The 433,308-nt window shown below is 36.3% G+C and overlaps 3 protein-coding genes across 6 annotated transcripts; 2 read left to right on the forward strand and 1 right to left on the reverse strand.

Moving 5' to 3' along the window:
- Positions 1–1,338: 1,338 nt before the first annotated feature.
- stan (Protocadherin-like wing polarity protein stan) lies at positions 1,339–301,307 on the forward strand. Of its 2 annotated transcripts, XM_067774726.1 has the most exons (9): positions 1,339–2,841; positions 23,482–23,685; positions 137,612–137,637; positions 195,095–195,172; positions 252,474–254,449; positions 257,550–264,879; positions 273,385–273,924; positions 276,753–278,192; positions 300,977–301,307. In XM_067774726.1, the coding sequence occupies exons 5-9, from the start codon at positions 252,640–252,642 to the stop codon at positions 301,008–301,010; spliced, it is 11,154 nt and encodes a 3,717-aa protein (XP_067630827.1). In that variant the 5' UTR covers positions 1,339–2,841; positions 23,482–23,685; positions 137,612–137,637; positions 195,095–195,172; positions 252,474–252,639; the 3' UTR covers positions 301,011–301,307. The 2 variants fall into 2 exon arrangements, with proteins under 2 accessions (XP_067630827.1, XP_067630828.1); XM_067774727.1 differs by lacking the exons at positions 1,339–2,841; positions 23,482–23,685 and adding an exon at positions 50,932–50,957.
- Positions 301,308–313,198: 11,891 nt separating this feature from the next.
- Rab3 (RAS oncogene family member Rab3) lies at positions 313,199–415,286 on the reverse strand. 3 transcript variants are annotated; one of them, XM_067774729.1, is made up of 6 exons: positions 414,276–415,286; positions 405,576–406,192; positions 341,060–341,284; positions 323,212–323,330; positions 320,509–320,680; positions 313,199–320,438 (listed from the first exon to the last, which is right to left on the reverse strand). In XM_067774729.1, exons 2-6 carry the CDS (start codon positions 405,591–405,593, stop codon positions 320,292–320,294), a joined length of 681 nt encoding a protein of 226 aa, XP_067630830.1. In that variant the 5' UTR covers positions 405,594–406,192; positions 414,276–415,286; the 3' UTR covers positions 313,199–320,291. The 3 variants fall into 3 exon arrangements, with proteins under 3 accessions (XP_067630830.1, XP_067630831.1, XP_067630833.1); XM_067774730.1 differs by lacking the exon at positions 405,576–406,192 and having other exon boundaries at positions 414,276–415,282; XM_067774732.1 differs by lacking the exons at positions 405,576–406,192; positions 414,276–415,286 and adding an exon at positions 341,704–341,724.
- On the forward strand, positions 415,246–429,410 carry Daao1 (D-amino acid oxidase 1). The gene is made up of 6 exons (XM_067774728.1): positions 415,246–415,263; positions 425,194–425,496; positions 425,560–425,683; positions 428,337–428,482; positions 428,679–429,069; positions 429,138–429,410. The coding sequence occupies exons 2-6, from the start codon at positions 425,309–425,311 to the stop codon at positions 429,297–429,299; spliced, it is 1,011 nt and encodes a 336-aa protein (XP_067630829.1). The 5' UTR covers positions 415,246–415,263; positions 425,194–425,308; the 3' UTR covers positions 429,300–429,410.
- Positions 429,411–433,308: the final 3,898 nt, after the last annotated feature.

Below are 433,308 nucleotides of genomic sequence, written 5' to 3' on the forward strand. Positions count from 1 at the left end.
TTGTTTATCTCCTAACTTTCATGCAATTTGCCTAAGAAATGACTTCGTTGTATTTTTTCAACGCACCAATTCTTTTTAGACAAAAAATTGGAAATTTTCGTTATGGTGGTTACATACTGGGCGCTTAGCGTTAATGCGTGATTAACAGTTATACGGAAGAGAGTATCGAAGAGCAAAAATAGCTTTCAATGATAGAATAAATATTAAAGAGAGGCATTTAGTATTGAATTAATGGAATTAGAACAAGTTAAATAAAAAGACACAGTCTAAAGAAAAAACATTAAAATAGTAATTATTTGAAGTATAAGACATATGAAGGAATCTATTTTCTATCGCGATTTTGCGATCGGAAAACATTTTTTTTCACTTCTGGTTGACCATTTTAAGGATTTGTCCATTTCCAAAAATACAGTTATTAACCGGATCTTCATAAATCCGGATATCCGGATAGTTTCACAAACGAATATTAACCGGATATTCATGCCGTTCGGATTTTATCCGTGTCAACGGATATCCGTATGGATATCCGAATATTCGAATATGCGGATAGTCCCAGCCCTAGTAGTTACGCATGCATTTTATTTTGATTGTATTTATAGTTGAGAAGGAAACGGCTGCTTTCCATTTTAACTATTTTTTGTAAAAGCGAAATATTTTTTGGGGCTGCTGACAGATGTTCGCTTAATGAAACAAAAGGCCCTGTATGAAAAGGGAAACTTAATTATTTCATTAAATAAAATTGTGATTCGATTAAGTTTCTGTGTGAAAATGGTATTAGATAGCTCGTTGATTTTTTAAGAATTTTTTCCCACAATTTTTTAAAGCAATGGTGCGGTTATAGCAATAACTGAAGATAAAAAATCAACAAAAATGAACGAAAAACCTCAGTTATTTCAAACTTGATCTTTATTATACCGACTAAAATTGTTTGTAACATTTCAGTTCAACATATCCCCATAATGATTTTTATCTGATTTCCGCTTTGAAATATTTATTAATTTTAAACTGTCTTCTTGAACTAAACACATCCTGGATAGAAGTTTATTGCTTAAAGAAACACATTCTCAACATGTTGCTAAAAATTGAACAGCGCTTTGTTAATACAGCAACATGCATCCGCAAACTCTTTGTAAGCATGCAACATTTTATTTAACAGTGCTGTTGATGTTAGCGCCGACTTCTTCTGTTGTCATTCTGCAGCAATGCAATGGTGGTAGTTTTCTGCTTTTACTGACTTCTGAAGCCATTGACTGCTACACCAGCGCCACTACTATGCTCAACACAAAACACAAATTGGTGAATGAAGTTCAGTTTTGGTTGACTTCTCGTGGTGTGTGAACGTGTTTCGGACAAAACGTTTCTACTGCTTTGTGAAACGCGGTTTGTGTATAGACCAACACACACATACATACAAACTATCTTTGCTTGTGGAGTATTGAAGAATATGGATGAGGTAAATATATCCCAAAGGGGGAAATAAAATAAAACATACACACTTACAAACGTGTGCTGAGGCAAATATTTGTGCGTGAAAAAGGAAAAATACTTACTATGTGTGTATGTATGTGCATAGTAGGGCAAGAATATAAAGAATAATAAGAAAAAGAGTAGAAGGAATGAAACAAGTGTTAAAAGTCGTCTGGCATTAGCAAATGTGCAACACAGCAGCAGCAACAACAACTACAACTGTGAAACGTCGATGTGTGGCAAGTTAGCCTTTTCAGTTGGTCTTACCGGTTTTTGACATACAACAAAACAGCAAGCAAAAACGCAAAACACACAATAGTATAATTGTGTTAGTGGCTTGTTTTGCAAATATTTTTATTTGTGTTTGTGTGCGTTATTTGTCAACTCTGCTTTGTGACGCGTTTATAACGTCGACAGCGCAGTCAGCATTGCTTCATTTTGATACAAATAAAATTATCTTGAGGTTTGAGGTATTTATTTGTCAGTGCGTGTGTGTGTGTGAGCACACGTGTATTTTGTTGTTTGCTTTCAAAGTAAACGTTTTTTGGAATCGCGTTCAAGCTTCCTGAACTTTGTGTATCAACTTTAAGTGCTTGTTGTTGTTTTTGCAACTACAAAAGTCTTTTTATTTATTCATAATGCTTGTCCGTGATTTGTGAGTGAATTTAATAAAAAATACGAGACCATAAAAGCAGACCTGAGCATTATATATTTAAGCAGCAATAAAAAAAGCAAAACTGTGAGAAACAACAAAAACAAAGCAAACAAAAAGTAAAAATATTCGTAAAATAAAAATATGACAAAGCAAGCATTTTTGATTTAAATAGAGATGTGCAATTTATGAGATTATCTTCGAGCTGTCATAGTGAAAACCAAAAATATTTATGTATATACGAATAATATAAAAAAGTAGAAAAAAAGTTTGAAAAAAGAATAAAAGTTTAAAATATATGTTTAATGAATACAATACTATCCAGAAAAAAATAACAAAACAAATACCGACATACGAACAACATTAACATACCTGCTAATCATAATTTATGCAAATTATTGAAATATTATTCAAATGGTAAAAAGAAGCATACCAAAAAATCTTAACATCATTGAAATTGTGTTGAAAACTAAAAAATAAGTAATTTGAAAACAATTTTCAAGTGTTTGAAAATAATAGCACAAAATATAACAAAACCAAATAATAAAATAGTTTATTAGTGCAGTGAAACTTTTCAAGTGGCATTACTTCACCTTTCTTCATATTTGCGCGCTTCGTCTAACTACATTGTCAATCTCTATTACTGGCCCAAGTACTTACAACATCACGAATTTCTTACCTTTTTTGGCGCACAAACGTCTATGTACATACATATATAAAAAGTAAGTTGTAAACACTTCAAGTTAAAAAGTAGCACAATTCAAGAAAATGAGAGATCAAGTCTGCATCAATGAGGCAGTAAATAAAATGCTGGAGGGTTTATTGTAAAATTACCTAAGTATAAGAAACGTATTTTCGAAATATGTTAAAAAAATATTTTGATTGAATTCATTCAAAAAAAAAAAAAAAACAAGACCAAGACCTCGTACGTTCCCTGAATGGGGATGAGTAACAAGAATACTAGCCGTGTTTTTTTTTACATGTATATACGTCTACGTTTGCGGGTAAAAAAAACGCTTACCCACACTTAGATAATGTTTAGAAGACCCATCTAGCGGCAGTGGTTAATTAACCAGCTACAGAATGAGTTGTACTGAAAAGCGGAGACACACACCTCCGTTGGCTATAATGTATAACCTATAGCTGAATCGGTTGTGTGAATAGTGGACATACATCATTTGTGTAGAGGTAGGTTAGAGGTAAAACATAGACACATATTTCGGTTGCATCTGCGTATAATGCGTATTGAAATTTAGGAGTACTCATTTTCTGCGCAGCAATTTCAGAAGTGTAGATAAAGTTTAACGCTTAGCAGTCCATATAAAGTTTAAATGTATATGTACATAGATGTCAAAAAGAGCACATCTAATAAGTCTGATTAAATTTTAAAAATTTGTAAAATCAAAACAATCAGTTGTGTGGGAAATGCATTATAGCCGTGTTTTTTTTACACGCGTATACGTTTCGTTTGCGCGTGAAAAAAAAACGCGTTTTCTCGCTTAGATAATGCTTAGGAGACCCATCTAGCGGCTGTGGTTAAACAACTAGCTCCAGCAACAGGGTGTACCGAAAAGCGGAGACACAACGCTCTGATGGCCATAGGGTATAACATAGAATACATAGAATTAGTGTAGAGGGTGAAACAAAGACACATATTTCAGTTACATCTGAGTACAATGCGTATTGAAATTTAGTAGGACACAATTTATGCGCAACAATTTCAGAGGTGTATTTAAAGTTTGTCGCTTAGCAGTCCATATAAAGTTTAAGCGTAAACGGACATTCGCGTGTTAAAAAACACCGCTTATGTATACGAATCTTGACGATTTATTCAAGTTGCTACCCGTCCAAAGGTGGCAAAAATAACAAGAAAAAAATTATTTGAACAACCGGCTTTATGGTATAAATTTATGCATAAAACATCGATATTTGAGGCATGAATTGCAACTTTGTATGCATGCCATTATAGATGCCTTTTTATACTCAGCTGAGCAGAGCTCAAAGAGTATATTAACTTTGTTCGCACAACGGTAATCCGTAACGGCATAAAGTAATCGAGATAGATATAGACTTCTATATATCAACATGATCTGGGTGAAAAAAGAAATGCATTTAGCCATGTCCGTCCGTCTGTAAACACGATAACTTAAGTAAATTTTAAGGTATCTTGATGAAATCTTGGCGGCCATCGTGGTGTGATGGTAGCGTGCTCCGCCTACCACACCGTATGCCCTGGGTTCGCACCCTGGCCAAAGCAACATCAAAATTTTAGAAATAAGGTTTTTAAATTAGAAGAAAATTTTTCTAAGCAGGGTCGCCCCTCGGCAGTGTTTGGCAAGCGCTCCGGGTGTATTTCTGCCATGAAAAGCTCTCAGTGAAAACTCATCTGCCTTGCAGATGCCGTTCGGAGTCGGCATAAAACATGTAGGTTCCGTCCGGCTAATTTGTAGGGAAAATCAAGAGGAGCACGACGCAAATTGGAAGAGAAGCTCGGCCTTAGATCTCTTCGGAGGTATCGCGCCTTACATTTTTTTTTTATTTTCTATCTTGATGAAATTTGGTATGTAGGCTCCTGGGCGCTCATCTCAGATCGCTATTTAAAATGAACGAAATAGGACTACAACCACGCCCACTTTTTCGATATTGGAAATTTCGAAAAACCGAAAAAGTGCGATAATTCATTACCAAAGACGGGCAAAGCGATGAAACTTGGTAGGTGCGTTGATCTTATGACGCAAAATAGGTTAGGTTAGGTTAGGTTAGGGTGGCGGCCCGAGGGCACACTTAGGCCAGTAGTACTAGGAACACGCAAAATAGAAAATTAGAAACATTTTGGACCATGGGCGTGCACCGCCCACTTTTAAAAGAAGGTAATTTAAAAGTTTTGCAAGCTGTAATTTTGCAGTCATGACGAAATTTGGTAGGCACGTTACCCCTATTTCTATATGTGCTCTAAATAAAAATTAAGAAAATCGGATGACGAACACGCCCACTTTCAAAAAAATTTTTTTTAAAGGCAAATTTTAACAAAAAAATTAATATCTTTACAGTATAAAAGTAAATTATGTCAGCATTGGACTCCAGTAATGATATAGTGCAACAAACTGCAAAGATAAAATAAAATTTCAAAATGGGCGTAACTCCGCCCTCTTTCATTTAATTCGTCTAGAATAATTTTAATGCCATAAGTCGAACAAAAATTTACCGATCCTTGTGAAATTTGGTAGAGACCTAGACTCTATGACGATAACTGTTTTCTGTGAAAATGGGCAAAATCGGTTGAAGCCACGCCCAGTTTTTAAACACAGTCCTCCGCCTGTCCTTCCGCTTGGCCGTTAGCACGATTACTTGCGCAAAAAACGATATATCTTAACTAAGCTTAGTTCACGTACTTACCTGAAGTCACTTTATCTTGGTATAAAATATGGCCGAAATCCGACTATGACCACGCCCACTTTTCCGATATCGAAAATTACGAAAAATGAAAAAATGCCATAATTCTGTACCAAATATGCAAAAAAGAAATGAAACAATGTAATTGGATTTGTTTTTTGACTCCAAATATAACTCTAGGAAAAACTTTTTAAAATGGCTGTGACACCTACCATATTAAGTGGATGAAAATGAAAAAGTTCTGTAGGGCGAAATGAAAAGCCCTTGGAATCTTGGCAGGAATATTGTTCGTGGTATTATATATATAAATAAATTAGCGGTACCAGACAGAAGATGTTCTTTGACACCCTGGTCCACATTTTGGTCGATATTGTATATATATACAACTAAGGGCTACCCCCTTTTAAAACCCTCATTAATACTTTTAATTTGATACCCATATCGTACAAACACATTCTAGAGTCACCCCTGGTCCACCCTTATTGCGATATCTCGAAAAGCCGTCCACCTATAGAACTAAGGCCTCCTACGTTTTAAATAATCATTAACGCCTTTCATTTGATACACATGTCATACAACCACATTCCAGTGTTACCCTAGGTTCATTTTGCTAAATGGTTATTTTCCCTTATTTTGTCTCCAAAGCTCTCAGCTGAGTATGTAATGTTCGGTTACACCCGAACTTAGCTTTCCTTATTTATTTTTTTTGAACATGCTGAGTTTCTTAGGGAGCATGCATGCACAATAGATCTGCACAAAGGTCGCAGTGCTTCCTGACCTATTAATAATAATAATAATAGGGAGCATACATACTCCATTACTCCCTTTGCACTACTTCTGTATACATATGGTTGTATTAACGCCGAATGCATACAAAAGCACTGAAAAACAGGTATACATCCACACGTATATTTCTACTAACATATCTAATTACAATAACAGTTACATTGATATGTCGAAAGATGGCACCACTTGAGGCCATCAACTTTGATTATATGGACCATTAATAAACGCACAATTCTCACCGGAACTCCGCCATTTAGAAAATTGTCTTCACAACAGTTCAATGACGGCAAAGCATCCTGGGCCAAACGGTCGACGGTCGTCATTAGTCCTCGATATATTTCAAGCTTATTGCTCCAAGTTTCTTAATCCCTCATAAGTTATTTATATTCTGCTGTTGTTTTCAACAAAAAAAGGATTGATTTTAATAATCGGGGATTGCCCATATTGCTTTTCTAAATGTATGAAAACATTTATTTGAAGCAATTTTTTAATTTTATAATTTATTTTAATAATTTGGGAAAAATTTTAAACAACGTTAATAATTTGGAAAAAAAAAGGATTGTTTGACCTATATGAATAAATTTTCCAAAGAGTCATTAATTATATATTTAAGTGCAGACAAAATTTAGAAAAATATATTTTAACAAACATACGATCATTGATACAACATGCATATTTCATGCATACCTACTTATATACTTATACTTTTTCCATTCGGTTACCAATGAATTGTTCATAATTTTTCACTAATACAACACACATACGTATGTATATATGATTTGTTATTTGCATACATGTTTTCAATTCATAAAATATGAATCTTACTTACTTCTTCATGCATTAACCATACATACCTCCTGCATGCATACCATTTAATTCAACTGGGATGAGTTCAACCCTAAGATTTTCAAACAGCTCTGTACGTCATATATGTAAGCATTATGTAAAGTTTCAAGGTTCTAGCTGTTAAAATGAGGAATAAAGCCCTCTTTTCCGAAAAACTGGCTGTATGGGAAATATATACTGTAGTTGACCGATCCGATCGAATCCCATAAATGATTAATTTGACGCCAAAATATACTTACTCAACAAATTTCGGCGGAATATCTCAATATACAAACAGACTTGGCTGCATCAACTCAGGTTTTCGTACTGATTATTTCGGTGTGCTTATAAGTGGGCTTATCTCTCCTCTATTGAGGACTCAGTCCCAGTCCAAGTCGGTCACTGGCCCGCTTCCCGAAAAAAAGTATAGTAAATACTAATCTAAGCAAGGGCTACCCATATGCCAAATTTCAGGCGAAACGTACTGTGATTGGGATTTATTTGAATAGATCGGTCCGTGGTCCTCTTCCCGGAAGAGAATTCACAGGAACACTCTCCGGGTCGCTGTGAAGCTATCCTGCAAATTTTAGTACAATCGCATACAAGAATACAAAATTATGTACATCCTTCTTTAGATATATATAGATAATGAAGGAAAATTTCGAATCCAAAGACTTTACAAAAGATAAAAAACTCAGAGAGAATTGTCTTGAATTGGAGTCGGCCTTGGATATATAGTTTTGAAAGAAATTAAGGAAATCGGGCTCATATTCAAGTTAAGCACCCAAAAAAGCAAATTAAAACACTCAAAAGAAGTACATATGTATATCCAAATCTTTCAAAATATTATTACTAAAGTCGGTTTGAAGTACATACAATAACGAGAAGTTGACAAGTTCATAAAAATTTGGATTTTAAGCGTTCTACTGCATTAAATGACTAATTAGGGGGCTTCGTGCTCAATTAGGTGAAAGAAAGAGGACCTCAGGCATCACACCATCATGAAGTTTTCTGAGATCACTATTGGGGTTTGGTGTCTTTATAACGTAACGTAGACTTTGTTGGACCCCATACAGAAAACAAGTTTTGAAAGTCCAACAAAAAATGTGAAGCTTGGGCTGAGAGCATTCATGAAGTTTTATTTTTATGCTTCGAATTACAGCCGGAATTGAAAGCCAAATAACCTGCAATAAAAAAAAACTTCTTTTGGCTATATTTCGAAGGTAAATAAAAATTGTCCGAAAACCTCTCAACATGAGCTTCACATTTAGGAGCGGAAATTTAACACTTTTTTTAGAGACCAAGTCTCCAATTTGGCCAAAGCATCAACGGCTTTTCATATGCTATTTGCGTCATTAAAAAATCGGAGGAAAAAGACAGCGGTTCAAATTTGTATATATTACTCAGATGTGAAAAAAATTGGCTGCAGAACTCGATGTCAATTTGTGAAAAGTACTACAGTGTCTCGGTGTATATTGCCCTGTTGAACCATATCAGCGAAGATCTGAAGACTCGTTTGCCCAAACATTTTGGATTCATTTCAATTATGTATGTTTGCGAATGCGATTTGCATTGGTTAGTTCCTAGATTGTGAATTGACTAACACTATAGAGATCATTGATTTGGAGCCCTATCAGCAATTTTTGCGTAATATACAAACAATTTTTACGGGAAATGATCGAAAAAAGCATTCTTCGTTAATGAAAGATTTGGTCTTTCCGAAGGAGATCCATCTACCGATTAGTATGAAGACGTCTGTCCCGAATTCGTCATATTTCCATTTGAATTTGTTTAAATAAATTTATTTAATATTACACAACTTACACAACATTGAGGTGATCAAATCTTTTGTTGTTCAATATAAAAGTATTTCGATTGGAGTAAATTAAAACCTTATAGGTCAGCTTCATGCCTCAAAATTGCCCAGGCTAATATACATACCATATACATATCTACATTGCTATAAAAATAACTATAAGCACGTAGATTCAAATATTTATCTATGTGATTTGAATTATTGATTAATCATTTAAATGATTATTTACAAAGTGTGCACAATTTTATTTTACTCTATTAAGAGGGCAATGTACATAAGACATATGTCACAATTTACGTATGTATGTTGTATATATGTTCGTGAGTGTGTGTTTTTTATAAAAATATCGTAACATTAATCTAAAGGTATAAAGCCTATAAAAAAATAATTGGTGTGATTTACTTCCGATGAAATTTAGTATGAGTTTTTCTTGCTATTATATTTGTGAACTGCAGTGCGAACAATGTGGGTGATAGAGTTGATTTGAGCGAAATCAGACAGAAAATTAGCGCAAGGCACGAAATGTTATCAATTTGTTACCATTGAGTCATAGCATTTTTATCGACATATTTTTCATTTCTTGTCAAAGAGTTATCGTTCAGTATAGGTGTGTTATTGACTTTTTATGGAAGTGTTTTAAATTTGCTATCGACAACAAACGTGATCGATGAGTTACCGATATTGTATCGATGAGTAATCGGGTCATTGACAAGCTTTTGATTCACCATCAAAAAGTTATCGCCTGTTTAAAAATTTTTTTTAGATATTTTATCAATTATTTATCGACTTTTTATTGGAAAATATCGATTTCTCATCGAAAATCTCCTTCCTATCAAAACCTACCGTTTTGCTATCAAAAGGTTATTTATATTTTATCAAGGTGTTAACGTTTTATTATGGACGACTCATCAGTATGTTACGTTCTGCTGTTATGGTCTACGGTTACGGTCCACTTGGGAGCGTGTTCGCGCGAACACACCTAGTAACTGGTGATGGGGCAAAAGTTGCGATACAAAAGTATCGAAAAACAAGAAAAAAAAACAGACCGGCCATCACTAGAGAAAAAATTGGGAATGAGTTTGCGGAAAAAAGTGTGATTGGCTGCAGCTAAAATTGTGGCGGCCTAGCGATATAAAAAAAAAAGGGATCGTGTAACATCGGTTGACGCAACTTCAATAGCAAGGCGCCAACTGCTTTATTAACATTATTGCTACGTCAACTGCACATCCCCACTTATATTTAACGAATCGCCAAACACCCTAGCCGGCTGTGCACGTATGCAAACGAGCATTATGGAAGAACCAAAAGACTGCAACGAGGAATTGCAGGCCCAACTGCTAGAAGAACAAACAAGTGGGAATAAACCTTATCACGGTGGTATCGTGTTGACACAAGCGCAACGTATAAAATATCTAGTGAAGTAGGTCGGCGTTTCACAGCCACACTTAGTGAGGAAGGTGGTAGTGATTCCGATACGGATTCGGACGGCACTGAGCTAAATGTTGATGAGAGCCATTGCAATCCGAAGATAAACGCCTTTCTCTACGTTACGAAGTACCCTACCACCTTCGGAAAAGCATCCGACCACCAATTCCGCCTCCAGGGCCAGCAGTACGCTGCCGCGTAACACAACTAACGTCAAAATGGCCAAGTCATCCAGATCGTAAAGGCCAGCACGAAGCTTTATCATCACCAGGTTCATTCGATTACCTCGGACCAGAGCGCAACAACCACCAACAGTACCAACACGGCGCGCCCAAGACCGCGCACCACAACCAACAACAGCGTCGGCTTCACCGGCAAAGTCACCTTCACCAGCGACAACACGTCGGCAGAGACCCATGGTACGTACTCTGCCGGCCATGTAAGTACCAGCAAGGTATAACTTTAGATATAATTACCCTACAAAAAATTCTGGTCACGAAACTTACCCACGCCCATGCAAATGTGACTAGGAATATAACCTATGACTGTATAATAACTAGTCAAACGGCGTGGAATGACGAGAGCATTTTTGCAGGGTAGTGAAAGGAATTTCCAAGTGGTACTTAGAGGGTTTTATACAGCCCGGGTAAACATTCGACAAGGATCGATCTATTTTTTTCGTCAAAATTACGACATTTTTAAGAACTATCAACATAAAAGATGAAAGGATAGTTTAACTTATTATAGAAAAAAGAGATACACATAAATGATTTCCACTATTTAAGTTTAGCCAAAGACTCTCTAAATATAAGATGGTACATTGTAGAGTTCTAAAGCTTTGTGGAAATAGTGGGACGGCTGTACGAGGAATTCACCATACTTTTTGCTATGCTGTCCGCCTCAACATAGCTGATTTTTTAAGGCTGTTTAACTCTGTAATCTTTGTTTTGCTTTTGGAAAAATGACCTATTTGAAATAAGCTGGCTGAAAAATAATGGCATAACAGCTTAAGTTAAATCAACAAAGGAAAATCTTGGAAAATTTGAGCAGATGTGGCAATTTCGCGCGTTCGTTGAACGAAATATTGACAATCTATTGATCATCGCTAGGAAATTAGCGACATTCCATCAACTAAGCAGCACTTTTGCAATACTACTCTCATTATTTGGCTGCTCAAGCACACCCATATTAATTGTGCATTAAATCTAAAATATAAAACTCAAAAATGAGTGTGGTTGTTATGTCCGCAGCATTTATTTAGTTCAAAGTCAAAGCCAATAATAGCCAAAGCCATAATAATTTACACGGGTCATCAATTCTTTCTCTGATTCAAAAGCTGAACTACCACCGCTACCGTCATCAGCTCAGCGTCATCATTGCCAGTAGCGCCAATAACATCAAAATCGTGCCTGACACACGTTTCACTCAATAGCGCAAGTGAAATGTACTACGCACTCACTACTGAGCAGCGTCAAAAATTCGCTTGGAGTCATTGCGTCAATGAGCTTCCATTGAGCTGGCACCGCATTGGCGCTGGCGCCATGCAATTTACATCACTAAAATTGCGCGAATGCCCAGGCTCATGACTTTTTTAATCCAGATGGTGAAAACGAAGCAGGAGCAAAACGTATGGTGTATTCCTGGTGCAGCCGTCCCACTTTGTGGTGAATGAACGACTCTACAATGCTCCCTCTTATTAATCTACTCTCTTTGCAGCTACTATTAACTTTTGGAAATTATATTTTGTCCCGAATTCAAACATAACGCATATAATTTATATTGTATAAAATTAAATGTAAAATTATTTGTAAAGAGATAAAATTTAGAGCACTGCCTCGCGTGGTTTGATAGATGGGGCAGTTTTAATTTGCTTCCGTATTAATAGCAGCAAATTGCATACTCAATTAGTTTGGGTATTTTCGCTTCACACATAATTCAAGTATTATTATGAATACTTTTGTAACAACAATTAATGCCTAAATAGAGAACTTCTTCGGCGACCCCCCACTTCACTCCATTAGTCGAGTTGTTTAGACAAGCTTTTATCGGCTTTGCTTGTGTTTTCTAAATGCAACATTTTGATAAATATTTTATTTTCCCACATGCAATTAAATAACACGCTCAATTATAAAATAACATAAATATATACACAGAAATTCACATACATACATACAAGATGTAAGTTGCTGCATCCAAATTTATCGCAGATACATAATTTTACAACGCACAGCAATTTCGCACAGAATAAATTTTTTTCGAGTTTATGCGTCAGCCCAGGCCAATAGCTCGACCGACTGACTCTCGACGGCACTAAGCGACCAAAGGCAGCAACTTTGCCACGAGTTAGCGCAACAAAAGAGAGAAATATGCAAAAAATAAAAGATAAACCTTATAACGAATTGCAATATTGCAGTTGCCCTCGAGCTATCTGCAGCACAATTTCTTCACATACAACAAATAGAAATTCCTTTTAGCCAAGCGACCGATTGTATGCCACTTGCCACCATCGACAATTTTTGCTACCTTTTTTATTGCTGTCTAAAATTCGTTCAATTGCTAGATATGGCATCAAAAATATGTACAAGCATTTGATATAGTAGGAACGAGTATATATTGGAGGTAGAAGTACATCAGGTTGCGCTGCAAAATGAAAAAGGTAAGAACAGCGAAAAAAAAAATTCAAGAAAAATTTGGCAAGCAACGTGAAGAAAAGGAGGGAAAAACAAATAAACAAAACATACATAAATCTAAAAGAAGTTGTATAACCGGTTACTGAGCTACTACGAAGGCTTGACACCGCTACTGCCACACTACTTCAATTGTGGCCAACACTATTTGGCTGGCTGAATGGGCTTCCCAGCACGTTACAACAACTCGCTACTGGCTATTGTTTTTTTTTTTTTTTATGTAGCAATTTTGCTTTTTTTTTGTTTTTGGATATACCCTGTTGTTCTTGTACGGCATGATTAAAAGATTTTCATTAAGATTCAGAGCATCTTGCAATATTTAAGTTCAGTGCAATCTGCGCAAATCCGCATTAGCGACTGCAACCGTTACTCTAAACATAACTGTGCAAGCAGCCGTAACTGTAAATTAACTGAAGTAACAGTAAATGTAAACGTGAATTAAACTATAAATGTATCAGAAAAAGTAAAAGTAAATTTATCTTAATTGTAATCGTAACTGTAACAGTAACCGTAACAGTAACGGTAAACGAAATTGCAACTGTAACCGCAGTTATTGGTTTAACCATAAATGCATCCTTTACCGTATCTCTAAATGTTGCCATAACTAACGGTTATCGTTTACGTAAAATTTCTTTATAATCGCAATCGAAACTGTTTATGTAAGTAATATTGTAACCATAGCCGCACCAGCTTATGTAAGCTCAACTGCTGTCATAACTGTGCAAGTAACCATAAATGTTATCTTAAGTTTTACCATAACTTTATCAGTAACCGTAACTGCAAATGTATCGCAACTTAAACCATAATTATAGTAGTAACCCCAAAACTAACAGGAAATATTGTCGTGGATGTTATGATGTTATCTAACATTAACCGTACCCATAATAATTTTTAATAGAATTTTGTTACGTAAAATATTTAGGACATTGGATCTCACGTAAATGACACGGTTTGTTCCAAAAGGGAAGTTGAAATGGTCTAAGTGGATCTACTAGAATGTGCCCTTCTAATGCAAAAGGTATTAAAAGCTGATCTCTGCATTAGTAAGGGCAGTATTTCTGTTATAATCCCCAACTGGTCCTAAAACAGTTTTGGAAAGATTCCAATAATACTGGAATAATTGATTCCAAATAAAAACGCGTTTTAATGCCGAAATAGTTCCGTAAACAATCCCAAAATATTTCCAAAATCATCCCAAAACAAATTTGAAACTATCAAAATATCCACAACTCAAACATGCACAAAGTTCAATCATGTTCTTGTAATTGAAATACGAATGTTTCGATTGGTTTCACTCAATTACAACTACATATTAAAGCTGGCGGTTTCTTATATTGTAAAATCGGAGCAGTGATGGGTACATCTTATTTGTAATAAGAGAACCTAATGGCAGCTGGGTATATTGCAGTCGTAAGCAATCGCACGTACAACGCCTTGATAGAATTGTTTCATATTATTCCTTCAAAAGCCTTCTGCCGTTGAAGTGCGTGAGTTGCTACTCCAAAAAATATATTTATGTGTATGTATGTATGTATGTATAAACATTTATGTACCCTGAAGGAACTTGGGGTAAAGTGTCTCTAAATCTGGGTTACGCATTCCATATCACAATAGTGCTCTCATTGAGTATGGGAAAATTTAAGTACTTCTATTTTTTAGAGACCCTTGGCCGTGAAAAGATCCCCCAGTGTGTTAGGATGCTTAGAGTATACCCGCGCTGAGTTTGTCTATCGTAAAAAGCGACTAAAATACCAAACTGATTTAAAGGGTTGTGCATAGCTTCTCCAATCCAATTGTCAACCTCACCTACCCGTGGCGAATCCTGCTTTTCTATCAGCTGGGGCTCTGGCGACTCACTTCAAGCTCCTCATGGATACAGCGGATGGGAGAGCGAGATGGCGTAAGGTTTCATGGGGTCATACTAAATCGTTCCCTAGATGGGCGGGCTAGTACCTTAATGGTGCTTGTTACCAGAACGTACCGGATGTGCATCCGGCAAAGGACCATAAAACCGGTAACACTCCCCAACACCTTCGTGGAGTGCCCTTATCACTACAGCAACAACAACAGCCGTGCAAAAATGACACACCTCCACAAGTACTGCATATACAATGCCTACATTCAAGAAGGCGTGCAGCCTCGCACGTAGGAAAGTCAGAGATTGGTTTTTTAGAGGAATATTGGTAACATGTCCGACCAGCCATCCTCTTGAATCCTATTACTAGCTTGAAGGTGCCAATTAAGCCTTCATGGAACTAGAGGGTGGGTAGCGGAAAGGCTAGAAGGTTTAATGTGGTTATAATAATAGTTCCCGAGATGGACGAGCTAGTACCCTAATGGTGCTTGTTACCAGATCTATATCCGGCAAAGGACCATCAACATCGATAACACTGTCCAAAACTTTCGGGGAGTGTCTTTATCGTTACATAACAACGACAACAACAACACGATTGATGCATGGTGAAAGGGACAATGCGCAGACAAAGCATGGCGATTAACTCGAGATTAACTCGCCTCTAATGGGCCACTTGACCAACACATTTATGCGATATGAATATTTTTAGTAATCGTCAAAGGGGAAATCTGTGCCATTTCACTGTTTCCCTTTCCTACAGGACTTGATTTAAAACAAACAAAAACTCACACACATGCAAAAAACCCGTACATGCATACACATACACTTAAAAGTTGCAGTCAAGTGGCGGTACACACATACATCACGGCCACTCCAAGTCAACTCATTAAAAACACACACACACACGAACACAATGTCATTGCTGTTGACGGATGCAGAGTGCAGGCTTTTGTTGCATTCTGCACAGGTGACTCGTCGGCGATCAGCGACCAGCAAATTGCAAGTGCGAATGTTGTTTTGTTCTTACCTCTTTATATTATTTCTTCTTTATTGTCTTGTTTTTACTAGTTTTACTTCTTTAGTTGTTTTCGTAGCTTTTGTTGAATAACTCTTTTTTCTTTTTTAACTTGTTTTTCCATTTCTCATTTCAGCTCGTTTTAATCTGCATTCATTTCCATGCTATTTTGTTTGCAGCATTTTAGTTTATTCTTACCTTGCCACCTGCTTTTTTTACATGGATTCTTTTTAAATTGTTTGTTGAGTTGTACGATGCATGTATGTACATTAGACTAGGTCGTTTTATTAACCGATATCGCGCCATCGATTTTTCGATAGGATCTGGGCTCAGGAAAAAGTTCCAATACGTATACCCAAAAAATAATTGTCGAGCCAGCGAAATGTAATTTTTTTGACTTTTTTGCGGGTTTTTTCATGACCTACTAAACAAATTTTCATTTGATTGTAGAATTTTCATGTATAACCTGTCCGACCCAAAAATGTCCGCTAAAACGTTTTTTTTTTTTTCAAAAAACTGTTATCGAACCGTTTTTAGCGAACATTTTTGGGTCGGACATATGAAATTTTTTTTAGTAGGTCATGAAAAAAACCTTAAAAATTAAAGTCGAAAAAAAGTAAAAAAAAAAAAAATTTAATTTCGCAGGCCCGACAATTATTTTTTGGGTACGCGTAGTGGAACTTTTTGTCCTGAGCCCAAATCCTATCGCAAAATCGATGGCGCGATATCGGTTAATTTTCGTCCATACAAGTCGACCCACCCTAATGTACATATCTATCTATTCTCTAGAATGCGGCTAAATCCGCGTTAAGTTTAGCTTATCCGTTGTATTGTTTGATATATGAGCTCTTCTGTCAGTGCTACAAAGTTTTTCACAACAAAAATTTCTAAATCCCTCTCATTTCTCTTACCCTCGCTTACTGCATTTTGTATGCAAACTTGCTAACGTGTACCTATTATCTGGCGCTTATAGTAGCCACTTTGGTACACTTTTGTTGCGTGAAGGTTGCTTTTCCGCATTTTTTAGTAAAAGCCATTTCTTTTTCTTTCTTAATATGTATCGGGTTTTTGTTTGTAAAACTGCAATAAAACTTTTATTTTAAGTTTAGCGTACACCAATTATAGGCATATTGGAAATTTTAAAGGTCTCTATGCTTTAACACTGTACTAAAAACTTGAAAGTCCGACTTTTTGTTGAACTTTAGGCTGGATATTGGCGTTTTTATTAAAATACCACGAAGGCAGCGCCATGACCTGCATAGAGACCAATGAGCACATTATTTCATGCTGCATATAAGGAAGGAGCAAATCTTATTATACTCAGCTAAGCAGAGCTCACAGAGTATATTAAATTTGTTCGCATAACGGTAATCCGTAACGGCATAAACTAATCGAGATAGATATAGACTTCTATATATCAAAATGATCTGGGCGAAAAAAGAAATTCATTTAGCCATGTCCGTCCGTCCGTAAACACGATAACTTGAATAAATTTTGAGGTATCTTGATGAAATTTGATATGTAGATTCCTGGGTGCTATTTAAAATTAACGAAATCGGGCTATAACCACGCCCACTTTTTCGATATCGAAAATTTCGAAAAACCGAAAAAGTGCGATAATTCAATACCAAAGATGGCTGAAGCGATGAAACTTGGTAGGTACGTTGACCTTGTGACGAAAAATAGAAAATTAGTAAAATTTTGGACAATGGGTGTGGCACCGCCCACTTTTAAAAGAAGGTAATTTAGAAGTTTTGCAAGCTGTAATTTGGCAGTCGTTGAAGATATCGTGATGAAATTTGGCAGGACGTTACTCCTATTACAATATGTATGTTAAATAAAAATTAGCAAAATCGGATGACGACCACGCCTACTTTAAAAAAAAATTTTTTTAAAGTCAAATTTTTACAAAAAATTTAATATCTTTACAGTACATAAGTAAATTATGTCAACATTCAACTCCAGTAATGATATGGTGCAACACAATACAAAAATAAAAGAAAATTTCAAAATAGGCGTGGCTCCGCCCTTTTTCATTTAATTCGTCTAGAATACTTTTAATGCCATAAGTCGAACAAAAATTTAGCGATCCTTGTGAAATTTGGTAGGGGCATAGATTCTATGACGATAACTGTTTTCTGTGAAAATGGGCTAAATCGGTTAAAGCCACGCCCAGTTTTTATACACAGTCGACCGTATGTCCTTCCGCTCGGCCGTTAACACGATTAATTGAGCAAAAATCGATATATCTTTACTAAACTTAGTTCTCGTAAAAAATGGCCGAAATCCGACTATGACCACGCCCACTTTTTCGATATCGAAAATTACGAAAAATGGAAAAAATTCCATAATTCTATACCAAATAAGAAAAAGGAGATGAAACATGGCAATTAGATTGGTTTATTGACGCAAAATATAACTTTAGAAAAAACTTTCTAAAATGGGTGTGACACCTGCCATATTAAGTAGAAGAAAATGAAAAAGTTCTGTAGGGCGAAATGAAAAGCCCTTGGAACCTTGGCAGAAATACTGTTCGTGGTATTACATATATAAATAAATTAGCGATACCCGACAGATGAAATTCTGGGTCACCCTGGTCCACATTTTGGTCGATATCTCGAAATCGCCTTCACATATACAACTATGGGCCACTCCCTTTCTAAACCCCCATTAATACCTTTAATTTGATACCCATATCGTACAAAAACATTGTAGAGTCATCCCTGGTCCACCTTTATGGCGGTATCCCGAAATTGCGTCCACCTATAGAACTATGGCCCACTCCCTTTTGAAAAACTCTTTAATACCTTCCATGTGAAACCCATGTCATACAAACACATTCCAGGGTTACCCTAAGTTCATTGTGCTAAATGGTGACTTTCCCTTATTTTGTCTCCAAACCTCTCAGCTGAGTTTGTAATGTTCGGTTACATCCGAACTTAGCCTTCCTTACTTGTTTTAGATTTAATTTTTTTTGTTATCGTTGAAATGTTTATTTTTACATAGACGTATTTGCTGTCATCGGGGAGAATATGATTTCTAATTTACATATACAAAGTTAATAAAACATAAGCGACGTATGTCTGGCTGTGCAAGTAGGTAACTAGGCACAATTGCTTGGCCATGCGCAATGCCAACTAGGTTCTTGTTGGTATAAGTACCAATCACCAAGAGAGATGAACTCTTTCTCGAGCTATCTACTCCAAACCCTTCAATGCCCCCTAATCCTTTGCTATCAAATAAGGGACACTTTCTGTGTTGCAGTCTGGACAGCCAAGTTTTGGGTTTTTTTTATTGTACTATGTTTATATCACGGCGGCCACCGTGGTGTGATGGTAGCGTGCTCCGCCTGCCACACCGTATGCCCTGGGTTCGCACCCCGGGCAAAGCAACATCAAAATTTTAGAAATAAGGTTTTTCAGTCAGAAGGAAATTTTTCTAAGCGGGGTCGCCTCTCGGCAGTGTTTGGCAAGCGCTCCCGAGTGTATTTCTGCAATGAAAATCTCTCAGTGAAAACTTATCTGCCTTGCAGATGCCGTTCGGAGTCGGCATAAAACATGTAGGTCCCGTCCGGCCAGTTTGTAGGGAAAATCAAGAGGAGCACGACGCAGATTGGAAGTGAAGCTCGATCTTAGATCTTTTCGGATGTTATCACACCTTACATTTATTTTTATTATTTATGTTTATTTCTAAAAGTCATAACGCTCTTCCTTATACGACCTTTTATACACGATGTTGGTATCAGAAAAAATAATATTTCGCAGAAAAATTATCCCTCTAGTACTCCAAGGACCACACCTACTACTTTGGATACCGTCCTTAGTTTCTATGGCATACTTAGTGAAAGGCGTGATAAGAGATTAATAGAACACTAGCCGGACCCGTACGCATCTTGCGCAACAAATATAAAAGTCTCATATCAAATATCAAATCAGCTGTTATATCAATCAATCATCTATAAATAAAAACTTACATGCGCTTGCGCTGCCATCTGGCCAATGTTAGCACCTGTCGGTAATGCAGTGTTAGTTCTAATCAAATATTCACAATAGTGCCATAGATTTCTTTGTGTGCTCACATTCGTTTATTTTTAACAAAATAATTTAATAAAATATAGCTAAACAAAAGTACTACGACCAATAATGACCAAAGCTCGCTAATAGATCGAACCTTTATCTTTAAAACCTAACCTTTATTTATAGATCTGGATTCCAAATAAGAGCGAAAAAGGGACCAGCACATGAAAACAGCAATTAAAACAGGCGCAGATCTACTGGGAGGGGGAAATAAGGGACATTCACTTTGACCCTATTTAATGGACCTAATTATACTCAGCGGCATATGTGAACGCGTTTTCGAGATATCGACCAAAATGTGGAACAGGGTGACCCAGAACATCATCTGTCGGGTACCGCTAATTTATTTATATATGTAATACCACGAATAGTATTCCTGCCTAGTAGGTGTCACATCCATTTTACAAAGTTTTTTTCCAAAGTTATATTTTGCGTCAATAAACCAATCCAATTACCATATTTCATCCCTTTTCTCGTATTTGGTATAGAATTATGGTATTTTTTCATTTTTCGTAATTTTTGATATCGAAAATGTGGGCGTGGTCATAGTAGGATTTCGGCCATTTTTTATACCAATATAAAGTGAGTTCAGATAAGTACGTGAGCTGAGTTTAGTAAAGATATATCGATTCAAGCTATCGTGTTAACGGCCGAGCAGAAGGACGTACGGTCGACTGTGTATAAAAACTGGGCGTGGCTTCAACCGATTTCGCCCTTTTTCACAGAAAACAATTATCGTGCTAGAGTCTAAACCCTTACCAAATTTCACAAGGATTGGTAAATTTTTGTTCGACTTACGGCATTAAAATTATCCTAGACTAATGAAATGAAAAAGGGCGGAGCCACGCCCATTTTGAAATTTTCTTTATTTTTGTATTTTGTTGCACCATATCATTACTGGAGTTGAATGTTGACACAATTTACTTATATACTGCAAAGATATTGAATTTTTTGTTAAAATTTTACTTTAAAAAAATTTTTTTTTAAGTGGGTGTGGTCGTTCTCCGATTTTGCTAATTTTTATTTAGCACATATATAGTAATAGGAGTAACGTTCCTGCCAAATTTCATTATGATATCTTCACCGACTGCCAAATTACAGCTTGCAAAACTTTTAAATTACCTTCTTTTAAAAGTGGGCGGCGCCACGCCCATTGTCAAAAATTTTACTAATTTTCTATTCTGCGTCATAAGTTCAACTCACCTACCAAGTTTCATCGCTTTTTTCGTCTTTGGTAAAGAATTATCGCACTTTTTCGGTTTTTCGAAATTTTCGATATCGAAAAAGTGGGCGTCCGATATTATTCATTTTAAATATCGATCTGAGATGAGGGCCCAGGAACCTACATACCATATTTCATCAAGATACCTCAAAATTTACTCAAATTATCGTTTTAACGGACGTACGGACGGACATGGCTCAATCAAATTTTTTTCGATCCTGATTATTTTGATATATGGAAGTCTATATCTATCTCGATTCCTTTATACCTGTACAACCAACCGTTATCCAATCAAAGTTAATATACTCTGTGAGCTCTGCTCAACTGAGTATAAAAATTATTGCAACATCTACTATCAAGTCAAATGTATGTATTTATATACATATGTACGTATTATACGTATTCCTAGATTTGCTAAAAACATACCGAAGTCAATGCAAGCACAAAAAACTGGCATTTAGCGGCAACAACCGGTCAAATACTTTTTAAAAACTGAAATTGCCGGTTTGGCATTAAGTTGTTTTATCTCTCTTCGTTTAGTTAATTGCGCCGCTGGTGATTTAGTTTAATTTAAGCAACTTGTGCCTGTGTTTTCAGTAGTTGGTTAAGCTAAGCTTAAACTAAGTTTGCTTAAATTCTAGTCAACTTTAAACTCCAGTTAAACCACTGAGAAGTTTTTCACTCACAGTTTAAGGCCGCCTTTTAGGTATGCTTTTTTGTGCGGCAACATTGGTTTTTTTATTATCTAGATAATTTGTAGATAGGGGTTGTTTACACAACAAACACGGAAAAAAATTTTCCAGCGAAATATATATCTAGTTCCGGAAGTGATATCCAAATCATTGTTTATTTATTCTGAAACCAGATAGTTCTCGAATTGATATCACGCCGCGGGCAAAGCAACGTCAAAATTTTAGAAACAAGGTTTTGCAATTAGTAGACAGTTTTTCGAAGCGGGGTCCCCCTCGGCAATGTTTGGCAAGCACTCCGAGTGTACTTCTGCAATGAAAAGTCCTCAGTGAAAATTCATCTGCCTTGCAGATGTCGTTCGGAGTAGGCATAAAACAAGTAGATCCCGTCCCGCCAATTTGTAGCAAAAATTAAAAGGAGCACGACGCAAATTGGAAGAAAAGCTCTGCCTAAAGTTTCTTCGGACAAACATTACATTTATTTTTTTTTTTTTTAAGTTATATATATTGTAACGAATTTAATGCAAATCCTCTTATTTGCAACCTTCTGCTAAGTTCGAATCACTAAACTCTTTAATAAATACTTTCAAAATAACACTTCTATTGCTCAACAGATAGCGTGCTTAATCGAAACTGATTCTCGCGCCTCTACTGTTGGTGCCTTTATACTCTGTGGTTTCCTCGTTGCATCTTCTAGGCGCTTCCAGAATTTACTTAGTTACTGCCATATAATTATAACTACAGATGCACGTGTATAGCTTCTCATATGCGCGTGTATTTGTGTACATATACTGATTGATTCGTTTATGTACATACATAATGATTGATTTATGGATGTGCATACAAGTCACTCTTAGCATCGTCTTAGAGATGACAGTACCCCTTATTGTGGCTAATATTCGTAACAATATTTAATTTTATTTTCGTAAAAATACTGTAGTATGGAATCTTACATTTGAGTCCAGTTAGAGAATCACAAGTTGTTAATTACATTTTTTCAACTTAAGTATCAGCATTTTTTTCTTCTTAATAAAAACTTCCCTCTTTTGCTGAGTACACTATGATTCTCGAGTTAAGCTACTGTTTCGAAACAGCTTTTGAGATTTTACAAGTATGCCTAATTATCAACATGAGCCATGAGCTCCAAAGGTACTCAAGCCCAAATACATTCGACGCCATTTCGAACGAATGCAAATCACCGATAGGTTAACTAGAGTTTAATCCTGCCAGATCGGGCGCTTAAGCTCAGCTTAAACTTCAGTTAAAGTAGACTAAAAACTGCAGAATAAGTTTAAGCGTAGTTTAACTGACAAACTGAGTTGAACTTGTACTGAAAACCCGGGCCTTTATTGTCCATCATATTTAAATTTTTATGAGACATAACTCATTTCAACCATCAAGAAGAGACGTTTCGCGCTATTTTGATTTATAAATAATTGCACATAACATATTGGAAGTTCATCGCGAAATTGATTGATGTTTGTAATTATGTTTGCATATACATACATACATGTGTGGTATATGATGAAGTTGTATATGAGTGTACTAATGCCATTTTATCCTTTTTTTGCAGATTTTCACATGATCAATTTATCAAAAAATTTTCAAGTATTTGTTGTTAACAATTTGTGACATAAATAACAAGTGGAACCAGTGTTGCATTGAAAATTTCGCTTTTGCGATTTTAATTGGAATTTCAGTGTGGTAAAAAATGTAGACGCTATTTGGTGATACGCTGCACTGTTGTTAATGCTCCGAGTTAATGATTGGCAAATTGGTGAGTTCACTATGCATATCATTTCACATACAACCGCTTTTACCACATACTTAGCAGATACAAAAAAAAAAAAAACAAGTATAGGTGTCTAAGTTCGGGTGTCACCAGGCCCGACGAGAGGGGGGGGGGGGGGGGGGGAGGGGGGTGAGGGGGTGAGGGGGGTCATTTACCCCGGGCCCGGGCTTTGGAGCTTCTCGGAAATCTCAAAATGCTATCCAAGCTTTTTGCTTACAGAAAATAAATAAATTATAAGTTGAGGCAGTTAAGCCTTTTGCAAATCGTAGCCAAGGATTGAAACAGGCACTAAACGAGTTACTTGGGCTAAATTTGACAGCGGAAACATATGATGATGTTAATGGCGTTATTCAATACATCAGCAAGTTTGAATGTATTTCGTTTTCCTCCATTTGGCTCAAGATTTTGACAGTTATTAATGAAAGTAACATTATTCTGCACGCCAGGGATACTACGATCGATATCGAAGTTATAAACTTCGAAAGTTTGATCTCTGATTTAAATCTGATAAGAAATCAATGGGAAAACATTTTATGCGAATGCAAAACAGACGCAACTGGATTGGGAAGCTCACCAAAGTTTCCTGACGTTCGAAAAAGGAATAGTAAAATACATTTTTATGAATGTGAAGAGAACGAGACAATCAACGACGATCACGAGACTGATTCCAAAAACAACACCTTTTTGGTGATAGTTGATTCGGTTATTGCACGATTTGCTATCATGAAAAATTTGAAGAACACTTTTTCTTTTTTGTGGCAATTTGGATCCATGAAGGAGGTTTCAATACGAGAAAATGCCGTTCAATTTGTCAGCAAATACAATTCAGACATGTCCGAGAGTTTAGGAGATGAAAGTGGATCATTAAAGCATATTTACTCAGCAAATTTTAACGAAAATCTGTCACCATTTGAATTGTTGAATGTTATCAGCTACAATTTTTCCTAACATTTGTGTTGCTCTACGTATTTTTTACACGATACCTGTTACGGTAGCTAGTGCTGAACACTCCTTCAGTGTTCTTGGAAGGATAAAGAACTTCCATTGATCGTGTTCAACTCAAGAACGCCTTACAGGACTTGGCATGCTCTGTATTGAAGCACCAACAACGAGACAGCATATAAATATGTAAAACACGATAATTTGGTTTTGAGAATTTGTTCATTTTAGTTTAGTGGCCTGTATTTGTTTGCCCCCTGGCCCGGATTTTCTCTCGGCGGCCCTGGGTGTAACCGAACATTATATACTCAGTGTGAGCTTCAATTGTACATTTAATTTCAGATAAAATACTTTTCTACATAACACGTGGCACCGCCCGTTAAAAAAAAATGTCTTCCCATTTCCTCTTACAATAAAACTTTATAAGTGAAATATCATTGATTTAAAACTATTTTTTGCTAAGTTATAGCTTATTATTCTAGTCTACGACCATTTTAAGCTTGTTTTATATCTAATTTTCCGTGGCCTTTAACCGATCCCGTCCATTGTTCCCAGAAATATTTTCTGCTATAAGGAAAATATGTGTACCCAATTTTGTTACGATATGTCAATTTTTCTTCGAGTTATGGCTCCCGAAACATAGAAAATTGCTTAATCATAAAATGGGCGGTGCCACACCCATTTTCAAAAATTTTAGTGTTTTCCAATTTAATGTTATAACTCAATTTAGAAAGTAAAATTCTATTGATACAAAGCTCTTTTCGCTAAGATATAGCTTATTATTTTTGTCTACGACCCTTTTAAAAATCTTTTATATAAAAGTGGGCGTGGTCTTCAACCCATCTCGTCCATTTTTTCTAGAAATATTTCCTGCTATAGGGAAAGTTTGCGTACCCAATTTTATTACGATCCGTTAATTTTTCTTCGAGTTATGTCTCCCGAAACATAGAAAATAGCTTAGTCATAAAAGGGGAGGTGCCACTCCCATTTTTTTTAATTTGCAGTTTTTCCTTTTTATTGTTATAAATCCACTTGGGAAGTGAAATTCCATTGATATAAAGCTCTTTTTTGCAAAGATATAGCTTATTTTGGCGGCCACCGTGGTGTGATGGTAGCGTGCTCCGCCTGCCACACCGTATGCCCTGGGTTCGCACTCCGGGCAAAGCAACATAAAAATTTTTGAAATAAATTTTTCTAAGCATGTCGCCCCTCGGCAGTGTTTGGCAAGCGCTCCGTGTGTATTCCTGCCATGAAAAGCTCTCAGTGAAAACTCATCTGCTTTGCAGATGCCGTTCGTAGTCGGCATAAAACTTGTAGGTCCCGTCCGGCCAATTTGTAGGGAAAATCAAGAGGAGCACGACGCAAATTGGAAAAGAAGCTCGGCCTTAGATCTCTTCGGAGGTTATCGTGCCTTACATTTATTTTTTATTTTTATAGCTTATTTTATTCGTCCACGACCCTTTTAAAAATCTTTTATATACAAGTGGGCGTGGTCCTTAACCGATTTGGTTAATTTTTCTTCAAAGCATTCCTTATAGTAAAAGCAATCTATCTGCAGAATTTTGTCACGATAGGTATACCGATTTTTGATTTATGATTGATAATATTTGCAAAATGGAATTTATCACAAGTGGGCGGTGCCACGCCCATTAAAAAAATTTTTTTTTAAATTTTTATCAAGAATTTCAATATCAGTCCTGTCAAATTTCAACATTCTAGGTGTATTATTTACTAAATAAACAGGTTTTTTGTGTTTGTCAAAATGTTATATATATAAAAAGAGGGCGTGGTTATCATCCAATTTCGCTCATTTTCAATACCTATCTATTCTGGATCAAGATAAGCTCGTGTACCAAATTTGGTGAAGATATCTCAATATTTAATCAAGTTATCGTGTTAAGGGCGGACGGACGGACGGACATGGCTCAATCAATTTTTTTTCGATACTGATGATTTTGATAAATGGAAGTCTATATCTATCTCGATTTTTATACCTGTATAACCAACCGTTATCCAATCAAAGTTAATATACTCTGTGTGCAAAGCACGCTGAGTATAAAAAAAAATATTCCAAAGGAAAAATAGAAAAATTAATTACTTGATAAAACAACATAAACAAAAACTCAAAAAAAGTTGACCGACTTTATTGGCGATTAAATGGTCTCCACATCACTTCGATATCATAACCACAAGTTTTCACTGAAAGCCTTTGCTAGACCCAGCTCTGCTTACCGTATATGAATTCAGCGAAATTTTCGGAAAATAGGCATAGCATCGATCACATACTTTAAAATAAGTAGCTACGTAAAAATAAGGAGTAATTACAAAGTGTTTCTATTGGAACCCGCCTATGGAAGCAGAGGTAGAGGGCGGCCCCACTCCGCTGGACGGACCAGGTGAAAACGATTTAAACTTCCTTGGTGTGACCAATTGGCGCCGGTTGACAGAAAAAAGAAGCGATTGGCGCGCCTTGTTGGACGGCCATAACCGTTTACGTGTTTACGCAATCAACATTTTTTGAAAACTTTGATCAAAAAATATGATTAAAAACGATTCAATTTGAAAGTATTTTTAATTCATTATTATTTTCTTCGGGAGAAAAATGTTATCAAAATGTGATTTTTCTTGAATAATATACTATGATTCATGTTATCATTGAAATATTGTGCTTTGTTTTTGTTTTTTTTTTTTTTTTTTTTTTGTTAAATAACATTCTATTGTGTTTTACAGCAATTTTTTTGTTTTCATTATGAAGTTTTCAACTAACTTGAGCTTTTCCAGAGTAATCAACTTCTTATTTTTTTATCGGCTCACTATCGACGTATTACAAAGGTATGTGCCAGCGATTTAATATTGAAGTTGTATCGTTATCTGTTTCATAACAAACCGATGAGTCGTGGATGTCAAATCGATAATTTGCCGATAACAAACTGATAAAACTCCGATAAAAATCGAAAAATTTCAATATCGAATCGTAACTTTTAGAAACAAACCGCTAACTTTTTGATAAAAAATTGGTAGCTTTTCAATAAAAAATCGGATCACACCACGACAACTCCGATAACTTTGCGATGGCAAAGTCCATAACTTTTTAGTAACAAATCTATAACTTTTCGATGCATCCATAATTTTTCAATAATACACTGATAATATGTTTGTGGCTTTTTGGTTAAAGTTTTAACTTTTCGATAAAGTTCTATAGCAGATTTGCTGATACTCAAACAACTTTTCGGTAGCAAATCGACAACTTATTATTAACATATCAGTAACCTTTCGATAAATCCATAATTTTTCGATAATATGTCGATATCCTTTTGGTAACAGATCAGTGAATTTGCGATAACAAATCAATAGCATGCGGATAATAAATTGTGACACTCCTATAACAAATTGATAACTTTTGATGACTTTTGCAATTTTTTAAAAAATGTTCAACACTCTAATAACAAATTGATAAGTCGTCGATAAGGAATGGATATAAAGCCCATAGGCCATCGATAACAAATCGATATTTCATCGACAACAAATAATCTGGCGCGGTTAATCCCCGAGGAGACATATCGGTAACTTTTCGATAAATCCATTATTTTTCGATAACATACCGATAAACTTTTGATTACAGATGAGTAAATCTGTGATAACAAATCAATAAAATGCGATAGTAAATTTGTGACACTCCGATGACAAATTGATAACTTTTAATGACCTTTGCAATTCTTTAAAAAATATCCAACACTTCGATAACAAATTGATAACTCGTCGATAAGGAATGGGTAAAAAGCTCATAACCCATCCATAACAAACCCATACCTCATCGATAGCAAACCCTTTGGCGCGGTTTATCTCGGAGCAGATTTATACTGACCTTCTCCTCAAACTTGAGCCATGCTCCTTTTTGATTTTTTGTGAAAAATAGCGGAGCGGAACGCACTTGTTTTATGCCGTCTCCCAACAGCAGCTGCGAAGCAAATGCAGTTTTACCGGGAAGCATTCCTTGGAAGAAATACATTCGGAGTGTTTGCCAAACCACTGCTGAGGGGCGTAGCCGTGAAAAAAAACTTTTTTTCTATATGAAATACTTTTTCTAAATTCTTGTATGTCGCTTTACCCGCAGCAAGTAATATAGGTTCCAGAAAGCTCCTAATATTTGCTAGTTTATAACATAGGCCTTGGTTTCTGATAGGGGTTTTGAGTTTAGTCGTTGAGTAAAATTTTGGAAACACTATATATATGATGCCTTCACGGGCCAGCCAGTTCAACCTCACCTAAACTCCCGGGAGGTAAGCCCAGAATCTTCGGCGTGGAGCACACTATCACTACACTACGGCGGGCCTAGGAGGTGGATATTTTCCCCGCTGCACAACCTTTCTATAGCTTTGAACTAAATTAAAGTCACCAGTGTAGATAAAGTTCTTTTATTGACAATATTTCGGTAAATATTATAGTTTAGATCTATTTCCGAAAATATATATGTTGATCTTTATAGGATTTTATCCCGTTGATATCCTTTTTAAATTTTATCAAATGAATTTTAAACATAAAGTCTTAAAACTCAAACTGTCAATTTTTGAAACTCGAGAAAAAATCTAGCTACTAGCGAACCAGTTCTTATTTGATGTTTAGCTATAGTTTTTAACAACATATTTTTATCTTTGCATAGTTAAATATTTATCTATAGGAAAGTTTACATCGAGACAATGCTGAAACGGTATGGATATATTTTCCAGCTCGGATCAGTTTCACATTGATTCCTTAAAAATCCAAAAAAAACTTTCCCAAAATAATACCAAACTGATCAAAATCTCATACCGTAGCTCATCGGATTTGATCTCCCAAATATTCACGAAACTGTCACGGCAATACTCTGCTTTTACCAAGACAAGCTTTCACTATCACAGAGGATTTTTACTATCCCTAAAGGTTTTGTGATTAGTGTAATGTTTAATGCAGTGGTTTAAGTGCATTATGCCCAACTCTGTTGAAACATGTCACTGTAAAAAAAAACTAAGGCCCATAATCATAGTCAAGTTAGAATAGAGTTTTATCGATTTAAACACGATTCTAAATTAAATATCTTTTCAAGTCTGTTATAGTCCACTTAAACACTATTTTATCTCTAAAAAAGTATTTTAAATTTAAAATGACATTAAACCGATTTTAATTTTTTAAAATGGTTTTAAGTTGGTGGTCTGCTGTCAAAAGTTGCGATAAATTAAACAATTTGCTATTTAAACGCGATGAACTAAATGGAAGTGAAAAAAGGCTTCCCCGACAAGCAATTATACGTCAGTAACTAATTTATTATACCTAGAATGCGTATTAAAATATGTTTGTGACGAAAATTACACAATTTTAAAATGTGCCATGGTTACTTGGCTCCACATATGCGAAATCTTTAATTAAGACTATTCCGCATTCATAGATATTTGTGAGTTTTGATATTTTAATATCTTTTGAGGAAAAGTAGCATCCTATACTGATTTTGGCATTAAATTTAGAAATAAATATTCAATGAAATGAATTATTTACCACAGGCGTCAATTTTAAAAAACACATGTCAAAAATTTTTGGGAGAGGTGTCAAATGACGCGTTTTAATTTCGGAAGCAATAATCCGAAGGCGGCAAAGTAATACTTTTACTCTGTCAAGATATTTTTGCAAAAAAAAAAGTTTAAGACTTTCATATGGTTAATGTAATTTTGGTGATATTGTTGTGTACAAAAAAGAATTAACTAAAAAGGCGTTTTGCGCTGATACAATTTTCTCCAGTTTCGCAGTCGTTTGAGGGTAATTATTCGGGTTTTTGTGAATATCTATTAATAAAAGAACAATTTCTTATTTCCGACTTTTAATTATTGAATTACGTTACAGAATTCTTGAATTCAATTCTGCTGGCATTTCCTTTTGTGTCTTCTATTCCACTTAACATTTGCCAATTCCTCTTAAAAGAAAGCGTGAAATAAAACGCGGAATACAACAAGAATTAATAACAACAAGTAAGGAAAGCTAAGTTCGGGTGTAACCGAACATTACATACTCAGTTGAGAGCTATGGAGACAAAATAAGGAAAATAACCATGTAGGAAAATGAACCTAGGGTAACCCTGGAATGTGGTTGTATGACATGTGTATCAAATGGAAGGTATTAAAGAGTATTTTAAGAGAGAGTAGGCCATAGTTCTATGGATGGACGCCATTTAGGGATATCGCCATAAAGGTGGACCAGGGCTGACTCTAGAATGTGTTACGATATGGGTATCAAATGAAAGGTGATAATGAGTATTTTAAAAGGGAATGGGCTTTAGTTCTATAGGTGCACGCCTTTTCGAGAAATCGCCATAAAGGTGGACCAGGGGTGACTCTAGAATATGTTTGTACGATATGGGTATCAAATGAAAGCTGTTAATGAGTATTTTGAAAAGGAGTGATCCTTAGTTCCATAGGTGGACGCCTTTTCGAGATATCGCCATAAAGGTGGACCAGGGGTGTCTCTAGTTGTACGATATGGGAATCAAATGAAAGGTGTTACTGAGCATTTTAAGAGGGAGTGGGCATTAGGTCTATAGGTGGACGCCTTTTCGAAATGTCGCCATTAGGGTGGGCCAGGGGTGACTCTAGAATGTGTTTGTATGATATGGGTATCAAATGAAAGATGGTAATGAGTATTTTAAAAGGGAGTAATCCTTAGTTCTATAGGTGGACGCCTTTTCGAGATATCGCCATAAAGGTGGACCAAGGGTGACTCTAGAATGTTTGTACGATATGGGTATCAAACGAAAGGTGTTACTGAGCATTTTAAGAGGGAGTGGGCATGAGGTCTATAGGTGGACGCCTTTTCGAAATGTCGCCATTAGGGTGGGCCAGGGGTGACTCTAGAATGTGTTTGTATGATATGGGTATCAAATGAAAGATGGTAATGAGTATTTTAAAAGGGAGTAATCCTTAGTTCTATAGGTGGACGACTTTTCGAGATATCGCCATAAAGGTGGACCAAGGGTGACTCTAGAATGTTTGTACGATATGGGTATCAAACGAAAGGTGCTACTGAGCATTTTAAGAGGGAGTGGGCATTAGGTCTATAGGTGGACGCCTTTTCGAGATATCGCCATTAGGGTGGGCCAGGGGTGACTCTAGAATGTTTGTACGATATGGGTATCAAACGAAAGGTGTTACTGAGCATTTTAAGAGGGAGTGGGCATTAGGTCTATAGGTGGACGCCTTTTCGAGATATCGCCATTAGGGTGGGCCAGGGGTGACTCTAGAATGTATTTGTACGATATGGATATCAAATTAAAAGTATTAGTGAGGGTTTTAAAAGCGACTGGCCCTTAGATGTATATGTGAAGGCGTTCTCGCGATATCGACCAAAATGTGGACCAGGTGATCCAGAAAATCATCTGTCGGGTACTGCTAATTTATTTATATATGCAATACCACTAACAGTATTCCTGCCAAGATTCCAATGGCTGTTGATTTCGCCTTGTAGAACTTTTTCATTTTCTTCTACTTAATATGGTAGGTGTCACACCCATTTTACAAAGTTTTTTCCAAAGTTATATTTTGCGTCAATAAACCAATCCAGTTACCATGTTTCATCCCTTTTTTCGTAGTTGGTATAGAATTATGGCATTTTTTTCATTTTTCGTAATTTTCGATATCGATAAAGTGGGCGTGGTTATGGTCGGATTTCGGCCATTTTTTATACCAAGATAAAGTGAGTTCAGATAAGTATGTGGGCTAAGTTTAGTAAAGATATATTGGTTTTTGCTCAAGTTATTGTGTTAACGGCCGAGCGGAAGGACAGACGGTTGACTGTGTATAAAAACTGGGCGTGGCTTCCACCGATTTCGCCCATTTTCACAGAGAACAGTTACCGTCAAAGAATCTATGCTTCTACCAAATTTGAGAGGGATTGGTAAATTTTTGTTCGAATTATAGCATTAAAACTATTCTAGACAAACTAAATGAAAATGGGCGGAGCCACGCCCATTTTGAAATTTTCTCTTATTTTTGTATTTTGTTACATCATATCATTACTGGAGTTGAATTTTGACTTAATTTACTTATATACAGTAAAGATATTAAATTTTTTGTTAAAATTTGAATTTAAAAAAATTTTTTTTTAAAAAGTGGGCGTGTTCTTCATCCAATTTTGCTAATTTTTATTTAGCACATATATAAGAATAGTAGTAACGTTCCTGCAAAATTTCATCATGATATCTTCAACGACTGCCAAATTACAGCTTGCAAAACTTTTAAATTACCTTCTTGTAAAAGTGGGCGGTGCCACGCCCATTGTCCAAAATCTTACTAATTTTTTATTCTGCGTCATAAGGTCAACCCATCTACCAAGTTTCATCGCTTTAACCACCTTTGGAAATGAATTATCGCATTTTTTCGGTTTTTCGAAATATTCGATATCGAAAAAGTGGGCGTGGTTATAGTCCGATATCGTTCATTTTAAATAGCGATCTGAGATGAGTGCTCAGGAACCTACATACCAAATTTCATCAAGATACCTCAAAATTTACTCAAGTTATCGTGTTAACGGACGGACGGACGGACGGACGGACGGACGGACATGGCTCAATCAAAATTTTTTTCGATCCTGATTATTTTGATATATGGAAGTCTATATCTATCTCGATTCCTTTATATATGTACAACCAACCGTTATCCAATCAAACTTAATATACTCTGTGAGCTCTGCTCAACTGAGTATAAAAATTTTAAGAATTGCTTGACACGGGCGCTATTGTACTATTTCCCTCCTTTTTCACCCTCTTAGTCTATGTCATGATCGACTTAAGTTCAATGATTTTGTGAAAGGGATTAACACTTTGCAGGTCCATGAACGTACAATGGCTCAACATTCTAGGTCACATCTTTCCTACGGAAAACTATACTAAACTCCTTTTATTTATGCTGACTTTGCGAAGACAAACCTAAATTTAATTTAACCTGATTATCATTGAATGTCCTGCATACTTACTAGTATCGAGGTTAGACATATCCCTATTCGGTTTCGGGTCTATTAAATCAAACGGCTTTAACGGTTAGGGCCACCTAACATTTAAGGTTTGCATCATTTTGGCCGTCGCATCTGTCTTAATGCACACAACTTTCCTTTACAACATTCCAACAAACTATATAAACTATTCAACATGAATACGAGTGTATGAGTGGATAGCCTTGTTGCTTCCTTTGCTTTAAGGAATCCAAATAAGCTTTAACTACCTATTCGTGTATGTTGCGAGATTTAGAAAATTTCTTAAGAACGAAATTAAGTAAATTTTCTTTAAATAAATATGTCATGTTCAATTAATAGATTGTGCACTCAATTTTAAATTGACGGCTGATAAAAAACAGCGAGTTTTTACAAACGGTTTGCTAATAACTTTTAGATAGAATTGAATGATAATTATCCATCACCGGATTATGCTCAAAACGCATTTTCAGGTACTCCTTTGACAATTTTTGTGGTATTGTAAGAGGTTTTGTCAAGTAAAAAATTACCATTTTTTATACTCAGTTGAGCAGAGCTCACAGAGCATATTAACTTTGATTGGATAACGGTTGGTTGTACAGGTATAAAGAAATCGAGATAGGTATAGACTTCCATATATCAAAATCATCAGTATCGAAAAAAATTCGATTGAGCCATGTCCGTCCGTCTGTCCGTCCGTTAACACGATAACTTGAGTAAATTTTGAGGTATCTTGATGAAATTTGGCATGTAGGTTCCTGGGCACTCATCTCAGATCGCTATTTAAAACGAATGATATCGGACAATAACCACGCCCACTTTTTCGATATCGAAAATTTCGAAAAATTGAAAAAGTGCGATAATTCATTACCAAATACGGATTAAGCGATGAAACTTGGTAGGTGAGTTAAACTTATGACACAGAATAGAAAAATAGTAAAATTTGGACAATGGGCGTGGCACCGCCCACTTTTAAAAGAAGGTAATTTAGAAGTTTTGCAAGCTGTAATTTGGCAGTCGTTGAAGATATCATGATGAAATTTGGCAGGAACGTTACTCTTATTACTATATGTCTGCTTAATAAAAATTTGCAAAATCGGAGAACGACCACGCCCACTTTAAAAAAAAAATTTTTTTTTCTAATCCAAATTTTAAAAGAAATGTTAATATCTTTACAGTATATAAGTAAATTATGTCAATATTCAACTCCAGTAATGATATGGTGCAACAAAATACAAAAATAAAAGAAAATTTCAAAATGGGCGTAGCTCCGCCCTTTTTCATTTAATTTGTCTAGGATACTTTTAATGCCAAAAGTCGAACAAAAATTTACCGATCCTTTTGAAATTTGGTAGAGGCTTAGATTCTAGGACGATAACTGCTTTCTGTGAAAAAGGGCGAAATAGGTTGAAGCCGCGCCCAGTTTTTATACAAAGTCGACCGTCTGTCCTTCCGCTCGGCCTTTAACACGATAACTTGAGCAAAAATCGATATATCTTTACTAAACTCAGTTCACGTACTTATCTGAACTCACTTTGTATTGGTGTAAAAAATTGCAGAAATCCGACTATGACCACGCCCACTTTTTCGATATCGAAAATTACGAAAACTGAAAAAAATGCCATAATTCTATACCAAATACGAAAAAAGGGATGAAACATGGTAATTGTATTGGTCTATTGACGCAAAATATAACTTTAGAAAAAAACTAGGTAAAATGGGTGTGACACCTACCATATTAAGTAGAAGAAAATGAAAAAGTTTTGCAGGGCGAAATCAAAAGCCCTTGGAACCTTGGAAGGAATACTGTTCGTGGTATTACATATATAAATAAATTAGCGGTACCCGACAGATGATGTTCTGGATCACCCTGGTCCACATTTTGGTCGATATCTCGAAAACGCCTTCACATATACAACTAAGTGCCACTCCCTTTTAAAACCCTCATTTTACCTTTAATTTGATACCCATATCATACAAACACATTATAGAGTCACCCCTGGCCCACCTTTATGGCGATATCTCGAAAAGGCATCCACCTATTGAACTAAAGCCCACTCCCTTTTAAAATACTCATTAACACCTTTCGTTTGATACCCATATCGTAGAAACAAGTTCTAGAGTCACCCCTGCTCCACCTTTATGGCGATATCTCGAAAAGGCGTCCACCTATAGAACTAAGGCCCACGCCCTTTTAAAATACTCATTAACACCTTTCATTTGATACCCATATCGTACAAACAAATTCCAGAGTCATCCCTGGTCCACCTTTATGGCGATATCCCGAAAAGGCGTCCACCCATAGAACTAAGGCCCACTCCCTTTTAAAACACTTATTAACACCTTTCGTTTGATACCCATATTGTACAAACGCATTCTAGAGTCAACCCTGGTCCACTTCTATAACGATATTCTGAAGAGGCGTCCACCTATAGAACTAAGGCCCACTCCCTTTTAAAATACTCATTAACACCTTTCATTTGATACCCATATAGTACAAACAAATTTAGAGTCACCCATTGTCCACCTTTATGGCGATATCCCGAAAAGGCGTCCACATAGAGAACTAAGGCCCACCCCCTCTTAAAATACTCATTAGCGCATTTCATTTGATACTCATATCGTACAAACAAATTCTAGAGTTACCCCTGGCCCATCTTTATGGCGATATCTCGAAGAGGCGTCCATCTATAGAACTTAGGCCCACGCCCTTTTAAAATACTCATTAATACCTTTCATTTGATACACATGTCATACAAACACATTCCAGGGTTACCCTAGGTTCTTTTTACAACATGGTGATTTTCCCTTACTTTGTCTCCACAGCTCTCAACTGAGTATGTAATGTTCGGTTACACCCGAACTTAGCCTTCCTTACTTGTTATACGTGGAGTCAAGTAACCACGGTTATAAGGAACAGCGTGAACTTTTAAAACTTCTAAAAAATTTCTTTATAGCGCCAAACAATACCTTTTTTCATGCGGATACCCTGTCCATGCTTACTTTAGATGAAAACTGTGTTTTATATGTCTATGACAGATCAAAATTTTAAATCCCATTTTTAATTTAGGCAAGATTTTAACTAAAGAGTATTTTAGTCAGCGACTATGATTACGGGCCTTAAGCTGCAGACATTGGTGCTTTATCGGTAACCGTATTGGTAACCTTATAACAGCTGATCCGACCAATCTTATGGGAATCAATGCAATCGATTATTGGAGCCGTTAAGGTCGTAACCATATCGTAGCCAACCAATTGGTTTTTGGTTTATCGTCGTAACGATAAACAGCTGATTACGTTATGGATACGACTACAGCGATACGACATACGGCACCAATGACTCCCGCTTAAGTGTCTAAAACTTATGTATACGATGCCATTTATGTACTGGGTAATTTCTGCATCATAGGTTAATGACCCACAACAATTTTCCTCTTTTGTTGATGATTGCAAGTTCCTATTATCATGTTCGCACAATCCGTTTAGTTTTATTACGATAATATATATTTATACAAACCATACATACCTACACTCGTACATTCTTGGGTGTATCAAATATATGTCGAATATACTCGCCCCACAATTTTGCATAACCTTTTGTAAATGAATGTAGTACGTGCAGCTCATTTTTCTGTAGGCCTTTTCTATTTCCCATTTCCTATGCCATATGTTTATTTTATCATCCACCAAGAGAGCATCTGCAACATCATATAGATGTGCAACCCCCAAGGATATGTAGCTGTTGATGCCGCTAGAAGCACTCTGATGCTCAAATAAATATTTAATTTGATAAGAAAATATTTTTTTATATTCTCGTGATGGTAGTTGCGGAATCTAGAATGTTGTGTGGATAATAATTTCCACATAAGTTTTGTTTCTGCTATATAAGTAGGTAGGAATGTCTGTATGTATGTATATAAGGACATGCCGGCACTACATACATATGCATATTATTTTTGTTGCTGACTTGGTGTTAGGAAATTCGATGATTTCAGCTTTTCTGATTTCCTTTATATAAAAGACATTTTGGAGTTCAACAGCTGTTTCAAGTATGACTCAACCGTAGAGTTTTTCTGCAAATACTGCACTACGCACTTACATACGGAATGAAAATATTTGAAAATACGTAGGTATTTGGGAAAATGCATATTTAATACAAACATATATATAAATATTCGGAGGCTGCTGCGACATACATAGTTCGTATGATATCGCCTTTTATGATAATCAAATTTTAGGAATCTTTCTTTGCATTCGCCCCTCGACAACATTGTAGTCGTCCTACATTAAAGTACATCTAAACTTTTCAGCCAAAAAAAAAAAAAAGAGTAGGTACTGAAGTTTACATTGTGAATAAGAACAAGTAAGGAAGGTTAAGTTCGAGTGTAACCGAACATTACATACTCAGTTGAGAGCTATGGTGACAACATAAGGGAAAATAACCATGTAGGAAAATGAACCGAGGGAAACCCTGGAATGTGTTTGTATGACATGTGTATCAAATGAAAGGCATTAAAGAGTATTTTATGAGGGAGTGGGCCATAGTTCTATAGGTGGACGCCATTTAGGGATATAGCCATAAAGGTGGATCAGGGTTGACTTTAGAATGCGTTTGTACGATATGGGTATCAAATTAAAGGTATTAATGAGGGTTTTAAAAGGGAGTGGTGGTTGTTGTATAGGTGGTCGCATTTTCGAAATATCGCCATAAAGGTGGACCAGGGGTGACTCTAGAATTTGTTTGTACAATATGGGTATCAAAAGGAAGGTGTTAATGAGTATTTTAAAAGGGAGTAATCCTTAGTTACATAGGTGGACGCCGTTTCGAGATATCGCCATAAAGGTGGGCCAGGGGTGACTCTAGAATTCGTTTGTGCAATATGGGTATTAAACGAAAGGAGTTAATGAGTATTTTAAAAGGGAGTGGGCCTTAGTTCTATAGGTGGACTCCTTTTCGAGGTATCGCAATAAAGGTGGACCAGGGGTGACTCTAGACTTTGTTAGTACGATATGGGTATCAAATGAAAGGTGTTAATGAGTATTTTTAAAAGGGAATGGGCCTTCGCTCTATAGGTGTTCGCCTTTTCGAGATATCGCCATAAAGGTGGACCAGGGGTGACTTTAGAATACGTTTGTACGATATGGGTATCAAATGAAAGGTGTTAATGAGTATTTTAAAAGGGAGTGGGCCTTAGTTCTATAGGTGGACGCCGTTTCGAAATATCGCCATAAAGGTGGACCAGGGATGACTCTAGAATTTGTTCGTACGATATGGGTATCAAACGAAAGGAGTTAATGAGTATTTTAAAAGGGAGTGGGCTTTAGTTCCATAGGTGGACGCCTTTTCTAGATATCGCCATAAAGGTGGACCAGGGGTGACTCTAGAATGAGTTTGTACGATATGGGTATCAAATTAAAGGTATTAATGAGAGTTTTAAAAGGGAGTGGTGGTAGTTGTATATGTGAAGGCGTTTTCCAGATATCGACCAAAATGTGGACCTGGGTGACCCAGAACATCATCTGTTGGATACCGTTAATTTATTTATATATGTAATACCTGCCAAGATTTTAAGGGTTTTTTATTTCGCCCCGCAGAACTTTTTCATTTTCTTCTACTTAATATGGTAGGTGTCACAACCCTTTTATAAAGTTTTTTCTAAAGTTATATTTCGCTTCAATAAAACAATCCAATTACCTTACCATGTTTCATCCCTTTTTTCGTATTTGGTATAGAATTATGGCATTTTTTTCATTTTTCGTAATTTTCGATATCGAAAAAGTGGGCGTGGTCATAATGGGATTTCGTTCATTTTTCATACCAAGATAAAGTGAGTTAAAGTAAGCACGTGAACTAAGTTCATTAAAGATATGTCGATTTTAGCTCAAGTTATCGTGTTAACGGCCATGCGGAAGGACAGACGGACGACTGTGTATAAAAACTGGGCGTGGCATCAACCGATTTCGTCATAAAATCTATGCCCCTACCAAATTTCAAAAGGATTGGTTAATTTTTGTTCGACTTATGGCGTTAAAAGTATCCTAGACAAATTAAATGAAAAAGGGCGGAGCCACACCCATTTTGAAATTTTCTTTTATTTTTGTATTTTGTTGCACTATATCATTATTGGAGTTGAATGTTGACATAATTTACTTATATACTGTAAAGATATTAAATTTTTTGTTAAAATTTTACTTTAAAAAATTTCCTTCTCCGATTTTGCTAATTTTTATTAAGCGTACATATAGTAATAGGAGTAACGTTCCTGCCAAATTTCATCATGATATCTTCAACGACTGCCAAATTACAGCTTGCAAAAATTTTAAATTACATTCTTTTAAAAGTGGGCGGTGCCACGCCCATTGTCCAAAATTTTACTAATTTTCTATTCTGCGTCATAAGTTCAACTCATCTACCAAGTTTCGTTGCTTTATCTCTCTTTTGTAATGAATTATCGCAATTTTTCGGTTTTTCGAAATGTTCGATATCGAAAAAGTGGGCGTGGTTATAGTCCGATATCGTTCATTTTAAATAGCGATCTGAGATGAGTGCTCAGGAACCTACATACCAAATTTCATCAAAAAAAATGTAAGGCGCGATAACCTCCGAAGAGATCTAAGGCCGAGCTTCTCTTCCAATTTGTGTCGTGCTCCTCTTGATTTTTCCCTACAAATTGGCCGGACGGGACCTACATGTTTTATGCCGACTCCGAACGGCATCTGCAAGGCAGATGAGTTTTCACTGAGAGCTTTTCATGGCAGAAATACAATCGGAGCGCTTGCCAGACACTGCCGAGGGGCGACCCCGCTTAGAAAAATTTTCTTCTAATTGAAAAATCTTATTTCTAAAATTTTGATGTTGCTTTGCCCGGGAGTTGAACCCAGGGCATACGGTGTGATAGGCGGAGCACGCTACCATCACACCACGGTGGCCGCCAAATTTCATCAAGATACCTCAAAATTTACTCAAGTTATCGTGTTAACGGACGGACGGACGGACGGACGGACATGGCTCAATCAAATTTTTTTTCGATCCTGATTATTTTGATATATGGAAGTCTATATCTATCTCGATTCCTTTATATATGTACAACCAACCGTTATCCAATCAAACTTAATATACTCTGTGAGCTCTGCTCAACTGAGTATAAAAATGACTTGCAAACTCTCTTTATAGGGACTGGTGTTATGTACGAACTGCTTTCTTGATGCAGAACTGTTGTCTATCTTGGTACTGTCTAGATTTTTCTTATTTGGTGCCGACAAAAAGTTTAACAGGGCCGCTTATAGTTTATTACTGCTTTGTTGTTACAGAGCACCGTTGTGGTAGAGGTTCGCTTGCAGAAACCATACGAACAAAAAGTACTCGTGAAATACGTTGTGTAAACATGTAGGTACATATATGTCAAGGTATAATCAAAACAGCTGTCGCTTTGTTCGTCCTGATGTCACGTTGTTTAAATTTTTCCAAATTATTAAATATGTCAAGAAAATTAATGTTATTTAATTGCTTCATAAACAAACCTATGAGTAAACAAATCGATAGCATGCTGATATGAAATCGATAACTGTAACAAATTGACAAGTTTTTGCCAACAAATCGATAACTTGTTAATAACAAATTGGTAAAAATCGATAATACGCATACAAAAATTTGGCAAACACTCCGATATCATATCTATAACTTTACGATTATTAATCGTTAGCATATCGATCAAAAATGTAAAACTTTTTCATAAAAAACCTTTTCATTTCAAACGATAAATTTTTGGGAATTATTCGATAGCTTTTCGATAACAAATCAAAAAAACGCTTTAATCAAATTGGTAACACTCCCATAACCAATCGGTAACTTTGCGATAACAAATCGATTACTTTTTGATAATATATCGAAAATATTTCGGAAAATATAAGGTGCAATTTGCTCAAATTTAATCGTTCCCGGGATGTGCGGGCCTATACATTGATGTTGCCTTTTGTCGAAACGTACCACACATAAATCCGGCAAAGGACTATTAACTTGGATTACACTCTCAAAACCCTTCGGATAGTGTCTTTATCGCTACAACCACTACAACAAAAAAAAGTGTTGTGAACCAACTGAACAGCTGCCATCGAACCTAACCTAACTCTAGGCCCTTTACAGGGAACCTTGTCCGTAAACAATTATGCAAATATTTTTTATAGTGGAGCCTGTCTAGGCTCTGGCTAGAGTTATCTATATATTAGCCGTTTTTTTTGCATGTGTATATATGTATCTACATTTGCCACTTAAAAAACGCTCACCGATAACTGCACATGTAACAGAAAACATTTGGCAGCACTGCCCCGCAAATGTCAAAACAACTTATATTTCCTCTGTTGTCTTCTCGTTTGTTAATTCGGGATGGTAAAACATTAAAATAAAAGTTAAAAAAAAAAACTACTTATTGATACTTGGAAGTACTAGCTTTATAAACGCCTATTTAATAAGTGTAGATAAATTTGTGTACTTAGGTTAGGTTAGGTGGTAGCTTCTCTGGTAATGGAAGCTCACTTGAAGCGCATGAAAGTCTTTTGTGATACCGCATAAAATTCCGATAGGTACAAAGAGAATCGTTGCATAGCAACGACATAGTTTCGAATGGGACCAATCTCAAACTTGGATAAACCCTCTGGAGATCCAAGTTATTCAAATACTTTCAATCATCAAGAGACTCGATGATTACATCACATCTACCTCCATACAGCTGCAGCATTATGCGGTTTCCAGTATATTGAGAAGTGCCGCATGGATTCCCATTGGACAATGTCCTGTCAAATCCCCAATGAACATTGATAGATGAGCCAGAAGGATCTTGCTAGTTTCCGCCCAACACTTGCTGACCTGACTTGAGGCCATCTATACAAGAGCAGAACACAGATGACCAGTGGAATCCAGAAATCCCTAAAGTCATTTTCATCCAATTGAGTTGTACCGATGCGGGAAAAGAGATGCCCTTGACAGTTGCCCGGAATATTACTATGGCGCGGTACCCCGATAATCCTAATCAAAAAATAATTAACTACAATCCACTCACTATTCCAATCATCAGCTCGCGAGATCACCTCGATTGCACTATAATTGAATTCAAGGCTTTCATAGCCGCTTGGCCATCCGATGTTGAATTGCCTAGCTATAGTAGCGTTGGATAGCATTTCAACCACCGCATCCTTAATCGCCGCAGTTTCCACTTTGAAGATGCAGTAGTGATCAGCCAACCTAAACATATGGCGTACATTTAGTTCTTGACAAAAGCCCCACACCAACGTTTCCGGCCAACTTTGAGCAATCTGTGAACAATTGGTCCCCTGCCCCGAATGAGTTCCCTTTCACCATTTCTTTCTCGGGGGAATGACTGGGATGCAGGTTGCACAGGGAGTAGTTGTCGGCGCACAATAGTTCGTCATGTTGTGAAATAGTGGTACCTGGTATAGAAAATAATAATTTTCTATATAATTTAGAATAATTTTTTAAACTTTTAAAAGAATATTTTTGATGACTCAAATATTTTCATTTTTTGATAATAAAAAAATAACTAATATAATAAGAATAAATTTAAAATAAAACAAGTATATTTAATAATTTGGGAAAAATTTAAACAACGTGACATCAGGACGGACAAGGCGACAGCTGTTTCGATTATACCTTGTAAATCTCTTCAAAGCCTTTTCTCCCGGGAGTGGGAGTCGAACTCGCACCCCTACGATAGTTGAAATGGTTGTAAACGCATTCAGCTACGTCATGCCTGTTGTGAAGTCTTTCCCAATTGCCTTCTTTTTGCATATTTTAATCTTTTACACATTGCATACTTCGTATGCAATTATGTGTTAAAGCTATGCTTGGTACGGCGGTTTTCAAAGAAACTTTGGTTTTTGTTGCTGTTTTCGTTCTATTTATAGAACTACAACGATTAACCAATTTTGTCTGTTTGTATGATTTTTAATAATCGGGGATTGCCCATATTGCTTTTTTAAATGTATGAAAACATTTTTTATTTGAAGCAATTTTTTTAATTTTATAATTTATTTAATAATTTGGGAAAAATTTAAACAACGTGACATCAGGACGGACAAGGCGACAGCTGTTTCGATTATACCTTGTAAATCTCTTCAAAGCCTTTTCTCCCGGGAGTGGGAGTCGAACTCGCACCCCTACGATAGTTGAAATGGTTGTAAACGCATTCAGCTACGTCATGCCTGTTGTGAAGTCTTTCCCAATTGCCTTCTTTTTGCATATTTTAATCTTTTACACATTGCATACTTCGTATGCAATTATGTGTTAAAGCTATGCTTGGTACGGCGGTTTTCAAAGAAACTTTGGTTTTTGTTGCTGTTTTCGTTCTATTTATAGAACTACAACGATTAACCAATTTTGTCTGTTTGTATGATTTTTAATAATCGGGGATTGCCCATATTGCTTTTTTAAATGTATGAAAACATTTTTTATTTGAAGCAATTTTATTATTATAATTTCTTTGAAAACCGCCGTACCAAGCATAGCTTTAACACATAATTGCATACGAAGTATGCAATGTGTAAAAGATTAAAATATGCAAAAAGAAGGCAATTGGGAAAGACTTCACAACAGGCATGACGTAGCTGAATGCGTTTACAACCATTTCAACTATCGTAGGGGTGCGAGTTCGACTCCCACTCCCGGGAGAAAAGGCTTTGAAGAGATTTACAAGGTATAATCGAAACAGCTGTCGCCTTGTCCGTCCTGATGTCACGTTGTTTAAATTTTTCCCAAATTATTAAATAAATTATAAAATTAAAAAAATTGCTTCAAATAAAAAATGTTTTCATACATTTAAAAAAGCAATATGGGCAATCCCCGATTATTAAAAATCATACAAATAAAACAAGTATATTTGTTATGAGTAGATAACTCTACACCTGGTAACAAGACTAGAATGCCTGAAGTCCGAAAGCCCACAGCGCATATCACGAAGCTTGCCCAGCGACCGGTCCGCGGCAACTTTTCCTGCAATATCAGTTGTGCACTTGGCAGTCCTTACAAAGTTTGAGTGCAGATGTATATGCACATAAAAAAAATAAAGCTAATATGTATAAATGTTTCCAGATTATATTCTAGCCGGAAATATGTTTAAGCTAAGCATGAAAATAATTTAATAATTGAAGTCCCTTTAAATTATTTGATTAGTAGTCAGAAAACACATTAGCCCAATATTTTATTAAATGTTTAGGAAAAAAATTAAACAACTGGATATCAGGACGGTTACGGCGACAGCATTATACATACCTTGTGAACCTCTTCAAAATATTTTCTCCAGGGAGTGGGATTTGAACTCGCGCTCCTTCCAATATTACTAAAGAGAAACCATAAATTTTACCAAATCTACAAACAGGATAATTTTATGAAAGACCAATTCAATGAAAAGTGATTTAGTTTGTTGCGTGTGTCGATAAGTTAGCATTGATATCTGTAAATTTCAATTTGAGTTAATGTGCCGTGCAGGATATCTATTAGTCACACATCATAACGTTTTATTGTGTTGTATAACAAAAGCTAACGAATTATACACAAATACTTCTCCTTCTTCGAAAAACAACAAATATACATAAATGCAATGCATTAATTAAACGACATTGAATATCTATCTACATACATAAGTAACTAAATACGACTCCCACTTGAAGCTTATTAGAGCTTATCGAAACAAGCCAGCTTACTTAGCAGGCAATGGAAAACATATGTACATACCTATTTGTGGAATAAATACATAAATAAGTAAAACTAAGAAAAATGTTCATAAATAATTCGGACAATATCAAATGAACTTCCTAGACAGGAGAAAACATTTTGTACTTTGGTTACGTCAAAAAAACAAACTTTCACCTTTTGGCAACATAAAATCGTTTATTGAAGTCCAGCCAAAAAGACGAGCCTTACCAACCCTCTTTAGTACAACAAAAAGGCAAGCAGATATATAAAACAGACGGTCTTATAACAGTCGCATTTAGTAAATATATACTCGTACATATACACATATACGTAAAAATAGCAGAAAATGTGCATAAATACAAGTACAACAAGTAAAGTTCAATTGAAAAAGGAAATTATATACCCAGGTGTAAGTTTAATAAAAACAAGTAAGGGTGTCTAAGTTTGAGTGTAACCGAATATTATATACTCAGCGTGAGTCTCAATTGTACAGTTCATTTCAGATAAATTCCCTTTTCGAATTTTTTACGAAGAATATATTTTGTTTGATGCTCTAGTAATGTTGTGTAATGCTTGAGGGGAATAGGAGCGTGGCACCGCCCATTCAAAAAAAGAAAAAAATGTGGGCCGATTTCCTCTTACAATAAAACTTAGTAAGTGAAATATTACTGATACCAAACTATTTTTGCTAAGATATAGCTTGTTATTCTAGTCTACAACCCTTTTAAACTTCTTTTGTATATAAAGGTGGGAGTGTGCTTTAACCGTTCCATTTTTTCTAGATATATTTCCTGCTATGAGGAACATATGTACACCCAATCTTATTACGATCCGTTTATTTTTCTTCGAGTTATGGCTTCCAAAATATAGAAAATTGCCTGGTCAAAAAAGGTGCCACCACCATTTTCAAAATTTGAATTTTTCGATTTTTTCTTTTCATAATTCCACTTGAGAAATGAAGCACCATTGATATGAATTTCCTTTTTGCAATAATGTAGCTTGTTTTATTCATCCACGAAACTTTTAAAAATATTTTATATAAAACTAGACGTGGTTCTTAAGCGCTTTCGTAAATTTTTCTTCCAAGTATTTTTAATAGTAAAGGCAACCTCTTTGTTAAATTTTGTTATGATAAGTTTAAGAGTTTTGGTATGATTTGATCGGGGATTGCCCGTATTGCTTTTTTGTTTTTTTTTTTTAATATATGAAAACATTTATTTGAAGCGATTTTTAATTTTATAATTTATTTAATAATTTGAGAAAAATTTAAACAACTTAACATCAGGACGGACAAGGCGACAGCTGTTTCGGTTATACCTTGTAAATCTCTTCTCTTAAGAGTTTTTGGTTTATGATTAAGAATATTTGTAAAATTGATTTTATCACAAGTGGGCGGTGCCATGCCCATTTTCACAAAGTTTATAAAATTTTTGTCAAATTTCAAAATTCTCAGTTTTGGTATTTACTTAATAATCTGCTTTTTTGTGTTTTCCAAAATGTTATATATGTAAAAGGCAGGCTTGGTTATTGTCCGATTTCGCTCATTTTCAATACATTCAATTCTGGGTGCAGGTTAGCCCGTATACCGAATTTGGTGAAGATATCTCAGTATTTGCTCAAGTTATAAATAACATATAAATAACGTGTATCCAATCACTACTCACCTTTGTTTAGTAATGACGCTGTCGGAATGCATGAAGATTCCGATCAGCACAGCTCAACATATAATGGGAGGTTGAAAGGGGCGTGTTTCTAATCCTCCCTGTTCCAACTTTTGTTTAGCCTTATTTCCGTTACTTATTTATTTATTAATTTATTATTATTACGGTTATCCAATCAAGGTTAATATACTCTGTGTGCAAAGCACGCTGAGTATAAAAAAATCTGTTTAACCTTAAAGCTATAATCTTTATATAAAACTATAACCGATACACATTTTGATCAAACCCCACCATCCGGTGGCATCTCCAGGTTCGAATTACGTTCAATTTTCGCGGAAAAGCTCTGACTCATTTACAGACTTTAGAAGCAAAGTACCAGATACTTTTTAACTCATGAATCATCACTGGCACATGCCACTGTTTAGTATCATTAAACACCGTCCAATTTTGCCTAGCAGTGACTTTCAATCACATTTAGCACTATCTAGTACCGAAAAAATTAACGTAGTTAGTCGGATTTCTCTTTAAAATGGAAGAAAAGAACCTCTGTTCAAGACGAGAAAAAATGATTACCTTCCCTGCTTTTTACATAGTTTGGTATTAACTCACTGAATGACGAAAAAGCGACATCTATTTTTTGAAATGTTGGTTCATTAAAAGTAGTGTGTCAAAACTGAAAACGCGAACTTAAACAAATCAAATGGCTCATAAATTAATACAGACATTTATCTGAATATATCTGGCACAAATCGATGCTCTTAACTTGCTCCGCATCATTACGATTGGATGACAAGGAATATCTCCGAAAGCTTTTAAGGTGTCGTACTAAAATCTACCGATTACTTAAAAATCGTCGAACCTTTTGTTTTCTGAAGTAAAGCGAGCATATCTGGTTCATATATCCTATTTCTCAGGGCTTAAATTAAATTTAAAAGTGGCTACAAGTATTACGTCTACTACAAGAACGGTCAACGGAAGCAGCTTTTGACTTCATTGTACAACAAAAATTGGGTTCTTAATTCATTAAATTTTTGCCCTGCATGCCTCTATAGACATTAAAAAGCGTTTAGCCAAGCCATGTTTTGTGTTACCGAGAGAGCCCTAATAAGACAAGGAGTCACGAAGACTGAAGGTGAATCATCGCAGCGAAGCGGAATAGGATCACAATCCTACTTCGGAACTTTTTCAGAATAATTTTGGATTGGACTAAAATAGATTTCAGCAAAGTTTAAGGACTACTTCGGTATTGCTTTGAGAACCATGAGAGGGATATAATGGAACCATTCGGGATTGTTATCAAGTTATTTTGCTATTGGGGATAATTTTAGATCGGTTTTGAGAACATTTAGAGTTCATTGCGGAACTCTCTTCGGCTCATTTTATGACGTTTTCACGAAAGGTTGCTAGTTGTGGTACTGTGCAAGGATTATTTCGGAATTGGTTCGAAATTGTTTTTGGGATTTACTTTTAGGATTATATCAAAACCGATTCGTGATTGGCTCAGGACTGTTGTTTCCTTCTGAAATTTTCTTTTGATGTGTTTCGACATAAAACAACAATAACAAGTAAGGAAGGCTAAGTTCGGATGTAACCGAACATTACATACTCAGCTGAGAGCTTTGGAGACAAAATAAGGGAAAAGCGCCTTTTAACAAAACGAACCTAGGGTAACCCTGGCATGTGTTTGTATGACGTGGGTTTCAAATGGAAGGTATTAAAGAGTATTTTAAAAGGAAGTGGGCCATAGTTCTATAGGTGGACGCCTCTTCGAGATATCGCCATAACGGTGAACCAGGGGTGACTCTAGAATGTGTTTGTACGATATGGGTATCAAATGAAAGGTGTTAATAACTACTTTAAAAGGGAGTGGGACTTAATTCTATAGGTTATATGTATATTAAATATATATTAGTTCTATAGGTGGACGCCTTTTCGCGATATCGCCATAAATGTGGACCAGGGGTGACTCTAGAATGTATTTGTACGATATGGATATCAAATTAAAGGTGTTAGTGAGGGTTCTAAAAGGGAGTGGCCCTTGGTTTTTTTTTCTCAGATGTTGTGGCAGCGCACTGCCCTAAAGTGGCTCCATGAAACCAGGCTAATCCTGTTTTGGTTTTTTTTTTTAATTCATACATACTTTTTTTTTGGTTTTTTTGTATCCTAATTCTTATTTGTGTGTTATTTATAAATTTTTTGCTACCGAGTCTGTAAGAGGCAGTGGCTTTTTAAGCGCCGAGATCTAAAACCGCTCAGCTACAGAAAAAGTCATCAGTTGAGAAATATAGATTCACACAATACAATAGATTAAAAGTATAAATATAATTTTTTAATTATTAAGAAAAGATAGAACCGTCTTTCTTATGGCAAAGAGCGAGTCCGAAACATCAATTATTCTCGAGTGAGAGTTATAATATTCACACAAACATAGAAGAGGTTCGTGTAGTTGGAAATTGCTTCTGCATTGTTTAAGAATTATTTTATAATGCCTTGAAACTCGGCATGGAACATTCGAGTTTACTTCATTCAAAAGAGATGGGCTTGAAATCTATCCATTTAAAAGTCTAGCCATAAATAATGCACCTAGCATTTCTCTACGACTTGCAAGCGTAAGAAGATTTATTAGTTTTAATCGATCAGTGTAAGGAGGAAGATTATACGGAGAGTCCCATTGAAGATTTCTCAAGGCGAAAAGTAAAAACTTTTTTTGAATTGATTCTAGTCTATCCACATGAACTTGATAACGCGAATTCCAAATTATCGACCCATATTCTTGTATTGAGTATGTGAACTAAGTAGGTATAAGCCACATACTATAAGATATTCCTATTATGTTACATCTTTAAAATTACCGCACCTGTATAATATTACCAATGTATTATTAGTGTGCAGTTCGACAGTTCGATAACTTTAGTACACCAATTGTAAGACATAGACTTCCGTTTTGAACAATCTAGTTGTGCACATACGCCAAGTGGAAATTAAATTAAATCTTTAAATATCAAATCATTTGTTTTATTGCATGATACATGGTGTCAGAAGTGGGCCAAAACACATCAAGCTTTATACTTTTATAATAAAATTACCATTGATAATTGCCATAATGGCTGAAAAGCGACTACCGCCTGAATTGGACTGCAGTAATCTCGCTAAAGACTGGCCCACATGGAAAGGAACTTTTTGCATGTACATACATGCCAATGGAAAACTAAAAGAAAAAGAAGACGTCAAAATTGCAAAATTGTTATGGCTTGTAGGACCGACAGCAGTGGAAATGTATAACACGCTGTTCCCAAAGGATGGGTCAACTGAGCAATTGCTTGGCATACCTGCAAGTACTAGCAAGGCGGTGAGGGTGCACGGTCATTAGCAAATGTGCTGGATGCTTTTGACAATTACTGCATTCCAAAAAAGAACGTCGCAATGGAATCATTCAAATTTAATACGCTAACGCAAAAAGAAAAACAGCCTTTTCTGAGTTTGAAACGGAACTGCGCACTCAAATACGTTATTGTGAATACAACTGTAGCTGTGGTCAGTCGTTCGGCGATCGTATGTTACGAGACCGAATCATTTTGGGTATATATGACTAAACACTACAGCTTAAATTGCTATATGGGAGAGATGATCCACTAGAAAAGATAACTGAGAAGTGTAAGGTATACGAAGCTGCAAATTCTCACAAAATGCTATTGGAACAGGGAAATTCCAAAACGATCAACGCAATCGAAGAATCTGTGCATGAAAGCAAAGGAAATAACCTGCCGAGGTTGTGGAAAAAAGGGTCATTTTGTGAAAGTGTGTCGCGGAAAGAAAATCCAGCAATTAACGGATAAGAAGACAACAAACAACGGACAGAGAGCAAATCCCGGATTAAGCAAGCAGCATGAACAGGTACACTCAGTAGGAGATCACTATAATTGGAACGATGAAAGTAAAGCTTGTAATAAAACAAATATATCAACCAGGTTAGTAGGTAATATTCATATTTAGAGAATAAATACCAGTAATAATGGAACATGCAAGTCGACTAAGAAATATTATATACAAAACACCCCAATTTCATTTAAAATAGACTCCGGATCCGATGTCAATTGCATTCCTGTCAAATATCTTTCAAAATTTAAAACTAAATTCATTAACAAATGTAATGATTATCCCTTGTACGATTATAGTGGGAATAAAGTAAAAACTCTTGGCACAGTAATATTAAAATGCACTGATCCTGACTTGAATACGGAACAAGAGGCAGAGTTTGTTGTTGTAGATAATGTGTTTCAAAAAGTAAGAGTGATTTTATTAAGCAATATAGTACTGTTTTCAGTGGATTAGGTAAATTTCCAGGAACTGTTTCAATAACACTAAAGAAGGGGTCTATACCTTGTCTGCATTATAAGAAAAGAATACCATTAAGTTTGTTAGAGCGTTTTAAATGCAAAATTGAGTAGATGGTGGGGAATAAAGTTATCACTCCAGTCAATCACCCTACGGACTGGGTACATAATGTACAGTTAGTGGAAAAGAAAAATGACATTCAAGTGTGTCTGGATCTAAAGCTATTAAATATGTGCATAAAACGAGAGCATTTTCTGATCCCGACTTTCGATGATGTAACTAGTCAATTAGCAAACAAATGTATATTTACTGTAATCAATCTCACCGTTTGGTCGCTATAAGTTCAATCGCGTACCCTTTGGCTTAAATTGTGCGCCAGAAATGTTTCAGAAAGAAATGGTCAAACATTTCGGCGATATTCCCGATATCATAATATACTTTGATGATATGGCAATCGTGGCGGAAACTCTGGATCAGCATGACGAGACTCTCGCAACGGTCTTGAAGCGAGCAATTGACAAAGGTATAAGATTCAATCCAGATAAAATTCAATATCGTCAAACGGAAATGAAATTCATGGGTCGTGTAGATCAAAACGTACAATTAAATCAATTGACAAATATCGTGAAGCTATAATCAAGCTGAGAAAGCCAGAAAATAAAAACGATGTTATAAGATTTTTGGGTGTGCTTAAGTTTCTGGCGGCATATATTCCGAACTTATCAAAACAATCGGCAAAGTTACGTGAACTAACGCATAACAACGCTAGGTTTCAGTGGACTGGTGCTCATGAAGATGAATTTCAAACTCTCATTACTATCATTACATCTGATCCAGTACTAGTTATATATGACAAGGAAAAAGCGGTAGTGGTGCAGACGGATGCATCAAAAGATGGTTTAGGTTGCGTTTTACTTCAAGAGGGACATCCTGTAGCTTATGCGTCCCGAACTCTCAGTAAATCAGAACAGAAATGGGCACAAATAGAGAAAGAGTTGCTAGCTATAGTATTTTCCTGTATTAAGTTTCATTATTATCTCTACGGTCGTGAATTTTTAGTACAGAGTGATCTTAAGCCACTCGAATCCATTCTGAAGAAAGAAATTGATGACGTCACGCCTAGGCTGCAGGCTATGTTCATATTTTTGCTCAAATATCCAAAGATGGAGGTAGTTTATACTCCTGGTAAGCAAATGTGGCTGATTGCCTTTCTCGGGCTCCTTTAGGTGAAACGGCTGAAATTGCCGAGCTTAAGGGAGTTATTCATACGCTGTCAGAGAAAGTTTGCATATCGAAATCGAATTATGATTTATATTGCAAGCATAAAGAGCAGGATGAGGACTACAAGAACATATATCAATGCGTGGAACAGGGATGGCCCAGTTATCACCAATTGAATGAGCTAAGTAAAAAGTTTCACAAATACAAGTCTGAAATCCACTACGAAAATAGAATGTTGCTTAAAATTCATAGACTAATAATTCCAACCTCGTTAGAACCAGTTGTATGCAGGTGGTTGCACAGGCCACATCTCGGAATAGAAAAAACGTTAGCAAAAGCCAGATCATTGTACTTTTGGCCAAACATGACTGAACAGGTTAAAGAACTAATCCTGGGATGTGTTGTGTGTGAAACTTTCAGACGTAATAATGCAAAAGAGCCATTGAGACAAGACGACGTCCCTGAATATCCTTTTCAAATAATAGGAATTGATATTTTTGAATATGCGGGCAGATATTATATCTCCCTGATCGACGCATACTCTAACCTTGTTTTGTCGGAAAATCTTGCACATAAAACCGCTGGCTGTGTAATCGACACGTTGAAAAAAATTTTCACGAAAGTAGGATATCCCACAACAATCCGCTGCGACAATAACCCACTTAATTCGTTAGAAATGGAAAACTTCTTTAATGATGCTGATACTGTGGTAAAGTTTTCAAGTCCTAGATACCCACAAAGCAATGGATTAGCGGAGAAAGGGGTAGCAATTGCTAAGGGTTTGTTGAAACGGTGTTTTGAAGCCAATGAAAAGGAAAACTTTCAATATCATATCCTAGAATATAATAATACCCCAGTGGCAAATTTACAGTTAGCTCCAACTCAGTTATTCTTCGACAGATTGATAAAAACCAAACTCCCAACAGTAGAACTACTTTTGTTCCGAAACTCAATAGATGAACCAGAGATAGGAGAAAGGATTAAAAAAAAAGGAAAAAGCATGCTCGTCAAATGAAAATAGTATGCCTGTGACTCGCGAGGTAATAAGTAACGATGAGAATACCTGAAAATAATAGTAATACTGTTGAAAGAGATGAGGCCATGGATGCAGGTACAAGCAGTTCACAGCCATGCTATCAAACACGAAGTGGACGTCTAGTTATTCCTCCCAAGCTGTATGGTTTTCATGATGATTAAAAATTAAAAAAAAAAAAATTAAAAAAAAAAAACACAGGGCATGTATTGGGTGTGTTAACTAGTGAACTACGTGTAAGCCACATACTATAAGATATTCCTATTATGTTACACCTTTAAAATGATCGCATCTGTATAATATTACCAATGTATTATTAGTGTGCAGTTCGATAGTTCGATAACTTTAGTACACCAATTGTAAGATTGAACAATCTAGCTGTGCACACACACCAAGTGGAAATTAAATTAAATCTTTAAATATCAAACCAATTGTTTTATTGAATGATACAATACTAATATTGGCCTCACCAATGATGTAAAAAGGGTTTTTGTAACGTAAAGATCACTAAACTCTTTTGCCCATCTTTTCACAAATGCTAAAATTCCTCTCGCTTTACTGACCGTGGCATTAGTATGAGGGTTGAAACTAAGTTTGCAATTCATTGTAACTCCCAAGTCGACAAAAACATCAACGCTTTCCAGAGTTTGGCCATTAATTGTGTAGGAAGATGGCTTTATGTTCCCACGTGAAAACACATGGATTTACATTATTCTATGTTGAGAGGCATAGTTGTATATGTAATGGCGTTTTCGAGATATCGACCAAAATGTGGACCAGGGTGACCAAGAACATCATCTGTCGGGTACCGCTAATTTATTTATATATGTAAAACCACGAACAGTATTCCTGCCATGATTCCAAGAGCTCTTGATTTCGCCTGCAGAACTTTTTCATTTTTTTCTACTTAATATGGTAGGTACCACACCCATTTTACAAAGTTTTTTCCAAAGTTATATATTGCGTCAAAAAACCAATTCTATCACTATGTTTCATCCCTTTTTTCGTATTTGGTATAGAGTTGACATTTTTTTAATTTTTCGAAATTTTCGATATCGAAAAAGTGGGCGTGGTCATAGTTCGGATTTCAGCCATTTTTAATACCAAGATAAAGTGAGTTCAGATAAGTACGTGAACTAAGTTTAGTAAAGTTATATCGATTTTTGCTCAAGTTATCGTGTTAACGGCTGAGCGGAAGGACAGACGGTCGACTGTGTATAAAACCTGGGCGTGGCTTCAAACGATTTCGCCCATTTTCACGGAAAACAGTTATCGTCATGGAATCTATGTTCCTAACAAATTTCACAAGGATTGGTAAATTTTTGTTCGACTTATGGCATTAAAAGTATTCTAGACGAATTAAATGAAAAAGGGCGGAGCCACGCCCATTTTAAAATTTTCTTCTAATTTTGTATTTTGTTGCACCATATATTTACTAGAGATGAATGTTGACATAATTTACATATGTACTGTAAAAATATTAAATTTTGTGTTAAAATTTGAATAAAATTTTTTTTTTTTTTTGTAGTCCAATTACGTTCTTTTTAAACAGCGATCTGAGATGAGCGCCCAGGCACCTACGTACCAAATTTCATCAAGATACCTCAAAATTTACTCAAGTTATCGGACGGACGGACATGGCTAAATTAATTTCTTTTTTCGCCCAGATCAGATTGATAAATGGAAGTCTACATCTCGATTAGTTTATGCCGTTACGGATTACCGTTATGCGAACAAAGTTAATATACTCTGTGAACTCTGCTCAGCTGAGTATAAAAACTCCACACGTACATACCAACACTAAGAGAATGATACATAAAAGCAAAAAACATAAATACAAATGTCGTCATAGAGATGCATACATAGAAGTGAGGATGCGGTGGCAAAAGGACATGCGAGTAAATGCAAGAATCAATAACCTTAGCGCCAGTAAAACCATGCAGAATGAAGTGGAGACATCAAACGGAAATTGAGAGGGTTGAAAATTCGACAAATATGCGCAAATAAAGGGATCACTGCAACGATGTGGCGTGCACACCCACACACGCACACGCCGGCAACTTTATTTTCAGTTGGTTCTTGAATTCATATTTCTGAATTTTGTCTCTTTTATGTGTTTTTTCTTGTTTCTCTTATGCAACAGCCGTTTATTGCCTTCCTCGCTATAGACGTTTTGCCGCTTGTGTTGCCTTTACTTTTGTTCCTGCTGCTTTTGCTCCACCAATTTTTCCTTTCACATTCACCCGTTAAACGGGGTTGTTTGAACTCAAACTCACTCAAGAATTTTCCCAGCCGAAATTTGAGAAATGTGACAAAGCATTAAGTTTCGTTTAATTTAGTTAAAATTTTTTAAATTTATATTCTCGTGAAAAATACACTAACACTAGCACTCCAGATATAGCATAATATGTTTTTTAAAAGTAAGCTAAGGTTGAGCTGGTCTGTCAATAAAGACCTCACATAGCCTGAATATACCCATAATCTTACCAGAGTTGATTTGACGACCAAACGGAAAACCCCCATTATATACCAGGATTTATGTTATAGAGAAAGTCTATCCCCTTGACAAATACTGAAAGTTTTCTACATAAAACCTAACTGAATTGCTGCCACGCGATCTGGCAATCCTGCCGCCTCTCGCGAGCACAGGACATAAACAAAAACGTGCTCAACCGTTTTTTCCTCAGACCACATTTCTTACATCTGCTTTAAGTAACGAGGTCTAATATATGTATGTTAGGGCGGGTCGATTCAAAATCGCTCATTGCTCTGTGAAAATCGTATTCTAGGGATCAAAATAAGAAACTTTGCCGAAGGAACCATACCTCTAAAACGAATTCTGATGTCCCCCTCCCCCCCTTTGGGTCGAACTTTTGGGTAGGGGCAATTTCAATTCTACCTGCTGTGTCTTGTGGTGGCTTAAAAAAAACAACACAAGCAATTTCACGATCTGCAATTGTGTCACAGTGATGCCTTGGTTTTAAAATGGGGTTGTAAAAACGCTAATTTCTAATAATTTTTTTTAATTTCTTTTCTATTACTAAGTTAAATTCATTTTTTCATTTACATATGTTCTGAATAAATACATTTCTAAAGAGAAAATTAAACTCCAAAAAGAAACAAGTAAGGAAGGCTAAGTTCGGGTGTAACCGAACATTACATACTCAGTTGAGAGCTATGGAGACAAAATAAGGAAAATCACCATGTAGGAAAATGAACCTAGCGTAACCCTGGAATGTGGTTGTATGACATGTGTATCAAATGGAAGGTATCAAAGAGTATTTTAAGAGAGAGTAGGCCATAGTTCTATGGATGGACGCCATTTAGGGATATCGCCATAAAGGTGGACCAGGGCTGACTCTAGAATGTGTTTGTACGATATGGGTATCAAATGAAAGGTGATAATGAGTATTTTAAAAGGGAATGGGCTTTAGTTCTATAGGTGAACGCCTTTTCGAGAAATCCCCATAAAGGTGGACCAGGGGTGACTCTAGAATATGTTTGTACGATATGGGTATCAAATGAAAGCTGTTAATGAGTATTTTGAAAAGGAGTGATCCTTAGTTCCCTAGGCGGACGCCGTTTCGAGATATCGCCATAAAGGTGGACCAGGGGTGTCTCTAGTTGTACGATATGGGAATCAAATGAAAGGTGTTACTGAGCGTTTTAAGAGGGAGTGGGCATTAGGTCTATAGGTGGACGCCTTTTCGAGATATCGCCATTAGGGTGGGCCAGGGGTGACTCTGGAATGTGTTTGTACGATATGGGTATCAAATGAAAGGTGGTAATGAGTATTTTAAAAGGGAGCAATCCTTAGTTCTATAGGTGGACGCCTTTTCGAGATATCGCCATAAAGGTGGACCAAGGGTGACTCTAGAATGTTTTTACGATATGGGTATCAAACGAAAGGTGTTACTGAGCATTTTAAGAGGGAGTGGGCATTAGGTCCATAGGTGGACGCCTTTTCGAGATATCGCCATTAGGGTGGGCCAGGGGTGACTCTGGAATGTGTTTGTACGATATGGGTATCAAATGAAAGGTGGTAATGAGTATTTTAAAAGGGAGCAATCCTTAGTTCTATAGGTGGACGCCTTTTCGAGATATCGCCATAAAGGTGGACCAAGGGTGACTCTAGAATGTTTTTACGATATGGGTATCAAACGAAAGGAGTTACTGAGCATTTTAAGAGGGAGTGGGCACTAGGTCTATAGGTGGACGCCTTTTCGAGATATCGCCATTAGGGTGGGCCAGGGGTGACTCTAGAATGTTTGTACGATATGGGTATCAAACGAAAGGTGTTACTGAGCATTTTAAGAGAAAGTGGGCATTAGGTCTATAGTGGGCGCCTTTTCGAGATATCGCCATTAGGGTGGGCCAGGGTGACTCTAGAATGTGTTTGTACGATATGGGTATCAAATGAAAGGTGGTAATGAGTATTTTAAAAGGGAGTAATCCTCAGTTCTATAGGTGGACGCCTTTTCGAGATATCGCCATAAAGGTTGACCAAGGGTGACTCTAGAATGTTTGTACGATATGGGTATCAAACGAAAGGTGTTACTGAGCATTTTAAGAGGGAGTGGGCATTAGGTCTATAGGTGGACGCCTTTTCGAGATATCGCCATTAGGGTGGGCCAGGGGTGACTCTAGAATGTTTGTACGATATGGGTATCAAACGAAAGGTGTTACTGAGCATTTTAAGAGGGAGTAGGCATTAGGTCTATAGGTGGAAGCCTTTTCCAGATATCGCCATTAGGGTGGGCCAGGGGTGACTGTAGAATGTTTGTACGATATGGGTATCAAAGGAAAGGTGTTACTGAGCATTTTAAGAGGGAGTGGACATTAGGTCTATAGGTGGACGCCTTTTCGAGATATCGCCATTAGGGTGGGCCAGGGGTGACTCTAGAATGTTTTTACGATATGGGTATCAAACGAAAGGTGTTACTGAGCATTTTAAGAGGGAGTGGGCATTAGGTCTATAGGTGCACGCCTTTTCGAGATATCGCCATTAGGGTGGACCAGGGTTGACTCTAGAATGTGTTTGTACGATATGGATATCAAATTAAAGGTATTGATGAGGGTTTTAAAAGCGAGTGGCCCTTAGATGTATATGTGAAGGCGTTCTCGCGATATCGACCAAATGTGGATCAGGTGATCCAGAAAATCATCTGTCGGGTACTGCTAATTTATTTATATATTCAATAACACTAACAGTATTCCTGCCAAGATTCCAAGGGCTGCCGATTTCGTCTTGTAGAACTTTTTCATTTTCTTCTACTTAATATGGTAGGTGTCACACCCATTTTACAAAGTTTTTTCCAAAGTTATATTTTGCGTCAATAAACCAATCCAGTTACCATGCTTCATCCCTTTTTTCGTATTTGGTATAGAATTATGGCATTTTTTTAATTTTTCGTAATTTTCGATATCGATAAAGTGGGCGTGGTTATGGTCGGATTTCGGCCATTTTTTATACCAAGATAAAGTGAGTTCAGATAAGTACGTGGGCTAAGTTTAGTAAAGATATATCGGTTTTTGCTCAAGTTATTGTGTTAACGGCCGAGCGGAAGGACAGACGGAGGACTGTGTATAAAAACTGGGCGTGGCTTCCACCGATTTCGCCCATTTTCACAGAGAACAGTTAACGTCATAGAATCTATGCTCCTACCAAATTTAAAAAGGATTGGTAAATTTTTGTTCGACTTATGGCATTAAAAGTATTCTAGACACACTAAATGAAAATGGGCGGAGCCACGCCCATTTTGAAATTTTCTTTTATTTTTGTATTTTGTTGCATCATATCATTACTGGAGTTGAATTTTGACTTAATTTACTTATACACAGTAAAGATATTAAATTTTTTGTTAAAATTTGAATTTAAAAAAAAATTTTTTTAAAAAGTGGGCGTGTTCTTCATCCAATTTTGCTAATTTTTATTTAGCACATATAAAGTGATAGTAGTAACGTTCCTGCCAAATTTCATCATGATATCTTCAACGACTGCCAAATTACAGCTTGCAAAACTTTTAAATTACCTTCTTGTAAAAGTGGGCGGTGCCACGCCCATTGTCCAAAATCTTACTAATTTTCTATTCTGCGTCATAACGTCAACCCATCTACCAATTTTCATCGCTTTAACCGCCTTTGGCAATGAATTATCGCATTTTTTCGGTTTTTCGAAATTTTCGATATCGAAAAAGTGGGCGTGGTTATAGTCCGATATCGTTCATTTTAAATAGCGATCTGAGATGAGTGCTCAGAAACCTACATACCAAATTTCATCAAGATACCTCAAAATTTACTCAAGTTATCGTGTTAACGGACGGACGGACGGACGGACGGACGGACATGGCTCAATCAAATTTTTTCTGGATCCTGATTATTTTGATATATGGAAGTCTATATCTATCTCGATTCCTTTATATATGTACAACCAACCGTTATCCAATCAAACTTAATATACTCTGTGAGCTCTGCTCAACTGAGTATAAAAACATAGGCATTTCAAAGTGGGATTTTTCAAAATTTGCCACTACGACCCAAAGGGGGGACATCAGAATTCGTTTTAGAGGTATGGTTCCTTCGGCAAAGTTTCTTATTTTGATCCCTAGAATATGATTTTCACAGAGCAATTGGCGATTTTTTTGCCTCCCCACAAATCGACCCGGCCTAATGTATATGCATGTGAGTCCGTGAGTGGCGGCCACCGTGGTGTGATGGTAGCGTGCTCCGCCTACCACGCCATATGCCTTGGGTTCATACCCCGGATAAAGCAACATCAAAATTTTAGAGATAAGGTTTTTCAATTAGAAGACAATTTTTCTAAGCGGGGTCGCCCCTCGGCAGTGTTTGGCAAGCGCTGCGAGTGTATTTCTGCCATGAAAAGCTGTCAGTGAAAACTCATCTTCCTTGCAGATGCCGTTCGGGGTCGGCATAAAACATGTAGGTCCCGTCCGGCCAATTTGTAGGGTAAATCAAGAAGAGCACGACGCAAATTGGAAGAGAAGCTCGGCCTTAGATATCTTCGGAGGTTATCGCGACTTACATTTATTTTTGCATTATTTATGTGAGTCCGGAAGACAGTGTCGAGTTCGCCTTAAGTCTTATCTCTTAAGAGTTATGAACAATCAATTAATTTCTTAAGGGTCTGTAAATGATCCTGAAATAGTCGAAAAAAGTCGCGAAATTACCCCGACGGGATTCCAAACGGTTCCCGAAAACCATCCATAAATGATCCCGGAAGGGTACCCAAATTATCCGAAAAGTCCCGAAAAGATACTGACGGTATCCCGGACGGATCCCGAAAATCATCCAGAAATTATCCCCGAAGTGTCCCAAAATGATCCCGAAGTAGGCCCGAAATGAACCCGACAGGATTCCGACGGATCCAGAAACTATACCAAAAGGGTCCCGAAATGACCCCGACTACATGCCGGATGGAACCAGAAATTATATCGGAAAGGTCCCTAAATGATTCCTGAAATAGTCCCGAAAAAGTTTCGAAATTACCCTGATGGGATCCTGGACCGATCCCGAAAATCATCCAGAAATGATAGCAGAGGGTTCCCAAAATGATCCCGAAATAGTTCCGAATAAAAACAGCAATGATCCTGGCCAGAAATGATGACTGAATTGAAATTACCCGGACGGGATCCCGGGTGGATCCCGAAAACCATCCAGAATTGATTTCTGAAGGGTCCGCAAATTATCCCGAAGTAGTCCAGAAAAAGTCCCGAAATTACCCCGACTGGGTCCCGGACGTATCCCGAAAACCATCCAGAAATTATTCCAGAAGGGTCCCCAAATGATGACGTAAATGACCTGAAGTGACTCTGGCAGGATCCCGGACGGAACCCGAAAACGATCCAGAAATAATGCTGGAAGGGACCCCAAATTATCCCGAAAAGGTCCCGAAATTACCTAAAAACCTTCCAGAATTGACGTCTGAAGGGTCCGCAGGTGCTCCGGAAATAGTCCAGAAAAAGTCCCTAAATTACCCCGACGGGATCCGGGTGGATCCCGAAAACCATACAGAAATGATTCCGGAAGGTCACCAAGAGATCCCGAAAAAGTCCTCAAATGACCCTGACGGGATCCCGGACTGAACCCAGAAACCATCCAGAAATGATAGCGGAGGGGTCGCAAAATGATCCCGAAATAATTCCGAATAAATACAGAAATGATCCTGGCCAGAAATGGTAACTGAACGGTCCAAAAATGATCCCGAAATACTCCCGAAATTACCCGGACAGGATCCCGGGCGGATCCCGAAAACCATCCAGAATTTATTTCTGAATGTACCCCAAATGATCCGGAAACAGTCCCGAAAAAGTACCGATATACCCTTGACGGGATCACGGACGGATCCCGAAAACCATCCAGAATTGATCTCTGAAGGTTCTGCAAATGATCCCGAAATAGTCCAGAAAAAGTCCCGAAATTACCCCGACGAGTTTCCCCAAGTGTTTTATTTACTTACTTAATTGACGGTTATAGCCGTCCAACAAGGCGCGCCAGTCGCTCCTTCTCTCTGCCAACCTGCGCCAATTGGTCGGGGCGTCATCTTTCATTCGCATAACATGGCCTAGCCAGCGCAGCAGCTGCGTTTTAATTCGCTGGACTATGTTGATGTCTGCGTATAGCTCGTACAGCTCATCGTTAAATCTTCTTCGGTACTCGCCATCGCCCACGCGTAGAGGTCCATAAATCTTTCGAAGAAGTTTTCTCTCGAGTGTATTTCTGTTGCCATTAAATATGTAGGTCCCGTCCCTCCGATTTGTAGGAAAAACTAAAAAGAAGCACAACGTAAATTGGAAGCGAAATTTAGGCTTACATCTCCTCGGAGATATTTTTTTCAGTAGCGGCTCCGATTTCTCAAGGTTTTCAAAGAGATTGATCAGCGCGACACCTAGCGGCACCTTTTGCCAAAGTAAAATTATATTTTGGTAAAATATCAGCTCTTTAAAACCTTGGAAAACTTTCCATATTCATAACGCCCAATTCGTAAACATATTTTCACTTAACCATAGATATATGTATGTATACTGGCATCGGCCTTAACCTAAAATATGTGATAACTTCATGAAAAAGAAAATGTAAAACATTTCAAAACAAAAAAAATTTGAATAAATTCGCCAGCGCAAAAATTTATAGATTATGGGTATGGGTGAAAACCAAAAACTGCTTGGTTGGCTATGACATCGTTTTGACTAAGGCGTTATTCAATGAGTTCAATAACTGATTACGTTGACTTCCATAGAGTTGGTTAGATCAGCTGTTTTACACGGACTTTGCCAGGCCCTTAAAGTAGTTGTTCCGCAAATTTTATTTTCATCTCACGATCTATTCATACACGAGAGAACTTTACAGTCTTGAACAAACTTTGGTCATACGTATCACTTACATTACATACAATCAAATATATATATATTTACACCCACTCGATATTTTATTTATTTATTTGTACATGTTATATAAAACAAATAAATATCGGTAGTTCGACTGCTGAGTGGAATGTCACCATTTCTCAACTGGTGTTTCGAAAACGACCTATCTCCAAATGTTTCTATCGAGTAATGATGATATTCCACTCCTCAGTGAATTTATAACAAAACCTTTCATTCTATTTTGGATATTAAAAACTCAAAAACTCTTTCATTTGTTACATTTGTAAATAAATTCACAATATTGTTTGCTTTCCAACCACTGTGTGCCACCGCACAAAGTTTGTTACCCACAATTGCCCCTGCTCCAGAATCTCCAAAACCCATATCAGTTTTACCAACTACAGAAATGATTGTGTCTGGTAGAATTTCCGAATGCGTTAAATAGCTCCGGCATGGAACTTTTTTTATTGTGGTCACTGTAGTAGTTATGAGTACATCAGAAGTATCGATTCCATCTGAAGTTATTGCACCCCATCCACTAACTGCCATATCCGTGTTCGGTAATAATGCGAAATCGCAAAGGGGTATTGCTTTTAGTGTCTCACTCTCTTCAAAAGGTTCAAATTTCACCACAGCTATGTCCATCAATAGTGCTCCTTCACGAAAAGCAGGACCAATATCTATACTCTTCGCATTGCGTCGATGCCCCGGTTTTCTCCTGAATTGGCGTATATCGACCACGCCAGCTAAAACCTCGACATGCCTCAGTTGTTTCCCGTATACGCAATTCGCCGCTGTTACCACCGATTTTAAAGTGACTAAGGTACCAGCGCAGTTATACCGTTTACAAATAAATACTGATACCGAAAATGGCCTGTCCTGCATTCTTACACCTACGCCATTTACAATACGAAATTGCTCATTGGTATAGGATAAGCGGCAGATTAGAACGACTAACATGATTATCAAATATATACGCGAATTCATTTTTTTAGTTTAAGAAATTTTACACCACTTTTTAAGTATAAACTACACCGAGATCAATTTTGTGGCTGCTATTTATACCAATTGAGTCATGTGAATAAAAAAAATAAGCAAATACATTTCAGTCAAAATTTCAGGAATTTTAAATAACAACAATACATCTTAATTAAAGTCAAGGCTATACAATAAAAAATTTTGTTTGTTTTCACTCGTTTTCTTATAAATAAAATAAATAAATAAATGCAAGGCGCGACAACCTCCGAAGAGTTTTAGGCCGAGCTTATCTTCCAATTTGCGTCGTGCTTCTTTTAATTTTTTCTACACATTTGCGCGACCACACCGACATGTTTTTACGCCGACCCCGAACGGCATCTGTAAGCAGTTGAGTTTTCACTGAGGAACTTTTCATAGCAGAAAACACTCGGAGTGTATGTTTCCCAGAGGCGACGCCGATTAAAAAAATTTGTTCTGATTGAAAAAACTGTTTTCTTCATTTTTGATGTTACTCTGCCCTCTGGAGTTGAACCCTGGACCCTCGGTGTGGTAGGCGGAGCATGCTACCACCACACCACGGCGGCCGCCTCGATCAATTATAGCTTGTGTAAATTTTTGGTTGAAAGTGTTTACTAAACTTAAAATTTTATTTATGGCAAATACAAAAAGCCCATTAAGCGTTAAAAATAACATTCTCTTCTAAGTTTTCTGTTATAGGAGCCTAATAAGCCTATTTAATTAATAAATATTAAGGGACTTTTTAATTAGTTAAACAAACAAAATTAATGAATTTACGAACGAAATGAAATGAACGTGGCTTTGACAAAACATTTTGCTATACTTTTTCATGAGAACATTTCCTAGTAGTTTTTTGTTTATATATATCGCACACTAACTACAAAAGAGTCATAACTTAAAATTTTAAAAAATTTGGTTTTTTCCATAAATCAATTCACAGTACACATCTCTAACTGCCCCTTAAATTTCATTGTCATTATTTTCTTCTTTATGTCAGTTTTGGTGTTGATTGCATCGCTTGCGCTGTATCAACTAATGAGTACTATTTTTGGTTGTGTCAATGTGCTTAAGAACAAGTGAACAGTTTTTTTTGCGCATAAAGCGTATAGTTTTAAATTGTGGCTATTTTGTTGCAAAAAAGTTTTAATTTTGTTGTGTATTAATTTAAATTGTGTCTTTTTATACGTAAAAAGTAAGTAAATTTGTTTGTATTATTGTGAAATGTGCCTTTTTTGATGAAATAATTGTCGTAAATAGTCATAATTCAAAACTCCAATATATTTTGTCTGTAAACAAATAATTACAACACAATTTCGTCAGTACATTTTATAATGAAGGTCTTCTTTGTAAAACTGGATTTCAGTATAACATTACAGACGTTTTCACATAAACCGTTTTTCTTCTCTCCTGAAAATTTAAATTTTTCAAGTTGTGACTCTTTTGTAGTTAGTGTGCGATATGTATATTTGCAGAGTTGAATTGTGTTATTAAATGATTTGTTATTAGTGAATGTATTTTTAGTGAATAAACACAAAAGAGTACAAATGGTAAATTTAATTAGTTTTATCTGTTTCCAAACTGCTAATATTTTCTACTGTATACTGCCACAAAACAAAATTGGGTGCAGTGCACGAAATTCTGAGCACAACACTGCTCGAACTTGAATGGGTTGACATAATCACTATATTTCATTAAGTGTTAATATGACGTTAATTTGTTGTGGATTTAAACATCTGTACATCTTTCACATATTAGTAAAACTAGTCTCAAACCGCGTCCAGGTCCGCACGATATGCCAAGATATGTCTGGAAAAATGTACCGAGACCGTCCAGAAAATAATCTTTAAATAGTCCCAACAAATCGTGAAATACTTACAGTCAAGGAGATAAACTCACGGTGATAAACAGAAGGAAGGATATAGTGGAGTTCTTAAAAAAGGGCGGTCCAATACTTCCCTGAAATACTTTTTTTTTTAATGATCCTGAAAATTTCCGTAAACAACGAAAAGATCCGGGAATATATAAAAAATATTCGGTGGCAGTCCTTCCGATATAGTTCCCTAAACAATCGTGAAATACTTTCGAAAGCAATCTAGAAACTATATGGAGTTTGTCCCCAAAAAGTTTCGACGATATTATTACGACAATAATCCAGGAACGGATCCGAAACAGCACCAAGAAGTCCTTGAACACAGTCTATAAACTGTCCCGAAATAGCCCCGCAAAATATTGTTCAAATAATCCCGCAACGGTCTTTTAATAACCTCAAAGTATCTAGTCTAAAAATAAAATAAATAAATAAATGCAAGGTGCGATAACGACCGAAGAGATTTTGGGCCGAGCTTATCTTCCAATTTGCATTGTGCTTCTTTTAGTTTTTCCTACAAATTGGCGGGACCATACCTACATGTTTTTACGCCAACTCCGAACGGCACCAGCAAGGCAGATGAGTTTTCCGAGAGGTGACGCCGATTGAAAAAACTTTTTTCTTTATTTTTTGGGTTACTCTGCCCGGGAGTTGAACCCCGGACCCTCGGTGTGGTAGACGGAGTATGCTACCATACCACCATAGCGGTCGCCTTGATCACTTATAGCTTGTGTACATTTTTTGGTTGAAAGGGAAAAGGGAAAATTAAAACTTTATTTATGGCAAATACGAAAAGCTCATTAAACATTAAAAGTAACATTCCTTGTGGTAACTTTCCAACATTCGAACGAATCATTAACTTTAATTCAAAACACCCGAATTCTATGATAATTAATACAGGGAAAGGCTGTATACGAAGAATGTTGGATATATCAGATAAAAGTTACCACAAGGAAACCAAAAAAGAAATTTCCAGTTTATTGAAGAAAAATGATTTTTCCGAAAACCTTATAAAGACATTAATAAGAAATATAAATAACAGCAATCAACAAAACGAAACAAAAAAACCTACAAATTTCAAGTCTGTAACTACGTTCCCAATCTTTCAGAGCATTTAGCAAAGTCTGACTGCTACAATAAAAATACATATAAAATAGCTCATAAACCGAAAAATACATTAAAACATATTTTTAACAATACGAAAGTTAAAATACCTCACACGGAAAAGAGCAATGTAGTGTATAAAATACCATGTAATGGCAAAGAAGGTGAATCATGTGATCACGTCTACGTAGGGACGACGAAGTCAAAATTAAAAACAAGACTAGCACAGCACAAGTCAGACTTTAAACAAAATCCACAGTCAAATACTTATAAAGCAGCTTTAATGGCCCACTGTGCGAGTAGCGGCCACTCTCCCAATTTAAACAATGCAACTATTCTCCAGCAAGAGTCAAACTATAGCAAGCGCCTCACATTGGAAATGCTGCATATAATAACACACCACCTAACATATGACTAAATTTCAAAACAGATGTTGACGGCTCCGCACACATATTTATACATTTATTAACTAACAAATCGACAGTAGAAAGTTGCGCGTCAAACAGAACGGACGTGTAAAACAAAATGTATGTTAGTATTTTATTGTCAATAGTTTAAGTCGATATTATAAATAATGTTATATTTGTTATAGTTCCCTTGAAGATGATTACCGAAGGTTGTAATCGAAATATATCGGAACACAAAATTAAAACTTTGTTGTTTTTATTATAAAATCAATATTTGACATCGAACCGGCAAAAACCATCTCTGAGTTACTAAATAAAGGTTGCCAAAATAATTATTATATCTCTAGTATAGTTAAAATTGAATTTTCGAACTGTCACGTTTTCAAATTCAAGCTGAGCGATGATGTAAGACTTTAGGTCATCTTCTGTAGTGTATTTATCAAATCTTGACGCAAAACTAGATTATTTAATAGGGACAACAATAACATTACTAGTTGGCGGTGCCGATTTCATAGAAGGGTTTTGGGGATTCTGATTACTCTTTGTAGAATAGTTTTTAGGTTTTGCTAAAGAGACCTTGGATGAAGATGACTGAGCTGTTTAGGGACTTGGGGATGCCAGATTTATTATTTCGAGAGTTGGGGGTGAAATAACTACGGGTGCTGGAACTTCAGCAACGGCAACAAGTGTCGGAGCACTAGAGGAAGCGCTGGTAGGATTACAATTGCTTTGTGGAATGTTTAAGCTAGTTAGATCATTCCGATATTTGAAAGACTTAAATAAGTTTTCATATTGGATGACTTTCTTGGACAATGCGTAAGATTTGTACTAATCTTAGAAATTTTGCCTTCGTTACGTTCTATCTCTTTAAGACCGGTAACTCGGTATAGATGTATGGTCCAGCCTGAACGATGTTTCTCCAGGACTTCCTTGCATTTAGGGGTACCTCTAGATGAAGTGCTGTGCGAGATTATCGCCTTAATCGCCGCCTTACTATCAATATATATATTAACGCGACTGCAGCTTAACTACGCTACCTCCAAAATGTGTGCTACTTTTCCCACTGCAACAATTTCTGCCTGAAAGACATTGCAGTGATCTGACAGCCTTTGTTATCAATTTATTTCTCGATTGACACAGTAAGCAGCAGACCCTACCCCTTCCGTTAATTTTTAACCATCCGTATACACGTCAATAGTTTGTTCTGCCACCTCTGCAACACAGCGATTGCCCTCCGGCTCTATTGTGGCCCGAAAATCTCTTTCTAAGCTCAGGCATGGGATGATGTAGTCCGTTCGTTCTATATTAGACAGCGCTTTACTGCTATGGTCATATGGCCTGCACTTAAGCTGCCGCGAGGTCTTAAGCTTTGTTGTTGTGTGGCTAACCACCAAGCTAGGACCTCATAGTAAAATATGCGCAATAAAATTGCCCTATGAAATCGACGGAGCGATAGGCCCCGAGAGCATTCTAGCATCCTCTTGCATGCATACAGTGACATGAAGGAGGTCTGCGCTCTCCCTCCCAGATAGAGTTTCAACGGAAACTGTCTATGTAGCATAATTCATAGATATCTTTTTGTGGACTTTCCTTGTAGGAGTACCCCTCCAAGCTATGCTTAGTTCAATAAGGGACCTTATGTTTCTTAATAAATAATAATGGAACGGGTTTTTCTGCGTTGGCGGTTGACCAGACTCCAGATTCCCTTGCATTTAGATCTCGAAGCGCTTGGCCCATCAGAAAGCTGGCATCTGTCACATTTTTGACGGGCACATCATCTGCATACGCATACGAGTTTGACAGAAGCTCTGCTAAACCACCTTAGCAATTGGTTTATGACCAGCGTGCACAGCATTGGTGCTAATACCTCAACTTGCGGCGTTCCTCTGGTCACAGATTCTGTTGCATAACATAGACCCCATTGCAACGTGATTTCTCTGCGGGTTGCCATTGACCCGATTCAACTTGTAAATTCCCGAAGTACTTTAATCGAGTTAAAACTGTACATGGTTGCTCTTTTCTAGAGCCCCGCAATGTCCAGGAAAATACCTACTGCATATTATTGGTACTCCAGTCTTTTCTCTATATTCATTAACCAATCTATGCAATGCAGTAGCGACTGGCCTGATGTAAGCATACTCTGCTGAAGACAACAGTGTTTCATCATTTCTACAACCTCTGGCAGGTTGTAGTACCTTAGGGCACCACATTCATATCCAAAAAACAATTGAACGTATTCGGAGCGCTCCCATAATTCTTCAGTTTATATTTTTTCGGTAAATATCAATTTTGGGTTCTTTCTTTAAAATTGTAGCGCAAATCTCATTTTCTGAATTAAGACAAAGCGATATTATCAGTTTCATTAATGCATTAAACGAATTTTAGTCGCTCGTGAAATTCGAATACTCAGAGCACTTGCATCATAGTCTTTAGCATTAAGATGAAGAGAGTTTACGGTAAAGTATCGTCTTGTTAGAAACTTTATTTAACCGGGATAGGGCTACCAATCGAAATCCTTCTTTAAAGCAATCCCGGACTCGCCATCGAAATAATTTATATTTTTGAAATCGGTCCGCCCAACTTTTTTAAGAGCATTTACAATTGTGCATGAATATATAATTATGTTTTCTGGCTTTTGAGCAAGGATATGTACATTCATAAATTCTAACAAAATAAATGCATTCGTCCTTACGTACAGACACACCACCACACCACTACTGATAAAGCCTCATGCTACCTTTCATTAATAAATAAATACAACCGGTAACAGCTAATGCATACTTTTATACATATGTACATACACATTGTACATACTTACATTTTGTGCATACATATATTCAAGCGTAGTGAAAAGGGCTCTTTCGTAACAAAATTGACGCCACCAGCAACAACACTGTGAAACACCTGAATGAGTCACGTTGCCAGAAGCAGTCAGGACGAAAAAGTTTGGTGGTGGATTTCCCACTCGTCATGTTTCAGAAGCAACGTTGCAGTTGCAGTCAAAGTCACTGCTGACGCATACTGCTGCTGCTAACGTCAACGACTCAAGCACTTTAGTCCTTGGCATCCAAATTGTGTGGGTTTATTATGTGAAATGAGTAACTTTGAATGTTACATAGAGTTGTACTGAAGTTGCAGGCGAGCGTGTTAGAGTGGCTGGCTGCCTTTGGCAAGACATTGGAAGTTTGCTGAGTTGGCTGCTATCAAGTGTATGAGTTTGTGCTAAATAGAAGGGGATTAAGTAAGCGCCTGATGAGTTTCTCATGCTGTGTTTTCTTTATTTGCTATTGTTGTTGTGTATTGCCAGTAACCACCCTTGTAGCGTATGCCGTTTTGCCTAGCTTGAGTTGCAGTGGCAAAATGTGTTTTAATGCAATAACATAGTGAAAATATAATCCGTGAATTTAATGCGCATCACAGAGCATGCGCACGCTCAACATTCACGGTTACATATTTTTAGTCGTAAAAATGCGTAAAAATGAAATTTATAAAACAATTTGTATGTAGTATGCATGTGTTAGTATGAAAATTGCAGAAAGGACATGAGCCGGTAGAAAACTAACAGAAGAAGCATTTGAATAGTGCAGAGTATGTAAGCGAACGAAACTGAACGTTTTCTTTTGATTCATATTCTTCACACCCATTTGGGCAATAACGTCTCTTCAAATTCACACATCCGTTTCATCAAAAGGGCTGTGAGACAATTCAATGCCTTGTTAGACAGCGTTTAGCTAACACTTCGTTTGGTGTAACGTGTAAACTCCCTACTTAAAAGTTCCTTCTTTCCAGGTTTTGTTGATTCCAGTGCCACCATCGCACAGTGTTTCGTGTAGAACAAGCTAGCTGGACAAAATTATTTTATGAGATTTTCCGTTTCATATGCAGTCATTTATTACAACTACGTCATTTTTTCCAGACATATGTTCTTTGTTTTCCAAAATTTTACTTCATATGCATACATTTGCTTATTTCATATACAGTAACTCATGTGAATAAGTGATATAGATCCAAAAAAAATGTAAAGGACTTAAGAATATCACTTTATTGTACTTAAATTGAATGGACTACAAATCTCAATACTCTAGAAAATTCTAAAAATTCGGAAAAAAAAAATTAAAATTTTTTATGAAAATTCGTCGAATTTTTCAAACATTTTTTAAATATAATTTAGTTTTTGTTATAGATCGTGACAAATTTTCTTATGGGAAATTAGTTAAAATAAATTTTCGAAAACGAAAATTGTAAGAATTGTCCAAAAAGGGGTATCTACTTATTTATGTGAATGACTGTACATATGTACATACATATTGTGTATTTATTTGGGTATTTATCCTGGCACTACAATTTTTACAAAATTATTTTATAGTACCAGTCAGGAATGTAAAAGTGAATTACAATAATAATAATAACAATGTGAATAATTGAATTAATTATGTGAAAATTACTTATTACAAAAACTTAAAAGTAAAGTATTATACAAAGTAGAAAAGACAATAGATTTGAATTAAATAAAACCTGATCCAACAAAAAGTTATAGGGTAGGTTACCTTTTATAATTATTTTATTATACGCTATCATCACTTTCGCTCGATGAGTCACTTGTGGAATAGTCATGAGCATCAGCAACACTACTGTGAAAGCTTGAAACAACTGGGGTATTTATTGACTCCTCAACATTATCGGGAGACAGTAAATTTAAGACTTCTGAAGTCAGACTTTTAAATTTTTTCTTAGGTATCTCCCTAAAACTGTTAACTAAAGGATCCGATGTTATAAGCAACATATTCATAAGATCTCTATTCGTGGCTTCACGCGACTCCTTTTGTGTGTTATCATACCTGAATCGTCTCAAATCTTTATTACGGGCTTCCTGCGCTTCCTCAGAAAGTTGACCAATAGGTATAATTGCTGATTTTATAATACCAGTACTATGCACTAAGATTTTATGAACTGTAACAGGCATATTAAACCATGGATAGATATCTATGTATAGTTTTTTAGTCTCGACCGCAAATTTTTCATATCTTTGCATATTTATATTGTACCCAGATGCTAATGCGCGAAGGAGAGCGTCGAATCTTTTGATGAGCAAAACATCCAATCCCGCAATCTCAGCACTAGCCTCAGAATTTTCGAAAAACCTACGAGCATTGTTGCGGTCATTGGTATTGCCGAAACTGGTTTTGGTTTATCTACTATCAATCCAAGTTGTGCAGTATTTATATTACATTCAGGTATTGGCGTAGATGCTACCAAATGGGGTTGTTTTGTGTAGCGTTCCTGTGTGGTTATACCTGCATTAGGATTGCTTTGTATGTACCTGTTTTTATGCCTTGGTGACTGGTGCGGTAGGTTGTGGCAGGTTGAAGTCAGTGATCTTCTCCTTTTTGCTTTTGGTGTTCCCTTGTTGACCTTGCGCGTTTATTTTTGTGCGTTTTATGGCTACGTGTTTGTTCCCTGTACCTGGGAATTGGTTTTGCCGTTTGTAGATCAGCTTTAAAGGTTCAAATATCTTGTCGGAGCTGGTACGTACATACATCCTATTTTATATGTAGAGATAACTAAATCTCCAAAAAAAAAATTAAAAAAAGATGTGCGAAGAATTCGCAATGGTTTTTTCTTTCGACTATTAGAGAAAACTTGCGACTACAACATACGTAAAATTTAGCCCGGATGTCCGCGGATGTATGTAACTTTTTTGTCCCTAAATTTAAAAATATTGAGAAAAAATACCTTTTCTTCTTAATAACGGAATGTTAAATATATTGAAAATACTCTAATTGCGAAAGAATTACTATTAAAAAATTTTGCTTACCTTCGGGCTTAGAATCCATCAAAAAAATTATATAAAAGTGTTCACTTAAAAGAAATATGAAGCTTAATATTCAACAAGAATTTTGCAGATTAACTCTTAAGATTAAGATTCTTACTTCAATTACTCAATATATATGAGCAAAAATATCAAAAAAAGCAAAAATCCCGTTATTTTGTTTGTTTTCTTTCATTTCTCATTACACTTTTCTTGGAATAAGAACTTTGTTTTTGTCCAGCTAGATTGTTCTACACGAAACACTGTGCATCGGCATGTCCTTTTTCTTCTTCCATCATGATTCATTTTATAAAACTTAGTATATGTTTTTCGAAGAGACTTATGAGGTTAAGCAGCTCTCGAAAAATCATTAAGGTTAATCAGCTTAGATAGTTGACTGACACATTATCTTTCATCTTTTTTCTAATCGAAAATCGATGATCAGTTTATTATCATATGTTCGTTTTCCTCGAGGTATGGACGAGTTACCGAATTGTTATGGATAGCAAAGGCTATAAATGAGTTATATGTAGATTATTTGGCGAGGAGTTATCGGTGTGTTATTGATAAGATGTCGATTTATTTTCAAATTATCAATTATTTATAGGAAATTATCAAACGAAAAATGATCAAACTGTTATCAAAATGTTATAATTTTTCTATTGAAAAGTTATCGATTTGCTTTCAAAAATTTATCGAAAGTTATCGCTTTGTTAAAAAAATGTATCAAAAAGTTATCGATTTACTATTATAAGTTACTGATTTGATATCGAAAAATTAAAAGTAAAAATACAAACGTAATGACGTAAGCGCGTATTAACGCAAGCGTAACAGCGTATAAGGCTATGTATTTAATTGTGAAAGCATGTTAGCTTGAGATCGTACCAGCAGGATAGCGTAAAGGCGTGTGAAATAGTGGAAGCGTGTCCGCGTAATAGCAAAACAGCGTGCTACCTCAAATATTTTTGGCATCAAAGCTTACTAGTTTCAAGAATGTACTACGTTAAGCGTGTAAACAATTTGTCATATAGAAGTATAGCTAAGCTTTCAGCTATTCCCAAAACATTTGAGCAATTAATTACACGTCAACTTCAATACACGTGTAGTTCCATATTGTAACGATTTTACTTGCAAATCCTCTTATTTGCCCTTTTGCTAGGATCGTATCGCTAAACTCTTGAATAAATAACTCCAATATTGAATAACGAAAAAATGGCCTTTATTAAAATACTTCAAAATAACACTCAAACTGTGCAACGAATAGCTTAATAACCAAACTCATATCTTAAAGGAAACTGACTTTCAAAATAATAGTGCTATTGCTCGCTAGATATCGTCTTACTCGTAACTGCTTGACAATTCAAATCAAACTGAATTACTTCTTACTCGCTGGCGCCGCTTTTATAGTTTACGCTGCATACTTCTAGGCTCTTCGATTTCCAGAACTTACTAGTTGTTTCGGCTACAAAATCGCCAGCCACAACTACGTGCACAAATTATTGCTCACTCTTGTGACAACTCAGATAAGATATATGCATGTGTTTGTGCATTGCCGCTCCGCTGCTCGTATACGTACAAATGTGTAGACGCAATTATTTATTCGTTTATGTAGATACATAAAGATTGAATTATTGATGTGAATGTTTGTAGTTTGCAGTCTCTCGCGCGCACATAGGCATATAAGTAAATGCATCTGTGTGTGACATCTCTCTGGGCTGCCTTATATATGTGTATACTTGATTTGATTATTAACGTAAATACTGCTTGGCATGGCCTTAGCATCGCATTAGTGATGGGATAATTTAGTGATGCTAATATCCGTGACACTGCCCTCCACCTAAGTCTGATCGTCCCGATCAGACAAATCTCTCGATCTAAACGTTGCTAGCCTTTCCAAATGGACCACCTTCATTTTGGTTCGTGGTTTACCGATGGTTTGTATGCGGTACACTACATCGTTGATCCGTTTTACAACTTTGTATGGACCTTCCCAGTTACACTGCAATTTTGGGGACAAACCTTTTTTTCGTTGTGGGTTGTATAGCAGCACCAAATCTCCTTCCTGAAACCCTTCCGAATTAATTGCTTTATCGTACCTTCTTTCATCTTGTCACTCATAATCTTTGCTCGTTGCCTTACCAGATCGTGTATCTCTCTCAGCTCTTCTTCTAAGACATCAGTGGATTTCTTGACATTCCTCTCCGCATCGGCATCTATCCCATACTTCAAATCAGCTGGCAGTCGAAGGTCATTGCCAAAAATTACCTTTGCGGGAGTTTGGCCCGTTGTGTCATGTACTGCCGATCGGTAGGCCATCAAGAATAATGATATGTGTGTATCCCAGTCCTTATGGTACTTGTCGACTACTTTCCTTAAATGCTCCTCCAATGTTCTATTGAAACGTTCCACCATACCATCGGACTGAGGATGCAATGCAGTTGTCCGTGTTTTTCGAATGCCCAACTTCTTGCACAGTTCTTGGAACACAGCTGACTCAAAATTCCTGCCTTGGTCAGAATGTAACTCCATTGGTACACCATACCTTGCAACCCATTCGTTTTTAACCACTTCTGCTACTGTTTCTGCTTCTTGGTTTAGGATTGGGTATACCTCTGGCCATTTACTGAAATAATCCATAACCACCAGTACGTATTTGTTTCCGCGGTTGCTAGTAGGAAATGGACCTGCGACATCCATGGCGATTCTTTCAAATGGTGCACCTGAAATATACTGCTTCATCTGGCCACGACTTCGGGTTTTGGGCCCTTTCGCTCTGTTGCATACCTCGCAATTGGCAATCCACTCGGTGACCGACTGACGGCAACCAACCCAATAGAATCTCTGCTTAATTTTCTCGAGTGTCTTCGTGATTCCAAGATGGCCTCCACTTGGACCATTGTGCAACTCGCTGAGCACGTCAGGAATCCTCTTTCTGGGAACAACTATAAGTTTCTTCTTGCACTGACCATCCTCACTCTCCCATACTCGATGCAAGCAACCGGATATCAATTCCAAACTGTTCCACTGTGCCCAATATGACTTCGCAATGGGACTCTCTGCTGACATATCCTCTCTGCTTGGTCTTTCGTTTCGTTCGAGCCCTTGCATAACATGTGACAGATCTGTATCTTCTAGCTGACACTTTCTTAGTTGTTCCTTGTCCCATTCATCCGTACACGTTATAGTCATTAGCCGGACATCTATAATGTCTTCTTTAGCCTCGGCCTTTGAACAGTGCTTGCATTCCAAACTACATGGCCTTCGTGACATTGCATCGGCATTTCCATGGGTACTACCTTTTCGATGCTCAATGGAAAAGTCATAGCTTTGAAGTCGCTCGATCCACCGTGCCAATTGTCCTTCCGGATTACGGAACTGCAGAAGCCATTTCAATGCTGCGTGATCTGTCCTGACATGGAATCGCTGGCCGTATAGGTATTTGTGAAAATGTTTAATGCACTCTACCAATGCCAACAGCTCTCTCCGCGTAACACAGTAGTTCCTCTCTGGTTTTCCAATCGAACGGCTGTAATATGCAACTACCTTCTCCTGTCCATCGACCAGTTGTGATAAAACGCCTCCTATAGCATATCCACTTGCATCTGTATCTAGAATAAATGTTGCTCCTGGAATCGGATATGCTAACATTGGGGCAGTGCACAAACGCTCCTTCAATGTTTGGAAAGCCACTTCTTGCTCCTTCTTCCATTCAAAAGCTTTGTTTTTTCTTGTAAGCTCATGGAGGCTATGGGCTACGCTGGAAAAATTTGGTACAAATCGGCGGTAATATGTGCACAGCCCAAGAAAACTTCTCAATTCATGTAGGTTCTGTGGTCTTGGCCAATCCTGTACAGCCTCTATTTTTTCGTTCGCAGTGCAGATGCCCTCTGTCGTTACCTTGTGACCCAAATAATTGACTTCCTTTTTAAACAGCGCACACTTTTTGGGACTTAACTTCAGACCAGCGCCAGCTATTCTCTGTAAAACTTCCTCCAAGTTCTTAAGATGTTCATCAAAGTTCTTGCCCAATACGATGATGTCGTCCAGGTACACCAAGCATGTTTTCCAATGTAGTCCTCTCAGTACCTGGTCCATGAGTCTCTCAAAAGTAGCTGGTGCATTACAAAGTCCAAAAGGCATCACTGTAAATTGCCAAAGACCATCACCGACACTGAAGGCTGTTTTCTCTTTATCTTCCTCCTTCACCTCCACTTGCCAGTAGCCGCTTTTCAAGTCCAGCGTGGAAAACCATTTCGTACCAGATAGCGAGTCTAGAGTGTCGTCAATTCTTGGCAATGGGTAGCTATCCTTTTTCGTTACGTCATTCAACTTCCGGTAGTCCACGCAAAACCTCATTTTTCCATCCTTCTTTTTTACAAGTACTACCGGTGAGCTCCATGGACTAGCTGATGGTTCGATGACGCCGCTGTCGTCCATTTCTTGAATGATTTGACTCACAACTTCCCGCTTCGCCAGTGGAACACTACGTGGAGCTTGACGGATCGGTTTCGCATCTCCAGTGTCAATTTGATGTTTCACAACGTTGGTGCGGCCTGGTTTAGAATCATCCTGGTCAAATATGTTCGCGTACTTTAGGAGCAGTTGTTTTGCCTTACTCTGATATGCTTCCTCCAGCCCCTGCATCCATGCCGTGATGTCATTTGAAAGATCAGTATTACTAGCTGAAACGTGTTCCTGGAGCTGTTCACAGTTAATAACCACTTCAGCCTCTTGGCATCTTCCCAAAATAGCTCCTTTAGTCAGTTTGAGTGGTGACTTGAACTCATTGAGTACTCTTACCGGAATACGTCCATCTTGTTTTGTCATAGCCAGGGTTTTTCCTACAAGTATGTTTAGTGCTGATTTGTTTGCTGCTTCGACAACCCACAATTTGTTTGTCCCACAATCTCCATCAACCTTTGCCCAGATGACTGCTTCGGATTTTGGTGGTATTTGCTGACTCTCTTCCACCAGCACTCGTTTACTGCTGTAGCCTCTCTCGTAGCCGAAATTAAGTGGTACATCCATGTTTTTATATCGCATCGTCTTGCTTTGCATGTCGATCTTGATGCCCTGGTCGATTAAGAAGTCCACTCCAATTATGATTTCATCAACAATTTCTGCCACTATAAAATTTTGTACTACCATGACGTTCCCAATTGCGACTTCACATTCTACTTCTCCAATTACCTGGGTGTCCTCTCCCGTGGCTGTACGTAATCTTGCTCCAAGCAATGGTCTTATCTTTTTGTTGACTAAATCCGCTCGAATGATGGAATGAGATGCACCCGTATCTACAGTCAATAACCGTTCCTTTCCGTCCACATGTCCTTCAACAGTAAGGTTGCTCGATCTTCTTCCAATCTGCGAGATAGAGATTATGGGGCATTCAATTGCGGGAGCCAGCTGTCGCCCCTTGCGGCTGACTCGATTTAGTTTAACGATTGAGTGGTCTTGGATATTTGCTCATCACCTTCTGCTCTGCGTTTACGACCACCCACATTGTTGGAGCTATTGGGACCGCTGCTGCAATGTCGTGCAATATGACCTGGGTTGCCGCACTTGAAACATTTAATAACTCCGGCATTTTTCTGTTGTGATCCCTTCAATGCTTCCAAAATAGTGTCTACCCAATCTGGTCTTTCCACTTCTACACGATGAGCTTTGTATGCTGGTTTACTCAATAGTGAGGCCGTTTCCTGAGTCAATGCATGTGATACCGTTTCAGAAAATGTCAGCTTTGGGTTTGCGTATGTAGCTCGCTTCGTTTCCACGTCCCGTATGCCATTTATGAAGCTTTGAATCTTAACTCTTTCCGTGTATTCCACGGGTGCGTCCGCATTTGCAAGATGAGCCAATCTTTCAATATCTGAAGCAAACTCCTGCAATGTCTCATTTGCTTTTTGGTAGCGGTTTTGCAACTCAATTTGGAATATCTGTTTCCTATGCTCGCTTCCATAACGTCGTTCTACAGCAGCCATCAATGTTTCATAACTGTTCCGTTCGTACTCTGGAATCGTCTGTAAGATTTCCGCTGCAGGCCCTTTCAATGCCACGAACAGTGCAGCAACTTTATCTTCCGCATTCCAGTTGTTCACTGCTGCGGTCTTCTCAAACTGTAGCTTGAAGACCTGGAAAGGAACAGAACCGTCAAAGGATGGTGTTTTTACCTTTGGATTACTCGCTGAAACTGCTGGGCGATTCATTTGCAACTCCTGTATACGACCTCTCAAAGCTTCTATCTCGGCATCAATTTTGTCCTCGAGCTGGACAATTTTTGTATCCTGTGCTTCCAGCTTTGATGTTACCCTTATCTCCTGTGCCTCCAGCTGCGAGGATATGCGGGCCTCCTGCGCTTTCAACTGCTCAGCGAACTGAGATGTCATATATGTCTTTTGCTCTTCCAGTTGAGTTTCCATCTTGGATGTAAATTGTGTCGACATTTCTGACATACGCGTTTCTTGTGCTTCAATCTTCGATGTTATGCGTGTCTCCTGCGATTCTAGTTGTGATGCCATATATGTCTGCTGTTCTGCCAGTTGAGATGACACTGTCGATGTTTGAGCAGATATTGCAGCTAAAATCATGTTCAAGTCTGTACTGGTAACCGTCTGCGATGTTTCGTTCTTCTCTTCAATTTTTGTTGTCTCCTCGCCATCAAGATGAAAGACATGCTCTTCCACATCAATTCCTTCTGCTTCCATTGCTTCTCGTAGCCGTGCCTGAAGTTCGAGTTTAACGCCGCTTGTATTCAATCCACGGCTCTCCAACTCCTTCTTCAGTTGCGGGATCTTCAATTCACTTAACTTTGCCATGTCCTTGTTGTCCTCTAGAATTTATTCAACAATTCCTCTTCTGACACCAATTGTAACGATTTTACTTGCAAATCCTCTTATTTGCCCTTTTGCTAGGATCGTATCGCTAAACTGTTGAATAAATAACTCCAATATTGAAACGAAAAAATGGCCTTTATTAAAATACTTCAAAATAACACTCAAACTGTGCAACGAATAGCTTAATAACCAAACTCATATCTTAAAGGAAACTGACTTTCAAAATAATAGTGCTATTGCTCGCTAGATATCGTCTTACTCGTAACTGCTTGACAATTCAAATCAAACTGAATTACTTCTTACTCGCTGGCGCCTCTTTTATAGTTTACGCTGCATACTTCTAGGCTCTTCGATTTCCAGAACTTACTAGTTGTTTCGGCTACAAAATCGCCAGCCACAACTACGTGCACAAATTATTGCTCACTCTTGTGACAACTCAGATAAGATATATGCATGTGTTTGTGCATTGCCGCTCCGCTGCTCGTATACGTACAAATGTGTAGACGCAATTATTTATTCGTTTATGTAGATACATAAAGATTGAATTATTGATGTGAATGTTTGTAGTTTGCAGTCTCTCGCGCGCACATAGGCATATAAGTAAATGCATCTGTGTGTGACATCTCTCTGGGCTGCCTTATATATGTGTATACTTGATTTGATTATTAACGTAAATACTGCTTGGCATGGCCTTAGCATAGCATTAGTGATGGGATAATTTAGTGATGCTAATATCCGTGACAATATTATCGCCCAGGATGGTTTTGTGCCGCGTAGATCAACCACTACCAACTTGCTAGAGTATGGTTCTTTTGTAACAGATGGATTTTTAAATAATAGGCAAACGGATGTGATCTATACCGACTTCAGTAAAGCAATGGACTCTGTCAATCATATTTATAAATGACTTACCACAAACTCTCATACATTCCCGAATTCTTATGTATGCCGATGCTTTGCTACTCATACTTGCCTTCGGAGTATTCCTGCGTGGAGCTTCTTCAGGTAGATTTTGACTCATTTCAATGCTGGTGTATTGCAAATTTACTAGTTTTGAACTGCTCAAAGTAATGACATTTCACCGAGTGAAGCCATGTTTGACATCGCATACGCTAAAAAGCACGCCTTTGGCCAAAACTGACTTTAGGTATGCATATTGCATCAACTGTAAGCAAGAAACGGGTATACTCGGTTTCGTGAAGCGACGGGCTAAGGAGTCTAATGATCCCTATCTGACTAAGTATTGTTCTTGTGTATTGTGCCCAGGGTATCAAAACTTTATAAAGCGTATTGAGTCGCACAAAAGCAATTCATTATATTTGCACTACGTGATCTTAACTTGGATTTAAGTGTGCATTTTCCACCATATAGAAATAGGCGTATCCTTATTAATCTGTCAAATTTAGAAAATCGAAGAACTTTCCTCGGGGTAATGTACATTTATAAGCTCATAATAGGCGAAATTAACTCCTCTGATCTTGTTAGTAGTCTAAATTTTGCTGTTCCTGGTAGAACGTCCAGGCACTTTGTGCCTTTGCATTTATCACTTTGCCCAAAATAATCCTCTGCGTAACTGGTGTTCGCACTACAACAGCAACTTGTATAACTGCATCAGCTTTGAATGTTCGTTTACCGCGTTGCACAATTCAATATTCTCACGTCTGGCCTGATATTTTGTACTTTCTTTCATATGTATGGTTTAATTTAATATATACATTTGTATTTAATTATTTTTAATTGTAAAATTTATTTATGTTAATATTTATCTTAGTAGTCGACCGTTTTGTGTCTGTGTCGACCTTAATCCAAATACAATAAATAAATAAATATTCTGGATAGTATCAAAATGTTCACGAAACTATCCCGAAACTCGCGGAAAATGAATAAAATATTAGTGTAAATCCATATTAAAGTGTTACCGATTATTTATCGAATTTTTCAATATTTTATCAAAATGTTATCGATTTGTTATAGCAATGTTATCAATTTGTTAACGAAAACTTATACGGGGAAATCCGCCAAACTTTGGTTTTTTGGAGAAAATTTTTTTTTTTGGAAACATGGTATCACGCAAATATCTTTTTGTTAGGAACATTGGGGGGTAAATTGGAGCTATAGTGCATTGCCGTTACTGGTCTCACATAATGCCTCAAAAAGATATAGTCAAAAGATCGAGCAAAATATAGATAAATTGAGGGCGCAATGTTAAATATACATTTATTTCAACACTTCTGTACCGATTATATCGAAATTTTAACAAAATATGGAGATATATGCAGCTGGTAGCTATGTAAATTTTTTTTGATACACGAGACCCGGTTTTGTAGATATCGGTAAAAATATAAAACCGAATAACCGCCAAATATTTTTTACTGCAAAGTTTGTAACACGTTTATTTTAACACCTTTCTACCGATTCTTTTGAAACTTTAAAAACATATAGATATGTGAACGAAGTATGTTTAGGTAAGACGTTTTATTACCCGAGATCCGGTTTTGGAGATATTGATAAAAATATAAACCCGGAAAACCTTAAATTTTTTTTGACTTATTTAGACACTTCTTAACCGATTGTGTTGAAATTTTACCAGGATGTACATATCTATGTGGGGTATATTTAGGTAAAATTTTGTTGATACCCGAAACTCGGTATTAGAGATATCGGCAAAAATATGAAGCCGGGTAACCGTCAAATATTTCATACCCGTTTGTTAATTTTTTCTCTACACCACAGGAGTATACCATCAATTGCCTCATCTTGGAATATAAGGAAAGTTATTGATGTTTTTACATGGGGCAAATATACGAGATTTTCGCCAAAAATTGGCAATCGTCCAAAAGTGTAGAATTTTTTTTTTTTTTTATTTTTGTACCAAATTTGTGTTTCTTTTCATTTACTTTTAAATAAAATCTGGTTTAAAATAAAATTTTTTTTTCTACACGTTTGGACGGTTGCCAATTTTTGTTGAAAATTTCGTATATTTGCCCCATGTACAAACATCAATAACTTTCCTTATATTCCAAGATGAGGCAATTGAAGGTATACGACTGTGGTGTAGAGAAAAAATTAACAAACTGGTATGAAGTGATAAAAGTAAAATTGTAGCTGTGCCCACAAAAAACATGCACCTGAAAAAAATTTACGCAAACAAGTGCTTCCACTTTTCTACCTCTACTTTCAAAACTGAAAGGGGCACATCGAATTTGAAACCCCAGGTATTTTTAGTCCCTGATAGGCTACTATCGTGCATAAACCAAATTTCAATACTCAGTTGCCTCAAAAAGCTATAAGCAAAGAACTGTCAATATTGACAATGACAAAAAAAAAGTATCGCTATTTTGATTGATGATAGTTTTGAGTATTGGAGGGACACATTAATTTTGCTCGTACTTTTAGAATATCCGTCTCAAAAAGAACAGTCAGTTTAAATTCCATAGCGTTTCAGCGATGCCTCAAAATTTTATCGAAAAATTAAAAAAAAAAAAAATCAGGGTTCAAGTTCTGCAAAAACTTACTATCAACTTTCTTGATTTTTAAAATCCTCAGATCGTATAGTCAAAAGGCCAAGCTTAATGTCCTTGTACTTTTTCCTGACCTTGAGTTTTTTGCCCGTGTGTAAAATCCGAGTATCCAAAAAAGTAAAAGTTTTTGGAATTTGCCCATATATCTCTCACCAGTATGTTAACAAGTTTTTATCGGCGAATTATTGAATCGTTATCAAAAAACTGTCAGTTTTTAATAGAAAATTTATCAAATAATTATCGACTTATCGGGTTGTCTCCTTCTTTTTCTTGTAACGATAAAGATACTCTCCGAAGGTTTCAGAAAATCATGCGCCTCCCTGGCTAGGACTATTTGGCTAGAAAGCTTTAAGGGAAAGCCATGATTTCCTGTATGCGTTTCGAAACATTTTGCACCTTTTTCATGGAGATACGTGTTTTATAAAAAAAAAACACAGAACACTTTTTATTATAAAGTTTCATCGAGATTAAGACTAGATCAGATTCTTAGAATGTATATTAGATTGAACGTAGAATGATTTCAACCTATAGCCAACCAACTGTCTTTTTTACCATACCAGTACACCAAATCCAAATCCCGGGATTTCAGAAAATTGTCGGCATTATATCTTATCAGGATTTTAAATATCGGGATTTTGAGGTGAATATATTTTATTTTCGCAAAAAGCGGCCGCCGTAATGTGGTAGTAGCATGCTCCGCCAACCGCTTCGAATGTCGGCGGTTCAGGCATCGAACAAAATACTATCATAAATTTTGAAAAAAAAAGTGGTTTGAATTAGTAAAAAGGCTTTCAGGCGAGGCCACATCTCAGCAGTAGTTTGCAAATACTCCGAGTGTAGTTCTGTCAGGAATAGGTTCTCAGTGAAAACCTGCCTTTCGGAGAAGCCATTAAATATTTATTGGACCCAATTTGTAGGAAAAATGTTAAGAAAGCACGGTGCCTAAAATCTCTTCGGAGGTAAATGTTTTTTTGTTACTCTGGTTTGGAAACATTTTGAGTCTTTTAGCTTCATTTTTGGTACACCTGTCATTTGATTTACTGGGCCCATGATTTTTTACGGCATTGTTAGTGTTAATAATTTCTAGATTATTTGCAACTCATTTTGCACCTGCTTTAAAAACATATTCTTCTTATACAATTTTTAGATAATTTACGGGCAATTTTTTTTTGTTTTGATGTTGTCTTCAGAACTATTAAAGACTGAATAACATTTTGGAAGTATTTAGCAATGATTCGGCATTACTTTTGAGTCAACAACAGTTCCTTGAAACTTTCTTACAATTATAACGTTCATTTGCATACTCTGCACAATACTGGCGGCTTAACAAAATAAAAATATTTATGTGTCTGCTTAAATATGTTTTTGAATTTGTATAGCTTGCCCTTAGCTAGAAAAACCACCCCAAACACGTTGCTCTGCGCTCTACTAACTTCGCTGCACTTCACTACCACCCTGTCTGGATTGTTTTACTTTACTTACGCCCAACGGCGTTAACGCACACTCAGGCATACATCCATGAGTCTTTCGCTCTGTTTGAACTTCTTTTTCTTCCTCAAAATTTCAGTCAGTGTCAATAAGCAAATAAGTGTTTGCCTTGAATTTGCTGAAGATTATTCATAACAACATACTTATTTCGCCAAGCCTAGTGCTTACTACTAATGGCAGCAACAACACTTTGAAAATGTACTAAAGGAATATTGGACCTTTTGTATGTATGAATATTTGTGTTAAATGATATAATGAAATCATTGTTGAACTTGCATAGAACTACCATTATACATATATTAGATTGTAGCATCATTAGATTTTATATTGTTATTTTGACCTATGATTTCAGCTTTGGATGGATGTACTCATTAAATGTGCGTACATAAGTACACAGATAAACTCATACATATATGGATCTATATGTACAACTGCTCATACATTAACGTTATTATTTACAAATTTGCTATCATTTTATGAAGCCCTAGTTTATGTGCAACTATAAGTACTTCGTGTGCTTATTACGCCTTTATTCTAAAATGAGCGTCTCCACCATATGGCACAGTGTCTCGAAGCGGCCAAAAGTCAAAAGAGTTCATCGATAGATATTTTTATAAAATTTTGACAAACGATGGGTAATGCATCCATTAAATCATTTCGAACAGAATTTTTATACTCAGTTGAGCAGAGCTCACAGAGTATATTAAGTTTGATTGGATAACGGTTGGTTGTACATATATAAAGGAATCGAGATAGATATAGACTTCCATATATCAAAATAATCAGGATCCAAAAAAAATTTGATTGAGCCATGTCCGTCCGTCCGTCCGTCCGTCCGTTAACACGATAACTTGAGTAAATTTTGAGGTATCTTGATGAAATTTGGTACGCAGGTTGCTGAGCACTCATCTCAGATCGCTATTTAAAATGAACGATATCGGACTATAACCACGCCCACTTTTTCGATATCGAAAATTTCGAAAAACCGAAAAAATGCGATAATTCATTGCCAAAGGCGGTTAAAGCGATGAAACTTGGTAGATGGGTTGACGTTATGACGCAGAATAGAAAATTAGTAAGATTTTGGACAATGGGCGTGGCACCGCCCACTTTTACAAGAAGGTAATTAAAAAGTTTTGCAAGCTGTAATTTGGCAGTCGTTGAAGATATCATGATGAAATTTGGCAGGAACGTTACTACTATTACTATATATGTGCTAAATAAAAATTAGCAAAATTGTATGAAGAACACGCCCACTTTTTAAAAAAAATTTTTTTTAAATTCAAATTTTAACAAAAAATTTAATATCTTTACTGTATATAAGTAAATTAAGTCAAAATTCAACTCCAGTAATGATATGATGCAACAAAATACAAAAATAAAAGAAAATTTCAAAATGGGCGTGGCTCCGCCCATTTTCATTTAGTGTGTCTAGAATACTTTTAATGCCATAAGTCGAACAAAAATTTACCAATCCTTTTGAAATTTGGTAGGAGCATAGACTCTATGACGCTAATTGTTCTCTGTGAAAATGGGCGAAATCGGTGGAAGCCACGCCTAGTTTTTATACACAGTCCACCGTCTGTCCTTCCGCTCGGCCGTTAACACAATAACTTGAGCAAAAACCGATATATCTTTACTAAACTTAGCCCACGTACTTATCTGAACTCTCTTTATCTTGGTATAAAAAATGGCCGAAATCCGACCATAACCACGCCCACTTTATCGATATCGAAAATTACGAAAAATTAAAAAAATGCCATAATTCTATACCAAATACGAAAAAAGGGATGAAACATGGTAACTGGATTGGTTTATTGACGCAAAATATAACTTTGGAAAAAACTTTGTAAAATGGGTGTGACACCTACCATATTAAGTAGAAGAAAATGAAAAAAGTTCTACAAGGCGAAATCAACAGCCCTTGGAATCTTGGCAGGAATACTGTTAGTGTTATTGAATATATAAATAAATTAGCAGTACCCGACAGATGATTTTCTGGATCACCTGATCCACATTTGGTCGATATCGCGAGAACGCCTTCACATATACATCTAAGGGCCACTCGCTTTTAAAACCCTCATTAATACTTTTAATTTGATATTCATATCGTACAAACACATTCTAGAGTCAACCCTGGCCCCACCCTAATGGCGATATCTCGAAAAGGCGTGCACCTATAGACCTAATGCCCACTCCCTCTTAAAATGCTCAGTAACACCTTTCGTTTGATACCCATATCGTAAAAACATTCTAGAGTCACCCCTGGCCCACCCTAATGGCGATATCTCGAAAAGGCGTCCACCTATAGACCTAATGTCCACTCCCTCTTAAAATGCTCAGTAACACCTTTCGTTTGATACCCATATCGTACAAACATTCTAGAGTCACCCCTGGCCCACCCTAATGGCGATATCTCGAAAAGGCGTCCACCTATAGACCTAGTGCCCACTCCCTCTTAAAATGCTCAGTAACACCTTTCGTTTGATACCCATATCGTAAAAACATTCTAGAGTCACCCCTGGCCCACCCTAATGGCGATATCTCGAAAAGGCGTCCACCTATAGACCTAATGCCCACTCCCTCTTAAAATGCTCAGTAACACCTTTCGTTTGATACCCATATCGTACAAACATTCTAGAGTCACCCCTGGCCCACCCTAATGGCGATATCTCGAAAAAGCGTCCACCTATAGACCTAGTGCCCACTCCCTCTTAAAATGCTCAGTAACACCTTTCGTTTGATACCCATATCGTACAAATATTCTAGAGTCACCCTTGGTCCACCTTTATGGCGATATCTCGAAAAGCCGTCCACCTATAGAACTAAGGATTACTCCCTTTTAAAATACTCATTACCACCTTTCATTTGATACCCATATCGTACAAACACATTCCAGAGTCATCCCTGGCCCACCCTAATGGCGATATCTCGAAAAGGCGTCCGCCTATGGACCTAATGCCCACTCCCTCTTAAAATGATCAGTAACACCTTTCGTTTGATACCCATATCGTACAAACACATTCTAGAGTCACCCCTGGCCCACCCTAATGGCGACATTTCGAAAAGGCGTCCACCTATAGACCTAATGCCCACTCCCTCTTAAAACGCTCAGTAACACCTTTCATTTGATTCCCATATCGTACAACTAGAGACACCCCTGGTCCACCTTTATGGGGATTTCTTGAAAAGGCGTTCACCTATAGAACTAAAGCCCATTCCCTTTTAAAATACTCATTATCACCTTTCATTTGATACCCATATCGTACAAACACATTCTAGAGTCAGCCCTGGTCCACCTTTATGGCGATATCCCTAAATGGCGTCCATCCATAGAACTATGGCCTACTCTCTCTTAAAATACTCCTTAATACCTTCCATTTGATACACATGTCATGCAACCACATTCCAGGGTTACCCTAGGTTCATTTTCTTACATGGTGATTTTCCTTATTTTGTCTCCATAGCCTCAACTGAGTATGTAATGTTCGGTTACACCCGAACTTAGCCTTCCTTACTTGTTAATAATAGACTTGCGCGCTTTTATCAGGACTTCCTTAAATCTGGAATTTTGTTAATTGATAATTTAGCCCACGGTTTTTTATGAAAAAGGTCACTGAAACAAACTTAAATTCAGAGCTTGTTAGTAAATGTAAATATCTCAAGTCCTTTATTATATTTGGAAGTTTTCCATACATGGCAACCCTACCTTTTTATTTATTCATCGATCAGGTGATGAGTACCGTTACTTTTTATAAGTGGGAAAATTAAGTGAATTTTTATTCGAAGTTAAAAGTTAAGAAGAGAATAAACAAGTAAGGAAGGTTAAGTTCGGGTGTAACCGAACATTGCATACTCAGTTGAGAGCTATGGTGACAGCATAAGGGAAAATAACCATGTAGGAAAATGAACCGAGGGTAATCTTGGAATGTGTTTGTATGACATGTGTATCAAATGAAAGGTATTAAAGAGTATTTTATGAGGGAGTGGGCCATAGTTCTATAGGTGGACGCCATTTAGGGATATCGCCATTAACGTGGATCAGGGTTGACTCTAGAATTTGTTTGTACAATATGGGTATCAAACGAAAGGTGTTAATGAGTATTTTAAAAGGGCGTGGGTCTTAGTTCTATAGGTGGACGCCTTTTCGAGATATCGCCATAAAGGTGGACCAGGGGTGACTCTAGAATGTGTTTGTACGATAAGGGTATCAAATTAAAGATATTAATGAGGGTTTTAAAAGGGAGTGGTGGTAGTTGTACAGGTGGTCCCCTTTTCGAGATATCGGCATAATGGTTGACCAGGGGTGACTATAGAATGCGTTTGTACAATATGGGTATCAAACGAAAGGTGTTAATGAGTATTTTAAAAGGGCGTGGGTCTTAGTTCTATAGGTGGACGCCTTTTCGAGATATCGGCATAAAGATGGACCAGGGGTGACTCTAGAATATGTTTGTACGATATGGGTATCAAATGAAAGGTCTTAATGAGTATTTTAAAAGGGCGTGGGGCTTAGTTCTATAGGTGGATGTCTTTTCGATATATCGCCATAAAGGTGGACCAGGGTGACTCTACAATGGGCTTGTACGATATGGGTATCAAATGAGAGGTGTTAATGAGTCTTTTTAAAAGGGAGTGGGCCTTATTTCTATAGGTGGTCGACTTTTCGAGATATCGCCATAAAGGTGGACCAGTGGTGACTCTAGAATATGTTTGTACGATATGGGTATCAAATAAAAGGTGTTAATGAGTATTTTAAAAGGGAGTGGTGGTAGGTGTATATGTGAAGGCGTTTTTCAGATATCGACCAAAATGTGGACCAGGGTGACCCAGAACATCATCTGTTGGATACCGCTAATTTATTTATATATATAATACCACGAACAGTATTCCTGCCAACATTTCAAGGGTTTTTTATTTCGCCCTGCAGACCTTTTCATTTCATTCTACTTAATATGGTAGATGTTACACCCATTTTACAAAGTTTTTTTCTAAAGTTATATTTTGCGTCAATAAACCATGTTTCATAAACATGTTTCATCCCTTTTTTCGTATTTGGTATAGAATTATGGCATTTTTTTCCTTTTTGGTAATTTTCGATATCGAAAAAGTGGGCGTAGTGTTAGTCGGATTTCGGCCATTTTTTATACCAATACAAAGTGAGTTCAGATATGTATGTGAACTGAATTTAGTAAAGATATATCGATTTTTGCTCAAGTTATCGTGTTAACGGCCGAGCGGAAGGACAGACGGTCGACTGTGTATAAAAACTGGACGTGGCTTCAGCCGATTTCGCCCTTTTTCACAGAAATAAGTTATTGTCCTAGAATCTAAGCCCCTACCAAATTTCACAAGGATTGGTAAATTTTTGTTCGACTTATGGCATTAAAAGTATCCTAGACAAATTAAATGAAAAAGGGCGGAGCCACGCCCATTTTAAAATTTTCTTTTATTTTTGCATTTTGTTGCACCATATCATTAATGGAGTTGAATGTTGACATAATTTACTTATATACTGTAAAGATATTAAATTTTTTGTTAAAATTTGACTTAAAAAAAATTTTTTTTTTTTTAAGTGGACGTGGTCGTTCTCCGATTTTGCTAATTTTTACTAAGCATACATATAGTAATAGGAGTAACTTTCCTGACGAATTTCATTATATCTTCAACGACTGCCAAATTACTGCTGGCAAAAATTTTAAATTACCTTCTTTTAAAAGTAGGCGGTGCCACGCCCATTGTCCAAAATTTTACTAGTTTTCTATTCAGCGTCATCAGTTCAACTCGCTTCCCAAGTTTCTTCGCTTTATCCGTCTTTGGTAATGAATTATCGCACTTTTTCGGTTTTTCAAAATTTTCGATATCGAAAAAGTGGGCGTGGTTATAGTCCGATATTATTCATTTTAAATAGCTATCTGAGATGAGCGCTCAGGAACCTACATACCAAATTTCATCAAGATACCTCAAAATTTACTCATTTTATCGTGTTAACGGAGAGACGGACGGACGGACGGACGGACATGGCTCAATCAAATTTTTTTTCGATCCTGATGATTTTGATATATGGAAGTCTATATCTATCTCGATTTCCTTATACCTGTACAACCAACCGTTATCCAATCAAAGTTAATATAATCTGTGAGCTCTGCTCAACTGAGTATAAAAAACTCATCCTAACTCCATCACAATTTTTGGATATATTATCAAAAGTAATGTTAGCTCAAAATTAAGACTAGTGAGAATGTGCGCTAAGTTGCGATATTTACACTTTTTATACCTTTTACGAACATGAAATTGGTATTTTAACTTTGGTCCGATGTTTGTAACGTTGAGAAATATAGAAGATAGACTCACCATTAAGTATACCGAATTGATCAGCGCGACGAACTGAGTTGATATAGCCATGTCCGTCTGTCCGTCCGTCCGTCTCTCCGTCCGTCTGTCTATTTGAACGCAAACTAGTCCCTCAAATTTTGAGATATCTCAATGAAATTTGGCACAAGGATGTATTCTTGTATTATATTAGACATTTGTCGGATCCGGTGGGATCGGACCACTATAACATATATCTCCCATACAACCGATCGTTCAGATAAGACGAGTTTGGTCATTCCTGCCGCAATTTAGAAAGTATAAACGTGAAACTCGATGATATATATTTTAATATATCATAGAATATTTCCTATAAAAATCATTTCGATCGGAACTATGTATAATATATATCCCGTACAAACGATCGTTCAGATAAGGGGGTTTTTTGACATTTTTTATTTAATATTTATCTTAAAAATCGTTTAGGTATGTACATCTGTTCACTATATATTTCTTATCTTATACATCCGATTATTTGGAGATTGCGAACGAGCCGAAGACAGTCCCGTCCTTACTTGTTTACTTTATAGTGATACCTGCTATTACATAAAAATTAAAGGGCAAAGTTGAATTTAAATATTATAAAGGTATTGTTAAAGTTCTAAATAGAAAAAAAAAAATTATTATCTACCAATTCATGTTTTACTTGCAATCGAGGGGGGGGGGGGGGGGGGGGGGGTAAACGTTAATAGCATGCCATATTCAAGCAAAATAAGAACGTGAATGAGACTTCGTTTTAAAAGATTGCATCATCCACTTTTCCCTAAAACATTTGTATTTTTGTGGGCGTGTTTAAGGCTCGATCTCTACGAAATTTTACTTGTTGACTTTTCAGGTTAGCACAAATGTATGTACCAAGTTTCATTATAATCGCTGCGGTTTTAGTTTAACCGCCCACTAGTGTAGGGGGCGTGTATTCGTCCAATTTTGATTATATTTATTTTTTTTTTATCAACAGTATGCGTAGGCTCCATGATGAACTACAGCGAAATTGCAGCGCGACAAGCAGTTTTGGCCGCGCTTATATGGGATTCGGCATACGTTTTATCTTATGTAATATCAAAAAACCATTTGGAAACAACTACGAAATAATCTCGCAATGATTCGAAAACAATCCTTAAAGTTTAGAAAATTCCCTATAAAATCTGGAAGTGTATATGAAAACAAAACCGAGATGATCACGAACACAATTCCGAATTGTTCAAAAAGTAGAACCGAAATTATATCAAAATAATTTCAATATAATGCTTAAGCCCATGAAAAGGAGATCAGAAGGCCCTACCAAAATAGTCTTGAATTGATCCCGAAAAAGTGTACAATTGATCCCAAATGTTACTAAAAACTATGCCAAAATAAGCTGGAGGTATTTTCTAAATGATCCCAGAATGGTTTCCACTCGATCTCAAAATTGTCTGCAATTAAAACGAAATCATAATATTGGTCCCAAAATAGTTCCGAACTGATACCAAAACGTTCTCTAACTGACTCTCAATGATACCGCAAACAGTGCTGTAATAATCCACAAATATTTCTGAAATTATCCCGAAATATTTCTTAATTGATCCCAAAACGGAATCCATAAGATACCTAAAACAATGCCAAAATTTTCCCGAAAATAATGCCAAAATGGGCGGAGATAGTTCCTAATTGATCCCACATAGTTCCAAATCGATCCGAAAAACTATCAAAATCTTACCAAGGGATAGCTCCAAAACAGCATCGAAACACTTCCAGATTGATAGGGAAAAAGTATAGAATTAACCTTGAAACAGCTGATCTCAAAAACTACCTTAAAATTATAGCGAAATGATTCCCAATATTATATGTATAAAAAAAAACCCCAAATGATCCAGAAACATTTATGAGAGGATACCGAAATGTTACCGCAGAAAAATATTTCAGAACAGTTTAGCCCTTCGGCAAAGGTTTAGCAAGCCCTGTGAGAGCATTTGGGGGAAAAGCTCAATCTAAATCTCGATGGAAGCATATTGCATCAGGTTACTTTTGGGGTGGTTCAGAGTTTTGTGCGTTTGATATTGGAAACGTTGCAATAGCAAATTTTAATCTTAATCTTAATCTTAATAATATTATAAATGCGAAAGTTTGGATGTTTGGATGTTTGTATGTCCAGACGTTTGTTTGTTTTTGTGACAATAGTCTAGAAGGATATACTAGCTATATGCTTTTGAAAAGGAGGGAGGTCCCCGCCCCTAGGAACAGTTATAATTTAGTTATTATATTTTTTCGTCTTTTGACTGAATGGAAGGGGTGGGGGTTTCCACGACCCTTCGAACAATTAGTTTTTAATAATTTTTACACATTATAACTTTATTTTCGGACCTTCACCAATATTACAAACACAATGGGTCAAATAAGTCGAGGGCTTACAAAGTGAGCAGTGACACCCTCCTTCTCCTCATCCCCCTCCCCATCTCCCCCTCTGGTGCAAAATCTATAAATTGTTATAACTCAATATAAATGTTCTCCTAAATCAATAATTTTTGGCATCAGACTCATACAGATTGAGATCTAAACAATTTTGGAAAAACGATCGGTGGTGCTCTCCGTCTCCTCCCGCCATCCTCCCTACTTCAATTGTTTTTACTAACACGCTTTTATTAGCTCTACCTGTATGTTTGTTTGTAACTCTTCATTCGCTTCAACGCGCCTGTTGCCTTATTTACATGCTTTTATAATTAGCTTCACCTTATTTGTAATCCCGTCAGGTTCATATCGAGACCCTTCCGCGATAATTTATGGATGGTTTTCGGGATCCGTCCAAGATCGCGTCGTGGTAATTTCGGTACTTTTTCTGGAATATTTCGGGATCATTTAGGGACCCATATGGGATATTTTCTGGATGGTGTTTGGGATCCGTCCGGGAGCTCGTCAGGGTCATTTTCGGGACTATTTCGGGATCATTTGGGGACTCGTCCGGCATCCTTCTTCGCGATCAGTTCTAAGTGGTTTTCGGGATCAATCTGGGATCCCGTCGGGGTTATTTTGGAACTTTTTCGGGATCATTTGGGAATCCTTACGGCATCGTTTCTGGATTGCTTTCGGTATCCGTCCAGGATCCCGTCGGGGTTATTTCGGGGCTTTTTCGGGAGTATTCCGAGGTTATTTGGGGATCTTTCCGGGATAATTTCTGGATGGTTTTCGGGATTCGTCCAGGATTCGTCCGGGATCTCGCCAGTGTCATTTCAAGACTTTTTTGGGATCCTTCAGGGATACTTTCTGGACCGTTTGTGGAATACCGTCGGGGTCATTTCGTGACTTTCTGGATTATTTTGGTGTTCATTTGAGAGCCTATCGGCATGAGTTCTGGATGGTTTTCGAGATCAATCTGGGTTTCCGTCAGTGTAATTTAGGGATCATTTGGGAACTCTTTAGGGATCATATCTGGATGGTTTCTGGGATTCGTCCGGGATTATATCGGGATAATTTTGGGATCCTTTCGGGATCTTTGCTGGATGGTTTTCGGAATCCGTCTAATGCAATGATGATATTAGGTAATTAAATAAGATTTTTTTCGAATAACGAGAATTGTACTAACCAAAGCAATATTTATTTTAGAATTCGTTTGAAAAGATAAGGCGTTTATGAAAAAAATTCTGGGAAAGGCGTTTTTGAAATTCCGAAAATGTATTTTCTTGAGACAAACTCTTGAAGCAAGTGAGCACACATAAAAATTGCCCCTTTTTGGAAAAAAATTTAATTTTTGTTTAAACAATTTCGGCTATACTTTTTTATGTTGAGTTTTATGAAGTTTAAGTGGTAGTAAAAAATATTTCAATTAGCCTAAAGCAAAAATTTCTCAAACAAGCACTCCAAAAAAATCATTCGTATTTTGTCATTTTATTTCTTTCTACAAATTATATATTTATGTTCAATTTTAAACGATTTTATTTACTCCAACATTTCCCATTAGCAATCAATTCATTGTACATGTAATAATTGCTTCATCAAACACCCACATATTCCCAACTGGCAATCAAATCTAATTAAAATTTTGTGAATATCATAAACAGCAAATCCAGCGTTATAATTTCAAATTGCTTATTTATACAATCCAGCATAGGACTTTTGAGTTTATTTTAATTATAAACCTGCTATTACAGCCCTCTAGAAATATTCGAACATAACAGCGAACATTCATATAACAGCCACCCAACGTGCCCACCACCTACCCAATCATGTGAAAAGTTCTGCACCAAAAACAACCCTTCTCTAAGAATTTCCCATAACATTTTTATGAAGTAAGTACATTTGTATTGCGCCCATATATTTTAAGTGTTGTTGGCTATGCTGCAAAATCATTTTTGTTGAATTATTGAGTAACGAATTGAAAATTGTGCACAAAAGAGACGAAATTTTTGCAGAGAAAGGAAAAAATTAAAGATAGTAGAGACAGGACCCAATGTAAAAGCATTAAGGGCAGTTTGTCAGTTAAACTACGCTTAAATTTATTCTGCAGTTTTTCATTCTACTTTAACTAAAGTTTAAGCTGAGCTAAGCGGCCGAGCTGCCAGAGTTAAACTCTAGTTAACCTATCGATGATTTGCGTTCGTTCGAAATGACGTCGAATATACCTAACAGGCATCTAGGCTTGAGTACCATTAGATCTCATGTTGATAACTAGCATACCTCTAAAATCTTAAGAGTCGTTACGAAACAGTGGCTCAACTTGAGAATCGTAGTGTACTCAGCAAAAGAGGGAATTTTTTATAAAGCGAAAAACGCTATTACTTAAGTTGAAAAATAATAGTTCCCCACTTGTGGTTATACTCTAGTGTAACATTCCAATACTGCAGTACTTTCACGAAAATAAAAAAAATATATATATACTAGCAGGCCCGGAAGACGTTGTTCTGCCTAAACTTGGTCTATCTGCATACACTTGAATAAGCTTTTTCCGTCTGACTCTGCCCTCGCCCATCTATACCTTTTCCGAATCTTTGTATTCACTCCTCCCACCGTATTTTTCGCTTCATTTATCTCCATCTTCGTATCATTCTATCTCTTTCTCAGTCTCCTTCTTTCTTTTCTCTTCTCTCAAGTTTTTCTCATTCTTCTTCATATCTTATTGCCAGTCCCAGAGGGTGGTATGTATTTTGTTCCAGTTCCATTCCGAGTCTTAGTTTCAGTCCCAGTCCTAGTCCTAATCCCAGTCCCAGTCCGTCTCTATCCAACTTCCCGGCAAAAAGCATCGTAAATACTAATATAGGCAAATTTATATACCAAATTTCAGGCAAATCGAATAGAACGTATGTAAATAGGTATGTGGGTATTATTAATTCATGTCTTTATTTCGGCTTCGCATGTATATTTATCAGTTTTGCCAGGTTGATGCGACTAAATCGAATATCACAATGAAAATTACTTTAAAGCTCTCAGCAAGAGCTTTCATTTGATATCCATAATACACACACATTCTAATGGTATCCGGGTCCATGTTTCGGCCAATATCTGAGACCCTAGTCACTCAGCGGTGTAAAACTTACTCTGTACTAAGGCATACAGCAACAGCTTCAATTTGATACCCATAATGTAATAACACATTCTAGGTGTATCCGGGTCCACGTTTTGGCCTATATCTCGAGACTCTAGTTACCCAGCGACATAGAACTTACTCTGTACTAAAGCACACATCAACAGCTTCAATTTGATATCCATAATGTAAAAACACATCCTAGTGTTACCCTGATCCACGTTTTGGCATATATCTCGAGACGTCAGTAACCAATAGGTATGAAAACTACCCTGTACTAAAGCACTCATCAACAGCTTCAATTTGATATCCATAATGTAAAAACACTATCTAGGCGTTCACGGGCCCACGTTTTGGCCTATATCTCGAGTCCCTAGTCACACGGAGGTAGGAAAATTACCCCCTACTTAAGCACTCATCAACAGCTTTCATTTGTTATCCTTATTCTATAAACACATTCTAGGGGTACCCGGGTCCACGTTTTGGCCTATATCTCGAGACCCTAGTCACCAAGGGGTATGGAAATTACCCTCTACTAAAGCACTCATCAACAGCTTTCAGTTGATATCCATATCCTATAAACACATTCTAGGGGTACCCGGGTCCACATTTTGGCCTATATCTCGAGACCCTAGTCACCCAGGGGTATGAAAATTACCCTCTATTAAAGCACTCATCAACAGCTTTCATTTGTTATCCACACATTCCAGGGGTACCCGGGTCCACTTTTTGGCCTATATCTCGAGACCCTAGTCACCCAGGGTATAAAAATTACTCTATACTAAAGCACTCATCAACAGCTTTCATTTGTTATCCATATTCTATAAACACATTCCAGGCGTACCCGGGTCCTCGTTTTGGCCTATATCTCGAGACCCTAGTCACCCAGGGGTATGAAATTTACCCTTTATTAAAGCACTCATCAACAGCTTTCATTTGTTATCCATATTCTATAAACACATTCCAGGGGTACCCGGGTCCACTTTTTGGCCTATATCTTGAGACCCTAGTCACCCAGGGGTATAAAAATTAACCTCTACTAAAGCACTCATCAACAGCTTTCATTTGATATCTATATTCTATATACACATTCTAGGGGTACCCGGTTCCACGTTTTGGCGTATAATTTTCTTCGCTATAAACCTCACGGAGCCAGAGGCCTTTCCAGCGAATGCTGAACCGTGGAAATTGGTTCTTGCGTTCTGTAGTTATAGCGTCAGGAAGGAAAACCCGACTTATTTTTATATTATAGATGATTTGTTTGTGATAAATTACGCTTCATTGCTGCTTTCAATCAGATGTTTATTTTTCACAATAAGCAGCCGTTGGTTGTGGTAGTACAACCTTGCAGATTTTTTTTCAGCCCCACCTCAACTCGATATCCAATGTAGGATATCAACTGGAGAAATATGTTGGATATTCATTTGAAAACTGTGTATTTCCCAAAATCTGTCAAAGATTGGATAATAATTTAATAATGATAATCAACTCGAGAACTCTAAATTTAAGAAAACCTTCTCAAAGGAATAATTAGATAATGATGTTGGATATCACATCCGGAGCGAGATATATATTTCGCTGGGGAAATAACTTTTAAGTGTTTGTTGGGTAAGAAAAATCCAACTGTTGTATCTACAAATTATCTAGATAATAAAAAACCAATGTTACTGTACAAAAAAGCCCACCCCAAAGGCGGCCTTAAACTGTGACTGTAAAAGTGCTGAGTAGTTTAAGTGGAGTTTAAATTTGACTAGAGTTTAAGCAAACTTAGTTTAAGCTTAGCCTAACCAACTACTGAAAAACCGGGCCTAAGCGTTATCTCCATATTTTGACGATGCCCGAACCTTTAATGAAGTAAGCGCGCTATTAGATGATCTCTTCAGGGTAAAGGCTGATATTATCGATCTACTAGAGATCTAAAGCATGTGATAATTGTTTTTATTAGGCTTTGATGCAATATGTCATTTATTTAGATCTATTATGCATTACCTTTTTTATGTATGTGGATGCTTTTAAAATATTTAGGTACATCTTCAGGCTTTTTGCTCCATGTTGCGAAATTGATTAAGAGCTACGCCACCTTATATGGGCCTTGTCGGAGCAACGCATTCGCAGAGAATTTTAACCGGTGTTTCATCTTCCAGCTCACTAAAGCAACTAATTTGTGTATCAGATAGATTTAACTTTTTTAGGTGATATTGTGGACTATATTATCCCAGTATATTACCGAAAGAGAATTCGTACATCCTCTCTGCTTACATTAGTGAGTTTGACTGATACTCTCGTTGTTAAAAAATGTATCATGGCTTTGCTCTGGGCATCTTGTCTCAACTGCTATGTTTCGTAGTTACTTAAAAGGTTCCCTAGTCTGTGCTTTTGCGAGCCTATAGAATAGCTCTAGACCAAAGAATGCTTGCTTGGCTAGGTAGTCTGCCTGTTCATTATGTCTCTGATGTACGGGACCCCATCCTAACAAAAGCTTGCTTATGGCTTCCAGATCATTTAAGACAGCAACGAATTGATTCAATATCTTAGAAGTAGTTCTGTCATACTGTAAAGCACTCAAAGTTGCCTCAAAAAGAGTAAGGTAGCATCCCATTTGTATCGATTTCTTGAAGCCCGTCCCATAGAAACCAGTTCCCGTTTTTCTGTCATCAAATTTGTATCCATCCGCGAGCCGGACCTCTAAGTCAGGGTAATTTCCTGTCTATCGAAGAGTTTCGTTCACAATAAAGACTTAAAAATTTCGAGATTTTGAGCGAAGGAGCCATTGCATTTTGTAGTTGCAATACGCGATATTCCATGAATTTTCTGTTGTTGTTGTTGTTGTAGCAGTGATAACCCCATTTAACACCTATGAATTTTCTTTTTACTCTCTGTAATACTTCCGATTTTTAGCTGAGAGATACTTTGAAGTCTTTGAAGTGATAGGTCCTTCTCAGTTTTTTTTTGGTGCCACCCAGAGATGGTGCTGGCATAGATAATTTTCTTCCCCGGGTAGAAGGCAATACAACAGTTTTTTTTCGTACTGATAGTCCACTGGTATCACACCAACTTTCTATGATGTGCAGAGCTGGTTGGGATGTAATATTGTTTCTTCGTGCATCCCCGATGCGCAGATTTATAAGTCATATGTATAGCCTTTTGTGCCAAATTCATTGGATTTCAGTTCCTGCAGAAGATCATCTATATATAGGGTCCAAAAGATAGGAAAGAGTATACTCCCTTGAGCCCCAGACTTTTTACACTCAGCGTGCTTTGCACACAGAGTACATTAACTTTGATTGGATAAAGGTTGGTTGTACATTTACAAACGAATCGAGATAGATATAGACTTCCATATATTCAAATCATCAGTATCGAAAAAAATTTGATTGAGCCATGTCCATCCGTCCGTCCGTTAGCACGATAACTTGGGGAAATATTGAGACATCTTCACCAAATTCGGTACACTACCTTATCTGGACCCAGAACAGATTGGTATTGAAAATGAGCGAAATCGGATGATAACAACGGTCACTTTTTATATATATAACATTTTGTAAAAAACAAAAAACCTGATTATTTCGTAAATAATACACCAACTTGTGTTAAAATCAATTTTACAAATATTATTAATCATAAATAATAAACCGTTATAGCTATCGTCACAAAATTCGGCAGAGAGAGGTTGCCTATACTATAAGGAATGCTTTGAAGAAAAATTTACGAAATCGGTTAAGGACGACGCCCACTTTTATATAAAAGATTTTTAAGAGGGCTTTATATCAATGGTATTTCATTTTCCAAGTGGATTTATAACAATAAATAGAAAAAACTCTAAACTTAAAAAAATGGGCGTGGCACCGCCCCTTTTATGACTAAGAAAGTTTCTATATTTCGGGAGCCATAACTCGAAGAAAAATTAACATATCGTAATGAAATTGTGTACATATATTTTGCTTATAGCAGGAAATATTTCTGGAAAAAATGGACGAGATCGGTTAAAGACCACGGCAACTTAGATATAAAACAAGTTTAAAAGGGTCGTATACTAGAATAATAAGCTATAACATAGCAAAAATTAGTTTGAATCTATGATATTTCACTTATCAAGTTTTATTGTAAGAGGAAATGGGGAGACATTTTTTTTTTAAACGGCAGGTGCCACGTGTTATGTAGAAAAGTTATTTATCTGAAATGAAATGTACAATTGAAGCTCACGCTGAGTATATAATGTTCGGTTACACCCGAACTTAGACACCTTTACTTGTTTTTTCTTCTCCTTAGCATGACTGGGATTTTATCCTTGCAAATCTTAGCCTGTTCGATAATTGGATGTGTCGTCTTATCGAAAGCTTGTGAGATGTCAATAAAAGTGCAGAATGCTATAGTTTTAGACTAAAAAGCCTTTTAACCTATTTTCGGGAGTCTTTGAACAGCCGCATCCATGGATTTTCCTGATTGATCGGTAAATTGATTTCTACACAGAATTTTGTTTAGGTTAACCTCCAAAATTTTCTGATCCCAGGTTTTCTACATAATCTATAGGGGAAACGAACTAAGGCTAAATGGTCTGTAGGACAAGAGCAATTTCTCGTGGTGTCCTGGCTTTGGTATGACGCCGATCAGTAGAGATGCCTTATATAAGATGGATAGGCCTGGGGATATATAGTACATTCCCTGCTGTAACGGGCAAGGATAGACCCTATCCGGTCTTGGAAAAAAAAATTGCAAGGAAGTGCTTACATGTCTCTTCCGCTTGCCTTGTGTAGTTTCGATCTGTCTTTTTCAAAAAGCTAACTGTATTTTTGTGATCTCTAGATAGGGATTTAAGGAGCGGCAACGCTGTTGGAAGAGCATTAATCCTCGCACAATGCTCTCTCCAAGTAGCTCTTGTAGATCTCCTAAGTTCTTTGTTGTATGAGCGATTCTGTACGGATTTCCATCGCCTGTAGCTCTTTTTCTATTAACCTAACTTTGGAATTTTAGCTGTCTAAGCATGCACAGGAAGAAAACCAATAACAAATTCAATGTGTTAAGTGTCCGACATTGATTCCCTCCCCTGAGAGTTGGATATTGTTAATTTCCTCTCGTGTTTGGAACATCAAAATATTTTCGGCGAAAACGCAGGCACCAGATAGCCTTTTCAAACGGATAAAAATTTCAAAATGGTTTGAATCAACTCAAACCTTACAGAGAGCTTATCTCCAACGTCCAGAAAAAATTAGTATTGGTATGCTCAACATGAGATCTTTCTCTACCATCAGCACCTTTTGCAGTTGATCACAAGTTAAGCAGAATTTTCATATAGTCCCTGCCTTTCTCCCCCCCCCCCCCCCCCCCCCCCCCCCACTTGAAAGGCGACACCAAAAATCTTCGCCTAATTGGAGTGGGCGGTGGATGCATTTGTAAAATTAAGGGTGACAAATTGTATGAACATGGCATATGAAAATTGAGTGTGAAAATTGGTAATTGAAGTTGTGATGCGCTAACAATTTGGAGTGAGTGAAAATAAAGATTACAGCTAACTACAGAAAATTATATAAATGTAAAGTAATTTGTCAGCATTTTTAGACGAACTACGATAAAGGTATAGAAATTTTGTATGGTATTCAGCTGTTCGTGTAGTGGGTTGCAATTAAGGGGAGTGCAACTTTTCAAAAGGGTTCCAACAATGGTGGGAAATGCTACTGAGTATCTGATTACCGATGCACAAGAAAGAAGATAAAGGTAGATTTCTTAATAGAAACGGTTGAGAATGTAACTGAGACAATTTGTATGGAATATGGACGCGAGTAACGGCAGCTATGGGTATTAAATATTTTAAGTATGCCTCGAAGGAAAAAAATATACACAAGGTGCGATTTATTTCCGAGGGGGTTTTGTGAAGCTTTTCATCCAATATGTGTTGTGCTCTTTAACTGAGAAGCTTTTCATGCAGAAAAACACTCGGAGTGTTTGCTAAACCTCCGCTGGAAAAACTTCTTTTTAATTAAAATTTGTATCGTGTTGCTTTATACTGGACTTGTACTCAGGAACGCTTTAAAAGAAAGACCTTCTTTTATGACAGAAAGAGCGCGGGCCTCCTCCTAAGTTCTTTTGTGTAAAGCTTGTTGGGCTCTACGCACAAGAAGTGGTTGGCCTTAAGTTATTAAGGAAACACTTATTCTCAATGTTAGAAAATTAGAAGTTGATGACAAAGATTTTGCCGAGGTAATGAGAGTTGGGCTCCCTACTTTGACCTAATACGAAAGTATAACCAAGTATCTTGGATACATCGTCACGTGATTAAGCAAGCTGAGACAAACCGTGCACACTTCTATGGTGCTGATGTTATGTTTGCTGCTTATTGTTAGGTTATCGACATGGCTTCGTGTTCTTCGGTTAGGGTATAGCTTTTAACATGATGTATATTTTTATGTTCGAACCTGGTACTGCAGATGATCATGTTTCAAGCTGCGGGGAAGTCAATCAACTTCAAATCGTTAGGAGAGGTTACAATGTGGAGTCCAAAGCTCCCGAATTTAGAACCCAAAAACTACATCCTTGTACAGCCTAGAGATGAAGTGGCCGAGCATGGCTTTGATGTTATGCCGGAAGCAGTCATCGCATGTTTTTTCTAGTTTTTCATTGAATAAGTACGTATTCACATCGGGCTTTTCATAAATTGGTGCGAAGTGGCAAATAAATGTTTTTTTCAAAAAACCTTACCTTAATGCCCGCTGACTTTTGTGAAAAAGTACCGAACTTCGAAATCTCATTCATATCAAGAAACCATATTGCGAGTCCAAATTATGCTTTCATCCGTATGGCTTTTCCTTGGCAAATCTATCGTACTTTCTAAATGCCGGCGATGTCAGGCTTTGCCATCACAAGGACATAAACCAACCGGACAACTTAACTTTTTCCTGAAAGAGACCGGATAAATAAGGAGCGTGCTGTCACATTTTAGTCATTAAAATATATTTCGCAGTCGTTATCAGAAAAAAGGGGTCTCATGCCGGCTTGTTTCCTAGCTTTTTCATTGGTAGGAAACTTTCCGTTTCGGGTCACAAGCCTAGCACACATCTTATATATGGGAATTGGATTTAAGTCACATCTTACGACAGGTATACCTTACTGTAGGTCTGTTTAAAGCTCCTCCAATACATCCCGGTGCCACTTTTTCTCTTGCTCTTTAGCTCTTCTCTCTTCCTAAATTTTTAGTGTTCTCAATTTTAGCTAATTTTTTTGCTCGCAATTTACATCAGGCATCGTAACAGTTATCAGCTGTATTATAAAAATCGCTTTTAAATAGTATTTTTAAAATTTTTTTATTTTCTGCTCGAAACATTTTTTCCAAGTTTATTATTCCGTTAAACAAAATATTTTTTCTTTATGATTTCTTTCCTTTTCTCAGCGAAGTAAAAAAAAATCAAAGAAAAACTTTTATTTTGCGAGTAAAAGAAAAATCTCAAAAAATACTTTTACTTTCACATCAAAATAAAAATATCAATAAATAAATTTTATTTTCTGAGCGAAACAAAAACAAGTTTCATACAAAAAAAAAAAAAAAAATATTTTTTTCTGAACGAAGCAAAAAAACCTCAAAAATAGCTTTTAATTTCTAAGGGAAATAAAAAACTAAAAAAAAAGCAATCGAAACGGTTCCCAATTCGTCGTATGTGCTATATTCTTATCAAATTTTATATTGGAAACCATGGAAACAACTTAAAACATAAAAATTTATTATTTTCCGAGCGAAAAGAAACTAACAAAAACTTGCTCTTGTTATCTGAGAAATAAACAACCCCAAAAATAACTGTTGTTTGAATAGCAAAATAAAAAACTTAAACAAACTTTTACTTTTTTGAGCGAAATAAAAACCTCAAAAAATAACTATTATTATCTTAGAGAAATTAAAAATCCAAAAATACAGTGTATTTTTAAATAAAATTTTGAACAATAACAGTTATTTGCAGTCCCTGTTTTAAGTTGATACATAAAACTAAAATTACAAGAAATTTATCAAATATTAAATTATCCTCACTTTATTTAATTTGCAAATCATTATAAAAAAAACTATGCCATTATTATGACTGAAGAAGTGATGTATCCCGAAATCGATGGATTTCTGTCATTCTTTATATATAAAAATCACGTGTCACTATGTTTGTCCGCGATGGACTCCTAAACTACTGAACCGAACCCGGGGCTTCTGTGGGGGCCGCGATTTAGAAGTACTAAGACATTTTTTTAATTCAGGAGAGTATTTAGTTGTTCCATGTGCAATTTTTAAGCCGAATTTCAAAAGCAATGAATATCTGCATTTCGTTTTAATATTATAGTGAAGTGTGAAAAATAAAAATCTATATATATAAAAGGAAAGGCTAAAATGTGTGTCAGTTGGTCGCCGGTGTTTGAAGAGATGCGCCAGTCGATTTTGTTCAAACGTGGACCAGGGTACCTACCTCTAGAATGTGTTTATAGAATATGGATAACAAATGAAAGCTGTTGATGAGTGCTTTAGTAGAGGGTAATTTTCATACCCCTGGGTGACTAGGGTCTCGAGATATAGGCCAAAACGTGGACCCGATACCCCTAGAATGTGTGGGTAATATGGATATCAAATGAAAGCTTTTGCTGAGAGCTCTAAGTAATTTTCATTGTGATATTCCATTTAGTCGCATCAACCTGGCAAAATTGATAAATGTGCATGCGAAGCCGAAATAGAGACATGAACTAATAATACCCACATACCTATTTACATACGTCCTATTCGATTTGCCTGAAATATGGTATATAAATTTGCCTATATTAGTGTTTACGATCTTTTTTTACGACCAGAGACGGACTGGGACTAGGATTAGGACTAGGGCTGGGACTGAGACTCGGAGTGGGACTGGGACTGGAACAAAAGATATAAACTTAGAGAGAGATAGAATGAGACGAATATGGAGATAGATGAAACGAAAAATACGGAGGGAGGAGTGAATAAAAGGATTAGGAAAAAGTGAAGAAGGGAGGGCAGAGTTAGACGGAAAAAACTTATTAAAATGTATGCAGGTAGGCCCAATTTAGGGCAGAACAACGTCTGCCGGGTCTGCTAGTACTTTAAATAATAAACAAGTGATTCAAAAATTTTCAATTACAAAATTCATGAGAATGTCTTCATACAGACAGCCGTACATATGTATGTCTGCGTTTATCATATGCACTTGTACAGAGTTGAAAGTTTAATAATGAAGTGTTATAACTGAGGCAACAAATTACGAGTGCTTCAACGTACTTAAATTAATATATTCTATGCACGTATATATGTATGTATAATATAAAATATTCTTCCCACTTAAATGTGACCACAAGTTATGACTTAAATTGAATTAAATGTCCGACACTCAATTCTGCGCATTTCATTAAAATGTCTGTCAGCGACAATTAAACGAATAAGGCACTGTCAGAATCTTTCAAAAGTTTCATTGATTGTCGACACAATTTGAGATGCAACTTTAGAATATATGTTATGTATATATGCATGTGAAATATATGGATATATTTGCGAACTTTTGAAATTTTGTTAAATATTAGCTGTGTTTTTTTGACATGTATATACATATGCACTTAAACTTTAGATGCATTGCTAAGTGCTAAATCTAAACTGATGAAATTGTTGCGCAGAAAATTAGTACTGGTAAATTTTAGTATGTGTTATATTCAGTTGCAACCGAAATGTGTCTCTACATTTTATCTGTACGCTATTTTGCACTTCTATGACCGAAAAGTGTGTGTGTCAACCAGGGCCGTGGAGAGGGGGGGAGGGCAGCCAGGGCAATTGCCCTGGGGCCCGGCAAGGCAAAGCAGTATTGACAGTACTCTAACTAGGATTTCATAGATACATACATATTTTGTTGCTACAAAAAATTGTTTTAAAATTGAAAATCACTAAACTAAAATCATAAGCATCCAATCAAATACTATGGGGCATAGGCATAGTCAAAGTCGAAATAAAATGTTATTTTAAGTTAGATAAACTTTAAATATTTTGCACACTTCCAGTCAATGTGGCTGAAGGGGAGCGTTCTTTTAGTCTATTGTCTCGCGTGAAAAATTTTTTACGTTCTACTATGAACCAAAATCGCTTGCAAGCCTTGGAACATTGGCGTTGGAGTCCAGCCTTGCATTAGTTTTGAATCGGTAATTTCCATATTCGCAGACCAAAAAGCACGGAAGGTTTTCCTTGGCTGATTCAAGCTCTTAAAATATACATATTTAGAAAAAGTTAATGTAAGCAAATGAAACAATGAAATCTAACATTTCATTTATGTAAGTGCTCCAGCAGATGTAGATGTATATATATGTAAGAAAAGAACACGGCTATTGTTCGTATGTAAGTACACAAAAATTACATTAAATTATGCGATGATATGCATGTTTGGATAATTAAAAATTGTAGAAGATGAACTAAATGTGTGTTTAACAAAATTCAAATGTGCATATCTGTGTGCAACCTCTTTCACAAAACCAAATATCTTTGTAGCTTAATACATATGTACACATATGCCATATGAATATACATATATGTATGTACGTCCCTTGGTTCACTTAATAATTACATGCTTCCCTTCTAATTATTTACATGCTTCTCATCTAAAACTTATCTGGGTTATACTGCTCGAGAAAGAAATTTTATCTAACAAACTCTACTTTGAACTTTACTACCTACAGTGGAGCTCCCAAAGCAGGATGTACCTTATACTTGATTGTAAAAAATTAGCAACATTTAAAACCAAAAATGTTGGGTAATTCGAACAAAGTTGTCTCATTCAGAAGTAAAATAAATAAATGTTAAGTATTAAATAATGTGTCTTAACCAAAGAAAAAAAAAAGAAAAAACGAAGTACTTAGAACCCTTAAAAAATGTTTGATATATTTTTGCATACAAACACAGGGGTCGATTTAGTCTTGCTAGTGGTGGAAAACTAATAAAATCCGAGGCACAATGTTTTTACGAAATTCGGCAGAATCATTAATTTACACATCTTTGTTGTTGTTGTTGTTGTAAGTGTAGATCTTTTTCGTTAGGTTATATGTATATCCAGTTTTTTTTGTTTTTTTTTTTTTTTTTGTAATTTGGAACACATTTAATTACTTATTTAATATTTAAAACAATATTTTTTTTCCTGAATAACGAAATAATTCGTTTCGTTAAATTATTTACATATCCACAATCAGCTCTTTTCGAATTCGAAAGAAATGTAAAAAAAAAATAATAAGAAATGTAATAATAAAATAAAAAATATACTCTGTTTTTCTGCGAATTTTTTCTTAAATATTTAGATATCCTTATAAATTTTTTTGTTTTTCAAATTGGGGAGAAGTCTAAAAATAAATAAATTGATTAAAAAAAAAAAAATTGTATTTCTCAATAAATATTTTTTTCTGTAAACTCAATTAAAAACTTATCTGGATCCAGAAAAGATTGGTATTGAAAATGAGCGAAATCGAACGATAACCACGCCAACTTTTTCTAAATCGAAAATTTAGAAACATGGAAAAAACGAGATATTTTAAAAACGAATACCGCTAAGCTAATTAAATTTGATAGGTAGATTGGTTTTATAGCGCAAAACATAAATTCAAAAAAATTTTGGAATATGGGCATTGCACCACACACATTTAGAAGAAAACAATTTGGAAGTTCAACACGCCATAAATCAAAAGCCGTTCAAGATATTACAATGAAATTTGCAAAGTCGCTATCCTTACCAAATTTTATAGACTGCGTGGAGATATTAAAAATCGGTTAAAAACCACGCCCACTTTTCGTAAAGGTCTAACCTTAACAATGTTTGCAATAACTCTAAGGTATTTATCTACATTTGACTGATATTCTACCTCAGTAGTGGTATGGTTGAGCTAAGAACAAAACTTAAAAAAATTTTGAAAATGGGCAAGACCTGCCCCTTTTTTATACTCTTTCCAAAGTACTTTTAATCCCATAATCCTTATAAACCACACAAAGCAAACAACAACAACGTTTTAAGTGCCCAGCTGGCTATACAATATTCGGTTTCACTCGCACTCAGACTTTCTCACTTGTTTTTAAATATCTCGGAACAAAGTTCTTAGAATAAAATGTTTTTAAAAAAATATTTTTTTTTTTTTAATGGAAGTATTTATAAATTTTTAAGTTAAAAGCACAGCTTTGTCAAATAAAGAAGTTTAAAAAAAGTATTTTCCTATGAACTAATTATTTTTTTCCTTAAATCATGATAAACAAGTAAAGGTGTCTAAGTTCGGGTGTAACCGAACATTATATACTCATTTCAGATAAATTACTTTCTACATAACACGTGGCACCGCCAGTTAAAAAAAAAAAACTGTCTCCCCATTCATTTCCTCTAACAATAAAACTTGATAAGTGATATATCATTGTTTCAAAAGTATATTTTGCTAAGTTATAGCTTATTATTCTAGTCTTCGACCTTTTAAACTTGTTTTATATCTAAGTTGCCGTGGTCTTTAACCGATCCCGCCCATTTTTACTAGAAATATTTTCTGCTATAAGGAAAAGAAGAGTACACAATTTGTGTACCCAATTTTATTACGATCCGTTAATTTTTCTTTGAGTTATGGCTCCCGAAACATAGAAAATTTGCTTAGTCATAAAAGGGGCGGTGCCACGCCCATTTTTTTAATTTTAAGTTTTTCCTATTTTACTGTTATAAATCCACTTGGGAAATGAAATACCATTGATATAAAGTTCTTTTTTGCAAAGATATAGCTTATAGTCCTTAACAGATTTCGCTAATTCTTCTTCAAAGCATTCCTTATAGCAAAGGCAACCTCTCTGCGGAATTTTGTTACGATAGGTTAAACGATTTTTGATTTATGATTAATAATATTTGTAAAATTGATTTTATCACAAGTGGGAGGTGCCACGCCCATTTAAATTTTTTTTTTTAATTTTTATCAAGAGTCTCAATATCAGTTCACGTGTCAAATTTCAACATTGTAGGTGTATTATTTACTAAATAATAAGATTTTTTGTGTTTTCCAAAATGTTATATATATAAAAAGTGACCGTGGTTATCATCCGATTTCACTCATTTTCAATACCAATCAATTCTGGGTTCAGATAAGCTCGTGTACCTAATTTGGTGTAGATATCTCAATATTTACTCAATTTATCGTGTTAACGGACAGACGGACGGACGGACATGGCTCAATCAAATTTTCTTTTCGATATTGTTGATTTTGATATATGGAAGTCTATATATAACTCGATTATTTTATACCTGTACAACCAACCGTTATCCAATCAAAGTTCATATACTCTGTGTGTAAAGCACGCTGAGTATAAAAAATATAAATTTTTTATTTGAAAAATAATGGTTTTACATAATTGACAATTGCTTTTTTCACAAAGCTCCTGACAAATGTAATTTTAATATCAGCCATGGGACTATAGTTGTTTAATTTAAAACATTTCTTTTGGTGCCTATACCGACATTTTTGGAGGTGTTTTAACTGTCGATCCCTTTGTTAGCTGTTAGTACTCTAGCTTGCTATACAATTTTACATGGCAAATATATCCCATTTTCGGCATGTTTTAAAGAACTAGTAATACTATTATGAGTTTGATAATTTGTTTTTACGTTTCTAGTAAAATTTTATGGAGCGATTCGGAAAAATATGTTAAAAATAACAGGCACCCTAACATGTGTGCACATCGGCTGAGTGCTGCCAACTCTCAGAGTACTGATCCTGATCGTTCTGATGAGATTCGATCATGATTCAGACCTTGATGGCTCAATGGAACGCTGCTAATATTCGCTCAGTCTGCTACTCGTACGTGCGAACATAATAGCAGTTTGGAAACAAATAAAACTAATTAAGTTTACGCTTTGTTCTTTTCATAAATACATAAAGCTAATATTATAAGAAATATTTATAGAAATTTCATTTTAAAAAGCTGTATAAATATTTTGAATTTTTCATCATAAAGGCCATTGAAATTTTAATTAGGCACTTCAAACAAAAAATATACTCAAGCTATAATAGATTGAGTACAAAAATAAAAAAATTCGTTTGTATAAATGGCTCTAACTTAAATATAGAATTATTTCTATTGTTCAAATTCCTGAAATCGAGAAGGAAACGTTTTTGCTTATTTTTTATTCACACGACCCAATTATGTATATTTTGACAAGGCGTCCCGGATTGGCGTCCGAAAAATCTGGTCACCCTCCATATACAAGTACTTAAACGTCTGAGGTAACCAAAATTTTTATGGAATGAAGTATTCTGGTAGCGCCACCAAATATTATAATAGTTGCGTTCTGATGAAGCGTGATCCAGATACGGATAGAAATTTAACGTGCAAATACAACAACAACGCTGTGATCGTTATATATATCTGGATCAGTTTCGGATCAACAGGAGGGCTCTGTTGATTTGGTTTTTTGTAGAAAAGTTTTGGCATCATACCCTCAGTACTTGGTAGCACTTACAGACATACGCACTAGGGCATCCGATATTGAATATATTTTTTCTACTCTACAACCCATACATTTTAGCTTTGAGTGTGAAAAAAAATTTTGAAGGCCATAACATAATTACATTATATTAATTTTTACCCTCCGATTAGCGGTGAATAAATTCAACACATCTCAGCGTTGTCGTCTGGCCAGACGAAATTTGACACTTTGAACTTTATCCACAAATATTTGAATTTTTATTTAAATTTTGAAGAAAATTCGTCGCACACTGTGATAAGTTTGAATTTTTATTGATAAATTTTGAAATGAATACGAACTATGAGGTGTTAAAGGCCTTAAAAATATTGTGACGAATATTAGCAACACTAAGGGATAATATCATCTCTAAGCAGATACTAAGCAGTGACTTGTATCTACATAAACAAATAAATCATTATGTCTACACATATGTACATATAGCAGCGGAGAGTTACCCACAAAAGTATGCAATCATCAGCAAAGTAGTTCTCACACATACACATGTACATTGCTGAGATACTCACAAAAGTATGCAATCTTTAGCGAACTAATACATTATAGAAATATGCCAACGAGGAATCCGAAGAGTATAAAAGCACCACCAGCTTAGGCGTGACAATCAGTTTGATTTAAGCAAGCTAATGGTCGTGAAGTTCCAGTGTTATTGTGAAGTACTCTAATAAAGGCCATTTTGCATTATTGAATATTAGAGATATTTATTCAACAGTTTAGCGATACGAACGTAAGCAGAAGGTTTCAAATAAGAGGAATTACCCCAAATTCGTTAAAATATGTTCGTCTAGCCAGACGACAACGCTAAAATATGCCATAATCAATTTTGGTACAAAACAAGTAAGGAAGGTTAAATTCGGGTGTAACCGAACATTACATACTCAGTTGAGAGCTATGGTGACAAAATAAGGGAAAATCACCATGTAGGAAAATGAACCGAGGGTAACCCTGGAATGTGATTGTATGACACGTGCATCAAATGAAAAGTATTAAAGAGTATTTTATGAGGCAGTGGGCCATAGTTCTATAGGTGGACGCCATTTAGGGATATCACCGTAAAGGTGGAACAGGGTTGACTCTAGAATTTTTTTGTACGATATGGGTATCAAATGAAAGGTGTTAATGAGTATTTTAAAAGGGAGTGATCCTTAGTTCCATAGATGGACGCCGTTTCGAGATATCGCCATAAAGGTGGACCAGGGGTTACCCTAGAATTTGTTTGTACGAAATGGGCATCAAATGAAAGGGGTTAATGAGTATTTTAAAAGGGATTGGACCTTAGTTCTATAGGTGGACGCCTTTTCGAGATATCGCCATAAAGGTGGACCAGGGGTGACTCTAGAGTGTGTTTGTACGATATGGGTATCAAATGAAAGGTGTTAATGAGTATTTTAAAAGGGAGTGATCCTTAGTTCCATAGGTGGACGCCGTTTCGAGATATCGACATAAAGGAGGATCAGGGTTGATTCTAGAATTTGTTTGTACGATATGGGTATCAAACGAAATGTGTTAATGATAATTTTAAAAGGGAGTGGGCCTAAGTTCTATAGGTGGACGCCTTTTCGAGATATCGCCATAAAGGTGGACCAGGGGTGACTCTAGAATTTATTTTGTACGATATGGGTATCAAATGAAAGATGTTAATGAGTATTTTAAGAGGGCGTGGGCCTTAGTTCTATATGTGGACGCCTTTTCGAGATATCGCCATAAACGTGGACCAGGGGTGACTCTGGAATTTGTTTGTACTATATGGGTATCAAATGAAAGGTGTTAATGAGTATTTTAAAAGGGAGGGGGCCTAAGTTCTATAGGTGGACGCATTTCAGAATATCGTTATAAAAGTGGACCTGGGTTGACTCTAGAATGCGTTTGTACAATATGGGTGTCAAACGAAAAGTGTAATAAGTGTTTTAAAAGGAAGTGGGCCTTTGTTCTATGGGTGGACGCCTTTTCGGGATATCGCCATAAACGTGGACCAGGGGTGACTCTAGAATGCGTTTGTACAATATGGGTATCAAATGAAAGGTGTTAATGAGTATTTTAAAAGGGCGTGGGTCTTAGTTCTATAGGTGGACGCCTTTCGAGAAGGTAGATCAGGGGTGACTCTAGAATTTGTTTATACGATATGGGTATCAAATAAAAGGTGTTAATGAGTATTTTAAAAGGGAGTGGGCCTTAGTTCTATAGGTGGATGCCCTTTCGAGATATCGCCATAAGGTGGGCCAGGGGTGACTCTAGAATTTTTGTGTACGTTATGGGTATCAAATGAAAGGTGCTAATGAGTATTTTAAAATGGCGTGGGCCTTAGTTCTATAGGTGGACGCCTTTTCGAGATATCGCCATAAAGGTGGACCAGGGGTGACTCTAGAATTTCTTTGTACGATATGGGTATCAAATAAAAGGTGTTAATGAGTATTTTAAAAGGGAGTGGGCCTTAGTTCTATAGGTGGATGCCTTTTCGAGATATCGCCATAAAGGTGGACCAGGGATGACTCCAGAATTTTTTTGTACGATATGGGTATCAAATGAAAGGTGTTAATGAGTATTTTAAAAAGGCGTGGGCCTTAGTTCTATAGGTGGATGCCTTTTCGAGATATCGCCATAAAGGTGGACCAGGGATGACTCCAGAATTTTTTTGTACGATATGGGTATCAAATGAAAGGTATTAATGAGTATTTTAAAAGGGTGTGGGCCATAGTTCTATAGGTGGACGCCTTTTCGAGATATCGCCATAAAGGTGGACCAGGGGTGACTCTAGAATTTCTTTGTACGATATGGGTATCAAATGAAAGCTGTTAATGAGTATTTTAAAAAGGCGTGGGCCTTAGTTCTATAGGTGGACGCCTTTTCGAGATATCGACATGAAGGTGGACCAGGGGTGACTCTAGAATTTGTTTGTACGATATGGGTATCAAATGAAAGGTGTTAATGAGTATTTTAAAAGGGAGTGGGCCTTAGTTCTACATGTGGACGCCTTTTCGAGATATCGCCATAAACGTGGACCAGGGGTGACTCTAGAATGTGTTTGTATGATATGGGTATCAAATTAAAGGTATTAATGAGTGTTTTAAAAGGGAGTGGCCCTTAGTTGTATATGTGAAGGCGTTTTCGAGATATCTACCAAAATGTGGACCAGGGTGATCCAGAACATCATCTGTCGGGTACCGCTAATTTATTTATATATGTAATACCACGTACAGTATTCCTTCCAAGATTCCAAGGGCTTTTGATTTCGCCCTGCAAAACTTTTTCATTTTCTTCTACTTAATATGGTAGGTGTCACACCCATTTTACCAAGTTTTTTTCTAAAGTTATATTTTGCGTCAATAGACCGATACAATTACCATGTTTCATTCCTTTTTTCGTATTTGGTATATAGTTATGGCATTTTTTTCATTTTTCGTAATTTTCGATATCGAAAAAGTGGGCGTCGTCATAGTCGGATTTCGGCCATTTTTTACACCAATACAAAGTGAGTTCAGATAAGTACGTGAACTGAGTTTAGTAAATATATATCGATTTTTGCTCAAGTTATCGTGTTAACGGCCGAGCGGAAGGACAGACGGTGGACTGTGTATAAAAACTGGGCGTGGCTTCAACCGATTTCTCCCTTTTTCACAGAAAACAGTTATCGTCCTAGGAGCTAAGCCTCTACCAAATTTCACAAGGATTGGTTAATTTTTGTTCGACTTATGGCATTAAAAGCATCCAAGACAAATTAAATGAAAAAGGGCGGAGCCACGCCCGTTTTGAAATTTTCTTTTATTTTTGTATTTTGTTGCACCCTATCATTACTGGAGTTGAATGTTGGCATAATTTACTTATATGCTGTAAATATATTAACTTTTCTTTTAAAATTTGAATTAAAAAAAATTTTTTTTTAAAAGTGGGCGTGGTCGTTCTCCGATTTTGCTAATTTTTATTAAGCAGACATAAAGTAATAAGAGTAACGTTCCTGCCAAATTTCATCATGATATCTTCAACGACTGCCAAATTACAGCTTGCAAAACTTCTAAATTACCTTCATTTAAAAGTGGGCGGTGCCACGCCCATTGTCAAAAATTTTACTAGCTTTCTATTCTGCGTCATAAGCTCAACTCATCTACCAAGTTTCATCGCTTAATGCGTATTTGGTAATGAATTATCGCACTTTTTCGATTTTTCGAAATTTTCGATATCGAAAAAGTGGGCGTGGTTATTGTCCGATATCGTTCATTTTAAATAGCGATCTGAGTTGAGTGCCCAGGAACCTACATACCAAATTTCATCAAGATACCTCAAAATTTACTCAAGTTATCGTGTTAACGGACGGACGGACATGGCACAATGAAATTTTTTTTCGATCCTGATGATTTTGATATATGGAAGTCTAAATCTATCTCGATTCCTTTATACCTGTACAACCAACCGTTATCCAATCAAAGTTAATATACTCTGTGAGCTTTGCTCAACTGAGTATAAAAAAAAAAGATAAAATCAAAAGAAAAAAATATCGGCTTCCGAATTGACCGCCTCTGAGCTTAAAAAGTCACTAAAGCTTTTCATGATGGGATTGGTAGTAGTAAAGTTATTCACGAAAATAAAGCCTTCTCGTCTGGCCAGACGCCACAATCTATCGGAGGGTTAAAACTATATATCCATGTGGAACCTCAACTTGCTATACAATGCAAAATCTTACACCTTTCGGGTCGAAAAATTTACCATAAAAAATTTTCTCAAAATAAATTTACTCATAGTAAAATTTGAGTTATTAACAGAAAAGTCATTGGGCTATAGAAATGCATACTCGAATAAAATTCAGAGAACTACAAATAGAAAGCTAAAAATTGTCGTAAAATTTTCTCGAACTTTGCAATTTTTTCGAAAACGTTTTTGGAGTTGGTTTGCATAACACTAACTTCGAAAGTCATAGAAGTTTTTTCTGAAAATATCGAAAATAAGAATAAAATTTACGATATTCGATATAAATTGTCACTGCTGTTTTTCTGTTGTTGTTTTTTGTTTTGTTTAGTTCGCTGCTGTATGTTTAAAAGGAAAAGTTATATTAGTAAGTGCTGAAGTTCGCATGCCTATACCGGAAAAAAGAACTGATGAAGAATTGCAAATTCAAGAAACATTTCCATGTTACCACAACCGTGTTGAGTTTTGTAAGTTTCCACTTATATCCATAACAATAAAATAACCCTAAACTTTTTTATTCAAACATTTAGCACTGTGGTCCGTAAAAATTCAGCACATAGCAAGTGTTTATTGCACATACGAGTATATGTATAAGTTTCTACTCCATATTCAGTTAATGAGTATTAATGAAGCTCAAGTTAGTGCAAACAAGCGTGATAGAGCATTGTTTTTATGTAGCTATTTGTCAAATATACAGAACTGTGTACATACAAACATAAGTAAAGTATAAATATGTTTATCCATTGCTATGACAAATTTTTCCTTAAACTTATTTATTTTGTGTGTTTTGCGTACATACATACATACAAACATACGATGATATGCAGCATCATTTGTGAATAAGCAAAATTTAACATTCTTTTATACAAAACTTAAACAATAAATGTCAACAACAAAGTCAATTTGTTTAAAATGATAGACAAAAAAATTGCTTCAAAAGCTTAAACCCAATAAAATATTTGATAGGAAGTTTGATAATTAAGAGCACTCGCTTATTTCATGGCTCTTTAGGCTGAACAAAATTGGACCGTTGCCACACAGTGGGCGATTTGGTCTCGTTAGTGGCGCAAAATAAATAACTCGGAAAGTAAATTAGATAACTTTAAATTGATTTTTTTAAATCTAAAAATAAAAACTTTTTTTTTTTTTGAACAAATTTTAAAACAAATTCATTTTGACACACCTTTATTGACCGGCCACTTCAATCTAACCTTTTGACACCACTTTTCCGGTGAATTGGCTTAGCCTCTTCATAATAAGCCGGCTACGTTCATAGATATGTAGGTATATTGTATGTATGTATGAATATTCCAAATCGGATACTTTTAACCAAACAATCGGGCCTCTATTAGTATCGCTTCTAAAATTTGTTTGTTTAAATTGTTGTTCCTTTTCAATTGAGATTTTTTTCTAAGCGAGCCGAAAAAATTTAAATGCGATAAAAAAGGCCTAGTGTTATAAATTTTTTTTCTGTCACAACTTTTTATAGCATTCAATGTAACTTGATTGGAAATTTTTAAATTAAATTTATTAATATTGAATTTAGGTCACTACATGCTTTTAAAATCATATTTATATACATTAGGGTGGTTTCTATAAAGCCAACTACCGTTTTTTGATAGTCTTGCCTCATCAAACGGTTACACTAAGTTCATAAATATGACACATTAATTTTGGCCCCGATTGGACACAATTAAATGGTGTCGCACATGGATCAAAGTTAAAATATCTATGTCTTTATCATATATTAGCGCTTAGCGTCCAAGCGAAGCACCAAAGGAGGCTAAGTCTTCCTTCACCTGCCTCTTCCAAAAATCAGTGAAGCTCAGCCCCTTCTTTTGCTTCCAAATTACTGTGTCGACATAAATACTTTTTTGGCTGAAGCGTCTTCGTCCAAATGCATTACATGACCTAGACAGTGAAGTCTTTGGGTTTTGTTCGTTCTTCTATTGCCATATATCGCTGCACTATCGTCGGCATCAGGGAAGGAACATATATCTTCCGTAGAACTTTTCTTTCCAACGCTCAGAGAGCCAACTCCTCTTCTCGCGACATCGTCCATGCTTCCGAGACAAATATCAAGGCAGATATGATGAGCGAATTACAGAGCGAAATCCTTTACAGTCTCCAATTTATATCCGTCAACAGTGGCGTGGCTACCAAGGTGCGAATGCACCGATTCTTTCTTGGATTACAGCAACTAATTCGTCTCGTCGTCATTTATGACAAGACCTACTTTTTTTGCTGCTTTATCTAATCCCGCGAAGGCAGAATTCACAGCGCGTTTTTTTCGGCCAATCATATCAATGATATCATCATACGCCTGTTACTGTATACTCTTAATGTAAATTGTACCATCTCGGGTTGTTGCTTGAATTATCCTTCCAGCATTATGTTGTAGAAGTCGCACGAAATCGAGCCATCTTGTTTGAAGCCTCATTTGGTTTCACATGGCTCGAAGAGGCCATCCCAATCCTCAAGGAGCTAGTAGTGTTACCCACCATTTTTTGGCAGAGCTTTATTAACTTTGCAAGGAACTTGAATTCAGACATAGCAACATAAAAGCAGCTCCTTTTCGTGCTGTCAAATGCTGCTTTGAAGTCTACGAAGTGAGTGTGGATGTCGATTCTCTTATTCTGAGTCTTCTCCAGGATCTGATGCATCGTGAAGATCTGGTTGAAAGTAGATTTATCAGGTCTGAAGCGGCACTGATAAAGACCAATCAGTTTGTTTACTACGGGCTTCATACATTTACGCTAGATGGAACCTTATACGCGATATTTAGTGGGCTGATCCTGCGGAAATTGACGCAGTTTGCGAGATCGCCTTTCTTGGGGATTGGGCAGAGTACACTTAAGTTCCAATCTGGAGGCATGCGCTTATCCGAACATATTTTGAATAGGAGTTGATGCTCGGCGAGTATTTCGCCATTACCTGGCGCCTTGTGATATTTTAAACGGGATATTGCCATAGTCTGCTGCCGGAACTTGTTTTCCATCGTCGGTGATTGGGGTATCGGGTTCGTCTGCTCCCTCGCTAGCTAGCAATGTGGAATGGTGCTCCTTCCACAACTTAAACACACTTTGTACGTCAGTTACCAGGCCGCCATTATCGTTCCTGCAGAAATCTGACACTATCTTGAAATCCTCAAGCATCCGCCGAGTTTTTGGTAGAATTCTCGGGTATTATTCCTATCAGCCAACAGCTGAAGCTTCTCGCACTCACGCCGTTACGCCTCATGTTTTTATAATCAGCGTGCTTTGCACACAGAGTATATTAACATTGACTGGATAACGGCCTGTTGTACAGGTATAAAGGAATCGAGATAGATATAGACTTCCATATATCAAAATCATCAGTACCGAAAAAAAATTTAATTGAGCCATGTCCTTCCGTCCGTCTGTCCGTTAAGACGATAACTTGAGTAAATACTGAGATATCTTCACCAAGTTTGCTACACGAGCTTACCTGGACCCAGAATAGATTGGTATTGAAAATGAGAGAAATCGGATGATAACCACGCCCACTTTTTATATATATAACATTTTGGAAAACACAAAAACCTGATTATTTAGTAAATAATACACCTAGAATGTTGAACGGGTGGACTGATATTGAAAATCTTGATAAAAATAAAAAAAAAAATTTTAAATGGGCGTGACACCGCCCACTTGTGATAAAATAAATTTCACAAATATTAATCATAAATCAAAAATGGTTAAACCTAGCGCAACAAAATCGGCAGAGAGGTTTCCTTTACAATAAGGAATACCTAAAAGATAAACTTACGAAATCGGTTAAGGACCAAGCCCACTTGTATTTAAAAGATTTTTAAAAGAGTCATGGATGAATAAAATAAGCCATATCTTTGCAAGAAAGAGCTTTATATCAATCGTATTTCATTTCCCAAGTGGATTTATAACAACTTGAGTTCGCCCAGTGGTTGAAATTCAACCACATAAGCAGTTAAAATAATATATACAATTTTTATTGTTCATACTTAAAGATATTTACCTTAGTAAGAAAAAGAGTTATTTAAAAACGTTAAAATTTTTATTAATATTAATATATTGCTAAATTTAACAATTTCAGTACTGAAGTAAAAGTAATTTGTCATTTTAATATAATAATAGCAACATTCGATGGGTTATATAATGAATAAGTAAGCTCAAAACAGGGAAATTGTATATTGCTCTGGCAGGAAGGGTATGATTTAATCAATCTGCTTCTCGTAAACCAAAGGTAGGAAAAGGAAAGGTAGGGAAAGGAAAGCAAAGGAAAAGAAAGGAAAGGAAAGAAAAGTAAGGAAAATCAATGGAAGGGAAATGAAAATAAAAGAAATGAAAGAAAAGAAAAGTAGAGGAATGGAAAGAAAGCAAGGAAAGTAAAAGAAAGGAAAGGAAAGGAAAGGAAAGGAAAGCAAAGGAAAAGAAAGGAGGGAAAGGAAGGTAGGAATATTAATGGAAGTGAAATGAAAGTAAAAGAAAGGAAATAAAAAGAAAATTAAAAGAATGGAAAGGAAAATAAAGAAATGGAAAGGAAGGACTATAAATGGAAGAGAAATGAAAGTAAAAGATAGGAAATTAGAAGAAAATTAAAAGAAAGGAAAGGAAGGGAAAATAAAGGTAAAGAAAGGAGAGGACAGGAAAGGAAAGGAATGGAAAGGAAAGAAAAGGAAATGAAAGGAATGGAAAGGAAAGGAAAGGAAAGGAAAAGAAAGGAAGGAAAGGAAAGGAAAGAGAAGGAAAGGACGGGAAAGGAAAGCAAAGAAAAGAAAACAAAGGAAAGGAAAATAAAAGAATAGAATGGAAAAGAAAGGAAAGAAAAGAAATAGACTTGAGGCATGATCATCTATGTATTTTTGTTTCATTTTTATTGTGCACAAAGCAACTCCTCGGCCATGCTCATGATTCAGCATAGTACACAAAAAGCAAGTACACAAACAGAGGGTGTCTATAGTATGAATAAGTGCATGTGTAGTAGTGCGACTTTTATGTTAAATTTTTTATATTGAAATGATTTTTCAATTTTTTTTTTAATTGTGGATAACAGTGCAGCTCAAAATTTCCTATCAACACATATATAACTTGTATACCTTAGAATTATAGTTTAGCAGAGAACGGTTCCACATTTTTTCATCTTGTCTATTTATATACAAGATAAATAGGAAAAACTGCAAATTTATAAAAATGGGCGTGGCACCGCCCCTTTTATGACTAAGCAATTTTCTATATTTCGGGAGCCATAACTCGAAGAAAAATTAATATATCGTAATGGAATTGTGTACACATATTTTCTTTATAGCAGAAAATATTTATAGTAAAAATGGATGCGATCGGTTAAAGACCACGGCAACTTAAATAGAAAACAAGTTTAAAAGGGTCGTAGACTAGAATAATAAGCTATAACTTAGCAAACAATAATTTTGAATCAATAATATTTCACTTATCAAGTTTTACTGTAAGAGGAAATGGGTAGAAATTTTTCTCTTAAACGGGCGGTGCCAGGTGTTATGTAGAAAAGTAATTTATCTGAAATGAAATGTACAATTGAAGCTCACGCTGAGTATATAATGTTCGGTTACACCCGAACTTAGACACCTTTACTTGTTTCCATCTAAATAGCCGTCTTATTTCCTTCTTCGCCTCACGACAATGCTCCAATACTACGCGCGCTGCCACTCCCATATGCAGCGTGGCCTTATAAGCAGAGTGCTATTTTTCGAGACAACGCGACATTCCTCATTGAACCAGCTGTTTTTGCGGGCTCGCTGGAAACCTTTGGTGTCAGCAGCGGCGGTACGTAGTGAGAGAAACATATGCTCCCACTGCTCGGTCACATCGTCAGGTCAAATAGAGCTCTCGGCGAGCAGGTGTGAACCAGAACACTTCAACTATGTCTGCCGTCGATCACTACGTGTTCGATTTGGTTTCGTATTCTTGGTTCAGGTTGGAAGTTCTTAAAATCAAAATCAATTAAAAAAATAAAATAAAATCAAAATCAATTATATAGCAATATATGATATCACATAGAAATTGTAGTCATCGTTGGAATCGGTTGAAAGATATCGCACAGTGTTTAAATTTCATATCTTCATATACGGAGTATTAATAGCCATAGGAACGAAATGTATGTGTAATATAGGATGCTTTTGTATAACGGATTTCGGGTATTAGAAAACTCTTAAATCCTCTCAAATATACAGCCCTATTCTGCATTTCGACTTGAATTGGAATTTTTTCGATTTGGCAATTTTGGTATTCTGTGTTCCAATCTCTTTCGATCCAACTTCGAATCGTTCGATTTTTTGTATTCTGCATTTCGATCGTAGTTCCGTTCTTCTAAGTTGCAAATTAGTTGGCGGAAAAATATTTTCTTTTTATTTTTTTATTAATTTATATCAGAATTTTAACAAAAAGTAAGTAAAACTTGTTAAGAAACGTAGACGGCTTGATGATGATTGTTTTTTATATGTTTCCAGGTCAAAAACAACATGTCGATGTCGAAGTACTTAGACGTATTTGCCCCGCAAAAGTATCTAACACATACTTGAAAGCATCCTTGTTAAGTCGAAAGTTTTTTTTGAACCTAAATAAGAAAATAAGTCATTAAACTTTACCACTTTTAAGTTCAATTTCTTACAATTCGTCACTCATCTCAAATGGATTACACAAATCTCGCAATATTTGCCTTTCCACTCTCGCCTGGCAATTTTCGTATGCATTGCTTTCCAACTCCATAAATAATGCCGCGGCTATTGATTCCATTATAATAGACAGCTATAATTTGTGTCTGTTCGTTGGGTCCAGTTATATGCCAAAGCAAGCTGCCGGCGTATAGGAAGGTGAAGCGAAAACGTAAACAATCCTTGCAGAAAGAATAAATAAGCCTTTATAGAGTATTTTAGACTAGTGCAATGAAATTAGCATCCTTAAAATTCAGAAAATGTCAACTATATTCGTGCAGGAATCCTTTTTAACAAAACTTGGTGAACACGGCAGGGAATTGGCCAAAAGAACGACAAAAACACACTTACAATTATGAAAGCACTTCACTCAAAAAATATAACACTGCGGCAATATATTATATAGCTTTTTTTTGTACAAAATGGCGTGCATAATAAAACAAAAACGTTTTTCAGTGTTTTTTAAAAGTTTTCTTTAATTTATTTTGTTCCAATGTTCACACATTTCGTACCAACAGCTGATTTCGAAAAATCATATGCTCTTCCTCTTCTCTTTACGATTCCGTCGTAATGCAGAATACCAAACTTCGATTAAAGCGGAGCGTAGAACGGGAACGTAATCGAAATGCAGAATAGGAGTGATAGCCAAAAAAATTGAAAAGTGGGAATTGAAAAAATCGTAACTTTAATTTAAAAGGAGCACCCTAATGCACATACATATGTATATATGCATATTATAAATCGAAAAACTATTAAAAAAATTGTATACTTCTTTTTTCTCTGTCATTTCATTTAGATATATGCCCAGAGTTGTAAACCGGAAGGATGCAACTGAGTAAAATGAAAAATTGCGATACAATTTGTTACAACAAAAATATGCAAATCATTATTTATGTGCTGAAAAAAAAAACCAAAGTGATTTGCGTCTTATGCCGGATTTGTGTTCTTGTTTATTTAACGAAAAAGCTTTTAGCTTTATATTTGTCCGCAAGCGAGCTTTCATTTTGTGGTCCACATTGTATCAAAGTTGCAACTTCACATCTCAGTGTTTATAAAACCGCTAAATGAACCTATTTTTAATTCGCTGATTAACTGTACTCGACATAACTCTACAATCTGCTCAGTAATGCTTTCATTTTGGTTAACAAAACTGACAGCTGATTCTAGCACTTTTAAGCAATAAAATATTATTTGATGAAACGAAGAAGTAGTTGTGTACCTGGGATTTTGTCACAGCGACTGAAATATAATATAAAATCACAGCACAGAAATCGCTGATTGACTATAACAGCATCTGCGTATCGTTCTCAATCACGTTTGCCAATTATCGTAATAACTAATCAAAGAACAACTCTCGTCACAGAGGTAGTTATCTGCGACAATGCATATGAACCTATTTAGCTGTGATTTGTGCTGCTAATGCTTGGTTTTTCAATGCGAGCTTATTGTACGATATGGGTATCAAACGAAAGGTGATAATGAGTATTTTAAAGGGAGTGGGCCTTAGTTCTATAGGTGCACGCCTTTTCGAGATATCGCCATAAATGTGGACCAGAGGGGACTCTACAATGTGTTTGTACGATATGGGTATCAAATTAAAGGCTTTATTGACGGTTTTAAAAGGGAGTGGCTCTTAGTTGTATATGTGAAGGCGTTTTCGGGATATCGACCAAAATGGGGACCAGGGTGATCCAGAACATCATCTGTCGGGTACCGCTAAGTTATTTATATATGTAGTACCACGAACAGTATTCCTGCCATGATACCAAGGGTTTTTGATTTCGGCCTGCAGAACTTTTTCATTTTATTCTACTTAATATGCTAGGTGTCACACCAATTTTAAAAAGTTTTTCTAGAGTTACATTTTGCGTCAAAGAACCAATCCAATCACCATGTTTCATCACTATAATTTTGTTAATGGTCGATCGGGGGAACAAACGGTCGACTGTTTATAAAAACTGGGCGTGGCTTCAACCGGTATCGCCCATATTCATAGAAAACTGTTATCGTCATAGAAGCTATGCCCCTACCAAATTTCACAAGGATTGATGCATTTTTGTTAGACTTATGGCATTAAAAGTATTCTAGACACATTAAATGAAAAACGCTCATGTTCAAATTTTCTTTTATTTTTGTATTTTGTTGCACCATACCATTATTGGAGTTAAATGTTGACATAACTTACTTATATACTGTAAAGATACTCTTAAGGTATTTTTAATATCTTTGTCCTTGCACCACCTGGCCAAGAATTTTTTTCCTATGTCACTTTCTATTCATGTATGTAATATGTGTTCCAAATATGAGCTTAATCGGAGTACAAATAAAAATAAAAACTAAATATAAAACGCGATAACCTCCTAAGAAATCTAATGCCGAGCTTCTCTTCCAATTTGCATCGTGCTCCTCTTGATTTTCCCTACAAATTTGCCGGACGGGACCTACATGTTTTATGCCGACTCCGAACGGCATCTGCAAGGCAAATGAGTTTCCACTGAGAGCTTTTCATGGCAGAAATACACCCGGAGCGTTTACCAAACACTGCCGATGGGCGACCCCGCTTAGAAAAACTTTCTTCTAATTGAAAAACCTTATTTCTAAAATTTTGATGTTGCTTTGCCCGGGGTGTGAACCCAGGGCATACGGTGTGGTAGGCGTAGCACGCTAGCATCACACCATGGTGGCCGCCGAGCACAAATGCATTTTTTTAAATATCTCGATCCTTGCGCCACCTGGTGACGATTTTTTCATAGGTAGCTTTGTATTCATGTATGTATTATGTGTTCCAAATATTAGCAAATTCGGACCACAAATACGATTTTTTTAAATATTTCGATCCATGCGCCATCTATCGGAGTTTTTTTAATCTTATTATTGCATTGTCATCGTGTTCTGAATTATATTCCAGGTTTCCAGCTTGTAGCTTTTCGGAAAATGAATTCAATTTCAATTACAAAATTCTGTTCGCTCGCTACACAGACTCAAGCTAAATAAAACCGTCTAAAAAACTATATATATGACGCCGAAATCAAAACTAGTTAAATGAAATAGCGAGGCATAAACTTACTTACTCTTTCACCATTTGATCTAATTAAACAATGTAAAGTCGCAAAATGGTGCCATGAAACGAGTTTTAGATCTTTTGGTTCACAACGAACAAACACACACAACAAATTATCTCTTGTATATCGCAAAAAAGTTCGTATGTCACAGTTTAATTTCGAAACAAAAATATTTCAACTTTGTTATTCGTTTTATATATAGCTGTGTAATAAACAATTTTATGATTTCTCACCACACATTGGCAAATTGTCTCGTCACTTTTATTGATTTTGTTACATTATATTAAAAAAAATATTTAAAAAAACACCCTACTTAATAGTTATATTAAATATTTAATTAAATACGATTTGATTTTATAACATGTGTAAATTCAACTAAATATGAGCCCTACTGGAACTCTGACTCCGATGAAGCCAAAATTTTAAAAATTCGATTTTTATTCCAGAACAATCCAATTTAAAGCTTTAAATTACAAATTTAACGACCCAACTTTGGCGATGCAAAAAAACTTTATGATAAAACCCTTTGAAAATTCAGCGAAATATTAATATGTACGTGAGCCAAACTTTACTAAAATCTGGATATCAAAAGTCGTGCCAATACTCAACCCACATTGCCTAGTAGCACGTTTCGAACATAAAGTGATGCAATTAAAATGTCGATAGGTAAACCAAAATTAAAAACGTCCCTCGGCAATTTACAAATAAGAGTGGGAAAATATAGAGCAAACAATAAAAAATGCGGTGACAATTTAACATTTCTATTTGCTCAGTTTTGGCGTTAAATATTTGTATTATTTTACATAGTTCATGTATATGTGTTATATAGTTCAATTATATGGCCAACGGCGTAAAATTAAGAGAATAAAAAAAAAATAAATATATATATAAATAAATTTATTCACTTGAAATGTGATATGTTTGAAAACTAGTTGAGGGAATTTAAAATGATCTGATGCAGTGGCGTATCCAGGATTTTTCCAAGGGGAGGAATGAGCAATAATTTATTTTAAGTTAATGTATGTGTATTTCTTTATAACTAAGCATTACTGGCCATCGTATACATATGTAACGAATTTAGGGCAATCCGCTTATTTGCAACCTTCTACTAACGTTCGAATCACTAAGCTGTTGAGTAAGTAACTCCACTATTCAATAATGCAATATAGCCTTTATTAAAGTACTTCACAATAACACTTCTACTTCTCAACAGATAGCGTGCTTAAATCAAAACTGATTCCTCGTGCCTCAGCTGCCGCTGCTTTTATACTTTTTGGTTTCCTCGTTGACATATTTCTAGGCATTTATATTTCTAGAATTTGCTACCAGCTCTACATAACTACAGATGCACGTTATAGCTTCTCATATGCGCGTGTATATGTGAGTGATACTTCCACAGATAATTTCCTACTTTTGGGAGTATCTCAGATAAGATATATGCATGTGTTTGTGCGTATCTCCCCGCTGCGTGTACGTACATATGTGTAGAGATAATGATTGATTCGTTTATGTAGATACAAGTGACTGCCTGTTTTATTGTTGTTGTGGCTTCATTTACTTAGCATCAGACTAGTGATGTGAGTCTCACCTAGTGTCACTAATATTCGTCACACATATATACATGCATATACTTATGCAAAATCGTTTACTTGAAGGGAAATACTTGGATTATTTCAATTAATATGTGTTATTATTCATTTATTTCAATTAAATTGAAAAGCTTTATTTAAAACTTTAATTCTGTTTGTTATAAAACGAAATTTAGTCTTCGCTCCTTAACACTCAATCTCTTAACCTTTTTTGCTAAAATCACGTGCACTTTTGATTTAAAATATTTGAAAATTGTTGAAGTGATTAGTTCAAATTGCATCGAAGACTATCTTAGTTCGCTTTTTTTAACTAACACGTTTCGCTTGTTTGCTAATTTTGTATTATTTAGTTAAATTTTTCTTATTTTTGTATTATTTTATTTTGTTTATTTTTGTGTTAAATACTTAGGTTTTTATTTTTATACTTTTCATGAACATGAAATGGTATATTAACTTTGGTCCGATGTGTGTAACGTTGAGAAATATAGTAGATAGACTCACCATTAAGTATACCGGATTGATCAGGGCGACGAACTGAGTTGATATAGCCATGTCCGTCTGTCCGTCCGTCCATCTGTCTGTTTGAACGCAAACTAGTCCCTCAAATTTAGAGATATCTCAATGAAATTTGGCACAAGGATGTATTTTTGTATTATATTAGACATTTGTCGGATCCGGTAGGATCGGACCACTATAACATATACCTCCCATACAACCGATCGTTCAGATAAGACGATTTTGGTCATTCCTGCCCTAATTTAGAAAGTATAAACGTGAAACTCGGTGATACATATTCTAATATATCATAGAAGATATCCTGAAAAAATCACTTTTATCGGAGCTATATATAGTATATATTCCATACAACCGATAATTCAGATAGAAAGATTTTTGGTCATTTCTCCCTTAATTAATAAAGTATAAACGTAAAACTCGGTGATATATATTTTAATATATCATATCCCATGCAACCGATCGCTCAGATAAGGTGGTCTTTTGCCATTTTTTATTTTATAGATATTTATCTTAAAAATCGTTTAGGTATGTACAGCTGTTCACTATATTATTCTTATCTGATACATCCGATTATTTGGAGATTACGAACGGGATAAGATTATTGTTCAGCCCCATTCATGAAAGGTATGAAGTCTTCGGCACAGCCGAAGACAGTCCCGTCCTTACTTGTTTTTTATTAATTTTATAAATAAAATAAGAAAAACTAAAAAAAAATAAAACAAAATAATACAAAAATAAGTAAAATTAAACAAAAAAATACAAAATTAGCAAACAAGCGAAAGGTGTCAGTTTTTCATAAATCAAAACGAACTGAGATTGTCTTCGACGCAAATAACGAACCGAGATAGTCTTCGTTGGTACCGACGATATGGAATTTCATGAGTACTGTATACTTCTCTACAAAATTAAATATTAATATTACCTCTCCACGTACGTACTTATATAGAGATTTTGATTTTCTCTTGTATTTTCTTGGTAAATCAGAAGGAAGTTTGGTAATTTTAAAATTAATTACGAAGTAAAATAAGAAGTTGAGCTACGAAGGGGGGAGGGATCTATCCCCCCAATTCCCCCCGCTGGATACGCCACTGATCTGATGGCATACAAATAATTTTTTGTTCCCATAGTAGCACTCGAAATGTAGCATACTTTGAGGCACTTTAACTGTAGTTTTTGTAGTAGCGATATATTCGAATGGCCAACGGTCAGTTTTGCAAAACAGTTAATTTGATTTCGTGTTTGCTGTTATTGTTGTTTGTGATGCCATGATGCCAACAGCCTGCCAACACATTGTCAACTTTTTAAATGGCGCGTCAGTGGTTGCCGATTGCCAATATGCATGCTGATATGTGTATTAACACACACACGTACACATATGTACTTATTGATGCAAATAAAGAATTATTTGATATTACGCAAACTTTTTTTTAAACATTTTCATGCATCATAAGTTTATTTTGACAAGAATTTTATGCTGTCCAATTCACTTACAACTGGAAAATAAATATTTTTTTTGAGCAAAATAAAAAACTCGAAAAAAATATTAATTTTCTAGCAAAAACACAAAACCCAAAAAAATAGTCATTATTTTCGGTTGGTACAAGTAATTTAAAAAAAACTGAAATTAATCTATTTATAGATAGTCGATAAAAGAAAATATTTGGCGCGATTTACCCTCAATGAGATTTAGGCCAGTTTGCGTCGTTTTTTTAGTTTCTCCCACAAGTTGCCGGGACGGGACACACTTTCGATATATGTTTGATAAAAAACCGATATCGAAACAGTAACTTTTCGTAAAAGTCGTTTTCATAAAAAGTCGTCAACTTTTTTATAATCAATCGATAATCTTTTAATAACCCTTTGATAAAAAATTAATAACTCTTGAATAACCTTTGTTATAGATGGCAAGATAAAAGTATTTAACAAAACGTTTAAAACTTAACAAACACGATAAAAAAATGTATAATTCGTATATAGATACCTTAATCATAACACATTAATAAAAAAAGCAAATAAAAAATGTATGGCACGATAACCTCCGAAGTGATTTTAGGCCGTTTTAATTTTTCCTACAAATTGGCGTCACGGGACCTACATGTTTTATGCCGACTCCGAACGGCATCTGCAAGGCAAATGAGTTTTCACTGAGAAGTTTTTCGTGGCAAAAATACACTTGGAGTGCTTGCCAAATCACTGCCGAGGGGCGACCCCGCTTAGAAAAATTTTCTTCTGATTGAAAAAACTTGTTCCTAAATTTTGATGTTGCTTTGCCCTGGGCATGAACCCAGAATATTCAGTGTGGTAGGCGGAGTACGCTAACTCTAAACCACGGCAGCCGCCTCTCGTTAATAAGAAACCGATAATTTATCAAAATTAAATGGATAACGCGCTCATATCTTGCACTAAAAAACCGACAGGTAATCGATAACAAACCCTTAACACTTCGATAAGAATTTAATAATGCGCTGTTCCGTCCATGTACCACATACGTTATTCCCACATTACCCTACAATGTAATGACTGTTTCTACACTTACGTTGTGTATTATCGAAAATAGCAGATTTGCCCCTTATTCAAACACTTTCATACTTTTTAAATGAAAGTATATCGGCTCTCAGCTCAAAAATAATATGTTTAAGAATTTATTTCAAAAACGCTCGTATCTTGGGCCATACTCTTTCATGAACATTGCCTTTAGGTTAATATGTATTCAATTTATGCTTTGGGAGAGTTTTAAATCAATATCTGAGACAAGGCGTTCTTCAAACAAGTTCTGATATATGAAGGTCGAATTCGCGATGATAGCCAAAAAAATATTTTATTCCATCCACCAATCGTTATTGGCGAGTTCAGCGAACAAAACTTTTATTGATGCGTTGCAAACATGTTTCCGAGAGTTCTTAAGTAATCCGATGAAACCAGGCTAATCTTGTTAATTTTTTTTTATTAATACATAATTATTGTAAAAAATTTAATGAGCTGATAGGCCTTAGTTAAATAAAATACAATAATTAAAGTTGTGTTTTAGTTTTACTTCGTCGATATTTCGATTTCAGTCTGAAATCATCTTCAGGAACATATGACTTTGTTTGATTTTTTTTTTTAACTAAGGCCTATCAGCTCATTAAATATTTTACAATAATAAGTACTTACAAGGCTATCAAAAATCAGCAATATTAATACATAATTTTTATTATTTTTTTTATTCTAATTTTATTTATGTTTGTAATTTATAATTTTTCATTTTAATTGTTACCGAGTCTTTGAGAGGCGGTGGCTTCTTAAGCACGATATCTAAAATAGCAAGTTGAGCGAACTGCCAAATGAATTCATTAATCTTAGTTTTTGAGAAAAATGATTTCTTAGATAATTTTCACTCCAACACAAACACGAAAATTATTTTCATAATCAACACTTAAAAATGTCAAGGGACTCACCAAAAAGTTGAGTGCATGTAGCTAAAAGAAATGTGTACTCCCTTATTTGACGTAAATTCCAAACTGTTGAGTAGATCAAAAAAGTCTGCAGTGAGTTCAGAAAGTTATCAATCAACGATTGATCAACAGTTTTTTTCGATGAAAGGGCCCATTGTCTTGGTAAAATAAAAGTAAATTGAGCTAAGCCCTCTTAAACAGAAAATTTAGTTTCCAAACAAAGTGAATCTCTTTTAAGCGCAAGCTTTGGTCAACAATCGCAATTCACAAATGAATCTCGGAAAACTGCATTATTTTGCGCTTTAGTGCTTTATCGACTATTTTCAAATTTGGGTTGAACAAACTTGTTTCCAACAAACAAAAAACAAAAATATTCAAACGCAAACACAACCGCAAACAAAGGAATTGCACACGAATGCAGCCATGTCAATGAATACGAAGCAAACGCTCATTCACAAAAATGCATTAAAATCTATAGCCAAACGCTCGTAAATCTTTGGCGCTAAATAAGCGATTTCAAATGTCAATAACTTCTATAGTGTACCTAGCTAGCGCTCGTATCAGAAGGATACAATAGCATGAATCCAACAATATTTGTGTGTATGTAGATGTACGTACGTCAGCACACGGGTGAAAAGCACTCCCGCTGTGTATTAATGAAGGGACTCACCATTGAATATTCATTCATACAGCACAGCGACTGCACCTCCAATAGCGCTGTGTGTGAGTTTACAATGTAAACAGTTACCATTTAACAAAGCAACGAAGAGTAAATTCAAATGAATAGATTGGGGGAAAATGTGAATTTTAACTGTTTTTTCCGTAGATTTTTTTGTTTCTATTTAGCAAACGTACATAATTCATTTCCATTACAATTGTAAGCGTCAAAATGTTGGTGAGCAAATGTTTTGCTGATGTCGTAAATCTGTTGTATTATTACCAGTGGATATGATTTTTATACTCAGTTGAGCAGAGCTCACAGAGTATATTAACTTTGATTGGATAACGGTTGGTTGTACAGGTATAAAGGAATAGAGATAGATATAGACTTCCATATATCAAAATCATCAGTATCGAAAAAAAATTTGATTGAGCCATGTCCGTCCGTCCGTCCGACCGTCTGTCCGTTAACACGATAACTTGAGTAAATTTTGAGGTATCTTGATGAAATTTGGTATGTAAGTTCCTGGGCACTCATCTCAGATCGATATTTAAACTGAACGAAATCGGACTATAATCACGCCCACTTTTTCGATATCGAAAATTTCGAAAAACCGAAAAAGTGCGATAATTCATTACCAAAGACGGATAATGCGACGAAACTTGGTAGGTGGGTTGAATTTATGACTCCGAATAGCGTGGCACCGCCCACTTTTAAAAGAAGGTAATTTCAAAGTTTTGCAAGCTGTAATTTGGCTGTCGTTGAAGATATCATGAAGAAATTTGGCAGGACCGTTACTCCTATTATTGTATATGTACTAAATAAAAATTAGCAAAACCGGTGTACGAACACGCCCACTTTTAAAAAAAATTTTTTTAAAAGTCAAATTTTATCAAAAAATTTAACATCTTTACAGTATATAAGTAAATTATGTCAACATCCAACTCCAGTAATGATATGGTTCAACAAAATAAAAATATAAAAGAAAATTGCAAAATGGGCATGGCTCCGCCCTTTTTCATTTAATTTGTCTAGGATAATTTTAATGCCATAAGTCGAACAAAAATTTACCAAACCTTCTGAAATTTGGTAGGGGCATAGATTCTATTACGATACCCGTTTTCTGCAAAAATGGGCGAAATCGGTTTAAGCCACGCCTAGTTTTTATACACAGTCGACCGTCTGTCCTTAGGCTCGGCCATTGACATGATAACTTGAGCAAAAATCGATATATCTTTACTAAACTCAGTTCACGTACTTATCTGAACTCGCTTTATCTTGGTATAAAAAATGGCCGAAATTCGACTACGACCACGTCCAATTTTGCGCTATCGAAAATTACGAAAAATGAAAAAAAATGCCATAATTCTATACCAAATATGAAAAAAGGGATGAAACATGGTAATTGGATTAGTTTATTGACGCAAAATATAACTTCAGAAAAAACTTTGTAAAATGGGTGTGACACCTACCATATTAAGTAAAAGAAAATGAAAAAGTCCTGCAGGGCGAAATCAAAAGCCCTTGGAATCTTGGCAGGAACACAGATTGCGGTATTACATATATAAATAAATTAGCGGTCACTCTAGTCCACATTTCCATCGATATCTCGAAAACGCTTTCACATATAAACATAAGGGCCACTCCCTTTTAAAACCCTCATTAATACCTTTAATTTGATACCCATACCGTACAAAAACATTCTGGAGTCACCCCTGGTCCACCTCTATGGCGATATCTCGAAAAGGCGTCCACCTATAGAACTAAGGCCCACTCCCTTTTAAAATACTCATTAACACCTTTCAGTTGATACCCATATCGTATAAACACATTCTAGAGTCACGCCTGGTCCACCTTTGTGGCGATATCCCGAAATGGCGTCCACCTATAGCATTATGGGCCACTCACTTTTAAAATACTCTTTAATACCTTTCATTTGATACACATGTCATAAAAACACATTCCAGGGTTACCCTAGGTTCACTTTCCTAAATGGTGATTTTCCCTTTTTTGTCTCCAAATCTCTCAGCTGAGTATGTAATGTTCGGCTACACCCGTACTTAGCCTTCCTTACTTGTTAAATTTATTCTTCAGAATCGAGACAAATGTTGAAAAAAATGCTGATATAGCGTTTTCAAATATGAAGCTAGTAGGTTAGTATTCCACTAAGCTGTCAAAATAATTTTATATTTAAAGCGTTTTTTTCTCTCTCTGGGCTATGGGCGAACAGGAGTGTGGAATTACCCAACATTTTTGCACCCATCGACCAACTGGTGTGTGCTCATGTATCTGAAACAGAGAAATCGAGATATTATATAAAGATGATACCCATTTTCCCGAAATAATCCGAAACAATAAATTTCAAAAACAATACCAAAACGTTACCAAAGTGGTCCAAAGTGATTTTAAAAATATGAAAACTATTCAAAATAGTTCAGAATCAAACCCTGATGACCCTCATAGAGTCAATATTATTTGTTATCGTCGAGTAATCAGCTTCTTATTGGCTTCTTGTAGGCTTGTTATCGGTGCGTGTTTTATAATAAGCTGTCGAGTCTTCGTTTACAAATATTGCCGATATTAAATTGGTAACACTCCGATAAGAAGTGGATAAGCTGTCGATAGCAAATGAATACATTTTTGATAGAAAATCGATAACTTTTCGCTATAAAATCGATACTTTTTTGACAAAACATCGATACTTTTTCTCAAACAGATCGATAACATGCGGTTAACAAAATGGTACCCATTCGATAAAAAGTCTATAAATTTTTGATAAAATATCGACAACTTATGGATAAATTTTCGACAGCAATCGAAACATTTCGATAACAAAACAATTAATTTTTATATTAACCCTAGTGAGATAACGTACGTCTGTGAGCCGTACGTCGTTTTAATTTTGCTCTCAGTCTCCCACAATGGGAAAGAGAGAACATTCTCATTCTCAGTTTTCTCAGCTACCATTACCAGCTTGTCAGTGGCGGTGTTTTTAGTAGTAACCTTTCTGTTTGCTGATATATATACGATTGTTTTTTAAAAGTACGTCTGAGAGACGTATCGTTATCTTTTACGTGACTACAAATTTGATATGTAATTTTTGCCTAAAATGGTAATTTTAGCTAATATTTTATTAAGTATAGTTTAAAACAGTTAGTTCATTCAATTGAAGTACAAAAACATGTATTTTATATTAAAATTTTTGCTATAAACTGAGGTCCTTCGAAAAATACTGCTTTTTGTAAGGACAAGTCCAAGACAAGTTAAACTTAATTTTTAATATATTAAAAAAAATCAATATTTTTCTTTAAAAAACATTTAACACATGTGAATATTTATCAAATAAATTATTAAAAATACAAGAAATGTAAGTTTTTTTTATATCTTTAGGGTCCTTAAACTTGAACACGTCTCTCAGACGTACAAAGATACCGTACGCCGTACTAGGGTAAAAAAATAACCTTAGCTTTCTAGGGCTCACTCGATAACTTTTCTATATCATATTGATAACTTTCGTTTACAAATTTTAACGTTTTGTTAACCAGTCCATAAATTTTTTACAACAAATATATAATTTTTCGATAACTAATTGATAATACGCTGATAATAAATAGCAAACGCTCTGATGACAAATCGACAGCATTTCAATAACTTTTTCTTAACATATCGATACCTTTTCGATAAATAATCGAAATCGATTTTTGATCAATTTTTAATTAGATTTTTCACTCTAATACACCTAGGAAAAAAATGTGTGATTTAGAATGTAAGTAAGCATTAGAGAAGCTTCGCTCAGACTTGGTTCCCGGTCATAAAAGAAAAGAAGGTAACGCATAGACATATGATTTGGCAAGGAGTGTGCAGCGATCGAGAAATCTACGGCAACGTCCCAATCCACTTGAATGAAATCAAAAGAAGGCATGAGTTGCTTATGATCAGTCAAGCAGAAAAGTCGTGGACAGAAGCGCGCGGCTGCAAAATGTTTAAGATTCGGAAAGGTTGAGCACGTTCTATATAAGGTCTTAATCGGCCTATAATGGTCACATTTTCAATATCGTTGAAAATGTTCCCATTTACAATTTCAGGTTATGTTTATTTCGCATGGTCATAGCTTCAATTGAACTTGTGGATATTTGAAGTTGAGCTCATGTCACCTCTACAAGCAAACCCTTGTTTAATCACAAAAGCTCTAACTAAAATTTTACAGGTGAAGTAAAAAACATTCAATGGGAGCACCAAAACTAACTATAAAAGTTAATTGTTAATGCGAAAGGGGAATTGCCCATTCTCTTTAAATGCATTCAAGCATTTTTTGGACGCAATTATTTAAATTTTATTTTATTAATTGTTTTAGGGAAAATTGAAAACGTTCCACATCATGACAGTCAAGGCGAAAGCTTTTTCGATTAGTTATACCTTGTAAATCACTTCAAAGCCATCCATGGTGATGGTCGGATACGTTGGTATACACTCCGTTCATCGCAGAAGTGCGGGCTCAAATACCACTTTTGGGAAAAAAGGCTTTGAAGAGATTTACAAGATATAATCGAAAAAGCTGTCGCCTTGTCCGACCTGATGTTGGGTTGTTTACATTTTTCCCGGAACAATTAATAAAATGAAAAGCATTTGGCTTTCATAAAAAGCGTTATTTCTTGGATATTAGTTCTAAAACTTACTTAAAAATCTGTTGGTTGAGGCCTTAATGAATTGAACTAACGATATATAAAAGTGTATTCGCTTTTTACATACGGCACCATATTCCTTTAAATTATTTTTTTATGTACATCTCCCTTTTATTTTCTTTCATTCATTTATGCATGAACGCATTTTCCCACACTTTTGCTTAATTTAATTTTAGTTTGCATACATATTTTTTCTCATATTTACTCTTCCTCCAAAACACCCGCCAAACTTTTAGAGGCGTAACTCTTTGTTATGCTCAGTGCATTCCATTTTCTTTAGTGAATGGATGTTCCAACGAAAAAAAAAAATAAGAACTTTCCCGCGTTCTAGCAAAGGTGTAGATGTTATTAGAAATTTAGATTTACTCAAAGTAAATTTGTTGCTATTTTTATTTCTTTGCATTTCAGTATTCTTATTGTTTTAAGTAGCGTGTTGTAAATGCTAATTAACCTTCAAATTATGTAGCTCGTAAGCAAAAAAGGAAAAATGTTAAGGGAACGCAGTGAAAATGAGAATTTGGAAAATTTTCATGAATACATATTTTCAATTTATAAAATAAGAAAACGAAAATTTAAGATAACGCTACTAAAGTTAAAATCTTGTTCACTTGCATTTTAAAAGTTTTGCGTCAAATTTTCTTTGGGAGACCGCTTTAAGCGTTATACCAGTTCAGTATGATTTTTCGTATTCCCACTGAAGATGGCTCAACGCTGAAAGCCATTTGTGACGAAATCAAATTTTAGAAGGGAACATCATTTCAACATATGCATATGTAGTTGAAATATTGTATAAATACCGCTTGGTATAACAATCTTTAGGCTTTTAGTCGCCGGTTTCTTCTGAGCATAAACTGTAGGAACCCATCTTATATATTTATGTATGCTACTTTTTCTATTGCCTACACACATTTTTTCATCTGCTGCATTTTTAATTAACTGGTCTATATTTTTTTAATTTCAGAAATATGCTATGCGAGAGAAATAGATGTAAGTACTGCATTCGCAAAAGTAAAGACCACAAATTTACACACCAATGTTGACTTCTATATTTTCAGTCAGAAAATCTGCCGTGCTTATAGTTTCAACCAGGGACCCAAACTGTTTCTCTTTTATAGTAGAAGTCCTTTAGAAAAGACGTTTTTATTTTATAATTCTGAAAATAAAACTTAAATGCAGACTTTTATTTTTTAAGCACAGAATAAAAGTCCGGCCCTATAACATTGGAACGGCTCACCCAAATGAAACGATTTTTTTCACACATAATCTTCTTGTTTCAACATTCAAGGCAATATCTCAATTTTATCAAACTTTATGGGGAAAAAAGAGGAGCCTGTGTACTAGGAAAAGTAAAAGTATAGTACTGTAAATGCCATAAACTTTCACCTGGAACAATTTTTTGACCCGAACTTTATGGACTCAACAAAAAAAAACAAAAAAAAATATTAAAATGAGTTCTTGGTATTAACCCTTTCGCTATCTTACTACAAGTAGCTTTCTGACACATAAGAGGCAAATTTTGCCAGCTAAAAAACATCTTGCCATTATTTTCGGCGGAAACATTAAAATTCAAACAATTTCGTTTAATATAAAATGTTTTATATAAAAAATTGTACGCATTTGAGTTATAGAAAAGTCAACTCAAAATAGAATTGGAGAAAAAAGTGATGTCTTTGCATACTTTTCCAGGAAATTGATTTGAATGGTTTTTACTACAATTTTTCCTCTGAATGAAAAAGTAGTTGCGCAAAGAGACAAATTGAGTTTCAGAGTGGGAGTTCAAGATGGCGAATTAGAAAGAGAAGCTGCCAACGTCAGTCACCTTGTAACTGCATAATGCTCCTTCCTTTTTTTTTTTGAACGGGTCTCATTTTTATAATATTTCAATTTTTTTTAAATTTTTTGGAACCGGTTACTTTTACCGAATCGGATATTTTTGTGGAACTGATTACTTTTGGAAAAGGTCAATAGCTTGTTACTTATTTTAAACTTGTTACATTTGTTACTTGTTTGGAAGTGGTAAGGGGAACTAAGTAATTACTTTTTTGTAGCTGGTTATGCTCCTGAGCTTGTTACTTTTAAAGCTTTTGCATATTTTGAGCTTTAAATTTTGAGAATCTGTTTTTGCTTTTTTTTTATGACTGTTACATTTTTGAATCCAGCTATGTCTTACGAACCGTTTTCCATTTGGAAAGCCGTAACTTTTCTGGAACCTATTTGTTTGGCTCCGTTTCTTTTACTTTCTTTTTACAGGTTAATTTTTCGAATCGAATACTTTCTTCAAACCGGCTATTTCCTATGTAGCTGGTTTCTTTCTTCAAACCCTATCAAAAAACTGATGACCTGATCCAAATTTGTTACAGACAAATTTTCTTAACTAGAATATCATCGACCAAGAGTGTAAGCCTGCCAAAAGCCAGAAGTGCTCTCAAGACCTTCGCAGAACGTTGGAGAGTTATTCGGCGTTGAACAAAGTACATGTTGCGTGCGCGCATCGGCTGAGAACCAGTAACGCAAACAATGAATTAGTTTTCTTATGTACACCAAACATTGGACATTTTTTCACGGTTCTCCTTTGGCACCATTGCTTTAAGCAGGAGATAGGTATAGTAGTTGGGACACTTTTGAATAAAAAATTATTGAAACTCATCTCGAAGTGACCCCCGAAAATACGTTCAAACGATTCCGGGGGAACTCCGAAAAGTTCATATAATCATCCTGAAACGACCCCCAAATTACCCGGAAGAATCCCAAAACTCCAACTAACGTGCATTGCCAAATTTGCTTTATGTTTGTCGATCAGAAAGAAAGTATGTATACCCTCCCCTTACGAATTTATCAAGTTATTGTATTGTCATCAGTTTTTAATAAGTTTACAACTTTTAAAATAGATCTGACCGCAGAAAGTGGGCTGGCGATATCCCTGGATGCTTCGCTGGCTACGTCCATGGGCTTTTCAATTTATCAAATTTTCTATTAGTTCTTGATGAGTCTACAACTGATTGAGTGAGCAACTGATTCGCTGCAATTATAATTTGAATAGATTGACTAAACCTCATTATTAAAACATCCATGAAAATTCCCATGTATCTAAGTAAATGAAGCAAGAATTACAAAATGCGTTCGCTATTCGGTTGAACTTACCTTCATATTAGAAGGAGTGAAGATATTTCAGTTTTAAAATCTCTTCATTTCTATTTTCTTACTTAAAACGTAATTAACAATTTCATTAAATCTTTATAAACAAATTTCAGTACAATTACTAAACCAAAATATGAAAGAAAATCTACTAACATAATTAACAACGTAAAAATCTTACTGCCGAGTTACAAAAATCAATGCTGTGAATGTGTGAATCTGCTTTACGCTAGCGGGAATATTGACGGATAGTTAATGAATAGTGTAATAACGAACTCGCAGCAATGAAGCCAAGTTTATGGTGGAAAAATGAAAAAAGCGAAGAAGAAGAGGATTAAAAGTTAATTACCAGTTCTTTGCTTGTTTGGTTGGTTAAAAGAAGTTTGGCTGGTTGCACGTGCTTTGCGCCTTCATTAACATGGTAAAGTCAGAAAAGAATATGCCAAGTTCACAAGAGCTATGCACAATCACTAGAGAATCCAATGAAATGAAAAACTGATAGCTAATGAAAAAGTTAGCAAGTTGAAGGAAGTCTTATAACCGAACTATTTAATGTGTGTGATCAGCACGCTATGTTTAAGCACGCGATACGCATCTTAACGACGAAGAGTAAAATTTCAGATTACCAAATCTACACTTGGTGGTTTAAGGCTTACGCTGCTTCCTCTTTTTTTATGAACAACGCAATTATGGGGCATTCCGCAATAAATTGAAGGCTACTTGCATTTTGGGTTTTTCCTTTGTTCTTGTTTTGGGCGGTTATTTTTTGAAGTAGCATAGATTTAAGATATTTATGAGTTTGCCTAAATAGACTCGGAAATATTGGAAAAACCTAATTATATGGTCACAAGGAATAACAGCTTAACTCCTGTTATTATACATAGGACTTAGGCGATTATTCCTTATGATCATTTTGTATTAGTTTTCTGCGCACTTGATATTTTTGGCAATATATTTCTAGCGTAATCGATGGCTGCAATTTGTGGGTAGGGCCGACTTATTCTAAAGCATTAAGGGAGTCCAGAATTTTGTGTATTTGATGTTGGAAACGAGAATGAAAGCTACGGATTGTTAACAACTTTGTCATTTTAAATTTTTCTTTTGCATGTCTTGTTTTGTTTTGACAGTTGTTGATTTGCTATTCAAAACTGGAAAATAAGCTGCAGTTTTTGATGTTGCGTACTTGCCATGACGTAGCAAATGCCAAGCGGTGTATTTTGTTAGTGTATGTGAAAGTTAACCAAAGTCTGACATATTCGAAAAAATTATTATACCTTTCTTGAACATGAAATGGTATATTAATTTTGGCCGATGTTTGTAACGTTGAGAAATATAGAAGATAGACTCACCATTAAGTATACCGAATTGATCAGGGCGACAAACTGCGTTGATATAGCCATGTCCGTCTGTCCGCCCGACCATCTGTCCGTCCGTGTGTCTGTTTGAACGCAAACTAGTCCCTCAAATTGTGAGATATCTCAATGAAATTTGGCCCAAGCGTGTATTTTTTTATTATATTAGATATTTGTCGGATCCGGTAGGATCGGACTACTATAACATATATCTCCCATACAACCGATCGTTCAGATAAGACGATTTTGGTCATTCCTGCCGCAATTTAGAAAGTATAAACGTGAATCTCGATGATATATATTTTAATATATCATAGAAGATTTCCTATAAAAATCATTTCGATCGGAGCTATGTATAATATATATCCCATACAACCGATTGTTCAGATAAGGGGTTTTTTGGCATTTTTTATTTAATATTTATCTTAAAAATCGTTTAGGTATGTACATCTGTTCACTATATATTTCTTATCTTATACATCCGAATGAATTGAGGGCATGCACCTGGAACGTCCGCTCTCTGAATGGGATTGGTGCAGATGCCCGGCTAGTTGATGTCCTCGTCAAAACAAAATCTGACATCACTGCCATCCAAGAAATGCGTTGGACGAAGCAAGGAAGAAAGATGATCAAAAATTGTGACATCTATTGGAGTGGCCATACGAATAAGCGCAGTTTCGGCGTCGAGTTCGTGGTGAGAGGAAGACTTTGTCGCCAAGTGCTGGCGTTCACGCCTATGGACGAGCGTCTCGCCGCTATCCGAATAAAAGCAAAATTTTTTAATATATTATTCATCTGCGCCAATGCGCCGACAGAGGAGAAAGACGATGAGGTGAAAGACACTTTTTATGAACAATTAGAACGCACATACGAGCGCTGTCCCCGTCATGATATAAAAGTCGTGCTTGGCGACCTTAACGCCAGGGTGGGCATAGAAGATGTTTTTGGTTCTACAGTCGGAAAGTTCAGCCTACACAATGAAACTTCTCCTAACGGACTGAGGCTGGTTGACTTTGCCGGTGCTCGAAACATGGTCATATCCAGCACGAGGCTCATGCATAAAAAGATACATCAAGCTACATGGCTGTCTCCTGATCGAAATACTCGCAATTAGATCGAGAACGTTGTGATGGACGGACGGCATGCCTCCGGTGTCTTAGTGCACTTCGTACTGCAGTCGAGGAAAAAATTGGTTACCGGCGGCCACGAAAAAACAACTGGTACGATGAAAAATGCCGCGTTGCAACCGAAAGAAAAGACGCTGCCTGCAGGGCTACGTTAAAAGCGAGCGCGACAAGAGGATTGTGTGAACGCTATCGTGAGTTGAAAAGGGAAGCGGGAGGCCTTTTCAGGAAGAAAAAAGGAGAAGCAGAAAGGCGTGAGTGCGAGGAGAATGAGCTGCTAGCCACCAGGAATAACGCCCGAAAATTTTACCAAAAACTACAGCGACAGACGGAAGGCTTTAAGACCGGGGCAAACTCCTGTAGGAACGAAAACGGCGGCCTTGTAACTGATGTCCGGAAAGTGCTTAGATTATGGAGTGAAAACTTCTCTGCTCTCTTAAATGGAGGCAGCGATTCACTGCGCAGGGATGACGAACCCGATCCCGCAATCAATGATGGAATATATGTCCCCCCGCCCGATTATGACGAAGTTAGAATAGCAATAACCAGATTAAAAAACAACAAGGCCGTGGGCGCTGATGGATTGCCTGCGGAGCTATTCAAGTATGGCGGCGAGGAGTTGGTAAGGTGCATGCAGCAACTTCTTAGCAAAATATGGGCGGACGAGTGCATGCCCGACGGTTGGAATTTAAGTGTTCTTTGCCCAGTCCACAAAAAGGGGGACACTGCAAAATGCACCAACTATCGTGGAATCAGCCTTCTTAATATCGCACATAAGGTCCTTTCAGGTGTATTGTGCGAAAGATTGAAGCCCACCGTGAACGGGCTGATTGGACCTTATCAGTGCGGCTTCAGGCCTGGTAAATCTACCATCGATCAGATTTTCACAATGCGCCAAATCTTGGAAAAAACCCGTGAAAAGAGAATCGACACACATCACCTCTTCGTCGACTTTAAAGCCGCCTTCGACAGCACGAAAAGGAGCTGCCTATGTGCCGCTATGTCTGAATTTGGTTTCCCCGCAAAATTTATACGGCTGTGCAAAATGACGTTGAGCAACACCATCAGCTCAGTCAGAATTGGGAAGGACCTCTCCGAGCCGTTCGAAACTAAACGAGGTTTCAGACAGAGTGACCCCCTATCGTGCAATTTCTTTAATTTGATGCTGGAGAAAATTATACTAGCTGCAGAACTTAACCGCACTGGAACAATATACTATAAAAGCGTGCAATTACTGGAATATGCTGATGACATTGATATCATCGGCCTAAACACCCGCGCTGTTAGTTCTGCTTACTCCAAACTGGAAAAATAAGCGGTAAAGATGGGTTTGATGGTGAATGAGGACAAAACGAAGTACCTGCTGTCATCGAGCAAATGGTCAGCGCATATGCGCCTTGGCCACCACGCTACTGTTGGCAGCCATAATTTCGAAATAGTAAAAGACTTCGTTTATTTGGGAACCAGCATCAACACTAGCAACAACATCAGCACTGAAATCCAGCGAAGAATCAATCTTGCCAATAAATGCTTCTTTGGACTACGGAGGCAATTAAAAAGTAAAGTCCTCTCTCGGCGAACGAAAATCATACTCTACAAGTCACTTATCGTACCCGTCCTGCTATATGGGGCAGAAGCATGAACCATGACAACAGCAGATTAAGCGGCTTTGGGAGTGTTCGAGAAAAGTTCTTCGAAAGATTTATGGAGCTCTACGCGTTGACGACGGCGAGTACCGAAGAAGATTTAATGATGAGCTGTACGAGCTATACGCACACATCAACATAGTCCAGTGAATTAAAACGCAGCGGCTGCGCTGGCTAGGCCATGTTATGCGAATGAATGATGATGCTCCGGCCAAGAAAGTGTTTCTATCGGAACCACCCTATGGAAGCAGAGGGAGAGGGTGGCCCCCACTCCGTTGGAAGGACCAGGTGGAAAACGATTTAAACTCCCTTGGTGTGACCAATTAGCGCCGGTTGGCGGAGCGAAGGAGCGACTGGCGCGCCTTGTTGGACGGCCATAACCGTTTAGACGGTTAAGCGCCAATTTAAGTGAGTAAGTAAGTAAGATACATCCGATTATTTGGAGATTACGAACGGGATAAGATTATTGTTCAGACCCATTCATGAAAGGTATGAAGTCTTCGGCTCAACCGAAGGCAGTCCCGTCCTTACCTGTTTTTATATTGCGATTTGCTTCAAATTTGGTACAGGGATTCCTCTTAAACTAACTTAGTATTCTGGATCCTTTCTTTCCTGCAAATGGACTAGAACTGTCTCAAAAAACGTTTGTAAGATGCTATTTTCTTAAAACCTAAACCTTGATAGAATTTCGCCGGGGTTAATCTTATTATTCTGGGAAGTGATAGAGGAATCGACCTATTCTAAAAAATCTTTCTTATGAATTTTTTTTTTTTACAAAGAATACACACATACACAAGAAACTCATACTTAAGTGCTAATCTTGTCGCACATAAACATGGATATTAAACTTAAAAATATGTTTTAAAAATTCATTAACGAACAGCAGTTAGGGCTCTTACAATCAGCTCCTGTAAAGTTTTGTTAATTTCTGTATTGTAGTTAGAAATAATTGCTCACAATACCATAATCAACAACACAGCATCCATAGATATTAAACACGCTTGCACCCGCATATTACGGTGGATCAGTAAGTACTCATTTAAGGCCCACCCAAAGTTGACTCTTGCGTCGTTTTGATGCAGAATACAAGAAGGACATGGCCAAATTGAATGAATTGAAGATTCAGCAACTGAAAAAGGAGTTGGAAGCCCGTGGATTGAATACTACTGGCAATAACTCCGAACTGCAAACACGACTAAAGGAAGTTATGGAATTGGAAGGAATCGTCGTTGATGAACACACTTTTCATTCTCATGTGGAAGAGGCAACAACATAAATGGAAAAGAAAAACGAGACATCACAAACAGTTGCGGGCACAGACTTGAACATGATATTGGCTGCAATATCTGCAAAAACATCGACAGTAATATCCAAGATGGAATCACAAGAAGCGCCTATTTCAGAAATGTCGACACAGATTACATCCAAGATGGAAACACAACTGAAAGAACAAGAGACACGTATATCATCAAAACGCGAAGCGCGTATGGACGAGTAAATAATGCAGTTTGAGGAAAAAATCGAGGCCGAGGTGGTTACTTTGAGAGGACGCATCCAGGATTTGGAACTTAATCGCCCGGCTGTTTCAGCGAGTAATAGGAAGATAAAAACTCCATCTTTTGACGGTTCTGTTCTTTTCCAGGTCTTTAAGGTACAGTTCGAGAAGACCGCAGCAGTGAACAACTGGAATGCTGAAGATAAAATTGCTGCATTGTTCGTGACATTGAAATGGCCTGCAGCTGAAATCTTACAGACAATTCCATAGTACAAATGGAACAGTTATGGAACATTGATGAGCGCTCTAGAGAGGCGATACGGAAGCGAACACGGGAAACACATATACCAAATAGAGTTGCAAAATCGCTTCCAAAAAGCTAATGAGACTTTGCAAGAGTTTGCTTCTGATGTTGAAAGATTGGCTCATCTTGCAAATGCGAACGCACCCGTGGAATACACCGAGAGGGTAAAAATCCTAAATGGCATACGGGACGTAGAAACGAGGCGAGCTACATACGCAAACCCAAAGCCAACATTTGCTGAAACGGTATCCCATGCACTGACTCTGGAAACAGCGTCACTTTTGAGTTAGCCCGCATAAAAAGCTCATCGTGTGGAAGTGGAAAGGCCAGACTGGGTAGACACAATTTTTGACGCATTAAAAGGAACGCAGCAGAAAAACGATGGTGCCATCGAATGCTCTAAGTGTGGTAAGCCAGGGCACATTGCACGTTATTGCAGTACCAACCCAAATAGTTCCAACAATGTGGGTCGCCGTAAGCGCAGAGCCGAAGGAGATGAGCAAATCTCTAAGACCAGTCAATCGTTAAACTAAAGCGATTCAGCCGTTAGGGGCGACAGCTGGCTCCCGCAATTGAATGCCCCATAATCCCTATCTCGCAGATTGGAAGAGGGTCGAGCACGCAGAGGACATTATTCGATCGCATTTAGTAAATAAAAATATAAGACCATTGCATGGATCAAGATGCACAGCCACTGGAGAAGATACCCAGGTAATTGGAGAATTAGCATGTGAAGTAGCAATTGAGAACGTTACCGTACCCTCAGCGGGTTAGGGGGTTAGAATATACCCGCGGTAGGTGTGCCTCTCGTAAGAGGCAACTAAAATACCAGATTCAAAGGGTTGTGTAGCGCAACCTTTTCAGGTTTCCAGCGCAATATATAGCTTCTCCAAACCCAATTGTCAACCACACCTTCGAGCGGCGAGTCCCGTTTCACTGACAAACGAGGCTCTGGCAACCCCAAGCTCTTCATGGAAATTGGGGGTGGGGCGGGAGTGATGGCCTGAAGGTTTAATATAGCCATATAAATCCGTTCCCGAGATGGCCGGATCTGTATCCGGCAAAGGACCATCACATCGATAACACCACCCAAAGCCTTCGAGAAGTAACCTTAGCGCTACTACAACAACAACAACAATGTCACGGTACTACACAATTTTATAGTGGCAGAGATTGTTGATGAAATCATAATTGGAGTGGACTTCTTAATCGACCAAGGCATCAAGACCGACATGCAAAGCAAGACGGTGCGATTTAAGAACATGGATGTGCTACTTAATTTCGGCTACGAGAGAGGCTACAGCAGTAAACGCGTGCTGGTGGTGGAAAATCAACAAATACCACCAAAATCAGAAGCAGTCATCTGGGCAAAGGTTGATGGAGATTGTGGGACAAACAAATTGTGGACTATCGAAGCAGCAAACAATCAACAACGAACGTACTTGTAGGAAAAACCTTGGCTTTAACAAAACAGGATGGACGTATTCCGGTAAGAGTACTCAATGTGTTCAAGTTGCCACTCAAATTGACGAAAGGAACTATATTTGGAAGATGCAAAGAGGTTGAAGTAGTTATTGACTGTGAACAGCTCCAGGAACGTTTCAACTAGCAAGATTAATCTTTCAAATGACATCACTGCATGGATGGAGGGACTAGAGGAAGACTATCGAAGGAAAGCAAAAGAATTGCTCCTAAAATACGCCTACATATTTGACCAAGATGGTTCCAAACCAGGCCGCACCAACGTTGTGAAACATCAAATTGAGACTGGAGATGCGATGCTGATCCGTAAGCCCCTCGTAGTGTTCCACTGGCGAGGCGAGAAGTTGTGAGCCATATCGTACAAGAAATGAGCGGCATCATCGAAAAATCAGCTAGTGGAGTTCACTGGTAGTTCTTTTGAAGAAGAAGGATGGAAAAATGAGATTTTTCGTGGACTATCACAAGTCGAACGACGTTGCAAAAAATTGACAACACTTTGGACTCGCTATCTGGCACGAAATCGTTTTCCACACTGGACGTGGGAAGCAGCTACTGGCAAGTGGAGGTGAAGGAGGAAGACAAAGAGAAAACAGCTTTCAGTGTCGGAGATGGTCTTTGGCAATTTACACTGATGCCCGTTGCATTTTGTAATGCACCAGCTACGTTTGACAGACTCATGGATCAGGTATTGAAAATACTACATTGGAAAACATGCTTGGTGTACCTGGACGACATCATCGATGAACATTTTAAGAATTTGGAGGAAGTTTTCGAGAGAATAACTGGCGCTATATGAAACTAAGTCCCAAAAATTGTTCAATGTTTAAAAAGGAATTAAGTTATTTTGGTCACAAGGTAACAACAGAGGGCATCTGCATTGCGCATGCGAAAAGAGGCCTGTAAAGGACTGGCCAAGGCCACAGAACCTACATGAATTAAAAAGTTTCCTTGGGCTGTGCACATATTAATGCCGATTTGTTCCAAACTTTAGCAGCGCAGCCCATAGCCACCACGAGCTTACAAGAAAAAATAAACCTTTTGAATGGAAGGAGGAGCAAGAAGTGGCTTTCCAAACATTAAAAGAGTGTTTGTGCACTGCCCCAATATTGGCCTATACGACTCCAGGAGCACGTTTATTCTAGATACAGATCCGAGCGGATATGCTATAGGAGGCCTTTTGTCACAATTGGTCGATGGACAGGAGAAACTAGTTGCATATTACAGCCGATCAATTGGAAAACCAAAGAGGAACTATTGCGTTACACGGAGAGAGCTGTAGGCATTGGTAGAGTGCATTAAACATTTTCACAAGTACCTCTGTGGGCAGCAATTCCGCGTCAGGACTCATTACGCAGCGTTGAAATGGCTCCTGTAGTTCCGAAATCCAGAAGATCAATTGGCACGGTGGATCAAGCAAAGCTATGACTTTTCCATTGAGCATCGAAAAGGTAATACCCATGGGAATGCTGATGCAATGTCACGAAGACCATATAGTTTAGAACGCAAGCACTGTTTAAAAGCTGAGCCTAAAGAAGACATTATAGATGTCCGGCTTATGACTATAACGTGTACGGATGAATGGAACAAGGAAGAACTAAGGAAGTGTCAGCTAGAAAATACGAATCTGTCACATGTTATGCAAGTACTCGAACGAATCGAAAGACCAAATATAGAGGAGATGTCAGTAGAGAGTCATATTGGGGACAGTGGAACAGTTTAGAATTCAATGTAAGAGGAAACTGACAGTTGCTCCCATGAAAAGGATTCGTGGCGTTCTCAACGAGCCACATAAATGGCCAAGTGGAGGCCATCTGGGAATCACGAAGACGCTCGGGGAAATTAAGCAGGGATTCTAATGGGTTCATTGCCGTCAGTCGGTCACTGAGTGGATTACCAACCGCGAAGTTTTCAGCAGAGCTAAAGGGGCCAAAACCCGAAGTCATTGCCAGATGAAGAAATATAACACAGGTGCACCATTTGAGAGGATCGCTATGGGTGTCGCAGGTCCATTTCCTACTAGCAACCGCGGAAACTAATATGTACTGGTGGTTATGGATTATTTCAGCAAATGGCCAGAGGTATACCCATTCCTAAATCAAAAAGCGGAATCAGTGGCAGAAGTGTTTGTAAACAATTGGGTTGCAAGGTGTGGTGTACCAATCGAGTTACATTTTGACAAAGGCAGGAATTTTGAATCAGCTGTGTAAGAAATGTGTAAGACATTGGGCATTCGAAAAACATGGACATTGCATCCACAGACCCATGGTATGGTGGAACAATTCAATAAAACCTTGGAGGAGCGCTTAAGGAAAGTAGTAGACAAGTCTCATAAAGAGAGGGATACACACATATTGATGGCGTACCGATCGGCAGTGCATGAGACAACGGGCCAAACTTCCGCAAAAGTAACTTTTGGCAATGATCTTCGACTGCCAGCTGATTTGAACTTTGGGATAAATGCCGATGTGGAAAAAATGCCAAGAAATACACTGGTGTCTTGTAGGAAGAGATGAGGGAAACACACGATCTTGTAAGAAAATGAACCAAGATTATGAGTGACAAGATGAAAGCCAGATACGAAAAGGCAATTAATTCAGAAGCTTTTCGGGAAGGAGATTTGGTGCCGTTGTACAAACCACAACGAAAGAAAGGTTTATCCACGAAATTGCAGTGTAATTGGGAAGGCCCATACCAAGTTGTAAAACGCATCAATGATGTAGTTTACCGCATACAAACTATTGGCAAACCACGAAACAATATAAAAGTTGTTTATTTAATAATTTGGTAAAATTTTTAAACAACGTGACATCAGGACGAACAAGGCGACAGCTGTTTCGATTATACCTTGTAAATCTCTTCAAAGCCTTTTCTCCCGGGAGTGGGAGTCGAACCCGCACTCCTACTATAGTTGAAATGGTTACAAACGCATTCAGCTACGTCATGCCTTAGTTGTTGTAAAGTATTTCCCAATTGCCTTATTTTGCATATATTATTCTTCTACACATCACATACTTCGTAAGTAATTATGTGTTGAAGTTATGCCTTGTCCATCCTGATGTCACGTTGTTTAAAATTTTTCCCAAATTATTTAATAAATTACAAAATAATAAATTTCTTGAAATAAATGTTTTCATACCTTTAAAACAATATGGGCAATCCCTGATTACTCATACAAACAGACAACATTTGGTTAATTCGTTGTAGTTCTATAAATAGAACAAAAACAGCAACAATACCAACTTTCTCTGAAACCGCCTTACAAACATGCATAACTTCAACACATAATTACATAGAAAGTATGTGATGTGTGGAAGAATAATATATGCAAAAGAAGGAAATTGGGAAAAACTTTACAACAACTAAGGCCTGACGTAGTTGAATGCGTTTGTAACCATTTCAACTATCGTAGGATTGCGGGTTCGACTCCTACTCCCGGGAGAAAAGGCTTTGAAGAGATTTACAAGGTATAATCGAAACAGCTGTCGCCTTGTCCGTCCTGATGTCACGTTGTTTAAAATTTTTCCCAAATTATTAAATAAGTTAAAAATGGCTTGAAATAAATGTTTTCATACATTTAAAGCAATACGGGCAATCCCCGATTAACTCATACAAACAGACAACATTTGGTAAATTCGTTGTAGCTCTATAAATAGAACAAGACAGCAACAATGTCAAGTTTCTCTGAAACCGCCTTACAAACATGCATAAATTCAACACATAATTACATAGGAAGTATGTGATGCGTAGAAGAATAATATATGCAAAAGAAGGAAATTCGGAAAAACTTTACAACAACTAAGGCCTGACGTAGTTGAATGCGTTTGTAACCATTTCAACTATCGTAGGATTGCGGGTTCGACTCCTACTCCCGGGAGAAAAAGCTTTGAAGAGATTTACAAGGTATAATCGAAACAGCTGTCGCCTTGTCCGTCCTGATGTCACGTTGTTTTAAAATTTTCCCAAATTATTAAATAAATTAACTCATACTAAAAGTTGTTCATTTGGAATGGCTGGCAGCATTTAGATCAGAAAATTTTTCTGATCGGGACGACCCGACTTAAGTGGAGGGCAGTGTGACGAATATTACCGTCACTGTTCTGTTAGTACTAGTTAGCTACTCACACATCCACACACATAAAGCTATAAGAAAAACATAAACTACAAATATACATGGTAACCAAGCATGAGATACACCTGTTTTCCAACTGTTCGTGAAACCGAGATTATAAAAGCAGCCCAAGCTGAGGAAATGTTTGATTTAAACACGCTATCAGTTGCGAGGTGAAGTGTAATTGTGAAGTATAATTGTACTACTCGCAAAGTAGTCTAATAAAGACCATTTTGCAATCAGAATATTGGAGTGATTTATTCAACAGTTTAACGATTTGAACGTTAGCAGGTTTCAAATAAGTAGAATTTCCCTAAATTCGTTACAGTATATACACATTGAAATGGAACTTGGTTGTATGCTGGACGGGTACATTTATAAGCACTTAGAGATAACTTGTCTCTTAGTTCGTATTGGTAGTAAGCAGTTGGCCAAAAAGGCAGCCGTTTTCCATTCTATCCTTTTTATTCTTATTTTGTTGACGGTTTTAATACTTCATCGGGCTTTGCACCTATCGTAACAAAGAGAGTTTGCCTTTACTGTACGGAAAGCTTCGAAGAAAAATTAACCAAATCGGTTAAGGACCACGCCCACTTTTATATAAAAGATTTTTAAAATGGCCGTCGACAAATAAAATAGCTACATTATTGCAAAAAGGAGCTTTATATCAATGGTTTTTCATTTCCCAAGTAGATTTCTAACATTAAATAGGAAAAATTCCATATTAAAAAAATGGGCGTGGCACGGCCCCTTTTATGACTAAGCAATTTTCTATGTTTCGGGAGCCATAACTCGAAGAAAAATTAAGGGATCGTAATAAAATTGGGTACACAACATTTCCCTCTAGCAGGAAATATTTCTAGCAAAAATGGACGGGATCGGTTAAAACCACGTAAACTTAGATAGAAAACAAGTTTAAAAGGGTCGCAGACTAGAATAATAAGCTGTAACTTAGCAAAAAATAGTTTTAAATCAATGATATTTCACTTATCAAGTTTTATTGTAAGAGGAAATAGGGAGACTTTTTTGTTTAGACGCGCGGTGCCGTGTTATGTAGAAGAGTAATTTATCTGAAATGAAATGACCAATTGAAGCTCGCGCTGAGTATATAATGTTCGGTTTTCTTGAGAAATGCAATGAACACATTTATCAGCTTCTAACTGATTTATTAAATCTGCCACTAAAACATGGAGTTTTTCCTTCTGCTTGGAAGGAATCTTTTCTGAGACCTCTTCACAAAAGTGGTAGTAGGTCGTGTGTAGAAAACTATCGAGGAACAGCAAAGCTGTCGGCCATCCCAAAGTTTTTTGAAGTTACCGTTATCAATCAGTTAACATTTTCCATGTCTACTTTGATTGCTGACCCGCAACACGGATTCTGTAAAGGAAAATCTACCATTACAAATCTACTTGTACTCACCACTCATATTTCTAATGGATTTAGAGAAAATCTTCACACCGATGTTATATATACTGATTTCAGTAAAGCCTTTGACAAAGTATTCAACTCCTTACCTATCTACAAGATGGATCGGCTTGGCTTCCAACCTGGTCTCACCCAGTGAATCTCGTCGTATCTCTGCGGTCGAAAGCTAAAGGATGTTTTCAAAAATACTCTTCCAAAAATCATTAATGTTTCCTCTGGCGTCTAACAATTTTTTCTTATGAAAAATTATAGCAAAATATTTTGTCAAAGCCACGTTCATTTCATTTCGCTAGTAAATACGTCAATTAATTCTATTTATTTAAATAATTAAAAATTTCCATAAAACTTATTAATTAAATAGGCTTATTAGGCTCCTATAACAGAAAATTTATAAGAAACCGTGATGTTGTGGTAGCATGCTCCGCCTACCACACCGAGGGTCCAGGGTTCAACTCCCGAGCATAGTCACATCAACAATAAAGAAAACAGTTACTTTCAATTAGAAAAAAGTGTTTCCAATCGGCGTCGCCTCTCGGAAAACTCATCTGCCTTGCAAGTGCCATTCGGGTCGATGTAAAAACATGTAGGTGTCGTCGCGCCAATTTGTAGGAAAAACCAACAGAAGCGCGACCCAAATTGGAAGATAAGCTCTGCCTAAAATCTCTTCGGAGGTTATCGCGCCTTGATTTGATTTATTTATTTTATTTATAACAGACCGAGTGAAAACAAACAAAATTTTTTATTGTATAGCCTTGACTTTAATTAAGATGTATTGTCGTTATTTAAAATTCCTGAAATTTTGACAGAAAAGTGTTTGCTTATTTTTTATTCACATAACTCAATTGGTATAAATAGCGCCCACAAAATTGATCTCGGTGTAGTTTATAATTAAAAAGTGGTGTAAAAGTTCTTAAAGTAAAATGAATTCGCGCATATATTTGGTAATCCTCTTAGTCGTTCTATTCTGCCGTTTATCCTATACCTATGAGCAATTTCGGATTGTAAATGGCGTAGGTGTAAGAATGCAGGACAGACCATTTTCGGTATCAATGCGAAGAGTATAGATATTGATCCTGCTTTTCGTGAAGGAGCACTATTGATGGACATAGCTGTGGTGAAATTTGAACCTTTTGAAGAGAGTGAGACACTAAAAGCAGTACCGCTTTCCGATTTCGTATTATTACCGAACACGGATATGCAAGTTAGTGGATGGGGTGCAACAACTTCAAATGGAATTAATCCTTCTGCTATTCTTATAACTACTACAGTGACCACAATAGAAAAGGTTCCATAAAGGAGCTATTTACCAGACACAATCTCTGCTGTAGTTAGTAAAAGTGATTTGGGTTTTAGAGATTCTGGAGCAGGAGCAATTGTGGGTAACAAACTTTGTGCGGTGGCACACAGTGGTTGGAAAGCAAACAATATTGTGAATTTATTTACAAATGTAACAAATGAAAGAGTTTTTGAGTTTTTCCGATCCAAAATAGAATGAAGGGTTTTGTTATAAATTCACTGATGAGTGGAATATCATCATTACTCGATAGAAACATTTGGATATAGGTCGTTTTCAAAACCCCAGTTGAGAAATGGTGACCGTTTTTGTTTTCAAAATGCTATAACTTTTTAAAAAATTTACCGTTTGGGATCTTTTTTTTTTAATTTTTTTTTTTAAATGTACTTTTCGGAAAAAATACAAAAAAAAAATTTAAAGTTTTTTTTTTTGTAATTTTTCAGTTTTTCGAGATTTTTCGAATTTCGCCATTATTATTTTTTTTTTTATAAAAAAACTTCAATCAGTCTGCAATCATCCCCACTAATCCCGGAGTAGGCCTATTATTATTATTTTTTTTTTTATTTAATTGAAAAAAAAAAAAAACTTTAAACATTTTTTTGTATTTTTTTCCGAAAAGTACATTTAAAAACATATTTAAAAAAAAGATCCCAAACGGTCAATTTTTGAAAAAGTTATAGCATTTTGAAAACAAAAACGGAGTTTTTTAAAAATTCATAACTTTTTTTGAGTAGGATGAAAAAATTTGAAAAAATTCTGAAAAACGTCTTTCGTAAGCTAGAAAAAAAATAAATACTTTCAGCCAATTCTAAAGGGGTCGGGTTCAAAATTGGTTGAAATGGGATGGAATACCCCATATATATTTGATTGTATGTAATGTAAGTGTTACGTATGTATTTAAATGCTTTAAATTTTGAGACCAAAGTTTGTTCTCGACTATAAAGTTCTCTCAGTGTATGAATAGATCATGAGATAGAAAGAAAATTGCGGAACCACTACTTTGAGGCCCTGTCATATTCCGTGTAGAACAGCTGATCCAACCAACTCTATGGTAGTCAACGTAATCGGTTATTGAACTCATTGAATAACGCCTTAGTCATAAGGATACCATAGCCAACCAATTAGTTTTTGGTTTTCACCTATACTCATAATCTATAAATTCTTGCACTGGCGAATTAATTAAAATTTTGGAGATTATATTTTTTGTTTTTAAATTTTTTACATCTTCTTTTTCATGAAGTTATCACATATTTTAGGGTAAGGCCGATGCCAGTATACATGCATATATCTACGGTTAAGTGAAAATATGTTTACGAATTGGGCATTATGAATATGAAAAGTTTTCCAGGGCTTTAAAGAGCTGTTATTTTACCAAAATAAAACTTTAATTTGACAAAATGTGTCGCTGGATGTCGCACTTATCAGACTCTTTGAAAATCCTGACAAATCTGAGCCGCTATTAAAAAAAATACTTGGTGCTATTTGCCTCCGAGGAGATGTAAGCCTAAATTTCACTTCCAATTTACGTGGTGCTTCTTCTGCTTCTGGTGCTTAGTTTTTCCTACAAATCGGAGGGACCGGATCTACATGTTTAATGCCGATAGAAATAAACTCGGAAAACTACTGCCAAGGGCGACGCCGCTTGGAAGAACTTATTTTCTAATTGAAACAATGTTTATCTTGGTTGTTGATGTTGCCTTGCGCCGCACTTTAACGCAAGACCTTCAGTGTGTTTGGCGGAGCACGCTACCACCATCCCAGCGAACAAAGTACCTAACGTTAGAGAAATATTGTGATTTAACATTAGAACTCTAATGTTGTGCATCTCTTTTCGAACACTAGGTCAGATTACTTGGTTATAATTCGATTAGAGAATGATTTAAGAAACACTGAAATGTGATGCTGTCTCAGACATCGATTATTCGTACGAAATGATAGGGCGAAAGTTGTGCAAAAATATTGGTATGCATAAAAAAAATTAAAGAGGGAAAGTGAGCAAAATGTCGCTATTTGACCGAAATCATGAGAAAAAGGTGCTCTTATCCATATTTCATATCAATGCAGAGCTAAATATTGAAGGAATAAGTGATAGCGAAAATTTAGTTTAGGTTAGGCTTTGAATTATTATAAGAAGGATTTGAAATATATTCATAATCGGGTATATAAACGGGTATATAATTTATGATAAAAGAAAGCAATGAAAATCGAATTGATTTTAAACAATTGCATTTAATTGAGCTTCAATTAAAAATTCACATTAGAATCCAATTTGAAATTGACGTTACAATTCGATTCGATTTTTAACCCTTTTATCGATATCGAGAACAAAGTCCCATGCTATATTCTTGACATTTTCGCACATTTTCTTCTAACCTTTCACCATAGCGAAATACGATTCGTTTTCTAATCGTTCTCTAATATATGTAAATGTTTGTTTGGATATGCATACCTCTTAAAAATATTACGCTCCCTCTAACATCTTAATTCAGGATTCCCCAACCTCTCTGGGTTAAAATTGAAACCTAGTTCTGATGTCCGTACTTAGATTATGGAGGGAACAATTCTCTACTCTCCTAAATGACGAACACGATCCCGCGATCGATGATGGTGGGATAAAAATCCCCCACCCGGTTATGACGAAGTCAGAATAGCAATAACCAGATTGAAAAACAACAAGGCCGCGGGCGCTGATGGATTGCCTGTGTTGGTAAGGGGCATGCATCAGATTCTTCGCAAAATATAGTCGGATGAGTGAATGCCCGTCTACCATCGACCAGATTTTCACAATTCGCCAATCTTTGAAAAAACCCACGAAAAAAAATCGCACACACCTCACCTCTTCGTCGATTTTAAAGCCGCCTTCAAGAACACGATACAGTTTTTTGAAAAATATTAAAAAAAAAAAAAAATTTTTTTTCAAAAAACTGTTATCGACAACGTTTTTAGCGGATATTTTTGGGTCGGACAGGGTATACGTATGAAAATTTTTTTAGTAGGTCATGAAAAAAACCTTAAAAATCAAAGTCGAAAAAAGGTAATAAAAATGAAATTTCGCAGGTTCGAAAATTATTTTTTTGGGTATGCTTAGTGGAGCTTTTTTTCCTGAGCCCAAATCCTATCGAAAAATCGATGGCGCGATATCGGTTAACTTTTGTCCATACAAATCGAACCAGCCTAGTGTAAAAGTCATAAAATGAGCCGAAGAGAGTTCCGCAATGAACTGTAAATATTCTCAAAACAGATCTGAATTGATCCTCAATAGCAAAATAACTTTATAACAATCCCAAATGGTTTAATTATATCCCTCTCATGGTCCTCAAAGCAAAACAGAAGTAGACTTTAAACTTTGCTGAAATCTATTTCAGCCCAATCCAAAATTATTCTGAATAAGTAAGGAAGTCTAAGTTCGGGTGAAACCGAACATTACATACCCAGCTGCCATTGCTTAGTCATAAAAGGGGCGGTGCCCTTTTACAAATATTTTATATAAAGGTGGGCGTGGTCCCTAGAGGATTTCGTTAATTTTTCTTCAAAGCATTCCTTATAGTAAAGGCAACCTCTGCCGAATTTTGTTACGATAAATTTAACGATTTTATCGCAAGTGGGTGGTGCCACGCCTATCTTAAAATTTTTTTTTAATTTTTATCAAGAGTTACTATCAGTTCACAAGTCAAATTTCAACATTCTAAGTGTATTATTTACTAAATAATCAGGTTTTTTGTGTTTCCAAAATGTTAAATATATAAAAAGTGGGCGTGGGACGGACCGACAGACGGACTGATGGACAAATTTTTTTCGATACTGATGATTTTGATATATGAAAGTCTATATCTATCTCGATTCCTTTATACCTGTACAACCAACCGTTATCTAATCAAAGTTATAATACCCTGTGTACACATACCCTGTGTACAAATATTTAACGAACAGCGGTAAAAGCTCCTATAATCATATCCCTTAAAGTGTTGTTAATTTATGTATTGTATTTACAAATAATTGCTCATAATATCATAGTAAACAACAAATCATCCACGGATATTACACACGCTTGTCACCCGCATATTAGGGTGGATCAGTAAGTCCTCATTTAAGGCACAAACACATTCCACTTTTGCGTCGTTTTGGTGCTTTCGTTGCGACAACATTTGACTTTGAGCACACATGTTTCCATTGACATGTTCATTATCCACGGGCAACGCAACGACCACGCCTAAGAAGCGCAAAAGCAATTCAAAAACTTACCTTTTGTTGGCATTTTCAAATAACTCTTGAAATTTTCTAGCCATCGATGAAACATCCTCTAATTATCATAACCATGGATTTTAATTTGAAACATCATTTTGTATTTCTGTTAAAAAAAATTTATGTTTTTAATTTTTCGTAATGACAAAAATCAAATTGTGACTTTTTTTAGCGTTCATTGTGGCAGGGAAACTTTCAACGTGCATAATTTCAAAATGACGCCAGCGCCAAAACGACGCAAGTATCGAATGTGTTTGAGCCTTAAGACATAATTTCTATAAAGACATAATTTCTATAAATTTTTACTTAGTAGGCCTTTTTTGTTTTTTTTTTTTTCAAAGAAAAGATCGAAAAGTTCTATTGGGCTATTCACAAGAGCATCGAAATCATGAAAAATTGTAATATTTAAATTATTTCCGTGGTTTTCAATATAAAATATGCTTAAGGCACACCACAGCAGACCTTGTGAATTTCGTATGTATATGTAAACGCGCGTTCAACTGATGAACGCTTAGGAATTGTAAACTACTGCTAAACGAAAATTTGGGACCTTTCATAGTTTCACAATTGTATTTAAGTCTTTGGTCATTTTCCCACTCTTATGATTTTAACTGCCAATTTGAAAAACGCGACGCCATTTATGTGCTCTCACTTTACGTTTAGCTGGCGACGCCTTAATACCCGGGTCAGTGACCACAAACACGCAGCCACACAACAACAACGAAAACATGCGTTCACAAAATAAGATAAACCAAGCTGCAGACCAGTCAGCGGCCAAACTTATCTCAACCCAATGTGATGTGGCGGCCACCGTGGTGTGATGGTAGCGTGCTCCGCCTATCACACCGTATGCCCTGGGTTCAACTCCCGGGCAAAGCAACATCAAAATTTTAGAAATAAGATTTTTCAATTAGAAGAAAATTTTTTCTAAGCGGGGTCGCCCCTCGGCAGTGTCTGGCAAGCGCTCCGGTTGTATTTCTGCCATGAAAAGCTCTCAATGAAAACTCATCTGCTTGCAGATGCCGTTCGGAGTCGGCATAAAACATGTAGGTCCCGTCCGGCCAATTTGTAGGGAAAAATCAAGAGGAGCACGACGCAAATTGGAAGAGAAGCTCGGCCTTAGATCTCTTCGGAGGTTATCGCGCCTTATATTTATTATTTTTATTAATGTGATAGTCGCTTGCTTCAAGTATCTAATGTCCGTTCACTTGCTTACTTACAACAGCATGGCCTTGCTTCCATTACATGCCAACACTCCACCCGTAGTGCTAGCCCCTGGAGCAGCCAATTCTCGCTGTTGGGTTGGTCTATATACAATAGTACATTTCTATTTGTACATACATTCATGCATATGTATGTACATATGTTTGTAGTCATATACATATTGCAATGGAACTTGGTTCTATGCTGGACGGCTACATTTGTAAGTACTTACAGACAACTTGTCTATTAGTTCGTATTGGTAGTCAACAGTTGGCCAAAAAAGCAGCAGGCTTTCCATTCTAACATTCTATTCTTATTTTGTTGCTTGTTTTTTTTTCTTTTTCCCCTTTGGCCATTCAATGAAATTACTCTGGTTTATGGCTTTCACGTTTTGTTCTGCGCTTTCTTGCTATTCGCTTCATTTAATTTGTTACTCTTTTTTTAATGACAACATAATCATAATTATTGTTGTAATATTTTATTTTTGTATATCTTCGCTGTTTTATGACAACATAGCAGAAGTAATCAGCAAAAAGGCGATGCTTGAAGAAACTACTATTTTTATACTCAGCTGAGCAGAGTTCACAGAGTATATTAATTTTGTTCGCATAACGGTACCCCGTAACAGCATATATATATATATATATATATATGTATGTATATATATACAGATCTGGCCGAAAAAATAAATTGATTTAATCATGTCCGTCCGTCCGTCCGTCTGCCTGTCCGTGAACACGATAACTTGAGTAAATTTTGAGGTATCTTAATGAAATTTGGTACGTGAGTTCCTGGGCACTCATCTCAGATCGCTATTTAAAATGAACGAAATCGGACTATAACGACGCCCACTTTTTCGATATCGAAAATTTCGAAAAACGGAAAAAGTGCGATAATTCATTACCAAAGACGGATAAAGCGATGAAACTTGGTAGGTGAGTTGAACTTATTACGCAGAATAGAAAATTGGGAAATTTTTGGACAATGGGCGTGGCACCGCCTACTTTTAAAAGAAGGTATTTTAAAAGTTTTGCAAGCTGTAATTTGACAGTTGTTGAAGATATTTCGTTTCATTTCTTTTCATTTCATTTCATTTATTTGTTTATAATTCAGTACAAAGATTTCATCTTATTTAAAAGCACTGCAAAGTATTATAGTCATATTAAAAATGATTATATCACAAACTAAAACTAACATATAAACTTAAATTAATATTAGTTTACAATATAAAATCAAACAGAATCAAAAGTTTAATATTTTAAAAGTTAAAAATATAATAGTATTAGATATTTAAAATACTCATATATTAACTTCATAAATTGCATTGCGTTGCTGACCAATTGTAAATAGGGGGGCAATGGATTCCAAATTCGTATGGCGTTAATATAGAAATGTTGATCTGAAAAAGCAGTGTCATGTTCTATTTGAATAATACGGTTTCCTCTTTCTGACCTGAAGAAATTTAGTTTTCGGCAAAGATAATCCGGTTGTCATGTGTATATTATCCTATGAATATATGATATATTAAAGTTTTGCAGTTTAAAAGGATATCGAAGGTAACACCAAAAATGAGTTTGGAATAATGAGATATTCTGTCAAATCGTCGTATGTCAAATATATGTCTTGCAATACTATTAAAAGCTACATATAATTTACGCCTACTGGTTGCGTCACAACTTGAAAACAACTTAAAAACATATAGTAACGTCGGTATTAAATATGATTTAGCCAGAAGCATTCTGACTTCCAGTGGTATGAACCATTGGCTACACCACAAACTTCTTAACATCCCGTATATTTTGCCGGCTGTGGTGATAATGTGTTCATTCCAGTGAAGGTGTTCATTAAATGTGACAACAAGATTTTTTACTTTATCCACGTATTAAATTTTAGACTAACCCAGAAGTAAATGGGGAAAAGATGTTACAATTTGTGTTTTTTTGGTGACCAACATATATTTGGATTTGCTTGGATTGAGACATAAACCGTTAATTGCAGCCCAGGTTCTTACGCTGTCCAAGTCAACATTAATTTTGCGTATACAAATATCAATGTCTGATGCTTTACAGCTTATATAGAGTTGTACATCGTCAGCGTACATTTTAACATTGCAGTGTTTTAACTGACTCGGAAGATAATTTGCATAAGCAGTATAAAATAATGGACCTAAAATAGATCCTTGAGGTACACCTATTGTTAAGTGAACAATACTAGACATATTATAACCATGGAATAAGAAGTCATCAGTTTAGCAGCTTTAGGCGAAAAATTAAGTAACTTGGTTAATTTTAAAATCAGAATTTCATAATTAACGGTATCAAAAACCTTTGAGTGGTCAAAGAGAATAAGGAAAACTATTTTATCATTATCAATTTGTAATCTTAAATATTCCGTAACATCAATCAAAGCAGTTACACAACTATGATGAAATTTGGCAGGAACTTTACTCCTATTATAAAACAAAATTTAAAAATGTGCGTGGCTCCGCCCATCTTCATTTAATTTGTCTAGAATACTTTTAATGCCATGAGTCGAACAAAAGTTTACCAATCCTTATGAAATTTGGTAGGAGCATAGATTCTATGACGATAATTGTTTTCTGTGAAAATGGGCGAAATCGGTTGAAGCCACACACAGTTTTTATACACAGTTGACCGTCTGTCCTTCCGATCGGCCGTTAACACGATAACTTGAGCAAAAATCGATATATCTTTACTAAACTTTGTTCACGTACTTGTCTGAACTCACTTTATCTTGGTATTAAAAATGGGCGTAATCTGACGCCCATTTTTTTCGTTATCAAAAATTTCGAAAAACGTAAAAAATGCCATAATTCTAAACCAAATACGAAAAAGGGATGAAACATGATGATTGGATTGGTTTTTTGACGCAAAATATAACTTTGTAAACTGGGTGTAATGCCTACCATATTAAGTAGAAGAAAAAGGAAAAGGGCGCAATCAAAAGCCCTTGGAATCATGGCAGGAATACTGTTCGTGGTATTACATATATATAAATAAATTGCGGTACCCGACAGATGATGTTCTGTGTCACACTGGTCCACATTTTGGTCGATATCTCGAAAACGCCTTCACATATACAACTAAGGGAACCTCCCTTTTAAAACCCTCTTTAATACCTTTAATTTGATACCCATATCAAAAAAACACATTCTAGAGTCACCCCTGGTCCACCTTTATGGCGATATCTCTAAAAGGCGTTCCTCTTAACATTCCTAGGTTACCCTAGGTTCATTTTCCTACATGGCGACTTTCCCTTATTTTGCCTCTAAAGCGATCAGCTGAGTATGTAAAGTTCGGTTACATCCGAACTTAGCCTTCTTTACTTGTTGTGTAATTACATATGTACATATCTTCCTTAAGCTACTTATGTACATATGTAGGTATATTAGCCATTTTGATGGATGTTCTTTAAATTTTTTAAGCTAAGTTTTTTTTTATTGTTACCGAGAGTTATATGTTCACACTTACTCAATTGTAATGACACTACAAATACCAGAAACTTATATATGAAATTAAAATTTTTTCATATAAAGATGGTCTCCTGCTGCTAGCAGAGCAAATAATTTTGCACATTTCTAGAAATAACCTCTTATCACCACACCAATCGGGCTTTAGATCCAAACCAGGGATGCACCTTAACGTTAAGCTAATCGTTTATCAAAAAATTTCCACCGTTTCCGTTGAAACACTTCGAAATATTATCGATAAAAAAATTATCAAGATAAATTGTATCTCGTTTTTAACCGAAACGAAAAGCTTTCGTTAACGTTAAAAACGTTAACAAAAACGTGATACTTTATGTTTGAATTGTGCTGGCAATGCTATAGCCATGGTGAAGCCGTAAGGTGGTAACAGCGAGCGGGCATACACACACAAACTCCATGTAATTTGTTTGTGTAATTCGTTGATGGTAATGTCAAAAATACTCTGAGAAATGTTCGTACTGTCAAAATTCATGAGAAAAGTTGCAATCAGCTTGGCTAATGCTTTCACCTTTAATGACTCTGCAATTAATCAGCTTTGCCAGCATAGTTTGAAATTAATAATCAACATAAACGATTTGACTTCGTTTTGATATGGCAGAAAACGAAACAAAATCATTTCGTTAATTTAACGTTCTTAACGTTAATAAACGAAACGAAACGACTTTGTTTCGTTTATTAACGTTAATTATCGTAACGAAATGATATTGGTTCGTTGGTTAAGCATGCCTGATCCAAACATAGTTGTACAACGGCACTACTTAAAATTCTTGATGACATACGCATACCTTTTGATAAAAACCAACTAACTCTGCTTTGTCTATTAGATTTTTCTAAAGCTTTTGATTCTGTTGACCATGCGTTACTTTCTTATAAACTTAAAATATATTTTGGATTTTCCTACAGTGCTTTGATGGTAATGGAGAGTTACTTAACAGGAAGATCACAACTTGTTAATACTGGTTGCGAAATTTCGGGGACCAAACACCTACCCCGAGGTGTTCCGCAGGGTTCCACTCTTGGGCCTTTGTTATTCAGTATCTTCGTAAACGATATCTTTTCGGTTTGTCAGCACATGAAAATGCACGCATATGCAGATGACATACAATTATATTTGTCTGGTAGTTTCACGGACGTAGCCAACCTCTGTCTTAAAGTAAATAATGATTTATTGTCAGCACAGAGCTGGGCCAATAATAATGGTCTCTGCCTTAATGCAACTAAATCGTTCATTTTGCCCATTTCGAAGAATAGGTCCGTTGATGCCCTTGCCTCACCAATATACATTGGAAACACGGCTTTACAAATTGTTTCTAGAATTAAAAATTTGGGTTTCGTTATCAACTCTAATCTAACTTGTGAAGACCACATCAATACAGTCATGGGTAAAGTGTATACCACTTTGCGCAATCTTAGGCAATCTGCACCTTTCACACCTCCGCATATTAGAAGAAAACTGGCCCTACAGCTTCTTTTGCCAACAATAAACTATTCAGAGCTCGCTTATAACAAGTTGGACTCATGTTCTGCACACAAAGTTGAGGTCGCCTTTAATCATGTAACTCGTTACGTTTTCGGGTTACCAAAATTTGATCATATTTCGGCTTGGAGGTCCAAGCTATTAGGATGTAACATATTTGACTACCAAAAAGCTAGAAGTGTGATTTTTTTGTACCGCTTGATTGTCACAAAATCACCAGCATATCTTTTTGAGAAATTGACATTCACTCGGTCTCCCAGGACGAGTAACCTAGTGGTGCCTAACTTTAACTTCGTTGCTTCGACAAGGCTGTTTTTCGTCAACACCGTACGTATTTGGAACTCTATCCCAGCTGCAATTAGGAATAATGTAAACCAAAGCAACTACAAACATATTATTTTCAGTTATTTTTCAAGTCAACAAACTTAAACTGGGCATTTATTTTATTTTTATCATATCTTAATCTAATTTAACCAAAATTTAAAATTTAAAAAATTAAAAATTTAAAGTTTTGTAGTATTGTTTTGATATGCTTGTTTTCTAACATCTTTTATTTATTTATTTAAATGAATTATATGAATTATGTTTGTTGTACTACAAAAGACAATTTGTCTTATTGTACTAATTTATTTTTTCCGAATAAATGAAATGAAATGAAAATGAAATGGTCTTTTAACCTTATGTATACAAATGCGTCATTGCAATCATAAAAATTTGACAATTGCCTCAGAAGGGCTGCAATCAAGTAGGACTTTCGACCTTGTACTGTACTAAGAAAATGGAATTTTGAACAATAGTTCAAATCGCAGTCCCTAGCTTACATGAATATTCTTAGGAATTGGTCGCAGGATGTTGTTGTAGTGATAAAGTTAATCCCCGAAAGTTTTGGATTTGTTGTTGATCCTTTGTTGATGATCCTTTATTGAATATAGATCCAAAAAAGAGTTAGGTGCAAAAAAAGGTGACAGGAATCGAGGAAAGGGCTCTCGACCTTTCTTGTTTGTTCGGACTAAAGTAGAAGGGTACGAGCGGAAACAAGGCGAACTAAACTACGACCTCACGCAGCTATTGAGTAGGCACGGCGGTTTTAAGGATTATCTATATAAGCGTACGATAGAGGAAGCCTTTCTTTCCACACTGTCCAACCGAATTGGGAAACGAAACGAAAGACTCTCTATACACAGAGGTTTTGGAGAGGAGCCCTCCATTAAGAATTTAGTTCCCCTTATGTGCAGAGTAACACATTATTGGATTGCTGTGAGTAAAATGACGTTTCTAGTGATGACACGATTGCTGCATGCAAAACGGGATCGCAGAAAAATGCAAATGCAAAACAGTGGCGACCTAATCGCCTTCCGTCACCTCGATATGAACCCGAAATAGTTCCGAAACGATCCCGAAGTACGCGTACAAATAATCCCCAACGGGTTCCTAGCACCTTTCATAAATGTCCTCGAAACAGTAATTAAAACAAGCCCTTAAAATCCAGTATGAATTTGCGATTATCTTCAAATAATAACCTAATGATCCGAACAGTTAGTTCGACAAAGCTTTCAAAATGGTTCTGGAAATACGCCCTGCATTACCACAAAAATAAACTATGGGAATGTAGTATGATTTTTCTGGTTTAAATTTTGGAAATAGCAATTCTTTGCAGACTTTACAAATAATATAGTTTAAATTATGTTACATCTAAACGAACGGACGAAAGATTTATCATTCTCGGAACCTATTTCGGTCGCGAAAGAAAAAACTCAGGCAAAAATAGCTCTTTAGTGTGATCTAAGTTAGAGCATACTATCAGACCAATTCTAAATATTCTCGCGGAATTTTGTTCTCGCGGATTTTTTTATTCCCGCGGAAAAATTCCTCCAATTCTTTTCTCCTAGGGAGAAGAATAATTGGGGAATAGGAATTTCGAATTTTCAAAGTCAGCTGTTTTGTCAATTGAAATTTCGTTGCGCATTTCTTATTTTGTTTAAAAAATTGTAAAGTTTAATTATTGTTGCCAATTTGTTTGAAATTAAGAAATAAAATATAAACAATGCACAGTATTTATTGCATTTCATGTGGTATTCACTGAAATGAGTAATGAATTGGTGCCACATCAACATCAACAGCGGAGCATAAAAAGAAGACGGCCGGATAACACAGATCCGCCGGAGTTGCCTGCTTTCATTTAGCAAAGGAATTTTCTGGCGGCCAAGTCGAGTTGATTTCGCCTTTCGCTATATGCCAAAATCTTTTTAGGCCTTCTTAAAAAATCCTTGCGCAATTTCTGGGTGGCTGCATCAAATATGTATACCAAGAGCTCTACCGTTGCTTATGATACACTTTTCGACTTAAAATGAAGAATATTGTGGTTGTAGTTGTTGTTGTATTAACAGTGAGGATATTGTGGTAGAATGTGCATACATATTTTAGCACAAATTTGTGCAAATAAGTGTTGATTCTTTAAAGAACCAATTTCCTTTAACTATTTTAATGCATTCCCTTTAATTTAACCAAGTGAAAAAACTCCTATGAAATGGCAGAGAAATCTCCCTCTCCCTCACATTCATAATACCTACTTTTCTCCCATAACCAGTTTCCGCTTTTTCGAACATTGTTCAGAATAGGAGGAAAGGGAGAAGTAAAAAAACTCACAAGGAATTTTTATTTAGAATACGAGGAATGGGAGAAGGGAAAAAACTCGCACGGAATTTTCGTTTAGAATTGGGCTGAATACCTACTTTTATCCCATAACCGGTTTCCGCTTTTTCGAACATTGTTCAGAATAGGAGGAAAGCGAGAGGTGAAAAAACTCTCAAGGAATTTTTATTTAGAATACGAGGAATGGGAGAAGGGAAAAAACTCGCACGGAATTTTCGTTTAGAATTGGGCTGTATGTTTACCATTTGGAATCCTACATCCTGTATATGCTCTACATGAATTGAAAGTTTTTCACTAAATTCAAACGTATCGCCATTTTTCCTACCGAATTATGGCGTTCTGTTTCAAAATTTAATGCTTATTTGTGACATTGCCTATGGTTCCAGTGACGGTTCAGCTCTCTACAAATAAGTATGTGTCAATGTTCCCAACAGATTTCTCCGCTCTTATAGTAAATCTAACATAAAACTTAGGGATCTGATATTAGCTTTGCTTCTTCGATAACATAGCTCAAGGCTTATGTTGTTGTTGTTGTATTAACGATAAAGACACTCCGCGAAGGATTTGGGGAGTGTTATCGATGTTGATGGCCCTTTGCTGGATATAGATCCGGTACGTTCCGGTAACAAATCACCATTAAGCTACTAGCCCGCCCATCTCGGGAACTATTTATAAAAAATAAAATAAAAATGATTTATATGACCACATTAAACCTTCAAGGCCATCCCTCCTTCCCCACCCCCTAGTTCCATGAGGAGCTTGGGTCGCAAAAGCCACGTCTGTTAATGAAATAGGATTCACCGCGGGTAGGTCAGATTGACAATTAGGTTGGAGAAGCTATATATTTTGCTGGCAACACCTTGTGAGGTTGCGCTACACAACCCCTTGAATCGACAGTAACATGACTTTTCCAATACTCTTGTTATATTGAGTCTTACTATTAAGCCAAATTAACCGTTCATGGGCCTATTTGTTCATAAGTTCTAAGGAAAATTGAAAAAATTTAGTCAGTAAGGTTTGTCATTGATATAGGTACATTTTAATATACATAGATAGAAATGCATATGTTAGTTTTGAAAATACGAGAACTCCACTTCTCTTTATTTAAAATATTCTAATTTATTGAATCTCTAAATTCGTTATTTACATTCCCACTCTCTGGTCAATCTCTGGTTAAGATATCCACCATGAGGTAAAAAATGGGTAGGGTAGTGATCCATAAAAAAAATATAGCTTTTATCCAGTTGCCCACTAAAAGCGACTTGTAGAACTTGGATTTTATTCGTTCTATTAACAACTAACAATTAAATATATATATATCAGGGTGGGTCGATTTGTATGAACGAAAGTTAACCGATATCGCGCCATCGATACGATTTCGGCTCAGGAAAAAAAGTTCCACCACGCATACCCACAGAAAATAATTTTCGAGCCTGCCTAATTCCATTTTTTTTTTTTTTACTTTTTTCGACTTAGATTTTTAAGGTTTTTTTCATGACCTACTAAAAAAATTTTCATTTGATTGTAAAATTTTCATGTATACCCTGTAAAAACTGTTATCGCCAACATCTTTAGCGGACATTTTTGGGTCAGACGCGGTTTTAATTGCGTGATCGGCAGTCCAACAAAACAAATCAACCTTCCCTAACCAAACTCTTCAGTACCGAACGTTGTTATAAAATTAGCTTGTAGTCGGTTGCACAATCACAATGTCTAACTTTGTTAATATATGTATGTATAAGGTCTATCTAAACATCTTTCCGTATTATGGATTATGGCATCCGGTTGCGAGGCAACCCCCACATTGAGTTCCATTACCATTCTAATCTAAGAATAAACATCATGTTCTCTCTAACCCTTGGGATCGCTAGCTACATGATACAATTCCACAATTCATTACTGATATCAATAGATATGAACAAATTTTACCGAACAAAAGAATAACCTGTATCACATTGTATAAAATTTTCTTTCGAGTCAACGACATTAGGTCTCCTCTGCTTATCATATTCACACCAGATTCGATTCAGCATAGCCTAACGCAGTTTCAAGTATTTTAAAAAGAACATTGGGCAGATACACCACTCTTAATATTATCAACTGTTATACACAAGCCATAGACATCTGCTTAAAAAAGAAAATCTCGGTGCAATTTAGCTCCGAGGAAATTAAGACCAAAGTTTTCTTTCAATATGCGACGTGCTCCTTTTAGTTTTCCCTACAAATAGGCGCGGACGGGACGTACATATTTTATGCAGACTCCAAACGGCATCTGCAAGGCAGATGTGTTTTAACTGAGAAGTTCTTTATAGCGGAAATATACTACGAGTGTTTGCCAAATCACTTCCAAGGGGCGACCCCGATTAAATAATTTGTTTTCTAATTGAAAACATTTTTTTCTAAATTTTGATGTTACACTGCCCGTAAGTTGAACCCAAGACCCTCGGAGTGGTAGGCTGAGCACGTTACCATCCCACCACTGCTTAGTTAACTATTGAAAAATTCATGCTTAGACTAGAATAAGTAAAAAGGTCGCTATACCATTGACGGCGGACCAAGGGGAAACTTTGTTGTCAACTCTCCAACGAAAAATACTGAATTACTCCGCAGAGAATGCTTTATAGTTAAGAGGAGAAGATACTGCAAGTTGCGTGAAGTATATTTCATTGTTAACTTTCCCAAAAGTGAGCTCCCCTCGCATTTGAGGTGGAACCATAGGCCCGCGAATCTCCCATTAGGTGGGCAGATCCAAAGAACAGGGGTATCTCTGATACTGTACATACAGATCACAGGTTTGAATGCCGATCGTGTTAGGCTTGCGCCAGTGATTGGTTGGCCATGGAAATGTGTTGGCCTTTTACGACGTAACTGTAGTGGAAACTAACAGTTTTTTACGTGAGGCTATTCCAGACTACCTCCCCTAATTTTACTTGGTTTCCTTTCTGCTACCTACAACGAAGCATTACACATGCTGCTTATTCCATCAAATTCCCGGAACGCTTATATGGACCAGTGCTTGCAAAATAGCTTAAGAGAAGTAATTTACTACAACTCCACCACTCATGCAGCAGCTCAATAAAATTCACTTCGTATAATTGGTATTTTTATTGGAATCGCAGATTATGTTTTACTCCAAGTCCACTCAATCTCTTAATCACAAGCTTACGAGCATGAATTGCAATCGAAAAAACTAACGTTGAACACAACAACACATATCACATGCATAAGTACCGTTGTAGAGTGATAAAGCATAAATACCGCCACAAACTCGTTAAACAACACCAAGGAACGTGTCATGTGGCACGCTGATTGTGAGTTTATGTGGCAGGTTGTAATTATTGTTTGGTTTTGCTGAATTTATTATTTTTTTTATATCAAATACATAAGCTGCTCAATAACAAAACATACCAGGTTAATTCAAACAAAAACAAGTAAGGAAGGTTAAGTTCGGGTGTAATCGAACATTACATACTCAGTTGAGAGCTAGGGTGACAACATAAGGGAAAATAACCATGTAGGAAAATGAACCGAGGGAAACCCTTGAATGTGTTTGTATGACATGTGTATCAAATGAAAGGTATTAAAGAGTGTTTTGTGAGGGAGTTGGACATAGTTCTATAGGTGGACGCTATTTAGGGATATCGCCATAAAGTTGAATCAGGGTTGACTCTAGAATTTGTTTGTACAATATGGGTATCAAAAGAAAGGTGTTAATGAGTATTTTAAAAGGCAGTGGGCCTTAGTTATATAGGTGGACGCCTTTTCGAGGTATCGCAACTTAAACTTTGTTTGTACGTTATGGGTATCAAATGAAAGGGTTTAATGAGTATTTTTAAAAGGGAGTGGGTCTTCGTTCTATAGATGATCGCTTTTTCGAGATATCTCCATAAAGGTGGACCAGGGGTGACTCTAGAATATGTTTGTACAATATTGGTATCAAATTAAAGGTATTAATGAGAGTTTTAAAATGGAGTTGTGGTAGTTGTATATGTGAAGGCGTTTTCCAGATAGCGACCAAAATGTGGACCAGGGGACCCAGAACATCATCTGTTGGATACCACTAATTTATTTATATATGTAATACCTGCCAAGATTTCAAGGGTTTTTTATTTTGCGCTGCAGAACTTTTTCATTTTCTTCTACTTAATATGGTAGGTGTCACAACCATTTTAAAAAGTTTTTTCTAAAGTTATATTTCGCGTCAATAAACCAATCCAATTACCATGTTTCATTCCTTTTTTCGTATTTGGTATAGAATTATGGCATTTTTTTCATTTTTCGTAATTTTCGATATCGAAAAAGTGGGCGTGGTCGTAGTCGGATGTCGTTCATTTTTTATACCTACCAAGATAAAGTGAGTTCAGATAAGTGAACTAAGTTCAGTAAAGATATGTCGATTTTTGCTCAAGTTATCGTGTTAAGGGCCATGCGGAAGGATAGACGGACGACTGTGTATAAAAACTGGGCGTGGCTTCAACCGATTTCTACCAAATTTCAAAAGGATTGATAAATTTTTGTTCGACCTATGGCATTAAAAGTATCCTAGACAAATTAAATGAAAAAGGGCGGAGCCACGCCCATTTTGAAATTTTCTTTTGTATTTTGTTGCACCATATCATTACTGGAGTTGAATGTTGACATAATTTGCTTATATACTGTAAAGATATTAAATTTTTTGTTAAAATTTTACTTTAAAAAAATTTTTTTTTTAAAAGTGGGCCTGGTCCTTCTCCGATTTTTCTAATTTGTATTAAGCGTACATATAGTAATAGGAGTAACGTTCCTGTCAAATTTCATCATGATATCTTCAACGACTGCCAAATTACAGTTTGAAAATTTTTAAATTGCCTTCTTTTAAAAGTGGGCGGTGCCACCCCCATTGTCCAAAATTTTATTAATTTTCTATTCTGCGTCATATGTTCAACCCACCCGCCAAGTTTCATCGCTTTATCTGTCTTTGGTAATGAATTATCGCACTTTTTAGGTTTTTTGAAATTTTCGATATCGAAAAAGTGGGCGTGGTTATAGTCCGATATCGTTCATTTTAAATAGCGATCTGAGATGGGTGCTCAGGAACCCACATACCAAATTTCATCAAGATAGCTCAAAATTTACTCAAGTTATCGTGTTAACGGACGGACGGACGGACGGATATTGCTCAATCAAATTTTTTTTCGATCCTGATGAATTTGATATGGAAGTCTATATCTATCTCGATTCCTTTATACCTGTACAACCAACCGTTATCCAATCAAACTTAATATACTCTGTGAGCTCTGCTCAACTGAGTATAATTAAGCAAATACAAATGACTAAACAAAACTATTGCCACATGCTCATAAATAACACAAACAAAAAGTGGGTATGACCAAGCACTACAGATTTAAGTAAATTAATATTGGTATGTGACTGGATGCTGATAAAGCTTGTGTACATATGCAAGCTTAACAGGTTAGTGTTGTCACAATGTAGTAGTTTTGGTATTGTATCAACATTAGAGTGGCCCTTATTTTCCAAACTGTTCCGACCTTCGATGTGACCACCCCAAAAAATATTAAAATAGCCTTAAAATTTGTATGTGCAAAATTGATGACCAATCAAAAAAGATTTAGCGATTGCGCAAGAAACTTGAAAACGTTAAAAGGGTGAATATTTACATTACTTTTTTCCACCTAAATTAATTTACTGTGGGCGGAGTTGTCTCTTACTTGCTATCAATAAGCTATACAGATATCGCTTTCAAACGCAATTAATATTAAAAAACTTGGTCAACAAATAAAAAAGTTATAAAATAGAAATTTAAATTGGGCGCAAATTTTTCAACTTATTTGAGTTTTTAGATTTTTTTTTGAATATTCAGGTTTGTAGCTCATTCACTTTGACTTTAACGACGTGCAATTTTCAAAACTCTATCAACTTTTTTTTAACTTTTTAATTTTGAGAGTTTTCTTCGTGATGGGTGTTGATGTTGTTGTTGTCGCAGCAGTGCTTCGCCCCATCCGATAGGTGCGACCAATCACAAATTGAAATCAATTTCCTCTAACGGGAGCCCAAGGAAACTTGTTTTTTCAACAGGGGTGGACCATAATGAGAGGGGTGTTGGAGGCGTTGGTTCAACAATACAGCTCGAGAGATGGTTGGTGGGATGTGTAGCGCAATATATAGCTTCTCCAACCCAATTGTCAACCTCACCTTCGAGCGGCGAATCCCGTTTCACTAACAGACGAGGCTCTGGCGACCCCAAGCTCCTCATGGAACTTGGGAGTGGGGAGGGAGCTATGGCCTGAAGGTTTAATGTGGCCATATAAATCGTTCCCGAGATGGTCGGGCCAGCACCTTAATGGTGTTGTGTTACCGGAGCGTATCGGATCTGTATCCGACAAATCGATAACACTCCCCAAAGCCTTCGGGGAGTAACCTAATCGCTACAACAACAACAACAACAGAGATGGTTGGTGTCATGTGGGGACACATTGCAAGTTGGGCATATGTTCTGCATGTCGGGGCTGATTCTGTATAGGTAAGATTTTAACCTGCTACAATACCCAGACCGAAGTTGAGCTAGAGTGACGCGCGTTTTCCTTGGGAGAGTGCGTTCCTTCTCTGTTAGTTTTGGGTATTTTTCTTTGAGTACATGATTTACCGGGCAATTCCTGGCATAGAGGTCCGACGCCTGGTTGTGGATTTCACTGAGGACCTGCTTGTGCTTTTTAGCTTCATATGGCTGTGTTTTCAGGTGCCGTATTGTGAGGACCAAATATAAACCATTAATTTGGCCCAAACAAAACCACCGCCCTACAACACAGAATCAGTAACACTGACAACACAACCCAAATAAAACTGTACATAACAACACGATCAGCAACATAGCCAACACAACACGAAACACAAACAAGTCTCTGAAACATCACCAGCGCAACAAGTAGCCGCAACACTCCACAGCAACACCGTAACCGTGGCAACGCAACGAACTAAACTAGCAACATCAAGAGCATTAGGTATGAAAAGGGTAACACAAGAGGAAAACAGTCAATCAGCACGCGGTTGTGGTTGCGACTAGAGCTACTACTTAAGCGTTCTGGAAGGCATATCGGTTTTAACCATTGCAAGCCAGTGCGTTTCATAGGAAAAAGTCGTGGACTGAGAATTGTGGGTAAGCTGGTTTTAACCGCTCTACAACGCTTTAGACCACGCTCGCTCCCTCGTAAGCAAACGTCCACCACAGTATCGTGATCCCGCGCTCAGCCAAACGTCAACCGCGGCAGAAGTACGTCGGCAAATCGCAGTAGGAGTGAATCGGAGTGAATCGCCACCACGTGACTGTACCGAGGCTAACGGATCTCACCTAACGGGACGAGAAGTTGTGACTGTCACCTGAGCAGCAATTGAAGGGCATCTGAAAGGCGTATCGGTTTTAACCATCGCAAGACAGTTTCCTTCATAGGAGGAAGCCGTGGCTTGAGGATGTGGGTAAGCTGGTTTGAACCGCTCTACAACCCCTTACCCCACGCTCACTCCCTGCTAAGCGACGGCCCACAATGTCACGAGTCCACGTGCCTCCGTCATAAACTTCGGCAGCAGAGTCACACTAACATACGACGTTGGCCACACCAGCGCTACGCAAACATACGACGTTGACCACAGCAGCGCTACGCAAACATACGTCGTTGGCTACAGCAGGGAGACGTTAATCTACGACGTTGGCTACAGCAGAGTCATGCTAACATACGACGCTGGCCGCAGCAGCGCTACGCAAACATACGACGTTGACCACAGCAGTGCTACACAAACATTCGACGTTGGCCACAGCAGAGAGACGCTAACCTACGACGTTGGTCACAGCAGAGTCACGCTAACATACGACGCTGGCTGCAGCAGCGCTACGCAAGCATACGACGTTGGCCGCAGCAGCGCTACGCAAACATACGACGCTGGCCACAGCAGAGAAACGCTTACCTACGACGTTGGTCACAGCAGAGTCACGCGAGCATACGACGCTGGCCGCAGCAGATATACGCAAACATACGACGCTGGCTGCAGCAGAACTACACGAGCATACGACGTACCGTAATAGAACCGTAACAGAAACCGTAATAACCGTAATAGAAACACGCCGACGCAGGGCGTCACTGAGGTACATTTACATACACCCAGGCAACGACCAGCAAGGCGTCCTAACGGAACGCTCCTAACGGGACACCAGGACCGTTAGCCCACTACTAATCACAGAGAAAACATCAAACGAAGTGAAGAATATATACACATCTTTCCTTTATTATATTTTATATTATAGTTATAGTATATAGAGTTACCGGAATAAAGTGAATTTTATATGAAAACGATTTGCAAGGTGCCCCGAAATACAAATTTATTGTAAGCGAACCTTTGGCACGGCGAGTATACCCCAACCCTTTTTTAAGAATCGCCGGGGCTAGGAAAAGCTTCGTTACAGTGTTTCCTCATAATGCTTACGGAGATGACTCTTTAAGCCCCTGGGCGGTATAGGCCCTTCAACCAAATGTCTGTTGGGATTCCCAGCTTTCTGGGTATTTAACAGAAACTGTTTGGTTAGCATTTCAGTATTCTCGCCTCATTATATAGATGGTGTTCTGGGGACATAAGAAGACTACCCGTGCTGGTTCTGATGGCGGTATTTTGGCAGGCCTGTATTTTCTTCCAGTGATGGGTGTTAATCATTTTCTTCTATACAATGTGTGAAGAAGAATTTTTTCATTTACATTATATTTAGATCTGCAGTTTTGTTGTTAATGGACCGATTTCTGAGATTGTAGTCACTTTAAAAAATGGAGGAATTGAAGACAAAGAATTGATTCAAAGGAGTACACGTTTCTTCGATAAAGGAATATCAATAGTTGAAAAGTTCAAAATTCCTTCGTTTTCAGGAGTTCAAGTTCCTTGCGCAATCTTTATAAATTGGCATAAGAATTTGTATATATTCGCTTTTGCGCTATACACTTTTATTTTTCTCCATACAACTAAGGGTCACCCTAGTCGACATATGTACATATGATTATGTGTTTGTAGTTGTAATTTCATCATTTAACGCGCAGAGAAACCAAATGAGAGAACTTTTAAATGCATTTAAATCTTTTGGTAGTCCGGCGTTGGTGGCCGCCATTGTAGCGTACTGCATTATAGCATGGCACGAGATGTACAAAAATGGGACTATCGCTTTGGGCTAGTGCACTTAAATGTATGGTAACTAAAAACTATTTATGCAAAATTAGATTTCGACACTTTGTGTTTTACGGGTCAGACCAAATCATTCAAGTTTAATTGAAAATTCGCTAAAATTTCCTAACGAAGGAGGAATGAGATAGGGGCCTAGACAGTGTAGGGACACTGCGGGCTTCACAGGTAACTCAAAAATGAAAAAGTGCTCAACGGAGATCATAAGGATAAAATGGTTTAGGACAGCAAAGTTCCAGCAACCTATGTAAATATGTTTGTTAACAGACAAGCTGCCTTAAAGGCGCTCTAATCTAGCTTAATAAAATCGTATATCGGAATGGTTCATAGGACATCTTAATGTCTCCCTAAACTTGGTGCTCGGGCGTGGCTATATTGAAGAGAATAATTTTTATACAAATTAAATATGGGAATTAAATTTTTTGAAAAATTATTCAAAGTTAATGCCCACAACTAGCAGATGAGGAAAGGAACCTTGCCAGGGGGACGGCCGTCACTCGAGCTCAACTTCGAACGGGATACGGTTAAAGGTTAAACTCTTACTTCTCCTGAATAAACCCCGACACACGCGATGTTTGTTGTGCTTGCAACTTGTGCACATATGTGGAACCAACGCATCGAATCTCTTTGGACAAACCCGGTTGAAATAGTAAGTTTTCTTGAATTCTCCGTATAGGATATAGTTGATAATTTGTGAGTGACCGCACCTATTGAATGAGGGGAAATACTGCTGCAACAACAAGAGCAGAACAGTTTTTTAAGGAAATTCCAGGCAAGATTCCAAAATGGACGTACACGGGGCGTACGGCTCTGCACAACCGCAATTAAGCCCTTCTCCGTCCGGCAAAATCGAGGAATGCACTACTTGGGCAGAAAACTTTCTGTGGATCAACCAGGATATTCAATGTCTGAAGTCCTCATAACTACTCCTCTATGATTATTTGAAGATCAGTTAGGTGGTATCTGATTAGACGACGGGCCCTCATCCGGCACTCACCTAGAGAGTTCACATGGACAAAATATTCCCGAGTGATAGAAAGGAAAATATATTTCCGTGTGCAAAGTTCTCTTGCAAAGCAAATGTTTGACTATGTGGAAAAACGAGTTAAATACCTAAACATAGCACAAAAGAATTACTGAAAGTTTTTCACCCAAGGTTTATGTCCAGCCCGTTAATTGACGAACTTAAAAAGGCCGTGTGACCGTCATAAATAAATTCTTATCCGGCAAATGCAGCAAAACTACTTCTCTGGGCAGTGGTTAGGTTCAACACTTTCCCAGGGCAACAGAACATAGATCAGGCCCGCTGAAAGGATCTGCTACGAGGACGACAATGTGTAGAGATACCCTACAAATTTACCGGAGTTACACTCAGCCCTTGTTAGGGTAGGGTAAAATCCTGAGTATCTGCGATACATAGAACCAGCCACCATGGGAGAATGGTACATTATTCGGTTTTATGCACACATAAAAAATTAATTTGCGTTACTCTGTGACCAATTTAACTAACATTTTCAGGATAGCACACACTTGGTCAAAGTGTTTGATTTCCTTAAGGTTTTGGATGTGGTCTCCAAGACTCGCCTTCACTCTACGGGCGGGTGTAGTCAACCAGTTTTACTGCACTATCTCCGTATGAAAAATGTATGCTAGTAGCGCCTGCCCTCTTTACTGCTAAGTAAATATTCCCCTTCTTTACCAGGCCTTGGAATAACTCAGTGTTAGGAAAGACTTTCGTTAGCTTTGCTGTTTAACTTGAGTATTCGATATTTACTTTTTTTACTTTTTGTACAATTTTTCAGTTCCTATATTCTCAATCAATCCCTATATTCATCCCAGCACTTTTCGCTTTATATACTTTTTTTTTTTTGCTTAAAAATATCCTTCATCCCCCCCCCCCCCCCCCCCTTGCTCTACCATACCAAATTTAACCTGTCTCTGTATCGAGCCAGAAACCGGATTTCTTCAATTTTTTCATAGAAGCAACGTCATTAGGCTACCCAAAATTTGGTTAGTATATGTATTGCTTTAGGGCTTCGAAAGTTCTTCTTCTTTTTATCATCTTTATTGGGATGCCTTTGCTGATTTTTGATTGATCTAGAAATATTGACCTTTTAGTGACCCTTTGGTCGCATCTGCGACTTAGAGCTCAATGTTATATGAAGAAAATTACTTGTTGCTGCATCAACATATTGCGGTGAATGTTGTCAACCATAGTACATAACTACGTAAACAAGCGCTGCTAAAACAAGAACGACAGCATAACACTAGATAACGAAAACTACACATACACAAGTACGCAAGAACGGCAAGGGCAGCGAGAGCAAAGACTAACAAAATAAACCCCAGCTGGTTAGGGGGCTTAGAATATACCCGCGGTAGGTATGCCTGTCGTAAGTGGCGACTAAAATACCAAATTTATTCAAGGGTTGTGTAGCGCAACCATCTGAAGGAGTTGCCAGGGCATATATAGTTTCTCCAACCCAATTGTCAACCTCACCAACCCGTGGCGAATCCTGTTTTATTCACAGCCGAAGCTCTGGCGACCCCGAACTCCTGACGGATCTGGGGGGTTGGAGAGCGGTATGGCCTAGAAGGTTTCATGTGGTCATACCAAATCGTTCCCGAAATGGTCGGGCTAGTAGCTTTATGGTGCTTGTTACCGGAACCTTCCGGATCTGCATCCGGCAAAGGACCATCATCTTCGATAACACTCCCCAAGGCCTTCGGGGAGTGTCCTTATCGCTACAACAACACAACAACAACTAACAAAATAAGAAGAAAGAAATAGCATCAGTGTAAAGGATCTTATAAACCCTCCTCGAAAAAACGTGTATTATATTGTACAGTTGTTTAGTCCCTCTCTAAATTGTTAAAGCTGTGAGGGAGGTTTCTTAGGAAAATAAATTATAAATACAAATATTGAATAGCTAAAATAAACTACGAAAGTAAAATGAAATAATTAATGAAGAAATAAACACCAACAAAGCAATGGAATTTACCACAGCAGTTTGTTTCAGCTTAAAAACATCAAACAAACAGCAATGATGGTGTGAGCAAAGTGGTTGGATGTGGGCAAAAAACTACGCATCAAACAAAGCTGTGTAAATAGTAAAAAAAAACCGCAAAATAAATACATTAATAAATATTAAAGCCACAGAAATGCATTCAACAAGTTTTATAGACACTAAGTAGACAACCATTAAACCAGCAAGGAGCGTTTTTTCAGTAACCACAGCAACCAACGACGAAATAAGACGAAAGTTTAAATTTAAATTCGTATTATTTAGCTCTGAAAATGATTGCATACGAGGCTCTGACTAAAGAGTCAATGAAAATTTTTGTTCAAGCTCTTCTCGTTGCAAATGGGTATATACTTACGTATGCTTGCTGATTTATGTAGCCTTAAGTCGACTTAAGCTAATATTAGCGAATGTCAATAACTCACGCCGAGTGCGTTAAGTCTCGCTGTTTGAGAAATTGTAACTAGACTATGTTTTAATTGAAGCTTTAAAGGCCGAACCCCATTTGAGTTTTATCTACATTATTTACATTTTCGGCAGTTTTATTTATTAATTATTTATCCTACGCGACGGGGAGCCTAGCAAGTCAGCGTGCAGCAAATTTTAGCTTGATTAATACATCAACATAATAATTTGGCAATTCTTTGAAAAAAATAAATAGAAAAACAATTAAAAAGGATTACTTAGCGAATAAAGACTTAAATACAATTACTTATTATTTGAGAACTTAGCTAAGTGATTAACAAAAGTCACACCGAAAATCCTAGGTTCACACCTCGGGAAAAATAACATCCAAATTTTAGAAACAAGTTTTTTTCAATTAGAAGAAAGTTTTTTTTAGCGGGGTCGCCCCTCGGCCGAAAATATGGCAAACACTCCTAGTGTATTTCGGCCATGAAAAGCTTCTTAATGAAAATTCATCTGACTTGCAGATGCTGTTCGGAGTCGGCAAAAAATATGGTGGGCGCCAAGCCGAAGCGCGTGTAGAAATAATTATATTTTCTCTTCTACTTCATAATGCACGGATAACATTTTCAGGGACGGCCCTTATTACGAACCATTGAAACTGTATACTCAGAGAAAAAATCGTTCTAAAACGGACGAAAGAAGTTCAAAATTAAGAACATTCGTTGACAAAAGTCTGTTAAGTACGTTTTTTCTTAACTCGTGACCGATGGGCTTGTTTCAAAAACGTATTTTGCAAGAACACCTTAGTATTTTATGGCCAGTTTGATATTCACGTGTAAATGTTCTATTGGCTGATTCCATTTCAAGATACCCGGTCCGGGCAGGACATGATTTTTGATTTCGATGAAATTTAGTGTGTTGTTCTTTGGTCAAAATAATGAAACAAGTGTTTTTTTTTTTTTGCTTCAAAAAAATTTTTTCGGATTTATCGGCAATTGAATTCGATAAAATGCAATTGATATATCGTCGCCCACTAACCAGAAGCATGAGTGTGCAATTTTTCCGATTTTGTGTTATAGGCCTCGTTATATTAACCTTTAGATTCTCTAGGTTGTACTTAAATCTAGAGCTTCCTACGCACATGGAAACCCCAATAATTTGCAGTGCCATTTTCACGAATGTACAATTCAATCACACAAAATTGAGCCAGAAAAATGAATGTAGCACATTTATGTTTCTGGCTGGCAACAAGGTCATGATTTTCCTGTTTGTATGACACATTCGTTGATATTGCTCAACAATTTTTGAAAAAAAGTAAGAACAGCACATATTCGTATGTTCGAATATTACGGTATACGTGCCTGAAGGTTGAGCACAAATTATTTTAGGAGCTCGTAACTCACCAAAACTTTTCGAAGTTCACATACAATTCTATAACGATCTTTTTATTTATAATTGTTTTACCCCGGGGGCTATAGAACTAACCATGCGACATATATGCTAGTTGAGATACACAAAAGATGAGCTGTAAGTGTAATGTATTCCTCAAAAAAAAGTATGCCGATGAAGAATTTTTAATAGCTGAATATCCGAGAAAAGGTCGTTGTTTAATTGAAGGCAAACCGGTTTTTTCGAAGCCGTTGCCTCTTACCGAATCGAAACTTAGAGACAAAATGTATGAGCAACTGGTTATAGCAAGAAAATCGTTCTTATTATAAATATCCAGAGGGCAACGCTTTACCCGAACCCGACATTTCAGAAGACTCTGATTCTGATGAAAATAAGAACTAGTTCTAAGTTAGCAATAATTGAGATTGAATTGAATGTGGTTTTTTTTTTTTTTGTTTGATACATACTTTCGATAAGTTACAGCCGCGGATGTTTTCCCAAGTTGGTTGGTTGGTTGCTGTGCTGCTGCTGGGCTCCATAGCCGGGCCCAAGTAGCGCTCTAGGCACCATTTTAAAGCACTTTCTCCTGGAAGCAATTATATTTTTAGGCTGATGTACCCTGCATATTGTTTTACTTAAACCACTTGGTTGAACAATATACAACTGATGTCCTTGCTGCGGCAGTTTGACACCGCGTATTTGGATTCAGCGCATCAAAATGTATAGAAAACATGAGTCGCATTACCTGATCCGATTTAATTTTTTTGTATAGCTGTGTTAACAAAAAATTAGATCAGTTTTTAAAATTTTTGTTGTGCCAGAAAAATGAATGTGCTAAATCTCGAAAAATGGAAGGGAAAGAGCATAGTGTGAATATAATATTTAGATACAGTTTTACATTAGAAACTAATTCTTCTAATTTTAAGGGCGCAATAAACTTTAAAACTCGATTTGCCAACATTTTCATTTTAGCACATTCATGCTTCTGGCAAGTGGGCGACGATATTATTCACCTATACTTTCAACTGTCAATAACTTTGTCAATAATTCACCGATTCTCATGATTTTTTCTTTGAAATGTTCGTTATTACTTTTACTTTTATATAAATTTATAAACAACAGCATATAGTTAAAAAAATTATTTTTTAGTATTTAGTAAAAACTTATGACTTTTTTTCAAAAATTAATATTTCAGCAAACGGTTACTGTTTGTTGTTTAAACTTTTTCTATAGTCGAGCGAGCAGTTTATATTTAAGCCGGTGTTCATGAATTCTTAAATATAAATATAAACTGAACACACTATTAAACAAACACATAAATAAATGTGATATTTTAATTACTTTTAAGCATTTCGCATTGATCTTCTTAGATTGTTTTAATATATGAATTAATGTATGGCGAAAAGAAGTTTAATATTCAAAAATTCATATTTCGAAAGAAACGAGTTGTGGCTAATAGGCATTTGGTCAACTTGAAATATGAACTGTTCACTCAATATAAAAAGGGTTAAACAAAAAACCTCTTTTTTGAGAAATTAATTTTTGAAAAAAGTCATAAATTTTTACTAAATAATAAATTTTTTTTTAACTATATGCCATTGTTTATAAATTTTTATAAAAGTAAAAGTAATAACGAACATTTCAAAGAAAAAATCATGAGAATCGGTAACATCGGTTTCGGTTTTGACAAAGTTATTGACAGTTGAAAAAATAGGTGAATAAAATATCAATTGCATTTTATCGAATTCAATTACCAATAAATCCGAAAAAAAAATTTTTTTGAGGCAAACAAAAAAAAACCTTGTTTCATTATCTTGACCAAAGAATAACATATTAAAATTTCATCGAAATCAAAAATCATGTCCTGCGCGGACCGGGTGTCTTGAAATGAAATGAGCCTATTCTTATTTCAAGCACTAAGCATTTGTGCTTGATTCAAGATTTTTCGTTCTCACAAGGATGCGCAATAACACATTCTATTCTGAATAATTTTTCTTCGAGTTATGGCTCCCGAAACATAGAAAATTGCTGAGTCATAAAAGGGGTGGTTTCACGACCATTTTTTAATATTTGAAGTTTTTTGCCTATTTATTGTTATAAATCCACTTGGGAAATGAAATACCATTGATATAAAGATGTTTTTTGCAAAGATATAGCCTATTTCATTCATCCACGACCCTTTTAAAAATCTTTTATATAAAAGTGGGCGTGTCCCTTAACCGATTTCGTTAATTTTTTTTCAAAACATTACTTGTGGTAAAGGCAAACTCTCTGCCAAATTTTGTTACGATAGGTTCAACGATTTTTGATTTATGACTAATAATATTTGTAAAATTGATTTTATGACAAGTGGGCAGTGCCACAATAATTTTAAAAGATTTTTTCAAATTTTAATCAAGAGTCTCAATATCAGTCCACACGTAAAACTTCAACATTCTAGGTGTATTATTTACTAAATAATCAGGTTTTTGTCCAAAATGTTATATATATCAAAAGTGGGCGTGGTTATCATCCGATTTCACTCATTTTCAATACCAATCTATTCTGGGCCCCGATAAGCTCGTGTACCAAATTTGGTGAAGATATCTCAATACTTACTGAAGTTATCGTGTTAACGGACAGACTGACGGACATGGCTCAATCAAATTTTTTTTCGATACTGATGATTTTGATATATGGAAGTCTATATCTATCTCGATTAATTTATACCTGTACAACCAACCGTTATCCAATCAAATTTAATATAGTCTGTGTGCAAAAGAACGGTGAGTATAAAAATTGTGTTAAAGAATTTCAGAGTTTGACGGTGATCGAACTCGCGCCACGCGATCGCTCCCGCAACATCATAACCGCTAGGCCACTATGACTGCTTGATAGCTTGTGCTAAATGTTATATTTAACATTGTAGTCCACACGAGCTGTACCGTTTCTCTTTTCTTTAACTTAATTTAAGAACATTGTTCTCATTATTTGAAGATTTGTTAATATTTTAAGACCAACCGTTCTCTTTTCAAGAAAATGGTGACAATTCATGCACAAGGTTGTTTTAAGAATTGGTTGTTCGTTTTTCAAGAACAAAAAAGTTAGAACATGAAAAGCTTGAATTGAGTCCGGTGGTGCTGGATTTGAGACCGGCGTTTCTCTCTGAGTGTATTAATAGAATAGGTTGATTTAAGCTGCCGCCTAATGAGCAAAACTTCCCGCTTGTGCCCTTTTAATAGTTTCCAGATAAATTTCCTTTGCATTAAAGCAAATAAATTTGCATTTGCAAGATTTGCCCATTAAAGTTAAAGCTCCCTATCAGCTGTAAAAGCACAATGTTTTATTCTATTTTATTTTATCTTACAACATTATTCATTTAGCAACGAAAACATAATCAGCTTCAAGCGCTAAGCCCTCAAAACGGCAACAAATTGCAATGTCAAACAAAATACTGGTTCGCGCTGCAAGAAGTGGCAAAAAAAACAACAAGCAACTCTGGAACAAGAATAATGCGCTATTTTGAGGCTTGCTGAGCACGTTTTATCACAATACTTTACTATTTTTACTTTACCTTTTTTCAGTTTGGCATTTCTCCTTGTTTTGCTGTACTTTGTTTTCATCTTTGGCTATTTTTTCAAAGTGTGTCTACTCAGACAATGTTGGCAATTTAAGTGCACATTAAGGCTAAGTGACTTAAATATTATTTTATCATTATTTTTTTTTTTTTGTTACATACCTTTTTTTATTTTGTTTTGCCTTCGAGACAATTTAGTTAGCCCTTTTAGCAACTAAAATGCTATTTTAAATGTGACTGCAATCACTTTGCCGCCTTCTTTCTACTCAGGCTCATTTGACCTGACTAAGTACATTTTAAAATGTTTCTTATGTCCCTAGCAAACTCATAACTGTATTCAATTTAGCTTCTGCATGCTATAAAATATCTCAGATGTCACAATTTTTATGAGATCTAATATTGCTTAGAATATACCAAAATTAAGGAATTTCTATCAAAAGTATATGTATAGCGTGGTTAAAGAATAAATGAACGTAGGGCGCGATGAACTCCGAAGATATTTTGGGTCGAGCATCTCTTCTAATTTGTGTCGTGCTTCTTCTAATTTTTCCTACAAATTGGCGGGAGGGTACCTGCTTGCCGATTCCGTACGGCATTTCCAAGGCAGATGAGTTTTCATTGAGAGCTTTTCATGGCAGAAATACACTCGGTGTGTTTGCCAAATACTGCCCACGGGCGACCGCGCTTTGAAACATTTTCTTCTAATTGAAAAACTTGTTTCTAAAATTTTGATGTTGTTTTGCCCGGAGGGCGAGCGCAGGATCTTCGGTGTGGTAGGCCGAGCACGCTACCATCGCACCACGATGGCTGCCGTTGGTTCCTGCTATATACTACCAGCAGCCGTAGAACCCATAATTTTAACCAATAATTAGTTCTCGCCTATAATTTTTTGAAACTTCCAACATTTTTGTCTCATTCCACTTCTTCCTAAACTTCTCCTTTCCCATTTTTGTCGGCTTTTTTTCTATGTTTCTTGTTTCTTTTACTGTATCTTCATTTTCTTTTTCATCACCCTTTTCCCTGTTTCATTCTTCTATTTTAATTTCTCCTTTTTTCTTGTTCGTCAAGTTTTATGTCCTCTCTTATTTATTCTACTTCTTCTTCTACTTATATTATTTTCTTCTTTCACACATACTTTTTTCTCTTCCTTCAGTATTTTTTCTTCTTCGTCTCTTTTTTGTTCCACTCTTCTTTTTCTGCGTTTTCCTTTTTTCTCGTGCATCTAGTTCTCGTTCCTTTCCTCTTTCCATTCCTTGCTCTTCTTACTCTTTTCCTTCTTCTACTTCTTATTCCATTTCTCTTCTTCTCATTATATTTTGCTTCCAGTTTTCTTTTGTCTACTGTTCCTCCTTCTTCCGCTCCGCCATCCTCCTTATTCTTCTTCTACTTATATTTCAATTTCTTCTTATTTTTTTCTCTTTCTTCATTATCTTCTTCGTTTTCGTCTGTTTCAGGTTCCTATTTTCCATATAAGTTTTGCCTTCTTTTGCGTTTTTTATCTTTTTGTTCCTCTAGTTCTCTTTTTTTCCTCTCCGTAAACCTTCTTCTCTTCACTTTTTTTTCTTCTTTAGCCTAAAACTTCCTATATCTGTTCTTGTTTTTGTTTTTCTACTTTTTTGTCGTCTTCTTCTTTACTTTCTTTTTATCTTCATTCCAGTCCGTATCCACTACTTCTAGTTTTCTTTTATCTCCTTTTTCTTTCTTTCCACCCTTCATCTTCGAACTTTTCTCCTCTTTTTTTCCTTTTTTTCTTGGTTTCTTTCTTCTTTTATCTTTTCATTCTCTTTATCCTTCTGCTTGTGGACTTTCTTTTGTATCAATATCCCTTCTTGTTCTGTTTTCGTTTCTGCTCCCCTTTTCCCATAAAACCCTTTAATATCCAACTTTTTCCCTAAACTTCCCTCTCTCTTCTCCCCATTCTTCCTCATACCTGCTTTCGATGTTATTTGACAGATTAATAAAAGCGGAAGCGAATCTCTTGAACCGAACGGTTTCTATGAATTTCTCAGAGTGCTTGTTACACTGGTGTATTTTGGGCTCTAGTGCAGCAATAGAAGTGAGACTGTTAAAGTATTGTAGAGAGTACCCAGTGAGTCAACAGGCCAATGTTGTAAAGACTAATGAGAATATCAGGAGAGTTTTTACGGTTGTTATACTCATTATGATAGATAAAGGGTTGAACACTCTCACCCCACTCCCAGTGTGGCCCCTATGCTGTGGCTTGTGAATATCTTCTATAACATTTTTGGCATGATAAGCTTGTCAGCAAAAATGTATACCATTCAGGAGTCGACATAAAATGTATATAAAAAATTTAAATGCATTTTCTTTTTAAAAGCTCTTTCTTTACCATCATAACAGGCTTAATACAAAAAAACAAAATAAACGAGTATACTTACTACAATTATCTACATATTTAATTAAGCCTCACAATCATGCACCAACTATTTGCCACTGTCATTTTGACAAGTCTAGGCTAGGCCAGATGAGCTAAGTTGAGTGGAAATAAATTGTGGTACATGACAGTTTCGACAAGAATTAATTGCATAATATACAGAATACAACATGCAATGCAAAGTCAGGTAGGCGTGGCAAGTGAGATGGCGGAAAATCTGGCAGCAAGGTGAGCTATCACTAAACACACAACACATAGAACTACACACACATACAGATCGATAAATAAATGAGTTACAAGACAGGTCTAACATTTGCAAAAAGGAAAAATAGGATAGATAACAAAAGAAGAATAAAGGGAAATAGTACAAACAAATAGAACAACCATAATAGCAACTCTTGTAACATTTGTTTAGCAAACAAAGAAAGCACCCATACTCGCATAAAAATGAAAAACTATAAATCAGTTAAAGTTTTTCAACTTAAAGCGGCGGCTGGATGAAAAAAGAGAGACGATAACAAATTGAAAACCTTTTCTAGAAAAGGGCTTGAAAGCTAAATCAGTTAAAGTTTTTCAACTTAAAGCGGCGGCTGGATCAAAAAAGAGAGACGATAACAAATTGAAGAGCTTTTCTAGAAAAGGGCTTGAAAGCTAAAAATCCTTGCTTTTCACTTAACTAATGTAGGTACCACATTTTATAGTCATTTTTGCACAATTGGTAAAACGCTATTAAATGTACATAGATATATGCATAGATATACAACAAAAAAGGAAAGACAGCGAAAATGATTCAAAGAAGAGGAAAAGTAGCTTTTTAAGTTACCTTTATATGACATTACAATAAGAAAAGCTGCACAAAGAAAATTTCTGAGTGATATTTATGAATTTTTTTTTATATTGTAACGAAACTTAGGAAACACTTGAGTAAACTACTGCAACCTCTGTTATCGTGTTTAACTAAAATATTCAGTATGGAAACAAGTTCTTTATTTACCACACTAATATGGTAGTAGTACTTCACTACTGAATTACTCTCGTACTTCACTTACACGGTTTTAAAATCAAATGATTGTCTTTTCTTTAGCTTGCGCTGCTTTCATTCGCGTTTTTTTCCAACGTTCAGAATTTTCGCAAATAGTCTTCTGAAAAAGTTGCTTACTTACTTCTCATTTATGTATCTTATATTCTCTGTAGTCTTCTAGGTAAATTTAATAATAAGTTGTGCTCTTTGAGCGCATGTGTATTAACACCTGAGCTCTTACGCGCTCTCATTTCCGTCTTCTATGCATATATGTGTATATATGACTGAGTAGTATGTGCTGTTAGCTGATGTGTACATGTATGTGTGGCAGTCTTCTCTTTCAGCGGCACAGTGACGATTTTTAAACTAAAATTCCTTCTTTTTTTTAACACAATAATTGGTATCACCCTAGTTATTGAAGGCAAGACTGGTGAAAAGCTATCACCACTTTTTTTATAGATAAAGTTAAACTGGGAGAAGCTTTCCGCGATCATTACGACCTGCTGCTTCAAGATCTGTTAGCTGTGTAACTCCTAATAGCTGGAGTCTTAGCACGGTGAGAGTATAGTAAGCTCTCTACCGTTTTTTCCATCGACCCGAACTTGCTACATCTCCTACCACTGACGAGGCCTTATTTAGAAGCAAGTTACTTCAGAAGATTCAGCTCACAGCCAGTTCAACCTATGTACCTCAGAAATGGTGACGCGCAATAGTGTCAATGGAACTAGCGTCAATTGACAATAACAATAAAACTTTCTACAATTAGTTTTGCAAAAGCGAATTAATGTCAAAACTTCTTATGGCCACCACCACCGATCACTAGAATAAAATACGCACACATTTTAATTACAAATATTTGTTGTCTATCACAATAAGATTTAAAACTTTTTTAACATTAATCATTAAAATAAAAAAAAGCGACGCTGGCGAAAATTTGGAATAAAAAATGCGCACATTTTTAATTCCAAATTTTCTATTCATATTACGATACGAGATGAAAATATGCTTCGAAAAATTTAAAAAAATTTAAAAAAAGCGCCGCAGGTGAAAATTTGTAATTAAAAATCGCGCGATCTTTTATTCCAAATTATCGGCAACGGCGATCTTTGCAAATAAAAAAATTGTATTTGGCCAGCTCAACGACAGATTTGGAATAATTACTCCCAGCTCCTTTTTAAGTGGGCGGCGTTAAATAATCCCAAAGCATACTTAAGTCAATTGGCATTAGTTCTCTTCCGAATTTGGTGTCATTGACATTAATTCTCTTTCAAAAACACATTAATGTCGATTGACGTTAGTTCCATTGAAACTATTGCACGTAACCTCAGAAATATATAAACTCCCCTCACGAACAAAACAAGCAAGCAAATGAAATAATATGCAATTCATGACCCACGTTTGTGCTATGACAAATCAAAATACAAACAAAAATAAACCTTAACAAATAATGATAAAATGGCGTGTAAAATAAAAGGATCAAATTGTGTACACTTGTACATATGAAAATTTGTACATATGTATGTATATTTTGCCTTTTGACTTTTAATTCACACTTGTCACCGACCAACGCATTGAATACGTCGTTCCTTTGTGTAATATCTATAGGGACACAAAGTGCAAGTGAGGGGTGCAACACGATTGTTGAATGATAGCGAGAATTGTAGTGAGTTTTGCAATATTTTTTTTTTGCAAATCCTTTCACATGGAACGAAAGCCACTGTGATTGATTGTGTCTCGTTTCAATTTCAATTGCACTGCAGATAAATTACTAATGGAGTAGGGAAAGCGTAGGGAGTGGGAAACATTTTCAGCATGATTAAAAATATATATGTAAAAAAGTATATATATAACAGGGATTGAAAATAACTGTTACACGTGAAAATAGTAAAAAAATCATACTAAAGGGGTAATTCCATCTTCAAAGGAAGGAAGCCAATTTTTATTTCTTTAAGTTTAACTTTCTAAATAAACATGTATATAAAATTTTTTAAGCAAAATTAATAAACTAATTATATCGCGAAAGAAAGAAAAAACTTGAATATTTTTTTTTTTATTTTTTAAGCGTATTTAAAGGCTCAACAAATTTATATTTTTCTCCGAGCGCGATAAGAAATTTTTTTCTGAGGAAATAAACAAATAAAAACAAATTTTACTATTCCATCGCGGTTAAGAACGCAAAATATAATTTCAAATTTCCAAACAAAATAAGAAGCTCAAAAAGTATTTATTATTTTACGAGTGAGAAATAAAATTTAAAACATAATTATTTTCCGAGGAAAACATAAAAATAATAAAAAAAAATTGTTTGTCTTCGGGGGACAAAAAAATTTCAAAACAAAATTGTATTTTAAGAGCAAAATAAAAAGTTTAGATGACCATTTTAATTTTTCAAATGAAACAAGAAACGAAGAAAATAACGATAATTTTCGGAGGAAAAAAATTTAAAATTAAAAAACAACAAATTTTTTCCTGAGGTTGTATTAAGCTAAAAAAATATCGTGTTTTTTTTTTTTTTTTTTGTTTTTTGAGGAACATAAAAAACCTAAATCAAACTAAAAAAACTCGAGTGAAATAAAAACTCAGAAAATTTTTATACTTGGAACTAAACAGGAAAATTCAAAAAAAAAAAATTATAATAATTTTTTAGAGGGCTAAATTAAAAAAACTCAGAATTTAATTGTTATTTTCTGAGCTTCTTAAAAAAAATTATTTTTGGAGGTTTTTATTTAGCTTTAAAAAAATTATAATTTTTAGTTTTTTATTTTACTTGGAAAATATTAGATTGTTTTAAAATTTGTATTTTGCTATAAAAAAAAACTATATACAGAAATATAAAAAATATGTAGTTTTTTTAAAGCAAAATACAAATTTTAAAATCATCTAATATTTTCCGAGTAAAATAAAAAACTAAAAATTATAATTTTTTTAAAGCTAAATAAAAAGCTCCAAAAACATTTCTATTTTCCGAACGCAAAATAAAAAATAAACTATAACAATAAAACTTATAGCTATTGCAATCTCTGGTAGGTGTGTATGTACACCAGCGAATGAAAAAATAGCAGAAATAAATTTTATTTTATTTTTTTTTCAAAAATGTCAATAATAAAATCCTTTTTTTTTCAGAAAAAGGTCTCTGAATGTCTAACTGTTTTTTTTTTTTATATAATAAAAAAAATATTTCATACTTTATAGGGACGTAAATCTAAAACTACCTTAGGGAAACAAAACGCCAAAATTGACTTGGCTTCAAAACTGCATGCTTAAAAAAATCAGAGAATTCAAAGTAAAAAGTTCGAAATTTCCGTTAAATTTTCTAAAATTTTCGAATTTTTTCGAAAATGTTTTTGAGATTGATTCCCATATTTTCAGACAAAAAATTCGTTGAAGTCATAAAAGCCTTTGCATAAAATATTTAATAAAATAAAGAAGAGTTTAATTGACGAAATTGGTTAAAAATTGCTACTGCTATTTTTCTGTTCGCATCTGTATACTAGTCAAAAACGCACCTTTTTCTATTTCGAGTGGAAAATATTTGTTTCTTTACAGTTGTTAATCACAAAAAAAAAATCGTTTTTAAATTAACAAAAATTTCCTACATGCTCCTCTCTCCTCTCTCTACACATACAAATATGCATGAATGATTTGTTGATACCCTTTGAAAAGCTTAAGTACCTTGGAATCGACATAAAAGCCGTTTTTCACATATCAAATGTGATTTAGCATGACGCGATTTTTGGACAACAAAGAATTTTTAAAGAAGTTATTCAAGCGTTATACATTTATAAATCTGCACATATGCGCCTTTTGTATAATTGCATGCTGTGACCGCCATTTTTTTGGAAGTGGTTTAAATTTTTGTGCGAATCAAAAGTTTTGACATAAAATTTACTTTCCACGCTTTCAAAACTCTGCTCCAAGCGCATTTACTATATCGAAAAATAATAACAATTTACTTGCGATTTAAAGAAAGCATAACGAAACCAAAGTAAAAACTTCATACATAAATTCACAAATATTTGCATATGTATGAGCAAAATTTGGTTGACATATGTGCACGGTTCTGTCAAAGGCAGAAGTTTAAAAACCACAAAATCATTTCTTCTTGCTCCCCTGGGTAAAATGTATGTATATTAGGGCGTATCAGGAATGTAAATTGAAATGTTTTCTGACTCTTCTTAATACAAACTTTGTGAAGTTTTGAAGGAAAATTATGAGAAGTCATGCGCACTCTCACAATTTTTACTTGGGCCGAATAAAATGTTTTTTTTTTTTTTTTATTTAGAGGAAATGTTTAAGTTTTACATTTTCCATGTCTCTTGATACGCTCTAACGTGCCCACATACAACACAATAATTACTTTTATTTTCAGTACAATACACGTAATTTATAGCATAGAAAACCCCCTAGCTCGTCACTTTCTTGTAACTCAAACACATACTCGTACATCATTTTTGTGTGAGGCTTATGTGTGTTTGTCATACATTGAATGTTAACATCCTTTGACTTCTACTCTGTAATTACGATAGAAGCAATTTCAGTTGCTACCCATGTCTATAAATCATTATTACAATATTCAAATACTTATACACTTATTCACATACGAACATCAATTTTTCATCATCAAGCCAAGTAAAGAATATAATAAAAACAAGTTAGAAAGGATATGAACGAGCGAGAAAGAAAAATATAAACTTAGCTGTGTCACCTTAATAGTTTCTATGTACTCATGGCTTGTACCACACTAAACTGAGTTCCTTTAAGAGCTGAAACTAAAATTTTTATAGCTACCAGAGATATTAGTTGTATAGGCCGACAGTAACAGAGGCGGCATCGAAAAAGAGAAGGTGTCCGAATAAGTTAAATTTTAGTCATAAAAACTTAGTGTGGAGCATAGATCTCCTAAAATTGGAACGGATTGCGCCTTCGCATATGCAATAGGACCACATTTGTGCTGGAGTATACAGACACTTGATATAGAGTCAGCACTTTCAGTGCTGTAACATTTTGTCCGCTGGACGTTAACGATTTGTGTCGCGCACCTCACTGCCTTTCAGAGCTCAAATCAATATACCATGTTTCACTATAAGAGCAATATAGTGATCTGATAGGAAAATATCTTGGCATATGGAGTCAGCGCTGTTAAATATTTAACAATATTTCACAACTTAATATCTAAAGGCGGTATAATCGTTATCCGAAGAGTAATGCTCTGTCACATTGACAGTCTTATGAAGCAAACTAAAAGATATTTTTGTAAATAAGACCTGTCAATGGCAGGTGTCGGTCTTACGTTTCATTTCGTGCATAAGCAGCTAAAGACCCAAACACATTCAATTGTTGCGTCGTTTTCGCGTTAGCGTCAATTTTAAAGTTTCTCCGCCACTATGAACAATTTTTTTTGTTTGAACAGGAATACAAAGTATTGTTTCAAATTATATTTGATTTTAGAAATGTTTTCGTCCGAAGGTTGTTTCTGATATTGCTCCATGTAAACAAAAATAAAAAATGGGAGCCGTCACGGGCCACCTGGCAGATGTGGAACATCGGCGTTATTTTCTAAAAGTAATATATAGAAATGAACAGATTGCGATAGGAATTAAATATGGCATAATGATAAAATAAAAGTTTAGGATTATTTTTTTCTGAAGTGATCCCTAAATGACGCCGGGAGGATCCCGAGGGAACCCCAAAAATCATCCCGAACAACCTCAAATGACCCTGGAGGAGCCTGATATAATAAGTCCCCGACGTCATCCTGAAGTTATCTCCAAAATTACCCGGAAAGAGTTCAAGGTGTCCAAAAATCATTCAGAAATTACCCCTGAAGCTATCCACAAATGAGCCCATTAGAACCCTGAAGAAGTTCAAAAATCATCCAGAAATTACCCCCAAAATTACTCAGGGAAGATTCCGAGGGAGTTCCCAAAATTATCCCGAGAAAGTCACTAAAATCTTTCCGAAATAGCCCTCTTATGACTGTGGGAAGATCCCTAGGGGTGGATTCATTAAGTGTAATAGCGTTTTCTTTTCTGAAAAAAATTGTTACCTAAATAAATGGTAAACTTGAATAGAGTTACTGTTACCCTTGAAAATTGTCAACTTTTATAGTGCCCCGCGTATCAGCTGATTCTCACAAGCACGTTGTCAATAATAATAAAAACTCATTAGCAATGATTACCTCCATTGCAATTTTCTTCGCTAAAAATTTATGAAGCCAAGCCAATGAATTGTCACGATCAGCTGGTTTGGCATGTTTACACTGCCACACAGTAGTTTGATGCAGGGTAAAAGTGTAACGCTTTTACGTTGTGAGCAGAGTACAATTTTCACAAGAGAACAAAATACCCCGTAAAGGTGTTGTCTGTTTTTTAGAATAGAACAAGTTATATTTACAATCCTTGCCAGTCTAAAAAAAGCGTAACATGTTTGCCAGAAAAAAATATAATTTAATTTGTCTGAAAGCAAAATGTACATTTCAAAACTGGCACTTACTAGTACTGAATACGACACCTGTAGATTACGCAAAATCATCCCCAAATTACCCGCAAATGACCCAGAAGTGGCCCTTAAATAACTCTAAAATGATTCTGGGAGAACCCTAGTTTCACATGATCGAATGGGAGCAGAATCGCACAGTCGATTGCGTATGTCGCTCCGCCGGCACACCACACACACTACTGCATATGGACTATACTCGTACACATACATACATTTATACCATCATATAGCGTGGCGGCGCGCCACGGCACCAGAAATCAATTTTGCGTGTGCTTGTAGATGTTTCACACAAAAAAATTACTCTTTTTATAAGTTCTTAAAAGAAAAGGAAAGAGAAACAAGTAAAAAAGTAAGCCAACTCATGGAATGTAGTTTCTGCCAAAACACTATTATGGGGGATGAGGTCGTGTGGGATGTACCCACTTAAACCTTTTTTATGTAAAATTTTTTTAGTTTTATTCAATTAAATGTTTCTATTTTCTTTAATTTATTTACAGATATTTCACAAAATGGTTACAATTATCCAAAATCAGCACAATAACTTTGGTATAACAAATTTGAATAAAAAATAGAAGGTAAGACATGCATTTAGGATCGTATTATTAGGTTGCAGTAAATATAATAATAAAACTAAACAATGAAATTTGAATCCAAGTTTGTACATTGTAACAATTTTCCGTTATTATTTGATAAGTTTAGTTTGGCGACAGCAAAGTTTCTGCATTGTGCCATCTCCAGTGATGTGTTCCGTTCTGATCCTTTTTGTTAGGTTTTGTCAGAAATTGGTGCAAATTAATATGTGTGTATTTGTTTTGAAAATATCAAAAGTGCCCATACTTGCATTCAGATTGTTCTGGTATAAATTCGGAAATGAAGTTGTTTTCAGGGACGGAAAATAATAATTTTTTTTTTCGGAGTCGAAAAAGTCCTGGTCAAAAAATTGTCCTAGGTGAAAATGTTTGGGTTCCCAGGTATCCCTATAGCAATATCATGTCGAATCATGCATCCTTTTTATTTTTCGAACTTTTTCCATAAAAGTCCACATATAAAAGTAAAATCTGTATTTTTATTTTTTTATTCCGATAGAACTAGTTAAACTGGGACTTTTAAAAATAAAAGTCCCGAAATAAAAGCTAAATCAAGACTTTTATTTTTTAAGGCAAATCCATGGCCATAAAAGCTCATAATTTAAAAAATCATGTGTGCTGAACTGCCGGTTTCGAAGAGTCCTTAAATGATTCCGGAAGGGTCCCAAATTGATATCAAAATAGTCCCGAAATGATCCCGACGGGATCCCGAGCAAATCCCGAAAGCTATCCAGAAATTATGCCGGAAGGGCTCCAAAATCATCCCGGAAAAGTCCCGAAATTACCCTAACGGGATCCCGAAAACCATCCACAAATTATACCGGAACAGTCCCCAAATGATACTGAAATAAACCCGACGCGATCCCGAAAACCATCCATAAATGATCCCGAAATACTCCCGAAAAAGTCCCGAAATAATCCTCGCGGAATCCCGGACGGATTCAGAAAACTATCCAGAAATGATGCAGGAAGGATCCCCAAATGATCCCGAAAAAGTCCCGAAATTACCCTGACGGGATCCCGAAAGTCATCCAGGAATGATACCGGAAGGATACCCAAATCATCCCGCAATAGTCCCGAAATAACTCCGACATATTCACGTACTTAGCAATGAATTCAAGTAGCCAGTTTTGATATTTTTATATACAAGTGGGTGTGACTTTAATTCGATTTTAAAACTTTTTCCGTCGGCGTGTACAATTACAAATATGAAGTTCGCTTACCAATTTGCAAAAATATTGCTCAAAGTATGTACGAGTTATCGCACTTGAAAGCCCAAAAAATCTTATTTCGAAAGCAGTTGGTGCCACGGCCATTGTCCAAAAAAATTATGTGGATCAACTACATACAATGTCAGTAATTTACGCACCAAATTTAAATAACGTGGCTTCTTTCGATACTCAAATATTGCATGTTCTGTGCGGAAATTTCTATATACAGAAAGAGGCGTGGCTACTGACCGATTACGACCATTTCTTTTTTTGGAAAGCTTTCCTATCATAGCAGAATGCGGTTTACCAATTTTCACTCTAATAGTTTTATTGGAACGAAATTTATAGCAAAAATCCACTGCAAGTTCACCATTTTAACTACGAGATTCTCGATCTAGTTTTTTTATGATAAATTTCTAGTATTATTAACAGAAATTTTCAAAACTCCATAAGGTTTTAAATTTTGGGAATCCAGGAAAATCGATTGGTACCAAATTTTTTAATTCAGATAAGCCGTTTCTTTGTTATCAAGCGGGACTTTTATTTCGGCATTAAAAAATAAGAGTCTTGATTAAACTTTTATTTCGGGACTTTTATTTTTAAAAGTCCGATTTTAACTAGTTCTATCGGACTCAAAAAATAAAAATACGAAAATAATTTTTATCCTGATCCAAATATATTTAAAGTCCAAAATTAATAGTTTTGCAAGGACTTATATTATAAAAGGAATAACAGTTTCAGCCCCTGGTTGTTTTGTTTTTTTTTGGTACGCTTGGAAATTCGGGTGGTTTATATCAATTTGTATTTGGTTTGTTGCTATGTGTTTGTTTGTTGTACATCCTTGAATGCTTTGCGTTTTGTAGACCAGTTTTTTCCGGTCAAAGGCTGACACGAGTAGGGCTTTGACTATGTTACTTATTTTTGTTATGAAACGTTTGCTGTGAAAGACTGCACTTTGGTATGATTGTAGGATTATAATTTAATAATAATTTATTTTCCGAAATTTCATTCTAATTTTTCATCATACTTACAATATGGGACATTCCGCCAAAGAAGGCACCACGGATAAAAAAGCTATGAAATGATTGCCTTTTAATGTTAGAAAATAAATCAGATATACTTATCCTCCACGATTAATTACTAGAGCTTTGTTCTACAATGATGACAGATCTTTGACACTCCCAAGTTGAAAAATCTGGACAGGTTGCTTTTACGAAGTAAGGAAAACGGGGAATAATTCAAAATCCTTCAGTGAAAATTGTAGTCGAAAAATATATTTGGTAGTATATTAGTAGTGTTAATAAATTTGTTTGTATGATTTAATAATCGGGGATTGCCCGTATTGCTTTTTTTTTTTTTTTTTTTTCTTTTTTTTTTTTTTTAAATGTATGAAAACATTTAGTTGAAGCAATTTTTTAATTTTATAATTTATTTAATAATTTGGGAAAAATTCAAACAACGTGACATCAGGACGGTTTTCATACATTTAAAAAAAAAAAAATTCGTTGTAGTTCTATAAATAGAACAAAAACAGCAACAAAACCAAAGTTTCTTTGAAAACCGCCGTACCAAGCATAGCTTTAACACATAATTGCATACGAAGTATGCAATGTGTAAAAGATTAAAATATGCAAAAAGAAGGTAATTGGGAAAAACTTTACAACAGCTAAGGCATGACGTAGCTGAATGCGTTTATAACCATCTCAACTATCGTAGGAGTGCGGGTTCGACTCCCACTCCCGGGAGAAAAGGCTTTGAAGAGATTTACAGGGTATAATCGAAACAGCTGTCGCCTTGTCCGTCCTGATGTCACGTTGTTTGAATTTTTCCCAAATTATTAAATAAATTATAAAGTTAATAAATTTGTAAATTCCAACAGGTTTTGTTTTGTTTTAAAAAATATTTTGAGATAGCATGATTTTGAACGGGCAGCCGACATGGTGTGATACGCTACTCAGCAGCCGCAATGAACTGACAAAAACGAAAATAAAAGAAAATGGCTTATTTTCTTAGAACTTTGTATTCCTACCTTGGCTTTGACAGAAGAGTTAAGCTTTTGTGCGGTCCTGCTACACAGGGTGTATTCATCTTTCTATCCTGAAATTTCGGAAAGCTCTTTTCCGTTGAGTATTCATTGAAGCGTTCCGGATAAACCGTTAATTTAGAATATGCGGAATACGTTCAATTGATACTACCTCACGAGGTTCGAATATATCAAATAAGTATATACATAATATTTCAAATATAAACCGATTCTCCAAATTCTTAAATGGAGACGAATGTTCCGTACATACGGAATTAATAGAACAGAAGTTTGACTTTTAATACGCGCCCAAAAATATCCAGAGAAGTGTCAAAAGACGCGTATTGACCTCGGTAAAAATAATTCGAAGGCGAAAAGAAAAATTTTGGCTCATTGTTGTGTTGGCGGCCTTCAGCCGAGCTTATAAAAATTACCCACCAATGAGGTGGGATCAAAATTAAATGCGAGCAAAATCCCTTTGTACACAAAATCTTTTTCAGTGCACAAAAACATTACAACAACCACATGAAAATAGCAAACTTAAACTGCAAATATCTCCGGACAGAGATACAATTTTTCTTTTCCGCCTTCGGACTATTGTTGTCGAGGTCACCTCTCTCGATATTTTTAAACGCATATTAGCAGTAGATTCCTGTTCTAGACTTTTACCTGAATAAGTTAAAATGCCCAATGATTACATTTCCTTATGGCATCTCCAATTGCTACTTACTTACTTAATTGGTGCTGAACCGTCTCAACGGTTATGGCCGCCCAACAAGGCGCGTCAGTCGCTCCTTCGCTCCGCCAACCGGCGCCAATTGGTCACACCAAGGGAGTTTAAATCGTTTTCCACCTGGTCCTTCCAACGGAGTGGGGGCCGCCCTATACCTCTGCTTCCATAGGCGGGTTCCGATAGAAACACTTTCTTGGCCGGAGCATCATTTTTCATTCGCATAACATGGCCTAACCAGCGCAGCCGCTGCGTTTTAATCCGCTGGACTAGGTAGATGTCTGCGTATAGCTCGTACAGCTCATCATTAAATCTTCTGCGGTAGCATTTATTGGCAAGATTGATTCTTAGCTGGATTTCAGTGCTGATGTTGTTGCTAGTGTTGATGCTGGTTCCCAAATAAACGAAGTCTTTTAATATTTCGAAATGATAGCTGCCAACAGTAGCGTGGTTGTGAAGGCGCATATGCGCCCATCTTTACCGCTTCTTTTTCCAGTTTGGAGTAAGCAGAACTAACAGCGCAGGTGTTTAGGCCGATGATATCAATGTCATCAGCATATGCCAGTAATTGCACGCTTTTATAGAATATTATTCCAGTGCGGTTAAGTGGACACTAGACTGGGTCCGGTTAAGTAAGTAAGTAAGTAGTGTCCACCGAAAGAAAATCTTTTCAATTCAAAAAATTACGTAAAAATTATTGAAAAATAAATAGAAACCAAAAAATATATTTATGTGTTTTGGCCAAAATAACGTTGCTATGCAGCCCTGGTAAAGGTACAAAATGAATGGTACAGTCAATATTGAGATTTTTATAGGTGGTCCTGGATTGAAAAGTCAAATTCTCTGCTTTTATAAGCCAGCAATTTTGTAGTTCTATCCGCCACTCTTTAGAAAACGGTTACGTTTGTAGCTAATTGCACATAAGCTCATAAGCTTTACATGAAAGAGTATTCGCCTTTAAGTAATAGAATTTCAAATCTTCCATAATTATTAGTAAAAGAGTAATCACTTAAAGTGTGAGTCAAAGTCGAGTCAACATGTCCCCGTCGTCATTATGGAATGCCCCATTTGTTGCTGTTTTGGCATTCCAAGTTAAGGGTCTTTCCAACAGGTTCTCACAGTAAGTGTTAGTTATTTGAATATATCAGAAAGTATTCCATCTTCTTGAATGTTGTGTTAATTTCTTCCCAGTTTTTGGTTGACTTTTTTCTGTGTTTCGAAGACCGCACGACTTGTTTTTGCTATATATTCTGTACGTAGCCCAATATTAGAAACGTTCTTCAAGTCCTCTGGTTCAAGTGCTTTTGTACAGTTTGTTTTGTTTTCTTTAACAACCCGACGTGGTATGCGTTATTTTACCCGTGACTGTTGCTATAGGAATACATATATGTCAGAGCTGTACTTATCGGTGATAGTATCCTACCTGATTTTCAACCCTCAATAGTTCATTCCGTCTATTTTGACTTCAATTATACATTTTATATTCGCCTGTCACTTTTTAAGTATTCCAGTGCCCGTATCGTGTTAAACAATACCACTTTCACTCAAACGATAAAAATGAATCTGTCAAACTGATCGTAAGAATGTCAATAAATTACGGATCTGTACTCGTAACCACTATTTCACACATCTTATTTATACAATTCACCCTCTCTGAGTTAATGCGAAAAAATTGATTTCGAACACGGATCGTATAACATGATACGGGCCCAGTTTTCAATCATGTTGTTGGTAGTTAAGACGCAATGCAGCTTGGCATTTTACAATATTTACTTATTAAAGGACCTAACTACTTTTCCTCTTACTCATACAATGTTTGTGCTGATGCCCAACGCAAGAAAGGCAAAAAAATCCGAACTTGTAAAGCACATCCTTTTACACTAAATATAAGAAGTAAAGATGAGTGAAGATATTTTTATAATAAATGTATTTATCTGATAAATTATAAAATAATTTAAGCTGTTGAGTATTTTTTCAAGTACAAATGTAAGCCCTGTATTGTCTTGCACAGCATCTAGCATTAGCATATAAATAATATTTTTCAAAGCTCACAATTCAAGAAACAGAAGGTCCCTTTTACCAAGTCAATTATTCCTGGCTGGCCCTTACACTCCTAAGTATAACACATCGATACGTGCATATACTTACGAATTTGCAAAAGACTTCTCTTTCTTTCTAAAAGTCAACAAAACCAACTCCTCAACACCACCCACTCCAATCAGAAGCATTGAACCGCGAACCGCATTTTTTTTTGCATGAGAATGAAAGGCTTATGTGTAAAAGAAAAGGAAATTCCATTATGTGCAACAAACAATGGAGTAATTTAGATAATAAAATCCAGTAACACACACACACATACAAACATTTGAGTATGCAAATGAAATTATAGGTATGCATATGCAGGATATGTTGAATAGTAAGTTTCACACATGGCCTTCCTTCATATGTCAAAGCGTTCAGACACACACACACAAACACACACACAAAGGAGTGAAATAAAGCAATGCACTGCAGTGTAGTACAAAGTAGAATGGCATATATATAAATTTACTCACAAAGTGTAATATGTTTGTATATATATCTCACAGCATTGAATTGATGGAACTACTCCATCCATGTCGTCATATTATTCTATCAAACAAGCAGCTGAGCGCAGATGCCAACAGATTTAACACAAAACATAAGCTCTGACGAAGTGAAAATGTTTTCCATATTGCTTGAAACAAAAAAAAAAGACAAACAGAGGTAGAATAATGAAACATTCGAAATTGAGAAGAGACAAAAACAATATTTTACACCTGACGCAAACAGCACCCGTTTTACTATTAACAGGTCTTCCACTTGGCTTCGAATTGGCTGAATTCTACCACAGCGTTTGAGCCAACTCAAAAATGATGCCCGAAAAAAGACTCGCTTCATAGGAGAGGGTGTCAAATAAATGGAGTTTACCAACATTGTTGCATCAAAGTCACGAAAACACCCACTCTTGGCGCACTCCAGCCTTCGAAACAACAACAAAAATAGCTTACAAGGATAATTCTGTAAAAGTAAATGGAAGCGCTAAACTATCTGCATATAAGTTTGTGGAGGAAGCTTATCTTTTTCTTTGGCTTTCATGTCGCCGAAGAATAATATGATTTATACACTACCCTGAAGTCTAAGTCTTTAAAAAAATACTCTGTGAGTGAGTCACTAGTCGGACACCATTTATAAGAATGCTTTCATCAAATAATGTAACAGGACTCTGTAGGATTTCAAGTAGGTTCGTTGGTACGTATTTAGCTAGAACGCCTTTACAATGTTGATCTCTGTCATTAATTTTACCCTGTCGCTTGTGGAGGCGAGTCCCTGCTCGGTTTCCATTTGTTGTATATCTATCTTTAAGTGAGTATGTCATCTTCAAAGACTGCAGCACCAGTGAGCTAATTTTAAAATTTATTCTTTCGTTTAAAGTCAGTGAGGACGTGACCAAAGTGCGGCTGTAAGCTCTTTACTGCTACCTGTGGAAGCAAGTTCTTACTCGGGCAACATCTGTGAAGCAGCCAGTGTCAAAAGCTGCGTAAACACTCAATTATTCCATAATTGAGCTTACATCTATTTTCCTTCATAAATGGGCACAATTTTTCCTTCTTGGTTTTATTTGAGACCCTATAGTTGATACTTGTTTGTGTGTGAGGTGATAGGTAAATGAGAGGTAGATACATATGTAAGTCCTTTGTTTTTGGTGGGAAGGAGAGCGGGTGACGAGCAATAAAATCGAAATATAGTTCGGCCCAGCTGATGATAAAGTGGTGAACGGTGGCGGTTAATGTATGCATCAGAATCGTGGGTGGAGTCGGTTAGAGGTGAGCAGCTAGCTGATGTCCCAAATAATCGACAAGAAGTCCGAACAGGTGACTCTTGGATGGATGTACGCTGGACCAGTGAATGAGAAGTGGTTGTATATCGAGCCAGTGTTTCGAAGAATAAATATAAAAATCGATGACAGGTAAGTTTATTTTGAAAACAACGGTAGCTCGATGCTCAGGCGTCAAGATCACCAATGGATCTCTGCTCTGTGAATCTATAACAGAATAGAAGCACAAGTAAGCAAATTGTGGCAGCAGAAGACCCTGAGTCATGGAAAGAGCAGGTTGCTGGTCTAATCGTTTTGTGTCGATGTTACGGAAATTTCAGGGAATTGATACTAGGACATTGGCGTAGCTTTGCTTGAATATATTTTATTGTAAAAGTTGCGGTAGGAACAGCTTTTAGTCGAGATTTTATAGGACTTCGATAGCACAAACCTGGCGCTTTGCTTTAAACAGCGGAAAATTATTTGGTGCTTCATAGCGCTTCTTTTTCGACTCCGAGTGTAAAATCTGACAATCGATGCTCGTCCGCCCTCTTATGTTGTATGTATGTTGCTTCATGTTATGTTATATTATACTATGCTTAGTTATGATATGTTATAGTAGGATAACAAACCTAACATACCGTTTGATATGCTATGTTATATTATGTTATGTTATGTTATGTTATGTTACGTTATGTTATGTTATGTTATATATGGTTGTGCTATGTTACATAATGTTATGCTTTTTTTATGTAATGTTATGATATGCTTTCTTTCATTATGTTATGTTATTTTATATTTTGCAATGTTACGTTACGTTATGCATTGTTATGTTATTCAATGTTTTCTTATGCTATTCTATCTTATCTTATTTCGTCTTATCGCACCTTATCTAATCTTTTCTTAAATCGTCATAAATCTATCCGTCTCAAAGAGTAAAATTTCAGTTTTAAAAAAGCTTCAAAAAGCTCAAATTAAAGTTAATTTACTTATCATTTCATAACTTGCTTCAGTTAAACCATCATTAAATTACACAACAATGTAAAAATGTCACCAATTAAAGAGAGGAAATACTTAAATCTTGCAATCGAGCGGATAATGATGGCAAATGATGTGTTAATGGCAAACGGAAATGATGCAGATGACATAGAATTGAGGCAAATACAGCACCTTGATGTGATGCAAACGGAAAGAAATAAATTAAATGATGACAGAAAAGAACGGTGAAAGGACAAAAAGAAAGAAAAATGCCAAGAAAATAAGCAACAATTTGAGAAAATCACAGAATGTGGTAACATAAGGGAAATGATATTACAAATATAAGCAGCAATTGTCGCATTTTACACACACACACACACATGCTTACTCTCATACCGCAAAGTTCATACATTCAAATTTACATAATAAATAGAAATGTGCACTGACGCATACCAAAACACAACTGTCATACGAATACAAAAATGACGGCTACCACAAATGCAACTTAACTCAACGCAGAATGTGCAAGTGCATAGCAAGTCGCAGGAAGTTCTGGAGGATGCGATAGATGCCATTACAGCAGGTTGTACGTTTTTAAACACAAATTTGCGCAAGTACACTTCATAGTAGAAGAAAAGCTGCAGAGCTACGTGGAGAATTTTAAAGAGGAGACATTTTTTACAGTGTTGAGCTATAATGAAGCAATACAAATAAAACTAAAACTAACAAACGCAATTAATACCACAATCCCTCGAAAGAGAGAAAATAGCCAAAGTAATCCTCTATATAAACTGTTATAAGTATGGATTGGAATAGAGTGCTCTCCAACTGTCCATTAAGTTGAGTTGTTTATCTGATCGGAAACTCGTTAGTGGTTATAGGAAGCCCGTGCGTTACGGCAGCTTAAATGAAATAAAATTGTACTTAAAGAGTGTTTACCTTTGTTTTGTTATTAAATAGGTTTTGAACACTTTCTTCCCAACCTTCCAGCAATATGTTTCTGTTTATATGCTGATGTGGCATTACTCAGAATGCGCTTCACACCCAAGTCATAGCGACCTACATAAATTATTTTGAACTCAGCAGGAGTTCAACATCATATAGACATGCCAACACACACAAGGCACATATCTGTTTACATTTGTCAACACTATTTGTTAACATGCACATTGACCAACACAATTATCGATCAGCGTGACTGATCGACATTGTCGGTTTGTCGATGTAACTCCTAAAATATTTATATGTATATAATTACATTGTATCCATAATTAGGTAAATGTAATAATATGCTGACTTGGCATACATGCATTAGGAATGTAGATACTTTTTAGTTTGTAAGTATTAGTGTAACTACGTATATGCAAAGTAAGAAATTTTGTATAAAAGAGAAAGCATTTGTCCAATAAAGAACAATCATCATCAAACGCTAAACATCGGCATTCTTGTTTTATTTTCTGTCATAGTTCACTTATGCGAATCTAGCGCATTTCCTACACCAAAAATTATAAAAAAATTTCCTTTATATTAGCAGTTATAAAGGCGGACTTAAATATGTAATATGATTAGTGACATTACTTACCAAAACGCCGAAGCAGAGCAAGATTGGAATCACATCTTTTCCAAACTAAAATGCATGCAATCGTGTGCCTTATGAATATCTATAAGTATCAATAAAATATCGTCAAGAAACTTTCAAACTATTTCACTTTATGTTTATAATTGTGACTCCAACCCTCAGCACATCTCTTCTAACCTCTAAAAATAGTTTATCCTTGATTCGTTCGCTTAAATATCTGTTTTATGTGATCATTGAAGTCGACCGCATGGGGGACACATGGAAACTTCCCATACTTTTTTTTCGAAGAACTTACTTGTCGAATGTAAATGCTGCAGGTGAATGCCGGGTGGTGATAAATTTGTCCGCCCAGAACCTTCCTTATAAGTAATAAAGTAATAAGTTCGCTTTTCAAAATAAGCTAAGTATTAGCAAAAGATCAACCTGCCTAAGCGCCACGAGAGTGTCGGTAAGCCACGCACCCATTAATATGAGGCGTCGTTTCTGCAGTCATATATATCGGCAGAGAATAGATTAATCCAATCTACTTTCTGATCATTCATGTTAGTCAAGATATAGGTGTGTCATCCCAGTGACCAATGATGATGCTCGAAAATACCTTCGCTGCTTAACTGTTTAGTTTGAGTAGAAAGCCTGTAATTTTCCTATTCAAACATAGGCATAAGTTCCTTGATACTACAATTATCCCATTGAGGCTATAGGAACTACGTTCAAGTAGTAGTGCCATCCCTGTGTTGAAGGACACAGCAAAAGGATGTGCAAATCCCTACGACAACCAACTTTATAAACTTGCCGTGTAATACCTGCAACTTAGCTGGCATGTAAATAATAAAGATCACTACATTGCTGCAAAAAGTACAGAAACAGTAAATGTGCCAGGAGGGCCGCAGACTTCAATACATAGGGAGAGGAGTAGTCAAGGGCTGACGTTTTCGGAGATTATATTTACGGGGTGAAAGCAAACGATGTAACCGAACATCCCCCAGCGGATAAGGGGGTCAGAATATACCCGCGGTAGGTATGCCTGTCGTAAGAGGCGACTAAAATACCAGATTCAAGGGGTGTGTAGCGCAACCCTTCAGGTTGCCAGCGCAATATATAGCTTCTCCAAACCCAATTGTCAACCTCACCTATCCGCGGCGAATCCTGTTTCACTAACAGACGAGGCTCTGGCGACCCCAAGCTCCTCATGGAACTTGGGGTGGGGAGGGAGGGGATGGCCTGAAGGTTTAATGTGGCCACATAAATCGTTCCCGAGATGGTCGGGCTAGTACCTTAATGGTGCTGTGGTACCGGAGCGTACCGGATCTGTATCCGGCAAAGGACCATCACATCGATAACACTCCCCAAAGCCTTCGGGGAGCAACCTTATCGCTACAACAACAACAACAACATGTAACCGAACATTAGAAGCGACAAAATATCCTAGTAAACTGCGGGGAAAATTGGAACAAGGCAGTTGGGCGGGGGTATGATATAGTGGAAGATTTAGGGGCTGGGGATATCGATGTTAATCTTTAAGTCGTGAGGGTAGGTGCTTGCCTCGACGGTTAATGCTGAGCCCCATCCCCTTTACAGTAATATACAATATACCAAAGGTGCCAAGATGTAAAGCTAAGTGGTACCAACTGAAATCTGACTGCGAGAAAACTCTAAAGACGCAGTGGTATCCCCTTGCCCTTTAGTCTAAACGATTTTTAAGCAAGTTGATCAGGTTACGGTAAGTTAAAAGGCCTGAGTAATTCTCACTGTACCAGCTTCCGTGAATCGTGAGCTGACCAGAGGATACTTTTCTTGCTTTAAATCTAATTTTTGTACGGATTTGAATAATTTTCGGAAAGGATGTGTGTTGCCGTACCCCTCAGCTCTACAGGCGTCATCAATATTTCTAGTTCAGGCACTCATCTGAGGCTGACACTGATGTGCTCGTCCATCACCTTAAGATATTTGCGTGATCGACACATAAATCCAAGGTCTTTTGCACGGCCTAGCTGTCCAAGCCAATAATCACCATTTTGTTGTCCTAAGGCGTATACTCCAAATGATTGAAGCATGTATAAAGCTGAAGATTTCATTATGAGCACGCTTGTTCTGTGCCCGACGAACGCAAATAAGAGCCTATTTAATCCAAAATGCAAACATATCTATGCCAAAAAAAGAGGTAATACATCCAGCTTGAACCAACGCATAAAGCCTGTAATGCAGAGACAAATGCAGATTTAATGCATTCCCTTCTCCTCCTCTTTAGTATTATTTTCAACCTCCTTCCGCCTCCTTCCTTTGCTTTAGTACTACTCTCATTAAGTTTGGCAAGCCATATTTAATATTTTAAATCTTAAATTAGCCAACAATTGACAAGGCTCTTGTATTGCACGCCACTGCAGGTGTGACCTCAACGCAAAGACAGAAGAAGAGCAATGTTATGCGACAGCTTTATGAATTTAACAACAACAAGTTGACTTTGTACCTTCCGAGTTGGTTGACTCTACAAATGTGGAGTGCACGGCAGACAAGGAGGGTGAGTGCAGGAAACAACAGAACAGCAGTTGACAAGGCATTAAGATGTGGCCATGAGCTGATGCATTGCCAGATGCCTCATTTGAGTGCAACAAAAAATGCAAAACCAGAATGCCGGTAGATAAGTCGCAGGATACAAGTGTTTAAGCTTTTTTTTGTTTTAAACATACCCTGATTTGCACTTACTTATGCGAATGCATATCTATATACATATATACACATTAAGGATATACATGCATGCTTGCATCGATTCATTCCATTGCGTTTGTATATTAAAATTCCAATGCAAGCAATGAGCATGAAATTCCCACTTAAGACTTAAGCGTGAAACAACTCCAAATACGTATATATATGGTGGCATGTGCAAAAATGTGCATATCCTTTAGCATCCTTTACATAAATATAGTAGAAAATGGAGTTTACTTATTGGTGTTGATTTTTTTTTTTTTAAGTATGACTGTTTGAGTGGTATGAAACAAACCGCATGCAATTAAACTGATGGTAATTTTTGTAGCATGCAGCTGTGTTTTTTATCAACACATACACATCTACGTGTGTGCCTTCTCTTATGCTTGTATATGTTATTAAAGTTCGTACAACATCAAAAAAAGTACTGAGTACGAGGTATGGAGTCACAAATGCAAAACAATTTCAGCATAACAAATTGAAGCGAAGAAAACTTCACAAAAAACTCATATAAATACTTTCATAAAGTAAAAACGGCGGCCGCCGCGGTGTGATGGTAGCGCACCCCGCCTACTACACTGAAGACTTTGGATGCAATTCCCGGGCGAAGCACATCAAAATTAAGAAACAAGTTTTTTCAAACGAGTCACCCCTAGGCAATGACTTGGCAAATACTCCGAGTGTATTTCTGCCAATGAAAAGCTTCCCAGTGAAAACTTATCTGCCTTGCAGATGCTATTCAGAGTCGGCGTAAAACATGAAGGTCCAGTCCTACCAATTTGTACGAAAAATAAAAAGGTGCACGACGCAAACTGGAAGAGAAGCTCGACCTTAAATCTCGTCGGAAGTTATCGGGCCTTACACTAACTATTTAATTAAAAAATCTGTTTGACAAAGTGAGTGGCGCCATGCCGACAAGAATTTTAACTTTCATCTCTCAATCTTTTTGCCTGAAGTTGTCGATATTTGAGCAAAATATGTTCTATATACATTAATTTGTATCAAAAATGAGAGAATTGGGGATAAAAGTAGAACTCTACTAATAGCATGAAACGAGGATCACTTTTAAAATGTAGGCAACACAACTTTCAGGCAGGGTGAAGTCTGCCCTAGTTGGTGGGTTCAGTATCTAAGACTTGACAATTGCTTTCAAAATTTGCAGCGTACGAGACGTGTTTTCAAACACTTTCATAACATCTACCACAGAAAAGTTGTCGATATAGAGCTGCACATCAGCTGCCGCTGAAACAGTAACAGTAAAGTAATATTGCACACGAGACCCTTTTCAGTTGCGGCCTTGTTATTTGACGCTTTTTTCTCCTCTCTTCAGTAAACGTCTCTCCTTGCCATGCTTCTACATGCGGGTATCAATTTAAATATCTTCTTGGCCGTCTTCGTCCATAAACATAACAACATTTAGCCTGCGAAACCCTTGGGTTCCTAAACGCTTTACAAAATCCATATCCACGTTAAGCTCATATAGATCATCACTATACCTGCTTCTATACTCGCCGTCGACAGCAGGGATCAACTCATACATCTTATGGAGAAGTTTTCCCTCAAACACTCCAAGGGCCACCCATATTATCTCACAACGTTCAAGATTCCGAGCCATACATACAGGGAAGATATTATAAGCGACTTGGAGATGGTGATTATTGTACGTCGGGAGACTCAGTTTAAAGTTGCACTTAGTTATTTTCTCATTGTTTTCTAAGCAGACATCGTTTTAACTGTTACTGTTCCTTCTCAAATAAAGTAAGTCCACTGCACAGTCTCGAACTTGAATTCATCAAACTTGACGTAGCTACCATAGCTCGAACGCGCCAATCATTTCCTGTTTGACAGCAAGTACTTCATCTTTTCCTTATTTACCGTCAGACCAAGGGAGGCGCTTTGTCTGAAACGTCGTTTCGTTTCGAACTGCTTGGAGAGGCTCTTCCCGATCCTTGTCGAGCGGGTGTTGTTGTTCAGCATTGTTTGGCAAAGCTTTGGGTAGCTTTTCAAGGAACTTTAACTGAGATGTAGCAGCAAGCAACTTCTTTTTTCGATGCCAAAAGCTGCATTTAAATCGACAGAAAGATAAGGCATATCGATTCTCTTATCGTGATTAATCTCTTAGATCCGGTGTATTGTGAAGATCTGGTTGATAGTCGATTTTCCAGCCCGGTAGCTACACTAATAAGGTTCAATCAGCTCGTATTTTTCATCAGGGACGTAGATATTCGCGTATTAATTGATGCTCTTCTGCTCACATGAATCAATCAATTCACAATTTCCTTAAAATCGCCTCTCGCTCAATGATATTTTAATATTTTCATTTAGCAGATATTTAAAAACAAAGCTTTGTCTTACGCAAATTATGTGCAAAGTTAATATTCCATAATCCAAGCTTAGCTCTCAACATTGGTAACATTCTTACCACTAACACTAAACAGCCATATTAAGATGTACTTATATCAGCTAATATTCCACTTTATTACTTTAAACTCAGACTTATCTCCGTTATTAACAAACTTAGCTACTCCACAAGTATTAAAATTAACTTTTCGCTTTGAAGCATAGCGATTTTGCGCTAATCTAAAATTATGAACTTGCTTTTACTTGGCACGTTAATACCGACACATAAGAAATCAAGCGCACATACTTATATATACACATAAGTAAATACATGTAATAAGCTTAAGTTTTATCTTCAAACATTATATGCAGTTTTAACTTTTATTAATTATATTTTATTTAGATTTGCGCGGCGTCATATTAACCACTCACACCCGCAATTTACTTTAAACTTCGCCCTCATTATTATTTGCAAACACGCCATGGCGTATACGTACCGCGAATTGAGAGAGGGGAAAAATACTCGTTAGTCAAAAGTGAGTAGCAAGCAGCAAGTAGTTGTTGCTTATTTGACGAAATATTTTTAATGTGCAACAACGCAGAAGATAGATGAGCATTAGACTGGATCGAAAAAAAAAGTAAATTGCAAAAGAATGTTCCCGAATATGGGGCTTTTGCAGATAAGGTCTCAAAACAAAATTCAAATTTTTTGTAAATTGTTTTCTTTAAGTTTGAACCTACATTTGTGCATTAAAGCTCTTGAACTTCATTTGACCTCATTTTGAGCCGCGAGGTGGTTTTCACGATGATTTGTCTGCTCAAAAGGATATTAAAAGGAATTTTGAAGCTTCGTAAGCTCAATTTTAAAATTCGTATATCAAATAACCATGCAAACATTTCGACTTTATTAACGGCAGAGACTGTAAATATTTGTTATTGGTCACAATTTGAACGTTAAAATAATAATGGAGGGCTAGTAGCTCTCTAAGAAAGAAGTACAACAGTAAGTTCGTCATAACACGGTCTATCCTTGAATGTATTGATTTGTATTTTTTTAATATTTACTACAAAGTTTAAAAATAGTTATCCAATAGTAGTAACACATTTTTTGTTTTTTATTAACTGGCAAAAAAGTTTATTTGTTTTCCACGGAAAGCTTTAATAATTTTTCAGTTTTTTATTTCGTTTCAAAAAAATCATTATTTTTTGATTACTTATTTTGCTCAAAAAGAAAAAAAATAAATTTTTGAGTTTTTATGAGGTGTATTCCACGGGTGCGTCTGCATTTTCGAGATGAGCCAATCTTTCAACATCCGACGAAAACTCCTGTAAAGTCTCATTTGCCTTTTGGTAACGATTTTGCAACTCAATTTGATATATCTGTTTCCTATGCTCGCTTCCGTAACGTCTCTCTTTAGCGCTCATCAATGTTCCATAGTTGTTCTGTTCGTACTCTGGAATTGTCTGTAAGATTCCAGCTGCAGGCCCTTTCAATGCCACGAACAGTGCAGCAACTTTATCGCCAGCATTCCAGTTGTTCGCTGCTGACGTCTTCTCAAATTGAAGCTTGAATACCTCGAAAGGCATAGAGCCGTCAAAAGATAGAGCTTTTACCTTCGCATTGCTTGCTGGAACAGCTGGGCGATTTAGTTGTAACTGTTGCATAAAACCTTTCAACGCTTCTATCTCGGCATCAATTTTGTGCTCGAGTTGTAAAATTTTTGCATTCTGCTCTTCCAGATTCGCAAAGAGCTGCGATGATACCTGTTCCGAAATTTTTGTCGACATTCCAGATATACGTGCCTCTTGCGCTTCCAGCTGAGATGACATATATGTCTTCTGTTCTTCCAATTGAGATGCCATTTGCGACGCCATTTCTGAAATGCGTGCCTCCTGTGACTCCAACTGATATGCCATTGTCGATGTTTGTGCAGATATTGTGTTTCGTTTTTTTCATCCACTTTTGTTGTTGTTTTGTCGCTATCATAATGAAAGACATACTCCTCAGCATTGATTTCTTCAAATACTATAGCTATACTTAGTCGTCTTTATAGCTGGGATTTATCGCCAAAAGTAGCCAATCCACGGACTTCCAACTCCTCCTTCAGTTGCTGGATCATCAATTCACTCAACTTTGCCATGTCCAAGTTGTATTCGAAGTCTTCGGGATTTATTCAACAATTCCTCGCCTGAATCCAATTGTAACGAATTTACTGCAAATCCTCTTATCTGCAACCTTATGCTATGTTCGAATCACTAAACTGTTGAATAAATAACTCCAATATTTAATAATGCAAAATGTCCTCTATTAAAGTACTTCACAACAACACTTATAACTCGCAACTAATAGCTTGCTTAAATGAAACTGCTATTGCTCGCTAGATAGCGTCTTAAATCCATCTTATTCTCGCGTCTCTACTGTTGCTGCCTTTCATAGTGTTTGGTTTCCTCGTTGACATTTCTAGGCTGTTCTGTTCTAGCATCTACTAGTTGGTTATCTGCTATAACTATACTACAGATGTGCGTGTATAGCTCTCATATGCGCGTGTATTTGTGAGCGACACTTCCACAATTATAATCGCATATCTCAGATGAAATATCTGCATGCGTTTGTGCGTTGCTTCTCCGCTGCGTGTACGTACATATGTGTAGACATAATGATTGAATTATTGATGTGCATACAGTCACTGCTTAGCATCGGCTTAGAGATGGCAGTACCGCTTAGTTTTGCTAATATTCGTAACAATATGAAAAAATAACGAATAAAATTGGCCTCGTATCGGCAGCAAAACATGGAAAGGAATGAACAGCATTTCATTTTTATATATATAGATAATTATAAAAATTAAGAACTTTTTATTTTGCTCGGAAAAACCATTTTTCTGAGTTTTTCATTTTGCTCAACGACCCACCCTATAACATATGAACGAGCGAACTAAAAATGCAGACAATTTTTGCCTCAAAGGAATATGGAAAAAATGTAGTGCGAGAGTATGTAACAAGAAAGCAGCAACAACACACCAAAACGCAACAAATATGTAAAACAAAAATCACAAACAAGCTTTGAGTGTCATAATTTTGTTGAAATTCTTGTTGTCACTGCACAACATTAACTATTTTACGCCCACAGGCAGTTAATCTCATACCAACCTAAAGCTCGCATATCGCTCGTTAGTCGCTTGCTTCTGCTTTGCTTTACATATGACTTTGATTTTTGCTACTGCTGTTATTTACGTTACTTTGCGTACCCTATTTCCTCGAAAGATGATTTTAATTTGTTGTATTTGCATGTATGCTTATTTGTATATGTATGTCTACATGCAATTATTTATGTTCGAATTGTTCGCAAAAGCCTTCAACTTCAACTTGCCATCAAACGTCGGTGCGCGAGTTCTTTTATCATGTGAGCAGCACTTGTTTGGCCTATGTATGAGTGTAAAGTTGTCACTGGAATAGATGTTAAGCATTAAGAATGCTCATCGGAAAGCAGTTGAGAGTTAGCAGCAAGCCTAAAAAATACCTACTATTCATAAAAGCCTTACCAACGTTTGCAAGTAGCACTAATCAGTAGGTGTCCTAGGTAGGTTTCTTTCACAAAATGAGATTACACGAGAGGTGCATACACACATACATGTATATGTAAATACAGCTTTATAGCGTAAGTGTAATGATAGTATGGTGGCACACATACACTCATACGCTCATGCAATTTCTAAGTTTTTTCATCAGTGTTATTTGATGGCTGATGTCGGTGGCACCACACAGCTCAGTGTAATGAATTTTTAATTAAATTTAATTGTAAACAAAACGGTAAACGATAACAAATTAAATTAAAAAAACAAATACGAAAGCTTGACATAAAATGTGTTAGCGCTCTCTTTCGATGTCGGCGAACAAGTTGTTTAGCATAAGTAATTATATAAAAACATTTACTATGAACATAGAGCACCCTCGAGCTTTTGGGGACGAAATAACCTTAACCTGTTGTGGGGAAAAATATTTTAAAAAATTTTCCGTTCTCTTAAAATTTTATTTTCATTCAAATATCATTTGAAGAAGTACTAACGAAGCGACAACAAACTCATATAGGGCAGCAAATTCGATAATAAGTGAAAAAATGACAATGGAGCGAAAGAGAAATGAGGGATAAGGAACTAATTGAAAAAATGTCAGCTGAGCTGAAAGGAGAAATAAAAAATAAATAAAATTGGACAGACGCTGCGTTTATAGATATCGCTGCCATTTAGGCCGCGGTTATGGCTACGGCGAGCCTTAAGCTTACGGTAACGGTTACTGTTTTAGAGAGGGTCTTTACTTTTATACTGGCTATTCAGCCTAAATTTGAATTTCTTGCAATGCTCGAACTACCTTTGTTTGATTAATGCTTAGGAAATATCCCAGTTATTTGGACCTGTTGACTGTGGGGTATTGTTTTAGTTGCTACAGAAACGGTTGATGGTGTGGTTACTGTCAAACACATTATAGCGGTTTCTATTACGGCCACTGTAAGGTACCATTCACGGTTACAGTAACGAGTATGTTTATGGTTACTCTCCGGTTATGGTTACTTTTACGGTAGCTTCAATGGTAACAGTTACGGTTGCGGCTATGGTTACTGTTACAGTTATGGTTATTGTTACAGTTATGGTTACTCCTACGGTTACGGTAACTTTTACAGTTACGGTTTTGGTTACTGTTACGTTACTATTATGGTAATGGTTACTGTAACGTTATTGTAACTGTTATGGTTGCTGTTACAGTTACGGATACGGTTATGAATACTATTACGGCTACAGTTACGCGTATGATTGTGGTTACTTTACGGTTACTGTTACAGATTTTGTTTCAGATATATAGTCGTGCGTACGGTTATGGTTACAGTTAAGATGACTGTTGTGATCCTTCTTATGTATACGATTGCGGGTCCTGTTACTGTAACCGTAACAGCTGCTTTTATGGTTACTATTACTACTATTGTTCTGATAATAGCTACAGTCATTTAAATTTCACTGCAAACGCCTGTGGCCTTTATAGTTTGTCCTTAAGCCAATCTAAATTTCCCTGAGATTAGCACTGACATTGGATCGTCGCTCACAAAATACTCTGCGCCAATTACTGCAGTGCCAGAAGGTATTACGTTTTGGACGAAATGGTCCTTGCAGTGCTTTTCTGCAGGCAGTACTAAATCAGAGAACCGATTTTTTTTTCTGTCGACAGATTGAGTAAGTTGTACAGCTTTTATTGGTGAGACTATAACTAGCCCGAGCTCACAATCTCTTTGAGGTATCTTGTTATAAAAGGCAGAGGTGCTGTTCTTATAAATTTCATCACTGAAACAAGGAGCGAGGTATCAGGGCCATTCCCCCTTTACTTTAGTAAAGAGCTTGTGATTCGACATGGAAAGGTATGATTGACAATTGAGTTGGAAAAGATATCTAATATATAAAATTCTTCTGTCACGGTTTTAGAGGCCGAACTCCTCCGAAACGGCTGAACCGATTCTCATGAAATTTGGTGAGCATATTGGGTAGGTCTGAGAATCGGCCGACGACTACCTTTTTTTCGCTACGTGTCTAGGGTCTTGAGATCAAAACGTGGACCCGGGTACCCCTAGAATGTGTTTATACAATATGGATATCAAATGAAAACTGTTGATGAGTGCTATAGTACAGGATAATCTCCATACTACTGGGAAGCTAGGGTCTCGAGATAGCCCTAAACGTGAACCCGGGTACCACAAGAATGTGTTTATTTAATATGAATATCAAATGAAAACTGTTGATAAGTGCTATAGTAAAGGATAATTTTCATACCCCTGGGTGACTAGGGTCTCGAGATATAAGCCAAAACGTGGACCCGCGTACTCCTAGAATGTGTATATACAGTATGGATATCAAATGAAAGCTGTTGATGAGTACTATACTACATGATAATTTGCATACAACTGGGAGGCTAGGGTCTCGAGATATAGCCCAAAACGTGGACCCGGGTACCACTAGAATGTGTTTATACAATATGGATATCAAATGAAAGCTGTTGATGGGTGCTATAGTACAGGATAATTTTCATACAACTGGGAGGCTAGGGTCTCGATATATAGCCCAAAACATGGACCCGGGTACCCCTAGAATGTGTGTGTATTATGGATATCAAATGAAATCTGTTGCAGAGAGCTCTAAAGTTCATTGTGATATTCGATTTAGTCGCATCAACCTGGCAAAACTGATAAATATGCATGCGAAGCCGAAATAAAGACAAGAATTAATAATACCTACATACCTATTTACATACGTCCTATTCGATTTGCCTGAAATTTCGTATATAAATTAGCTTATATTAGTATTTACGATGCTTTTTTTCCGGGAAGTATACCAGAGACGGACTGGGACTGGGATTAGGACCAGGACTGGGACTGAGACTCGCTGTGGGACTAGAACAAAATACATACCACCCTCTGGGACTGGCAATAAGAGATGAAGAAGAAGGAGAAAAACTTGAGAGAAGAGAAAAGAGAGAAGGAGACTGAGAAAGAGATAGAATGAGACGAAGATGGAGATGAAGCGAAAAAGACGGAGGGAGGAGTGAATAAAAAGATTAGGAAAAAGTGTAGATGGGTAGGGCACATATAGACGGAAAAAGCTTATTAAAATATATGCAGATAGGCCAAATTTAGGGCAGAATAACGTCTTCCTGGTCTGCTAGTACATTTATAAGAATAAATATTTCCCTTAACAACCCCTTGAATTTCTGCTTATTTTCTGTTATAGCGAAAAGTCGTCTCCTGGTTTCATTGAGAGTAGCTACAGCCTACCCACCTGGCAAACAACTGCGGACTGCAGAGATCCCACCTATGCGAAGAAAGACACTAGATTTCCAAATATTAAGGCTCAGGCCATTATTTCACTCTCGAAGGCTCATCTCTTACAGTTTTTTACCCACAGTCATGCTGATTTACGACATCACTTACTGGTGGCATACCTTGCCCAGACATATTCTTATAAGGCATCACGATAGCCTTTATGTCTTGACCTTTTCATTGTATTTTTCGAAAAATATGTTTTTCAGTCTGTGCATTCATGATGGCTTCAAATGAAATCGGAGTAGGTCGGCATCGAATTAAGTGCCAGGAACTCTACGACATGTCGCACTTTCCTCGCTTTTAAAAATTTCTGTTCACAAGAGCAGCAACAAAATCTCAAAGTAATGCCAAAACTTAACATATACATATGTATGTCAATTGAACGTTCAGGAGTTTACTTTTGGGTAGCGAACTCTTCCAATATTTTCACACAAACATACATATGTAACTAAGAGCTTCAGAGCATGCTGCTCATTACAGCACGTACAGCTGAGACGTTTAAGATTAATCTAATTAAAATCCACCAAAAATGGCATATCACTACAACCTACGAGTTTTAATTATTCTCTTATTAAATAAGAGTAAACGAACAGATAATATTTTTGCGAAACTTTCAAAATACGCAAGAAAATGTTAAGTACGTTTCTAACTTAATAAAGTATGTACAAACTTTAACTATCAAATGAAAATAACTTTGTGTACTTTTTAGTGTCATTATCCTGGCTCCCTTAAGTCGGCGTCACGACAGTCTTCCTAGCATATGAGCTTTTCGTGTGAAAAAAAAAGCATGGAAAGTGGAAATGTACGAACAAAAAAGGGCATTCGAATGGCAGTGCATTTGCATGTAGTGTGTGTATGTATGGACCCTGTAAGAAAATATATTTTAGTTAATTTTACGCAATTTATGGAAGCAATTAATAGATAGATATGCGGTGCTCTGTTCAAACGATTCTGTATGGTAAATGAACCTGCTTATATCTTTTGCGGATCATTTACCGACTTCCTGAAGCACTGACTGAATGTAAATGTCCATTGGGACTGTTTAATTTCTGCCCTCCTCGTCGCAGCTCCCGCAAATGCATCTGATTCTTTCAGCAAAGTAATTTTCATTCCTTCGGCGTGCAGATTAAGTAGTCAGTTTCTGGATATTTTGGCAAAGATCCTAAATATTTCCTTTCTTGACCTATTTTGCAGGTCCACTGTTCTCCTCTTCTCGTAAATTGCCCAAAATTGCTTGGTTATCTTGAAAATGTTCGAGGAGTACCAGCTGGAAACTGCTATTCCCTGAAATCTGCCGCATCTGTAACTTTTGATTGAAGTGCATCCCGCACGCCTCTGCTGTTTAGTCTACCTTCTCGTTGCTTTTAATATTTCTGTGGGCAGTTACGCGACATTATCGCTGCTTAGCTATTTGAGTAAATGCATACCCCGTGCTCTCTCACGGAATCCTCCGATAGAAGCATACAGGCCCTCTTTATATCCATAACTTCCGCTTTCGTTGATCTGAAAAGACATCAGATCATGCGCCGCAGTCCATTTCTAGTTCCACCTCGATGGGAACTTTAACCCATGACACCCATTTGTTCTTTTTAGTAAACGGTAGCCGCTCCCTCTTACTTAAGTTCACGTTAAGGCATCCAGGCGTGAAGCCATTTGCAGCATTGATGGCGCCCATTACAGCTGTGTTTGCCAGTTGTGCCTAGTACCTTGTTAACCGCGTTTATTTCTATATTGTTAAAAAGGCTGATAAGGTATATTATTTGTAGTTGTAAAGTAAGTTCCCGGTTCTGCCAGGGCAGGAATGGGGATTTGAATAGAAATTGTGTAAGATATTGTGAAACGCGCTCTACTTTTTGATGCTAAACTAATGAATTTATCCCATTTCCTTCTTTTGGTGTTTTATAGTGGAGAAGAAGGATAGATCTAAACTTTATGTCGAACTGTAGTCAAAAGTTGAGAACTTGCCCAACATGTGCCAATTGTCCACCAACACCGAACTATCGTCCGAAGCTGACATGAGATCAAGCTCTTTCTCCAGCTATTGAACCTTTCCAAACGTGGAAAGATGAAAGTAAGCTTAGTCCACTTAACACAGGTACCTGAGTTGAAACTTATTATAGTGCAAAAGTAACCAGCCTCTATTATTTGTACAGCTTCTACTTTGGCATCACAGGAAATATAATTTTTTATCCCTTCCTATTGTTTGTGAAATGTGTGAGTTTGAAAGGCGAGGTGTTCCTATCATAGGTTATCTACGCCGACACTAGGTGTAGCGTAAAGTTGCTCTCGACTGACAGCTTGACGACTGTTTAATCTGATGTGTATTAGAAGTTTTTTTTTAGTATAATTCGCTCTGCTGAATAGATTATGTGAACTGCTGTTAAGCCCCCACTGTCGTTTTGTTATTGAACAAAAGCTTTTGTATGAAGCTAAAATCTATTCTCCCCTCGCAAAGAAGAACCTTTAGATTATCTGCAGTAATTCTTGATCTCTGCAGATTAACCTGACACACTTGATGTCGAAAGCTTTAATCCCCATTAGTGATGCTAATGCCCTGTAACAGTCCACCTCCTGACGGTCGTGATCATATGCGAATTTGTCTTCTAATAATACCTTAACATTTGCCATGCCAAAGACGAAAGCAATCTTAAAACATCTTTAGGCACTTATAAATTTGAGCAAAATTTTGGAAAATATCTTAAAAACATGAGTTGCTCTAAGAATTCGAAGTCAAAAAGTGGGTATCCATTTTTGGTAGATCAGTCAACTTGTTTCTTCTTGCTTCGAAGGAACTCTTTTCTCGTTGGGTATTCAAATTTGTGTAATTGTATTAGTGATGCGTCGTTTTTGCCGTATCAAACGCGTAAGTATCGCGTGCCGGAAACAACTTTGTCTCCCGTCTAGACAAAGTAATTTTTATATTGTACTCTTATATTAAATAAGCATGTGTGTGTAAGTATATGCATTTATGGTTATAACGAAATAAACCTGCAACAATTAGAAACTAAGGAAATAACACGAAATTACGAGGGCGTTGCATTAAATTAAATTTAGGATTAAAAATATATTTACGATATCCGCTTACAATAGAAACTTTATGAAGGGATTTTGTGTTATGACTTGAGTCACAGGTATGTCTTTTGTTCAAATTTTCTACTCATATGGTGTGATTTAACGGTACTTGCTAACAATGTTACGATATTCCCTCTCAAGTAGCAATTGACCACCAAGGTGCAGTCTTTTCACGCGATTCCAGTTTTATAGGAAAGAAGCTCATTGCCCCAAATTGTGCTATGACTCATTTCTTGTTATTCATTTTGATGAGAAGAAACCCCAGTCCTTGCTGAAAACATGTAGAACTTATGCTGGCGTGTTTAAATGATTTTGGGGGGTACAAAAAAATCACAGCGTTGTGGTCTTTCATAGAGAGAACATATCGTGAACATATATTGAACATATAAAACTTGCAGGCGGACAGCAGAGGTGAGATGTTGGCGGATCAAATAGAAGTAACGACGTTCTGCACAACAAACGGCGACGCCCCCACTCGTATGGTAGGAAGCTGTCACAGTTCTGCCAGATATATCAGTTGTGAGCGCAGGACTCGTAAACTGCGTCAACTGGCAGCCGATGGTAACATTGGCATCCGACCACCTGCCAATACTCATCTCGCTGGAGCGTACCACCGACTTCCTCGTCTCTGAAAAACGCACTTTCATAAACTTTAAAAAAGGAAAGTGGGAAGAATATAAATCCTTTACAGACAACCGCTTTGCTGCCCTCCCTATCCCGACTGATGCTCGCTTAGGAGAACTTGCTTTCCGCAAGATCATTGAATCCGCCGCGGGTCGCTTTATTCCCGCCGGAAGAATTCCCGAAATTCGGCGTCACTTTCCGGCGGAGGCAGCAAATTTAGCGCCAAAACGTGACCTTATAAGACAGCTCGATCCCGGCGACCCCCAAAGAAGGGATATAAACCAACGCATCATATAGCTTGTGGTTGAACACAAGCGGGCGAAATGCGAAGAGGGTCTAAGAAGCTGTAACATCTCTGCCGGTGTGGGTAAGCTTTGGTCCACCGTAAAGTCCCTATCGAATCCGTCCAAGCACAACGACAAAATTTCCATCGCCTTTGGCGATAAAGTGCTGTCGGATGCGAAAAAATGCGCGAGCGGCTTTTGCCGACAATATATAATGCATTCTACGGTTGACAAAGCTAGACGGAGGGCCAACAGACACGCGCACAAACATAAATTCAGCGCGTCCCCAGTTACCAAAGAGGTTGAGGATGCCATCGGTCAAGCTAAACTATGTAATGCGGTGGGCTCTGACGGCATAGCCATGCCGATGCTTAAAACCCTAGGAAATGAGGGTTTTAAATATTTAGCACATTTCTTCAACCTGTCTCTTTCCACCTTTGTCATTCCCGAAAAATGGAAAATGGCCAAGGTGGTCCCGCTACTAAAGTCTGGGAAACCTGCTAATATAGGAGAGTCATATCGCCCGATATCTCTGCTATCGCCAGTAGCTAAGAAGCTTGAAGCCATTTTACTGCCCCATTTCAAGGCAAATTTGCCACTATCCTCTCATCAGCCTGGCTTTAGAAAACTACACAGCACCACCAACGCGCTAAATGCCATTAGCACCCAGATAAATTGGGGTTTAAATCAAAACCCCCACAGTACTCGTTGCGCTAGACCTCTCAAAAGCTTCTGATACGGTCAACCATGACACGTTATTGCAAGACCTGGAAGAGTCTACCCTTCTCCCAAGTTTAAAAGGTGCACTGCAAATTATCTAGGTGAACGGCAGGCATCGGTGCAATATCGAAACGAAACATCTAAACAAAGGAGAGTTAAACAAGTGGTGCCACAGTGTGGTGTCCTATCCCCACTTTTGTTTAACTTCTACATATCCAAGCTACCTTCACCTCCGGAAGGAGTCACAATCGTTTCCTACGCCGATGACTGCACAATAATGGCCACAGGCCCAGTCCCACAGATCGATGAGCTATGTAACAAAATAAACAGCTACCTCCCTGGTCTCTCCAGTTTCTTCACCTCGCGAGACCTGACATTATCACCGACTAAATCATCGGCGACCTTATTTACACCATGGACGTCCCAAATGTCGACCATTTTGAACATCCACGTCAATGACACTACGCTACCGACTGTCCTACACCCCAAAATCTTGGGTGTGACGTTTGATCAGGATTTACATTTTGGTGAGCATGCAGCCGCAATTGTACCGAAAATCCAGATCTGTAATAAAATCCTCAAATCTCTTGCTGGTAGTACTTGGGGAAAAGATAAAAGAACACTCATTACCACTTACAAAGCAATTGGCCAGCCGATTGCATGCTACGCGACCCCGATATGGTCGCCAAGCCTAAAGATTACCCACTGGAGACTCTTCAGGCCTGCCAAAATACTACCCTCAGAACCGCCACGGGTCCTTATATCCCCAGAACACCATCTACATTACGAGGTGAGAATACTCCCAATAAGGGAAAGAAATAAAATGCTAACCAAACAGTTTCTGTTTTATACCCAGAAACCTGTGCGTCCCAACAGACATCTAATTGATGAGCCAACACTACCTCTACACCTGACACTACCGGAATCACCTCCGTAAGCAATATGAGGAAATACGGCACTTGAGAACACAGCCGTATGAAGCCAAAAAACATAAGCAGGTCCTTGGTGAATTCCGTAAACAGGCGTCGGACCCCTATGTCAGGAATTGCCGGTAAATCCAGTACTCAAAGAGCAATACCCTAAACTTGTGGAAGAGGAACGCACATTCCCTAGGGAAACGCGAGTCACTCTAGCCCAACTTCGATCTGGATACTGTAACAGGTTAAACTCTTACCTATCCAGAATAAACCCCGACATACAAAATGTATGCCCTGTTTGCAACGTGTCCCCACATGACACCAACCATCTCTTCAATTGTAATGTGGAACCAACGCCTCTAACACCTCTCTCATTATGGTCCACCTCTGTTGAAACACCAAGTTTCCTCGGACTCCCGTTAGAGGACATTGATGACAATTTGTGATTGGTCAGACCTTTTGGATGGGGTGAAGCACCGCTACAACAACAACAACAACAATCGTGACCGTTCAGAACAAAGTGTGGATGCAACAGCGAGGACTTCAATTGGGCAAAGCTATCGTAATACACGAATAACAAAGAGTGCAAGTTTGTAAGTAAACTCTTCTAGTTCGTCTGATAGGTTTGAGTCAATATTTACCCGTAAATACCTCGACACTCTGTAGGTAGGAGGAGGTAACAGCGAAGAGCTTCTTACCGGGCAGGAGGCCCACCAGTCTAGAAACAGAGAGCAAGTAGGCAGAGAAATCTCAAAGTATCTATTGCTAATTTGGTTGTGTTTGCAAGGACCTATTTTTGTCAGGAAATAGCAATTCGATATCACAGAGCTTAACGTATTAATATTCTTCCGAATACCTGAGGAAATCATAAAATCCCATACAGGCATAGCTGAGGAAAACGTCTAATGCAACGCATAAGCAACATCGGCGACCGCTATCTGGAAAAGGTGCTTTGATTGAGCTGCCTACATTTCCGGCTGACATTGAGCTCCTGCAAGAAAACCACCGGGTGTAACCAATTTCCACTAGATAATAATACAATCCCAATTGCATACCCTTGATAGTGGAAGATAGAAAATCCGGTCAACCTTTATAACACACGGTCGATATTCCACCCTTGTTGAGAGCTAATTGTCTCTCGACAGCAGCACACGCAACCAGAGCTTTCTTGATTCCGTACTCTTATATTAAGGTTGACCTAAAAGATTGTCTACCTCTTCGTGAAAACAAACAACCCTATTTTACATGACACGCAAATACTTGTGTAAAATAACCCCCATTGCTTTTACACATTTTCTCTGATAAGAATTGGCCCTGTATTAGGTCATTCACTCTACGACTTGAAGCAGGGGAGAAACGACATCGCATGACTCTTTCACCTTCTCAACACTCATCAACACGCTAAAGTTTCAGCTGGACTTTCAGTACTACTAAGCCCTTTCAATAAGTTCTTTCACTGAGCGAATAGGTGGAGTTTACCTGCGGACCTGTGGATACCATCTCAAGCCCATTAGCTTTCGGCTGCTTCGACTACATTATTCGTTTTATCTGGAGTGTGTCTACATTTCAATGCTTTCTAAAAAAATATTCACCTATCACACCCTAAAAAGAAAATTGTACAATTAAACTTATGCCTCAAGGTGTTAGTATTAGGTATTAATAATATCAAGCTCAGACATTCTTTGAAATTGTTCGCAGCGAAAAACAGCAAACGTTAATAATGAGACAAAAGTATTTTGAACTTCTTGTATATTAGATTACATTGTCGCTCTAGTTGATATATTTTTGACTTGCTGCATACATACATACAGAGTAATTGAGGTTTAAAGCTTCAACTTTAATGAAATGTAAGAACATAGCGTAATTAGTTCGTTGTTAGTTGCACTATGGAGGCGAGGATGAAGGCAGAACCATTCAAACTCGATGGCGAAAGAGTTGCATGCAACACAAATATTTGGCATTTATTTCAGTGATCAAATTTACAGTGCACCTTGGCATAAAGTGTAGCTATGTACGTAGTAGATATGTATTTACATGATTTTGTAAGGCGGAAAGTGCATAAAATTTCGCTTCTTAATTGCAGTTTTCCTTTACAGTTTAATACAAGACCAAATAAGAGTTAAAAATTTTAAACTTGTTAACAACAGTTGTTGGGAATAGTGAAAATTAAATTTGTTTAAAAAACTCTTATAATAAATTCGTCTCGCTTTGAAAAGTTCTGCTGATTATCATGTTATACTACTTTGCGTGCATGCCCTGATGGTAAGTTTGAGCTATTTGGACCGTTGGTTAATGAACTAATATTGAAAACGATTTTCCACCATCTTCATTCAAATTTGGTTTGGCGATAAACAGTTTTCGACATTGCGCTATTTTCAATACCCTTTTTTCGAGCCCGTCAATTTATAAGCCTTTATATGAACGTTTTTACTATTTTGATACGAAGATTAGATACATCAAAACCAAAAATAATGCAATGAAATCAGCAAAAAATATTTCAAGTTGAATGAAATTAAATACTTTTTGTTAAGGTGTACTTGGTACTTTCTGATAGGGTTAAATATTTGGGGATTGTTTTGGACAAGAAACTTGAAGCTCGGTCCAGGAAGGCCGCCATTGCCTTGTCCTGCTGCAGAGGGGCTATCGGAAAGAGATGGGGACTCTCGCCAAGAGTAGTACACTGGCTTTATGAGATGGTGGTCAAACCGATTCTGCTATATGGGGTGCTGGTCTGGTGGAAAGCACTGGACACGGCGGGCACCTCTAAAATGTTAGTGTCAGTGCAACGGACGGCGCTGATCGGTATCAGTGGCGCTCTCAGAACAATACCTACCTTGGCACTGAACGTCATACTGAACATATACCCAGTAGATATTTCGGGAAAGGCGGCCACGGCAAGGTCGTTGGTCAGGCTTCGTAATATGGGATATGGACTTTCTGACCGCGGACACTCTAGCCTTCTTACCAGTTTCGACTTTATCCCGGACAGAACGGGCTATTGTATGCCGATAACTGCTCCCTATACAACATTCACCCCAGTCTTTCCAGAGAGAGAGGAGTGGGGATGAGGAATTATCTGGGCATGGGACCGGTTAACTTGTTTACGGATGGGTCGAAGCTGGATGGAAAGGTTGGTGAGGGGGTCTTTTGTCAAGCGCTAAATTTAAACCGCAAGTTTAAGTTGGCTGATCACTGCAGTGTATTCCAAGCAGAAGTTGCTGCGATTAAGGATGCAGCGGATGGAATGCTATTCAGTGCTACTACGGTTAGGGAATTTAACATCTACTCTGATAGCCAAGCGGCTGTCAAGTTCTTGAGCTCAACTACAGTGCGATCGAGGGTGGTCTGGGAGTGCCTGACCTCGCTTGCGATTGCATCGAATTATTTTACTATTAAGATTATCTGGGTCCCGGGCCATAGTTATATCCCGGTTCAACTGAACCAGATGAAGTTGGCTGTAGGTATTTCGGGATCCCGCTGGCCACCCTTGGATTTCTCCTCCATAGCTGGGCCTCGAGCCAGCTCAGCAAACGTTGGGCGGGCACCACGTCTGGCAGGAGGTCTGCTGAAATAATTGGGTTCACTAAGGCTCACCTATCAATGGTCGTCGGGGTTTTGACAGGGCACTGTCTCATGGGTACGTCTCAATATATTGGAAACTCCATCCTGCTGCAGCTGTATGGAGGATGACGAGGTGGAATCACCAAATCACTTTATGCTTGATTGCCCAGCTTTTGCCAGAACTAGGCGAAAGTACTTTGGTCGCGACTCACTTGGATCTCCCGAGGATTTATCCAAAGTTGAGATCGGTATCATTCTCGATTCTCTAAGTAGCTAGATCTAAGTCACCGTTATTTTTGGTGTATGTGGTATCACAACGGACCTTCGTGTTGTCCAAGTGAGCTATCCTTATCAGGGCAGCTACCACCTAACCTATCCTATCCTGTTAAGGTGTTGCCACTGAGTATATCCCCAATAATTTGCCAACTATTAAAAAAAATGTAAGTTAAAATTAGAGGTCATGGTATTAATCGAATAATCGAATTATTTGGATGCTTTTATATTAGATTTTCAAAATTCGATTAGTTAAAATTAAGCTTAAAACCCAATAATTTTAAATTTAAACCAAAGTTCCGGCTCTGAATATGAATAGAGAATAGAGTAGAGCCATTGAGGCGGTGCTATGATCTACGTTGGGTTTCAGAACGCAGAAAAATAACTTCGAACAAAATAATAACTGCTACTATCCTTTTCGAGACCAAACTTTGGGTAGGTGGGGCGTTGTCTATCGTAATCTTATCGGGACCATCTGTTAGTCCAGGAAGATTTTGGGACAATTTGTTGTTATTCTGCGAGAATTATGAAGCTATATCGGCAATATTTCGTGGTGCTTTAGAGATAACTTGTGGTAAATTCATAACGATCTTGTAGACTATTTCGGAGTTCCCCTTTTGTTTCTTTTCAGAATGATATTTTGGTTTATTTCCCGGGATAATTGAACGATGGCTGTGACAACTATTTCGGACCCTCAAAGTATTAAGAAATGGCCCGGAAGGCCCCCAATGGGCAAAAGGCAGTTATGTTGTCTCTTAAAAAAAATTTTGTCGCTGCAATGCTGCATACATGACTGATGCACCGATGTGCCCGGCTTAACTTGCCATTATTTTCGTTATTACTTAATGGTAGGCCAGGACAATTTCTAGAAAAACTAAAGGATTGGTGGTGCTGAACTCATCCGAAATAGTTTCAAAAAAGCATTACCCCTTGATATCGTATTTCTCAACATTATTTTTCATTTCATCAGTATTAACTCCATTAAGTACATACTTACATCTTTTTGGATTTCAATGTGATAAACTCTTTCGTTCTTCATTTGCTTAAATATGTCAAGCTGTGATAGTAAATTATCTGCTTACTATATGTATTTAGCTAAGTAAATTTGTATGTATGTACGCATGTTTCTGAGAAAGTCATTAGCGCCTGAGATTACTTCTGGAGCAATTAGTTGGTAGTATAAGTATAAGCAAAGCTTTACGACCTAGAAAATGTAATGACGGCTTTAGAGCATTTGCAGTATTACGATAATGAAGGCCAAGCAGATAACTTGTTTGTGTGTATAATTTAACACAAACAAGTGCAAATACTTATCATAAGTTGACAGATATCAGCAGGGAGTCGAATGCACATACATATATATACACGTTTAAATCGACTTATAAAATGTTCCTTACTGCTTACTTAATTATGTTTTTGTCTATGATCTTGTAAGCCATTATGAGCTTTATAATTGCTCCGGCTGATGAAAGTGTTGAACAAAAATAATGAGGTTGGCATTGCAGGAGACTTGAATGTGTTTCAAGTTCAAGAACATAATGCCGAAGGTAGAAGAAAAACTATGTAATGTAACTGCACTGCACTATATATAAATGTACGAATATTAAATTAGTTTTCTATAAAGCCTACACCAAATAATCGATGGATAGCAACATTTCTCATCGAAGCTCTTCAATAATTTTAAATATGTGGCAACCTTCCTAGAACATCTTTGGTAGCAACACCTGAGTAAAGGAGTTTTGAATGCGTACCTTGCCTTACGCTTCAAAATAGACGAGTACTTTTGAATATAAAAAAATAATAAAATACACAGTGGGTTTTAAAAAATTTTAATTTTTCTGCCGACCACCCGGAAAATTTTTCTGTGAGCTTATTCAAGGATGTGTCTAGTATCAAAAAAAGCAACCCGCGAAATCACATATTCAGCGCTTTTTTTTTTTTTTAGAGTCATTTGAACTTTTTAGTTTTTTACATTTTGCAATTAAAGCTTTCATATGCGTTATTGATAGGGAACTCTATTTTAACGCAATAATAATCATGTTTCTTAGCAAAAAATAATGTACACCTTTATTTTATGCAGGCATGCTTAACGAACGAAACGATATCATTTCGTTACGATAATCAACGCTAATAAACGAAACGAAGTCACTTCGTTTCGTTTATTAACGTTGATTATCGTAACGAAATGATATCGTTTCGTTCGTTAAGCATGCCTGATTTTATGTAACGTTACATTCAATGCAAACAGTTATTTTAAACAAAATTTACAAAATGATAAATTTTTCGTTTGAAACCACAAAAGTTCGTGTAATCAGCTTCTCCAATTTATTTGAATCACAAATGGCAACTATTGTATTCGCAAACTGTTCTCAATAAACAACTAGAGTATTTAGATGAGATATTTTAACTCTGCATGACAGACTCGAAAGCTTGATCGCTCCAAAGAGCGAGTCCTTTTCCATGTTTTGAACAAAAGTAAGGCACGTTTTCAATTACAGCATGAACTTTAGGTATAATACTAATTTCCAAGTGCTCATATTTAAATTTATTAATATGCACTTTGAATTGCTGATCTAGATTATGCGAAAAGCAAGAGTTAACTACCAGAACAAAATCTTGAAAACACTGAACATATTACATACATTTATCGCCATATTTTTCTGAAATTCTTCTCAAAATATCTACATTTTTAAGAATTTTTTTGCAGGAATTGCCATTAAAAGAAGACTGTCCGAAGTAAACTTCACAATCTACATGGCATTCTTTAACCCATTCATTGCTTTCTATTTTAAAATTTTTTAACATGCTTTCATAAAGTTTATTTATAACGCCAAGTAAGAGATGAAGTTACGGAGGTGGAATCAACTCTACTATGTCAATGTCTTTATCAAAATCAAAGAGTGGTTTGTTTACAAAATTTTTAAAAACTGAGCGTGTTCTTTCTTACCTCCGTTTTCTTCCCAAGCTCTAACATTTTTTAAGCAATCGCCAAGTGTTCTAAGCATACTGCACGTATTTAAATCGTCACTAGATACTGTACACCAAGTGCAAGGATATTTACTGGCATGACTCATAATGCCTATTAAAATATTCGTTAATTTCAAGTCTGTTGCGACTTTACACTTAAATTTATCACGCTTTAATAACGTCCATAATAATGAAACATTTTCATAATTTTCTTGAGTTGATTCAACTATACCAATGATAACAAGTAAGGAAGGTTAAGTTCGGGCGTAACCGAACATTACATACTCAGTTGAGAGCTATGGTCACAACATAAGGGAAAATAACCATGTAGGAAAATGAACCGAGGGAAACCCTGGAATGTGTTTATATGACATGTGTATCAAATGAAAGGCATTAAAGAGTATTTTATGAGGGAGTGGGCCATAGTTCTATAGGTGGACGCCATTTAGGGATATAGCCATAAAGGTGGATCAGGGTTGACTTTAGAATGCGTTTGTACGATATGGGTATCAAATTAAAGGTATTAATGAGGGTTTTAAAAGGGAGTGGTGGTTGTTGTATAGGTGGTCGTGTTTTCGAGATATCGCCATAAAGGTGGACCAGGGGTGAACCTAGAATTTGTTTGTACAATATGGGTATCAAAATAAAGGCGTTAATGAGTATTTTAAAATTGAGTAATCGTTAGTTCCATAGGTGGACGCCACAAAGGTGGACCAGGGGTGACCCTAGAATTTGTTTGTACAATATGGGCATCAAACGAATGGTGCTAATGAGTATTTTAAAAGGGAGTGGGCCTTAGTTCTATAGGTGGACGCCGTTTCGAAATATCACCATAAAGGTGTACCAGGGGTGTCTCTAGAATGTGCTTGTACGATATGGGTATCAAATTAAAGGTATTAATGAGGGTTTTAAAAGGGAGTGGTGGTTGTTGTATAGGTGGTCGTGTTTTCGAGATATCGCCATAAAGGTGGACCAGGGGTGACCCTAGAATTTGTTTGTACAATATGGGTATCAAAATAAAGGCGTTAATGAGTATTTTAAAAGGGAGTAATCCTTAGTTCATAGGTGGACGCCGTTTCGAGATATCGCCATAAAGGTGGGCCAGGGGTGACTCTATAATTCGTTTGTGCAATATGGGTATCAAACGAAAGGAGTTAATGAGTATTTTAAAAGAAAGTGGGCCTTAATTCTATTGGTGGACGCCTTTTCGAGGTATCGCAATAAAGGTGGACCAGGGGGACTCTAGACTTTGTTTGTACGATATGGGTATCAAATGAAAGGTGCTAATGAGAATTTTTAAAAGGGAGTGGGCCTTCGTTCTATAGGTGTTCGCCTTTTCGAGATATCGCCATAAAGGTGGACCAGGGGTGACTTTAGAATATGTTTGTACGATATGGGTATCAAATTAAAGGTATTAGTGAGAGTTTTAAAAGGGAGTGGTGTGAAGGGTTTTCCAGATATCGACCAAAATGTGGACCAGGGTGACCCAGAACAACATCTGTTGGATACCGCTAATTTATTTATATATGTAATACCTGCCAAGATTTTAAGGGTTTTTTATTTCGCCCTGTAGAACCTTTTCATTTTCTTCTACTTTATATGGTAGGTGTCACAACCATTTTATAAAGTTTTTTCTAAAGTTATATTTCGCGTCAATAAAACAATCCAATTACCTTAACATATTTCATCCCTTTTCTCGTATTTGGTATAGAATTATGGCATTTTTTTCGTAATTTTCGATTTCGAAAAAGTGGGCGTGGTTATAGTCCGATATCGTTCATTTTAAATAGCGATCTGAGATGAGTGCTCAGGAACCTACATACCAAATTACATCAAGATACCTCAAAATTTACTCAAGTTATCGTGTTAACGGACGGACGGACGGACATGGCTCAATCAAATTTTTTTTCGATCCTGATTATTTTGATATATGGAAGTCTATATCTATCTCGATTCCTTTATATATGTACAACCAACCGTTATCCAATCAAGCTTAATATACTCTGTGAGCTTTGCTCAACTGAGTGTAAAAATGTTAGATCTTGGGAAGAAAACGGAGGTAAAAGAGAACACGCTCAGTTTTTGAAAAATTGTTAATTGCTAAACCATTTTATTGAAAATATTACTAACATTAAGTAATAATAACAATAAAAGCTAGAAAATAATTAGGTAGGTCCTAGGTACTAGTCATCACACTCCTCTTCATGAGTACGCTTACACAGCCACAGATTTGGATCGCCCGATGCCGGTCGTAATCGTCCCAAAAAAATAAACACAAGTATTTAGATGAGCGTGTGTACATTTCAACCGATCACCGAATTGTTGTCGGCTGTTGTTGTTTTTCACTGCCGATAAATTCGCGCGTGTTCAATTTTATCGTCCGATATATTGCGTGCATTTAATACGAAAAATTAGTTAAGTAATTGTGTCCAAAACAGGCGCCCTTTATGGGATAAGCAGATAAAAGCATAAACCCAAGCGTATTTTTGCGAAAAAGTAAAATATAAGAAAAAAAGCTGCCAGCCGAAAATCGATTGCAATTTTAACACCAGCCCGGAAGATTTCATCAGCTGATTGCAATTTATCGGTGACTGTGTAAGCGTACCCTAGGGCGTTTTATTAGAACAATTAGGACTGTGATATAAACTGTAAGATTTAATAATTTAGGTGTAAAGTTTTAATGTTAAAAATATATAATTATGTACGATATAGATTTTTTTTGTCGCAGACGAAAAAGCCTAATTATCGTGTAAGCTTACAATGAACTTATAAAGTGTTATATTTCTTTAGAGTCAATTTATTGTTTACTTTTTAGTTAATTTTATTAAACAAAATAATAAAAGCTTATTTTTAAAAAAGTTTTTTTTTCTTTAATTTTATTTTTTACTTTTTAGTTCGTTTTATTAACAAGTAATAGAAGCTTGTTCTTAGAAAAGCTTTAAATATAAGTATAGGGGGTGAAACAAAAACACATATTTCAGTTACATCTGCGTATAATGCGGATTGGAATTTATTAGTACACATTTTATGCGCAGCAACTTCAGAGGTGTATTTAAAGTTTAAAGCATTGTAAATATAAGTATTGAAGTCATGAGCCTGGGCAATCGCGCAATTTTAGTGATGTAAATTGCATGGCGCCAGCGCCAATGCGGTGCCAGCTCAATGGTAGCTCATTGACGAAATTACTCCAAGCGAATTTTTGACGCTTCTTAGTAGTGAGTGCGTAGTACATTTTACTTGCGCTATTAGTGAAACGACTTTTGTGTGTCAGGCACGAGTTTGGTGTTATTGGCGCTACTGGCAGTGATGACACTGAGCTGTTGACGGTAGCGCTGGTAGTTCAGATTTTGAATCAGAGAAAGAATTGATGACCCGTGTGAATTATTATGGCTTTGGCCGTGTAAATTATTATGGTGTATTTGTTTATTTTAGATTTAATGCACAATTAATATTTGTGTGTTTGAGCGGCCAAATAATAACAGTAGTATTGCTAAAGTGCTGCTTAGTTGATGGAATGTCGCTAATTTCTTAGCGATGATCAGCAGATTGTCAATATTTCGTTCAACGGACGCGCGAAATTGCCACATCTGCTCAAATTTTCCAAAGATTTTCCATTCTTGATTTAACTTAAGCTGTTATGCCAATATTTTTCAGCCAGCTTTTTTCAAATAGGTAATTTTTCCAAAAGCAAAATAAATTACAGAAAAGATTACAGGGTTAACCAGCCTTAAAAATTCAGCTATGTTGGTTATACACAGAAATACAACAGAGGGTTGTGTCTCTGCTTTTCGCAAGCGATGAGATTCACCACTCGTGACACGTGATTCACCACGTCCAAATATCACAATCCACGGATAGGTACCGGCGTGTTTGTATGGGACTTAGGCTGTTATGCCAAAGTAAATACAAATCTTTACCGATAACTGTGTTATCGATTAATTTATCGAATTCTAACAAAGCAATATTGCATTGTCATCGGAGTTATACATGTGTGCAAAATTTCAGCTCAATCGGACACCGGGAAGTGTATCAAATTTAACTTGCAAGATTCCATTACAGACAACAAAAGTGAAAGTAAATAAAAGCTTATAATATAATATAATTAGCAAAATCGGATGAACACGCCCAGTTTTTTAGCAAAAAAATTGTTTAAGTCAAATTTTAACAAAAAATTTAATATCTTTACATTATATAAGCAGATAATGTCAAAATTCAACCCCAGTAATGATATGGTGCAACAAAATACAAAAATAAAAGAAAATTGCAAAATGGGCTGGGCTCCGCCCTTTTTCATTTGATTTGTCTAGAATACTTTTAATGCCATAAGTCGAACAAAAATTTACCAATCCTTTTGAAATTTGGTAGAGGCATAGATTCTATGACGGTAACTGTTTTCTGTGAAAATGGCCGAAACTGGTTGAAGCCACGCCCAGTTTTTATACACAGTCGACCGTCTGTCCTTCCGCTCGGCCGTTAACACGATAACTTTAGCAAAAATGGATATATCTTTATTGAAATTAGTTCACGTACTTATCTGAACTCACGTTATCTTGGTATTAAAAATGGTCGAAATCCTACTATGACCACGCCCACTTTTTCGATATCGAAAATTTCGAAAATTGAAAAAAATGCCACAATTCTATACCAAATACGAAAAAAGGGATGAAACATGGTGATTGGATTGGTTTTTTGACGCAAAATATAACTTTAGAAAAAAACTTTGTAAAATGGGTGTGACACCTACCATATTAAGTAGAAGAAAAAGTTCTGCAGAGCGAAATCAAGAGCCCTTGGAATCTTGGCAGGAATACTGTTCGTGGTATTACATATAGAAATAAATTAGCGGTACCTGACAGATGATGTTCTGGGTCACCTAGGTCCACATTTAGGTCGATATCTCGAAAACACCTTCAAATATACAACTAAGGGCCACTCGTTTTAAAACCCTCATTAGTACCTTTAATTTGATATCCATATCGTACAAACACATTATAGAGTTACCTCTGGTCCACCTTTACGACGATATCTCGAGAAGGCGTCCATCTGTAGAACTAAGGCCCATTCCCTTTTAAAATACTCCTTAATATTAGAGTCGCCCCTGGTCCACCTTTATGACGATATATCGAAAAGGTGTCTATTAGTCTATTTATTTTCAACAATAAAACGTAAGAAATAATTACATTAGTTTTTTGGTCACTTCGCCCCTGAAGAAGCTAGGACGGCTAGCGAAACGTTGGGCCGCAACAGTGGAATAATTACCATCTTTTTATTTCTTACTGGAACCCACAATAGGTCAAATAGACTAAAAACAAAATATTAAAATCACAAATTTAATTAGCTTCACAAATATACCTTTAAAACTGTTCAACGACGTCATCAAAATCATGACACAATATGTTGGCATATGTCAAGGATGTTCAAAACTAAATAACAACAAACAACAACAGTTTAGAAAAACTTATCTAGTTCTGCAAATACAACAAGAATAAAGTTTGAAAACTTAGCACATTGTTATACCACCCAAATTGTACTTTTAGTTTTGTTTGTTTCCTTTTTTAAAGTTTAGCATGACAAAAAATTTGGTCTCAAAGAGAAACTAAGTGTAGCTAGAAACTTTAATTTCGTTTAGTCGACAAGCCAAAAATTTGTTAAAAGTTGTGCAAGTTGTCAGTTAAATATGTAAACGAGTGTAAATGGTAGACTTATGTGTCAAAGCAAAAAAAAAGCTAGGCAGAAAGTTACTTTCACATTTACGTACGTAACACAAGCGAGCCAAGTGGCGTGTGGGGGTCTTTTGTCAAGAGCTAAATGTAAGCCGCAAGTTTAATTTGGCTGATCACTGCAGTGTATTCCCAGCGGAAGTTGCTGCGATTAAGGATGCGGTGGATGGAATGCTATCCAGTGCTACTACGGTTAGGGAATTTAACATCTACTCTGATAGCCAAGCGGCTATCAAGGCCTTGAGCTCAACTACAGTGCGATCGAGGGTGGTCTGGGAGTGCCTGACCTCGCTTGCGATTGCATCGAATTATTTTACAATTAAGATTATCTGGGTCCCGGGCCATAGTGATATCCCGGGCAACTGTCAAGCGGATCTCTTAGCCCGCATCGGTACAACTGAATCGGATGAAGATGGCTGTATGGATTTCGGGATTCCGCTGGCCACCTGTAGATTGCTCCTCCATATCTGGGCCTCGAGTGAGCTCAGCAAACGTTGGGTGGACACCACGTCTTGCAGGGTAGCAAGATCTTTCTGGCCGAAAGTGGATGGAAGGAGGTCTGCTGAAATAATTTGGTTCACTAAGGCTCACCTGTCAATGGTCTTTGGGGCTTTGACAGTGCAATGACCTATGGGTATCCATGCAGTACGTCTCAATATACTGGAAACTTCATCCTGCTGCACCTGTATTGAGGACGATGAGGTGGAATTACCAAATCACTTTATGCTTGATTTCCCAGCTTTTGCCAGAAATAGGCGAAAGTACTTCGGTCGCGACTCACTTGGATCTCCCGAGGATTTATCCAAAGTTGAGATCGGTATCATTCGGAGCTTTATCGTTGCTACTCAACGATTCTCTAAGTAGCTAGATCTAAGTCACCGTTATTTTTGGTGGATGTGGTATCACAACGGACCTTCGTGTTGTCCAAGTGAGCTATCCTTATCAGGGCAGCTACCACCTAACCTTACCTAATCTAAATGCGTTATAGAAAAATGATGAGAGTGAAATTTTAAGATGTAACAAAAAATCAACAGGTTGCAAATGCAGTTCGTGTGGTTGTTCGCTGTGAACTCTGCGAGCAAACTTGCTTTGAGTGGGGCTTTCACCACATTACATTATGTGTCACATATATACACGTTTAATTAGATCGAATGATGAAAAAACCAGCATTCGCTAGCGTTGTTTAACTTTGGAAGTGTATTTATAGATATGTAGGGATGTATGAATGTAAAATACTCTTTTAATTTTAAACATTTCATTAATTTTCCAGAACTAAAGCTTTATTTTTTTGAAATGTTATATGTATGTAGTTACATATATGGCAATGTGTGTGCACTAAGGAAATTTAATCTCTCCATATATATAATAAAATAATTAAAAAAAAAAATTTTAAATTAAACGGTTTTATTGAAAACAATATTTACATGAAGTAATAATAGTACTAAAAGCTAGATAATAATTAGGTAGGTCCTAGGTACTAGTCATCACACTCCTCATTAATCTAGGGCGTTGATCAGACAAGTAAACAAAAGCATTGGGCGCGTGAAATTTCAAAAAATATCAGGCGTAGCATAACCTGATTAAGGTTCAGTTGGTCTTATATATGAATATCAATAGAAATTTGACGCGTCCAACGCTTTTATTTAATTGTCTGATCAACACCCTAGATTGATGAGGAGTGTGATGACTAGCACCTAGAACATACCTAATTATTTTCCAGCTTTTAGTATTATTATTACTTCATGTAAGTATTGTTTTCAATAAAACCGTTTAATTTAAACAATTTTTTTAATTATTTTATTTTCAAGTTTTTAGTCTTTATTTAATTGCCTATTATTTCTTATACTATTTAGTTCATTTAGTGACTCATTATTACAAGGACTCTTTCTTGACAATTTTTTCCAATCCTAGTCCTCAATACATAATCCTTCCAAAGAATTTACTCCACTCTGCGACAAGTATGCTTGTCCCGCCTCCAACTCCAAAATATTTTGATGTCACTTCTACCAGACTGTATGTAATATTTGTTCCAAATATGAGCCAAATCGGACCACAAATATGATTTTTGTGAATATCTCGATCTTTGCGCCACCTAGCGGCAATTTTTTTCGTATTATTGCTTTGTCATCGGGTTCTGAATTATATTCCAAGTTTCAAGCTTGTAGCTTATCGGGAAGTTACTTAAATTTCAATTACAAAATTCGTGCAAGCCAGCCAGCCATCCAACCAACCAGCCTGTCAAGTCAAGCTAAATAAAACCGTTTAAAAAGGGTGTACATAAGTTTTTATGCAGTTTATGAAATCCGAAACCACTCCGCCGATTTTACTCAAATTGCAGAATAGCTTCAGAGCAATCCAAGGATTGTTCCTGTGAAGTTTTTATCCGTGAACGATGTGTTCGACCAAATTCTCTTCACGGTTCAATTCTCCTGAAACTTTGTATATACGTATGTAGGTAGCCCCTTGCCAACATTACCATTTACGATACTTTTATATGATGCCAAAGAAGTATAACTTCTCAAACGCGTCCATAAGTACACGCACTCATTTTGGTTTTTTTTTTTTTTAAGGGTAAAAAATAAAAGGCTTAATTAAATGATTGAAGCATTTAATGAGCAACATATCATACAGTTTTAGAACACATAAATATTTTATATTTCCTTTCATATGCTCTTTTTGGCGTAATTATGCTCTTTTGCTGAATTTATTTAATCTACAGCAAAAATAGCGAATAGTTAATTAAATAAAACTGAGCAAAAAACGTGACGCAAATAAGCTTTAATGCAAAAAAAAAAAATATATTTCAATGAGCGTTTGTCTCTATAGCCGCAGGACTTTCGTTTAAAATTTCAAAGGGACTTTGGTCACATCTTCATGAGTTTGCGGCAGCTGCTTATCAAAAATGGTTTATGTGATGAGGCTTAGAAAATCGACTGTACAGCTAGAGGATACTGGCCAACAACATCGTAAGGCCCTTGTTTAAGTGGTCAGATGACTAAAAAAATCAAAATCTGATCTAAAAGATCGAAACTTAAGGAAACTTGTTTAAACAGTTCACTTTTTGGCAATGGTGGAAACATGAAAATGGCATTATTGTTTATAAATCGTTGAAATTCCAAGTCGCTTTGATCTAGGCCAATTAGATCAGGCCGGAGCTGTGGTATTATGATTTCATTTCCGAAATATTTCAGAATAATTCGCGAATATTTTAGTATAGTTTTGGAATTGTTTTGGGGATATTTTTAATGCTTTTGGTGATCATTTCTGTAATCTTTCGTAGCTATCTTCCGACATTTCGAAATCATTTTTATCATAGCTTCGGAAATATTTCTGGATATTGCGGTTTGAATTCCTGACAATTTAAAACTTATTTTGGAAATGTTTTTGGAAAGCTTGATAACTATTTCAAGATGATTTGATAACAATCAAAGAATCATTCGAGCTATCTTCTGACTATTTTGCGATCAGTACGTTACTATTTTGGGCTGAGTTCGGAGCTATTTTCATCTTCGTTTTGGATTGTTTTCTGGACCATTTTGGGACTATTTAAAGCCGTTTTGCCACTTTTTTGGGATAATCTCACCTCAGGCCTGTTTAAATGCTTATTTCCGGATAATGCCGGAATTGTCTTCTATTCATTTCGGGAAAGCTTTCGGAATTATTCCAGTTTAATTTTGGGATCATTTACTCATATCGAAACTATTTAAGTGATCATTTCGGAACTATTTTTGGATTATTTTTATAATTTTCAGAAATATTTCGACATTGTTTCTGGATCTGAACTTATTCGGATCCATTTCCAAACTATTTCTGGATCATTTCTCAAAGATTTTGCGGTTAATGAGGACTTATTTTCGGTACAATTTCATTATTTTTTGTAAATATCATACTGCAAATATTTCATAATTATTTAGATTATGAGTGGTTAATGATAAAAAAAAATTACACTGATAACGGCGGCAACGCAACGAAACCGATTTGTCCAAACCAAATTTGACAAGGGATAAAAGAAAATCATTTCCATATATATGAGTTGTTGTTTTATTTTTTCCAAGCGAATGAAGCCGTATTTGGGCTAGTAAATTAAAAGATGAAAGTAGAAATGCACCGCCAAGGTTTGTTGACAACGGATCGTAGTTTTGAAACACATGGTTTCTCAGTTTACTGCAAGTCTATTTCATCATGGTTTCGATATTGCGAAATTAAATATGGGATATCTCGTTGTTCTTTTGCGATTCCTTTTGGTACTTTTTCTGGTTTTTGATTAGCTTGGGACTGCTTTGAGACTCTTTCCGTGACCTTCTTTGAGACAATATCGGAATAAATTTGAGCTTGTTTTCAGGATATCTACCGGGCTGTTTTCGAGATAGTTTCGGGTTTATTTCGTTATCTTTTCGTGACTTTCTCTGAATCGATTCGGGATTGTTTGCAGGATCGTTTTGGCGTTATTTAATTTCATATCATTATTTCGGGATAATTTCAGGACTAAATCGGGATATTTTGTGGACTATTCTAAGTATCACCACTGAAACACTTCGTGATCATTTCACCTCATTGGCAACCATTACAATCACGAGTATATTCGACCCAGGTAAAGAATAATTTGTATGTAGTCAGATTGAAGCCCAAGCTCAAATAAAAATTGATGTATTCAACAATTCGATACATTTTTCTGCTGCAGTTCATCATACCACTTCAGATTGTCCGCTCAGCTTTTGCCGGAACTAGGCGAAAGTACTTGGGTCTCGGCTCACGGAACTTTGACCTAACTTATCTTCTCGCGTATATTAATACGTAGGATACTCTTCTTCCTGGAGATGAAAAACAAGCCTAGAAAAGGATAGATAAAGTAAAGAATGATAAAATAGGAAGATATGAGAGTGAGAGAGATATGGATGTGAACAGCTCCATCTTCAGGAGCGAAACAGAAGGAGATGGGGTGAAGGAAAGGAGTGAGAGGGAGAAGAAGATGCAGAAAGAAGAATCGGAAAGTTAGAGAGTAAAAGACATAAACTCTTTAAACGTTTCTGAAAATTTTCAGATAGACCAAAATGAGGGCAAAATAATGTCCGACGACCAGCTATATTATACGCGCTCTAGTCACTTAATTTTAATTAGAAAAAAACTTGAAAGTATTACGGCTCAAACTGAAAAAACCATTGCTGGATATTTTTTACCAAACAGCCGTAATTGAAACCTTTTTTTAATTTTTCTGTCAAGTAAAGATCACGATTAGCTAAATATCTTTTAAAGTTTCTACCTAATCGTATATACCATATCTGTCTTAATATATGAAGTGCAAAGTTAGGAGATTCCTGCTTTTGGCAAATCACATACAATTTGTATGTAATTATTTCCTTTGAAACTTTTCAAAAATTTTCATTACCGAATTCAAATATATTTATTCCATACTGTTGCACTAATACCATTTACTGAGTCGCACATAAATTAAAACGAAAATTTCCAGTTTATTTATTTAATGCCCTTTAATATACTTAATTTAAATTTTTTTTAATGAAATTGTAAAATCAGTACATCAATTGTTTGTGTGTTCGATTCTGAACCCATTAACTTTAGCAATTTTACGAAATTAAATTATCACGCAACTTCATCTTCGACAGTGCAAATGAACTCTCACACATACATACATACGTACAAAGGTGAACATTTGAACTATTGCAAGCCACATACGAGTATGTATGTGAATGAATGGATTGCGTGGAAATTGCAATTGACAATGGACGAGCAAAAAAGTATGCATATGGACATGTAAAGGGATATGACGTGTCCGTGTGTTCACATTACTGCATATATTTAATTTTATGTATGTACAATTTGCGTGCGCGTGTATCAGTTCCGTGTTATTCACTTAGCATTAAAATGAAAAGCGGCAAGAAATCGAAATTTGAATCGCTTTGTAAAACTTTATATGTATTTAATTAAATTCCTTCTCAAATTGTAAGTGCAAGTGACACGTAAGCACATAGCTACATACTTGCAGCATAAAAACATATATACGTATATGCATATATGAGATTGACATAGTACATACAAATATTGGATTAATCGGCTGATTTTTAGGCAATATATGTAAATTTATTCTTAATATCTCTTTCCCTGCGAAGTGTTGCTGCATTATTTCATTGTTGTAATAATACTTATGCAATCGCATCATCTTGGTATGTAATAACATGCTATGTGACGTAACGACTTTTCATGTAATGTTATCTTTTACTTATGTAGTAATTTATGATATCATGTAATATTCTATGTTATATTATGTTATGTTATTTTAAGTGACGTTATGTTATGCCATGTTACGTAACGACTTTTCATGTTACTTTATCTTATACTTATGTATTATTTTATGATATCATTTAATATGATAAGTTATGTTCTGTTATGTCAAGTTATGTTATGTCGTGTTATGGTACGTGATGTTTTGTTGGATCGAATCTGACATATTTTAATCGTCAATACTGAAGAATGCCCGACGCAACCAACGCTGTCTTCGTCAATTTTGCAATGTCTCAACGCGACAAAGAGGAACGTAGTGAAGCTAAAACAAGGTGTACTGGTAGAGACTCGAAATCGCCGAGCTGCAGAAAATAAGCCCTAGGATGCGAAGGCTAGCAAAAAGGAGTGAAGAAAGCTCTCGCTGCTGCCAATAAGCAAAGATATCTTACGTGCTGAAAAGCGATTTGCGACGGAAGTGGATGAAGACCCCTGGGGACATGTATATAAAATAATAATGAAACGTTCTGTCGAACAGACCAGCCGTTGTACGAAGACAAAATATAAAAACATAGTGGACGTTCATTTTCCTACCCTATCACAAAGGGAGGACGGGCACGTTACCCAAGAAGACCGCAAACGTGTAAAAATTCCAGGAAGAAGGGCGCACTATGGAATCTAGGAAATTCCCAGAGCCTGACGGCGGAGGCAACTAAGCTAGCTGCAAATATCTGCAAAGAACTTCTGTTGCACATGTACAACAAATGTCTCGAAAAAGACTCCACCAGATAGAAGACAGTACGGTTGGCTCTAACTTCTTAAGGGAAAAGAGAGCCCAACTTTCCACCGTCTTACCCCCTATTTTTCACGTTGAATACCGCAGGCTACTTGATAAAAAGCTTCCTGAAGCAATGTCTCACGAGATCATTTGAGGACGGGCGAAGACGGGGTAGGACTGTCTCGCCGAGAGCGTGTCTCTCTCATTAGGGACTTAAAATTAGATGCAATAGCTTTTAACACTGCCAGGTGGGATAACATAATTGAGTGAGTAAAATGGCTGAGCAGATTGAAGGCAGAAATCTGGACGGACGTAATGAAACAACGCACCCTCCTCATCTCGGCTTAGCGCAGAGAAGAGCTGGTCTCTGGCAGAAGCTGTCCTGGTCGTAGGAGGAACCATATTGACATATCTGCTTGTTGAGGAATGAAAAGCAATGTAGGACAGCAGATCGGAAGTGAGTAGAACTATTGTGGCTACACAGGCGCGAGTAGAATCTATCCGAAGCTGGCAAAAACAAGGCAGCACCAGCTTCGCGGGAAAGTGTACCAGGGAACTAATTCCTGAACTGAACCATTGCTTGAAGCGACCACACGGAGGGGCCAATTTTTATCAGACAAAATTTCCAAGCTGGCGGGGTTAGTACCTTCAAAGAATGGAAGGGTTGAAAACCCGAATAGTATGTACTTCTGAAATTTAGACAATGCGAAGATATTCTTGGCGGCCTATTCTCGTATAGTGTCAGAGACTTCTTGGCTCATGTAGCGCGCACCCGTAAAAGGAGTTATGCTAAATGCGCCTGTAACTTTTCGCAAATTTTATTACTGCAACGTTCAGTTAAATGAGCTATTTCCAAACGCCCTACCGGGTATAAATTCTTTGATTATACTAAAAATTAATCATCCCTACCAAATGTTGGTTTTATAACTTTCATGAAAATGAAATAATATATTAAGTTTGTCACGTATCTCAAAATTTTAAGTTTTTAAAGGAGAAGAGACAGACCTACTTATAAGTATACCGAAATGATGACGAGCTGAGTTGATTTAACACAAACTAGCCCCTCAATTTTAGAGATACACTTGCCAGAAAAAGTATCCGTACATACAGGTGACCAACAAGGGGCATGTACAAAAATGCAAAATTATTTAATTTTAGCATTTATTCCTTTGACTAGATATTCATTTATTTGTTTTGTTTTTGTCTTGCTATATTTTTATCGCTTACTATTAAAGAATAGGAAATTTTAAACAAATAATTTAAGTATGGCAACTATAAGAGCCAGAAAAAGTTTCCGTACACTACAAAAAGGGGAAGTCCCGCACTGAGTAACGACGTATACGCTCTTCTTCACGTGTTTATTTTAATGTAAGACCGATATTTTACTGGTATACAATAATTTCACTGGACGCGGTTTCGTATTTGTTGTTTAAAATCAGCGATGGCACCGAAAACTAAAGAAATCAGTGTTGACGAGCGACGCATTATCCTAAAACTAAGAAAGGAAGGCAAATCTTTCCGCGAAATCGGTCAAATTGTAGAAAGAAGTCACTCTTCTGTACAGTATGTGGTAAACTCTTTCAAATCAATGGGATCACTTGTATCTAAGACACGCTCTGGGCGCCCAAGCAAATTGACGGATCGCGAGAGGAAATTTATTTTAAAAGCCGCAAAAAGTAATCCCAGAATAACTGCTTCCCAAATAAGTGGAAACATCAAAGCTGATTTTGGTAAGATTATTCATGAAGACACCGTTCGCAAATTCATAAAAAAGAATGGGATTAAGGCCCGTGTAGCGCGTCGTAAACCATTCATATCGGAAGTCAACAGAAAAAAGCGGATGGCCTTTGCGAACGAGTTCATAAATAAACCAAAAGAGTTTTGGGAACGTGTCTTATTTTCAGACGAGAGCAAATTTTGCATCTTTGGAATTAAAGCAAGAAAGCTTGTTTGGTGAAAAATCGGTACTGCATTCGAAAAACGTAATCTCGTCCCCACGGTGAAACATGGGGGAGGTGGTGTCATGGTCTGGGGATGTATGTCGGCAATAGGAGTAGGAAATTTGGCTTTTATTGAGTCGACTATGGATCAGTATGGTTATTTAAATATTCTAAAATCTAATTTGAAGGAAAGCAGCCTAAAACTAGAACTAGGAGAGGACTTTTGGTTTCAGCAGGATAATGATCCGAAGCACGCAGCAATGAATGTAAAGCTATGGTTACTTTACAATATAAAAAATCAGTTGCGTACGCCTCCACAATCCCCAGACCTTAACCCTATTGAACATTTGTGGGATTTATTGGAGCGTAGAATTCGACAGCACAATATAACTTCCAAGGAAATGCTGAAAACTGTTATTTTGGATGAATGGTACAAAATAACTACAGAAGATACAACCAAGCTAGTTCATTCAATGCCAAAACGTCTTGCGGAAGTCCTAAGGCGCAAGGGTTACCCTACTAGTTACTAAATCGACAATATTTTATCAAAAACATGAATAGTTTAAGCAACGTTTGTTATGTACGGATACTTTTTCTATGTAGTTCCACTGAAGCTTTCTCTTTTAATATTTATAACGAATTTGTGAAATTAATTAAATTTAAATAAATTTTATTTTTTAGTTAGTTGATGAATAATAAATAATTTATAAACAAAATCAACGGTCCAACATTCGAAGGATTTGAGTTTCTCAGACATTTAAATTCCTTCTTACTATGTACGGATACTTTTTCTGGCAAGTGTATATTGATGAAATTTAGTGAGCTGGTATTACCCATCTCAGCACTTAATTGTTCAGCTGCATTTATGAAAGGTATGATGTCTTTGACACAGCCGAAGACAGTCCCATCCTTACTGGTTTATTTATAAATTTGTATTGTTAACACCATCATAAGCATTTTCATGGTTCGTCGAACGGAAAATATATGCGAAAATTTTTATTCAAGGTGTTCAAAATAGCTCGTGCAAGACAATTGCAAGCGAGCGACGAACTATGAGCTGATGGATGCAGTAGAGCGGTAAATGAGTGAGTTTCACGCGCATATTGAAAGTAAAAATTTCGCATGCAATACTGCAGAAATGTATGTACATATGAATGTATGTGTGCATGAGTCATTGTCATATGTTTTGGACATGCAACTTATACACCCACACAAATATTAAATAAAAAATAATAAAAATAAATGTAAGGCGTGATAGCCTCCGAAGAGATTTTAGGCCGAGCTTCTCTTTCAATTTTCGTCGTGCTCCTTTCAGTTTATCCAACAAATTGGCGGGACATGACCTACTTGTTTTATGCCGACTCCGAACGGAATCTGCAAGGCAGATGAGTTTTCACCGAGAGCTTTTCATGGCAGAAATACACTCGAAGTGCTTCCAAACACTGCCGAGGGGCGACCCCGCTTAGAAAAAATTTATTCTAATTGAAAAATTTTGCTTCTAAAATTTCTGATGTTGCCCGGGGCGTGAACCCAGGATATTCGGTGTGGTAGGCGGTGCACGCTACCATCACACCACGGTGGCCGCCAAATATTAAATAGCACTTAAATCGGTACACCACTTACTTAAGTCACAGCGTGTTGCACTTTGGCGAATCAATGTATGAGCAGATATATGACCAACAAGCAATCGTTCACCAAAGTGAACTCATAAATAATTTAAAAGCGGCAAACTTGTGCTACAACATGCAACACAGCATGTAGCCATATACATATGTAGGTTTTGTTAAACCGAGTTTATAATATTGAAACTGCAATATATTGATGTATACATGTGTATGTATATATGTATGTAGAATAATGGTGTATAGTAATACGGCATGCATGCGGCATGTGCAAACATATGTACATATGTATGTTTATCAGTATGCAGCTGCTACAAGTGTAGTGTCAAAACTTTTTGAAAATTTGTATGCACATAAACGAATGGTTTTCTAGGAATCCCGCGAAAGGTGCAGCGAACAGTAAGTTTGATGTTATTATTTTGTTGTGGTTGCTGCTATCGACAATATGTCTTTTTGGAGATTTCGTAATTTAGTTGTTACCTTGATTTATGATGCTGAGAAGTAAATTAATTTTATAGAAACTTTCCGCCTGCTCATTTTCACATATACATATTTTGCTCCAATGTAACTGTTTATATTGATACTAAAAATGGTTTCTCGGTATATTCGTCAAAGGAGATATGGGCCATGATTCTCCGGACATTTTTTGTGCGCTTTTCACATTTTCTACAAACTAGCGGTACTTAAAAAATTTAAGTCGTTTCCGCGCATTATCTGAAAAACGTGTTTCTGCAGAGAGGCTCTCCATGCAGAGTTTCCCAAACTACTGCCAAAATTTGAACTTTGAACATTTGGATATTTCAACAACGCACTCTATTCCGCTGTGCCTGCCGATTGTATGTGCTAGCTTTCGTTAATTGCAGTAACTTGCCGAATAGGCTGTCTGGGCCATATTTATGTGAGCTCGCAAATTTCAAGTATTTGACTGTAATTTATGAAAGTAATTTATACGGAAAAGCATCAAAAGATTCTGAAGGTTCAATGTAAAGAAGTTTTAATTTACAGTTTGCAGCTGCGGATATATCTTATGAAAATTTTGTAGAGGTGTAAAAGTCTTCAAAAAATTTACTTAAGAAATGTAGCAACAAAACCGGTGGCGTTCAATCGCCAATTGATGACGACGATGACCATGAATTGTTCCTGTTAAGAGAGCTGTGATTGTGTCTGTGATTAAAGTTAATGGTAAAAGTGGTTGCGAAAGTGATGCAGAGATTGTCACATTCAGTCGGTCGCAGTGATTTCTCCAAAAAATGTCGCCGTGACAAAGTCGTTGTTATTTTAATATTTCCAGCTGCAGCCATTCCCCCATTACGGGTCATATCAATTGCCTTATCTAAAAAATGTTTGTAATAAATGTCTGTCACTGCCATCCCTTAGATCATATATGCAAGACCAGTAATATTCCACGTCAACAAGTTCTTAAATGAAATGTTAAACTGCGAGATCGGGTGAGTTGCGTTTCTTTGTAAGTTATTTTATATACTACATAAACAAAGAAGACGTGAGTACCGTTTAGTTTAGTGAGCAATCGTTTAGTTCGACGTGTAAGCATACAGGTGCACCTCGAGAAAACTAATGTTTTTAAATTAACAATAGCTCGTCCAAGTGTTGAAGTTAAATAGAGGCAACTTTACCAGAAACAAATAATTTCGGGCTTTCTGAGAGGAGCAAAGGCGTCTTCTTATCGGTAACGACCGAGACTGACAAATTCATCTTTTATCGCCAAGGCATCGGTTTCTAAGTAATTTCCTATTGGTTTGTTATCAACGGTCGATCGATATGTTAAATCAAAAAGATGACTTTTCTATAACAAATCGATAACACCTTGATACAAATTTGGCAACACCCAAATAACAAATTGATAGTGGTACAACACACAAGCGAGATTTTCGAGACCCGAGAAATCGAGAAATCGACTTCTCGTGAAATTCTCGTGTCTCGAAGTACTAGTAAATCTCGCGAGCTTCTCGACATTCTTAACTAATCGCTGTATGGACAGTATTTATGCACTTGGCTTTTTTTACTTGTGAATTTTTTGTTTATTATATTGCTTCAATGACATTTAACTCAAATCATATTTATTGTACATATAATTTTGTTCGCAATATTTTATTTTTCAAAGAGACATCAAGAACATGGCTTCTCGCAAGATTCTCGAATCTCGAATTACTCGTAATACTCGCGATCTTCTCGACTTTCAATCCAGTCGCTGCATTGGCAATTTTCTATACATTTCGATGTTTTTTACTTGTAGTTTCACGGACATTTTGGCTTGTGCTCCAGAAGAAATCGTAAGCTCTATATAAAACATCCAATGATTCGATTAAGTTGAATGTCGGGAAGCTGGCGAGCCTTACGAGTAATTCGAGATTCGAGAATCTCGCGAGCGTTACGAGAAATTCGAGGTTTGAGAATCTCGCGAGCCTTACGAGTAATTCGAGATTCGAGAATCTCGCGAGAAGGCGAGACTCGCGAGTAGGCGAGACTCGCGAGAAATCTCTTCTCGAACATGTTCGAGAAATCGTAAGCTCTAAAATCGATAGAAGGTCGATTACTCCTCGGTATGTTGAAGTGGCCGGTCAATTAAGACCTTACATAGACTGAATGTGTTCATTGTGTTATACATATTTTATAATGGGTCCATAACTTTTCTATAAAAAACCGATATAATTTCGATAATAAATGATAACTTTTCGACAAAATATCGAAAAATTTTTGATAACAAATCGATATATTTTTGATAAAAAATCGGCAACATTTCTATAACAAATCGATAATTTTTTGATGGTGATTCAGTAACTTTTCGACAACAAATCGATAACTTTTGATCAATCAAATCAAATCAAATCAATAACTTTTCAATTAACAATCAGTACATGTTTTATAATATATCATTAGTTTTTCGACTTTTTGAAAAGATGTCTATTTAGTTTATGGCAAAATGGCAAAAAATTGATGTTTTGGGTAATAAATCAAACATTCTTGATAACGTATCGACAACTTTTCGATAAATTACCTATAGTTTTTAACAATAAATCGATAATTTTTGATAACAAATCAATAACTTTGTGATAACATAGCAATAACTTTTCGATAACTTTTTATAATATATCGATAACTTTTCGATAAACCATCAATAATTTTTTGATCGAAACCTAGTCGAAAGAAAATTGATAACTCTTCGATGACCTTTGTTATCAATAACAAATATATACACTTCGTTGTTTTGTCTATACATCTTCGTTAACAGCTCCATAACAAATATTTGGTTTCTTTGCCTCGCCTTGCACCGGTCACACATTTTGCTCCAGTGTAGTGTTTACACTACATTCTGTTATCCCTCATACAGCATACAAATCCCACCTACACCTATATTTATACATAAAAAAAAAAAAAAAAAATGGATTTCCCCATAATGTGAGCAAAAATGTCTACATAAAAAATCTGAAACCATCTGCTAGCAATACGAACAATGAGTATGTGGGCTTTGCTGTTCTGTTAGAGACATCTATTACGTGCTACCAAGAAATATTCGATTACATTCTGCAATTTTCTGCAACTGGTATGTAAGAGAATGCGACTTCTTTCAATGTTTCTCTAATTACACCTTCTATATTCAATATTGCAGCTTACACTTGAAAAATTTTTTAAATTTATATTCGTACTCTGTTTTCTGCAGTATTTCCATATATTTTTACATATCTACTAACAATATATGTATGTGCACGCTTTTGTCACAAGCATGCTATAAAATTTCCAGAAATTAGATTCAATTATAATTTTATTAATATTAATATAGTTACATATATAAAATGTTTTATCTTCACTAACCTATTTTGATACCTCATTGTTGGTCAAATATGTGAAAATATATGTAAGTCATTATGTACCAACAAGCACTTGTGGCTACTGCATAAATGAACTATGAAGTATATTTAACAAAGACCACTCAAACTGAATTGAATACATGAAAATTTATAATTAATATGAACTGTAGTAGTTGTGGCATATTTGCAGCAATACAAGCGGTTTATGAGATTTTTTTTTTATGTGCTTGGACGTTGAGGCAGCTCACTGCCCTCAAGTGGCCCAACGAGACCAAGCTAATACTGTTCATGTATCCACACCCCGCGGTACCGCCATTAGGCATAACGTTAGGGGCGGAAAGGCGATTTAGTCGCCACTGCTTCGCATGTGCATTTCTCTGTGTTCTCTTTGGACATGCATCAATGGCGTCATCACTAGACACGCTATTTTACTTACAGCGGTCCAACAATGTATGTATTTGCAGATAAGGGGAACTAAATTCCTAATAGAAGGCTCGCCTCCAAAAACTCTTTTTCAGAAGATATTACTTGAAACAGCCAAGCCCACACAATGTCTGAGTGAGGTGGTGTTCTAGTTCGCCGTGCTTCCGCTCATGCCATTCTGCTATATTACGAATTAACATGAAGGCCCAGCGCCCTTTCCTCAATTCTTCCCACCTTCCTTGCCACCTAACTATTGTTCGTAACCTTGCGCTTTTCTTGTCATCTTCAGATGATCGGCCGATTTCAATTCCATAGAGAAACGGCCATTTCACTTAACAGCAGGACTACTGAAATTTTTCGAGACATAACAGGAAATTTCGTGGAGTTAAAACATGAAAAGTGAATATCAAAATATCCCCAAATTTCTAGTCAATTAATTATTCAAACACAAACTACTTAGTATGATTAACCCAACAAAATCCTATCTGAGGAGTTTGGCTTTAACTGCAGGGAGTTAGCTGGTGATTTGCGTGGAAATTCCATACAGGTCTAGATGCTGTTAAATTTCTTAAACATATTGAAGGTTTTCATATTATACTTTTCTTCTATATATTCTTATATAAGTAGTGGCAAATCATCGGGTTATATTCAATACATATCCGGATTCATAGACGGTGATAAGGTAGATGAGATGGTTCTTGAAGTGCTCGAGAGAAAAGTACTCCGGAAGATTTATGGTCCTGTATGTCATGCCGACGGTGAGTACTAAAGGAGGTATAATGATGAGCTGTATGAGCTTTACGCATATATTGCGATAGTGGAGTGAACAAAAACCCAAAGTCTTCGCTTGCTAGGTCATGTTATGCCGGCAAGAATCTTATTCGACACAGCAGCTTGAACGAAGAGGAAGGGGAGACGTTCATTGAGTTGGGAGACGTTTTTTTAAATGCATGTTGATGTAATCAAAAAGATATCCTGTGTCGTTTAGATGCGCTACACTGTGTACTCTCTCCCCTTCCGAGAAATAATTGAAATCAATTATAAGAATTTCTACTATGTGATGGATCTGCGAAAATTTTCGTTCTTTACTCTTTCAGCCATAATTTCAAGCTCTTCCCGTCATCGCCTTACAACAACTTACCCCCAGCAGGAAAGGGGGCTTAGAAAATAAACGTGGCAGGTATACCTGTCTTAAAAGGTGACTTAAAAACCCAAACGATTAAAGGGGTAGCTTCTTAACGGAACGTACCTGATTTATATCCAGCAAAGGAACATTAACATCGACAGCACTCGCCAAAACCTTCGAGGTACAACAACAACAACAAACACGTAGTTCTTTAGTCTTCTCCCTTTCATTTCTGAAGCGTTGTAGCATTTTTCATTATACCATTTGATCTTACGAGTTTCTGTCCTCATTGAAGACACAAACAACTGGGTTACTTCGTTTGGTTTATGATTGCTTCACAGAGCAGAAGCAAGTGCATTCTTCAGCGGTCTAGTAGCCGCCCGACAGTGCACATTCTTTACGATTTTCTGCGAAAAGGATACGGACAGAGGCATTTGCGTATCTTGACTGCCAAAAAACATATTATTTTGTGCCAACGCATGGTCCGCCCTTCTTGTTGTTCAGAGCTCCTTTACTGGAAGCTAATACAATATACGACTGTATTTAGGCTCACTTCGAAGTAAGTCAGTCGCCTCCCATTGGAAAATGTAAGAGGACTCTTTCTTTGTTCGGCCTGGTGGTGCGCTTTGCATGATTTAAATATCGGGTAAGCTGCAGTGCCCTTTCGCCTATTTTTTGCTTTCACCGTGAGACTTCGTTTAATGATTTTTTTTACATCTAAGAGGAATAATGTGGTTCCAAAAATATATATTTCACAATGTATTTCACGTATGCCAAAATACGCTACACTATGAAAATTAACCAGAATTTAGTGCACACTTGAGGCATCCCATAATAATTTGATGCTCAACCTAAAATATGTAAATAAATAATATAATTACTCACATGCACTCGAATTTTACTAAGTGCAACTAATCCTCTTACTACTCACTTCTCATTTCAGATGATAACTTTGAAGCGCCGCTCACCACAAATGCGAATTTAATGAGCGCTGGTTAAGCTGAGTGCTGAATTACCCAGCGCGTCTCACCACACGGTGTTGTAGCTTACGCTTACGGCGTATTAACATAAAAAAAATATATATATATATAACCAAATATAACAACAAAATGTTGGTTGAAACGGTGAGGCAATGGAAATGTTGGTGCTACAAATTAGCTGCTTGCAAAACCAATGAAAAAAGCCGGAGCAACACCAAGAGCAAAAGCAACAGTAAAGGCGCTGAGAACTGCTTTCGCAGCAAAAGTCGCGCTAAGAGTAGCTGCCGCAGCAAAAGCAGTAAGAAAATTAGCAGCAGTAGTCGTAGGGCAGACGACCTACAAAGTTCGTCAAGAAAGAAACACACGCCTGTTATCAGCCTGCCGCAGCTGCATGCAGCACTTGTCATATTCGTATTTGCCATTTTACAAACGCTGCCGCGCGCAGCCGACGCTTATCTGATAATCGTGCATGAAGACGTTCCAGCGGGTACTGTGTTCTTCAATGCGTCCGTATATAAGCTCGGCTCAGAGCGTAACTATAAAATTAATGCACACAAATCAGCGCATTTTGTACATCATTTGGTAGCCGTGAATCACAAAGATGGTCAATTACAATTGCGCAAACAATTGAAATGTGATGGCATTTATTATCCAAATCTCTTCACTTTCTATGTAGACTCGACTTCGAATCGGCTGCGTAGTATAGACTATTATAGTTTACCAGTGCGCATATTTGTCACAGGACGCGATTGTAATGAAGATCGACGAATTGAAGAGGAGATGCATAGTCGGCATTATGAAGAAGAAGAGACGGGCTATTCGAGGCGCAGACGTTACGTGGATACAATAGCGCATCCTGATTTGCGTTACTTTGGCGCTTACTTGGCGCACTCAAACAACGCGTTGGATGAGATGCCCGCAGTGACGCCCAGCGACGCAGATGTAATGAATCATAATAATAGTCGACGCGCATTTCGTGATGGTGACTTAATATTCGGTGATAATTTTGATAATGAAATGCGTCATCGCATATTGAGTCGTAAGCGGCGCGCAAAGGAACCATTGCAACTCGAGCCAGCTTTGCATCGGCGTATTACAGATGCTAAACAATGGATTGCGGAAACTTATGCCTCATATGCCATACACACCACGGATAAATGGAATCAAATTTGTTTGCGTCAATCACAATTCATTAACAATTTGAACGCTTTTCTACCCAAAACTATTTGTCAGTATTGCAAAGTGAACTTCTTAGATGTGAATGATGAACGCTTTGCTATTGAACATCAAAATCATGATTTAGTCGCTAGTCGTGACGTTTGCATACACGAATCGATGTGGAAGGTTAGCATCACATTTAATATACGTTGTACGCGCAAAGAAATTGTCGACTCTGATCATCGTTTGAAGATCGTCTATCATTATCAGGAATTCAATGATACGGATATAGCGAAACGTGTGCGTCGTGAATTGCGCAATCAGTCACCATATTTTGAGCAAGCGCTCTATGTCGCGTCTGTATTGGAGGAACAGCCGGCTGGTTCGGCGGTGACTACAGTGCGTGCTCGTGATCCCGAAGATTCACCTGTTGTTTATTCGATGGTGTCGTTGCTGGATTCGCGTTCGCAGTCTCTCTTCAAAGTAGATTCACGTACAGGAGTTGTGACGACTTCAGCTAGTTTGGATCGTGAACTTATGGATGTGCATTATTTTCGCGTCGTGGCTACTGATGATAGTTTTCCGCCAAGATCGGGTACAACGACGCTACAAGTAAATGTTTTGGATTGCAATGATCACAGTCCAACCTTCGAGGCGGAGCAGTTTGAGGCGAGCATTCGTGAGGGTGCTACAGTGGGATCAACTGTGATTACATTACGTGCTACCGATCAGGATATTGGCAAAAACTCGGAGATCGAGTATGGTATTGAGAGTGTTACAGGTGAGTCTGAGAAGTAGTTTTTATAATGCTTTCTTTTTAAACGCTAAATCTCATAACTTTATCGCCAACGCCCTAATTCGAACTTTTTAGAAGTTTTTCATAAAAGCAATAAGTGATTTTCCAATCTGCCACCGAAACTGAGGAGTAATCTTTTTTGTGATTCTAACTTAGAGCTCGCGGCCACCGTGGTGTGATGGTAGCGTGCTCCGCCTACCACACCGTATGCCCTGGGTTCACACCCCGGGCAAAGCAACATCAAAATTTTAGAAATAAGGTTTTTTAATTAGAAAAAAATTTTTCTAAGCAGGGTCGCCCCTCGGCAGTGTTTGGCAAGCTCTCCGGGTGTATTTCTGCCATGAAAAGCTCTCAGTGAAAACTCATCTGCCTTGCATATGCCGTTCGGAGTGGGCATAAAACAAGTAGGTCCCGTCCCTCCAATTTGTAGGAAAAATTAAAATGAAGCACGACACAAATTGGAAGATAAGCTCGGCCTTAGATCTCTTCGGAGGTTATCGCGCCTTACATTTATTTATTTTTATTTTTTTAACTTGGAGTTGACAGATTACGCAAATTTTTGGGGTAGAGTTGATAAATGACTCTATTTTTGAGGACTATCGTAATTAAAAAAATAAACAAATAATGTAAGGCGCGATAACCTCCGAAGGAGTTTAAGGCCGAGCTTCTCTTCCAATTTGCGTCGTGCTTCTTTTGAATTTTTCCTACAAATTTGCGGGACGGGACCTACTTGTTTTATACCGACTCCGAACGGCATCTGCAAGGCAGATGAGTTTTCACTGAGAGCTTTTCATGGCAGAAATACATTCGGAATGCTTGCCAAACACTGCCGAGGAGCTACCCCGCTTATAAAAACTTTCTTCTAATTGAAAAAAAAAAATTTTTTTTCAAAAATTTTGAAGTTGCTTTGCCCGACGTGAACCCAGGATCTTGGTGGTAGGCGGAGCACGCTACCATCACACCACGGTGGCCGCCATTGTCATTAGGAGCTGTGAAATCCTGGTCGCGGCTTTTTCATCCATTGTTCTGACTTCTTTGTCCGTGACTGCGACTTCACACGGAATCAATTTTTATTCAAGATTGCTGCTAAGAAGTAATGCAAGGGAAACAGTTGACAGACCACATTATTTTTTAGGGTACCTCAGAGTCTGGAACTGTGACTACTCAGTCGCAGCTCTTTTTGTAAGTCACTGCGACTTCACGTTATACAAGAATCTTATCAAGGACTTTTGACAGATTACGCAACTGTTAAGGGCATCGTAATTAGGAACTGTGAATCCCGATCGCAGCTTTTTTTATCCGTGACTGTGACTTCTCAGTAGTAGCGATTTTTATTCGGACCTGCTACTAAAGAGTGTACAGAGAAAGAGTTGATAGATCATGGGATCATTGAGCAGCATCGTGAAAATCGTCTCGTAATGCTCTCCATATGTCCCAAAATTATCTTGAGAGCAAATCCGAAATGATCTGGAGAAAGTCACCGAATGATATGGAAAACGATGTCGAACGAATTTCGTCGCTCGATCACAGAAAAAAATTCCAGGATAATCGCAAAATAATTCGGAAATAGCATCAAGTTGATCCCAAATTAAGTCAAAATTATAAATTTTTCGAAATCGCGTAGAGCTCCACTGCCGTGGTGTGATGGTAACGTGCTATGCAGATGCCGTTCGGAGTTGGCATAAAACGTTTAGGTCCAGGCCTGCCAATTTGTAGGAAACATTTAAAAGGAGCACGAAATAAGCTGGGAGAAAAGCGCGATCTAAAATCTCTTCGGAGTTTATCGTGCCTTACATTTATTTATATTTTATTTGTTTAGAGTTCGACCAATACAACTATATGTAATTATTGATCGAGATCAAATAGTTTAGTTTTTTTTAATGTTTTTTAGAGCGAACTTTCATCCAAATCCCAGCTGCCGTTGAAATCGAGCTGAGTTGCAAAAACGATAAAAAAAAAAATAAGTAAAATGCTACTGTTCCCAAGAATAGAGGATCTCCTCTTAAAAAACAATATCGCCAGAAGATTCTTCCAGACTATAAGCAATCCGCATACCAAATTTTAGCCAGTTCATTTAAGCCGTTTCTGTTTTACCTTTATGGGTTTCAAACCTGCAGCTGCAATGATATATATAGACAAGTAGCTTCAGGAGCATTTTTCTAGAGACTTTTTACTAAAACTTATTGTATTTTGGGGCCGCTGCTGGGTTAATAAGTCTGTTCCCGTTGGAAGATATAATATCTTATGATATTTTGACTACAGGACAAAATACTCTTTAATTTTGCTGTCATTTTGTTCCCAACAGTAGTCCTAAACCGCATCTACATTCCTTAACTTATAGGTCACTCTAGTATATGTCGCAAAGTCAGGGAGTCCTCATGCCTTTCCTGCCTTACAAAGGGTCAGTTTGACAATGACTGTTTAATATTTAAGGTACGCGAACTCCAGATGCAAGTTTTGTTTCTTTTACCAGTTAGGTAGAAGGAACGGACCACATTTTTTAATTATGTGACAACTTAACTTAAGTCCTTCTCGATTTTTTCCTTAAGTATTGGATTAAACCTTCAGTTTTTCCAAGCTAGTATCAAACAGTTCTAAGGATGTACCATCTGGTAAAATGACCTAAGTACCCAGTCTATAAGAAATTTGGTAAACTATATATTCCCCAGCAAAGGAATATATGTTTACATGCAAAACGAATGCAATATGAGAACTTTGACTCAATCAGCATTCTTGCCGACCAGGCAACCTTTACTGTATCAACGTTGCCGTTCGGCAATGCATTCTGCTCATCAAAGGCCTCCACCGCAATTGTGTCACAACGGGAATGTTTTCATGGCCATCAAGATATCTTATTGGATACTAGCATTGATAATACGTTGGTGGATCAATTTACATATCCTGCTTTGATTGTGATGTTTGGTAACTATAATACTAATGGGTTGGACATAGGAAAATTAAATTGATTTCAACTGAACCCAACCTGGCCTCCTCCTGTATTTAGTTCAAACTAAAACAAAACCGAAATAAAATATTTCCCACATAATTTCAAAAATTAAAAAATTTACTTTCTATCTCTTTTCAGACGGCACTGGTACGTTACAAGATCAAGAAATGCCCATTTTTCGCATAGACTCACGCTCCGGTGTCATATCAACGCGTAGCACATTGGATCGTGAAACTTCGGATAGCTACAATCTAATAGTCACCGCTTCGGATATGGCTTCGGCACAGAGTGAACGTAAAACAGCTACCGCTACAGTCATCATAAAAATTTTAGACGATAATGATAACTATCCGCAATTCAGTGAGCGCACTTACACGGTTCAAGTGCCCGAAGATCAATGGGGTGACGATAACGTAGTGGCGCACATACGCGCTACCGATGCCGATCAAGGTAATAATGCAGCTATACGCTATGCCATCATTGGCGGTAATACGCAATCACAATTCTCAATTGATTCAATGAGTGGCGACGTGAGTTTAGTAAAGCCACTCGACTATGAGAGCGTACGCAGTTATCGTCTCGTGATACGAGCACAAGATGGTGGCAGTCCATCGCGTAGTAATACAACACAACTGCTGGTGAATGTGATTGATACAAATGATAATGCGCCACGCTTTTACACTTCACAATTTCAAGAGTCTGTGTTAGAGAATGTGCCTGTGGGTTACAATATAATACGCGTACAGGCGTATGATGCAGATGAGGGCGCTAATTCTGAGATTACGTACAGTATTTCAGAGCGCGATGATAATTTTCCTTTGGCGGTAGATCCGCGCACTGGTTGGGTGCAAACAATTAAGCAGTTGGATCGTGAGGAGCAAAATCGTTTCACTTTTCAAGTTGTTGCCAAAGATGGCGGTGTGCCGCCAAAGTCCGCGAGTTCGACTGTTGTAATTACTGTGCAAGATGTAAACGATAATGATCCCACATTTAATCCGAAATATTATGAAGCGAATGTGGGTGAGGATCAACCGCCTGGTACGCCTGTAGTCACTGTGACAGCCACCGATCCAGATGAAGATTCACGTCTGCATTACGAGCTCACTTCGGGTAATACGCGCGGACGCTTTGCAATCACATCACAAAATGGGCGTGGTCTTATAACAATTGCGCAATCTTTGGATTACAAGCAGGAGAAACGCTTCCTACTCACCGTCACTGCAACAGATTCTGGTGGACGTTCAGATACTGCGACAGTGAATATCAATATTACGGATGCTAATAATTTTGCGCCCATCTTTGAGAATGCGCCCTACAGTTCGTCGGTTTTTGAGGATGCACCTATTGGCACTACAGTTTTAGTCGTTTCCGCCACCGATAGTGATGTCGGTATTAATGCTCAAATCACTTACTCACTTAATGAAGAGAGTATTAATGGAGTTGGTAGCCCCGATCCCTTCTCAATCAATGCACAAACTGGCGCGATTGTAACAAGCGCTCTTTTGGACCGCGAAACCGCCAGCGGTTATCTGCTAACTGTAACGGCTAAGGACGGCGGTAATCCCTCCTTGAGCGATACCACAGATGTGGAGATAAGTGTCACCGATGTTAATGACAATCCGCCCGCTTTCAAGAATCCACTCTATCAAGCTTCCATACTCGAAGATGCATTAGTCGGCACATCTGTCATACAAGTGTCCGCCACGGATCCTGATATCGGTTTGAATGGGCGCATCAAGTATTTGCTAAGCGATCGTGATATTGATGACGGCTCTTTCGTTATCGATCCCACATCAGGCACCATACGCACTAATAAAGGTTTGGATCGTGAGAGTGTCGCTACATACCACCTTATCGCAATTGCTGTGGATAAAGGTTCACCACCGCTCTCAAGCACTGTGGAGGTGCAAATACGTTTGGAAGATGTCAACGATTCACCACCCACTTTTCCATCAGATAAGATAACACTATACGTACCTGAGAACTCTCCAGTGGGTTCTGTGGTTGGTGAAATACATGCGCACGATCCGGATGAAGGCGTCAATGCTGTTGTGCATTACTCCATTATAGGCGGCGATGATTCCAACTCGTTTTCTCTTGTCACGCGTCCTGGCTCAGAGCGCGCGCAACTGCTTACTATGACCGAATTGGATTATGAATCAAATCGTAAACGTTTTGAGTTAGTCATACGCGCTGCAAGTCCACCGCTACGTAATGATGCACATGTCGAGATTTTGGTAACGGATGTGAATGATAATGCGCCTATATTGCGTGACTTTCAAGTGATCTTCAACAATTTCCGTGATCACTTTCCCAGCGGCGAGATCGGTCGTATACCTGCCACGGATGCTGATGTCACGGACAAGCTAACATATCGCATACTTTCGGGAAATAATGCAAATCTCATACGCTTAAATGCGACATCTGGTGGTTTGATTTTGAGTCCGCAGTTGAATACGAATGTGCCCAAATTTGCGACTATGGAAGTGTCAGTAACGGATGGCATCAATGAAGCCAAAGCGATTATGCAACTCTCTGTGCGCCTCATCACCGAAGATATGCTCTTCAACTCGGTTACAGTGCGTTTGAATGAAATGACGGAGGAGGCATTTCTCTCGCCTTTACTCAACTTCTTTCTCGATGGTTTGGCGGCGATTATTCCATGCCCTAAAGAACACATATTCATATTTTCCATACAAGATGACACAGATGTCGCCTCGCGCATTTTAAATGTGAGTTTCTCTGCAAAGCGTCCAGACGTCTCACACGAAGAGTTCTATACACCGCAATATCTGCAAGAACGCGTCTATCTCAATCGCGCTATACTCGCCCGTCTGGCTACAGTCGAGGTGTTGCCCTTCGACGATAATCTTTGCGTACGGGAACCCTGTCTTAATTTCGAAGAATGTTTAACTGTGCTAAAATTTGGTAATGCCTCAGAATTTATACATAGCGACACAGTGCTATTTCGTCCTATTTATCCCGTAAACACCTTTGCCTGCTCATGTCCTGAAGGCTTCACGGGGAGTAAGGAACATTACCTATGCGATACGGAAGTGGATCTCTGCTACTCGGATCCCTGTCACAATGGCGGCACCTGCGTACGACGTGAAGGTGGCTACACTTGTATATGCTCAGCCAAGCATACGGGCGTTAACTGTGAAACTGATATCTCAACGCTGAAACCGTGTATGTCGGACGCTTGCGACGGCGGTTATTCTTGTATGAACTCATTTCTAAGCTCACAGCCGCCACCATACACAGCAACATGTGAGTTGCGCTCTCGCTCATTTTCTAAGAACTCTTTTCTCACCTTCGAAAGCCTTAAGCAACGCCATCGTTTCAATCTAAAGCTGCAATTCGCTACGGTACACGAAAATGGGCTACTACTCTACAATGGACGCTACAACGAACTGCACGATTTCATTGCGCTCGAAATACTTGAAGGTCATGTAAGCTTCTCATACTCGTTGGGTGACAATAAGCAACGCGTTTCCATCGTACAACAAACTAAAGTCTCGGATGGTGAATGGCATGATATCGAAGTCATATATTTGAATCGTACTGTTACTTTGGTATTGGACAAATGTGATACAGCTATAGCGTTGGCTGGCAGTTTAGGTGATCGTTGGCGTTGCGCTAATCAAACGACGCTAAATCTGGATAAACGTTGCGCGCTGCTTACAGAAACTTGTCACCGCTTTCTCGATCTTACAGGACCTTTGCAAATTGGCGGTCTACCACGTATACCAGCACACTTTCCCGTGGATAATCAAGATTTTATTGGCTGCATTTCGGATTTGCGCATTGATGAGCACTACATCGACCTCAACTCATATGTGGCGGATAATGGCACAATCTCCGGCTGTCCGCAGAAGTCACCGCTCTGCTCGTCAGAACCTTGTTTTAATGGAGGCGTGTGTCGCGAAGGCTGGAACACGTACAACTGTGAATGTCCGGAAGGTTATGCGGGAAATGCGTGTCAAGAAACTATACCTGCCCCATGGCGCTTCTCCGGTGATGGCAGCCTCAGTTTTAATCCGCTACTCAGACCAATACAACTGCCATGGATCACTTCGCTGCAGATGCGCACTCTACAATTGGATGCCTTTTTATTGCAGATACAAATAGGACAAAACAGCTCGGCGTTGCTATGTCTAAAAAATGGCATACTCTATTACATTTACGATAATGAGCCAATGTACTTAGCTGGTGCTTACCTCTCGGATGGCAACTGGCATCGCATTGAGGTTAAATGGCTCGGTTCGGAAATACAATTCTCTGTGGATTATGGACAGCGTACAGGAGTTGTGCCTATGTCGCAAAAGGTGCAAGGACTCTACGTGGGCAAGATAGTTATAGGTAGCGCTGATGGCTCTATTGGCGCGGTGGGTGACTTATTGCCCTTCGAGGGTTGCATACAAAATGTGCGCATTGGCGCAGCACAAACCGTGCTCTCACGTCCGTCAATTCGCGAAAATGTCGAGGACGGCTGCATGTCACGTGCAGAGTGTCCAGAAACTTGCCCGCCACACTCTACATGCACCACCACTTGGGATGAAGCGCATTGTGATTGTTTGCCAGGTTATGTGGGTGGCGACTGTTTGCCCATATGCACAGTGAAGCCTTGTGTTGCGGGTGTGTGCCGCGCTAATGTTAGCTTACCACGTGGTTATAAATGCGAGTGCAATAACTCGCTGCAACATGGCGAATACTGCGAAAAGACGGTGCAGCAACCATGCCCCGGCGGTTGGTGGGGTGAAAAGGTATGTGGTCCGTGCAAATGCAATTTGAAGAAGGGTTATCATCCAGATTGCAATAAGATGACGGGACAGTGTTATTGTAAAACTAATCACTATCAGCCACATAATGAGACGGCGTGTTTGGCGTGTGATTGTTATTCTATTGGTTCGTTCAGCAGTGCGTGTAATCCACTCACCGGACAATGTGAGTGTCGTGAAGGTGTAATCGGCAGACGCTGTGATTCCTGCTCCAATCCTTATGCGGAGGTCACACTTAATGGCTGCGAAGTAGTCTATGATGCCTGTCCACGCTCATTTGCTGCTGGAATTTGGTGGCCACGCACGCCACTAGGAAGCACAACTGTTGAAAATTGTCCTACGCCTGCACGCGGAAAAGGTCAGCGCACCTGCGATGCCATGTCCGGCGGCTGGAATCAACCTGATATGTTCAATTGCACTTCAGATCCCTTCGTCGAGCTACGCAAACAACTATCGCAATTAGAGAAGCTTGAATTGGAGTTGAACTCATTTGTGGCAATTAAAATGGTTGAAAACTTGCAACACGCATGTGAAACTGTCGATCGCTCGAGCGCGGTAAAGAAGAAATTGGTAAAAGATAGTCGGCGCTATAAAATGGAGTCTTCATTTTTGCTGAACGAAGGCAGCAATATGTGGTCGAATGAACTCGAAATGGATTATCTCTCAGATGAGTTGAAATTTAGTCACGATCGTTTGTATGGCGCTGATCTTTTGGTGACCGAAGGCATACTACAAGAGCTAATCAACTACGAACTCATGCAAGGCGGGCTCAATCTAACGCACAGTCAAGACAAGTACTTCATCAAGAATCTCGTCGATGCCGCAAGCATTATTTTGGATCGCAAATATTCACACGAATGGAAACGCGCCACCGAGCTAATACAACGTGGACCTGATGATCTCGTCGATGCATTCAATAAATATATGGTCGTTTTGGCTAGCTCACAGCATGATACATACACCAACCCCTTCGAGATTGTGCAACGCAACATGGTCTTCGCGCTGGATATTATTACAACAGAGTCGCTTTTCGGTTACGAGCCCGAGCAGCTGAGTGAATATCATCGTACGAAGTTGAATTTGAAACCGAATGCGTTTACGACCGAAAGCGTGATACTGCCCGATACGAGCGGTTTCTTGCAGCACTCAGCGAAACAGAAACCTGTCATAACATTTCCCAAATACAACAACTACATACAAGATAAAACAAAATTTGATAAATACACAAAAGTTTTAGTGCCACTGGATATGTTGGGTATAACGCCGCCGGGCAGTAATGAGGTCACGCAAAGTCAGTCAGATTACCGCGCTATCATCGCGTATGCGCAATACAAAGATGTGGGACAGTTATTGCCCGAAATGTTCGATGAGACTATTACACGTCGTTGGGGTGTTGACATAGAAGTGGCCACGCCCATACTCTCACTTGCTATCTTAGTTCCATCAAGCGATAGTGAGGAGAAACGCATAGAGATACCTTATCGCAAGATATCATCACAAAAAGTCAGCTCAAACGAGCAACAGTTCATTGAGGTTTTCGATGTGCGAAAGAATAATGGTGGCAGCGGTAGTGACGAGCATATGATTGAAAATATACGCATAACAGCACATGAAATACCACCGCCACCACAAGCACCGCAATCAGCATCAGCTGAAGTAAGCTCACGCGAAAAAAACGCGGAGCAAGAGATTACAAGCAACGAAGCTATGGAGGTAGTCGATGGCGGGGAACCGCATATAAGCGTACGTTTCGACAACGACAACATTGAATTCCATGGCGATACAGGCGAAGAAGTAGATGTTGCCGCCTCACCAGAAATCGGTAATCCACATTATGATGCTCCAGCTAGCAGCGCTGAAAGCGCTTCCGCAGAGCAAACGAAAGGTGAAAATGAAGCAATTTATCGCACACGTCGCCGTCTCGTCAAACGTCAAGTTGAAGTGATTTATCCATCTGAGCAACAAACACAACAACATGTAATTTACCGTTCACTCGGCTCTCCACACCTCTCTCAACCGATCAAGCTGCAAATGTGGTTGGATATTGAAGCGGCACGTTTTGGTCCACGTTCAAATCCGCAATGCGTACGTTGGAATTCCTTTACAAACCAATGGACACGTTTGGGTTGCCTCACTGAGGTGCCCGATTTCGATGAACTGCCACTTGATGGCCAACCTATTATTGTTAATTGTACCTGCACACACATTTCTAATTATGCCGTTATTGTCGACCTTATTGATCCAGAGGATATACCTGAACCATCGTTGTTAGTACAAATTACATCGTATTCAGCTTTCATGGTTTCGTTGCCGGTGTTGCTGAGCGTTTTGGTTGCTTTGGCTTTGTTACGCGGTCAGCAAACCAATTCAAATACGATACATCAGAATATTGTTTTGTGCGTATTTTTTGCTGAGCTTCTATTCTTCGTTGGTATGCAGTCACGTCGCAATCTGTTGGAGAACGAATTTCCTTGTAAGCTTATAGCGATTTGCTTGCATTACTTTTGGTTGGCTGCATTCGCTTGGACCACAGTCGATTGTGTACATTTGTATCGTATGCTAACAGAGATGCGTGATATCAACCATGGTCCGATGGGTTTTTATTTTGCTATGGGCTATGGTGCACCCTCAATTGTGGTTGGGCTGTCGGTGGGCGTGCGTGCTCATGAGTATGGCAATAGTTTGTTGTGAGTATTTTTTGTTGAAATTGTTATTTAACGTAAACATATATATGTGTGTATATAGTAGATAAATGTATATTAGGGTGGTACTTTAAATTTTAACTCAATGCAGATGCTGCGGTGAAACGGTGATTGGTACAAGAAATATTAGAAAGGTGCCGCTAAAGCTCTTACTGAAACTTTCACTTTCAATCCGATTTGATTGAGAAGCTCGTTGGTAACAGAACAATAGATATTTCTGCCAAAAATTAATCAGTAGGTGGCGCTGATGTCGCCTTATTAGAGAAAATCGTATTAGTGATTTCGTTTGGTTATATTTTCAAATAGTGATCACAAGAATAACAATACGTATTTTTGCGAAAAATCTTCGAAAAACGACAGACAGATGGCGCTACTGCAAAGTTTTTTTTACAAAAATCATGTTAATCGCGTTATCTAAGGTGTTCACTTTGTACTAGGCAATGAAGGCTCATTCCAGAAGATATTTGTAGATTTAATGGTATTATGCTTTCAGTTGTTGATGTCTTCTTTTCCCCTCGCGAGGATATCAAGCAGCCTCGCAGAGACCTGTTGCAAGGGCAATATAGCTGCAGCTCGGGCGGCAATAAGATTTCGAGACGCGGGATAAAAGCTAGTAAATTACGGTTATACTAGCATTCTGATAGGCTCAACTTCATCCCGGGTACGACATTAAGCTGGCAGATCGCTTCAGCACTATTTCGGATACAGTAAAGCGTTAAAGCCGGCCACGGTAGGGCCAAGGCTGTAAAGGGTCTTTGGTACTGGTGGGTTCGAACAGGAATCAACGTGTCAACAATACATTAAATAGTAGCCACACCAAGCACCATGATTGTAAGAGGAACGACACAACAAGAATGTAAGCAGTTAGCACAAAACTGCGGCTTGGACCGGAACTATAACTAAATTATTAGGGAATTGCAATTAGGTTTGCGCCTGTACAAGACAGCTCGGTTTAAGGTAAAAAGTCATGGGCTGAGTGTACTTATTTTCTGTTGGCGTTTCTCAGCGCTTTATACTCTTAAGACCACGTTTGCACTCTATGAGTCAACTGCTCCGTCACGGTTCATCGCCAGTCTACTTAAAATCGCCCAAGTATACACAAAAAGTATACCAAGGTTCCAAGAAGTAAATCCGCGTACACGTGGCAACCGATCATCTACATGTACGCAACTAAATGCGACAGAGAATCAACGGAGTTACGGGGAACGAGTTGTTGCGATAAAGCGCCAGGAAAGTTACGCTGACTCAACGTGGCAGAGCTTCAGCGGAGATGTGTCAACAAAAGAAGAGGAATGTCGACCCAAACACAGCTGAACATCGTCAAAAGCTAATCACTACACACCGTGACCAAGTGCTAACGCTTTATGATGCGATATCATTCTTCGGGTCATCAGTTTTGTCACCAGCAACTGTGCCCGTAAGCGTAAATTGTTGTTGTAGCAGCGCTTCGCACTATCCGATAGGTGCGAATACTAACAAATTGTCAACAATAATCTCTAACGTTTGTGTAAGAAGACTTGAAGTTTCAACAGGGGTGGACCAGAGATAAAGGGGCGTTGGTTCCACATTGCAACTGAAAAGATGGTTTGGGTCATGTGGGGACACGTCACAAGCAGAACATACTTTATGTATGTCGGGTTGATTCTGGATAGGTAAGAGTTTAACCTGATACAATATTCAGATCGAAGTTGAGCTAGAGTGACGTGCATTTCCCTGGGAGGTTGGTTTCCTCTATTGCGAGTTTAAGGTATTTGACTTTAAGAACGGGGTGCACCGAACAATTGTTGACTGAGTACTCAGTACTCTTAACGCTTGAAGGTAACTTCTTAAGTCCATGGAAGGCAGCACGTCTTCAATCAGATGCCTGTTGGGATGCCTAAATTTTTGGCTACTCAGCGGAAACTGTTTGTTCAGCATTTCATTTCTCTCCCTTATGGGAATTACTCTCGCCTCAATGTGTAAATGGAGTTTTGTAGACATAAGAAGACAACCCGTAGAAACTCTGAGAGCGGTGTAGTTTCTTCCAGTAGCCATTAAAGAAAAACCGTTGTAGTATAACAGAGTGCAAGCAGAGTTATCCAAGATAAGTGCGACAGATCCAGTGGGATTTGGGAAAAATTGTATATAGTAAAAAACCGGTACCATTTTCTTTCCTACGTGGAAATTTTGTTTAAAGTGACTCTATGTCTTTCAGAAAAAGTTCGTGGAATTGAGCAACACTCCGTTTAAGTTTTTATGGAACTAAATTAACGCGGCAACCGTGGTGTGGTGGTAGCGTGCTCCGCCTACCACGCCAATGAGCCTGGTTTCGATTCTAAGGCAAAGCAACATCAAAAATTTAGAAACAAGTCTATTTTAATGATTTTTCTAAGCGTGACCTGCTCTCGGCATTTGTCAAATACTCCTAGTGTATTTTTGCCATGAAATGCTTCTCAGTGAAAACTAATCTGCATTGTGGATGCCGTTTGGAGACGGCATAAAACATGGATATCCCATCCAGCCAATTTATAGGAAAAATTAAAAGGAGCACGACGCAAATTGGAATATAAGTTCTCCTCGGAGGTTTTTAATTTAACGCATTGACCAAGACAATCATAACATATGCCTGAGTAACATGCAGGGCCGGCGGCACGCGCTCAGCCCGAGTTGGTAGTGAAAAAATATGATTTACCAACCCCCCCCCCCCCCCCCCCCCCCCCCACTCATTTACCCTTTGCGTGACCATGATTAGAATTTTGCAGTCCTTTAAAGTAGGAAATAGAAGAGAATTTCAAGTTCACAACATAAATCAATAACTAGTACAAATACATGTAGGTTTAAAAATTTATTTGCTTTTTTACAGGCCATACTATATATAAGCATCATTACATAGCAAAAACAGCAGTTCGTTTCGAATTGCGACGGATAAACTCATTCATCAATTCATCCAAATTGAGCTTATCAACTGCTTCTGAGTGCGAATGTAGCATTGCCACATGATTTAGTCTATTTTTCGCAGTTGATGACCTTAAATTATTTTTGGATCGACGCAAAACCGAGAAGCTCCTTTCATTGGAGCACGTTGATCCAGGAATCATAATTATCAATCGAATGAATCGCACAAATCCCGGAAAAAGATACATAAAACATTTGTTTTCTCTCAAAAAATTTACGATTTCACGGATATTGCTGACCTTTCTTTGTTCGCGCTGTAAAATTTCAAGAAAAAAATTTCTATAATTTATAAGTTCATGATCTTTGAAGTCCCCCCTATAAAAGGATACAATTCTTTTGTCATCGTTTAATTGGCCCACAGCAAAACTCCCTAAAGATTTAAAAAATCTGGCTGAATCAGTATCGAATCGAATTTTCAAAGAAGAATACACTTGGTAGAAAATTTCACAATAAATTTTCTTGTAATAATCTTCCGGATATTCGAAAACATGACCATCAGAATTGAAATTTTGAAAACACTTTGGCAATTTTCGTTTCCTTGGTAAATGAGCTTCCCCAATTTCGAAAATCTTGGCCATTTCATTACAAGTTTGCCAAATCTTCGTGAATTTGGAATCGCGAGAACTGTTCATAATTTCCGCAACAATTTCTATCTTTTTATATGAATCGACGACACAGAGCTCCGAGTGCTGTAGATCTTTGTTGAGAAATTCGATACGATTGAAAATTTCGATAATTGTTACTAAAAGGAACAAAAAATTGAATGACTCCATGGAATGACGAAATCCCGAAGCCTTCGCCACGATAATGCTGTCAACATCTCTATCTTCAGTGAGCTTTTAGAAAAATTTCATCACTGTTTCTTAGTTGGCAGCTACAGTCTTCAAAGATTTTATTCGAAGGACCCATCTGTTGAAAAATCAAGTTCTGTAACTCACATAAATGATAACAAAGACCTCAAAATATATTTATACCTCGTAGGACAGTAAGCAGCTAAAGCAGGCAAATCTTTGTCATTTTCTTCTTCGGCAGAGGCCTGAAGTTCTTGGAATTGTGCAATGCGTTTTGGCGAGTTTCGCACAAAATTTATCAAGTCCTTAATTACTCCGATAAAATTCCTCGCTTCCAAGACATTGTCAATGCCGTCTTGAACTCCTAGATTAAGATTATGTGCGTTGCAATGTATAAAAATAGCTCGTTCTTCTTCTTCCTGTATTCGCTGTTGTAAGCCAGAGATTCTTCCAGATACATTAGCTGCCCCATCATAGCATTGGCCTCTGAGTTGGGCTAGTGGCAGTTGAAAATGTACGAGGATATCTTTTACTATATTAAATAATGTCTCGGCTGTTGTCTCTTTTGTAAAATAAAACCGCATAAAATATTCCGTAGATAGTAGATCCCGGAAAAAAAAATTTATAATGGGCGTGGCACTGCCGCTATTCTTACAAAGCATTTTCTAAAGTTTTTGGAACCATAACTCGAAATCAACCTATCGTGATAAGATTCGGCACATATATTTTTTCGTAACGAATCTTTCTCATAAAAGTGGTCAAATTCAGTTAATAACCTCGAGCTGAGTATAATATGTTCGGTTACACCCGAACTTAGACTACCTTACTTGTTTATACTTACGTTCGTGGGTAACTGCAGCTTTACTAGTTGACGCTGTGGCAGTCCCCCCTTCTTGCCGACGATCGCTTTCGCTGTTCGGCTTTATATTCCGAATGAGAAACCGGTCCATTTTCATAGTTTGTTTTCTGTTTGTTCGATCACTGATTTCTTAAATAAAATACAACACTATTCTAAATATGTTCAAATAGTTAATTTTATTCACCACTACTTTAAGTAGTACAACGGCAAATATATCACTCGGTATTAGGTACACTTCAGAGAATTATAAATCTAAACTGATTCCTGTGTTGCTACTAGCTCCTAGTTAGTTCAAGAAACTTCTGCTGGTTATTTACTTGCCGTGTCTCATATTGTCTTTTTGTGTCTATAACTACATGTGTGTGTAGTTGCTTTGCATTCCCGCTGTCGGCTGCGCTCTCTCTCTTATGTAGCAGCGATTGTTTCATTTCTTGTCACACGTGTGTGTGGCTTTTATGGAGTATTTATTTACTTTCAAGGTAATGATGTTCCGAACCTGCTTATATGAAGAAGAAGCTATGAAAAAGCTTTAACCGTGAGAACAACTACCACAAAATACGTGATTTTCAGTGAATTTTTCCGAGCTAGTAGTACTACCCATACTACCATAGGCTGCCGCCGGCCCTGGTAACATGGCCGAACACCGCTCTTGCTCGCGCTGCGCATGACTTCAATTTTGGGAATGCGTAATGCTTATTTACAAAAAAGTGGAATGAATGCAGAGCTAAGGAAATCGCTTGCGTGACTATAAGATCAATTGGCCTGACAACCACTTCAAATGGTCAAAGGATAAATTGACTTTATGACCTTTATTAATTCGACTTTATGGCCATTTGAGAAGTCTTAGTTTGGCCCCATAAAAATTTTGGGGTAAAAACCATAACAATCTACAGCAATTTGAGATCAGGAAAAAGCAAAACAATTTTACAGTATTGCTCAGACGTGAATATGTTTTCATTTCGAATTGAACTAAAATGAGAACGTAATATAGACAAAGAAGAGTTGTAGACAAAGATTTTGAAAAATAATCGGACGATTTTTTAATTAAAATTTTTTTAATTGAAAAAGTTTTTCTATCTCAGAGAGAACCTCGTTGGGCACTTTTTTATCAAATGTTTTACTCCAATCGGACCAAAACAAAAACGGGAATGAAGTATTCCAAAATTTTAAATAAATGGAAGAAAAGACAAGAGGGAATGGGCTGACACATTAGCAAGTCGAGCTGAAACGGCAGCCAGATTAAATAATATGAGGGAACTCTATGAGATTAGTAGGGAACTCACCGGAAAATACAGGAGTGGTCAAAAACCAGTAAAAGACTTAAACGGAAATCTTATTACTGAAAGCGAACAACAAATGAGTGTATGGGTGGAACACTTCAAGAAAGTATTAAATAATCCTGTAGGTGAAGCGACCTTAAATTCCAACACTATTGCTGCAAACTACAACAGCCAACCCCACTTCAATGGGGTAAACAGCGCGCCCCCTACGAAAAATGAAATAATTTCAGCAATCAAGTCCTTAAAAAAGGGCAAGGCCCCAGGAACTGATGACATATATGCTGAATACCTCATAGCAGATCCAGATACCGCAGCTGAAACCTTACTTCCAATCTTCCGTCAGGTATGGGAAGAAGAATCCTACCCTCGTCAGTGGAATGAAGGCATACTTGTAAAAGTCGCAAAAAAGGGAGATACCTCTGATTGTAACAACTACAGAGGTATCACCTTACTCTCGATTCCTAGCAAAGTGTTCTCCACGATCTTACTGTCCCGAATTGAAGAGGCGGTGTATCGAACTCTAAGAGAAAATCAGTTTGGCTTTAGACAAAACCGATCCTGTGTTGATCTAATAAATACCGTCCGAATCATTGTTGAACAATGCTGTGAATACAGAACATCAGCTTATTTACTTTTTATCGACTTTAAAAAGGCTTTTGATAGTCTCGACAGGAAATATATTTGGGAAATACTACGAAAACGAGGGATGCCCAATAAAATAATCAACATTATAAAGGCAATGTATGCCGAATTTAAGTGCCGGGTCAGTCACGATGGGCGCCTCTCAGAACCCTTCGAAATTAAAAGCGGGGTGCGACAGGGATGCATACTCTCCCCGCTCTTGTTTATCTTGGCATTAGACGAGATTATGAGGAACGCAGAAAATGGTGGACACGGTGTACAGTGGACGCCTTTCACTCAGCTAGGGGATTTAGAATATGCAGACGATGTCTGTCTGCTAAGCCACAGAAGTACTGACCTTCAACACAATTTAGAAGCTGTCAACACACATGCAAAGGAGGCCGGACTAAGCATCAATACAGCGAAAACCAAAGTCATAAGATGCGGCTATAGTATTTCATCAAGGCCATTGACGCTTACGGTTGACGAAAATGAAATCGAAGGTGTAGAGTCCGTTGTTTATCTTGGTAGTATTGTCTCAAATAAGAGCGGTGCAGATGAGGACGTTCAGTCTCGCATAAACAAAGCAAGAATGGTTTTTGGGCAACTGGCAAACGTGTGGAGGTCCAGCCAAATATCTTTAAAAACGAAGCTTCGACTGTTTAATTCGAATGTTAAATCAGTACTGTTTTATGCTTGCGAGACGTGGAAAAGCTCAACTTCAATTCAGAAACGTCTACAAGTTTTTATTAATAAATGTCTGCGCCGAATCCTGAAAATTCGATGGCCGGAAAGAATTTCAAATGACGACTTATGGTCTAGAACAAATCAACCTAAGGCTACCACAGAAATAACCAAGCGTAAATGGTCGTGGATTGGTCACACTCTCAGAAGACCTCCAGTAAATATAGCCAGACAAGCATTGCGATGGAATCCACAAGGAAGCCGACGACCTGGTGCACCTGCGAAAACTTGGCGCAGAACTGTGGATAAAGAACTCGAAGACGCAGGATATACGTGGAATGACATCACAAGAACTGCACCTAACAGAATAAGATTTAAGTCGGTGGTAGAGGCCCTATGCTCCAATAGGAGTTGAGGAGGATGATGATGATGATGATGAAATAAATGGAACTAGAGCTTGCGATTTCTCGAACATGTCCGAGAAGAGATTTCCCGCGAGTCTTGTCTTCTCGCGAGAATCTCGAATTACTCGTAAGGCTCGTGAGATTCTCGAATTACTCGTAAGACTCGTGAGATTCTCGAATCTCGAATTACTCGTAAGGCTCGCGAGCTTCTCGACATTCAACTTAATCGATTCATTGGCTGTTTTATATAGAGCTTACGATTTCTTTTGAAGTTCAACCAAAATGTCCGCAAAACCACAAGTGAAAAACCCCGAAATATATAGAATATTGCCAATGCAGCGACTGAATTGAAAGTCGAGAAGATCCCGAGTATTATGAGTAATTCGAGATTTGAGAATCTCGCGAGCCTTACGAGTAATTCGAGATTCGAGAATCTCGCGAGAAGCCGTGTTCTTGATATCTCGTTGAAAAATAAAATATTGTGAACAAAATTATATGTATGTATAATAAATATGTTTTGAGTTAAATGTCATTGAAGCAATATAATCAACAAAAAAGTCTCAAGTAAAAAAAAAACAAGTGTATAAATACTGTCCATACGGCTATTAATTAAGAATGTCGGGAAGCTCGTGAGATTTACGAGGACTTCGAGATATGAGAACCTCGCGAGAATTCGAGTTCTCGAGATCTCGGACCTAGATAATCTCGCTTGGGTTCGAGAAGAAATCGTAAGCTCTAATATATATTAACTGCGGGCTTATTAAAACGCGCCAAGTACTATAGTTGCCTATATTTTTGGAACCACCCTGATTTACCTACATATATTCTGAGTTTAAAATTGTTTATACGATTTGCATTACTAATTTTCACCACTATTTTTCTCTTCAACTTTTCTTTTATGTATTTACTACACGCAGCTGTTGGCTCTCCGTATATGAACCGGTCGTTTGGTGGCTGGTCGGTCCGATTGCGGGCATGTCAGTGGTGAATTTATTAATATTATTTGTTTCGGTAAAAGCTGCCTTTACGCTCAAAGATCACGTGCTAGGATTTGGTAATCTACGTACACTACTTTGGTTGTCTGTGGTGTCATTGCCCATGATGGGCGTAATGTGGGTGTTAGCGGTTTTGGCAGCCTCAGAAAATTCACAAATGTTGAGCATTCTCCTGTCTGGTGTTGTGGTACTGCATTCCATTTTTTGTCTCATTGGCTATTGTATTATTAATAAACGTGTACGCGAGAATTTGCAACGTACCTTCCTCAGGTGTATGGGTCGGAAAGTGCCTTTATTGGATTCTTCATTGGTTGTGAGCAATAGCTCACATAATGTCAATGGCACGACGAGACCAAATAATTTTCTGCCTGGTAGCTATGATACTGCGCGGAGAAATGTTGGTATAAGTGTGTCGAGTACGACATCACGTAGTACGGCTAAGACAAGTTCGAGTCCTTACAGGTAAGTTTGGCGTTTTTTTGTGTGATATTATTATTTTAAATGCTGGGTAAATCGTACGGACTTGCACCGGATTGCAAGTTGATGTTTATATTTTAACAATTTGTCGGCTTACTTTGTCGGAAGTTTTTGCAGAAAAACCGTTTTCAATGCCATCGCCACTGTTATTTTTTATTCCTTAAATGTTCCAAAAAATGAGAGTGAAGATGGCTAAAAAAAGTTAAGGAGATGTAAAACGCTCATAAGATCCTTCTTCACGGAAATCGGTCCAAGGAATACAAATAATTCGGGATTTAGTTGCCAAAAGAAGTCTAAGATTTTAGATATTAGAAAATCTATATATATAAAAGAAAGTGGTGTTAGTTACACTATTTACAACTCAAGAACGGGTGAACCGATTTGGCTGAAAATAGGTGGAGAGGTAGTTTAGAACCAGGAAACGGACATACTTTTTATCCCCTTCTGGCTAGGGTCTTGAGATCAAAACGTGGACCTGGGTAATGCTGGGATGTGTTTGTACAATATGGGTATCAAATGGAAGCTGCTTATGAGTGCTTTGATACGGAGTATTTTTCGTACCCCGAATGTGTTTATAGAATATGGATAACAAATGAAAGCCGTTGATGAGTGCCTGAGTACAGGGTAATCTGCATATCTATTTGTGACTTGGGTCTCGAGATATAGGCCGAAACGTGGATCAGGGTAACACTAAGATGTGTTTCTACATTACTGGTATCAAATTGAAGCTGTTGATGTGTGATTTAGTACAGGGTAATTCATACCGCTGGGTGACTAGGGTCTCGAGATTTAGGCCAAAACGTGGACCCGGACACCCCTAGAATATGCATGCGAAGCCGACATAAAGACATGAATTAATAATACCCATATACCTATTTACATACGTCCTATTCGTAAGACGGAAAAAGCTTATTAGAATGTATGCAGATAGACCAAATTTAGGTCAGAACAACGTATGCCGGGTCTGTTAGTAAGATATAAGAAGATACTTTTTCACTTCAATCTGAGATTTAAGATGTTAGAAAATTTCGGCGTTGTGCCATCGTTAGTGTCCTTTTTGGCGTAATAAAACGAATTTTACGGGAGAGAACGAAACATCGATAAGAAGTAAAAATAGAAAGAACACCGGTGGATTTATATCCCACAAGCCAGAAGGGTGCAGACATAGGAAAACCAAAACAAAAGTAAAATAAAAAATAAATGTAAGGCGCGATAACCTCCGAAGAGATCTAAGGCCGAGCTTCTCTTCCAATTTGCGTCGTGCTCCTCTTGATTTTTCCCTACAAATTGGCCGGACGGGACCTACATGTTTTATGCCGACTCCGAACGGCATCTGCAAGGCAGATGACTTTTCACTGAGAGCTTCTCATGGCAGAAATACAATCGGAGCGCTTGCCAGACACTGCCGAGGGGCGACCCCGCTTAGAAAAATTTCTTCTAATTGAAAAATCTTATTTCTAAAATTTTGATGTTGCTTTGCCCGGGAGTTGAACCCAGGGCATACGGTGTGATAGGCGGAGCACGCTACCATCACACCACGGTGGCCGCCAAAAACAAAAGTAAAGGTGATGACATAAGGATGGGCTAAAGATTGCTAATGCAAAAAGTCTGAAAGAAGCCTTTCACACACGAATAGAGCGATGGGGCTACATATCAATAGACAGAGATATGTGAAGGAGAAGATAAGATAATGCTTAGGAAAATATCTCAAAAAATTAAGTTAGGTTGAGTGACAGCATTCATGACCGTTGTGTACCAAAATGGACTGAAGAAACGCAAACCCACCTCACTTCGAAAATGTACCAACATATCTTCGCAAGCTTTGGTAAAATATGGGCAGCGTAGCATCAAGCGACTCGATGATTCCATCTCATCGTTCTACATGCAGCTGCAACAGAAATACTTTTTCGGTATATTAAGACGTATAGCATGGAATTCTTTTGGAAATTGACCAGTTAAAATTATGATGTCTATTGATAGATGAGATGTAGTATGCTCAATAATTTCAGCAGACCTACTGCCATCCACTTCCGGTCAGAAGTATCACGCTCCCTTAAAAAAATGATTGTCCGCTCAAAGTTTGCCGTTCAGTGGTCTCTATGCAGGCAATGATTAATTCGATCTTAAAATAGTTCGATTCAATCGCAAACAAGATCCCACACACCCAGTCCACCCCCGGTTGGCACAAATAATTCAAAATTTTTATAGCCGCTTGCCTATCCAAATAGTTTTTCAAAAATTTACAGAGTACAGAGGACAACAACAGAAAATTAAGAGTGGAGGAGAGAGAATAGCGATGAAAAAATACAAAAAACCTGTAATATTAGCAAGATGGAAGACAAAATCAGAAATGGAAAACCAGAAGCAGGAATCCAACGCAAAGTGAAAAAGAGTAGAACTGACAGAAGAGAGAAAAAGGTTACAAGTAAAAATTGGGAGGGAAACAAGAGCAATGAAGAAAAAGGAAGATTAAATGCGAACTTGATGGTTACGGGGTCAACGGACTGATATAGGGGTAATAAACAGAATAAGGAAGTGGGCCGATGACTTTTAAGAGCATAACCTCAAAAGGTAGACAGAAAAGGGAAACATTATGAGAGGAAAATAAAAATGCAAGCGTCTTGACTGAAACCAAAGACCGTATACAGATAAAAGAAACGCACACTGGTATGGACAACGGCTTTTGATAGGAAAGCTATGACAGAGAATGAAAAATAAGTTTGAGTACTTTTAGTATCTAAACCCCTTCCTCAACCTCCTTCCTAAAAGAAAACTTGGCCTACTTACACTTTCCTCTGCATATTTCTTTTCAGCGACGGCCAGTTGCGACAGACATCCACCTCAACTTCGAACTACAACTCAGCAAGTGATGCACCAAGCTTTCTACGTGGTTTCGAATCATCTACTGGTGGCGGCACAGGCGGTGGAGGACGCCGAGAAGAAAAATCACGGCGACATCGCAAAGACTCCGATTCGGGTTCCGAAACTGATGGACGCTCACTTGAACTCGCCTCCAGTCACTCAAGTGACGATGATGAATCACGCACAGCGCGCTCTTCAGGCACACATCGCAGCACAGGAGTAAGCGCAACACCCTCCTACCTGCCAAACATTACCGAGCACGTACAAGCAACTACACCGCCAGAGCTAAATGTGGTACAGAGTCCACAATTGTTCCCGAGCGTGAATAAACCCGTTTATGCGCCGCGTTGGTCAAGTCAATTGCCTGATGCGTACTTACAGCCGCCTGCCAATGTAGGACGTTGGTCACAAGAAACCGGCTCCGACAATGAGCTTGTGCACGGTCAAAAGGTGACAATCTCACCAAATCCACTGCCCAATCCCGATCTCACAGACACGTCTTATCTGCAGCAACATCACAATAAAATTAATATGCCACCTTCGATATTGGAAAATTTACAAAATGTGCGTAATGACAGCAATTATGATGCGCTCGAGCGTGATAGTCTTTATCGGCGCAAGGATTATCCAGATAGTTATGGACAATTTGATACGTTACCTGTAACGGGGAGTTACAAGCCACCCAGTCATTATGGTAGCGAGAAAGACTACAATGGTAGCAATGGTGGTGGTGGAGGTGGCAATGGTGGCACACTAATAGTTAATCACATGCGTTCATTTCATCCCGATGCCGCTTACCTTAGCGATAGCATTTACGATAAGCAACGCCACTCGCCTTATATGTCTAAAGAGCGCATAACGCCCGATATTTATGGATCACGCGAAAATCACTATAGCCTTAAGAAGCCACATATGTATGTGGGCGCGGGTGCTGACTCGATGCATTCGGTGCATTCGTTACTCAAAAATGATTATCAAGCGCAGCAACAGCGTCAACATCAGCTGCAGCAACAACAACAACAACAGCATCTGCAACAACATCAACTGCAACAACAACATCAACCTTCCTCGGCAGATTATCATTCGGATCGCATGTCAGAGGGTTCAGATAAGAATGGCTATCATTTTCCTTATACAGCAGAGGAGGATCATATGGCGGCGACTGCGCGCAAACTTAGCCATCAACGTAATCCATCACCTTCGTTGCATAGTTCACATCAAATGTTGAATGGTCATGCGCATACGGTGAATGATATGAATAATCCAGGTTTACTCGGGCGCCATACGCTTAATTCAAGTTCGCGTCATGGTTCGCGTACCAGTTCGCCACCTTCGAGTATTGTGGCGCCCATGCAGCCGCTAGCGCCGATTAGCAGCATCACAGATACAGAGTGAGTAATCACATTACGCTTTTGGGTAGTGGTTGTTTTAAATTATATTTTATAACTCAAATTGCTCGTTAGTATTTGCTGGGTGTCGTGTTACTAAGATTAATAATATTTGTTACTTAGCTTCTGTTGGCATTTTTTTATTGATTTAGTAGTTATGGAAAGAGAAACGATTTTTTAGCTAACGGAAAAAATATATTTTTTTAATTATTTTGCATTCAACAGGAAACTGCAGAAATTGGAATTGATTACCTTCCTAGCCGGAAATTATAGCTTAAAAAAGTCACCCACCCTTAGGGGGAAAACTATACAAAATTTGTTCGAAAGCAAATGTTGTTAAATTTTAAATACTAAAAATCTGCCTTAATTTCTGACCAGGGTCAGTGAATAAACTTATCATACACAATAGTCATAATACATTCGGTTGGTGAAGGAAAAATAGATACTTTCCATTTGCTTTTTCAAAAATTCGCAATAAAATAAGGGTTAATAATATTTTTTTAATAAAAATGTTTAAAACAAATTTTTTTCAATAAACAATTAAAAAACAACTAAGAACTTAAAAAATTCTAGACTAAAACAATTTAGAACAAATTCATACGAACACAATAAAATTTCTCCTCAAAAAGTTTTTTATATTTCATAAACTAGATATCTTAGAGCGGAATTTTTCGAAATTTTGGAAAACTTTAGGAATAAAAATAGGAAAGTTGTTTTTTTTTTTTTTTTTTTTTAACAGATAGAGACAAAATTTGTTGCACATTTTATTTAATTTTTCAATAAAACATCAACATTGTGTTAAAAAGTTCGGAAACCGTGCTGAATTAAAAAATTAATTTTTTTTCAATCAAATTTTTTTTTAACTGAACAAGATGAATTTTAATAAAATGTTTTTGAAAAAACAACACATTTTTATGAAATCCAATGTGTTGGAAACCTGGGCGATCAATACCTGGTCATGGGATACCTTCAATCGGTATTTTTCCCCCAAATTTAGAGAGAACTCAAATTAAATAACTGTTGAAAAAAAAACTCCATATAAATTTCACATTAAAATAAAACATATATAGAACAAAAAAAATTCTTTTTCAACAAATTCATATGACAACGGCAATTTTGTTTTTCTTTATTGTCTCTCAAAATTTGGGAAAATTAAAGAATAAATAAAATCAACAAAAAAATCAATTCACATACAACAATTCACTCCGACAAGTATTTAACAATATGAAGGACCCAATTCCAAAGTTAGAGAAATCTAATTTAATATATGAAATTCCATGTAACGGCGACGGGTCCCACGTATGCGGAAAGGTATATGTGGGGACAACAAAACAAAAACTGAAGACAAGGGTTTCCGGTCACAGGTCCAATATCAAGCTTAGAAACAATTCGTCGGACAACAAGACTGCCTTGTCATCTCATTGTGCTGACACTGGACATTACCCCGATTTCGAAAATGTTAGAATTCTCGATAAAGAAAAACACTACAATAAACGATATATTTTGGAGATGCTCCATATTATGAACACCCCTAATAGAATGAATTACAAGTCGGACGTAGACCAATGTGCCTACGCATATCGGAATTTAGTTTCAAAGCAGCAACAATACACAGGGCAAATCACAAAATGTTCATCGAGAGCGCCACAGCCCAGCAAATATCCCGCTGCGAACGAGATTGGGGACAACAACTAATGAAAGGGGGGAGGATATTATGCACATTTTGCTTTGTTTCATTTTGTCTTGTTTTTCTTAAAAATTCTTTGTGTATGATTGTTGTTGTGTAATTTTGTTTACTTATACGGTTCCTTAAAATTTGTTTATACTTGCGGTACTCCAATTGTTTACTTTCCTTTTTCCACCTTCTTCCTATTATTTTGTTAGAACACCTGATTAGTCGATCAGGCATTTACATGCAAGTAAGTCGATCTAGTGTTATAAATGTATATATGTATGTGATATAAATTATATATTTCTGTTTATTTTCTTTTCATGTTGTGTTTTTAAAAATAAAAAGTCTTGAAAATGACTCCAGATTGAAGTCGAAATATCGACCAAATAAATGTGTGAATACTAACACAGTGTTTTATTTAAAGCAAGGCCTCGAGCTCACAAAACCCTACATTTTTTATAAATAAAATCAAAAAATTTATTTCACGAAGTCAAAACTTTTTACTGAATTTATCTAATTTTTGAACAAAAAATCCATTTTTTTATTTTTAATTTAAAAATTTTGTGCAACACCGTGCAAAAATGCAATTTAATTTGCATAAATTTAAGAATTAATAAAATTAACAAAAAAAAAAAAAAACAATTACACATGAAGTCAAAAACTTTTTCATGCATTTATCTAATTTTTCAATAAAAAATTTACTTTTTTTTAATTTTGTGGAGTACCGTGCAATACTTCAATGAAAATACGTTTTTGCTCTCAATGATCGTTTTTTTTTTTTCTCTTTTTATTGATATTTTTTTTTTCGAACTCATTCCTTTGAACAATTAATCCTCGGTCTAAAATCTCTTCGGAGGTTATCGCGCCTTATATTTTTTTATTTAATCCATATTCGGTATTTGAGAAGTCCTTGTGGTGTAAATCAAAGTTTGTTGGTTTTTTTTTCGTTAGTCCTAAAAATTTTATAAATTAGATACCTTCATTCGGTATCTTTGAAAATTCAGAAAAATTGGAAATTGATCAAATCTAATAAAAAGTTTTTTTGGATGTCATTTTTCCTCCAAAAAGTTCAGTACAAAAGTACGCGAATTATTTTTTTTCTGATTTTTTGAGAGTTTTATTCGTTGTATTTTCATTCTAAACAGTGAAAAACAAAATTTTTCTTAACGAGTAGCCACTTACTTTAATTTTTTTTTTTTTTGTCAACAAACAATTATTTTTCATAAAAAAAAATTTCCATTTTAAGTTCCGAATTCGAGTTCGACTGATATTGCGTTTTGGTTTTGCTTCCGGTTCCAGATTCAATTCCGGTTCAGTTTCGGATTCCGTAGTAATTTCGGTTCCGCTCAGAATTTGTTTCCAAATTCTGTTTCCATTTAAATTTCTATGCCGGTTTCAATTTCAATTTCTATATTTGCTCCGTTTAGGCTCCGCTTCATTTAACGATTCCATTTTCCATTCCGGCTTGTGCATTCTTGAGTGATTAGTTCTGGATGTGCTTCCAGTTCCAGCTCCACCTTCAGTTAAAGTTTTTGTTTTGGACTTGATTCTTATTTATATGCCGACTTCAGTTTGAATTAGGTTTTCAATCCAGCTTCTGTTACGGGTTTTGTTTTGGATGCAAAATGCATTTACCGGCTCCATTCAGCTGAATTTTAGGCGAATTAATTTATTTTTTTTTTAATTATGGCAGCAAGGGCGGAAATTTAGCTTTTGAACCAGATCAATAAAGCAATTTTTCATGGCCTTCTTAGTTGTTGTGAGATTATATGATCCTTTCACAAAATATTTTCCACTGAATAAGAAAAGGGGTACGATTGCCTAGAAATTGAGCCCTTTTGCATAGCGCCAAGTTACCTAATTCAAAAGATAGAATTAAAGGGTGCAACTTAAGGGTAACAATTTTTTCAGAAGAGAAAACGCCAAATATGTTTAGGGATGTTACCCACATCATTGATCCTTCTCAGCGATAAATGAAATCTTTGTACTATTGAGTTGAAAATTATTCTATTGAATTATTTATCAAAATAGATTTTGCACTATTCTTTAGTGAGCGGCGCAACTGGCGCTATTACGAAATATTTTTACCTAAGAGTGTATGAGCGCTAGTGGCGCTAGCCTCGGTATCAATGGAATAACTCAACACTGAGCAGAGTTACACAGTGTTTCCTTAATATTTTGGTGTAGAATATTGAAAGCAACTATCAAAACTTAGTAGCTTAGTATGCTTGCGTAATATCCTTCGAACAGTACAAATATTGAGCTACTATTTAATTTATTTCGTTTTCATTTAACGATTCTGCTAGCTTCATTGCATTAACAACTTCATTAAATAGTTGAACAAGCAATGTTTTACTTTCAACAAAACCAAACATGTAGGAGAATGCTTTTACAATTGCAAATGTGCACCTTTAATCCAATATAATCTGTTGCCACTTATTGGCTGAATGCAATATTTTTTCAAATAATTTTTTCTCATGACGTTTACAATGAACTCTTAATTTAAAAAAGTAAAAAAAAAAACATATATGGATTATGGTTTGTTAATTTTAATTTATTTAAATGTTTTTTATTTCGAAAAAGTCGTTTCACTTTCAGGTTTTCTACAAAGGTAGACGCTTTTATTTACAAAAAAAAAAACAAATATTTCATTCAGCTATGCAAACACATTTATATAAAAGTATGTGTATGTGAAAAATATAAATTAACAACTTTCGATGTCTATTTATGCAAGAATATGTATGTTTATTAATAGAAAAGTAATTCCAACACAAAAAAACCAGAGTAAAAGAAAGCTATAAAAAAACGTAAAAAATTCCTCCAAATCATTAAATAAAGATAAAATTTCATTCTATTTTTTTTTTTTCCTTTTTTCCAAAAACAAACCAACGAAAACATACAAAATATTGAATGCGACAAAAACAATGAATTACAACCAAACTAAAGAACATAAAACACATCAAATTATTTGGACAATACAAAACGGGACTGAACATACAACAACAAAAACAAATGAAATAAAATTTCTAATGTTTTTTGAATCAATTTTGCACCAGATTTATTTTGATTTAATAAACAAAAATTGAATTAAAAAAATTAAAAAATAAATAAATAGAAAAAAGTCAATTCTAAGTTATATAAATAATTATAAAATTTCATTTTGAGCACATTGAATGAAAATAAATGTTGGTAATAATATTTTTACATTTAATTTTATATTATTAATAAAATAAACTCTTAACGTAGAATTAAATATATAACTATAAAAAATACACTTACTTTTTCCATTCAGCGAATCTAAACCTAAAAAGTTTAATTTATTAAATTTAGTTACCAAAAAATAGATACATTGCGAAATATCTATTTAAAAATTTTAAACAGTTTGTTTTAAAAGACTAACGTTTTATTTTTGTTATGCTAAAGAAATTATTATTTTATAATTGATTGAAAAAAATTGCTAATTTGTTTCGGAAATCAAATTTTATTGAAATAACTAATATAAAACATAATTTAAAAATATAAATTAACAACTTTCGATGTCTATTTATGCAAGAATATGTATGTTTATTAATAGAAGAGTAATTCCAACACAAAAAAACCAGAGTAAAAGAAAATTATAAAAAAACGTAAAAAATTCCTCCAAATCCTTTAATAAAGATAAAATTTCATTCTATTTTTTTTTTTCCTTTTTTCCAAAAACAAACCAACGAAAACATACAAAATATTGAATGCGACAAAAACAATGAATTACAACCAAACTAAAGAACATAAAACACATCAAATTATTTGGACAATACAAAACGGGACTGAATATACAACAACAAAAACAAATGAAATAAAATTTCTAATGTTTTTTGAATCAATTTTGCACCAAATTTATTTTGATTTAATAAACAAAAATTGAATTAAAAAAATTAAAAAATAAATAAATAGAAAAAAGTCAATTCCAAGTTATATAAATAATTATAAAATTTCATTTTGAGCACATTGAATGAAAATAAATGTTGGTAATAATATTTTTACATTTAATTTCATATTATTAATTAAATAAACTCTTAACGTAGAATTAAATATATAACTATAAAAAATACACTTACTTTTTCCATTCAGCGAATCTAAACCTAAAAAGTTTAATTAATTAAATTTAGTTACCAAAAAAATAGATACATTGCGAAATACCTATTTAAAAATTTTAAACAGTTTGTTTTAAAAGTAACATTTTTTTTTTGTTATGCTAAAGAAATTATTATTTTATAATTGATTGAAAAAAATTGCTAATTTGTTTCGGAAATCAAATTTTATTGAAATAACTAATATAAAACACAATTTAAAAATATAAATTTAAAAATATTTTAAATTATCGAAAGTTATTTATTTTATATTTTCTACGATTTAGTTCCATTGAAACAAAACAAAGTAAACAAGAAAAATAAAATTAAACTCAAAAAATGTGTGAAATAAGAAAAAATTGTTTGAATAAAACAATATATTTAAAATTTTTGTTATTTAACTATTCATTCAATTATCTATTTTGATAATGATAAACATTTCGCTTGATTTATTGAAAATTTGAAAGAAACATAAAAATATAATTTTTTTGATAATTAAAAAATTAATTATTCACAAAAAATTTTTGTAAAAATTTCTTTTTGTTTCTGTTTTACTGTTGTCTTAAGAAAGAAAACGCCAAGATTGAAATTATTCAATAAATACTTAAATACAAATTAAAAAAGAAAAAATACGTGAATGCAAAAACAAAATTAAATCAAATTTAACTTACAATATGAGTAAAGGATTTTTTTTTTCAATAATAAAAATGTAAATAGATCTAATGTAATTCAAAACAAAATACTTATGCCATAAATGTTCATAATTACAAAAAAATGTAATCAAATTTTATTTTATTTACTTTTGAAAAAAACACAGTCCAAAAATAATTTTTTCTTTTCAAGGTTTGATTCGAGCCCAAGGCCAGAGCAATAATTTTTTTTTCTAATGATAATTTTTGTTATTTTTTAATTGTTCTAAATTTGAAAAATTGTATTTTGTTTTTGGAATAGTAAGTAGAAAATCTTTCAGACAACCTGCCATAGCTGCGCAGATAGATTTATTTTGAAGGGTACTAAACCTTCATCATCAGTACGCTTTAGGCATGCTGCGCTAACCATTTAGCTATACAGAGGTGGTTTGTTTGACTAACAAATCGCTACTTCTATTCCTTCTTACCAACTATATTTATTCAATGTTGCGCCATCCGTCGCAAATCACTGATAATGCTGGATTTTTTTATTGCCAATTACTTTGTTTTGACATTCCCAAGTGCTCATAGCTTATTAGCAATTGTTTTCGTTTTTAATAGGCCTGTTGATAAATGACTCAAGGTTCGATTCGAGTTCAAGGCCAGAACAATAATTTTTTTTCTAATGATAATTATAGTTATCTTTTAATTTTTCTAAATTTGAAAAATTGTATTTTGTTTTAAATTAAATTAAAAAATAACAATAATTATCGCGGGTTCGAATCGAGCTCAAGGCCTAACAATAATTTTTTATCATTATTATTGTTATCATCCATTCTGCAACAGATGTCGCAGTGTTGTGAATATCAATTGGCACGAACCAGAATAGAAGTAGGATTAATGATGACAAACAACAACAACAACAACAACAGGACAAACAAAAAACCGCTGTGATGGCTGAATGGTTATAGCAGCGGCGCCTAAACGTTGCCGATGAAGGAATTTAGCAGTTCCCGAAATGGATCTATACAACGAGCTTTGGCAGTTGTCTAAATTTTTTCTTTCTTCTATTCTAATTTAAAAATATTTTCAATTAAGAAAAAATTTATCATAACAATAATAATGATAAAAAATTATTGTTAGGCCTTGAACTCGATTCGAACCCGCGATCTTACAAATCAGTAGGCCGATATAACAACAAAAACAATAATTATCATTAGAAAAAAAAGTATGGTTCTTGCTTTTAGCTCGAATCGAACCTTGAATCATTTATCAATAGGCCGATAAAAAAAATTGTTTCTATTTATTTATTAATAAAATTTAAATATTTAGCATAAAAAATATTGTTTTTCGATAATTACTTCTAAATTAATTTATTTTAATAAATTGTTTTTATAAATAATTCATGAAAAATATCTTTTTATAATTTTTCTGCTTTACTGTTATTTTATAAAATGCGAAATCAAAAATTTTAAATACTTGGAAAACTTGCACTTTGATAAAAGACCTAACACAAACAGTAAGAATCATAAAATTTGACTCAAAAATATATGATTAAAAAAATTTGTTTCCCTTTGAACAAGAAAATAAATACTTAAAAAATATTTTTAATTAAATTTTAGATTTTGAAAATGACAAAATTTTTATTTTAAAAGTTAAATATTTAATATATCAAATAGTAACATGTTTTTTTTTCATAATAATATATAAATCAAATAAAACATAAATAAAAAATAGTTTATAAAAAATTTAAAAAAAAGTTTTAATTTATATAATTTATAATTTTTCAGTTTTATCCGCAAACTTGCATTCTCATAAAAAACTTAAATAAAATAAATATAATTTTAATTGCAATAATAATTACAAATTGTTTAATAATAAAAAAGTTTACCTTCTAATTCAAATTTGAAAATTAATAAAAGAAATATAATTCCAAATAAAAAATGCAATTAAAATTGATAACAAACAAACATAATGTAACATAAATTTTTAAATAAAATTTATTTTTTTGTAATTATTGGTTTATAAAAAACATATAAAAAAATGAAAAATAATTGAAAACAATTTTGAAATAGGAACTTACTCAGACAAACTGCACGCTTTATAATATTTCTTTAAGTTTTGCCTTTACATTTCTTTTATAACCGATTTCGTATATATAAATTATATTTTTTTAAACCCAAATTATGGGGGATATTTTTAAGCTCGTTAACAGAACTTGTTCAGTGACATTGGATTTACAGCAATGCATTATTATAAAGCTTTTCGCTGTTGACCATTATAATAATTTTATTTAAATGTTTTTTGTATATAAAAAAAAATTTACCTTTTTTGTTCTAATTTCTGTAAATCAAAAAAAAAATAAATATTAATTTTAATTAATTCATTTCTTTAAAAATGTGAAAAACAGTATAAAATGAATGAATAAAGCAAGAAAAAATTTCAAAGCAATTTTATTCTAATATATAAAAAGTTTATCTCAATTAATAAAACTTCTTTTTAAGTTTTATGTTTACATTTATAAAATCAAAAAAAAATTAAATAATCATCTTTTATTTTTGTAAAATATAATATAAAAAATAAAATTAATAAAAAAAAATAATCTAAAATATAACAATAAAAATGATTTAAAAATATTTTTTTTAACTTCTATGTTCCAATTTCTAAAACTAAAAATAAATAAAAATTTTATTAATTTAATTCCTTAAAAAAAGTGGAAAACTTTTATAAATAAATATATAAGGAATTTCATTCTCAAATATAGTAACATTAAAACAAATTTCAAAAATATTTTCTAATGATACCAAATATCTTATTTAAATTTTTTTTATTCGTTATCACTTTTAGCAACACATATTATAGTTTTACCTTTTAATATGAAATATGTTGCTTCGAGTTAACAATATTTTAATTTTACATTAAAGAAAATTAAAATTTTTATAATTTTTTAAAATTTAAAATTTAGTTTAAAAAAAGACAACATATAAAATATTACTTTCATAAACAAAAAAAAATTCTGGTTAGTCAATTAATTCATTTTTTCTTAACTTTTATCCGCAAATCGTTGGAATTAACTGACCACCTACACCTACATACCACACATACCACCGTATATCGAAAATCTTCTCTTCCATAATCGCATTTCCATTTACTGCTCAATCGCTCTTTATTTACCCTACCTTTAAATCCACTACAAAAAAAACAACAAAACGAAAATAAACTTTGCTAAATTCACAAATTTACCACAAAACCCAAAATTACTATGCTACAAAAATTTCATATATATTAAAAATAAACAAACATACAAATTTGCAATTGGCCGCAGGTGGTCATGGGAACGCCTAAAGAAAATCTAATTACAATTTTCTATATTTTACGCTTGCAAATAAAAACAAAATTTGGCGAAATATGAATTGTGCAACGAATTGCCAAATGGATGCGTTGTAAAAATATACCAAAAAAATGTATGCATACATTGAAAACAAACAACATTAAATAAATATGAAATTTAAAAAAAATATATTTACTGTTGATTGGAACAAAAACACACAAAACCTACCACACAATTTATATTCATCATATCAAATGTGGCACAAACTGATGGACAACAAAATTTAATGAAATAATATTTGCCAAAATATTGTGGAAAAAATTCTGGAATCGACAACATAAATATACGCACATACACAACAACAAATATACATTTATAAATCAAAAAAAATAAATGCATCCGCAAATATGCTCTCAAACCCTGCTAATGGCTTTTATGGCAAATATTGCAACAAAAAAAATTTTAATAAATAAAAATAACAAAAACCATATCAACGTTGATTTGAATGCCCGCAAAAATGGCCAAAATGTGCATGGAATGCTGTGAATGTTGCCGCCGAAATGCGAAATATTTTGTCAATAAACAATCAACAATTTGTACTGCTAACTACAACAAAAACAACAACAACAACAACGATATGCAATAATTTCATGTATTAAAACAAATGTGTTGGCATTCATATACACAAATATACCTACATACGCATACAAAAAACTAATACTGCTCTCTCTCTGTGAAACTTTTTGACCGATGTGTTGCATCAATTGCTTACAACAAAAACACACATATAACAATGCTAATGTTAATGCAACATAATTACACATATTTAATATCAAAACGACGAACGCAACGACCAAAATAATTACATTAACAAAATAACAACAACTCGTACTCACTCTATCTGCCTCTCTCACTCTGTCTCTACATAATAACTTCATTCATTCAACCACAACAACGCAGTTCAGAGGTAAAACAAATCATTTTTCATATTCTACAATAACAATAACAATATAACATTTAACTTAATATTATACTAACAATATTTATTATGCAGACATATATTTTACTAAATTCACTTAATTTTCTCTACTAATTGTAAATACAAATTTTTATTTTGGTTTTATATTGCATTTTATGGTTTTAGGAATATTTTTGTTTTTGATGTTTTTATTGAATGCTTTTTACAAATTGATTTTGTAACTAGATTTGGATACTTTATTAATATCATTTTTTTGCTGCTCTGCAATGCATTTTGGTTTAAATACTTTTTGTTTTTTCTTTTAAATTCAGGATTCATGCGCAAGCTTAAAAGCTCATTATGTGTGTGATTTTTTTTTTCAATATAGGTTATTTATTTTGATTATTCTATTTTCGCTTTAGTGAGTGATTTATTATGCATTTGGGCAAGTCATCGAAAAAAGGATTGTATTGATTTTGCTCTTGCTACGAAGCGTTTCAACAACTGCGAGTATCAACGCCCCATGCGATAGCTTGGGTTGAACTGGTACTGCCTCGAAATCAGACAAGTCTGCTGCCCCTAATAGCTGGTGTCTTGACCTGGCGATCGCAGGATATGAACAGAGAATGTGCCCAATTACTTCTTCCTGCAGCCCGCGAGGTCTAATTTATGAGCATGTGGCGCCAAAAAAGTAGTGTTCCGTTAATATATAATGTTATGAGCAGCTTTTTTGGCAGGCTGTGGGTTCTCCTTTTGTATGGATCGACATAGTAAACAGCAGAACTGACCATTTGAATTAGGTTGAAACATTGAGGATAAAATAGTTTCCTAGGTGGGACAGGAATCGGGATATTCAGAGATATTTAGGAAGTCCATTTTGCGAATCTTGTGACCGCTATTTGAGGAACTTCTCATAGAGCTAGATTCTTGAAACTCAGAACATACTTCAGAACCCGTAAGACAATGCAAAGTGAGGGAGCATTTTAGCTACGTGGTGCCTAGATCGTGAAAATACAAAAAATCGTCCGAACTTGGAAACTTTGCTTTCGAGTTTTAAGGAAACTGCCGATAACTCATAAAACTGAAACTTTGAACAAAAGTTTGGGCTCTATTAACTTGCAATATTTTGGTTAAAAATGTTTTCTAGATGGGACAGGGGTCGAAATATACAGAAATATTTTAAAAGTCCATTTACAATATGTGAAATTGTGCAACCGCTGTTTGAATAACTTCCCGCAGAGCTTGATTCTTGAAATTAAGAACATAGTTCAGAACTCCTACGACAATGCAAATTGAGGGAGCGTAGCTAGTCCAGTGGTCGTGAAAATTCAAAATTTCGTGTGAAGTTGCACTTTTTCTTCGAGTTTTCTAGATAGGGGCTCGATATATTCAGAAATATTTAGAAAGTTCATTTACAACTTGTAGAATCTTGCTATCGTACAAGTGTTGAAAAATTCATTTACGATTCTGAAAGCTTGTGATCGATTTTTACGTAACTTCTCATTGGGCTAGAAATATTAAATTTTACACAAATTGCAGGTCACCTTGACATCGCAACAAATGGTGAAAATAAGAATAAGGTAAAAAATTTTTAAGTACTTCTTTTATATGAATTGATCAGAAGAAACGAAAAATTTATTTTTCCTGTTTTCCGTACCCTTGCGCCAATCTCAAGACTATTATAGCTCGAGCTCAGGCACGGGATGACTCAATACTGCTTTGGCCATAAGGCCTGCACTCAAGCTACCCGCGGCTTTCTACGCCTTCTCTATTTTGTGCTTTGGTTTTCTTGTAGGGTTACTCCTCCCAGCTTAGGCCTACTCCGATTCGGGACCACATATTTCCAAGCAAGTAATTTGTGGATAGGGGGTTTTTCCGCCGACTCCAGTAGCCTAAGCATGTACATCCACAAGCTCCTGAAGAATTAGTGAGCTAGTTATTGGCAGGTATAGCCACTTGTGATGACTGAAACGTTATCTGCATATGCCTGGAGTTTGACTGGTCCTCTTTGGTGTCATTTTGGCAAAAGGTTGACGATCAACTTTCAAACCATTCATTATAATACCCCATCTTGTGGTGCTCCTCTGTTTACAGATTTGTGACCTTGCATAGACCCCATATCGACATGATCACTCTGCAGGTTAGCATGGAGCCGAACCAATTTGTGAAGGTCGGATGTATCCAGTAGAGACTGTTCTAAATTGCTCGTTTCAATACATTTTTAAAATCCCTAATAATGCCCAGGAAAACACCTTGGGCATATACCTGGTATTTAAGGGCTTTTTCAATGATCATGGTCACCCTATGCAATGCAATATCGACGGGCTTCCCTTTGTTGTAAGCATGTTGTGCTGAAAAGAATCATGTTTCATTCATATTTGACTTAAAATATACATAAACTCATCTCTCTATGGTTTTGAGCAGAAAATGTGTCAAACTAGTACTGCCCTCCTAATAAAAAATACGGGTATCTGCTTTCTTTTTTTCGAAGATTAGCGATTTACAAAGACGTCAAATTCGAGTATAAGTAGCTCAAATTTAACTTGTTTTTGCACAAATAGAAAGTTCGCATCCAAGTTAGTACAAAATACTTTTTCTCAATAAAAAAAAAACAGGATATGTTTGAAAGTTACAAACAAGTTAAGTTCAATATTTCAGTTTCAGTAAGAATGCAAATACCCACATTCGTTTTTAAAACGGCAGAATAGGCCTGTAATATTTCGGGGTATTCCTGCTTTTGGTTGAGGGAACCCTCGAGCCGTCCTCCAAGAGTACGGAACGTGGTTATCTTTTATGCAGCCCTCAAATATTGCTCCAAGCTATTCTGCAATCGTTCCAACTACCATGAGCAACTAAGCATGGAATATCCCATCTGGAACCGGTGATTTGAACTTTGCAAAAGTTTTTACAATGGACTCAATATTAAGGTATGGACGTTGTTACACAACTCTTCCATATCATCTTCTGATGGAAAGTATGTTTTAAGTAGCGCCTTAAGTTACTGCTCACTGCTGCGTAACCATTCCCCGCCCCAATGAACTTACAAACCCTTTGTGAATATTTATGATGTCTCGATTTTGTAGTTTTTTCCGTAATTCGTTCTCTATAGTTTTACTGCAATTTTGAAACTTTCTCGACTAACGTATGAAGCAGAATATATGGGGGTCCACAGATAGTGTGCTTATCGAACACGTATGTAGAGGAATAGGTCCCAGAGGGCCTACAGCAATGCTTCTTGTCACTTCAAGTTAAAGCTGGTGCTATGTAACTGAAAATTGGTATAAAAGAGATGTATTTAATGCCTAGGTTTCCCATCTAGTTAAATCCTACATCTATATGAATTTATTGAAAAGTAATCACATTTTTTTACGGCAGAGACTCAAAATTATTCATTAAAGTTTTATCAAAATCGCATCGAATCCGCTGCCGTAGGTACGTTTTAGTTGATTATTATTTTTTTTTTTTAGTTATAAAAATTGCTTGATTTTTTTTGAATTTTTTTCCTAATTTACAAACACTTTTTTTAGTACATACAATACATTTATATAAAGAAAAACTGTACATACAAAGCATTATATTCATGAAAACCAAACATTTGCAGTTGGACATTATTTGGCTGCATCGCTGGCGTCGCCGTTACCCCTGGTCTCTTACAATCTGGTACACGTAGTTAAAAAAAGCAAAGAGAAGAAACGTATTTAGTTAGCATATTCTCAACAAAAACAAATTACTAGAAATTTATTGAAATATTTGCACAACTTAATAGCTTAAATACTTCAAATGCACCTTATAAGATTAATATATGAAAGTATTAAAGTAATTGCTAAAGTAAAATGGAGATCCCTTAAAACAAAATATAAAAATTAAATGTGTATTTTTAAATAAATAAAGGATAAAAAAAGGTTAGCACTTACAGCAGTTAACAAAAAAAAAAAAAACAAAATAGCTGTGGCAATTTTATCAAATTTCACCAATTAAATTCTTCTTCTATCTTCCATTTTTCTTTTAATTGCCATTTTGTATTCGAAAATATGCAATGAACATAAAAAAAAACGTTTAACGAAAATGTCGAACTTTTCTTTTTTAAGTTCTCTGATTTTTTGAGCATGTAGTTTTATAATCAGTTTTAGTTCAACATAGTGGAATTTATAATTCGCATTGGTTTTTGACAATTATTTTCCGAAGCGTGTTTCAGAATTTCTTCCATATATGTATTTCTATAATTTTTGGCACACTTTGTTTAGAGGAAAATCTACCCATGATTCAATTACAAGAAGTTTGCTCGGCTGACACATTTTTTGACAATTGCAGCCATTTTGCTCCCTCAATTGAATTGACATCCGTTTTTTTGCGATTTTTGAAAAATATTAGTAGTAGAAATAGGAAGTACTGAACTGCATCATTCTTTAGAACATTTTTTTTTATTTTATGATAATTTATTAACTATGCCATGATCTATTAGGGTGACTGAACATAGGTTTTTTAAAAAGTACCGACACCAAGGAATCGTGCACTTTCGTAAGCGTATGAATATACGAAACCTAAACCAATTTAAAATTCGTCGTTCAACGTCAAAAACTCGGCTAGTAAATTGATTCACATAAAAATGTAATTAGTAAATAATGTAGATGCCAAAACGAAATGTACTCATTGAGCATGTTAACTTATTCATTCCGTATGTTCAGAATATTCGTCTCAATTTAAAAATTTGTGGAATCGTTTTATATTTGAAATTTTATGTATACTTATACTTATTTGGAATATCTGGACCTCGTACGGTAGCATCAAACGAACATGTTCCGAATATTCTAAATTGAAGGTTTATCCGGGGCACTTCCATGAATACTTAAACGGAAGAGAGCTTTACGAAATTTCAGAATAAAAATAACAATAAGCAATATCAAAAAGAATAAAATTGAAATAATTGTCAATAAGCGTAGCAGGACCGCAAAAAAGCTTAACTCTTCTGTCAAATTCAAGGGCGGAATATAAAGTTCTAAGGCAATGAGCCATTTTCTTTTATTTTTTGTCAGTTCATTTCGGCTACTAAGTAAAGTATCATCCCATGTATTATATATCTCAAAGTATTTTTAAAAAATTTCGCATTTCAGGATTTGTCACGAAAACGCCCTATATCAGAATTAGATTGAAGAACGCCTCATTAACTCCCTCTTATGTCAAAATGCATTGAACTTATGAAACAAGTGTATTTTTGAATAAATTCTGACGTACGTCATTCTTCAAACAAACTCTGTAAGAATTACCAATCCAAAATAACTCTTTATCAATTTCCCCCAAAAAATTAACAAATTTTTTATCACTGCTAATATACTACTAAAGGTTCTTTTCTACTACAATTTCCGCTGAAGAGGTTTAAATTATACCCCGTTTTTCTTACTTCGTAAAAGCAACCCGTCCAGATTTTTAAATTTGGGAGTGTCAAAGCTCTGACATCATTGGAGAATAAACCTCTAGTAATTGAATCATGAATCCACCTTTTTGAAAAAAAAAAATATCAAAAATCTTTGCACCTCTTCAGAGACATATAATTTGTACTTGCAAACTCAAAGAAATGCAAATAACTCCAAATAAAAGGTTCCAAATTTTCTCAAAATTTTGAATTTTTTTCGAAAACGTTTTTGAGTTCGGTTTGCATCGTTTTAGTTACAAAATGCATAGAAGTTGTGCTGATTTAAACCACGTTTTTATTTATAAAAACTTTAAATTATATTTTTCAATACGCCTAAATGTATGCGTCTTTTTTTATTTTTAAATTTTTCACCATCATGAAAATTTATGAAAATTGAAAAATCAATACTGAAAATTAAAATATTGATAAAACATTTTAAAATTACAAAGTTCAAAATAACTAAAATACAAAGTTAAATAAAAATAATAAGAACCCTACAGAAGTCTTTGCTTAAAATGTCGAAAATAAAAATGGAAGAACTGAATTGACGAAATTTATTTATTCATTTATTAATTTCAATATTAATCTACAAAATATAAAAGAATTTCACACAGATTACAAGAAGAAAAAGCATCTAAAAAAATAACAACCATTATTATTTGATTAAAATTGTCACGACAATTTTTTTTCAGTGCGCTGTTTAAAATCTATTGTAGCTTTTCCATTTTAACTAACCGTTTTAAACTTCAATTGATTTGATCCCATGCTCCCACCATTTAAGTTTTTTGTTGTAGCCTTATAAGCGCAGGTGGTTCTGTTTTGGGAGGAAGTACATAAAATGGGTTATCTTCTTTGCAAGGCAGAGAGAAATCTGATTAACAGTAGGTAACAGGTAGGCTGCACCTGATGTTTATGAGCAGCAGAGAGAAAATCGTAAAATGTTACTGAAGTTCGTGCTATTATATAAATTGTACCCATTTTTACGGCGTTTTTATGGCATAGTGCTCTATTTTGTACCCCAACTTGCCATCTGCACGTCTCTGGATAGTTCAGGCACTAGCATGTACTCTAAAATGATAAGTTAAAATGATAAATACTACGGGGAACGAGAGCCAATATCGTAAGGCCTCAAAATACTTTTACATTCTCCGCTGTAACCATATTTATGGCTATGGCAAAGACGATGAGTAATTTTGTACAAAATTTTAACTCATTGCATCTCTCATGAAATTTTTAATTTTGGAAATCGATAGTAACGTATTACGTTCTCGTCAAATATTGAGAGCGCTATGTAACGAAATCTTTGTATAAAAAATAAGAAACATGAAAGAGAATAAAATTGAAATTTTTTGCTTTCAAGTGTGCAGCAAATTTTATGTATTTCTTTCAATTGGCATTACCCATTTGAGTTCGCAAACACTGGAATGATTTAAAAAAAATGATTTCGATATCAAGGGGAGGCCTTGTATCCAGTTGTTGTTGTTGTTTTGGGGAGTGCTATCGATATTGATGGTCCTTTGCCGGATATAGATCCGGTACGTTCCAGTATCAAGAACCATTAATTTACTAGCTCGACAATCTCGGGAAGGATTTAATATGACCACGTTGAACAGGATTCACCGTGGATAGGTTAACAATATGGTTGGAGAAGCTATATATTGCGCTGATAACCCTTGCAAGCGTTGCACTACACAGCCCCTTGAATCATTTGGTTATTTTATTCGCCTCTTCCACAGGCATACCTGCCGTGGTGGAATTCTGCGCTCTCTAACCCGCCGGGAGTTCCGGTTCTTTAAAATTGGTGAAATAATTAATAGAAATTTACCTAAAGAGATCATAAAAACTTTAAAAAATTATAATCTGTATTTAATTAGCGAGACATGCTCATATTGCTTTATACAATGGGTTTTGTTATTGATATTAGAGAAAATTTGCAAAGTTTACAAACAGCGATAGTTACTGGGACATGTTTTTAGAATTTCACTTCTTCATCAGCTAGCATCTCGGTAGCTGAGTATTGAACTCGAATCTCCAACATTCATGCTAGTGTAAAGGCATATGCCACTCAATCATATCAATGCCCCGCTGCTCGATTTGCAATTGGTCTCTAAGTGTTGCCTTTTTGTTGTTAATCCTTTTATTCACCATTTAGGTACAAACTAATTCTATATGCTATTTAATCCTAATGGTGTTCAATGTTTTAGGCGCACTTAAGAGCTTAGTAACAATGGATTTTTACAGTATTGCTTTTATTAGCAGAACTTCCGCTGTTAACTATTATATCAATATAATCATCTATATTTAATTAGCGAGACATGCTCATATCGCTTTATACAATTCTTTGGTTATTGATTTTAGAAGTTAAATTCAGAAACTTGCCGTAGTAACCATCGCCGTTTGTAGACTTTGCAATTTGTCTCTAATATCAATACCTTAAAAAATATAAGAAAGCCACTTATATTAAGACCACTACTTTCGTCCCTATATCATACAAACCCGTTCCAGGGCTGCCATTAATTATTATTTTCAATTCGTAATGGATTGGCAGTAAGAAAACGTAGCCTTAATCAACAGCGTTTGATTTATGATCATATCATTAATAAGGGTGTATATATAAAATCGCAAACAAACGTTTTGAAAAATTCCAAACCCCCGTTTAGGTTCTGTATCGCCGTAATTTTTTAATTTAAACATTAACATCAAATAGACAACTAAACAAAACTTATTTCCTTACATTGGGTATGAAAAATTCAAGTTCATCTCGAATTCCTCATTACAGGAAAGGACCTAAAGCTTAAAATTGACTTTTGTTGTTATTGCTTGTTGTCTGCCTTTCAACATCGCTAAGTCAAACACATAACCAAATTCAGTGCCACACGTACTTAAACATTCATTTTTATATATAAACATATTCAATAACTTAACAACACAAACACACATATATTACTCAACCGCAACTTTTAATCGACACATTATAAACATAAAAAAAAAAACATATTTATTTACACGTAAAAATTAATTTAGTTTAAAATTTTAATTTCATTGCTCGACAAATCTGCATTTAAATACGTATCTTAGTTTTTTTAGTTTACTTTTACTTTAAATTGGTTAAAACGTGAATGCAATAAACTAAGCACTATTTTTCCTTAATTGTGCTTATTTAGTTGTAGCATTATTTCACATATTAACTCAATTATATATGTATGTATGTATGTATGTGCGTAGGTGTTACTCATACAAAAAACATAAATAAACAGTACCGAATCTATTACAAAATCGATAATTTTAAGTTTGGTAAATACAACAGCGACCACGAAAAGAGAACTGGCAATTTTTATCAAATTTCGTCAATTAAAATCTCCTTTTTTATTTTCGAAACTTTAAGAAAAAATTCTATGAATTTCGTAATTGAAAATATGAAATTTCAAAACCGTTAACCAAAAAAATTCAAAAGTTCGTCAAAAGTTAACAAAAATTTCGAACGTTTCATTTAAAATTTTCTGAATTTTTTTTTTGGGTATGCACTTTTATCGCCGAATCAATTAGTCCGGTAAAGTACAAGTTATAGGTCTCTCAAAATTCGTATTGAATTTTGACAAGCTTTTTTCCGAAGGGTGTTTCAGCTTTCTTTCATTTAAAAAACCAAGCTATATGCCCGAGCATTTGGAAAAATAACGGTCGAAAAATCAATTACGAATTTTGAGCGACCTATAACTTGCATTTTGTTAAACTAAAATTGATTGCACTACAAAACTACATACTCACAAAACATCAAAAAAAAACTCCAAACACAAAGCTCGAAACTATTGTCACATTTGAGCGATTTTTTTTTTTACTTAAATTACCGAAATTAAAAAATTGTTAACAAAATTTAATAAAAACTGTCACTGCTTTTTTCGTGTTCACTGCTGTAGATTTTAGAAATTCACACAAATTCCGTCTATTCTATATGCTAATTTCTCTATGTTGCTAAATGAATGCGTATGTAAATTTATAACTACATTAAAATATTTCTATTGAGTGTGGATAAGCTTACGCATTTACCTTTGCATATTGGGGTGTCCATAAATTTTGAGTTTCGGTGTCAGTGTTTCAGAGACAATATTCACTTTAAATCATGACACAATGACGTCATATTTTAATTTAAAGTTATAAGGGATTTTGGCAATTTTAAATTTAATATTTAAGGAGACGCTTTCGTTACTAATTGACAACTGAGCCTAAGGTTTTGTTGTTGAGACACACTGACAACATGCCCCTCTCGACTAGAAAGAACTTCTCTCCCTGTCGTTTGGTGCTGGAAGGAAGGCAAGATATCCATATACCCCCTTCCTCTCAGCTCCTGCTCCAGCTATGAGCTGATATCGAAATTATGGGCCGGCAGTGCCTTTTGGTTGCCCCTTCCAACACAATAGTCCGCAAATAAGCTAATACACAGCTGACGAACCACTTTATCTGCTTATATATGAGTGAAGGCTGCGGCCGCGCTATTACTAAGACCGTTGATAGCCGGTTTCTAACCGTCTCTAAACTGATTTACACTAGTAATGTTTAATCCCGGAATTCAATCACTCCTTTCGCCGTACTGTTTGACAACTCTCTCTTATTATAGATTTCACTAAGACCTTTCTCACCCTTCTACGAAAACCACCTCATTATTTCAGCACGCAGTTTTCGGAAGTTTTTTATCTTTACTATTTCTAAAATTCAGACCCTAACTTTTTTAGAGCAAAAGAGTCGAACGACTGGGCTTATTTTCCTCACTTAAGTTTCAAGATGACATTTCTACCCCAGATTTATGTACGGTAATTTCTTACAGTAATTTTAACAAAGGCACTGCTTGCATTGCAACCGTTTAAGCTGGGAGAAAAATTAAAACGACATATTGCTCCCCAATCTTCTCATTTGTATGCTCATAAAGCACAGCAGCCAATATTGCTGCTCACTTCCGGGTACAAATTTCCGTCAACGAACTTCTACTTTACCAATATATAGGTTGGCGAGAGAGCGACCTCAAGCGTTCTTGTTGGGACAACTTCAGCGAATCATATATCTGCAGCTGAGGAGTATCACCCTTTTTCAGTTTCCAGTTCGAAGGCACCCTATCTGAGAATGTTTTTCAAAAACACTCTAATTCAGAATTTGTCTGAAAAGCGCCCTCTCTCGAAATTCGTTTGAACACCTTATCTCAAATGTATTGATCATTGTGAATTCATACAAGTGAAAAATCTTTCTATTCCGTATCTTGTAAGCGTTATTAAATTGGAGTGCCATGAATTGCCCATTTGTGTTTCAACTTTTCTTTTAAATTTGTCTACAGAAAATCAGACTACATATTATTATTCACTTCTAAAATCTAGTTAAGAGATTAAATGTGAACAGCCACTTAAGCGAAAATTTTAAAATATGTAAATAATGCAATGAACCAGTCGCCTACAAAAATGTTTCAAAAAGACTATTGAGCAAATGATTTAAGTAATCGAACAGCGATTAAACAGGTGATCGAGGCTGTTTACTATTGTGAACGTTTATATCAAACATTCGCCACTTGTATGAAATCACAATGGTATTGAATTTAAGCTCAGACAAGGAGTTTTTGAAACAAATTATGAGTTCGGACGTTCTTCAACCGAATTCTGAAATGAAGCATTTTTAAGACAAAGTCTGTCCATGGCGTTATACCTACGTTTTTTGAGTTATGGCCTTTTCGAAACGCCAGCTGAAATAGGGTGTTATTGCACTCAGCAGTCGATATAATGTGTGGGTGTATGGTGAGCTTCCCCCTCTACTTTGATTTGAGCTTTGATGACGCTTGTAAAGCTGCGAGCTTTGGGTTCGGAAATATCGCGGAACTCCCGTGTCTGGCATCTCCCATACTAACCAAATCTTTAATATCTCCCACATATTTCGGAATCAACCGCGGCAAGTAAGCTTTCCGTGACAATCCTTTGTCCGAGAAATTAGTCAGATACCGATCTATAAAAAAGTATAATTTATGACTGGATTTGTTTAAAATTTGATGCTTTGGTAGCTCTACGTATTTAATATTATCTGGGATGTCTTCTCAACGGGAAATGAACCAGGGACAGACCTGTTCGATAAAATAGTTTATAGATGCGATTTGTTCTTTGTTTAAATGAATATTAGGAAAAATTTTATAAGGGCCTTTTTTTAAAAAATATATATATTAACCGTTTGTGAGAGAGAGAGGTAGAGGGAGTGGAATATTGAACAGAAAGAGGAAAGAGCTTTGATGAGAAAAGGAGAGTTAAAGAGATGGGATGGAGAAAGGGATACGATGGGCAGATGCAGATCCTGATTGAGAGGAGAAGGAAGAGTTAGAGGGAAAAGGCGAGGGAGAGAAGAGAAAAATAGAGGGTTAAAGGAGGAGGGAGAGGTATAAGGTGCCGAGTAATAGTAAGTTGTTAAATAAAACTCTGTGTAAAATTTTAAGTTAAAATACACATATACATACTTACATACACCCGTAGATATTCATATGCACAAAGATATTACACACCTTTGGAATAGCCGAAGAAATTTGTACTTAGTTGTTTGTAAATACTTTTCACTTTCCACGTATTAATTATTGTTCAAGCTTTTTCACGTTAATTAAAAACTCATACTCAATTTTTTTTTCTCTTTTCTTATGTCAACCACTTCATCGTTCATATCCAGGAGGAATATTGATGATGATGAAACGACCGTGTGACCACATCATCAACAGCATAAACACCAGCAAAACAACAACAATAACAAAAATACAATAAATGAACAAAAATTGAATATTAAACAAGCGGAATTAATAAAAAAACAACAACTGCAACTACAACAACAAAAATCACAAATGACTTTAATGCCAACGATAATGGCACAACAAATACCAGTACAACTTTGGAGAATCAATCAGAAAAACTTAATAAAAAGTGATGTAAACAAAAAGCAGCAACAGGAAAATGAACAAAAACAAAAACAAAAACATCAACAACAACAAGATCAACAAGCACAACATTTTGCAACAATACGTCGTGTGCCATCGCCACATTATTATAGTGGCCGATGTCAATGAATAAATATGTTTGTATGTGTTGATATATTTCAATATGCACACATACATACAATACACATACAAAGTAAATATTGTTAAATACGTAAGTAAGTTAAGTAGACAAAAACAAGGACAAGTGTAAAAAAAAATGTAATAGTTGTTAAGTTGATTATTGGTATTAATTAAGTTTGTATGTAGCAAATGTGTGTAAGTATTCATATATGCGTTTCCATACTTGTATTTACATGTCAAATGTGACAAGTAAACTATAAAAAAAAAGTTGCAAATATTTAAAAAAAAAATATAAAAACTGACAGATAAGATATTTGTTGTGCATCCTGTGACTTTAAGAGACACATGTCGATGAAGAAAAATGCAAATCATACAAAACAAATTTTATAAAGTCAGTTCTAATGAAATTTCATAAATATAGGGTAAACTGGGGAACTTTATCAAGATTTACTGAATCAAAATTTCTCCAAACGAAATTGAATTTTTATGAAACAAAATTCAAAGGTTGAACTTGCGGTTTGGTGTAACATAGACTAAATGCATGAATCATAAAGCTAAAGATCTGGCATTAAAACATTATCCACCGGCTGAATGCAGTAAGACGGAAAGTTGCCTTGTTGAATTGTTAACAAAAACTATGTAAAGAAGAGTGTATAACAACAAAAAACACATCTTAATCAGCTCATATCAATCACAATGGCTACCTATATCACAGGCTAAATATGTTTACGTATATTCATCACCCCCCCCCCCCCCCCCCCCCACAAAAAATAACTTTAGGTATCTCAAAAATCAATATTGCTTTCTAGAAATAGATCAGTAAGCTTACTTATATTATATATATGTATGTTAAAGCAATATTCTTTGCCATTAAGTTTGCAGGTGGCATTAACAGCCTGCATTCGCCCTAAAATTGGGGCTGTTAACAAGCGTTGCAAATACTCAACGAGAGACAAAGGACATTTTTTTACATGCACAAAGTTCCGTCGAGGCCTTTTTCGCTCTCTTCCAACTTACGCTTCGACGACAATTTACTATCTGGAGTGATTCCTAAATATTTTTTGCAAGGTTTGTCCTGCAGCATCACCCTGACTAACTTACAGCTGGTTTAATTTGGGACCTAGAACCGACCGAATCCGATATTAGATGCCCAGATATATATAACCCGAAGCGCCTGATTAGTTAAAGAGCTAATTGTTGAAAAGCACTTTCCATTATGCAATTTACAACGTCATCTGCGTAAGCCGTAAATTTGACAGATCCCTCATCAATCCGCCTGAGCTGTTGGTTGATGGCCAGCGTTCATAGCAGAGGTAATAACACTACACCTTGCGGCGTACCCCTTTCCGCTGATTTTGTGGCCTCATAAACCCCCACTGTGAAGTAGTCTTACTGCAATTTCATCCGTCTGGTTATGGTTAGATGTACTTCAATGTAGTTAAAACCATCTATGATCGACCGGTTAGAGACATCGTTGAAAGCCTCGGCAATGTCTAAGAAGACTCTTAAGGCACTCTTTATATTCTACAGCCTTCTTTATGTTTATAACAATCATATGCAGTGTAGTATTTACCGATTTGCCTTTGGTGTTCACATGCTGTGTTGTGGAGAGCAGTTTCTCTTCCACTTTGAATTTTATGTATATACATATCTATCAGCCTCTCACACGTTTTACGCAGAGTATGTGTAAAGCTAATGTACCTGTTGTCTTTAAGATACACATAACCTATCTTCCCCGCCTTTGATAGGAGAGCTACACGAGCAGCTCTCCAAGAGTACGGTACATATTTTCATTTTTGTAGCGATAGAGAAACTCCCCGAAAGTTTTGGGGAGCGGTATCGATATTCATTGTCCTTTTCCGGATATAGATCCGGTACACGATTCAATCTTATGCACCCATCTAATATTATTCTAAGCCATTCCGCGATCGATCGACTTAAAATTTGTAGTATGAAGTGTAAGTGCTATCTGCTGGCTCTTCTGAATCATCTTCCAATAGCAAATGTGTATCGAAAAGCACCTGAAGAGACTCCTCAATATTACGTGATCATTCCCCGGTCACTTTATTTATTAGTCCTTTCGCTATATACCACCTTGTTAGGACTTTCCTCAACCACGCTGTTACACTGGAGCACTCGATATCCACGTAGACATTTTTCCATATGACTTTTTCGCTCTGGAAACTTCACGCTTGTAGATCCTCAACAGATCCCTGTACTCGTCCCGGCACGTATCGCTTTATATGGTATTAGCCAGTTTAAATATTTGTTTTACCTGCCTTGTATGAAGACTAAGCTCATTGCGCCAACGTGGCGGCTTTGCTTTGAATCTTCTTAGAGGGCAAACTCTGTTATACGCAGTCATTGGACTCCTCCAGTTCTTCCACATTGGCAACCTCTTTGGATTGTTTCAGTTTTATTTATTATTATTTATTATTTTCAATCAATATACTTTGCTCCAAAGTGAAAAGGGATTTTTTTTATATATATTATTCCCCCTGGTAAATTTATCACATCAATGTCGGCTGCAGTGACGTGGTGATAACATGCTCCGTCTACCACGCCAAATAGCCTGGGTTCGAGTCCCGGGCAATGCAACATCATCCCTATAGAAGGTATCGCGCCTTGTATTTTTTATTTTGTAACTAAACTCATAATAGTCATTTAGAATTGAATTGAAATAAAAATCGTGTGATTACATTGATGGGTCGTATAGTCTAAATCAGGCATAAGACGTTGTATAAATATTGAAACCTGAGTTAAAGTGTCTGCAAAAATAAAAACAAACAATAAATAAAAGTATTTGATGTTTATATAAAAGTAATTATGCCAATATCAACTCAAAAATATATATATTTAATTTAAAAAGTAGCTAAGAAGACTATAAAAGAATAGGGGAGTTGTGGATTTTGTGCAAATGGTTAAGCATCATTGTATTTGCAAACAGATGTTGTTTTTTTACACAAAACACTAACAAATTAAACGAATATGCATTTGCTACGTCATGGCAAATACGCAAAGCCATAGTTTATATTTTCAACATTGAATAGCAAATTAGCAACTGTCGAAACAAAAAAAATGTGAAAAAAACAAATTTAAAAATGAAAAAAAAAAATGTTTCACAAATCGTAGCTTATATTTACTACTAGCAGGGTACCCGGCGTTAATCGGTATAGGCAGATACTAATCTAAATAATAAGGTATATTTTAACGCATTCCTTCCCGTTACTAAAAGTCAAGCAGTCAGCATATAAGATTTTTTTGATCTTCAAAATGTATCTCCGAATTTTTCTCATTCTTATTATTTATAATTTTCTTATCTCTCCCACTTCTTTTTTATACCCTCTACCCCCCTCCTTCTTAGATCCCTCATTCCTCTTATTTATCATTCTTTATTAAATTTTATTTTGTCACACACAATTCATACTCAAAATCTCAAAACTTAATCAAAATATTTTAGCTGCACAATTTTTGTCTATCATCTCATATAGACAGCTATTTGTACAATGGAATGCTCACTCAACGCAATCGCTTAAACTTTTTATTATTTCAATAATATGACCAAACAAAAGTTGTGCACTTAAGTGTGTACATGGCGTATGAGTAACCTTTGCTGACATACAAAATTTGTCGCACCACCCAGTGGCGGACGTGAAATTGAAAAAAAAATTAAATTTAAAATTCTTAGTTCTGAAATATGAAAAACCATCGCCTTCATTGAAGGAACCTATAGCCAAAATTTGGTGATGATTGAAGTGTTGAAATATGTTTCCATAGCGAACACACACACACAGAATTTGATTTTTATATGTATATATATAGATTGCAACGCTTCCAATATGAAATGCACAAAAATCTGAACTCTCTTAATGTATTTAATTTTCTTTTTTAATTATATGAAAAAATAATAAGAAATGTCTTGTATATTAAGGCAAAAATTAAAACAATACTGATTGAATATCTGCTTTGTCGACAGGGTCATTTCAACTCGATAAAATGGAATACTTTTTTTTCTATGTACTAAAAAATCAACCTTGCTGTCTTCACCCACTGATATCTACATATGCTGTTACTTAGTACTCGAACAAATTTTTTATATTTAGGCATAAATACTTTGTATGAATTGCATTTAGTTTAAGATCAAAATAAGTTAGATTTAAAACACTTAGCATAAATAGGAGGATTGGTGCAAGCGTACCCTAAATCAGGTGCAGGTTCGAAAATGACCTATGTCAAAATTTGTTTGAAGAACACATGCTTTTAAACACATTACGAGCTATATATTAAAAAAACCTTCCATCTCTTCATATACCTAATATAGGAATTTTTAGCTGATTGTGTGGTTTTCAATCCTATTCTGAGATAGGTCGTTTTTTAATCAGCAACCGAGATAGGTTGGTATTCCACCAAGCCGTGGCAATATTATTTGAAGCTAATTTGAGATTAAAAATTTTAAGAAATTATAATAATGTAAGGGCATATAATGATTAAAATTTACTCACGTTCAGACTGATTTTTTTTAAATGAGTATGTATAGAAACAATTATAAGTATTATCAAATTTGGCACATATTCACGAAAACATACATTTTTCATAAAAGAATGCTGTAAAAAAAATTAATTTGTTTTATAAAAAGCAACAGAAAAATTCAGTACCAAAATGTAATAGGCTGAAAAGAATGGTGGTACATGGCAAACAATTGCTTCAAATTTAATAGTAGGTAGGTATATATTGGTATATTCAATGGGACTCAGGTCGCCCAGGTCGCAATTAAGAGCCGTTTTGATGTCATAAAACTCGTGTGCACCTACTGAGTACTACATCGGATATGTAAGAACTACAAACAGCCAGAGCTCTTTATAAACTCATGTACATTTGGAATCCGTTTTCCTGTAAATCTACCCAAGTTTTGCATAAAGGGGTTCCAAAGAATTTTATATATATTCTAGCTTGAGCCAAGTACTCACATAGATAATACTCAAGAGTCTCCTCGGAAGCTACGCCTTTTAGAGCTTCTGCAGTGATCATAATGCAGATTTACTATCTTTTTCGCATGTGTGACTAGAGCTCAATAACCGGGTCAGCCCGCTACAAGTATATGGGTGTTTTTTGGTTACGTGTGTACTCATAAGACTCCTTTTCTTTTTTCATTATAGCCTGTCATGGAGCTCTTGAAATTGCACAGTACGTAGTGCTCCTCCACTTTTTCTGAACCTTGTACACCTAAAAATTTCAAATTTACCCCCAAGCTGTCCCTTTAGGTATGACTTTTTCGATGCTGGTTGCTACCTCAACACCTACCACTGAGCTTCTACGTGTCAGCTCATTTCCTTCAATTACTCTGTGACCCGGAAACCAGACGAAAGTTGATTGTATTTTAAATTTGTTTTCATGCCCCTCCCAGCTTTGAGCAAGGATATTTATAGCTGCTTGGCTGTCAGAAAAGATAGATACCCTGCCAGTTATGTTCCGAGTGATTTGCAGGCTTCGCGAGAAATTCTGCTTGAAATACACTACAGTATGACGGCAGTTAGGGAGCTAAGAAAATACCCGCAGCAGGTTTACCTGTCATAAAAGGCGACTAAAATCCAAATTGATTCAAGAGGTTGTGTAGCGCAACCCTTTCAAGGGGTTTCCAGCGCAATATATAGCTTCTCCAACCCAATTTTCAACCTCACCTGCCCGTAGCGAATCCTGTTTTTTTAACAGGCGAGGCTCTGGCGACCCCAACTGCCTTATGGATGTAAGGAGTGAGAGGGCGGGATGACCTAGAAGGTTTCATGTGATCATACCTAATCGTTTCCGAGGAACGTAGCGGTTCTGCATTCCGTAAAGGACCATCAACAGCCGTCGGTTCTGATTTGTTTGCCGTTTTTAGTTGGAACCTTATCCCTCTTCCTACCAATCATTGCTGCCTGGAAGGACAGTATTATCGCTGCCCCCAAACTACAGTTTTCGCGAATAATTATATACTTCTCTATGACGGCATAGATAGTATGTGCATGTTTATCAGAAGCAGGATTTATATGATGCAGTTGCGATCGTCTCCGCTAAAATCCCCAAACAAGTCATAGCAGCATCCTAGCAGATATCGACTTTGAGCGAAGCAGACTCCCCCTTCCCGCTTTGCAGTTTAGTTTAAAATCGATTGTTAGCCGCACTTACTTGGTACCGTTTGATAGGTTAATTTCTAATTGTTTCGCTTTGGTTTTTGAAGGCACCTTGCATATCAACATACGTGATCAAAGTAAATTGTTTATGCAGAAGGAATCTCTTCATTTTTCTTACCACCTCATGGAGCACTGTTTCCCTTAGGTACACATTTTGTGCTATGGAAAGGGGAGATTAGAAAGTACCCTTATATGTATATCACGTGATATCTCAAGTATTTTTAACACGAAATAGGTGTGACTTATTGGCTTTTATCCCATCTTCCCGACTTTGATATGTAAGCTACCCCTTGTTTTCCTTCAGGACGACGGAATGTGGTTCACAAAAATACATTCACATATGATTTTCTTTAGTTCCTTAACAAAATATTTTGGAGTCTTCTGTAGCTTGATGGGCAAAATATCCTTGATGATTTATAATGGAAAGCTCTTAGTAAGTCATTTCCTTCCTGCTGTGCCATTTGTTATTTGAGCTACCTCGCCATCTCTTCTTAGCCAATTGCATACTACATCCATAAAATCTCTTGCCAAAAAAAAATATTTGCATTTATTTGAGTTCACTAAGATATTTAATAAAATAATTTGCATTTACATTCGCATTTAAATTTAAACTAAGTAAAATTTCATTTGCATTTTAATTTAGAAAGTCAACAAGCCACCTTATCGAAAGATAAACGCAAAGAGTGCCTCGACATTGTTTGGAGCTTATTCGATATTAAGTTGGATACAAAGAAATATTTACAAAAACCAATTGTATATAAAAAAGTAGCAGAGTAAAAAAAACGAGGTTATATGACTAATTTTAAAATACATATTTATACATTCATTAAGCTTCTTATGCCATTCATTAGTTAAAATTTAGAAAAAAAAAAAATAGCTTCATTAGTTGGGAATAAGATATTTTAGTGTATTTAGATGAGTTGAGTTAGAAAATGCTATAAAAAACTAAAATTTAAGTGACATCGAAAAAATGCATTTATTTAAAATAAGTGTAAGATTTGCACAAAAATCGGTGCACATACTTTTTTATATAGTTATAAATACTTTTTTTTTTTTTTTGATGATAATAGAGGTAGTGTAAAGTTTCCCTTAAAAATGCATAAAACCTTTAATATACATACTTATTTTTTAAATAATTTATATATATAAATACATATTTTTTGTGGCAAATAAAACTAACCAGTTTATAAAATATTTTTTATTTTTTATTGTGTTTTAATTTTTGTATGTAATTTATTTATTTTTTTTTTTTGCAAATGGAACTAAACAAGTTTATGAAATATTTGTTAATGTTTTATTGTATTCACATTTTTTTATATAATTTTTAGAATTTTAATTTATGTAATTTATTTTTTTTTTTTTTTTTTTTTTTTGCAAATAGAACTAAACAAGTTTATGAAACATTTGAAACATTTTTTAATGTAATTTTTAAAATTTTTATTTTATGTTATTTATTTATTTTTTTTTTTTTTTTGCAAATAAAACTAAACAAGTTTATGAAACATTTGAAACATTTTTTTATTGTATTCACATTTTTTTATGTAATTTTTAAAATTTTTATTTTATGTTATTTATTTAGTTATTTTTTTTTTGCAGATGGAACTAAACAAGTTTATGAAATATTTTTATTTTATTGTATTAAAATTTTTTTATGTAATTAAAATTTTTTTTACCATATGCCAGAAACTTTCAAAACTAAAGAATGTTGCTATAAAAAAATTTTAATTAAAAAAGTATTATGTAAGAATAAAGAAAACATTATTTTATTAAGTTCCTTTAAAAATTTTATTTTTTACAATAAATACTCTTTTTGTTGAAATAACAAAAAATTCGAATTATGAAAAGATGTACAAATCCAAAACTTTCTCTCCAACTTACCCTTAATACTCGACCAGTGATTTTTTTTTAATTATATTTTGTTATTATAATTATATTTAAGAAGCAAAAAAATAGTTTTCAAATGGCTGACAAGCAATTTTTTTCTGAATAAGTAAATAAATATTAAATTATTTATAACTCTAAAGCTAAGTTCTTTTTTTTTGCGTAAGAAAATTATCATAGAAATCATTAATTTATAAAAAATAATTCACATATTCACGTTTACAAATGTCTGTATATTATCTGTGTATAATACTTACGATCCAGCATTGCCTGAAAAATATCTGAAAAATTATTTGTATAATATTGTGCAGCAGCAACAAAAAAAAACAATAAATATATATATAAAGTATTTAATTAAGTATTATCAAATCTGCAGATAAATGTAATAAAGAATTTAAAAATATTTACCGAAAGTGACGCGTTTTTATTTCTTGTAGAAATTAGGATATCAAAGTTCAATATTTTCAAAATACTACCTACATATATGTGACTAGCACCAAGTATTACTGGTTTTGGCGCAGTGCACTGTGAATTATAACGAATTCATAAAAAGAGTGTTCCCAGTAGAAGCAGAAGGAAGAGAAGCACCGAAACATCTCACTTCAAACAAATTGAGTGGATATCGATATATGTGGGATATATTCCAAAACTTATTTACTTAAGTTTATTAGACTTAGTGTTATGATGACTTAAAAAAAAAACTGTTCTCAGAGGAGATGCGCAGTCAGAGCTCACATTTCACTTTTTCTACCTTGATCTACGTGTCCGAGGTAAAAAATATTTCTCAACTAGGTGAAATAGTCTCAAAGTTAAAGCGATTTAAAAAAAAATGCTCCCAGCAAAGTGTAGGTGAAAATGAAACAATTTACTTAGACCCAAACCCTTTTGACCGCTATATACTTTATATCTCTTATTTATGTCAATATACTTAAAGTAATAAAAAAATGTTAAAAAATTAATTGTTCCTTGGTTGCTTGATAAAAAAACCTCAGACCATATGCTATCTTTCTTCCAAACTCGTTCAAATCGGGCTGCTATTCTATCGTGATCGAGTCACAAAGGGATTTAAACGTATTTGTTCCGAGGAGACGTGAGACCCCGAACTTTGCCAAAATTAGATGACAAGTAGATCCTTGTAGAATATTTGCTTGCTGGTTGCTAAATTGAGTCTAAGTCCGTCTCGCCACTTAAGCATGATCGAGCCACGTAGAAAAATATCTTTACGCCCAAATAACGAATTTGCATTTCTAATCTTAATATGATATGATGTCATTAGACATAAGGTGTAATCCTCTATGACACAGAGATTAAGCGGCCACAGAGTGGTGAAAGAAGTTGGTTCATGTCGTCCAGTCCTTATTCTGTTGAATACTCAGGGTGAATGGCCTTTCTCCACCAATTTTTCTCAGAGAATAGCACCCGTTGGGGGATCAATATCCATCATTGTGGCAGGGGACACTGCTAATTCAGTCAGCGAAAACATGGTTGCCATCCTGTTGACATGAGGAAGAGGAACTTCAAGATCCTAGCTTCTGATAGCGACTGCCGTATGGATGAGGTGATGATGGTTGGATTTGATGATGGATGTACGTAAAATCCATATGCAGAACAGTAAGCCAACTTCCGATCATTTATACCCGTTGCAGAATAAGAGAACATGACGAAGTAAGTGCTGTCGTTCAAAAAATAAAAGGCGAAAACAATGTCATGAGATAGTCCTTGCAGTGTTCCAGAGAAAATATCTCCGGAAGATTTATGGTCGTGCTCGCGATGCTGACGGCGAGAATCGAAAGAGGTACTAACATAACCCAGCAATGGAGATAATACAGCGAATAAAGCCTCAAAGGCTTCGCTGGCTAGTGATGTTAGGCGAATGAACGAATATGCTCCCGCCAAGAAAGTATTTATTCCAACACTCGTATTTCAAAGCAGAGGAGTCAGTTATTAGAAAACACGACCAAGATCACCTAAACGGTTTAGCGCCTATTAGTAATGAAGATGATAACTGACAGTACTAGTTTCAAGAATTGGTACTAGGATATGTAACCTATTGCCTTGCGGGGAGGCACGTAACCCTTCTTGTTTTAAAAATGAAATTAAAGCTTTTTTTCTTGATAATTTCGACTATAACATTATGACGATAGTCAGCCTTGAGCTAGACAACAGAGCGAACCCCAATCCGCCGCCTGCTATGTTCGTGTGTGAGGGAAAATTGTCTAAATCTGTCCGATCTCCTTGGGTACTTGAGGAATGTGAATAATAGCTGAACGATGGATTGCGAAGAATAACAGAATATTCTGATAGAGTATCTTTTCCTGCAGTCTCGCCCGCCAATCCCGAAAAGTCTTAGTGCTCTGTGATTAGTATAAGCATCGCAGACCAGAGGAGTCTATAGAACACTTTTCTTTTCTTTCCTTTTCTTCTTAATTCTATTTAGTTTAACTTAATTCAATTTAAATTTATTTCTATTCATTTAATTGAATTTAATTTAATTTAGTTTAATTTAATTTAATTTAACTTAATTTAATTTATACTATCTAAATTTAGTTAAGTGTAATTAAATTTAACTATTTTAATTTAATAAAATTTTATTTATTTTAATTTAATTTAATTTAATTTAACTTAATTTAATTTATTTTAATTTAATTTAATTTAATTTATTTTAATTTAGTTTAATTTAATTTTATTTTATTTTCTTTTCTTTTATTTAATTTAACTCAATTCAATTTAGTTTAATTTCATTTAATTTAATATAATTTAGTTTAATTTAATTTTGTTAGCAGAGATTTATCAATAAAAGAAAAGAATACTGAAACAGACAAACTCGTTTTCAATGCACGTATAATTTCGACTGTAAAAAATTATTACAGTATTTTAGTTCACTAACAGAAATTCCAAAGCCAATTCAACTAAGTTAAATATTATATGTTGTTAACAAGTAATAAATAAGCAAAGTAGTTTTATAACAAATTTAATTTAATTTAATTTAATTTAATTTAATTTAATTTAATTTAATTTAATTTAATTTAATTTAATTTAATTGAATATAATTGAATTTAATTTAATTTATTTTAATTTAATTTGATTTAATTTAATTTAACTTAACTTAATTTAATTTAATTTAATTTAGTTTAATTTAATTTAATTCAATTTATTTTAATTTAATTTAATTGAATTTAACTTAATTTAAGTTAATTTAATTTAATTTAATGTAATTTGATTTGATTTAATTTAATCTTATTTTATATTAATATTTTTCCCTTTTTTGTCTCCAATACCTACTTTATGGAATGATATTAAAGCTTTTACTCGCTTATGGGGCGCTGCAACGCTCTGACGGATAACTTAACTTAGCCATGAATGAGATGCCAAATATATATTTGCTGGATATGGTGGGCTATTATTGATTTGAGCTATAAGCGCTCTGACTTCGGACACTTTAGCATTCTTACCAAATTTCACGTTATCCCAGCCAAGACATAGTATTGTGAAAACTGGCCGCAATGCGGTACTCAACACCTTTAATTCCCCGAGAGAGTAATTAGCAGGATGAGAAGCCCAATTGCGACAGTGGAACTGGATGGGTCGAAGTTGCAAGAGAAGTATGGCCGTGTGCTTTTCTGCCATTAGTTCGATGTAAGTCGTGACCTCAAGCTGTCTAAACATTGTAGTGTCTTCAAAGCGGAATCGCCGCGTTTAAGATTGTTCTCCTAAAGAATGTAATCGAAAAGAAATAAATACTCGATTTCTTTTTGTTTTTTGTTTTTACATATCATAACTGTATTTTCTTTTATCATTTTTGTTTCTCTTTTGAAGTTATATACTTTTGTTTATGATCATATATTTATATTTATATATGTATTTTTGTATGTATATGTAATTTTACTACAATAAAACATGCAATGATAATAATTTAAGCGTATTTTTATGTGTTAGAATGTAAATACATTTTATGTTAATGTATGGTTGTAGTATGTATGCTAGTGTGGGTGTGAAACTAAAAATATTTACGTATGTATGTGTGTATATAAGTTTAATTATTAAGAATATTTCTTGCTTGGGGCAGCTTTATGAAATTTATTTAAATTATTGTTTTTACTCTTTTCAGCAACTTTTTTGTGCAGCGCCAAAGCGGCGAATTTATATTTGAACAAAAAAAAATAGTTTTTCATTTTTTTTTTTTTTAACAATTTCACTTTTATTGTTTTTATTAGCGCATTATGCAGACTATATTTTCGTGAAAAGAATAATACTTCTTTTTTCGCAGCTTGGCGCAATGAAAGCCTTTTTTCTTGTAAAGTTTTGTCGAAAATGTACATAGACAAAGTGTAAATATATTTTAAATATCTTAAGTATTTTGTTATGTAATGTGAGTTGTATTTCATAGATTTTTTATCTTGTATGCCATGAGTAAAAAAGTATTGATTGCGGCTAATACTCTTAGTTACATAGTGTGGCTTTTAGTTTTTAAGTTAAGTGTTTGTTTAGGTATACATGTATATATGTGTATGTGTGTATACTACCCGAAAAAAATTTTATAAAGGTCCTGGGTTCAAGTTCCAGGCAAAGCTACATCCAAACTTGAGTAAAAATTTGTTTTAATTAGAAACATGTTTTTCTAAGTGGGATCGCCCTCGGCAGTGTCTTGGCAAACCCTTCGAGTGTATTTTGGCTATGAAAAGTTTTTTAGTGAAAATTCATCTGCCTTTCTTATGGCATTCGGAGTCTGCATAAAATATTTAGTTTAAATCCCGCCAATTTGTGGGGAAAGTTAAAAGGAGCCTGAATCTGTTCGTATTTATTTATCTTATACCATATCAAATTCCATAGGCACCACCACTCATAAATTATCATCATGGTCATCTAACGGGAGTCCAATGAAACTTTTCGCTTCAATAGGGTTGGTCCATATGGATACTGCTGAGGCGGTCAAACGGATACATGGTATAGAACATGAACGACTGGCCAATTGGTTCCTAATTATTGTTAACCCTTTCCCCATTTGCTGTCAGCAAGTGACTTAAATATTGTAGTTGACGCGTTGTACTTTCGATTGAAGTTCGGAAGCATGCATGTAAGATTGCTGTTGAGTATTACATATAAGATCTTTAGGTGACCGATAATCGGCAGTGTAACGTCATCAATGCGAATGTTACGATCTCTGTTTCTTCCAGGTGTGGCCCTGGACTTGGTCGGTAAGGACGTTGGAATGCGCTAGGTGAAAACTCCAGAAGAAGGTGGAAAACATAAAGTCTTAAGAGACTAGCATTTGTTATCGAGACTAGTTCATATATATAATGGCCAGGGAATTGGAAATATTAGCTGATCCAGCTTTTAAGCAAAAGTACCAACTGGCTGGTCCATGAGGACCTCACATAGACTGAATGCGTACATAGTGTTACCAGAAGTTTATTTTTAATGACCAAGCTGAAAATTTCTATCAACACCAGGACCTATGTTATAAAATAACTCAGAACTCTTGGGAAATACTAAGCCAGTTGCTACTTCTAGGTCTGACAGCTGTATCACTCCTAATAGCTGGAGTCTTAGCCTGGCAAGCGCAGGCGCCTCTACTGTCGCGGCCTTTTATACTTTTTTATTTCTCGTTGCATACTTCTAGGCTTTTCCATTCCAGAACTTATTAGTTAGTTATCAGCTACAAAATCACCAGTCACAACTACGTTTATAGCTTCCCATATGCGCGTGAGTAATACTTGCACAAATTATTGCCCTCTCTTGTGTGCACCTCAGTTAAGATATATGCATGTGTTTGTGCGTTGCTTCTCCGCTGCGTGTACGTACATATGTGTAGACATAATTATTGATTCGTTTATGTAGATACATAATGATTGATTTATGGATGTACATGATATCACTGTTTAGCATCGGCTTAGGGATGACAGTACCTCTTAGTGTTGCTAATATTCGTAACAATATGATATGCCGATGGCTGTATAGGCGAAGATGAGTTGTAAAATGAGGAAGCAGAACGGTTTCCAAAGGCTTCACTACTCGCGAAAGGCGGTATGTCGCTTTATACGTATCTCCTTCGACAGCAGCATTTCATTACTATTCTGTCTGGGCCTATTGATTTGAAAATATTGACCTTTTTAATGACTTTTTTTTAGGAGAACGACGTTTCGGCTTTAAATTTAAGGATATATTACGAATTATTGGTAGAAAGCTGACGCGCATTTCTTCGATTCCGGCAGAGTTTTATAGTCAAATGCGTTGGATATCTTATTATTGTGAGAGTTTCGTTCGATCGCCCTACCAACTTCTCTTATATAAAATCTTGTCTTAAAAACGTGCAAAGTGAAAGGCATCTAGTTGTTCGGTTAGTTTTGAAAGGTTACAGGTACAGTAGAAGAAGCCACAAACTTGTATGAGCACCGTCACGCTCGTGAGGTTCAGGTGCTCTTAGCTATAAGTACGATAGTAGTTATGTCTAACCAGCAATTTTAGCTTTGTTATTGCACAAGATTATATTTCATGAAAACTTGACCCGCCAATATGTATCAGTCATTCAGTTGATGGCATCAGACTTTAGCGAGAGCGAAATCGATCCTGGTAAAAGTCTTATTTCAACCATATTACAAAAATTTCAAATATCATTAAATCAGATAGTGAATTAGGTGTTCAAAATCAAGCAAATTGCTATCTACAACAACATTTTGGGGAAATTTCAATACATCGCGTCCACTCTTTCATAGGTGCGGCCTTAAGCGAGCTTCGTTGGCCCCTTGAAACCAGGGATTTATGAGTGTGTATCAAGAATTTGTAGGGTACCTAAACATAATAGAACCTTATTTAGCAAATACAATGCAACTTTTTCTGAGAATTCGTATAAAATTGACCACTCGCAACTTTTGTATGACAAGATTTGGATCTTGGAGCTATACTTAAAGGGCTAGTAGGACCTGGGTGCCATTAAATGCGCTGAGTGCCAGAGATAAGATCTCTTGATAGCGATAGTACAATATATGTTTTAAATTTTGTTCATGCCGGTAGTCTTTTATGAATCGAGGAGCTTTGCAAAAGATAAGCCTCAAATCACAATTTAACGATCTAAGTGTCTTGCTAGTAAAATTTGCCGCAATTAAGTATACGCCGAAATCTTCTGGTAACACTACGGACTCATTCAGTCTACGTGAGGTCCTCATGGACCGGCCAGTTCAACCTAACCTAAGTATGCGCCGGATGCTCTATCGGTTAATATTTACTTTTGATGGCTAAACGGCAGCTTAAAGCTCAGAGTTTAACAATGGAGCGAGTAGAGATGGGCTTCTGGTCAAGCATTCCATCTACTTGAATCATTTTTAGTTAAATACAACAATATAACTTGGCTGCGCCTACTACCCCATAGGTCCCGGATTCCAATCCCCGAGAAAAGTTACATTAAAATCTTTAGAAAAAAAATACTCAATTTAAAGCATGAATTACCAATTCATACCATACAACATTTCCAATCGAAGGTTTTACATAAGTAAATAGAGAGTACAGTTGTATGTGTATTAGTGTTTTATATTATAGTGTACATATGTATATGTGTGTTTGTATGAATAAATTACAAATAAAATAAAATAATTTAATACTCATTAATAAACATTTTCTTTTAAAATGTTTTAATAGTTTTTTATTAACTTTTAATTAAGTTACTTATTTTCTCTTTTTAAGTTTTTGTTTGTAAAAAGTGTAATTCTCTATTGTGTTATTGTTGTACAAGTTCAGAATTTTTTTATAGGTTTTCTTTACATAAATTTCTTAGATAGTTATTCATTTCATTTTGTTTTCAACATTAGTACAACTGTAATGATTATAGTAGTAATGTTTTGGTAATTATATTTTTATTTTAAACGCTAATACATGAATTTAATTTTTTCTGTTATTTATGCTTCAGCTTTCATTTCGTATATATATGTATGTATGTATGTAATTTTCTATTTTATTATTTAACTTACTTAACTCTCTTTATTTGCGCAAATGTTTGCTTACTTACACATACATGCTTACAATTGCAACGTATTTATGTAATTACATTACATTTAAGTAATTTTAGTCATAATAATAATTTTCACTGAAATACACAATTCACGCTCGACTGTTGCAATAATACATACAAACGTACATATTTCAACGCTTTTAATTACAATTGTCCATGCTTGGGGTAATGCAAGGCAATTTCAATTACAACACCATTACCTTAAATTATTGATTACTTGCTTTTGTCGACAGTGATGCACTTTATTGCCCTTTAATTTAAAATTAGTTTAAAATTTTAAAAAAATTTGGTGATTGGATACCAATTTTGGGGCAATTTCTTGATAATGTATTGCACTATCAAGTGGAAGCGATACACACATAAGTAGAAGTTGCTCTGCGTAAAATGAAGAGTTCTACTAGAAAAAAATTAAAAAAAATTAATGCATTAGCAGCTCACGCATTTAACGTGAAATAGTACCTATGATAGAATTGTAAAGGTGTTCTGTTTGTCCTCCTCGGAAGCTAATTCTTTATTAAGCAAATATCGCCTTAAGGACCTTGATTTCTCACAATCATCCCAGGAGGTACATAGCAATTCTATTGCCCTAATCGCATATTTCTCGATTTTTTTCAGGAGATAATCTAGGGGTGATTGTATGGAGGTGTACGCCTTGCTTCTTTTCATTTCGGAATCTTTTCTGTCCGTCTCATCTGCAAATTCACAGCCAAGGGAGACACTTAAATACATTATGGATACTCGATATGCTCGCATGATATCCGAATTTATCTTGGAACCTAATGTCTTTAAGGTGGCCTGGCTGTTGATAAAAATCATTACATTTGTTGTGTGGGGAAACATACTTTCCTGGAGCAGTATGGCTGCTCTCTTTATCGCATATACCTCCGCCTATAAGACGCTTCATGAGTCAGGAAGTCAGTCATCGGTCGTGATTAGTGATTGAACGCTTTGAAAAAGTTTCGTTACGGTACTCATATAAAATACTCGGATCAACGTATCGATGCTAGTACTCATACTTAGAAAAAGGTATCGTGTATACTTCATCCTAGTGAGCAAATTGGAAGGGAAGCTCGGTCTAAATCTCCTCGGTGGTAAATCGCGTTAAACATTTTTTATGGCATTAGACGTTTTGTAGAGGGATTAACTAAATCGAAGGAGATCAGGAAGATTTTCCCTTTTTAAACTTTTGTACTTTTTACTACCATATCTCTACTGATAGTATTGTTACGTACCATATATTTGGAAGCCCCTTGTCTTATAGTAGGCGTGGTCCTCACCCGCTTTTGATCAGATCTTTATACATATAATACGAAGGAGCATATTTTCGCCAAATTACAAAGCGAAATCCAATATTCTTCCGCTTAATGCGGACGGCGCCACATCCATTATGCAAAATGTTAATAAATTTAGTATTGTACATCGTAACCATTTATTTATCCACTCAACAAGTTTCGCCCCTTGATCGGTATTTTTTACAGCACCGTTACATTCTTCTATATTTGCAAGTGGGCGTGAATATAATCTGATTTTGACCATTTTCAATACCAGTATATCGTCGGTAGGTAATCGCTTGGGGGAACAGTTATGGTCACTCAGCTTTCATAGATATGCCCCTTTTCTCAATTTTAGTTAGGATATTGATAAGGTATTTCCCGATTTATTCGATGCCACTCAATATTTAAGACACATTTGTTGTTAGTTTCTGCTAGTCACTTCAGCTTAAAACCAGTACGAATGTATACGAGTCCCTGAAGGAAATATAACAGTTCAATTATTGACGGGCATACATTAGAAACTGTGAATCATTTCGTCTTCGGAACTTCCATTAAGTGGTACTCCCAATTGGCGTCCATTATTGCGTAACAGGGATTGCTGGCGTTTTTTGTTACAAAAGCGCCAAAATCGCTTAGGCAATTAAGCGGCAATTAATGAAGAATGATTATAAAAGTAATTTTCAAACTACTATTTGACAGTTCAGTGACACGGACAGATATTATATAACTGAAGAAGCAGCAGATTATGTATTACGCTACCTAATTACTTTTGAATATGTCAACTATCTGACAGGATGTTCAAGATGACTACTTTTTAGGGGTTTGACAGCGTTTTGAGAGGATGTTCAATATGGCGGCGCATATGGTCGGTTATCTTCAGCGGGTAATAGAAAGAGATACAGAATGAGATCACGATAGTCATATTAAAAAGCAGGTTATCCATTGTATTTGAAATTTTGCCGCCCATGCACAAGATATCACACTTGTCTTATCCACAATGATTAACGTTATTTTATTAAAATATGAAGAATAAAAGACTGACGAAAATCTATAACCGGAATAATGAAGTAATTGTTTTCCTGCTGTAAACAAAAGCGATTTATCAAGTAATTGGTAATTAAAATTTCCTTAAAACCTGAAGGAATCACTACAACCCGATATAATATTTTTTTATATTAATTTAGTTCAAATTTATATTATTAAACGAAAATTCATATTTCACCTACTCTTCATCATATTTTATTGAGGCGCAATTTTCTTGACAAGTTTTTTACTTGATTTCAACAGCATTAATTGATTTTTCGCCATTAGCACATTTACATAAAAATACAGCAAATACTTTCTTTATTATTTTCGTTTCTAATTGGTTTAACATTCAAAAGAAGAGAACGAAATATATGTATGTTTAGTATGTGACAACAAAAATTAACAGTATCTGTAATATTTATACTACTGTCTGTCTTAAACTAAGAAGTTTTACAATTTTTATTTATTTATTTAGTTATATTTGTGTCTAAATGTGTCTACATATATGTATGTGTATGTTTATGTTTGTGTGTATGTATTGTTTTTAGATATATATGTGTATGTGTGGGTGTGTGTATGTTTAACAATTACAGTTCGCATTGGGCGTTCCTTGAGGTTGATCTGTCAGTCGTTGTCCTTTCTGCCCAGCACCCACTAACGTGGGATCTGAGTCTAAACTTTCCGACATTTTGTCACAAATTATATCGACTAACCGTTCAAAAACAGCCTGCAAAAATATATATTTCTGCATTTATAAATTATTCTATTTCAATTTTTCATTTACTTATTGCACTCACCTTAACATTAACATTTTCTTTGGCTGAGGTTTCAAAGAATTCAACACCCAGCTGATCGGCTAATTGTCGTCCTCTCTCAAATGAGATGACACGTTGATCTTCCATGTCGCATTTATTGCCAACAAGTATCACTTGTGCGTTATCCCAAGAATAGGTTTTGATTTGAGTCACCCTGTAAATGATAATGAGATTAATACTGGAGTTTGATAACAAAATTGTTGATATAAGTAAGTAGCTGCATTCATTCTTCTTACCCTACTTTTACTCTTATTCCTAAAGTTTTTCTTACTCTTAATCTAACTCCTACTCTTACACTCACTCTTTCCCTTACTCTTACTCTTGCTCTTACTCCTACACTAGCTCTTTCTCTTACTCTTCTTACTCTAACTCTACTTTTAATCTTACTCTTATTTTAACGCACACTCTTACGATTTCTTTTACTCTTACTCCTACTCTTCTCTTGTTTCTATTTCTTCCGTTATTGTTCTTCTTATCAATGCTCTTAGGGTTACTGTTACTCATACAAACATGCTGTTACTGTTGTTGATACTCCCAATGCTCCTTAACAGTTACTCTTGTCCAACCCTAATTTTTACTTTTTTTCCTGCTCTTACGCCTTCAAAACTATGTACAGTTACAGTCTATGTTACTCTTATTGGAACTTTTATTGGAATACCAGTTCCACGTTCCTCCTTTATTTTGTTTCACTCTTTGGTGGCTTTATCTCTTTGCTGATTTCTGTCCCCTTTCCTTTATTTCTCTTTTTATTTTATCTTTCAACTAATTTTCTCGTAGGCGATGGTCTATCATTAAATTTCTTTAATATAGGAGAAGACACTAAAATATTCAAACCATTTTTGTGCAATCTGTTATCAATGAGGATTCCATCTTCCTCTCTCTGTTTATATTTCACCGCTCAAAATCTCCCTCCGCCTTTTCCCTTCCCTCGTCCACTGATCGTATTTTTTCCTTCCCATTTCCTTTTATCCTCTTCTCTATTCCGCGTACTTTTTGGAATTTACTGGTGATTGTTTCGAGTTCGCTTTAGAACCCTTTTGGGATCTCTTCGGGATAATTTCGGTATTGTTTCCGATATTATACAGTACTATTTCCTAACCATTTCAGGGTGAAATGGAGACCACTTCAAGGTGATTTTAGAGTTCTTTCAGAACTATACCCGGATCACTTAGGTTTTGTTACTGGAGCCATTTCGAGAACACCTCCTCAAGAATCAGTGATTATTTCAATGCTGTTTCAGCATAATATCGGGATCAACTAGGTACTATTTTGGGATAACTACGGACTATCTTTGTATAACTTCCGAACTTTGTACAGGATAATCACGAAATTAATTTGACGATTGATTTTTTAAACTATTTTTACCAATTCGTCAGTATCTCTGGACTGTTTTTGAAATAATTTAAGGGTCATTCGCCGATCATAGCGCGGAGTTTTTTGCCTCCCATGATAAATTAGGACCATATTTCTGCTATCAATGCAATTTCGGAATTGTTTTCAGGGCCCTATTTCAGATCTTTTTTTGGACAGTTTCGATGTTGTGTGGGAAATATTTTGGTTCCATCGCTTCACGACAATTTCAGTATAATTTCGGGATTATCGCCGGATGATTTCGGGTTTACCTTCAAAAAATTTTGAGATTCTTTTTGGGTAGTATCCGGAATTTTTTTTTTTCATCATTTTCGCACATTTCAAAATTATTACTCCACTAACCATGGTTTAATTTGGGATTTGTTTTCGGAGCATTTCGGTATGCTTTGGGAATTGCTCTTTGTTTCTTTTTGGGTGCATGTCGGAGTCTCGAAAAAATTTTGGGATCATTTCTGAGACAACTTTCAAGCTAGTTTGGACTGTTTCTGGGTCGTTTTGGAACTATCTACGGAATAGTCAGGAAGTGTGTTAAATCACGTTTACACATGCATCAATCTACAATAAATTCGCAATTGTTAATATATGAGCTCATTAATGTCCCAAACCTAACACTAGATTATTAGCTGTCAAACTTTACCCCAGCGGGTTAGGGGGTCAGAATATACCCGCGTTAGGTATGCCTGTCGTAAGAAAGGACTAAAATACCAGATTCAAGGGGCTGTGTAGCCCAACCCTTTCAGGTTGCCTGCGCAATATACAGCTTCTCCAAACCCAATTGTCAACCTCACCTATCCGCGGCGAATACTGTTTCACTAACAGACGAAGCTCTGGCGCCCATAGCTCCTCATGGAACTTGGGGGTTGGGAGGGAGGGATGGCCTGAAGGTTTAATGTAGCCATATAAATCGTTCCCGATATGGTCGGGCTAGCACCTTAATGGTGCTGTGTTACCGGAGCGTACCGGATCTGTATCCGGCAAAGGACCATTACATCGATAACACTCCCCAAAGCCTTCGGGGAGAAACCTTATCGCTACAACAACAAAAACAACAACAGCTGTCAAACTTTCATGTTTCTCTTTTGTTTCGTGCTTTCATTTAAAGATGACACCCTAGAGATTGTACGAAAAAAATTTACACCTTCTAATATGTAAACTGGGTATTACATCAGTTGTATAATAATTCCGATATTTAAAAACAAATTTCAGGTAACTCGAGTAGTTTTGAAGGTAGTTGTTTAAAATTTGTTAAAACATCTCATTCAATACCAGGCTAATTTGCTACATTATGTCCTCCTCTTCCTTCGTTTTACTTACCAATCTTGCACAGAATTAAAACTATCCTCATTTGTGACATCATACATAAGAATGAAACCCATGGCGCCACGATAATAGGCTGTGGTTATTGTTCTGTATCGCTCTTGACCCGCTGTATCCTGTTGAAGAGTAATAAAAACTAGAATGAATCGAAAAGTACAAAAAAAAGGAAGAAATGATTTGCATTCAAATGTACATGACTATATACCAAGTACTTATATACTTTGTAGGGAAAGTCCCTAGTTCCTAAGTGCGTTTCTAGAGTATTCGGAATCACTACTTCTTCGCCATCGATCACTTTTACATGCTTTCAACTGTCGAATTTAACATTGTGATGTCCTAGGCGGTGCAAATTGTCTCCACTGCATTACCTTTCTCTAGTTCCGAACTAGAGAAAAATTCCAATTTTACACTGAAAGAAATGGTGCTAGTAAAATCAACAAATCTGTTCTGTTGTTCTTGCCTCAACGGAGATTCGGTGAAATTGATCGAATTATGGTTATTTCGACCGAGTTCTTTGTATAAAGAACAAATTAGTTTAGTCATTACAACAGAAGAGAACTTTTTGCTCTTAAGTTAACAAAATTCTGGAAAATTTACATATTCCTGGTCAATCTAACTGATTTTTCTGTTAACACAACTGATCTCACTGGTCATTTCAACAGTGATCAACAGGCAATACATGAGCAAATTTCAAAGAGAATTTTACGCTCACTGCGCTCTCTACTTTGTACTTATGACGATGGTGCCACTTGATTAAAAAAAATACCAAAATAAGAAAACCACCAAATCGAAAAAACACACAAAATGGGAAAACAACAAAAAACTAGTTTTTCAGTTATCAATACATAATGAAAACCCCTTTTTTGAATTTTTAAAAATTATGAGATACCGGGACACGACCTATTTATCGGGTACTATTTTGCAACTTCTTCTCCAAGAGATATGCAAAATTGCGCCCTCTTGTCGCAAAAGTTTTGTTTGAACGAGCAAGGTTAGTAACATTTTGCTCAAGTTTTTACGAATTTTCACTCACGTGAACGAATTTACTAATTTTGTCCTTTTTTATTGTTTTGTTGTTTTGGAATCATTTCAACTCAAAGTGTTACCAAAATTAAACTTGCCGAATTACATGTAAAGTTAGTCCAGTGGTGAATTACCTTCTAGCGATTTGATTCTTTACTTTTCTATAACTTACAAGTTCTCTATTTAAAATGTTTTACTTTACATATATACTAAAGGTTTTGTTCGAAACAATCAAGTGTGGCAACTACATGCCAGAGAAGAAAATGAGAATGAGCTGAGCAGCAACTGAAAGAATTGAGAATCAGTTTTGTGACTATTATTTTCATTTCTATTTGCAAAGCGAAGTTCAAAACTATAAATTAAATAAATTATAAAATATAAAATTTGGTGAAATTGCGTTTAATAAAACAAAATAATAAAGTGTATAATGTTTAATGTGTGCCAGCATATTTTATGTAAGCCCAATTGACGTTCGGTTAGTAAGTGCTACCGTGGTGTGATGGTAGCGTGCTCCGCCTGCAACACCGTATGCCCTGGGTTCGCACCCCGGGCAAAGCAACATCAAAATTTTAAATAAATAAGGTTTTTCAATTAGAAGAAAATTTTTCTAAGCTCTCGGCAGTGTTTAGCAAGCGCTCCGAGTGTATTTCTGCCATGAAAAGCTTTCAGTGAAAACTCATCTGCCTTGCAGGTGCCGTTCGGCATAAAATATGTAGGTCCCATCTGGCCAATTTGTAGGGAAAATCAAGAGGATCACGACGCAAATTGGAAGAGAGAAGCTCGGCCTTAGATCTCTAAGGAGGTTATCGCGCCTTACATTTATTTATTTATTTATGTATATGGCAACATAGGTACTTTCGTGTAAAAGCTGTCGCAACAACTTTTTTGTTCATTTGACTACTAAAATGGTCAATTGCGAATCAACGATTTGTGCGCAGTTGATTCAACATCTTATTGCGATGGATAAAAATTAACAGAAATTTCGGTTGAATTGACCCAAATTTCTGTTGATTTTACCAGTATTTTTCTTTCAGTGTAGAACTAGTTCTTAATTAGCACGTTTTCGATAGTTTTGAACATGTGTAAAAACTTACATTTACAAGACCTAGGCTAGTTGGCTCCGAAGCGGGCCGAAATTCTACATATTGCCTCTAGTAAGAAATTATTCCTTTTTCGCCAGTTCCGAACGAGGCCTTTTCCTCAAATAAATATATATTTTAAGCATGAAATGCAAAAATCCAAATTGCCGATTTTAAATCTAGTTACTAACGAACTAGTACTTATTTGCCACTTTAGGTCTAGTTACGGACAAGAAATTTGTATCACCAGTTACTGACATCCCTTCAGGGTATGTACGCTCTTATGTACTTCGTGTGATATTTTTTACATAAATGGGGCGTTTAAGTGCAATTTTTATGGTCACTAACGCGTTAACTTTAAACTTAAATAACAAAATAAAGCCTTGGAAGTTTTCCAATAAATTTTACATTGAGGGATATCGAGCACTGGCGATTGCGGAATTCATTTCAATCATGGTCATATTTATGTAATATTGTATAAATGTATCGCCGTAAATGATTCTAAGAATGGATTGGCTTTCTACGTATTTAAGAATGCCAATCGAATTCAGTGCCGGACGCAAGTGCAATGTAAGGAAGAACTGTTATTAAATATTTTGAGTTTTTAAGGATTTAATAATTCGGTTATTTAGTTTCATTAGTTTCGAAACTTAGAGAGTACTTTTTTTTCCATGACGATTTTTAGCTTTGTAGAATTTTTTTTTCCACTCCTTGGAAAAATTATTCATAGATGAGAAAATGTTGAACATTTAGGGATGATTTCGGGACTACCTACTTCAAGTTACTATCCGATTTTTTTTCTGGATCCTTTTGATTATTTTTAATTTTGAAGCTATTTTAAGACTATGATTGGACGATCTTGTACCTGCTGTCATCCAAGAAAGAATCAGTGCATTTGCGCCTTGGCAGAGAGACTGTGAAGGATTTCGTCTATTTGGGAACCAGCATTAAAAGAAAAAACAATGTCAGCTTAGAAATGGAGAATAACTTTGTTTGTTTGTTTTTAATGGTGTGTTCAATTTATACTTATTATTAAGAATTCATGAGCTTAACACCGGCTTATAATAATTGAATATTCAATTATTATGTTTTTCTAAGAGAAACTGAAAAGAAAGGAAGAAATATTTGCTGGCATATTGCGATGGTACCATTTCGAAAATCGCCACAAATTCATCGTCAGACAATTTCGTAATGTTATCAAAGGTTTCACCGAGATTCGAACCGCGAATCACACTTTGCCAACAAGTCCTGCCTTGGTCTGATTGGGCAATTGAAAAGTAAAGCCCTCTTTCGACGCGCAAAAATCTCGCTTTACAGGTCACCGGTCACACCTGTTCTGATGTTTGGCTCGGAATAAGGACGGTGCCATGGTGGATTAACCAGGCGAAGTCAGCCGTCTTTCTCTTAATTCTTCTTTGTTACCGTACAAACCGTAATTTATTTCACATAAACTCTTAGGTGAATATAAATAGATTTTGCTGGATTTAATTACAGAGATTCATCATTTAGGTATCTTTGGTGTTAGCTTCCATAAATAATGCTGTGCTAAACGATTACGTCCATATTCTTAATGTTTTCATTATATATTGAATTTTAATTTGTTCCCTCCAATTTGTTTCCCCCCTAGCATGGATCACTCTGAGACCACAACAGTTTTGGAAACCAACTTTTAGAAAAATATTCCCCGTAGTGATGACTGGACGGAGTCGTATAGGCGCCTTGCCATTGGCAGCAGCATTTCCATATACACGGACGGCTCCAAGCTAAACGGTAGATTTGGAGCTGGAGTATACTCAAGGGACCTTAACCTCCAACTCTCCTTCAGACTACCGGACCACTGCCGTGTACTCCAGGCAGAAGTTGCAGTCATCATGGAAGCCGCAGTTAGGATAGGGACAGACAATTTCGGCAAAGAAATCTTTATTTTCAGCGATAGTCAGGCTGCCATAAAATTTCTTGACTCCTACTCGTTCAATTCTGAACTAGCACAAAACTGTCGCCGATCTCTTCAAGAGATCGCCCAACAGAACCGTGTACATCTCACATGCATCCCTGAACATAGAGACATCGAGGGAAACTGCATTGCAAATGAACTCGCTAGGCTGGGTACAACCAGGCAGATATTGCCCGCCATTAATGCCCTTTACACATGCAAGCTAATGCTCAAAGAACACATCCACCATCAAGCCGAACAAAGATGGCTACAAACACCGGGGTGTCGAACATCGACGGAAACTTGGCCAAAAAGGGGATCCTAAAAGATCCCATCACGTGTATAACCTAAGCAGGGATACAATTTCCACACTTTTGGGGGCACTTATATGTAGGCATGCATGAATGTTAGGAGCGCCTTATCGTCGATGCTGCAGGAGTTGTAAAGGGGATAAGGAGGAAGAAGCGGTGGTTCACCTCATCCACAACTGCCCGGAACTAAGCGAAGCACGGCAGCGCTTTCTGGGTGCTCCATTTCTAGATGATCTGAGCCAGGTTGTGGAGCATGATGTCAAGAACTGGTAGCTTTTGTCAGGTCCTCAAAATGGTTTGAAGAGGAAAGGAAATGGTGTATTTTCGTAGTATCAAAAACAGGCCTAATATCACTGGCCTAAGTGTGCCCTCGGGCAGCCACCTCAACCTAACCTGATCTAATTTTTTCCCCAAAATACTGAAACGGATCTTTTGTTGAAACAAAATATTTGTATTCACGTCATACCCAACCAAGCATTTACCCCTCTCAGATCACTAAGATGAGTGGAATGTTATAGTTATAGATTTTAATTTAGAATATATGAGTCCGGCAAGCTTCGGATCAGCATCTTCTGGTTCAAGGCCGACTGCCGTGGGGCTAGTATATCCCCGGACATGTTTTGGTAAATAATAACTTGGTAACGTTAGTAATACATCATAAATTCAATTGCCAATAATTTTAGGGGAATCTTCTGTTCAAGTTTGTATGATATATTAGAAGGGCATATGTTTTACTTCCGCCTCTGAACGACAAATCAACATAGCAGATGGAAATTTTAACGGATAACAACTCTGCCTTTTATTTCCGGTTTTCCAATGAAAGTTTCAACTGCAGTTGAAGTTGAGGTTGGTTTACACTGGCCACATCCATTGATTTTTTCTGTTCATCACACGTGGCGAAACTGAATTTTTTATTTTTGTTCGATGCGAAAGGTAATGCAAACTGGCACTGGTCTGTTGTACGAGTATCCCCTTTTGCATTGGCTGAAAAAAAACAGTTTCTGTAATGGCTTCCGTAGCAAGTTATTTATTTTTCTACTCCTATTTTTTCAAAGCGGGTAGACATTTCACACTCTTCTGACCTTGAAAATACATCCCTACCGTTTCAGATTGTGAACATCTAATAAAGATGATCATAGGGGTCAATGCATATATTGCAGCGAAAAAAATCCGAAGGCTTCGCTAGCTAAGTCATGTAATGGGAATGTAATAGGTCTTTAAAACTTCTAGTATTTGCCAAAAGGACAGAGTAACTCTATAACACGGGTCCTGGCACCTGATTGGGGTTCTTACATTTGGTCGTCGAATTCTGGTAACACTACCGACACATTGAGTCTACATCAGGTATTATTGACCGGCCAGTTCAACCTAACCTAACCTTTGTGCGTACAAACCTTGGATAAAGGTTAAGGATTTTTTGAACGGACCACAGATATTGTGTTTATTAAATTATATAATATTATATATTTGATTTTGAAGATATTCTGAATCTCCCCATTAATATACGTTTATCTTCGAAGATTATAAAAATGATAAAGTTTTAAATCGGTCTAATGTGCATTAAAAATATGATCAATAAGTCTTTCATGCAGTATTATTGATGCATATAGTAACACATTGCAACAAGTTACATGACGAAACGGCTTACTTTTTAATAAAGTCGCTGTACAAACAACTATGCTAACATATACATTAGACTGGGTTGATTTAGTAACAGATGCTAATAAGTGTGTGTGTATATTAAACTGCGTCGATTTGAATGGACGAAAGTTAACCGATATCGCGTAATCGATTTTTCGATAGGATTTGGGCTCAGGAAAAAAAGTTCCACTACGCATACGCAAAAAAATAATTTTCGAGCCATACTTATCGCCAACGTTTCTACAACAGTTTTTTGAAAAAAAAAAAATATTTTTTGGGTTTTGGAGAGTGATTTGGTCGAAAAATGTACCCTTTCGCCATTTCGCAGGCTCGAAAATTATTTTTTTGCGTATGCGTAGTGGAACTTTTTTTCCAGTTTAATATACATACATACTTATTAGCATATGTTTGGTTTCCCATTAGCAATAATTGTAATAAAGATAAAAATAACTCTTTTATTTAATTCTCATTCAGTCTTTGGGGAGTATTACCGATGTTGATGATCCTTTGTCAGATATAGATCCGGTACGTTCCGGTAACAAAGCACTATTAAGGTACTAGCCCGACCATCTCGGAAACGATTTATGTGACCACATTAAACCTTCCTCCTAACCCCCTAGTTCCATGAGAAACTTGGGATCGCCAGAGCCTCGGCTGTCAATGAAACAGGATTCGCCACGGTTTGGTGAGGTTGACAATTGGGTTGGAGAAGCTATATATTGCGTGGCAAGCCCTTGAGAAGGTTGCGCTACACCACCCCTTGAATTTGGATTCACCCAATTGAGACTAGCCTTTGGTGTTTGATAAATGCTTTGCGCTGACCATAATCTACTTCAATTCTTACACTTCAATAGCTACATGCTTTCTTACATACTTTTATTAAAATTAATAACACTACTGAATCGATTTGCTAGATGTATATATTGTAACGAATTTTAGTGCAATTCCTCTTATTTGCAACCTTCTACTAAAGTTCGAATCTCTAAACTGTGAAATAAATAAATCCAATATTGAATTCGCAACTGATAGCTTGCTTAAATCAAACTGATTGTTCATGCCCCAAATGTTGCTGCTTTTATATTGTTTGGTTTCCTCGTTGACATAGGCGCTTCTATTTCTAGAATTTACTAGTTAGTTACCAGCTGTAAAATTACGAGCTATAACTACGTTTATAGCTTCTCATATGAGCGTGTATATGTGAGTGATACTTGCACAAATTATTGCCTACTTTTTGGAGTATCACAAATATATGCATGTGTTTGTGCGTTGCTCTCCACTGCTTGTATGGACATATGTATAGACGTAATGATTGATTTATTGATGTGCATACAAGTCACTGCTTAGTATCGGCTAATATTCGTCACAATATAGTCCTAGTTATAAGTTTATTCATAGCATAATTCGTTTTATGAGTTATAGTTTATAAATAATCTATTATGTCGAAGATCACGCAGTGGAATATATGGAATGAACAAGTTAGATAAATCGGAGCAATTCATCCTAAAGTTAATTACATTATAGGCAAGCATGAGTGAGATAAAAGTTCTTCTGTCATGCAAAGCCTGAAGGCCAAGCTATTTGTGTCTGCTGGTATATGATGGGAGGCCGGCTGGCGAGTGAAGCGTACGTAAACTAATTATTATAAAAATTTTTTAAACTCTCAAAATTATAGGGGTTAGATTCATAGAAAGGATTTCATATTATTGAGCAATATTCAAGACGACTTCTGATCAAGGATATATAAAGTGCCTTCAATGTCATAGGGTCCTTAAAGTCACTGGTGTTACGTCTACTGAACCCAACCATAGCAATAAATTTTGAAACAATGAAGTCAATGTGACTGGAAAAAGAGAGTTTCGAGTCAATAATTACACCTAAGTCTTTACTCCCTTGAAAACGATTAAGAGATTTAGCATTTAGTTTTTAGATAAAGTACGTGGCAGTTTTTTTTTTTTGGATTAAGACACAACACAGCATTTGTTTGAATTTAAAAAAAAATTATTGTCTGCGCACCATCCGGCAAAAGAGAAATAGTTTGACAAATATATAGTATTTTTTGTAAAATATATAGTTTTAATGTTATATTTCAATCATTAAAGCAGATGAGTGATGGGGAAACATATTGAGTAAAAAGTGCTAATTCAGGAGAAAAAATTGACTTATCTTGTTTTGTTGATTTTCCGACAAGGTGGATAAATGATGTATATTGGACCGATTTTCCGTCATCCCTTGTCAAATTTGGTTTTGCGACAAACGGGTTTCAGCGTTGTGTCATCATCGGTGTCGATTTTCGTTCTGAATTGTTAGTTCGTAGGTACATGAGCAGGTATTGTCAAAATTGATGCATGTGTATATTTAGTTATGTGTATGTGCTGTGTGTTCATTCAGAACCGAGGGTGGTTTACTAATCGATTTTTTTGGCTGACTGGGGTAGGTAAAAATCCGTAATTATAGTCGTTTGACCTTCTTTGTGGGTTTGTTGTTTTGGTGTGTTAATTGTTTTGTGTTTATTTGTTGTTGTGTGTTTGTCTGTTGTGCTTGTGTGATTACTTTGTTTCTTGTAAACAAGTTTTAAAGGCTCGAATATTGTGTCAGAAATTGTGTTTTTCTGTTCATTTATTATTCTACCGTCGAATGTTTTCTGTTTGTAGATTTTCATGTTTTCGAGTACGTTGAGACGTTGGCCTTTTGCTTGTATGTGAAGAACCCTAACTGTTTTATTGATATTTGCTGGGGAACATTCATTCTCGACCTGTGATTCGCGAAGTTAGACTCGGGTATAATGTTTGGATTCCGTATTTTTTTGTTGTAATCTCTAGTATGTTCGCTGAACCTCGTTCTTATTTGCCGTCCTGTTTGTCCTATGTAACTATGCTGGCATCCGCAGGTAAGCTTGTATACGCCGTGGCTGCTAAACGGATCCTCTGAGTTAGTGTTAGTTCTTAGTTTTCGGCTTACATTGTTCGATTTTTTGAATTCTGTGTTAATGTTGTATTTTTTAAAGAAGTTTGCCAATTTATATGTTGCTTTTCCAGTATATGTCATAGTCGTCCAGCTATTATTTCCTTTTCATTATTTCTTTCTGGTTCCCCATTTGCCCTTCTGAGCTTATCTACTAGTGCTTTTTTATATCCGTTGTTTGGAGCGATATTATATATGACCTCAAATTCTCTCTTTTTTCAAGTCTATATACACAGTGCCTTAATGCTGCATTTTTATGCTGTTGGGGATGATTTGGGGTATTGTGTATTATTGTGTCGGTGGCCGTTAGCTTCCTATATATGTCATAGTTAAATCTTTTGGCTTCTTTATCAATATTTATCGCGAGGTCTAGATAGTTGATTCCTCCGTCTTTTTCGGTTTACATAGTAAATTTTATATTTCCGTGCTGCTTGTTGAGGTACTCCAGTACAAGCTCTTCGTTATTAGTAGTTAAAACGCTTATTATGTCATCCACGTATATAAAAAATTGTTTTGAGTGCGGAAATTGTGCTAAGTAATAAAATAGCTGCGGTCACCGTGGTGTGATGGTAGCGTGCTCCGCCTGCCACACCGTATGCCCTGGGTTCGCACCCCGGGCAAAGCACCATCAAAATTTCAGTGAAAACTCATCTGCCTTGCAGATGCCGTTCGGAGTCGGCATAAAACATATAGGTCCCATCCGGCCAATTTGTAGGGAAAATCAAGAGGAGCACGACGCAAATTGGAAGAGAAGCTCGGCCTTAGATCTCTTCGGAGGTTATCGCGCCTTACATTTTTTTTTTTTTTAATAAAATAGCTGCATACATGATTTTTATTTATCTTTCTCAAAGCTTCTACACTCAAAAGTATTGCAATTAAAGGGTCAGTTATACTTACATAGCATAGCAGGGCACAGCAACATTGCTCTCACAAACAATATCTGTTCAATGAGTTTTGCGTGTAATTGATTAGACTATGCAGTGCATTGCATTGCATGGAAGTCTGTTGAATGTTGATTTTCATGTATGTGCTATGCGCATGACTCTCTCATTCCCCGTGCTGTTAACATTGTTATTGCAAAGAGTGGAAAAATGAGCATCACTCTCAGAGTAGCACATATTGCTTGCTTGTGGTTGTGTATATTTTACATACAAACTTTATTTGTGTGTGTGCTTGCCCTTGTCTATGTACGCTACGTAAAGAATAATCACATTTATGTTTCACATGCTATGTACTGTTTTCTCATGCAATGCACTGTAAATATAAATGACCCTTAAGTTATCCTTATTCACAGTTTTGAAAAAAGAAATGTTATTTCATAAACTATTCATTTCTTTCGTCTCCTGTAAAATTCGTAAAAGTTGACTTAGCACATTTTCACATTAAGCTAACGATATATATGTATATATAGAACCTATATTGAAAATGTATGTATGTATACCCAGCAAACATTTTGAGCCAAAAAAGATTAAAGAAGTCCTAATTCGGATCCTTTACCCCCATTATGAGCCAATTTATGAGTCCGGAAGTGTATTTCCTTTCTTGCAATGGTCGTCGGGTACGAACTTTTTTCATACCTTCTGTTAGTCTAAATAGGAGTCCGATCAGACTCCTATTACGCCCATAAACCGCTCATAAATTGCTTCTTTTATGAAACGTTTGGGGTCATTTATTTGCTTTATATTAGCGATATCCTAATATTGGTGGGGAAAGAAGAATTTCGAAGGAAACGCATAAAAGTAGAACATACCGACGTCAGCTCTATATATATATATAAAAAGAGGGCTCGATAGACCAACCAGGGTGAACCACGGAGGCAGTTTTATGGTTAGAATGAAAAATCACGAAATATTTGCATTGTTGGAATGCTGATTATTACGGAGATGATAAGACTGGAGCATCCATGCTAAATTAAATCGGGAACAGCAAGACACGTTATAAATTATGGTTTTATTCAAATTGAATATGAAAGAACACTTTTTTCAAAGTTTCCTTGTTTGTAAACACTCTTGGCATGCAGCTCATAATTTTCATTATATCGGAGTCATAAAATACTTGTATATGATCAAATTTCCGAGGCCCACCGTTTTAACATATTTGGCACTCATGTGGGATTCCTAAGTTATGAGCAGGGGCGGAAACTGTTATTCATTTTATAATATAATTCCTTGCAAATATATTAATTTTGGACTTTAATATATGTATTTGAATCAAGATAAAAATTATTTTCGGATTTTTATTACCTGAGTCCGATAGAACTAGTTAAACTCGGACTTTTAAAAATAAAAGTCTGGAAATAAAAGTTAAATCCGGGCTTTTATTTTTTAAGGCCAAAAAAAAATTTATTTCGGATATCAAGCCGGACTTTTATTTTGGCCTTAAAAAATAAAAGTTCGGATTTAACTTTATTTTTAAAAGTCCGAGTTTAACTAGTTCTATCGGACTCAAAAAATAAAAATACAGATTTTACTTTTATATGTGAACTTTTATCGAAAAAATTCGAATAATAAAAAGGATGCATGATTCGACATGATATTGCTATAGGGATGCCTGAGAACTAAACGATTTTCACCTAGGACTTTTTTTTTTGACGCGAACTTTTTCGACTCCGAAAATAAAAAATTATTATTATTTTCCGTCCCTGGTTATAAGCGCTTCGAAAATGTTTTCGGGATATATTTGAGCGTTGATTGGATTTGAACTCTAAACATATGTACTTGTAAATTTATTTATGGTAAATTTATGTGTTAAATTTTTTTTTTTTTTCAAAGTAAAGTGTTAGTAATGGGTATTTGTAGCAGAAAAAGCTGAGATTTTGTGCAGCTGACAATGAGAGAAAATAAAACAAGTAAGGACGGCTAGGTTCGGGTGTAACCGAACATTATATACTCAGCTACCAAATTACAGCTTGCAAAACATTTAAGTTACCTTCTTTTAGAAGTGGACGTTGCCACGTCCGTTGTCCAAATTTTTCTAATTTTCTACTCTGCGTCATAAGGTCAACCCACCTAATAAGTTTCATCGCTTTATCCGTCTTTGGTAATGAATTATCGCACTTTTTCGGCTTTTCGAAATTGTCGATATCGAGAAAGTGAGCGTGGTTATAGTCCGATTTCGTTCGTTTTAAATAGCGATTTGGGATGAATGCCCAGGAACTTATATATCAAATTTCATTAAGACACCTCAAAATTTACTGAAGTTATCGTGTCTACGGATAGACGGACGGACATGGCTAAATGAATTTCTTTTCTCGCCCAAATCATTTTGATATATATAAAGTAGGAGTATATATTTATCTCGATTAGTTTATGCCGTTACGAGTTACCATTATGCGAACAAAATTAATATACCCTGTGAGCTCTACTCAGCTGAGTATAAACACAGACCTCAGTTTTATATGAGGTAGCAGTGCTTTTACGCACACAAGTATGGACCAGTTAGTTTTGAATTTTGGGAAGCAGTTTCTAACGGGAAGAACTATCTTCATATCAGGATACGCGTCCAGGGACACCACCCAATAATATGTATTATCCACTCTACTGTGGAACCAACAGTAAGCGCTTTACTATATAAACTAAAAAGACTGGTTGTTGTAACAGCAAAAGGAAAACCTTTTCAGTAGAAGGCTGCTAGCGTAAAAGGCTAACTGAGCTTAAAACCTGAGAGAGCAGCAATTTTCGTATCATCCAGGGGCTAAAAATCATGATACAATATCGCTGAATAAGCAGCGCTCGATAGAAAAGGCATAGTCTGCAGCGTGGACAAAGTGCAGCCTTAAGCCGCAAGGATTACAACAGAAGAATCACAAAAGCTCTGAAAAATATGGTCAAGCTTTTTCCGTTGGACGTGTAAGGTAAACTGAAGGCGAATTGGAATCTAATAAGACAAAAGAGGCTATACCGAAAAAATAGAGAAATCATTAATTATATCAAAGAAACGGAAAGGGTTTTCCAGCGGCTGTTAAATATGCACAAAAAAATGCCCAGTGATAAACCCAAACATATATACCGTCGTTGTTGTTATTGTTGTAGAGTGTATACCGTCGTCAAGGATTATGGTATCGTGTTTGTCATATCTCTCGCTACTCCACAATTTAAGCCCGCTCTGTACGTCAATTACCAGGCTGCCAAAACCATTTTTGCAAAAACTGCCTTTCCAACAGAGTTTCCAGGCCTTATGGCAATAGGTTATCATCTTAAAGTTCCGAATTTTCGCGCCCACCGCCAACCGCCATCAATTTGGTATATCTTTTAATGCTAAAACATGGTACCACAGCTTGCAAAATTTCGATTAGCAATGAAAGCCATCAACCTCAACCTATTGAAATCAATAGAGATATTGCATAAAAGAAAAAATTTCCTTTGCCTAAATAATGATCTTTTCTTTATCACGACGCTTGTCCAGAAGAACATTTGCATACCTACATATAAGTAAATGCTTGATATATTTATTTTCACTTTATTATGTAAACATCTGAGAATATATTGCAAATTAATGTCATGCTGATGATATTCGTTTGCCGTAAGAAGATATTGATGAAAAAAGTGTACTCAAGCGCACACGCATATTACCATTTACATACATACATACTCATCATGTTTAAGAAAAATGGCGCCTTCACCGAACTTATCATTATTTTGGCACAGATACTCATGTAGATGTATCTTTGTGCATTAGGACGACCCTTAAAATTAAAATGAAGGATTTAGAGTAAGTTAGGGTATTGTGATATAGGTTGGTAAAGTGATATACCCGCGTGTTTTCTAAAGTATGCACATCTGTACAAGAATCTCTTCGGTAACAGAATAGTAACGGTTAAAAACCGTTACTGCAAAGGAATGGCTGGCGTTGATCGCTTAGATTGCTATCAGTGTGCTAAAATATTTTATCGCGTGTAGACGTCAACAATTTTGCGTGCGTTTCAAAAAGGGATATTTCCAAAGTTTGCGAAAATTTTCCACTTTTTATATTTTATTTTGCTTTCTTGTGGATATATTCAACAATACTTAAGGTAATTACTTATAATTTATTAATAATATTCTGTGAAAAAAATTTTCATTCTTGAAAGCTCTAGTTTGGTTAATGTGATATGGTAAAAGTTGTTTAATGTGATATGTATATCACATTTTACACACATTATATTACATTAAACAAATAAAGGAACCTATTTATAAAAGTAAAAGGCAACTCCAATTATACCCGCAGGCCATGCCAAAAAAGGGATAAATTCGTAAGTGGAATGCAGAAAACATGAAAAAAGCCATCCAAGCTGTTAGAGGTGAAAAGGTGGGAATATTGTTGGCGTCGAAAACGTATGGTGTTCCATTTGCAACTTTGCAAAGAGCTGCGCGTAGTACTAAAGAAATCAATGATATACTAGCCACGCCATTGGGTCGAAGACCAGTTTTTACGAAAGACAGGGAATTGGAACTGGTAAGGTATTTAAAAGATATGGAGGCAACATTTTGGGGACTCACGTCTCGTGATGTCCGCTCGCTTGCATTTCAAATTGCAAAGCGGAACAATATTGAGAACACATTTTCTGTAATGAAAGAATGTGCTGGAAGGGATTAGCTGCGCGAATTTCTACGCAGGCATAAGACTGAAATAAGCCTTCGCAGTGCTACCGGGACTTCATTGAATAGAATAAAAGGCTTCAATGAGGAGAACGTTAACAAGTTTTACAGTTTGTTGGAACAGGAGTACGAAAAGTATAACTTCAGCCCGACTAGGATTTGGAACGTTGATGAGACAGGAGTGTCTATCGTTCAAAGCAAGCAGCCAAAAATTTTAGCTGCCAAAGGCAAAAGGCAAATTGGATGCATGACATCAGCAGAAAGAGGATCTCTCATAACGGTTGTTAGCTGCATGAGTGCTGGTGGTGCTTTCGTTCCACCCTTTTTCATATTTCCAAGGAAAAAACCCTCTCCACTTTTGATGAAGCATGCTCCTCCTGGCTCCGATTCAGCTTGTCACATATCTGGATGGATACAAATTCCCATATTTACAATGTGGTTTGATCATTTTATGCGGTTTGCACGTCCTTCAAAGGAGGACCCAGTTCTGCTCATTTTAGATGGTCACTACAGCCATACAAGAAATATTGAAGTTCTTGATAAAGCTCGTGAAAATGGCGTTGTGATAATATCATTGCCACCACATTGTACCCACAAGATGCAACCTTTGGACAAAACATTTATGGGTCCTCTGAAGACATACTACAATGAAGAAATAAGACGATTTATGCGCGAAGAAGGTCGAAAAGTGACTCAGTTCGATGTTATAGAACTTTTTGCTAAAGCTTATGTTAAAGTTCAAAATGCACAGATAGCGATTAACGGATTCAAGTGCACTGGTATTTATCCGTTTGATAAGAACAAGTTTCAAGAAAGCGATTTTATCCTTCAAAGCCAAGAAAATGTCCTTGAAAACGCGCAACTCAGAGACGAAAGCGTATCAGACGAACCAATAGCTAGCACGAGTAGAACAGCCTTGATGAATTCCATCACACCATGGGAGATTTCTCCGCCACCTAAGCTAAAACAGACAACCAGCTCTAGAGGCAGACGTTCAGAAGCAACAGTACTAACAATATCTCCGTACAAGGCATCTTTGGCAGCAAGCATCAAAAATGTTGAAAACCGAAAAGAAAAACATCGATCAAGCGAGACATCGAAACCCCGTAAAACTGTAAAAGTACCAAGGATTAAGCAAGCTAGGAAAAGCTCATCAAGCGAGTCGGAAAAAAGTTTGCTTCTGCCAAGTTCAGATGAAGAATGTTGGGCCGAAACACCACCTTCTAAGGATACGCTGTGCGCTTTTTGCAACAAATCATTTGGGGCAGATGAGGAAACAAAAACTTGGATACCATGTTTGCAGTGCGACTTAGTTTGGGCACATAGCAAATGCCTGCCTAAACGTCAAGCAATATTTGTTTGCGAGTCTTGTGACTAAACCTGTAAACCAACTACTATATTTATGTATTTTATTTTTATTTATTTATGCTGTAATAGTATTTTGTTTTGTTTGTTTTTTACTGAATTATTTTTGAAAAAATATTAAATATGTTTTTGTTTTAAATAAATGAGCTAGACAGCAATCATTCCATTAATGTAACCTGTCATTTTAAACATTTAAAAGTTATTTTTCTCTACGCAGAGCTTGTGGGTAATGTGGTATGGTATATCACATTAGCTCATATAGTAATCACATTACCTCCCCAATTTGACAAAACGACTTTTTTGACTTTTAATGGTTTTATAGAAATATCTTCCGATATACTTAATATAATGTAATCTTGTTTCAGGATATGGTGCATAATGCTTGAATCTATTGAATTTCATTATTTTTTTTATCAGGTCGCTCAATGAAATGTTGAGTAGTAGTCAAAGAAAGTATACCCATATCACAATACCCCAACTTACTCTACCAGTCTCACCCCTTCGCCAAAGATGAAACTCACCTGCATGACTTTTTAGAGGTTTTTATCTCATACCACCCTCCCACTCTCATTCCTTCTCTTTTTTCACTCTTTTTTCTTCACTTCTACCAGTACATTTCTCTCAATCTCTGCGTCTATTTCTTCCCCTTCCTTTCTCTCTATCTATCTTCGTTTCTAATTCTCTTCCTCTCCTTCTGTAAACGAAGCTCACTCGAACTTTCTATCTTCCCTTCAAAAATCGCGAGTACTCCATGCGAGTATGGAGTACTCGCTATGGACCAGGCGAGTGATCCAAAATTAGCCACAATTCTTACAAAAAATATGGTCCAATTAACATTGCGATGTCCTAGGACTGGACCATATATTCTATCTCAGCATTACATCAGACTAACCCATGGAGTACCCACAGTCCAATAAACATCGTGTGTTGATTACAATCGTTAAAAACGATCAATGATCAGCTTACAATATGTTCGTGTAGAAACATGAGTTGGTCCATTGCTGCATTACAATGGAGTAGAATTCTAAGTACTCTAGTATGACATAAGTGAAACACATGATCCAACAATTTTTGCAGGGCTAAACTTTATCGCTTTTTCTGTCTCTCTGCCTATCTCGCCTTCCCTGGTTGTTACTTTCTCCAAATTTTTAGCAATTCTTTTAAAAAAATTTGAGATTTATTAACGTAGGCTAATTACCAAAATACTAACCATAAATTAGATTTTTTCACCTAAATCAATTCCTAGTCCACTCCTCATAACCTAGGCAGGATGTTCAAATGTTTGGTTCACAACGAACAAACACAAAACCTTCTTTCTTTAACATTATTTTGGTTTAAGCAGCTTTGGGTATATTTAAAATATATCAGCTATTTTTTGAACATTTATTCCAGTAATTGGTTGTTTTATAAACTAATTTTTTTTTATTTTTAGCACATTTTGGCGAATTTTCCCGTATCTATTACGTACTCTTTATCTTTTATCGAAAGTAACGATCTCATATAGCTGAGCCATGAAATGCAGAAAAACGTCTTCAAATCGAAGCTTTCTCTGCCAAGTTTTTATTACATTAAGGCCTAGTTGCAAGTGACTTTTTAACTCGGAGCTAACCTGACATGATTTACAATTTACAATTTTTTTAATTTAAATCGGAGCTATCATTTTACAAGTGGGTCCAAGTGGTGATTTAGCCAATTTTTGTATACATAGGGACACATATACATCACCAATTATTTATGCGGGTTTGAAACCAAAATTTATGGATACATTTCGGGCTACGGTCTTATCGTCTTAAGAGGCGAAATCGAAAAACTAGTTTCTTTTTTTTGGGTTCACCCTAATATACATTCAACATCATATATCTACATCATTTTTGATTAATGACTTTTCTGTTTATCTCTTTTCTTTTTCATTCCCCTTTTTACACATCCACTTTTGTTTATTTTGTTTCCACTCACCCATATTTGTAGTTTGACGCGCTTATCATGCCGAAACACCGTTTTCACTTTGAAATCAATGCCAACCGTTGATACAAAAGCTGAGGTGAAACTGTCATCGGCATAACGAAAGAGAAAACTGGTTTTGCCCACACTGGAATTGCCAATTATTAGTAGCTTGAACATATAATCGAAATTTTGATCGGCCGCATCCTTTTGCCATTTTGGATCCCCACTGCTAGCCATCTAAAAGGGAAAGTAAAAGGTTGATATATGGAAGTTAATGTAAATGTAAGAAAAAAAATCCAAGTGTGCTATATTATACAGGGGAGTGGGAAAGAAGAGCTACGTAGTTAGATAAAAGATTTGGAAGAGTAATACTTTAAATCACTAAAATTTGCTAATAATTTAACTTGTGGGATATATATGTAAATGCTTTCTCACACGATGTTTGCATACAAATTATCATACACAGCTCCGTTAAAACTTGTTTCTTATTAAAAACAAAAATTTCCACAAAACATAGCAAACCGCAGTCCTGTGCATTTGTGTCAAGGCTGAATGCATCAATGCCATAATTAAATAAGGACTACCACTAAGATACACTCACGCATACATACACATATTTTATAAAAAAAAAAATTATAGGAAAATTCCTTTCTTACCAGTCACAATGTCAGCGTGTACTTAAGTATTTACTTACTAACTTAGTTATGCATAAGCTTTTTAAGTGGATTTATAAATGCATAAGTAAATATCTTTACAGCGAACGCCCGTCTATCTAGCATGTCTAGTAATAGTATGGGATTTCACTTGATTTGTTGTAGCCTTGAAGTGAAAACCTGTTGCTTCAGTTGAGTATTGAGCTCACACAAGCACTTAACGAAATAAACTAACAATTATATCTATACATAAGTAACCTTGAGTTGAATAAAAGACGAAAGTTGTGGTAAACATATTGTCCAATCTTATTCATCGTAAGTCCCCCAAGACTTCAAGATAACAAGCCTCCATCCACCGCCTGACATCGCCCCAGTAAGATTTTAAAATATTTGTTTAACTTTAAGGCGTGGGAAATTTGAAAATACTACAATTTGGTCCAACAGAACCATCCAGTTATAGGCTCATATGCCTGTTTGACTTCACAGTTATTCCCAGTGGGTTAGGGTGTCAGAATATGCCTGTGGTAGGTATGCCTGTCGTAAGAGGCGACTAAAATACCAGTTGCAAGGAGCTGTGTAGTGCAACCCTTCAGGTTGCCAGCGCAATATACAGCTTCCCCAAAACCCAATTGTCAACCTCACCTATCCGCGGCGAATCCTGTTTTACTAGCAGGCGAGGCTCAGGCGACCCCAAGCTCCTCACGAAACTTGGGGATGGGGAGGGAGGGATGGCGTGAAGGTTTAATGTGGCCATATAAATCGTTCCCGAGATGGTCGGGCTAGCACCTTAATGGTGCTGTGTTACCAGAGCGTACCGGATCTGTATCCAGCAAAGGACCATCACATCGATAACACTCCCTAAAGCCTTCGGAAAGCAACTTTATTGCTACAACAACAACAACTTCACAGTTATAGCTCTTTAAGAAGTAATCTTTCATCGCCTTCTACGAAAGATTGAAGAAAGGTGCGAGGGTAATTAAAAACCAAGGTCATAAGAAGCACTCGCTAGCTGCCTTATTGTTAGGAAGCTCTGTTCCACGAGCTTCCTTACATGGCTCTATGCAACAGCGAAAATCAAGTAAAATACTTTGTTTTATCGTCATTCTGCCTGGAGGACTGTCATCCCGTTCTACTGTTACCACAGCAACAATATGTGATGACGAGTTTATTTGCAGACAATTTAATGTTTCATTCCTTGATGTACACACTCAAACTTCCATTTCTATGTGCCTGCCCACATAGAAAATCAGTAAAGAAATTTTTGACCCTTACTTCGCAATAAATTTCCCGAAGTCAAATCGAATGCGTATATGGAAATTAACTATTTTCCTGCAGCTAGTCCCTGGAAATTTACACCATATCCAGTTACACAAACTCAAACATGCACCATTTACGTAGATGTAAGGAAATGTTTTTATTTTTTATTGCGTAACGAAAGCAAATAACATGGTGAATATACTATGAGGGTGGTCCTTGAATAATATGGAAATTTTTTTTGTACTCATCCTTTCAAGCGGAAATACCACGTTCATATATACAGCGGGCAACAGGGGCCAAAGAAATAGCAGTGGAAATTTGTGTCAAAAATTCTTTTTTCCTTATTGTCGATATTTAAAAAAAACCTTAACAAATAAGCTAAAATATCTTCAACACGTCTTCGAAAAAATTCCAAAATTCGCGGAAGCGAAAAAAATTTGAAGAAGACAAAGTTCTACGAAAATATGGAGCTTTTTATTTGCAGTTCTTTGAATTATTTTGGTGTGTTTCGTTTGCTAGGGTGGAACTGAAAATGTTGTAATTTGATTCTGTTAAGGACCTAAATAAAGTATGAAGTCTATGGAATGATACGAAAAACAAACCCACAATGATATTGAAGCAAATCTAAATCGATCCCGAAAAAAGTGCGATAATCTCAAAAATGTCCAGAACCTGTTCTTAATTGATCCCAAAATAGTTATGAAATGATAGTGAAAAAGTTCTCAATTTTACAAAAAAACTATCCTACCGAACCGATAAGTATTTAGTTCCAAATTTATCTCGAAATTAATACCGAAATTATTAAAAACTTATATAGTTTATTTCGAAAGTTATGCATAAGTAGTTCCAAAAATAACCCGTAACCAATCCAAAAATTTCCCTAAAAACCGATTATCAAACTGATGCCCCAATGCACCAGAAATATTAATAAAATGATTCCCAAATAGTCCCGAAGTGGTCACAAAAACTAACCAGAAATGATTTTGTAGTTTCGGAATGATCCCAAAAATTATCTGGCAGTGATTATAACGTAAGTAGAAATTTATTCTAAAACCAGTTCCGAAATGATTTCGTAAAGATCCAGACTAGTGCCGAAATGCTTGTAAAGTAGTTCACAATTTAACCTAAAAACAAGCTTGAAATGATCTTAAAATTACCAAAAATAATACCGAAAAATGCTAAAGTAATTTCAAATACATCTCGAAAACAATTCCCATTTGAAGTAATTCAGGAATGATTGCTGGTGATTCATAATAGTTCGAAAAAATTAATGGGAAAATAGTGACTAAGCAAAAACGGCATATTTGTCTCAGAACGATCCCACTTCTTATCTTGAAATGATACTGGAGTAGGAAGGAATTTACCCTAAAAACAATCCCGAAATTATTCTTCAATTATTTATAAGAGACCACAAAAAAATTTGAAGTAGTACCATATTTAACACAAAATTAACCCCAAAATGTTCCCAAGATCTCCTAAAATAATATCAAAAAATACTTAAGTGGGTCCATCTATCTATCCCGGTAACAATACTGAAATGATCCCAAAGATATTCAAAAAATATAGGCTTCATTTTCTATTGCGAATCGGAGGTTCGTTTCGCCTCATAGATGAATCGTTCGTGTCTTAGCATTATTTTCAGTAATGGCAATATATCATTTGACAACTGCTTTAGGCTTCGTCTTTCACATAATACAAGAAAAGTAAATGTTGAAAGAAAATGAAAGAGAAAGCCATTGCTAAAGGAAAACACTAAATTGCGATTCGCTTATCTGAGCTATCTTTTGTAATACAGAATGATGCCGTATATAAATTTTTTGGTTCGAAAGTTATCCATAAGTAGTATCAAAATTAGCCGGATACCAATCCCGAAATAATCCTGAAATTACTCGAAAGTAGTTCATAATTTATCACTTCAACATTATTGAAACCATTTCGAAAGTATCCAAGTATTGCCAAAACGATACGAAAGTAACTCCCAATTTTCCCCGAAAACAATCAAAAAATGATGTCGGATTGAATTTGAAGTAATTCCGATTATTTCCGATTCCGATTATTTCCGGGAAGTATAAACGAAATTTTCCTAAGATGTTCCTAAAATTATTTTGCGACCATACCAAAGATTTAACGAAATTTCGAGTTAGTTAGAAATGGTCACAAAATTTATTCAGAAATATTTTCGAAGTAGTTTAGAATACTATTCTGAAACCATCCAGATATGGTGGTAGCTCTACTAAATTTATTTTTAGTACGACGTTTCACCTTTCGTTTGATGTCCATTAAATTTAAAAGTTTCAAAAATCAAGTAAGCGGAAACCTTGAAATGTTTTTCTACATGGCATTCCCCATTGGCGGGACGGAACTTACATACTTTATGCCGATTTAGCACAAAAACTTCAAGGGAGATGAATATTCGCTGAGCAGGTTTTTCATGCCCGAAATATCCATAAGATACTGCCGAGAGGTCACCCCGCTTAGAAAAACTGTTTCCAATTGAAAAAACTTTAAAGATTTTCATGCTGCTTTTCCCCTGCCTTGAACCTAGAACCAGGATTCGTCCAAAATGCCTAGCAAAAATATGTATCTTTCATACACGCCGCACCCCGATGCCCGATGCACTATATATGGCCAATAACGAAGGCATTCGCGTTTATCTACACACGCCAATACTTCTAAAAATAAGAATCCAAAGCTGTGAAATAGCCAGATGGAGAGTTGTTGTTACAGAGAATTATAATAAAGAACGAAAGTAAATAACATGTCCTTATTTAACATTTTTTCTTAAGCTTTTCTTTGTTTTACTTATAGCAAAGTAATCACATCTGCACAACAATTGCGAGGGTTGCTCTTTTTCTATATTCTACACTTTCTTTTACCACCACTTCACCTCTCTGTTGGAAGAGTTTAAACTAGAGGACTGTGCTAATATTCTAGATAAAAAAATTGCTGGCGGCAGAAAACTTTATAAGCAATGGTAGTCTATTGTATTAAAGTCCAATATGTTTGTATGTGTGCCCACTATGACCGCACAAGCAACCAAGTCAATAAGATGAGTAAGAAAGCAGCGTAACGCTTCAGCTTGCCTTGTATTGTTTGAAAAAGTTGCTCATACGCCATGGCTGATATGCGTCTGACAACAGAATATGCATAGCCTTCATGTTGAAGACAACTACAGAAAGATTTTTTTCTTTCATATATTATAAGTATGTTAGTATTATAATAATGTAAAAGTTATGCTAGAGCAGCTTAAAGTTGTTTGCCGACTTTTGCGATTTGCTGCATTGTTTAGCGGAAAGCCATCACCTTGACAAAAACATCTTCAGCACACTTATTTCGACATTGTACATTTGGCTTTTGTTTTTATTTCTATCACAAATATGTCTAAAACTAGTGTCTTGCTAGACCTATGTGCTTTGTTTTGGGTGATAAGTTTGCACATTTCAACCGTGGTTCACTCTCATTTGGCTGCATGAACTTTAGTGAACTGCACGTCATCAAATTTAATTGCGACCTTTGGTACTCTGCTCAATGTGGAATTTCTCAAGCAAAAAATAATTTTTTCTTGTTGGTTGTGTTTGTTTTGAAATTTCACTTTGTCCCATTTCTTGTCTGCTGGCTTAAGTTTTCGCACAATTAATTTATTCTTGGTATTCATAAAAGTCCTTGAGAGTGTCTACCTGCTTTGTGTGCTTCAGCTTCCATTTGCTGCTTTATCATAATTATACGTATTGCTACTTGTTTCTTACTTAAATTGTACGTGACTTTGTTATTCATATTTTACACAACCACTGATATCGTTTCGGGTTCTCTTAAGAATTTCATTTCCGTGCTTTAATTCGGCATGCATTTTGATTTTGTTTATTATAATATTTCACTAGTAAATGAAGTTTCTGCAATTTTTCGCTTGCCAGGTAAGGTAAAGTTGAACTGTCTGGCCCATACGGACCTCACATAGACTAAATGAGTCCCTAGTTTAACCAGAAGTTTGCTCAATGGTCAAATTGAAAACCCTTATCAGAAACCAGGACCTATGTATAAAATTATCTCCGTCCTCTTGGCAAATACTAGAAGCTTTCTAGGACCTATGCTACTTGCTGCTTCTAGACCTGAAAGCTGTGCCACTACTAATAATTAGAGCATTATCCTTGCGAGCGCAGGACAGGAGACCACAACATGCTCGATCGTTTCCTCCTCCTCCGCACTTCCTACATCTTCTATCAATGATAAGGTCTTATTTAAACACATGTGATCCCAGAAGGCTCTGGCCAGTCAGAATACCCACCGTGGGCCGACAGTCCCCTCAACGATAAATTCAACTTTGTTAATCTAATGTTGTAAGACAGCCCCTTTACTGCTTCGCCGATTATTTACAGCTCTCGCCTTCTTTCAATTTCGTCCAATCTGATTGGAATGTCTACGTTACAAGCTTCAAGCGATGCGCACAACTTAGCTAACTAATCAGCTCTTCATTTCCATTTATTTCCATGTAGTACCTACTTGTAGATTTTCCCCATTTTGATTCTCTCCAGAGATTGCCTACGCTCCAACATACATTTAGATGTTATGCTATGAAAGATTATAGCATTTACTGTTTTTCCGTCAATGTAGGAATTGACGCTGTTGCAAAATATGTGTCAAAATTCATTACTTTATTTCTGGCTTCTTGAGGGCTACCTATAGATACTCAAATCCTTAAGGAAATTAGAGTTGACAAATATCCGTGTAACTGTTATTTTGTCACAGCTACTAAAATATCACAGTACATTTCAGCGCAGCTTACAAGAAATGTTAGCGACTGATTGCCTGTGACAACATTTATTTCCGGTTACCAATCACAGACTCAAACATAGCTCTCATCACAGGAACAAAACGCTTCGATGCGAAGAACCAATACAATGAGCAAGTTATTCAGCTGCGACTGAATAACAGTTGATGCCTTAAAATTATTACGCAGATTTTCTTATTCGCAACACAATCCGTGATTCCTGTTGGCGTTGTTTCGTCTCAGTCACAGTCACGGGTAAAAACCGCTGTAACTAAGAGGTCACAATCACAGATAACATTGTTCTTCAAAAATCATGGGATCGGCCAACATTAACCCTGATGATCGGGTGGTAGTTAAAATTCCATCAAAGGACAATCTTACATCCTTAGGTGAATCATACACAACAGCTTTACGAAGGTTTAAGATATTAGAACGTCGCTTACAACAATCCCCTGCTTTAAGATCACAATATGTCGCATTTATGGATGAGTATAAAGGCCTGGGTTACATGGTAACAGTGCCAAACCCGAAACTAAATGAATCTCATTATTATATCCCACATCACTGCGTTTTGAAGCCTAATAGCACAAATGCTAAATAGTAGTAGTAGTTTTCGATGCATCATGTCGAACTTCTTCTCAGAAATCGATAAATGATATCCAAATAGTTGGACCTACTATCCAAAGCGAGCTCGTTATTCTCTCACTTCGTTTTCGTTTACATTACTTTGTCGTTACAGCTGACATAGTGAAAATGTACAGGCAGATACTAGTCAGCGATGACCTTGGCAAGAGTCAATATATCTTGTGGAGAAGTTCGCCAGATGATGATATTCAAACATTTCAGCTCAATACAGTCACATACGGAAAGGCATATGCACTATATCTCGCTGTGCGGAGTTTGCACTACTTCGCTGATCAATATTAGTCAACCTTTGTCGTCGGTTCAAATGTTATAAAGTCATCAGTTCTACGTTGACGACATACTTTGTGTTGCTGACTCGATTGCTGAGCTATCGGGAATACAATCCGAGGTATCCGAATTATTAAAATCAGGTGCATTTGAGTTGGGAAAATGGCACTCTAGTCATGAGCTTTTCAGACACGAACACTCTGACAAGGACCTAAATCTCGAAACGTCTTTCACTACCACGCTTGGTCTTAAGTGGGATCAAATTCAGGATAATTTTATATTTTCTTTGCTTCCAAAGAAGCAAATAAGTACAAAAAGAACTATACTGTCCATTGCATCGTCACTCTTCGACCCTCTCGGGGTTCTAGCACCAATTGTGGTCAAGGCTAAAATTCTTCTTCAAGAGATATGGCTGCTGAAAGCTGCGACACGTAAGCGGATTTTCATATGGATGCGTTTTACTCAATCTTATGCATTATGAGTAGATTGCACGAATTTTTATGGAGAACGGTAGGTTGAGCGACACTGGCGTTATCTGACATGGATAAGTAGCCAACTCCCAAATTTTGTTACAAGCATCTGCTTTGGCTAGAGAATAGTACCGTTTCAAGCTAAATCAAAAAGAAATTTTAGTGTAAGTGAATTTTGAGGTTTGTTTACTTTTTTTGGGACCGCAAATTGCTACTTACTTCAAAAGTGTTTCTCTATGGAATCTTACGAGTAATGTTCATTTTCACTTTTATCGTGTATATTTATATTGTTCGCAAAAGCACTTGTTGCAATTACACTGTATATGCATTATTTAAGCAACAATTTTGCAAAAAGAAAAAAATATGGCTAAAAACGAAAATATATATTTTAGTTTGATACAAATAATTTCTGCTTAAGTTCGTGAAATCCGATAGAATTGTTTTATTATTTTAATATGGAGCTTTTACAAAATAAGGTGATTAATTATTTTATATTATCTTTAAAATAAAATAACAAAACTGTGTTTTTATACCAATGAACGATCAAGGATAACTCACTGGTACCATATAGTGATACTGAGTCTGAAAAAACATATTCTGGGGAATTAGAAAACGAGATATGCGTTGGAACAAGAGTGTACAAGAAGAAACGAAAACTTCCTAAAATACTTCGGGGTAAAAAACGAAAGCTGTGTGAAGTTAAACCAAATCCCTGCGTAGGTCAAAAATGTGGAATCAAGTGTTGTGAAAAGCTTAGTGAGCAACATCTGTTGGTGCCAAATGAACACTTTTGGGGCTTAGGCAACAAGATACGACAAGGAGATTGGCTTCTATCGTGCATGACCCGAAAATGCGTTCAAAGGAGAACATCAGATAGCCGTAAAAAACAGTGGAGCTATGCATATTTCATTACCTATAACGAAAAGCGTTTTAAAGTTTGTCAGCAGGTTTTACTGAAAACACTTAATATTTCCCAAAACTCGTTAATATGTGTTAGAAAAAAACATAACTCTTCAAATACCTCTTGCCTGTCCAAAAAAAGACCTTTTCCTTATAGTAAGTCTGACGAAATAAATGTGGCTCTTTTGAAATCATTCATTGAACACCTACCAGCAGTTCCTTCCCACTATTGTAGGAACAAAAGTACTAAGTTATATCTTCCACAGTACTTTCGAAACATGCCAACTTTGTATAGGTATTACACGCAGCGCTTGATAAATACAAATCAGGAGCAAGCTAAGTTATCCCTAAGAGTTTTTCATACCATTTTCAAAAATGAATACCATATAGGCTTCCATTTGCCAAAAAAGCATTATTTGTATAAGAATTAGGCCACCGTGGTGTAATGGTATCGTACTCCGCCTACCACACCGAATGGCCTGAGTTCACACCCCGGGCAAAGCAACATCAAAATTTTAGAAATAAAATGTTTCAATTAGAAGAAAATTTTTCTAAGCGGGGTCGCCACTCGGCAGTGTTTGGCAAGCACTCCCAGTGTATTTCTGCCATGAAAAGCTCTCAGTGAAAACTCATCTGCCTCGCAGATGCCCTTCGGAGTCGGCATCTATCTATATTGTGATAGTTGTGTTGGATAGAACAGGAACAGAGCTATGCAAGCAATGATAATATATTTCTTAGATAAGGCTGCTAACATGAAACACATTAAATTAACTTACCTGTTGCCTGGCCATACCATGATGCCCGTGGACTTCATACATATCACTATTGAGTCTTTAATTCGCGATAGAAATGTTTGGGCTCTAAGTGAATGGCATACAATTATTTCAAACGCAAGATCTATACCAGAAAATTATACATGCATTTCAATTCATAATTCGGATGCTTCCAGCTTCAGTTAAAATATCATTTACGTCTTTGCGTTGCGCTATCTTCGAAAAAAATTCTCCATTTGTTAAACTACACCATGGTTATTTTCACGATAGCGAAAAGAAGGTATACGATCTCAGTACAATTGTGCGGTCAAGACGAAATTCTCTCATACTTAGAAAGGGTCCTGTTACCTTGTATGATCACTTCTTACAAATTTCATCTTCAAAATATAACGACCTAAAAGCTCTTTGCGAAAAGAATATCATACCAAAACATTTTCACTATGAATATATTAGCTTATCCCATACTGGAAAGATAATAGATACATTGCCTGAGACAGACGAAGATGACTGGATTATTTTGTTTACAACAATACTCTTTAATATATTGTGTTCAAATTTGGAATTGTATAAGTTTACTTTAATTTCAAATGTATATATGTACTAATACCTATGTAATCTGAAAAATATAATTGAATAACTTAAAATTTAAGGTAACCAACAAAAAGTGAGCCAATATGACAGCAAAAAAAAACGTAAGTACAGATAACAGGACTTTCGGTACAGTGTGATCAAAAACCGAAATCTTAATTTTAGGCTCAAGAAATATTTTATACACATACCAAATTTCATGATAGTAGCTATTTTTTGTCAGAATATAATTACAAAAAACCTTCTACTGTAAAATTTACTTTTTTTTTTGTGATTTTCCGGTCAATTTATTTATAACATTTTGTAATGCTTACTTAGGCTCTTTTGACCATTAGCGTTTGGTGCAAAGAAAAACAAACTTGTTTCACCATTCCAACCCCCCCCCCCCCATACTGTATGACAATGATACCACTATGGAATGGTACCGAAAATAATTTTAGTTCTAACAAATTTGTTTAAATAGGCCAATTATATCGCCCTTGAAAAAGCTAGAGAGACTAGCGAAACGTCGGGTTGGAATGGTGAAATAAATTTGTTTTTATTTGCACCAAACGCTAATGGTCAAAAGAGCCTAAGTAAGCATTATTAAATTTACTTTTTCTTGGTTACACTTAAATTGCGGGAAGGGCTCTATATGTTAGCAAGTGTTTTTGTTGTATAGGGGGAATGTTTATAACAGTGCTTGCCGAAATTTTGTACGTGTATGGGCAAGGCGAAATAAACTTCAATTGCACGTCTAAAGTTCCTTCATATTTACAAACGCGTCATCTTGGTAGATTGTAGCGATTTTATTGGAATGCATAAGCTTGTGTTAAATGCATCTAAAAATATCATTGTGCCGCGGCCTTGAAACTCAAATGGGACGAGTCTGCTCCGCAGAATATTTTATCGGCTTGGCAAACATTTCTCGACAATCAAGAACGATCGCATCTTACTGCAATCAAGATTCCAAGTTACTGCTTATCAACTAATATTCAGTCTCTGCAAATACATGGATTTTGTTATTCGTCGATTCGCGCGTATGGCTGTGGATATACCCGCATTCTTGATTGTGCGACAATGTTCGCGTGCGCCTTCTGACGGCGAAGTCCAGGATGGTCCCTACCAAACGACAGTCACTACCAAAACTAGAGCCCTGTGGTACACTACTACTCTCCCGACTTTTAACGAAAATTAAAACTTTGTTTTCACTGGCTTCAACTGAATTCAGCTACGCTTTCAGCTTTCGTTGGCAACAGAGTATCGGAAATACAGCAGTTAACATTGCATGCTTATTGGAGACATATACCAACGAAAAGCAATCCAGCTGATATTGTGTCCAGAGGTTGAACTTGCAAGCTGAATTTGGTTCACAGGTCCTTATTTCTTACTGAAAACATAAACAAATAGCCTTGTGAACAACATAAAGATATCGACATGAGACTTTTAAGTGCGGAATTTCTGCAATCGATATTTCAGAAATTTATAAGCAGTACCTACAACCTTGATATTCTCGATAGGTACAGTTCCCATACTAAAGAAATTCGGATCGTGGCATGGATGTTTCGTTTTATCGCAAAACTTAAAAAAACGGTTGCAAATATTACTAGTGAACCTCTCACTTCCGACGAACTACACCGCGCATTGCTATGAATTATATTGAACTGATGTTCAGAGAGTATTTAGATTATGGAAGAAACACTTCTCTTCTCTCCTAAATGGAGACAGCGATTTACCGCACACGGATGTCGAGCCCGAGCCCGCAATGGATGATGATGGAAAAAATGTACCCCAGCCGATTATGAATAAGTCAGAATAGCAATAACCAGATTGAAAAACAACAAGCCCGCGGGAGCTAATGGATTGCCTGCGGAGCTATTTAAATACGGCGGCGAGTTGGTAAGGCGAATTCATCAGTTTCTTCGCAAAATATGGTCGGCCGAGTGATGCCCGATGATTGCAATCTAAATGTTATTTGCCCAGTCCACAAGAAAGGGGATACTGCAAACTGCGTCAACTATCGCGGAATCAGCCTTCTGAATATCCCATGTAAGGTCCTGTCAAGTGTATTGTGCGAAAGATTGAAGGCCCCCGTGAATAGGCGGATTGAACCTTATCAGTGCGGCTTCAGACCTGGCAAATCTACCATCGACCAGATTTTCAAAATGCGCCAAGTCTTGGAAAAACCCCGCGAAAAAAGATTCACCAAACATCACCTCTTCGTCGATTTTAAAGCCGCCTTCGACAGCACGAAAAGGATCTGCCTATATGCAGCTATGTCTGAATTTGGTTTCCGCGCAAAACTTATACGGCTGCACAAAATGACGTTGAGCAACACCATCAGCTCAGTCAGAATTTGGAAAAACCTCTCCGAGTCGTTCGAAACTAAAGGAGGTTTCAGACCCCCTATCGTGCGGTTTCTTTAATTTGATGCTGCAGAACTTAACCGCTATGGAGCAATATTCTATAAAAGCGTGCAATTACTGGCATATGCTGATGACATTAATATCATCGGCCTAAACACCCGCGCCGTTAGTTTTGCTTGGAAAAAATAAAAGACTTCGTTTATTTGGGAACCAGCATCAACACTTACAACAACATTAGCTCTGAAATACAGCGAAAAATCACTCTTTCCAATAAATGCTGTTTTGGGCTTGGTAGGAAATTGAAAAGTAAAGTCCTCTCTCGGCAAACGAAAATCATACTCTACAAGTCCCTTATCGTACCGTCCTGCTATACGGTGCAGTAGCATGGACGATGACAACATTAGATGTAATGACTATGGATGTGTTCGAGGGCAAAGTTCTTCGAGAGATTTACGACGCTGTAAGAGCTTTATGCAGACATAAACATAGTCCAGCGAATGAAAACGCAGCGGCTGCGCTAGCTAGGTCATGTTATGAGAATGAAAAATGATGCTCCGGCTAAAAAAGTATTTCTATCGGAACCTGCCTATGGAAGCAGAGGAAGAGGGCGGCCCCCACTCCGTTGGAAAGACCATTTGGAAAACGATTTAAACTCCCTTGGTGTGACCAACTGGCGACGGTTAGCAGAGTGAACAAGCGACTGGCGCGCCTTGTCATAATCGTTTAAACGCACCAATTAAGTAAAGTATTATGGAACATTCAACAGCAACTCTTCGCCGAAGATATTCGAAACTTGCGAAACGAGACAATGACAAATGTACACTAAGGAATTTCAACCGTATGGCTGAAGGCGATTAAACAACTGCTCAAGATGTAATAAGTATTGCTCAGAGGATTCAGCAACCAATAACAAGAGCATATCCTACAACCTATGCATACATGATTGAACCTTAGAGTCGTGAACAAAGTTTGGTCCCACAGCAAAAGGCTTTTACATGCGTCACCCTTTTATTGCATAAAATCAAAAATATTTATTTACTCGTAATCACTAAAATTTATTCTAAATGATACAAAAGAAAACGTATCGCTATTTAGACTGCTGCGTGGAATATCACCATATCTCAACTGCAGTTTGTAAAACGCCGTATCTCAGAATAAATCGTAATTCGGTGTTCAGTCGAGTAAGGGTGATATTCCACTTAACAGTTAATTTATAACAACAGCTTTCAACTACTTATTTATACATATATTTAATTATAAAGCGGTAAACCCATGGATCTTTTATATCCGTAAATACATACGGACCGATGTCTCTACGACCAAAAAGTGCCACCGCACGAAGTTGTCCTTCAAAAACGGCCGCTGCTCCAGTATCTCCGGAAGTCGGATTTTTGCCTGGCTTTCCAGCACACATGGTTGTTTCTGATAAATATACATCTCTGCCGTAAGGAGCCTTGCAGTCACATTTGTTTAATACAACCAGTTTAGAAGTTTTGAGAATATCACTAAATTCTTCACTATTAGAAGTTACCGCACCCCATCCACTAACTTCCAGATCTGAGCCCTGACAAAAGCCAGGCGTACAAAGAGGTATTGATTTAATTTTATTAGACTCATGAAAGCATTCATCCACTTTTAACAAAGCTATGTCCATATATGCTGTAACAGGATTATAGTAATCCTTATCATAATATATTTTAATTACGTCGCGTCGTTCTACTCCTTCTGTTTTTAGCCGACTGTTATCTTCTTCACCAGCTAGAACGATGAACTCATCCTCATTTCGGCTAGCTACGCAGCGCGCAGCTGTTACCACCGATTTCATATTTACTAACGAACCAACACAAACATAATTGTCTTGATAAAAAATGGCTACCGTGTGTGGGGTCCGCTCTATTCTTATGACCTCGCCATTTAAAACGCGAAGCTGCGCATTCGTATGGGTAAAATACGAACTAAGAACGAGAGACAGGATCGCGAAAAAAATGCCTGAATCCATTTTACTTTAAGACCTTTTGCACTACTTTTTAAGTATAAGGTATGCTAAATTTTGTGACCGCTATTTATACCAAATTAAGTCGTGTGAATAGAAAATAAGCAAAAGCGTTTTCTTCTAAATTCTAGGAATTTGACATGAGAAAACAAATTAAGTTAAAGCTATACAAAGAACATATTTTTCTAGTTAGCTGAACAAACAAATTTTGCTTTTTTTATTCATGCATGTTCCAGAGAAATGAAATGAGCTAAGCCTTGAACAAATATTTTGCTTTACTTTTGCCAGAGAAAATTTCCTAATAATTGTTTGTTTATAAATGTATTCGCAGAGTTGAATTGCGTTATTAATTTGAAACGTGTACCTACAACTTTATTTTTAATGAGTAAATACAAAAAAACAATGGGTATACTTAATTAGTTTTATCTGTCTCCAAACTGCATAGTATGGTCTATTCTATACTGCCATAAAACCATAGTTGGGAGCAGTGAACTATTTATTCACAAAACTCAAGGTATACGTGCATATTCCCGCTAAATGAAATGAGGTCAGCTTTGAGCAAATATTTTGCTCTACTTGTGTCAAAGAAAACTTCCTAATAATTGTTTGTTTATAAATGTATTCGCAGAGTTGACTTGCGTTATTAATTTGAAACGTGTACCTACAACTTTATTTTTAATGAGTAAATCCAAAAAAACAATGGGTACACTTAATTAGTTTTATCTGTCTCCAAACTGCGTAGTATGGTCTATTCTATACTGCCATAAAACCATAGTTGGGAGCAGAGAACTATTTATTTACAAAATTCAAGGTATACGTGCATATTCCCGCTAAATGAAATGAGGTCAGCCTTGAGCAAATATTTTGCTCTACTTTTGCCAAAGAAAACTTCCTAATAATTGTTTGTTTATAAATGTATTCGCAGAGTTGAATTGTGTTAATAATTTGAAACGTGTACCTACAACTTTATTTTTAATGAGTAAATACAAAAAAACAATGGGTACACTTAACTAGTTTTATCTGTCTCCAAACTGCGTAGTATGGTCTATTCTATACTGCCATAAAACCATAGTTGGGAGCAGTGAACTATTTATTCACAAAATTCAAGGTATACGTGCATATTCCCGCTAAATGAAATGAGGTCAGCCTTGAGCAAATATTTTGCTCTACTTTTGCCAAAGAAAACTTCCTAATAATTGTTTGTTTATAAATGTATTCGCAGAGTTGAATTGTGTTACTAATTTGAAACGTGTACCTACAACTTTATTTTTAATGAGTAAATACAAAAAAACAATGGGTACACTTAACTAGTTTTATCTGTCTCCAAACTGCGTAGTATGGTCTATTCTATACTGCCATAAAACCATAGTTGGGAACAGTGAACTATTTATTCACAAAATTCAAGGTATACGTGCATATTCCCGCTAAATGAAATGAGGTCAGCCTTGAGCGAATATTTTGCTCTACTTATGCCAAAGAAAACTTCCTAATAATTGTTTGTTTATAAATGTATTCGCAGAGTTGAATTGTGTTACTAATTTGAAACGTGTACCTACAACTTTATTTTTAATGAGTAAATACAAAAAAACAATGGGTACACTTAACTAGTTTTATCTGTCTCCAAACTGCGTAGTATGGTCTATTCTATACTGCCATAAATCCATAGTTGGGAGCAGTGAACTATTTATTCACAAAATTCAAGGTATACGTGCATATTCCCGCTAAATGAAATGAGGTCAGCCTTGAGCAAATATTTTGCTCTACTTTTGCCAAAGAAAACTTCCTAATAATTGTTTGTGTATAAATGTATTCGCAGAGTTGAATTGTGTTACTAATTTGAAACGTGTACCTACAACTTTATTTTTAATGAGTAAATACAAAACAACAATGGGTACACTTAACTAGTTTTATCTGTCTCCAAACTGCGTAGTATGGTCTATTCTATACTGCCGTAAAACCATAGTTGGGAGCAGTGAACTATTTATTTACAAAATTCAAGGTATACTTGCATATTCCCGCTAAATGAAAAGAGGTCAGCCTTGAGCAAATATTTTGCTCTACTTTTGCCAAAGAAAACTTCCTAACAATTGTTTGTTTATAAATGTATTCGCAGAGTTGAATTGTGTTACTAATTTGAAACGTGTACCTACAACTTTATTTTTAATGAGTAAATACAAAAAAACAATGGGTACACTTAACTAGTTTTATCTGTCTCCAAACTGCGTAGTATGGTCTATTCTATACTGCCATAAAACCATAGTTGGGAGCAGTGAACTATTTATTCACAAAATTCAAGGTATACGTGCATATTCCCGCTAAATGAAATGAGGTCAGCCTTGAGCAAATATTTTGCTCTACTTTTGCCAAAGAAAACTTCCTAATAATTGTTTGTTTATAAATGTATTCGCAGAGTTGAATTGTGTTACTAATTTGAAACGTGTACCTACAACTTTATTTTTAATGAGTAAATACAAAAAAACAACGGGTACACTTAACTAGTTTTATCTGTCTCCAAACTGCGTAGTATGGTCTATTCTATACTGCCATAAAACCATAGTTGGGAGCAGTGAACTATTTATTCACAAAATTCAAGGTATACGTGCATATTCCCGCTAAATGAAATGAGGTCAGCCTTGAGCAAATATTTTGCTCTACTTTTGCCAAAGAAAACTTCCTAATAATTGTTTGTTTATAAATGTATTCGCAGAGTTGAATTGTGTTACTAATTTGAAACGTGTACCTACAACTTTATTTTTAATGAGTAAATACAAAAAACAATGGGTACACTTAACTAGTTTTATCTGTCTCCAAACTGCGTAGTATGGTCTATTCTATACTGCCATAAAACCATAGTTGGGAGCAGTGAACTATTTATTCACAAAATTCAAGGTATACGTGCATATTCCCGCTAAATGAAATGAGGTCAGCCTTGAGCAAATATTTTGCTCTACTTTTGCCAAAGAAAACTTCCTAATAATTGTTTGTTTATAAATGTATTCGCAGAGTTGAATTGTGTTACTAATTTGAAACGTGTACCTACAACTTTATTTTTAATGAGTAAATACAAAAAAACAATGGGTACACTTAATTAGTTTTATCTATCTCCAAACTGCGTAGTATGGTCTATTCTATACTGCCATAAAACCATAGTTGGGAGCAGAGAACTATTTATTTACAAAATTCAAGGTATAGGTGCATATTCCCGCAAAATGAAATGAGGTCAGCCTTGAGCAAATATTTTGCTCTACTTTTGCCAAAGAAAACTTTCTAATAGTTGTTTGTTTATAAATGTATTCGCAGAGTTGAATTGTATTATTAATTTCAAACATGTACCTCCAACTTTATTTTTAATGAGTAAATACAAAAAAACAATGGGTACACTTAATTAGTTTTGTCTGTCTCCAAACTGCGTAGTATGGTCTATTCTATACTGCCATAAAGCCATAGTTGGGAGCAGTGAACTATTTATTCACAAAATTCAAGGTATACGTGCATATTCCCGCTAAATGAAATGAGGACAGCCTTGAGCAAATATTTTGCTCTACTTTTGCCAAAGAAAACTTCCTAATAATTGTTTGTTTATAAATGTATTCGCAGAGTTGAATTGTGTTATTAATTTGAAACGTGTACCTACAACATTATTTTTAATGAGTAAATACAAAAAAACAATGGGTACACTTAATTAGTTGTATCTGTTTCCAAACTGCGTGGTATGGTCTATTCTATACTGCCATAAAACCATAGTTGGGAGCAGAGAACTATTTATTCACAAAATTCAAGGTATAGGTGCATATTCCCGCTAAATGAAATGAGGTCAGCCTTGAGCAAATATTTTGCTCTACTTTTGCCAAAGAAAACTTCCTAATAATTGTTTGTTTATAAATGTATTCGCAGAGTTGAATTGTGTTACTAATTTGAAACGTGTACCTACAACTTTATTTTTAATGAGTAAATACAAAAAAACAATGGGTACACTTAATTAGTTTTATCTATCTCCAAACTGCGTAGTATGGTCTATTCTATACTGCCATAAAACCATAGTTGGGAGCAGAGAACTATTTATTTACAAAATTCAAGGTATAGGTGCATATTCCCGCAAAATGAAATGAGGTCAGCCTCGAGCAAATATTTTGCTCTACTTTTGCCAAAGAAAACTTTCTAATAGTTGTTTGTTTATAAATGTATTCGCAGAGTTGAATTGTGTTATTAATTTCAAACATGTACCTCCAACTTTATTTTTAATGAGTAAATACAAAAAAACAATGGGTACACTTAATTAGTTTTGTCTGTCTACAAACTGCGTAGTATGGTCTATTCTATACTGCCATAAAGCCATAGTTGGGAGCAGTGAACTATTTATTCACAAAATTCAAGGTATACGTGCATATTCCCGCTAAATGAAATGAGGTCAGCCTTGAGCAAATATTTTGCTCTACTTTTGCCAAAGAAAACTTTCTAATAATTGTTTGTTTATAAATGTATTCGCAGAGTTGAATTGTGTTACTAATTTGAAACGTGTACCTACAACTTTATTTTTAATGAGTAAATACAAAAAAACAATGGGTACACTTAATTAATTTTATCTATCTCCAAACTGCGTAGTATGGTCTATTCTATACTGCCATAAAACCATAGTTGGGAGCAGAGAACTATTTATTTACAAAATTCAAGGTATAGGTGCATATTCCCGCAAAATGAAATGAGGTCAGCCTTGAGCAAATATTTTGCTCTAGTTTTTCCGAAGAAAACTTCCTAATAATTGTTTGTTTATAAATGTATTCGCAGAGTTGAATTGTGTTATTAATTTGAAACGTGTACCTACCACTTTATTTTTAATGAGTAAATACAAAAAAACAATGGGTACATTTAATTAATTTTATCTGTCTCCAAACTGCGTAGTATGGTCTATTCTATACTGCCATAAAGCCATAGTTGGGAGCAGTGAACTATTTATTCACAAAATTCAAGGTATACGTGCATATTCCCGCTAAATCAAATGAGGTCAGCCTTGAGCAAATATTGTGCTCTACTTTTGCCAAAGAAAACTTCCTAATAATTGTTTGTTTATAAATGTATTCGCAGAGTTGAATTGTGTTATTAATTTGAAACGTGTACCTACAACATTATTTTTAATGAGTAAATACAAAAAAACAATGGGTACACTTAATTAGTTTTATCTGTTTCCAAACTGCGTGGTATGGTCTATTCTATACTGTCACAAAACCATAGTTGGGAGCAGTGAACTATTTATTCACAAAATTCAAGGTGTACGTGCATATTCCCGCTAAATGAAATGAGGTCAGCCTTGAGCAAATATTTTTCTCTACTTTTGCCAAAGAAAACTTTCTAATAATTGTTTGTTTATAAATGTATTCGCAGAGTTGAATTGTGTTATTAATTTGAAGCGTGTACCTACAACTTTATTTTTAATGAGTAAATACAAAAAAACAATGGGTACACTTAATTAGTTTTATCTGTCTCCAAACTGCATAGTATGGTCTATTCTATACTGCCGCAAAACCACAGTTGAGAGCGGTGAACTATTTATTCACAAAATTCAAGGTATACGTGCATATTCCCGCTAAATGAAATGAGGTCAGCCTTGAGCAAATATTTTTCTCTACTTTTGCCAAAGAAAACTTTCTAATAATTGTTTGTTTATAAATGTATTCGCAGAGTTGAATTGTGTTATTAATTTGAAGCGTGTACCTACAACTTTATTTTTAATGAGTAAATACAAAAAAACAATGGGTACACTTAATTAGTTTTATCTGGCTCCAAACTGCATAGTATGGTCTATTCTATACTGCCGCAAAACCACAGTTGAGAGCGGTGGACTATTTATTCACAAAATTCAAGGTATACGTGCATATTCCCGCTAAATGAAATGAGGTCAGCCTTGAGCAAATATTTGCTCTACTTTTGCCAAAGAAAACTTCCTAATTATTGTTTGTTTATAAATGTATTCGCAGAGTTGAATTGCGTTATTAATTTGAAACGTGTACCTACAACTTTATTTTTAAAGAGTAAATACAAAAAAACAATGGGTACACTTAACTAGTTTTATCTGTCTCCAAACTGCGTAGTATGGTCTATTCTATACAGCCACAAAACCATAGTTGGGAGCAGTGAACTATTTATTCACAAAATTCAAGGTGTACGTGCATATTCCCGCTAAATGAAATGAGGTCAGCCTTGAGCAAATATTTTTCTCTACTTTTGCCAAAGAAAACTTTCTAATAATTGTTTGTTTATAAATGTATTCGCAGACAAAAAACAATGGGTACACTTAATTAGTTTTATCTGTCTCCAAACTGCATAGTATGGTCTATTCTATACTGCCGCAAAACCACAGTTGAGAGCGGTGAACTATTTATTCACAAAATTCAAGGTATACGTGCATATTCCCGCTAAATGAAATGAGGTCAAACTTGAGCAAATATTTTGCTCTACTTTTGCCATAGAAAACTTCCTAATAATTGTTTGTTTATAAATGTATTCGCAGAGTTGAATTGCGCTATTAATTTGAAACGTGTACCTACAACTTTATTTTTTATGAGTAAATACAAAAAAACAATGGGTACACTTAATTAGTTTTATCTATTTCCAAACTGCGTGGTATGGTCTATTCTATACTGCCACAAAACCATAGTTGGGAGCAGTGAACTATTTATTCACAAAATTCAAGGTGTACGTGCATATTCCCGCTAAATGAAATGAGGTCAGCCTTGAGCAAATATTTTTCTCTACTTTTGCCAAAGAAAACTTTCTAATAATTGTTTGTTTATAAATGTATTCGCAGAGTTGAATTGTGTTATGAATTTGAAGCGTGTACCTACAACTTTATTTTTAATGAGTAAATACAAAAAAACAATGGGTACACATAATTAGTTTTATCTGTTTCCAAACTGCGTGGTATGGTTTATTCTATACTGCCGCAAAATCATAATTGGGAGCAGTGAACTATTTATTCCCAGAATTCAAGGTATGCGTGCATATTCCCGCTAAATGAAATGAGGTCAGCCTTGAGCAAGTATTTTGCTCTACTTTTGCCAAAAAAAACTTTCTAATAATTGTTTGTTTATAAATGTATTCGCAGAGTTGAATTGTGTTACTAATTGGAAACGTGTACCTACAACTTTATTTTTAATGAGTAAATACAAAAAAACAATGGGTACACTTAATTAGTTTTATCTGACTCCAAACTGCGTAGTATGGTCTATTCTATACTGCCATAAAACCATAGTTGGGAGCAGTGAACTATTTATTCACAAAATTCAAGGTAAACGTGCATATTCCCGCTAAATGAAGTGAGGTCAGCCTTGAGCAAATATTTTGCTCTACTTTTGCCAAAGAAAACTTTCTAATAGTTGTTTTTTTATAAATGTATTCGCAGAGTTGAATTGCGTTATTAATTTGAAACGTGTACCTGCAACTTTATTTTTAATGAGTAAATACAAAAAAACAATGGGTACACTTAATTAGTTGTATCTGTTTCCAAACTGCGTGGTATGGTCTATTCTATACTGCCATAAAACCATAGTTGGGAGCAGTGAACTATTTATTCACAAAATTCAAGGTATACGTGCATATTCCCGCTAAATGAAATGAGGTCAGCCTTGGGCAAATATTTTGCTCTACTTTTGCCAAAGAAAACTTCCTAATAATTGTTTGCTTATAAATGTATTCGCAGAGTTGAATTGCGTTATTAATTTGAAGCGTGTACCTACAACTTTATTTTTAATGAGTAAATACAAAAGAACAACGGGTACACTTAATTAGTTTTATCTGTTTCCTAACTGCGTGGTATGGTCTATTCTATACTGCCATAAAATCATAGTTGGGAGCAGTGAACTATTTATTCACAAAATTCAAGGTATACGTGCATATTCCCGCTAAATGAAATGGGGTCAGCCTTGAGCAAATATTTTGCTCTACTTTTGCCAAAGAAAACTTCCTAATAATTGTTTGTTTATAAATGTATTCGCAGAGTTGAATTGTGTTATTAATTTGAAGCATGTACCTACAACTTTATTTTTAATGAGTAAATACAAAAAAAACAATGGGTACACTTAATTAGTTTTATCTGTCTCCAAACTGCCTAGTATGGTCTATTATATACTGCCACAAAACCATAGTTGGGAGCAGTGAACTATTTATTCACAGAATTCAAGGTATACGTGCATATTCCCGCTAAATGCAATGAGGTCAGCCTTGAGCAAATATTTTGCTCTACTTTTGCCAAAGAAAACTTCCTAATAATTGTTTGTTTATAAATGTATTCGCAGAGTTGAATTGTGTTATTAATTTGAAGCGTGTACCTACAACTTTATTTTTAATGAGTAAATACAAAAAAACAATGGGTACAGTTAATTAGTTTTATCTGTCTCCAAACTGCGTAGTATGGTCTATTCTATACTGCCACAAAACCATAGTTGGGAGCGGTGAACTATTTATTCACAGAATTCAAGGTATACGTGCATATTCCCGCTAAATGAAATGAGGTCAGCCTTGAGCAAATATTTTGCTCTACTTTTGCCAAAGAAAACTTCCTAATAATTGTTTGTTTATAAATGTATTCGCAGAGTTGAATTGTGTTATTAATTTGAAGCGTGTACCTACAACTTTATTTTTAATGAGTAAATACAAAAAAACAATGGGTACAGTTAATTAGTTTTATCTGTCTCCAAACTGCGTAGTATGGTCTATTCTATACTGCCACAAAACCATAGTTGGGAGCGGTGAACTATTTATTCACAGAATTCAAGGTATACGTGCATATTCCCGCTAAATGAAATGAGGTCAGCCTTGAGCAAATATTTTGCTCTACTTTTGCCAAAGAAAACTTCCTAATAATTGTTTGTTTATAAATGTATTCGCAGAGTTGAATTGTGTTACTAATTTGAAACGTGTACCTACAACTTTATTTTTAATGAGTAAATACAAAAAAACAATGGGTACACTTAATTAGTTTTATCTATCTCCAAACTGCGTAGCATGGTCTATTCTATACTGCCATAAAACCATAGTTGGGAGCAGAGAACTATTTATTTACAAAATTCAAGGTATAGGTGCATATTCCCGCAAAATGAAATGAGGTCAGCCTTGAGCAAATATTTTGCTCTACTTTTGCCAAAGAAAACTTTCTAATAGTTGTTTGTTTATAAATGTATTCGCAGAGTTGAATTGTGTTATTAATTTCAAACATGTACCTCCAACTTTATTTTTAATGAGTAAATACAAAAAAACAATGGGTACACTTAATTAGTTTTTTCTGTCTCCAAACTGCGTAGTATGGTCTATTCTATACTGCCATAAAGCCATAGTTGGGAGCAGTGAACTATTTATTCACAAAATTCAAGGTATACGTGCATATTCCCGCTAAATGAAATGAGGACAGCCTTGAGCAAATATTTTGCTCTACTTTTGCCAAAGAAAACTTCCTAATAATTGTTTGTTTATAAATGTATTCGCAGAGTTGAATTGTGTTATTAATTTGAAACGTGTACCTACAACATTATTTTTAATGAGTAAATACAAAAAAACAATGGGTACACTTAATTAGTTGTATCTGTTTCCAAACTGCGTGGTATGGTCTATTCTATACTGCCATAAAACCATAGTTGGGAGCAGAGAACTATTTATTCACAAAATTCAAGGTATAGGTGCATATTCCCGCTAAATGAAATGAGGTCAGCCTTGAGCAAATATTTTGCTCTACTTTTGCCAAAGAAAACTTCCTAATAATTGTTTGTTTATAAATGTATTCGCAGAGTTGAATTGTGTTACTAATTTGAAACGTGTACCTACAACTTTATTTTTAATGAGTAAATACAAAAAAACAATGGGTACACTTAATTAGTTTTATCTATCTCCAAACTGCGTAGTATGGTCTATTCTATACTGCCATAAAACCATAGTTGGGAGCAGAGAACTATTTATTTACAAAATTCAAGGTATAGGTGCATATTCCCGCAAAATGAAATGAGGTCAGCCTTGAGCAAATATTTTGCTCTACTTTTGCCAAAGAAAACTTTCTAATAGTTGTTTGTTTATAAATGTATTCGCAGAGTTGAATTGTGTTATTAATTTCAAACATGTACCTCCAACTTTATTTTTAATGAGTAAATACAAAAAAACAATGGGTACACTTAATTAGTTTTGTCTGTCTCCAAACTGCGTAGTATGGTCTATTCTATACTGCCATAAAGCCATAGTTGGGAGCAGTGAACTATTTATTCACAAAATTCAAGGTATACGTGCATATTCCCGCTAAATGAAATGAGGTCAGCCTTGAGCAAATATTTTGCTCTACTTTTGCCAAAGAAAACTTCCTAATAATTGTTTGTTTATAAATGTATTCGCAGAGTTGAATTGTGTTACTAATTTGAAACGTGTACCTACAACTTTATTTTTAATGAGTAAATACAAAAAAACAATGGGTACACTTAATTAATTTTATCTATCTCCAAACTGCGTAGTATGGTCTATTCTATACTGCCATAAAACCATAGTTGGGAGCAGAGAACTATTTATTTACAAAATTCAAGGTATAGGTGCATATTCCCGCAAAATGAAATGAGGTCAGCCTTGAGCAAATATTTTGCTCTAGTTTTTCCGAAGAAAACTTCCTAATAATTGTTTGTTTATAAATGTATTCGCAGAGTTGAACTGTGTTATTAATTTGAAACGTGTACCTACCACTTTATTTTTAATGAGTAAATACAAAAAAACAATGGGTACATTTAATTAATTTTATCTGTCTCCAAACTGCGTAGTATGGTCTATTCTATACTGCCATAAAGCCATAGTTGGGAGCAGTGAACTATTTATTCACAAAATTCAAGGTATACGTGCATATTCCCGCTAAATCAAATGAGGTCAGCCTTGAGCAAATATTGTGCTCTACATTTGCCAAAGAAAACTTCCTAATAATTGTTTGTTTATAAATGTATTCGCAGAGTTGAATTGTGTTATTAATTTGAAACGTGTACCTACAACATTATTTTTAATGAGTAAATACAAAAAAACAATGGGTACACTTAATTAGTTTTATCTGTTTCCAAACTGCGTGGTATGGTCTATTCTATACTGTCACAAAACCATAGTTGGGAGCAGTGAACTATTTATTCACAAAATTCAAGGTGTACGTGCATATTCCCGCTAAATGAAATGAGGTCAGCCTTGAGCAAATATTTTTCTCTACTTTTGCCAAAGAAAACTTTCTAATAATTGTTTGTTTATAAATGTATTCGCAGAGTTGAATTGTGTTATTAATTTGAAGCGTGTACCTACAACTTTATTTTTAATGAGTAAATACAAAAAAACAATGGGTACACTTAATTAGTTTTATCTGTCTCCAAACTGCATAGTATGGTCTATTCTATACTGCCGCAAAACCACAGTTGAGAGCGGTGAACTATTTATTCACAAAATTCAAGGTATACGTGCATATTCCCGCTAAATGAAATGAGGTCAGCCTTGAGCAAATATTTTTCTCTACTTTTGCCAAAGAAAACTTTCTAATAATTGTTTGTTTATAAATGTATTCGCAGAGTTGAATTGTGTTATTAATTTGAAGCGTGTACCTACAACTTTATTTTTAATGAGTAAATACAAAAAAACAATGGGTACACTTAATTAGTTTTATCTGGCTCCAAACTGCATAGTATGGTCTATTCTATACTGCCGCAAAACCACAGTTGAGAGCGGTGGACTATTTATTCACAAAATTCAAGGTATACGTGCATATTCCCGCTAAATGAAATGAGGTCAGCCTTGAGCAAATATTTGCTCTACTTTTGCCAAAGAAAACTTCCTAATTATTGTTTGTTTATAAATGTATTCGCAGAGTTGAATTGCGTTATTAATTTGAAACGTGTACCTACAACTTTATTTTTAAAGAGTAAATACAAAAAAACAATGGGTACACTTAACTAGTTTTATCTGTCTCCAAACTGCGTAGTATGGTCTATTCTATACAGCCACAAAACCATAGTTGGGAGCAGTGAACTATTTATTCACAAAATTCAAGGTGTACGTGCATATTCCCGCTAAATGAAATGAGGTCAGCCTTGAGCAAATATTTTTCTCTACTTTTGCCAAAGAAAACTTTCTAATAATTGTTTGTTTATAAATGTATTCGCAGACAAAAAACAATGGGTACACTTAATTAGTTTTATCTGTCTCCAAACTGCATAGTATGGTCTATTCTATACTGCCGCAAAACCACAGTTGAGAGCGGTGAACTATTTATTCACAAAATTCAAGGTATACGTGCATATTCCCGCTAAATGAAATGAGGTCAGCCTTGAGCAAATATTTTGCTCTACTTTTGCCAAAGAAAACTTCCTAATAATTGTTTGTTTATAAATGTATTCGCAGAGTTGAATTGCGTTATTAATTTGAAACGTGTACCTACCACTTTATTTTTAATGAGTAAATACAAAAAAACAATGGGTACACTTAATTAGTTTTATCTGTCTCCAAACTGCATAGTATGGTCTATTCTATACTGCCGAAAAACCATAGTTTCGAGCAGTTAACTATTTATTCACAAAATTCAAGTTATACGTGCATATTTCCGCTAAATGAAATGAGGTCAGCCTTGAGCAAATATTTTGCTCTACTTTTGCCAAAGAAAACTTCCTAATAATTGTTTGTTTATAAATGTATTCACAGAGTTGAATTGCGTTATTAATTTGAAACGTGTATCTACAACTTTATTTTTAATGAGTAAATACAAAAAAAAATGGGTACACTTAATTAGTTTTATCTGTTTCCAAACTGCGTGTTATGGTCTATTCTATACTGCCGCAAAACCATAGTTGGGAGCAGTGAACTATTTATTCACAAAATTCAAGGTATACGTGCATATTCCCGCTAAATGAAATGAGGTCAAACTTGAGCAAATATTTTGCTCTACTTTTGCCATAGAAAACTTCCTAATAATTGTTTGTTTATAAATGTATTCGCAGAGTTGAATTGCGCTATTAATTTGAAACGTGTACCTACAACTTTATTTTTTATGAGTAAATACAAAAAAACAATGGGTACACTTAATTAGTTTTATCTGTTTCCAAACTGCGTGGTATGGTCTATTCTATACTGCCACAAAACCATAGTTGGGAGCAGTGAACTATTTATTCACAAAATTCAAGGTGTACGTGCATATTCCCGCTAAATGAAATGAGGTCAGCCTTGAGCAAATATTTTTCTCTACTTTTGCCAAAGAAAACTTTCTAATAATTGTTGGTTTATAAATGTATTCGCAGAGTTGAATTGTGTTATGAATTTGAAGCGTGTACCTACAACTTTATTTTTAATGAGTAAATACAAAAAAACAATGGGTACACATAATTAGTTTTATCTGTTTCCAAACTGCGTGGTATGGTTTATTCTATACTGCCGCAAAATCATAGTTGGGAGCAGTGAACTATTTATTCCCAGAATTCAAGGTATGCGTGCATATTCCCGCTAAATGAAATGAGGTCAGCCTTGAGCAAGTATTTTGCTCTACTTTTGCCAAAAAAAACTTTCTAATAATTGTTTGTTTATAAATGTATTCGCAGAGTTGAATTGTGTTACTAATTGGAAACGTGTACCTACAACTTTATTTTTAATGAGTAAATACAAAAAAACAATGGGTACACTTAATTAGTTTTATCTGACTCCAAACTGCGTAGTATGGTCTATTCTATACTGCCATAAAACCATAGTTGGGAGCAGTGAACTATTTATTCACAAAATTCAGGGTAAACGTGCATATTCCCGCTAAATGAAGTGAGGTCAGCCTTGAGCAAATATTTTGCTCTACTTTTGCCAAAGAAAACTTTCTAATAGTTGTTTTTTTATAAATGTATTCGCAGAGTTGAATTGCGTTATTAATTTGAAACGTGTACCTGCAACTTTATTTTTAATGAGTAAATACAAAAAAACAATGGGTACACTTAATTAGTTGTATCTGTTTCCAAACTGCGTGGTATGGTCTATTCTATACTGCCATAAAACCATAGTTGGGAGCAGTGAACTATTTATTCACAAAATTCAAGGTATACGTGCATATTCCCGCTAAATGAAATGAGGTCAGCCTTGGGCAAATATTTTGCTCTACTTTTGCCAAAGAAAACTTCCTAATAATTGTTTGTTTATAAATGTATTCGCAGAGTTGAATTGCGTTATTAATTTGAAGCGTGTACCTACAACTTTATTTTTAATGAGTAAATACAAAAGAACAACGGGTACACTTAATTAGTTTTATCTGTTTCCTAACTGCGTGGTATGGTCTATTCTATACTGCCATAAAATCATAGTTGGGAGCAGTGAACTATTTATTCACAAAATTCAAGGTATACGTGCATATTCCCGCTAAATGAAATGGGGTCAGCCTTGAGCAAATATTTTGCTCTACTTTTGCCAAAGAAAACTTCCTAATAATTGTTTGTTTATAAATGTATTCGCAGAGTTGAATTGTGTTATTAATTTGAAGCATGTACCTACAACTTTATTTTTAATGAGTAAATACAAAAAAAACAATGGGTACACTTAATTAGTTTTATCTGTCTCCAAACTGCCTAGTATGGTCTATTATATACTGCCACAAAACCATAGTTGGGAGCAGTGAACTATTTATTCACAGAATTCAAGGTATACGTGCATATTCCCGCTAAATGCAATGAGGTCAGCCTTGAGCAAATATTTTGCTCTACTTTTGCCAAAGAAAACTTCCTAATAATTGTTTGTTTATAAATGTATTCGCAGAGTTGAATTGTGTTATTAATTTGAAGCGTGTACCTACAACTTTATTTTTAATGAGTAAATACAAAAAAACAATGGGTACAGTTAATTAGTTTTATCTGTCTCCAAACTGCGTAGTATGGTCTATTCTATACTGCCACAAAACCATAGTTGGGAGCGGTGAACTATTTATTCACAGAATTCAAGGTATACGTGCATATTCCCGCTAAATGAAATGAGGTCAGCCTTGAGCAAATATTTTGCTCTACTTTTGCCAAAGAAAACTTCCTAATAATTGTTTGTTTATAAATGTATTCGCAGAGTTGAATTATGTTATTAATTTGAAGCGTGTACCTACAACTTTATTTTTAATGAGTAAATACAAAAAAACAATGGGTACAGTTAATTAGTTTTATCTGTCTCCAAACTGCGTAGTATGGTCTATTCTATACTGCCACAAAACCATAGTTGGGAGCGGTGAACTATTTATTCACAGAATTCAAGGTATACGTGCATATTCCCGCTAAATGAAATGAGGTCAGCCTTGAGCATATATTTTGCTCTACTTTTGCCAAAGAAAACTTCCTAATAATTGTTTGTTTATAAATGTATTCGCAGAATTGAATTGTGTTATTAATTTGAAGCGTGTACCTACAACTTTATTTTTAATGAGTAAATACAAAAAAACAATGGGTACACTTAATTAGTTTTATCTGTCTCCAAACTGCCTAGTATGGTCTATTATATACTGCCACAAAACCATAGTTGGGAGCAGTGAACTATTTATTCACAGAATTCAAGGTATACGTGCATATTCCCGCTAAATGCAATGAGGTCAGCCTTGAGCAAATATTTTGCTCTACTTTTGCCAAAGAAAACTTCCTAATAATTGTTTGTTTATAAATGTATTCGCAGAGTTGAATTGTGTTATTAATTTGAAGCGTGTACCTACAACTTTATTTTTAATGAGTAAATACAAAAAAACAATGGGTACAGTTAATTAGTTTTATCTGTCTCCAAACTGCCTAGTATGGTCTATTATATACTGCCACAAAACCATAGTTGGGAGCAGTGAACTATTTATTCACAGAATTCAAGGTATACGTGCATATTCCCGCTAAATGCAATGAGGTCAGCCTTGAGCAAATATTTTGCTCTACTTTTGCCAAAGAAAACTTCCTAATAATTGTTGGTTTATAAATGTATTCGCAGAGTTGAATTGTGTTATTATTTGAAGCGTGTACCTACAACTTTATTTTTAATGAGTAAATACAAAAAAACAATGGGTACAGTTAATTAGTTTTATCTGTCTCCAAACTGCCTAGTATGGTCTATTATATACTGCCACAAAACCATAGTTGGGAGCAGTGAACTATTTATTCACAGAATTCAAGGTATACGTGCATATTCCCGCTAAATGCAATGAGGTCAGCCTTGAGCAAATATTTTGCTCTACTTTTGCCAAAGAAAACTTCCTAATAATTGTTTGTTTATAAATGTATTCGCAGAGTTGAATTGTGTTATTAATTTGAAGCGTGTACCTACAACTTTATTTTTAATGAGTAAATACAAAAAAAACAATGGGTACACTTAATTAGTTTTATCTGTCTCCAAACTGCCTAGTATGGTCTATTATATACTGCCACAAAACCATAGTTGGGAGCAGTGAACTATTTATTCACAGAATTCAAGGTATACGTGCATATTCCCGCTAAATGCAATGAGGTCAGCCTTGAGCAAATATTTTGCTCTACTTTTGCCAAAGAAAACTTCCTAATAATTGTTTGTTTATAAATGTATTCGCAGAGTTGAATTGTGTTATTAATTTGAAGCGTGTACCTACAACTTTATTTTTAATGAGTAAATACAAAAAAACAATGGGTACAGTTAATTAGTTTTATCTGTCTCCAAACTGCGTAGTATGGTCTATTCTATACTGCCACAAAATCATAGTTGGGAGCGGTGAACTATTTATTCACAGAATTCAAGGTATACGTGCATATTCCCGCTAAATGAAATGAGGTCAGCCTTGAGCAAATATTTTGCTCTACTTTTGCCAAAGAAAACTTCCTAATAATTGTTTGTTTATAAATGTATTCGCAGAGTTGAATTGTGTTATTAATTTGAAGCGTGTACCTACAACTTTATTTTTAATGAGTAAATACAAAAAAACAATGGGTACAGTTAATTAGTTTTATCTGTCTCCAAACTGCGTAGTATGGTCTATTCTATACTGCCACAAAACCATAGTTGGGAGCGGTGAACTATTTATTCACAGAATTCAAGGTATACGTGCGTATTCCCGCTAAATGAAATGAGGTCAGCCTTGAGCATATATTTTGCTCTACTTTTGCCAAAGAAAACTTCCTAATAATTGTTTGTTTATAAATGTATTCGCAGAATTGAATTGTGTTATTAATTTGAAGCGTGTACCTACAACTTTATTTTTAATGAGTAAATACAAAAAAACAATGGGTACAGTTAATTAGTTTTATCTGTCTCCAAACTGCGTAGTATGGTCTATTCTATACTGCCACAAAACCATAGTTGGGAGCAGTGAACTATTTATTCACAGAATTCAAGGTATACGTGCATATTCCCGCTAAATGAAATGAGGTCAGCCTTGAGCAAATATTTTGCTCTACTTTTGCCAAAGAAAACTTCCTAATATTTGATTGTTTATAAATGTATTCGCAGAGTTGAATTGTGTTATTAATTTGAAGCGTGTACCTACAACTTTATTTTTAATAAGTAAATACAAAAAAACAATGGGTACACTTAATTAGTTTTATCTGTCTCCAAACTACGTAGTATGGTCTATTCTATACTGCCACAAAACCATAGTTGGGAGCAGTTAACTATTTATTCACAGAATTCAAGGTATACGTGCATATTCCCGCTAAATGAAATGAGGTCAGCCTTGAGCAAATATTTTGCTCTACTTTTGCCAAAGAAAACTTCCTAATAATTGTTTGTTTATAAATGTATTCGCAGAGTTGAATTGTGTTATTAATTTGAAGCGTGTACCTACAACTTTATTTTTAATGAGTAAATACAAAAAAACAATGGGTACAGTTAATTAGTTTTATCTGTCTCCAAACTGCGTAGTATGGTCTATTCTATACTACCACAAAACCATAGTTGGGAGCGGTGAACTATTTATTCACAGAATTCAAGGTATACGTGCATATTCCCGCTAAATGAAATGAGGTCAGCCTTGAGCACATATTTTGCTCTACTTTTGCCAAAGAAAACTTCCTAATAATTGTTTGTTTATAAATGTATTCGCAGAATTGAATTGTGTTATTAATTTGAAGCGTGTACCTACAACTTTATTTTTAATGAGTAAATACAAAAAACAATGGGTACACTTAATTAGTTTTATCTGTCTCCAAACTGCCTAGTATGGTCATTCTATACTGCCACAAAACCATAGTTGGAGCAGTGAACTATTTATTCACAGAATTCAAGGTATACGTGCATATTCCCGCTAAATGAAATGAGGTCAGCCTTGAGCAAATATTTTGCTCTACTTTTGCCAAAGAAAACTTCCTAATAATTGTTTGTTTATAAATGTATTCGCAGAGTTGAATTGTGTTATTAATTTGAAGCGTGTACCTACCTACAACTTTATTTTTAATGAGTAAATACAAAAAAACAATGGGTACAGTTAATTAGTTTTATCTGTCTCCAAACTGCGTAGTATGGTCTATTCTATACTGCCGCAAAACCATAGTTGGGAGCGGTGAACTATTTATTCACAGAATTCAAGTTATACGTGCATATTCCCGCTAAATGAAATGAGGTCAGCCTTGAGCAAATAGTTTGCTCTACTTTTGCCAAAGAAAACTTCCTAATAATTGTTTGTTTATAAATGTATTCGCAGAGTTGAATTGTGTTATTAATTTGAAGCGTGTACCTACAACTTTATTTTTAATGAGTAAATACAAAAAAACAATGGGTACAGTTAATTAGTTTTATCTGTCTCCAAACTGCGTAGTATGGTCTATTCTATACTGCCACAAAACCATAGTTGGGAGCGGTGAACTATTTATTCACAGAATTCAAGTTATACGTGCATATTCCCGCTAAATGAAATGAGGTCAGCCTTGAGCAAATATTTTGCTCTACTTTTGCCAAAGAAAACTTCCTAATAATTGTTTGTTTATAAATGTATTCGCAGAATTGAATTGTGTTATTAATTTGAAGCGTGTACCTACAACTTTATTTTTAATGAGTAAATACAAAAAAACAATGGGTACACTTAATTAGTTTTATCTGTCTCCAAACTGCCTAGTATGGTCATTCTATACTGCCACAAAACCATAGTTGGAGCAGTGAACTATTTATTCACAGAATTCAAGGTATACGTGCATATTCCCGCTAAATGAAATGAGGTCAGCCTTGAGCAAATATTTTGCTCTACTTTTGCCAAAGAAAACTTCCTAATAATTGTTTGTTTATAAATGTATTCGCAGAGTTGAATTGTGTTATTAATTTGAAACGTGTACCTACAACTTTATATTTAATGAATAAATACAAAAAAACAATGGGTGCACTTAATTAATTTTATCTGTTTCCAAACTGCGGTAGATTAGGTTGAACTGGCCGGTCCATGAGGACCTCACATAGACTGATTGAGTCTGTAGTGTTACAAGAAGTTTGTTTTAACGACCAAACTGAAAAACGCTATCAAAAACTAGGCCCTATGTTATAAAATAACTCCGTCCTCTTGGCAAATACTAGAAGCTTCCTAGGACTTAAGCAACTTGCTGCTTCTAGATCTGACAGCTGTATCACTCTAATAGCTGGAGTCTTAGCCTGGCAAGTGCAGGGCACGAGCACAGAACGTGCTCGATCGTTTCCTCCTCCAACCCGCACTTCCTACAACTTCTATCACTGACCAAGCCTAGTTTAAAGGCATGTGACGCCATAAGGCAGTGTCTAGTCAGAATACCCGTCATGTGTGTTTAATGATAGAAGCAACTGGGTTAGTCTAAGGTTGTAAGACCTACACATAATCTTCGACACTTTACAGCCCCGCGCTTGAACCCACGCCTTTCCCGCTTGGTCGATCATGTACACCTCTCGCCTTCGCTTAATCTCGCCCAATCTAATTGTGAAGTCTACGGAGCAAGCTTCAAGGGATGCGTCCTCTTTAGCTAGTTCGTCCGCTTTTTCATTCCCATCTATTCCCATATGCCCTGGGACCCAATATAGATGTATGCTTCTCCCTGTCCCGATTCTCTCCAGAGACTGCTTACACTCTAACACGCATTTAGATGCTGTGCTATGCGAGATTATTGCCTTAATTTCTACTTGGCTGCCAACATAAAAGTTAACACGGTTGCAGCTTAAGCTTTTCCCTTCCAGGGTTTATACTGCTTTGGTTAAGGCTAATATTTCCACTTGAAAAAGGCTACAGTAATCCGGCAGCATGTAGGATCTGCTTATTTCCGGATCAGCGCAGTATACCGCAGACCCTACTCCTTCCACTACTTTAGAACCATTGGTGTACACATGTATCGCCTCGTCCGCCATTTGCGCACCCTTGCGCCAACCGTCCACCTCTATTGTGGCTTTAAGATCTCCCTCGAAACGCAGATAGGGAATCAGGTAGTCTGTTCGTCTTATGATTGATGACGCTATACTACTATGGCCATATGGTCGGCGCTCAAGCTGCCCCGAAGCACCGAGCCTGGTTGCGATCGTTAATGCTTCATTCTTTGCTACCAGGTCTACAGGTGGAATGTGCAGAATAGCATACAGTGCAACCTTCGGAGTTGTTTTCAGGGCTCCCGTAATGCTAAGCATCGATAATCTACATACCCCCTCTAATTTTTTGAGGTATGTTGTTTTTTGTGTGGCTTTCCACCAAACAAGAACTCTATAGTATAGAATAGGGCTTACAATCGCAGTAAAAATCCAATGAGAAAGAGAGGGCCCCACGTACACCCCAGCATTCTTTTACATGCATAGAGTGTCGTTGAGGCCTTCTTGACCCTCTCCTCCACGTTGAGCTTCCATGACAGCTTACTGTCTAGGATGATTCCTAGATATTTTGTGCAAGGTTTCTCCTGTAAGGTCACCCCTCCTACCTGTTTGTAAACAAGACCATATCCGTCTTCTCCGCATTGACTTTCAACCCGTCATTAGATGCACAGGTATGAATATCCCGAATCGCCCGATCTATCAAAGAACTAATCGTTGGAAGGCACCAATTGCAACGTAATCTGCGTAAGCCGTAAGTTTTACGGGTCCCTCATTTAATTGCCTGATCAGTTGGTTGATGACCAGCGTCCACAGCAGAGGTGATAGCACCCCTCCCTGCGGCGTGCCCCTGTTCACTGATTTCGTGGCCTGGTACAATCCCCATTGTGATGTAATCTTTTTTCAATTTAACATGCAACCGATCAATCTGATTTAAGCAGGATGTACTTTATTGTAATTAAGACCATCCATAATTGACCATTTTTGCAACATTATTGAAAGCCCCAGCAATGTCCAAGAAGACTCCTAGAGCATACTCCTTATATTCCAGGGCTTTCTCTATGCTTATTACCACCCTGTGCAATGCGATATCTACCCACTTGCCTTTGGTGTACGCATGTCGTATTGTGGAGAGCAGCTTTTCATCCACGTTTGACTTTATATACACAGCCTCTCTAAGGTTTTGAGCAGAAATAATGTTAAGCTAATGGGTCTATAGTCTTTGGGATACACGTAACCGATCTTCCCCGCCTTTGGTAGGAAAACTACATGAGCAGTTCTCCAAGAGTGCTGTACATGATTCAGTCTTATGCACCCATAGAATAATATTTTAAGCTATTCCACGACCGCCCCACTTGAAACCTGTAACATAGCCGGGAATATACCATCTGGGCCCGGCGATTTAAATCTAGAAAACGTCTTCACTGCCCATGCGATCTTGGTATCGGTCACCAAGCCCGGCACTACCCGCTCCGCGATCAAAGTGTGAGTGCGGTCTGCTGGCTCTTCTAAACCATCTCCCAATGAGAAATGTGTATCGAGAAGCACCTCAAGGGATTCCTCACTATTACGTGACCATACCCCGTTCTCTTTCTTTATTAGTCCCTAGACTATGTTTTCCCTTGCTAGGACTTTTCTCATCCGTGCTGTTTCGCTGGAGCACTCTATGTCCGTACAGAAACTTTTCCATGAGATCCTCTTCGGCCTTGAAATTTCACGCTTATAGATCCTCAGTAAATCCCTTTACTCGTCCCGACACGCTTCGTTTTCCGCGGTCTTTGCTAGCATAAACATTTATTTTACCTGTCTTTCTAGAATTCAAGCTTTGTTATACGCAGTCATAAGCGTTCTTGTTTGGAATTCATTAGACTCCTCCAGTCCCTCCACATTGGCAACATCTTTGGGTTGTCCCAGTTTTGTTTCTAACTGTTTCTGGAATTTAGTCCAGTTCATTGGCCTAGGGTTTCTAAAGGTTGCTCCTTTCTCTACCCTCTTTAGGAGGATGCTGAAGCGGATATACGCATGGTCAGAGAAGGATGGTGTATCAAGAACCACCCAATCATACCTGGTATATCACGTTCGGAGCTCAGTGTAATATCCAAAACATTGCTGGATGTTGGAGCTATGTAAGTTAAGATATAGCATATTATTTTCGTCTTCGACCCTTTTAAAACTCTTTTATATAAAAGTGGGCTTGGTCTTTAACCGATTTCTTTGATTTTCTTTTCAAAGCATTCCTAATAGTAAAGGCAACCTCTCTGCCGAATTTTGTTACGATAGGTTTAACGGTTTTTGATTAATGATTAATAATATTTGTAAAATAGATTTTATCACAAGTGGGCGGTGCCACGCCCATTTTAAAACAATTTTCCAAATGTTTCGCAATAGTCTCAGTATCAGTCCACATGTCAAATTTCAACATTCTATTATGTATTATTTACTAAATTGTCAGGTTTTTTGTGTTTTCCAAAATTTTATATATATAAAAAGTGGGCGTGGTTATCATACGATTTTGCTCATTTTCAATACCAATCTATTCTGGGTCCAGATAAGCTAGTGTACCAAATTTGGTGAAGATATCTTAATATATACTCAAGTTATCGTGCTAACGGACGGACGGGTGGACGGACAGACGGGCGGACCTGGCTCAATAAAATTTTTTTCGATACTGATGATTTTGATATATGGAAGTCTATATATATCTCGATTCCTTTATACCTGTACAACGAACTGTTATCCAATCAAAGTTAGTATACTCTGTGTGCAAAGCACGCTGAGCATAAAAACGATCTGATCCACGGCCGCATTATGTTGAGCGAAAAATGATGCATATATATAGATGTAGATAGACACATTTTTATAACGGCGGGATTACGAAACGTCCAAAAGAATAACAGCCAAATTCAACAATGCAGTCAAACTTTAGGTGTTAGAATAACCTCAGTTTGTACGGCAGCCATAGTTCTGAAAAATTCTAAGACGGTGTCACGCCCCTTTTTCCCAATTCCACATTTTACTGGAGGTGTTAGGACTTAACGTCATATAGATCCTTACCAATTTTCATTATCCTATCATTACTACATCCAGAGATATGCAGTATGATATATTCCATTTGTATGGGAGGTGCCACGCCCCCTTTTTCCAAATTCCACATTTTCTTGGTGGTGTTAGGGATTCTTACTGAATTTCAATGTTCTGGGGAAATACGTTTCCATAGCGAGCACACTCACACACAGAATTTGATTTTTATATATACGAGGCGAACCCGTGCCCATCTTGCGCAACCAATATAAAAGTCTCTTATCATATATCAATATAACTTACAGATTGCGCTTCCATCTAGCGTATGGTAGCAACTGCCGGTAATGCAGTGCAAATAGATTTCTTTGTGTGCACACAATCGATTATTTTTAACAAATTATTTTAATAAAATATAGCTAAACAAAAGCACTACGAACAAAATTGGCCAAAGTTCGCCCGAATCTCCATCTTTACAACCAAAACTTTATTTATAGATTTGCATTCCAAATAAGAGCGAAAAAGGGACCCGTACCTAAAAACAGCAATTAGAAATAATATATATGATGATAGATGTAGATAGACTGAAGCTAACAAAATTTTTTTTACGCCGGCAGATTACTAAAGGTCCAAAAGGAATAACAGCTTAACTCAAAAATACAGTCAAACTTTAGGTATTAAAATAACTTAGGTTTGTACGGCAGCCATAGTTCTGTAAAATCCCATTTGTAAGGAAAGCGCCGCGCCTCTTTTTTCCCAATTCCACATTTTACTGGAGGTGTTAGGACTTAACGTCATATAGCTCCTTACCAATTTTCTAGAAATAAGCAGTATGATATATTCCATTTGTATGGGAGGTTCCACGCCCCCTTTTCCTCAATTCCACATTTTCTTGGTGGTATTAGGGATTGACCTCATATTACTTCTTACTGAATTTCAATGTTCTGGCATGTATACCTTCAGAGTTATGCAGTAACAAAGGTTCCATTTGTATGGGAGGTGTTACGCCCCCTTTTCCCCAATTCCACATTTTCTTGGTAGTATTAGGGATTGACCTCATATTACTTCTTACTGAATTTCAATGTTCTGGCATGTATACCTTCAGAGTTATGCAGTACCAAAGGTTCCATTTGTATGGGAGGTGTCACGCCCCTCTTTTATATCGAAATTATTTTTAGCCTAAAACCTTCGTGTTGATCGAAGGAACCTATAGCCAAAATTTGGTGATAATTGAAGAGTGGGAAATACGTTTCCATAGCGAGCACACACACACACAGAATTTGATTTTTATATATATAGATAATATACTTGTGAGGAATAGAAGGGCTTGGTGTCAAGATTTGCATCGAATGCACATTGGTTTTTTGGCAGTGATGTCAAGTGTGCTAACCTCTTAGATGATCCTGATTCTCAGGGTTGGGGGTCGGGTTAGGTTTCTAAGGCGCATGATCAGAAGTTTTATGCAAATTTTTACGACTGCTATACGGAAAAATAATTTATAGCTTAATTCCAATTTCCAAATGCATAAGAAATGATGAATTATTTATTATAATATAAGGACAAAAATTCTATTTTGGGTGCAGCAAAATCCGTCAAAAATGTGCTGTCTACACAAACGGACATCGAAAAACTGGATTCGGAGGACAGTGGTCGTGAAGACTTGGAAGAGCTGTACATAACAACGAAACTAATTCTTCAGTCGCAGCTTTTTGAGGATTCAAAAGCTTCACTGTCAGATACCACTTGCGTTGTGCAGTCAGGTTCAAAATTACCTAAGCTAAAACTTCCGTCATTCAGCGGAAAGTATTCTAAATATCAAAATTTCATGACATCTTTCAAACAAATCATTGATAGAGAGTTTAGCCTAGGTAACATAGAAAAATTCAATCACTTGCATAACTGTCTCCAGGGTCCCGCGTTACCAGTTTCCAACGAAAGTTATTCAAGGGTTTGGCTAAGACTTAAATCTCGGTATGACAATCCAACCCTTATATTTTTAGAAAATATTTCTAACTATTCGAGCTTTCACCTATTCGGAAACCAAATTGTGGTCAGTTAAAAAGCCTGATCGACAAAGCGTATGCAATTTACGGTTCGTTATTGGCATTGGAAAGTGAAAACCAAATTGCAAAAGCCATGCTAATTTATTTAGTTTTGCAGAAAGCAGTTTAATAAACCAATCGTAAATGGAAGGAGTTGTTGGATTTCAAAACACTCCCGAGTAGGACAGATTGCATCAAAGTTTTAGATATACGTTGCCAATACCTCGACTCAATTGACAACGCTCACTCCGTTGGACCTATACGTCATAACCCCATCAAGGCTTCAAAGGTAAAGAATCAAAACAACGGTTATTCATTTGCTTGCTCAAATCTATCGTGTTCGGTGTGTTCTAGTAACACCCGCAAAATACAAAACTGAGACCGGTTCAAGGCTCTTAGTGTGTCGCAACGCTTTGACCATGCGAAGAAAATGGTTCTTTGCATGTATTACCTTCCGAAGGAACATCAATTGTCAAACTGCACATCAATGTTCAAGTGCAGAGTTCGCTCCCGTCAACACCATAGTTTGATGCATCGAGGGACTACTTCGGAGTCATCAAATACTCCTTTGCCACCCGCCGTTCACACACATACGAACAACATTTTATGGAACCACATTAACCTCGCCACGCTTCCGGAAATTTCCCTCTTGGCCGAGCCTTGCTTGATTTCTACTTGCAGGTAAACTTTATCACCGATGAACTTTCGCAAAAACTGATTCTCCCACGCAGCAAACATAACATTGAGATCAAGAGCATTGGTGAGTCCTCCACCAATATTAAATATATAAAACATCTACAAATATTAAGTCGCAAGCCATAGGGTTTGAACTACCACTCACGTTTTGTATCATGTCGCACATCGCTTATCAGCCAGAAACAGAGAAAGACACATCTTCTTGGAATATCCCATCAAACGTTGTGCTTGCTGATGATCAATTTTATAAATCCAAAAAAAATCGATTTGCTTTCAGGGACAGGGAGCTTTTTCAGCTTACTTTCTGTAGGGCAAAAAAAACTTGTACCAATCTTCCTATTTTACAAAGAACTCTACTGGCTTGGGTCGTTCCTGGGCGCTATCGTACTAGGTCTAATACGCTCAAACCGAACTGCTTACTTCTTTGTGAGGACTCCATCGATTCAAATTTGGAAAAACTATGGCAGATATTGAAGAATCTATAATAAATGTGGACGTTTGGACCCCTGAACAACAGTTAAATATAATGACAGCGTTACTCGAAACTCTGATTAGTGTTGGCAAATATCCGTGTACCTGTGATTTTGTCACAGCTACTGAAATACCACAGTACATTTCAGCGACAGCTTACAAGGAATGTGTCTGATTGCCTGTGACAGCTTTTATTTCCCGTTACCAATCGCAGACTCAAACATAGCTCTCATCACAGAAACAAAACTCTTCTATGCTATGACTAAATAACGCAGAATTACGCAGAGTTTATTATTCGCAACACAATCCGTGATTCCTGTTGGCGAGGTATTTGTTTCGTTTCAGTCACAGTCACGGGTAAAACCACTGTAACTGAGAGGCCACAATCACAGATAACATTGTTCTTCAAAAATCACGGGATCGGCCAACATTAAAGGAAATCGAACCATATCTGTGTTGTCTCATTGTTTGAAATATATCTTGAGTTGGCAATATTTGTGATGATTTTATGGAAAAATTCTTGATATAAAATCGATTTATTTTTTTAAATGTTTTCGATGTGTTATGAAAACAATAGCGATTTGTTATCGAAGAATTATCGAAGCAAATGTTTTCGAAAATTTATCGATTTGTTATTGAAGAAATATCGAGTTTTTATTGAAAAGCATCGAAAAAATTTTTTTAACAGATCGATATTTTTATGATAACATATCCATATTTTCCATAAGAAATCAAAAATGTTTCGGTAATAAATTGTCGGTAACACTTTGCTTCAAAATCGATATTTTTCGATAACTTTCCGACAGTAAAGCAAAAACACATTGATGTTTCACCGATATTATACAGAAAACCATTCTAGAATAGTTCTTATTGATAACAAGCCGATAACTCGTCGATAACAAACAAATAATATGCGGATGATAATCATAAATTAATAATAACTCGATTATTTTTCGTTTTCATAGATGAAGTTTCCAATCCCTGTTGAAAGGTTCTATAATAGTACCAAAATGATCCCGAAATAGTGGCCAACATAATCGCGAAATAATTCCGGAATGACCCAAAGATGATTGCATAACGATCTCAAGATAGTTCTGAAATAATCACGAAATACTCGCTCAAATATTCCTGAAATGTTTCCCAACACATCCCCAAATTAATCTCGAAACTGTACCCAAAATAATCCCGAAGTGATCTCAAAATAGTCTCGAAATGATCCCACCATTACTCCAAAAAATCTAGAATTGATCACAAAATTATTCCCGAACACTCCAAAAATTATCTAAAATTGATCCCTACATGACCCCAGAAATATGGGGTTTTTGGAAAAAAAATTTTTTTTTGAAACATGGTATCACGCAAATATCTTTTTGTTAGGAACATTGAGGGGTAAATTTGAGCTATAGTGCATCGCCGTTACTCGTCTTACATAATGCATCAAAAAGATATAGTCAAAAGATCGAGCAAAATATATATAAATTGAAGTCGCAATGTTAAATATACATTTATTTCAACACTTCTGTACCGATTATATCGAAATTTTAACAAAATATGGAGATATGTGCAGCTGTTAGCTATGTAAAATTTTTTTGATATACGAGATCCGGTTTTGTAGATATCGGTAAAAATATAAAACCGAATAACCGCCAAATATTTTTTACTGCAAAGTTTACAACACATTTATTTTAACACCTTTCTACCGATTCTTTTAAAACTTTAAAAACATATAGATATGTGAACGAAGTATGTTTAGCTAAACAATTTTTAATACCCGAGATCAGGTTTTGGAGATATTGATAAAAATATAAACCCGGAAAACCTTAATTTTTTTTACTTATTTAAACAGTTCTTAACCGATTGTGTTGAAATTTTATCAGGATGTACATACCTATATGGGGTATATTTAGGGAAAATTTTGTTGATACCCGAAACCCGGTTTTAGAGATATCTGCAAAAGTATGAAACCGGGTAATCGTCAAATATGGTATGAAATATTTGTTTATTTTTTCTCTACACCACAGGGGTATACCATCAATTGCCTCATCTTGGAATATTCGCTCAAGGAAAGTTATTGATATTTGTACATGGGACAAATATACGAAATTTTCGCCAAAAATTGGCAGTCGTCAAAAAGTTTTTTTTTTTTTTAATTTTTGTACCAAATTTGTGTTTATTTTCATTTACTTTTAAAGAAAAACTGGTTTAAAAAAATACAAAAAAAAATTGTCTGCACTTTTTGGCGATTGCCAATTTTTGACGGAAATTTCGTATATTTGCCTCATGTACAAACATCAATAACTTTCCTCACGTGAATATTCCAAGATGAGGCAATTGATGGTATACCCCTGTGGTGTAGAGAAAAAAATTAGCAAACGGGTATGAAGTGATAAAAGTAGAATTGTAGCTGTGCTCCTGAAAAGAATTTACGCAACCAAGTGCTTCCACTTTTCTTCCTCTAACTTCAAAACCGAAAGGGGCACATCGAATTTGAAGCCCTAGGTATTTTTAGTCCCTGATAGGCTATTATCGTGCATAATCCAAATTTCAATACTCAGTTGCCTCAAAAATCTATAAGCAAAAAACTGTCAATATTGAAAATGACAAAAAAAAGTATCGCTACTTTGATTGATGATAGTTTTGAGTATTGGAGGGGCACATTAATTTTGCTCATACCTTTAGAATCTCCGTCTCAAAATTTTATCGGAAAAATTCAAAAAAAGAAATCAAGGGTATCGCTTGAAAAAGTGTAAAAATCGACGTTTTTTACGTTTCGAAGTTCTGCAAAGACTTACTATCAATTTTCTTGATTTTTAAAATCATCAGATCGGATAGTTAATAGGTTAAATTTAATGCCCTTGTACTTTTTTCTGGCCTTAAGTTTTTTGCCCGTGTGTAAAACCCGAGTATCCAAAAAAGTAAAAGTTTTTGGGATTTGCCCATATACGATCGGGATATAGCACAATTTTACTGGTTTAAATTTTGAGGAATAAAAATTATTTACAGCCTATTTCGGTGAATAACAATTTTGAAAAACCTTAGGCAATAATCACACTAAGGATAAAAAAGTTTAAAAATTAGCATATCTTACTGATAAAGCCCTTTTGTAGTCTTGGATAGAGTGCACTTTCGGATCGTACGTACCCGCTCGGGCAAAGATATTTGCATAAAACTTTTACGGTATGTTGCTGTGCTTTGGCACCAAAATAATCTTTGTCAATAAGTAAACCACCGCTTAACTGCAAGCTCTTGACAGAATACAATTACCCGACCTTTCCATTCAGCTTGGATCTATCCGGATTGTAGCTCTTCAGATCTCTGTCCTTTAAATTACCAACGCACTCCTTCTAATCTAGTACTCTTTTAGCCCAAAAATCATAAAAATTTGCATCATTAACTGTCGCTTAACCGCCTAAGCACAAAAGTTCTGTGTTTTTATTCATTTAAGGTTTGTGGAACCTCTACTTGAACCTGTATTAGTTCTACCCCACAGTGCTAGGAAGCACGCATCATATGTGAGTAAGGGTAATCACTTACTTCGCTTCGTTTTTCGTTTTATTATTCCCTTAACATTTTTATGATTCGGAAGATCCTGAGACTATATGCACAAATCCACATCCCCATACTTTGGACCGAAATTATAAATTTTTAAATTTTCACGTTACTCTTTTTTTCTTGTTTCCACATAGAGATAAGGGGTGGTTCTTTGTCTATGAATAAAAATTGGTGGTGTGATGGTAGCATGCTCCGCCTGCCACACCGTATGCCCTGGGTTCGAAACCCCGGGTAAAGCAACATGAAAGTTTTAGAAATAAGGTTTTTCAATTGGAAGAAAATTTTTCTAAGCGGGGTCGCGCCTCGGCAGTGTTTGGGAAGCGCTCCGAGTGTATTTCTGCCATGAAAAGCTCTCAGTGAAAACTCATCTGCCTCACAGATGCCGTTCGGAGTCGGCATAAAACATGTAGGTCCGACCAATTAAATTCAAGAGGAGCACGACGCAAATTGGAAGAGAAGCTCGGCTTTAGATCTCTTCGGAGGTTATCACGCCTTACATTTATTTCTTTATTTTTATTTTATTATTTGCCTTTGTTCTTTCATTTTAAAATATTGTTTTTTGTATTTGTTGTTTCATGTAACGAAAATTAAAAAAACCTGCAAGAATATCAATAAGAATAACTCAGCGAAAGTGATCGACATTATTTTGTTTTTGTTCTTAAACTTTCGTTCAATTAAACAACAAATACACAACAAATACAAAAACAAATAGTTTAAAATGAAAGTGGAATTGAAGTTTCCGTCTTTCGCTTTTGCACATTTCAATTACTGTTCATTCGTATTGGCTTTGACTAAGAGTATTTATTGTGTTTTCTTATAATTAAGATTCATTATTTTCATACCCATTTAAATCGGTTTCCTAAGAATCTTGGAGATCATAGTGAAGAGCAGGATGTAAGATTTCACCAGGATATTCGTGTTATTGAAGAGCGATACCAAGGAAGATGGGACACGCATATGATAGCCGATTACTGCTGGAGTCTTTGTCGGAATCTTGAACAAGACACACAGGCAAGAAAGTCTTATAAAAGGAAATTTTGTGCTGATACGCGGTAAATCATTAAAATTAAGTATGTAAAAATTCTCATTTTTGTAAGAATTTACCACTTATCGAAAATTAAAACTAGAGCTGTTAGATAGAAACAAATCATTTTTTCGTAATCAGTACCCTTAAACGACTAATAAAAGTCTGGAAAATTTTACACTGTTGACCAGTGTTATAGGAGGGAAACATTTAGATGGGAGATCTAGTTATTCATTTAACCATGTGAAGATAAACTTCTTATATAAACATATTGTAACGAATTTACTGCAATTCCGCTTATTTCAAATCTTCTACTAATGTTCGAATCAATAAACTGTTGAATAAATAACTCCACTTTTCAATAATGCCAAATGGCCTTTATTAAAGTACTTGACAATAAATCTTATACTTCGCTCACTGATAACCTGCTTAACTCAAACTGATCCGTCGTGCCTAACTGTTGCTGCTTTTATAGTGTTTTGTTTCGTCGTTGACATATTTCTAGGCGGTTCTATTCTAGAATTTACTAGTTAGTTAGCAGCTATAAAATTACCAACTATAACTACGTTTAAAGCTCTCATATGCGCGTGCATGTGTGAGTGTACTTGCGCATCTCAGATAAGATATATGCATGTGTTTGTGCGTTTTCTCTCCGCTGCGTGTACGTACATATGTGTAGCATCAGACTAGTGATGTGTGTATCACTTAGTGTCACTAATATTCGTCACAATATAATTCTAGGGGGAAATAACTTGAAGTATATTCCTGGAAATAAGATCTTACAAATTATAGGTAGTCCATCCCAATAATTTAAAACTGTAAAATTTTCTTCTTCTTTCTTGCCAATTCCACACAGAGGCTTAATGAAATAATTAGTCAAGTTTACTACATTAAAGCGACAAATTTAACTCAATGTTCCATACAAAGTACAAATTCTTAATTATCTCATTATTGCTTTATTAAACGCCTAAACGAGTGGAAAATTCAGTCGGATTGCTTGGTGCTTCGAATTTTATTGTAACAAATGACAATCAAAAATAAATCATTTTCAACAATTTACGAAAAATAGAAAAACACGAAAAAATTCAGAATTTATTTTTTCGAAAATATGCACATATTTGGTTAGGTGCAACATCTATGCGTAGTTGCGCATGCATTTTATTTTGATTGTATTTATAGTTAAGAAGGAAGCGGCTGCTTTCCATTTTAACTATGTTTTGCAAAAACGAAATATTTTTTTGGGGCTGCAGATGTTCGCTTAATGAAGCAAAAGACGCTGTATGAAAAGGGAAACTTAATTATTTCATTAAATAGAATTGTGGTTCGATTAGGTTTCTGTGTGAAAACGGTATTATACTCTAATCCAAATCGTACTTGAGTATCTCTCAATATTGCATGAGTACACCACGCAGCTACAGATACTTACTCAGATACCTATAAATATTCTATGAACGAATTTCCCAGCGCGACAGCACATTTATCAAAACTAACACAAGCTATCATTTTAAACACATTAATATTTTGACTCACGCCATCCGCCAAACAACAAGCTTTGTATGTATGTATGCACTCGTTTCCGGTTATTATTCTAGCTCTGCTAGAATATGTTACCCGCACTGCATTGGCACGTACGCGTTTTCTACCTTTACCCATTGCAGTCAGGCATACTTGAATATCATTAAAAAAAAAAATAGAATACATAACTGAGTAGAGCTCACAGAGTATATTAACTTTGTTTGCATAACGGTAATCCGTAACGGCATAAACTAATCGAGATAGATATAGACTTCTATATATCAAAATGATCTGGGCGAAAAAAGAAATTCATTTAGCCATGTCCGTCCGTCCGTCCTTCCGTAAAATCTCCGTAAATTTTGAGGTATCTTGATGAAATTTGGTACGCAGGTTCCTGGGTGCTCATCTCAGATCGCTATTTAAAACGAACGAAATCGGGCTATAACCACGCCCACTTTTTCGATATCGAAAAGTTCGAAAAACTGAAAAAGTGCGATAATTCATTACCAAAGACGGATAAAGCGATGAAACTCGGTAGGTGCGTTAACCTTATGACGCAAAATTTAACATTTGTAAAATTTTGAACAATGGGCGTGGCACCGCCCACTTTTAAAATAAGGTAATTTAAAAGTTTTTCAAGCTGTAATTTGGCAGTCGTTGAAGATATCATGCTGAAATTTGGCAGGCACGTTGCTCCTATTACTATATGTGCGCTAAATAAAAATTAACAAAATCGGATGACGAACATGCCCACTTTAAACAAAAAAAGTTTTTAAAGTCAAATTTAAAAAAAAAAATTTTATATCTTTACAATATATAAGTAAATTATATCAACATTCAACTCCAGTAATTATATGGTGCAACAAAATACAAAAATAAAAGAAAATTTCAAAATGGGTGTGGCTCCGCCCTTTTTCATTTAATTCATTTAGAATACTTTTAATGCCATAAGTCGAACAAAAATTTACCAATGCTTCTGAAATTTTGTAGGGGCATAGACTCTATGACGATAACTGTTTTCTGTGAAAAAGGGCGAAATCGGTTGAAGCCACGCCCAGTTTTCATACACAGTCGACCATCTGTCCTTCCGCTCGGCCGTTAACACGATAACTTGTGCAAAATCGATATATCTTTTTTATAGAGTTGTGCTTTTTCGTTCATTTCAGAGATTCGAATCTTTAGTTCTTTTTCTGATGAACGAACAAGTTGTTCTTTTTCTTCATCTATTCCTTTTTTTCTCAAGCAAATTTGATCACTGCTGCTTACACCCGCGAAAAAAGCCAACAAGTATAGATGGGGGTGTGTATGCAGCAATGCTTTGTGTAGGTATATTTAAATGAGTAATGAATAAAAAAGTTAATATATATGTATAATTAACTTCAAAAAAAGTTACAAATTTCGGAAGATCTAGGAAATTGAAAGAGTACAGACACAAATTGTAAATATGAACTTTTCAAGTTTAATAAATGTAATAATTAGTTTCTTACAAAGCATGTTTTTCATAAATAGTCCATACATATATTATTGTAGCAGTGCCACACACAAAGATGACCACACATATCTTTAGTGTAAGTGGCATAATCGACATTCGTGCCCACTGTGAATTTCTGCGTATGTATGTATGAATTTACAATGTTCGCGAACGAGAAAAGAGAAAGAATAACATTAGATAAAACGAACTAAAAGAACAAATGAACTAAAAGAACAAAAAGAACCGAAATCGAAGATCTAGTTCACTTGTTCAGTTGAGAGACCTGGTCAATTGAACAAGTTCAGAACGAAACGACCCAACTCTACTTTACTAAACTCAATTCACATACTTATCTGAACTCACTTTATCTTGGTATAAAAAATGGCCGAAATCCGACTATGACCACACCCACTTTTCTGATATCGAAAATTACGAAAAATTAAAAAATTCCATAATTATATACCAAATATGAAAAAAGAGATGAAACATGGTAAGGTAATTGGATTGGTTTATTGACGCAAAATATAACTTTAGAAAAAACTTTGTAAAATGGGTGTGACACCTACCATATTAAGTAGAAGAAAATGAAAAATGTCTGCAGGGCGAAATTAAAAACCATTGGAATCTTGGCCGGAATACTGTACGTGTTATTACATATATAAATAAATTAGCGGTACCCGACAGATGATGTTCTGGGTCACCCTGGTCCACATTTTCATCGATATCTCGAAAACGCCTTCACATATACAACTAAGGGCCACTCCCTTTTAAAACCCTCATTAATATCTTTAATTTGATACCCATATCGTACAAACGCATTCTAGAGTGACCTCTGGTCCACCTTTATGGCGATATCCCAAAATGGCGTTCACCTATAGAACTATGGCCTACTCTCTTTTAAAATACTTTTTAATACCTTCCGTTTGAAACACATGTCATACAAACACATTCCAGGGTTACCCTAGGTTCATTTTGCTAAATGGTGATTTTCCCTTATTTTAACTCCAAAGCTCTCAGCTGAGTATGCAATGTTCGGTTACACCCGAACTTAGCCTTCCTTACTTGTTATGTCTGTGTATATTCACAATCACTACGTGCTCATGCATTTCGTTGATGTCATCCTCTAGCGCTTAGAGCGTGCAAGGAAGCGTTAACTGGGTTGAATGTTGATGTATATTGAGAAGAGCGTCACTTGAAAATGATGTAATTTGGCTTGAATAAAAAAATATACAAGTACATTGTATGTATTTACATTAGTATGTATGTATCTATCACTTGTTTATACCAAATTTTACCTATGAACATGCGTAAGAGCACTTCAACACTTCCCTAATGGTTCGTTAATTTGGTTTGTTAGTGGAGCCAAATATTATTCAATTGATTCATATTAGGAAATCAATGGGTATGCAGAATTCTGTCTCTTGTCAAATTTTAAGGTGTATTTTCTTATATTGATACATCTTTGGTTATTAGCAATAATCTCTTAAGCCTTATGTAAAAGGATAGGATTTAGGCTTTTATCGCTTACGACAATGGGAGGCATCCCTCGGTTGCAGATAAGCGATCTAGAATAGCAAGATAAAGGCCCCGGAAATGAACATTAACGAAAACGGAGCAACAAAGTAGCAGATAGAGGAATATGGAAGCCAGAAAAGCAAAAGGAAAACTAAAAAATCATGACTGCCAAGTTCAATGTGTACAAAACCAATGTTTCCAGGTTAGCTGGGCTCACTCAGAGATTAAAATTAGTCCGCAAGAAATGTCACTTTAGCAGAAAAAAATAGTTTTGTGATGTTTGATAAGAATTTCTTCGGCTTCCTATGAGTAACAACCAATACCGAAAAATTATTGTTTTTTTCTGCTTTTTATCGATAGCAAAAAAATTATTTTAGATATATCGGTTTGCTTTCGCTGAGTCATTGGCTTCTTAGTATTTTCTTATTGGCGCTTGCTATCAACGGGTTGCAGCTGTGTCATTCATTTTACATTGAATTTTTATCGGTTGTAATTGTATTAACGATAAAGACACTCCCCGAATGTGTTGGAGAATGTTATCGATTTTGATGATCCTTTGCCGCATATAGGTCCGGTACGATCTGGTAACAAGCACCATTGAGGTACTAGCCCGACCATCTCGGGGACAAACAATATGACTGAACTAAATCTTCTAGGTCTGTGTTGAGCCGATTTGAACTTATAATCCATGTCTAGAGAATGCTTGGATTATGGATTGAACACTTCCTGCACTCTTAGCCATAGGCAGCAATGAGGCATTCAGAGGAGATTAACCTATTATCTGATGAGACTTTACCCGCGGGGATATTATTAAAAATTGTAGCAAACTGCATTCACTGTCGCGGAATCAGCTTTCTAACTAATTGGACATTTTGATTGCGGTTCAAGATCTGGTACATGTACCACGAATTTAAAAACGACCATGAAAAGAAATGGCACACATCACCACGCCGGGAACTTTAAAGCCGCCTTTGATAACAAAGAAGTTTACTAAATATATACCGCTCAGTCTGAACTTGGTTTAGCAAAAATACACTCGGAGTGCTTGTCAAACACTGCCTAGGGGCGACCCAGCTTAGAAAAATTGTCTTCTAATTGAAAAACCTTGTTTCTCTCTTCATTTCGATGTTGCTTTTCCCGGGGCGTGAAGCCAGGATCTACGGAGTGGATGATGGAGTGCGCTACCATCACACCATGGAGGCCGCAAAACTTAAAAACCTGCGCAAAATTATGTTGAGCACCACCAGTTAGGTAAAAATTAAGAAGGATTACACCGAACTGCTCGAAACAAAACAAGAAGACTAATAGGAATTAAATGGGGTTGGCATTGAAACTTGCAGGCAGACAGTAGGGGTGAGATGTTGGCGGATCAAATAGAAGAAACGGCGTTCTGCTCTATAAACAGAGACGCCCCACACTTATGGTAGGAAGCGGTCACAGTTCGCCGGATATATCAATCGTGAGCAGACAACCGCTTTGCTGCCCTCCCCATCCCGACTGATGCTCGCCAAGGGAGCGTGCTTTCCGCAGGGTCATTGAATCCGCCTCGGCTCGCTTCATTCCCGCCGGTAGAATTCCCGAAATTCGGCCTCACTTTCCGGCAGAGGCCGCAAATTTAGCGAGAGAACGTGACCTTATAAGACAGCTCGATCCCGGCGACCCCCAAATAAGGGATATAAACCAACGCATCAGATTGCTTGTGGATGAACACAAGCGGGCGAAATGAGAGGAGCACCTAAGCGGTTGTAACCTCTCTGCCGGTGTAGGTAAGCTTTGGTCCACCGTAAAGTCCCTATCGAATCCGACTAAGCCCAATGACAAAATTTCCATCGCCTTTGACGTGCTATCGGATGCAAAAAAAATGCGCGAGCGCTTTCTGCCAACAATATATAATGCATTCTACGGTCGACAAATATGGACGGAGGGCCAACAGACACGCACATAAACATAAATTCAGCGCATCTCCAATTACCATCACCGCCAATGAGTTTGAGGATGCCATGGGTCATGCTAAACCGTCCAAAGCAGTGGGCCCAGACGGAATAGCCATGCCGATGCTTAAAAGCCTAGGGAAAGAGGGGTTAAAATATTTAGCACATGTCTTCAACCTGTCCCTTTCCACCTTTATCATTCCCGAAAAATGGAAAATGGCCAAGGTGGTCCCGATATTAAAAAAAAATAAAAAAATGTCCCGATATTAAAGCCTGGAAAATCAGCTAACGTAGGAGAGTCATATCGCCCGATATCTCTCCTATCGCTAGTAGACAAGACGTTTGAAGCCATTTTGCTCCCCTACTTCAAAGCAAATTTGCAGATAGTCTGTCATCAGCATGGCTTCAGACAACTCAATATCACCACCATCGCGCAAAACCCCACCACATCACAGCACTCGTAGCGCTAGACATATCAAAAGCTTTTGATACGGTCAACCCTGGCACGTTACTGCAAGACCTGGAAGGGTTTACCCTTCCCCCATATCATAAAAGGTGTACCGCAAATTATCTGGGTGGTCGGCAGGCATCGGTGCAATTTAGAAACGAAACATCAAAACCAAGAAGAGTTAAACAAGGGGTGCCATAAGGTGGTGTCCTATCCCCAATTTTACTTCTACATATTAAACCTACCTTCGCCACTAGAAGGAGTTACTACCGTCTCCTACGCCGATGACTGTACAATAATGGCCAAAGGCCCAGGCCCACAGACCGATGAGCTGTAAAATAGAATAAACGGCTACGTCCCTGATCTGTCCAGTTTTTTTGGATCGCCAAACCTGGAACTATCACCGACTGAATCCTCCGCGACCTTATTTACAACATGGACGTCCCAAATGTCGCCCATTTTGAACATCCACGTCGATGGCACTACGCTACCGACTGTCCTACATCCCAAAATCTTGTATGTGACGTATAAAATCCTCAAATCTCTTGTTGGCAGTACTTGGGGAAAACACAAGGAAATGCTCGCCAAGCCTAAATACCACTCACTGGAAGGAGCTACACGCCTGCCAAAATACTGCTATTATACCCGCCACGGGCTGTCTTCTTATGTCCCCAGAACACCACCTACATAATGAGGCACGAATACTCCCCATCAGGGAGAGAAATGAGATGCTAACCAAACAGTTTCTGTTGAATACCCAGACACCTGGGTATCCCAACAGACATCTGATTGATCAGCCAAACCGCCCAGGAGCGACGGCACCTGAGAACTCAGCCGTATGAAGCCAAAAAACATAAGCAGGTCCTCAGCGAACTCCGCAACAGGCGTCGGACCTTTATGCCAGGAATTGCACGGTGAATCCTGTACTCAAAAACAGTACCCAAAACTAGCGGAAGAGGAACGCATACACATAGGGAAACACGAGTTACTCTAGCTCAACTTCGGTCTGGATACTGTAACAGGTTAAACTCTTACCTATCCAGAATCAACCCCGACATACAAAATCTATGCCCTGCTTGCAATGTGTCCCCACATGACACCAACCATCTCTTTAATTGTAATATGGTACCAACGCCCTGACACCCCTCTCATTATGGTCCACCCCTGTTGAAACAGTAAGTTTCCTTAGACTCCCGTTAGAGAATATTGATGACAATTTGTGATCGGTCGCACCTATTGGGTGGGCGAAGCACGGCTACAGCAACAACAACTAATAGGAATAAAGCGGAGGTTTTTGTTTGGCAAAAAATGCTACTTTATACAAAGTGGGCTATTCATTGGGGAAGTCTTCCGATAATACGCCTCTACAAAAAAAAATTGCCCTTTGTCCTAATATTTATTTTATGATTTTCTGTTTTATTATAGACATAAACGAAAGAGAAAATACCTTTTTTCGGTATATAGTTTGCTTTCGTAATAGTTATAGTAACAATATTCATGGCGCTAGAGTGATAACTAAACAACAAAGATAACAAATCTAGAATAACCTAAAATGTCGTCGCGAAAGTGTAAATATGAAGCTGATGCTTTTTGTTATATATGTGAAGCCTACGAAGCATATTTTCTGTTTGGAATCAATACAAGACATGGGCTCCACATGTTACTTGTAGTTATTGTAAAGGATGTTTGGAAGGTAAGCAAATTTTATTTAAATAGTAAATTAAATAAAGTAGACACATTTATATCTCTTTATATATTTTAGGTTGGTATCGAGGTGAGAAAAGCTCTATGAAATTTGCAACACCAAGAATGTGGCGAGAACCAAAAGACCATGTTAAAGGCAGCTACTTTTGCATTGTGAATCCGAGTAAAAGACGTAGAGGTAAAAATGCAAAACCTGTCAAATATCCTGATCTTGAATCTTCTTCTGCTCCAGTGGCATACGATCTGACACGACTATTACCAGAGCCACCGGAAAAATTATCGCAGAGAAGTGGCTCATCTCTTAGTTCTTATAAAAGCAATGCCGATAAGGAGTTTTTACCGACACCAGAACAACCAAACCACCATTTCATCAATACCCAAGATTTTAGTAGTTTGATTAGAGATTTAAATTTAACAAAAAGTAAAGCAGAGCTTTTAGGCTCTTCTTCGAACAACGTTATCAAGGCCAATATAATGAAAATATGATGGGAGGCTATATTTGGGGTTTATTGAGGGATAGTACCTATGAACATAAAAAAAGGAAAAGTGTACGCTTTCAAATCATTTCCTACATTTTTGTAAGTTATATCGATGTTAAAATTTAATAAAAATATTTATTTGAATTGTTTCATTTTCAAATAAATATTAAAACCACAGATTTTGAAAAATTTCGTTCAAGCGGTTTTCTAAATAGGAAAGCAAAATTTTTCATGCTATATGTATTTTTTGTCAAATTACGACCTAAAGAATTGAAATTTAATGCTTTGAAGTCAAAGTCAAATTTTGTATTGACCCGTGTAATCAATAACGATTTTGCAGCGTTTAGCCTCAAATAAATCCGAACATCCTCTATCAGTCTGTGTTATTCCTCTTTTCATTCGACACAACAAACATACAGCAAAAATAATAAAATCATACTGTGATGTCACTTACATTTTAAAACATGAATATTACATGATCATAATGTTAGAGCGGTGAGACAAGGTCAACGGTCATAACAACAATTAACCGTATGACCACTTTAAATGGCCACAAAGTCAAATGAAGTTATGATCATATGAAATGGTCAATTGATCTTTTAGCCATTTGAAGTGATCAAAACATCAACTGCCCTTTTTGCCGTTGACCATAATTCACCCCACACATAAAATCAATATCGATGAACTGTAGCCATATAATATTTGACTTTGTCATAACTTTGATTAACATTATTGTAATTTGAAGTAATCATAAGGTCATTTGATGTTAAAACCCTTGTCCTTATGTCTCCCCTAATTTATAAGGAATACTATATTATATTAGTGGAAGACATTCCAACAGCAAAATTTGGTTTAATTATTGTATCTGTTTACATTGGCATATGGAACACCATAAATATAAATTTGTGCAGATTGGCATAACATTAATCAATACACCGACAATAAAACAGCCATAATACCCAAATACCACACCCATAAAATTTATGCAAACCAAAATGTATGCCCAAGAATTCAATATAACGAATACATTCGAAGAAGATAACAGGCAAATAAGCAAACCAAACTAAGATAATTTGTAGAAGATAATTTAGTTCCAACCCCGAAGGAAGAAGCACGAAGCAACAAATAAACCACAAAAAAGTTAAATTTTTGGTGTTGTTGTTGTTTTCCTTATGTGTAGTTGCATACGTACGAATGTATGTTTATATAATTTACATTCACCCATACATGCAGTTATATAAATCGTTATTACTTCCGAAAGCATTTGGCTGTTCATGCTTTTTTGGTAAAATGGGACTACAAATTGACGCACAATAATCAAAACAACAACAATGCAACACAAATAAAACTGTCAAAATTTCAGCGATGAGCCCTAAAAGAACAAACAAATTAGCACAAAATAATATAAATAAAACAACAGAAAAACAATTATTGAGTACGTAGAGCGTTTATTACTGTCATGACAGCCGGCAAATTTCCCAAACTACAACGTTAAAGCCAAAGCTGACAAATGACGCAACAGTGGACATAAAATGGGACATTCGAAAGCCGATTGGAGGAAGAAGAAGAATGAGAGAAGCAAATTAAATAAATATGAATTATAATTTATAATATATATATATAATAATATAATATAAATATAATTTATAACAAGTAAGGAAGGCTAAGTTCGGGTGTAACCGAACATTACATACTCAGCTGAGAGCTCTGGAGACAAGATAAGAGAATATCACCATGTAGGAAAATGAACCTAACCCTGGAATGTGTTTGTATGACATTGGTATCAAATGAAAGGTAATAAAGACTATTTTAAAACGGACCAGGGGTGACCCTATAATGTATTTGTACGATATGGGTATCAAATGAAAGCTGTTAATGAGTGTTTTAAAAGAGAGTTGGCCCTAGCTCTACAGGTGGACGCATTTTCAAGATATCGCCATAAAGGTGGACCAGGGGTGACTCTATAATGCCTTTGTACGATATGAATATCAAACTAAAGGTATTAATGAGGGTTTTAAAAGGGAGTGAACCTTAGTTATATATGTGAAGGCGTTTTCGAGATATCGGGTACGGCTAATTTATTTATATACGAACAGTATTCCTGTCATGATTCCAAGGGATTTGGATTTCGCCCTGCAGAACTTTTTCATTTTATTTTACTTAATATGGTAGATGTCACACCCATTTTACAAAAGTTTTTCTAAAGTTATATTTTGCGTCAAAAAACCAATCCAATAACCATGTTTAATCCCTTTTTTCGAATTTGGTATAGAAATGTGGCATTTTTTTTTTCATTTTCGAAATTTGGAACGTACGTACCAAATTTCATGAAGATACCTCAACATTTACTCAAGTTATCCTGTTTACGGACGGACGGACGGACATGGCTAAATGAATTTCTTTTTTCGCCCACATCATATTGATATATAGAAGTCTATATCTATCTCGATTAGTTTATGCAGTTACAGGATACCGTTATGCGAACAAAATTAATATACTCTGTGAGCTCTGCTCAGCTGAGTATAATTAAGTGAAGCAGCAAAAATCAGAACCCTCAGCAAGATACGTATTTTGTATGTACTTGTGTACAAAAGTAGATAAAAATAAAACAATTTTTAAAATTGGGAGGAATATACTTCAATCGAGCTTAAACACGTGCTTCTCCTTCAATCTATGGGGTACTTTGAATATTTTCTACAAATTTGTGACTTTTGAGCACAATTCGAATGGCATCTGCCAAAGAGCGACACCATTATCAAAAACTTGTTCTAAAGAAGTCTCCAATCCTTCAGTAGGTGGATGAGGTTTATAGATGTAGGGCCAAAAATAACTATTTTTTGCATTAAAAAACTAAAAAAAATTGAAGCTTAATGGTTGATGTTCTTATCACAATCTAAGATATTCTCTGTATGTACCCAGACTACTTTTTATGGCAGCAAAGAGAATGCCAAACCAATGGCGAGAGGTGATTTCGTCCTAAGAAACTACTTTAGAATATATTAATGTTAGCCTTACGTCACTTGAGTCGGGGATCTTCGAATATTTAGTTAGGCTTATACATTGCTTCAACAAAACATAAAAACATTTGATCTACTCGAAGATGGGGTGCATAAAAGGGTGAAGCATCTTTACGAAATTTGGTAAACTTAGAACGATTACCAAGCGTAAATTTCCACCTCCAAAATTTCGGAAAACGGGAAAAATGTGATAAATCAAACCGATAAAGTGATGAAACTGTAATGTGGAATAACTTTATGTTGATAAATATAGGATTAATAAAGTTTTTTGAAAACGGGCGTGGCACCGCCCACATTAAGAAGAAGACAATCAAAAGATTTTGCAAGTCGTAACTTAAAAGCCGTTGAAGATATGATTATAAAATTTGACATGAACGTTCTCATTGATATTTTATATACGTTTGAGGAAAATTAACAAAATCGGTTTGGCGACCACGCCCACTTCAACAGAAATGACGGGAGTACCAAGCACTCGTGGAATTCGATGTGTAGGCATACAGGAGTACGTCTAGAAGACTAATATTTTCAAGTTAACTAGAGCCCGTCCAGATTTAAGTCTTCATTGACGCCGTGGGAAGAATAAAGGAATGGCTGATGAACATGAGGCTGGAGATGGCTAGCAATAAGACAGAAGTGGTTCTGGTGAGCTCTGGTGGACTGTGGATGAGTTGGTACCAACCATAGGAGATTATCAAATAAATTCAAAGCCTTCCTTGAAATATCTAGGAGTAATAATAGACTCAAAACTAACTTTTAGGGAGCACTTCAGGGCCGTGGGGGAGAAAGTTTCTAGAGTTAGTGGAGCCCTAACGCGAATAATGCCCAACATCGGCGGCTCAGACGAAGATACCCGTCAGCTATTATCCAACGTAACCAGCTCTATAATATTATATGCAGCACCAGTATGGCACGGAACTAAAATGGTCCACCAAAAAGATATACAAGCAGCCTACCGCATTACTGCTATACGAATAGCATGTGCTTATCGGACGGTATCCGACGACGCAATACATGTTTTATTCAGGAAAATCCCAGTAGATCTACTCTCAGGTGAGATGGCCGATCTGTATGGCATTGGAATCAGCTGACCATCTGAAGAGGCTAAGAAGAGCGCAAGGTCGCGAACAATAGTTAGGTGGCAAGAACGGTGGGAAGATTCGAGAAAAGGGCGCTGGACCTTCAAGCTAGTCCGGAATATAGCGGACTGAGTTACCAGCTCACACGTAACCAGCTCTATAATATTATATGCAGCACCAGTATGGCACGGAACTAAAATGGTCCACCAAAAAGATATACAAGCAGCCTACCGCATTACTGCTATACGAATAGCATGTGCTTATCGGACGGTATCCGACGACGCAATACATGTTTTATTCAGGAAAATCCCAGTAGATCTACTCTCAGGTGAGATGGCCGATCTGTATGGCATTGGAATCAGCTGACCATCTGAAGATGCTAAGAGGAGCGCAAGGTCGCGAACAATAGTTAGGTGGCAAGAACGGTGGGAAGATTCGAGAAAAGGGCGCTGGACCTTCAAGCTAGTCCGGAATATAGCGGACTGAGTTACCAGCTCACACAGATATTGAGCGGACACGGCGGCTTCAAAGAATATCTACAGAAGCGTGGGATAGAGGAGGATCCTTTCTGTCCACACTGTCCCTCCGAATTGGAAAGCGCAGAACATGTAATGTTTCACTGCCCTCGTTTTCACGGCGAAAGACTGTCTGTAAACAGAGTTTTTGGAGAGGAGCCTTCCATTAGGAATTTAGTTCCACGAATGTGCGGACAGATAGATTGTTGGATTGCTGTGAGCAAAATGGCCTTTATATTAATGACGAAGTTGATGCATGCTGAAAGGGAGCGCAGAGAAATGCGCATACGAAGTAGTGGCGACTAAATCGCCTTTCCCCCCCCCCCCCCCCCCCGTGACGTTGTGCCTAACGGCGGTCCCACGGGATGCGAACACATGAAAAGGATTAGCCTGGTTTCATTGGGCCACTTGAGGGTAGTGTGCTACCCCAATGTCCAATAAAAAAAAAAAAAAAACAAAAAAAGAGCCCGTCCAGAGGTAACCTAACCAGATACAAGTAATCTCGGGCGATAGCGAATTATTATCGTTGAGTTATCGAGTCGCTATCACCGAATCGTCGGCTTTTTACCTTACCGGCTTGTAATCGACGGGTAGCAGATGTGTAATCGGTTGTTTATTGAAGTTAATCGGTATCTGCTTTAAAACAAGCTTCTATAAGAAACCGATAACTTTTCGATAGTAAATCAACGTAGGGATAACAAATCAAATACATTTCGATAACAAATCGATAACTTTTTGATTATTTTTCAATAAATTTTAGATAGTAAATCCATTACTTTTCGACAACTTTCTGATAGCAAATCTTTAACTATCGTAAAGATCGCTGATAAAAATTGTTAACACTGTGATAACAAATCGATAACCAAAAGATAAGTTTATACATTTCTGACAAAAACCCGATAATATGTTGAATTGGCCGGTTAATGAAGACCTAAATCTATAACAACCCAACAATAATTCGTTGGCACGCTGCTAACAAATTAGTAGCACTTTGATAACAAATCGATACATTGTCGATGACGTACAGATAAATTTCCAATAACTAAAAGATACTTGTTTGGTAAAATAAACTTTTCGATAAACATTCGCTGTCGAATTGTAACGTAATAAACCGATAATTTTTCGATAACAAACCGATAACTCGTCGATAAAATATCTAAAATTCATCGAAAACTTTTCTTATCGATAGCAAGTTTGTAACATTTCAATAAGAAATCGATAACTCGTCAATACCTCTTCGATAACTCACCTTAAAAACCCGATAGCTCGTCGATATGGAATGGATAACACGCCTATAATCGCCAACTCAACGATTATTCGAATTTTAAAATTGAACTTAGAGTGTTCATAAAAAAAAATACGTATACGCCATGTATGTACCACATATTTCTTCTTCATTGAATTTTGGTTAATTTAATCAATTAATAGATATGGAAATCTCGCACTGGTCCCTACTTTTCCAACCGTGTAATACTTGATCTTATTAGGATGAAAAATAAAAAAAAGTTATTTCATATTTTTGTCCGTCTTGGCTCCAGGCATATGCTGTATATAATACACTGGATTAAATTTAAATCCTTCCGGAGTGGTAGCTTTAATATCCAATAACATACCAACAATGAATTCTGCATCAAAGATGTGTCACCGCTAGTTTCGTGATCACTTTCAGAGTATTTCACGATAATTTCGTAGATATTAGGAAGTAGTTTCGTGATTTTTCGGCATTACATGCTAAGGGGTAACATAAAGGACCAATAAATATCAGAAATGTGCGGCATTATTTATAATTTTTATTTAGATATTATTTCAAACGACGATTCTTATATATTTGTGAAAACATTCCCACGGCTTTAAACGTTTTCATTACTGACTAAAGGGATAATATCGGTAGATACTGTCTGGCTTTCCGGTCTTTGGTAGTGGGCTTACCCTTGCCATTCTCCGTTATTCTGGAATGGCAAAGGCTTTTAACGACACGTAGAAAATATGTGCTAGGCTGCTGATGCCCACATGGCGAAGGTGTTTTGGCATCGGCATAGGTTTTCCCTCTGGCACTATTGATATGGGAGGCTTGGCCTTTTCAATGGCTTCTTTAACCTCTGCTGAGGTAACGGAGAGGTGCGACTCTTCATACTTGTGTTTATGTGCCTGTTGATTTGGACGATATCTAGCATTGTCAACTGAAGTATACATTGCAAATTGGCTACAGAAAGTACTTGTGATCAAAACGGCCTTGAAAGCTGCAAGGGAGAAAAAAGAAGTAATTTTGGTAAAATTTTAAAGGCAGTTGACAATGCAACTGCTTTACTATGTGGGGATAAAAATGTGACACTGCCGTTTGTCCGTCCTGAAAACGTTAACGAAATGTCACGTTACTCTTTCCTCGATTTATTCTATTGGGTTGTGTAACATAACATAAAATTTCAGTTCTCTTAAATGCAACACCTTTTAGAATGTCGATATAAGAATCGGCTTATAAAGATTTCGGTTTAATTTCGTGATGCCATTGGAGACCATTTTAGGGTCCTTACTTGGCCATTTTTTGATCATTTTATGGTCGGAAATATTCATCACAATCATCATAGAATTATCCCGGAGAAACTTGAAATAACCCAAAAAAATCATCCCGAAAATAACAAAAAATAGAACCCGAATTTATCCCAGAACTATTGTATAGTGATATGGAAATTACCTTATAATTATCTGAAATGCCCACAAATCACCCACAAAATTCCGCCGGAAGTGCTTTGAAATAGTCTTCAAAACCATTAAGAAATTACTCCAAACTGATCTGTAAATAATCTCGAGAAAATCGTGAAATGTTCTCCAATATCATCAGAAAATTACCAAATATTTACCTCGAAATACCACGGAAGAGCCACGAAATAGTCCCCAAATTATCTCGAAGAGCCCCAAATTATGCTGAAATTATCTCGAAATAATCTTCAAAATGATCCCAAAGTTACCCCGAAGTGGTTCCTAAATGACCCCGGGAGAGCCCCGAAATAGTCCCAAATACACATAAAAAATTGACCTCAAAATGGCCCCAGAAGAACACCGAAATAGTTATCAAATGATCCGTACAGTTTTTAAAACGATCCCGATATAACACCGATTGACTCCTAAAACCATCCGGAAATTACAATGAAATAAACCTTCTGGGGAAGACAATGCTTTCCTACCCAACTATTCTGCTATAAAAAGTATATCGTTTATTTGCTGCGCTATAAAAAACGACGTGGCTCGTTGCATCGCTAGAGCGTCACTATCATTTTTATGTAATGTCTCTTCCCATTGGAAAGTATTGAATTTTTATGCTTAAAGTTTACCTACATATTGTAGCGAATTTTGGGAGTTCCTAATAATTGTGCACCTTCTGCTAACGTTCGAATCTCTCAACTGTCTAATAAATAACTCTAATATTCAGTGTTGCAAAATGGTCTTTATTTAGACTAATTTGGGAGTAGTACAATTATACTTCAATATCACGTACTTGACAAAAGCGTGTTATAATCAAACTGACTAGTGATTCCTCAGCTTGCGCTGCTTTTATATTCTCAGTTAACTCTTAAGGTCTAGACGTCTCACCTTCTAGAACTGTTGTATCTCATACCGGGTTATTTAGCTATATACATGTATGTGCGAGCAACAACTTCTTCTCTTAGCTGATGACTACATATGTGTATGTTAGATATTCTTTGTCGCCTTCCATGTACGGAAGTGTTGCTTGCTTTCATTTGTACATGTACATAAGAGCGGCTGCTTGCTGTTTTTGTTGTTGTCATTATTTACTAATAGCATAGTGATGCTAATATTCGCAACAATATGTATATTTCAATAATCGAGCTACGATGTACGCTTATTCCATTTTTACTAATCGAATTCTGAAAATCGAATATTAGATAATTCGAATAATTCGAAAATTTGATTAACCGAATATCACGAGCTCTAATTAGTATTTTATATAAGTACACATAAATATTTTTTTTATATGTATTAGCTTATTTTGTGCCAGCCAAGCACTTGAGAAGACCCAAACATATTGAGAAATTAAATAATGTCTTAAATATTCAGCCATTGGCCAACTAATAACGAGAACATAGCGCATATCTCACGCTAATATTCACATACACACAAAGACACATTTAACACAAACAAAAGTTAACATACTACAATAAATAATTAATAAGGAACCATTAAGAACAGATATATAAATATTTTAATCAAATGTCCAGTGCAAAAACAATAAAATACATATATATATATATATATATATATAATATAAACCAATAAATACATATGCATAATACATACACAACTTTATTTAATTAACAAATAACTTTCAATATACTCAAATAGGAAGCCATAAATAATTGCAAGTAAGTGAATAAAGAGATAAATACCCTGCAAAAAACGCGATTAGTCTAGGATGAATCCGGGATGAGGCGCAAAGTTCTGATCTCTTTATATGGGTTGGAGTGCTCCCTTTTGTTTGCGCATATCCTATGGATAGTGTAATTGTATCTGTTTATGCCTGAACGGGTAGTGTCGCACTGGGCCTCTTTATACTCCTACGTGTACTGACAACTCCTTTCTCTACTCTCCATTATACCCTAACGGGTACTGTTCGACGCGAGCCCTTTGTACCCCTGCGGGTACTGTCGGTCAGATTCTCTATGCTCACCTATGGGTACTGTCGTACAAGTCATTTTTCTACTCGTACGGGAATTCTTACAGATTTTACAATTTTTTTAAATTTAATACATTATTCTAAATTTTTCTTCGTATTGCTTTTTGTACAATAATAAAAAAAACAAATATTACGATAGTGGAACATATTGTCCTAGTATTTTAGGTTCGGAATAGAGCTCCGTATTTTTCTTAAATAATTATATTCAATCACATTTAATCTTTTTATTTTATTCATTTCGTTGCTGTTTGTTTTTTATTGTTTTTTTTTTCTTCAATTTTCTACATAAATTTTAAACTCACTGATGCCAAATATACCCAAAAGGAAGGGAATCGATTATACCCCAATGTGGATAAAAGAGATCAATCGCAAACCGCTCTCCTTAGGGATTAATTACACGATTTTTTGCAGGGTATGTATTAATTATACTAATACATACATAAACGACTAAACAAAATAAATACAAATACAACACTACTTACATTCGTCTGAATGTGCATTTTGTGGCCGGTTTTTTTGTTTTCTTTTTTAAGCAAAAACTTTGACGATAAACAACAAATAATACAAATTCAAGCAGTGACTGCAAACACCTGCCGCTAGCGTAGCGTTTTTGTTGTTGTTATTGTTGTTGTTATGTGTGTTGAACAAGCAAATGCGTCCTAAGCTATTTATGTATCTATGTACGTATGTTGCTGTTCTTACTATATGCTATATGTGTTTGTACTATACTTTGTTGTAGCTTTTTCTACTACATATGCAGTTGATATGTTTGTATATATAAATTTCTTATTCACCTTAACGTTGTGTTGCTCTGACGCTTAGTTATAATGCTTTATGCATGACGCGTTTAATAACATCAAATTGACATGTGTATGTAAATATATTTTCTATAACTGTCTATATTTATCTATGTATATGTTTATCTATAGCTACGTACACACCGTTGACGTTATGTATGGTAATGACGTTTTTGCGCTGAAGTACGATTGTGCAAGCAACAAAATTGGCAACAACAATTAAACTTTAAATGTAGTATGATTTTAGGCGCTTTAGCGCCACCTTCTTTGTAAATTCCAAATGGAAGTGCGAACACAGTCAACTGAAATAAGAACACGAATAAAAAACACACATTAACTATTCTATACTTAAACTACGACCATAAATGCCGAAGGTGTGTAGGGTTATGCGGGGGGGCGTTGATGATGTGGGGAGCGCAAGTTTGCTGCCAATTGTTTTCTTTTTAATTTTTTTGCATTTGTTTTTATGCTATTAAAAATTTTGCTAACAAGTGTTTCTTAGGGTAGCCAATGGGTGTAGGATTTAAGCATTTTTTCTTTTATTTCGACGAACAATTTCACTATTACTACGATCATGTATTGTCTGACATTCTGACAAATTAACAACTTGAAGAGGCCACATGTTAAGTTGCAGAGTGATTATTTGGCAATCAAGGCTGAGGCACTGAACAAGAGCACTTAGAAAGTGGAATAGCATGAGTTATTTTCTTAGGAGACTTATTAAAGTGTAACTGCTCAGAAGGTTCATTGCCGGCTTCGTCATAGTTAGTTATCTGATGAATTGAGCGCAACACAAAGCTTTATGGCTTAACAGCTTCTACAACCCAATTGTCATGCTTACCTTCCAGAAAGAATCACTTAACAAATATGAATGTATTATGCAAATTGTTAGCAGGCGAGGCTTTGGTGACTTTAACTTTCTCATGGAACTAGGAAGGGATGGCATACCACTCAATCATTGAATTATAATTAAAACTGTTTGTTACTCTCAGAGGTGAATTTCTGAACAACCTACGCGATATTTTTCAGGACCGTCAGGACATCCTGACTTGGAGTGCTGGGCCTTTGTACGGGGAGGCAACCCTGGAAAAATAGAGCTATTTTTTTTTTGCTAGAAGATACAAAATTCCCCTTCCAGAGCATTCTGTGAAGATTAAGTTGAACAGAAAACTTCCCTGCAGAGCAAACATGGCTGATATGCCACCCATAAGAGCTGGAGAACCCAGCCAAGGGTAGAATACTGACTTTAGGAAACGGTAGTCAAGCTGGGCTACTTCTATTGGGTAGAGGTCTATTGGAACGCACTTAACACGACGAGTATTACCAAAATTTTAGTGTCAGTATGCTCTACAGTGTTACTACGATTGGAGAATTCAACATCTACTTCGACAGCAAAGTGGCTATTAAAGCCTTAAGTTCAAGTTTTTTGCGATCGAGGGTGGGTCCCAGTGTCCATGGGTACCACAGAACAAAATACATATGGTTGTAGCGAAAATGGGTACCTCTGGTCACCTATGGTCTTCTCCTCAGTTGATGGGCTTCTAGTCAGCTGAGAAAATGCTGGGAGGACACTTTCTCTTACATAGTATTGAGAATATTTTGGCTGGAAGTTGAAACCAAGCGGTTTGCTGAAGCATTTTGGTTTTTTATGGGTCATTGTTTAATTAGAGTCAATGAGGTACATCGCAACGTACTGTTAAATTCATTTTACTTCAACGTCGCGACACTTTATGCTTGACTGGCCAGCTTTTTCCAGAATTAGGGGTAAGTATGATGGCCTGGCCTCATTTTTGGAGGACTTTTCCAGGCGTCAGACTAGTCTTATACGAAACTATATCGTTTCCACGCAATGGTTCTCTAAATAGCTATAGCTATCTTATGTGGTGTCATTTTATCCAACTAAGCTTTCCCTATTACTAGCTGCAGAACTTAACGGCTCTGGAATAATATTCTATAAAAGCATGCAATTACTGGCATATGCTGATGACGTTGATATCATCGGCCTAAACACCCGTGCCGTTAGTTCTGCTTACTCCAAACTGAAAAAAGAAGCGGTAAAGATGGGTATGATGGTGAATGAGAAGCATATACGCCTTGGCAACCACGCTACTGTTGGCAGCCAATTGAAAAGTAAAGTCTTCTCTCGGCAAACGAAGATGATACTCTACAAGTCGCTTATCGTACCCGTCCTGCTATATGGGGCAAAAGCATGGACCATGACAACAGCAGATGAACAGGTTCTGGGAGTGTTCGAGAGAAAAGTTCCTCGAAAGATTTATGGACCTCTACACGTTGGCGAAGGCGTGTACCGAAGAAGATTTAACGATGAGCTGTATGAGCTATACGCTGACATCAACATAGTCCAGTGAATTAAAACTCAGCGGCTGCCCTGGCTAGGCCATGTTATGCGAATGAACGATGACGCTCCGGCCAAGAAAGTGTTTCTATCGGAACCCGCCAATGGAAGGTGAGGCAGCTATGGAAGGAGAGGCAGAGGGCGGCCGCCACTCCGTTGCATGGACCAGGTGGAAACCGATTTAAACTCCCTTGGTGTGACCAATTGGCGCCGGTTGGCAGAGAGAAGGGGCGACTGACGCTCCTTGTTGGACGGCCATAACCGTTTAAACGGTTAAGCGCCATTTAAGTAAGTGAGTAAGTAAGCTTTCCCTACCAACCTAACTTTACCTAACCTTACTTACAACCACACTGTTTGTTCTACCATATAGCATGAATGCTATTTCCTGGCCACAAAATTGTGCTTGATTTTGCAAATAACCTGACCAAATTCTCTATTTTTTTATTATCAGGGTCCTTCCAAGTAATCCATAGGAGCGCATGACAGTCTGTTAATGCTTTCGCGGAATGGCCCAGCCTTTGTTGTCTATATAAGCATAGTCTAGTTTTTCACAGCTAACCTGGTCATACTAGTATGTGGCTCCTTGGTAGTTTATTTATAATCTCTTGTTATAGGACAATATTAGCTAAGTAGGAACTATATGATAAAAAAAAGAGGGACGTGGTACTTTTTGGCCTGCAATCCTTGGCCATCTCATGTCCTCCTGCGCGTCCTTGAAAAATCACTAATTTTTCCCCATGTATCCGGAAAAGAAAGATTTCTGGGACTTCTGTATTATAATGGAAATAATGTCATCTACCCCAAGTGATTTGAGGAGCGAGAAGCTATTTATTGCCAAGCAACTTTCTCCTCGACTTATATCTTTTCAATTAACACATCAGGTACCTTTTGATGTACCGTTTCTGCTATATGCGATACACCACTGTGGTAGTCTAGAAAGGGGTGCATCTGTAACGATGTTCAGTGCCTAGGCAGCTGATCCTATCAATGTTCCATCAGCGCTCTTCACAAAGTTTTTTTTTTTAATAATAGATAGCAAGGTTCTGAGCAGGGAAGTCTTTCGTGGCCTGCATCTACTGGCAATGTTTTTTCAAAGTTTTTTTCTTCGCAATGTATACTGCATTTTTATATTCCCTCTGGGGCCCATACGCTCCTGAAAGGTACCATTCGAGTGACATTCCTTGAAACCCTTCCTGAAATTTGACCTTAACTCGATAAGGGCTTTATCTTACAAAGAAAGGTCCCAAGGAGGTTACCAAGATTTGCTGTCCATAAGATGATATGCGTATTTCTACTGAGCCTATTACTAACTGTAGGAAAGACTCCAGACTTTTTCTTATATTATTTTGTGGTGAATTTTCCTTCGTTCTATATTTTAAATTTTTTTTTAATGGACGTTGTGGCAGGATCATATAGGATAGAGAGGTTTTTTTGGCGAAACCTCCCAGCTCTTTGTTCAATGATACTGCAGGTCAGCTGCTGTTGTAATGTCAAGGACTCCGACTCGATCGGCGAATTCTCTTAGCTCCAAATGGTAAAAGTTGGAGAACGACCTTTTTACATAAACACAGACTATTTGATAGTATGAAGTTAAAAAGACTCCCACCTCTCACTTAGATTTCTCCTTCGCCATAACGCATGTCTTGCACGCGCTTCACGGCCTACAAGGAGCTTTTTCTTGCTGGTTATTCTTTTGATTAAATGTGGCGCCTTCGGTAGGGTTCAGTACGCTTTAACCGTTTAGTGAGCGCCGCAATATCGTATGTATTGAAATAAGGTAGAGAATAAGCGTTAAACGTATTCCCAACAAGTATACACGCTCTCGGTCTTACTTCTACATAGTTGTAGAATAGCATATTATTTCTGGGGTATATGCTCATAATTTTTAAGCGCCGCAACCACGGTTCCTGCACAAGGCAGATATCAATGTCCTCCTCCGTTGTAAAGACAATGAGAAATACATACGTTTTCCATATTATTTTCTAGGCGGATGAAAGGCATTTGAGTGTTGTCAAGAAGAGTTTTACCCTCGAAGCTTATACTTTAGGCGTACAAAGCAATTTTAATGAGTTTGAAAGAAGGTAGGTGGTTTCGCAAAGTTTTGAAGAGCATAAATGCTTTTTTAGTTTGGTCGCTGAACAGGCCTGTAGCAGCACTTTAGACGCATTCTTTCTATGAGAAGTTCTTACGGATAAGCCGACTCGGCGTAGTCTAACTTCGTTTCCTACATAGTCGAATTCCATAAAAAGCCCAACAATTTGTCTTAGATAGTTTCGACACCTATACATACAAATACGTAAGTGAAGAATAAAACATAATGTAAGGTCTTACAAATCAATAAACATCAATGGAGAAGAAGGTGATAGATGAAGATATCAAATGAAATAATGAATAGCATAAAAGGCAAAGTTCAAATGAAAGACAGTAAATATATAAAAGTGCATGAACGAACAAGCAGTTAGAGAAAAGTGCGTATTTTAAGTAAGAATATTTAAGATAATACAATTTAATAACATATATAGATAGATAGACACATAATAAATAAAGTTGGATAAAAAGTATACTAATTAGCTTAGTATATAACTATTCTATAGACTTTTTGCCTCTAACTGTTTCCTTGTATCTCTTACAGTATTTACACTAAACACTGTTTGTACTACAAAGTACCAGACCTTAATCAATTTTTGATGATTTCCTTTCCGCTAGCTTTTAACACAAAAGCCTATACGATGATTGACGGAACTAAATGCAAGGCATTAAAGGATTTCAAAAATATCCAAAGCAAAGCTTCTGCACTGGAAATTCTACACGCAGTCCTATGCTTATGAATTCTATATATAGTAAAAAATAAAGTCAACCTTTAACATAGATTTTGATTCACTTTAACTTTCCTTCTTTTGCATTGCTATAATCAGACGCACAACTTGAGCAAATTTTTGAAAAAATTCCATAATATACATAAACTTGTTGCCTTGCGAGAAAGTTTTGGGTACTTAGAGATATATGTGTGTGTGTGTGTGTCTGCCACACATGAGCCTATGGAAATTTCGGAAACACTAACCATATACGTTACTATGTAATAACACAAACATTCAAATATTAGTATAGCCTAGCAACTCAGTTCAAATTTATTAGCGCTGGTCATTTGTTCTGACTTAAAGGCGCACCATTGCCATAAATAAATGACTCTTAAAATTCTGTGTAATGGCACAGCTGTGCGCAAAAATGTGAAACATAATATTTTACACTTGGTTGTGAGTACTTTTGTGTATTGCGTGATTATGTGGGTCATTCCAACGAAGTTCGGCTAATAACAAAAAAATGGTAAAAACGACAGAAACAATTCTAAACCTTATCGCTAAAATTTTGAAAAAGTTTATGAATTATTTTATTAATATTTTACTTCTGAAAATTTTATATGCACTCTGTTTTGCAAACACTAATTTCAATTTTTTTTTTAATAAAAAAAAAATAAATATAAATAGGGAAAAATAATTAAAAAGGTTAAATAAGTTGTACAAACAAATTTTTATTTTGAAGAATAAGAAACTTTAAAAAATGGAATAAAAAGGAACAAGGACAAAAAACGGATCGTCAGACGAAAAGAAAAAAAAAAACAGAAGAAAAAATAAAGGACAAAGTAAAAAAAATTAAAAAAAAGGAAAGAAAAGCAAAGGGAAAAGAAATGGAAAAAAGAAAAAAAATATATCAAAATATGAATAAAAACAAAATCAAACTAAAAGTTAAACAAAAGCAAAATAAACCCGAAAAATAGAGTTTAAAGCAAAAATAAAAAAATTAAGAATGTGAAAAAAGCCTAAAAATAAGAAAAGCAAATAGAAAAAAATTAGAAAGATTAAATGAAACTAATAATAAAAGTATTTAAAAAGAAACAATAGAAAAAGAGAACGACAAATAAAAAGAAATAAAGGAAAAAATCAAAAATAAATGAAAAGGAATTGACAGGAAAAAAGGAAGAAAAAAGAGATGAAAACGAAAAGAAAAACTAACATGAAAATGAAAAGATAAGGAAAAAGAAAAACAATAAGAAAAAGGAAAATAAGAGTAAAAAAAAAAAAAACTAAAAAGAAATTTATTAGAAAAATAAAACGGAAACATAAAAGTAACAGAAAATAAGAAAAAGGAAAAGAAAAATAACAAAATAAAATAATAAAGGAAAAGAAAAGTCGAAAAACAAAAAAAAAAAAACAAAATAGCAAAAAAAACAAAAACTAAATAAAAAAGGAAATAAAAAGGTAAGATGAAAAGTAAAATTAAAAAGGGAAAGTAAAAAGAAAAAACTTTAAAACTTTAAGTGGGTTTTTGGAATAACTTAAAATTTCTGAGACTTATTGGAAAGCATACATTTTATATGTTTTAAAGTAGAAGGCTAAAACTTGAAAACCAATTGCCGATCTCTGAAACTGAAAAGTTGTTTTAAAATATGTAAATAATATTTTTTTTTATCTTACAATCTTAAAGCTGAAAAGACGTAAAAACTAAAATTTATTGTCACAAATCAAGCATTTTCGAGTTACTTTTTATATAGAGTTTAAAAAAAAATGTATCAAAAATTTTAAACAAACTTTTTTAAATGCAAAACTTTGTGTTATTAGAATAAAATAACCAACTTTTTAGAGTTGAAAATAAGAAAAAGATTTTTTTTCTGTTCAGTTTCCATTTGAGCTCCTATTTTAATATCTTTGAAGGTCATAAACGTGTAAAATCGTAGGATCCTTTATTTTTTATTTTTCAAAATTGTTTATATTAATTTTATTTCTATGCGCAACTTTATAAAAAAAATTATTTTAAAATCTTTTGAAAAACTGTCAGAATTTCGAAAATCTTAAGGCCGAAAAAACTAGAGTATCTATAATAACGTATATATTATATATTTTAGCTCCGAAAATTGAGATTATTAATTTTTTTAGTTTCGAAACTTTTCTCTCATAACTTTTCAATTTTTTTTATGATTTTTGATGTTTTTTCTGAATTTGAAAAATTAAAAATTATTATTTTCAAAATTTAAATACAATGCAAATGTTTTAAGCTTTTACAACAAGTTATAAGTTAGAGTAGAGAAACTTAATTTTCATTTTTATTTTAAGAGTTGCGTTAATGATAATTTCTGTTTTATGAATATTTTTTTGGACTTTTGTTATGTCAAATGAATTTGAAACATTTGTTATTTTTTAGATGTTTTCTCAAATTTTTTTTTTTTTACATTGAGTAAAAAAATTTCCTTTCGTATTTTTTTTTAATGTCTTTCATAATAGTAGTTATTATTTGAGGAGTTTTCTTCTTTTTTTTTGCTTTTATTTCGTTTCCAAAGAAATTATACAGCAAAATATTTTGCCATGGAATGACCCACATACACTTTTACCGCGGGCAGGGATTTCTAACGCTTGCAACAATTTGTATACATTTTCATTTTTCATCTTCATTTTTGTGGTCTTCTATTACTAGCTGCTGCTGCTTCTTCTTCTTCTTTTCGCTAGCTCCTCCAGGCACAACAACAAATTGATATATAGACACTTGCTTACTTACTCGCTTGCCTACAAGCGAATCGATAATTTTTTCTTCATCTACAAATAGCTGAAAGGGAACTTATCATGCAGGTGGGTTTTCTCGGTTACAGCACATGGCCGCTTGATTCGGTTGAATTTTGTTGCTTGATTAAAGGCTGAGGGGAGAGGAGATGTTCGAGTGGACTTATGACTGGATTGGCGCGAGTGCGAGGGAGTGTATGAGAGTTTATTTGTTTTTTTCATGTATATATGTATGTATATATATACATAGAAAATACCAACACTAAGATATAAGAGCTTGATTGCGTGTTCACTGTTTTTTGTGCTGGAATTTCTTTCCAGCTGTCTACATGTGTACGCAATTATGATTAGTATATTTTTCCATTTGTGAATTTTGTTGTTTGATGACTATTTTTCAAATTCCCTTGTTTTTGCTCTTTTTTTATTTTACAATTTTCTTTTTTAATAAATTTTGTATGCGATATCCAATTTTTACAATACCTTTTCGTTTTATTACTGCGCTTTTTGGTTGGCCTATTTGCTAAAGTTTTGCTCGTCGTTTTTTATTTTTATGTTGTTGCTGCTGTGTGGTCTGCGGTTGGTGAAAAGTGTGACAATTGTCGTTTGGGGCGATTAGTGTTCTTAAATTAACTTTGGCTTGCCTCAATTCTTAGGAAAAAAACTCAAAAAGGTTTAATCTCACGTCGATGACAGCTGCTGCCTTTTTTCGCTTTGCATATACTATTTGTAGTTGTTATTGGAAATTTTCTTTTGCTAAATGGAAAATGTGTCAATTTTTTCTTTGTGAAAACCTCAATTTTTGCACTTTATAGCCGAGCAGTGCTTTTTGTAGCTGCTTTAATGGCAAATTTGTTTATTTTATTTGAAATTTTTTTCTTGCTTTACTACTTCTCACTTTTTTTCAATTCACTCTAAATTCACCTAATTTTACAAATTTTCATTTCTTTATCACACTCAACACTTATTTTATTCAGCTCCACTGCTATTTTTGCGCTCGTATTCTATATTCTTTTACGCTGAGTACCGATTTGTTCACGTCTCGTAAGGATACTAAAGCAAAAATCCGTTTCTGTACAATTTCAGTTATGGCTCGTCGACGCTCAGCAGTTAAACGTAGGCGAATTGTGCGTTTGTTGTTTTTGTGCTCTTCTGCTCTTAATTTTTCTTCTTTCTGTTACTGCTCCCTTTTTGTTGCTTTTACGGCGAATTGTCTTTTCTGTCACAGGCAGTTAACGCATTTCTTAGTCAAGCAATCGTTTTCTTTTATAAAAATTTACTATTTTTTCAGTTCATTAAAATATTTTCGAGGTCAACACTGCGTATACGCAACTTTTTATTCTTTTTCCTTTTATTGTGTACTACAAACCACTTGATTAGTGCAATTTTTGTTCTTTCAATATTATTTTACAATCCACCGTTGCTTGACTGTTAATGCTTGCCTGTGAAAATCGATTATACGCTCCAAAAGGTATAACCAACATTCATTTAGTTTAAGCTCAATTTTGTTCCCACGGCGAACATTGTAGGCTTTGCATATCAGTGTGTTTGGCGCATGCGCTAACTTGTTTGACGTTTCCCAAAAAATGAATGGGACCATATGTGCAAAAATGATTTGTTGTGTATATGTGTATACAAATACATTAAAAAGTGCTGTATACATATTTAGTTTTTTGTAAAGATACTTTCATATACATTGTACAGTGGAGTATTTAAGGAAGAAGAAGTGCTATGAATTCGCTATCGAAAAAAAGGGTATCAATGAGTTGCCGATTTTTTCCGGCGAATTATCGGTTTATTATCGAAAAATTATCCATTTATTATACAAGGGTCATTGATTATGTGTCAGAAAGCTAGCCATACCGGCGGCTACCGTGGTGTGGTGGGAGAGTACTCCGGTTACCACGCCGAAAGTCCTGGGTACAAGTCCAGTGCCAACCAACATCAAAAACTTAGAAATAAATTGTATAAGTTTAAAAGAGTTTTTTTTCAAGCGGTGCCGCTTTTGAGCGAAATTTTGCTAGCGATGCGGCTGCTGTTCGGAGTCGACATAAAACATGAAGAACTAAAGCGCGGCCTTACTCTCTTCAGAGGTATTTTTTATTGATATGTTGCCAAAAAGTTATATATTTTTCAACTTATTGTCGAAAAGTTATCGATTATTTATGGAAGAGTTATTAAAAGTTATCGGTTTGTTATCAAAGATTTATCGACTTTTTATCTGAAAATTTATCTATTTTTCATGAAAAATTTATCGATATGTTTTAGATTTGTTATCGACAGGCTATCGATTATCTATCGAAAAATTATCAAAAGTTATATATTTATCAAAAAGTTATCAATTTGTTATTGAACAGATAGCGATAAAACTTCGCCCTAAAATCGATGACACGTCAGCACCTAGCTGTGAGAAGGCGATAAGAAACCTCATATACACAGCAACAAGCAGATGATAATACTCACACATATACATTTATAGAAGACAACAGCGAATGTGAAATGTAGAGAGATGATAGAAGTAGATAAGCACCTAATCAAGAAGACTATTGGCGAAAAACTTGGAAGAAATAGGCGAACGAGGCAATGGAGAGTATAAAAGCAGCGTACTCCAAGGAATAATCAATCAGTTTGATTTTAACACGTTGTAAGTGAAGTATGCGAATAGTTTTAATAATGAAACTCTACCACTATAGTGGTATAGAAAAGAACATTTTGAAAACTGAAAACTCAAGCTTATTTATTCGAGAATTAGGAGATACGAACGATAACAGGAGGCAAATTATAATCGAGAGCTCTTGAGCTCACCTCAACAAACCGATAACTCGTCAAAAATAATTCCATTTCGTCAATAAGCCGATAATAAAACAATACCGTTTGTTAGAGATAAGAAGTCGACAAACATCTTCTCAAAAAGCCCAAAATTTTTTGTTTCTGACAAAATTGCCCCTGCTGTTTTCTTTTTTACTTCAACCACTTGGCGCGTTCGAGTTAATTTCGAAACATATGTTTTATAAACTTACCGCTTTGAGTGTGTACATAAAATTTCACAAGTACTTGGCACTCACTTTTTTTCCAATTTTTGGGAGTCTGTTTATGGTCATCGCGAAAATCTGGAGCTTCAGGAATGAACGCATTTTCAACGCGCAATATATTTAAGAACGAAAAATACCTTCGCGACCGAGAAGCGATGAGTGAAAGTCGGCTGATCAAGAGCTTTAAGCACCAGTTCCTTGAAATTTGGTAAATGTTTAGCTTTTTGGCTAGGTTGATACTTGCAATACTTATTTCGCCAGGTACTTCATGTACTGTTTAATTTTTGAAAAAATTCATATTTGTAGTTCGATTTGAAGATTAAGAGGAAGGGAGAAGAACATCTACAAGGATAGTAGGGGACATGGTCAGGAACGAAGAGAGAGCCAGACACAAAGAAAGGCAGAGGCAAAAGGAAGGGGGAGAGAGGAGTAAAGGGATAGGGAGAGAGAAAGTCAAGGAGTGAAGAATAGGAGCGGATAGAGAGAGGCAGAAGGAAAGGTGGAGGCTAATTTAGGGTAAGGAAAAGAAAACAAGAGAAGTGGGAGAAAAAGGGGTTGGGAATAATGGGGCATTTTAATAACTAATTTGGGACTTAAAGATTAGAAGTCCGGAAATAGTTTCTAAGGACTTTTATTATAAAAGTAGTAACAGTTCAGGGGTCACTGACCAAAAAAATAATAATAAATGTAAGGCGCGATAACCTCCGAAGAGATTTTAGGCCGTGCTTCTCTTCCAATTTGCGTCGTACTCCTCTTCATTTTCCCTACAAATTGGCCGGACGGGACCTACATGTTTTATGCCGACTCCGAACGGCATCTGCAGGGCAGACGAGTTTTCACTGAGAGCTTTTCATGGCATAGATACACTCGGAGCGCTTGCCAAACACTGCCGAGGGGCGACCCCGCTTAGAAAAATTTTCTTCTAATTGAAAAACCTTATTTCTAAAATTTTGATGTTGCTTTGCCAGGGGTGTGAACCCAGAGCATACCGTGTGGTAGGCGGAGCACGCTACCATCACACCACGGTGGCCGCCAACTATAATTAATACAATTGTTATTTTTATGATAAGTTAAAATTAAATATTGGCGACCGCCGTGGTGTGATAGTAGCGTGATCCGCCTACCACACTTAGTGAAAACTCATATGCCTTGCAGATGCCGTTCGGAGTAAGCATAAAACATCTGGGCCCTGCCCCGCCAATTAGTAGAAAAAATTAAAAGAAACACGACGGAATTTGGAGGAGAAGCTCGGCCTGAAATCTGTTGGGAGGTTATCGAGCATATCACGTTACATATATTTATTATTATTTATTATTTATTTTTTTAAATATATATGCCAATAGACAGATTGATCATAAATTTTGAAGGCCTTGCAGGTATTCGGAGGTATTTTGAATATTATAACGCTACGGCAAGCCACTGTACTAGGCGAACCAATATCTGTATACAAATGCCATGTTTCTATGTGTGTATGTTTCACTAACCCTAAAATATTTCTTATCAATATGGCGATTCCGTCATCTGCATTTGTCACTTGGCCAGCCAGCTTCGCATTCGCTACCCGCTAGTGACGCTCTTTGTTTCTCGTCGGCAATTCGCATATAACTCCCACGCACAATATGGTAAAATATGGGTGTATTCGCGCTTGAGTCAATGAGCCAATGGTGCTGCCTGTGAATGACAAGTAAGCCCAATAAGTCTCGCTGGTTGTTTAATAATTATTGTAAAGACTGGGTTTGACAAGTTCAGAGAAATGATGACGGCAATTTGGATGTACATATGTAATTAATGTAAAACTCTAATAGATATTATACAAATTATTAATTCCATATGGAAGTTTCCATTGTTAAGCGCGATAACAAGAATTAACCTTTTCGATGTTTGTGTCGTGATTTTAACTCCCATTCGAACTCATTTGATATAACGGATTCACTTTTTACTATAAAGAAATCTGTCCTATCCTATCTTAACTCGTAACAAAATAAAAGATAAATCTTTATATAAAATGTTCACTTATTTAACAATGTAGTATATGTATTATTTCCAACTGTTATGTACAATACTCAGATGATGATTTTTATTCTGTTGCTGAGCAGATTTAGATCACGACGCTTAACAAACCTCCACCTGTCAACAACTCAGCAAAAACAAAATCCGTGCCTCATGCGAATGCGCCCCTCGTGTCGGTTGGGCGGTCTTAGGAGGGTATTTATCCGTTGGGCTTATTATTATTATTAACCCTGTCAGATCGGCCTCTTAAGCTTGGATTAAACTTCAGTTAAAGTTTAGAATGAAAAACTATGGAATAAGTTTAAGCGTTGTATAACTGACAAACTGAGTTTAACTTGTACTGAAAAATCGGGTCTAAGAACTGAAAAATAATTTTTTTTTGATAATGATGTTTTCATAGCGTTTAATTATGTACATTGGAAAAAGCTGTGATGTTCTCTATGTCACTACGAATAAATTACTGCTGTTATTAGCCAGGTTCTTTTCCCTCATAGCTTTGCTGCTATCTCTATCATATTATACGTATATATGTATTCCAAATTCAAAGAAATAGAGAGTTGTATAATTAAGTTCTTTTAGTTACTATCAATCACAAAGGCATTTATGTACGTGCTTTTATAACCACACTTACATTGTAGGTATGAGTACAAGGTTATTTTCAATGGTAGACGCGAAAAACGTTGTAAAATTCTCAATGAGGGCAAACCCTTTTTTATCGATGCTCATGTTGTTGTTGTTGTATCAGTACATCGCCCCAACCTAAAGGTGCGACCACTAAAAAATTGCCATCAATATCCTCTAATGGGAGTGCGGGGAAACTTACAGTTTTAATAGGGGTGGGACAGAGAGAAAGGGGTATTAGAGGCGTTGGTTCCACATTGCTTTTGAAAAGACTAAAAGATTAAATTATCTAATATTTCTGTGTATGAGTGTTCAACAAACGTTTCTGTTAATTAAAATATGTATATGCATTACCCGGTGAGCTGTTGCTGCCGAAAACCATATCCGGGAATGTTTATTTTTTTGGAAAGCCGTTTTTCTTTAGTTGTTACTTATGTTGAATTCTTACATTTCTCACTCACACTGTCCTCTAACCCTTTCCTTTTCATCATATCGGTATTTCAGCAACTTCTCGAAACAAACATTCAAGGCGTAAGGTACAAACTTTCATACAGATGGGATAAAAAGTGATGGAGGAGTCGCGAGTGGCTCCGAAGTTATGTATGTGATATTTAAGATTTAGTTTGCCACGCGCGTGAGTGCACCGAAATACCCAAACCAACCTCATCTTAAAGAATTCCCCTAAATCTAAGTCGAAAAGAAAATTTTAATTTTACTAACTATGCTCGGCCTACCACATCTAAGATCATGGGATCAACTATCGGGCAAAACAACATTGAAAATTTAGAAAAAAAAATATTTCGAAAACACTCCTAGGTATTTCTGCCATGAAAAGCTTATCAGTGAAAGTTCATCTGCCTCGTAGATGCCGTCCGAAGTATGTTAAGGACATGTATGTGCCGCCCCGCCAATTTTTAGAAAAATTTAGAAAGGAAATTACGCGAATTGAAAGATAAGGTTGGCATCTGGATCTACAATAATGTAATCTAATAATGGAAAAACCCTTTTCATGTTTATTCACTTGGACTATAAAACGTCTTTCCACTGAAGGCAGCATCATTGCTGGTGGAGCTTACAACCTTTTTCGCCTGAAAGTTATAACAAATATGTATGCAAAATGATGGTGTAAGTGCAGGTGACATAAAATGTTGTTCCACCAAATATTGTGTTCGGATCATAGGTTTATACCTGAAAAATTATGAATTTTGAAAAATTTCATAAACACATAAAACGCCAGAGCGGTTTGGATGGTAAAAAAAGAAACGGCTAGTTTTGGAAAAAAATGACGCTAGGCACGTTTTTGCCGTCTACCATTCAATTGTTTTGTATGTAGGCGTGGAAGTGTGTGGGCTGCGTGATCCTGAAAATATGAAAAGGAAACAATTAACTTAATGTAGACATGTTAACTCTACGCCCACACAAACATGTCCTCTATTTCCAAAAATATTTTTACATTCATAATATGTAGGACTTCATGCAAATATATTCATCATCATATGTGTGTTAATAAAATATCTCTATGTTTATTAGACTGGGTAAAAAAACATATCAAAGATCGCCCCCCCCCCCCCCCCCAAATGTGATGCTTGGGTTAAAACCATATTTATGTTTTTCATGATTCGAAAAAAAGCAAAATTTTTGTTTACTTTATTTACCTTTTAATATCCTTAGATGCTCATACTTTTGTTTTACCTCCTTAAAGTATGCTATTCGTTCGACAAAACTATGAAATATCAAGAACAGGACGAAAATAACGACATTTCAATTTCAAAAATTTGATTTCAAAAAATCGCATTTCGCAGCCCCTCAAAATTAGCCTAAAATTAAGCAGCGTTCTCTTGGCACTTTTTTATTTCCTATGGGCGCCGGCCCAGTCTAATGTAAATGTTCGCATTGTTCATATATAAAAAATTAAAGTTGAATGGTTTCAATCAAAGTTGAGTCAGTAAACGGAAATTAGATACTTTTTATATGCTTGTATTGTATTTGCATGGCGACCCTTCTAAATTAAAGATGAATCGTTATCTTGAACTGGAACTCTTTAATAGTGTGCGAATTAACCTTTGCAAAACTTTCGGGTCAATTTACTGTCACTTAAACTTTGATTTGTGTAAGTGTGTAGGAAGACATAAGGACTGCTGCGCAAGTCGCCCAAGTAGACATTTAAATCTCGTTCTGCTGGCATAAAACTCGTCCAAGCATACTGAATGTCTGTATACATATGTACACTGGGTCGGGTCCATTTTTATGGACGAAAGTTAACCGATATCGCGCCATCGATTTTTCGACAGGATTTGCGCTCAATTGTTAAAACATTGGCGATAACTTACTTACTTAATTGGCGCTTAACCGTCTATACGGTTATGGCCGTCCAACAAGGCGCGCCAGTCGCTCCGCCAACCGGCGCCAATTGGTCACACCAAGGGAGTTTAAATCGTTTTCCACCTGGTCCTTCCAAGGGAGTGGGGGCCGCCCTCTACTTCTGCTTCCATAGGCAGGTTCCGATAGAAACACTTTCTTGGCCGGAGCATTAGCTTTCATTCGCATAACATGGCCTAGCCAGCGCAGCCGCTGCGTTTTAATTCGCTGGACTATGTTGATGTCTGTGTATAGCTCGTACAGCTCATCATTAAATCTTCTTCAGTACTCGCCATCGCCAACGCGTAGAGGTCCATAAATCTTTCGAAGAACTTTTCTCTCGAACACTCCCAAAGACGCTTCATCTGCTGTTGTCATGGTCCATGCTTCTGCCCCATATAGCAGGACGGGTACGATAAGTGACTTGTAGAGTATGATTTTCGTTCGCCGAGAGAGGACTTTACTTTTCAATTGCCTACCTAGTCCAAAGTAGCATTTATTGGCAAGATTGATTCTTCGCTGGATTTCAGTGCTGATGTTGTTGCTAGTGTTGATGCTGGTTCCCAAATAAAAGAAGTCTTTTACTATTTCGAAATTATGGCTGCCAACAGTGCGTGGTTGCCAAGGCGCGTATGCGCTGACTCTTTGCTCGATGACAGCAGGTACTTCATTTTGTCCCCATTCACCATCAAACCCATCTTTACCGCTTCTTTTTCCAGTTTGGAGTAAGCAGAACTAACAGCGCGGGTGTTTAGGCCGATGATATCAATGTCATCAGCATATGCCAGTAATTGCACGCTTTTATAGAATATTGTTCCAGTGCGCTTAAGTTCTGCAGCTAGTTTAATTTTCTCCAGCATCAAATTAAAGAAATCGCACGACAGGGGTTCACCCTGTCTGAAAACTCGTTTATTTTCGAACGGCTCGGAGAGGTCCTTCCCAATTCTGACTGAGCTGATGGTGTTGCTCAACGTCATTTTGCACAGCCGTATAAGTTTTGCGGGGAAACCCATTTCAGACATAGCGCCATATAGGCAGCTCCTTTTCGTGCTGTCGAAGGCGGCTTTAAAGTCGACGAAGAGGTGATGTGTGTCGATCCAAGATTTGGCGTATTGTGAAAATCTGGTCGATGGTAGATTTACCAGGTCTGAAGCCGCACTGATAAGGTCCAATCAGCCGGTTCAGGGTGGGCTTCAATCTTTCGCACAATACACTTGAAAGGACCTTATATGCGATATTAAGAAGGCTGATTCCACGATAGTTAGTGCATTTTGCAATATCCCCCTTCTTGTGGACTGGGCAAAGAACACTTAGATTCCAACCGTCGGCCATGCACTCGTCCGCCTATATTTTGCTAGGAAGCTGCTGCATGCGCCTTACCAACTCCTCGACGCCGTACTTTAATAGCTCCGCAGGCAATCCATCAACGCCCACGGCCTTGCTGTTTTTCAATCTGGTTATTGCTATTCTAACTTCGTCATAATCGGGCGGGGGGACATATATTCCGTCATCATCGATTGCGGGATCGGGTTCTTCATCTCTGCGCGGTCAATTGCTGCCTCCATTAGGAGAGTCAATAAAATATGACACTATGGCAGCATTGCCATCAAACAAGTCCAATTTTCACATCCATTCTGCAACAGATGTCGCAGTGTTGTGAATATCAATTGACACGAACCAGAATAGAAGTAGGATTAATAACGACAAACAAAAAGCCGCTGTGATGGCTGAATGGTTATAGCAGCGGCGCCTAAACGTTGCCGATGAAGGAATTTAGCAGTTCCCGAAATGGATCTATACAACGAGGTTTGGCAGTTGTCTAAATTCTTTCTTTCTTCTGTTCTAATTTAAAAATTTTTTCAATTAAGAAAAAATTTATCATAACAATAAAAATAAAAATTATTTTTAGGCCTTGAGCTCGATTCGAACCCGCGATCTTACAAATCAGTAGGCCGATATAACAACAAAAATTGTTAACAACAAAAATTGGAGAGCAGAGAAGTATTCCCTCCATAATTGGCGATAACAGTTTTTTAAAAAAAAGCTATTTTTTGGGGTTTGGAGAGTGTTTTGGTCGAAAAATTTACCCTTTCGCCATTTTTTTCGCACGCTCGAAAATTATTTTTTTTGGTATGCGTAGTGGAACTTTTTTTCCTGAGCCCAAATCCTATCGAAAAATCGATGGCGCGATATTTGTTATCAAATCGACCCAGTCTAATGTACATATGTATGTTACGATCAGCCAGAAAGACCTTCAGGTCTTAGAAGCATTACCATTTATTGAACTTATCGACCCCTGGATTCGTTTTCCCCTAACGGGTGTGTAATAGAATGCAAGTTTTATTACGCGAGTCCGTAATCTTTCAGCGCCACATCCATGTTCTTTACTTTTCAGATATCAATGCAATTTTGGCGTGCTGTAAATTAATCTGCGCCACGCTTGTCATCATCAAGAGTGGGGAGCACGTATACATACCCTCGCTCGCCCAGAAATTTTTTGGCATCTTCGATATTCTCCGGATTATCATCTGGTATTACCGATGTCGTGGACATTTTAAGCTTGTTGTGTCTGACGCTGAACTTTAAATTATTTTTCCTCTGCTCCAGCGCGTACAGCGACTGGTGTTATCTTCCGCAACGTACCGGATTAATATCCGAATCGGAAAGTCCTCCTTCTCTCCCCACAAGGAGAGGAAAAAGGTTGATCCACCCCGGCATACCGATGTAAAGCGCTCGGTACAACCAACCGTGCCTGAGTCGGAAGAGACCAACTCGTTTCCACCAATTCCATCACAGCTGTATATAACTCCTGTGGATTTCTTTTTTTCCTCTGTTTTCATGAAATTGTAATAGCAGCAGATCCACTGAATTCTGGAACCAAAAACCACCCCGATGTAATTCGAAAGCGCTCCCAGGTTAGACGACGCTTCCAAAATAGGGATGTTTTTTAGTCCACGGATACACGATTCCACTGCGACGACGCAATCATCATAAAGCGTTTTTCTTCCCCATCATGTTCAATAATTCCCGCTTAATCGCCTAAACGATTTTGGCTGCTTCGTAGCAATTAACACCAGCTGTCCCTGTTTCGCGATAACTGAAGCCATTCATCTCACCCGCAAAAAAATTCCAACCTATTTCAAAACCATTGCCCCAACTAGAATTGTATACCTATCTACATATTAGTGATCAGCAATTGAAAAAAAAATACTATTGTATTGAAATTCTTTCACTGGCAGAGATGTTTTAAATGATGATACTCTTTGATTTAGCTAAGAGAGTACACACCCAAAGAGATATTCCGTTGCCATTACTCATCTCTCAGTAAAATACAAAATTTCTCTAGTTAATTCAAGCAAATAAATTTGTTTATATTTCAGTCGTTGATCACTTATGAAGCTGATCGAAATAGATGAGATCATCAGTGCGGATTTAATGAAGTGAACGCTAATAAATTTTAAATAATACAAAATAAGAGAACTACAAACAAAGGCAATGCATTTTGGTATATTGGGCAGTGGCGTTGTAGGTCTCACAACCGCTTTGGAGTTGCAGCAAATATTTCCAAATGCACGAATTACAATACTCGCTGATCGTTTCAATGAGGATACAACCAGTTATGTAGCTGCGGGTATATTTAGGCCGGGCACTAGCTTTACCGGTCCAACGAAAGAAATAACACAGTAAAGTATTTAAAAAAAAAATTATTGAAAATCTTATGTCTTATTTATACTCGTAAACCACAGACAATGGATAATTGATGCCTTCAACTACTGGGATGAGATACGTCGCTCTAAAGAGGCACCACTGGCGGGTGTTTGTCAACTTTCTGGTTATATATACTCATCAACTTCGCCGAAAATAGTGAAGGTATGACTTCTAATCTTTTTATTGATTTTCATTATTAATTGAGTTTTATTACTTTAGATTGATGTCATAGTTGGGCATTGTGCCAACATAGTGTATTTGATTGATAACACTACGGACTCGTTCAGTTTATGTGAGGTCTTCTTGGGGGGAATATTTTGAATAAGGTGCCACGATTTTCCAACTTTTTTTTTCGAGGGGTGGCGGGGGTCCTAAAAATCACAAAATTATCTCTGCCAACTCTAGGAAACTCTTAGTTTATGAAATATAAGCTTTTTAATTTCCAATTTAGTAAAATTTCAACTTAAGTCCTGCACTTAAAATTCGGGTCGCACATGTCGATAGCGGTATCAAAAAGACGCGTATTTTGCGTGAAGAATCCGAAAGCAGAAACAATATTTTTTATCTCGTTTAAAAGTTATTCGCGGAAAACCCGTCGGTACCATTGTCGCTTTTTTCGTTGTTGCAATTAAACAAACGAAAACATATGAAGGTGGTGAATAGTGTTGCCAGCTCCGCAACAATATCTTTTTATCATGGTAAAACATTATAAGGTGGTGGCACGACGAGATAAATGCAAACAACTATCAATGTTTTTTGGGCTTAAGTGCGGAATACATACATTTGTCAAAAAAAAAAAAAAAACAAAAAAAATCGGACTTTGTAGAGATTTCTATGCTGATTCCAACGCTATATTTCTATTTTGGTGCAAAAAAAAAAAAAGTTATTATATATATATATAAATCGATCGCGTGAACAGGATTAGCCTGGTTTCATTGGGCCACTTGAGGGCAGCGCGCTGCCACAACGTCCATTAATAAAAAAAAAGTGAAAGGTTTGGGGGTAATTCCATGTCAAAAGGCGAAATTATGAAGTTTTCAAATCAAAATATCTCCGAAACTAGTGGATGGATTTCAAATTTTAAAAAATCGAAAAATAACTTATAAAAATATCTTTCATCTGATGTATATATATCTTTAACTTTTCTAGTCTTTATTTACCAAAAATTTGAAAAAGCTCTTTTTTGGTGGAAATTTTTAAAATTTTAATTCTGCGTAGAACACCCCTCTGCATAGGCGGCCTTCGGCTGCGCTTATAAAAAATAACCGTGGGCTACGCCATGCCAAGTCCGGGTGTGTGGTATAAACCCTGGCTAACGGCGAAACCGTCGCAATATTATTTTTGGGACCATTTCCGAACTACCTTATGACTTTTCGAAGCCATGTCGGGCATATTTTGGGGACCCATTTCAGTATTTTGACTATTTGAGGTAAACTTGAAGCTGTTTTGGGACTAGTTTGGAACTTTTTCAGGATTAAGTTACGGGTTCACTTTAGAATAATTTAAGGGCTCAGTTCAGGATATTTTTCGAAATAATTTTTTTCTGTTTTTGGATATTTTTTCAATGACTTTGGTATCATTCTGTTACAAATTTGGGACCCTTTTGTAATGATGTACCGGTACTGGTTCGGAATGTTTTCGGATGTCAGGGGGCCACCTTGGTTCTACTTCAGGATATTTCCAGGACTAGTTCGGGATTGTATTAGGAAATATTTGTTATTCATATTGGAATCAATTCGGGATTATTTCGGAACTCCTTTGAAACTTTTTTGGAAGCAATGCGGGATTATTTTAGGACCATTTCAGTATTGCTTTGGACTAGCTAAGAACCATTTCTTAATATTTTAGGGCCACTTGGGGATTTTTCCGAGACAATTTCAAAACTATTATTGGCACTTTTTCATGCCAGTTCGGCAATATTTTCAGGACTATATGGAATCTATTTCGCAACCATTTCAGCATTACTTCTGGAACGATTTTTTTGGATCATTCGGATATGAAAACATTTCAAAATTGTGTTCCAGCATTGGGGACTGCTCTAAAACTTTTTGGAGATAATTTGTGGCTAAATTTGTATGTATTCCACTTAACATTGTTGAGCTTTCTTTTTGAATCTCTTTATATTTTACTTGCGGTTTGTGGATGTGAGTAGTGAGTAAACTGTATGACTACTCGCGCTGCTTCCTGTAACTCCCTCTGATTTTCTTCAGAGATAAATTATATTTCAATCATGATCCCGCTCAATGTTATTCGAGGTCGCGGTTATTAATTTTTCATTTTACACATTGTTACATGCCTTTAAATTTAGAAAGAAACCATAATGTACTACAAAGGAATCCTAAGGCCAACGCCAAAATACATACATGTATGGTTTAAAATCTAAAAAAATAAAAATAAATGTAAGGCGCGATAACCTCCGAAGAGATCTAAGGCCGAGCTTCTCTTCCAATTTGCGTCGTGCTCCTCTTGATTTTCCCTACAAATTGGCCGGACGGGACCTACATTTTTTATACCGACTCCGAACGGCATCTGCAAAGCAGATGAGTTTTCACTGAGAGCTTTTCATGGCAGAAATACACCCGGAGTGCTTGCCAAACACTACCGAGGGGCGACCCCGCTTAGAAAAATTTTCTTCTAATTGAAAAATCTTATTTCTAAAATTTTGATGTTGCTTTGCCCGGGATTTGAACCCAGGGCATACGGTGTGATAGGCGGAGCACGCTACCCATCACACCACGGTGGCCGCTGGTTTAAAATCTACTTAAGCTATTATTCCTTACAAGCACCTACTTGAAGTTTATTTTGTTTATTTTAGAATCATTTTCTTGAGCAACTATTGCCGGTTTATCGCCAAGCCACCGAGGAGGAGCTCAAGCTTTGTCAAGGCGATTGGAAGTATGGCTCATTTTTCACAACATGTCTTACAGAGTGTCGACTGTTTCTGCCGTATGCAACAAAGAAGTAAGAACATATAAAAATTGTTAAAACTTATTTTCATTTTCCACGCACACGACCCCAATACTAATTAAGATAATGTATCCCTGACGAATTAAGCAACACAATTTGTGCTCTGCTGTCTTCATAACATCCGTCAATTTTTTACACCAACCCAAAATATGTCAACTTATACACATCTCGATCTATTTATCATGTCTAGATTCATCGCAGCTGGTGGTCAAGTCACACGTCATCATATCAACGCTTTCTCTGATGTTGCGCAGCACAACTTTGACGTCATCTTCAATTGTACCGGTTTGGGTGCCAAAGATTTGTGTAACGATCAACAACTCGTTCCATTACGTGGTCAAGTTTTGAAAGTGCGGGCACCTTGGATAAAACTCGCATTTTATGGTGATTATGATACTTACATTTTGCCTGGCTTCGAGGCTGTCACACTTGGGGGTTGTCGTCAATATGATAGCTACAATTTGAATGTCTGTAAATATGATTCAATGGCTATTAAGGAACGTTGTTGTAGTATGTTACCAAGCTTGAAACGTGCCGCAGTAATATGGGAGACTGTTGGACTACGACCACATCGTGCTGTGGTGAGTTTTCCCTTAAAGTTTCCGAAGACTGGACAATTTTTGTTTAATAAATTCTGGAATGTATTTAGGTACGCGTGGAAAGTGAAATTCTCCATTTGCCTACTGGTGGCATTCAAAAGGTGGTACATAATTATGGGCATGGGGGCTATGGAGTCACCACATCACCTGGCACTGCCAAGCATGCTGTCAAAATTGCTCGAGAGCTATTGGTTGGTAATAGTAAATTATAAGAAAACTTCTCAATTGAAATTTTTATGTGAATAAACTGCTAGTATATGCGTAAGGATCTTTGTTAAACATTTGATTAAGTGACAAACTAAAATGTTCAGGCAATTTTTTAAGTTTTGTCTTAGATTCCTTTATTGAGGTCGAGCGAGTTACCAAAAATGGCACTGCGAGGTATCTGAAAACCACAATCAAGAATGGCCATCGAAATTAGGATTATTAATCTCATGCTATGAGCCAGAAATTTATTTGCGAAGTTGGGATATGCTCTCCCGCTAGTATACAGTTCTTAAATCACCTTTATGGATGCTGTTATTGCTGTAGTGATTTTATGAGCACACGCTCCTTAAGCGCCCATTACTGATACTTAGCATAGACTTGACTTGACTTGGCGTAAACTTGGCAACTTAGCCACGATTATACTCCACTTGGCTCATAAAATCTGGCATCATAATCAGCGTTGAAATTTATTTTTAAATAAATGTCAATTTGTATGACAAAATGTCAAAATGAAATGGAAACAAACAAATGGCATCTCAAAATGTAAACGTCACTTAGAACTTACATAGAAAATCAAAATTCAACAGACTTCTAAGTCAAGTTAAGTTTTGAGTAATCAGAAACATGCAATGTTAATTTAACAGAACTGTAAGTGACAGTTCGCAAGCCAAGTCAAGCCTATGCTAAGTATCAGTAATGGAGCCTTTAATATGCCTTTTGTACGAGTCGTGAAATCGTTTACTATCTTTGAACGGTGAAAAATATGAGCACGAAGGAGTGGCAATAACAATGTTAACAACACGAAGAGTGAAGGCTCCATTACCGATACTTAGCATAGACTTGACTTGGCTTGCGAACTGTCACTTACAGTTCTGTTAAATAAACATTGCATTTTACTGATTACTCAAAACTTAACTTGACTTAGAAGTCTGTTGAATTTTGATTTTCTATGTAAGTTCTAAGTGACGTTTACATTTTGAGATGCCATTTGTTTGTTTCCATTTCATTTTGACATTTTGTCATACAAATTGACATTTATTTAAAAATAAATTTCAACGCTGATTATGATGCCAGATTTTATGCGCCAAGTGGAGTATAATCGTGGCTAAGTTGCCAAGTTTACGCCAAGTCAAGTCAAGTCTATGCTAAGTATCAGTAATGGGGGCTTGAGACAGTCACGCGCATAGCGCATACATGGAAATCAAAATTCAATAGACTTCCATGCAATGCAATAAGTGGGAGAGAAAAAGGAGAGATAAGGTTAAATAAATGGGAATGAGAGGGGGTTGAAGGAAATAAATACGTGCAGAGGAGAGTAAGTATTCATAAAGGAAAACGTACAGAATGGGTGCGGAGAGTAACCAAAGAAACTGAGTTTAAGCTCAAATTTAATATGGCAAGTGTTTAACCTTGCCACTTGTCGAGTAACAAAAAATGTTGCTGCTCATCTCAGGGTTAAGCTCTTGTCAACTTTTTCACATTGAAAAAAAGGACCTAACTGTTGCGCCTGTAGCCGATTATCGGAAAAGGATTTTTAGGGAGGTTATATGAAGGCCTTGGGGAGTGTTGTCGATGTTGATGGTCTTTTTCCGGATGCAGATCCGGAACGTTCCGGTAACAAGCACAATTAAGGTACTAGCCCGACCATCTCGGGAACTTGGGGTCGCCAGAGCTGTTAAAAAACTGGATTTGCCACTGGTAGGTGAGGTTGACAATTGGTTTGGAGAAGCTATGTATTGCGCTGGTAACCTCTTGAAAGGGTTGCGCAACACACCCCTTGAATCAATACAAAATTCGGGTAGATTCTAAGCCTCCTAACTCGCTGGGGTGTCGCGGCCGCAGTGGTGGTTACGTGCGCCCAAGGTCGTGGGTTCAAGCTTCGAGTGAAATTTGGAAAACACTTAGAGTGTTTTTGTGATATGAAAAGCTTCTGAGAGAAAATTTCTTAGTTTTGCAGTTGCCGTTCGAAATCGGCATAAAACATTTGAGGTTGGTCCTGCCAATTTGTATGAAAAATTAAAAAGGAGCATGACGCAAATTGGAAGGGAAGCTCCGCCAAAATCTGTAAGGAGGCGCCAAGTATTTTTTGTTTTTCATACCTGCACAAAGAATGATGGCATCGACCTAAATGGTTCTGATCCAACCCCTTGTTTCTAATTTTTGTGGCTTAATGTCGTTCTAGCTCAAGGGCACCCTGCTTTCATCGCTTAAACGATCCTATTCAACCCTCCAGCAACAATGGTGATCAATAAGCCACAAAAATTTTCCATTAACTACCATCCACGTCTCCCCTCCTATGTCCGGCTTAACACCAGTATAGGCCAAGGCAACCAACTGCTGGTGCCTTCACCATGTGTGCTGTAAGCCAGTACATACTATTGCTACGTCTGTCAGTTGCAGTTCAAGCCTCGAAAAATGCCAGTTGCCTCAATGCCCACTGACTCCAAACAACGCAATATGGTTGTCTGGTTCTGTTTTCTATGAAAAGGGCTACGCCAAATATAACTGGACTTCAACGAGTCTAGTTTACAGCTTTTTCAACCCCACCTAGGCGAAGCGATTCCTGTTATACCTGTATCATACATAGGGTCCAACATGGTAATTTTAAATCGCTCCCTTTAAAGTAGGGTTAATACCTCATGGATGCTATTTTAGTGAACGTACCGGATTAATATCCGGCAGAGGACCATTTACAAAACCTTCCTGGAGTGTCTTTTTCGTAACGAGGAGATAATGTAATCTACCTAAGTACTTGACTCTATTGGTGTTGCCTTAGAACTTATTTCATGGGGGAAAAATTCGCCCTAAACCAAAATGGAAAATACCCGCAAACGCGGCACTTGTCCTCACAAATCACTTACTAGATTGCGGATTCACTAGTTCAAAATTGCTTCGTTCTGTGCCTCAACGTCAAAGTTGACCCTTGAGCGAATGAAAAAAAAGAGAGCTAAAGCAAGAGGGTCAGTTCTTACGTCTTAACAAACAGCTGATCTAATGTTTACATGCGCATTGTGCAATTTTTTTTTATGATTTTTGCTTCTCTTCTAAATGTTTGAATATAGCAACCCTGGGGTCGGGGTTCATGCTACCAACCACCTGATGTCGCTGTAAAGAAGCTTGGCGATGTGTAAAAAAAAACTCGTTATCGATTTATTTGCCTTCTAATCTCAATAATAGCCGGGTTTTTTAACACGCGGGTATACGTTTCGTTTGCGCGTGTAAAAAAACGCCTATCTTCGCTTAGATAATGCTTAGGAGACCCATCTAGCGGCTGTGGTTAAACAACTAGCTACAGCAACAGGGTGTACCGAAAAGCGGAGACGCAACGCTCTGATGGCCATAGGGTATAATACTGTTTTCACACAGACCCTTAATGATCTCATTTCACCTGCTAATGAAATCGTAAATTTTTGCGTTCACACAGAAGTAACTGCTCGATTAGTATGAAGGATGAGACAGACAATCATGGCGGAACGATACAAGGTGGGAGCATGGTGACATACCTACAAACAAACAAAATTCCATGTACTTGTAAATTCGATGGACAAATGTCAAAATCGTACTGCGCCGGTAGTTGATGTATCAAATCAAATAAAAAAGGTTATAATCAGCTGTTCGATGCGCCAACCTTATATCGCTCCGCCATGCAGACAATGACATTTGCTTTGAAAACTAAGAAACTGAAACGGATGCGGAACGCTGCCAACAGAGTTGCATTGTGCTTCTGACTTCATTAGGCATTCGATTAGATACTAATGAAATAATAATAGATTCGAATTTTGTAGGGAAGATTGAGCTCAATAAGCGTCTTAATGTAGAAAATTGCCTTTATTATTCAATAAGCCGTCTGTGTGAAATTAGTATAACATATAGCTGAATCAGTTGCGATGAATTGTGGACACACATAGAATACATAGAATTAGTGTAGAGGGTGAAACAAAGACACATATTTCAGTTACATCTGAGTATAATGCTTATTGAAATTTAGTAGGACAAAATTTATGCGCAGCAATC

This window comes from Eurosta solidaginis, chromosome 3 (assembly GCF_040869045.1).
Source record: "Eurosta solidaginis isolate ZX-2024a chromosome 3, ASM4086904v1, whole genome shotgun sequence".
NCBI classification, from domain to species: Eukaryota; Metazoa; Arthropoda; class Insecta; order Diptera; family Tephritidae; genus Eurosta; species Eurosta solidaginis.

Excerpts from the sequence above, each read along its gene's own strand:
- stan (XM_067774726.1), top strand. The coding sequence starts at position 252,640 with ATGTTGGTTGAAACGGTGAGGCAATGGAAATGTTGGTGCTACAAATTA. Across the intron at positions 264,880-273,384 it reads GAGTATGGCAATAGTTTGTT|CTGTTGGCTCTCCGTATATG; the intron begins GTGAGTATTTTT and ends TACTACACGCAG. Across the intron at positions 278,193-300,976 it reads AGCAGCATCACAGATACAGA|GAGGAATATTGATGATGATG; the intron begins GTGAGTAATCAC and ends GTTCATATCCAG.
- Rab3 (XM_067774729.1), bottom strand. Across the intron at positions 323,331-341,059 it reads GCGTCAAACTACAAATATGG|GATACAGCGGGTCAAGAGCG; the intron begins GTGAGTGGAAAC and ends ACTCTTCAACAG. Across the intron at positions 320,681-323,211 it reads TTTAATTCTGTGCAAGATTG|GGTGACTCAAATCAAAACCT; the intron begins GTAAGTAAAACG and ends TATCATTTACAG.
- Daao1 (XM_067774728.1), top strand. The coding sequence starts at position 425,309 with ATGCATTTTGGTATATTGGGCAGTGGCGTTGTAGGTCTCACAACCGCT. Across the intron at positions 425,684-428,336 it reads CTTCGCCGAAAATAGTGAAG|AATCATTTTCTTGAGCAACT; the intron begins GTATGACTTCTA and ends TGTTTATTTTAG. Across the intron at positions 429,070-429,137 it reads TACGACCACATCGTGCTGTG|GTACGCGTGGAAAGTGAAAT; the intron begins GTGAGTTTTCCC and ends GAATGTATTTAG.